Here is a 576,716-nt window from a genome sequence, read left to right as displayed (position 1 = left end):
CAAGTATTTCATAGGTTCTGTACTTCAAAGTTCTATTTGAGATTTGGCTTGAAAAATGAATCTGTTGAAAAATAATTTTGAAAAACCTTTCATTTGTTCCATCCTCATAGTGTATTGATGGAGAAACCAAGGATCAGAGTAGGGTCCCACTCTAGTTCAGTTATTATTAATACCTGATAGGTAGACTAATTCCACAAACACTTTCAGGTCACATTTGGTCATCACAGCGATCTTGTCACCTAGGTTGGGTGGATATCATTACTACCATGTGCCAGATGAGGAAATTGACACTCAGAGAGGTTCAACAACCTACCCAAGCTATGGTATCCCTATCTCCACTCCCAGTCCTGCTTCTCCTTCTCCCCTTTCTTCTCCGAAGCACCTGACCAGGCTGCCTGTTCTCCGTTGTGGTTCTCTGTTTGTACATGCTGAAAACCAGGGAAGCTGTAGCATATAATTCATAGTATTTTAAAAGACTTCCATTGAAATTGTTATTAGAAATGACTGATCTCAAAACAACAGTCCTGTGTATGAATATGTCCAATAATGACAAACTCTAACCAGTAAGTACTCAAAATAGCATGAAAATTTCACTTAGTAGTTTTACAAGATTGGTGTGGAGAGTGTGTCTGTGCAGATTGCTTTATGCGTTTTTATTCTATAGCAGGTAAAAGGTATACTTTTAACTTTACTATACTATATTTAACTAATATAGGTTATATTAAATACCTGTAAGCTGAGCAGTGTCACTCTGTAGGCATAAAGGTTCTTTATTTTCACAACAGATCAATGATATTCTTGATTTTGAATTCGTCTTTGCATAGTTTATTGTATTCCTTTCAAGTGAACTAAATTTTTATAGATTCTGTAGGTTCATTAAAAACATTTGCTTAATTCAATTACAATTCTTAGGTGTGGGGATGGAGGTGGGAAAACAAGTGTCTGAGGCTTCTCTGTATGTGTCCTCCCTGTGGATTTCAACATGCCTGAAAGCCCGCAATAGACCCCCCAAAGATCTAACTGAGGGGTGAGGAAGTTTATGGAAAAGCACACATTTTAAGAAATGAGTCCTGGTTCAAAATTTGTTTTGTGAGGATTTTATCATGTCCTAAGAAATATAAAATAAAATAAATGATAATGGCTGTATTATAACCCACTATGTATATCTACTAGATTTTATTTAACCATTTCTATGTCATTAGACATTTAAAACACTTGAGCTGTTTCTGTGTCTTTGTTGTTGTTTGAAATAATACTGACATGAGCATCTTAATGCATATATCTTTGCATGCATCTCTAATAATTTCCATAAGAAAGACTTCTATAAATAACCTTATTGTACTAATTTATACTTTCACCAATTTATTTATTGATTTATTGAAATACAGTTGATATACAATATTATGTTCATTTCTAATGTATTACATAGTAATTTGACATTTACATATATTATGAAATGATCACCATGATGTCTAGTAACCATCTGTCCCCCCAAAATTTATTACAATATTATTGACCATATTCTTTATGCTGTATATTACATAGCCATAGCTTATTTATTTTATAATTGGAGGTTTGTACCTCTTAATCCTCTTCACCTATCTCATTCCTCACCTCCTTCCCCTCTGGCAACCAACCACTCATTTGTTCTCTGTATCTATGAGTTTGCTTTCATTTTGTTTTGTTTTTTGTTTTTTACATTTCACATGTAAGTTAGATTATATGATATTTGTCTTTCTCTGCCTAACTTATTTCACTTAGCATGATATATTCCAGGTCCATTCATCATATTGTTGCAACTGACAAGATTTCAGTTTTTATGGCTGAGTTTTTTACATATATATATACACACACATACATATATGCCACATCTTCTTTTTCTATCCATCTTTTATTCATGGGCACTTAGATTGCTTCCATCTCTTGGTTATTGTAAATAATACTGAAATGGACATAGGGGTGCATATATTTTTTTGATAAACGCCCAGAAGTGAAACTGTTGGATCATATGGAAGCTCTATTTTTAATTTTGAGGGGAACCTCTATACTGTTTTCCAAAGTGGCAGCATCAGTTTACAATCCCACCAACAGTGCACGAGGGTTCCCTTTTCTCCACATCTTCAGACTGGATTTAAAAAAATATATTTACCAGTATGCTTTTGTCATCTATAAGTGGCATGGGGAGTCTATATCTTTCGACATTTGTGATTTATGTAAAACAACATATGGAATCAGGGAACCTGTGATGTTACCATAAGCTATCTCTGGGTCGAAGGACAGTGGTATTTGTTACCTTTAAACTTTCCATGGCTTCTGACCTTATATTTTGTAACAAAAAGAAAAAGAAATACAGAAAGACTAACATTTCCTTCCTTGTAAGCCAAATACATAACATAAAATAAGATATGTATGTGTTATGTAACATTTTGAAGTTTTATTAAGTGTTTTTACTAGACTTATCAGCATATGAAAAATTTCAGTTTGTAGAAACAGTGCCCATTTTACTTGCCTTGAAGGAGTTGTTTTTCATCTCTCTAGCAGTGTGAATGGAATAGGACTATGACTAGTTTTTACTTAGGATATAGCAAAACTGATATTTTAAAGACATGAGATAGCTCATATGTGGAATCTAAAAAAAAAAAGAATGTAAATAAGAAACAGAAACAGACTCATAGACATAGAATACAAACTTGTGATTGCCAAGGGGGTGGGAGGTGGGAAGGGACAGACTGGGAGTTCAAAATTTGTAGATACTGAATAGATAAACAGGATTATACTGTATAGCACAGGGAAATATATACAAGATCTTGTGGTAGCTCACAGTGAAAAAGAATGTGACAACTTATATATATATATATACATATATATATACATATATATATATATGTATGTTCATGTATAACTGAAAAATTGTGTTCTACACTGGAAATTGACACAACATTGTAAACTGACTATAACTCAATAAAAAAAAAGTTAAAAAAAATAAAGACAATTCCAGCATTTGTGAGATGCCAGATAACTTTACATATGGAAGAGAAGATACAGTAAAGTAGCTAAATGCACACCCTAGAGGAGAGGCAGTGGAGCTAAGAGGTTGTCCAGACTAATTCTCCTGCTAAAGAAGCAAATGGTGACCCTGTGTTATAAGGGGCTTATATGCTGGCCTATTACCTATGTTTTGCAGATAGAAGAGACAGAGATCTCACTCCCATCCAAGAATCTTTGAATTATAAGGAATCTAGAGTTGCTTTCTTAAAAACATGTATTAGAGAAAATGTTCTAAGTACAACATCTGTGATGAGTAATTAAGCAAAGATTTACTACATTTCTCTAAGTTAAAATCCATTTCCCATGACCTTGCTGATAATGATAGAGTGAAATAATTTCAAAAATAATTCTTTGAAAACTATAAAACATTGGTGAGAAAAAAATTAAAGAACTACAGAAGATCTCAAATAGCCCAAGCAGGGACAAAGACAGAGGAAAAAGAAAGACAAAGCTGAAAGCATCACAGTTCCTGATTTCAAACTATATTACAAAGCCATAGTAATCAAAATGGTGTGGCATTGGTGTAAAAACAGACACATAGACAAATTGAACAGAACTGAAAGCCCAGAAATAAATTCAAAGATATATGGTAAACTAATTTTGACAAGGGCACTAAGAACATACAACAGGAAAAAAGGTAGTCTCTTCAATGAACGTTTTTGGGAAAACTGGGTATTCACATGCAAAATAATGAGTTTGGACCCTTATCTTACACCATAATGCCAGATTATATATATCAGGGAAGTGTAAATCAAAACTACAATGAGATATCACCTGAAACCTCTTAGGATGGCTATTCTCAAAAAGACAAGGAATAACAAGTGTTGGTGAAAATGTGGAGAAAAGGGAACCCTAGTGTACTGTTGGTGGAAGTGTAAAATGGTCTAGAATTATGGAAAATAATATAGAGGTTTCTCAAAAAATTAAACATAGAACTACCATATGATCCAGCAATCTGACTTCTGAGTGTATATGTATCCAAAGGAAATGAAATCAATATCTTGAAGAGATATTTGCACTCCCATGTTTATTACAGCATTATTCATAATAGCCAAGACCTGGAAACAATCTAAGTGTTAATTGATGGATAATAAAAATGTAGTATATATACAAAATGGAATATTATTAAAAGAAGGAAGTTACTCCATTTGTAGTAACATCAGTGAACCTGGAAGACAGCATGCTAAGTGAAGTAAACCAGACACAGAAAGACAAATAACTATGATTTCACTTATATGTGTAATCCAAGTAAGTTTACATCATAGAACTAGAGACTTTAACACTGGTTGCCAGGGGCGGAGGGGTGGAGTAAATGGGGAGATGTTGGTCAAAGAATACAAACTTCCAATTATAAATTGAGTAAGTTCTTTGGATCTAATGTATAACATGGTGATTGTAGTTAATAATACTGTGTTGTAAACTTGAAACTTGATAAAGAGAGCACCTTTTAAGTGTTCCTGCCACACACATACAAAGTAACTAAATGAGGTAAGAATATGTTAATTAGCTTGATTGTGGTTAATCATTTCACAATGTATATTAAATCATCTTGTTGTAAGTGTTAAAAATCACATTGCACAGTCTAAGTATGTACATTTTTATTCATCAATCATACCTCAATAAAGCTGGAAAGATAATTCTTTTAATTTTTGCTTTTTAAAAAATGCTGATATTACTAATAGACTAAAAATCTCAACTAAATGTTATTACTCAAGTACTATTTGCTCACAGAACCTTAATTTTTTTTTTTTTTAATTCTCTTAACATGATCTTTAGGCTAGAATCGTTTCATGAACAGTTTCAAACTTATACTCACCTCATAAATTCGGAACCTTATGTATTGGGCTGGTTACCAGTGAAATAATCTGGTCAGCTGCCTCTGGCTGCTATTTTAAGGTCACTATGCAAAGTGTACTTTAGAGAATCTCCCCAGTGTGATGTGACAGAAACGTTGATTAGACTTCCATACAAAGAAGGGCTTGGTGAGTCTTTGATCTTTAAATCATCCCTTCGACCATATTTTATTTTATTGTAAATGGAGGTCATTACACAGAGGAATAACCGGTGCTTTTTGATTAATTCCTTTCTAACTGAAGGATCAAGTTATTCATAGGTGAGAACATACTCTCAGCTCTTGGCCTTTGAGTTACTTCAGACTCACCGTGAAGCTATTTTTGAAACACTTCACCTTCTACTAATCTTTAATTAGCAGATCACAAAACAAAACACATTGAACATAAACAGGCAGCTCTTTATGTTGCCTTCACCAAGATGAGACCCCCTGGGATTCTGTTACTGTAAAACCTTAGTTTTACCACCTTCCGTCATTCTAGAGCAAATTGTGGAGGTGGGGCTTATGTATGCATGCATACAACTTCCTTGTCTCCCAGTCTAAAAGTCAGTCTTGCTGACATCCTCTATTTCCTTTTCATTTTAATTTTGTCTTTTCTTAGGATGATAAGTATCTTCTGGATTTATATATTTGCAACTTTTAGAGAGAAAAAGGAAAGGCAATTTAAAGAAAGCAAATCGAGGGACCTGATTGTTTGGAAATCACCAATAACCTGGAAATAGCTGCACACTTGTTAGCACACTTTTGGTAATGAGAAGAAATTTTTATCATTAACTTAGATTTACTAACTTCTCAAAATTATCGTGGATGTAAAAGTGATTCTAATCTGCTGATGCTCGACAAAATTGTTTTTTATATACAATTGGATGAGACATAATTCTTTTTCTAACTTAAGTATTATTTTTCAGCCATGAATTAAATTTTTCTAAGTCAATTAAAAAATATTAGAAGTACAAATCCATTGCCATTGTCCTAAGATACAGCAAAACCCGTTTTCCAAGGTGGGATTTATAATTATATGTGGAAGTTCTCATTGCCTCCTTAGTCTTTGCCCAGACACATTTAATGCATTTTTCTGAAAAGTCTACTCTGTGTAACCCATAACTACTCCCACAAGTATTTATCCTGCCTCTCCTACTAAAGAGAATGCCCTCAGATTACACACCAGTTAGGTTAGGGTTAATAGAACTAGTGATGTTGCTTACTGACTACTTTACAGCTTCCGTGGGTCTCAGTGGAATGAGGATCAGCCCTTTCTCTCAATGACTGTTTCCTATCCCTTCCTGAATCTGGCTGCCATGTTGCCACTTAACATTCTTCTCTGTGATTTTTTTCCCATTTTGTTGTGGCACTTCATTTCCTTAGAAAAATGACCAAAACAGTTGTATGTGATGGTACAAGGTATTATTCGGTTAAAACAATCCACTATTGCTTTTGTCTTTTCATTCAGTCTTTCGTCCTTTGACTAAACTTCAAGCAAAACTCACTTTGTTGTGTTGAAGAACACTCTACAAACATATATAAAATATACGTATACTGGTCTTTTAAGTTCAAATCAAAGTTAAGTCATGGTCATCATCATAAATCTTGCACAGTATTTGCTTTTCATCATTTATTTATATTTTATCATATCATGTAGGGTCTTGTCCTCAGTTCAAAGAACATACTTCTATTACTACAACATTTTTGTTTGTTGATATTTCATTTGCACTTCCTGTGTACAATTCTTAAATGTATATCTATTTATATTTGCTTATTCAATCATATGAAGTATAATCTCACACTTAATTAGTCTCTCACCTTCTTTATATACTCACAATATAGTCTTATGATGGAGTATTTGGTATGCTTATTCTTCTGTTTTAAAATCGTGAGTGTCAAGCTGCTGTATCCACCAAAGGAATTCTTTTAAACTCAAAAGTACATGCAGATAGACATTTTATGAGGATTCAGTTTTAAAATAGAGCTAATTCTCACCAAGCCCCACAAAATGAGGAGCCTTCTCTTAATAATTGGGCAAATATAAATTTCAATTATTGAAATATTCTCCAAGTTCACTATCTTGCCTAAATGATTATTTCTGTCTTTCCTTGACACCTATAAGACAGCTAAAAACATAACACACCTTTAGAAAGTGTTTTTTTACCTTTCTTTTTAGTAATTTTTATTAGTTAAGAAATTTGCTATAGGTATTTGTTGAAACTATTTCTCATGAAATCATAATCTTTTTCTGGTTATAAAAAAATGCAACTCCATTGTAAAAGTTTATAAAGTCAGAAAAATAGAAAGAACAGTTATCAATGTTTTCACTAAACTGCAAATTATCATTATTTGAAAAATGCATTTCTATAAATATTTTTAATACTATTGAGATCATATTTAATTTTTTTCCTCTTAACATTATATAATGTGATCTTTAATGAAACAGCCATAATGTGAGATTTCCATCATCTATTTAATAGCAAACCCCTCCTTGGGCATTTAGATTGTTTTCACTGTTATGTGTAATGGCGCAACAAACATCCTTGAACATAAATATTCATGTGGCTTTCTGGTAACTGCTTTAGATGTTTCATTTGGAGTTAAATTACTGAGTCAAAAGATTTGCATTTTCTCCTACATTCTGCCTCCTCTTAGGTGATTTAGTACTTTGGGGTTACTTTAATTTCCTTTTCTAAAGCAAGAAAGTGATCTGAAAAACTAATTTACAAATGGTATTGTTAGCTTATATGTGTTTTCCCTATCCTCTCTTTTGCTCAGTAGTCTTAGGGCAATTCGGAAAAAGACGTTACAGAGACAGAGATTTATTTGTGGGAGGTTTATTGGAGGATGCTCTCAGCAACAACCCCAGAAGCAGGTTTGAACAGAAGGAAAACTGTGATGTACCAACAACAGTTTTCAACCGTCCCAAGGAGCTCAGATGGCTCTTGAGAATTTTCTTAAACTGAGGCGGGTCTTTTGTACCCTACTCCTGCCTCCTGGACTCCCCTTCTCACATTGACCATCCTTAGATCGAAGTGGACTGCCCCAGAGGGGTAGAGCCTTGGGCAAGGCAGTGAACTCGCCCAGCCACTGGGTGGTATGGTGAAAACCTTGTCCTAAAGTGGGGAACTGGAGGGGTGAACCACTGGGTGCTCAGTACTTTGGTTCCATAGACGAGTTGAGGTGTAAGTCAAAAGAATCAACTCTCCATTGGGAGAATTTCAGTCTTGCCTGGCACCTAAGTTGGAAGACACATTTGAGTAAGTTCTTCCTTAAATCTCTTCCACCTTTTTCTCAGAATCCTTGCTCTACAATTCAAAATAGCATTCTCTTTGTGTGAAGAAGGCCGTAGAAGCATTTATTGACAAAGCAGTGACATTTAACACTACATATTTTATATATCAATGTTACCAATTGAAAAAAGTTTACTATATTAACAAGCTACCTGTGAAAGTAATTGTTACTGATTATATAACAAAATGATATACTATATTTTGACCATTAAACCAAATTTTGACAACTAAAAAAATTTATGTGTACTCTTGATGAACCCTCCCCACAGCAGTCTACTTGCAACTCTTTATTAAATATTTATTGGCTAGAGAGTGGTTATGGGGGGCAGTTTTATTGCTGTTGTTCTTGGTGAATACTCAGATTGTTTCTGTTCTCTAAGATGAAAATTCAGCATCATTTGACAACACTAAAATACTTAATAGAAACACAGTTCTTTTTTTGCCATAGTCTGTACTCCAGAGTGTACATATGGAGTAAATATGGTGAGAGTCATTTAGAATACATTCTACCCTGTCTTTCCCACTGAATGCAACTATAAATTATGGACTGAATGCACAGAGAAAATATTTGAGGACTCTAAAAAATAAATAGTAGCAGATGAGATTGGAAAGAAGACCAGAATTTGAAGTACCTCTAAATTGGTGGTGAGTTCATCTTTTTTTTCCTCTGGTATCTTCCAGCTTAGACTCAAGGCGGCCAAAATCTGTAAATGCACATTGGGGTGGACAGGGAGAGCTCCAGAAGTTTCCTAGTTCAAACTACAGGATCAGGAAAATGGTCTCCTGATAGTGACAGTGGTAGCAGTGAAAGTTCATAGGTGCATCAGACTCTGAGGGAAGCGAACTTTCTTCTGCACTTGGAGGATGTACGGTCCCATGATGGTGGGGCAAACTTTTATTGCTGTTTTTCTATATCTGTCCTCCCACCACTTGGTCCAGATATGGATGCAGTCATAGCACTGAGTGACAGAGAGCTATGAACAAAGTGCCAGCTTTTTGACTGGAGGACTTGACAGGGGAACTTTAAGGAATCAGAAAGTAGAGGGGAAATAACACAGAGGGAAGAATTTGGTAAAGGGACTCCATAGAGTTGTTTATGGATTTCTGAGCTCACTCCCAAGACATTGCCATATTGGTATCTAAAGTGATAACACCGTTTGCTCCCCCAATCAAAACGTCTGAGAGTACCAGTTGTTTTATGTCTTTACCAATACTTGGTATTGTCAGTCTTTTTAATGTTCTCATTCCTGTGTGTACATGTAGTGATGTATCATTGTAATTTTAATGTATATTTCCCTAACAACTAACGATGTTGAATATATTTCATTTATTTTTTGGCCTTCATATGTGTTTAGTGAATTATCTTTTCAGAAGGTTTGTACTCTTACTTTAAGGCTTCTTACTATAAGGATTCTTTATATATTCTGGATATAAATTCTTTGTTGGGCATATGTAATGCAAATATTTTCTCTTAGTGTGTGGCTTGCCTTTTCACTTTTTAAACAGTGTTTTGGAAGAGCAGACTATAGTTGAAATATAATTTGTCATTTTTTCCTTTTGTGTTCTGAGTAGTAGTTCTTTTTCTATCACAGGATTGTGAAGCTCTTCTCTACTTTCTTCTTTACATTTTACAATTTTACCATTTACAGTTAGGTCTATGATCAATTTCAAATTTATTTTTATTTGTGGTGTAAAATGAGTTGCGGTTATTTTCCTATATGAATATCTAATTTTCTAGAACCACTTGCTGAAATGAGTATTCTTTCTTCATTGAAGTACTTTGAAACGTTCATTAAAAATCAGCTGACCAAATATGTAGGGGTCCATGGATCATATTCCATTCTATTGATCTACGTGTCTGTCCTTAAGTCAATACTGTATTATCTTGATGACTTTATCTTTACAATGAGTCTTGAAATAAAAGAGTAAGTGCTTCAGATCTGTTCTTTTAAAAAAATTTAGTCTAGGCTACTTTAAGTCTTCAGCATTTCTATTTAAATCTCAGAACCAACTTGCCTGTTTATCATAAAGCTCTCTAAAAATTTATTTGGATTTCACTGAAACTGTATACCACTTAGAAAAGAATTGACCTCCTAACACTGAGTCTTTTTTTTTTTAATTTTATCTATTTATTTTTTTAGGGGGGAGGTAATTAGGTTTGTTTATTTACTTTTTAAAGGAGGGAGTAGGGATTGAACCCAGGACCTCATGCATGTTAAATATGTGTTCTACCACTGAGCTACACCCTCCTCCTTAACACTGAGTCTTCTAATCTATAAACATAGTTTATGTTTCCATTTACTTAATTTTTTATTAATTTATTGCAGCAGTGTTTTATAGTTTTGATTACATAGGTCTGGCACATATTAAATTTATCTCTAAGAATTTCTTGGTTATTGATGCTATGAGAAATGGCATTTGAAAATTTTTATTTTGCACTTGTTTCTTGCTAGTAAGTAGGAACATGAATAATTCTTACACATTGACTATATCCTGCTGCCTTGAAACATTCACTCATTAATTCTTGTAGGCTTTTTGTAGACTCCTTAGGGTGTTCTGTGTTCATGATCATGTCACATGCAAACAAAGACATTTTTTATTTTTTTTTCTTTCCAATATGCATACTTTTTTTTTCTTCCCCCATTGGTCTGGTTTGGACTTCCAGTTTAACACTGAATATAAATGGTGAAAGCAGATTTTTTTTCTTGTCCCAATCATGAGCTGGGTCGGGAGGTAGGTAGTATTTCAACATTAAGTATGATGTTAACTGAATTACTTTCATAAATACTCTTTATCAGGTTGAGGAAGTTCTTTTCTATTCCTAGTTTACTGAGAGTTTTTATCGTGAAGGAGTGTTGGTTTTTGTACCAACTGAGATTACTTTATAGTTTTTCTCCTTTATTTTGTTTATGTGTTGAATTTATTGATTTTTCAAATGTTATTTAACCTTGAAATCCTGCAATAAATAATAATAATGTATTATCCTTTTTATATAATGCTGCATTCAGTTTGGTAACATTCTGTTATGAATATTTCCAACTACATTCATGAGAATATTGGTCTGTAGTTTTTTTTAAAATTTTTTTAGTAATGCTTTTGTCTGGTTTTTGTGTCAGAGAAATGCTAATTTTCTAGAAGGAGTTGAGAAGTTTTCTGAGCAAATTTGTATAATATTGGTATCATCTATTTCTTAATTATTTGATATCATTCATCAGTGAAGCCACCTGCACCTATAGTTTCCTTGATGAGCAGAATATAATCACAATTTTAGTTAATTTAATAGATTAAGAACTATTCAGATTATATATTTCTTGTTTTGTCAATTTTGGTAATTTGTTTTTGAGAAATTTATTTTTTAGAAATTTGTTTAAACAAATGCATAATATTTCATTATTATCCTTTTAATATCTGTAAAACATATAGTGATGCTCCTCTTTTATTCATGGTATTGATAATTTGTTTTTCTTTTCTTTTTTTCTTGATAAATTTAGCTAGATATATATCAACCATGTTGATTTTTTTTAAAGAAACTAGCTTTTTATTTCATTGCCTGCTCTATTGTTTCTCTATTTCTTATTTCATTGACTGTTTTGCTTATGTATTTATTCTTTTCTTTTCTCTAGTTTAGTTTTAACTGGCTCTTCTTTTGTCTGGTAGGTCATGGTGGAAGCTTAGATTGTGAATTTTAGAACTTCTTTCTTTTCTAATGTGAACACTTAAAAGCTATGCATTTTTCTTATAGCAGTGTTTTAGCTAAATCTGATAAATATTGACATGCTATGCCTTCATTATCATTTAGGTAGCAGTATTTTCTAATTACTTTATGATTTCTTCTTTATGGATTATTTAGAAGGGTGTTGTTTAATTTCTAAATATTTGGAGATTTTCCATATATCTTACATAACTTACTTTCAGTTCAGTCAGAGAACATAAATCTTTTTCTATTTCAATTATTTAAAATTAATTGGTTCAACTTTTATACATATGGCCCAACAATGGTAGAAAATACAATCTTTCAAATGTTCATGTTGTTCTCTAAGAATGTGTTGACTGGCATTGTTGGATGAAATGGTCTCTTAGTGTCACTTAGGTTTTCATGCTTTGCCTTGGGGACACTGTAGAAGTGCTTGAGAGCTCTTTAGCTGAAAGGTTGATTGGCAACTATGTTAGAGACAGGTGGTTATCTTCCCAAATCTAATTCTTCCTATTTCTGTAGAACCTTTGTTTTGGCACACAGCTGCCCAGCTAAATACTGCATTTCTCATTTTCCTTTGTGGTAACGTATGGCCACATGTCTACACTCTGAACAACGAGTTGTGTATTCTGTACAGGGAGGGGCAAGTTCATCCATTCTGCTGTGTAGTATGTAGATATGGTGGTAAGCCATCTTGTGCTACATGCCCGTGGGCAGAGCCTTAGGCATGGCAGATCAGTTAGACAGAGTCTGGGTCCCTGATAATAACAGCCTAGGACTGCTTACAACCAAGAGAAATAAACTTCTTTCTAGTTAACCTATCATTATTTCAGTTGCTGATCCTTAATTACAATGAATAGAGTGGAGCTCTGTTCACTCCACCAAGTTCAACCAAAAATCTTCCATATCAGTCTTATTTAGGTACTGAGCGTATAGATAAGAGACTTTTTTTTTTTTAAGAAATGGTTTTGTTGCTTAAAAACAAGTTTGAAAATGAGGTGTGCTGAGGCTTTATTCCCCCCAGTCTTTATTCCCTCTGTGTACAGAAATGTGTGCATGCACACATACACACACAAATACATACACACACATGTATTTTACTACTCAGACTCATTCTAGGAAGAACTTGAGATGGTTTGAATGGCAGAGTGTAGCACAAATGACTACTGGCTCAGTGGTCTCTTGCCCACCTATTAGTAGCCCAAGTCCACACTTACTAGCAGAACTTAAGCCCCTAAAAACTATTGGTTAGTTCTAGATTCATGTAGATGTGGCTCTGTTTTCACTAAGTCTATCTAAAATACAGTGTGTATTCTCAGCCTTTCTTTGTTACAGCAGAAAATATTTTTCCTGTTATTCCTTGGAATATTGATATTTGTCCGGTTCGCATTCTGGAATGCCTATTATACATTTATTGGTTCTTTGGGTCTGGAGATATATATGGATCTGGACAGATGTATGTGTGTGTGTGTGTGTGTGTGTGTGTGTGTGTGTGTGTGTTTTCAATCTCTTTGCCCTTGTGATATGAGTTCTAGAAAAATTTCTCTACTTTGTCTTTTACTTCCCAAATTCAGGTTTTTTTTTCTTTGCTGTGCCTAATTTGCTGCACAATGCCTCTGTGATAAATTTGGGAATAAAAAAAATTGAAGATTAAATGAATTAATATATATTAAGCAACTAATCCTTTCTTTTCCTGTGGCATTTACTTTCCAGCTTTCTTATCTTCTTCCTCAGTGTCCATTAGTTTTCATGGTTAGCATTCTTTTTGTCTGTCAGTTTTACTCAGATAACAGATTTTTTTTTAAAGCTTTCTAAGAAGTATATGTTTAAAACAATAAAGATCTGAATGGAGTGCTAAAATGAAATCCATGGTATCTTGCTGGATTTTTTCTTACTTCTTTTAGATATGGGCTTATCTGGTTCATAACATTCTAAACAACAATGCTACCACTACTACTGTTGCTAACTAAAATTACTTAGTATGTATCAGGCATTGATAGTCTACATTTATTAATTTATTTAAGTCTTACGATAACATGATAAAGTAGGTACCATTATTACTCTTATTTTGTGGAATATGTAACTAAGGCACCATTTTATTTCCTTATTCTTTTTATTCATACTATTTTTTAAAAAACAACAATTGAGTACTGGTCTTAAATTAACTATGCAGTTAGTTAATATTGGATAATCTTTTTAGGATAATAACTCTAGCTAAAATGAAATTCACTATGAGCAATCCTTTTTTCCCTTTCTCCACATAACGTAGACAAACCTTACTCACAGGCCTAGGCTGAGACCTAGAATCTAACAACAGCTTGTATATTGGAATTGTATCAAGACTTTTGCATTTTGCTATATTCTTTACATTGCCTTGTTTCAGGTCTTAAGCTTCTCCAGCTTGAACTATTACGTTTGATTTCTACTTTTTTTTTAATGAATAAGTGGTTTCACTTGTTCAATATTTTTTTAACTTTATTCACCCTTTTTTTTTAGGTTTTTCATTTGGGGGAGGTGCTTAGGTTTATTTATTTACTTTTAGAGGAGGTACTGGGGATTGAACCCAGGACCTTGTGCACGCTAAGCATGCGCTCTACCACTTGAGCTATAGCCTCCCCCCACATTCAATTTCTGACTGAGCACTAGGCTTCAATCTCTTCATCTATATCATTCTCTGAATGATTTTGATCACTTACTTGCTTTATTAAAAAAAGTGAATGGCTGCTCAGTAACAGTAGGTCTTATTCAGTGCTCCTGAAAATTGAATCCTGGCCGCGCTCACCTCTCTACTGCTGTCTCTTCTGACTAACTGAAAGTAACTAACCTAAAGGCCCTTATTACTCACACAAATATACTCATCGTGCCTCTGACACTGAATAAATTTACCACTCTTGACTATGTGTAACTGATAAGGCTATACTTCTTTTTTAACCTAGAGGAAATTAGGTTGTAACAATAATCTTACTGTTTACTATTTATTGAGGGCTTATGTTGTACCAGGGTGTGTGCTAATAAGCCCTTTATATGCATCTACTTTATAGAGGAAAGAGCTGAGGTTTAGAGAAGTGGCTTGCCCACTGTCAAAACATTTATTAAGTAGGGCTGCTGGGATTTGAACTTAAGGGCATTCTACTGCAAGCTTGAGTTCTTACTGCTTCCTGCCAATTCCCTATTTTGAATAACAATAGGGATTGAGCTGACACTGCAAACTGAACGTATGTACCCTATTTCTAGGACATAATGAGGTAAATTGCGTCTGGGTAGCTCTCTTGGGAGGAATTTGAATGTTGCTACTGTCCCTTAGTCTGAAGGTAATTGTAAGGTCTCTTGAGTCTAGAGATTGGCAATATGTTTGCCAGTATTGACAAGCAAAAGTTGGAGTATTTTCCTTTTTCCCTTGGTTAAAGATCAATTCACTTGTATCATGGTTTTTTTTTTTTTGTATTTTTGTTTTTTTTTTGCTGATAAAGGAGAGGAATAAGAGGATAACAGATGCAAACAGTTAATCATGTTCCTTAATATTATGAAGTGACATAAAAACATGGTTGGCTTTATGTAGAGATATGTGGTTTTATAAAATAATCATGAATGGTCTTTTTGTTTGACTTGCAGAATTGTTATGCACAAAACTTAAGTATACTTTCTGGAACTTCCAGATAGATCTCTTTAGGCATTCATGACTGTCACTTCTTGATCAGTGTGTGATCAGGTGGACATACATTTAACAGGTGGAGATACATTTAACTGTATTTTGCTTTAAAGAAGAATGTTTAACTGAATAAAATAGTTGTGTAGAAATTAAAATTGTAGTTACTTGTAATAATTCACTCTTAAGCCTTCTGAATGCTGTGTTTAAAATCTGTACCTCATCCTTCCTTTCTTATTTTTTTCAGCTATCAAGAAATAGAGATATCCAATACACTTAGATTATGCCCAGTAGTGTGTGAAGGAATTAATTCATTTAGCATGTCCATGATGACTCTAAATTAATAATTCAGGGTAGTTAAAATTTCAACCAATGCTGTATTGATTCCCCCAAACAGTATCAATTTAGTGAATTGTTTGGAATGACTGGCCCATCATTAAGTAGTAATTAATTACTAAAGGCTTGAAAAGGCCCATGACAAGCAGTGGAAAATTTGTGTATTAGAATGATAATACAAAATACTTGAATCAATATACATTTTGTTTTATATAGTAATTATGTGGTGATAAATAGTATAATATTTTATTATCTATGAACTCATTATCTACATTTTATATTTCTATACAGTGGTTACACAGTAACTGTCTACTATGTGATGATAAACAGCAGGATACATTGTATTATTTTTAAATGTATCATCCAAGAAGATAACACAAAATTGGTTCATTTTCTATTAAGTCACTATACAGAGGAAATTTCCATATGGATTTTGCTTATTTTGACATATTTGAAAATGTCATTTTTTAAAATCACAGAAACATTGCCTCACACAGGCACCTCTCATCTGTGTGGCCTGCTGCTGTCTGTGGCAGTGTACCCATCATAAACTTTTCCTTCCACTTAAAAAAAAAATTTTAAGTAAAAAAATAAAAATAAAATCACAGAAACATTGAAGGTATTTGGGTCTTTTAAACCCAAAAAGGGATTTTTTAAAAATAAGTTTGTTATCACTCGTCTGAGATCAGTATTTGGTCCCTAGAACGCTTTTGCTGTACTATGTGGATATGTATGATGCATGAAATGAGGAGTAATATTTCAAATTGCATGCCAAATTATCAAATCTTACATCTTTGGGATGTGGCAAGTGAAGCGAAGTGGAGAATTAATCAGTCTTATTAAAGTAGAGACTCATTGTGGTATATGGGACATAATGCAAGATACGGGGAAGTTGTAGAGCTTGGGATTGATTCATATGCCACCAGTAGATCTCAGCCCAAACAGAAATAGCTCAGGAATTAAGACAACTAACATTTATCCATGGCTAATTGTGTACCAGGCGCAATCTTATGTGTTTAAGGTTTTTAAGTAATTGATCCTGACAAAAACCTCTTAAAGTAGGTATTGGTATTAATTAGATACCAGTAGATCCCAGTGTCTCATAGATAAAGCAAACTGAAGCATGGAGTGGTTAAGTAACTTGCTACATGGCTAGAAAGTGATAGGGCTGGATTGAACACTGGCAGTATGACAGTCAGCACTTGTAATTACTTTATTAAATAAATGTCTCCCTTAGGATTTAGATTTAGATCTAAGTCATAGAAAAACTTTGTTGTCCTGGCTTTTTTTTTTTTTTTTGATTAGGATGGAAACTTCCTGCCAGTAAATGTCTCATTTATCTGGAATTTATATCTTAAGGATACTCAAGCCCTAGAGAATGTTTTATTACCCAGCGGTCAGTCTAATGTTGAGCTTAAGTCATTTCTGAATTCAGCCCTTTTGTTTGTTTTTATGAAGGTACAGAGACTATTCTATAGCTTTCTTATGGTTTACTCCTGAGTCCTCCAAGATATCTCTGCTATCATCTCCTCTTTTCCAATCTAGTTTAGGCTCTTTTCTGCTTCCTCAGTGATAGTCCTAACTCTAGTCTCCTTAAAATTTGTTTTCTAGGTTAACTTAAGCAATGTTCTGATCACAAAACCTAACAGTGGCTCTCCATTTTTCACTATATAGTCAAGGACTTGGTGGTTTGTATCTAACTACTTTTCTAGTTTTACCTAAAAATTCATAATAATCATGGAAGCTAAGATTTGTTGAGCATTTACTATGTTTGAAGTACTGTGCTGATTTCTGGCCACATGAAGATGACTATAATATAACCATCTGGCTTTATGAGCATCACAGTCATTATCTCACTTAATTTTCACAGAAATCATATGATGTGTGTACTATTAACAACTCCATTTTACTTAAGAGGAAACTGAGGCTTGAAGAGTTTATCCACCTTATTCAATGTCACAAGATTACTAAGTGATAGCACTGGGATTCATATCCTCCCTTTCAGATCCAATGATAACACTTCTTGTCGTCATTCTGACCCTAACCCATCTTAACTGTACTGGGCCACTCACTGGCCCCTTTTCCTCCAGCTTTATTGAGATATAATTGGCATATAACATTGTGTAACTCACTGCTCCCTTAGTATGCCATACTTTTTCTCACTTCATGGTCTTGTCTTATTGTCATATCATCCTCTTTGAAGCTTTTTTCTGTCTCTTTCCCATCTCTATTGAGTAATGATTGCCCTTCAAGGTTGCGGATATAATTGACCTCTCTCACCAAAGTTTTGTTTTTGTTTTTGTAAACTCACATAGTGCTATATCCTTGTTTTTATACAAACTATATCTCTCTACTTACTATATTAAGAGTTTCTTAACTTTTTAGATTTACCTTTATATTCCTCAAAGTTCCTAACAAAGATCAGGGATCAATTAATACGTTCTCATAAATTCATGCTCTTAAATTATTATTTTCTCTTCTTATCAGAAAGAAACAAGAATTGGTTCTAATTCATTATTTGACATTTTCAGGATTTAAAGAATTGTCATGAACAGTCTTTTATCATATGAATGATTTATTTGTCTCCTTAGGTATCAAACTGAGCTTTGTCAAGTATGCTAATTTTTTTAAAAAAAAATAAAAGCTTCTAATTATGTAATGTAATAAAGAAAGTTCTCGGAGAAGCCGATTCAGACTTTCCACCAAAGGGTTGTGTTGGAAACAGAAGACATAAACATCAACCACATTTTAGCACAACTTTCATCATTCTCCTGTGGTTTGACTTTTCTGATGATGTCTAAACTTAAACATAAAAGGAAACCCCACCTTATATGGATGGCCTGGAATGGAAAAGAAGCTCCACAGCTTTCCTGTTTGGCTGCTGGGTTTGACCTTTCCACACGTGCATTTGCTTTGAACTCCTCCTAAGTTAGGTGCTGTGTAAATTCAAGTTATAATTAACATGCTTCCTTTGGGTTTCCTTGAACAAAACACTTTCTCTCATAATGTGCTGTGCATATTTACTTTGAATGAATATGAATTTTGTGTTTAGATTTAGAAAGCAGATAACGTGACTGAAACTTGGGTCTTTTCTTTGCCTTTAATCTGGGACTGTTGGATTGGGCTCAAATATGAAGGGCATAAAACATGGGAGAAGCTTCCTGTTTAGCCACAAAACAACCAGGGATAAGGAGTTGAGCTTATAGGTTCTAATTGAATGTGTTGTTTTTCATTTTCATGAAAATGGACCTATGGTATTACCATGCAGCTGCTAACCAGCTGTTTTCTTTCTATTGTGGTTCTTGCGAGCACTCTGCTTTAAGGTTATACATCACTTGGGATTCTGAGGGATAATGAACTATTACTTATAGGTTCAAGGTAGTAGTTGAGGTTTTGTTTATCTTTAGATTTTTAGTTTAATCCAACATGTTTAAAATGTTTTCTCTTAATTGCTATTATGAGTATGTGAATATTTATTTAAGCCTGACCATAATGGCCTCCATGCTCAAGTGAGGAAAAATATTAAAAGAATTAATAGGCTGATTAAAACTTGCCTCTCTCATCTGCCCTTCACTATTCTGCTAAACTTATATGATTGCCTCAGTTCCGCACTTAGCACTGAAGTTGAAGACCTGAAGCCTGAGAGAAGAGACATTTATATGCCTATGTGTTTACACATAATAATAAACGTGTTCATATAACAGCAGCTTCAGTACTTTCATGCCTTCACGCGCCTGACGGCAGAGTTTCACCAACAGGAGGGGATAGTTTGGTTTGTCACACTGAGTATGGTCTGGGGTCAGATAGATCAAGGAATTATAGACCAAAGACATGTGGATGGTATATCAGTATCACTATTCAGGATTCACAAGCTATGGAGTTGAAATATAATGGAGTATGTTTATGTTTTCCTTTTTATGATTAGAAGGTTGAGACTAAATTATAATAATACATAATATTTACCATGTGCTATTTAAGTTTTCTGCATGTATTAACTTATTAATCCTCTTCATAATTAAGTGTTATTACCATCCTTGTCTTACAGTTAGAGAAACTAAGATAGAGAAGTGTTAAGAGCCTTGTGCGTGATCATACGACATGTAAGTGGCAGAGCTAGGATTTGAATGCAGGCAGCCTCGCTCTTTGCCCTGTAGTAGACTGCCTTGAGCTGTTACAAAGAGCAAATAATTACCTAGATTCATGATTTCAGAATTAGTCTAGTGGCAAGTACCTCTATAATTTCTGTGTTTGGTATGTTTGATTGACTTCCCCCAAACTAACTGAACACTTTTTCATGATTCCTGGGGAGCACTAGTGTCGGGTAACAAAGCTTCTATCTAGAGGATCAGCTGAATCAAAATGAGGAATCCACACTAGCATATCAACATATCAGGGTGTACCAGGCAAGGTCAAGTGCAGAGTACATTGAGCTGGGATTACTAACTTGATCAGGCTCCAGTAATTCAAAGTTTTCATAGGAACCACCTTTTCTAAAACCAAGGGCAACACTCTCGTAATTCTGGTGTGAATTTATGCTAAATTTCAGAGCCTTCGAAGTTTATAGCACCCTGATATTCCCTTAAATTAACTAGATCAAACTGCTGAGACCACAGTAGGGGCTACTGGAATATTTTGCTTCTTAGTTTTTGGATGGATAGATGGATGAATGGATTAGTGAAAGAAAGAGGACTGAAGTACATAAAATTTCAACTTGGCATGGTTAATGTGGCTACCAGGAAGTAATGACAGTCTTTAAATGAATAGCTATTTTTTTCATAGTTTTGTCCTCTCCCAATCCTTGATAGACAGGCAGAGGTGGGGGCTGTAGAGAGAGGAAATGCTATCTAGGGAGTTTTCTTTTTTCTTTTCAACCCAAACTGTCACAAAATATGGGAAAACATAATCTCATATTATTTTTGGTTGGGGCCTAGGAATATAAAGAGGACAGATCAATACTTGCAGTTGAATACAAAAGATCTATAACTTATATATTTAAGATGTACACATGCTACACTGGTTTTCTTTGATTTAATGTACACTTGTATATTAATTGGAAGAAATTGGTAGGCTTTGACAATAGTTTTAAATAGCCAAAACAAGGTACTAAATGAATCAGATATGTGCTTTACATAGCAGACATGCTACAAATAATTGTGAAAATGTAGACGGACATGAATAGGTGGAAATGAACAGATGAACTGATGGTGCCAAACTCGGAGATTCTACTGAGGAGGACTGAGATTCTACTGGGAAGTTGAAGTGAACAAGTGAAACAACGTGACCAATCCCTGCTGAGGCTATAGGCTGAGATCCCAACTGAATGAAGTGAGTAGGTGGAGATAATACTTAAGAACTCAAAGATTAAGAGAAGCACAGTCCTTTCTAAGGTGGCATGCATGCCTTGGATGAAGACAGGAATGGTCAGTGTTTAACAAGTGAGTGACCAGTGTTGTCTGGTATCAGGTGTTTTGTCATCAGATGAAGAAATCAGGGAAGACAAAAGGACTGGCCCAGGCAGAGCAGTGTATAGGGGCTGCCCTTCAAGAGGGGACTGAACAGCATTTCCCACCAGAAAACCATTTTAATGCAAAGATTCAGGGCTCTTCCCTAGCTTTTCTCCAATTTTCTTCCCTTAATCTTTAAAATGATCCCAATGGCTGGAGACTCCCTGGAGTCCACAAAGCCATAAATATCACATGCAAAAAGACAAAGGTAAAATTTTGCACTTAGCTTAAGAAACTAATTACTTAGGTGGAAGATGGGGAAGAAGAAGAAGCTCAAAGCACTTTGCATGAAAATAAAATTTTTAAAAGTGCAATGAAGCATTGCATTAGGACTTTTAAAATTTAATCTTGATTCTGCTACAAATTAACTATGTGACTCTTGACACATAATCTTTCACATTCTTAATTTCTCTATCTGAGAAAGAGGATGTTGAAATAAGATCATCTTTGGGGTTCTGTCTGGATTTAATTTTATAGTTTATAGTTTAGAGGTTTTCATTAAGTACAAATTCAACATGAAGCAATGCTGTGACATATGATGCTCAAAATGTAATTCATTAAGAGAAATGCAGAGACTAGATCATCCCACGGTATTCAACACTAGTCACTTCATTTGGCTGGACAATCCAGTTCTGGCTGCCATATATTTGGAAGAATATTGGAAAATTAATGGCACATCTGGAGGAGGGTGACTGAAGTGGTTACGATTCTGGAAATAATATTATGGAAAAAATGTTAAGATGAGCTATGGTTCATTATCCCAGGCCAGAGAAGAAGGAGACTCCCAGTAACATTCTTCTAATATCTCTTCTTGAAGCTCTAGGGGGAAGCTATAAGATTTTCCTAAAGGCTCCATAAAAATAAATAAACAAAGGACTTTCTAATGAGTAAAGTTCTCTAGCAATAAACTGGATTGCTTTGTGATGAAGCTATTTCCCTCACAAGGGTAATGTTCAGGGAAAAGCTGAATGACCATATATGTCTACTTGGGTGGAAAGCTGGATTTGATGACCTTGAGGGTCCCAGGCACTCACACTTACTTCCATCCTATGATTTTCTGATGTTAGTTTTGAAATTACAATAAAAAACAATTTCACATGCTAATGTCAGATATGACAAATTTTTAAGGCGAACTAACTAGCTTTTTTTGATTAATCCAAAATAAAATAAAATAACCAGAAAGAAAGTTAAAAGTTGTCAACTCAGAGATTCCATTCAGGTCTAATTAAGAGAAGGATAAGAAACGGCAACACAGTCTAGCGTTCTCACCAGCAGCTCTGCCCCTTCTCTCTCACAAGTGTTTCCCTCAGCACATGCTTTTACCATCTAATTCCATCTTGGCATCTTCTTCTTGGAGGGTCTGAACTGACACAGGAATAAACATGCAATAAATATTAGCTGTTTTATTTAAATTTTAACTATTTTACTCTTTTCTCTATGACTGCAAATTAACTTGTTTTCTTTCTGTGAACAGTTCCTTTTTGTTGGTGGATATAGAGTTAAAGTGAGTTGGAATTTTATGTTATTTTCCAGTGGAAAAATGGAAGTGACCTTCCTGTTCATTATAAAATAATTCATTATTTTAGGAGGATTATAATTTAGAATTGATGAATTTTAAGAAGAAATGAATATTTTAAGTAGAAGTACTTAATATCACTTAATATTGGACTTGACATCTAAACGGTCTAGTTAAATGTATATTGGTGTGTACAAGATCACTATTTATGTGTAGACATGACTTTGAGGAGGACCATTTGAAGGGAAGTGGAGAAAGTCAAACACCTGGTCAGGCAAAAATCCCTGCACTGTCTGGATTTGGTGTCAGCTCCTCCTCTGTCTCTCTGCTGGCATGTCTAGCCAGTGCATCCCAGATGACCCAAAGCCAGGAATTTCCTGCAAGGTAGCAAGAGGGACAGGAAACCCATGTGCTTCCTGGTTTTGAAGGTGGCACAGGGCTGTGGAGCAGTCAGTAAAAGCAAACAGCCAAAGTGGGAAGGGATCTGGTGACCTTGTCAACAGAGTTTTGCTTTTCAGCAGAATGACATGATCACTTGTCAGACTTCAGTCTGGACTCAATTGGGAACTACTGGGCACACACTTACTGAAGACCGTTTACTTTCAAGGGCTCCCATATAATAAGGTAGAGAGGACAAGGACCGCCTCATTCAGGGGAGAAAAACAAAGACAGACCCAGCCTTAGCTGCCTCGGAATATGGTGGTGCTCAGCAGTGATAAGCAGACATTATTTTGCCCTGGAGTCAGGCAAGGCTACTCAGGAATCACTTCACTGAGGAGACTCTTGTGAAGAGTTGAGGAGAAAGGAGTAATGCTATGTTTTAGGTGGGGAGAAAGATGCAGTCATTCTAGTGAAAGGGAACTGCTGTAGGCCACAGCTCTGAGGCAGAGAGAATGATTTGTGGATGGGGGCCAGGAACTTGGGTAAACCTTTGAAGTTCTTAAACATGGTATAAAAAACCATATATCAAGAAATAGATTGAAGCTGTAGGAAAACATATATTTTTCAATTATTTAAACACCTCTCTCTTTTACTTCTTAATAAGAGGTCATATAACATAAAGATTAAAGGCAGGGATTGGGATGCGGCGTGGAGACGAATTACAGTCCTGTCACCTGTCAGTCATGTCAGCTTAGGGAAGTTGCTACCTTTCTGAGCTTCAGTTTCTTTCTGAGCTTCAATTTCCTCATGAGTTAAACAGGGATAAATAATTGTCCCTATTACAAAGAGTTTTTGTGATGATTACATGAGATGGAGGCATGTATGATGTTTAGCACAGTGTGCATAATCTTTTGTGGGAGCCCAGATTCAAAAGTGACCAACTAGAGGAGTTACTGAGGCATCTCGGCACAGTCTTGCTTGCAAAAATGGACACATGTGGCTTTTAAAAATTTTTGTTAAAAATTAGTCATTTGTGATGGCTTTATCAAAATACACGATTAATATATTTGGCTTTTATCACATAATGCAGTCTGTATTTTCAACACAGTGAGATCAAAAGGACAGAAAAATTTTCTGCATCCTGAATTAGAGCTCTCATCTGCTAAAAATGTTTTATGATTAAGAAACAGATTATTATTTTCACATGTAGGGGTTCAATAAATATTTTTAAATGAATAAATCACCCATTTAGTCAATAAAAATTTATTTTAAATAGTGATATATGCTACAAAAAATAATGTAAGGTGGTGTGGGCTGTGTGTGTGTAGGAGGAATGGTGCTCTGCAGTTTACATTGGGACCTAGTCCTAGAATCTAAATTCTCAAATTGCTTGAAAACTGCAATTCCCATTATGTGTAAATTAAAAATTGTCAGATGATGTATAATAATATTTCAAATTTAAGTTCAATATTTCCTTGTGGAAAGTTACATTTTGTTTATTTTATGGCTCATGGACTTTTCCAAGTGTTTTATTTTCCTTCCATTTGAAAATGAAATTGGAAAGAAAACAAAGTTGCTTTTAGTAATTGTAAGTAAATCCTTAAGCGTGGATCTTTCTCCCTTTGGCTAATTGTTTCATTGACCTCTACAATGCGGGCGTTTCTAGAATGCTAACCAAGTGATTACTTTGGACTGTCCTCAGTTGATTTTCATGAACACTCTTAGAAACTGTCAAGAACTCTTTGGATTATTTTAAGTTTTTGTGTTTGTATAGTAGTTAATTTGCAATCATACACTGTTGTGGTGAATATTTGAAGTTGGCTTGCTGATGATGTACTTTTCTCTAATGCATTTCCCAGATAGAGTAGAAAACATGCCTGAATTCTCAGACTTCTCCATTCTCCATAAATAAGAATTTATCATGTGATTATCATGTGCCAAGTGCTTGTGTTATTAGGTTGAATCCTATGTGATTGTTGATATTTCAACCTTTTTAGCCTGAAAACTCAAAATATATTGACATAGTTCAATTTATTCAAAAAAGTTATCTTTTAAAAACTTTGAATTGAATGTAAAGTTTTAGATGTATTAACAAATGAATTCACTTAAATGTTTTATTTATACCTAATTAGAAATTTTGTGGCCATAAAAATCTAAAATTCTTTGGTCAAAAATATTTCTTTATAATGGAACTGTTTTCCTGATACACATTCTCATTTAGAGGAATTTGTTTTCTATGTTAAGCAATCCAGGATAACAAATGATGTTTTAATCCCTGTGCTGTACATAAAGAATTACTTACTTATCCACTTTGTTGTGATTTTAAAAGCAAGTTTAAAATCAAAATTAAAGTGAGGAGTTGAATAGTAGCCCAGGTTTTGTTCCTGCTTTGAAGAAATAATTAATCTTTAACTTTCCATATCCCTACCTACCCTCTTTCAAAAGTACAAATAATTTTCATTACCAGGCACCTTATAAACGCCAAAGCTTTCACAATATACACTGACATGGTACAGGAAACTAGAACAGTGCTAGAACTGGGAGTGACATGTATGTACTCGAATTCAGAGCTTTTCCCCCGTCTTTTTGATTTAAGGCCTGATAAGAGCAGTGGCATATGGATTCTGTTCTTATTCAAAGCCTGATTGTGGTTATGATTCCTGGCAAATATGTTCACCACTACAGAAGTCCACAAAGGGCTCTGACATGTTGACCCTATTTAACAACCTTAAAAGAGTTCATTGTTCTTGGTTCCTTGGAAACAGGGGGAGCAAGGAAGGATAGTGAGAGGGCATAGGGAGGGAAAGCAAGGAGAGGGATATGAATATTGTAAAATGCAATTATTTTAAACCTGAAAGTTTCATTTTGTTTATACTGAGGCACTGTTACGTAATGGAGAGAGCACAGAATTAAGTTTAAAACATGGGGTTCCAGTCGGCTCAACCTAACACTCTTTCCACATTATAAACCTACTTGCCTTTGTACCCATTGTTCCCACTTTCTCTCTTTGCAGTAGAGGAGGTGACCCTCCTTGTCACACAGCCAGTCCTCCCATTGTAATCAGAATTCCATGCCTTTCTTAGATCTTCTATTATCCTGTTTCTCTTCTCTTTCTCTTTTTCTGAGGGAGCCTTCTTATCAGCATTTAAACATATACAAGTCTTTTCATTTTAAAGTCTCTTCATTCCCTCCAGTTACAACTGTAACTCTTTCTATTTACCTGCACGCAACAAATAGCACAGAGAGAAAACAGTTGTCTTTACTCAGTGGTTCCATTTCCTTAGCTCACATTTACTAATTAACCTTCCTCTGAAAGGGTAAACTAAAGTCATTAATCACTTCTCCCATCAATGCTAAGCCCAGCACACATTATTAATATTTCACATCACTTGACCTCTTACCAAAGTATAATAAAGCTAATCACTCCATCCTGGTGGAAACCTCTACTGCCTTGGTTCCCATGACACTAGAGCCTTGGATTTTCAGCCAGCTCTCCAGTTGCTCCTCATTCCCCTTTATCAGTGAATCCTCGTCCGTCTGATCTGTAAGCACTGAACCTCAAACTTCAGTCCTAAATCGCTTCTCTTTCCCCTAGAACTTTATTCAATATTTTTCTGGTCTGAGGGAATTCCTACATAAAAATTATTATTCCTACAACTCCTGGTAAGTTAGCATGATCAGTGAGTTGTAATAATAATGTTAATGCTCTTTGAGGAGAGAATGATAGTCTTCTATGGATATGTTTATTTTGGCCAACTAATTATCAGCCTATTCATTTTGTGTAGTTCCCCTTCTCACTAAGGATATCAACTTGAATGGTCGTAAAATAAACTTTAGTTTTTTCTCTTTCTTTTTTTTTGAAGTTTCTTACTTGAATTTTTTAAACCTCATCCAAAAAGACCTGAAAGATTTTTTACAGTTTTCTACAAGATACTAATTAGATGTGATATATATAGTGTATGGCAACAGTGTTTTCCCCCCTATTTATGGCCCAAAATGACTTTTTAGTTTACCTTTGCTGAAAAAATAAAGGGCAATTAAGTTTAGCTTCCCTTAACAAAATTAATTGCTTTATTTTTTTTTGAAAAGTTTTAACACTCGTGGTATTTTGTGTTAATAAAAGCAAGAATAAACAAATGGGACCTAATGAAACTTACAAGCTTCTGCACAGCAAAGGAAACCATAAGTAAAACAAAAAGACAAACTACGGAATGGGATAAAATTTTTGCAAATGAAACCAACAAAGGCTTGATCTCCAGAATATATAAGCAGCTCATACAACTTAATAAGAAAAAAACAAACAACCCAATCCAAAAATGGACAGAAGGCCTAAACAAGCAATTCTCCAAGGAAGAAATACAAATGATCATTAGGCACATGAAAAAATGTTCAATATCATTAATTATCAGATAAATGCAAATCAAAACTACAATGAGGTATCACCTCACACCAGTCAGAATGGCCATCATTCAAAAATCCACAAATGACAAATGCTGGAGAGGCTGTGGAGAAAAGGGAACCCTCCTACACTGCTGGTGGGAATGCAGTTTGGGGCAGCCACTGTGGAAAACAGTATGGAGATTCTTCAAAAGACTAGGAATAGACTTACCATATGACCCGGGAATCCCACTCCTGGGCATATATCCAGAAGGAACGCTACTTCAAAATGACACCTGTACCCCAATGTTCATAGCAGCACTATTTACAATAGCCAAGACATGGAAACAGCCTAAATGTCGATCAACAGATGACTGGATAAAGAAGGTGTGGTATATTTATACAATGGAATACTATTCAGCCATAAAAACTGACAACATAATGCCATTTGCAGCAACATGGATGTTCCTGGAGAATGTCATTCTAAGTGAAGTAAGCCAGAAAGAGAAAGAAAAGTACCATAGGAGATCATTCATATGTGGAATCTAAAAAAAAAATACAAAGGATAAATACAAAACAGAAACAGACTCGTAGACATAGAATACAAACTTGTGGTTTCCAAGGGGGCAGGGGGTGGGAAGGGACAGACTGGGATTTCCAAATGTAGAATAGTTAAACAAGATTATACTGTATAGCACAGGGAAATATAAACAAGATCTTATGGTAGCTCACAGAGAAAAAATTGTGACAATGAGTGTATGTATATGTTCATGTATAACTGAAAAATTGTGCTCTACACTGGAATTTGACACAACATTGTAAAATGATTATAATAAAATCAATAAAAAATGTTAAAAAATTTTTAACACTCATAAGGCAATCAGAATAAATTTCTATGAAATAACTTTTTTAAGCCAAAATGAGACTTCCTTTTTTAAAGGTAGAATTGATCAATTTAATTTAAATAAAGTTTGTAAATTAGTTTTAATTGTTATTTATAACATGAAGATTTATTGTCAGAGCTGAATATTAAACCTCCTAAAATTATAAACCAAAGCAATATAAATGAAATATACCTTAGGATATATATATATGAAGCCCAAAGTCTTTTATATAAGACTTTGACATAATATTTTCTTACTAAGTGACATAATTAGGCTCAAATATAGACCTTGCAGTTACAATATTATTATGCAGATGTATTGGTTTCTTATTCTCTTTTATAGGTCTGTATTTGGATTAAAACTTGTTCAAACAAAAGAATGAAATTTACATATGTAACATGAAAACTGTTTGTTTTCTGCTGCAAAAGTACACAATTTTGAGTCAAGTTTTAAAAATAAGCATACATGTATTTCATTATCAACTGTAATCAGACAACTTCTGTCTTTGTTTTTTGATGCTGATTAAATAAGAAACATAAATGAAAGAAATTAAAACCACAGCAAAATGATCATTACTTCCCTGTAAGTGGCAGGACACTCTGCTTCCACAGAAATCCAGACTCATCTGTTGTCATCCTGAGAATATAAACAAACTTCAGCTCAAAGTTATTACTCTTTTCTCAAATTGAAATTTTCATGCTGAGAATGAAATCTAGGAAAAGTGTCCCTCATATAGCCGCACACTTGGATTAAAAGGAAAAACACTTTCAGTGTTATTATGAAGTTCTCTGGATGGTTTTCATTATGGCTTGAGACTTGCTCAGATCACCTCCAAGCCTCAAACCCAAGTAGCAGTTGAAATATTTTAAAATTTCCTTTTGCAATGTTTTTTCCTAAAGATTTGATTTATTTTAAATTCAGGAACCTTTTCACTTGAAATTAAAAAAAAAAAAAAATTCCTGGATCTACAAAGACTTGTTAGGTGGGTAATGTGATGGAAAATGTCTGCTAAGTAGTCTAGTTCCTGCAGCCATTCTTTGTCTTCAAAGCAGTCAGCAAATCTGGCCTTCTAATATCTATAGTGCTCCCTTTCAGCTCAAACACCCTGTTGAGAACTGTTTCTTTGATAAGCCCCTGGATTTCTGTATATTGAAGGTGTAGATGCTCCCTTTCCAGATTTTCAGACTGTCTTAAAACTTACTTCAGTGAACCATGTCTTTGTTTAGTAATCATTTTTGGAGTATCATCCAGATAATTTTTTCATTTTATATTCAAGAGTTTTTGACACCCTCTCTGGAAAGAAATCAGTATATTGTATAATCAGTGTGAATGTGAATCTTCCAGGGGCACCATCAACAGAGATGTCAATGGCAGTTCTTACAAAATAGAACTTCTGTTTTCTGTTGAACATAAATATCAAATGTATCTTGTCCTTTACTTGTTTTGGGCAACACTTGTAGTAGAAAAAAATTTCTGGAATTTCACTATTATTTACAAATCTTACAAATTCTACAACCAGATGCTTATTTGTGAAATGTGTTTACTTATCAAGATAATAGATGGATATACAGTTGGCATGTGAAAAGTTGCTCAACATCGTTAATTATTAGAGAAATGCAAATCAAACTACAATGAGGTATCACCTCACATTGGTCAGAATGACCATTATCAGAAAGTCTACAAATAATAAATGCTGGAGAGGATGTGGAGAAAAAGGGACCCTCTTATGTGCATGGTGAGAATGTAAATTGGTGCAGCCGTGGAAAACAGTATGTATGTTCCTTAAAAAAACTAAAAATAGGGTTACCATATGAGCCAGCAATTCCACTCCTGGGCATACATCTGGAAAAAACTCTAATTTGAAAATATATATGCACCTCAGTGTTCATAGCACAACTAATTACAATAGCTAAGACATGGAAGCAACTTAAATGTCCATCAACAGATGACTGGATAAAGAAGATGTAGTATAATATATACAGTGGAATATTAGTCAGCCATAAAAAAGAATAATGCCAGTTACAGCAACATGGATGGACCTAGAGATTATCATATTAAGTGAAGTAATCAGACAGAAAGAGAAATGTCATACGATATCACTTATATGTGGAATCTAGAAAAAGTGAATACAAATGAACTCATTTACAAACCAGAAATAGACTCACAGACATAGAAAACAAACTATGCTTACCAAAGGGGAAAGGAGTGTGGGGGAGGGAAAAATTAGGAGTTTAAGACTGACATATATACACTACTATATATAAAACAGATAAACAACAAGGACCTACTGTATAGCACAGGAGCTATATTCAATATCTTGTAATAAGATATAATGGAAAAGAATCTGAAAAGAATACATATGTGTGTGTGTGTGTGTATGTATGTATAACTGAATCACTTTGCTGTATACCTGAAACTAATACAACATTGTAAATTATACTTCAAAAAAATAACTTAAAATAATAATAATAGATGGATAGAGAAGCTGTTGTTTTCTAGCTTATTATACAAAACCTCTTTAGCATCAAGTAGCAAATCATCAATGTGTCAACATATCTTACTAGTTGAGAGTGGAACTTTTTCAATTTCTTGCGTGGAATCTCATCCTCATATTTTACTGACTATACTTTGACCTGCTCTCATTACTAAGTTCCCACGAACTATGCAACTTTTCCTTTTTTAGGTTACAAATTATACTCCTGATAACTCCTAAATAACTTTCTTTCTGAGCTTTTCATTGAATATGACTTTTTTTTTAACCAAAATCTTTATCCTGTTTGTCTGAGATACAAATTGCTTTTTTAAAACCAGCATCTTTCCTTGTCAGACAGCTCTGATTTTTATATGTTTTTTCAATTTTGCTAGAGTTACTGCTGCCTTTTTAGTTGTGTGCCACAGACGGGACACAATGGATAGGACAGCTGGGATGTAAAACTCATTTACATTAAGTTGCTTTTATTTCAAAGGTGAACTTCCTTTGGGTCCTTTGCTGTCCTTGTGCAGTGTATGAACTCAAAAGATTGTAACTCCTCATCATTAATTTTATCAAAACTGTCCATAGATCTAAGCCTAGAAGCCTCTTTTCCATCTCATACCTCATCTTCAGAAATCACCCTTCTTAACCATCAGGCATATTTGTGAAACAAATGCAAATAAAATATAAAACAGAAAGGCACAATAACTACTAAGTGAGAAGATCTTGAGAAATGTGTTAAATCTCACAATACAGTTTACTTTTAACAAACATAATCCACATTGTGTAGCCTCTACTATGACAGCAAGTGGCAGAGGGTACATTACTGTTGGTGTGTGTAAGAGTCTTCTTTAGAATGACAATCTCGCTCTAATTTTCTATTACATCAGTAAAGTTTATGTGCTTTCTTAAGTCGGTTGGCTGTGCAGAAAGGGAGTTGCAGAAGGGAATTTGAGAAGGAAAGGTCTGACTTCATTCTCCCACCCTCCTCTCCTTTGTGCACCAATAGCACTCATCAGACTTCAAAGGCCTCTCCAACTTGTCATCAAAATCTGAGCATGGACTCATCCTGATGAGCACTATCCTGCTGTCTACTGCTGTATGGGGCCCAAAATTCTCTAACAAAATTGCTAATAGGAATACTTAGTCATAGCCCATCACATCGTGCAGCATATGAAGTTCAAAAACTGATGCTTGGTATTTTTTCAATCATTCTTTCATGTAGGAACCCTGGTGATATCTCACAGACCCTAGGAATCTGCAGGTCTATTGAGATACCCTGCTGAGACAATCTCACATGCTCACAGGCTTCACTTCTTTTGTCAAATTCATGTCTCTTCTTGATCCTGGGTGTATAAAATTGCTTACTCACTGTCTCCACTTGAACTTTCCATAGGTACATTCAACTCAATATGCCAAAACCCAAATTCCTGATTGTGTCTCTTCTCCTTCCCCCACCACTCAAAAAAGCAAACTGTGAGCCACTCCTAGTGTGGCTACCCCAGGAATACACCAGTATCCACTAACTGCACACAGCAGCAACCTGGGATCATTCTTTTCTCAATCTCCTTAACCCCCATGTTTAATCTATCTCCAATTCTTGTTGATTCTCCTTCCTAAATATCACTAAATTGGACATTGCTCTTATTCTGTATCCCTGTGACCCCCTGTCAGACTACTCTCTTTTCAGGGTGCTGAATTTCCAGAATGCTCTTGTGTGGTCTTCCTCATATACTATTAACCAGTCAGATATATTCTCCACTATGTCGCCAATTGGATGACCTTTAAAATGCAAAATCTTATCATGCCTCTCCCTGCTTGAGATTCCTTAATAATCACCAGTACATTGTTCTTAAGATAAAGACCAAAGTAAGTTCCTAATAAGATATATAGTGATGTGTGGGATCTGGCCCCTGCTAACCTCATCTCTGGCATATCCTTTCTCCTTAGTGCATTTCACTCATGGCGTCCTATAAATTCCCTATTTTAAGAGGCTCCTTTTAATCTCTGCACTGTTGCTCATGCCATATTCCTTCTGCCTAAATACTTCCCACTCCTTTCATCTCACTCTTAATCATCCTCCTTGATATGAGCTGAAATATCATTCTCCTAGAGAAGCTGGAATTTCCTTAGGACTGACTGTGTGTACTCTGCCTAATTTCACTTACAACAATTCTAACTTTACAATTAATTGCACACTTTGTTGGTTACGATCTATCCCCAAAGCAACTCTGATTGCTCCTGAAAGGCAGAGAATGTATTTGTTGTGTTTACCACCTTATTTCCAGCATTAAAACATGCTAAAAACAATTGGTGAGATAAATGAGTAAATGAATGAATTCTTAAATTCATTACTTTGCTATAGTTCTCACCTTTAGCAATAGAATTACCATAATCATTACATAAAAGAAATCTAAATTTCTATTTTAGTTTTTTGAATTAATTAGATGTTTCATAGTAAGCAAATTGACTAACATTTAAAACTTTTTTTAAAAGTGATGTCCACCCTATTATCTTAAGTGTGTTATAAGTTCTACATGATAAAATACAATTTCAATACATAACAAATTTAAAAAATGTGAAATTTTAAGTTATAAAAATAATTATATGTGGCTTGAATTTATTGGCATGGAAACTCATCCATTTATTTGTAAGAGCAAATATAAATATTGATTTGAGATATGCACTGCAGCTGTTCAGTATTTCAGTGACCATTAATTATTGCAGGGCATAATTTTAAAATGTACAAGGAAAATGTAAAAACCATTTTATAGTTTTACTTTTCTCCCTATTATCTAGAAAATGACATTTTGAAATCAGTATTTCCTATAAATGAAAATACCAAAATATATCATTTTAATAAATTTATATGCCCAAATTAATATTTATTTTGTTTTCGTTTGGATACAAACCAGCATAGATATGAACTTAGCTCTTTTCTCCTGGGATACAAGAACACACTATTCAAATTCAATCAGAATATCCAGATGTAAATGCACTGTTCATCCAGGGTTCACAGGATGTTCACTTTGGCTTAAGTCCTTCCAGACTGAATCTATGTCAAGACAAAAAAAATTAATTAGCAGTTCTGGCAAGATTAAAGAATATTGTTGTTTCAGCTTGAAATTACTAAGGTTAACTAGTAATCTCAAAAGAAAAGTTGTCAAGTCTGATCAATTACTATTTAAGTATGAAGATTAAAAATTAAACTCCTGATATGATCTGTGAGGTTTTTTCACCCCACTATATTACTGAAAAATGAAGGAGATATTTATCAGAGGGGAATCCAAAATCAGAGGTAGGAAAGAACATGCCTTTAAAATCTTTGTTATTTCTATTTGTCTTCTCTTTCTTTCCACACGCCACAAATCCAGGATGATGCACTACTGTGGTGTCCACTGCTGATGGCTAACTCCTTGCTGGTTGCCTGGACATGACTGCATCAGTTGAAGAATATTTTGACTAGAACGATCTACTATGCTCATAGAAAGTGTAATGCTTTGTTCTCACTCGCTCCAAGAGATGAACATGTGACAACCAAAACAATATCCCCACCAAAATGTCAGATACTCAAATTACTGGTTTGAATTATTTGTCTGACATCACATTTTCCTGATGATAATGGAAGAGCTCAACATATTTTAAAAGTTTGGTCTTATCTTTTTTAAAATGGCAGTTTGTTTTCTGGAAGTTATCAGCCTCCTTGATTTAACAGAGTTATAGCCTGGGGCTGTCAGAGACCTGTTAAGCACTGGAGTCTTTTACCCTCTAGTAAAAGAAACCTGGATTTGTAGAGTGTCTGGACCAGAAAAATCTACCTCACTACATTCTATTTAATGTATTTGGGTTGTACAATGCATTTCCTAGAAAGATTCTATCCATTATTCATATAAACCCCAGGTAGGAAAAATATAAAGGAAATCACTTATCAGTACATCACACTTAAATAGCAGAAAACCAAAAATAAATAACAAATTTCAAAAGTAAGTAGAGGAGGGAGACGGTATAGCTCAAGTGGTGGACAGCATGCTTAGCATACCCAAGGTCCTGGGTTCAATCTCTAGTACCTCGTCTAAAAATAAATACATAAACCTAACTACCTCCCCCACCAAATAAAAAGAAAACAACATCCTAAGAGTAAGCAGAGAAAAAAACCACATTACATATGGAAAAAAATGAATTATGACCAACTTTATAGGCCAGAAGACTGTAAAATAGTATCTTTAAAGCACTGAAAGAAAAAAAAGCATTCTAGAATTCTGTGTCCAACAAAAATATCCTAAAAATTGAAGCAAAAAAAAAAAAAGCCAAAAATATTTCCAATAGACAAAAGCTGAGAGCATTAATTTTCAGTAAATCTGCACTACACAAAATGCTGAAAGAAGGTTTTCAGACTGAAGAAAAATAATATCAGATGGAACTCTAGATCTATAGAAAATAATGAAGTGCTCAGAAAGGGTAAATATTTGGTTAATGTATGTGTGTATTAAAAATAAAGATACTAAAACAATCTATTAATAAAAAATAAAAATACTAAAATGGTATTTTAATTTCTTCAGATATATTGACTACGTAAAATAAAAATAATAACAGTCTATTGGGTCTGTCACATATGTAGAATAAAATAGAGCACAATGGTCAGAAAAGGGGAACATTTTTACAATTATAAACCTATAGCTATAAGATTCTTACATTTTTTGCAGAGTAGCACAATATTTTAGGGTAAACTTTGAAAACTTAAAGACATATATTATTATTTCTAGACTGAATATTATTATTTCTAGACTGAGAAATCTGTAAAAAACAAAAATGCATTTCAAAAGAGTCAAAAGATAGGAATAGAGTGAATACTAAAAACGACTTTATTCAAAAATAAGGCAAGAAAAGACAAATGGAATAAAGGTAAATTAATTCAAAAAATTAAAATAGAAATTCAGGTTTCTTTTATGTAATGATTATGTTAATTCTATTCCTAAGGAAGAGAACTGTAGCAAAGTAGCGAATTTAAGTATTCATTCATTTACTCATTTATCTCACCAATTGTTTTCAGCATGTTTTAATGCTGGAGATAAGGTGGTAAACACAACAAATACATTCTCTGCCTTCCAGGAGCAATCAGAGTTGCGTTGGGAATAGATCATAACCAAAAAAGTGTGTGATTAATTGTGAAATTAGGGTTGTTGTAAGTGAAATTAGGCAGAGTACACAGTCCTAAGGAACTTCTAGCTTCTCTGGGAGAATGATATTTCAGCTCATATCAAGGAGGATGATTAAGAGTGAGATGAAAGGAGTGGGAAGTATTTAGGCAGAAGGAATATGGCATGAGCAACAGTGCAGAGATTAAAAGGAGCCTCTTAAAATAGGGGATTTATAGGACGTCATGAGTGAAATGCACTAAGGAAAAAGGATATGCCAGAGATGAGGTTAGCAGGGGCCAGATCCCACGCGTCCCTGTATATCTTATTAGGGACTTTGGTCGTAAAAGAAATTATGATGATAATTTTGTCCTGAATGACAATGAAAAAGCCTTATGAATTTGTGAGATGCAGCTAAAGCAGTGCTTAGATGGAAATTTACAGCTTTACATGCTTATGTTAGAAAGGGGAGGGGTAGGGTATAGCTCAAGTGGTAGATGCACAAGATTTTGGATTCAGTCCCCAGTACCTAATTAACTCCCCCTAAAAAACAAACAAACAACACCCCCCAAACAAACAAACAAAAAAAGAAATTTAAAAAAAAGAAAAGGGAAAAGGTTTAAAACTAGTGTTCTATACCTCCACCTTAAAAAGCTAGACAAAGATAAAATTACACCAAAATTAAGTAGGAGAAAGGAATGATAAAAATGTTAGAAATCATGAGATGTATAATTAATTTAAACATTTTTGCCAGATTTTTCACCTCAGACCACTACTCAGGAATAATTATTGACAGGTGTGAAATCAGTCATATCATCCTGCTTAAATTCATTTATTGCCTCCCAAATTCAAACTCCTCAGAGGAGAAATAACACAATACCTAGCTAGAGGGCCAGAACAATGTCTTTCTTGCCTCCTAACTGATTGGTATCATTGCTGATATGTTGCAGACATTGAATAAATATTTGTTAACTGTATGAAACAACTAATTAATTAAACATGATGAAACTCTTTTGAGGTTAGATGCTGCTTACCTGCCCATTTCTTGGGTCAGCGTCATACACACTCTCCCCTTGAATAATGAGACAACTGCTATTTCTCTAACAGGCCAGGTTATCTTCTCACATGTATTTCTACTGCCTAGAGTCCACCACACCAAATGTGGATGGCTGGGCCATTTACCTCATTGTTTACCTGTTGCTTAAACTTCATTTCTCCTACAAAGCCTTTCTGTGCAGCTATAGAGAGAGAGCCATTGTCTCATCTCCTCCAGTAGCATTTATTAACATGTATCTTTTCCAACTCCATTGAGAGCTTTTTTTTTTATTGAAGTACAGTCAGTTTACAATGTTGTGTTAATTTCTGGCATACAGCATAGTGATTCAGTTGTATATATATATATATATATATATATATATATATATTCCTTTTCATGTTCTTTTTCATTATAGGTTATTTATAAGAAACGAATATAGTTCCCTGTGCTATACAGTAGGACCTTGTTATTTATCTATTTTCGTATAGTAGTTAATATCTGCAAATCTCCTACTCCCAATTTATCCCTTCCCACCCCCTTCCTCCCCTTGTAACCATAAGTTTGTTTTCTATGTCTGTGAGTCTGTTTTTGCTTTATAAATAAGTTCATTTGTCTGGTTTTTTTTTTTTTTTAGATTCAACATATAAGTGATAAAATATGGTTTTTTTTCTTTCTCTTTCTGGCTTATTTCACTTAGAATGACAATCTCCAGGTTCATCCATTGTTGGGGCAAATGACATTATTTTATTCTTTTTTAATGGCTGAATAGTATTCCACTGTATAAATATATCAAGCTTCTTTATATAATCATCTGTTGAGGGACATTTAGGTTGTTTCCATGTCTTGGCTGTTGTAAATAGTGCTGCTATGAACATTGGGGTGCATGTATCTTTTTGAATTAAGGTTCCCTCTGGATATATGTCCAGGAGTGGGATTGCTGGATCATATGGTAAGTCTATTTTTAGTCTTTTGAGGAATCTCTATACTGTTTTCCATAATGCTGCACCAAACTACATTCACACCAGCAGTGGAAGAGGGTTTCCTGAGCTTCTTGATCAGAAAGAGTATCTTTTTGTTTCAGTATTCACAAAACCTAGCATTCCTGACACATGGTAGAGGCTAAAAAATGTAAATAAACACAGACATAAATACGTTAACTTTTTGGCAACATGTTATTTATAATGAGCTGTATCAATAAGGGTAATATTGGTGACTGGCTAGTTTAAAATACATTCTTAATAAAGGTGCCCCTAACTGAATATTAAGCAGGTAGGCACTAGATTCAGAACAGCCTGATTCAAATCTCTGTGCTGTCCTTCATCAGCATCGTAGACTTAGACAACTGTTTAACTTGTCTGTACCAAATCCCCTCATCCACAAAATTGGGATTTAACATGAATCTACCTCATGCTGCTGCTGTGAGGATTGAGATACTCTTGGGACATGCTCAGTAACGCAGCGAGCAGGCATCACTCAGTGATGTACTTGTTCTTATTGTTGCTATTGTTATTGATGCAACTTGGAATCAGATATGAGCCTGGCTTTGTTCATCACTTACTAATTGTGCAATTTTGGATAAAGTGGCTAATTTCTCTGAGTCGCAGTTTATTTATGTGTATGATGGTGAAAACCGTGCATAGAGCTGTTATGTGGGGCTTTCACCAAGTTAATGCACGTTTGTATTGGAATTTTTGTTATTTTGATTTCTCCAATACCTATGGTTTTCTCTAAGATGAAGAGTAGAAGATGCAGGCAGAGAAATACCAAGTAAGAGAAGAGGAGAGTGGCAACTTCTACCATGAAATTTTTTTTACATTATAGTAGGCAGACATTTCAGGGCAAATACTTCTAAAGCCATAAGAATATTTTCACGTGTCCCAAAGACTCCAAGCTAGCTATAATAACAAGCTAAAACTAAATATTAACAAGAAAAACAAATGACTTCAAAGACAATTGTAGAGTGGGTCCTTTTCATCCTAACTCTGCCTTCTAATTATTTTATAATTATGAATAAAATTATGCAGTAGGTAAACTTATTCAGTCTTGGTCAGTGAGCAATATGCCTTATCAATCTGTCTTCATTCATTTACATATTCAGAGCAGTTATAGCTGTATAAAGCTTGATTTTTGCACAAAGTAAGTTTAATATTAGCTTTAGTTTAAAAATAAGCTGAAGTTATATGAGATTGTTTGACTCATTATGTATTGACTAATAGGGAAAAACCTTCTTGTATATAGAATTTTATATTTTAAGGGTGAAAAAATATAACCTTTTTTACCATGAAGTTTTAAACTTTTTAATATGTGTATAAAAGTGATAAGCTCTACTTAGAAAATTTATCTATTTAAGACTACAGATATTATTTTATTTTATGGACAAACTTCAATAGTTTTAATTCAGTTGAGTTACAGTTTCACAGTGGGTTTGTTCTATATAATAAATATAGTTATAAAGCATGTCATCTGAAATGTAAAAGGAAAAGACATCTCTTGACCTAAAATTAGCTGCTTGTCTAATTTTACTCAGATAAAAAAATGTATAAAATGTGTTAGCCATCGATGAAGGTATGTTGTTTCATAATGAATGGGTTCTCTCTGCTATTTTAGAGAACATGTTAGCCAAAGCCTATGCAACTATTATCAATCTGGGCAATCAAGGATAATAGACTATTAAATGTGGTCTGTTCTGGTCAGAACTGGTGTGTGTTATCCCTGCATGCAAAAGTGGACCAGATGTTAAGTCCCAAATGATTTTGGGGCTGGTGAAATAAAAAGAGAAGCATCACCAAAAAAATTCATTAATTCACTGGAAAAATGAAGAAGTAAAACTATGTGACAATATTTGATAAATATTAATTGAATGAGCTCATGAGTAACTGGGGTCATGACCAGAAGAGGTAGAATGTGCTCCAAGGCTAAGGATAAAAACTTAATTGTGATGGGGGAAAAGTCAGGCCTGGAGCCAGAGGATGAAAAAAATAAATGAGGGGAAATGTAATAAAAGAGTTGGGTGATTTAGGAAGCTAAGTCTGTGAACAAAGGTATATATCACGTCCTTTCCTTCATGTGGAGCCCAGGGAGAGCTTTTCAGGGGTCAAGTGGCCTCTAAAGTCACCATTCTGCCAGGCTAGACTCTGAGCTAAATATAATTGTGCTGCTCTCTTTCATTTGAGTGGGTGCCTTTGTTCATTGCTGTAAGCAACCATTTCTCAAGAGATCAGTATTCTTTGTTCCATTCTTGAAATTTCAGTATACTTATTAACAAGAACATGGCTATTTTCCCCCAGCATCTTCTCATGGTGTCCCAAACATCTTTTGCTGACTTTTAATACTTGGTTTACCAACACAATACACTTCCTAAGCCCCCTTTCACCACCCATCAAATCAAAGTGCCAAGATATAGCATTCCCTGGTCCAAGGAATGTCACAGTTGTCACCGCCTAAAAATTAGAACAACCACACAAATTACAACTCTTTTATTCAGAACCCAAGTCTGATATTCTTGAGCTCATTCAATAAATATCTATCAAGTATCCTCATATGGTTTCTGTTTTATGTACGTGTGCCTTGTGTAATGTCTATAAGCCTTTCAGGGTGTGTGTCCTTATTCCGTGACCTTTGGTTGGGAAAGAGAGCACCAAGCTTTTGATTACCACCTCAAGCCAGCTCCCCAAAGGATGTGCTGCAGGTGTAGGGCGTGGCTTTACTGAATACTCACCACTTGTGATCCCGCCAATTTTCATTAATGGGAATATTTCCTTTGAAATTTAGCATTCTTAAAATGATTTTTTATGGCTCAACTGTGTAGTTCTTTTTGCCAATTCCAGATATCAGAAGTTTGTATATCTGACCTCTGAGCCCATGCTCTGCACTCTCTTTTGTCTCCTGGATATAAATGCAGATTCTTTAGATAGTATGCCAGGGTTACCTCATAAGTCATTTCTGGACTTTTCAAGGTGAGGCAATGCTCCCTTAACAGAGTCTTAGAAGGGAAGAATCTCATTCTCTTTTTTTTCCCTTACTTATTAAAAGACTATATTTCACTATTGGTAGAGATTATCTAGTGCAGCTGGACTGACTTTCCAACGCATTAAGAATGTGTTCATGGAAACTGGCTCCAGAGCAGTGCTTCTCTGAGTTCAATGTGCATATAAAATTATCTGGGGATGTTGCGAACATGGAAATTCTTCTATTCTGTAGGTCATTGAATTTCACTGAATTTGTACAATGCAAGAAGTCTCTTCCTAAACTCTAACCCTATGGATCTCCAGTGTTATTACCTGGAATTTGTTAGAAATGTAGACACTTGGGTACTGCCCAGATTTACTAATAACTCAGAATCTGGATTTTAACAAGATTTCAGATAATTTGTTTACACATTAAGTTTGGGAAACATCTTGTTAAAAATCACACAGAATCAGGCAAAAGCAAAAGCATAAGTATTATACCCTCTCTCATTAAATCTTTACTATGTCCTTCTCTGATGATTCCCCAAGGATGCGGCTGCATATGGTATCATTCATGTCAAGATAAGTAGCTCTGTCCAACTGCCTTTCTTTGTGTACTGAATCTTGAAATATGGAAGTCATTTCCACCACATATAATTTTATATGATGAAAAGAAACTGCTAATGGACAGGTATGAAAAAATTAATACCTATCTTCTTACACAGAGCCTGCATCATACATCGATACTATACAATGTACCTGAAGACATTTGAGTTGGGGATCCTTTAGAGCAATAATTTCCAATGTAAATTCCATGAAACAGTGTTTTGAAAGCAATAAAAAATTATTGTTTAAAGAAATGTTTTTGTGATCCACTAGATTTGATAAACTTACTGAAAAACAAAAAAAAATTATTGAAGGATATTTTATAAGCTTTAAATTACAGCCTGCAGTTTGAATCTCCACAGCAGCATTTCCCAGACTCATTAAGTCATGGAACCCTTTGTCACAGAGGATCTTAAAGGATTAAATTCTGTAGAGCATACTCTAGACTGGGGATTGGCAAACCAAATTCAACCCACCACCTATTTTTGACCTGCCCCTGAGCTAAGAAGAGTTTTTAGATATTCACATGGTTAAAAACCAAGGAAAAAAGAATATTTCATGACATGCATAAAAGCAAAGAAAGAATAAAAACCAAAGAAGAAAAATATTTCATAAAAATTATGTAAAATTCAGATTTCAGTGATTATAAGTAAAGGTTTGTTGGAAAACAGCCACAGGCATTTGTATATATTGCCTATGACTGCTTTCATGCTACAATGGCAGAGCTGAGCAGTTGAGACAGAAACCACCTGTCCTGAAAAGACGAAAACATTTACAACACAGCCCTTTACAGAAAAATTTGCCAAAACTTGCTGTAGTTGATACTGCTAAAAAGACCTAGCCTGGAGGAATCTGCAAAATGATAACAATAATAGTACTATCTTTTTTTTTTTTTTAATGAGTACAGGTGTGCTAAAGATAACAGCATTCCAGAGCAGATAAATGGTTTCTCATAGAGGCACTTTCAACTTAACATAGACATGTTAAACACCCATTTTAATAAATTATAAGAATATCATTCTGAGGATTACAAAAGTAGCTTTCAGACTTTTAAAAATGCATGGAGTTTAGATTTGGTAGTTAAGTTGTTCAATATCCAGTTATTGCAAATTTTACCTGAATGTATTTTCAACTGGCTCACCTACTACAGCGATTCTCAAACCTTCTGATCTCAGGAACACTTAATAATCTTAAAAATCATTGAGGACCTCAAAGCTCTTTTATTAATGTGGGCTACATCCATCAATATTTAGCAGATTAGAAATTAAAACTGAGAAATTAAAAAATAAGTTTATTACTCATTTTAAAATGACAATAAATCCATTTCACATTAATATAAATAACAAATGTTTAATGAAAAAAATTATAATTTTCAGAGTGTCATTGTTCAAGAGTATTTTGCAAATCTCTTTAATGTCTAGTTTTGTAAGAAACACTAGATTCTCATCTATTTCTCCGTTTCATCTGTCATGATATTACATGTCATTAGGCTTTTGGAAAACTCCACTGTATACTTGTAAAAGAACAAGAGAGAAAAAGGTAAATAATGTCTTGGAATTATTATGAAGGTATATTTGACTTTATGAACTCTCTGAAGGGGGTCTCCAAGACCTCCAGGGTTCCCTGTACCACACTTTGAAAGTTGTTACTTTTTTGTAACTGAGAATGAACGATTAATCATATACATCACACACATACACACACACACACACACACACACACACACACACACACACACCCCTTTACAGTGCTAAACCGTAAAAAATTATTGACAGTCCCCATTTAGAATGTAGTATGTTTCAAACGATTGTTTGTAAGCAACCTGGTTACTTGCTGGACCCACTGACTTCCACTAATATTATTTCAGAATCAATCTATTTGGAGTGTTAATGACTGTGTGAAAAAATGCATTTAGAGTCCAAGCCTAGATGACAAGAACATGACTCCCTTTTGGCTGACTAGCAGTGGTGTTGGACCTCCTAACCAGCCAGTGAAATTTGGAATTTCTTCAATTCCAAGCACTACTGGGGCTCCCCTGACCTGGGATCAGAAGTGATGACAATAGGGGTTGGGTTGGGGGAGTAAAATGACTTTTATGAAATGCAGGAATTAATTAAACCTTTTTCCACCTAATTGCTTTGAGGCTTTGGATCAAGTCTTATCTTTGTGTTTTCTACAAAGCAGAACTCAATCTCACTGTTTTCTGCATGTGCTTCTGTGTTTCTTAAGCCTCTAACAACTCCAATTAGCTTAAATAAAAGATAATTTGTTGGCTCACATAACTTAAAAGTTCTGGGTATAAAAGGTGGCGTTGACTTCAGACATGTTTTAATGTCATCAAGACCTTCTCTTCATCTCTCAACTCTGCTTTCTCTGTGTTGGCATCATTCCTACTTAAACTGTTCCTTTCCATGTGGTTAGAAAAAAGGAGCAACCAGCATGCAGAATTTTTCCAGAAAGAAAGAGAAGGAAAGAGACTTGCTTTTTTTTTGCCAGTCCTAATATCAGTCCCAGATTAAAGAATGCTGACTGGCCAGGCCAGGTCACATGTCCATCCCTTAGAGGAAAAGGGAGTCCCTGATTGGAAACACCTCCAGAATCTTGTAGAATGGGATGGAGGAATTGTTAAAGAGACTCAGAGGACACAGCAAGGAAAACAATTGGCTGCACTCCTTACTGCTAAAGAAAAACAAGGATATTTTGAGATTTTCTAAGCACCTTTACAATTTTTAAATTATAATGATTAAATTTAGCTAATTTGCTATAACAATTAATTGCTCTGCAGAAAGCTGAGAGATAACAACAAACAGCAGATAAAATACAGAGTTTTAGAAGTGTCATCTACTCCTAACTTAGCATCTCTCGCCTCCAGATAAGCATGGCTTCATGCTCTGGAAAATGTTGTCTGTTTCTATCTTGATCTTTCCTGAAATTGCGGTTCTCTTGTGTTCTCTCAATGCATGAATCGTTATATATCTTTTTTTAATTGAGAGAAAAGTTGAGATTCAGTAAGATTCAAGATTTGTCCAAGGTCTCGGTTAGTGAATGATAGAACTGAATCCTTCTCAACACAATCTATTTTTCCTTCCAGCGTGGATGCTACCTCTTTATTAAATGTCTTGCTAACCAAATAAGACCTAAATTTATTCATTCACCAAATATTTTTTTTGACAGGCACTGTTTTAGATACTGGGGATATACTGTAAGTAAAACAGAGAATTCTTTGCTTTCATGAAGTTAATGTCCTGGTATATGTGTGGTTGGGGGACAGAAAATTAACAAATAAATAAATACGATGCCACATGACAGAAAGTACTGTAGAGAAAGTGATGGGAAAAGTGTGCTTTTAAATTAGGGTGATTAGGAATGACGTCTCTGAGGTTACACTCGAAAAGAGACCTGAATGAAGCCAGGAAGCATGCCAGGGGTATATTGGAAAGAACAGCGTCCCAGACAGGAGAATAACAACAAAGACTCTGGAGTGTCAGTGTTCTTGGCATGTTTGCCGGGAACAGCAGAGAGGCTAGGGGCCTGGAACTAATTTCGGGTAGGGGTGGGAGCAGTAGGGAATTAGGTCAGAGAGGTATCCAAAGGACACTTTACCCAGAAAGATCAGAGAGATGGAAATTATTCAACGATGTATTCTCATTTTCTAAAAGAAAAAAAAGCTTTCATCATATTAAGGTGTTTACCTTGAGGAGATGAAAAAATAGACTCTCTTATCATTTCTACCATCCATAAATGAGTATTCAAGTTTTATGTGTTCCATCATTTATTCATTCATTCTTTCAGTCAACATATATTAGGCACCCACTATACTCTAGATCCTGAGCAAGATGTTGGGGCTGTGGAAAAGGATAAAGGTAGTTTTCTGTCCTCCGGGAGCCATTGTATGCCATATACAGCAAGAAGATGATCACATTGATAAGTGCATCTTGCATTACTGTCCACACATTTCTTTCTAGACTACAAGCACTAGCTGGAAGCCTGCCACCTACTGACATGTTGCTACAAATTTTTAAATTAAATGTTCTACAAGAAATGGAATCAGTGTGGTAATGAATCCATCTTACTACTGTTTCAGAAGGGTTTAAAAGCATTTAATTTCCATGTCACATCCATTAAAAATGCATGATGTCATGCACTCTGGGGAGCAATCCATTTCATAATTTGAAGTAGAACCAACAAAACATGATTCAGAAAGGAAACGAAGGTGACAAGGTACAGAACAACATGAAGCAGTACACATACCCCTCTCATGAACCTTCCTGGGAGTAAGTGACCTGACAGAGAACAGAGAGTTTAATGGACACAAATCAGAGAACCAGACCACATTCCATTTTCCTCAGAGAGAGAATGAAGTGTAAATCAGGATAAAATAAAGTTAATGTGATGTGCAGAAAACATTTTTAGTGTTGGTTTCCTCTGTACTGGAATGAGGAAAACAGAGCATAAGGAAGGCCAAGTGAGGGGACTGCACAATGAGCTGTGGGATTAGAGAGGATGCAGGTCTGTGGAATGGCCTTTGCCTCCGCACTCAGAAGCGCTGCTGGCCAGCTGGCACCGCCCTGCCCAGGCCTCTTGCATGTGCCTGGACTTCAGAATGAGAGCAGGGGGGCTGTGGGTATGCTCTCCCTCTCCACGTCCACTCCCCTGCCCTCCCACCTCCTTCTCCAGTGTGTTTACATTTGTACTCATATATTTCATGTGGGTCATGAAAGTCGGTTATATATCATGGCTACAGAGTGCTACCTTACATTTTCAAGGGCAGAAAAAGCCTATACGTTAAGCTGCCAAATCAGATCCTTGCCAAAATTGGTCCAAGCTAATGAGAAGTTTTATAAATTACCGTTAAATGGATGAGACGTGAACAAGGAATAATACCCCAGAGCACTAGCAAATGGAATCACTGGGAATCACTGGCTCTTTCCCTGGCATTTCTCTTGCATGATCTTGAGAATTTAAACCTATATGTGATAATCTATTAAAATTTCCTATACATTTCAAGCTGGAAGGAAGTGAGTTGTTATTGAAGCTAAGGAATCTATTACAATATTTTGGACAGTACCATTGGTCAGTAAATAGCCACTTAATGAAAGATTGTGTATCTACAAAAATAGATAGACAAGATCAAATTTCAGAAGTAAGCTGTAAGGACAACTTTACCTCTTGAGTCTAGTTCTGGCCTTGCATCATTTGAAGGGAAATTCTATTAAATTTAGGATTTTCCATACAATCTGATACAATTTGATTTTAACTAATCCTAACACTGTGTCAGTTGATTCCATGACTATTTAATACACATCAACTGATTTTAATTTCTAAATTGGTCTTTTCTCTCTTCTGGCAGTTTTTTAAAGCTTTGTTTTCTATGTATTTGCTTTAGAGTCAAACAACATACAGAATGTCATAGCTCTTGGTGTCTTTAGACATTTTTTAAGCTATAAAGCCTTTGGTTTCAGAGACTTTCCCATTTTGCTGCTGCAAGTGACTGTAAGGATCCCTAGATAAGAAACCTTAGGAGTGTCTGGTCAGAAGATTTAAGCAGAAGAGGAATTAATTTCATGGTTGTATTCCCTATAATGAGTTGGTCAGAAATAAGGCAAAAATTAATCAATTTCTTATCATTTGTCCAAGACATTGCTATGCATATTCATTGAAAAGGCATAAAGTATTTTTGTGATGGATCTAAGTTTGATGAAATTTAGATATTTTTAAAAACTAAGTTATTTCTTTAATAAAGAGACAATCATAATGACCAGGAGAATAGAAAACATTCAAGTTTTTAAGAAGCAAATATTCCACATTACTAAACCAAAAACACTGTTGTGAAAGTTAGAAATTTATTAATTTTAGATGTAGGTAATGGTAAGTGCTTGGGTTTTGCCTGCACAGCAGTAGCAAATTATAGCCAGAGAAGACTAGACATCAACTTCATTCCTCTTTCTTCAGGTTCTGCTCTTCTATATAATTCTGCTCATCATTAAAAAGAAATGAACTAAACATCTAAAAGTATATGAAATTATCCTATGGTATCTATATTCCCTTTTTTCAATAAATTGAGTTGAAAAGAAAGTAATCTGTTACATTATTTTTAAAATGCAGTTTGTAAAAGCTTTTGTATTGGTTTTTGTGTTTAATTCAATTTTTGGTAGGCTGTTTTTGTGGCATTCATTATGAGAAGTTTTGTGTGACTGGGAATTAGTGGTAAGAATAGAAGAGTCAAAAGGACTGAGAAAGAGAAAAGAACTATGTTTCCGTGCGATGTGGTGTGGAACTCAGAACAGAGTGTTGTGCAGCTCCATCCAAGTTGGGTTACCTCTGCTCCTTGGAGTCAGAGTGGCATCCTTAGGGAAAATGTATCTGAGGTGAGTCCTGAGTAAGGGACAGTTTGCCAGGCAGACGATGGTGAGGTTGGGGAGAACATTACGTGCAGGCAGCAGCACCTTCAAGGCCAGAAGTGAGTGAACAAACCCACTTGGGGATGTGCAGGTAGTTGAACTCAGCTACAGTCTCAATGGCTAATGGGAGACGAGGCTGGAAGGCAAGCTGTGACAGACCATGGCCCTTCACAGACCATGACAGAGACTTTGGAATATATAGTGTAGGTGGTACAAGTCACTGAAGAGTTTAGTGCAGGACATGGGGGTGAGTATTTATGACATGATAATATATTCATTTTAGAAAGATCACTTCTGAGGTTGTATAGAGTATTGAAGCAGGGCTGTCCTGAAGACGAGGAGACCAGTCCACGAGGGTTAGCATTAGCTAGGTTACGATATAGTAACAAACGATGCTTAAATCTCAGTGGCTCAGTGCAACCAAAGGGTATTTCCCCCTCTTTCTCATGCCCCTACACAGATCTCAGAAGCTCTGTTTCTCAGCATCTCTCAGGGACTCAGGCTCCACCATGTTCTGACTGCACCATCTGGAACATACCGGATGTTTTCAATCACTGCAGTGAGGCAAGAGGCAGCTGCAAGGTTGCGCAATGGCTTTTTTATGCTTCAGGTGACACATGTGGAAAGTGACACATGTCATTTTCCTGCAGTCACCACTGGTTACGTGGCTCTGCCTAACCACAGGAGGCTGGGAACTGGGGGAGAGCAGATGGAGTGCTTGCTGAGCATCACAGCCTCTTCAGGTAACTAGACTCAGGCTGCCATGGGGCTGGGGGAAAGGCAGCTGTGAGAGGTCTGAAGGTGGTAGGAACAACTGAGGCAATTTGGTGGGGAGTGAGAGAGGCATGGCACAGGATGATTATTGGGTAAGTACTAAGTGGTGCCAGCGTACTTCGGTTAGTGAGTAAAACTGGCAGAGGTGCAGGTGTGGAGTCAAGAATGATAAGGTTCATTTTGGCCAGGACTTGTGTCTGTGGAGCCTGATTAACTATCTCCAGTAGTAACTGGAAGTCTGGAGCTCAGAATAGAGTCGGGGCTAGTTCTTGATATTGTATCAATCAGCAGTTATATGTAGAGATTGAAAAGGTGCTGGCGGATGGTTCTTCTAAAGGAGGGGACATAGAATGAGAATAAGTGAGATCTAAAAATGTTGCATTGTTTACACAGTCTGGCTCGAGAGTCATCACTCTCAGATTGATTCAGGAAGTAGAGGGTCGGTATGTCTGCTTACACAAGGCTATCATTAACTGGGTCTGGAAGTATGTACAGAGGCTAGGGACACACAGAGAGATTTACTGAGTGCAGTATTTATTTGACACCTAAAGAAATAAAGCAAGGCTTCTGATGAACTCTTGTAGAGATTTACTTTAGATAGTAGAGAGCAACTTGACACTGGAGATGATTAGGCACTAGAAGAGTTTATTAAATAAAAAGAGTGGAGACACTGATGTTACTTCTCTCTAGTGCACACTACTTCTCCGAGGGGCCTCTGGAGCTGCTGCAGGATGCAGGGGAAGGTGGGGCAGAGCCACTCATGACTCCCACCTCCATCTCCACCAGTCCCACAGTTACCTGTTTTAGATCATAAGATTTCATTGGCAAAAGAGTTCCACACTACCAACAAAACAAACAAAAACAAAAACACTTGCCTTTCCAGCTACCATGTAAGGAAGTCTTAGACAAGGCTTTCATCAGTTCTTGTTTGGATTATTTTATTGTTTTTCCCATTGGTCTCCCTACCTTGTCTTCCCTTTGTAATCCACCCTCCATACTGCTCCTTCTCAAACACAAATCCAGTCCTGGCATTTGCCTCTACATGGCATTTATTGACTACCTATCCCCTTTAGTATAAAGTGAAACTTTACAGAATGGCTCTTAGAAAGCACTTCATGACCAGCCTCTACTTGCCTCTCTCCAGCTCCATTTTCAGGATGTCTCCATTTGTTCCCTGTGCACCAGCCATAACAAACGATTTGCACTTGCAAAGCCCTGAAGGTCTAGAATGCCGTCTGCTTAGCTAATTCAACTTTTCAGATGCAGTTTCAGCGTAGCTTATTCTTAGACGTCTTCCTCTCCTCCCCTAGTTTAGTTAGAAGTGCTCCTCAGAGGCTCCCATAGCAACGAAATGCACACTTCTCTGACAGCAACTATCCCACATTATTGTGTTAATGGATGTTTTGGTTGTCTCCTCACTAGACTGTGAGCAGGCGCCTGGGGGAAAGGTGCTGGATCATCAACTCAGTTCCCTCAGGCCTTGGCCTTGTACTTGGCCCTCAGCTTTGTTAACAAGTCCCATGAATGAATGTCTCCCTTTGTTGAGATTGTTAAAAGCAGTAATTTTTTATCTGTTTGATTCATTTGAAAAGGTTTGGTCCATGAATACAGATTAAATGACTTCTTAAGGTTCTGTTTGTACTGTTTTGTTTGTACTGTTTTGAATTTTTGATTTTTGCATTTTAGACATTTAATAGCACTTGTAAATATAATATTTGAAAATAACATTTCAGAATATTAGGAAAGACTTTTTGACTCTAAAATATAATTTATAAAATATAGAAAAAGTATAAAACAAGAATTTTTGGATAGAAAGGGCTTCTTTAAAGGAAAATATTACTGTAGTCTTCCTATTTCAAATGTCCTAAAGCATTACTTTTTTTTTTTCAATCTGAGGATTTATATTTTTTTATTTCTGGAAAATTCTCCATCATTAAATCTTAGAATATTGTCTATCCACTCTTGGTTCATGCCTGTGGAATTTCTGTGGAGCAGATACGAGAGTTTCTATGATTCCTGACTTCTTTTTTTTATATCCTTCATTGCTGTGTCTTTCCCCAACGTGCTACACATATGTTCTGTTCTATCTTCGAATTCACCTTTGAGTATAACTTATCTTTTATATAATCAATTTGCTGAAATTTAAAACAAATTTAATGATTATACTTTTACTTGACTTTTTAGAGCGTCTTTAATAACTTCCTGTTTTTAATTTACAGATGCAAGTTCTTTCTTTAAAGTTTAAACATTGCAAACATACTTATTGTAAACCCCCTTTCAATATTGTTCTATTGTTGCTAGTTCCTCATGTCCTATGACCTGTCTTTCACGTTGAGGGTCCTATTTTGTTCTAGGGTTATTATTTGTGATTTTTTTCAGAGAGAATTTTCTTTTCTGGAGCTCTAGATAACAACCCTGTGGTAATTTCCACTGGTAAGTCTAGCAGTACCTTCAAGACTCACTCATTCTGAATTACTGTTTGTGTTAGTTTTTCAGCCTTGTATTCTCAGAGTGCTTCTGTAGTGAGTAATGAGAACTCAGTTCCCACTCCCAAGTGCAACTCAGTCTTGGAGTTGTAATATCTCCAGAAGACTACCTTTTCACCTACTGAGTGGGGCTGTTGGCTCATTTCCAGTAGCTACTTTGGGTATGCAGGTAGAGATGTTTTGGATCCTCTGTGGTTGGTACGTTGCTTTCTGGGGTTCTGCCAATTTTGCACAGGGAACCCAGCTCTGATTCCAGCCAGGCACACATTTTTCTGGGCAGATTCTGGTCTTGAATGGCCATGAAAACACTAGGCTTTGAGACCGTTTCTGACTCATTGTTCTAGTCCCTTTGTTTCTAGCATGTGGAGATTTCCTTTTTTTGCTTTTGTGTTCTGTTGTATGTTTAATACCTAACAATAACCGTTGTACCTATTTCTGTATGTTTGGGAATGTTGTATTCAATCGATCTTAGCTGGAAAACTGCCTACTATTTTTTGACTAAATATGTAGTCCTTTGTTCCAATTGTTAATCTCCATTATGAATAATCTCTCCAATTATCCCTGTCTGTTGTGAATTTATTCTAACCTTCCAGGATTTGAGGCCTTGCAGAAGGTAAACTCATCAATGCTTTTTTTTCCCTCCACTAACCAAATTAACCCCTAAATAATTCCTTATCTGTACTGCTTTCACACCCATTTGATACTTAATCATATTTTGTTATAATTGCTTTCTGGCTATTATTTATCGTCTAGTGAGATTATAAAATCTGAGAGATTTGGGACCATTTCTTAAGCTTCTTGAACTTCTCCATAGTGATATACATAGAACTGGGCACTCAAATAAATACTTCCTAGTAAAAGAATGATTGAAGTAAAAAACACACTAGAATAAGAATAATTTTACAGTATTTTATTTAAAATTTTTAAAAAATTTCATGTGTGCAACATTGTATTTTGACTTCTGTCTACACTGTCTATGCAAGATTCATCACCAAGTTTAGTTTTTGTCTGTCACCATGCAGTTGACCCCCTTTGCCTATTTTGCCTTCCCCCTATACTCCTTCCCTTTAGTAACCACTAATCTGTTCTCTGTATTTATGTGTTTGTTTTTGTTTGGTTTGGCTTGCTCATTATATTTTGGGGATTTTTTAAATTTCACATGTGAATAAAATCATACAGTATTTGTGTTTATCCATCTGACATTTCATTTAGCTTGATACTTCCAAGGTCCACCCATGTTGCCACAAATTGCAAGATTTTATCTTTTATGGCTGCATAGTATTCCATTGTGTGTGTGTGTGTGTGTGTGTGTGTGTGTGTGTGTACCACATCCTCTTTATCGATTCATCTATTGATGGGCACTGTTTCTATATCTTGGCAAATGTAAATAATTCTGTGATGAACATAGGAGTGCATATATCTTTTCTGATTAATGTTTTCATATTCATTGACTAAATACCCAGAAATGGAATAGCTGTATCATCATATGGTAGTTCTAGTCTTAATTTCTTGAGGAATCTCCATACTCTTTTCCATAGTAACTGTACCAATTTACATTCCCAACAACAGTGTATGAAGGTTCCCTTTTCTCCAACACTTGTTAATTCTTGCCTTCCTGATAATAGTCATTCTGATGGGTGTGAGGTGATACCTCATTGTGGTAATGAAGAAGATATTTGCAAATCATATATTCAATAAAATCTGAATATATAAAGAACTTGTATAAGTCAACAACAGAAAAACAAACAATTAAAAATGGATCTGAATGGACATTTTTCCAAAGAAGACACACAGATGGCCAAACACTCACATAAAAAGATGTTCAACATCACTAATTATTAGGGAAATTTACAGTATATTTGATTTAGTTTAAATAGATCCAAGCATCTTGAAAAACAACATTATTTTTGAATTTTTTTTTGTTTTCTGCTTAATCATTTTATTCTGGATTCATGAATTTATAAGGCCAGAGAGATTTCATACAAGCCTTAGGTTACTGAAGGAGAACAGAAAGAATTTATTTTTAGTAATATTGAATTAATATAATAGATAAAATCTTAAAAGAATGTGTTTGTGCTAACAAAAGAAGCTTCCTTAAACCAGTGGGGAAATTTAGCTCCTATTGTGGACATCTGCTTAGAATTTGGTCTTGGGTAAATGAACTAACCACCAGCTGATTCTCAGAGTTACTTTCACAGGGAACTATTTCTGAGCTCCAGTTCATGGAAACTCAGGAAGGTATGGGATGCAAATTACATTCCAACATGAACTGACCAATGAAGCCTTGAACACTTTTGAGGTCTTCAGCTTTGCCTGTAAACGGGGGAACACCCAAAGACATCTTCGAATTAAAAATGAACACACTGTTCTAAAGAGTCGTGGATGTGTAATTTAGTTGAAATTTATGGGATGTCTTTTTATAGTAACAAAGTCTACAGAGAAAATAAAATTCAGGTAAGGTTAAGACCTTTCCAGTTATAAGTATAACTCTAAATTCAAATACTCTGGGCATGTCCCAGCCCTTTCTTCCCCATACTTTGTGAGTAAAACACATGGTGCACCTACTGGATGATAGAACATTAATAAAATAATAGCTAGCATTTATTATGTAATTTCTTATGAGAAATTATGTTCTTACACCACACAAATATCTCATTTAATGCCTAAAAAACCCAATGATGTCACTACAATTGTTATTTCCCATTTGCAGGTGGGAAACACTGAGATTCAAAAGAGTTAATTAACTTACCCAGGTCACTAAGTAGTCAAACTATCGTGAAATTCTTACTGTCCTGCTATTCATGACCCTACTTTAGACGTTTTTGTTCAGGGTTCTCTGGGAGAATTTATGTTTTATTAGAATCAGAGCGGGGAATGGTAATGTTAATTAACCTGTTGGCAGTCTAAACTCAACCCCTTCCTATTGTATCATAGTTTGATTATAAATTTCCTCTAAGCCTCTCTTTCTGGAAACTCCATTATCACCATTAATCTTAGATTTAAAAGGATGATTGCCAGCTACTGTCTGAACATGGACACATCTGATATGGATTAAATGTAAGTTGAAAATCAGTGACTCCCAAACCCATTACTACCTGGCTCATCATACCTGTATGCTTTATGCTTTCTTCACCCCTACGGCAATCCGATTTGTCTTCTTGCAAGTCTAGAGCCTATTGTTGGCTATCTAGGGGCACGACACAGATTATCCTATGTGCCAGGAACCTCTGTTTCCATTTTTTTTTTAATGGAGAATTGTATGCTTAGATATTGACTGGCAAAAGAATAAAGTTTGGAAACTATGACTTCTGAAAAGCTTATATTATGATATTCAGCACAGATTTGTTTAAGGGCAGGATATGGTCAATGCTTTCTTCCCCTGTTTTCAATAATGGCCTAGGTATTGGTTTTTATATTTGTTTAAAACAATATTTTAAACTCAAGAGAATTTTGGATAAGAAAAGAAAAAAGAAATAAGGCTAATACAAGTAAACTGTTTTAAATTAAAGTCTCTTAACTACAGAATATATTGCTGGGAAAGGTTCTGAAAACTTTTCTAGAGGTCCTTAAACTTTTTTCACCTGTACTCTTCAAGATGGGCTAGTGGGGGATGAGCTCACTGCACTTTAAGCTTCCGTCCAACTTTCTGTTGCTGTTATTTATTATTTTACTCCAAAGGGAAAATATAGGCATTTATAATGTGCTTAGAAAAGAAGCAACTTTCTAGTCCCTTTAAATTCAAGAATGCCACACTGATGGAAATATTTAAGGATGCTGGTGTTACTAGTACTCTATTTAAACTCTTAAGACAATAAAATAAGCAGGGTACTAAATTATAACAACATTTCACAACTTTTGATAGACTCACCTTGTGGAGCTTATTAAAATAAAGATTTCTTCCCCTTCCACCCTCCCTTCCTGTCCCAAGATGTTGAATTTAATTGCTTTGAGTGAGCCTGATGCATTATGTTTTACTGAATATATAATGTATGCTTATTAATACAGCCATTTGGAAGATAGTTTGATGGTTTCCTACAAAAATAAACATAATCTTATAATAACATCTAGCAATTTCTCTCTTTGGTAGTTACCCAAAGGAATTGAAAACTTATGTCCACACAAAACCTGAACATTGATGTTTATTGCAGCCTTAATCATAATTGCCAAAACTTGGAAGCAACCATGATGTCCTTCAGTAGATGAATGGATAAATAAACTGTGGTACAACCAGACAATTATTTAGCTAAAAAGAAATGAGCTATTAAGCCACAAAAAGACATAGAAGAAACTTAAATGTATATTAGTAAGTGAAAGAAGCCAATCTGAAAAGGTTACGTACTATATAATTTCAACTATATGGCATTCTAGAATAGACAAAATTAAGGAGATAGTAAAAAGATCAGTGATTTATTGCCAAGGATTAGGGGAGTGGGAGAAGGATGAATAGGCAGAGCACAAAGGATTTTTAATACAGTGAAAATACTACCTGACACTGTAGTGGTGGGTACATATCATTTTACATTTGTCCAGATCCATAGACAGTACAACACCAAGAATGAATCCTAATGTAAACTATGAACTTTGGGTGATAATATGTCAATATTGTTTTATCAGTTGTAACAAATGTATCCCTCTGGTGGGGGATGTTGATAATGGGGGAGACTGCATGTGTCGGGGGCAGAGGGTAGGTGGGAAATCTCGGTACCTTCCTCTTAATTTTACTGTCAATCTAAAACTGCTCTAAAAAAGTCTTTAAAAATTTGAGGTCAGTAGCACCCCCAACACACCCCTGGCAGTTGGGTTGTGTCCAGTTTCTCCATTGTTACCAATGAGACAGTGGGGAGCATCCCAGAGCTTATTTGATTCCTGCCCTGAGTCACATTCCCAAGTGGGACTAGAGGAAGGAGTCACACTCACGTTCTTCCATACACAGAGATCTGACTCTCACCTGGTAACTGCTTCGTCTGCTCAAACCTCGGCTTCAGCTCATTCTGCCCCTCCACCTACTTCTCAGCCCCCAACCTAGAGCAGCCACCTGCTCACCTCCTTCCTGTACACGTTGTTCACAGCTTGTTGAGAGAAGGGAAGAAAGTGCTTGATAACCACCCTGGATGTGGCCCTCACCTTAGCTCTGACCTGTAGTCTCATCTTCTGGGCTGAGAGAAGGCCACCTGAAAACCAGGGCAGACTTGTTAGCTGGGAATAATTAGTACCAGTATAAAGGCCATTTAAAGTGATGCCATGGGACAATATTTCCAAGTAATCTGTAGGTTAAAAAATTTTGAGTTTCTATTTTAAAAAAAGAAATCAAAATTTACAAAGTTTCTCATATTTGTTTTTTATTCTTATCATTTAAAATCATTAGCCAAATCTTATAACTATTAAAGCAGAATAATAAATATGTTGACTTAGTAGCTTTCATTTCACGTTCATTGTACCATCTGCATAGGTTCTTTTTTTGTATATATGTATTTTTATTGAAGTATAGTCAGTTTACAATGTTGTGTCAATTTCTGATGTACAACATAATGCTTCAGTCATACACGAACATACCTATATTCATTTTCATATTCTTTTTCACCATAAGTTACCACAAGATATTGAATATAATCCCCCCAAATTATTACATGCTGGTTTCTTACATCTGCTTAATCATGCCCCTGGGCCAGTGCTTCTCAAGCCTGGCTGCACATTAAAATCACCTGGGATATTTTATGATTCCTGATGCCTAGGCCACACCACAGACCATAAACAACTAGCTGGTATGGGTATTACAACTACCAGATGCAATGAGGTAAGTAATATTTACACTTCCATTCTACAGGTAAGGAACTAGGGTACAGAGTAACTCCCCTAGGATCACACAGCTAGTAAGAGGCAGAGCTGCAATTTGAACTCAAGGAACTTGACCCTAGTTCATGCTTTGTCAATAATCAAGACTTTTTTATACTTTTTGAAGTATAGTCAATTTACAATGTTGTGTTAATTTCTGGTGTACAGCATAGTGATTCATTTATACATATATTTATTCCTTTTCATATTCTTTTTCATTATAGGCTATTACAAGGATTGAATATAGTTCCCTGTGCTAGACAGCAGGACCTTGCTGTTTATCTATTTTATATACAGTAGTTAGTATCTGCAAATCCTGAACTCCCAATTTATCCCTCCCCACCCTATTCCCCTCCTCCCCTGTAACCATAAGTTTGTTTTCTATGTCTGTGAGCCTATCTCTGTTTTGTAAATAAGTTCATTTGCATCCTTTTTTTTTTTCAGGTTTGACATATAAGTGATATCATATGGTATTTTTCTTTTTCTGGCTTTCTTCACTTAGTATGATGATCTCCAGGTCTATCCATGTAGCTGCAAATGACATTATTTTATTTTTTATGGCTGAGTAGTATTCTATTATGTATAGATACATACACACACACATATACACACCACAACTTCTTTATCCAATCATCTGTCAATGGACATTTGGGTTGCTTCCATGTCTTGGCTATTTTTAAATAGTGCTGCTGTGAACATTGGGGTGCATGTATCTTTTCGAGTTAGAGTTTCCTCCAGATATATTCCCAGGAGTGGGATTGCTGGATCATACGGTAAGTCTATTTTCAGTTTTTTTAGGAATCTCCATACTGTTTTCCATAATGGCTGTGCCAAACTACACTTCCACCAACAGTGTAGGAAGGTTCCTTTTTTCCACACCCTCTCCAGCATTTATCTGTTGTGGACTTTTTAAGGATGGCCATTCTGACTAGTGTGAGGGGATACTTCATTGTAGTTTTGATTTGCATTTCTCTGATAATTAGTGATACTGAGCATTTTTTCATGTGCCTATTGGCCATTTGTATGTCTTCATAGGAGAAATGTTTGTTTAGGTCTTCTGCACATTGTTGGATTGAGTTGTTTGATTTTTTTTTTTTGAATAATTGAGACTTCTTTCACAAATATTCACCTGATGCAGCTTTTCAGAAACTTCTGTTATACAAAATTAGAATTTTGTATTGCATGTTTCATGTGTGCTTCTAGGCTTAGTATTTTACCCAGAATTTTTGCTCTATTTCTACTGCATTGGAGAAACCATTAATTAATACAGAAATGCTACAGCTTCTTTCTTAATATTAGCCTATGGTTTCAAAATTTAATTGATTTGTGCATATGTTAGGTACTGTTAAATCCATCAAAGTTGCATGAGAAACAAGAAATTGTTCTCCATGCCCCTTCCCAAATCTTTGTCTTGTTCCATGTCTAAAAATCCTTTTAATGTCCCTTCTTAGTTTGATACGTCCTTGATTTAGTATTAAAAATCCAGATTTCTTCCAGGTATTGGACATCATCCCATTTCAAACTTCTAAAAAGAAATTATTCAGAGTTTTATAGCAATAACTATGTAAATAGGACAAATACATCTCAGCCTTTGGCAAGCAGCCCTGGGAATTGAAACAGTTTCACATTGTGGATTTCAGTCAATGTAACAAACTTAAGGGAGCACCATGTTTGTATAAGGAATCAATTCCAGATTTTAAGAGGTGATTTTAGAAGTTACTTGTTTCATGTTTTGATGCAAACAAATCACTGGAGGCGCTTGTTAAAAAATGCAAAAATCTGATTTGGGAGGTGGGAGGTGAGATGCTGTACTTCATATTTCTAGCAAGCTCCCAAGTGATACAGAAGCTGCTGGCCTGTGAACCACGCTTTGAGTAGCAAGGACACTGTGCTGGTGAACTGGCTCTCCAAAGGAAGAAAACAAAGCCTTGATTTGTAGCATTTGCTAATTTCCATGATATAAGCACTCCCACAATGGCTAAGTTCAAGCTACCAACATGATGTCACTGAAAACTGAGTTGGGAAGAGGCTGTGCAGCATAACGCACACAATGGGCTCTCCCAAGCAGACACAACCCTGCTACAGCACACCACTGGATCTACGTGACTTTAAGCACATCCTATTTCAAGATTCAAAATAACAAATGATGCTGTTCGACTCTGCAAAGAATTTTTTTTCCAAAGAATTTTAATTTTAATTTTAAAGGGTTAGGGAGACAAAGAATGTTATAAGGTAAATGACCAGAGATTAGTTACAAAGTATTGAGAATAGGTTCAAAGTAACATAGTTTCAAGATTATATAGACTGAATTAGAGGACATGTTTAAGGAGTTAAAATCCACATGGGGCCAATAATGGAGATTTTGAGGGAGATTTAAACTAGGTTTTGATGGTGACAGTTTCAGATGAATGAGAAAAAGGAATATTCGTAGAAAAGGAAGTGGGGTAAGAACCAACAAAATGTCTGAGTCAAGGTGGGGGAAACCTTGGCATTATTAAAGAGCTTGGAGTAGGGTGGTTATTCCAGGGGCAGAACAAAGGCATCCTGCTTTCACAAATGTTTTATTCTGTGGCATGATTGGGAAATAAAATATTCAGATTAGTCAAACATTTGAGTTAACAGAGAGTTGACATAGGTACCAGAAAGAGATACCAATATTTAAAATAATAGAATACACTGAAGTATACAGAACATTATTTCTTTGTTCTTTGATGGAGAAAAGACTCCTAGAGCAGCCATTTCTCAGAGCCGTCGCTTTGAGCATCTTTTGTGCGTGTTCTGGTAGAGTCAAGGATAGAGCCTGGAAGTTCTGTTCCCAGGGTGCTACAGAAGAGTGTCTTCTCCAGCCTTTCCCCAGGGCTGTGGTATGAGAACATCTTAGGAAACCCTAGCCCATGGAGAGAATTGCTAATTGGAAGAAATGCTCTCCTTTGAAATACATGGAGTCTTTAGGAGTTCAACCGCAGTTTCCTCATCTGTAAAATGGGTCTAGTGATGCCTATTTTACATGTTTTTTGTGAGGATTAAATGCAACATGATCAAGATATATTCGTTCTCAGTAAATGTAGGTTTCTACATTCCCAGTATGCCTTTGAGAGAACCTATGTCCAACTGTGAGCAATGTTTGAATGTCTAGGGACCTCTGCTGCTTCCTTGGTGGAGGGCTATGCCTAGACCCTCTAACACCTGCTTTAGTCAGCCAACCAAATGTGAGAGTGCCTTTTTTACTTTTCTGAGAGCTGAACACAGATTTATTTTGACAAAAAACAAAAAACAAAAAAGGACTATCCTTTTCTTTCCTGTGTCTTGGAATAAATGTGCTATTTCATTTTCTTATTTTGTGCTGTGTGTAAGAACCAGAGAGGGAACTTAAGGTCAATCAGCCTCTCAGGTTGAAAAACTCTTAAGCTATAAGCTCCAGAATCTTCTCTTTGTCTCTGATTCCAAATGGGCTTGTGGGGAAAAGTGATATAACCATGAGATCACTGTGTTCTTTTAGATGATTTCCTGTTTCCTGTGTATTTAAATACACAGGGAATAATCCCACTATTAAAATGAGACCCTGTGTGTGTGTATGGGCAGAAGTTCAATGAAAAAGGAAGAAAAATATGCTTGCTGAATACCAGATGTAGAATGCATAAATCCTGTCAGAACAAGTGGGGAATAGCTTTATGGCTGACTTGCAAGAAACCTAAGGGAACTGGGAAGTCAGATAGGCATGTGTCAAACAGACTTATTTAAATTATCCGCTTCCTCAGCAAAATAAAAGTTTGAGAGGGTTCTGTTTTCCTTTGTGGTTTAAAATTACAGTTGTAGACCTCAGAGGTCCTGCTTGATTGAGGGCTTTCAAGCAAAGAAGTTACACTACTCGGGCTCTCGGCAACACTGGCATCACCCAGGGCCTCTGACCGAGGCCTCTAACCTTGCCCTATTTGTACTTTCTGCTCTCTGTCATCTTAGAAACAAATTGCAGTGCAGCTGACCACTGCTGCAGGGCCTTCCAGCTTGTCATAGCTACAGGGCTTTTGCATCTGGAAGGGAATAGTGCCCACCAGCGTCTCAGTCCAGGCTTCCGGGAACATGCTGTCAACCAAGAGCAGAGTCTTTAGCCCTGCACGCTTGGAAACTAGGCAACTCTCTCCTAGCCTCATTCCTGTCTTCTGTTCATACACTGTTGAAGGCCCTGGAGACCATCCATTTGTGTTAAGGCAAACCTGATTTAAAAGCTAGTTAATATCTATGTGTGCTTGGTGACAAGATTCATCCTAATTTGTAGTAAGAGCTAAAGCTGGACACCAATCATTTTCAGGTATGACTTTCTGACAGGTAAGGCCTTCAGGAGACCACCTTATAGTTTGGAAAATCATTAGTGTGCATAGATGCAAAGAAGAGATACTTAAGAGCTAACCATTTCCTTTAAGCTATGGTAGCTCCCTAAATATTTTTTCTCAGAATATTTCTGTTTAAAAATACCCTGTCAAATATATTATTTCTGTCGTGGCTGTACTCAGTAGAATAAAATATTATGGTGCTGTGAAAAGACCACGGGCTTTGTAGTCAAACAGACCTATTCTACTACTTAGCTATTACCTTTCCAGCTTCACTACTTATTAATGTGTGAACTTTGTCAGTGATTATACCTCTCCGAGTCTGTTTTCCTTACCTTTCTGCTGAGACTGTATATGTAAAAAGCATTTCTTTAAAACCTAGCACAGTATCCCAGTGCCTGCTGCTTTGAGAAAACTTGACAAATTCTTACCGCCACCATCCATCCATCCACTCTTTCACTAAATGCCTGCTGAACACTTTTTGCCTGCTAGACACCGTTTCTGATAGTAGAGGGGTTATGGAACCAGATTTATTTTGCCCAGAAAGCCAGAATGCTGAGATGCTTCACAAGACAGCCAAGCAGGGCTGCGGGAGAACAAGTCTCAGACCGACCTCCAGAAAAGCAACGGGCTCTCCGCACGTATGAGAAAAAGAATCAGGGCACGCTGAGCTGCGGGGAGCGTGGGGGCGTGGGGAACGCGTAGGGGGCGTGGAGGGCGTGGGGAACGTGTGGGGCGTGGGGAACGTGTGGGGCGTGGGGAACGCGTGGGGGGCGTGGAGGGCGTGGGGAACGTGTGGGGCGTGGGGAACGCGTGGGGCGTGGGGAACGCGTGGGGGGCGTGGAGGGCGTGGGGAGCGTGTGGGGCGTGGGGAACGCGTAGGGGGCGTGGAGGGCGTGGGGAACGTGTTGGGCGTGGGGAACGCGTGGGGCGTGGGGAACGCGTGGGGGGCGTGGAGGGCGTGGGGAACATGTGGGGCGTGGGGAACGTGTGGGGCGTGGGGAACGCGTGGGGGGCGTGGAGGGCGTGGGGAACGTGTGGGGCGTGGGGAACGTGTGGGGCGTGGGGAACGCGTGGAGGGCGTGGGGAACGTGTGGGGCGTGGGGAACGTGGAGGGCGTGGGGAACGTGTGGGGCGTGGGGAACGTGTGGGGCGCGGGGAACGTGTGGAGAGCGTAGGGGGTATGACGAGCGTCGGGGGCGTGGGGAGCCGTGGAGAAAGGCGAAGTCTTGCGCAGGCGACTGAAATGTAGGCCTCTGAGAAGATGGAGGCACCTAGCACAGTCTGAGGGTAGAATTTTCAGCCCTCTGATGCCAGAGGTCACTGAACAGAGGTTCCCGCATGCCTGGTTGGAGAGTCAGTGGTCCCAGCCAGTCTTAACCAGCTCAGTCGGAATAGCTGACCCCAGGTTCCTAGAAAGCATCGCGGCAACAGGCCTACCGTTTGGGCTTCCTGCCCCTTGGAGGACCTGCTAGGCTGGTAGACGACCTTTATTAGTGAAAGCAGGATTAATGGATTCGACTAATGATGCCCCATGGTTTCAGAGCTACGAACAAGAGTAAGATGTGATCTTTGACCGTAGGAAACAATCTAAAATGGAGGCAGGTATGTGTTTAAAGGTGTGCATTATGGACAAAAGTGATAAGAAGGGAATGTTTACTTCTTTCAGTCCGGAATGTGAAGTGTCAGGAAAGCCTTAGCCAAAGGCGTGATTCAGAAGCTGAACCTGGAAAAATAAGCAAGAGTTCCCCAGCTAACGGAGGCGGGGGTTGGGAGGGGTGGCGATGATAGGAAGGATGAACATTTCAGAAAGTACAGGGTGTGCAAAGGCCGAGAGACAGAGAAGAGTACGGGGCCACCGGAGAATTTCACACCATTTTGTGTGTAAGAGCATAGGGCCGGGTGGGAACGGGAGGGTTTGAGTGTCAATAATGGTGAGTCAGAAGCTGTCAGAGACCTGAGGAGACAAGCAGAGGCTCATGCTTTTTCTGTTGTGAGCCACGGTGAGCGATGTCCTTGTGAACAGATGCACACAGCTATCCTGCTGATGTGACAGTACTGCTGCAGAAGTCCTTATTAATTAGATGGGTATAATTATTTTTTATTCTTGATGATATCTGGAAACATGCCTAATGTGGAAAATATTAAAGTAGTCAGCTCTCTTGTAGACGTACTTCGACTTCTCCCTCCACACTTTTTTTCTAGGAGATACCGGTGGTACCGCAGTAGGGAGGGTTTATGTTATTCTGTGCTCTTGTTTCACTGCTCAACAATTTTGTTAAGAGAATGTGTCCTATTCATATTCACTTCTATTCTCCTTTCTCTCTTCTTCCTCTTTTTCAAAAATCTCTTTCTTTAACAAAACTTCTGAAGGCGCATATTTTCCCGTTGTGACAATTGGGGGAAATGACTAAACAACTGTGTCCAGCCTCTACGTGGAAGGCTCACTAGAGTCGGTTTGAGTTTGGGGAGAATGGTTGTAATGGGAGTGATGTTGGGTGCAAAGCATAATGAGAACTCAGTCACAGGACTGTTGTAGATGGGAAGATGGGTGAGGATGAATGCCCAGGTTTGGGCATTCAAAAGCTGGGATCCCTGGATTACCTTCAGAATCTGGACCTCTGCTATTTTGCAGCTCAAAACAGGATGTCCCAAGAGCATAATAAGCGTAGACACTAGAACCAGCCTGATAGGAGGTGGAAATGTTCAGGAAAGGAATGCCAGGTATACAGAAGTAGGCACGATCTTCTTCATTCATGGAATCAGTTCCCAAGCATTTAGGTAAGAGTTCAAAGCAAGATTGGTGGTCTTGGTAGTGAAATAGTATGTTAGACCCAGAAACGAGGCGAGAGCCCTATAAGCCTGGCGGCAATTTAGTGGCTACATGGATGCAGCCTCACCTCTGGTACTCACCTATGGGCTGTGTTGGCAGGATGGCAGGAAGGTATGATTTCAGACTTTACTAGATGGTAAGAATGAGGTTGCTGGTTTCCTCCCCCTGTCAGGTAAAATAGCAGCCAGGCCAAAGGACAGACTCTGATGTGTGAGTCTCAGCAGAGATAGTGTCTGGGCAGTGTTTTTCTAGTAGTAAGCAAACTGAAAAATATAACATAGAAGCTTAGCATGTCAAAGGGGATGATTTTACAGTTCCAGGCTTTCCTGTGTTTTGGAATAGCCCTTAGTAGTGTGAAATACATTTCTTTCAGTTTTGAACTGGCATCTGTTTTCTATGTTGATGTTGCAATATTTTGTAAGCCTGAAATCTTCCCACATTTCTAGTTCTTATCTAAGAGTGTGTACCACCTGGGTTGGGAGGAGGACGATTAAATGAAATTGGAGAAGTAAATGGTTGGAAGTATCCTGAAAGAAACCAACTAGATCCGTTCATGTCAGCAGGTTGTGAAAAAAGTTATTATGTAGTACTTTGAGAATTGTGTAAGGAATGTTCTGACATGCTTTTTGTCTCATGTTTTCTCCCTCTTCCGCCAGACCCTATAGTGATTAAATCACCTCTCTTGCCGTCTTCTTCCACTTGTTGGTGTAGAGGCTACTTGAGTTCATTGTCTCTGGAGATGGACCAAACAGAAGAGCAAGCAGTGTGGTGAGTTTAAAGACACGTCTACTCTCTAAGATTATGTATATTAGCTATCAATTGTAGCATCATAAATTACACCAAAATTTAGCATCTTAAAACAACAAATATTTATTGCCTATCTCACACAATTCCTGGGAATCAGGAATCCATGAATGGCTTATTAGGTGGTTCTGGCTCAGGGTCTTTTATGGAGTTGCAGTCAAGGTGGGGCCACCGTCATTTGAAGCTGGGACTGATGGCGCCACTTCAAAAATGGCTTACTTGTACAGCTATTGGCTGGCGGCCTCAGTTCCTCGCCCATGGCCTGGCTTCCCCCAGAGCTAAGAGCTTGTGAGAGAGAGAGACTAAGAAGCTGAAGTGTTAATTATGACATAGTCTTGGAAGTGATGCACCATCCCTTCCACCATATTCTGTTCATCAGCAACAAGTCAGTAAGTCCACCCCATACTCAAAGTGAGGGAAATAAAGTTCCACCTCTTGACAGAAATGATATTAAAGAATTTTATGGACATGTTTAAAAATTAATACAGTATGTAAAGGCTAACTTCACAAGGTGTAGACCTGGAGCTGGGACAAAGTTACAGATATTGTCTCACTCTGCAGACAGTAGCCACATCTGTAATAAAAGCACAGAGGGAGCTGGGACAAAGTTACAGATATTGTCTCACTCTGCAGACAGTAGCCACATCTGTAATAAAAGCCCAGAGTTCATGGGTCATCAGCCAAATAGGAAAAGGGTTTGTTGGAGAAAACTTATCAAGGATGGTTACTTCACTTGTCTATTTATTTTAGGCCCCAGGATTATAGTTAAAAATTGTATGTCTTACATATTTCAGGTATCTCTCTGTTCAATAACAAGTAAAGAGATTTTATCCAGTTTTTGGAATAGTTAGTATAATACACATGGTGTGAAATGTAAAAGGTACAAAAGTTTGTGGTTAAAAAGTAAGATTCTCTCTTTTTCCTGGGAGCCAGTTTGCTACCACTACAAAAATATGAGTACCTGCTTCTTCAAACTCTTGGCAATACAATAGATTATCCACTTTGGTATTTGCCAACTTTGTATGTACAAAATGGTCTGCAGTTGTACTTTTAATTTCTATTTCTCTTATTGTAAATGAGGTTGGGCCTCTTTTATATGCTTAAAATCATCTGCATTTACTTTAGTATGAACTATTTATTCTTAATTTTTGCCCACTTTTATATTGAGCTTGTCTTTTTTTCTGTTTATTAACTTGTGTTAAGTTCTTCAAAGATTCAAGAAATTAGCTCTTTCCTAGAATGTGAGTGGCAGTGTGGCAATATTTATTCCCAGTGTGTCATTTGTTTTTTTAACTTTTTAATGTTTTTTCTCTCTTTTTCTTTTTCTTTTTTTTTTGCATTTAGTAGTTTTTAAAATATATTTTTATGTGGTCGCATTGACCAGTTTTTTTCCCTTATATAGCTTCTGGGTTTGTGTCATTCTTAGACAGTCTTCCCACTCTAAGGTTATTAAGAATTCTCCTGCGGCTTCCTTAGTACTATTATAGTTCAGTTTTTTTTGCATTTTAATTTTGATTGAATTGGTTCTTTTAACGCTTTACACTACACTAACGTATAAATACTGTGTAAAACACTAAGTTTGTGTCCATTTTGTTTCTGGTTCACATATTTCTACTTTATTCTCAGTTTCCTCATTTATAAAATAGGGAGTACTACTGAGTACTAATTATTGGTACTACTGAGTACCACTTATTGGCACTACTGAGTACCATCTGTGGCTTTTGGTGGGAAGTGGCCACCTTTTTTTGTGGTTGTTGTTATTTTTTTGGTTGGGGGAGGCAATTAGGTTTATTTTTATTTATTTATTTGTCAACAGAGGCACTAGGGATTGAACCCAGGACCTCATGCATGCTAAGCATGTGCTCTATCACTGAGCTATATCCTCCCCCAAGATACCACCTTCTTGACTGAAAACTAAATCAGAATTTTCTTACTCATTCCATGATTATGTTTTCTGTCTAAATGGGAGAATTATGACTAACATAGATTGTAAGATACTTTGCCTTAATAAGAAAAACCAAAATTCAAATTAACCATTTCATGTGTGCCACATTGGGTCTCCTACTTTCACTTATAATGTCTCATTGAACTGTTTTCAACATTATACATACCCAGCTGTCACTATTGAAATAATTTTGGCTACAATTGGAAAGTGTCTCATACTATGAACGTTGGAGACAAAATGTTAGTTTTGAATTGGTTATTTAGAAATCAAAATGATATTCCGTTAGACAATATTTTAAATGTTGGTGAGGTTCTGGGGCCTTATCACAAATTCCAGATTTATGTATTATTTGATTCAGGATAGGAGGAATGGTGCTATCAATTACACATCACAGTATTTTTAACACTTTTCTCCTGCAAAGTACATCTGAGGATGACTTAAGGAAACTCAAAATACATCTCCTTCAGCCCTAGCAGCACAAGTGAGGCTCCTTGGTGGAGGTAAGAGCCAGTGGGAAATAATTGTGGACTCCAGAAAGGACATTCTGGTCAGGAGAATACATCTTTGTATTAGGGAAAGTGATTTCATAATACTTGACAGTTGTCCTGAATGGGATACCTAGAAAAATTATGTCTTCAGTTTAGAGTTTCAGAGGTGTGTCATTTTTTTTTCTTGGCACGTGGCCATAAGGAGACTTCTTGAGTGTACAGGCTGAGAGGCTGGGATCTGAAACTTGGCCAGCCACATAAGGCTTGGAGGTAGAGGGGATGTAGTGGGGAGGGTGGACCTAGCTTTGGAATATGAGAAACTGTGGAAGTCACTTATCAGCATATAGTATCTTAAAGGGTATATAGAAAGTAATATGTGTTGAGAGTGAAATATGAAGTGATAGGGTCACCCTTTTAAAAAATTCGATTGTGCAGAAAGGAAGCTAAGAAATTTACAAAGGCAAGCTATTAGCTTTAGGGACCTTAGGGTGTTAGCCCAAGGAAGGTTTCAAGGGAGGAAAGGTCCTGGGGAAGATAAGACAGGAGGCAGATCTCCAAGACAGGGATTGTTATACACAGAAGTAAGATCGCAGTCTAGCTGTCAGACCTGGGAGCAAGATGGGAATTAAGATTCAGGAACCAGGAAAAATCTGTTTATCAGGATTCAAGCCTAAGACCAGTCAGAAGGGTGAAATGATGTTGAGCCCCATGCTGATGGTTCGGTGGTAATTAATCTCCAGTGTCTAAGGTTGGGACCTATCTTGGGAACTGGGGCAAAGCAGAGGTGGAAGGTAAGAATGAAAGAGGTTTGACTGTTGGGCAAGGGGGGAACAGAGGCCTGGGGTGGGTAGGGGAGACAGTTTTCCACCACTGAGAAAGTGGCTGACTGTTATTTGCAGAACTACCTATACTGCTGTATTTTGTGTTTAGTATCAAATGTATGTTTGTTCCAGGATCACTTAATGATTTTGCCCATGAAGCAAAAGGCATACACTTACAATACTTCTCAATGACACTTACGAATTCATAAATGTAATGACAATTATGAAAGGTTGGCTAATAGATTGGTAAATAGTATTTACAGGGGGCCAAATCTATTAGAAAATGATCCAGTCAAAAAGACAATGAAGTTCACTTCACGTTCATTCATTTGAAATGAAGTTCCAAGTTATGATAGTTCAGAGTAAAAATTGAATCATAGTTTACTCTTGGATACATTATGGCATGCTATCCATATTTGTTGCTTCTTTTTCCCTCTGTCTTTGGGCTGTTTTACCGCTATTAACACCTCCACTAGGAAGTGGGCAGGGTGATAACAAGAAATAAAAGTGCAAGTTGAATTGCAACTAAGAATTTAATATATTTTTAAAAATACCAATATAAGAATGATATAAATAGCTCAATAGTAAAAATAAATTGTAACCCTGGTTATTATACAGTATTTTGAATATGTGAAAAGTGATGAGGAACTGGAATACATTCCATACCAAAGAACAAGTTCACAGAATGTTATCAGTGGAAAGGACCACATAGACAGGCTGCAGGAGCATCTGTCCCTGCTGGTGGAAACTGCAGAAAAATTCATTTTTAAAAAACAAATTAGCAAGTTCACCTGAACTGTTAGGACCTAACCATATTTCTGGAAGCAAATTGCAAAGTTTGGTCTAAACATGGAAAAACTGAGGTCACTTATTGGAGTCTGGAAAGACATTTGCAATGGAAAGACTTTTTTTTAAGAAAGTTATTTTAACACCTTTTCCAAAAGAAGGTTGAGAGTGGAAATACATGACACTAGATGAGTATACACAAAAATGTTAATATTATAGCACGTGATTGATAGCACGTGATTGACTCAAACACAAACCCTGAAATTTTCAAGACTTAATTATGTAAAATCAACATGTGATATCTAGTTACAGTGACAAATTTGGGCAAACTTTGGTACTCCCTCTCTGTGAAAATACTCACTTGCTAATGAATCTGTTGAACTTTATGCTGAGATCCACCATGAGTAATGCAGAACTGAGTTCACAATTTACTGTGTCCTGAGTATGCTCCAGGATTCACCAAAATTGTCTAATTTGTTAAACATAAATTTTTCATTGAAATGGATAAAAGTGATCAGTGACTAGTATTAAAGCCATAGATACAGATTCATTTTTTTCAAGTTGTTTTATAATACTCAGACATCTGTGTTATTTTTTATTAGGTTATATTCCACCCATAAATTAAAATCCATATGTATTACACACATACTAATTTCTGAAAATTGAAGTTCAGAGAAGTGAAGTGCTTTTTTTCAAAATGACAGAACGGCTGGCTAGATGCACAAAATCATACATAGTTAATGGCCATTCTACTAAACGATGCTTCTCCTCCCTGTCATTAAAGAACTAGAAGGATCTTTAAAGGAAGTTGATAGGAACTGAAAGTCCTAGACTAGATAATCATGAAACAGGAAGATGAAGAGATTTCCAAAAATAACTTTTACTCTATGAAAGATTGATTACCAAAAGGTTAGAAGATAAAATTAAATTTGTATGCTATTTTTACAATTTATTAATTGTCATTGTGCATGTTATTTAATTTCTACTTTTGTTTTTCATTTGTAAAATGGAGATAACTGTTGTGGCTATCTCATAGTGTTGTAGTGGTGACTAAATGATTAATAGAATGTAAAAGGCTTGGTATAGTGCTTAGCACATATTAAGTGTTCAATAAATATTAGATAGTATTACCACTATATGCCAAGTACTGTTGTGCCCTTGACATACATAATTTTATTTAATCCTTACAGTATCGCTGGAGGATAAGTAGTATTATTTTTCCCATATGGCAGATGAAAAAAATTGGTAAGTGGCCACATTTGCATGGCTAACAAGATTTAGAGTCAAGGTTCAAACCCAGGTCTGTGTAATTCTTACCATAGGAGTTGGCAAATTAAGAATGGCTTTTACACTTTTAAAGGTTTGTTTCAAAAGATGGGAAGGAGACTATATGTGACCTTCAGAGTCTGTAATCCTTGTATCTGGACCTTTACAGAACATGTTTGCTGACTGCTGCTCTAGAGCCCGTTTTCCTTCTGTGATATTAGACCAGCCTGCCTCCTGAAAGCCAGGTGCCTATTGTAACTGAAAAAATTATTCACTCTTTCATTTACTCAGCAGACATTTATGGAGCACCTGATATGTGTGACACATTTGTGTAAGTGCCTAGTCTAGAAAATTAAATGCCCTAAGGACATTGCATCAAGAAACTTATAGTCCTGTAGGGAAATCAGAGAGACCATTGATAATATGGGACATTGTGGCAGGTGTTCTAATCCAATATCACAGGGTTCTGTGGTAGCACATTGAAGGAACCTTGAAGGTAGAATTCAGGTGTCAGGTATGGCTTCCTGGAAGAACCAGTAGTTGAGGTTAGTATCACAATTTTAGTTTAAGAGTGGGTATTGGTTATGTTAGATAAATGGAGCAGCAAATGAGTGTAAATACCCAAAGACCAAAAAAAAAAAAAAAAGATTAGAATTTGAAGGGCTACAAATGTGACTGAAGTTTAATGTATGAAGGGAGAAGTGGGAGGGGGTGCATGACAAGGGATAAGGCTAGAAAGGAAGGCAGGATTTGAAGTACAAATATCTTGCATGTCATACTAAAGGGACGTTTATCCAGGACTCTGAACACTGTGAGGTTATGGGACTATCAGCAGCTTCAAGCAGGGAAGTGAGATATTTAAATTTGCATTTTAGAATAGTCCTGAAAACAGCAAGGGGGATGTAGTTGAGGGGGTCAAGAGTGAAGGCAAGGCTTACAGCCATGAAGTAAAAGGGACTGGATTTACCCTTCTGCTTTAATCAACTATAAAACTGAGCAAAATATATAAAAACAACTCTTTTCAGACATTGGATAACAGGCAGCACAGGACAGTGAATCCTGAGGGAAGCGAAACAAATAAGGTGAGCCCTCCAACTGTGTAGGATTTCTTTCTGAAGGCACATTTAACACTGCAGAGCGGACAAGGGGAGTCCAAGCAAAGAACAGTTGTCTTACATAGTTGAGGAGAGAGATTTTGATCGAGTTTAGGAAGTCTGAGTTGTCTGTAAATGGTGGGGCAGAGTTCTGCAGAGTAGGGAGTTACACAGAAAAAAGCTCCAGAAATATACATGGGGGGAGTCCCATGAGTCTTTGAAAAATATTAAGACATGCATGAATAGGGTGAAACCCTACAAGATTGGGCAGAAACAACTAGGGAACTGTGAGCTGAACAGGTTTTCACAATTCACACCGCCCTGGGAATCACTTGTATTACTACCAGATAGAATGGAGAGCCCTCGTAGATCGCTTGGGAAATGCTGTGGTGACTCCAGAAGGGCTACACTTTCCTAGTAGGCTAAATTATTCATAGAGTAAAGGTTCCTTTAGACCTGCTCAAGCAAAACTCAAAACAGTCCTCAAAATGTTCTAAGTACATGTATTTGAAAAGAATAAATATCAACAATAAATGATCTAAGTTTATTAGAGTCTAAATTTATTAGTAATAGTCTCCATCATAAGAAGCTAGAAAAAAGTAGAAAAATTAAACCTAAATTAAGTAGAAGGAAAAAAATTTTTTAAAGGTAAGAACATAAATCCAAATACAAAATGCAAATCTTGAGAAAATTCATGCAACCCAAAGCTGAGTCTTTGACAACATATCTAGCTATGTTGATGAAGGAAAAAGAGAAAAGATACAAATTATCAATTATCCGGAATTAAAGAGGGAACATAACTACAGATCCAAAGACTTTAACTGGATAATAAGGGAATATTATTTAAAATTTTGACAGTAAAGTTGGATCACTGTGAAAAGTGTCCTGTGGTGGCAGTAGCCGTTCAGCAAAAACTAGCATAATAAGAACAAAAAAGCACTTACGGAGTAATTTTATGTGGCAGGTCGCAGCTAGGCAAGGAAGAAATAAAGACCAACCAAATGAGAAAAATCAAAGGCTATTTTATTCAGAACTTGCTACCCCAAAGGAGTCAGCCACTATCAGTTGCATTCTGGCAGACACTCAAAGACAAGCAGAAGAGTGGGAAAAAGGGAAGGCTTTAGGTATGTCCTAATTGAAGGCTGTGGGTGTGAGGAAGCTGTAGGCTGGCTAACTAAAAACAAATGTGATTAATTAGCAGTGAAAATTTAGCTTTTTCTGGTTTATCCTAAGTTGGAAGTGGGGACAAAAATTAACGAAACTGTCAGTTATTAATCAAGTTCTGACAATTTGGGGCTAGTTCTTAGTCTCGTAATTATTTAGCTTCCTGGATTGTTACTAGAGATAGCGGTCTGATGGCCTACAAATCTGACGTATAGTAAGCTCACTTCTTGTACTGTTTACTGTGAATAAGGGGTTTGGTTTTCTGGACAGGTTGTGAGTCAAAGTTCTGTTTTTACATACGGTCTGGCCATCATCTGTTTTATTTTCAGTCCCTTAGTAATAAATGATATAGTGATACACCCTTCATTCTGACAGCATAATGAAAAGAGTGAGCCGGTGCTCTTGGGAACATCTGAGAAGGATTCACAGTGAAGGCAATATTTGAGATGAATCTTGAAGTCTAAGGCAAAGAGAATATGAAAAGAAATTGCTGCCAGAGATTACAACATTTGCAAAGAAACAAGCAGGCGAGTCTGTGCTGTGTTCTGGAAGCAGTGACCTTTTAGAGAAGCTTGAGCATAAGAGGATGAGGTTGCAGAAGATGAGCCAGGAAAGAAAGTTTGAAACGAAGATCTAATGGACTTCATGCTGTTCTAAGACATACCCTTATGGACTCCAGGGGAGAGAGGAACACTTTCTAGCCAATACTTGTGATATTAGATTTGTGTTTCAGGAAGATAATTTTTGTTATAGTAGAAAATATACGTGGGGTGTGTCAAGGAACTGGAAGCTTGCACACAAGCTTGGATGGTATTTTATAAATCAAAGTAAGTGGTGGTGAAAGCCTTGATTTGGGCAGGGACAGTGGAGTTGAAGCAGAGGGCAGACAGACATGACCAGGGCAGCATCTTGGGCATAGAGTAAGTCCTCCATAAACACGTTGTTTCTGAGTGAATAAATGGAATATCTAGGAAGCAGAAGAAATTAGGCTTGGTAAATGATTGGTTATTGTCACGTAAGGATAGGAAAGACTCAAGAACTATTGAAGTTTTTAGCTTCATCACTGATTGTACAGCAATGTATAGGCCAAAGTATGAAAAGTAGGGAATGTGGCAGTTTATGGGTGAGGTTGTCAAATCCAACTTTGGGCATGTCTCCAGGGCTTGTAAAGTTGGAGTGGTTTTGGCAATGTGGTGTGGAGGCAGGGGTCTGGCTAGGGGGTCACTGGTAGCACATAAGGAATAGTTGGAATCATGTGAAGAGGTATGATTGGTCAGAAAGAACTTTGAAAGCCAAGAATGGGGTCCTACCCTTGAATACATTAATTTTTAAACAGTAGATAAAAGAGGAAGCAGTAGTGTTTGTCAACTAAAAACTGTCCCAGTTTTAAAACTATTGAAAACTGACCCATCTTTGGAATGTCCCCTTTAGGTTGCTCTGTGCCCAGTTAAACCATTCATCTACTTGGAGGTATGGAGACAAACAGAGCACTTTTGAGAAAAAAACAGCAGAAATCAGGTTGTTTGGAGTGTACAGGATTCTGTGAGTCTGACTCTTTGAAGCATGTACCACAAGTAGGTGAATGGCCCTGTGGCATGAGGGCACCCAAGTTGGAACCCAAACTCACCTAATTTCTGTGATTTTGACCATGTTAACTTCTTTGAGCTACATATTGAGGTTAATTATATGTACCTTAAAGAATTTTTATGATTAAATGAGATAATTCTATATGATATGTATAAGGTACCTAGTGGTCCCTAGCACATAGTTTGTGCTCAATAAATAAAAATTGTTATTATTATGAAAAAAGATAGAAGAGTGACATCAAGGGAAACCGTAACTACAATTTATAATTTTACCACCTATTTATGTTTGCTAAGTAATCATGTGGACTTAATTTTTTTCTCTTCACTCTTCCTTACTTAAGAAAAAAGTATTTAGCTTCCATTAATTAATTTTGTTTTTTCTAGAGAAGAATCTTTTAAAACTTTCAAAATGACATTTTAGTATTTCTTCTTTTCAACATATATGCTTGTTATTACTCAAAATTACTCTTAGAATTGTCTCCTATTATGGCATTTCTAGGAAACAACTTATTGGGTGCCTACCACATGTCAGTTACTGTGCTTGGCATCAGAATCCAAAGATAAATAAGGCTGCTTCTCTTGAGAAATTCATTCACTCAATAAAATATTTGTTTAGCAACTACTAAAGGGCAGGTGCTTGTCTCAGTGGTGGAATTGCAGCAGAAGATAAAAGCACCAAGACTCTGAACTTTGCCAGGCTACATTTAAGTGAAGGGAGAGGCAAGGAAGCAATAGACAGATACATAAAGGAGGTCAATATTGATGGTATTTAATGAAGAAAAGAATAAAGAGTAGAGAGCAACTGGAAGAGACCAGCATGTGTGGCCAGGTGATCCCTTTGGGTGTGGGGTGGGGTGAGGTGGAGGAGCATGACAGTAATGAATCAAATAATTATTATAAACCCAACTGTTGCATAGATGAGGTATAGGAAATTATAAACATTACAAAAACAGTCCAGTGGCTGGGGCGGGGCGGGTCGGGGGACAGGAGTGGAGAGCTTTCAAAGCTTTAGAAATAAATTACTTTTGAATACAGTTTTAGTCATTTTAGAGTTTTTATATATTCATGTCTTTCACTTTATCCTCATTCTTGAACTAGGGAAATATAAAACTTAACAGAAGGTGAAAAAAATCAGTTTTCTTAGGTTTCCCTAGATACACATTTTAGGTAAACGTCCTGATTGCAGATTAACCTCAGGAATGATGGATGTAATTTTTGTTACAAGTAAGATTTTTGTGTCAGTAAATCCCCAACCAAATGAATCTTCTGTATCTTCAAAGTCTGGGCTGAATGTCTTTAAGATTCTTAATTATCTAACCAGCATGTAGAATCTAAGGTGAAACTTACAGTCGTAGAACTTTGGAACTGGAAAGTACTTTCTTGTCTAAGTCACTCTTATCTTGCAGAAAGCAGAATGGCAAGAAATAACGAAAAGCAAAATAACAGAAAATTTTTAAAAAACCATAATTGGTGGAACAAGAACAGAAACCTTGGTTTCATTATCGCCAAATTCAGTGACCGGAATCTTTTCAGTTGTCTCATCCATTCAATGAACTAGTACGTCCTACGTTCTAGGCACTATATTAGGCTCTGGTTTCCTAGCTGAGTAAGGAGTTCTTTGCAGGAAATCGTTCTTTCATGCTCTAGAACTTTGTAGATTGGCAAAAGATTGTCTTAGTTGAGCGCAGTACAATTCTTAAGCTCTCTAACACAGAAAGCATTATAGAAAATGTCAAACTGACATGAGAACAAGTCCTTGAATGTGCTTCTTCTTTATCCTGCATTAAAATTTTGAAAAACAGTATTTTAAGGGAGAAGGTTTTTGTATTACAGATTTTTAATTTAAATGCATACTCTGAGACTTTACTAATTTCTGACATAGGAAAAGTTGCTGAGCTTCAGTTCCAGGCACAAATCGCCACAAGTCACTGACCCAATGCCAGGAGCATATAGTAGGCACTTAATGAATGTTTACCTTTTATTTTCCTTTGTCATTTTATGATTCTAACAAGAAGAAAACATGCTTGTAAAAGTGTTTGCAAGTTGAAAATGTAGGATCTGATACATTAATTTGTGCAATGATTTTTTTACTAAATATAAGACAATCTGACATGTAATTTTTTGCAAATATTATTACTCAGTTATTTGGGTTAATATAGTGATAATTATCTTTCTGTGATTGAAAACTGATTGTATTTGATTGATTTGTCTGAATCACTAAACTTACAATAACAACCCTCCATTCTATACCAAACAAAGACCAATTTTATTTGTATTTCATTACTGTTATGATTGTGAAGGCCAGCTAAAGGCAGAACAAAAATTATCTTCTTTACTTATTTCTTTCCTCTTTCATACTTTTTCCTCTGACTACAGAACACACGAGAATAAGAACATTGAGTTAATAATGTATGAAACACTAGGGAGTCATGTGAAATAGAAAATCTGGCTTTTAATCTTAGCTCTTATTCTTACTGGCTGTGATTTCAGGCAGGATGGCTATAATTTCGGGCAGGATGGCTATGTTGTCTGCTTCACTAGCCTTCCCTGAAACATGTAGATATTGATACCTACCCTAGGATTGCTAGGATTAAAAATGAAAGCATAGTAACTAGCATGTAGAAAGTATTTAATAACTAGTAACTATTTTTTTTATCTCATTGGATATTTGCTTTCTACACAATGTTGTCTGAGTGCCAAGAGTTAATTGCTGCCTTATGTTGACATGGTTGAACTTAGATGAACATTTGGAATCCTAACTACCATTTGTCACCTTGGTAATCAGTGTAAAGTATAAAATAAATATTGTCCAGACTCTAAATTTTAGAGGCTATCAATAAGAATACCTTTATCTGCCAGGGACTTAATATTCTTAATTTATTTGGTAAGTATCTATTAAATGCCAAGATTATGCAAGGCACTGTGTTGGTTTTTCTAAGGAACAATAAATTAATGAAATAGGAACCTTGTCCTTAAAATGCATAAGTAAGGACCATAGTAATTATAATGCACATAGAATAATCCATACATCTTTTTTTCTTTTCCTATTTATCCCCTCTCCATAACTCCTGAAATTCTTACACCTACCCTCTGGAATTCATGGTCACTCATAAAAATGTATTTCCTGTGTGCTTAATCTTTCTTTAACTGAAGCATGGTTCTTATTTGACACTGCTTCCTCCACAGGCTTCTCAAGAACTAACCTTTTTCTCTCTACATCCCTGGTGCATGGAGCCCAACGCTAAGGGCTTGCTTGCTTGCTTCTCATTGCTGCACTGTCCAATATGGTAGCCAGTTGTGGCTATTTAAATTTAAGTTCATTAAATTAAAATTAAATAGTATTAAAAGTTATTTCCTCAGTTCCACAAGCCACATTTCAAGTACTCAGTAGTGTCTTGTGGCTAGTGATTATTGTATTGGGCAGTGCAGATATAGGATATTTTCATCAGTACACAAAATTGTATGGGAAGCACTGATCTAGACCATTCTTTCAGCTTCCTCTCCCACATCCTCAGTTGTGACTCTCATGCCATCAGCCTAAGCCACCCACTGCTCTGATCTTGAGATAGTCATCCGTGTGTCACTCACCCCCTTCCATGAGGTAGCCCCAAGCTCACTTACAACATCTACCTAGATGATCCTTCCCCAACGATAGCATTTCAGTTCATTGACCTCCTCTTCTCCAAGGATCTTGTTCTTTGTTCCACTTCAGTCCCTACTCCTGTGATCACACTGTAGAACTCATGGTTAATAACAACCCTCCATTCATAAAATTAGCCTTCAACATCCTGTTCTCCAGCAGCCACATCTAATATTCCAAATCACTCTATTCTTTTCCATCTCTTGTACATCTTAGATTCCATGGTCATCATTACATTTATTCCTTGCACGTACTGTCAGTGTCTTGTCCTGCTTTCACATTATATTGTTTACCTGGTAAAATCCCATCCTGGAAAAATTCAACTGTCTGCTTATTCTGAACCTCCACTCTCCACAATAAATATAGCTGGAGAATAGCTACAACTATGCTAACTAGTCTTACTTAAAATTTATTCACTGTTCTTAGTCAACATTCTTCATCCTTTTCCTAAACTTGAAAGATTTCCTCTCCCATCTTCCCTCTTAGTTGGTGGCTTTCCATCTCTTACCATTGTAAAGTCAGTCAGAAGGGATTAAGAAATCCCTTGCTTTGACCCCATTTCTCCTCTTCAGCTACTTTCTCATTTATATACTCTCTTTATAGGTAAACTTTCTAAAACAGATTTCCTGTACTCTTCCTTCCTTTTAGCCATTCACTTCTCCCATTCTCTCTAGAACCCTATCCTCTTGCTAAAATTAAAATGTCTTTTGTCAAGGTTACTAATGAACGTCATGCTGCTAAATCTGATGGTAGAGTCCCAGCTCTCATCTTACCGACTTGATTTGTGAGTAACATTCTGCACAACTAATCACTTCCTGCTTTTTAGAATACCTTCTTTTACTTGGCTTCTCAGACACCATTTTCTTCTGGATTTCTCCTACATCACTGGCTCAGATTCCTTTGCTTGTTCCTCCTTCTCTCTCTAATTCTGAATGCCGTAACATTCCAGAGCTCAGCCTTTATAGTGCTTTTTTTTTTGATCTACATTACCCTTGGTAATCTCTTCCAGCCCCCTGGTTTTAAATGCCATCTATGTACTAACTCCCTCTCTCTCTTTTAAATCTCCAGTTCAAACTTTCTCTTGAACCACCAACTCTTATATCCAGCTACTTACTTAAGATCTCCCCTAGGTTGTCTGTCATTTCAAAATTAATGCATTCCAAACTGAGTTCTTAATTTCCCTCACCAAACTTCATCCTGTTGCTGTCTTCTCCAATTTACTGACTGCCAGCTCCATTTTCTCATGTGCTTAGGTCAAAAACCTTTTCTTTGATTTTTTTCTTATACCTACCATATAGTCCGTCAGCAAATCACGTTGATTCTGTTTTCAAAATACAATGGAATCTTTTTTTTTTTTAACTATCTCCATTGCTTCAAGGTAGTCTCGCGTCATCTCTTGCCCAGATGATGCATTAGCCACATAATCAGTCTCCTGTTTCTATACTTGCCCTCAGTGTCTATTCTCAAAAGAGCAGCCAGAGTGATTTTAAGTCAAATTATATGTGTCTTCTCTGTCTACAGCTCTCTTCTGGTTTCCCATCTCACTCAGAGTGAAAGTCAAAGTCCTTATGCTGGTCTAAAATGCTTGGTAGAGTCTGTCCATGTAAATTCTTTGATTTTATCTTCTGTTATTCTCCTACTCAGTCACACTGGCCACTTGCCGTTTTTCTAAATACCAGGCAAGCTCCTGTCTGAGGGCTTTTGCACTTGCTGCTTCCTCTGCCTGAAATGGTTTTCTATCAGACAGATGCCAAGCTTGCTCCTTCTCCATTCTCAGAGTTGGGCTTTCCTGATCAGCTTCTCTGAATCACAAAGCTTTCTCCAGCCCCCAGCACTGTAAGATATTCTTCTCAACTTTATTTTTCCTACATATTTCTATTTATCATCTATATTTCCTCACTAAAAGGAAATCAGTATTTTTTCTTTCTGCTTATTTTATTCATTGATTAATCCCTGATGCAATAAATATTCCGTAATTATTTATGTGATGAATGAATGGTATTATCTATAGTAGTTATAAAATATATATATGTATTTTTAAATTAAGATGTTTTGAAAATGTTTTGTTTCTTTCTAAGCTTATTTCTTTTTAAACCCATCTTAATTCTTTAGATAATAAGGGGCTTTTAAGTCAAGAAGGGAGTAGAGAGAAATATTAAAACCACCTGCCACACTCCAAAACAACAACAAAAAAATCACAGAAAATTATTTTGACAAATGTCAAATACAAACCATTCTTCTCAGAAGAGAAGAGAAAAATTGCCAGAGGCTAGAAAAGAGAGAGAAAGTTTATCAGAGTAGGGGCTAAAATTGTAAGCCTGACAGCAGCAAATGAGGACAGAAAGGGCTGGGGTTTCAGTGTCTGCTCAGGAGGAGAAGCTGAGTGTGTTTGGCCAAAGTAGAGGGCCAGAGGGGGACCATCAGGGGAAAGCTGGAGGGGGAGTGGGGCTTATAGGGAGTGGGGCTGCGTTAGTTCCACTCCGAGAAGAAGAATCACCATGAAGGATTGGCGCCTGGCCCACATCCCTTGCGTAGGGTTCAGAATTGCACAATTTGTGTGGAGCAAGATCCCCAAGGCTCTAATTTAAGCCCAAGTTTGGAGCCATGAAACCCAGAGGGTCAGACTGTGGCCCATCAAACTCATACTAGTGGTTTCCCTAGGGAGAGGGCAGGGGGAAGGGTAGTGGTCAAAGAGAGCTTCAACTTTGTCTGCAGTATTTGTTGGGGGAAACAAAGCGAATATGAGAAACTGTTACCAATATTCAATTACTGGTAAACATAAGTGTTTTTCTATTATTCTTTGTATTTTCCAGTCATTTTAATATGGTTATTATTTTTAAAAGGAAAAAGTTTTTAAAGAAATAGAGTAGCTTCTCTGGTCTTTCTATGATAATTCTAGTAGCTTAAGTCTATTTCCTACATCCTACATTTGGTAGCATCAGGAGTGATTAAAAAAAAAATGAATGCCAGTTAATATGTATGTATTTTTCCTGTTTCTTGTAAGTTATATAGCATTACAATCTATTAAAAAGTACTCTTTTGGGATAAAATTTTTCAAAGTATCAAATCTAATAATTTCCTTTGGTTCCCTTGATCAGCTGTGATAGCACTAACTTGGAAGGAACTCAAACCCACAGGACTTCCCATGCAGTTCACATCATATGGCATTTATAGTGAATGAAAATTGGAGCCAAAAGAAGCACTTAAATATTCTTGGACATTTACATATGATTGTCAAGGAGACCTTTTATTGGCTGTGTGGTTTTGTGTGTGTGTTGCTTTAAATTAAAAACTTTGAACTCTTTGTTCAAAAAGTAATCCAAGTTTTTTCTTATTCAGTGAAAACTGCTTGAGTGTAAATCTGGGACATTTACTTGCTGTAATTCTTCCTGAAAATTTCTATTGGATGCAATAATCAATATGCTCTTTATCCACACTAATATTGTACAGAAGGAACAATATGTTTCTGATAGCAAATGGCCACTTGTGCTGATGCTTCCAGATTAACAAAACCTAAATCTTCCTGAATGCTAATTTGGAATAAGAGCAGCTTTGTTATTCTGCCTTGTATATTATGCTTTCAGATGTGAGTTTTCTCTTAAAATATTAACCTTAAAAGAAAATTCTCTGTGAGAAAACACCCTTGAAAGAGTATTCCCCTGGGAGAAATAATCTCCACTCAAAATGTCATTTTAAAAAATACGCTTTGAATCATTGTACTGCGTCCCTGTTCACTTTTTGTTTTGGCTCACTATATATTTGAAAGCAACTAAATAGACCTTACTCAGATTTTCCAAAACAATTCTTTATTGGAAAAAGACCAGGAATCAGAAACATAAATGTTTGGACCCTAAAATGCTCTTCCAAATTTTAAAAATTTGTTGAAACTGGATATTTAAAGTAAACTTTTTTGGTCTTTTATACATTGAACTAATTTTTCCATTGTCATTATTTGACATTTCATGTAGATGTACATAAGTCAAATTTTATAATTTTTTAAAATATGGCTTTCTTGGATCTTATATCCAGTCTTGGAACCTTTGATCTGGGAAGACAGCCCAAACTTGCTCTTAAGAGAGTGATTATCTATTCCTCTATCACTTACTACATTTAGAGTATGTGGTTATGTTAATGTCTGCAGAGCATTATGAGATAGTCAGAATAAAAGTTTATTAACTCCAGATTTGTGACCAAACATGGAGATCGTTTAAATAAAAAGATCTTTTAAATAGAAATGGCCATTGGGAAAACCAAAAGATAGAATTGGAAGAAGCATTTTGACCAAGGAGTGATGAGGAAGGTTATGAAAAGTAGAAACAGAGAAGAGGATCTAAACAGAGATCTGGATCAGACATAATCCCAGAAACAGCTTGTCCAGTAGTTCTTACGGTAGCTGATAATGTTTTAGAGGTCATATTTTCATCAATCATAATTATGTTTGAAAATTATACAAGGCATTAATATGTACCAGTGATGAGCTTAGGATACATGTAATTCTTAAGAAATTTCAAAGGGTGACTATAGCTTTCATGATGTAAGTGTGATACATAGATGCTTGTTTTCAGGCCATCACGATTGATAAAGATGATTGTATTAATGAACAGGAATTTAATTAGAAATTAGCCCTTTGAAATTAATTAAATCACTTTGATTAATACAATCATCTTTTTGGATGAATCAAGGTTGAACTCTAATGTATATCCCCAGATCACTTGCTAGAATTCTTGTCTGCCTAAAAACCCAAATTTTGGAATTAGTTCTCACGCGGATCCATTATCCTGGTGCTCCCAAATCTAGCTCGTCAGCAGAAACAACTGTGGAACTCAAGGGATTCAGATTATGGCCTCCCCAAACCAGTAACTCACAATCTCTAAAATGGACATTGGGAATCTGGCTTGCTTTTATAAACTCTCCAAGTGTTTGAGAACTGTTGCCTCATAGAGCTGTGCATCAAGTATCAAAAAATTCAGAACTTTGAGGAGTTTATTAGCATTTGGTATATGAAATTACAATAAAAGCTATCATTTCCTGTGTGTGCACTATATGCCAGATGTTGACATGCATTTTCTTTATCTGCACAGTAATGCTTCTAAGAACCGTTATTCCCATTTTACAAATTAGAAGTTAAATAGCAGAGCAGGTCTGTTGCTTGTCTAAGGTCTTACAGTTAGTAAAAGGCATAGATAGGATTCCAGCACAATTCTGCTTACTCTGAAACTTGTGAGCCTCTCAGAATAGCACAGATATAATGTCTTCATACAATATCCTGACTGGGTGTATTAGGTTTGGTTTTGGCATATTTAATAAGAAGAGTTTTGTATTTACTTCCCCAAAGTCCCAGCAATGTTTGGTATGCCATTTAGGTATCATTACTGTTCTCTTGGGCTGTTAAGGATTTTGAATTGTGAGATGGTATTAGAATTTTATGCCTGATCGTCATGATCTTTTAGCTGGTAGATTCTTTGAGATTTGCATTTTATTTATTTATTTTTATTAAAGTATAGTTGATTTACAGTGTTGGGTTAGTGTCTGGTATACAGCATAGTGATTCGGTTATACATGTATATATTCTTTTTCATTACTGGTTATTACAAGATATTGAATATAGTTCCCTGTGCTATACAGTAGGACCTTATTGTTTATCTATTCTGTATGTAGTAGTTTGTGAGGTTTGTATTTTAATAATAACAGGGAGAAAAATATGGAAAGTGTGCAATATACTTTCTCTCTGCATATGGAAGAAAGAAGAGATAGTGTATGTTTTCAGGAGCCTAGCATTAAATAAAATGTCCCAGTGGTAAGCTTCTCTCTCTTTGCTCACTCCCTACTCCTCTTCCCATGCCGGCTGGGTTGGGTCCATTCCCAACAGGGCAGGTGGCTATAAGGAAGCATATTCAGCTATGGGGAAGAAAGCTCACTGGCAGTGTTCTCTCACTCTTTTGTAAGTAATGACCATTCAGTCTTTTCCACAACTGGGCAGAGTTTTGAAAATTGGCAGGAGGGTTGAGACCTCACTAATTTCTGGGTAATACCTTTAGGATTCCAGCAGCTCATTCCATTTTTGGTTCCCATGCTCCATTCTTGTGTAAGGTTATCTGCAAATTTGATGTAATCTGTGTTATATTGCAACAAACCACAAACCAAGAATTTCCTACTGTGGGTTCCTTATAGAAAGGCAATGCTGTGAATAAAAATCCTCTAAGAAATAAGTCTCTGTGATCAGGCTTTATAGAAGCAATAAAATACACTTATCCTTTAAACATAAATGTCCTTAATTGTTAAAGCAAAAAGGATAATGCAGATAGGAAAATGCAGGAATATTGAAATAAAGAAATTATGCTTGCTTATAAAGGAAAGGCAGTCTTTTCAGTTTGCACCAGGCTTTTGGTTCTCAGGATCATCCTGCATCTATGTTTAGAATTGCATTGTTCAGATTTTTAGCTCTCTGCTACATGCTGTGCACCAAGCAGACATGGACAATTCTGCATGTTATTGAGGAGAATGAGGATACTTTCTGGCAACCTGGCAGCCGTGATGGGGGAGTGCATTTCACATTCACTTGTTCTACTCTCCTGAAGTCAAGCTAATTTCATACAGGCTGGCTGTTTACAGTTTGGGGCTGTAGAGGAGGGGAAAATATTTTGGCTAATGTGTGCTGACATCGGTGGCTTAAATCTCAGTCAGCTGAGGTGCTCTTGTTGCTTAACAAATGCCTGCTCATCTTCCAGTCCAGCTTAAAAATGTTGACAGTTGTCTTATAGGTTGTATTGGAAAGAAAGACTCCATCTTTGAAGCAAAAAGTCCTTCTGAGCAGCAGCACGGTGTATGTGTGGTAAAATTACATGTGTCTTTCATACAAATAAATAAACATTTATGGAATAGTGATCAAGCACCTATGTAATGGCAGTCAAAAATAGCATTTAGATTGCAGCCTGATTGTGTGCTGTATATGATAGAGCTTCACCCCAGCCACCTCCACACTATCAGTATAAACTTCTTTTGTCTTGGTTAAATTTTGTATCATATAAAATTCAACATTTTGGAAGTATGAAGGACTCTCCCTTCTCTGCTTTCATCTGCATTCTGATCTTTGGTAATATTTCTTCTTAGGGGATCTGTACTATGCCATTGTTTGAATTACAGAGTGAAATAGTTTTGCTTAAAATGCCCAAGAATAAGAAGAATAATAAAGTGTCAAATGTCAACTTTTCAGAGGCAGACATTCAATTCTCCATGCTCACAGTTGAAATTAGCAAAATGAATGGAAAGTATTGCTTTGTATTTTTTCCTTTTCAAGAAACTTAACCACTACATAGGGATGTAAAGATGTATAGAGATACTGTTATGTTCCAAGCCAGAATATGATGAAGAAAAACTATAAAAATGTTCAAGAATGTTATAGGAGAATACAGAAGATCCTGTCTTAGGGGGCCTCTTTTCCAGAAACAGGGTGGATGAGATATTCTTAAAACTTCCCCACAATATATTGAAAAGCTGGGTAACATATGACAAATGTCTTTTTAAATACATAGTTAATCATGACAAATGTCTTTTTGAATACATAGTTAATCATGGAAGACAGTAGGTAAATTTCCAAATAGCAGAGACACTCACCATATAGCTATTGGGGAAAATAAACTGCTCTCAGTAATTTAGAGTCTTGGATTTTAGTAAGTGCACTTGTCACAGCTTTGGGCCAGTGCAAGGTGGAGAAATGTATCCCCATGTAAAGCCAGAATCCTTCAAAAGCTGTATATTCAGTCAGTGAAATGGTGGATTACCAAAATCAACACAAAACAAAGCAAAACAAAAACCAACTTTGGACTGTTAATAAAAGTAGAAGACAAAGAAAGCATGGAGTCTGGATGGATCAAAAATCCCCTTCTAAAAGTTGGTAACTGCAGGCTAGTCCTTGTAGGACAATTTGGAAACCCCTAAGTGGAGAGATGGACTTTAGGTAGTCCTGAGTTGTTAATGCCCCAGAGTTCCCTGCAGGAAAGAAATTTAACTTCTTGGAAGGATACATCTACTACTGAGGTCTTGCAGGACTCATGCAGTTGAAGCCCAAGAAAACATGAAGTAGCAGTACGAAAGCAGGCTTACCCAGAGAAACAGACAACCTTGAACTTGTTTGTTCAAAAACAGTTTGACTTCAAGGACTTCAGGTATTGGACTCACTATATCCAAGATTAAAATGTTTAAAATATTTAAGTAAATTATACAGGAATTTAATAACATTGGCAAGGAAAAGGGTATTATAAGAAAAACACTAACAAATGTAAGGACTAAATGGAACTTCTTAAAATTAAAAAAAATTATTGAAATGAATTTTCCATTGAGTGGCTTACACAGATAAGATATAGCTAAAGAGAATTAATTAAATATAAGATAAATCTAAATACATTTCCCAGTGTGCTCCAGAGAGAAACGAAAACCTGGAAACCATGAAAGAGAGATTAAGGGATGTGAAGAATAAAATGATTCAGTCCAATAAACATCTCAGTATTTTAGAAAATGGAAATTTAGGTAAGGCAATGAAAGACTAATCCTCAATTCAGAAAGCAGAATAAATCCCACAGAGGACAAACTAAAAGACTCATTAAGACACATCATATTGAACTATTATGATTAAAATATGCAGAATATCAGAGACAAAAATAAAATCTTAAATAGTCAGAAAGACAAGATAATTTGCAAAGAGTTGACAGTTAGACCAAGAACTAACTTCTCAATAACAATAATGGAAGCCAGAAGATGGTGCAATAATGGTTTTCAAATGCTGAGAGGAAAAAACTGTCAGATTATATTAGCATACTCAGAAAATTAACTTTCAAGATTGGAGGGAAAAGTATATTTTCAGATGCACCAAAACTTTTCTGAAACAGTTTATCACTAACAACCTCTTATAATTACTGTTTTTCTCATAGAGGAAAGACAATCCCAGAGGAAAAGTCTGATATGTAAGAATAGGGAACAAAGAAATCTGTAAACTTGAAGCAAAGCTAAACAAGCATCTTATAAAATGTATTAATGTTGAAGGTTAAAAGAAGACAAACGTTCCTGGTAGGCAGAATAATGAACTCCCAAAGATGTCCATGTCCTAATCCTCAGAATCTGTGAATGTTAAATTTACATGGCAAAGGGAAATTAAGGTTGCAGGTAGAACTAAGGTTTCTGACTTCAGAATAAGGAGGTTATCCTGGGTTATCTCCAGGACCCAATGTAATCAAAAGGTCCTTGAAAGTGGAAGAGGAAGGCAGAAAAGAGAGTCAGTGAGAGGGAGATGTGACTGTAGATAAAATAAAAGTGAATGAATGTGAGAAGGACTTGACCAGCCATTGCTGGCTTTCAATTTAGAGGAAAGGACCATGGACCAAAGAATATGGGCAGCCTTAGAAGCTGAAAAAAACAAAGAAAGGGATCCTTCTCAGAGCCTGTAGAAGCAGATGCAGATTTGCTAACACCTTGGTTTTAGCCTGGTGGGATCTGTGTCAAACTTATGCCCCACAGAACTGTAAGATGATAAAAATTTGATTAAGATTCTAAGTTTATGAAAATTTGATATAGCAGCAATAGAAAGCTAATACAGATATCAATAATGTAAAGTAAGGGAGGAAGGCATTTGAAACTAAAGCATTTACTATGTGCTTTTTGCAGGAAGGTAGAAACACTGATTAATTTGTTAAATGAAGTTTATGTATTAAACTTTCATGAGCAACCACTGAAAGAATAGATAGACTATGTATCTTCCTAAACCGCAGAAGGAAAAAAAGATGTAATAAAACATTCTAAAAGAGATCATGGAGAAAACAGGAAGCAATAAAAACAAGATGAAGTAGAAATTACAAAATAATTGATCTAATAAATAATTCAAAACGCATTAGTAGTGATAATAAAAATTAAATATATTAAACTCACCAGTTAAAAGAGATGATCAAATTGAGTGAAAAATCGTAGTCCACCTGTTGCTATTTACATGTGGCATATCTAAAGTATAAAAACGTAGAAAGATTGAGAGTAAAATTATAGAAAAATTATACTTAGAAAATACTAATGAAGCATGTTCCTAGTGTAGCTCTATTAAAGTTAGATCAAAAATTTTGAAAGTAAAAGTATTGTTAGATTCAAAGAGGATCATTACATAATGATAAAAAGTATAATCTAAGAAACATGGTCACTTCAAACTTTGACATACCTAATATGCACATCTTTCAAACACCCAAAGAAACCCTTGGCAAATTCCGCAGAAAAACTAACAAGTTTACTATCATAATTGGAAGTTTTAATATGCTTCATAATGATTGCCAGTTCAAGCAGAAAAATTAAGTAACCTGAAGAACATAGTTGACAGGCTTGATCTAACAAATGTATAGTAAAGTCAGAAACCCAAAATAAGAGAACACATGTTGTGTTCTCAACCACAGATTAAACATTTATAAAGCGTTAACCATTTACATTCATAAGTAGATCATAACTAATATAAAAGATTACAGTACATAGACTTGATTACTTGATCAGTTGAAATTAGTAATCAACAAGAAGACAACTCAAATAAACTTACTCATTGAAAATTTAAAATTTAAAATTCATAATTAATTTATGAGTTAAAGAAGAAATCATAATGAACTTTAAGAAGCATTTAGAGCTCTACATTGTTACAGACACTCAGTGTTGAAATTTTAGAGATAGAGCTAGAACATTAAACCTGCACTGGAAAAGAGAAAAGCCTGAATATTAATGCAATAGACATTCAAATTAAGAATTTTTTAAAAATAATGGAAATTGCCCTGGGGAAATTGAAAGAATTAAGAAAGGTAAGAACAGAAATTAATCTGTGATAAAGGAAAGAAAAATAAAGCCAAACCTGTTTTATAGTATATACTGATATAATGGACAAAGCTGTAATAAATTTGAGCAAAGGAAATAAGACACAAAGAAAAAATACTAAAAAGTGCAACATAACTTACAGAAACAGCAAAGATTTATCATTTTATAATGTAACACTAAGAACAACTTTATGGCAATGTATTTTCAAAATGAGGGGAAAAAAATCCCTAGAAAGATATAGCTTACAAAACTGACTCAAAAAGAAATAGAAGACTTAAATAGAATTATAAGTAATGTGGAAACTGAAATCAGTCATATGACAGAGATTGGCTGGATGCCTAGCAAGGCGATTTCATCTTCTGGGAAATACATCATGCCTTCCAGTTAGGTTGAAGCCATAAGTCTGGTACTAGCTGATAGAATGAGGACAAAAATGAGTATACCACTTACAGGACTATCACTCCAAATCTTTCTTAGTGTTCTTGGCTTGCTTTCACTTGCAGCTGAAGGTGAAGAAATTTTAAATGGTAGAGCCATGCAATAGAAAAATCTGGAAGAGAACCTCTGAGGAGAGTTGCTAGACCAACATCCAACAGGTACACAGGTGATGAACAACAAAGAAATCTGTGTGGGAAGCAATGGAAATTTAGGGAATACTGGCAGTAACTGTTGTTATAATCCTCCCCACTGCAAAACACGCACCTTAACACACACAGACAATTACACAGACACCTTTGACCAATGTTCAAGGAACACCTAATTCCAATCTTATGTAAGTTATCCCAGAGAATAAGAGAGTGATAAGACTAAAATGACCGTAATACAAACACCAGATGAAAACTGTATGAGAAAGGAATAATACGATTTATGAAATAGATGGAGAAATTCTGAACAATGTAATAGCAAATTGAATCCAAACAAAAATACATTTGTATTACATCCACATACACAAAGTCATTCATCATTTAACAAACACTTTTGAGCTAAATGTGCCAAGCAGCAACATTAGCAACTTTAGATACATCAGAGAACACATAGGCAAAGATCTCTTACATTCTGACATAAGGAAATAGATGAGACTCTGTAAGTAATAGAGTCCCTAGTATCACCCTTGACTGAGACAGTTTTTCTTAGTGCCGCTCAGTATTACCTTAGTTTTGTAAAACCACATATTACTGATAATTCATAGTGAGCTTATAGTTAAAAGAAATTCCCCGTCATTTTTGTTTTATATGAACTGTTACCAGGTCTTTTTCCAATGTAGTTATTATGACATATATCGAATATACAAAACATCAAAAAAGGGTAAAATAATGAATACCCAGATATCCTCCCCAAGCTTAAAAAATGAAACTTATAAACATTCAGTTGGACCCCCTGTGTAATGCTCTCTGCTTGTGTTTCCTTTTCTCTACACAGGACTACCTCTAACCTAAATTTATTTCCATTTTTACTACATGTTTGTGTGTATTCTTAAGCAATAGAAAGTATTATTTGCATATCTAAAGGCCTCATATAAATATGTTTGAGGAATGTAACAAATTCTATTTGTCTAGAGGGTTTGGCTTGAGATAGTAGATAAGGCTGGAAAGGTAATTCATAAATTTAGTAAAACCAAAAAGGGAAAGGATAACGATTATTTGCCACTTATAAGAAACCCACCTAAAACAAAAGGGCCTTAAATGTTTAATCAAAATGATAACCATTATAACATAATAAACACAATAGCTACAATCCAGAGTGTCCATAGGGGCCTAAATCTTCTCTAAACTCTCCATGTGGATCATTTTATTTAATCTTAATTTTATTTAAGACATCCTTTTGTTTAGGTCTTCTTAATGACTTCCAAAAAAATTTATATCTGTAAAGACCATGCTCATTATTTTATATTCCTGAGTACTTTATAATTCATTATGGTAATGATTATATATTGTATTGTCATTTCATTTTCTTTTATTGTGGCTGATTTCTGTTGATATAATGGATTCCAATACTAATTTATATCCAGCCACCTTGTTGAACTCTCTGATTAATTATATTAATTCTAATAATTCTTTCGTAGAGCCTCTTGGATTTTCTATAGATACATTTTCTGCAGTAATTGACAGTAATATTTCTTTACAATCCTTATTCTACTTTTTATTCTGTTGAGATGGGTAGTACTCCCAGTTAAATGTTTAATGGAAGCAGAGGGTGTATAGAGGGTGTTATTAGTTTGGCAGGCTGCTGTAACAAAGTACCATAAACTGAGTGGCTTAAATAACAAATTCATTATCTTACAGTTCTGGATGTTCAAAATCAAGGCATCGACAGGGTTAGTTGTGAGGAAAGGTTTTCCAGGCTTCTCTCCTTGGCTCGTAGATGGCCATCTTCACATTAGCATACTCCCTGTAAACGTGTTTGTCTCTAAATTTTTCCTTTTTATAAGCACACGGTCATGTTGGATTAGGGTCCACCCTAATGACCTCATTTTCACTTGATTACTCCTATAATCTGGCAATCTGAAATAGTCAATCCTCTAGAAATTGTAATAAAAACATAACTGTATATATACAGAATGAGAACTAAAAAAAAGAGGTACAGAAGAAGATTTAAAAGTATAGAATACAATATCCTACTCTGCTACAACCTTTGAAAATTGAGACAAATGAGAAGATTTATGAATAAATACGTAATATCTACATTTAACCCAAAAAAGCAGGAACCAGAATAGGCTGATAGCATGGAAAAGATTTACCATAGTTCCTCCAGAAAAGACTCTGTTTCAGGCAGTTTTGTAATTCTGGGTTTAGGAGTGTGGAGTCTTGTTCCAAAATGAGTTCAAATCTCAGCATTGCCTTCTATTAATGGAGGGCCTGTGGGCAAGTCGTTTAGCTTTCCTATGCTTCAGTTTACTCCTAAAAAGAGATAATTGCAGTGTCTACCTTCTAGGGGCACTACTTGTAATTATTAAGAGTTCATCTATGTGAATTGCTTAGAGCAGTGCCTGTCAGGTGATGTGGTAAAAGCTTTACTTGTTATCAGTGTTATTGCCAGTGATTACTCTCAAAGTATGCAGGGATAACTCTGAAGCTTGTAACTAACTTCACACCCTAGGGAAGTATGGAGAGTGCCCAGTTCATTCTCAGAAGTCATTAAGATCTTTGTTCTATTTAAGTTGTTTTTTTCTTTTTAAAGGAAGAAAGAATCAATAACATTATGTCTCAGAAATGTGGACTTCCGGTTAAGCACATCTGCAGCAGCACTGGGACTGGATATTCCTTCTTGGGCTGCATCACTTCTCTCCTAATATTGCTGCTCCACTCTGTGAATGAATCTCTCTACCAGTCAGTTTCCTCTGCTCCCTCTGAGCTTCTGCTTTCTAGGAACTTGGCCTCTGGATACCACTTCATTGACCACCCCATCCCTCACCTCTCTTTTTATCCCACAATATCCTTCAGCATCTGCCCAAGCCTTCTTTTAGTTTATGTTCCTAAAAAGGCTTAGATCATCATATTCTGCCATAGTCAGGGGTCTTGGCCTGCACCCAAGTTGGCTGTTTTGGGGAAAGAATCACAGTTTATCAAGCGTGATCACCTAAATTGCAGGAGCTGTGGCTGGGAAATTTTCCTAAGTGCCCTGGGGTGAGCAGCCAACAGTTTATATCTGTACCAATGTCAGGATGTCAAAAAAGGGGACAAAAGTAGCACACAAAATAAAATGTTAGATTCATTTTTACTTAATGTTATAAGTGGAAAATTCCTAAATAGTATCATAATCCATGTAAACATTATCCTTGCAATTGTGCAGTGCACAACAGGTTCATGAGGCAGTCCCACTGACAAGCCAAGAGCCAACATCATATTTAGAAAGAAAAACAGTACAGGAATCTCTTCTTAATCAGGATAGCACAACAGTGCCTGCTGTGTTTGTGACTGATATTTTTGAGTGTGTTTCCTTCAATGTGACAAGACTTGAAATACAGTAAGTCTGTCTTAAAGGGCAGTAGCCTCCACAGGTCTATTTTTCTTGCCACTAGTGCTCAGTAAATATGTATGGAATGAATTTATGTAGAGATCAAGTTTATATTTTCAATAGAATCAACTAAAATCTCTTAGAATCACTTGTATACCTCAGTAGCATGGCCACATATAGGAAAAGTGTGCAGAATTTGGTAGCTTTTATATTTATCAGCAATAATTAGTTAGAAGATAGAGATTTCTTTCACATTGCCAAAAAAGCAAAAAAAAAAAAAAAGAATTTACAATAAATCTAAATTAGAATATTTTGAAGAAAGCTGCAGAATTTTACTTAGGTATACAGAAAGTTTGGAATAACCTTTCTGGATTAAAAAAATAAATATTAAAAAACAGCAAAATTTCCCAAATCAACCTAATGATGTATCTCAATTATAATCAATATGGTTATTGATTAAATGAATTATTTAGAAAAATGAGTAAGTGAAATAGTATAAAAAATTTAAAGAGCAAGACAGTGCATAAAGATGTAAGTGTGTGACTATTACATCAATTTGCAGATCAACTGAATAAAGTACTTTATCCTGAAAATTCTTCCTAACTTACATTCATAGCACATACACATTCACACAATGACTATTTAGAGGCCACATCATTAACCAATAAGAACAGGTAAGATTATTCTATAGATGATACTGGGAAATTGCTTTTTTAAGAAAACTCATATTGGACTCTCAACTTACATTACAAACCAAAATTATTTCCAGAATGTTTTGATTAAACGTAACAGACAAAAATATGCAAAGAGGCAACAAATGTGACTGATAAAGGGTTAATATAATTAATATATCAAGTTTCAAAAACTGATTAAAAGAAAACACCCTTATAAAAAAAAGTAGGCAATTTAAAGAGATACAAAAAGCTAATACAAAGTAGAAAATACCCAACTCACTAATAGGCAAAATATTCACAGCAAAGGCTGTTTTCCTCTAATAATATAAGAAATGCTTATAATAATACATAATTCAGGAAATAACGTAGTCATGTAACCATTTCTTACATTGCTGTTAGAAGTGGAAATTGGTACATCATTTCTGGAAAGCGAGCTTTAAAAAAGACATATATTTGACCTGCTATGAATCCAGCCTAAAAAAAGTTAAAGTAGAATACTGAGACTTGTCCTCAAGATCCTATTTTATTTTTTATTCATAAATAAAATTTAGAAATAAATCATGTAAAATAATGGAGTAATCAGAAAGTAAATTATAATACCACATGGTAGAATTTTGAGAATACTATTTAGTGACAGAGAGAAATGCTTACAAAATAGTATTTAGTGAAAGAAAAAGCAGATACACCTGCTTCACATAGTTTATACAGTAGACTCTTGGGGCTTAAAAATGTGACAAATGATTATTTAACATTTGACTATTTGTGCGGGACTTCTGTGGTCCATGATGTAGAGTATGTTTTCATCTGGCATAACTGCATATGAAAGTTTGTAGATTTTTCTCTTGTCAATGTTAACATGTCTCTTTATCCATCAACTTGTCGGTTTTTATAAGTCTCTATAAGACAGTCCTAAATTCTTTGATATCAGAATACTCAAAAGATGTGAATATTTAACATATTTTGTTTTTTTCTCTGGGATATCATCGTCCACAACCACCATCCCCTTCCTCTTCCTACCCCTGTGAAGCTTATTAGGCTGCGGGTTAGGGTTGCATGTGCTGGGTTGGATAGAGAGCATTAGGCTGACAGAATTTGATCATTATGAGTGCAAGACACCTCTGATGGCACAGTGCCCCAGACCAGCTCACTGAGGATGTGGCTGCTTGGGGTATGGGGAAGCAACTATCCCTGTAGAGCACACTATTTTAAAGCACAGCAACAAAAGGGATAAAAGAAGTCTTCAAAGCTGAGATCTTTTGGCTCACTATTCCGAATCTATATGGTTAATAAATCTCAGACCATGCTATAAAGCAAATCAGTTATTTAGAAATCATTAATTTGGGTGAGATTGAAGTCAGAAACACTTAGAAAACTCTATGAATGCTAAACATCTCCTACCAGCTAGCTAGCCTCACTAACTCCTTCTCATACTTCAGGTCTCACTGGAAAGCCATTTCTTCCAAAAAGCTTCCTTTGACTCCCAAGAGAAGTTATTTTCCCTTTTCATACTCTCTATTAGCACCTAATTTTTTTCTATCAAAGCACTGATTTGGAGGTCAAACAGCCTGCATTTTAATCCTGTTCCCCTGTATGATTTAGGGCAAAATACTTAACTAAGCCTCAGATTTCTCATTTGTAATACCTGCCTCTTATGGAAATTGGGAAGAATACATAAGATCATTGATTTAAAGCATGTGGTGTAGCATATGGTACCTGGTAAGCATTTAGGCTTTGTAAGCCATTTCTGTAATACAAATATATATATATGTTCATGTGCACATTTATTTGTTTAATATTTTATCTCCGTGTAGGCCCAGGCCATGTCAGCTTTGTCCTGTATTTTATACCCTGTACCTACCACACTGCCTGGCACCTAGAAGATACATGTATTTGATGAATGAAAGAATGAGTGAGCCAAGATTGGAATGAACCTGTCTTAAATTTTAGGATCAGTCATTTGTGTAAGATGAAAGCTTTTTTCTTCTTGCTCATGAAATTTCAGTTCCATCACTTACATCTCATCTTCATTCAGACCCAAAATGTGCATAGAATTAAAAAAAGGATTTGAAATAATTCAGTTATTTAATGGTTCCAGTTTCTGCCATGGTATCTTGGACAGACCTATTCTGGGAGTTTGAAGCTGGGGTAAATATTTGGGCTTCTAAATTCTGTTCATTTGTAAGAACATAAAATATTGGTTTCATGGAAAAATGACCCTGTTATTTGCTAGGAGACATAAGGACAGAAAGACCAACTGAGATTAGTATTGTTCAAGTAGGGTCATAGAATACTCAAATATTTTGCTTGTGTTTTTCTGATGATCAACCTCATATAATCTCATTTAGAAAATGTAGAAAGAATATAACATGCAAAGAGGAAGAAAATACCACACATACTTCCCATCCAAAACCTACCAGTGTTCATCTTTTGGTGCATTAATCTCCTTTCAGTCTAGAATAAAGTATTTTTAGCACTAAGAGAGCCCTTAGAATGCATGTAAGGTCAAAGTCAGATCTCCTGTCTCCCTTCGTGCAGACTTCGTGCAGCCTTAAGAAAAGAGTGAAGGAAAAATACAAGCTAGGAGAGAGAAACCAGGCTGGAATATGGAAAGCATAAAAAAGTGATAAGAAAGGAAACACAACTTTCCAACGTTTATTTTGCAGCATCAAAATAACTTGAATTTGTATAGAGTTTGAACTCCCTCAATTAAAACCCACTGGTAAATGATTACAGAATTAAAAATCCAACCCACATCACAGCAGACCAAACCAACTAAACATCCTGCCCATTCCCCTCATTCCCACAAAAGTGATCTGTGAGAATTTATACTCTGTCTTGATTAGTGAGTTCTTAGGTTAAAAGTACTAGACATATTTAGCCATCTTCCTTTCCTATATTTATATGATACTTCATGAGCAAGTAACAAATACTTTAATTCAAACTTCCTGTTCAACTGGTTGGTCATTTATTTATTTTTTTTTAATTCTTATTTTTTATTGAAGTGTAGTCAATTTACAGTGATAGTTTTAGATGTACAACAAAGTGACTCAGTGATACATATACATACATATATATACATTCAGATTCTTTTTCATTACATCTCATTACAAAGAATTGAATATAGTTCCCTGTGATATACAGTAGGTCCTTATTATCTATTTTATATATAGTAATGTGTATCTGTTAATCCCAAACTCCTAATCCATCCCTCCCCCTCTTCCCCCACTGGTAACCATAGTTTGTTTTCTAAGAGACGAGGTAATTTTAGAAGATGTAAGATAATTTGAAGTGGTCGTGGGAAATAAGCATGGATCATACAAAAAATTATTTCCTTAGCAGTAGTGATTATAGAAGTAAAAAATTAAAAATAACAAAATATTTCATAATAAAAACTTAGTTAAATAAAATTTTCCATTTTGATAAAATACAGTGATGTCACTGAATGTTTGATAGCATGGGAACATGATCACAGTGTTTGAATTAAAAAGTTATAATAGAATACTATGTGCGGTATGAATCTATTTGTGGAAAAATGTATTTTCACTTGGAAAAGAGACTGGAAAAACACATCCAAATGTCAAGCAGAGTGATGGGATCATGGTAGTTTTATAATTTACATGGGATCATGTGAGATCATTTGTGCTTTTTAGTATTTTCCAATTTTTTTTACAGGGAATATATATTTCAGTAGATTGTCCTGTCTAGACAGCCTGACATTTTTAACTCAGCTAAACCATCAGACATTCTCTACCTGGAGTTCTTGGGCTCCAAGAAGATCCAGGGGTAGATGTCAAAGAATTTGTGAACCCCACAAAATGCTGTGTACGGTGTGTGTGTGTGTAGTGTGTGTGTGTGTTGTTCTTAGAAGAGGGTCCACATTTCACCAAATTCTCAAATTGGCCTGTGACCCCCAGCTCTAAGAAAAAGTGCTTTCTAGCAACCTGTTCTAAATCCTGTTCACGGATGACATTTCACAGTAGGTGTCTCCACACTCCTCATTTCAGAGACTCTGTGTGTATAAACTCCTTGGTCTCTGTGGCTTTTCACATTAAATTTTAGTCTTCCATATGTATTTGGAACAAAGTCATGGGTGTAAATAAAATTAATATTTACTGGAGGCTATAGCAGAAAAGATAAGTTATTTATTGTGTGATAAGAACTGTATCTTATAATCAAAACTCATATATCCCAACTTCTTTAAAAATAAGAATCAAATTTTCACATTATAACCAAAGAGCATAATGACTTATATAGTTATTAATCATTCTTATCAAATACATGTTGAAGCATTTCCTACTGAGGAAGCATTCAACTTTGCTCTCTCTTAATTTTTATTTAAATAATCATATGACATTGACTTTACAAATCTTCAAATGGTTTTTAGCTGAAAGTGATAAAATCCTAAACTGATCTTTATAAATATGTTTTTATTTTCCTCTTTGTGAATGGAGATAGCAAGGTACTCAAAGCTGCCCTGTGCTTCTTGCTCACGGAACCTAAAATCTTAGAGGGGGCAGTGCCAACATCACCAACATATTTGAAACCCTGAAGGACGTTAGTTTGTTTTTTGTTCAAAAGTTAAGTTCCTTGAAAAATTTTTTCACTTTGTTCTTACACTTTCACTTTGAATAATTGTACACACAGACTCACAAATACTTCTTTCATTTATTAACTGATGAATTGCACTCTGGCTATGAAGACCACATCATAAGTACTTACTAAAGTTATAAGGAAAAAGAAGTGGATTCATTTTTAATTTATTATTCAATAAAATTATTATTTCCCATTTGGGACAGATACAAAATTTGTGGCTTTTTTGAAATACTAACCTTCAGCCTCATTTCTGTTCGGAGAACAGTACAGCCCTTTAGAGTTTGACCCTATAAAGTGTTTTGTTTATTTGCTTTTTAATTCCAAGGTTGATCTTGCAGTCTTTACACATACTGTTTCATGGTGAACATTGGAAGCCTGCCTCCATAGTCTTTGGGGGAAGAAGGCATGTGGTGGTTCTCCTTTAAAAAAAAAAAGTTCTTTCCAGTGCACAGCGGCTCGTTTGGATTTTGAAGAATTTTGTCTAAAACTGTGACTTTGTGGATTTCTGCACATTGCAATGTGCCCTTCACTAACCCTTCAATGAGAGAGGATGGTGCTGCCCTACTGTGGCATACTCATTTCCTGTTTCTATTTGGTGACTGACCAGGACCTACTGTATATAACACTGAAGTTTTCAGTGTATATCTTCAACTGTTAAAGATTAAGAATGCTGTTCTAAATGACATATTTCTAAGAATTAGTCCCCCAGGTCTATCACAAGGGTTATGATCAGAAGATTCTGATTAGGCTACCAGGGATAGCAAGGCAGAAACGAAGGATCTGAGAACATATGGAAGAAGTTTCCTTGAAGATACTGCTGTATTTTGCTATGTTTGGCAGGATAAAGTTTAAGAGTAGAAATAGTTCAACTTTTCAACTTTTTAAAAAACTTTTATACTTTTTTCTCATCTTTAAACTACTGAAAATCTGAGATACAGGGAATCAGAAACAATGTATGGGAAAGGCATACGTTTGGTTAATGTGTTCCATTCTATGTTAAATATAGTTTCCAACTATTGATGTTCAATAGATACAAAATCACTTATAGTGTTCAAAATAAAGTAGAATCAGTATGTTATAATCATAATAAACATTAATAACTAGTATATTAATTAATATAAATTTATATTAATAATCAAAATTATTATAATGTTCACTATCATGGAATATTGAAAAAATCTTCCCAGATGGAAATCTCTTGTCTCTTTCCTATAGACTCATGAACCATGGAGATGAGGGTCTCATGCCCTTCATACTTTGCCCAACCACATCGCTAAACATCTCAGACTTTTCTAAGTGAATTCCATCTAACAAGAGAATACTCATCTTTCATTGTCACAATCAGCTGATATCCAGGGCACACCCCACCATTTCTCTATACCTTCTGCTTGGAAGCACACACCTATTCTTCATTCTTCTTGCCAATACAAAGATTTCAGCACTACTCTTGATTTTTCTTCCAACTGTCTAGTTCTACTTCTATGATCTTTACAAAAACCATGATTTTCATTTCCGTTTGACTTAGCAACTCTATTTATGATCGTAACTTAAATCTCATCATCATTTAAAACTACTTTATTGCTAATATCCCAAACTCTTAACATTTTTTTCCTCTACAAAGTCTTATTTTTTTCTTTTTGCTCCATTTATTTTCTACTTGAACTAATCAGTTGGTTATCCCTCTTTCCAACTTAATGATCCTTCAGTCTTCTAGTTCAGTGGCTCTCAAACTCTAGTGTATGTCAAAATTACTTTTTGAAACAGGCTTGGGACCTAACCTCTAGAGCGTCTGAGTCCATAAGTTTGAGATGGGGCCTGAGAATTTGCTGCTGGTCTAGGACTGTTCTTGCTTAGTAACAGAATTTTCATTCTGTTAGAGAAAAAACTGATTAGGAACAGGATCTTTGGAATCACAAAGACCTAGGCTCAAATTCTGTCTCATCAGTTTTCAATATTTTAAGTTCTTTTAAATATTAGATAATCTATTGGGTAGAAAAATGGTATCTCACTTTTTCAATTGGTGTATTATTTTATTTCATCATTACCAGTGTGACTGTGCATGTTTTTCAATATTATCAGTTGTTTGCCTTTTGTTTGCGTGAATTGACTGTCAGTCTCATATCAGTTTGTTTCTTTCTCAGTGATTGGTAGGAATTTTTATACATTCTGGGTACTAATCCTTCAGTTGTTATTATACAATTTTATTTTATTAAAGTCTACTAATTGTGTTTTAACTATGTATATGGTATCTTTTTACATTCTAATATAATCTAGATTATCAATCTTTTATACTGTTGTATTTTGGCTTTTGTATCCTATTTAATAAGGCCTTCCCTATTCTGAGGTCCTGAACTGATACTACTAAGTCTTTTTTTTGAAGCTTCTAAAGGTTTAAATTTTTCTGTCCTGTTTTTTATACTTTCTGAAATTAATTTTTCCACATACTATAAAGCAGATATCTGAGTTTTAATTTGTCCTTACTAATAGGCCATTGTTTACCATTTATTTGTAATGCTACCTCTTTCATATATCAATACCCATACATATGAGTCTGTTCTGTTTGGCTCTTTTCTCTGATACTGCACCAATGGCACACTATTGCTTATATATTTTGCTATCTAGTAAAACAAGTCCACACTGCCCTGCCCTGCCCCCATTTACTTCTTCCAAGAAAAATTCCAAAAAAGAACCTTGTTGGGATTTTTGTTTAGTATTGTGTTGACTTTGGGTATTACTTTGGAGAAAATGGCATCTTTAACATGGTGGGTCTTCTCATCTGTGCACACAGTAAACTGTTCACTTATTCAGGCCTTTTATGCTTGTCAGGGATGTTATATCATTGACTCCACAAAGATTACACACTTTTTGTTGTTGGTATTGTTACATTTATTCCTAGATTGTTAGTATTTAATTGAAAAAAGTTTCCTTCAACATTGTTCCCTTTCCTGATCTCGTGCTCCTACTCTAATTCCCTAAATGGTCCATTTTTTGAATGACCAGTTTGAGATTGTTTCCCCCATTTCCACACTATTTACTTTGTTCCCATGCAATGTGACTTCCTTTTCCACCACTGTAAAAAGTTACTCTTTAAATTGTTATTGGTGATCCGTGAATTGCCAAATCCGATAATTTTTTCTCAGGTTTTATCTTCCTCAATTTCTCTATGTTGTTTCCTATGTCCACCTCCACATTTGTCCTCCATTTGTGTCCATGGCATTTTAGTCTCCTGGCTTTCCTTTTTGTTACACTCTCTTTGCCTCTTCTTTGGCTTATTTTTCTCCCATTTTCTAAACATAATGTTCTTCTTGTGACCATCTTCTCTTTCTATGTGTTTTCTTCCTGTGCATTTCCAGAATGGTAGGAATTTCTATGTGCTTTCATTAGTGATATAAGAACTTGGCATATTGTAGGTGATGAATAAAGGCTTCTTAAACAAATGAATGACTCTAATGATAGCTTCTGAATTGTTGTAAACACCAATGTCAGGCAATTATTAATTATTGTTCAAATTTGAACTCTACTTGCCATTTTTGTGCTTCATTATGGGCTTGTACTTTCAGTCTTATTTCACTCTTATATCCGAATCAAACTAAGGTATTCACTATTTCCGTAATGTTGTCTTTGTTCCTGGTGTTTTCTCTATCTGGGATTCCTTCCATTTTTATTTGTTGATGTTCTATCTGTTAAAGTCATATCATCCGTCTTCTTTTCTTGGAAGTCTATTCTCATTCTTCTTGATTTGATGTCATCTTGTTCCCTTTGGAATCTTCCTACATACAGTTTGATTTCTGCTACTCTCCTTGCATTTGTATTCATTAATAAAATCTATCTTTAAGCAGACACAGATTAAAAAGAATGATAATTCCCAGTCTTGACAAGGACAAGAGAAAAGAGAGTCTCAAACATTGTTGGTAGGAATTTCTAGAGGATAATTTAGCAACATGTATCAAAGCATTAAAAATATAAATAGTCTTTGGCATAATAAATTCCATTTCTATGGATTTTTCCTAAGAAAAGTTTAAGTTTTGCAAATTTTGGCCTATCATGTAGTAGAAGACAATAAAACCAAAATAATCTTATAAAATAATCTTATAAAAGAATATTTCTTTACATCAGAAAATACTTAAGGTATGAAAAAGGCAGGACATAAAACAATTTTTTTCCAGTATAATGCCATTATTTTAGAGGGAGATGAATATACTTAGAAAATACTGGAAAGACCTTTAGCAAGATGTTAATAGTGGTATTGTGGGATTGTGGTTGATATAAAATTTTTAAATGTTAGGCTTTTCTGTATTTTCAAAATTGTCCTGTGTATGTATTATAATTTTTTTAAGTGGCAGGAAAATTGATGTTAACATTTAAGATGGACTGTGAGGTATGCCACCTCAGATTCCTCCTCCTCTCTCCCCGCTGCGTCATCTGTTAGGACCTAAGCTGTCATCCCCTGCTGCTGGAGGTCCTGAAGGCTGGCCTATCCCAGCTGAGACCCCTTTCCCTCAACTCCAGCAATCGCCCTTTCCTGAAGCAAAGCTGCTGATGAAGAGAACTGCCTCTTCCTAGGTCACGCCCTGGTCCCACGGGTAGTCTGCATCCAGTGGCTGTATTTGTGGGGCTTTAAGGGCCTCACGCTCTTGCCCCAGTTTGAGAGAGTGTGGCAGAGCCATCTAGCTCCAGAGCTCCCTGTGCTGAAGTCTTTGTTGGAACTGCTTTGTATCCCATCTTACACCTCTGTCCAGTCCTGCTTGCTTCACTCCCCAACGAGTGTCAATTCCGAGCGCACATAATAGTCAACTTCCCAGGTGGAAATTTCCATGTCAGTCTCCTTCCAGAGAAACTAACCTGGAACGTCTACTGTTTGCTCGGTGGGCACGTTACATCGATTGCTCCCAAAGAGCTTACAGTGAGATTTTAAGTCAATTATTGATATCTCTGTTTTGCAAAAGATGAAAATTATGTTCAAAATGAGTACATATTTAGTGCAAAGACACACTTACTAAATGTCACAGCCAAGTAAGTGATGTGTTTGGATATAAAGACCATGTTTTTTGCATTAAACCAAACAGCTCTCTCTAGTCAGTCTTGTGTTTTATTATATTTGTGCTTTTCTTGTTCTCCCTGGTAGATGGTGAATTCTTTGGCTGCAGGGATTTAGTCTTACTTATCTTTGAATCCCCTGCAGAATATTTCATGGTACCTTGCACATAATACATGCTCCACGTTTATGGAATTGAACTAGTCAAGGTTTAAAATGTAGTTAGTTCTACTTCTGATCCACAAGAAATGGATTGCCTAGCAGGAAAAGAAAATTATAATGGTAAGATGTAGCTATTGTAATTCAATTTATGTTTCATGAGATAATTTCTGATAAAAAAGTGGTACTGATTTTCTTTTCCCCCTTCCTTAATATTACAAAACAAAATACTATTTTCCAAAACTTTGCGTTTAATTACTAAAGTAAGCAATTCAGTGAGGTGTAATAAACTTATATTGAACTTTAATGGCAGATATCATGGTCAATACCTTATATATCTGATTCAGACTCCTATGAAATCTTAAGTTATTTGAAAAAATAACCTCCTGAGTAGAAAAATGTAACAAGGAGATGGTTTTATTTTGAACACAAAAAATGAAAAAGTACATATATTAACAGAATTGAAGTTTTTGTGGCAGCAGACAGAAACTCCTGAATGAGATTTCCTGCACCCATGAGAATTTGCAATTGCAGGTTGAATTTTTCTTAAAAATAAAACCTGCCAGATTTATCATTTTAAAAATACAAAAAAATATGTCAATGATGGGTTGTGTTTTTAGGAGTAAATAGCTTTAGATCCAGCTTTATGTTTAGAGAAGGGAAGCTTGAAAATAAACTACAAAAGGCACACTGTGGAGAAAGTTTTCCTATTTGAATAAAGTTTATTATTCTTGTACTGCCAAAGAATCAGTGTGAAAGAATATTTCTAACTAAGTAAGGGTCAATAAAATTAAAAATTGTTAATGCTTGAAGGCTCTGGCCAAGGACATAATGAGTCCGTAGAGTGCGTTATTGGTAACTGACCCAAAACATGTTATTAAAGTGATCAGTACAATAACCTGGATGCTCTTCTGGTAGGTGAGGTATACAGCCACGGAGGTGGGATGATTTCAAGTGCCACCATCCCCATGAGTGGGTCTAAACACTGTGAGTTCTAAAATGCCACAGTGAGGAATTTATCACTTTGATTGACTGCTGTTTTCTATTAAAATACACATCTCCCTGAGATGATAATACTAATCAACTCTTTAAAATGTGTCTTTTATTGGAGTGAAGCACAGGAATAAAGGCCTGAAGGCGTAAAACATAGCTTCAAAAATTGAATAAAATAGACCACAATTATAGTTGTATATAGTTCTGATCAATGTCGAACCTTAAGTCTGAAACCTAAAATCAGTCTAGCCTTCAGATAACTTACTTTCATCTGCCTCATTATATATTTTCCTTTTTTATTTAGCCTTATTCTAGATATTCTCTAAAATTTTCCTGTAAAATATAAGCAACCATCTCTAAGCCTAGAATATCAATTGTATAATATTTCTCTCTGTATTCTAATGATTCCTTTTTAAGAAATATTATGGTCTTTCAAAAAAAGCTGTACCCTCTTCTTTTCCTCTTTATTATAAAGTGCCAATAACAAGGACGTCCGAGAGTACATAGGTATTTATGTTAAAGTGATAGTGAACTGTTATGTACTTACAAATTCCATACACTTTCAAAGGACCACTATTGTGTTACCCCCATCCTGTTCCCAGCCTCACCCTATCAGGCTGTCTTTCCAGTTCTAAAATGAGATTCATGTTTTCTATAAAAAGTCTAGAATTTTTGAAATTTCTGTTTTATTGCTCGGTTAGAACATCTCAAATTCATGAACCATTTAGACTGGTAAGGCTCTTCTTTTAAAATTTCAAGTATCATTGGTCAAATACAGTTTTCTACTCATTTTAACTTGGTATAAATTATTTTAAGCAATTGATTGATCTGAATTCCTGCCTAAGATCACCCACTGAAAGACTAAGATTTTTAATTTGAGAGAAAGAAAGAACATGAAGGATGGAATGGTAAAAAGATGCTGGTGTGAAGTAGCATAGAAAACTGGGATAGGGTATAGAAAAAGACATGAGATAGTGTCAGACCCACTTCCTGTTCCAAAATTCTGTCTTAGATAGGTTTTGATTAAGATGAGAGAGATTCCAGCTTTTATCTCTCCTTGCTCATTGCTTTCTACTCCATTTTACCACTTCCTATCCTCATCCAAGTCAGGTGGACCCAACAGAAGACGAACTAAACCAAGTTTTGCTAGAAATAAATACAAACTACTTAATGGGTCTTGCAGGCTGGGTGGCATTTACGGTGCTGCTTTTGAGAAAAGATGCCTTTAAAAATCTGAACTGCAAACACATAGGAAGCATTTTACAGCCAACTGATTTCTAAGTCAGGCACTCCTCCATTTTAAGAGGAGAAAGCACCTACAAAAGTAGGCAGCTGCCTATCAGATAATTTAAACAACTGTCTCTACTGAGCAAGTAGAAAAGAGGAGTGAGCTCATTGATTTGACAGGCAGAGCATCCCCATGTGGCAGGGTGGGCCAACTAAAGAGAGAAACGTGGGCTGGTAAATATTTAGTAATTATTTAGTGTGTAAAAACTTTAGCCATGGAAATATTTTCTCAATTTAAAATTATAAGTGTATTTTATTGGAGTTCCAATGATGTGTGTGCATTTGGGGATTAAAAAGTACAAAATGTACATACAGAAAATAAAATGAAACAGTGAAAACATTGCTCAACACACTCAGAAAAGCTGTATGGACACATTCTGTGAATTTTTAAATATATGTTATGTTCAGTGAGCCTTTATCTCTTATACCTCGTTCCCTTGTTAATTATACTCCCACCCCCCAAAAAGCGAGCCCCCTTCTCTTTCCCTTTTCTTAAAAGGCAGTTTTCCCTAGGAGAGTTCTGCACTTTATTTCTTCACCCCTCCACGTTTCTAGGGAGGATAATGTAAGAGAATGGTGGGTTTTTTTTTGTTTTTTCCTGCTCGAGCCATTAACTTTGTTAGAAGGACACCGAGTAAAATCAGTGGAGGTCTGCCCTTCCCAGCACGACCTCTGTCAAGGTTTTTTTTACGGCAAACTTTATGGTTGGTACAGTGAGGTTCAGAGTCTTAACTGTGACATTATGGAGCATATGGAAACTGAAACTTCCGAAGGAAACTTTCCACTCTAGTTTTTGGCAAAGAAAATAAGACTGAGAGGAGAGGGAGAATTAGATCATGACACATGTTATTTGGCAAAAGAGAAAGTTAAAGAACTAGGATGAAAAAAAAGCCTAGGAGACAAAATGCTGGCGTCACTTTTGTACCTACAACTCTCCTCTTTCTTTTAGCTGGCTTCAAAGCTAATTTCTTATTATTCTTACTCTCTTTATGTTCTTCAGTACTTCATACTTAATGAAACACATGTTGAAAGTCATTTAGTTATTTATTTTTCTAGGGAATTCTTCCTCCATTCTCAGAGCTTTCTCTGATATCCTTGTGGTTATTCAATCTACTTTGATTTTTAAGAATTTGACTAGGTTCCTGAAGGCAACAGATTGTCTTATTTCCAGCTTTCAGCTGTGCTCAATTTTTGGATTATTTAAAAGAAGGAATATTTTCTTCCCTTTTTGGTGCTTTCAAAGTGTATATAACAAATACCTTAAAAGCACAGAAACTAATGTTGTAACATATTAGCTAAGTTAAGTCTGGCAACAAGAAGGGAAACATAAAAACCTGGCCCCCTAAACACTAATAATTTCTTTCTGAATGAAATTACATATTCAAAAGGGTGAAATTATATCCTAACTATAGGACCAAGAGCAGAAAAAGAGTTGGTGTGTGCCCATATTTTAGGGGATATGAGAAATAGGAACTTGAGAAAACTTTTTTGTTTTGTCTTTATTATAGAAGAAAATAATTTTATATGTATTGAAAATTTCCCATTGGAATCATATTTTACATAATAGTACATAGAATGTATATGATGTCGATAAAGATCGGTCTATTAACATTTAATAAATAGAACTCCTGTGGCATTACAGAGTAAGGTATTATTGCTAGTGAAAATACAGAATTCAGAAAAAGTATGTAAATAGTCTCAAGATTCAGAAAGTTTCATTCAAAATTAATGAAAAATAGAACTGCATATTGGGAAGAAGTTCTGTAATTAAAACTATAAAATAAGAAAGATTATCTTGATGATCTTGGGTTAAAAATTACATTTTCATAAAATATTTTTATATGGTGTAGGTATCTACTTTTTTCTAATGAGAGCATATGCTTTAGCCTGAAAAACACATTTTTTTGTTATTGGATTCTCCCTTTTTTATGATTGTTATTAGATCAGCATTTATCTTTTATCATGATTTTCTTTTAAAAATTTATATAGATAGAATATTAATTCATTATTATGATTTGATTTTTTTGACAAGTATATTTTTATAGGGAAGAAATCTGTGGATATGGCAAATGCATAAAACTATGGAAGGGAATATCAGCAATTCACCAAAATATATCTCCTCTTCTTCACAAGCATGGAGTTATACTACATTTCCCAGTCTCCCTTGCAGTTGGGCACAGCCATGTGATTGAGTTCTAATCAGTAGAAGGTGAGCAGAAGAGGCATATGTAACTTCCATTTATGGCTCATAAAATCCACCCCACGTGCCCTCTGCCATGCTCTTTTCTTCTTGCAGCCAATTGAGGTGGAGACAACCATGCAAACTTTGGAAGCCCCATGCTAAAGATGTCAGAGCATTCATCAGAGAAGTAAGTATTTTTTGATAATGTATGAGGTGTTAATGTATTTGAGTCTATTTGTTATATAAGCCTAACCTAACACTTATTAATAAAACTACCTCAAAATAAAATAGATACCCAGTTTCATATGATGCACAACCTTTCCATGAAAACATTTTCTTTATAAATACAATTAGGTTAAATTTTATGTTAACTTAATTTCAGTATTTTTTTCTCTTACTATTAGAACCACATATCATTGGACTTCTCTGATAATTTGCAGGGTTTTCTTCTAAATTAAACCAGTGGCCAAAGTAGGATTGTCTCCACTAGATGGATGTCATGAAGCAATAACTAGGTTAGGAACTTAGCAATAAGAAGACCACTTCTTACTGGACATGGTTTACATAACAATCTGATATGCATTACTGTATTTGTTCCATATAAAATTCTGCATGTAAGAAGAACAGGGGAAATGGAGGCCCAAAATTTGTCTGACTTTCCCTAGACTACAGTTAGAATGTAACGGAATCCAGTTGGAACTTGGACATTCTTTTGATAGCTATGCTAGGGGACTGGGTCAAAATAGAACAAAGAAAAACTTCCTAGAGCTGGGAGTATCTATGATTGTTCTAGATGAGAAAAATTAGGAAAAGTACTCATTAACAAAAGCTACATACAACTTGTCAAGTAGTACTATGCTAACTCTTCTATCTTTCTACATAAAATTGTAGACATTTAAATGTAAGGAACCTTACGGGTCATTCGTTTCAACATATTTTTCAAAACTTTTTCAAGTTCTATATCTGGTAAATGTAGTTTTCCTAATTGTCCAAACTGCACCTGAATATTTATAGAGACAGTGTTATCACATCCTGCAAAGAGTTCATCCATTCCTTGTTCCACAATTCTCACTGTTGGAAATTTTACCTTACATTAATTGAAAACTACCTCCCTGGAGGTTTAAATGCTCAAAGCAATCAGATTTTCCTTTACTGTAGCTTCAACTCTGATGTGCTTCAAACCCTTTCTGACCACATTTGTTCCACCCTCTTCAGTTTGAAGATTAACCTCCCTGTGAGAGAAGAAAGAAATAAAATCACACTTGAGTGGCTAAGTTTCCTTGTCCTTGAATAACATCTTCAAGCAGGAGGACTATTTTTTGTTACTATCTTTATTTGTACATAGATTTTTTTTTTAAGTTTGCTGTTTGTGTGACTCTTGAATAGGTCGAGGGGTTTCCTAATACTTATGAAAGGCAAACTGGAACCATTATTTTGATATCTTAATAAAATCAAATGATTCCTCTTTCATCTCCTCAAGTCATATGGTCATTCTTTCAATTGTGGCAAAAAGTAATGTATAATTGTTTTTTTCAAGGTGCACCAGACTTTGACATGATCTAGACCACATTTTCACATGACATCAAATTACTATCTCAGAATAAGTACTGCAGGTGTATGTATGGGCCTCTGTTTTTCCCATGGGACATATCAGCACATGCTGATTGAGCCTCAGGAGATCAGGGTCCTGATCCTGACGCTGGTGCTGTGTAAGAGTTCAGTGATCTTGGCATTCTCATTTGTGTCTCTTAAAGTCAGTGATCATTAGGCATTTAGTCTGTGCATTCTATGACTTCTTTTATCACTTTAAACTTTCCTAGTTATGTAGTGGCTCTTTTTATATGCTGAAATAATGTGTATGTATCAGTTTCCCTTTTAACTAACTAGAGCTCCAGTTATGTTGCTTCACAGATCAAGAACTCATCTGTTCTAATACAAGGCCTCACACTGTTTGTATTAAACATGCCTTTAATCATATATAACTTAATTTTCAACTCTTAATAAATTGTATTAACTTATGAAACCATCTTAGCGTATTACATACAGCTCTGAATTTCCCTGATCAAATAGCTAATAATCTGATACTAATTTCTATATTTCTTCTTAGCCATGACTGTTTGTTTTTTATTTAACATAAGGGAAATATGAAAATTCGCATTTCTATTATAGTTCACAGTTTATAATTGACCGTCATATATATGTGACCATCCCCAAATGCTGTATATAATTAGAGCTGATCCTTGTGCTTAGAAGAAAAAATTGAAGCTTAGAAAGATTTTTAAAAAATGAAGAACTACCCATCCATCTTGTTGAACTATTTCCTGTTTTATAATAGTGGCTATAACACCATGTTCCAAGGATTGTTCTAAGTGCTCTAAGTATATTAACTCATTTAATCCTCATAACAGTCTGTGATGTATTTACTATTATTATCATCCCCATTTGACAGATTAAAAACTGGGCACAAAGTCACACTACCGTTAAATGGCAGAACTGAGTTTTGAACCCAGATGATCTGTCCGTAATGTCTGTAGTCTTATCTCCCTTGTGTTCACCTCACAAACATTTACTGAGATGGTGATTTGTGCAAAATGCTGTGTCATGTGCACTGAGAGCTATAGCAGCCAGTAAAGTATTTGAAGAGGTAAGCATGACATAATTAATGACAATGAAGCCAGTATATAAATGTCATGAACACTTTAATATTTTTGTTGTTGTATGTAGTGGGTAAAAAAGAATTCTGATCATAAATCTTGGAAACCCATTTGAAGGAGGTGAGGTTTGAATTGCCCTTTGCAGTCTGAGAAGGGCTGTGACAAGTGGAGACTAGGAAGAGCGTTCAGATAGGACAGGGTAAGCAGAGGCCTGGAAGGCGAGAGTGTGGGAGGTGAAGGGTGAAGTTCCCATGTAGCTGAACTTGAAGATGTAGGAAAAAAACAGAATTTCGAAAGAAAGAAATTTAGAAACTTGGTCTGTAGCCAAATTGTGGAGAGCCTTGAATGCTACTCTGAGAAAATTTTTGGACTTATTTAATATGCAGCCTGGGCCTAATAAAGATTTTTAAGGATATAGTTACATAATCAGGTAAGTTTTAGAATGATAGCTCTGAGAGTCGGGTACAGCTCAGTCGTAGAGTGTGTGCTTAGCACGCACAGGGTCCTGGGTTCAATCCCCAGTACCTCCATTTAAAAAAAAATAGAATGATAGATCTACCAGCAAAGTGTAAATGGGATTAACTTCAGAGGAAGATACGGCTGAGGGGAGGAATACCAATTAGGATTCCAGTGGGGATCCTTTTACCAGAGAGAAAATATCTCCGAAATAGGATCAACAAACTTTGATTTATTATGGGAACAAATGGGGAAGACAAATAGGAGATTGCCTCACATTTTGCAGCTTGAATGGTGGAGAAGGTGTCCCTTTAATGAGAAGGGACACAGGAGGAGAGGAGGTTTGAAAAGGAAGATATGTTTAGTTTGGGGGTTTTTGTGGAAAAGTACAGCCTATAATAATCATTCCTGCTTTTGAATTGTAATAATCAACTTCAAAGAGTTTGGTTCTCTGCTTGTATTGAGATATAGCTATATATATATGTGTGTGTCTAGATTATTATAATTCTTTCCCATATTATGTAATCTCCCATATTGTACATGTGTGTTGGAGCTTTGGCTGCCTAGTTAACATGGAAATCTGCTCATCTTTGTATTAGAGATCTCTATAATAGTTCAGGTCATCTTTTACTATTTTCATTGGTTGTCCTATTTCTAAACTATGAGTCAATCTTTCTGTCAAATATTGATATAAATTTGAAATGATTGGTAAGTAGTCTCAATAGTTGGGTAATTTTGAAGTGTGGTAACATTCTAGTAAAAGAAAGTATTTCTAGATATAAACGTTATGATAGTTTTCTTTCACATTATTCCTGCAGAAGCTCTAGTAACAGTTTTCTATGCTTCATACATTGTGTCAAAATTCTTCAGTTTCAGAATTTAGTACTTTCTAACAAATAGCTCTTTTGATTATAATATCAACATTCTATTAAAAATTCAGTGGATAGTATTTCTACACTTAGGTCTGTATGTTTTTATACTTTTAATCACATTTAAACCATTGTTAATCTTGGAACTTCCCAAGATCTGGTCCAGTATTTTTGACATCTTTTGAACAATGTGGCACACACTTTATATGATATATTTTTCACTGTTTAAAATTGTGATTTTTTTAGATGTTTTGAAATAGTTTATTTCTTCTTATCATGATTAAAATTTTTCCATAAAGTATATTTAATGTTTATATCTGTAGTTTGTAATGATTATAATGTATTTATAAAGTATATAATGTTATATCTTTTTGCCAGTTAATCTTCAGTAAGTTATTCAGTAAAAGAAACTTAATTATTTTCATGGCCTTTGAGATGCTATCTACTTTCCTGTGTCTAACCTATCAAAGCTGAATCCAAGACCAGGGGACGCACTCCAGGAAATTAGTCATGCTATCTTGGCAATTGTTTCATCGATTGTATATTGATAAAATAATATACTGCTTTCTCTTACTGGGTCTTTCTCCAACCTAGCCCAAACCTCAAAATTATGCATCCTGCCTCATTGACTTTGGCTTGGCAACATACCTTGTTTTAGCCAGTGAAGTGTATGTAGAAGTAACATGTTGCCCTTTCAAGCAGAATTCTTAAGAATCATTGCCAGATTCTCCCAATATTTCTTCCCTCTTTTCCTTCAGAAAGGCATATCACAGATAGGGGTTGCATCTTTAGCCTTGGCCTCAAAATAAAATACACTTGGAACAGAATCTCGGCCAATCTGTAACCGTATAATTGAGTGAAATATGAACTTGTGTTCTGTGGGCTCCTGAGATTTGGGGATTGTTTATTAACTGCATTATATTTACCTTAAACTGACTGATCCAAATAACTTTCTGCATTCCCAATTCCTGCTATCTTGTTATTTGTTATTCTTGCTATTTTGTGTAGGCTATTGAAGATTTTTCTCCTGCATATTTCCTCCATGAATATTAGTGTACTTTTATTAAATGATATAATGCTATAAACGAATTATAAGTGTGAAAAAAATCTTTATTCTGTTTAACAGTATATTGTGAACATTAAGCCAGATGGCTAAATATATACTTGAGTCTTTAGTGATGGAATACTGTTCTAATGGAAGGTAGTATAATGTAGTGATTAAGGGTACAGATTCTGGGACAAAATGTCCTGGGTTCAAATCCCACTTAGAAGCTGTGTGACAATAAGTTGGATGCTACATTTATTTGTGACTTCATGTGAAAGACTTATTTGTCCTATGATACAGAAAAACAATCCCTTATTGTTGAATAAATTTTTTAGTGTTTTTCTTTTATAAGAACATGTTGAATAATACAATTGATACCATCTTCTTCCTTATCCTCACTTATAACTTACCCCAATTTCTTCAAAACCCTGATTCTTTTAGTTTTAAAATGTCTTTTGTGTCTTTCCTACCAAAACCAATCTATATGTTGATTTTAATACACATAAAAGAGCATGAAACATTTAATAAGTCAGTAACTATTCTTGATTAATAAAAACTCTTAGAAAACTAGTAAAAAAGAAAACATTATTAACATCAGAAAGACAATCAGGCGACATATTTCCTACTTGTGAAACATTAATGATATTTCCATTAAAATAAATGATTGGACAGAGATGCCACCTGTTATGCCAGTACCGGATGTAAAAAGCATTTCTCTTGGAAAGATAGACTCAGCCGATTGAAATACTGTGAGTTTTGAATAAAACTCTCTTCAGAGGGTTCTCAGAACTCCTTTTTTAAAATTGAAGTATAGTTGGACCTCTCAGAACTCCTTCTTAATCTACTCCATTACCCTTCATACTATGAACTAAGAACAATAATACTTTCTTTGACTATATAACATTAGTTAAGTGAGCCATTTACCTTCAATGCTCCAGTTCTGTCCAGCCAGTAATGATTTTCTGTATATCAGTAAGCATGTGTTGACTGGTTTCCCTGCCCCAGATGGGGAAACTGCATTAAGGTGGCCCATTGCAACTGAGGCCCCTTGGCCCTAAACAGAGGCAGAGTTTCCTCTGTTCTGAGGGTATGGATGTTTGGATGAAGAGGAGGGGAGGAGGGAGCATCAAACTGAATCCCAGAGAGGGGACCAGAGTGGGTCATGGAGGCTTACTTGAATGCTTGTTACATCTGCAAAGGCTTGGAGTTGGTGAGCCAGGTGAAAGGAGCACCAGCAAGAGGGAATTGAAAGGGAGGAGAATGAGAATATGTAGAGAGGTGCTGCTTGGTCAAATGGAATCCAGTCAAACATCAGTTGTTGGAGCAGGACAGCTGCAAATTCACTCAGTAAGCTTCCTGTGATTCCAAGCTTACATGCATCTCAGATATACTCAGTATTCATAATTCATTAATCATCCATATTAAAATATACAGGGAATATGAGTGAACACCAGAAAAGGTAATTATAGAAATACTTCAGCTAGTCTAGTGGACAATTTGAAAGCAGGAAGAAAAATATGCACTACTAATCAGCATTTTCAGAATTGTTTCACTTAGCCTGCCAGTGGAAAAGATAAGGACTTCACAGGAAATATGGGATGTTGTTCAATAGGTCAAAGTAGAAATATTTTCTTGAATGTTACTCTGTGTAAACAGAGAAATGTTAAACCTCGTATTGTCATACAAATAACGGCCTCAAGAAGCCAGCGACCGTGAAGATTTGAAGAAATCTTGACTAGTTCTGCAGATTTCCATCGTTACCCACATGCAGATCTTAGCACCAATCTCAAGGCAGAATGCCCAGTAGGGGATTTCTGGGACACATGTCCATTGGTTCTACAGTGACATTTTCTGTGATGTAACACCACTGGCAGGAGCACAGAGCACGGAGGATTGCAGAGTCACAGTTTTACACTGTGAACGCTCTCCATCATTCAACCTGTCAGTCCACAGATAGACGTGGAGAGCCAAACAAATGGATAAGGACCAGAATCACACTGGTTTTCCTAGTAAAGCGTTAAAAAAAAAAAAGAAAACTAGGTTTGGGGATTGGATGGCAGATAGTAAGAAAAACAAAATTGTCAGGAAGAGGCAGAGTTACCAACAGGAATAATAACTTTAAAGAATAATTGTTATGTGCAACTAATGTAGGAAGTACTTTGGATTCAATATTATAGATAGAAATCATCATATAAGTTCAAATAAAAAGAAAAATGCTATACTTCCTTTTATGATACAACTAGAGGTCATTCTACATTTGCAAGCACAAAGCAATTTTATACTCTACATGAATACTTTCAAGACCTAGAATTTGGACTGACTCTCTGTGTAATATGATATTTTACAGCTCTATCTTTGACTGGAACTAACTTCTTAAGTGGGATGTTTAACTTAACTGTGAACAGATTTGATCTAATTCTCAGGATCTTTTCCAGCCAATTTTTCTTCGGTTCTTATATTGAGGGTTCCTGTGAACTCAAAGGCCTAAACTCAGTTCAACTGAGTCAAGGGAAATCTCTGTACTAATAACACAAGTAAACATAGGGCACCTGGAGGGATTGTAGTTGAGAATGTTCCTTCCGTAAAGAATGGCAGAGTCTGTGTCAATTATAATGGCAACTGTTTGTGAAAAGGCAACCATACAATTTTAACCATTTTTTAAAAATCAAAGTTCATAGCTGCCTACACATTCTGGGTTTATAGGACCTAGGAATACATAGTAAACAGCCATCTAACCCCAAAGTAACCCTAAGCATGTGTCAAATAATTCTACAGATTTCCTGCCTTCCAAACACTAAATCTGAAGGCACCTTGATCTTGGACTTCCCAGTCTCCAGAATTGTGAGAAATAAATTTCTGTTGTTTTTAACCCAACCGTCTATGGTATTTTGTTATGGCAACTGAAACAGACTAAGGTGCCTCGTAAGATTCATTCTGGGCTTCTAACCTCCAGAATTGTAAGAGAAAAGGTCGGGGTTGTTTAAACCACTGAATTTGTAGTAATTTGTTATCACAGCAATAGGAAACTAATACACCAACCTGGCCCCCCTGCTGAAACGATAACACTCAATTGTCATCTGGTAAAGTTTCAGGTGATATTTCATATTTTTAACAACATTGAAGAAAAGACATGTCTTTTTACATGAAGAGTCTTCCCCATCCTGTTTCCTCCATACCCTAAACAACTTTCTCCAATTAAATATAAGCTCTCATAATAAAGAAAAACCATCTGAAACATTTGAGATTCCCATACAGAGAGGGAGGCTCATGATCATATATAAATTAATGCAGAATTGATTCTCATAGAGATTTGGAGATTTTATCCGTGCACATACACACACATACATGCACACATATAAACATTTCATTATGAATAATATATATTAAAGAATATAAATATATGCTTTAATTTATATATATATATGTGTGTATCTATATTTATATATTAAACTAAGAGGGGGAAAAAATCCAAGCTAAAAACAATTATCAACTTCCAGACAGATGCCATGTTACCAGTAACTTTTTTTTCAAACATTATTTCTAGAGGGCAATTTGACACTGCATAGCAAATTAGAACATGTGTTTACCTGGCACAGCAATTCAATGTTTAGGGGTTTAATCTAAAAAAAAACTTTAAAATTTGTAAAGATATATGTATAATTATGTTCATTCCAGCACACTGTCTTGTAACAATAAATTGAAAACATATCTTTCATTATTTAAATATACATTTATGTATCTCATTAAAAGCAAAGTAGAGAGAAGTTAGAACACAATGGCATAGAAGCAAGTCCATGATACATTCTTGAATAAAAAAATGATATTTTAGATTAAAATATATGAGCCCTAAAAATACAGACATTTAAATGTACTCTAATTTTCTCAGGAGCATAATACCTTAAAAATATATTTTAAAGAATATAAAAAAAATAAAGACGATATATATTGCCAACATCAAGAGCAGAGGAAAAGAAACTTACAGTTAATGGATTTTAATTTCTGTTTCCAAAGTTAAAGTCATGTAAATACTGTTTATTTTTTTCAAGGAGAGTAAGAAATAGATTTGCACTGTGGAGTTTGGGAAAATATGAAGTCTTGAGTAACACTTTGAACATTTTAGTCTGTTGATCTTACCAAGAGTCATAAATTAATATTTTTATTTCTGAAAAAATAACTTTTATTCTTTATTTTTAACCTTAAAATTTAGGAACAAAATCAAACTGTAATTTTGGGGGAGAAGTTTGAGATGCAAAGTTTTAAGAAGGTTTACTAAATAGATGGTTGTACAGTTTATTTTCCCCTTAACTTTATAGCTGAGTTATTCTCTCTTGCAAATCCCCTTCTAAAAATGTTATTTAAAGGAAAATAGATAAATACAATTTTGAAATTTGTTTCCTATAGAGGAAAGAGTAAACATAAGTGGAGTGATGCTGTGCACCAGTTTTTGTCCTCAAAATTTAAAAATGTTATTGCATTGTATGCTCATAAATGCCTGTTGAAGCTGGGGTCTTTAGTCACATTTTTCTGAGAAGGCATGATTGTCTGGGAAGCACAGGGTCACCTTGTCACATGTCCAGACATGGAACTCATACCTCTTTTCCTGTAACACGGGACATGAAAATATTCTATGGTTTGATGCAGCCTATAGTGGAATTATTTTTCTGAAACTTTTATTTGCTGAAGCTGAGCCTTTCTCTTGGGTAAATCCTGTTAGGAGTGTACATACAAAGTGTAGCATTTAAAACATCTACCATGATAACTGTGCTTGTGAAATCTTCTTGCTCTAAAAAAAGAAGAATACAACTTAAAATATGTATCTTGAGCATTTTTCTCTTAAAGACTATCATTAGACATTTCATCATAGGTGCCAGAGATTAGAACTTTTCTCATTTTACAAAATTTACATCTCAAAATCTGAATTTAGACCTATATCAAGGACAAAAATAGGTGTTTTTAAGACAAACCTCATGTAACTAATTTTTCTAATTCTAACCACCCAGATATTTTGCTGCATAACTTGGATCTTGTATTTGTGTTGTAGTTCAATACACACATACTTGAAATTTAGCCAGGAACATGTAAATGATTGAGATGAATAATGAAAGAGCACCTACTGTAAGAACTGAACATCACCACTTTGAATCAAAGAGTTGTTGCCTAATATGGGCTAGAATCTCCTTAAAGAGTACTGTCAGCACAAACAAAACTAAAGCCTGCTGCTTCCCAAGACTTCACAGTTTAGTGGGAGAATGCCTTTTCCATAAAAACAGCACACTTAGTGTGTTCTGGCTACATGCTAGGCATCATCAAGAGTATCTCTAAATTTGCTCAGTTGGTCCTCAAAATAACCCTATTTTGGACAGGACTTTTCCTCTCCCTAGAATGAGCATGCTCTTTTGGTCTCCAGGAAACTCTTCATTCATCCTCCAGAATCTGCTGAGATGGTTACTCTTGAATCTCTGCAGATATTTCTATGACATAAATCACATTCAACTGAAATTTCATATTTATCCTCTCTAATGCAACAGTGAGACCCTTTGAGGAAAAGAGTTCTGTCCTGTTTTGTTCATTCAAGTTAGCCCCTCTGGTACTCCACTCTGAATCTGCGAAGGCTAACCAACTGTAATCACTCGTATCTGTTCACATCCTCACTGCCAGTACCTCAGTTCAACATGTAAACTCAGCTCCTTTTAGGAAGCCGATTCCCCAGGCTGATCAGTGTTCACCACAATCTTCTGAAATCATTCATTGCTCCCTTGCATTCTCCACTAGACAACAGGGTAAGAGCCGTATCTCATTTGACTTTTTCTGTATCTGATAGTAACTGAAGCTATGTGGACTCCCTGTAAATGTTTATCAAACTAAACACTTCTTCTTCACCTATTCTATTTTTGAAAGATAAACTTTATTGAGATATAATTTGCATATGATAAAATTCACATATTTTACATGAACAGGTGGATGACTTTTGACAAATAGATACTTTTGTGTACCCATCACCCAAATCAAAATATAGACTATTTCAGTCTTCCCAGAAAGTTCCTTCATGCTCTACTACCACTACCACTTGCTCTTAGTCAATCCACTACCTCTTGCTCCAGAAACAAGAATCTCCTTTCTAATACTACAGAAAGGTTAGTTCTGCCAAGTCTAGAAATTCACATAAATAGAATCACACAGCATGTACTCTTCTGGGTCTGGCTTCTTTGATTCAATTTAATGTCTCTGAGATTCATCCATGTTTCCTCATGTAGAACTAGTCCGTTTCTTATTGCTGAGTAGTATTTTGTTGTATGAATATAGCATGATTTCTTTAACCATTCATTTGCTGATGATACTTCATTCATTTTTATAGTTTGCATTTCTCTGCTGAAATTCCCCATCAGTTCACTCATTAAGATCATATTTTTTATTTAATTATTTAACATACTTTCTTTTAAATTTTGAGCATATTTATAAAATAAGGTTTAACCTCTTTACCTGTTAAGTCCATTTTCTTGTCCATCTTGGATTTGGTTTCTGTTATCTGCTTTTTTTCCCCCCTGACAATGAATCACTTCTTTGTCTAAAGGAGGAATTGTTTATTGAACACTGGCTATTGGAAATACATTTTAGAGATTCTGGATTCTGTTATGTTTCTAAGAAGGGTGCTGATTATTATTTTAACAAGAAATTCAGTCATTTTAAAGTGTAAGGTTTGGTTTGATTGTAAGTCTTGATAGTCCTGCCCTCAGAGACCTGCAGAAGATGCTCCCACGCCCAACTTTTAAGATAGTTCCTTCTTTTCCAATGTCGTGCTTCTCAGAGTTCAGCTGCTTAAGCTACCCCACTCTCTTAAGTTTCTTGGTTCAGTGGGACTGGTGGGCTGTACTGGGACCCCTGCTATCTGTGCAGCAATCAGGGAATTGTCTATAAACAGAGATCCAAGGAAATAATGTGACAACCTCATGAGCTATTCTTCTACAGAGGTGACAGTCCTCTCTTGTCTGTTGTCCATACTTGAAAAAAAATTAAGTCATATATATCGTCTAATTGTATAGATGTTTATCACAGTAGGGCTAGTCTGATACTAGTTACTCCATTCAGAGCTGGAAATGAAAGCTCATCTACTGTATTGTTTTTCCTTTTTTTTTCACCATGCAACTAGTGCCTTCTAACATATTAAATAATATAGCTGTTTATCAGATATTCATGGATTATTTTCTCCCTCTTACCACTATCCTGCCAGAATATAAGCACCATATGAAAAGGGATATTTGTCTGTTTTGTTTGTCAATGTATGTCAGGCATCAAGAACAGAAACCTGGTACATAGTTGGTGCTTAATCAATATTTGTTAAATGAATAAATAGCCATTAAATGAAATAAACCTTAGCAATTTTACAGATAAGGAGACTTAAACCCAAAGATTTGATTTTATGTGTATATATGTAAATATTTCAATGTCACATAGCTAGCAAGTGGTAAGACTTATTTCTGTACTTGTTTCTCAAACTTCTGACTCAAAAGCCTATGCTCTTTCTATAGTAATATTCTTCTGCTTCTTTTAGTCTCTAACATAAAATCCAGAGAGAAAAAAGATTGAAGGAGAAAGTAACAAGGAGGCAAAATGCTCAACTGTATCTCCATTAACCTAAGAAGATGCTGATTATTGGTTATTTGTTCATTCAACAACATGCATTCTATGTTCCATGTAAAGCTCTGTACACTATGATGAAAACTTACTCCTGGATTAGGGTGTTTGTGAATCTGATTTTGGATTTGTGGTTTTATAATCTCATTTGCTTGTTATTTATTTATTTTTTTACCAAATGATGCTTCTTTGAATGAGAAATTGAGTTCTAGCCATGGTTCTGCTGTCTATCAGCTGTGAAACTTTGAGAAAGTGTTATCCTTTATAGATCTCACTTTCTTTTTTTAAAAAATTGTTTTATTAATACATTTTTCCACATAGCTCATTTTAAATGTAGGCCAAGCAAGATAATAACTTTTAAAATTATAAACTCTTATAAAAATATCAAATATTATTTAGCTATTTAGAATTTGAAATTAGTAAGTGTATATAATGAATATGAGTTACAGATTACAACTAAAATGATTTGTAAACAGCAGCAGCAATACCAAAGAAAATATATGTATTTTTGTATTAAATTTTACTCTGTAGTGGGCCCTAATAAATTAAACCAAAATAAAAATTTCTCTGACTTACAAACTTAAAAAGAAAGTTATAACACAAATTTACTTCAGACTTTTTCAAATCCTGCCATTTAACTTTTTTTCTCTGTATAACTGGGAATTCTTGTACCAATATAAAAATAAGATAATAGAAATAATTAGAATAAAAATGGAAATTATTAGAAAATAATTTAAAGGTTGGAATCACATTTTTATGTGAAAGTTCATTCAAGAGATTGGAGGGAAATTGTGGTTTTGCTTCCAGTTACAAGTTGATATGATATAAATAAAGTAAAAGTTACATGGAAGTGAAAATCTTTTATTGTCCAAATGATTCTTTCTTTCACATATAAAAACACCTTCATAATTTTCCTTATTCGTTTTAGTACTTGGTCTGCCTGCTTTAGAAAGTCTTACATAATTCAGTTGTATTCTTCTTCTCTTCCTTTGGAAATATAATGAGGAGCTGGTTGTATGTACAGTTTGTAGAGAAAATGTGGTATCTTAACCTGAAACCATATTAGAAACCAGTAGTTGGTGAATTAAAACTCCCCATTCCAAAGATGTCGATTACATACTTCTGGATTTAGGACAGTACTTCTCCAAGATCACATATTAAAGTGTTAAGATCAAGGGACAATTGTTTTTAAGAGAAAAAAATAGAAGGCGTGGCAAAGGAAGTTAACAAGTAAAATCTAAATATCTTGACAAAATAAAAGTCATTTGGGAGGAGGAAGGATGAACATTTTCAAACTAGTGCAATAACTGAGAACTATGTAAATCTGTTGAATAAGAGGTCCTTGTAAAAATTACGTGCACCAGGACTCGTAAAAGTGATTTGTAATTGGCATATAAATTATGTGGGAGTAAATATTTTTTTTTTAAATTATATGAAGGAACCTTAAATAGTTTGTTTTAAATAACTTTGAAAATCTGTTTAAAAATTCTCAAATGTTATTTTGCTCACTGCCTTGTGTGTGTGTGTGTGTGTGTGTGTGTGTGTGTGTGTGTGTGTGTGTAAAGCCCTTTTTCCACAAAGAATGATGCAAAGGTACACACATCTCTGTTCGTGGTCCTTTGAAGTTAAGTATCAGTAGAACTGTGTTAAATAATATTTCTCCAAGGGAATCTAAGTCATCAAAAGAGCTGTGAGTCACTATAGTCCGCTGCAGGGTGTGGTGGTCCTCGTTCAGAGTATAGCAGCACATCTGTTTCAGAAACTGCTCACTCCATACTCACTTGTAAAGAACCTCAACCCACTACAGATATGTTACTTGGTAACCTGATCCTTGCCTCATAGGTAAAAATCAATTGGGTCAAGTCAGTTATGGTACGTAGTCTCATTCTCCCTTGCCTCTGACCAGTTGAATGATGGGCATGAGACTCATTTCTGAGCAGTGTGAATATGGAGAGCTAGGCTTTGTTGTTTTTGGAAAGATAGCCTTCTCTTTCAGATGAAGAGTATCTTTTTGCTTCAGTATGGATGTGATGCATAGAACTGTGGCAGTGTCTTGCAACCCTGAGGAGAACCACCCGTATTAGTTTGTCAGGGCTACTATAACAAGAGATGGCTGTTGGGTGGCTTTAACAACAGAAATTAATTTTCTCACAGTCCTAGAGACGGGAAGTGCAGGATTAAGGTGTTGGCAGGTTTGATTTCTCTTGAGGCCTCTCTCTTTGTCTTGCAAGTGGCTCTAACTCACTGTGTCCTCACTTGGTCTGTTCTCTGTGCACATGCACAGCTGGTGTCTCTTCTCGTGTATTCAGATTTTCTCTTATAAGAATGGTAGTCAGATTGAATTAGGGCCCACCCTGAAGGCTCCTTTTTAACTTAATCACCTCTTTAAAGATCCTATGTCCAAATATAGTCACATTCTGAGATAAAAAGGGTTAGGGCTTCAACATATGAATTTGGAGGGGCACAGTCCAGCCCATAATACCACCCTGTTGGCAAACCAGCTCACTGACAATGGTAGATAAGATCAATGAAAATAACCTGGGTCTTGGATATGAGATTATAAGTATTCTTATACTATGTAAGAAAGTTGAGTTGAGATTTCCTTTTACTTGAAATTGAAGACATTTACCCAAATTTAAGAACTGTAGATTAATGTAAAGCCCATCAATGTCACCCCAATCCTAGATTATAGAGTCTCACTAGTTATTCTATAATACTGAAATAGAATATGGAATCTCTTTTTGTTGAAGAAATAGCTCCATGTATTCAAGAGTTCAAGTCTCCAGGTTCCACAAGAAATCTTCCTCTTACAGCATTCCCTAAGAAGCGTTTCGTATTCTTTGTACCTAGGGACAGTTATTCAAATTTCCCACAAACCATCCAGACTCAAGATAGGTACATACAGATTTACAGTGTGCCAATGGAAGCAATTTGATATTTAGAAAATGTTTAGTCCCTTTTTATGTGTTTTTCCCCCATGACAATACAATAAAGTGGATATTAATATTCAAACAGTTCCTTAATGGTTGGAAAGCTAGCAACCAGATTCTTAATGTTCTAAGTAAAAAAAGTTCTATAGAAAGTTATTTCCTGTAAATATTTTATTAAATAGTTTAATGAAAAATGAATAGCTTGCATTTGTTTAGTTCTTGCGCAAAACATTTTCACACATGTTATTCTATTGAATCAGTACACCAGAATAGGATTTTGTAGACTTATTTGCATACAAAGTCTTAAGTTAAATTGTTCATGATCAATGAATAGTAAGGGTTGGAGCCAGGAGCCACAGGCAGATTTTCTGACTCTAATAGGTAGGAATTCCAACATACATACATTCATACAAATAAAAATATAATGTTAGCCATAAGCATGTTATTTAAGATTCTTCTATGAAGTGGTAGACATTTTGGCCAAGTTGGAAAAAAAGGAATATACAGAGATTTTATTTTACTATGAGAGAAATGAAAGAGATTTTTTAAAAAATCAAATGGAATTTCTATAGTTAAAAAATAATCCGATGTGAAAAATTCTCTGAATATGCTACATACTAGGCATGTTTCATCATTTTTTGAAAGCCAGTAATATGGAAACTATCTTTAAAAAAAAAGTCATATTGCATACAGGGGAACAAAAATAAGAATGGTCACTGAATTAAATATAAACTAGAAGGCTATGGAATGAAAACTTTAATGCAAAGAAAGAAAAAAGAAAATTCAGCCTAGAATTCCATATCCATTGAAAATGTCCTTATAAAGAAAACATAAAGGCATTTTAACACAAATCTGAGAGAATTTGTCATTCTTCTTCAAGCTGAAGAAAATGATAACCAGATGGAATTGTAGATCTATGAAAGAAATGAAGAACCCCATAAATGTAAATATGTGGATAAATAATAATTTTTTTCTTTCTATGGTTTCTTTAAAATAAAATTAACTGGTACATAAGAAAATATTAAGACTGTATTATAGGTTAAAATACATAAAAATAATACTACCAAGAACAGGAGTACAGAAATAAATATTGTTTCTATCATTGCCTCAAATATTGGTATAATATTTGATGATAGACTGTGAGAAGTTAGTTTCAAAATTGTAATCTCTTGAGACCTAAAACATAAAGTGGTGAGGTGTAGCTAATAATGTTATAGAGGATAAAATGGAATACTAAAAATAATTAATTGAAAATAAGAAAGGAGGAAAGAAGGAACAAAAAAAAACAAATGAGACCAGTGGCCAGAAAGGACACTTAACAGATACTCTGCATTCTTTGTAATCAGGAGAATGCAAATTAATACTACAATGACATACTATCATGTACCCACAAAAATAGCTGAATTTTTTAAAAAATTGCCAGCACAAATATTGAAGAAATATGGAGCAACTATAATTCTCATTTATTGCTGATGGAGTGTAAATTTTTTACAGCCACTCTGGAGAACTCTCTGGCAGTTTCTTATAAAGCCAAATATGTATCTACTTTTTGACCACTTCTAAATATTTTCCCAAACATATGTCCACTAAAAGACTTGCTTGACAATTTTCATAGCAGATTTATCCACAGTAGCCAAACTAGGAACAACCCAAATGTCCATCAGTAGGGGAATGGATAAATATTTTTGGTATGTTCATTCAATGAAATAATACTTAGCAGTAAAAACAACAAACTGTTTGATACATACAACTACATGGATGAATTTTGAAGATACTACTATAAGTCAAAGAAGTCAACTTGGCTTAAAAGTTCTGTCTTCCATGATTCCACTTAAATATAATTCCACAGTAAGCAAAATTAGTCTGTAGTGACAAAAAGCATAATAAAGGCGGCCTAGGGCTGAGAAGGGGATGTCATGAAATTGACTTGAAAGAGACAAGAGAGAACTTGGTGATATGATGGACATCCTTTGAAACTTGATTTGAGTAGTGTTACACAAAGGCTTATGTTTGTCAAAATTCTCACTGTACATATAAAATGTGTATATTTTATTGATGTAAATTATACCCTAATAAAGTTGATTTAAAAATCATAATGCAGTACAGTAAGTTCAATAATTAAGGTATATATAAATTAATATTCTGTATTAGTTACTAAAAATAGTAATTAATTACTAACTAATTATTTAAATCAAAAACAACCAGTCTGGAAGAATTCCATGTTTATCTGAGGTGGTCTGTGTAACTGCATCTTACACCAATACTCCTTCACCAAAATACCAATTAATAAATATCTTTAAAACCTTCATGTTAGTTATAAATAAAGTCACAAATTTCCCAAATGTTTCACATAGTGAGAGTTATATATACGTGTGATACGAAGAAGTTATAGGTACAACTGCTCAACTTGTATTGAACTAAGCCTTCTTAGACTGCTTAACAATGCATAGAGAGATGACAATGAAATTAGCTGAAATTTTACTTTCTTGAGATCAGTGTGATTGGCCTTATGGTGTATAATAAGTATTAAAGTTGTTTGGCAGCTCAGTTTGAAGTAAGACAGATGTCATGAATCAGTTGGGTATCAAGAGGCTGCCCACATTTAGTTTGAAAGTAAATTTTTTAAAATATACACACACACATCATTTGGCTTTCTTGTGACTCTTCTAGAATTAAAGTTTGTCATTGTTGGCAGTAGAAAAATACCAAGGGACGTGTTTGTCTGCAAGTATTACTTATTCTGCCCTCTGGTTTTGATTACTTATTATGAGCCACTGAGTCTCATCATCCCACTTCATTCCTATCGTCTGTATAAACAGGAAACATGGAAAGTAAAGAAGTGATTGAACTCATGCTTGACAACAGTAAAAAAGTTTAACCGATCACTGAAACGTCTCTCATCACTGCCAAACAAACAAGCTGTTAGACTTATGATCAAAGAGTAAATCTTAATCATTATTATTCTGTTTTGGTCCCTTTCATAAGTGCTAAATAATAAGTATCAAAGAACCAGAGGTCAGTTAACAGAAGTCTAATTTTTCCTTTCTCAATTACCTGTTCAACTGTCTGTCAGATCTCTAAAATAGGTAGTTGAATTTAATCTAGGACTTTTTCACTTCTAAAATTCTTTTACTACCTGAAATTGTGGTGTAAAGTAGAAGAAAACTAGTATCAAAAGTGACTGCTGCGTATCCAAAAATATTTCCTAACATGCACATTGGATGAAAATGTACTTAGAGAATTTATTAAATCATTTAAATAAATTATACTCAGACACTTTATAGTATTACAGATAGATAACAGTTTTAACATTTGAAATGCGATCCATGATATTGAAGTCATTTTTTATATTGAAGTAGACTTTAAATAAATTGACACTGATTACATTTTAGGAAAAAGCATATTGTTAAGTTACAGTAATTTCCATTAATACTGCTGAATTATGTATGATTGTTAAAAAAATATAGGCATGTCACATTTGTCTTTATTTCAGAATATATTTCTATACCAAGTAAATACTAATCTTATATTTCTTTGTGGTAATCAGAAAAAATACAGGCTCCTCTTTTATTTATGCTGGTTTAATTGTCATATTTACATATTTTCTGCCTTTTGATTGGCTCATACATCTGTTCTTAATGTTTCTATGAAAATTATATTAAAACCACAAAGTCAAGGTTTTGATGAGTAGCTCAGAAGCAACCCAAATACAATATAAACATTAGAACATAATGCTTCTCATGGCTAGTGACAGGGCAGAGCCATTTTTCATGGAGTCTGCAGAGCCAAAGAAGCCAAAAATTAGAAATATGTCAGCCTCCAAGTTTAAGATTTTTTAAAATAGCTAAGTGCTTCCAAATGTGCAAGTTTATTACCCAAAGCTACTTTGATTTTATTCTGTTCCTATACTGGGAATAAAACTTTCCAAGGGTAGATGAACACTTTATTATAAAAGTTCTAAATCATCATAAGAAGTATCAGGTTAGAAGTCCTCTTTAAAGATAGCTGGATGGTAGCGAGGTTCTTGCATGTGAGCAATGTGAAAATATAAAGACATCTCACGAGGTATTCAATGAACATGTAATGAACAGTGTGTTAGAAATTGAGAAAAGGTGTTTCATCATATTTTGAATCTAGACTGATTCAAATGGTAACAAGTAAGTTTAACAACCATTCAATAAGAGAATTTAGTAAGATATAAATCAGAAATTACAGATTGTGCTGATTGTTTAATGTGGAATTAGGAATAAGCATTTATTGTTTGTCTTTTTGCAATAAATCAAGTACTTGTCCAAAATAGACACTTAAATGCTAACTGTAACCTCTTTGATTCTTTGTCTTCACCAACCAGTCAGGTACAGTGGACTCAAATATTAGTATTCTGTTATCCTAAAATATGTAGTCTAAATACAGAATAATGAACCAGAAGACATGTCATTGTTACTTTCAGTTATGCAGTTCTTGGTCATTATCATTGTTTGATTTTGTTTATTTCAATATTGAGGCCAAACCATAAAGAATATAAGAATCACCAAATTGGCGGGAAATTTATTATTCAATAGAAATCATATTACTTTCTAGTCATCTTTTTTCCATTCCCCATCCCCCCAATAAATTAGATCAAGTAAGAAAGAGAAAGTGAAAAGATTCATTGTTTTTCAGTTCTGATTCGCTATCCTTTCTGATTTAATAGAAGTAGTATTAAATAACTGGATATTTACAAAATACATAAAGAATGATGTAGTTGCATAAGTTGGTTCCACAAATTTGGAGAGCAATTTGGTTCAGTAACAAATATTTCTAAAACATTACATATGAAAAGAAATATTTCAGGGAGATACAGTTGGTATGATACCATTTTTATGGTTGAAAACATTTGAAATCTTTGTACCTTTTTCTTTAACCAGGATATATACATGTAAGGATGAAAACATGCATGTAAACAAATAAACATGAACTCATAATAGTATTTATATTGGGAGAGAGAACAGAGAGTTGTACCCAGAGAGAGAAAGACAGAAATATTCAATTATATTGATAATGTTTAACATTTTTATACCAAGTGGCAGATTTGGGGGTGTTTAGTACAGAACATTTTATACCTTTTGACATTTCTGAAATATTCCATAAGAAAGTTTAAAGAAAGCAAGATTATGTAGTTTGAAGCTAGAAAAGTGATTTAGTTTTTATATGAAATATGAGAACCAGCTCTTTTGTGCCTTCATACATAGAAATTTAGGTTAAACATAAGGCTCACTTCCTCAGTTTAACGAGTTCTTAAATATTACCATAGGTTGCATAGAAAAGTTTATGTGGCTCTTTCTGAACATATTGAAAATGAGGCTGGATTCTTACCTTACTCAGCAAGCTTGAATGGTCTTTGCTTAATATGGACTACAGCACCTCTCTACTTCCTCTAGCTTTTCAGTTCTTACTGTAAGATGATAATAGTTCAAGATGAGAAAGGAGAAGAGGGAAGAAGGAACATTTATGAGTACAAATGTCAGAGATCAAAACCCAAAAGGAGGTCAAATAATAAACGTCATCAGAAGTAGTCTCGTCTTTCATTTTTGTCCTTTGTCATTAGAAACGATTTCTGAGCAGTCCAGCTATCTCTTCAGTATGCCTTCATTCAGTGTTTTAAATCAAAGTTCTTATTTGTATAGAAAGTCTCCTGGGAAATGACCTTAAAATATCCCCAAATAATTAGCCAAATGATGGAGTCAGTTGGAAAGGTCTTGCTCTTTCACTTTTCCATTTCTGTGTCCAGTCGAGATTGTTGCAGACTGTCTATGTTCATTATCTCTTTTACTGAAACAAGATTTAATCTGATCCTACATCTGGAAATGGGACTTAGGTTAGACCTCTAACACTGTAGTATTTCTGGATGAATACAAGATACTGGGACATTTGCAGACTCCATTTTTTAAGTATCGAAAGAATATTTCTTTAATACCATTTATCAGTTGTTAGTGTGTAAATTTCTGTTTAAGTGTGACATTCCTGAATTATTGCCACTTCTGTTACAAGTTTATAATCAGTCCACATGTTGACATAGGTGGGGTGAAATTTGATTTCTTTCTTTCCTCCTAAATATTTGCTTCCTAGAGCTTCTAGGGAACCTGCCAGTTAGGGAAAGTTGGAATTGTCAACCTAAGGCTTTTTACATTGATCCCTTATATAGACACACTTCCCAGAAAATCACTTTTGCCAGCTTCGATCAGGAAACAAAGCAAGCTCCATGACTACCACGAGTTTTGTATGTTTTGTTCACAGCTACGTGCTTGGTACCTATAGTACTGATGGCACACAGTTCTTGTTCAATACATACTTGTTGACTAAGTGAATGGATTTCAATCATGTTTTCATGCGTGAATTCTTCCCAAAGATTACAAAATGTTTTCTTATTTCTATAAATGTTAGGATTTTAATGGGTCTTTTTTTATTCCCACTTGATATAAGCAAAAGTATTTTTGACCTCTTAATACTAAATATTTATAGAATAAATTTTTAATCTAAATGTTATGTGGTAAAATCATTTTTTTAAATACTGATGAAATTTGGTGCTTTTCATATAATTCCAGTAATTTCTATAGTAATACAAACACTGTCATATACATTTCTATTGTACACACACAGACACACATCTACTAAAAAGGAGGAAAATAACATATACATCTAGAATAATTTACTCATCTGTAAAACCTAGCTAATGTATCTATCCTGGTTCACCCCAGAGTCTGTGGTAAGAATCAAATGTAATTACATAGTTTAAAACCCTCTTTGAAAATTGTAAAATATCGAACAAAAGCTAGGCACTACAACATATGTTCTTTATACAATTTCATGGGGAAAAGAGTTGCAAATAATGAGTGCATTTCATAAAAACTCTCATTTTAAAAATTAAGCAGATAAATTTAATCCTAGTATTTTTTTGTCATCATATGTTTAAAAAGTTGACCTGCTTCAAATGTAATGACTGAAATAAGAAGCTTCATTTTTTGAACACACCTGTTCTGAATCTAGTAAAAAGCAAAGCTTTTTCACATTATCAGACCAATTCCACAGGTTGAAATAATGAGCTCCACTAATGAATAACACCAACTTTGAAAGCTGAAACTAAATGCTCTGAAGCCAGCATATTCAGGGAGTACTATCTACTTTATTAAAAAGTAGGGATTTCCCCACAATGTGTTGCCATCATAAAGAAATTAAAATTACAGTTAGCATACTTCTCAATTGTAACTATTTTTCCAGGCTCATTAGGCTGCATACCATAATACTGGTTTCCATTTCTGGGTAAAAGACATGCACCTGCTACTTCTGTTGAGTAAGACTGGAATTTAATCCAACATATGGTAATTTTTTTTCAAAATACACACAAAAATATGTATTTGCTGGAGAGTTATTTAAATAACAAATTTTGAAAATCAGTATTTTATTTAAATATCAGATTTACAGCCAGAAAGTTGGTTTTTGGTTAGCTCTGCTTATCTGTGCCGGATTATAGCAAATAGAATCATAATAAAATACTAGCATGTTTTTCCTATTCATTTATTCCCTCAAAATAACATATTTTGAAGAATACCTATCACCCTGCTAGCTAATGCTCAATTATTCATTGATAGAAAATTCTGTTTAACCTAAATTTTTGTATTTGCATTTTTAAGGCAATAAAATTTTATTGCATAATAAGTCAGACTATGAAATTCCACCAAATACTCTCATAAATCTATTCTCATATTTTGAATGTAAAAAGAAAAGTGAATTCTAAAATTATCCCAGCTGTTGTAACCATTTTTTTGAGCATGCAGAACAAGGACTGAGAGCTACAGACTTCTGCAAGCACAGACAAGAGAAATTTGCCTTAGAAAATTTGTCTTCTAATCTGAAGTGAACCAGAACCATAAGTATGGTAGCAAGACAAAGACAGTTTTTTCTGTGTCTAGCAATTTAACTGCATTTTTCAGAACCATATGGAACAATTTCCCTTTAAATTAATATAAATTAAGAAGTATATAAAAATCTCTCTCCATGCTTTGTTTTTTCTCCTCCAGGGTACAGTATTTTACAGCAGCTGAGTTCTTGGAATTGTAAAAAGTATATAATTCTTTTTAAAACAGTTAAAAAAAAAGATTGTATATGCAAAAATGGTTCTACTAAACCCATTAAAATAGCATTACCTTTTTCTCAGAAAAAGCAAATAAAACTAGCTGAAATTACAATTACTGGATGTAAAAGGTCTACTTTTGGAGGATTTGAAGAGAAATATTTTCCCAAAAGCACAGGAATAAGCATATCCAAATGTTTTCTTTCCAGCAGGGAAGAATGAAATAAAGCTACATGTCATAAACCTAAGTATATAATGTGTTAACTAAAGAACTGGATTATTTCAGAAAATAATTTTGAAATAGTTTTTTTAAATTATTTAGAAAAATTTACTTCCGTAAGTTAAATTTATTTATATCTTTTAATTTGTTTATTAAACACTAAAAGACTTCACATTAACATTACCACAAATATTTAGTCAAGAATGCCAGCTGCTGATTATAGGCCTATGACGGAAAATTTGGCATATTTCCAATCAGATGCCTCTACTGTATCCAGAACAAAGCATTTAAAAATACAGTGCTTCTCTGCTGAAGAACGTTAAATCCCCAAATGAGCATATTTGAGAGAATGCAATCCATGCATTGATGCTAAACCGTTAGACCAAGATGTTTACATAAAGCTGAAAAGCACGGATGTCTCTGCATGATGTGGTACCGTTAAAGACCAGAGAGATTGTAGCTGCACACAGACTCACGGATCCTCACATACAGGACAGCAATAGCTAACATTTTTGAATGCTCACTCTGTTTAGGCTAAGTGATTTACATAGACTAGTTCATTTAATCTTCACAACCCAGGAACTGTTATTCTCTCAATTTTAGAGATTTTTAAAAAATGTGACACATTTTATGTCACATTGTATGTCGAAGATCTCAAAGGCATTTTGACTTCTGAGCCCATACTCTAAATCACTGTGTTTTGCGGAGCTGTCTCACATGCACACACATTGTGATGCAAAGGATAAAAGATTCTAACCAGACAATCCTGCCATCAGATTAGGCATATATTACTCAGGAAGTGGCCCCTCCTGCATGATGTCACAAAGTGGACTGAGTGGGCCTTATCACACGGATCCTTTTGTCCTTTTTTTAATCATCACTGTGCCTAGAGTTGGCTTTTATCATATGATTACCTTTAACTGCAATAAACAAAACCCCATAATTTCAAAGTGGACTTCAACAAGAGAATATGTAAGCAGGAACAGAAAAGCTGCACGTGAGACTGTTCTGCCTCCCTGAGGTTGCTTTCTCCTTAAAAGTTTCTGGCTTTTGGATGCTACTTCCTCCACTGTGCTACTCTCCTTTTCACACTGTGATCCAAGTGTGCACAGTAGACTCATAACAAGTATAATAACAGCCACCACTTCTGAAGCACTATTTGAATGATCTGCTTTTGTACTGACCATTTGTCATACACTGACTCATTTAATTCCAAATAAGAGTCATTATTTTCACTTTTCCAGATAATGAGCTAAGAGGTAGTAGAACTGGATACAAATTCAGCTTTATTTTATTTCAGTGCCTACATCCTTAATTTTTACACTTGAACTTCCTCTTCCCAGACTTCCCAAGGAATTACACCCTAGAAGAAATTTACTCAAAATTATATTTTAAAATATTTTATGTGCCAAATACTGTACAAGGATTTTAGATGCTAGAATATTTTAATATCACACTTTTTAAGAAGTTGAGAGTCTACCAAGGATGAAACATATAAAACAAATACTTAAAAACATCCAATAGTTTGACAGGGTTAGGGCTGGTAGGGGAACAAAAGCAGAAGAACTATTCCAGAGTAGGGAGAACTGACAGATGATGCAGTCAGCCAGGTGAAGTAGAGGGGGCTGGAAGGAGGCAGGAGAGAAGTAGGTTAAGTAGACCATAGGTACTAAAGGACCTTAGAGAACATGATATTTTCAAGAGACTTTTTTTTTTTTTTTAGCATTTTCCATCACTTACTCATGCTATCAAAAATAGTTCAATGCTTCTTACAAAATAAAAATCAAATAGTACATACCAAACACACATATCACATTTTTCTTTTTATGGCTTTAGCTCACTCCCACCCTATCAAAAGAGACCCCTCCCACCAAAAAAAGTCTACAAACAATTCTATCTGGCCACATTCACAGAAAATGCTACCAGAAGAATATATTATAAAACAGAGGGAAGTGTCATCTGCTTTGTGTCCAAAGGTTTCTTCTCCATTTCTCATATTAGGCAAGTAACTATCATTGAACATGCTGTGTGCCAAATCAAAACGTAACATCAGTATATGTCATCTCTCACTAGAAATGGTAACTATAGTAGAAGTTGGCATTTTCCCAGCAATCTTTTTCTTTAAGTAATGGGTATGTCCAGAGCTGAATCATAGAATGAGAGGGGGTTGCATGTGAGCAAAGTCTATCAGTTAGCAGAGGCCAGATCATGTGGGACCTTGTAGATCATGATAAGGATTTTGTTTTTAAAAAATCAAGTGAAGATAATCACCATTGGGCAGCCTCCTGATATGTTGCACCTCGAAGTTATTTTTGTGATAGTCCTGCCAAAAATGTATAACCTGAATCTAATTAGGAAACATAAAGCCAAATTGGGGGATATCCTTGAAAATAAATGACATATATTCTTCAAAGATATCAAAATCATGAAAGTCAAAAAAGACTAAGGAACATATTAAAGAAGATTAAAGACATAGAACAACTGAATGCAAATTGTGACTCTGGATTGGATCCTGGATTGGGTATGGTGGTCATATACAAGAATATGCTTATTTTTAAGAAATAGCATGAAACAATTTAGGGATAATACATTATTATGTCTGTAACTTACTTTAAAAAATCAAAAAAATTACACACACGTACACATAAACAGTAAATATGATAAAATATTTGAGGACTCTGAAAGTATAGGAGAATTCTTTGTACTGTATTTTTTCTGTAAGTCTAAAATTATTTCAAACCAAAAAAAAAAAAAAAAAAAACCTAAAAGAATTCATTGAAAGCTGCTTGGAAGTTCAAATAATAAGAAGATTCTGTTGAGAAACAGCAACATAAAACCAATACTAAGGACACAAATATATTCAGAATGGCATATACTGATAAGATAAAACACCTTCATTTTCCCTCCGTATATGGGCAATTGTTTTTAACACTACTTTTCTGGAGCATTTTTTTAGACATATATAATCTTTTCAATCTAGTTTGGAAGAGAAGTTAAGACATAGACTATATTTTCCTTTCTATCTAAGGTCTAGTATCTCAGTTCTAGCTTTTTCTCTGTGGATTCTCTCTCTCAGGATACTCTATATACAGAATGACTTTATCCCGTCTCCTTTCCACAGAGCTGAGTTGTCCTTAAAAGTTTTCTCAGGATAAACAAAGCAGAATGCAATCCACCCAAATATCTACAAAAGACATACAGCAGACTCAGATTTTACATTGGGGCTAAAATTGAACTTGCATCCATAGTAGTCAAAACTATCCTAGAACGACCTGTAAATATCCCATTAAGTGGAGGATCATTGATTTGTATAGTCATTTTTATGCACGGTAAATTTTGACAACCACTGAGCGGAACAGAAGGAACAAAATAAAAATTTACATGCAAATGTCTGAGCATTCAAATGATTCTACTTTTAAAATTATCAAATCCCCAGCAGTGTGGGATGAGGACGGATGAGAGACGAATTTTAAGTGAGTCTGCTTGCTGTGGAGTTTATTCCATTTTAGAGGCTTAATGTTAAGCCTCTAAAAACACAATATATGTAATTAGATTTGTTTGTTGTCAGGATTAAACAAGAGTAGAGCAAATACATTTTACTTCTGGCCATGATGAAGGAACTATAAGCAACTATAAAACTGGAAGAAATACATGATATCACTACTTTTAGACATTGAACAAAAGGCAGCACAAGACTGTGATCCCTGAAAAAAGGACCGAAAAAAAAAAAAAAGATGAGCCCTGCAATTGTACCAGCTTTCTGCCTGGCACCACTTTCTCAACTGTGGCTCAGGGTGGGGGAATCCAAACAGCATCCTAGTCTCCCTGAGCTGAGGAAACAGAGGTCAGAATTCAGAGCCAGTGAGGTGGCTGGAATGTGTATGGCAAGGTTCTTGAGGAAACTGAGCTGTGCAGAAAAGGAGTTCCAGAAATCTGCATAGGGATCCCCTTGAATCTTTGGCTGTGCAGTAAGCGGTGTATATGTAGGGTGAAACTCCGTGAGGTGGGACACAGTATAATACTAGAAAAGAATACTGAAGAGCAGAGAATTGATCTCTTAGAGCTAGACAGAGCAAGTGGATATTTGTGTTCTGACCTGCCTACACTAAAGGACCTTATGAACAAATGCAGATTCAGTAGAAACTCCAAAAAGGCCATACCTTAGAAGTAGGGGTAATCTAGTCCTCAGGGAAAAAGTTATTCTTTGCCTACCTTAACAATAAGGCATGGAAGACTCAGATTCTGCTGCAAGTTAATTAACTGCCTGTAGGAACAAAACTCAACACTCTATTAAGGAAGACAATAAAATTCGGACAGTTAACAGTGAAGCCTCCAGTGTATAATAAAAAAATTACTAGATGTGCAAAGAAGTAGGAAAACGTGGCCCATAACTAGATTACAAAGTTATTCAATAAAAGCAGACCCGGAAATGACACAGATGATGAATTGCTATCATAAAAATATTCAAGGATTTGAAGCAGAAAAAAAAAGATTTTAAAGAGGGAAATAAATTTCAAAAGGGAAATGAAAACTAAAGAATGATTAAAAAAGGAAATACTGGAGATAAATACAATATCAAAAATTAAAAACTCACTAAATGGGCCTAATTGCAGTCTAGATAGTACAGAAGAAACTGTCATTAAACTTAAAGATAGAACAAAGGAAATTATCAAAACTGAAGCATGGAAAAAAGCAGCTGAAAAATAATAATGGAATTTCCTTAACTTGTGATATAATTTCAAATAGATCCAAGAAGCTCAACGAATTTCAAGCAGGATAACCAGAAAAAAGACCATACCAGGGCATATCAGTTGGGATCCAATCAGGTAAGAGAACTACTATAAGTGACATTTATAAGGGATTTATTTTGAGGATTCGACCTTAATGCAATTGTGAAAGCTGGTCAGCAGTCTCTATAAGGCTACTGTTCTGCACTGTGTTAGGTCTGAAGTCAGCAAGGAAATATAGAGATGAAGGGAAGAAAGCCAGGATGAACCTTGAAGGAACCTGTGGTACAAAATTGAAATCTATAAGGAAAAACTAGAACCCAGTAGAACGAAGGAGAACATGTGCTTTTCTCCCCTTCGATTTTGATGATGTGAGTGAATTGCACACTAAATTGGTCACCTTCTCCATGAAGGTGTACATGACCTGGCCTGGGATTCACAGGATCTCAAAGAGCAGCTCTGGTTAGAAGTATAAGCCCTGCTGTTGCTCCCAACACCAATAGGGTAGACCAGCAGATCAGTAACAGCACACATGAGCTGTAGCATGCCTAGCCCCATGCCAACCTTCAGCATGCAAAACTGGCTATTACTTCTTTTCCACCTTCCTAATCTCACACGTATCTCTGTTGTGGCCAACGGTACAGTAAACGTCATTCTGAGAAATGGTTTCAGTTTAGCTAAATTGACACAAAACAAAGTTACCACAGTCCATCTCTTCACCATTTGACACCCATGTATACCTCTTTTAACCATACTTAATTTACAAATAAAAGTAATAGTAAAAACATCTTTCTCCACAGCATAATGAAAGTATCTGGTATACAAATAAAGATCATGCTAACACTCTCCCAAAAAGAAGATAACAAAATCCCTTTACTCAGTTTTGGTTAATGTTAATTTCTCTTCTAATTGAATTACATTTCCTCTTTGATATTCTCTAACTTAAATCCTGAGATATAAGCTTAGCTACTATTAACACACCTTATATGTTGAGGAATGGAGGGAGAAAAACTATAGCTGGTTAATAAGAATACAGATTATTCATATAAAAATAAAGATGAGATACTCAAGTATTACAGTCTTCATTTTTGCAACTAGTCACATGTTTTCACTTAATATTTGTAAACTTAGTTTTGCCATCCATATTCTCTTTGCCTTCAGTAAGCACCTTGCCTGGTCATAATTCTTTGCCTTGTGGGATAAACCAAACCTTCACTCCTGAAGGGTATAAACCATTAGCAGGTTTGCTGTAGTTTTTCATTGACTTTTACTCCATGTGTTGAAAGTACTAATATGTGTCCTGAGAGATTTCATGAATTACAGACTCACTCCTCCTCACCCTCCTAGTGCAGTGGAAACTTCTTATCCTTTTGATAGTCAGAATCAATCACTCCAGCCAGATTAAAATCCCCCTTCTCTGCCCACTGATTCACTACCATTAGTATTTTTTTACATGGCCAGATGACAATGTGAGTTTCCCATTTAATGGAACCATTTCTGTGTCCGCAAGTGGAATTATTCTTTTCTTGAGAACTAAGATCTTTAAACCAGAATAACCTAAGGTTGTAGAGATGAGGAGCAATACTTTTGTTAGTGACTCATTAGCAGTCAGTATCGAGATGAGCCACTCCCACTTAACACTTCTGATTCCCAGAACTGTGAGTCCTGGCTATGAGCGAAAAAGCACCATTAACTGAACACTGATTCAGACTGTATACACCATCCTGAATGAAATTAGTCCAGCCCTTCAAGGTGTTGTCATCCATCTGGCATCATAACCCAGTCTTCAAAAGGCCATACTATCAGATTAACTGCTTCAGAGTGATGGAGAAGATGGTAATGCAAGTGAATTACATGCACGCCGACCTATTGCTGCCCTTTCTTCACTGTAAAATGATTTCATTGGTCAGAAGCTATGCTGTGTGGAATATTATGGTGGGGAGTAAGGCATTCTGTAAGTCCACAGAGGATGACTTTGACAGAATCATTGCAGGCAGGAAAGGCAAATACATATCCACAGTAAGTTTCTATTCCATTGAGAACAAAGTGTTGACCTTCTAGGATGGAAATAATGCAATCTACTTACTGCCCTGTAGCTGGCTGATCCTCATGGAAATGGTGTCCTGTTGGGGCTCACTGTTAATCTCCGACAGCAGATTGGGCATTTAGCAGTAGCTGTTGTCAGATCAGCCTTAATGAATGTAAGTGTACAGTGCTTGCCCATGCAAAATCTCTTCCCTGCTGCCCATGATCACTTTGTTTATGAGCCCACTGGACAGAAGCAGGGGTAACTGCAAAAGCAGGTTCACTCATGTCCACGAAGTGGATCACCCTGTTCTCTGCTGCTGGAGTGGCTCTTGCAGGAGGAGGTCATGAGAGGATGTGACCACCAGTTGACCTGTGAGCGGGTCCCAGACAGTCTGCAGCTCCTCACTCCCTCCTCATCCTTGGAATATGCATTCTGCTTGCCTTCCTTGCATTATAAACTGTCCCACGGACACAGCCTTAAGAGAATAATGTGCCATTGAGCCCATCTGGTCTGTGTGTGTGACTCAATCCAGTTAAAATTTAAACCTCTGTGTAAATTTTTAAGATTATGGCATGTGGGCATGGAGACAAGCCTCCTAAGTAAGCTCCCCTGCTTATTAAAACTGCCACCTCCCTATCTGGAGTGATCTGCTTCTTTCTTTGGTCCCTCCTTGTTCTCTCGTGTACATGGGCCAGTTTACAAATCAATAGCTGTTTGGTGAGCACTAATGTGGGACAGAACTGTCCTCACGATCTATGCCCAAAGCCCATCCACGTACTTCTTCCCAGATCTCACTATCACCAATTTTCCAACCATATTCCTTTTATTTAATGATCATCCAACCAAGCCATTAGCCCCAGCCCACGTATCAGTTTATATCTGGCCATCTCTTTCAGACAAAGCTTTTTGCAAGGATTAGGAACTAGGGAAGTCTTTGTTCTTTGTTCAGTCTATTCAACATTCTACTAAAGGTTTCAATCAGTTCTATAAGATAAGCAAAAAAGAAAAAAGTATTCTAATTTCTAATAAATATTAGAAAGGAAGAAGTAAAGCAATCTTTATTCACAGGTAACATGATCATGTATGTAGAAAACTCTAAACAATCTGAAAGAATACTACTGAAGCTCACAATTGATTTTAGCAATGTTGCAGATACAAGTCAATCGATGTGAAAATATCAGTTTTATTTCTGTATACTAGCAAAGAACAATTAGAAAATAAAACACTTTAAAATAGCGTCAAGTAATATAAAATACTTAAGAATGACTTAAAATATGTCTAAAATCTGTTACACTGAAACTACAAAATATTGCTAGGAGAAATTAAAGATCTAAATAAATAGAAAGATATACTATGTCCATGAATAGAAGGACTCAATATTTTTAAGATGTGGATTCTGTCTAAATTGATCTATAAATTCAAAGTATTCCCAAACAAAATCTCAGGAGATTTTCTTTGTGATAGAAGTTGATAAGATGATTCTAAAATTTATATGGAGATACAAACTACTCAGAATAGCCAAAAGAATCTTGGAATAAAATAATACTTTTGAGTATTCATACTATTGGGTTTCAAAACTTGCTGTGTTCAACCTAGTTTGATATTGCATAAAGATAGACTAATGGATAGATGAAAGCAAATAAATGAGTCTAGAAACAGACCCACATTTACATAGTCACTTTTTTTTTAGCCAAGGTACTAACATTACTTAGTGGGGTAAAGAAAGTCTTTTTAACAAATGGTTTCACGAAAGATGACAACTTACATGAAAACAAAAATGCACTTCAACCATACCCCCCACCCCCCCATGAAAATTAATTCAAGATAAATCATAGACCTAAATGTAAAAGATAAAATTTTAAAACTTCTTGAAGAAAACAGAATTATTTTTGCAACCCATGGAGAGACAAATATTTCTTAGAGCACAAAATGTACTAATCATAAGAGGAAAATTTGATAAAGTGGACTTCATCAAAATTCAAAACTTCTGCTTGCCAATGCTAACATTAAGAAAACAAACTAAAGCCACAAATTGGGGGATACATCTGCAATACAAAAGACCTTTATTTAAATCCTGTAAACAGCCTTACACCCCAGTAAGGCAAACAACCCAACAAAAATAGGTAAATGACTTGAATGGGTACGGGTACTTCATAAAGAAAGATAATGTGTACAAAAAATTATAAATGTATTAGAAAGTGCTCAGTCCCATTAATTACCAGTGAAGTGTAAGTTACAACTACAATGAGGTATCACTAAAATCTATTAAAATGGCAAAATTAAAAAGACTGACACCACCAAATGTTGGAGGAGACATGGAGCAACTGAAATTGTCATACAAATTGCTGATAGGATTGTAAAATGGTACACAAAATGACTCATAAAAATGTTCCAAGCAGATTTAGTCATAAATAAATAAAAACTAGGGAACAACTCAGATAGCCACATAGAGGAGAATGGATAAAGGAACTGTGGTACATTCATACACTGTATTGATAAAATTCATCAATAGAACTTAGCTCCTGATACTAGCAACAAGATGGATAAACTTCAAAAAAAATATGCTGAGTAAAGAAGCCAGAAGCAGAAGGGTTCATCCTGTATGATTCTGCTGATCTATGATTGAAGATATCAGAATAGTGGTGTGTGTGGATGAAGAGGATAGAGGTTGATTGGCAAAGGCCTGAGAAAATTCTGGGATTATAGATAGGATGATAGACTCAATAGGAACTTGCGTTTCATGAGGATATACAGCTGTGAAAACGTATCTCACTAAATAGGCATTTCATTTAATCGTCACTTTACTTTATGTAACTGTACTTCTGTGAGGTGCATCCTATAATAGGCGCTCAAATATTTGCTTAATTTGAAACTAAATTATTTTTATTATGCTTCCATGCACAGTTTTTTGTTTGTCTTTTTTTATTGTGAACTATTTTGAGCAGCTGTTTCCTGCCTTTCTAAGTCAAAATTTCTTACCCAGGTCCCACTAAACAGTTATCATTCTCATGCCCTTAAATGTTAGTGTCAGGACCTCTTCTAGCTATCACTGAGTTCTTGTGATTGACCAAGTATTCCAGAATAAGGTAAGTTACTAAGAACAGAAAAGTCAAAATGAGTCAGAGGATGTGTCTGCATAATTATAGTTCAAGTTCACGTGTTTACCAGGTTAAACTGTCTGCTACCAGGCTGAAATTCTAACATAGCAAAAAAGTCCACTGTTTGCAAAAAGCTAAGCAAACCTGGAGAAGGGGTTGGGCGGTGGTATCCAGCATGAATTCTCAATAGTTAAGCAGCTTTATGCATTGTTAAGATTCCTCTTGCCCTGGTTATATATTTGACTTCCAGAAGCAGACTCAGAGCCCATCTTCAGGTGCTGCTTCCCTAGGCTACAGTTTCAATATCCACTAGTTTTTGAGGGGCTGTTCATGCTGTCAAACCTCATAATCACTAATACTGCCCACAGGCACCCATAACATCTGCTGAATGACTTTACTATTCTTATTCAATCCATGAGTGAAACTCCTTGGACAATTAAAAAAAAAAACAATGCTTCGATAAAAGATAGAGAGAGAAATAAATAAAACAACACATTTTCAAAAGAACAAAACAAAAACAAAAAAGCAAATTTGAAAAAAAAATGACAAACAGGATGAGAAGGGAAACACACATATGCATCACGAAGTACATAATGTCCTTCAATCTCTATTATTACGAGGTGCCTTTGAATAGTTGCATTGAATTTTTCCTTTAAACACATAACTCTAGTATCCATACTGAAAAATAATTGAAGCCTTTGGAACTTATTTCTATTTAACTGCTTTTAGAAGAATTCTCTCAACATGTCTATCACAAAGAATCAAGTTCATTAATAATCTAGTGAGTAAAAATATTTAAATCATAAATTTTTGTTCTTTCATAAGCCTTTCGGTGTGCCATGATTTTTCGTGGCTACAGTTTTGAGTTTTCAGAAATTCCTGATTCATTTAAATTAATTTGAAATATTTGTAAATCCTGAAGGTACTCCGTACAGAAACATGGAGAATATTCTTACATAGTATTCCTAACCAAACTTAGTGTGAACTAGGTATTTGCTTTTTAAGAAAAAATAAGTTGAATTTGTTAGGTGGGATATTTCCATTAGAAAATAGCTTGAATCATTTTCCAAAGGGCCTCAGGTTTTTTTCACTTTCTGATGTACAAATGACCCTGAGGTACGGCCTTCTTTCCGATGTGTTCTGTCACAGCTTTATCTAGTGGTACCGCAGTCATTTATAGATCCGCTAAGCTATAGGTACTCATATCTTACCCCTTCTGTTTGTTCATTAATCTGACAGTTACTGAATGCTTACTGTACTGGCCATACAGCTGTGAACAAGACAGAGGTAGCCCACCCCAGTGGAGCTTAGAGCCTCTTGTCCCACAAGGAATTATGCAAATGATTACTTAATTGCAAATATGACAAACATCATGAAGAAAAAGCAAAGGTATGCCTGAGAGTGTGTTATAATACAAATTAATTTGATTGAAGGTGGAAATAGCACTTTATCAAGGTCTCTCTTAGTACCAGGAGTTAGTTTGAATTTCAGAGGTATACTATTTCCAGGTATAGTTACATCGTGACAGCTTTGTCCTTTTTTGGTCACATTGGCTCCCATCCATCTGCTGATGTTGAACAAGTACTATATTGATTTGATACTTTTGCCCAATATGGAAATGTACTCGTTTTATTGGCTGGATTATAAATTTACAATTTGATTTGAAACTTCATCTACCATTTTTTAGGTTTGTTTCTCTACTAATTGTGTACAAAATTGGTCCTAATTTCTCATCCAAAAATGGCCAGAGATAAAATACATAATTATTAAATGTTAATTAAAATCTGATAGTAGTTTGTGACCTTATGAAAATTATGTTTATTCATTCTTTAGGGGGAAAACAGTGGAGAAAATTAATTCTTTACTATATGAGGTGCTAAAACTTACTATAGTTCTGAGTTTTATAACAATTGATTAATTTATATGTTTTCTTATCAAACAAAGCATTACTCTTGCAAGTTTTGTTTGATGTCTTTTAGATACAAGTCATACTGTGAGTGCAATAGTTACTTAATTTGCTTAATTTTATTTACCTAATCATGTAACTGTATTTTCCTTAACTGTGGAACTATATAGTTAATATTGCTTAATTATAAATAATTTAATTAAAAATATCAGAAAGCAAGATTGTATTTTATAAACTGCCTAGAACTCATGAACATTTTTCTTCACTTTCAGTTTATTAGCAATTTCTACAGGTCTGTATATGATAATGAGCTGTCTTGCTACACCTTATCTGGAAGTTAAAAACTACTCATTAAAAGATATTTTGGTATCTTTAGTGCAATGTCCAACACACTAGGGATTGTTATTAATGGAAGTATAATAATGTGCTACCAATAAGGCATATTGTTACCTACATCACTCACAATTCTGGAGAAGGAGCAAAAAGAAGTAGCACTGTATAAAAAAATAGCATTTCCAAAATGAAGTAGTGATTTGAAGCAATTTTATGGATAGGTAAAAGAAAACTTGTTAAATGAGGAGAATAGATGTGGGTGTGAATTACCTTCCTAATAATTTCAGCTTCGGGTTTCACTGTAGAGTGCTAGCATAGCTACCATAGGCTAGAGTACCAAGGAAGCAAGAAGCCTCAAAAAGTGAGAACTCGGTTGGTCCAAACGTGAAAGACAAAAACAAGCCTGAAAAATACTGTCCTTGGAGAAATTAGAACTACAAAGAGATGCTTTCCGAAGTTAAAATTTCTGTGGTGGAATAAGCACCTCATTCTCATGAAAATGATAACTTCTTAGAATGGATACCAAAAATATAGCAACCGGGTACAGTTGGATTGCTGCCCTGTTTTTAGTGTAAAAGTGCTGATGTTTTTCAAATGAGAGGCCAGTTATCCTTAAATTTTACAGAGAAAGACCCCTCAGCCCATTTGTCTGTGTGCGCTTTCTATGGGTAGTTCTGTTCTGTAACCGTGTGCCTCACACAAAGTCAGACAAGTCTCCTAGGAAAGGGAGCACAAGAAAAGATAAAAGGGAAGCCACAAAGAACACCACCCGAAGAGTAGGACATCACTCAGGGCCCTGCTCTGTGGGATTTCACAGTGCAAGTTGGCACAGAGCCAAATTAGCTAAGTGGATGATTTAAGCATCAAAAGGGCATAAATCATGAGGATAAAGTGGTTAAAGTCAAGTTTTAAAAAATGAAGACATTTGCCTGCTAATGAAATACTTTAATAGGTAGAGGATATTACTTTTTTTTCCAAGGATACCCATTATGAGGCGTTTCCATGACCTAGATTGCTAGTCTGCTAAAACTTTAGTGGCAGAGCTAGTGTTGGCACTTTGGGTTTGTTTCTTAATAGAGCTTCAGTTTGTTAGATCTGGAGAAAAGAGAGCTGCAGAAAAGTCATTAGTGATTTGATCTGGCATTCAAATATCAGCTCTTGAAATAAAAAATCAAGTTCTAAACTGTAATTATTAACCAAATTATAAGTTATAAGACTATCATTACATATGAAAAAGTGTCTCATCTTTCCTGCAAAAAAAAAAGTCATAAAAATGAATAGATCAAATAAAGCACAATCTTAAAAAAAAATTCACTGGTGTATTAGCATGTCATTTAACATAATTTAAAATTTTAGAATAGTTAGCCTGAATATAGGAATGTTGAAAAGTTTATAAGAAACTCAATAGGAAAGATGAAACTCATAAAGCAAGGCAGATGTATTGCAGCCTCCTACAGCATGCTTGTCACATAATAGTTTCCCTATAAAGATTTGTTGACACATTGACTGCTTGGCTTGAAGACCGCAATAGTACAGCATAAATTTTTTACGAGGTGCTTTCTAAATATCCTGCATTTATCTTCTAAATGTAACTTTCACTATATTCTGGGACTGACTCTGACCCTTTATTGTGTTATAACTAACAGACACAACCATGAGTTATTAGCTTTGCTTTGCTTTCTTTCTATATTTTCTTTTAAATCTTTATGAGGAATAGCACAGGAACTGTAATGTTTACATTTCACATCCTCTCAGCCCATCTTATGTTAAAAGAGGTTGGAGAAAGAGCAATAAGAAATTTTGTGAAGCATGCTTCAGCTCTGGGCCAGAACCCACGTTCAGAGCTTTGCTGGGGATGAGAGGCAGGTCAAAGCTATGAGAGGCAATGAGAAAGGTAAGAGATCAAGAGATCTCCATAAAGAAGGCTGCAAGACTTCTGGCTCTGGAGTCAGAGAGGTGTAGGTTAGGGTCTTGGTTCTGCCACTTAAGCTAAATGAGCCTCAGTCTCTTCATTGATGAAGTAGGGCTGCTAGTGATTGTGAAGATTAGATGATTAGATTCTAGAATATAGCAGGAGCTCTAAAATGTTATTATTCCAAAGAATGTTTGAGGTAAAAATGTAATCATAGATTTCATCCAGGAAATCTAGAGGATTCTCAGTAGGTTATGGTTTAAACACCACTCTCAAAGCCCACCCATGAGCAAATCGAAGTGAGGCTGAGGAAATCTGGGGCCTGCTGGTTGTCTTGAACTTGAAGGGGGTTGTGAACAGCTGTTCTCCTGCAGGTTCTAGCTGTTGCCCTGAGTGTCCCCTGCCCCCCTGACAGAGGCCCAGATCCAAAAGGGATGGCTCTCTTTAACCTGTGACACCAAAATCCAGCCAACTTTGAATCTCACCACAGGTCAGCAAGTCACTGCCTTCTTCAGGCACCTGAGTGGATGGCTCAGACACCTGTGACACTCTGATTTCCATTTCTGTATGGGGGTGGGGAGGCTAGAGTACTTAAGGGAGAAGCAGACTCCTCACACTCTAGCAAGCTTGTTTTCCCAGCCCTACCATTTCTAGCTTTCTCTATCCCTGCAACCCTTCTGCATTGACTTTGCAGATCTCCAGAGTCTGGAAAAGGTAGTCTTGAAGGGTTCTCGTTGATGATGCCCTAAATCTCTCCTTTGGCTGCCAGCCATTCTCTGTCTCTCTAGAATTGGAACTTTTGCAATCCCCACGTAAGATGATTCTTTAAACATGGAAATTAGGTTAGTTGTGCATTCTGTAGATTTAAGCAGGACCCTTACCAATGGTAAAGCCCACATTTGCATCTTCAGCAGGTACATGCTGTGCTTGTTCCACAATTTGGAATATCTGAACTTGTAGTTTTAAACTGTGGTGGTGGAGCTGGAGCTCACTCATGGGCAGTTTGCTCTGGAGGCTACATTCTCATGTTCCTCCTGTACCACTTCTTTCTGACTAGGGTGGATTAGAGGTGATGGAGGGATGGATCAGCGGAGCTAGAAAGATAAGTTAACATTATGTAGATAGAGTCTTGAAAGCTAAACCAAGGAATTCGAATCTTACCATGTAGGTAATCTGAAGTCAGAGAGATGAACAAAGTGGTGTTTGGGGAAAATTAATCTGATAGCAGAATGCAGGGTTTACTAGAAGAAGGAAGATATTAAAAGCCTGAGAAAATGTCTAGGAGGGTATTACATTAATCTAGGGGTGACAGGATGGGAACTGAGCCTGGGAAGTAATATGGGAATTAAAAGGAACTGATGGATGTGAGCTGGGAAACATCAGCTGATTGAGGTGAAAAGTAAAAATGACTTTGATTTTAAGACTAGATAAAAAGGAGAACTAGTTAAAAAACAAACCAACAAATAAAGAAACAAACCCAAAAAACTGCTTAAATAACTAAGAAATTGTAAGAATTATGTAATCCGAACTTAAATTTTATTGTATTTATTTTTAAGCAATATTATTTCTTTAATTCCCCTTTTCAAATGGAAGCCCCTCCCTGAGCTGGTCCCCACCCCCACCCTCCACTCTCACCCCAAACCTAAATTTTATATTTGTTAATTTAAACTTTCTGTTGTGTTATCTTCAGCACAAACATTGCTATGTAAATCCTCATTAACTGTTTTAAACTAAATTATCCTGATGATATTGTTTTATTTATTCCCCATTTCCCCAGTACGTATTCATATATAGGCTTATTATTGGGCAGAATTAACATTCTTGTGCTCTCTGCCACCTCTCTGTAAAGGGAAGCACAAAAAGGAATTCTGGAGGTAAAAATAAGAATGATAGCTCTCTTTTACTGAACTCTTATTACATATCTACCTCTGTGCTGAGCGTCTTATTTATATTATCTATTTAATGCTCACAACAGTATGAGATAGGTGCTACTATCATTTTATTTTACGGGAGAGAATGCTGAGGCTTAGAGGAGTGTAGGAACTTCTTCAAGGTCAAAGGGGCCAAAAGTGACAAGCCAGGATTGTGTCCCCTGCCTGTCTCTGCCAGAGTCCATACTCTTAGCCACAATTGAAAATGGGATATGATAATTGATTCTGAATTCATTTGGGAAAAATCCTCTAACCAAAAGGAAAAGTCTGACATTCTTTTTTTATATAATGACTTACTTATTGCTATAGTTTACCTGTCATATCAGAATGTTGCTGTGGTTTTATTTCAGACTTGTGTGTGAGGAAGGCTATTACCACACATTAATGCACTAGAGCATGGATCTAACATATTTTCTATGAAAGAGAATTTGATATGATTTAGAAGATCTTGAACCCCATCCAATTATTTTATTTTAGTCCAGATATAAACATAAAGTAATTTCAAGGTGTAAACTCATGAACAGAATGTCAGTGTATGATGGCATACCGCATGAAGAGATCTGACTATATAAAACAATTATTATATACCCAGTTAAAGAGGAGGTTAGAAAAAGGTCATGTAAATCAGAAATCAGAGTGTTTAGAGGCCAGTAATTTAAAGACACCATCTCTAAAGTATGGAGATTGCTTTGGTTGATGATTTTCACATTATCATTAATCATTCCTTCATTTGAAAAACTCACACAAGGAAATTGGCAGAAGAGTAGGAATTCACATTTAATTTCTTCTAAAATGCCTTCCCTCGTTTCAAACACATTTTTAAAATCTGGCATTCAAAGTTGCTACTACTTTGGAATAGCAGCAACAACAGGCTTACAGGATCCTAAGTGGCATTTATTCAGTGGAGTAACCGGAAGTTGCAATGGTTATGCAAATAAATGTCCCTCGGAGGGAAAAATGAGAGTGAAATTGAAAAATGAAACTGCAGCTGTGAAAAGCTGGGCTGAGTGGAAAAGAAGAGACAAGAAATAGAGAATGGGAATTGAGGTAGAAATAACTAACAAAGATGACTGTGCACAGCTGTATTGTCGTGGTGTGTTCATGGTGGACATTCAAGACTTTGTGTGTCTCAGCCTACAAAATCTCAACCTACAAAACAAAGTGAAGGTGGAATGTATTTTTGTTTTTCTATAAAGTGACTTAATTTTATTTATCATGAACTTTCATTCTACCAAGACAGAGGCCTGTCATAGACCTAGGCCAAAACAGCATTCTGAATGCTGTGTCTGCTTGCTTTTATGAAGCCATCAGTATCTCATATCCTACCTCATGAATGACTTTAAACTTTTTTTTTTAATATTCCTGTTTTGTTATTTGTTAACATTCTCTTACAAGTGAGTTTTAAATAAGCAGGAACACATTCAAGGAAAAGTTTATTTGATTCATTTGCAAGGCAGAGTCCATGGGTCTCTTTTTGCTGGTCCTCTTTGCACTTTCAGTGGAACAAACTGCAATTTTTATCCTTTCTGTTTTTAGAGCAGCAGCTGTAAAAGTAATTAATGGCCAAAGAAAATCCAGCACATCCTGCAGAAAGCCATTCTGCATTCAGCATATGCTGTGGAACCAAAGCTGCCGCCTCTACGTGCTAATAAAACTCAAGAGGGCATCCTGGTGAAGGCCAAAGGGTTCCTATCTTAATCTTGGACTCTCTGAAGCACTCAGATTTATTTTGGCCACTGACACCCATAAAGAAAAACTTGTTTCAACAGGTGTTTCACTACTATTGCAAATGATGACTTTGGTGCATGTACAAATTATTTTTTTAATCTCTGGAAGTTGACAATGATGACCTCCGACTTTCTTTGCATTGTTAGTTAAGGAATGAGGATAGTCACAAATTTTATAAGATGTGCGTTTCCCTGTGATTATTTTTTCTTTTCCTTTTCAGTCTCTGCTTTTTTCTTTTTTGTCTGTCTACCTTCCTTCCAAATACACTTGTACAAAAACATACCTGCAGTTAGGTAATTTCAGGTATAATGAGGAAACCTGCTACGGTTGCCATCTGCATAACCAGTGGACCTGATGTGGGACTGAAATCAGATGAGTTGTCTTCCAGGCCTGGAAAGGCTCTTGCTACCTGTGACCTTGAGTAAATTGCATAACCTTCTGAATTCTCTATTTTCTGATACATGAATAGGGTAACGATATCTGCCTGGTTTACTTCGCAGTGTTCTTGAGAGATAATGAATGTGAAAGTGCTTTGTAAATGATGATGTTCTATACAACACGAGGAACAATGGTGGTGTTGATTTTGACAGAGTAAGATGCTCCACAACAGCGGTGAGAGAGAGAGAAGTCAGCCCAGGATTCCTTTGTTCCATCTCATGGACTCATCTGGTAATACTGAGGCAGTGACTCGATGCTGCCCTTTCCCTGATGGACTGGGAGAGCAGATGTTTACCAAATACAGAGAAGGAAGATGAGCTATGGGAACTCCCTCTCCTTTCTGCCCATGGAGCCCAGCTGAGCTGCATCTCCAGGGGAGGCTACTGGTCTGAGACAGCCCAGCTCACTTCATTCTGCCTCAGCTTTGCTTCTGCTCCTCTGAAATGCTCCACAAAGTGATGTTCAGTTGTTATGGCTAATGATCCACCCTTGGGAGAATGCCCAGAGGATGTGGACCGCCCTCAGGCAGCTCACAGGAAGCTGGACCAGAAAGTGCAGAGTCACCATGCACCCAAGCTCCAGCACGCAGATCTTGTCTCCACAGCATACATTTTCAGAGCAAGTGTCCACTATGTGACATCTGAGAATGACGTAGATGTGTTTTTTTAGTCTATATTCCCCACCATAAAAAGATAATATTTACTCAATTGAAATTGGATAAAATTGGTAAAAATTATGAAAGGACTATAGACCCAGGGCCTAAAATTATGCTGACTGTGGCCAATTAAAAACATTAAAAGTTGAAAATAGTATTGAAGATTATTTGTGAAGATTCATTTTAGGTTTATTTTTTTCCCCTCTCTTACCCAGATTTGAATGTGAGAAGAATTAAAGAATCCTATAAAACCTGTACAAATGCATCTGCTAAACTGTAAATAACAGTACTCATTTCACAAAAGTATCTTAATTTTTTGTAATGTCCTTAAAACAGCAGTTCTCAAACTTCTTGGTCTCGGAATCTCTTTTAAATTCATTAACTATTTAGAACCCCAAAGGTCTTTTGTTTACAAGAATTCTATCAATAAATATTTACTATATTAAATTTAAACCTGAGAAGTTTTAAAAAATATTTATTTAATAAGTCATTCAAAATTAACAAAAATAAACCCACTACCTGTTACCATTAGAGCACTGAGATACTATAGTAGTCATATAGCTACCAAAAACCTCAGCTGTACATTCGTGGAGGAATAAGAGGGAGAAAGGCAAATGACTTCTTTGTATTTGCTTTTTGATTACCACTTTGAGAATTTACTCTTGAAACGTTTTGATTTTTCTGAAAAGGTATCAAATCCAAATAATGAACTGCGGTGTATTATTTTGTCTTTAAAGAAAATCATTTTTAAAGATTGACATATGTTGATTTACAATATTATATTAGTTTCAGGTGTACAACATACTGATTCAATATTTTTATATATTACACTCCATTTAAAGTTATTACAAAATAATGGCTATATTTCCCTGTGCTGCCCAGTATATCCTCTTTGCTTATTTATTTTGCTCATGGTACTTTGTATCTCTTAATCCCATGCCCTTTTCTTGCCCCTTCCCCTTTCCCTCTCTGCTGGTAACCACTAGTCTGTTCTCTGTGAGTCTGTTTCTGTTTTGTTATACACACTTGTTTATTTTTTTAGATTTCACATATAGGTGGGTATTTTTTCCTCTATCTGACTTATTTCACTAAGCATAATACCCTCTGTGTCCATCCACATTGTTGCAAATGGCAGAATTTCATTCTTTTTTTATGGCTGAGTATTATTCATAAGTGTGTGTATACACACACACACACACACACACACACACACACATCACATCTTCTTTATCCATTCATCTGTTGATGGACACTTAGGTTGCTTCCATGTCTTGACAATTGTAAATAATGCTATGAACATTGAGGTACATGTGTCTTTTTGAATTAGTGTTTGATTTCCTTTGGATATATACCCAGTAGTGGAATTCCTGGATCACATGTACTTCTATTTTTAGTTTTTTGAGGAACCTCCACACTGTTTCCATAGTGATTGCACCAATTTACATTTCCACCAACAGTGTATTGTGGTTCCCTTTTCGCCATCCTCACCAGCGTGTTGTTTGTAGACTTTTTGATGATAGCCATTTTGACAGGTGGGAGGTAATATCTCATTGTGGTTGTTTCATTGTGTGCATTTCTCTGATGATTAGCAACACTGAGTGTCTTTTCATGTGTCTAGTGGCCATCTGTGTGTCTTCTTTGGAAAAATGTCTATTCAGATCTACTCTTTTTTAAATCAGATTGTTTGTTGTTTTTTTTCTATTGAGTTGTGTAAGCTACTTATATATATATTGGATATTAGCCCCTTATCTGTCAATATCATTTGCAGATATTTTCTCCCATGCACTATGTTGTCTTTTCATTTTGTTGATGGTTTCCTTTGCTGTGCAAAGCTTTTAAGTTTATTAGGTTCTATTTGTTTATTTTTGCTTTTGTTTCTTTTGCCTTAGGGGGCAAATCAAAAAAAAATATGGCTATAATTTATGTCAGTATTCCACCCATGCTCTTTTCTAGGAGTTTTATGGTTTCAAGTCTTAATTTAGGTCTTCAATCCATTTTGAGTTTATTTTTGTATATGATGTGAGGGAGTGTCCTCATTTCATTGATTTACATAAAGCTGTCCAGCTTTCCTGACACCGCTTGCTGAAGAGACTGCCTTTTCTCCATTGTATATGCTTGCCTCTTTTGCCATGGATTAATTGACTGTAGTGTGCAGGTTTATTTCTGGGCTTTCTGTTCTTTTCTGTTATCTATGCAACTGTTTTTGTGTCAGGACCATGCTATTTTGATTACTGTAGCTTAGTAGTATAGTCTGAAATCAGGGAGCATAATACCTCCAGCTTTGTGGGTTTTGTTTTCTCCAAATGGAAACAAAATAATTTTTTCAAGTTAGTTTCATTGATCTGAAAAAGTATTTTGTATTGTTAACACTGTGGGCAATGATTTGAAGCCACATCCTGCCACTAACTGATTGAATGATGTTGGAAGAGCTGTTAAGCTTCCCATACTCAGTGTTCTTATCTGTAAAATGAAAAAGTAAAAATATACCTACCCACTGGGATTGTTGTAATGAAAAAAATATGACTATACATAACATATTCATCACAACTCCCCAGCCAGACAGAAAGAGAGAGAGGAGATTATTTTTTAAGGAGTTGACTCATTTGACTATAGCTGGCAAGTCCCAAATCTGCAGAGTGGACCATTTGGCTGGAGGTCCAGGGAAAAAAATCAGTGCCACAGACCAAATCCAAACACCATCAGGCTGGAGACCCTAGGAAGAACCAGTGTTGCAATATAAATCCAAAGGCCATCTGCTGACTGAATTCCTTCTTGCTCAGGGGAGGTCAGTTTTTTACTGTGATCTGGCCTTCCATTTATTGGATGAGACCCACCCACATTAATGGAGGGCAGTCTGCTTTACTCAAAGTCTACCAATTTAAGTGTTAATCTCATCTTAAAAAACCCTCACAGAAACATCCAGAATAATGTTTGATTACTTGTGTAGACACTGTGGCCCAGCCAAGCTGACACATAAAATTACATAACCATTACAGTATACAAAGCAAATCATTTCTGGCATATGCAAACTCTCAATAGATGTTAAGTTATTAGGTATTGTTAGTATTGTATTGAATATATTGTTTGTTTTTAGATACTGTTGCATGAAAAATCAATGCAAAAAAATTTTTATTTTTATAAAGAAAAGAAAAATCAAACCCCATATGAGAATATATAAGTGAATATATATGAGAATATATATACATATACATGCATATTTTTGCATATATATATATATATTTAAAACTTTGGGGGAAAAGTAATATAGGTCAACTTGATTTTTCATATGTAAAATGTTTCATATTTTTGTATCGGCATACAAAAGGATTTAGACAAATCAAGGAAAAAATATATGTATCCTAGAAACAGATCTTAATATAGTGATATGATATGATATGATAAAAATCACAAATCATTATGGAAGTTGAGTCAATTTATTCAGTAGACAGCATCAATAAAATTTGCTTAATTATTTGTCTAAAAATCACTTTATATCATCACTTTACTCCAACTGCAAAATTAATTCCAAAAAGATTTAAAAATGAAATGCTAAAAAATTACACAAAATCACAAAAGATAATCTATAGATTTATCTATAAAATTCTGTAGATAAATATTTAGCTTATCTCTGGATAGGAAGAAATTTCTTAGCTTAGAAATCATTGGAGAAATCACAAAACATCAATATATTGATTAAATTAAAATCACCAATGTTAAAATAACTAATTGAAAGAACACCCACACAAATATAACATCCAATGGTTGGTAGATGTAAAATACAATGAGCTTGTACAAATTGATAAGAGCAATCTAAGACTTCAGCAGAAAACATGGCAAAGGGAGCATACTTGTCTCTCAGCTTCCGTGGAGTCAGAAGGATGAAAGAAGTACAGTTTACTTACTGTACTGGAAATTTATGTAGAATTCTTAGGAATGAGAAGTTAAATTACAGTCAGCTAGGATCTCACAATGACCTGAACTAGAATAGACTATTGGTTTCACAGACAATTATGAAAATTGTTCAGTTGGAGATGAAAACCACTTTTTTACCCTCCATTTGTACTTTATAAAAATCAAACTTGATTAGATAGTTGGGTAACACTGGGTGGGTTGAAGAAGCTGATTTATGAGTGCATTTTGAAGAAGATTTGTAACCCCAATAAATAAAAAGTGGATGTTTTCCTAGACCTTTTCTGTTATTCTAACTCAAACGCAATGACTTGTTTTTAATTTAATTCTCCCTCCCTCTGCTTTTGGCGAGAGTTTATAACCTCAACAGCTAGGCTCTTTTCAAGACAGTGACCCCATGACTGAGGAGGACCCTGTCTATGCCGTGCCTCTCACAAGTGCATCACACACCTTAGATCTCAACATCACATACAAGGACAATTGTCTTGAAGGATTAATTGGTACTTTTTTTTCCCAAATGTGTCAGAAGAGGAAGCCAAATTTCTGTTGCTCACTTCTGCTACCATTTCCAGAAGAGGTACTACACAGGTTGACTCTTACCTCTGGTTGCCCCAGACTGGTATAAAAGGTCTGGCTTGACTCATGGAGATTGGCTTAGGCTGCTGGGCAAAAGACCCAAGCCCTAATCCTGATTATTGCGTAAGAGCCTTCTGTGTGGTCTTGTGGAAGGAACGCTCAGCCAGGAGTTAGGAAATTGGAGATCTGTTTCTGATCCAGTGTTGAGGGCGAGTGGCAAGGCCAATTTGCTGGACTTCAGTGGGGTTTGTAGGCCTCCAGCCTTCTGATTTCTGTGCTCCTTTAAACAGCAAGGCCTTTAAATTCACACATCTTTTGGTGTGAATGTTTATCACTCATGAACTTCAGCTATTAGATTTACCTCTCTGAATCTCAGTTTCCTCATTTGTAAAATGGAGAAACTATCTGTATCATGCCACTTGGGTGAAAACTAATGAAATAGTATACGTAGCATTGTACCATGTAGATACGTAGATACAGCATTATGTTTGGCATATAATGATCTCAGTAAGTGAACTTCTCTCCTTTTCCTCTTGGAGCTGATCTCAACATCTTGTTTCCTAACAAATCCACTTTCTCGATTAATTTTCAGAGAAGAAAAGATCATATAAATTCAGCTTTTTTATTGTTGGCTAATAAGGCATCATAACTGTTCTTTCCCAAGTATATTGGCATTTTAATAAGGAAAAATGAGAAATGTTAGCTATAATGATCATATTGAGGCAGCAAGGAGAAACCAAGAGGGATTGTGTCTGGAGAATCCAGAGAAGCTATCCAGGAATTTCTTTGCATTATAGCATTTTTTAATTTGGTCTTTTGAGTGAAGCCTCCTAAAACTTAAATTGCCAATATTTTGAAACAGGCAGGATATGAAGGTCATTGTCGGTTACACCTTAGTGTGGTTTAGCTATTGAGACCCCTTTGCAGAAGGGAACTTCTCATCTGTGTGTGTTGAGTGGAGTAGGGTGCTGTTCATACAGCCTAGATATTTGAGGATTTAGGGAGAAAAGAAAGATGGGAAATATGAAAGAAAACCTGCACATCATTCCACTTATAACCAGAACTGTAAGAACAAAATAAAATTACTAGTATAAATAATTTTGCATGAAATAGTTTAAAATGTTAATGTATACTATTTTTTTATTCTTTAGTTTGAAATTTTCTAACTTGAAGGCACATTTCAAATACCTTTAATCATCATTCTGCTTCCCCACTTACCGTAAATGCTCATAGAAAGTCACACATTTCCTTCCTGTTGAACTATTGCTCTACAAATCATAGTATTTTCCTAGGATTTTACCGTTTAAAGTTTCATTGCAGTATCTGTGGTAAACTCCATTGTGTATGATATTACACGACAACAATGATGCATGGTGCCTAAAAGCTATAATGACCAGCTATTCTGTGGTCAGTAAAAGGAAATTATATAACATTAGTTGCCAATGTTCTCTTAAGGGAAAAATCTTCACATTGTTCCAGCCCACCCCCTGCCCCTGTCACTTGCCACTAATAGTAGGTTTTACAAATAGGTTGAGGGTAAGTGGACCCTGGAGTACTATTCTCTGTACCCCAAAACCATGCCCAACCCTTCCGCTTGGTTATTTCAAATCAGTGGTGGGCAAGTTTTGGTGTATTTAACTCCCACACAACTTTACTCTGTCTGTTCCATCACTATGTGAATCTAGTACTCTCAATCTAGGCATTTACATTATTATTCTATTTACTTAAAACATTTTTTAAAAGAATAGTTTGACCCAAGATACAGGTCACCTTGAACTTTCCCATCATGTTCATTCTGTTGGTGAATTTTTGGTTTTTTGTTCCTTACTTTTTGGAGCATTTACTGTTTAAATTAAAAGGGATGATAGCAATGGTTACTATTTCCTTGTCCCTTTGAGACTGACCCTTCACCACCTCTTCTTTTTCTCAAGTAATTGGCTTTCAGATAAAATCTCTACTAATTGCGGAAGAAGCCACTCCTTCAGGAAGACAAGTCCCAGCCCTCCACCAGCCAATGCTGGCCACGTGCTCACCCGGACCCTGTGTCTGGCTTGTGCTGCCCATGATTATGGCTCTTGCTGGCAGCTCAGCAGCACAGGGCTCAGAAAGCAGAAAAGGAATTTTGAATTACAGGGGGAAATGATGCTTAAAAAGGCAACAGTTTGCTGACGTCTTTTTTTTTTTTTCACTCTGAGATATTTTCATACAGTTTGTCCTTCAGTTCAATCAAGTATGGTTGGTTGCACTTCTTACAGAAATTTATTTCATTAAATAGTGAGTCTTGCTGAAATAATGAAAGAAGACTCTACTGAAAGAAATACTATATAGCCACAGCTTTCTTCACAGAACATGTGACAGAATTGATACTGAGAATATTAATTTTAAAAACTTTTTTAAAACATAAGGCACAAATGTATTTTGCCGAGTTAAAATGTATTGAACATACTATGCTATACCTTTTTTCGTGTTAACCAGTCATTTGTGTCCATTTTTAGGTGCTCCTCTGTGTACTGAGTCTCTTTGCACATTTGATTCAGTGCTTGAAAAGATACAGATAACTTAAAGAGAAAGTTCATTGTGATTAAATAATTATGCCCATGATTTTTATCACTACATGAGTTTTTAAAAACTGCTAATAATTTATCTTAGTTTACAGAGTACTAAATGTAATTATTGGATCTAGTATTTCCAGTGATAAAGACTTTAAAACAGAAATTCTCTCATTTACATTCCTTAAAGTTAATTCCTTATTACCTTCCTTCTCCTCAAATATCAAGTTTTATCAGTAGTGACGCATTTCCTCGTGTTTCTTACCCTCCCGGGCTTGAACCAGTCAGATTCACACACCTGAGATGAACCCCAGGCCCCTGGCAGCTGGGAAATCATTCAGGAATGCAGACTTTTAAGTAAGCAATTGAAGCAGGCTCTGGAGTCCTAAGGCATGTGGCATTCATACTGGGCAACAGGTGATGTGTTTTCCATCACTCCTCCTCCTTGCCCCAGATACCTGCTTTCAACACAGATAGTAAGTTTTATTCTACCAAAGATATATATTACCTTTTTCTTTCTAGACATTTTAGTGGAAATAAGCACAGAATAAACAATAACTAAGAAGACATAATTGCTCATTATAATTCACAACTGGTTGTGTGAGTTTGTAACATAATTCCTATTTAGGCTCCCTAATGGCTTTGAATCCTGTGTTTCTCCTGTCCTTTGTCTTCCTTTTCGACTTTGTGTTGACTTTCTCTATTGTCCTTTTTTTCTGAGACTTTCAAAGTATTTCTAAAAGTGTGCATCAAAGCCACATGTGTGTTTGTTCAAAATGTTTCTAGTCCCCACTTCCCACCCACTGACAACAGATTCAGATTCTCTGGAAGAGGGACCTAGAAATACACAATTCACATAAGCATTCCCCTCCTCATGGTTCTTATGCATGTGTTAATTACAAAGCCATTGAGGAAAACAGACACTCTAGTATCACCTGCAACGCAATTGCCCTTCCAATTATGTCTTTTTCCTGCACTTGTTTGTGTATAGATTCCTCCATCGTCAGGAGAATTTGTGAGCCAGTGTAAAACATTATTACTTGGTCCCGTCCACTAGGTCTATAGACTTTATCACTATCAGGAATCATCTAACAGAAAGATCCAGACCTGTTCTTAGTGACATAACACACACAGTCTTAGACAGGGCCTCGGGTGTCCCATGGCTAGTATCACACCATTGAGTAGATCACCTCTTAACCATCACAAAAGTCAAGATCATGTTGTGACACTAAGTTGAACGTGCCTCAGGTAACAAAGACAACAGCAAAAATTCCATGCTTGCTTAGTTTCTTCTTTTCATATCTGACTATTTCCAAAAGTTCCAGGTCCTCCATATTCCAGGTTCTGTCCTATGCCTCCTTTCCACTGAGCCTCTCTCACACCACCTTCATCCTCGTATTATTTATATGTGAGAAACACTTAGAACAGTGTCTCTTACACATGACTGTCGTCTATAAATTTTAATTATTTGCATTATTGATATTTTTCAAAACTACACTGAAGTAACATCTTGGCTGATAGAGCCTATCACAGATGAACTGCGAAAGCCCCATGCCTGTTTAGTTGATTTCTTAATATGTTCCTGGGTCCATCTTCTGAAGCATTCTGGGGACTTTGCCTTAGAATTAACAACTAGCTGTTCTCAGTCTTCACAGTTTTAGGAGATTTCCCTGACCTTGGTCTAACCTCTTAACTCAAACCCTAAGGGCTTCTTGAAAGAGGACCAAACACTATGTCCTTGTGAGTGTTTTCAGTCTAACGTTTTAACCTTCTTGAGATCATGAAAACACATTTTTTTCCTTCAATTTATTTTATCTAAGTGTCTTGGACAGTTCCATAAATGGATTTGTTGACAATAACTAAAAGTGTTTTCTTTTCAGCTATCTCTCTGATGAGTATTTGGGGGCTTTAATAAGAGAAGTCTTTGCATATTAGCGTAGGTTGTTAAAACCTGAAGGTTAAATGGATGAGGCTGACTTTGACCTCACTGAAGCAACAGTGTGTGAAAAAAAAATCCTAATGTTTAAAAATCTTGTATTTGATAGGGCCACCGAAAGGCTTTTCCACCAAGGACTAGCTTTTAGAAGGGCACAAGCTTATGTTCCCATATTGTCAATCCCAAGTCTATAAAGTTTCCAGATTTTTCTAAAGGATAGATGCATAGTTTAGGCTTATTGGGTAGGTAGAGTTTTTTTCCCAAAATTCCCTTTAAAGACCATTTTGCTGGCATCAAGGTGGGCTGCCAGTGAGGAGACCCCAGACTTTTAGCAAACTTCTGGGCAGAAGACCCCAGAAGAAGAACACAATGAGCTTTTGATCTAAAAGAATCAGTGGAAGAATTCAGAGAGTGACAAGAAGAGCTGCTTCCACCCAGGTGGGCTGGCCTGAGTACAGTGAGTGAGCCCTCCTGGAACTCATCTGTGAGCACAGTGCAAAGTACTTGGTATTCATTCACTGCTTTATTTTTAATAACTCAGTGACTGAATGAGCCGTTTCATTTATGTTAAATCTCTGTTCAGGATATAGGGCTCTATTTCTGAGCCAGACCTAGAGATGAGGTTCTGGATCAGGGAATCTGGCAGTCAGCAGTCTCACACTGTTCAGAGTCTTTAAGTATCTCCTTGAGTTTGTCCAGGAAGTGACAACAACGTTCCCCTCTACCTAGCGCATTAACCATGCCAAGGCCAGTTTTGTCAAGCAGTCCTTTACAGCCCTCAACTTCAGGCAGTCAATGAGGAACCCTGCAGCTGAAGCCCTAGATGTAACTGAATGTGAACTGAGATAATGGGCAGGGCCTTGTCTGTCTTGTCCTTGAAAATATACTCAAGAGACAACTTGGTTAGGAGAGCTGCCATTTGGTGTGGGTGGGGTGGTCCCAGGCTGCATTGAAGCTTTTCCTTCATGAAGTAAAGGGCCCATGTCTTGAAGATGAGCTTCTCTCTTCTGACTGGTGGAGAGCATTCTCAATGCAGTGTCCTCACTGCACAATTGCTACAGATTTGACAGTGCTGTCTGTGCTAATGAGAAAAGACCAGTCTCAGTTGTGAGTAAATAAAGAGGCCTTGTATGATCTCAGTTTCTAAGAGGTAATTTTGTTGAGGACAAGACAAAAGAAATGGGAGAGCAAGACCTACAGCACCTAACTCCATTCTTCAAGTGGACTTGCTCCTCTAATGCCAAGGACTAAAACATTAACATTGTGTATTCTGATGGCTACAAACCAACTTTCCGAGGTATTTGACGCATTCAGCAGACTTATGTGTTAATGTTCTTCCCCTTCTAGTCTATTATTTCAAGCTCACATATCAATGAATAGCTTTATTATTTAAGATTTTAGTTGAAATGAAGGTAGGAATGTAAACATGTGGGGGGTGAGGGAAGAGCAATCAGCATTTATAAGGTGCCCTGGGAGTTGGCAGGAGCTGGACCACAGAATGGAATGGAAAATGCTGAATGAAGCTCTGTCCATATGAGGTGCTCTGAGGAGGGAGCCAAGAAGCAGGCAGCTGGCATGTGGGCTGTCAGACTAGCAGGTCTGCTGGGAAGACATGTTTAAGGAAGAACCATTGTTTTACTAGAAGCATTGACCAGAAATAAATACTGAAATAGAATGAACCCAGAGTAGCACTTGTATGTACATGAAATCACTGGAGGACCTGCAGAGAGGTCAGAATGAAAGAGGAGATGTTGGGAAGTTCATTTGAGAGCCGGAAGTGGGAAAGGTTAATTGCTATGATGATTCGACAAAAAGGAGATTTTTTAAAAACAGCTACAACCTTTTTCAAGAATGATTATTAACTATCTTAAAGGGGCAGTATTTATGAACCAGGCCATAACAAGAGCTGAGGAAAGTGCCTGCCTGTAAGTCAAATGTCTAAAGTAAATATGATTTTATAAAGAAGGTGCATAGTAAATGTGTATTTTATAAAGAAAGTGTAAAGTATGTGGTGTGTGTGTTTCTTTGAAAACTTTCATTTATGCAGCTAGCATTCACTGACTTTTTTCTCAGACTGACTCATCATATTTGACTATTTAAAATTCAAAAATAAGTATATTGGTGTGTGTACAACTTCCTAATGTTCCATCTCTAAGTATTTCCCCTCACCCCCACTCCCACATACTCAACTAATAGCGGAATTGCTGTCTTGTAAAAAGTCTGATGGTTTTCACTTCTTGGAAGTTGGGTGTTACCAGTTGCTCATTGCCCTTCTGGGAAATGTGGTCTGCCTTTCATGGATGAAAATACAGTCAAAGTATCTTCTACATTGCTAAAAAGCCAGAGGGAGGAAGTGTATTTTATAATTGACAAAAGGTTAGAACCAGTTCTTACATGCTTGCTTGGGGGTTCAAATTAAAACTTACAACATATCCACTGACCATGCTGTTCTAATTAAAATATATTAACATTAATGCCAACTGTGACTGTGGGTATCCATACAAATGAGGTTCATCAAAAGAGTGTGTGGAATCCACATAAATGTTTGTCACTATTTTTTTTCCTGTCTTTTTTTTTTATTTTAAATGGGATATGCAGAACATGTGTGAAAATAAAATACTCTTTCTACTTTCAGTATTAATATTTATCAATATCAGTACTTTTTCTAGAGACCGTTTAAAGGACTCTTGTGTTTGTCTCTCTGTCACTCTCTCCACTAGTCCCACGCCTCTCCTCCAGGGCACCCTTTTCTTTTGAAAGCTGACCGTTCATTCCTCCATGGCCACCTTGTGGTCACTGCAGGAGCTGCCATGTTCAGGATCCTGCCCCTCCTTTGGCCCCAAGGTGAGCCGCTCAAGCTCTTCTTTGGTGTGATGAACTTGGAATCAAATAAGGGATGAGGAAGACCTTCTCCCGTGGCAGAAACTGGAATGTAAAATTTAGAAGCTGTCAGTAGCCATAGTTCCTGCCATGGATGGGAAACTGCTCTAAAGTGAGAAAGATCAAGATTGACACTCCAGGAAGAGCAACAGCAGGACATGGAGGGATAGTTCTGTCAGTGTTCGAACTCCTGGTTCCACTTATTTATCTGGATCACTGCCTATCCTGGAATTTGGTTAGTTTAACACTTCCTGGGGTCGCCCGAACCAATAAATGCCCACTTGTCCTAAGTGGGCATTGCTTGGGTTATTAGTCATTTAAATAAAGAGTCCTATTCAGAGGATTTGGCAAAGTCCTAGGTGTGAAAATGGAAAGAAATCCTGGGACAGATTATTTCAAGGAACAGTAATTAGAAATATTAATCCATAGCCAGACCTTCCCATGGTATGAAATATAGGTAGGATATTCATCATTGGCCCCAACCCACATAGGGTAATTTTAAAATATGTTGCAAATTCTTTGACATTCCACACCCCTTCATAAGGTGGGATATAATTTCCCCTCCATTTGACTGTGGACCCAAGTTAGTGACTTGCTTCTAACAACAACAAAAAAAGTATGGCAGAAATGATTATGTGACTTCTAAGACTGGATCTTAAAATGGAGAATTTCTGCCTAACTTTCTTTGTTATGGATCAGTTTATCTGGGAGATTCTAGCCTCCATGTCTTGCAAACAATTAAGCAGCACTGGGAGAGGCCCCATGGAGAGCAACTGAATCCTGCCAACAGCCGGCACCAACTTGCCAGTCCTGTAAGTCAGCCATCTTGACAGTAGATCCTCCAGTTCCAGATAACTAAGCTCTGATCAATATCTTGACTGCAACTTCATGAGACACCCTGAGCCAGAACCACCTAACCATGCCATTCCTGAATTCCTGACCAACAGAAATAATGTTTACCATTGTTTTAAGTCACTATATTTATGGAACATTTGTTACACCATAACAGATCGTTAATACCGTATCCAAGACTGAAGGGAATTGTTCTGAGGAGATTAGTAAATCATCTTCAGTAGTTATGGCAGGAGATCCCCAGAAAGGCAGTCCAGTCATGGAAATAACTGGAGGTCATGATTTAGAAGTTTGGTCCCTCTAACCTAGGGTTAAAGGTAAAATAAAAACAAGAACAAAAAACAAAAAACACAGTTCCTGAAGAGCAAGTAGGAATAGAGTCACCTAGTATAAAGAAAGGGAAATAGAATAATATGGTGGCCAAAATGCAGAGTTTTGTGGTCAGATCTATTTAGGTTCAAATCTTGGCTCCATTAGTTTCTATTTGTACTTATTACTTGTCCATATTTTTTTAAGATTTTATTTCAATGTGATTTTAGGTTTATAAAAATGTTGTAAAAATTATTGAAAGCAGTCTGAGACATCCTTAACACAGCTTCCCCAAATGCTAACATTTTAGCAGTAGACTACATAGCATAAGAACAAAATATAAGAAAAAATAACCAAAAACCTATTACCATATCTAGGAATATTTTTTCTCATGAATGACTGGAGAATCAATTTGTATTCATAAAAAATGTGTTATGTTAACTTATCCTGTTCCCTCTTTCTCTTTTCCTTGGTCCTACTTTTTTTCAAGTCACCTGGATTGTCATTTTCTCTCTGCTATGTCAAATTGTTCTTTTCCAATGAAAATGAATAGGTCCAAGCTTATTTCTCTCTTCAAAAGATGCAGCCGTGAGATAGGAAGCCACCCTAAAGTTTTTCAATCTTAGTTTCCCAATATTTTAGCAAACAACACTTCCGTAATGAATGACCCTTCTCCACCATGCTCCATACCAAGAAAATTTGAGAAATTGATCATAAATTTCTCAGGAAAATGATAATTCAAGAAATGCGCAAAATGGAACAGATTTTCAATGTATGTATCTTTTAAAGGGAACATTCTCCTTCTGTCTCACGACATAAAGGAATGTGTTTTCAAAGCTTGAGCTTGAGAACTACTCAAGCAGAAAAATGAATAAATCAGAGTTAAGTCATAGATAACACCAGCCACTTATAGGTGTCAGATGCTCACCTGTCTCTCATCCTGAATATCAGCTCACTGAGGGCAGGAACCATGCCCTGTTCAGTTCTGGGCCCTCTGTACCTGACAGTGCCTGGGACACGAAGGATGTGCTGACTAACCTCAATCTGATAGAGAGGTTTTCTCTTAAATATTCCATTTCTCAACAACCAATTCAAAAGTCAAATACACATTCTCTAAGACATCTAGCTCAAAAAGGAAAAAAATCCTTATAAAAGGTCATTTCGGATATTCAAAAGTAAAGCTCAATTGTCAGATACTTGAACAGGCCTTCCCGCCAATATGCCTATGGGACATTGTGTGGTCCAGGTCAGCTCCTCAGAAGCTCCACCCTTCAGTTCTCCAGGCCTCTTGTCAGCGCCCCCTCGATAGAAGCCATCCTTTGCTAGCTTGTCTTCACATCTGGCTGCAGAGCAGAACTCAGTCCAGAAAGCAAGTCAGTGGCTCTCTTTTACTTTATTTTTAACATTTTAAAAATGTTAATTACTGAGGAGAAATAAAAAGCAAACAACAGAAATGCAAACATAGTGAAATGACAGCTACGGTCCACATGCAGTTTTCCTAATTTGTGGCTAAGAAGCAGCCCCCTGTGCTCTTCTGGGCCTCCCTTCCTGTGTGCACCATGCTCTGCCTGGCTCCTTTCCTCAGGTTTGTAAGGCGTCAAAGCACCTTTATGCAGGGTCTTATTCTTAGTGGACATAGCACTAGGCAGCATCCACAAGTGTAACGGCTCGATAATAGTTAAATAAGCAAAATAATTATGTGGCTAATTTTTCATCAATCTGACTGGGTTAAGGGGTTGGGGGAGACTGGAATAAATGTATTTGGGAGACAGAGAGACCCAAGGCCAATCACTGACATTATAAATGCAAAATATTCACAGCAGGAGTTTGACTTCCCCACATAGTAATTATGTGTCACATTGTGTACATACTCTATAGCTTATTTCTCAAAACATATTTGTGGGTACATTTTTGCCAATGCTACTTTCGCAAGACATGTTCCACACAAATGACCCAGAGTAGCCGAAGCAAAACCCACCAAGTCCTGTTTTATTCTTTCCTCTCTTTGTTAACATAGATAAGACTCAAGATAACTGAGCTAATACTTTTCCCTACCTTGAGTAGAATTCTTGCATAAATTCTTAAACTAGCCTACGAGTAATTTGCCTGCGTGTCTATGGAGTTAAAAGCCAGTGGAGCGGTTCTATTTTGTATGTGTGTGGTTACCGCTTTCTTGGCGCCCGGTAAGGATATTTTTGACTCTCTGCTGACATGAGCTATAGAGCCCAGTTGAGAAAACCCTCTGAGTGAAAACAAACAAAAACTCACCAGAACAAATTAGGGACAGGGAAGCTTGGAAGCAGTGAGAGTTGTGAAACCATCAGAACATGAGGATTTAGGGTGCTCCCTTAAAGTTCTTTAGAATTTCTGAGCACACTTCTTGGGAAGTGTTTTGTTTTCGTAGAAAAGTGGTTCTGTGCCTGATAGCATGAAGAAGCACATGAAGACTGCAGGCTGTGAAAATACTTTCAGTAAAAGCTGATCTGGTAGCAAGAGTCTAAAAACTGCATTTTCACAGCTCTGTCGTCATGTGCAAACATTTCTTGTCCTTCTCTAGTTTGTGAAATTCAAAATGATATAAGGCAGTTGACACCTCTGTTTTCTCCAAGGGGAAGAAAGATTTTGCAGAGTTCTGGTATATATCAGTACATGATTTCTTCAGATCATCATTTCCGCTGGAATATACTGTTGTATCAAAGCTTACCTGATACTGACATATAACATTGTGCTGGTTTTAGGTGTGCAACATGATAATTTGATAGAAGTGTGTATGTGAAATGATTACCCCAATAGGTTTAGTTAACATCCATCACCACACACAGTTGTGATTTTTTTGTGTATGAAGAAAATTGTACTTTCTTATCAACTTTCAAATACACAATACCATATCGTTAACTACTGTCACTATGCTGTACATTGCATGCCCAGATTTAAATTTTAACAAGTAACCGTAGTGTAGAAACATAGTGAAGCCCACCCAATTCTAATTCCATCAGTAATTTTTATCTGAAAGAACAAGCAGGATACATTGTAGTATATCAGGTAACCTGGATTTAGGATATGAAGTAGGACTTAGACAAGATTACAAAGATTTTGAAATTATAGATGGAAACAGTCAGATATGGGAAAGAACACAGGTCTCATCTTTCTGGATTAGCTGTGTTTTGATGCATGTGAAGTGAAACTAACTTAGAGGGAAAGGGAAAAGGAGAATTTTAGCAATCAGGTTACATGAAGAGCAGGTTTCAGCAGATCTGAGTAGTCCCAGGCTGGGCCGGGCTGAGCCATAGGGTCCTTAGATAATCAAGTGTGGTTTTACTGGTGTAGCCGTTACCCCAGAGGGGACCTGCTAGAACAAGCCCATTTCTGCTGTTGTACAGTGTGACCTTTGTTGCTTTAATTTTCCCTTCCCTCCTTGAGAAGGTAAGAGCTACAGCTTAATGGGAAAGGGCACATGCTTTGTGGTCAGCCATGCCTGGATTTGGGTCCCGCCCTGACACTTACCAGCCAGCCGTGTGATTTGTGTGAGTTTCGTAGCCTTTATGCCTCCAATTTCTGCTTCATGAAATGGGCCTGGTGATGCTCAATTCACAGACTGGCATGTATTCGATTCCTACTAGCTAGTATCTCTTGCAGGGACATCAAGGCCATTTCTTGTTAACCAAAGTGAGCCAACTGGCATCGTAGGTCGAAAATCTCTCAGCAACTGGTTAGCACTAATTATAAGCTGTCTTAAAATTAGTACTATCGGCATATAGTTAGGTAGTTACTCGCCACTAATTCTTCCACGCGTAAACATTTCATAATCGTGGTCTGTTTACAGCAGAGTTTGAAAAACAAAAAGGACTTCAGATTTTATAAAGGAGCTGGAGATTGTTTTCTTTATTTCAGAAAAGAAGGCTATCTGAGTAGTGTTCTAAGAAAACCACAAGCATTGTTTTGAAAGTACCTTACATGCACAGAATAGTGAAAGCGGAAAAGCACAGGGAAAAAGTACGCCATTATTGTTAAATACATTAAAATCATACTAAAAGCCAAACTCCAAGTTTTGTGATGGACTTGCCACTGAGTGACTGCCAGGATTTGTCTTCCTATTTGGCCCACAGAGATCCCAGCACCTACGATTTCAGTAGTGTGGTGCATGGAGGATTTATTCTCTCACTTAAAAGAGATTTTTGGTTCTTAAACCAACGTAATAACAGATCCAATATTTTGTAATCTGAAGTAACTCAATGGAAATTTGGGATGAACATAAAACTAGAGGTCCCCATCTTCCCTGGCTCTTTCCCTCAGGCTATAAACATACTAAATCCTTCGGAACCTAAAGTAACTTGATTATGACCTGGCTTCCATCCCCCCAGGCTGTGACTGCTCTCCCTCTCTCCTCCGCAGCTGAAAGGATTTGGTCCACCCAACTGTATCTGTCTCCTCCACTCCCGTTCACTGCTCAACCTTCCACGTTTCCCGCCACCCTCTTGAAATTGCTCTCTGCTGTAGGCTTAAGAGAAAAAAGCTCCCAGAGCCCCTGTAGGGGCGCCACGTTCTCTTGGGTTGGTATTCCAGGAGCAGCCCTCTGCAAGCCCAGTCAGTGGTCATACCATCACCAACCCCTGCCCTCTGAGGGAGGAAGCAGCGTGAGGTGGGCTGAGCTATAGGATGGGAGCAGGCATTCTCAGAAAGACAAAGGACACACGCCTGGGAGCGGGTCACACAGCATGCTCCAAAGGAGACATGGGTCATTTGTCATCAAAGCCTGTGTTCATTTTCTAAGAATTCATTTGTATTTTGGATGCCCTAAATCTTGAATTGTCTGAGTTCCTTAAAGTTACAATGATCATATTCATCCAATTTCAACGAATAGATAAATGTGTTTGCTTTATAATGGTGCTTGGGTTTTCATTTGAAAAACTTACAGGAAGAGCCTGTCTGTCTTTGGTCGACTTCCTAATTACACTAATTTTATGTGATTGATATATTAGGCTCTGGGGGAAGGGAAAACAGGGGCAGGGAGGCCACAATACAATCCCTTATTCTCAGCTCCAGACAGCACAGGAAATCCTCAATTAAATTGTACCACTTCCCTCAGCACTCAATAAAGCACACACATTATATTTAATATCTTTAAATTCATTTGTAGTAACAATTTTATGTGAAATGGGTGAAGTGAATTCATTCCTTCTAGACCTTCTTTTTATTATTATTATAAATTAATGCATGATTCTTGTGAAAAATCAAAATTTGAGAAGAATAAATCACGAAAAATGAAAATTTCCTTCTGTCTTCCTTAGGTTTTTCTTAGAAAACATCCTGAAACAGTTTCTCTCAGTTCAGGGAGGTAGATAAGAGGACACCTCCTCAAGCACAGCCAGGAAACTATGCATTTAATACTGGACTGGGACGTAGTCTGGACAGAATTGAGGGTGATATAAGATTCCCCAGACCCAGGGAGGACACAGATGCAGCAGTCTAGCATCTCAGACAAGGGAAAGAATCTGGCCATGGCTATGCCATAGAATTTTTCTCTTGTGATGCAAGGTCTGACTGAGAACAATGTTTGCCTTGTGCGTGCCCTGTCAGGAAGGGTTGGCTGGACCCTGACAATTAGTAGCTTGGCATGTAGCCTTCTGAGTTGGTGGCCCAATAAGGATCTGGAATGGATTTTCTTACCACCTCTGCTCCCCAGCCTGGCCTGGGCCACCACCCAGGTGAATGTCAGCTGAGCAAGAGCTGTTTGCTTTGGGAAGAGCTTCCACCGTCCATTGTCCGGGGCTGAGCAGCACACAACCTAGAGGCCTGGAAGGGTCAGTTTTGGGGGATAACTTTACTTTGTGGTGAGCATCAGAGAAGTGCCAACCCCACCTCCAAGACCTGCTCAATCTACTGAGAAAGGATGGACCAACCCTATCTTGTTGCACTGTTCTCAACCCTAACCTGTATCTAGGGGGTGCTTCCCCCAGAATTGTGTCTGTGACCCTCTGTGCTCCTGGGTGGCCCACTGACATGAAGAGTGAAGCCTCTGGGCCCTGTCATCAACTGGTTTGCAGGCTTAGCTGCCAAACAGTGTTAAGCCTGTTCCCATCCTGGTAGAGAAAGGAGAGCTTTAGGTTAGACTCAGGGCAAGAGAGAACCAAGAAGGTAGAGATTCCGGGCAAAGCTCTTTCCTGAAGTGCTATTTATTTAAATGAGTATTTAATCTCTCAGAATGGCAGACTGAATTGTGGAAGGGTAGAATCCCTGACAAATATACCCCTTCATACATCATCAGAATATTCTTGGAGACTCTGTTCTAAGAAATCACCCTGATTCTGTGAATTTCCAAATTCCCATAGCTACTCTGTGGTAGAAATGGAGCAAATGGCTAACAGGACCTGATTTCTCAAAATGTTGTCATCCTGGTGGTCTCTGATTGGATTCTGGGTAAGAAGAAAGGAAGCTGGTAAACTTTAGCATCTGGGAACCTCTAGTGGTCAGACAATACTCTTAGATGTCCAGTAAACTCTTTAAAAACCTTCTCCAAAAAGTTACTCAATCTTAGTGACATTTCTAGCATCAGATTATTTGGTTACAAAATGAGCCTAATGATTATTATGCATATAAAGTCAGTATTTTAGCACTAAATCCAGTTTATCCTAATGAGAGAAAATTACTGTTAGTCTCAAGATGAATTATTTTTGACTTCTTTGAAAGATGTTCGAAGTTCCTTAATCATCTTGATACTTCCTCGTACACTCAGAATGTTGTGTTATCCGAATCATGGACATCGGGCCCCAGCTGCCCATCATAAAGGAGGAGACATTTATCCTCTTGTGCCCCTTGGCATTTCAAATGTACTTTGTACATGGCGAGTGCTCAACACATAACTAATTAATTGGGAGGGGCCACTTAAGTGCCAAGAGTTTTAAAAAGTCTCACAACTTGATCTGCTAGTGATTTAATCTTTACACTTTTGTGTTTAGACAAGGAATAGAGGAAAAAGTGTGTTGTTTGAAAGTAGCACTCAAGTTTAAATCCTAGCTCCTACCCATGTGAATTTGGATAGGTTAGTATTCTCTCTGGGACCCTATCTGCTTATCTGTAAAAGGCAGATAATGGTATTTTCTGGCAGAGTCATTATGGGGATTGACTATAATCACATGTGAAAACACCAGCCCAGGACATGTTCTGAGTGTGTAGCAAATGCCATTCCTTTCTTTCCATCTCTACGTGGTCCAGTTGCCTCATCCTCTCAGTGTTAACAAAAGAGTTATAATAAACATTCGGGCAACAATTTTTCCCCTTAGGCTACAGAAGATGGATAAAATAAATGTATTTGTCTACTCATACATTCCTCATCCCATCCATTCAACCTTTTAACAAACACTCTCTGAGTCCCTAAATCTGCCAATCATGGTAGGAGGGAGTGGGGTTTACAAAGAAATGTAAGACATGATTCCTCCTTTAAGGAACTTATCAGTTCTCCTCAGTGAAATACAGTTGCTTTCCAACTGTGGAGAGAAAGGAGAATTAGACCAGAGTTGGGGGGAAAAGATAAAAAGAAAAAGAAAAATTGTTTTTGTTACAGTCTTAAAAGTTGATTGGTATAAAAATGAAAAAAATTTAAATAATAATAGAGCTAATTATGCTGTATATATTGTGCCAGAGAAAATTGTGGCATTACCTTCTGTTTGTAAGAGTCAAAGCAAAGTTAAGTTAACCTTTGGTTTTGGAATGTACTCTGAAGTTTTTACAGATGTGAATAATATTTTGCTGTTTATCCCACTCTGTTTTCCTAGTGCTTCTTTGAATTGCTCTTGTCTGACTTGACAGGCATTTTCTAGGATATAATTAGTTGATACCATCCAATTCATAAACTCTTCCTTTTCAAGAAATGTTCCCATCATTATGTTCCTTTATACTTACTGGGTGTGCTGATACTGAAGTCAGGATGTGCCCAGAGTGTTGGCTTCTGAAGTTCCCTTTACATATTTTTGCTGTCTTTTGAGAATATCTTTTCCGTGGCTTTAAATTTCAGATCAGGAACAAAGCCTGTATCTCTCACAGGTGTATCTGATAGTGACCTGCTGCTGAATAAGAAATAGGTGGACTTCTGGATTTGCCTGACTTGGGAGGGAAGGAGAAGAGGTACTCATTAGAGGTACTTGCTTCAAGATGCTGAAAAGATGGCACAGGCAAGAATGTTTCCCAGAACTCCTTTCTGCTCTCTCCACCATCGCTACAATGTGGGAGGGAGCTTAATTCTGACAGCTGTCTGCAGAGAGGAATTTTTAGCCATTCTCACCTGTAGTTATCTGTCACTTTTGGTAGCATGATTTCTGAATATGGAGGTGGGTTCTTTTTTAATGGGGAAAAACTCTTTATATCCCAAACTTAGCATGTATTTTTGTGAGAGGAAAGAAGCCTGATAATAACAGTATTATTGGTGTTGGACCCTGTTCTTGATCCTAGCACAATCCAAACCGATCCCTAAAGAACATTCATTCCTAGCAGGTTGCCCTTCCTTCCTGGAAAACCATGAGAATCCTGCCAGGAAGCCCCAACTGGCTGCACCCTGAGAGCCATGGGAGCTGAGGAGTGGAGTTTGCATCATGCTCCAGGTCACGGCTGCCAGCAGTCCCAGTGGTCTCTGCAGAGCACGTATCTCCTTGCCTTCTTCAGTGTTACTCTCTTGGGTACCCGTGCTCAGGCTCCTCGATGTCTTGCCCTGGGGTCTTTAGTGAGGACAGTCACACTGACTCCTCACCTCATGTTCTGAGATCTACTTTCCCTTCTTCAGTTCCGAATAAGCAAATAACCAAGATAATGTGTCAGAAATTACCTTCAGTGTGTCTGTTGCTCTTAAACAAGTTTAGGCATTAAAATAGAACATACAAACCAACACACAAATCAGCAAAGGATTAGGTAAAAACAGTTACTCTCAAAAAAAATTTTTTAACCATCAAGGACCCTTTTCTTTGTGTTAATAGATACTACAATTTTGAAAGGTTTCATCTGTAAAGAAGACTGCCTACTACCTTAATTTTGATTTCCTCCTTAGGTTTCTCTTCACATCAATGAATATATACCCTTTTACTACAGTAATAGACATGTTTTCTGTTTTTATTATTTAAGGACAAAAGTAACAATCCAGCACAGCTTTAAGCATCACGGGATGGTAAACAGGGATTTGCTAAAGAAGTTAATAATATTCCAACCAAATATGAAGAACTTTCACAATTTTGTTGGGCTGTGATGACTTATCATTTCAATTTAGCTTTTTAAGGATGTGAAAACTGCTCTAGGATTCCCCCCACCTGCCCTTTGCAATTACTGTTCTTATTAAACCCCAGGTTTCTGCACTCCTTAAGTTGGAGATCCCTGGTTATTAATTTGTCAAAGTAGACTTGGGCTTTTACCTTCCCATTTCCTGTAGCAGCTTCAGTTGCCGTGGGTTGATGCTCACAGAATAGCCAAAAAGGTACAAACATGATGCCCTGTGATCCTAATGCAAGGGTTATCTGTTGCATTAAGTGTGGCAGGATCTTTGCCATTCATAGCCTGGGATGGAAAATGTAGGAGACAAAAAGGGTCAGGAAGGGAACGACCTAAACCAAAAGAATGCAAAATTCAGCTTCCCCCTTTTAGATTTTTTTCACTTGAAGTACCATTCACAGAAATTTGGTATCCATGGAGACGAGTGCAGTACATGCTAAGGTTACATATTCTCTGCAGATACAACAGGCTAGCTATCCAATCTGATGCTACATTTAGAAGCAGCAGAGGGAAAGCGTTTGAGAAAAGTATTGAATAATTAACTGAGTCCCTATCACATGCAGGGAAGCAGAATTTGCACAATGAAGGATACAAAATAAATGATGGGAAATATGGACCATTTGTTTCCATGTAGTACTCTCAGCTATCTTTAGCATTCAGGCTTTTCTTAAAGCCATTAGACTACCTAAGAAAATAAGAGAAAATGCTCCTGCCATAAATATACATTTCATCCCTGCTTTGGGAGACTACAAAATGTTGTCAAATATAACATGGAATTTTCCTGAGATTTATTTTATAATTGAATGATAAACAAGAAAGCAAGCAAGGGTTGTCAGAAATTGAATAAGAAGTTCTTACCAGCCTTGCAGACTGGTGACCAGAAATAAGGCAAAACTGGGGAGACAGAGAAATAACTGAGAGAAGCGAGTGTTCTGCCGCGCGATGGTTTAATCAGGGTGAGAGAGCTGTCACAGCAAGAGGAAAAGGGTGCATTCAGAAGGAAAGAGGTAAGGAACAGTCTGGACACAAGAACCCATTCAAGGAAGTCCATGTAGTTTCTGCCCAGAAATGGGAAGTTCACGGAGACTGCTGTAGGAGTCAGGGGAGAAGCACCCCGTGGGATGATAGGCATTCACGGGGCTGCAGTTCTGCCTGAAGTCAAGGCTAAATCAGAGCGAGGCCAGCTAGAAAGATTCCATTAACAGTCAGTGGAAGTAGGTGAAAGAGTTCTAACATAGCCTTGGAGAATAAGCCTAGGAATGAATTAAAAGCTTAACATTGTTCGAATTAGACTTGGGATTTATTTGGATCAATTTTATAGCTTGTTAAGAAACTGTACAGGCCCCTCCTGCTTAGCCATTGATCAGCCCACCTGTGTGATATGGGTTTATTCCTAGAATCTCTAGCAAACATGGATGGAGGTGGGAAAGTCATGCTGCATAGAAAATATGGGGATAGCTTGTGTCACGGCAGCAAGCAGGCATGGGAGAAAATGGGGAAGTATTGACCACTCTAGGGAAAAATGCATCCATGTTTTCAGTCTCTTGCTGAAACATGTCCCCAGCTATTCTTTGATCTGAGAAACAAGCATTTTCTTATTGATGTATGTCCACCTCAGTAAGTAAGGTGGAAGTGCCATCCTAGGCATTTAAAGTGCTGCATGCTTGTGTCTGTGTGGTCATATACCACACACTAGAGATAGTTGTCATGGCACAAAATTAATGTTACGTGTGATCTATTTAACGCAATTTGACTTAAACTTCTTTTTTTAATTTTACGTAACACATTGATTATAAACAACATGGCAAATCCACACTGTACCTGGCATCTCTACTTGCCCCACTCTTCAGAATTTTCAGAGTCGCCACAGTGTGATTATAAATCTGAAGAGGAAAGTTGTCACACACCCCTGGGGTCTTTTACAGAGGGATTCTGTAGTGTATGTGGTGGAGACTTAGCCATACCTAGGTAGATCTGATCATGTAAAGGTTAGTCGTCATCTCGGTCATGAAGGTGCAAGATGCATACCCTTGTTCTGTTTCTTAAGTGGTTGAGTGTAAAGCCAGTTAGTGACACTGAGATAAGCGATCTGAGATGAATAAATTAGTTTCTCCTTTAGTACAAGGATCTATTTCTCAGAAAATACCTGGTTTGCTATCATTAGAAGTATCTGCTTCTCATTTTACTGTCTACACCCACAATATGCATATTCTACATGTATTGCCTGTGTTCTTCTGAGGTCCCCAAAATAAATGTCAAGGTGGAGTTTCCGGCTGCTAGCAACCCTCCTTGAGATGTAATTTCTTATAGCTTTATTCTAATGCTAGTTGGAATATTTGTTTCACTGCCTCTGCCCATCAAAATCTTTGTCCTCCTACAAAATGAAAGCCCCATGCCTTGGTCACTCAATAAAATATCCAATTTCTGTCCTTCGGGTTCACATAATGTGGACTCCCAGCACGGTTTAAAGCCAGTGGATTACTGGGTATGCTGTTGTAAGGACTTCCTGTCAGTCTCCTTGAATTATATCCTTTGACTTACACATAAATTCTTCACCCACTCTCACTTGTTCATCAATTCACTCGTCAAACAGTTAGATACTGATGACTTACTAAACATCAGGTACTGTACTGGGTCCTGGAGACATAGCCAGTCAGACTTGATCCAATGACATCATAAAGCTTACAACCTAATGGTGGTAGATCACTGAATACATAAAAAAGATGTGTATGTACTTCCCTAAAATACAGATAAAGTGTTTTCCTAATGACTAGAAGACTCCTAAAAATAATACGTGAGTTGAAGTTTCCTTAAATGGAATTCAGGTTTTAAATGCCCTCATGAAGCTTGCTGTTTTAGGGAATCCCATACCGTTAATAATCAAAGTTTAATTTTTTAATTATGAATCTGAACCTTTGCGATGATAACTTTTCTTAATGTTGGTCACTTGTATAATAGCTCAAAAAATTCCAGCATTTAAAAAATACATAAAAAGTAAACTTTTATAAATGGCATCTCTATTTTTAAATGCTCTCAGGGTGATTGTTTAAAGGAATCTGGATATAACGATGCAAAGTAAGAAACTAACCATTAACCTACTTTTAATAAGTTAGGATTCAAATTATAAGTTCTATATTGCAGGGAAAAAAACTTTTAGCAATATACAAAATGTAATCAATAAGAAAAACAAAATGTAAATTATGGAAAAATACGTGCCGATACAATGAAAAGAAACACGCAAGCAGTCCAGTACAGTTTTACCTTGTATCTGAGGAAGCAGCTTTCCCCAAAATCTTTTCCTTAGGACCTGTGTTCTTTCAAGTATTAGTTTGCTAGAGATCCCATAACAAAATACCATAGACCGGATAGCTTCAACAGCAGAAATGTATTTCCTCACAGTCTGGAGGCCAGAGGTTCAAAGCTAAGGTGTCAGCAGGGGTTGGTTTTATTTTGAGGCCTCTCTTTTTGGCTCCTAGATAGATGTCTTTTCCTTTTGTCCCCTCTGTACCTGTCAGTGTCCTAATCTCCTCTTCTAATAAGGACATCTGATCATATTGGATTACAGCCCCATCCTTATGACCTCATTTTAACTTAATCACCTTTTCTTTAAAGGCCCCAGCTCCAAGTAAAAATCACATTCTGAGGTACTGGGGTTAGGGCTTCAGCATGTGGTTTCTGGGGGGACACAATTCAGCCCATAACATGTCTCTAGATTAGCAAATTCCATTTTAAAAGTAAATCACCACAGGAGTCATGACACCACCTGTTTGTTTTTTTTTTTTTTCCTTCTCCTATAAGAACTTCAGTGTGGATTAGTTATCAGATAACTGCTATGTTCAAATCAGGCACTTTCTGAAAATTGGCTGATGATGTGAGAACAGCCCCCACCTTGGACAGCAGAGAGCAGAGGAATAGCAAATGGCCCCCAAAATGGATGGAAGATGAGTGGAAGAATGGGGCTAGAGAACGCTGCCGAGGGGCTGCCTGCAGGAAGGCATGCTCACAGGCAGCTGGAAGGAGGTGGGGAGGGCAGGGCTGCAGAAAAAGCCTCCTGACGCCTGCAGGCTGAGAAGGAGTCCAATTACACAGGAGGAAGTGTGTAACCAAAGCTAAATTGTGACTTGTGATTTACAAATTTGCCCCAGTGGGGAATGGTTAATGTTAAACATTAAATGGTAGAGTTTAGAAGTTCTTTGCTTCTTGCTTTCCAGTTGTTCTTTCTATTTGATGTTTTTACCATGGTTCTGAGCTGAATTAACACTTTAGAGGCACAATCTCCAAAAATAGTGTTGATTTGGGAAACAGTTTTGGTGAAGGAACAGTTGTGGTAGAAGGAGAAGAGAAAATGATTTTAAATGCATAGGAGGAAATCCAATAGTGGGGCCAATATTTCTCTCTCATCAAATTTTAATTCATTCTTAATGTATTTTGTTGCTGATGATAAAAGCCCCAGCTCATAATAGGCACTCAATAAATATCTGTAAATATTATTTACTTTATGTATACCTATAGCTTTCCTGTAAAGGAGTAAAAACTCCATTTTCAAAGGCACCAAGATGTGCTCTCACTGCACTGCTGTCCTGTCACCAGCAAGGTGGAGGATTCTGACTGGCAGAGAGAGCTATAAAGAAACAGGAAAGAGAAGCTGGTATAGACTATAGCATCAGTTGACAGAAATGGAAGGCTGATAGAGAGATTTGGAAGAGTGGTGTGTGCCAGAAGGGTTAGGTCCAGGATGAAGGTGAAGACTAGAGCCCTGACCTTGGGGGCTCTGTACCAGGAGAGGTGGGCTGAGAGAGAGAATGGTGAGCTGCCCTGGACCCCCTGAGGGTACTTGAGATCAAACCTGTCTTACCTTTCAAAAGTCTTAAAACTTCCGAATTTTGAAACCCTGGCTGTTTAACCTTTCTCAAAACACAATTTTGAGGGGTTCTATGACACAACATTCTTTCTTCCCCTTATAAATTGCTACTTTTTCTCCGTATTTTTATGGGCTTCTCTTCCTTAGCCTACACCTTAAATATTGGTGCTTCTTTTGCGTTTTTTCCCCAGACTCTTTTCTGGTTTGTAAATCAGATGGGTACATATTAATGTATAATATTATATATTAAATGTTTATGTATTATAATGCATATTATATAAGTTTTATATAAGTTGAAAATATCTTTAAATCTATCCCTTGTCTTTTAACTTTATTGTAATATCTTAGATCATAAGAGGACTTTAATTTTGGTATAAGATATTTTATCAACTTTCTTTGTGGACTTTGCTTTTTTGTCTTCTTAAAGAAGTTCTTCTCTACTTTGAGATCACATATATTCAATCATATATTTCCCCCAAATTTTATAGTTTTTATTTTTCATGTTTAAGTCTCTTATCTAGCAATAGTTTATATTTGTAAATGGATTTTGGAGTGATTTTTGTTTAACTTGTTTGAATATTGTATTTTGTCAATGGCTGGCCTTGTCCCATCGTCATTTACTAAGTGGTCCATTCTTTCTCCCCTCATTTAAAACACCATCTTTATCATATACAAAGTTTTGGTATGTATACACATTGATTCTCTTTAGACTTTATTCTGTTCCAGTGGTTTATTTTTCTATTTATTTACATCTACACCAATACCATAATGTTATAATTTCATAGCTACTTAATAACTATAAAAGATGTTCTACTCGTTCCCTCTTAGCAAATTTAACATTTTTGGCTACCTTATACATCTTGAAACACAATTTTTCTTTGATTTGATAATGTTACATTCTCTTCTTTTTTTAATGTTGCCACTGTTCATATTTTTATAGGTTTTTCTTCCTTTGTCTACCCCTTATATATTGAGGTTCCTTTGGGTTTTATCCCAGACTCTCTTCTATTCTCCCACTAGGCATACTTCCTGAATGATCCCATCAGTTCATATGGCTTATTTCACTAGTGTGATGATAATGAAGCTTCTAGCCTAGGTTCTTTGCTGAGTTTTATAACAATATATCCATCTCCTCTTTGATGTTAAGTTCAAAACTGAATTTATCATCTTTCGTGCCAGATCTAACTCAACAAGTGGCACCCATTTGTCATGCTTGAAACTTGAGTGCCATCCTTGACTGTGTTATTCCTTATTCTCATCCCACAATAAATCTCTCATCTTTTACCATCAATCCATCACCAAATTGCATTGATGACATTTCCTAACCAGCTGTTAAATCTGTTCATATCTCTCCTTCCACATTACTGCCAACCTGTTCCAAGCCACTGTTCTTTCTCTTCTGGCCTTCCTATTTCTTGACTTCCTTCTTCTGGTCTCCACACAACTGTCAAACTAATTTCAAAATATAGATTTGATCAGGTTCTTTGCTGTTTAGAACCCTTCAGTGTATCCCCATTTCTCTTAGAACAACATCCGAATTTCTTATTATGATTAAAAGGCTCTATATTGTCTCCACTTCTTATCTTTTTGGCCAAACTGAGCTTGTATTGGTCCCCAGAGTGAACTATGCTCAACTTCACCTGTCTTCTTTGTGTTAGCATCTCAGCATGCAGTATTTTTGCATCTCCCTGCTACCCTTCTTTTTTATTGGTGTCTCTCCTACTCATCTCATGTATCCATCCTTTTTACCAGAGTACCTTTTACTTACCCTTTAGATCTCATCTCAGATGTCTCTTTCCTCAGGGAGAAGCGTTTGTTGAGTTAAAAATCTAGTGTTGATTTCTCTCCTATATACTCCCAAATCACCCTGAACTTCCCCTATCACATGACTCATTCTACCATATTGTAATACCGGTTTAATTATCTATATCCAACACTAGACCATTTTGCTAATACACTAGTGCTTTTTTAAGTCCCTATTCACAAACCTGTAATAATTCCCCATCCCCTAATAAGTAAATGTCAGATTTCAGATTTCACTTTCTATAATTATTCACTAATTTACCATGTTGGGTTTACAATATATTGTTCCTTTCCCATACCCTATATTCCCATTATACCTCACCTACAAGTCAATCCCTCAACATAATATATGTCTTCTTGGTTCAGGACAAATGAAATCTCCAACATTATGCAAAGTATTCCCAAATTCTTCCATGTGAAAGTAATCTGTCTCCTCTTTCTCTGAATTTTCATTGTATCTTTTCTATGTTTAGAGCCCCTGCTGCATCTTTGCTCCAATCGCTATTGTATTACTATTATAAAATATGTGTCTTAACTTTTGAAGCCAACTGTATGTTTTAAAGCTAGAGATCACATCCTGTTGATCTCTGTCAACCCCAATAGCACAATAGTATGCTGAACATACACCACTGGATTCTACCAATAATATATACTTAGTATTTCTTGAATAAATTTAACATCTGTAAGGTCACTGAGACATTTATCTTCCTAGAGATGCAGCAAGAGAAGAATCATATTTTCTAGTCCATTAATAGAGAAAATAGAGAGTTGAACTTTTGTAAAGGAGAGAAAATAACTGAGTGGTCATGTCTATGAGTCATGGGCTATTTAAGAAGGGGATCTGGGAAGAAAATAAGAGGCTGAAATAAGGTGGCTCCTTTAAGATTATTTTTATAACTAATAAATTGCAGAAAATGTGGTCACATGAAATGTCATGTTTCAGAGAACACTCCAAAGTATGTACTAAATAATGTTGCCTCAGAAAACCAGTTAGTATTTTAAACACAGTAGTCTCAGCTTGATAATTACTGTGTTTGGTAGAAATGTTTAGATAGATACAGAACTATCCTTAATGTTTCCTCGAGCTGCAAGTGGTGAAGTATTTATATCAGGGAGAGGAGAGTTGACAGTCACCTCTTGGAAACATTGACACTGTATGTTGAATTTGGTAGGACTCTTCCTGTCATAAGTAGCAGAGAGCCAACTTATATGGCTGCAGGCAAAAAAAAAAAAGGAGAATTCATTTACTCACATAATTGACTCGATTAGTCCACTCAGGTTGTATAACAAAATATCATAGTCTGGGCATTTAGCAACAGAAATTTATTTCCTCACACTTCTGGAAACTAGAAGCCCAAGATCAAAGTACCAATAGAGTTAATGGCTGGTGAAAGCTCTCTTCCTGGCTTATAAATGGCTTCCTTTTGGCTATACTTCACATGATAGAGCTCTGGTGTCTCTTCCTTTTCTTATAAGGGCACCAGACCTATTGGACTAGGGTCCCATCTTTATGACCTCATTTAACCTTAATTACTCCCTGATAGGTCCTAACTCCAAATGCAGTCACATTCTAAGTTAGGGCTTAAACATATGTTTTTTGAGGGGTGAGAGAGGGGGGACACAATTCAGTTCATAGCACTGACTGTTGGAACTTAACTTCTGAGAGACCACTATCTTGGTTGTGTGTCTACCTCTGTGGCTACTCCTTTTTGGTCTCCTTTGCTGAATCATCCTCAATTTCCCAATATCTAAACATTGGAAAATCCCAGAGTTTAGACCTTGAGTTTGTTCTCATTTCCTAAGTGAATTCACACTCACCTGCTCACCCATTGCTTTTAATTCCATTTCATCTACACTTGGTTTTCCAGAATTATATCTAAACTGCCCATGTGACAGTTCTATTTAGATATCTCATGGATACTGTAAAGGTAACATGCTGTCTGGCATCATTTTAAGTCGTGATAACTGAACTCAAATATGCCCTTAGTGCTCTTTACCGTTTTATTACACTTCTCTGATAATTCCTGCTCTTTACTCTCCTGCATAACTATTTCACATACTCTCTCCTCAAACCTCCACCACTTCTCCTATCCTCTCTCTTAGTCAATACTCCTAATTCCGATTCCACTGAGAAATTAGAAGTCACAGAGAACTTTCACAACCTTGCAGCACCACCACAACCCACCTAGCACTACCTCTATCATTTACTCTGCCTTCTATTCTGTTTCTGTGGATGAATCATCCATATTGCTTTCTAAAGCCAATCACTCTTAATTAGCATTCCATCACTGCTGTAACAAATTAACACAAACTTTATTAGTTCATGGATCTGTAGGTGGGCCTGGCTAGGTACTCTGCTCAGAGTCTCACAAAGCTGAAAACAGGGTGTCAGCTGGGCTGTGTTCCTTTCTCCAGGCTCTGGGGAAAAATCCATTTCCAGGTTCATTCAGGGTGTCAGAAGCCTCCAGTTTCTTGTAATGGTAGGACTAAGGTAACTGGTTCTTTGCTGGCTGACAGCAGGGGGTAGCTCTCAGCTTCTAGAGCCCTTTCTCTGGCCCTTGCATCTGGGTCCTACATCTCAGAGCCAGTAGCAGTGTGCACTTCTGATACTTGGAATTTCTCTAGCTTCTTATTCTGCTGCATCTCTCTTTTGCTTCCAGCCAGAGAAAGTTCTCTGCTTTTAAGGATTCATGTGACTAAATCGAGCACACTCACTGTCCAGGACAATCTCCTTCTTTTAAGAATCTTATATCTTCAGAGTCCCTTTTGCATTGTAATATATTCAACAGATTCTAGGGATTAGAGTGTGGACGCTTTGGGGGGCCGTCTGCCTATCACACACTCCATTTGTGCTCCAGCAATTTTTCCCTTTCTCCTCTGCAACATTAATTATTCCTCTCAACTGGATCTTTTCTAACAGCATACAAAATGTTGATGTTTCTCCCATATTAAAAATGCTTCCTTGATTCTACTCTCCCCTCCGATTACTGCCCCATTTCTCTTCTCTCTTTGAAGAAAAACACCTTGAAAGAATTGCCTATACTGTTTGTCCCCAATTGTCCTTCCATTCTCTCTTGATCTTTCACCCTTCCTGTACCAACCTGATTTTGTCAAGAGCACAGTTGGTTACACATTTTAAATTCAAGGATCAATTTTCAGTCTTCATCTAATTTTCATTTTATGAAGCTAATCATTGAAAATTTCTTTTAGCTTCCAAGATATCACCCTCTTGGTTTTTCTTACCTCTTGAAGGCTCTTTCTTAGTACAGGAATATGAGGGAGACACATCATATTCCTGATGGCTTAACCTTGGACTGTCTAAGGCTTTTCCATCTATATACTCATTTCCTTGGTAATCACACCCAGTCTCAGAGCTTCAAATACCATGAATGTACAATGACATCCAAATTTACATCTATAACCTAAAACTGTCCCCTGGACTCTGGGCTTGTATATCCAATTACCTATTCAACATCTCCACGTATATATCTTACAGGCAAAGGTAACACATTCACTGTCAAACTCTTCATCTTCCCTACTAATGCTGTTCTTCCCACTGTCTCTCGGTCAATGCCAGCTCCATTCTTTCATTTAATGGAACCCAACATTTTGAAGATGTGATTGACTCCTCTCACTAATCTCCTTCCCTTATACATCCAGTCCATTTAAAAAGTCCTGTTGTCTCTAACACCAAAATATAATCAGAAGCCACCTCCACCAAAGCCATCCTAGTGAACGCCACCATGATGTCAGACTTGTTTTACTGCAGTCTAACCTCTATTTGTTCCCCTTCTTCCAGTCTGACCTCCACACAGCTGCCACAGTGAGGCTGTGAAAATGTGAGTTGGATCACCTCACTCCTCGACTTAAAACTTTACTTCTTCCAGCGTAAAAGCCAAAGTCTTTACAACGACCAGGCCAGCCCTCCATGACCTGCCCCCTCTAGACCCGCTGCCATCTCCTACTCCTCACCTGCCACTTTCCCACCTCCGAGCCTTCACACCTGTGTTCTCTCTGCCTGTGATGCTCTTTCCCTCCTTCTTTCCTCATCAATTTCAAGTCTTAATGAAATATCACCCTTGAAGTGAGACTTTCCCTGGATGTTCAATTTAAAATTGCAAGTCCCTTTCTGACTACTGATCCTTTGCTGTCTTATTTTTTCCTCCACAATATTATCAGTATTAAATATCCTATATATTTTTTTCATTTATTGTTATGGTCTGTCTTCCCTCAGAAGAATCTCAGTTTCGTGAGGGCAAGGGCTTTGGGGTTTATTTGTTTGTTTGTTTGTTTCTGCCGCCTTTTCTCCAGCACTTAGAACAGTGCCTGGTACAGAGTAGACAATAAATATTTGTTGCTGTTGAAGGAAGGTCCAGAACCAGTCTTTATTTCACCTCAAAATCAGGGTCTTCTCCCCGTCTTCCCCGTATCAGTAAGTGGCAGCTGTGTTCCAGTTTGTTCAAGCCAGGATCCTGGGAATTATCCTTGATTCCTCTCTTTCTCTCACACCCCACATCTTGAAATCCTGCCTATGCAGACACACACACACACCCTCCAGAATCTGGCCCTCTCACCTTCTCCACTGCTTTCATCCAAAGTCCAGCCATTACAGAAATAGCCTCTCACTATTGGTCTCCCTGCCTCTACCCTCGCTCACCTATGGTCTATTTTCCCCACAGAAGAAGAGGAAATTCCCTAAGAGTTTAGCTCAGATCCTAGGCATTCCTTAGTTCAAAGCCCTCTGATAGGTTTCCCATCTGAGAATAAATTCTAGTCCTTTACCTGGCCTGTAAGATACTTCCTGATCTTGTCCCAGACATTATTATCTTCCTGAACCCATTTCTTCCCTTTGCTCATTGTCTTCCAGCCACCCTATTTTCCTTTTAGTTTCTTGAAAATACCAAGCATTCACTTGTCTCAGGTCTTTACATGGCTTCCTCTGCATGGAGCACAGAGACACAGATGACCAGCTTCTTCCCTTCATCCGGGCCTCTGCTCAAAGTAGCTTTATCAGTGTGCTTCCTTGATCATCGTACCTAAAATGGCATTCACATGCGCACACACAGTCTCTGTGACCTTACTTTCCTTTACTTCAAAGCCCTTGTTACCAACTAACATTACACATTTACTTATTTGTATTGCCTGTCTTCCCCCTTCCTCAAAATATGAACTACGTGACAGCAGACACCATCTGTTTTGTTCACTGCTGTATCCTCAATATCAAAGATGAGCCCCAGCATCTGCAGGCTTGCTTAACCCTGGCACATAGAATCTGAGAGAGATATATAAACACTTTCTTCCCCAAAGAATCAGTATTCCTATTTGAAAAAGGACCCTGGCCTTTCTTGAGTGTTGTGCTTACCCCCTAACACATTTGCTGTGTCTACAGCAATGGAGAAATCCGATTGGGCATTCTGGGTCACATGCCTCCTTATAGTTCTGTTGGGGGGCTGTGGGGAGGGATTTGTGAGGAATGCTGTGCAATCTATAGATAGAGAAAGGAAAGTTTCCAAAAGGAAAAAAGAGGCTCTGTTAGCAGAATGGGGTAGGGGGTGGGGGAAAAGGGAGGGGATATGGGGGTGGCAGAAACAACAGATGGTCACCACCGAGATTTTCCAGAGTGGGAAGAGAAACACAGGGATGAGCTGGGGGCTTCTACCTGGTAGAAGAAGTGTCCCTAAATAACTGTACCTCCACACACTTTGGGAGAGGATATACTGAAGCCCCGGGCATGCCAGTGTGGCATCCCTGTGCCCCGCTCCTTGAATGACTCCCTGTGGGGAGCTGCGGGAGGGATCTCTGGAGTATGAATACTCCTGAGGCTTCACCACATACGCTGGAGGAAAGAGAGAAAAGCAGGGATCAGCCGCGTAAACATGATTTCTATTTTTCACTGCCCACAATATTATTCACCAGCTCATTTGTGCAATTCTGCATCCATGGCTATCAAGATGAACAACTCATCTGGAGGTAAAGGTAAATGAATTAGTTCAAAAATAAGCAACCGCTAGGAAGTGAGCACATGTACTTACACTCACACTTGGGGGAAAAAAATAAATCTTGCTGCTCTCATTTAGCTCATTTCTTATCTATTTTGTTTTTGATATACCTCACTGCAAGGTATTTTAAATGGTTCAGATTGATTTCCGAAAATAGAACATGTTTTTTGGGTTCTCTGGAGAGCGGGGTGCCCCAGCTGACCACAGGCACACACACATTCTTCCCATAGCACAGCACTTTAAAATTAATAGCACATGCAGAGGAAAAACTAAACCCTTTGACGTCACTCTCAAAATGAGGAAACATAAACAGAAAAGGCTCCACTCCAGTAAGCTGCCAGAGTTGAAGCCGATTGGTCTCTGCTTTTCCTTGCCTGTGGCAACTGACAGCACCTCCCAGCCTAGCAGGCCGGCTGCCTGCTCCCCCAGCCAGTCGGTGGGTCTGGGCACTGCAGCGGCTGGGCTCCGGTCCCAGGGCTTGCCTGGGAGAAGCGTGGTGTACTCACCCCGAGAGAATCTCTGCTGCCCTCCTACTTTCCCGGGCTCTCTGTGGACTTTCGGGCTTCCTCCTTTCCTTTTTTTTTTTTATTTTTTAATTTTTTAATTTTTAATTTTTAACTTAATTATATTCCTAATCCTGGATGAAGTTGCTGGATTCTGCAGCACAAGTCTTCATGAACAAGCAGCACCGCTCAGAGATTTCACGGCATTCAAAGGTCACAGAACTGCCACTATGGTTAAATGTCTTGTTTAATGGTTGAGGTAGGTACAACGAATTTCAACGGCAACTCATTTTTTTTTTTTCTTGAGAGAATCAGAATCACAGAGAGTTGGCAGGAGTTTTATTTGAAATGAACATATACGTATATATTTTTTGGTCTGTGATTGTTACTACAGCAACCAGCTTTTGAATTTCCTTCCTTTTTCTAAGCGAACTGACTAAACATTATCTCTTACCCTGAAGTTAACTGTTTCATTCCAAGCAGCCTAATGAGACACTCTGGCTTTTTCTCTGTGCTTTGAGCCTCTCCTGAGGAGGGTGGCTTTTCGTTCTTTCTTTTCTTAATGAATGCAATATTTCTTCTCCACTGTAAATCTTAGGGTTGAGTCACTTTTTCTTTTTGGTGGGACAGGACAGGAAAATATTGGTTAAAAAATTGGTGAGGGTTGTGGAACAGGGAAAAAGAAAATTCATTTTTCTCTTGAGTTTGTCATGTTGGTTGATAGATGAAGAAATTAGTATGAAGAGAGGAAGAAGCTGGTATTGAGATGGAAGGTAGAAAAATCTATTGAAGGTATGTCAGAAAAGGAACTCTTGAGGAAAGAGGACTTTATCACCTTGTTGCATTTTTTAAAAACTGTTCTGGATTTAGAAATCAACAGTGGAGATGCAGGCACTGAGTTATAGGATCAATGATTTAGATCCCATTATTCATAAAGGAAAAGAAAAACTTCTTTATTAGCACTGCAAATTTACCAATTATCTTTTCCTACAATACTTGAAAGCAGAGTGAGATATTTAATTAGGCACTTGAGTGATTGAGCCTAGGGACTAATTAATCACCTATAGATTCTGTTCTACATATGTTCAGCCAGAAGGATGTTTGAAATGTTAGAGTAAGCCTCTTTAGCCCTGAAGGCAGGCATATGCATTTACATACAGTAAACTGCTATACATTGCAGGAAGCAGGGCAATTAAATCCAGGGCTAATGTTGTTTTCAATTGCATATTATTATTATGGGTTGAGAGGGACCCTGCTAAAAATCAGTCCTGTCCAAAGGGTCCATTATTGTAAGAGCAATTCAAGTAATACGTGGTTAACATGGATTTCCTTGTTACCCTTCTTGAAGTTATGCAATAGCAAGTGAGATAGGATTATTTGAGACCATTACTCTGTTTCCAAAATTTCTTGACTTTTTTCAAAGGTTTCTATTCTCAACATTGAGAGAAATTTTAAAAACTGGGTCATGTTAGTAAGATTAAGCAAGGTGTAAAACTCATTGTGCATTTCAAAGGGTTAACAAAATTAACTGCATTAATGAGTGTAATGTACCAAGTTAAGAACTGCAAAAATATTAGCTCTGAAATGCAGAGGATGTGCTGTGAATGGACAATTGCTTTTCTGCAGCGCCTACTGGGAAAACAAGGACTTTGTGTGTTGCGAATGCCTAACTGCAGCTCCTCCATTTCCTCTGCTTTATCTTTTATTACCGGCTGGTGAAACAAAGACGGGTGTCAGTAGTTATGTCTTGACTGACATTTTCTCTAATAAAATGAAGTAGCTTTTTGTCTGAAGTAGAAGCCCAAAGTTAACGAGTTGCAACTCCAAAGCCTGTATCCTCTTTATAAGGATTTTTACCTGACACTGTAAGCTGTGTGATTTCAGAGTGCACTCACTCAGCTGAACAACATGAGACAAAATCAGTGGTGACTATATGTCAGCCAATTAGCTGGGAGAAACTCTTTTTTTGAATCAAGTTACTTAGGACAAGGGTGGAAAAATCCAAGATGTGTCAGGAGTAGACATCAACTTAGGGAAAATAATTGTACTGGTACATCTTGTGATGCCTTACACGGTGTTCAGCACAAAGTTCCCCATTGTCAGCTCTCAATAAATACCTAGTTAAAATGTTTGCTGAGAATTTACCACCCTTCATATATTGTAAATTAAATAATTTTTAAATATGGCATTTTCAACTGTCTTTGAACAAAGTTTTTGGTGTTAGTTCAGCCTAAAATATGATCTATGTAGGAGGCCATTCCAAACGTGGATTGATGTTCTTTTCAGCCAAAGGACGTGTTACCCCAAACAGATGCAAAAGTAAAATGACCAAGTTTCCTCAGAGTGAGAATATACCACCTGGAAAATGCCTCTGCCTAGTAATTAATCTTCCGAAGTTGCATTTATTGTTAGCCAGGCTCAAATCACAGGGGAAGCTGCTTGTTGACTCACAGAACATAGTGTTGGAAGGAATTTATTAAGCAGTAAACTAATTCCAAGCAAGACTAAAAGGATTTCATTATATTAAAGAGACGTGTCAAAATTAAAAGTCAGAATAGACTTAATAACATCTAAACGTAAAAGCTAACAGGTATCCTAAGTGGTTCAACTCATAGTGACTTTGTGGGGGGTAACTTATTGGGGGAGGTAGGTAAATTATTGAAGAACCCTCGATACATAGAAATTTTTACCCAAAGACTCCACTGTTCCATGGATTCAGCTTATATATCCCAAACAAGTCCATGGACAAGTAGAAATCTCTCTTCTAGGAGGCACATTTAGCTGAGGAAGAAGGGATCTGGCATTTAGAAATGTGATGAGACCCTCCCCATCAGCGCCTCTCCATGGTGGCATCCCAGTCTCTCCTCAGAGCCTTCCCTTGGGCATCCTTACTTCTCCTAAGAATATGCCGTAGGGAGCAAGTCTGTCATTCATGTGGGAGCTGCCTTGGGGTCAGTACCATTGGCTTTACAATCATCTTAGTTGGCTTTGTCAACACACTAACTGATTTTTGAAGTGATACCTACTTGGTATATTAGCAATCTTTAAAGTGGTTGATACGGAAATTTGGGGGAAAGAAGGGAAAAAAGGATGTAGAAACCCAAGTTGACTGACTATCTACGATGTACCAGGCATTGTTAGAGATATGAATAAGGAGAATTAAATGTGTCAAAGTTCTAGTGTATAGTCAAGGCATTTATATTTTGCCAAGAATCATTTAGATGTCTAAATGACTTAATTTGTACTTAGAAAGTGACTGCATAAAGCGCACTGAAAAGAGCAGCAGAGATGGGGGACCAGTGGGCACCTTCATTCAGGCTCTAACTAGTTGGGTGATTCTGAACCACTTGTTTACTCTTGACCTCAGTTTCATCACCTGTAAAAGAAATTGGTTGTATTGGGTTATTTCCTTTTTTTTTTAATTTTTAAACATTAAAAAAAATTTCTTTTGGAGGGGGAAGTGATTGAGATTGATTGATTGATTGATTGATTTAATGGACGTACTGGGGATTGAACCCATGACCTCCTGCATGCTAAGCATGTGCTCTACCACTAAGCTATACCCTCCCTTACCTGTATTGGGTCATTTCTAACAATTCTTTTTTAGATCAAACTTTTCATAGCATTCTTACTTGGAGTTTTTAAAAAATTCCATCTATATATAAAAATGTGAAAGTGTAATCTTTATTCTGAAAACATTACTGTGTGCTTCTAATATGTCAAGGGCTGTGCCTGTTGAGGTGAAGTAAATAAAAAGATAAGTGATAATTCTAACCTTCAAGAAACTTACATTCTGGTTAAATAAACAAATAGAATCTGTGTAGAGAAATGGAGGAAGAAAGGAGTGTTTGGAAGAGAGGTGGTGATGAAGAAAAAACAGAAGAGGTGACTTTGCAAATTAAATTTGAGGGAAAAAAATTAAATTTTCTGGTATATATTTATTTGTATTATTAGGATCTTTAATATCATCAATGGGAGGCATTGTCATTGTTTGGAAGTGATCTATTTGTAATGGTGTTTTTTAAAAAATATAACGCTAAAGAGAGCCAAAGTTTTCCTGTTGGTTGATTAAGCAACTGTACAGGTTTGAGATGGCAAATTAAATCAGTGCTTTGGTATCTTCTCCATCATGACTTGGACTTGGAACCCCTAGGAGTTCTAGAAAATGAGAGTCCTTTGAGAATTCTGACAGCAGCCCCAGATGCCAGTAGTCATTTGGTACAAGCAAGGAGAGTTCCCAAGTTGTGATGGGTTTGAACACTGATCCAGTGTAGTGTCGTGAGAATGTCCTTGGTGTCAGGAAGCCTCCCAGAGTTCAGAACTTCCAGAGATGACCTGTGAGTTCAGGCAAATTTCTTACACTTTGGAGGCCTCAGTTGCCTCATCTTCAAAATAAGACTCTTGGAATACTTCTGGGACACCCTTTTGCTTTCCACATTCTGTGCTTCACCCTGACAAGATTAATACTGACTCATTAGCAATAATTTTTATTCTTCCATCTCTTCCATCCTTTATTTCTGCCACGTCCCTTAAAAGTTTGCTTTTACTCAGTTACCCAAATTTACATAATTTCACCTCCAGATACCCTCATTGCCAAGGAATAACAAAATCAAAACAAGGTCCTGGGTTTTAGAGAATTTCTCCCCAGGAGGACTGTCACTCCCCAAGGAAGATCACTGTCCTCCCCGCATTTGTCTCCTCTGAGGCTGAGGTGCTCCTCCGCGGCAGCAGCACACCTTGAGACAGTAAAGGGGTGTGCTTTGTATTCACTGTAGCTAGGGACTGCAGTGTGACACAAATGCCTTTTCCCTAAGTGCCAATCACTGTCCTAGATTTTCTGTATTATTTCTCTTAATATCTCCCCAGCTTCAATTCTGGTTTATTTAGAGAATAACTAAAAACCTGTTGATAACTAAGTGGGAGGAAGCCTCAGAAGAAGAATGTTTTTAGTAAATTGGTTGTCCATTGAGTATCTGCTCTGAGACCTCGCCTCTGTGGTACACGGAGGCTGCCTCACCCTACTGGTGGGATTTGATGCAATTCAGTTCCTCTAATCCAGACACTGGTGAGATCCTACTTGGGTCAGAGCATTCCAGCTGGCATCTCCTCTGGATACAGGTTTACAGTAAACATCTCAAGTATGGAGAATAGGGAGCAGGGTTTGTAGTTTCAGATTAACCTAAAAATAACATGACACAAAATACATGTAAGTCTATTAAACAGTATGTAATTCTTAGAATACTAGTATATAAATACCCCAGTATTTTAAAAATCAAAATCCTTTCATGGATGCTTTATACATTTATTTGCAGACAGTATGGAAGTATGAAAATAATAGCATTAGCCAATATACCAGTAAAGGAAGTTCATGCCCCTCTATCTCTCCCTCTCCCCTCCGCCCATTCTTTCTTCCTTCCCCTCTCCTTTCTTCCCTTTCTTGCATTTGTAAGGAGAAGATGCAAAAACTTAAAATTGGTAATGAGCTTTTGATGGGGTTTCCTTTTGTGAAAGTTAAAGTATTGTTTGTTTTAGTCTTTCCTTTGTAGTGGTTGGTGAATTTGCATAAAGTTTTTCCTTAAATTCATGTTCAGATTCTTTTCTTATTAATACCATTTGTGTTTTACATTCATAGTTAAAGTATTAGTAAGAAATATATAAAATATCCTTTCTACAGGGTGAAATCATCATTACCTGCCCACTGCTTCAGTCACTTGAAAAAGGATTCTTTTCAAAACAGGGGTTTATACATGACTTAAATATACCAAAGGACTCTATTTCAATACAAATAAATAAATAAATATACTGAAGGGTATTTAAGAATTTTGAGTTTTAAGAATTCCTCTTTTTCCCTGGGATAGGAGGTGGAGTCTAGGGCCAGTCTGGCGTGAGGGGTGTTTCCATAGATTCTGGTGGTAAACATAAGGAGGTTAACACATACCTGAATTGGTCAAAATTTGATATCTAAATATACCAAGTGTTCAGTGTTTTACATATTCTTTGATCCTAGTAAATCTTAGTCCAAGAACATATCAAATTATATTTATATTTTTGGCTTGTTTGTAATATAAAAACTCAGAAACTACCTAAACTTAGTAATAGGTGAGTTGTTGAATACATATTTTGAATCCATGCGTTAAAATACTAAATAGGTATTTAAAATAATAATTTAGATTTTCATGCACAGTCTGGAGTGATTTTCAAGATGTATTAAGTGAAAAAAAAACTCCATTAACATTTGTATAACTACTTATACACATTTAAACACACTGACATAAAAGTTCTGGAAATTCAAATAAAAAACAAGTTTTGTCCAGGTTCTGGGAGAACTTTGAGCACGGGACAGGAACGACTGTCATCATATATATACTTTAAAATTCTTCAACTTTTCTCCCCATAAATTTACTACATGCACAATGGAAAAAAATTATAGATATTTATTATTACGTGATATTTAAAGTTGAGAGAAAAATTAGAAAGTAAAAGAAGGAGTTCTGTTTTTTTAATTGCTTTATTAGCTCTTCCTTCAATCCTATTAAATTTCTCCCACGTGCCTTTGACACAGCTGGGGAGCACAGCACGACCTGGAAGTAAGAGTCCTGAAGTGAGGAGATAGGGAGCGCATCTCTCCTGCTTCAGTAACTTTGAGCCAATCATTGCTCAGGGCTCCCATTTCCTCCTGAACAAAACAAGAGGTTTAGTCAAGCTTGAAGTTCCTTCTGGCTTTCCTATGTGCTTCAGAATTTTCATAACAAAACTTTTCTGATCTGTTGCTTGTCCAACTATTTGGGACCTTTCTCCGTAAACTTGAGTTTACGTATTTTACTCTTATGTATTTTTTTGGTTTGATCACTTTAACTAAATTTTCTGTTTTAGAATTGGTCGATTTGGTTTACTTTTTCAAATTAATTAAATATGCCAAATTTACATTTATTCAAATTGTGTTTAGGGAAACCATACATCATAGATAGACTTTTTAAATTAAAATATGCTATAATATCATTTATTCATAAAGCAGTAGAGAACACTATTTGTATTAAGATGCGTAGTTTGTACAGTAATGTAAGCAACTAGTGCTTCAGTTTGAATATGATTTATACGTTTCTTGGTTTTCCAGGAGAAAAAAAAAAAAAAAAGCCTTTCATTTCCCTTTCCCATTATGCCACTTGCCAGCTGTGTCCAGTCAGATGAAAGAACTCAGTCATTCACAAAAGTGTAGACGCATTCTCATAAGAGGAGATGCTGCAGTAATACAGAGGTCTAAAGAATGCCTCGATTTAGAAAAGGTCATTAAATTTAAGAAAAAAAGTTGTTTTCCATGGGATGGAATATAGTATATTTCCATGTCTTTCAGATTAGTATTCTTGCTTTTTCAATCAGGTAAAGAAAATTTCAATTTAGTTTTCAGTTTGATTTGGAAAATTAAACATTTGTTATTTTAATTATTTAGTAATTTTTATTTTCTATTTTTCTAGACCTCTTGTTGTCTGGAGTAAAGAACAATCTTTAAGTTAAAACAAAAGGGAGTACATCAGAAATTAATACAATATTGTAAATTGACAGTACTTCAGTTAAAAAATTTAAAAATAAAAGGGCTAAACACAAAACCGGAACTTGTATGAACGGAGTTTTGAATGACATACTAACTTTTTTCTATAAATCCTTTTTAATTATTTAAAAAATTCTTAATCATTTAAAAATAATCCAATGACTAATAATAAAATAATTGAGAAATACTGTCCTCTTTCTCATTTATATGTTGCTTCTCAGTGCCTGTGTGTGAGTGCATGAGAAAGATCGAGGGCAAGACCCTTCTCACACTTGAAGACAAATGCATATAGAAACTTTTTAATGGTATTCGTGCCAAAAACAGTCAGTTGGAGAACATAGCCTATTTAAAGTATGTCTCCTTTAATGTAACGCTTTTAAAAATAAGTCAGATGTACTTATTGAACTAACTGACAATAATACATAATTTTGAAAAGTTCAGTTTGCACATTTTATGTGGAGGGAGAGAAGGGAAAGCAGGAAGAAGAAAACGAGGATCAGACTTCCCTCAAGGAACACTGACCTTGTAACCTAAATCCCTGAGTCAAGTTCCAGACGCTAGCCTTACTAAGGGTAATACTTTTGGCAAGTTGTGTAGCAGTTTTGACTTTTAAATCTCTTAAATGTGAACTTAAAATGAGGTAGCTTTATGTTCTGAAGTTTCTAGGATTTACTTACTGCGCACACAGATGTATTGGCTTTCGTATGTAATTAATTGCTTAGTTCACAGCACAAATGTCGTATCACTTCTTTCTCGGAACATGCCTGTTAGGAAAGGATTCATTATGCCCATTTTAATGGCAAGAAAATTGAGGTTCACAGAAGTTAAAACTAATAGAGTCAGAATTCAACACCAGTTTTTTAAATGACAGTTTTTTAAATTTTTATATGGTTCAAATGCATTATGTTTAAATCTATCTTTGATCATTCTAAGCATGAGTTTAAAAAAGACTTCTTAAATTATTATACAAAACATAAAAATATTTGCATCGAAATGTTAAAGCAGGCTATTCAATTTATTTACAGATGGTTCCAACATACAGAGGAAACATTATTTCATTTTAAATTCATTCACAGTGGATGAATCTGACATTTTTCAACTTCAGAAGTTTTGTTCTGAGAGGCAGTGTGTTGTAACGGCGAACAGTGCGGAATCTGGCGCCATTCACTGTGGTTCACTTATTAGCTCTATGATCCTGAGCCAGTTAATTTCTCTGTACCACACTCTACTTACAAGATGAAGGTGTTTATAATATCTGCCTCATACAGTTTTTGAGAAGATCAAATGTGTTGCATTTGTAAAGATCTTAGAACAGCGTATGAAAGATAGTAATAAACATCATGTATGTATCAACTGTATTACTTGCATACAAGTTATGAAAATTATTTCATGGAGTTATAACCATTGTGTATATAGTACTGTTGGGTGCTTTAAACACTTAAGAGAAATAGAGTTTTTTATTTTCTTTCTAAGCTATGGCACACATACAGAGAAATACTCAACATACAAATGTACAGAATGGTTCACTAATTATAAATGGACTACTGTGTAACCATTACCCAAGCCAAGAAATAAAACATTATTATAGTATTGCCACCTGAGAAATCACATCATGCCTCCTCCAGTCTTTCATTCACTGTTATACTGTGAGGCTTATTGGGTTGTTGCATTTGGCTGTATTTTGTTTTCATTATTGCATAGAGTTTAATTATACAGCAATTTATTCGCCCACTCTACTGTGGAAAAACATTTGAGTTCTGTCTAGTTTTTAATATTATGACTCATAGTGGCTTGCGTATTCTTATACCTGTATTTGATACACCTGTGCATGTATTTCTGTTGCACATGTACATAGGAATTAGTTGCTGGGCCACAGAGAATGTTTATTTTACTTCAGTAGAAAATTCAAAACTACTCAAGGTGATTAAAATAATTTACACTCCTACCAACAATGTAGGATAGTTCCTTTCTTCACTAGCCTTACATATTAACATTAGTAGGTGTGTAGTGATAGCTTATCATGGTTTTAATTTGCATTTTCCTGACTATTGATGAGTTTGAGCAATTTTGCACATGTATATTGGCCATGTACATATCCTTTTTGTGAAATGTCTATAAACAAGTCATTTATATATTAGGTCATCTATTGCACTGAAATTTTGTAATTAACATGAAGTTGTTCATAATGCTCTGCTTTAATATTAGTCTAACTTTTTATTCTTGCTGTTGGTTTGTTGTGTCATTTCTGTTTTTATTGTTTTTGCTAGCAGTTTTGCCAGGAAAATTATTAATTTTATTAGCTATTTTAAGTAAATACCTTTTGATTTTTTAAATCCTCTTTATTTTTAATTTATTTTTATTTTTTAAATTTTTAAAATATTTTTTAAATTTTAAAAATATTTTTAATATTTTTATATGTATTTTATTTATCTTCATTTATGTATATTTATTATCTACTTTTATTAATTTTAGTCCTTTATTATTGCCTTTTTTTCTCCTTTCTTTAGGTTTATTTTCTGAGGGATTTTTTTTTCCTATTTTCTCCAGGGTCTTTTTTTTTTTTTTTGTCTCACTACTTTTCAGTTTTTCTTCTTTTTGAATATATACATTTAAATTTTCCATAAATTTGAATATATACAATAAATTTTCCTCTAATAACTGAAGTTGCATCCCCAAATTTAGTGTTTCTATTATCAGGTACCTCTAAATAATTTCAGTTGCAATTTCTTTTTGGGCCCAAAAAGATTATTTAGAAGCGCATTTATTAATTTTCAAACATATTGGAATTTCTGGATATCTTTTTGTCATTGTTGCCTAGTATAATTCTACTGTGGTCATAGATCATACCATATATGATTTAGATCTTTGAAAATTGTTGTAGCTTATATATATGATTCAGTATATGGTCAGCTTTGTAAGTGTTTCACATGCACTTGAAATGAATGTGGATTCTGTTGTTATTAGATACAGTGCTCTATGTATGTCAGTTAGAAAACCTGTTTATCATGTTATTCAAATCTATATCTTCAGTGAGTTCTTTCTTCTGCTTCTATTAGTTACTGAAAAAGTCATGCTAACAGATCTCATGTAATTGTGGATTTGTCTGTTTTTTCTTTTAGTGCTGCCATCTTTTTACCTTATGTATTGTGCTAACAGTCTGCCACTTTTAAAGATCAAAATGGTTGAATATCTGCATTTTATATGATTTAAACTAATATTTCAGTGCTGTTCTGTTAGATTATACCTTCACAGTAAGGGTAATAACTGGTTTTTAGGAAGCAAAAAAAAATCAATACATATCACAACGGTCTATGGCCCTCCAAAGAGACTCAGTACATAAACAGGTGTACAGTGTATATGGTATTAAAATTTCTTGGGGGGAAGGCAATTAGGAAAAACAAATATGAAAGGGTCTTTAAGGAGATGGGATGATAATGGAAAAAAGGTTGACAAATAGATGCAAATTTAGAACTGTATATATCTTCCTGGTGAATTGAAACTTTTCTCATAATAAAACATCCTTTTTTCTCCTCTCTTAATGCTTTTGCCTTCAATTCTGCTTTGACTAACACTGAAATCTGTACCTGATTTCTAATAGTGTCTGTGTAGCTTAACATCTCGCATTCCTTTAGTTTTTAATTTTCTGTATGTTCGTGTTGTAGCTGTGTCTCTTATAAGCAACAGTTAAGTAAATCTTGTTTTATCATTCAGTCTGATGTTTGTCTTTTCAGTGGAACATTTAGTCTTGTTATATTTAATATAATAATGATATATTTGAGTTTAAATATGCTGACTTACTACACTATTTGCCCTCCCTGTTCTATATTTCTTTTTATCTCTGCTTGCCATCTTTTGGATTCAGTATATTTGTTGTTACATCGCGCCTTTCCTATTAGCTTGTTGTTTTTACATTTCTTTACACTATTTACTGGTTACTCTTAAGGTTACAGGATGCATATTTGACTAATCAAAGTACAGTGCAAATTATCACTTTGTGGGAAATTTGAAAAGCTTAGAATGAATGCCTTAACTACTTTTATACCTCTTCTGAATTATATGCTATTTTTAGGTGTTTAATTTTATATACTTTGAGTCCCACAATAATTATTGTTATTATGGTTTCATACCGTCATGTATATTCTTCATTCCTTCCTGCATTTCTGAGATTACATATAGAATTTCCTTTAGTATAGTGATAATTTGGTTCAGTTTTTGTTTTGTTTTGTTTTGTTTTTGGTCTGAAATGTATTTTACCATTTTTTTCTTACATGCACTTTTCCTAGGAACAAAATTCTAGATTGGTAATTTTATTTCCGCACTTTATGACATTATTTCATTGTCTTATAACTCACTGTTTCTGCTAATGTCAGAAAACAGTCTTTTAAAAGCAATCTGTCCTTTTTTTTTTTTTTTTTGACTGTAATTCTTTTTATTTTCAATTTCCAGTAGTTTTACCATGATTGTTTAGGTGTGGTTTTCTTTGTATTTATTATTATATTTTCATCATGTTATGTATTTTTATTATATGATGGTATTTTTTCAGTTCTAGAATGAAGGGTTTTTTTGTAGTTTCTAAATCTAGGTGTGGGTTTCTTTGTATTTATTATTATATTTTCATCATGTTATGTATTTTTATTATATGATAGTATTTTTCAGTTCTAGAATGAGAATTTTTTTGTAGTTTCTAGATCTCTGACAAAATTCTCAATCTCATCTGTGCTGTCCTTGTATATATTATACATATTATTTTAAAGTCCTTGTAATTATATTATTTATGTCTTTTGAGTGTTTATATCTATTGTCTGCTGGTGCTCCTGGTTGGATCAAATTGTCTTGCCTTTCATCTGCTTGGTTATTTTTGATGGAGAACTGGACATTGTACATAAAAAGTATGGAGATAACTTGAGGCCTAGCGTGATACTGTCTTTCTCCAAATAGGATTTATATTTGCTTCTGCCACGTTACTAGTGGCATTAGTTTTGATTGTCTTAATCTGATTTTGTGTTGAATTAATGTATATATGTTTAAAACAGTTGCTAGCACATAATAAGTACTGTGCAACTCCTTTTTCCTTTCACTGTTTTCATTAAAGGAAAGAGAAAGGGGGAAGTATTAAGGATAATATATATGGTGTTAAAAGACTTCAGTACACGACAGAAGTAAATTCTCAGTTTTTAAAAAATTTTACTGTTTTTTCACTTGTTTCTGAAATAAATTTTAAAACGGGAAGTTTGTCATCAAAATCATGAACTAAGTAGTTAAAAATTAGTATGTGTAAACCTCCCATATTTCACTATGGGCATTATAACCATTACATAAAATTTAAAAACAAAAAGAATTACAATTGCATCAATGTAATTACCTTATTTTATAATTATTATTTGCCAGAAGTACTGTGAAAACACTATTTTTCTGGAGAATGCTGATATCCTAAAAAAATCTATTTCTAATAGATAATTTTTCATCTGCACCTCATATTTCCAATCAAGGATAGCTACCAAAATATATCATTTAAGTCTTGATTTATGGCTTTTATGCATGGACGTTAATGTTATCTCATGAAGTAGCTGATATTAATTAGCTACAATAGGCCATTAGCAACTTTTTTCACTATCCAAATTGTTTCACATTTTATAGTTCCATGCAAACAAATTTAGTATCTCTGAATGAGACATTATGTGTTAGTCCATATGTGTTGTAAACACTCAAAAAATTTTTATTTTCAGTACACTAGCTACGTCCTGTGAAATGATTATTTAAATAGCTGCAAACAAAATACTGTTCCCGGGATTAAGTGTAGGTACACTATAGTCAAAGTCTGGTCTAGTTATGTAAAACTAGGTTTTTGCTGTTCCGTATCTGTCTGTTGCCTCTGGCAGTTTGTTGGCTTTTCTAGGGTGTTTGTGTTTTGCTAGTACTACTTTATGCACGTTTTTCCAGTGCTGGGTTATCTTTGGAGTACAGGTGAACTTGAAGTTATAGCTAATAAATGCCAAGTATGCCTAATCCTTCACCTTGAGTCCAATCATTAATTATTTATAAGCAATTTAGAAGTAGCTTGAAAAATATATTTTTAGAGGAAAAACCAGTAAACAGTTAAGAAAAATATGCTTGAAATATCTGCTTTACTGATTTTCTGTTTAAAAAGAAGTATATTTCTTATTTTTAAAATGTCATTTTTCTTTTCAAAATAGAAGTGAAAAAATTGGAATTTAAAAAGTATCAATGTTCAATAATTTTCAAATATGTTATTAAATGTATGCTAATGTATATTAAATTTAAAACATATTAATAAGTGTACGTTTTATAAAATGTTACTATTTTGAATTGATAATATCATATACTACAGGTAATAGAAAAGAGGGAAAATTGACTTAATATTTAAGCCCAAAGACTAAGTTTTATCTGTTAGTTTATAAATTTTTAAACTAAGAATGTATTTTGAGCTTTAGCACATTATAGAGTAATAACAAAGAGTTATTACAAACTATCAAGTTACTAAATAGCACTTTCGCAGTTTTAAATTGCAAATTCTTATGAAAAGGTACATGAGTAATTTGTCCCATTTTTAACACAAATATTTAGTCTCTTCCTTAAAGACATCAAAAAGGAATCCATAAATAGCTTTTTAAGGTAATTTAATGTGTTGAATTTAAATTTTAAAAAAATGTATAAAGCTGGGTATTCTGACCCACATTTACGTTATTCATGCAATTTTGAGTAAGCAAGATGACTTCAGTTACTTTCTGGCTATGAAGCAGCCTTAAGATTATATCACTATTTCCAAGCCAGAGTCTGATATCATAGCCTTTTCTTTCTTTCTTTTTTTTTTTTTTTAATTAGAGTTTCAGGCTTGGAGAAGTTTTTTGGTATGACTAGGGTGAGTTTCACATTCCACATAGCTGAGGCTTCTCTATCAAGGGATAGATCTGACAAAGCAGTATGTGGAGACAATTTAAAAAGAATATTGGTTGAGGGGTTTCCATGAACACCCAGAACTGTAAGATGATGGGGCTTCTCTGACTTCCCCATTGTGCACAGGCAGCCTCAGAACCGTCCCCGTCCAGTATTCAACCCAAGTGAATTCTCACACATGCCTAACTGAAATTGAATTTTAGGACAAATATGTTATATTTTTCTCTTGTTTAGTTTGGCCTACATGCCTTAAGTATGCTGGCTCAATTATTTTTTTTAATTATGAGAGCCTCACAGAAATAATCAGATGATACAAGGTTATGGACATACGTATGTGTCCATGTAAGTATAGATAGATATATAAATATAGATACAGATACAGCTAGAAACATCTATATATCTGGGTGTATCTGCATGACACAAATGGAAGTATATAGCCAGATGATAATTGGTACTTAATGTTAGTAATTTGATTAAGAGAATCTAGAATTACAAGTAATTGTGTTAGAGCTTAGAATTGGGATAGGTATAGACTTCTTTTGGTGTGAAACGTATGATGTGCACATATGACAAACTATTAATTAGCCCCCAACTTTAGTATATCATATTCATGAGCACTGTAGTCTTAAGAAAATTTCTAATTTCTGCCTAAATCTCTCAAATATCCTCAGAAAAATCTCTTATTTATATTGGAGTATATATATAGGTATAATTGTCCCTTTTTGATGTGCAAACTCAGACTCTCATAGATTAATAATTAGCCTAACGTCACTGGTTTTAAATGAGAGAGCCAGGGTTCATTCATTCTACCGTCAAGTATTTGGGGGCCGGATGTGGTATAGGGCCTGGGGATATAAAAACAGAAACGACAAAGTCCCCGTGTCCATGGAGCTCCATTCTAGGGAGAGAAGCCTGACAGTTAACACGTAAACAAGTAGATAAGACAGATCATTTCAGATATTCCTAAATGCTGTGAAGAAACTAAAGCAGGGTAGTGAGACAGCTGGTTGACTGTAGTAGAGATGAGGATGTGTAATTGGGAGGTCAGTGGGTCTTGTCTGTGTCTGAGATAATGAGATGAATGCAGCCATGCAAAGACCTGGAAGAAGAGTAATCCAAGTAGAGGAAAGAGCAAGAGCGAAGCCCTAAGAAAATAACATTTCGTTGTTTGAAAGACAGAAATGCCAGTGCTGCAGGAGCAAAATGAGATGTTAGGATGGAAGGAGATGATGGGCCTAAGTAGGCAGGACCCGGACCACGTGCACCTTCACAGGGTGTGGTCTGAATTCTACTTTTCTCACAGCGAATGGGAAGCCACCAAAATCAAGTAGACAGGGAAGAGATACCATCTGATTTAAAATGATCACTCTGGCCCCTGTGCAGAGAATGGATTGTTAGGGCTGAGGTATAGAAGCCGTCATGGGCAGCCCTCAGTTAACTGCAGGAGAGGAGAGGTGAGGGTGGCTTGGATTGAGAAGGAGTGATGGTTAATGTTCAGACATGAGCATCTTAGGACTGAATTCAATAGTAAGTACTACGTATATTATATATATACATATAAATAAATTAAATGAAATAAAGAATAATTGATGAATTCTAGATTTAGTTTGCATCACTGCAGGTACCATTAGGTACCATTGATGAGATGGGGACGACTGAGGGAGGATGAGGTTGGAGAAAAGGGATGCAGGAAGAACTCAGGAGTCCTGTTCAGGACGCATTAATTTTGAGATGCAGTGTTCAGGAGAGAGATCAGTACTGACCTTAGATCTATCAACACCTACACTATTTAAAGCCTTGGCACCGGATGAGATCACCTAGGAAGATAATGTAAATAGGAAGAGGGTGGGGAACTAAGCCTTCCACCAGCATCCAGAGGTCAGGAGAGGAGGAGGAGCCAAGAAATGATTCAAACCCATATGCATCTGGGTTTTACATGGTGCTGCCTATATTATTGGAGCCTTGCCAGAGCTCATACTTCAGAAGACTCTGTAGACATGAAAGCCTCTTTATATATTCCTAGTGGTAAAGGCTGAGGCTTCCGGCTTGGACCCCAATGACAGGAATTTTCCATACATACTTGAGAGAGCGTAAAGAAACTGTGGTATAAATATGCTGCTCCATGTTTACTCTTAGATGTTTTTAGCACAGTCACAGTTTGTATGTGGCCCCTAATGAAAGCTCAGTTGCTTTAAATCGTGCCATTATTATATATTTTCCTTCACACGAAAGTATGACACTTCGAATTCACGAAGACACAATTTACAAAGACTTTTGTTTTGATACAAAAGTCTAGAACTGGAAAAGAATCATTTCCTAGACACTGTATTATTTATGACAGTTTGACTTCCAGTCAGCCCACCAAAGCCTTTGTAACCCACAAGGATATGAAATCCAAGTGCAAAGAATACATAGACCCTAAACAACACAAAGAATAGGGTTTGTGAAAATATTTGCTTCAACTTAAGATACCAGGCACACATTTTCTTCTCCTCAGAGCAAAGATAGAGAATTGCTCATTGGGTGGCAGGGGGCAGAGAAACGTGCTCCCGTGGCCATGGTCACTCACATAAGATAGTCAGTGATTGTAGAAAACATAGGTATGTAAACTGATGAGAAGAATCCTGGGGAAAGATAGGAAACTCAAAATCTTGTCTTGGCTTTGACATTCACCTATGCTATGATCCCAAGCAAGTCACTAACTATTCTGTGACTCAGTTTCCATTCATTTTATTTTGGTTACAATAATCCCTCAAAGCATTATTATGAGAATATATATATATATATATATATATAAAATGTTGAGATACATATATGTAAAATGTGTATTCGTGTGTGGCAGTAAGAATGGTGGGAAAATCCAAGTAACTATTAATTACTGTTCATTGTTGTCTCATAGCCTCATACCATCTCTTTAGTTTTTATTTTAATTAATGATCTTTAGGAAAATATGAATGGCTGAATTTTAATAATGTGGAACAATAATAACAGAAATGAAATTTGAAAGAAAACAACTAATTCAAACAATTCAGAATAAGTTCTATTCATAATAACATTGTGATTAGATCACCTCATTAGCTCTTCCAGTTTTTCCTAACAGATGCCTCAGTGAGTTGTCAAAAATGGTCTAATTCCAGCTTTCTTAAGGGCTTGAGTGTTTGCAGAGAAGAGTTTAGTTGCCTTAGCTAGTTTTTGTCTTATGTAAATATAATCAGTAGCCTCCTTATAATTTACCTCAAGAAAGCAATCTAGGATTTCATTACAAATCATTATTTAGTATTTCAGTGCTGCTCCATGCACTAAGCCAGGGAGAATTCCTATTTAAGATTTCATATTTTTATCAATGACTTCTCAACAATGACATTGCCTGAACTTTTCTCGTGCAGTATCGTCTACATCACACTTAACTCTGCTGTTGTCTTTTAAAGGATACTTTCGATTTCATGTAGAATACTGTCAGACAAAAATCATACAGATAAAAATGTCTGTGCCATACAGTTTGTACCATTAAATGATGAATGGACTCATCAAGGACAAGAGTTCATAGAATACTTTAAAATGGTTAGAAATTAGAAGTTTCCTTTTTTTTCTTTCTGATTAATGCTCTTTGCCTCAAGACAACACGAGGAGGGAAACCCAGCTTTGTGGATCCTCCCTTCTTAAAGAAGTCTCCCAGGGCAAATTCATTCTATGTTTGAAGTGGGTCTGTTAAATAAAGACTGCCAAGAACAGCGTTAATGCATTAACTAAAGTCTGCCACAGTAGTCTCACCTGGAATCTCATTTTTTGCCCACTTAACTCGACTTTTTGGTTAGTTAGTATATAATAAATTGCACTCAGTGAGCATGTGAACTTTGGAAAACATAACCTGAGTTAACACTACATATTTACATATCACTATTGAGGGAATGTGCTCTATTTCTCATTTCTTCATATCCAAATCTTTCACTTAAATTCTGTTTTTGAAAACCTCACAGTCAGCAGATTATAATTATCTTGGACTAAGTGAGAATTTTTCTGAGTTGATATTTTATTTTATAAATAAAAAGAGGCCTATGTAACAGAACCATTTCTCTATCTTGGTGTATTGTCTAAAGCATCAGTGCTTTGATCATCTGACTTCAATTAATTTTTTAAAATTACTCTTGTAATAATGAGTGAATTTTACAAGCATGAAAAATTCACTCTGGTAACAGTTTGTGCACAGAATCACTCCCTAAAATAAAGGTATCAGATCATTGTACTTACATCGAAGATGGAGGGCAGAGCTGAGAGTAACTGATCTAGTGATCTATGAATAAGTCACTGCTGTTGTTTAACTTCCCTCACTCTTCTCTACCACAAGCTTCTGAATTTCCCCCATCAGAAAACATATCTGAATTCCTGAGCCATCAACAAACACAAAATAACATGATAGATGAAAATATCTAAGGATAGGAGTAAAGTTATCTTCCCTATATCTTCAAGTGACCCTTAGTCTGTAGGTTTTTTGAAATCAGTATTTGAGTCCAAGAATATTATCAAACATTTTTTCACTGAAATAATACTGTGTCCTGTGGATATTTTGATGGTGGAGGGTTTTTTTGCCTAAATTATTTTTGAAAGATTCTTAAGTGTTCTCTTATAGAGGTTTTTAATATAGTTTGATGTGGTTCTGGAAATTTCACTCATTCTGGAGAACAAATGCTTTAAAATAGAAATAGAATTTACTGAATATATGAACTAGGCATATATGATCTATTTTGGTGAGCATTACTTTTATTTTGTTGTGACTGTAGAAGCAACATAAACATATATTTGGAAAAATATACAAATGTAAGTATTGATAAACATTATTAATACTTCATAGACCTAGATATTTTTATTTTATTAAAGCTTATTTACATTTTTAATTGCAAATATTTCAAATGTACAGAAAACTATAGAAAATGATGTGACAGACATCTGAATACCACCACCTAGATAGCTATAAGACATTTATTCAACAAGTATTTATTGAAAACTGCTAAACTAGACATTGTTCTAGGCACCTGCAGATTTAGCAGTGAGCTAAGTAGATAATGGGCAGACACAGACAATACATTAAATACATGTGTAAAAGATGATCACTAGTGATAACTGCTATTCCAAAAAGAAAGTTGGGAAGATGGTTAGGGAATACTGGGGGGACTAGGCATGAAATTTTAAACAGGGTGCTTGAGAGATCCCACTGAACTATGCAGGTACCTGGAAAAAGAATTTTCTAGGCAGAGAGCACAGCAAGTGCAAAGGCCCAGTGGGTGCCCGCTTGATGTGTGGAGTGTCTCCATTATCTCTTTTTCTCTGCCTCATTAATTTCTGTGTTTAGTCCAATGATTTTCTTTCTTCTATTGACTTTTAGTTTCCTCTCTTGCTCAATTTTAGTCCTTCTTCCTTTCTAATTTATACATTTCAAACTGTAAATTTCCCTCTAAGTACCTTTTTAGCTGGACATCATAATCTTTGAAATATGATATATTCATTGTGGTTTCTTTCTAAATCTTCGGTAAATTCTATGATTTGTAGTCTATCCAATAATTATTTAGAAGTGGTTATTTTAAATTTCTGAGTGTGGGAGGTGAAAAGGGAGTTGCTCCTTTTTATTATTGATTTCTGGAATTGATGCACTGTGTTCAGGGAATGCTGCTTATGTAAAATGATTCTTAGATTTTTTTTTATTTTTGGATATGTTTGAGACTTGTTTTGTAGCTTACATAGCTAATTTTTGTAGAAAAAAATCGATGTGAGAAAGAAAAGAATATATTTTCTGTAATTTTTGGAACACTGTTTATATAAAGTCATCAACTCGAGTCTATTAATTGTACTGTCAGAATTGTCTATTCTTTACCAGTTTTTTGACCATTGAATTAATGACAGCAATCAGTATGTCAAAATCTCCTGCTGTAGTTATGGATTTGTGAATTTCTCATTATAATTGTGTCAAGTTTTGTTCTGTGTACTTAGAGGTTTGCCTGGTAAGTGGACGAATGTTTAAAATGATTATCTTCCTGGTAATTGTTGCTTTTATTCTTGCTTGAAGTCCAATTCCATTTAATATTAAAATATTAATAATATTTTGATAATATTCTAATATTAAAAGCTGTTATGCCCATTCTCTTTGGGTTACTATTTTCCTGACATATCTTTTTTTCATCTTACTTTCAACATTTCTGTGAGTGCATTTTTTGGTGTGTCTTTTTAGAAAACATACAGCTGAATCTAAGACTCTGTCTTTTAACTCTCAAGCTAAATCCATATATACATTGAAATTTATTTATTCAGTTTTAACTTTGATTTTTTTATTCATTGTGCTTTTTTGTTTCTTCTTGTTTATTACTCTTTTTCTTTTTTCTACTGGATGAAGTTGAGGGGTTTTTTTGATTGAAGAATAGTTGATTTACAATATTGTGTTAATTTCAGGTGTACAGCAAAATGATTCAGTTATATATACATATATTTTTCAGATTATTTTCCATTATAGGTTATTATAAAATATTGAATATAGTTCCCTGTGCTATACAATAAATCACTGTTTCTTGAATCTATTTTATGTATAGCTCATATCCATTAATCCCATACTTCTAATTTATCTCACCTCACCCCCTTCCCTGGATTTGAGTTTTCTTAATTCATTTTCTCACCCATAGTTTGAAGATTAGACATTTCATTTTTTTATAGTTAAATGTTAAATTTTAACATTCACACTAAAGTTAAAGTATAATTAAGTTTTTATATATATTCAGTATCTCCATCATACCCCAGAATATTATAAGAAACTCACTTAAATCATCTTAAATACTATTATGTCCACACACACCCCAAATACATTATTTTATTTCTATGTGAGCTCTACTTTATTTTTAATCCTTAAGCTGTTATCTTTTTAAATCTTGACAGTAAATGCTTATTTAAATTTCCCTACAGATTCCAGCATTGCTCTACATTGTTTCCTACATTTTATTCTTTCTTTTTAGGTTCACATTTTTCCTTTAAGGGTCTGTAAGTGGTAAATGCTTTCAGTGTTTGGACTGAAAATGCTCTTTTTAATTCTCACTCTTGAATGATGATCTAACAGGACAGAATTCTCTAAATGTGAGTTATTTTCTCTCAATACTTTGAGCATAATATTCGCTTGTATTCTGGTCTCTATTGTTGCTGGTAACATTTTTTCTGTGAGTCTAATTGTTACTCTGTGGTACACTGTCTTTTCTGGTTGCTTTTAAGGTTTTTCTCTCTGTGTCTTTTCAGGCCCTCTGCAAAGCACATTTCAAGACAAAATTAGAAATACAGAGTATTTCTTGGGGAAAATGGATAAAGGGCCAAGGAAGCAGGAGAAGGGGGAAGCCTTCAAACCACAATACAGATCTCATTCTGTGAAAGGAGTTTGCTGTAGGAAGACATTTAGCCTGCAGTGCAGCTCCAAGGGCCTCAGCCAGGCTCATGGGGGTCTCCTATGTTGGAAGAGTTTGGCATTGGACCAGAAAGTTTCGACTATAGTACACTCACCATGCCCAGCACTGGCTGGGAGCAGTCTGCGGAGGGAGTGGCCTCCGTGTGAACATTGTCGTAAAACCTGAAGGTACAGCAGCTGGAGGCTGATAGCAGGTCCCCTCTTGGGACCAGAGCTGAGGGCTGCCACCCTGTCTTTCACGTTCTGCAGGTTCACTGAAACATCTAGATCTACTTTATTTATCTTGCTTTATAACCCCTTATTTCTCCTATCCTACTTTTCACATATTTCATTAAATATGGTTACATTTCAGCCACACTTTCTTTGAAAATTGTGTCTACTACCCTTTCTCCCTTTCTTGAAGTCTGTTGCATATATATGTTCCACGTTCTCATTCCACTATCTGTTTTTCTTAAACATATTTCTCATGTCTTTATTTCACTATACTTTAGAGTAAAAATTTTCCTTAGATTTCTCTTCTAGTTCTGCAATCTCTTGAGCCAGGTCTAAAAGGCTTCTGATCCATATTTGAGTTTTCATCTTCAGTTATCTTATTTCTCATGTCTTATTTTACAAATTTACCCATTCTTATGTCAGTGTCCTATTCCTTCCCTGTAATTTTGATCCTATCATTTATCTCCAGTAATGTGTAGCCTACTCGTTTTATGGATTCCTTCAGATTGTTCTGTTATATTCTAATTCTCCTGTCAGCGGACTCTTTCTTGATGTATTTTCTTTCCTTTTATGGTATTTTTAATTGCTTAGCTTATATTCAGCAGAAATATACTTTTTATGTCTGAAGTGTTTTGTGTTTTCTTCCAAACAGTGTCTTAGGAATTTTGCCATTCTAGAACCAGTCTGCATGTTCATTTTTTACACTTCACATTCCTATACCATTTCAATGCCAGTCTCAGGTCTTGGTTTTCAATTTCTTATGTGTGTTGTTTTTTTTTTTTTACATTTCCTTTATAACAGAAAGAGAAATTGTCTTTTCACTGCCCTGGAATGATAAGCAAAGACCTTTATTTCTCCTTTCCCCAAGAGAAAGCCCATGGTCATGCTAGTACAAGCCTCTTGGTTCCAGTTTTCTTCACATTGTCTTCTGACTAAACTGTAAAACCCCAACCCTATACCCTAGGTCTTTCTTAGTTTTGGTTTTCTCCAAAACAGGTTCTGTGACACAGACTCAAAGGCACATAGACTCTTCAGAGATGGGTTACAGAACCCCAGTAAGACAGACAGAGTCAGTGGAAGGGAGGTGAAGGAAACCAAGAGTATGTTTTTAAGCTATCTAAGTCAGTGGACAATTAAAGCAGCAAACTCTGGGATATGATTCAGAATGCTCATAATTAATCCACCATAAAGGGTGAGGGAGTTGGTATATTTGTACACGATAGCTGAGGAATCACTGGTTGAGGGTTACCAGGGCTGGAGAGGAGGAGATAATATTCTCTGACATTTTCAACATGCCATGTGCCATCAATCAGAGAAGCTTCCAGAGTTTCGGGGAAAGAAGCCCTAAGTCAGAGATGTGGATCCTGGCCATTGAAAGTCAGCAGGAGCACCTTAAAATGCCCGAGGGATGTGGCCTGGGCGCTCTCAGCACCTGCAACATCCCGTTGGCTGCCACCGTTCTCTCATGACCAGAGCACCTAGATCTAAATCATTTCTTTACTCTGGTTCTTAGAGACTTTCTATTTACAACTTTTGTTACATATTTTATCGAGCTTTTATTTTTTATGTGTGCTTATAGTTGGAAGGAAGTGTACCTAGGTTAGCCCTTGTGTTGCCAAAACCAATATTCTAAGATATTCAAATGTACACTTTAATTTTATAAAATAAGATAACACTAAATATGCTCTCATAACTTGCTCTTATACTTAAAATAACTTTGACACTTTTTCCATACCCAGACATATAGGTAGTCTGCCTCATTCTTTTAAATTTATTTCTTTAAATTCTTACAGTTAGATATTTGTTTACAAGATGTCACTATGACAAAGTATGCAATAAACATTATTTCACCTATGTTCTTGCATATTTATTGGTAGTATATCTCTGGAATAAATGCCTTATACTAGAATTTATAAGTCAAAACGTTTAGCACAGTTAAATTTTATGTTATTTAATTTTTTAATTTATTTTTAATTTTTTCTTTAATTTATTTATTTTTATTGAAGTACCATCAGTTACAATGTGTCAATTTCTGGTGTACAGCACAATGTCCCAGTCATAGCACAGTTAAATTTTAAAAGGTATGACCAAATCAACCTAATTTTTTTTTTTTTACCATTCTTATTATCATGCACAGCAAATAAGGGCTTTTCCTTTATCCTTACCAAAAATGTGTAAGATCGTTTGACTCTTTGATGATCTAAAGAGTAAAAGCAGTAAGTTACTTAATTTGTTTTATTTTAATTATTAGTGAAGACAAATAATTTTATATGCTTCTTGTATGACTTTTGCTCATATTTTTATAGGCCTGCTCATTATAAAATTTGATTCATGAGAGCTTTTTTTATATTATGAACACTAGCCTTTTGCCATATATCTCGAATGTGTTTTTTGAAGTTTGTATTTCATTTTTTGAATTTGCTTATTGTGTTTTATTACCCATGTAAAATTGTATGTAACCAGTTTCACCCGTTTTTGATTTTGTGGTTTCTCATTTTAATATTATGCTTTTAAAAATCCTTCTAGAATTATTAATTATAAAAAGAATTTAAGCAGTTATTGGATGCTTACTATGAACTGGGTATACCATGGCATGAGGTAAAAGGACAAAAATGAATTAAGAAGCCTTTTATTGCTTAAAAAAGTATCATATTAAATATAAAATATTTTGTTCTGTTGAAGGAATGAAGTAAATAGACCTTTCCCCCTCTACAAACAAGAGAACAGATAACAATTCTCCAAACTTGTGTATCTTTTTTTAAAGAAAATCTTAAACCAGTCAAAATATCAACATGTATAGTAAATAATAATATTTAGAACTGATCAGCAAGAAAACCCAGGCCTAGAACTCAAGGTCTGTTTATATACTGATACTGTAAGACTGTCAAACAGTGCCATTTCTTTATTAGCTGAGGCAAATCCTGCAGGACCTACAAAAAGAGGGTTGTTTTTTTTTTAAATATACTTTTTTGTATGTTTAACTAAGACTCATCTAAGTAGCATTTTTATACACCTACTATAATGACCAGATTTTGCTAAATGTTGATATAAGAGAATAGAGTTTAGGACACAGTTCCTGCCCTGACGGAAATATATAGTTGGAGAGGCAAAATATCCATAAATAAAACAAGGAGTAATTTGAAGGTAAATAGTATGTGACAGACTCTGTGTCTATACACATACTGATAGTTCAGGAAAAACAGTACTCAGTGGCCCTGTAGCAATCAACAGATACTCATCCTAGTTCAGTGCAGATTCCTTAAGTTGTGATCTTACAGATCTTACTGACATTTGCTGACATAAAGGACAGTAGGAAAGATCAAAAAAGTGTTTATATGTATAAAATTATATAAAAATATAAATATCTACCAAAAAATGAAAGAAATAAGGACAACCGAAAAGTCTTGATTTTTATGTTAATGTTGTGGAGCAGAACAGTGAGTAAGTCACGAAGGCAGATGCTCTAGAAAAATCACTTATCACTGTTTTCTTATGCAGAGTAGAAGCCCACCCCACAAATCACATACTGACGTTGTTGACACTCCCTCCTCCTCCACTTGCCCAACCTGACCCTCTTTGGCTTGAGTTGCCTGTCAACAAAACGGGATTCAGAGGGAAGATCAAAAAGAGAAAAGAGTGGACTACAGATAATCCACCACACAGAAAGTCTCCTCGGGGAAGCCTTTGCTCTGGGCCACATACTTCGGAAGCAGCAATGTTGGTGTGTAATTTAGGGGCTCATGATTTTATTCGTCTAGTAAACACTTATCGAATGCACACTATGTGCCGAGCACCATATGTTTAGATGGGTGGAACCAAGAGTCACTTTTTAACCAGTTAGGGAAAGAAAATGTCAGGCAAGAGTATGAGAAAGTGGAACGGTGAATTGGATGTGTAGAGCTAAGCAAAACGCCACAGACAGAGTCAGATGGCGAGGAAGAGGTTTCAGATCAAAAGTGGGAAAACTGAAAGTAAAACAGGATTGAGAGCAATGCTTGGAAGCTCCACCAGGAGTATGAAGAAGTGAATTTGTCTTTAAGTTTTCTGTTCTGGAACTTAAGAAAAAGAGAATTTGGAGCTGATCTTCCACTGGGCCCTGAAGTTGAGGAAGGCAGAGGAAGTCAATGCCAAGTTTCCTACATAAAAGAAATCCTTCAGCAAAGGGGATTTCAAAGAGCTTAGATGAATAATTTCCATTTGGGGCTGGTAAAGAAAGGGAGACTGACATTCAGGGGGTGAGGAAATCAGGAAGAAGGCAGTTGTCTGGATATTTTCTTTGCAATCTAGATAATACTAGAGCTCAGCAGATGAATAAACAAAATTATTAATTTGCTAATAGTTCCAATCCCATAGATACTGGAGAGGAATATTTTTTCTTTTTTAAGCAAGAGTCATCTCAGGGTAAATCTCAGACCAGGTTTGGTGTTTGCACATCTTCCTCAGTGAATATATTTCAGAGCCTAGGGATACAGAGGCCCCAGAGGGAGGATATGCATCATTTGCTTTTATGACATTTCAGTTTTGGAACATGCAAGTGGCCTGTGCTGTTTTATCAGGCTACATGCGGGACGTATCTTTGAGACAGTTTGTATTAGAATCACAATGTTGTATAAAAGAAAGAGTAAGTCCAGTGCTAGAGTCTGAGTGCCAATATCCAGGTCCTGCAACATGTTTTTAATAACAAATACCTACTGCAGTGACCTGTAAATCTAGAGCAGCCATTGGCCTAAAGACCAAAAGGGGTTATAAGTTAATGAAGCCAAAGTTTAATGTAAATAAAGCAACGTGAGCAGACCCCAGAATCCAATCTGTTAGCAAGTCCCCAGTATCTCTGAGCTTTTCTCTTTTTCTACATTGTATGGGATTTTACTTTAGAGGAGCTCAAAATAGTCCAGAAGAATGCAGTTGAAATAATTGCTATTGTGTAATTAAAATAATTACACAATTCCCTTTGTGACACATTGTTGAAAATATTTGAAATTTTGTTTAGAACAAAGTTGAGAAAGACTTAACTTAACCTCCTCATCCTTCCGCTTACTTTAACTTGTGGAACAGGCTTAGAATAAGAGTAGTTGGCCCTCCATATCCGCAGGTTCCACGTCACCAGATTCGACCAACTGTGGATCAAAAATATTCCCCCTGCCAAAAAAAATCCAGAAAGTCCAAAAAAGAAAAACTTTAATTTGCTTCTGTCAACTATTTACATAACATTTGCATTATATTTACAGCTATTTACACAGCCTTTACATTGTATTAGATATTATAAGTAACCTAGAGTTGATTTAAAGTATATGGAAGGATGTGCATGGGTTATATGCAAATATTACACCATTTTATTTAAGGGACTTGAGCATTCATGGATTTTGGTATCCACGGGGGGGCCCTGGAACCAAGCTTTCAGGAAACAGCCACGGATGGCTGTACTCTTTATCATGTAAAGCTAAAATTCTTTTACTATATTTTTAACAATATGCTTTGGAACCATTCCTCAAGTCGGACTGAAATTTGCAAGTGATGAGGTTTGGGATGGGAAGTGAGGCCACCAGGAGCAGCTGGCCTGATTCGTCTAGGGGAATCACTCAAAGCCTATTAAATGCTAGATTTGTGGCTAATTCTCCTGTTGGAGATCCACAACACACCAAGTTCTTGTTTATTAGCGTGCAGTGTGACCACCGGGAACAAAGACTTTTGTTAAATTGTCTCCTACTTCCCTGAGTTCCTCAGAGTGCTGACTAAAATGTTCTATGTAATTCGTGTGAAAAAAAAAATCTTCAACTGAGAAAAGATTGTTTTCATCTTTCTTTCCCTCTGTGTTTCTCCTGCTTCCTGTTGCTTTTTTGTTTGTTTCCCCTCAATATCAAATCATATCCACTGTTTCTTTTGGTTTGAACATTCTCAACTTCTCCCTTCCCATTCATCCATTTTTCTGCCCCTTTCCTGTAAGAATTTCCTCAATTTAAACCTTATTCAATAATAAATATACTTCACAGATTGAACAGATGGATTACAGGACTTTTTCCCTTAAGATTTCCGTGTATAGCAAGGTTCGCTTCTCAAACGAAATAGTGGGGATGATGAGAAAGTGTTCAATCCTTGCAGTGTCTGTGCAGGTTTTTAAAGCAGTTTTTGTTTTTGCACTATGTGTACCCTTGATTTATAATTTTTATTTTATTAACTAGATTTGTTCTATAGTGAAAATCCAGATTATCACTTTTCCCTATTGGAAACTTTCAATGACTGGTGGAGACCTCAGTATTTCACTAGATGGCCAGTAGTTTGACATTTCAAGTTATTATAAAGTTTCCATTAGATGGGGCTGAAATCCATGTGTGTCTTTCTCTGTTACTACAACAGAGAAGAAATGTCCTCTCCCTTTCATGAGGCAGAAGTTGAAACTGGAAGACAAATCTCCCACTCTTCAGACTAAGCCTCCTCAGTGACTCCAGGCACTTCCTCAAGTGTCAAGGTATCCAAGGCCCTCGTGTTCCTGATTTACTTTTACTGATACTCTGCAACTTGTTAAGTTTCCTATAAAAACCATGCCATTGATTTGGGGGAATGGATTGGTCATATACAATTTATGACCATCATTAAAATATTAATGTATATCCTAAAAAGGGGGGCGCTCTTGCCAAAGACGTGTTAAATGTATGGCCAAGAACGTGGGTCACTGTCAGCTAAAGAAGCTGCTGCATCATTTGGACATATACTAGATGTCCTAACAGCTCTGTTGAAGACAGTGACATTAAACTCTCAACAGGAGACCTTGAAGGATGCTCAATTTTCTACTGCTCAAATAATAAGAATTCAGTGAAGCCAAATGAGACAGAGTATCTCTTGATGTCTAATCTCTTGATGTTAATTCTCCTGGGCCATCAAGTCTTTGGAAAGTAAAACAGATTTCTTTGAAAAGTGCTCTCTAATCGTGTGTGCAAAATCTGATGGTGTTTATTGTTTGAAATATGAGCCTGGAATAGACAGTGCTTTAGTTAACAGGGCAGTCACGGTTAAAGAGCTTTGCCAATAAGATTGAGGAGAAACATGCTTTATTCATAGAACTTGCATCAAATGCTCACTTGTGCCAACCACTGAACTAGGCTGTGTTCTCAGACCTTAGTCTAGACTCATTTCGGGCTTTAAATATGGGTCAAATAACCAGGGAATGTTTGCATAGTCCTAAGTCATCAAATGTCTTCCACTGAGACCTACAGCATTTGTTTCAGGGCCACCCTGGCAGAGCTGAGCCCCCTCCCACTGGGGTCCTCAATTCTGATATACTCAGATCACCAATGAAGGGAGTCAGTTTCTCATCAGGTTCTGCCCGGCCTCACCAGATTGAATGGACATGACTAAATCTGCATAGTTGACTTATGTATCAGCAAATGGGTTTCAACTTTATTTTGTATTTGGTAGGAAAAACTCATTTAATAATAGAATATGACTTTCTTTCATAAATGTCTTACGTAAAATAATCTTTGAATTACTTTGAATTATTTGAGTACATATAGATAAATTCTTGTCCTTTCTGAATCTTAGTAGCTCACATCTCACACATTCATAGAATTTGGGTGCCAATACTGTCCATGTGGAATAAATATAGAAATATGTCTATATATTTTATGGATTCACACTAGCCTCATATTTTCCTTAAACAATAAGTGTGATTTACACTAGATAAATTAGGTCCATCTAGGGCCACTTAGTATGTATTTATTTTTCATAATTTTTAGAATTTTTCTGTTTCTACAGTACAGAAATGCTCCCTAGATTCCCTGAGCCCTCCACACTCAAACTGGACCTTCTTGTACCCTTCCTTAATCATGGCTCTTGGATTTCATGTCAAAATCTGTAGACTGGTCCCAGTACTTCCTTAAAGTCACTGGCATCCTACACACCAATCCAAAAGCTTTTGTTGAATTTTATTCTCTTTTACTGACTGTGATGTTTAATATTGTTGGCAACTAGGAGTATTTCTAGAACCCTCCCTTCCCTTGTTTTGACGGACTTTCTGTATTTCTAATCTTATTGATTAGTCAGCAGGTATTTACTGAACACTTAAGATCCTGGTCCTGTTTATTTTTCCCATTGTCTTCTCCACTGTTCTTTTCATGATCCCTGAACTCAGATCTCTTGCTTGTTTTTCAGGCTCTTCCTCTGAGCTGTCTTCCTAAGATGAAAATTAGTAAAATTATAGAAATTTTGAGTTAGAATGAACTATAGTACCAGTTTACCCAAGTAGCAGTCTACAGATGAGGAGATTACACCTGGTAAATCAGGTGTCTTCCCTGAGATCTCACAGCTCGTCAGTGGCAGCCCACATCAACTCACGTAAAAGCGAAAGAGTTTACATAGTGTCTCCTCAACTTGTGTAGAACCTCATTCAAGATCTTCTAAAGCCCCAGAACCAACTCCTCTCTTGACTTTCTAGTTCTGTTATCGTATATCTATTCTCCTCTATTTCAGAGTCTAGATTTTCAGTCACATTCATTTCCCAATCTTTTGCTTCCCTGTTCCATGGAGCCAGATAGTCACAATGTCCAGTAGAGCCTGTCTTCGTTATGCCTTGAGAATCTGCTTTTTTTTTTTTTTAATTCATTGCCACTACCTTGGCCTAGAGCTGCATTTTTGATGAATCTGTGCATATACTGATAACACCTTCTCAGTGGTCTTTCAGGCTTTGATCTCTCCATTATCAGTCCATTCTATGCTTCAGTATTTGAAAAATCAGTTTTTGTACATCACCCTTTCAGAAAACCAATGCTTGTTTCCCTCTATAAACAGTTCTCTTTAATTGTTTGTAAATGTCCAGGAGAATAAGAGACAGCCCTTTGGAGAGGCAACATCTGTGACAAAGAAACCTCTATGGGACAGTAACAATCTTTTAAGGGGCATTTCCTTCTTTTCCCCCCTCCCTTTCTATCTTCTTTCTCTTGACAAATACTAAACATTTGTATTGTATGCAAGGCCTTGTGCTAGGGGCTAAACATATAACAGTAAGTCTTACTTTTGAGCATTTTATAATTTCTCTGCAGATTAATTGCATAGACCTAAGAGAAAAGAAGTCTTCCCTAAACTCTAATCCTACTGGAAAAAGTAGGAACATATGAAAGGATCTGTTTAGCGTATACTCAATATACACTGAGGTGTTGGTATTTATTTAATGTTTGTACTGCATTCTGCTTTCAAAATTGTTAAGCCAAAGTATATCCTTAGTAATTAACCAATATTTATACAGAATATTTTAATTATAACTGAATCACTGTGCTGTACACCAGAAACTAGTACAGCAATGTAAATCAGCTATCATTTTTTTAAAAGACCAGGGTGTAGAGACAGCAGGTGAGTGATGAGTGGCTGCTGAAGCTGGTGCTTGGGGGCAAACTAGACAACAGGAAATTTAGGGGATGATGGAAATGTTCTAAAACTGGATTGTTGAGGTGATTGCACAACTGGATAAGCCAATAATCATAAAACTTTAGACTTACAATGGGTGGATTTTATGGCTAAATTATACCTCATTAAAGCTTTAAAAAAGGAGGTGATGCTCTTTCCTGACAAGCCCACAGTGAGAGAGTCACTATGTCCCAGGCCTTTCTTCCACTCCACTTAATTTTACTGTTAGTTTCTAATCTTCCTTTACTACGGTGGCACCATATTCTACTTCTTTTTGAACCTAACTTTTTAGGAACAGAACTTACTTTTTGAAGTTTGCCTGAGACTAGAAATGGAATCTCTTCACTCAGCAGTCTGATCTTCCATAGGTCACGCCAATTTGCAGATTCTCAAGAACATCTTTAACTTCTCTTCAGGAAACTGGTTTCTTCTAGAGAAGTCCTGAGGTTTGGCTAATATGATCCCCCAACAGAGGCCCCAGGCCTATATCAGAGTGTAGGTCTAAGCCCATTCAGTCTCTTGCTGAACCACTGCCAACCTGAGCCCGGGAGGACCTGGCTCTGGGCCCATCCCGTCCAGCCTGCTGCAGCTGGAAGATCTCGCTTCTTTTTCATACCACCCTCAGAGTGGGAATAGGTCAGGGACTCGAGGGTACCAGCTATACTCCTTGTTACTTTGTATTACACATGATTGATAATAATTTACAAATTTGCTCTGATAAAACAATGACATTTTCAAAAAAATTCTATTATCAGAGATTTCTGAAGAAACACAATGTCGGGATGTGGTACACAAGTCAAGAATTTCCTTATAAAACTGTCCTTTACTCTCTGCTTTATTAATGTGGTAAGTTTATTAGATAGGTTCTAGACCTTCCCTGTGGTGTTTGGAGCTGCGGATCAAACAGGCCAAAGTAGCAGATCAGAGCCCTGCCATTGATTTGTTTCACTCTGGTGCATGTAAATGATTCATGCTCAGCAGGACTTGTCCTACTAGAGATAAACAGAAGGAAGAAACTATGCATGGCTTCAAAGGTGCAGCTTGATTCCACTGGTAACCCAGCATGGCAGTCAGCACATCTGGCATTTTTAAGTATGCATCATAAACTCTCCCAGGAATCAGCACCATCTTCCCTGAGATTGCTATAGATCAACAGAAATGAATAGGAGGAGAATGTGGAGAAGGATCAAATGAGGCAACAGCTGTAGCCTCACCTTTTTTGTTGGCGTGAGACAAGTTGCACTAAGTCCAGGAAAGCAAATACGCACTTTCTTAGGTCCATGGAGGAAAATGCAAATTGCTAATGTGAATGTGTCTCTCATCAACTCACTACTGTGATATTTTGGGTGCCCCTGCTCTACTGGTGTTTCTCTACTCATGAACAACCCGTTCTCCAAGAAGCTACTTAGAGTTGAAGTCTTTATTCACCTATGATTGTTAAAAGTCAATAATATAAAAGAAAGGCATATTTCCCTTTTCTACAATCGTAAGCCACTTGCCAGAAAAGCTCCTGTTTCCCTGCTCCCAGGATTCAGAGGATTTCTACTGCAATTTCTACAGATGTCAATTTCTGCAGATTTGGGATGTACATCTTGCCAGGGTACCACATAGCCGTTCTTTATTCCACAGGTAATGCTGCGTTTACAGGGGTAATATGTTTTCCTCCAGCCCTAGGCAAAAAGCAAAGACATTCCTAATCTTTCTGATTAACTTAACTATAATATTGTGCTGTGTTAGGAGAACTAGATTTTGAAGTGGAAGTAATAGTTATAATTTCAATGAGAGAACCCACAGAATAATTTTAAAATGATGGGTGAAGAGAATCTGAAAGAGTGAGACTCATTAAAATAGAAATCTTTACAGAGATGAGTGCACACAAAGTCATAGATCATTAAGACCAAAGGAAGAATATACATGCCAGACACTGAAATGACCAGTTGGTTTTATCTTTTCTTACCATGGGTTGAGAATTCCCTCCACGTGTCTCAATTATGCTGGGAAAAACACGGCAACCCTCTGAAGGCATTATGAAAGTTATGAATGCATTGTAATGAAGTTAGAGCAAAACTGAGGCTGGTGATTCAAAAGACTTCTTAGACTATGAGTTCTTAACTGGAGGTCCTTGCCAGAATCATCCAGGGAGAGCTTTCCAAAATGTTCATTCCAGGGTTCCACTGCCAGTCATTTTCATTTACTTAGGTCTGGAATGAAACTCAGGCATATGAATTTTGAAAAATTGCTCCCAAGTGATTTTTATGATAACCCTGGTTAAGAAAAAGTGTTTTCTACCTTGTAGTTGTATATCTATGATCTTCTCCACCAGATCACAAACTCCTTTGGAAGGAGCCTGCCACATTTACCTTGTGTCTTCTGTGATCTTAGCCCAGCTAGACTATGAGCTTCAGAAAGGAAGAGCGTGTGCTAGTTTTGTTCATTATTGTAATTTCTCTTGCCTTCCCCCATCCCTCAGATAGAAGAGCATGTGGTCTGTGGTTGGGGCCCCAAAAATTGAATTTTGAAAGTGAATACTAGGAATATCATTATCTACATATGGACTTGAATTTCATCCTTTCTTTTCTGTAATTATTATTGTTCATTATATACCTAGTGAGTTCTCAAGTATTTGTTGACTGAACGTACTGAGTTTTGAAAGTTAAACAGAAGTTATTTTAACAGGTGTTTGAGTGACATTTGTAGAAATCAGCTTCATTACTTTATATTCATGTTCTCTTTTTGGGCTGCTGTTAAGTACATCTTTGGTTGACCAGACTGGGTGAGAACAGCTCATTTGTACCTCCTTTCAGAAACTCAGGAATCAAACAACTAATCTGAAACAACAAAACAAGCAGATACAGTTGATATTATTTCAAGTACCTTCCCAAATAGCATTATTAATCAGTTTTGCCTCACGGGACTATCATAACACTTTAGTTTTATAACAGATGCATCAAAAAGCTATTTGAACCATATGACTTCTAAGATCCCTTAAGCCTACTTCTATCACAAGGAGAGACTTTGTATATGTGCTAGTGATATACGTGAAATGAAATAAAAGCCTTTCTAGTCATTAAATAATTACTGCAGTCAATACTGACGTAGTATTGGATAAGGTAATGTAGTAGCTCACCTTTTCCATGTTATTTGAATACTGTTGACTGATAACTGAAAATAACTAGGAATGATAAAATTGACCAAATGTGGGTTGATATTATAGGCTATCATTCCAAGCTCATAAATAGAAGATATGACTTGAAATGCTCAGGTAGTCACCTTCTTGTGAATTATAACAACCATTTCTCAGTATCTTTATTAAAGATACTTAAGCTTTAAGGTACAGTGTATTTGTAATGGACTGAGTTGAAAATGTGTAAATGGAATGTGCGTTTTGTTTCCACCTTCACTATTGAACTTATGTCCCATGAAGTCTTTCCTATTCTCCCTCTACTTATGCTCTTGCCTTTTTCTGAACCCACATACATTGACTCTGTAGCTCACTTATGCACTTACTTTGCCTTCTTTTAGACTTTCTATCAAACTGCAAACACCTATAGAAATAAGAGCCATTCTTGCTCATCCTGTGTCTCCTGCTATGACAAGCACATAGCAGGTACACAATTATAGAATCTTTGACTTGATAATCTGTTATCCAGGGATTAATAATGACAGTATATTGTTAACCCCAAGAATAATTACACCATTGTCACTGAAGTAAAAAGAGAACGTTTAACTTCAAATTTTGATGTCTTTTAAAAATAGATGTTACAAGCTGATTTAAAGTGGCTCTTTTAAACTGTCACCAAAGGCATTTATTCTAGTTAAAAACCTGATCCATTTATGTATTCATGCATAATTTATATCCCACCTACTACTAAAAATTAATTGAAAGAGCCATTAAGATGATGCCAATTATGAAAACTACTGAAATACAGTAACAAAACCAATCACAAAAAATTTTATTCCCAAACTTGCCTTGATATTTTTAAATGTTTATAGGTCAAAACATTGACCATACCTGTATGCATTAGCTCTATAGCAAAGAGAGTTAGAGGTTTATTTGTTAAATATTGTAAGCTAGTTATTATGATTCTATTTCAAATACAGCATTTTTTAATCTACACCATTAACTTACACTATTTTAAATGTTATAGACTATGGAATGAATTTAAATTTACATGTATATATATATTCAGGTAAAAAAATACCTTGACTTGGCTTCAAATGAGTTTAAATATGGAGAATTCCAAGGAGTTACGAAGTGAAACATTTTAAGTTCTCAGCAAAGCCACAATAACAGGAATTTTAACTTGTTCCCATTTTTCTTGAAAGGTGATTTGAGGTGAGGACTCTAAGGAAGCAAGGAAGTTCTATTCTAAGAGAGAAACATGAGGCAAATGGAGACCCAGGGAGAGAGGAAACCCCCAACAAAAGCCTCCCACCTTCCCTCCACCCAAGATTCACTTACCAAATTGCGTGATTCCAGTGAGCTCTGCACAATTAACCTGTCCAAAGAGGGTATGTGGCACACATTTAACTTTCCTCCAAGCTATGTTGAAATGTACAGTATATCTTGAAAATGTAGTTTAAACTGAAAATGAAACATGTGGACACTTCAGTACAAGATGGACCCTGCTAAATATGAGAATATGTTTACTCAGGTGGATTCAATCATAATTTCTACTCTGTGAAATAAAATTCCAGTCTAGCTTGCAATCTGAAAATTGATTTCCTTAGGTTTTACTGCTCATAATCATTATTAATAGAGTCCCTATCATTTATTGGCTTCAGGTAAGCTAGATCAGGAAGAGAACCATCTGCCTGTGGACCAGAAAGACACCCAGTGTCCTGTGACCTGTCTCCAATAGCTGCCAACATTGCCAGGCACAAGTGTGCCCATTCTTGACCCAGAAAGAAGTCCTTTACCCAGTGTTCCTTATGTTCAGTGCCAGTCTGCCAGTAAGAGATTTAACAAAGATCAGGATTAAATGTGGTTGTAGGTTTCTGTAGGGCTGCTGTGGGCAAGAACAGTTTGGGAATAGTGGCTAAAAAGTACACTCATTGTAGCCTTGGAATGGCGCTAAGGCCTCATGAAAGCACTTAAAGCATAGGGCCAAGCAGAACTTTGTACCTATAAATAGAGGCTTCTGTGGAATACTGACAGAGCTTGTTAAGTCATTAGTAAATCGGCTAAAAGAACGAGGTAGAGAGCAAAAAGAATACAAAGGGGATTTTGACAGAAATGACAAGTATTTCAGAGTTCTCCTACAACCACTGCCTTCTACTAGCACGTGCTCCATCACCTTCCATATTGCTGCCATAAGTGTTCCTTCCTGTCCATTTGTACCAGTTTCCTTACTTCCTGTGAAACAGACATCTTGAGAATATCTTACCCTTTTCCACATGTCTTTCTCTGCATCTGATACGTTTCTGTGGATTAGAGCTGGAAGTAGAGCTAACACTCATGAGCCTTAGTTCCCATGAACCTGTTCCTGTAGAGTAGGTTGACTCAGTCCTCTGAGTCACTGCCAGAAGAACCTCCCTTGTGTCACAGGATAACTACTCTTGAGCCACTGCTCCCAGAATTGGCCAAACAGATGCCACTCTAGGCACTTTCTTAGGCCTTGTGACTTTAGCACCCACATTCACAGCCCCAACCTCTTCTTGTGTACCTGTTACCATCTGATTAAGTCAATCTTCTGCTGTAAAACCTTCAGGTATCCTCATTGCCACCATTTATTGAATATCTACTATGTGTCTGGTAATGTATTAAATGCCTTATATATATCTGCCATAATCCTTGCCACGTGTCTACTATCATCATTGCTACTGTAAAGTGTGGACAGGAATGTTGCCAATAAACAGTAAACGAAGGATGTTGAAGCCATCAAACCATCAGCCACTGTAGCCTCCCTGACTGTGTGCCCTGTGGGTATTCAGGATGGGGGAGAGCAGGATACTTGCCCCAGATAGCTAAGGTGCTAATAAAGGAATGAATTCAATAAACCCAGACTCTTGCATCTTCCCATACATAGAAAAGCTTTAAATTTATTAACTTTGAGATGTCTGGTTTTCTTTAATTAACAGTAGTCTTTTGATGTTCCAGCTACTTGGTTTTTGTTATAAAAACTCCTATATATCCTGGCTCCTCCTTTACCTCTTCAGAGCTGTCCCTCCGAGCTACCTGAGAGGCTGTCTTCTAGGCTTAAATCCTCAGAAAGTCTACTGAATAAAACACAATTCTCAACTTTTAGGTTGTGCATTTTTTTTCATTTAATAAAAGTATTTTTGCTATCATCATTTTATAGATGAAGAAAAGGAGACATGCATGGAGAGATGAAAGAATGTACCTAAGAGTGCAAAAAATGGTGATAAAGCTGAGAATTAAACCAAAATAAGTCTGGCTCCAAACTCAAGGCTCCTTGAGCAGGAGCTCATACCATTCAACAGTTCCTCAGTGTACTTCCCACCCCCCCACCTCCCCACCCCCATAATCTTGCTGCTGGCTGCATTCCAGCTCCATCTCTGACCCTCCCTGCCTTCCACTTAAAGCTACGGCAGTAGTTAAATACTTGTGGTCCACCAACTCCCTCCTCTTCATTGTGTATTCATGCTCTTTCCTCTGCTTGAAATACTATCTCCAATGTAGTTTAGCACCCCTCATCTTTCTAGATGTGGGTTCCCTCAAGAAGATCTTCCTGGTACCTCCCTCACATACGCAGCAGCCTACACCCATCCCCACTCGAGAACTCGCAATAGGTTGCTGTCACAGTGATCCTCTTAGGTGTGTTCCCTAAGCCTCAGAAGGTAGGAAGGTCTTTCTCACCTTCACATTTCCAAAACCCAGCACAGGGCGTGGCACAGGCAGAGACTCTGAGAGTGCTTGTTGAATGCAACTTATTTGAAACCTTAAAGTACTTTCCCACTGGGGTGTGTTTGTGGAAGAAAGAGAAAGAGACAGAGACACAAAGAGACAGAGACAAAAAAATATGTGTTTTAATCTTCCCAACTTGATTTCATGTTTCGTAAGAATAGGAACAGTGTCTTCTACTTTTATATTGTTCTCTTTCAAAGCTTCTTGCCGGCTGAAGGCAACAGGATGAATGGCCCTATTTTCAAATCAGTGTTGAATACACCCATGGCCATGAACTCTGCAGAAGAGAAAGGCAGTGAGGGACAGATGGCAACAGAGAAAAGTGCACATTTATTTAGTATGAGGATCTCACTAACTTGCCAAAGGATTTATAATTCTAACAAAATTAAGCAATATCAACCTAGGCAATTAAGAATAAATATTGAACTGAGACAACATAAAGGAAAGAGAAAAGTGACACTTGAACTACTTCTATTTGGACACTTGATTTAGCAGTGCTTCCTAGCAAATAAAACGAAATCAGAAACCAGTTAGCACTATGGCTTATCAGTATTTGTTTGTCTAGAAACAATAGGAAACCTGGTTTACGGTGGCTTAAACGTACGAGAGTTTATTCCTCACAAAATTCTGAAGTGGCCACCCACTTTGACTGAATAGCTGAACCGAGTCAGGGCCAGCTCTTGGTCTTTTCCTCAGGCTTCTTCCCTACAATGATTGCAGGATTGCTGCTGCTGTTCCAGACATCACATCCAGATTTAAGGCATGAGGAAGAGAGGGACACTTTAAAAACCATGCTTGCTGCTTGTATCCTGTAAAGTAAAAGCCTTTACAGGCTTCTTACGTTTTATTGATTAAAACTATTGGCAGTCACTTCTAGGTGGAAGAGGGTTTTAAAAGCATATGTCCTCCAAAAGTTTAGTTCATTGTACACGTGAAACTTACATACTGTTATAAACCAATGCCAAAAAGAAATAAAATAATAATAATAATAAATATAATAATAATAAATGTTTTTAAAAGCTCGTCTGTCCTACTGTGGCAGGACACATTGCTACCCGGATCAGAACTGGCATTGAGTTTACAAGGAGAAAAAGGCAGTATGTACTGGATAGGCAACTCACACTTACAGTTTGTAGTTTCCATTGTTTGCCAATAAATACATAAATTCCTGCAGAAATTTATCACATATTTCAATAATTATTTGATGAATTAATAGACACATATTTGGTCTCCTAACTAAACTCTTTGGGAAAAAACACAAACTTTATTTTTCTTCTTATAAAAGTAACTGTTAAAATATTGGAAAATAGTTAACATTATAGAATATAAGACAATAATGACCTATAATCATGCCCTCTGGTGATAAGGGTATTTTATTTAAAATTCTATTTTCCCAATCTTAAAGAATGCAGTTTTCTATATTATTGTAGAAAACTTAGAAAGTACTGAGCACATAGCATATAATTAATATCTCTCACAATTCTACCATCCATAAAGTACAGATGAATTTTGGCCATTTTGACAAGCAAGAGAGAATAACATTTTCACAAAATTGAAATCATGCTTTTAAAAAAAAGGGAGAGAAAACTTAGCCAGTCTTTTATGTGGATCAGAAATTCCTTCAAAACATCATTTGTCATGGCCAGAAATTTGTATACAAAATTTATTTAATTTATCTATTATTGGACATTTAGTTTGTTTATGCTTCATTATAAAAAACCCAAGGATTAATATTATTATAGTTATATTTAGGAGTAAATTATAATTATTTCCTAGGGAAAAAATTCTAGAAGTAAAACTCTGATGACAAATGTTATAAACATTTTCAAGATTTTTGACATGTACTGCCAAATTATATTTCAGAAGAGTTCTGCAACTTAGTAATTAAGAATCCCATTTTCCCTGTACCCTTTCCAGAATCATATGTGTGTGTGTGTGTGTGTGTGTGTGTGTGTATAATCTACCTTGCAATTGAATAAGTTAAAAACTAATATTTAATAGTTTTTCTTTTATTAGTTTTGCTTTGATATACTTAGAGGTGTAAACATATTCTAAAATGGCTTATTTAAAAAGTGCATGTGTTTTTGTCCATATTGCCTGTTTATATCCTTTGCCTATTTTCCGCTGGGATATTTATATTTTTATATTGATTTACAAATACTCTTTCTATATTATGAATAGTAACTCTTATTTATGAAATAAGAATATTCTTAATAAATAAGAATAAGGATATAACCATTCCTTTTTGGACTCAGTTATGTTTATAGTAGTCTTTTATTCCTCTCACTTTCATTTTCAATAAAGACCTTTTGCAAAATTTTAAAGAAATATCCACAGGCAATATATTTTCAAAACTGTTGCACATACCACAAAGTCCTTCAGTTGTTTTCACATATGTCTGTGGATGACAGCTATCTGTCCATGATTCTGTATTAACATGCATTTCATCTCAAAACTCTTAGTTATTTCCTTACATGACTTCTGGAAGTTAATGTTATATACAATTCTTTGTTAACACCCTTTTAAAACTCTAATTCTAGCTGTTTCCTATTTGACTTCAAGAGTTTGATGTTGTCCACAAGCTGTCTAAAGGTAGTCTGAGATCATTCCTTTGTAGCTAACTTTTTCCTCATGTCTCCTGGTTTTTATAAAATATTTTTTTATCTTTTAACAAGGGAGAAACCTCTGCCACGTGGTTTGTTAGCATTAACACTTCTTTTTCGTATTTTTTTGATTTACTTCTTAGGGTGTAGTGAGCTTATTCAATCTGAGTATATGGCTCTTTTCAGCACACAAAAAATATTCCTTTAGCTATGTCTTCATTACTTCACTTTATTTCCTCTTTAGGAACATCAGTAAACTTTTGTTTGGATTTTTAATATATTGTCCTCTATAGCTATCATACTAGCCATCGCTGTTTTCAGCAGTCTTTATATTTGTTTTGTTTTTTTAAAGGTACATTCTTAAAGAGTTTCCTGTTTATCCTGGCTGTGATTCAATTTTATGCAGTATTAATTCCGATCTTTATTCTTCTCAATGATAATTCAGATATTGCCATCGCACTTACAGTTTTCTTTCAATTCTACCCTATTCACCCAGTTATCTTTAAATCAGCTTGTTGTTTTTGGCTTTCATCCTGATTTGTTTGCTTTTACTGTCTCCTTATGTCCTTCTGCTCCAGTTTCATGGAAGGCATGTCTACTTGCTGCCTGTTTTAGAAGCCAAATTCTTAAATCTTTTTTTCTTAGCTGTAATAATAATTATTTCTTCCTATGTATCTTTAGATAATTTTCTTATTCTGTAATTTTTTTCAAAATCCTCATGTATAGAATAGCCTTCCATACTCAGTTTTTCCAGTTGATAGAATATTTGATTGACCTTGGAGCTTCTCTCAGTTATTTCAGTGTTGATGATCAGTGGCAGGTCTTCTTAGCTCCGGTAATATTCAACTAGATCTTACCTTAGATTGACGCCATAGCTTTTATTCTCAATATCTGATGTTTGACCATGAACCTGAATGTCCTTGGCCCTTCTAAAGCCTTACCAAGCCTTTCTGCCAGAGATTTTTGGATGCTACATGCAGCATCAATGGCTGTAGTGGGGAAAATAAAATGTTAAACCAGCACTTAACAGGACTGCTAGGAATTTGACCATCACAGACATTTACCAAAGAAACTAAAGTGGCAACCACTGCTGGGGGTCTTCAAATCAAATGGCTGCAGAGGAGGTAATCTGCTACCAGTGAAGAATGTTTCTCTTTAGGAAGAAGCAAAATGAAGGTAAAAGCAATGAGCAAATTATGGATTTAAATGCACAAGGCTACTTAAATAATAGGTGATAATCTATACTCAGGAGCAAAATAAATCTATATATTCTCCTGTGTCTTTGAGGATGATTGCTGAAGCTCACTGTGATTTATTTGGGATCTTTATTTGGTGAGAGAAGTAGGAATTATGCATCATTATTAAGTGATTCTTTAAACTTTGCATGTATTTTCAATGGCTGGAAGTTCACAGCCAGGTTCATAGTGGATGTTCAGTAAATATTTTTCAATGAATGTGTAGAGACCATAACTTTGGAAGAATAAACCTAAAAGAGGTGGGGAGCTGAAGTGAAGCTGGGGCTACCCTGCTCCTCCTGTTCGTACAAGGTAGCCTCTCTGAGCCTTGGGAGGCGGGGCACATGGCACAGAGAAGGGTCAAGGTGGAAGGCTCAAGCTCCTTTAGACCCTGCAGCACAGTCTCCAGGGAGCAGCTGTACCCAGAAGCCCCTAATTGTCTCCACAATCTCCAAATCCTGCGGACCAAGCTCACTTAGTCATATCTCAGCAGTTGGTAACTTTTGCAGTACACAAAGCCCCTAGTTTCCAAGGACAGTCACTTCAGTGCTTGGGATTTATATAATTAGAGATAAGTGCGGAGAAACGTTGATTATTATGCGTCCAATTGCCTTGTACAGTACAAGGAACTAGAACCCAGAATGCCTGGGTTCTAATCCTGCCTTGGACCCTGTCTGACCTCAGAAACGTTTCTGAATCTCTCTCAGCTTCAGTTTCCATATGTGAAAAATGGAGAAATTGAACAAGATCATCTGTAAAGATGTTTCAGCTGTAACAGCCTGCAGTTCTCTTTACAGATAGGATGTTGTTTCCTTTGCTGGACACTAAGAAGATTTCTTTTCTCTGTGGATGTCTGTCAGAGCTTTATAGGTGTTTGTTTAGATGTAAACAGGAGAATTGCTTATGATGCGCCTCTCCCCACTGTAGTTTGAGATGAAAAGGGTGCATTTTTTTCAGTATGCTCAGTTTTCAAAAGACATGCTGGAGGAAGTCAGCCAATTTCTGCCCACACAACCTCCAAGTGACGTCAATGGAAGCGGAGCACACAGATCTCTAGACAAGTTTTGGCTCATTATGTGAGGGGTTTTTTTTTTCCTTTTTTTTTTTTTTAAAGAACAACTGCAAAAATGATTTCTCTCAACTCAAATTACACAATTTGTTCTTCTTTGTGCCCTGAGTCAGCAGTAGACATAATGTGGAAAATAAAGCAAGGTCTCCTTTTTACACATCAAGTGAAACAGGACAGTTATGTGAAACACAGGATATTTGAGATTCTCGAACATTCTCTAAGTAATATTCCTCTTGCCATGGCCTCCTCCTAATTTCAGTGCAGAAGGCTTGATAAACAATCATTAGATGAACAACTGGAAAAACACATCTAGTTACTCTCGTTGTGATTCCAGATTTGATCTCCAGTCCTGCTATTGATGTTACTATCCATCTTGGGTTTATGGCTTAGCCCTCGAAAATATTTTAAAGGACTTTCTTGGCAAGAAAATATAATTTGTGCTTAGTCCCCAGCTCAGCTTTACACCATAAAGTCAAATACATTTGGTAATTGCATTCTACATAGTATAAATATAACTATAAGAAAAAGAGTAGTTACTAATCACATAGCTCTGAATATCTGATAGGCACAGCCTGGCTCAATCCTCACAGCAACCATAAGGTTAGTGTTGTTATCCTCCTGATTTTACTGATTAGGAAACTAAGGATCTGAGAAGTTAGGTAATTTGCCCAAAGTCACACAGCTGAGCATTCCAAACTAGGCAGCATGGCTTTAAAATCTAACCACTATGCTGTCCAGACAGTAATTTGTTTATTTTTCCATTCAGAAAGCATTTACATAGTACCAAACCATTCTAAATTCTGATTATAGGCAGTTACTAGGTAATGTGGAATAGAGACATAGAAACAAAGTGAATAGATAGGGAAGGAAATTTAGATTTGCTTGCACTTACACTGGACCAAACTGTGCTGGACAACTCATATCTGTTTAATTTATGCAAAAGCTGGATGAGTAAAGCTGTGTCAGTGACATTTTATTGAAAAAGAAACCGAGTTTAGGGAGGTTGCCACTTGCCAATGATCATATAGCTGATGAAGGCTTGAATTTTAACCCAAGTCTGCATTTTCACTACCTGCACTTCTTCCCTGCACAGGCTGTATCCATAGGCAGGAGTAAACTAAATACTGTTCATTGTCTCGGCTGGAGCAGGGGGCCTGCACTAATGCCCCACGTATTTGGGAAGGTCCTGGAATTTTTTTTGGAGGTGATGATACCAAAAGGAATTTCTGTATTTGAGAATGTTTGTTGTTATACTCTACTGCAGTCTACATGGCTCAAACAGTATTGGGAAGACTGTATACAAGTCTAGGCCCAAGTGGTCCATGGCCAGATTTTAATGTATTTTCAGTTAATAGTACATATTTAATCTAAAATGGCATCAAAACATTAAATTCCCTTTTAAGACAATTAAAAGTGAACTCAGAGTTTTATATATAAGCTCTGGCATTTTTAGGTGAATTAATAAGATATTTTTGAGTGAAATTTCAGTTTTTCACGAGTATGTGCACAAATGAAAATTGGCATCCAGTATATGAGGTCCTAGAAAAACCACTGTATAAATATTAAAAAGTGAGATATATGAGAAATATTTAAGAAAGTACTTTTAAGTTTTTCAAAATCAAAATGTAGTGTAAATTTATTCTATTTTTCCTCTCTTCATTTGAATAGAACACTCTTCCTCAAAAATATTACACACTAAATAAAAGGCAGTTTGGGTTTAAATATTGTCCTCCTTTCAGAGTTTGTTCACATCACACCAAATGTCTTATTTATATTTGAATACCACAGGGAATGGGCAAGAAATTGTATGTTTAAACTGGACTTTTTCAAGGCTTTTAAGGCCAAGAATATTTGCTTTGCCAAAGGCCAGATTATTGCAAAGTGGAGCAAGCACCTGACCTTGTGGTGAGTTAGAATAAGTAAGTATCTCCACCTGGAAATGGAAACGAATGTTCCTGAGACCCCAGAGCACCATCTACTACCTCATGACAGCTGTTCATGTGTTGGTGGCGAGGCTGGGTTGTACCTATTGAGAGTGAGGATCTCCAGGCGAACCTCTCTCCCTAACACATAGCCCACATCCCTTGTATACTTGATTTTGCAAATGTCATCTTCTTCTAGGCCACCACAAGTCTTGAAAACCCAGAGACACCAAGTCACCTCAACCAATACTTTCTCCATGTTTGAATGCACATTCTGATAAGAAATTAACATTTCTCGCCAACTTTCACCCAAAATGGTCTCAATAAGTGGTGTTTATAACCATGTCACGGTCTTCCAACTATATGATACTAGCTATAGTGTAATATTACATAAAATACTATGATGTAAAGTGACTTTGACATGTATAGGGACATAGTATTACTTTTTTTTTTTTTTTGCTTGTAATTTTTTTTTTATTGAAGTGTAGTCAAGTTACAATGTATCTGTTTCTGGTGTACAGCACAGTGTCCCAGTCATACATATACATACATATATTCATTTTCATATTCTTTTTCATTAAAGGTTATTTACAATATATTGAATATATTTCCTTGTGCTATACAGAAGAAATTTGTTTTTATCTATTTTATATATAGTAGTTACTATTTGCAAATCTCAAACTCCCAAATTTATCCCTTTCCCCACCAGTTACCATAACACTTTTTACTATATCTATGAATCTGTTTCTGTTTTGTAGATAAATTCATTAGTACCCTCTTTTTTTTTTAGGTTCCACATATGAGTGATAGCATATGGTATTCTTCTTTCTCTTTCTGGCTTAATAGTATTACTTTTAATCACAGCATCACCATAACTTGAAGGCAGTTTTTAACTTCTCTGTCCTTCCTGGTCTCTGAAGAGGTCTGCATACACCTGAGATCAGCGTTGGCTGTTCCTATTCATCCTACATGAGTAATGCAGTATATGACCTACTACTGTTCATTAAGAGTTAATTTCCCTTCTGCAGATGCAAAATTTATTTATCCTTTGTAAATCTGGGTTATAAAATTTTTACCTTCCTGAAAGTCCCAATCAGGGCTGGATCACTGATACACAACCTATGTAGCTGCACAGGCTGCATTCTTGGTTGAAAACTTAGAAGGGTTTAGTGCTCAGAAGGGCCCATACTTGGGTTAACAGTCTGTTACAGGATCTTGAAATCCTTAATCCTTGAAGCCCCTTAATGAAAAGTGGCTTTACATTTTCATTTTGCTGTATGGTCTGCAAATTATGTAGCTAGTCTTGGTCACATTGTTATGTTAATGTAACAAGTTCAAAGAGTTGATTTAAAGAATTATAACTAAAATGAAAAACTGACCAAAGTACTGCTAACATATTTGAGAGTTTTTCCTAAGTAGGATGTTCTATTTAGTAAATATAACTGGATTTTTTTCTGGCTAAAGAATCCTATTTTTTTTTACCTGATCTAATTCTTTAATCTATTAAGTGATATTTAGTCTTTGTATATATACAGGATTTGGGCAATGAATACTTTTTTTTAATAGTTGATAAGTAAATAGATCTCAGGAGGAAAGTGAGAAAAGAGACCACCCAGATTCCAAAATCTTTTAACTTAGCTAAAAACTTAGAACATTCAATACTGTCTCCCTTGTTGATAATCATTACATGGCCTCCTTCTCTTTCAGAGAATTCATAAACCTCTCTGATTTATTTTTGGATTATTATTGTTTATAAAAATATTACAAATGTGCGAATGTCATCAAAGTTGAGATTGCACATGGCCAAACAGCTTGGAAGCCTGGGGCCTGAAGACCTTTGTCACCGTCAGTGAGCACAGTCTTACCATGTTTCTCTTTCTTTCTCAGTGTGGGTGCAAGGGCGTGGGGAGTGGGCCAACATGACGCTCAATGCACTATGCAAAAGCCAGCATGAATCCCAGGCCTTTTTGTGCACAGAAAGGACTGATTGTGCAGCAAGCTGCTGGAATGCACGCTGGTCACTTTTCGGAGTGGTGTTAGCAGACGTCGTTTGGCTGGATTGCTCGAGGAGTGGCAGAGCAAGGGCAGAAGGCAAGGCTCCTTCTCTGTACTTCTGTAGCCCTATAATGTTCCTCCTCTTTGTTCAGATTATAAAGAGGAATCCTGTACATTCAGAATTCTTCAACCCTGTTTTCTCAATCGGATGCTGTTGTTTCAGGAGTGCAACCCTCCCTTTCTGGCTGCTTGGCAGTAAACCGTTCAGTAAATGTGCTCAGACCAGCATGAGTTAGGGGACCTGGCAGAGCAGGCCCATGGTGGAGGCTCAGTCAAGGTCTATGATAAGGCCTGAGGTGGGCACAGTTAAAAGCCTGTAACAAAAAACATTCTTGTATAGAATGGTAAGAGAAAAATCTAGAATTTTTTTCAAGATATCTTAAAATTTATCAAAAAACTTTTCAAAATTCTTTACCAAACAATCATCAAAATGTTTACCTGCTGGTCTGCTGATAGATGTACTGGTGACAATTGTACAATGTTGGAGAAACTCCAAGCTCTGCTTCTGTCCTGATGTTGGATATTTAGCCAACACTTGGTCAGTCTGGTTCACAGTCCTCTGAACGTTCATCATGCTACACTACCCACCCCACCACACACAGCAGAACTTAACAGCTCCTGCCCACCCAATCTCCTCCGCCGAGAATTGACATTATATATAAAACCTTGCATGAAGTTCCAGGTGTCTTCTCTATGTTGCTAGTTTGTGTTGGATTTTATCTTCAGTTTAAGAAAGAGTTGAAGTTCTGGAGTATGTAAAATTTCCTCTGTAAGCATAAACTGGACAGTATGAACACACCCAGTGTCCTCACATAATGAATCACGAATATTTTCAATAACATGAATACTTGTATTTCTTATTTTGACTTAGATTTTAATGAAGCTTTCTTTTTAGTCCTCTAGGCTTTTCCCAGGATGTCATTTTGCAAATGTGGTTAATGAGATTTCTCTTAAGCCCATGTGCATTTTTAACTTCCATATTACAGTTGGTAGGGTAACCCAGCTGGACCAGTTAAAGTGATTCCTAATTGCCCATCTCACCTATTCTTCCCAGCTCATGAAAAGCTTGGTAAGAGAAGAATGACTTGGTAAGATGAGAGGAAGATAACTGAAGTAGACTAATACTCGGTAAACTTCTTACACCAGGAAATCTCTGCTGAAATCTTTTCTTAGTTCTGGTCTAACTCCTGCTGATGGCCTTGGGCTGCTTCCTGTAGGATGCTTGGAGACCCTTCCTGCTCAATTTAGGAGTCAGCCAACAATTTAAGAGGCATTTGTGCAGAGATTTTAGGGTCACTTCCATAAGGCTTTTTTCTTCTTTGGTGTTCCCTTCTATCTCCAATTATTCTTGCAGCCCTAACGGACCTCTTGTTTCCTTCCTTCCTTAAGCCAGTAAAATTGTGCCTTTCCACTTGAGCATCTTCCCTGGCACCACAAAGAAATATGTGCTCCCCTTTCTTTCAAGGATCATTCTCCTCCCATTTTCTGCTTGCTCTGGTTGTACAGTTCCTTCAGTCAACTGTTTGTTTATATTTTATCTAGGCTTCTCTAGTTATTAGCAGAAGGAGGCTTTGTCCAATATAAGCTACTCTGCCATGCTCAGGCCTGGAATTCCTTCATTACTATAATAAATAAGGGAATATTCATAATATGCTGGCTAAAAACTTGAATATACAAAATCAACTCCATTTCTATACATACACAAAAAAGCAAATAGATAAGGTAATTTTAATTTAATTTACATTTGTAACTTAGTAGAAGTGTATAAAGCACTGAACAATCCTGCAAAAGATGTACAAGACTTATACAGAGAAGATAAAATTTATTGAATAAATAGTTTTGGATAATTTTAACTATAGCCTTAAAAAAAGCATGTGTATCATGTTCTTGAGCAGAAAGACTCAATATGAAAAAAATATTAATTCCTCCATAGGGGGAAAAATGGAAAAACGATTGAAAAAGCATGTCACAGCAAAGGAAATAGAAGTTGGCCCATAAACTTTTGAAAAGATGCTCAATTTTACCAGAAATCGGGAAATGCAAAGTTAAATTCGTGAGATATTATTATATACTTAACAAATTAGCAAAAATTTAAAAATCAGATAGTGTCAAGTATTGTGGAGAAACAAAAAGGCTCATCAACTGCTTGTAGGTGTATAAATTAGTTCAGCTTCCTTAGAAAATATTAATTAATCATCTGTTTTACAAGCCAGCAATTTTACTTCCAGACATTTACCTAGAGAAACTTTTACAAGTACACATGTGAAAATGTTAAGACTATCATTGCTAATATTTCATTTATCATTGCTAATTGTTTTGTTTACACAAAACAAAAACAGAAACCTGGAAGCAACCCAAATGTTTATCAAAAGCAGAAAGGATAAATAAGTTGCAGTAGTATATATTCACACATGAGAGTAACATATCACGGTAAAAATGAATAAATTACAGCTGCATCCATGGAGGAAGCTTGGAAATATGTGTTTTGAAGAACGAAGCACAAGTATCCAAATTGTCTGTTTCCACTGGCATAAAGTTCAAAACTAAGCAACATGAAATAACAGATTATTTGGGGGATATCTATAAAGATGGGTCTAGTGAGAAAGAAAAGGAAGATAATTACAATATAAATTTCAGAACAGGTGTTTCCTCTGGATAGATGGAAGGGAATGTGAGTGTGGGAAAAAGCAGAGGAGATCTCAAAGATACGGTACTGTGATGTTCTATGTCTTATGCTTAACAGTGGGTACATGGATCCTCTATTATCATTCTTTAAATTGTGCATAAATATTTATACACTTCTCTGCATGTGACACTTTACAATAATATGTTATTTTTCCATATTTATGTTGTTTTAAGTTTTATCTATATAGTTTTTTTTAAACTGCTCTCTAGAGTTGCTATGGAAAATGAATGGTCTGGGCAGCAGGGGTCAGTGATAAGGTGGGGTACAGAGCCCAGGGCTGGAAGGGACAAGAATGTAGTGTTCAGTGTCTACAAGTCAGTGGCTCCAGCATTGGGTTTCTCAACAAACATGCAGGTGTGATCTTGGGAGTGACTCTAGGACAAGTAGACCAAACCTCCCACTCTGTCGTGTTTACTTATAGCAGAAGCTACAGGTTATGGCTACAGTAACATCCTCAGCTGTTTCCCTAAGTCAGCACACATTCCTGTCGCTTGCGAGCCAAATCCCTGATTGGTATATTGCTTCTATGGTGTCTGTGGGAACAGGTGAGGATGTTCATTAAGGTCAACAGAAATAGTGAGTGACATTAAGGAATGATGTCTGAGCTTGACACATAGATGTTGCCAACACACAGTCAAAGCTGTGACTACAGATGAGTTCACACCAGGGAGAGTGTGAGATGTAAACCAAGAAGACCCACTACGACATCCATCGAGAGTCTGTCTTCTCATCTGCCAGTACCTGGTGCTGAGAAGATACTGGGGCAATCTTGACACCCACAGGTCCCACTCCTCCACAAGCTAAGATTAGAGTCACTATCTTAGGAACATAGGTGCTGCCTGTGGATACACTTAATACTCACTAACTGTATTTTTAAACTTTCGTTGATTATATGACTTCTACCCAGCCAAGGATATTACTTCATGATACGAAGAAAATTTCTATAAGAGTACCCCATACTTTTAAAACATATTAGAGGATTACTCTGTATAATTAACCTACATTCTTGTGCCAGAAGCATGACTAAGAAAGAGTTAAAATAGGTTATTAACTAATAAGTTAGTATATAATTATGTAATAGTAATTATATAGTTGCTAGCACGAAGCTCTACCCTATGTATATAAATCTTTACATGGGAGAAAAAATATTTGAAATGTTAGAATAAAAGGAAAAAACAAAAACAATTGACTATGAAAAAGGATTCAGTAATTACAGTGAACATCTCATTAAACATAGTCTTTATTTGCAAGAAGGCTGGAGAGCTCTAATTAAGTCATAAGCTGTCCCTATGAGTAATTAACTGTGGCAGGAAAATTCTAGGTGGTCTGTTAAGTCTCCATACCCACAGCTGTTCAGGGGAAAATGCAAGCAAGCCCAGCATGTGCTCTGGTTTTGGATGGGTGGTGGATTTTTCTGCGATTGGATGGCCCTGTCCACCTGAGGTCATATACATCAAGAGTTGAGTTTTTTTTTTTTTAAAGTAAAATGTAAAATTATTTCATGAATAATTTTATATTGATTATATGTTGAAATAATTTTTTTTGACTGCTAGAAATATCTGGCTAGAAATACCTAGAGATTTTTTAAATTTCCTACATGGCTTGTATTTGTAGGTTGCATATATTTATATTAAATGGCCCTTTGGATTTGTGGGAAAGCACACGTGAGAATATTTTTGAAAAGAAGTCAGGGCAGGGCATCTTAGAGCTATAGAATTTCCGACTAGAAAAGACTTTCAAAAGTGAATGATGTAAAAGTGCTTATCTGTTCTCAACATAGCCCCCACTTTCCACCACACACACACTCACACAAATTTCCATGCCTCTAAAACTATAACGTCTAAGTGAAGAGCTATTGTAAAAGAGTTTGACATCATTGGGAAGGATCTCCTACCTAGTGTTTCTAAATGTTCTATCGGCTCAGAAGTTAGGGAGTTCGCAGAAGAACAAAACTGAGAGAAGAAACTGAGAGAACAGGCAGGAGAAATCACTGGCAGAGACCAGAAGGGAAAGAATGAAGACATTCCAGATAAGAAAAATACATTGAGCAAAGCTAAAAGAAAAAAATCATTGAAGATCTCTAGGAGAATAGAGACAAATTTGCTATTGATAACAACAATTAATATTTTAAATAGCTTTTAAGCTACAAAGATTTCTTTTAAGCATTGTTTTATTTCATCATGGTAGAAATCTGTTTTCATCATTCCCATTTTATAGATTTAAAAAAATGTGGTCCAAATTTAAGAAACTTGCCCAACATCACAATCAGTCAATGATGGGTCCAGAATCGTGGGAGACCAATGATCCAGTGTGTCGAGCTGTGGAGTTTCCCAGCACACAGGACCCTCAATGTTGGAAGCAGGAATGTCCAAGGCAAATCAGGGCAGCTGGTCACCCTACTCTTGAACCCATGTCTTCAGACTCTGACTCCTGTTCTCTTTGCATTAATAATAATCACAAATATTTATTGAATAATTTCTGTGTGTCAGGAACTCTTTAATAAGGACCTCACATAATTATTATCTTTTAAATCTGCAAAGTAATCTCCTAAGTTTATTTAATTTTTCTCTCCAAATAACCTGGACCAAAAAAAAAAAAAATAATGTAAGCCTCCCAGATCATTGGTCACTTACCCAAAGTCACACAGATGATAAGTACCTGTACTCAAACTCAGGCCATCCCAATGCAGGGCTGGCATTGCCAGTCACCACGCAAGCTGCCTGGCCCCCCACTGCCAGCTCACACACTCACTCTGGACCACAGTCCCCATTGGGCCTTCTGCCTCATTCATTTATTTTTCTGTCATGTTATTATGAAAGCATAGCTTAACTGGAATTCATAGGTTACATCTCCAGCTTCCACTGCAGCCACTCTACTGCATAAAACATTCCTCCTGGCTTTTATCCCTGCCTGTCTCCATTTGAAATACCTCTCTTATTGAAAGCCTGCTGCTGCTGGTCCTAACTTCTACTAGGTGTCCTGATTCAAGAAGAGTTCTTAGAAATTTTTTAAAAAATGTCATTTTTCATTTGACATGTACCAACAAGAGTTGCCACACAACTCGTTTTTAAAATTATAGGCAATTATACTTGCTTTAATAAAACCCTCCTTTTTGTTATAGTTTCTGATATAGTTTGCTTTAAAAAAGTGTTCCTTGAAAAAACACGCATTATTTACACAGAACAGAACTTCTTGGCACCATTTAAGGCATGCAAACAGATATGCAGGCTTGATCTTATTCTCATTTTGTGAGTGATGAGCTTGTCAGCTTCTTAAACCTATAAATTCCTGGATGACAGTGACTCTGTCACTTTCTTTTCTCTGCAACCCACCCATCATTGGCAAAGTGATTGACATAAAGTTTTCTAGAAATGTAGAATGGAGTGAAGTGTAATGTTAGCAGAGATCTTCCTGGCCCAGGGCTGAGGCCAGAGGATTTATTTGATTCCTTTATTGCCTGTGGTTTTAAGCCCTGTCGCTTCTTTCTCTTCACACCTCAATCTTTCATACTTGCACATTCTGAGCAGTGTTGGTATATAGTTGCCACTACAAAAGGAACAAACTGATGTTGAATATTTGAATTATTCACCTTCTTATTGAGGTATAATTGCATCCACAAAAATTCACCCTTTTGAATTCATTGAATTTTGAAAAATGTATACAACTGCATGTAGAACACAATCAAAATGTACAGTAGTTCCATCACTCCAAAAAATCCCTTGTTCCTCTGTTGTCAATCCGGTTCATCACTCTGAGCCCCAGGTGTCAGTGATCTGCTTTCTGTCCCTATCGATCTGCCTTCTTGAGACATGGAATCATGCTGCAGGTAGCTGTTGGGACTGGTTTCTTTCACTCTGTATAATGTTTTTAAGATCCATCCCTGTTGTTACATTCATCAGCATTTACTTCTTTTTATTGCTGATTATTACTTCCAATGTATGGACAGACTAAAATTTAATTATCCGTTTCCCAGGTGATGGACATTTGGGGTTTTGTCTGTTATGAATAAAACTATGGTGAAGAGGTCTTCGTGTAGATGTGTGTTTTCACTTCTCTTATACCTAGGAGTAGTCACAGAATGGGTATATGTTTACCTTTATAAGAAACTGCCAAACTGTTTTCCAAAGCACTATTACACTTTGCATTCCCATCAGCAATATTTGAGAATTCCAGATGCTCCACATCCTTGACAACACTTGGCATCATCTGTCTTTTTGATTTTAGCCATTCTTGTAGGTGTGTCTAGTAGGTGTGTTTCTATGTGGTTTTAATTTGCATTCCCTTGGGAATGTCACTAATAGATTTGGGGGGGCATGATTTGTATACAATACAATGGTCTTACATGATAAAGTTGAATGTGTTGACTCTTATATAACCCACACCAGATCCAGGTATACACCATTGCCAATCCCCCTGGAATCCCCTTTGTACCCCTGTACAGTCAGTATCCTCCCACTACATACAACCACTGTTGTGAATTTTTCTAGCAGAGATTATTTTTGCCTGTTGTAAAACTTCATATATATGGAATTATGCAGAACGTACTTTGTTTATGGCCAGCTTCTTTCACCCAGATTGTTATGCTTGGAAGGTCATTCAAGTTACAACAAGTGTCTGTTGTGCATTTCCTTTTATTGTTGAGTAGCATTCCTTTGTATGGATAAACCACAATTTATCCATTCTCCTATTTCTAGACATTTTAGTTGTTCCCGGTTTTTGTCTGCTATGAATAAATCTCCCATAAATATTTCTGTTCAAGCATTGCTGTGAAGACACATTTTTATCTCTCTTGAGTAAATAACTAGGAGTAGAATCGCTGGGTCATAGAATAGATATATTGTTTACCTTTATAAGAAGTTGCCAAGCTGTTTTTCAAAGTGGCTTTCCCACTTTGAATTTGCACCCACAAAGTATGAGTTTCAGTTGTTCCACATCCTTGCCAAAAAACATTTTTTTTAAGTTTAGCCATTCTAATGAATGTGTGGCAATATCTCATTGTGGTGATACCACATTTCCTTGATGACTAATCATGTGCTATTTGCCTATTTGCATTTTCTCCTTTATGAAGTATCTGCTCAAGTATTTTGTCTTTTTTAATTGGGTTATCTGTTTATTGCTGAACTGTAGTCAACTGACTGTATTGTAGTTTTTTTTAATGTATTTTTACATACAGTTCCTTTGTCAGATATATGTTTCTCTCTGTGGCTTGGGAGAAATATAATAAAATATAAGTAAATATAGTATAAGTAAATATAATATATATTACTTGTATATCTTCTTAATGTATTTTAATATATTAATGTAATTTATAACACATTTTAATAAAATACAGATATATGTTTAATGAGCAAATGTTTGATTTCATGAAGTCTAATTTATCAAAAATGTTTTTATAGTTAGTCCTTTCTGTATTCTATATAGGAAATCTTTGCCTACCCAAGATATTGCAAAGATATTACATGTTTTCTTCCAAAAACTTTGTAGTTTTTCCTTTGACATTAGGTCTAAGATACATAAAATTATTTTTTGTGTATGTATGGTATAGTAATACTACAATATGATGATTGTTGAAGCTTTATAGCAAATCTTAAAATCAAATAATCCTCCAGTATTACTCTTTTACAAGATTGTTTTGGCTGTTTTAGAATTAACTTGTAAATTTTTACAAAAGACTGCAGAGAATTTTTTTAGCCTTTTTTCTTTTTGTGCTTTAATTTTGTATAGTTTTTATTCTCCAATTTTCATTGTCACTTTTTTTCTTTTGTTATGTCAGATCTCTTGCTAAGCCCCACCTAATAAATTTTAAATCTAGGGTACTGAATTTTTCAGTTTTGAAAGCTTCATTTAGTTGTCCTTTACAGTTTCCAGTTTTCCACTGAGATTAGTCATCTGTTTACTCATTATATTGATCTTTTTCCTTTGAATTCTTAAGCAGGTTAATAATAGCTATTTTATTCCTTTTTTTTTTTTTTTAAACATGGTAAACTTTTACACTAGGCTCTGGATGGCTTCTGCTGGAAATAAATTGGCTTCTCTTTGCTAGAGGCAATTATGGCCCAACCTTCAAAAATCTTACTGTTCATTTAACTGAACAGAACTATTGTACCCAAGATGTAAGGTTTATTGTGCAAACCATCTCTTCAAGGCCAGAGCCTTCAAGGTTGAGTAAGACTTAGGTATACAGAAGAGATGGTGTCAGGGTATTAGCTTGTCTGCTGATTCCAACATCTTTGTCATTTCAGGTCTGCCTTTATTGACTTTTTTTCTGGGTGCAGGTTAAATATTTCTACTCCTTTGCACATCTAGAATTTTTTTTTTTTTTGGTATGCTGGATTTTGTGAATTCTAAGTTGTTGAGAATCTAGATTTTGTTGTCTTCCTTTAATAATTATTGAATTTTGTTCTGATAGGAAGTTAATTTACTCATGACTCAGTTGACTCTTTCAAGGCTTGTTATTAAGATTTGTGAGGGCAGGTTTTGTGTAGTCCTTATTCTAGGACTAGAATGGCCTTCCTCCTAAAATGTAGTGATTCTCAGATCTCAATTGCACATCCAGAGTATCAGTAAGGTCTCTCTACTCTAGCTGATCAGAACTCCTACGACTCCCAGCTTTATGTACCGCTGGCAGCTTCATTCCACTCCCAGCTCCCTGGTAGTTCCACTCTGCTATACCTCAGAGTCTTGCCCTGGGCATAAATAGGTTAGTATTTAGCCAGAATCTTAAAGGGACCTTCATGCAGATTTCTGTCATTTTCTTTTTATGCAGTTCCCAGTTCTCTTCTCTCCAGGAGCCTTCTCTAAAATTCTAGCCACTCCATCAGACCCAAACTCAAGCAACTGCCTCCTTAGCTTGGCAAGATACTGTTCACTGCTTTAGCCCCACCTCCCTGCCTATTCAGAGATCTGGAATAATCAGGGAGCTCTCATCCTGTGATTCCTGTCTCTCAGCAACCACAGTTCTATGCTACGTCTCTTCCAATATCTGAAAGAGATTACTTCAAATATTTTGCCGTCTTTCCATCGCTTATGGCCAGATGAGTTCATCATTACCAGTTCCTTTATTGTGGCTGAGAATGGAAGCTACCCATACCATTTTTTATAAATATGGAAGAAACATATTAAGCCTTAGGTCTCAGATATTTTCTTCATCTTTCACATTTGGTGTCATCTCTGAAACCAGGATTCCAATTTTGTTTCTTTTCTGCTACTAATATATGTATAGCTGTAAAGCAGAGTGAAAGTATTTGCAAAGATAACATATGTCCTGCTGAAATTTATATTCCTGTAAGACGTGATTCTATGTTAGGATGTATTTTATAAGGGAACTTTGAAAAATATTTGAAGTATCAATTTTATTTAAAGTAAAATTCCTTTTTATCATAAACAGTTCTTGTATGTGATTTATAGAGATGCCACATAGGTGTTTGTTTAAGGTAGAAATACATATCTGTGGCATTTAAGGCATTCCATTTCTGCTTGGGCAGAGAGTAAGTACAGAGTCCTATCATGTTTGAAATACAGCATCTCACGTTTTGTAATGAATGTAATATTCCCAATCAGATTATTGCTATAAGTCTGTGGGTATGCTTTAACATGGGGATTATCTTGTGTTGTGTTTATTTCCTCTGTAGTCTTTTGGGAACTTTTTTAAAGCTGACTGCCTTGTGTACTAATTTAAAACACTCCCCAAATTATTATTCCTAATAGGGGTAAGTATGAAAGCATCAAGATATCATATCACTTTTTCAGGTCAGTGGCGTGTGGGAGTCATTCACCAGGGTAAATATGTGTTCAGCTTGTGGAAAGAATCACAAATATCTTCTCAGAATAAAAGAATTCCTCTGGCTATAATATGAGAGGATACCAATCAGAGCCAATCTTTCCACTTGTGCTACTGAACACCTCCTTTTTTGAAAGTCTCTTACTTCAGTTTCAATTGAAAATTAAGGGCAGCAGATAATGAACACTTTGTTCATTTTGACCTAACAAGGAGCCTTTTAGGAGGCTCACCTAAGGGTCTAGCCTTCCAGATGCTATGTCTGTAACTCTCTGGCTTATTATGACTTCCTGAATCTTGCCAAGAGGAAAAAAAATCTTAAGATACAGCCACCTAACGAAAGGTTATTAAAAATTATGTAATTTATACCCTTAAGTAATCATGTCCTTGCTGTGAATTGTTCTCTTTCTCCCTACAACCACTTATAGATTTATTCTTTTCTCAACATGACAGTAGCACACCCACACTGTGATTGCATAAGCCCCATTGGAGCACTTGTGTCGTGTTTACTACATAGGCGATCTTTAGGCAAAACACACTGTATTGTTTTTCCTGATATTTTGATATGTGCTTTACAGTGGGAAATAACTCCAGAAACAGAAGATCTAAATTTAAATTCAGACTTTACCACTTAATAGCTAAATGATCGTGATCAAATGATTTAACCTTTCCTTGACTCGCTTTATATGTTAGATAGTTATTGGGATGCTACTTGTTTCACAAGAGAGTTGTGAAAATTAAAGGAGCTAATGCAGATCACAGTAGTGCCTGGCACATTGGAAGCACTCAGTAAACCTTACCTGTTATCACCATCCTCATTATTATTACTGTTTACAAAGCTCTTTAAAAATCAGCTCATTTTGTCTTTACGGCAGATCTTTAAAGTAAATACTGTTATCCTTATTTTATAAAAAGAAAACCAAACTTAGTTATAGGTCTTCTCACTCTAAAAGACTGTATTTTTGTCTCAATTTTCCTCGGTAACATTATGACGTTCAGATGTGTTTCATGTTGGTGATGAGCCTTTGCTCAGTAGAGCTTGGTCATCTATTTAAGTAATAGTTTCATAAGGATATGTTTAGTGTAAACCAAAAATTCCTTTGATAGGAGAAAGTTCAAGGTTATGATGTATTTCTACTAACAGATAATGTGGCTTTATCTGTTTAGTCCCCTAGGACATCCTTTACAATTAGAATACAGAACTGTTTGTTTACCACAAAAGGATGAAAAACAGGTTAAAGGTGTAGCACCCTAGGCTGGCTCATACCACATCATTTCCTCTCCATGCACCTTCTTCCTTCTAAATAAATATACCTAAAATTTTTATTTCTTAATCTTTTGAGAAGTTAGTTCTTTGATCCTAGTTTTCAACTCCCAGCTACACTTGATCCCCTCTACCAATGTGGACAATTTTCCTTTAAACCGTTTGTAGCTTGACCTCTGGCAAGACTGGTCTGTCTCTAGGACTATTTTTGCCTGTTATCCATGTATTAGGCTCCTCAGGCGTTTTTCCATTCCCATAGCAAGGATCCACCAGTTTAACAGTGTTTCAGGAGATTTCACCTAAATATCAGTAATTATAGTTGACTTATCAACTCAGAAAATAAGCACAGCACATGAAGTTTTTTGCAATCCATTTAAGTACCGATTTAGACTGCCTCTATGATTTAGGACACTTTCCACTTCTTTTATGTGCTAAACACAACCTAGTAAAGGAAAGGCCTTTGAAGTGAGAGCTGGTTGACCATTTCCTGCAAACAGTGTCCAATCCAGTTGAAAATGTCTTGGAAGCATCTCCAGCTTCATCAGCAAGTGCTGGGGGATGACGTCACTGTGGGATTTCTACCGAACTTTATGTTCTGATAAACAATGTGGGTACTGGTAGTTGCCACCGGTGAATTCTTTTTCTCTTGGGAGGAACCAGCAAAGTTCCTAATTCATTTTTAAGCTTTGTTTAAAGAACAACAGACAGTAAGACAGAAAGTGCTTGGGAGTGGTTGAACTCCAAGGAGGACCACCTATTAAAATCGGGGAGTGCCGAGGAAGATATTCTGGTTTGGTTTTACTCCTCTTTGAGTATAACATAAGTAAAGAAATGGAGTTTCTTGGAAAATACGCTGTTTCCAACTAACCACCACTTGTCTCCTGTTTCAGTCTCCGTCCTAACACTCTGCGGTAGAATCCAGATGGCAAAGGTTATCTTGGAATTAATGCTTTTCTTAGATGAATGGCTGCATTCAGGAGGCTGGTGGGGTGGCATGGTGGTGAAAGCCCCTCCACCAGCAACAATAACAGTGAAGGAAACCGACAGGCGGTTTTGCAAGCTTTACTCCTGAACCAAAGCCAAGAGAACATATTGCTTGTCACCAAACTAGGAATGAAAATAATACTAGAGTTTTTACAGAAATGAGCGCATGAAAAATTTCCTGCTTATTAAGCTCTTTCCATTTTGATATGTTCCCCTATATTAAAATTTTGAGAACAGAATGCACCCCATCATCTGGGGACTCTTTGTATTTTTATCTTCTCAAGGAAAAACCCTTAAGTAATTGTTGTTTGTAGGAAGAGATTTTTACTTTCTTTTATTGGCTGATACGCCAATAAAAATCAATAAAATACAGCTCACAATTTCATTCAGTGACTTCAGAGAATGTTAAACTAGATTCCAAAAGCCATCCTTATTTGTGAGTTCTGAAGGGTTCAAATTTGGAAGAATATTATCGAACTCCCAAGAAACAAAAATCAGAGTCTCTTTCTAACCTGTTCTCCATATCCCTTCCTACTACCAAAAAAAAAAAAAAAAAAAAGGAAAAAAAGTTTAAAATCCCCATTTAATTCTCATCTGAATTTCAGATTTAAATATTCACTCCCACTCCTATCCTTCCCCAGAGCATCTCCAAAACAATGAAAAATAAAATCTACTGAGTTAGACTCAGCAGAATAGCCAGTTTACTGCCTTCTCCATTCTTCAATTCAACATTCATGAAATGAGCATTAACATTAGAACTCAATTCACAAGGGTTATTTTCACCATGTAAGGTAAATCTTTTCATTATGTAAGGTAACTGTTGAATCTGAGTTTTTACCACCGAACATTTATTCTAACTCTTATTTTCATTTCCTCTTCTGCAGATTGCCACTCTCAAGATATCTCACATTAAAGTTTTTATTTCCTCATATGTAACTCTGGATAATATAAAACATAAGCTCAGAGTGGTGTTTTTTTATGAGTCAGTGAGGTGTTCCTGTGTCCCAAATGGCATGGGAACCAGGGAATCATTTTGAGCTCAATAGTGAAACTCTATAGCTTTCTTGGCCCTTACAAAACCAGGTCACAGCTGCCTGGCTTCCTAATTTGGTTTGATGCGCTGTGAATTCCCAAGGGGATAAGTCACTCTTTTATTCATATGTAAGTACAGGAACCCTTCCAAAAAAAAACCATCAGTCATGGTTCATCTATGATTTTAAGTGCTCTCTACTACCCCACTGTACAGATCAAATAGAGTTGACTCTTGGTAATTATTATCATATTGGAAAGGAAGTAATGGCATTTTCACTTTTTGAGATATATAGCTTCATTACTATGAATATTCACCAAGATAATATTCCCAGAGGATTTCTTTTTATGCTTTAAATGGCTATCTATTATAAAACATTCAAAGTGAAACCAATTATATATAGAGAAAAATAGAAGTAGAAAAAATAAATTACAAAATATAACAAACAGAGTCTTAGGTCAAGTCTACGAAACAGCATTACTATATATTTTTCCTGTTACCTACGAAGCTCACAAGGACATCATAAATCACCTTGCTTTATAAGATTTGATGAGGCAGAAAGATCTTTCCTCTTGGTCATCAAATTAACATGCAGTATGATTTTACACGTTGTTCCATCTCAAAATTTGGCTGTGTTCTATCTCTGGGATTTCTCAGAGCCAACCTCTTCAGGTTGTTTGGGTCTCTGCCAGTGGCTGTGACACAGATGCTTTTAATAAAGGGATGTAACCACCTTCTGGAAAATCTCCTTGCTTTACTAGATAGAACTTTCAAGAGATATCAATCCTGTTTTATTAAAGTTTATTTAAAAAAGAAAGAAAAAAAAAAACTAAAGTAGCCAACACAGTCTGTGTAGCCTGCTTCATGTTTCTTCTTTTATTACATAGAATAGAACATTTCTCATTAAAAAGAAAGTTTGTGCAATTACACAACTGTATGTTGAGTGCCTACTATGTGCCAAACTCTGCAACTAGGCGTAGTAGGGTAGATACCAAGAAGATGTGTAACCTGCTTTGGAGGAGCTACACAGATGCAATATTACTTTACAAAAAAACTGAATCAAATAATCAAAAGTAATCTATGAGATGTGTGGAGATATTTGTATAATGTCATATTTAGTAGAATTTTTAAAAGTACATAAAATTGAGGCTAGATGACTTTATTATATATGAAATAACTTAATATATGGTAAGCAAAACTTTACAAGCAATGGGAAGTGGTAGATCATTCAATAAAGTCAGAAAAACTGACTATTTGGGAAAAAATGTAAATTATATCAATGTCAAGCAGAACACCAAAAAAGTAGACTAATAGTTGATTGCATATATTAAAAACCATGTAAAGCAGAAAAAAATATTGTACATATGAAATGGTCTTAGAATAGAGAAAGAGTTTCTAGGTATAAAAGTTTTGGAGGAAAGGACGAATGTCAAATTTGACAGCATAAAAGTGTAGAATTTATGTATAGAAATTTTGTAAAATTAAACACAAGTGGCAAACTTGATAAAATAGTAGCAAAATATAACAAATTAATATCCTTAATAACTGAAGATGAAATGAATCAACTAATACTACTAACCATGCAGTAGGAAAAATAGCAGCACTTCCACATAGTGAAAGAAATTCAAAGAAGTGATGGATATGAACCTACATTAAACTTCACTTGTAATGAGAAATCAAATTAAGACAATAATAAGTAAATTTTTGCTTATCAAATTGAAAAAAATTTTTAGCGTGCATAACAATTAATCCTACAAAGGTGCCCAGGCAACCTCATTCAATTCTAATTGATACTGTAATAGATTTTCTGGAAATGTGTTTGACAGTAAGTATTAAAAACATTTGTAAATTATAGTATTCTTTGATCCAATAATGCTAGTTCTAGAAAAGTGTCCTGAACAAATAATGAGACATTTATGTAAAAATACATTAATTATAGTGCTCTTTATTGTTTAAAAAGTTGGAAACAACTTAATTGTTCTGTTATAGAGAAATAAAGATACTGTATTTTATCCAAAGAATGAAATTTTTTCTTCAAAATAACTTAATGATATCTTGAGATATTAAGTGCAAAATCTTAGATACACTAAAATAGCTATTTTTAAAATGTATATATTCATTCAATATTAACATTAATTAAACATTTATTATGTGACAGGATAATGTTCTGAGTGTTTAATGAACTTTATCTCCTTTTTTTACTTCTTCCAAATTTATTTATTTATTTACTTTTGAAGTATAATTGATTTACAGTATTATATTAGTTTCAGGTATACAACATAGTGATTCAATACTTTTATAGATCATACTCTATTTAAAGTTATTATAAACTATCAGCTATATTCTCTGTGTTGTACAATATATCCTTGTGGCTTATTTATTTTATACATAGTAGTTGGTACCTCTTATCCACTTGCCTTTCTTTCCCCCTTGGAACATCTGGTTTATTTTCTGTGTCTGTGAGTTTCTTTCTGTTTTGTTATATTCATTCATTTTGCTGTTTAGATTCCACATATAAGTGATAATGTATGGTATTTGTTTTTCTCTGTCTGACTTATTTCACTTAGAAAGATACCCTCTCGGTCTATCCATATTGTTGCAAATGGCAAATTTTTATTCTTTTTTTATAGCTGAGTAATATTCCATTGCATATATATACCACTTCTTCTTTATCCATTCATCTGTTGTGGACACTTAGGTTGCTTCCGTATCTTGGCTATTGTAAACAATGCTGCTGTGAACGTTGAGGTGTATGTATATTTTTGAATTAGTATTTTCATTTTCTTTGAATATATACCCAGGAGTGGAATTGCTGGACTATATGTTAGTTCTTAATTCATAGTTTTTTAAAGAACCTCCATAATGTTTTCTATAGTGGCTGTACTAATTTACACTCCCACCAACAGTATACTAGGTATCCCTTATATCCACATCTTTGCCAACATTTGTTATTTTTCAGGCTTTTTGATGATAGCCATTCTGATAGGTGTGAGGTAATATCTCACTGTTGTTTTGATTTGCCTTTCTCTGATGATTAGCAATGTTAAGCATCTTTTCTTGTGTCTGTTGATGATCTGTATATCTTCTCTGGGTAAATATCTATTCATATTTTCTGCCCATTTTTAATTATGTTGTTAGCTTTTTTGATGTTGAGTTGTATGAGCTGTGTATATATTTTGGGTATTAACCCCTTATCAGTCATACCATTTGCAGTTATTTTCTCCCATTCAGTAGGTTTTCTTTTAATTTTGTTGATGGGTTCCTTTGCTGTGCAAAAGTCTTTAAGTTTAATTAGGTCTTGTTTGTTTATTGTTGCTTTTATTTCCTTTGACTTAGGAAACAGATCCAAAAAACTATTGCTACAATTTATGTCAGAGAGTGTTTTGCCTATGTTTTCTTCTAAGACTTTTATAATTTTTGGTCTTACATCTAGATTTTTAATCCATTTGGAGTTTATTTTTGTATACAGTGTGAGAAAATGTTCTAATTTTATTCTTTTATATGTAGCTATCCAGTTTTCCCAGCACCACTTATTGAAGAGATTGTCTTTTCTCCCTTGTATGTTCTTGCCTCTTTTGTCATGGATTAGTTGACCAAAAGTGTGTGGATTTATTTCTGGGCCTCTATCCTGGTCCATATGTGTCTGTTTTTTGTGCCAGTACCATACTGTTTTTATTACTGTAGCTTTGTAGTGTAGTCTGAAGTCAGGAAGTGTGATACCTCCAGCTTATTTTTTCCCCTTAATACTGCTTTGGCTATTTGGGGTCTTTTGTGAGTCCATATAAATTTTAGGATTTTTGTTTTAGTTTTGTGAAAAATGCCATAGGCATTTTGATAAGGATTGCATTGTATCAGTAGATTGCTTTGTGTAGTAGAGAAATTTAATAACATTAGTTCTTACAATCCATGAACTTGGGATGTCTTCCTATTTCTTTGTATCATCTTCACCTTCCTTCATTAATGTTTTATAGGTTAAGTAGGTCTTTCACCTCTTTGGTTAAGTTTATTCCTAGGTATTTTATTCTTTTTGATGCAGTATTAAATGGGATTGCTTTCACAATAGAAAATCAACAGATTTTTGTATTTTAATATTGTATCCTGCACCTTTACTGAATTTATTTATTAGTCCTAAAAGTTTTGGGGTTTTTTTTTGGGGGGGGAGTTTTTTGGTGGAGACTTTAGAGTATTTCTATATTTATTATTACCGTGTCATTTGCAAATACTGACAATTTTACGTCTTCCCTTCCAACTTGAGTGCCTTTTATTTCTTTTTTGTGTCTGATTGCTGTAGCTAGGCCTTCCAATACTAGGTTAATAGAAGTGGCTAGAGTAGGTATCCTTGTCTTGTTCCTGATTTTTAGAAGAAATGTTTCAGCTTTTCACTGTTGGGTATGATGTTAGCTGTGGGTTTGTTATAAATAGCCTTTATTGTGTTGAGATATGTTCCCTCTATGCCAACTTTCATGAGAGTTTTTATCATGAATGGATGTTGAATTTTGTCAAAAGCTTTTTATGTGCCTGTTGAGATGACCATGTGATTTTTATCTTTCCTTTTATTAATGTGCAAATCACATTGATTTGAAGATATTGAGCCATAATTTCATATTTGGAATAAATCCCACTTGATCATGGTATATAATCTTTTTTATATATATATTTTTGAATTCAGTTTGCTAATGTTTTGTTGAGGATATTTGCAATCTATATTTGCACTTTATCTCTTTTAAAACTCAGAAAATCCTGTGAGGTAGGTACTATTTTAAAGAGGGAAAAACTGAGGCATTTGCCAAAAAAACTTGCCTAAGAGCAGCATTGTTAGAACAAACAAGTTCTCTGTTCTCATACAGTTTACAATCTAAAAGAGAAATATTAATCAAAAAGCTACCAAAATAAATGTAAAATGTCAGCAGTGATAATGACCAAGGAGGTAGAGATCCATGCTAAAGGGACTGACCTAGTCTGAGAGATAAAAGAATGCTTACTTCAGAGGGAAATGATTGGGCTAATAATTTAAGCAAGAGTAGGAGTTAACTGAAAAGATAAGACAAGAATATCCCAGGAGGAGGGGACAGCATTTGAAAAACTTTCTGGTAGGAAGGTACATGGCATGCTGAGAGAGCTAATAAAAATAAGATGGAGCTAGAGCAGAGAGACAGTAGGAGAGAACGTGATGTAAGACAACTTTAAGAGCATTACCATGTGTTCCAAAGATGGTTTGCTTATAGGTGAGCAATCTGGGAGTCTGAGAGGCAAGGTGACTTGTCCAAAGTCACACTATCTACTTGGTGATCATCTGAAATCAAACTCAGGTCTTCTGGTTGCAGAACCAGGAGTTGTCCCACAACATTATGTTTCCTTAGAACACAAGCTTTTCAACTTTCTGACTGGCAGAATCTTACGCAAAATTTCTAATAAATGAGAAAGATCAAAACATTGTAGAAATATAAATGTAGTTTTTTATTTCAAAGTATAACTTCTACTTACAAAATGAATTAGCTCTACCCTCATGACCTAATCACCTCCCCAAAGTCCCACCTCTTAATGCCATCATCTTTGGGGTTTAGGTTTCAACATATGAATTTTGGGAAGACCCAAACATTCAGTCTATAGAAAATATTATAGCATTAGGAGATGCTCAATATGTCATTTTAAAAACCCTCAGATTACCCAGCAAGTGGTTATCTCACTTTCTGCCTCAGCTAGATATTCACATGAGTTTTCAGTCAAATATTTCATTGCTGACGTCTATGGTTTTAAGCATATATAATGTGATCTTCATTGCCAAGTTGAAATTGTTCTGTTTACCACAAAAAAAAATCAGCAAGGTATGCAAACCATCGAAACCAATTTTTGAGAGATATTTCACTAGAGGAAAAGTTTTAAAAGAAATTCTTACTAGCACCTTGCCACAAAAGACCCAAATAAGTGCAATGTGAAAAAAAAAATTAACTCTGGAACTAACACTGCATATATTGACCCTAAAACAAAAACAAAAACACCCTGTGATTTAAAAACAGTGTTTTAATAATATTTACAACTAAAATGACCTGAAAGCATTGCCTTGAAAGATCTTCTTAGCAGCTATGTTCTCCTAGAACACATGAATAGCTTTCATGCAAGGCACTAGACCTACTGGTTTTTCCTCAGTACTCATTTTTTCACCACCAGCTCAGCTTTAAAAAATTTTTTTTTTAATTTTATCTTTTTGCCATTTTTGTTGGTATGTTAAAAACCAGTTACTCACTGAAACTATCCATTTCTACTGTGAGATAAGTATTGAGTGAAATGTCATCACAGTTTTCCTGCATACACGTATGACTAAAGAAGAAAAAGGAAAATCAACAGTAGTGATACCCTCAGAATTTTGAAGTTGTAGATCTTATACATAATCTTAGTCTTTGAATAAAATTATCACTTCTGTTGGATTTGTGTTCTTAGATTATTCTCTGGGTTATAATATCATGCGTCTGCTTTTTCAATAGCAGCCTACTCATCTAATATACTTGCTAGCACACAGTTGAATGAGCTTTTTCTGGAGAAAAAAGTGTTTCTTCTCCACATACTATATAAAACTTTTTGTCATTGCTCCAATTTTTTTCTATAACATTTATGCTAAATTAACCTGAGAATCTTATTTTTATGTTCAAGCTAGTTTGTTTAAAAATAACATTGTAACTTGGAAGCAAGTATAGAACTACTGTGAAAAAACTGTCACAGCCTAAAATACTATGAGGACTTGGGTAAATTTTATCACTGTACAAAGTAGATCTTGTAATTAATAACAGTGCAGTTTCCAAGTGGCTCTCTGGGAGATTCTTCTGCACTTGTCTTTCATTTTGTTTATGGAATGGTGGACAGTGGTGAAAGAATCCATTGATGCCAGTAAATCAAGTTACTGTTTCATCTTTTTATGCTCTTATCCATTCCACTGTCATTTTCTTTCCAAATTTTTGGTTTTAAAGGATAACTTAGTTCTAATTTAAAAGTTTTTGTTACATTGTTTTTTCAATTGGGGTCACGTTGATTTAAAACATTATATGTTTCATGTATGCAGCATTATATTTCAACTTCTATATACATGGCAGTATACTCACCACCCAAAATCTAGTTTCCATCAATCACCACACTGTTGACCCCCTTTACCCATTTTTTTTCCCACCTTGTCCCTTCCCTTCTGGTAACAATTACTCTGGATTCTCTGTATCTATATGTTTGGTTTTGTTTGGTTTGATTTGTTCATTTAGTTTGTTTGTTTGATGTTTATATTCCACATATAAGTGAAATCATACAGTATTTGTCTTTCTCCGTTTGACTTATTTTACTTAGCATAATACTCTCAAAGTTCATCCATGTTGTCACAAATGTTAAGATTTCATCTTTTTTATGTCTGAGTAGTATTCCATTGTGTATATATACCACATCTTTATCCATTCATCTGTTGATAGGCACTTAGATTGTTTGTGTATCTTAGGGCCATTGTAAATAATGCTGTGATTAATATAGGGGAGGATATATCTCTTCAAATTAGTGTTTTTGTTTTTTTTGGATGATCACTCAGAAGTGGAATAGCTAGATCATATGGTAGTCTTATTCTTAATTTTCTGAGGAATCTCCATAATGTTTTCCATGGTCACTGCACCAATTTACATTCCCACCAATATGGGAATGGTCTGGGCACTTATTACCAATTCAGAGATTGATTCAGCAGATATGTGGGGGAGGTGGGGTGGGGATGATACTGGAATGTGAAATGTTAATAAGCTCCCACTCTGACACTGTGAACCTCTACCCATTGAGAAGTCCATTAAGGGCCAGTATTGCCAGCCATCATTGAGGTCAAAGTCCTTTTCATCTTAAATACCTCTTGAAATACTGCCTTTGAGGTCATTGAGCTGGATCCTTACACTGCTGGGTCTGAGAAATGATGGCCAATGATTCTTACAAAAATAGCAACTGGCATTCCATATATTGCTGTTCAGAGTAAATTATTTAGATTTTTTAAATTCACTTGTGAATTTTAGAATTGAATACATAAATCATAAATCCTGGTACATGTGTAAATGTAAAGTCATTATGAAATGCATGAAAAGTGTTGGGCAGTATCTGTCAGGGAGAAAGAATTGCCTTCTCTCTTGTGTGTTGTGTTTGTGTGTGTGTGTGTGTGTTCACAAGAGGAATTCTTTGTCATAATGCTCTTCTACCAGACATGTATAGAAATTAAGAAATTGTTTAATTGTGCACACAGATTATGATTATTTAAATATGACTATCAAAACAGTATTTTTGTCTTTCTGGGGTTTCTAAATCCTGTTGCTATGTGCCACTTAACTTCTGTCAATGATTAAAAACCAAATTGCCAAAAGAAGCAAATTTCTATTCGCAAGAAGTAAGCTATTAATAAGATGTTTTTTGACATAGTGAAGTGAATGCCAACACTGGGTATTTCTTAATAGACTAACAGAAGAGTCCCCAGAAGGCAGTGAAATATCACATAAAACTCAAAAAATATAAACCAAAACCAATATTTTGTTATCACTCCACTGGATTATATTACATCCAGATGGAAAAACTGGCCTTACTTAGACTTTTCTTGACTTCAGTGGTTTGTGTGTGTCCATCAATTTTAGAGTATATTTTTTATAGTTCCTATCTCGCTAAGGTAGAATGAAGTCTTAGTTCTAGACTATTTCTCTAGGCTACCATCTATAATACACAGTGCTATAATGAGTCACATTATATTTTTAAACAACTATTTTCAGTATATTTCTAAAAGTACAGTAATTCCTGTGGTCCATAAGGTTAGTTATATTTGTTTATACTGTTGTTGGGAGGAAAACATTTAGTTGATAGTATATTTTGAATATTTTTCTGAAGTGTAAAAGTTGGTAAGATGAGTGATGTCTTACAGAATCACTGGGAGATTCCCTTTTTTGTTAAAGATACATGAACCCTGCCAATTATAAATCTGGTCATTGGAATATAATATTCAAACTCATTTTCCTAGCTAATTTCAGTCATTTTTCTTGAACTAAAATTATTCTTTTGGAAAAAAATCTGAATACATAGTCACTAAATGGCTTACTCCTTAGAGAACAGTATCCTGGTCTGACTGCCTTTCTGTGTACTTGATTTACCTTGCTTGTGGCCAAGTCTGTAAAATGAGGCACACAAGAGTTATTGGAATAAAATGAAGTAATTTTCAAAATTGAAGGATTAAGAGTGCTAAGAAACCTGCCTAAGGTCACAGAGCTGGACCTGGGACTTGGAGCAATTCAGAGGTCTGCTCCAAGGTTTGCTTATTTCTAGACTATGTTTAAAAGAAAATCACAAAAGGAAACAAAAAAACAATTAGGATCAGAAGGAGGTGAGAAATATTTAGTCCTGTTCTTCTGTTTTTCCAGTGAGGAAGCTAAGGCTCACAAAAGCCACAGGATTTGCCCAAGATCAGAGCTTACTCTAAAACCCTGATCTCCTTACTCTTAGAAATGTGTTCTGCTTTGCCAGCATTGCCCAAGGTAACATCAAAGGACACTAGCATCAGCATTACCAGGGGTGCTTCTTGAATGTTTAAATTTCTGAGTCCTTTGCTTTTTCTTCTCTCTCATGGTAGAGCCCAGGACTCCCCATTTTAACAAACACATCCGATAACCTTTATGCCAAATAGAGTTTGAGAATCAATGCATCTTGCATATCACATTTTTTAAGGAAAATGTGAAATGTTATCTTTACATACAAAAAGTAATATGAAATAAAACATATATTGAAGTAGGCAATTTGGAAAGCTGATCCAAACTAAAAGAGATTAATTATGAGAGCCTTCTCAGAGGAAGGCATGTGAGCCAGTGAAATGTGCAGTGGTCTTTCATTATTGAGATTGGATGAAGTAAGAGTTCATCTGGGATGAATGCACAGAAGTGGATATGAATAAGTCACATATAAATATATATATATAGAGAGAGAGAGAGAGTGAGAATATTCTATCAGTGGGATCTAGGAATCATTTTGGAAGTGAGGGAAAAATAAGATTACAGGGGAAGGGGTTCTCATGAGATAAATGTTACTGTGTTAACTGCCAAGTTTTCATTCTACTAGAAACCTTGGAATTTTACAAGTGTTATTAGTAATGAAATGAAAAACACAATAGCAAAAACAAATGCATGTTTGTTATTTCTATTTGTCAGAGATTTAATTCAACAATTAATTGTGTTATCTAGGCCAAGTTGTGGATCCAAAGAGAAAAAATATTTCCTTCCTTTAATGAGCTTAAATCTAAATACGTGTAATGAATCCTAACATTAAAATGTTGCTTATAAGGTAGACAATGCAGATTGAAAGATGCAAATTGGCATGAAAATTTGTAGAAGAGAGAAATCTGTAAATGGCTAGGATGGCAGTGTCACATGAGGGTTCAGGGCATGACATATTGGGAGGGTAGTCTTTAAACTGGATCTGATGGGCAGGTGAAATTTATTCATATACAGTGATATTTTGGTTTTGGTCACCTAAAAAGGCCACAGTCGCTGCTTAAAATTGAATTTGATTTTAAATTTCAGCCAATTAAAATGAAATCACCTCAAATAGAAAGTGTGTCTTTTTCTTAATTGAATTTATTTTAAAAAAACAAAATTTCTTTATTTCTTTTGTCTTGGAAGTAAGCAAAAAAGTAGAGTTTAGTTCAAAAACAAAGTGTTAAAATCATAAAATTAACATGATAATTATGAGTATTTAAAAACTTGTAAATGATTAGATCTTTGCCTCTCATAAAAATTTGTAATTGCTTGCATAAATTTTTGGTTGTACGTATGTTTAATTATATATAACAATGGTCCCAAAATATATTAGTGTGTGCTGATACAGAGAAAGAAGATGTTTAGTTTTGAAATTTCTGACTATGAGGTTTTTTTTTCTTTAATAAATCTAAACTTTAAAATCCCAACAGATCATGCAAGTTATGTCTCTGTATTTATACAATAAGCAGAGGTTCAGAACTAAAACCAATCCCTGTATATTGGATTCTGCTCTTTTCTAATGATAATTTTGGGTGCTAATAGAAAGTAATAAGTATGTGATGGATCTAGCCTCGTTACTCTCAGCCCCAAAAATCTTTGTTCTCCAGCAAGACAAAAACTCTGGTATCAAAAAAGTGTCAAGGGTTTTTATTGTTTATTTGGCTGTTATTTTTAATCTAGATTTTCTTATACTTTGGACACCCAATACTGTTTTGACTGTTCTTGGATTCCCAGGTAAACTTTTGTGGGTGTTCCCTTTGTCCTGTTAGTATTGCATGACCTTCTACCTCTGCTTCCTTCCTTCCTTCTTTCATTCAACAAACATTTAAGTAGGAGACACTGTATAAGACACCAGGAAAATAACTGGAAAAAAGTTAGGAGAATTATCTTACTTTTACTCTAGGAAATCACATCAGTGTGATTAATGTGTCCATAGATGTCTGTCCTAGGCACTACCAGAGAGCGCTAGGAAGAGGCACTTGGCAGAACCTTAACATTGAAGAGGGGCTCCAGGAGGAGAGGGTTATGTCAAAGCTGTAACCTGAAGGACAGATAAGGAGGAGCTCCTTGGTGAAGGTGCAAGGGCCTCCAGGAAAGGTAGGTAACTCAGTAAGCCTAGAGCAAGTGTACAGCTGGGGAGCAAGAGCCAGTGGACAAAGGGCCTTGTGTGCCAGACCAAGTATTCTAGGTTATTATGATGGAAAAAGTGGCCATGGAAAACTTTTAAGCAGAGAAGTGATGGACTCAGACTCTTAGACCATTCTAGCTGCTGTGTGACCATTAGAATGGAGGGAGGCGACACTCAGAAAAGATTTATTAGGCAGATGTGCAAAATCTAAGCACAGGACAAGAGTGCTGTGGGAACTGAGCTGCTGGCAGCGGGACAGGGGAAGGTAGATGGATTTGAGAAGTAGAACCAAAAGGACTTGAAAATTCATTAATTGTTTTGAGGCTGAGGGAGGTAGTGTGGGAGGCAGTGAGAGAAAGGGAGAACTCAAGTAAGACACCTAGGATTCTGGCTTGGGCAACTGAGCTACAAAATAAGGGAGAAATCAAAAGTGGTATAAAGTTATTTTCAAGATATTCAGTTGCCAGATATTTTAGTGGTGCTTGCACGACCAGGACTTTAATATACATTTACTTTATTATTCACCATAGGATTTCTGGGCTACTTGGAGTTATATTTGTAATTGAAAGTCTGTGTTATATTTCATTCTTTTAAAGTATCATTTGCCAGAGCTCTTTGGCTTTATTATTCTGACCATCAAAATAGTTTCCTTATGAGGAATCATTCTTGCCAACTCATTTAACCACTTATTTGAAACATCAGTTGTTAATAGGTTGGCTGATATTTTATCTTCCTTAAAATTTGTCTTACATTAAAGGTTTTGCATATTAAAGTTCAGAAAAGATGTTAATTTTCCTTTTGAGAGGGTAAAAGCTACATAAAGTTCTAAAATTTGAAAATAAAATAAAGACTAGTAATTACTTCACATAACTAACACATATGCTCAATGAACAGTTAAAGATACTCAAAATCAGATCTTGATTTTTAGAACTTTATTTTTAACCAAATTTTGTAATTTTACTCCTTTTTTCATCAATTTCAACTAAGTGCTCTCTTTAAAAGAATATTCTTTATCTGATGTGGGTGATAGCATATGAAGTACTGATGACGTATTTGTAGAGATGACATTGAGAGTGTTATTCAACATCAGGCTCATTCGTTTTGAAAACAACAAAAGAGTTACTCTTGGGGTTTAGATGAAGAAATGTTTCAGTAACAAAGGGCTCTAAAAGAATGTTGGCAATGATAGAAGTGAAAGGTATGAATGGTAGCAGGCCAAGAAAGCAACTGAATATTACTTCCTTGATTCCAAAAGTTTAGTATTTTCACTGGTAATAAATGAGTAACAGTGATCAAAATTTTTTCTTGGACTAATAACAAAATATATTCCAGAAAGTGTTACAAGAGAATGTGTCCTCTCTTAATCACTTCAAAATAAATAAGAGATTTCAACATGAAGACCATAATTCAACAATGAGTTTAGCAGTGTGTACTATGTAATATTTTTGGAACATTTTGAGGTTTTTAATTCCAGACATTAACATTGGTTTAATACCATTTGCTATATATATATATGTAGGTGTTTGTATGGTAGTAATGAAATGTGTATAAACATGCACATATGTGCACAGAGACATACGTCTACCTCAAAATCTTTGTAGAGTCAGTCAGAGTAGTAACAGGCTTTTAAAAACAGAGGCTTGTAAAAATTATTTTCATTACTATACACATAAAAACACACACCAATATATACATACTATGCTAGAGGCTGAATGGGAAATAAATGGGATAAATAAATAAAGTAGATCTGGAAACAAGCCTTAATCCAGATGGTCTAATAGACGAAGTAATGAAAATGCCAAGTAGAAAGTGCAAGTTTGTTACAAGAATTACAGGAAATTCAAGAAAGAAAAAAGCTTAACTTAGGCTCCAAAAGATCAGGTAACCTTCATAAAGGATCACCATTTTATTTGAATAATAGGGGTATTTGAACATATGGAGAAGGGAAGATAGATACTGAAGTTACAAAAACGAATACAAATCATAATACTGTTGAGCCAAGAACTTTACTGATAACATCTAATCCTCAGGACAACCCTGTGAGGTAGAGAGGTTTTACTGTATTAACTTAGAGAGGATGAAGCAAGTTCTGAGTGTTTCTTGAGGTCACATGGCTGGCAGACACCACCCATGAGCTGCTGGACTCCAAAACCCAAGCTCCCTGGTGCCACTTCCTTACACTTCCTCAAAGATTTGCAGGTACAAACTTGCAAGATTAACAAAGATTCACTTTGATTGGAAGGCAAGGTGAATTTCACAATATCCAGAATGAAAAGGAAGGCTTTTCCTTCTCTGTTTATTTGACCTGCTGAAGGCCAGAGTGTCAGAGTATAAATGGTATATGTTGTCCACTTCCTGTGTCCTGGGCTCCGCCCTAAGAACCTTATGTGTGTTACCTCATTTAATCGCCTAACAAGTCTGTCTTGTCTCAGTTTTTTAGGTAAGGAAACAAAGGCACAGAGAGACAGAATAAGCCAATTTCCAAAATCAAAGTACTAGGAAATGGTAAAGCTGGGATTCAAACTTACTTTCATGAGACTCCAGGCAAGAGCCTGGACTCTTAACCACTAAACTACAATGCACTGGAAAGCAGAGTTATGTGATATACATCGTGTGTGTATGGATACGATATATATGAATCTGTGTGTGTATGTGTATACACACACACATCTCATACTTACCGGTGATTCCCAGAAACGCCTGTTGACATGTCTGAGTTTAGTAGAATTTGTTCAACTGATGATTACATTCCTTGGTATGTGTTATTTTATTCATTCTACCAGAAATTAAAGAGCGTTTACTGGGTACTTGCTTTATGCCAGACATTCTAGTAGGTATCAGGATTCAAAGTGGCGACACACCCCTAGCCTTAAATAGCCCAGTCTTTTCAAGGCTGGTAAATTAATACAATGGTTCTCTATGCATTACTTTTATTTCTAAGGTTATTTGTTGTTATTGTTTCAGTTCCTTTCTTACTTTGCTAAAATTACACGTAGAAAACAATTTTATGTCATTAGGTTGAAAAGATTCAACATAAGCAGAAATCTGCTAGTTTGTTGAGAATTAGTTAATTAATGAGCATTGTTAGTTGATGAATATGTCAAATTGCAGTGTCAGTTTCACAGGCAGATTTACTGGGAAGCTAATGAAGCTTGAGCTTCAGGATTCCTTGAGTTCACTGACACCAGTAAGAATTAAATCTCAAATCAGTGATCATCTGTACTTGTAAGAAGGCTGCAGAGAATCTTGAGGCAATAAGGTGATTAGAATGAGAATCAGAAACCAACAACACAGCCCCTCCTACCCCAAGTAATCCCTGAGTGACTTTTATACAGTTTTTCTTCTCAGACACTTGAAATACTTCACTGGTTTAACCATTAAGCATATGCTAACAACACAGAATACAGGTATTACCTCTATTGTCCTGATACGGACTCTGACAAGATTTAAAACAAAATTTGTACAATTGTTTAATTTTAGTCATATCTGTCAGTGGAAACAGTTGCTGGTTGGGAATAAAAAACAAAAAAGAAGTATTTATGATTCTTGCTTTCCAGGGAATATTATCTTTCAAAAATACAATACTTGGAGAAATCTTTGCCTTTGGAAAATCCACTTAAACGAATTCATAATAGATTGATTACCCAACCCCAGATGCCTTCTTAATGGAGTAATGGCATCAAAACTTGCAATCTGAGCTTATTTAAATTTTAAGTATAACTTTACTCATTTATTCTTCTCTTTTACTTTGAATTTATACCGTCTCGCAGAGCTTTTAACTTGACTGCCACGTAGTAATGAATGGATTGGGTATATTTTTGTCCCAACTCATTCATACATTCTTTTTTCAAGCAATATTTATTGAGAGCCCAGAATGTGACAGACATTGATCTAGGTGCTGGGGGAAAGCAGTGAACTAAACAGGAAGAGTCTACCTTCATGAAATGAGATACATCCAAGAGGAGGTGCCTTTTTTTTAATATTGTTCTTTTCAAAGTATGTTTTGGGATTTAGTGAGTGATACCAAGGCAGAATATAACTGTTAGCAAAATAAACACTTATTTTCATGGATTTTCATTTTCACTTGCAGCTTATAAAACCTGTCAGTTATTTCTCCAAGTTTTCCAGCTCTAGCCTGGGGTTGCCATCGATTGCCAGTAGAATTTCCAGAAATCTCCTTTCCGAGGCCAGGTCCGTGTCTCAGAGCTCTCCATATGGAGAGATGGTCAATACAATTTGACCAGTAATAGTTTTTTGATTGTCTACGGGAACATCTGGCTCTTTGACCTCACAAGTAGTTATACAACAGGCCCTTATCCCTGCGGAAAAGTGTTTGTTCCTTTGTGGCTCAGAGGCCCTGTGTTTGCATGTTAGGCTTGATGTTCTGGAAGTCATTTTCTCTAGCACTGGGGTTATTTAATTCCAAGGACTGGTTTGAATTTCTTTTAAAACTATAAGTGTATAGGATTACATTTAATTGTTGGTTTATGTACAGGAGCATTACTGCACTGAGCTGCAGGGAGCACATTATAAATACTCCTTTGTCCTGAGTAAATATTCATTCAGTTACAGGCTGGATGGGGTCCCACGAATCTCTGAATCGTGACGTCTGTACAAGGATTTGGAGAGACTGCTGATATTATCTATTAAGCTTTTGCTGTCTATAGGGTCATATAAAGTAGCTTGGAAATTGCAGTGTAAATCAAGAAAAACAATGTCTGAAGCTTGGACGTGTCAACCAGATGGCTGGAGTGGAGCCATTGTGAGTACATATTGTTGGCAGCACACAGGTCAGACAGAAAGGCAGTTGTTCCAAGCGCTCAGTGTTGGCCTTCCAGGGGCAGCGGGAGGACAGAGTGGGGCATTGCTACACATTATGTCGGCCTCAAGGGCAAGAACGTGGAGTCCTGTTCTGGTTCAAATTTCACTCTGAAGGTGACAGTCGAATAAAGGAATGACTTTCTTGAAGTACAGCCTGCTTTCCCAGTAGTTTCTGAAGAGAACATTTTCAAGTGTTAGAGAAGGAGTTTTGTTCCAGAAGCCCAGTTCCTCCATCTCCTGGCATCCGGGGACTTGACTGCTAATCATTCCTCTCAGTGCGTTCCCAGTCCTCACCCTACGCAGGAGTTGAAAGGCCCTAGTCTCCATAATATACTCGTGCCAGACTTGGAATACAACACGTCGCAGTCTCATTCCCATGATTTACCTTCATAAAGGCCATATGGGTTACCCTAGATCCAGAAAAGTCCATCCTATTGTGAACACCCTGTGTGAGGTAATACTGGAGAGAGGGAATGGGTGAGTAGTTCTGAGGTGTTCCCTCGCTTCGCTGATGCTGGAAGTATGCGTAGTATTAGGGATAAAAGAAATAATGTCATTAAACACTCAATCGTAAGATGGTGCTTCCCTTACATAGCAGAACCCTCTTCCCACCTACGGATACTGCCAAGAGCTGGGAAGGGCAGTGTCAGTCAGCAAACATGGCTGCTGTACATCGGTCAGCAAACAGTATTCCTGTTAAAAAGCTGGCACTTTGGGGATTTCTCTACTGCCTTGAACAGATGGCTTGTGACCTGCAGTGACTTCATTCAGATCCAGGGCCTGCAGAATCCAGGCTTGTGGCCAGTCACTAAATGGAGTCCCACAGAGCCGTGCACTATCTGGTCCCTGCCAACTTCCCCAGCCTCATGTGTCTCCACTCCCCAGTTCTCCTGATTATCTGAACCTCATCCCCTTCTGGACATTCTTAACTTCTTCATTTCCTCAACCACCTTTAGGCTTTTGCACCTACAGTTTATGGTACCTAGAACAGACATCATTCCAGTTTGTCTAGTGCCTTCAACTGCTGTGCTCCCTGCCCCTACCTCCCCCATTGAGGATTTGTTTAATATCAGTTCCTGTCTCCCCTATCCAATCAGAATACATTATCCAGAAGTTTTTCCTCACCCATCACAATATGGCTAGTGTACTTTATCACCTAGGAGAAACCTCCACTTTCCCAAACCCGTTTGGGTTCTTCCTCCTTCCTTGATGCCAAGGATAATGGTGCATCAGTCCAGTAACCAAGTGGTCTATAGGAACCTCCTGCAGTCAACATCTCCACCACACAAAAATTATGGTTAATCCTCTTTAATTAGGACTTTAGACACACAAGATTTATTTGAAAATAATGTAATCAAAATAGAGATAGGCTCTACTGAATTTAAAAAATAAATTCAGCATAAGCAGCTAATTACAGATAGGTCAACATCTTTATTGAATTGGAAAGCCCCCAGTGAAGGTTTGCTAATGGTTATTTTGAATGAAATATTCAATAAAAAAATGAAACTTGACTTTAGACCTTCAAGCTCTTCCCTTGCAGGACCTGGAGAGAGTTTTCTAGAAAGGATTGGTCCAGTTTTCAATCTGCTCTTTTTCCTCTGATTTCCCATTCATTCATTAAACAAATATTTGCTGGGCACTCCCATCTGACAGGTGCTGCTGGCTCCTGTCCCTTTTATACATGCTGCAGAGGACTTGAGGCTGCCCTGGGCAATGGCTTAATGTCCAAAATAAGGAGGTAACATGAGTAACACTGGATGGCAGTTGAAAAGGCCATGGTTTTCATGGTTTTTCTGCTTCTAAGTAATTTTATACTCTTAAAAAATAATAATTTAGTCTACCAAACACTATTCCAGATGCGCTATGTATATTACCAAGCACTATTCTAGGTGCTTTATGTATATTAATCCTCATTTGATCTTCATGATGAACCCACAATGTAGGCAGTAGTGTTATCTCCATCTAACATATGGGGAAATTGAGGCAAAGAATTATTGAGTGACTTGCCCAAGGTGGATCATTTAGTAAATATTGGAGTCTTGACTTGAAGTCAAGAGCCCGTACTCTGGTCATCGTTAGACCTTGGAATGGAAAGTCACCTGACTCCATAGGGACTTGTTTGTTTGTTACATTTGTAAAGTGATTTGGTTGGCCACAGTGGTCTCCAAGATCCCCTCCTAGATTAACACTGTTAGTTTCTGGTACTGGAGCTGCCCTGTCCAAACTGCATATCCTCACACAGTGCTTCTTTCTTTTCCTGAATCCTTTCAGGTCTGCACCTTACACTAGACTTTGCTTCCTCTCTTTTTCTCAAATACTTCCTCAAAGGCTGCTACTCTCCCCAGTCCAGGCTTACTGCCGTGATCCTACCCCGCAGACCTCTGTGTTCTGGATCTTTGGTTTTACAGGTTACCCTCTGAGGGACTGGTGCTCTCCATTATGGGAGGAGCAGTAATTTTCCCCTCATAAAGTCCCATGACTCAACAGTGGAACTGTGTTCTCTGTCTTGTACACAGTTCCACCAAATGGCTCTCTCCTACTTCCACCTCCTTACTGCCACAAAACAACATACACACCAGTCCCCATTGTGGGTTTCAGAGTACACAAGATGTTTTCACACGCATTACATTATTTCGATAGAAGAGTGAGCATTGTTACTCTCTCTGCTCTACGAGGAGATTCAAAAAGATAAGATATGCCCCAGATCACACAACTAGTGAGGGATAGAGTTGGGATTTGAATCTCGATGCTCTTAAGTTTTTTCCACTATATGAACCAATCTATTCTCTTTCTGTACTTCTTTCCATTTTCTCTGACTCAAAGTGTCTAAAGATTTAACATTTCAAAGCTCACTATGTATAGTAAAGTGTTTATGGCTTTAGCTGTTTCCTTTCCCAGAAGTGTCTATCTTTCTCACTGAAAGCTAGCTAGTTATCAACACGTGGGGCTCTGAGAGGATGAAAAATGAAATTATATTACAAAATCCTGACCTAATTTTTGCTCTGTTTATCAATAGTTGTGGCATAGTTATTTGTTCCTGATGGAGGGGAATTCTCAGAGCCCATACCAGAACCTTTCCCAAAGTGCCTTGGACCATGGTCCCCACTCAGTTCCTGTAATGAGTGCATCAGAGAGATACCCCGGTTATATTCCACGTGACATCAGCCCTCACAAGTAGATTCTGTGAGGATTGGGCTTGCCCAGAAGCTCTAGTCATTGTTTTGCATGATGAAAAATGTGGTTTTCGATATGCATTTGGATATGTGCGATGGAATTCAGGACTAAAAGTTGTGCCTGGAGAAAGTCTGCATGAGCTAGCTGGAGTGGGGAAAATCACCTAACAGAGTGACTCTGACCTTCAAGCCATCTGACCCCAGGATCTCCCTGGGAGGGTCCAACTGGACCTTAGCGATACACCTTTTCTACTGCCCTCTACTGTCCAGGGCCGAAATGACAGAAAACACAGTCCTGCATTCTGGATGTTTGTTTAGTAACTTCAAAAAAAAACAAAAAACAAAATTACTCTTGAGCTGAAATCAGGTTTTCCAAGTTTTGGTTCATAATAAGTAGTTTTTAAACATTTAAAAATAGGGATGTGTAATAAAAGCTGAGAGACTCTCCAGAGATTGCCGCTGCTGGCGCTTCTCTAATAGAAAGCATACGCACTGAGCTAACATTTGACTGAAGAAGAAAACAAAGCTGTTAAAAGCTGGTAGGCTCATTTTCCAATAGCAATAGCATTAATATCTTTCAAGTCACTCCTAACCATAGCTAATTAGAGGTCTATGAAGGATGGCCCTTCCTGACGGGTCACCTCAGGTTAGGCAGCCCGCAGATTTGCTGTTGACGGCTGGCAACAATGGGTTTGTGAAGAATTTCTGCTCAGCTCGAGGTGATTATCCTTTTTTTTTTTTTCTTTTGCTGGTGTGTCTCTTATTTTGACTGGCTGAGTTTAGGTTGGACACTGAGGCCCCGATTCAAAGACAGTGCCAGGTTGTTGCTGGAGATCTGCACTGACAGATTGTTGAAAACTTATTAGTCTGACGTTTTAACAGCCTGCAATGGGATGGAAATCTGCTCTTTCACTGGAAAAACTTAGAAAGGAAAACATGAGCTTGAGCTGAAATCAGCCCCAGGTCCAAATCGGCTGTCCTCTGGCACCAGAGTGCCCAGGGCTGCCACAGTATTTAGAGATGAAGTCCTGGCTATGCCACCCACAGGGTCGAAGGGACTCTGTCAAGTTGGAGACTCTGAAAATGCACCCTCCGGAAGCCGGAGAAATGATAATGGGCTGGACACTAGGTGCTAATGTCTTCAGCAGCAGCAGAAGTCGGCCTCACAGGATGTTTCAGCTGGGTGGTTAGGGGTTGTTCTTTTGGCCCTAGCCATTCTGCATAATGATCCAAGAAAAAGAAATAGGGAACACCTCAGGCCTGGTACCTTTTTTGAGGCAGAAATGTATAAAAAAGATTGTCGCCAATACTGTTGGTGAGAGATATCTGGTACCACTGTATTGTAATAGTTTGTCAGGATGCTAAAAGAATTCAGTGAGCCTCTCAGCTCTCAAAAGCCAACCCAGCCTTGCCATCCCAGCCCACAAATACATATATTTTAAATCACTGTTAGCCCCCACTTTCCTCCCACTGACCTGTGACTGCCACTTTGATTAAGCCTTCTACCTTGACCTACCACAACTTTGCTCCCATCCTGGGAGGCTACTGAAGGGTTTCTGGCCTTTGAACAGGCAGCTGTCTCTGTCTGGAGGGGTGGAGCCCTCTCTTTTGCCAGCCAATTTCTTCCTATCTTCCAGACAGCCATGTGGTGTTTCTTTTTGGAAGCCTTCTGTAGCCCCAGACAGTGCTGGCTGAGTGCCCACTATTTAGGGTGCCCATAGCCTTCTATGTTTTGACTTCAGGCCAGGCTATAAACTTCTTGAGGACAGGCTCTAGCCCAAATCTCATTTGATTTTTTTTTTGTCCCCACTCACAATACAGTGCCTGCACAGAGCAGGCACTTGATAATGGTATCTTCTTAAGTATTAATTCATTCATTCATTCATCCACTCACTCACTCATTTGATAGACATAAATGGAGTTACAAGCTTCTAGGCCCTGTTAGGCATTAAGGGAGTTCAGTCTTTTAATAGAACCTACCTTTTTATGACCTACAGACCTAAACCATTGTCTCTGCAGGCTGATCTTCCAGGATTTAATTAATACCCTTCAGTTCTTGGTTGGGGGAAAATGTGAGATGGGAAGTGACCCAGATATTTTGAGATGTCTTCTCAATATCAGGTTTCCCCTTTCATCACCCCACTGCAGCTCACATCACGTGGATGCATCTAATGGCAGCACTTACCAGTGTGTATGCTTAAGTACACAGGAAAAAACTCTCTTCTCGTGCTACCCCAGATAATCCTAAATCTCAAGTGTATCCTACAGAATTGCAGTAAAGAATTATTTATTCATCTATTTAATTAACACTGGGAGTGCCATCATGCATTAGTCATCGTGCTCAAATAAACTGATCAAATAAAATAGACGCATCAGCATACAGACAATTGGCTTGTTCACTAAAAACCTCACTAGAGAAGTCCTCATACTGAGTGGCAAACTTGCAGAATCCAAGCACTTAAAGATGGGGTGAGGGTGGAATGAAGGCAGCCTGTGCTGAGGACTTGCCTCCTCCAGTTGTCACTGTTGTTTTTGCTGCACATGAGATGGGCTTCTCTTTCCATCAGTGACCATGGTTAGCACTTCTTCAGCTCAGTAAAACTCAGGGTGTTTTTCCTTTTCTTTTTCTTTTTCCTAAGATAGGTCTAATCATACGTCAGAGGCTCTTTTTGTTTTGTTTGAATGATCTATCAAGTATGGTCATGGAGATGCTGGGGTTTTCTGCATCTGCAGTAGCATCCAACACCTAGTCACCAGCTGTGTGAGTGTCAAGAGGCAACTGTGCCCATAGCGTTCTAATCGCTGGATCACTGCCATGGTGATGTGTCCTTGGATCAGTCATTCCAATGTTGATGGATGATGCCTCCTGTTTCTCCACTCTCCCAGTTGTGGCCTACCAGCAGCTCCCCTCATGAGTCAGTTTTGCATTTTGGTCTGTGTCATTCCTGGAGACTCAGCCTACAGCCTGCTCCTCCAATGATTTTATAAGCACCTAATTCCCTTTATTAATTTCCTTTCTGCTTAAAAAAAGCTATAATGGTAGGAAGGAAATAATCAAAGAATCACAGCCTATTAATTATTTGCTGATAACATTTAACATCATCTACTTGCAGAAAGCAGTTATTGCCTCAGCTGATACTGGGGAAAACCTCCAAGCAACAAAGATTTGTCTTAGGTTTTATTTGTTCGCTAATGTTTCCTCCCATCCAAAAATATCAAGATACTTGACCTGAAAAGACTAGATGCTGCAGGCCTGCTGAGAGACTAAAACAGGCATACCTCAGAGATATTGTGGGTTCAGTTCCAGACCACCGCCATGAAGTGAATAGTGCCATAAAGTGAATATCACCATAAAGCAACTCACATGAATTTTTTGGTTTCCCAATGCATATAAAAGTTATATTAACATTATGCTGTCATTTATTAAGTGTGCAATAGCATTATGTCTAAAAAACAATGTGCATACCTTAATTTTAAAGTACTTTATTGTTAAAAATAAAAATACTTTATTGTTAAAAAATGCTAACCATCATTTGAGCCTTCAGTAAGTGGTAATCTTTTTGTTGAGGGAGGGTTTGAAATATTGTGAGAATTACCAAAATGTGACAGAGACACAAAATGAGCAAATGCTATTGGGAAAATGGCACCAATAGATTTGCTTGATGCAGGGTGGCCAAAAATCTTCCATTTGTATTAAAAAAAAAAAAAAAAGAATATGAAGGCTTATTTGAAACAGGAAAACATTAACTGGTTTAAGAAAGCTAGAAATGCTGCTAACTGAATAATGTGTAAACTTTCACTGTCTTTAAGGTTTTTTTTTCACTTCTTTTGAGTGTAGCATGATACTATTATTAATATTTGAATATTATTTTTATTCCAGATATAGCTTTCCCCTTAAGAAAATATTTGCTGAATACTTAAGTGTGATTTTTTTAATTACACTTAATATTAATTTTGCATGTTATTTTGAACAACTGATTTTATGATGATAGTAATGAAAAAAATACAGTCCACTTGAGAGAAATATAATTTCTTGTACATTTTGCCGGAACATGTAATTAAACTAATGAAAATTAAGTATTTTCACTATAAATGTTAATTTACTAGGACAGATGCAGTATTTTACAACATCCATCTTGCTCTTCCTGACTAAAAGGCAAATTTTAGATTTAATGTAGAAAATTCTTTATAAATAAAATTAACAACTAACTTGTGAAATATTCTGACTTTTAAAATTAGAAGTATTTCTTCACTTTTAACTCTAAAAAATAATATGGATATTAAGATAAAATTATAATGGATGAGTTCAACTTATTACTTCATATTTTTGAATTGTAATCTCACCTAATGTAATTTAAATCAGTATCATTCTCATTCATAATAAATTAAAAACTAAATTTGCAGTGAGACTATGATGTAGATAATATTACTCTGTTTTGCAGATGGGAGAGCAAGTTTGGCCAAACTAAATAAATGACTCATGATAGTACAGTAAGTAAGTGCATGCAGCAACAGGATTTGAACTTGGGTCAGTCTAATCCAATGCCTAAGCTCTAATAGGTGGCAACTCTTGCAAACAAGAGTGGCTCATGAGTAAGAAAAGGGGATGTAAATAGACATAGTCTACTTGGCAAGGCAATAATGAGGCCAACAGTAGCCAGTATTTGGAAAGCTGTTCAAGAATCAGGTAAGCTGTCAGCTTTCATTCCCTTACTCATTAGAGTGAAGTATTCTATAGCGAGTGCCACTCTCCATGCCTCAACTTTCTACCTTCTTAAAAGAGTATGAGAGTGTGAGATGGTACAACACTTAGAACGATGCTTAGCCAACAGTAAGGGCTAAAGAAATTTTAGCTAGTGCACAAATACTTATTAAGGGCCTGGTATGGATAAAGCACCAGGTTATAATAATGAAGCATGTTAAAAACACTAACAATGAAAATGGTTTGATTCTTCATGGTCTTTGAGAACAATAGGTATTACACACGAGTTCATGTAGCATAGCCTGTGTGCTGTGGGAGGAGAGATTTGCCGGGGGCTCTTTCTGTTGCTAGCAGGATCCAGCCCCTTGGATGCGGATTTCAATAGCTATGCCTTGTTATTTAGGGGCAGTGCTGGTTGGGAGAGATGAGCACAAACAAGGCAAGTTTGTCTCAGTATTTCAGGCACAGAAGACAAAACAAAGATGGGGATTCTATGGAGAGATGAGATTCCTAGAATCAGATAGAAGCCTGGTAATCAGAACCGGATCGAGGTCTGGGTCATCCACCAACAGGGTGCTGGGTGAGGGAGTCCCCACACACACGACCAGGTAGAACAGAGAGGGAGGAGGGCTGCAGCAGCTGAGAACCCAAGGAGGCATGGAACCCACAGCATATCCTGCAGTTTTCTGAGACTAGGAAGCCGTGGCTTAGTTCAATTAATCTCCTGAACTGGGTCATCACCCTGGGTTGCACAGCAAGCAGGAACCTGGCAGCAAAGGCCCTGTAAACACTGGCATCAATGAGAAAAGGCACTAGAAAGCATCTGGTTTCTTTCAAGTCCTGATTCCTTTCTGGGCATGGCTTTAAAATCTGGTGCCATCGTCAGGTAACTTTATAAAGCAGGGCAATTCAGGCACTAGTTAGGGGTGCCTTAGATGGCCAGGGAGATGAAGACAAGGAAGAGTATGGCCTCGTGCTCATTGGAAGAGCCACCACACCCACTGTTGCTGCTTGGTCATTAACTTGTGTGGTCAGTGAACCCAGGCAGGCCATGGCTTTTAAGGAATGCATGTTTCACGGGAGTTTCAGAAACTTCTCCTGGGTTTGTCAGTATCCAGGAAAGAGTGCCCCCTTGGAACACCCACACCATCTACATCTTGAGGGGCAAGCATAAGACTTGCCTTTGGGCTTGGGTAGCTGTGGGAAGTTAGCCACCATCTGCTGCAAGCCCCTGCAATTAAAGAAGGAAAGCTCTTCTGTCCTAGCACGTATGTGGACTTACAAAGGCTAAGGGGTTGCTCCAGAGTTATTTCCCTGTAGGACCCAGAATATGGATTGACAGAGCATCCTTGTTTTACCAAGAAGCTGAAAACACTTTAGAAACCTCTGATCTTTCGATTAAAAATAATTGACTCTTTCAGGTCATAAAATAATACCACTTTTAAAAAGCAGGTAATGCAGGAAATGGATTCTACAGATTTGAAAGGGTTTAGCCGCTGCCAAAACACAAACAAAACAGAAACAGACAGTCGGATCAGACTCCACAGATCGTTAATCCTCGCATTTGCTCTCTGATCTGGCTTCGTGGCATATATTAGCGTCCTTATGTTATTTACAGAGAAATGAAGCCTGAAGAGATTAAATAGCATGATAAATACCACGTGATATTTAGTTCAGCAGAGTAGCCGGGAATAGTTCATGATATGTATTCTCCAGTTAGTATTCAGTGCCCTCTTGCAACCTTTGGGTGTGTCCAAACTTCCTCCTCTACAGTTCACTTTTTTGACTTGCCAAAGGGAGTCAAAAAAAGCCAGCAGCTGGCTTCCTTTTTGTGGTTCTGAGCCAGTTGTCCATCTCTGTGCACGATGTAGGTCATCATGGGTTAATTTGAGTATAAATAAGTCATCCTTTCCCCTCTCAGCCTGTGCCTCTGCGTACCACAGGGTTTCTTTAGGTGTAAGGAATGCAGATTCTCTCATCTGGGAATTGTTTCTCCCAGAAATTACTTTGTCTTATAATAAATTAAGTGTAGGTACAATAAAGATTGATGGGGGTGGAATTAACCATGTTGTGAACAGTGAAAGAAAGAGGAAAATGGACAAATGTAGCATGTCCTCGGTCTTCCTATAGACAGGAAATTAAATGGTGAAAACAAGTCCAGCCTGGTACTACTAAATGGCTTCCATAAGCCCCCGGGAGATGGGTGCAGAGAAGCAGTATGTGAAAGGTAATTTTTATGTTCAGAGTGTTGCAAAGGGGGGCAGTTCTTTCTTATGAAATATTCAAGCATAGAAAACAGATCAGAGAATAATTTAAGGAGCAAATCATTATAGAAAAAGATGACAATCCCTCCAACATTTCGTTATTCCATATACCTTTCCACTACCCTGAATTTGATATTTATTATTCATTGCCTGCTTTCATGCTTTTTATGTAAATTAATATACCCCAAAACAGTATGTGCTATTTTTTAGATATTTTCAACTTCATAAGGAATATTTTTTTCTGCTTAACATCATACTTTTACATGATTTAAACATTATATATATTTTATATGATTTGAATATTATATAATGTGAATATTACATAATTATATATGCATATTATATACATATAATATATTGTTACACTATGTGTAGCTCTAATTCATTCATGTTAACTGCCATATAGTATTCCAATGTATGAATAACATATTATTTATCTATTTTGTAGCTGAACATTAAAGCTTGTCTAGTTACCAATTTAGAAAAGGATATCCATTTCTCTACATTGTTTATAAGCGTTGTTATTGCCAGATTTCTAAGTTTTGCCATGTCAGTGAGTTTAAAATAGGCCACATTTTACCTCTAATTTCTAGTCCCTGATCATTAGTATGGTTGAATATATTCTCTCTGTTTATTGACCATTCAGATTTCCTCTTCCATGAATTGCCTGTTTATATCCTTTATCCCTTTTTCCATTGGATTATTTGTTATTTTCTTATTGGTTTTTTACTTGATGATATTTATTCTCTTTACCAAGCTGTGCAGTAGAAGGGAGATGTCACATCTGGTAAGCACACAAATGAAAAGTTAAACACTCAGTAGGCTGCTAGCCCCTGAAGTAGCAGCTATAGTCTGTAACTCTCCTTGTCATCCCCTCTTTTCTGATTTTTGCTTGAGCTCTTCTCTGAAATTGTAAGCAAACAGGTGGTAGGTCTTCATCACATATTTTTCAGTGTACATCACAGAGGCTGTTAAACTGTGAGACAGAGAGCTGGCTGGATCAAAGAGTATTTGTTTGTTCACATAGTAGCCATTTGTCAATCACATGCATAAATGTGGTCTATTCTTAAATAACTGATTGTATCTCTGGAGTTTGCCCTGCACAAAAATTTTAACAAGCAAGTTAAAGCAAAAATGTAGATAAGAAAGTTGATATTTCCATGAGTCAGTGGTTCTGGAAAAGCATTATGAATACCACTTCTTTATCATTTCCTTATTTGTTCAGAGTCCCCAAGTTCAGAGAGTTAAGTGGAGGCCACTTAGGTTTGTGCTTGAAAATATCTGCTCGATTGCAGAGTAGGTAGTTTAGAGTAATTTTGGTCCTGAAGAACCAATTTTGAGAGTGATTAACCTCAGATTATTAGATCTAGTAGACTGCATATCCTCCTTTGAAGTTGAAACCGTTAGATGCTAGTGCGTCTCTGGCCATGACTTCTGACAGAAGCCACAGAATCAGCTCTTCACCAGACATGAGGCATGCAAAACAGTCTATCCCCAATTTGTCTGTCAAATATTTTACTACTAGGAAAGTCTCTGCTCATGACATAAGTCCCTAGACTCGGTAACAGACAAAAACATGAAGAGTAGAATAATGTCATGGTGATGTCAGTTTGCATGGACATGTCTCCTTGGGAATCCTGATATGAAATCTTAAAATAACTATGGCTTCCTTTCTCTTGCAGAGGTGTGGCGAAATCTTGTTTGAAAACCCTGATCAGAATGTCAAATGTGTTTGCATGCTAGGTAAGAAGACTTCTCATTTTTAATCTATTAAGCATGTTGATGTCATGTGGACTTACTATTGTTCTGTTGCCTGCTGTCTCTTGTTCCATATTGCAGAAGTTAATGAGCTCTTTTACATATTTATAGACAACTATAACACATTTTCATGTGGAACACTTGATGATGAAAAAAGGTCTTGATTTTAAAAACTGTCACTAAGTCAGGAACCATGCTTCTGAGTCTTTCAAAAATTTTCTTGGATTATTTAGCATAAAATAGAATTGAGTTCCCTGTGTTCAGGCAACTGTGATGAAAAAGTAAGAAGACTCATGTTGTAATTCCTAAACTAGAGACGATAAGCTAGGCAGGTAAACTAAATATTTACATCACAGCACAAAGTCCTCACTTACAGTGCCTGGGAGAAATACACATTTGAACTAAACTGAAGTCAGCACTACAGTTACCCACACTGGATTCATAATAAAATTGCAGCATTATAAAGAATAATCCTTTGTTCTTGTAAGATAATATATCATCAGTGCCTATAACAAACTCTTTAAAATATCATTTTCTGTTAAGAAATGAAGTTGATGTTATTTTCCTCATTTTATAGGTTAGAAAACTGGTACAGAGAATATAATATGCACTTAACCTCAAAGTGAGAAATGGTCCAAATCATGATATGAATGTTTCTAAACTGTAAAATTTTAAAGCTAATGCTTATGTCTTATTTAAGCCACTAAACTACATTCAGTGAGCTTTTCATTATGTAATTATAGTGATAGAACAAAACAGTAGTGTGAATAAATAAAAATAACCCTTAAATTTGACTTTCACTAAAATTTCACCTTCATCTATTCCAACTTTGAGCCGTACTCACAAATAAAAAAAGGATTCATTTTAGCTTCTTCCATTTTCTCTGGCTACTTCATATGTTGGCAACCTAGGTTATTGGTAAGATGACTCAAAAGCAGGCAGCAAGATAAATAGAAGCAGGGGAATATCTTGGTAATTTGTAATTCAAGATAATCAGATAATAAATAATCATAGGTTGCTCATGACCTAAAACCAACCAAACAAACAAAAAAACACAAACACCATATTTTCCTAGTTTTCTGATCTTTCCTATTTTCTTGAATTAGTGTTTTAAATCTCTCTGTTGCTGTGTTCATGTATGTTTTATTTTAATTAAGATGGTGGCTGTAAAGTAACAAATCCACTGGAAAATGAACATTATTACTGGAAGCACTTGAACAGTGAATATAGCATAGCATCCATAAATCCATTTCAAATATCCAGTATTCCTTTTCCTTATCCATGAAAATGCCTCAAAATGCTAATAGTGCAGGATGCAAACTAGATTGAGTTGGGGCAGAGATGGAAACAGAAATGATTCCTTTGTCCAGCCACATGTCCCAGCTTTGGACTTGGGAAACCATCTCATTATCACATCAGATCTATTTATCAATTAAGTCATTTAATTTTCACTATACCAAAATAAAACTATTATGAATACCAGTACAGATGGATCAACCCGCCATTAGCACGTGTTCACCTGGAGGCCAAGGTCTGTCATTGCACAGCAATCCTGTGCAAGATAATGAAAAAGGAAGTGAAGTTGATGAATTCTTCCCTTTAAAGAAGCAAGGGAAATTCAAGGTGTAAACGTGTAACTCACTAAAACTGAGACCACATCTTGTATGTAATCGGGAAAGGGCATCTATTTAACACAACAGCAACCACAAAGTGCCACTTCACCACTGTCTGAGGTCTTAATTCGTTTGTTGCTTCTTTGGAGAAGAACCTGTGATCATGCCTTTATGACTTCCCAAAGCGTTTCTTGAGAAAACTTTGTATCTCCAACAGTAAAGGATAAGGAGTCTCTGCTATTTAAAGGGACTCAAGTTTTCTAAGTGTTGCCAGTCATGAATGTGGTTTGTATTTTTGCAGATAATGTTACAACATGTTTATAAATAAATCAAAATTTTCAAATAAGAAAGCCAAATATATATGGTCTGCATTTCCAAAACTTCACCTCTGATCTTTATGCCACCCCAATATTGAGATCCCTGATGGAGGTCAACCTGGGACAGTCACAGCTTTAAGGTGTCAAGTTCTAGCTGCACCCCTTCTGATGTCCCCGAGGCATCCTCCACTCACTCCAGGTTTGGGGCACCTGCCTGGATCCCAGCTATGCACTGGTTCCAGCACATTTAAGATGGAATAGGGAAGCGGATCAGTAGCCAGCCACACCACGTGCAGTTTTCTTCTGTCCCACTGGTGTGTCTCCAGATAATTCTGAAAAACACAATCGTTATGCTTTGCATTGTTTACCTCACGACTTCTATGAACAAGCCATCCTCCCCAAACTCGGGCTTCTGGCTTATTACATCAAATGAGACATAAGTGTAAAATTCACTTGGAGTTACTCTGAAGCACTGAATTCAAAGCAGTTTTAATGTGGGAGCAAACTGTTGTCATGTATGGGTCCAGTGGGCAGTCCTGTCTACATTCAGGGAAATAGTAGTTCGTGTTGGATGTGAAGGTAAATAAAGACGTACCACAGAGCTGACTGCAGTGAGTATTAAGTATTTATTTCTTAAAATTCTGTCAGAGGGGGCAAATGTAGAGCCTGTTAAGCACCAAATTGTAATAAATGTTGCTTTTTTCTTTCCTTCACCTTTAGGGAGTTCAAAACTGCTATTTCCTGTCTTCTTCCTTTTTTTTTTTTTTTTAATTTAGCCATAAGATTTCTCTCAAGTTCAAATAGACCTCAAAGTTTATATAACTATATCAAAGGATATATAACTGTAGAGCAAGATGTGTACCTTAATTAGGTGCAATGAACTGATACCAAAGGGGAAAGGAATTAGAAGAGAAATTATCTCTCATTGCGCAATTAGTGTATGAAGTGCGGCCAGTTACTAAAACGGTTTTACTTTTCAAAGTTTAATGAAACGCTTAGGTACAAAGAGCTAAGATTATTTAAAGAAATGACATAAAATGATCAATGTTGATTCACTTCTAGATTCATTTGCTAACCTCAGTCTGGGAAATGCTAAATCCTGGGAAAAGAAACTTTCAAAGAAGAGTTCTCAGCAAAGCTTGGTGCCGCTTCTTTCTCTTGTTTTAAGAGTGAGGTTGTTTTTGGCCTTAATTTGTAATTTACAGTTTTTGTTGCCTCAATTTCTCCAACTTCTCTATCAAGGTTTAATTTTACAATTTGAATTTTTGAGTGGCTCTGCTTTTGTTTTGAATGTGATTCCTTTCCTGCTGATTGGAATGTAAAGCACGCAATTTCTTACCTGCCATGGCTTAGAGAAGGGTGTTCCTATTGTCAGGTTTCTGGTTAAAACTTGTTATAAATCATTAAAGAGATTGCCAGTTTTCAGAGCAATAGAATACCATAAAATCAATATTTATTAACATTCAGCATGAGCTTGGAGAGACTTACTTTCTAGTCTGACCTCTGAAAAATTAACTGTGCACTTTTCAGAAGTTGCTTCATCTCTTAGACTTCAGATTATATTTTTTTTTTTTTTCCTGCAAAGTGGCAATAAAAACGTATGTCCCTTCCAGCCCAGGGGTTGTCCTGGTGTTATAAAATGAGGTGTTCAGTGAAGAGATGTTGCCTGCTAAGATGCCCTAAATATGGTTTATGCATCAATAAATTAACACATAAGAAGCCAGGGTAGGGATGCAAAGATGTTGAAGTTCTGGTACCTGCCCTCAAGAAGCCTCCAATCCAGTGGGGCATGGACAACAACACAGTGACAACATAGCATGAGAAACCATGGGCCAGGGTCTTCTGGGAAGGCGAAGGGTGGAGTTGTGTCAGGATGAGCCTGTGAGAGTGGTAATAAGGAGCCGAGTGTCAAAGAGAAGCGGCTCACAGCTCTGTGAGGTTGGAAAGGGGCAGCCTGGTAGGAAAGGCGTTGGCATTTCTAGGTCACTGGAGCAGCAGGCACAGGAAGCTTAATGTGCTCAATTGGAGAAACTGTAAGTCATTATGCCTGGAGAACAGAATAAGAGGTAAGATAATCAGTGTGGAGAGGAAGGTGGGGCAGATTATAAAGGGCCTTATAACAGGACAAAGACCATTTCAGGATGTTTAAGCAGAGGAACTACAATGTGAGAATCAAGTTTTTGAGGGATCTCCTGGCCAGAATAAAGAACACACTGGAGCAGGACATGACTGAAGAAAGAGACCAGTTTAAGAAACCACAGCAATAATGAGTAAGAAATGATGAGTCGTGCCTGAACTGAGACACTGTCAAGGAGGAGAAAAGGTACAAGATTCAGCAGACTGTGAAAGAAAGTGATGGCACTTCGCAGTGGCGTGAGTGTAGGAAACGGAGTTAAATAGATAAAGAACAGATAGAGACGCTGTTTCCCCCACCTCCCCCTAGTGGATTGTATTAGAGAATCAGATTTGCAGTTGGTGGAAATGCTAAGTTAAAATTGGGCATCATAAATCGAGATACGCAAGGACTTCTTAGCTGCAGTAGGGGGTATGGAGCTCAGAAGAGCGATTTGCTGGTAGGTAGTAGTGACAACATATCAACAATGTCGTCACCCTTGGGAAGGTGGGGAGTGAGATGGAGATGCATCTTAGAACACTTGGGAGCATCACCCTAAAGGGATGCACAGGATCAAGAGGAGTCTAAAGAAGCTTATATAGATAGGAGTTTAAGAATGAGTGAACAGAGAAACAAGGAAAACAAAAGCGAGTGCTGTCATCTTGGTCAAGAGAAAAGACTTTCAAAGGAAGGTCATGATAAAAATGTGAAATATCACAGTGGTTCAATGAGATCGAGTGTCCATTGGACTTAACAACCTGAGGGTAATATCACCAAGAGCATAACTAGTGGAAGGGTGAAGTGGGGAGGGCAGCAAGGAGCCAAATAAAGAGAACCAAGGAGGGGCACTACTGTCTCAAGAAATTTGTCTGAGAAAGGAAGGCAGTGCCTGGAAGGAGTTCTTAAGATGGAAAAGATGGCAGAATGTCTGATGCAGAGAGGAAAGAGCGAGAAGAGGAAGTGGTTGAGTATTTCTAAAGAGAAAGGGAGTAACTGTGACCCTAAAACCCGCCTCCCACTGTGACTGAGAGAAGGTAGTGAGGGTGGATGAGGAAGAGGAAGGATGGAGACACATCTGTCAGGGTGATCCACATCTCAGGGGAACTGAGAGGACTTAACATCTAATTGTGGCCCTTCTTTTTAAGAGGAAAGCATGATATTCTGATGAGAGTGAAGAGGGGAGTAGTGGAGGTGAGCAGAAAGAGGAAGGTAAAGGTTTGAAATTAATGAAGGAAATAAGAAAGAACTGACTAGAGAGGGGTTAAGGGTATTATTTAAAGCAGTTCTAAGGAATTTGTGAACTAAAATATTAATCCCCATTCATTAAAAAATACATCGAACACAAACTGTGTGTTCCAAACACACATTTCAGAAAAGTAACTGCTCCCTGTTCACGAACACCCTTCCCTTTCCATTTGCTCCTTAACTGCCTCCTCTTCCAGCAGTCAGGAGGCTGTCTTCCTTGACCCTAATGCACAAGCCCCTCTCACTTACACTGTAAATATTGAATTATCCCTCCATTTCTCCATCTAGCCTGCATATTCCAAGGGAGCAGGTCCCCATCTTATTTCTCTTTGTAGCCCTGGCACCTAGCCTTGGCTTAAAACTCCAAAGGAGCACCAAAAATATTCATAATGAAGATACAAGAAAAGTGTAAGGTTATGTATTCATCCCCAACCTTCTCTGACCCATGGTGCCTCCAGAAGGCTCTTTTCTGACTTGTCTTGGCCTAAAAGGAGGTGCCTCCACCCAGCCTCCCAGTTGGCAGGGAGACCAATGCTGCTGAGCCACTTGAGTTCTGACAGTACCAGTGTCTCCTGAGCTGGGCCCACCCCTGCCTCTTCCTCCCCAGCTACTCCTTCTCTGTTCCCTTTCCCCTCGCACAAATTTCCTTCAAAGGCTTTTTGCCCTCAGGGTGAGTCCCTCTAGGAATCCTTGTATACGTCAAATCGTATTTTTTTAATAATGTTCCAGACACTATGTCATTTCTGTATGGACCCAAAAGCAATGTTGGACTTTGTATTGGAAGGAATACAGATTATAATTGTATGTCATTGTAAATTTATATCTTTTTAACAGACAAATTATTCATGATGGCTAAGAAGTCCCAACCTGTCAATCTCAAACCACCTGCCTTGCCAGCTATAAGTATACAGTGTTTTCCAGTGTGTATAGATTATAAACATTCACAGGATATAGAAATTTTCAAAGAATGAAACAAAGTAATGTATATTATAAAAGATACACAGAAAGATAATTTTAGGTAAAATAAACATTTGCTCCCATTGGATCAATTGCTCTCTTTGAACTATAACATTTCTTTGTCATATCTAAGTGCCAAAAGATATTTTATTAACCTGCCAGGAGATCCATTTCAAAAAGAGAGCTAACTGGTGGTAGAGAAATCTCAGTTTCCATAAGCTCAAAACTTTCATATCTGACAAATTGATGAAAGTGTTCAGATTTTGGGATGCTAGCTTGGACACTATCAAAACTACTGATTTATTTTACTGCAGAAATCTTAAAGGCAAATCTAGAAATATGTTATATATAACAATAAGCAAATGCAAAGAATTTGCTCTTGCCTCCTTTTAGGTAGTCAACCACATACGAGTTTAATATCTTTGGTTTACAGTCAACATTTAAAATTTTGTGTGACTTGTAACTCCATGAGGCAGTTAAAATTATGAAATCTATGAATTCTGGACTCTGAGGATACTAGTTCTATGTGGCATAGTGGAAAATATGATTTCTGAAAGAGGCCTTCCCATTCTTAAATATAATAAAATAATGCCAGAAATGCTTATTAGAATTCCGTAAGATCAGGGAACATCGGTATCTTTGTCATTCAGTGATCATCATAAACTACAAATCTGAGAGTTTTTGCAGTATATATGGTAAACTTATGAAGAATTTCTATTCCAAGTTTCTTTCTAAAATTATATTGCAATGTCAATACAATGCATTTTAATATTTTGTCTTCTTTTAGAAAACTAAATATTTGGAAAAATAGTTGAACATTTTGGAAGTAGATATTGAATTCAAAAATACATTTTCCATATTTCTCAGGAAAAGTTTAACATTGTATTCCTAAATTAATACATTCTGTATAGAATGAACTTGTTAATAATTAATTCCACCAGGCAGTCAGTGTGAAAGTTACCTTATTCTGTCTGCTGTTTCACCTTTTGTATCAGGAACTCTCTCTTCTTTCATGGATCATGTTTATAAGATGGTTAATAATGAAATGCCAAGATGTTTCTGGCAATGGTGTATGAATGATTGTGATCATGTTGTGGATAACTTAGCAGATATTTGGAACTTGGTCATCAGAGTCTTAAGCAAATCTCTCAATACTTGAAGGAACTTAGTTTTTTCAGATGTTGCTTTCATAGGAGTTTAAGGTTGAAAACAGCTTTGAGAGTCAAGTAAGAGAAGGAAACAGTAATTTCTCCCAACATAGTCCACCTGCCTGGACTCCATAAGTTCAGGGTCAGGTGTTAAATGTGTAACCACACAGAGGTGTGAAAATTTTGGGACCCTTACAATAAATAAAGGATTTTTCCCCTGTAGCAATTGTACTGCTTAAAGAAAAGAAAGAAAAGAAACAGTGTGACTATGCATGTCTTTTTACTTTCTTATAGGGAAGGCTTGTTGGCAGATCAGTTTCAAATGTTAGCATCTCTAAAAGAGCAAGTTTTTAATTAGTGTATTTATTTAACATTAGTAAATACGAACTAATATGTGTACTTATGTCCAAGATTATATTTATCAATAGCCTGGTATCCCTCAATAATTAAAATTGTTGTTTGCATATTTATTGGCAATTCTAATTCTTCTGCTATTCATTTAGCTATTGATTTATTTAGATAGAAAATGTTTTTCTTACTTTTTTATTGAAACATAGCTTGAATTCTGATAAATATCCAATTTTGAAGTGTAGACCTCATTAATTTTTACAAAGTTAACACAGCCATGTAAAACCACACAGAAAATACAAATTCTCTCATACCTCCTCCCAAACATCACCTCCCAAAGATCCATACTGACTCACTGACTTCTATCATCATTTCCTAACTTTGAAATTTTTATAAATGATGGGGAAGGGTATAGCTCAAGTAGTAGAGCATATGCTTGGCATCAACAAGGTCCTGAGTTCAATCCCCAGTACCTCCTCTAAAAAAAAAAGGAGTTAATGAGTAAACCTAATTACCTCCCCCATAAAAAAAAATAAGTTAGTTGAAATTTTTATAAATGGAATCAAAGAGTATCTTCCTTTTCAGTCTGCCTTCTTTAACTCAACATTGTCTGTAAGATTCATCCATGCTGTTGTACACAGCTGTAGTTCAATGTGGGGTTTTTTTGTTTCTTTTGCTGTAGATTAAAAGTTAGCAAATAACAACCAATGGGCTAAAACTGGCCTGTCACCTGTTTTTGTTAAGTTTTACTAGACTGTAACCATGCCCATTCATTTATAAAATGTCTAAGGCTGTTTTCACACTACATTGGTAGAGTTATGCAGTTGTGTTAGAGACCAAATGATTTCCAAAGCCTAACATAGTATAGAAAAAGATTTCTGACCACTGTTAAGAGTATTCCAGTGTATGTGTATATGTGTGTGTGTGTGTGATTATTAATTCTAGTGGTAGTAAACATTTGGCTATCCCTAGTTTTGGACTGTTACAAATAAAAATACTATGAACATTCTTGTACATGTCTTTTTGTGCACAAAATTGCACATCTTCTCTTGAGAGTTTACCTAGAATTGTCACTGTTGGGTCATAGGGTATGTAGATGTTCAGCTTTAACTGATTCTGCCAAATAGTTTTCCAAAGTGACTATACCAATTTACCCTCCCACTAGATATGTATGAAGGTCCCATAAATAATGTAATACTTGATAATTATTTTTGAGTAAAAGTTAGAATGCAAAATTCATCATTCAACTCAATACAAATAACATTTCATGTAATAGTCTTTAATGAAGATCACAATTATCATTTATGTAAACAACTCATCAGGTTGATAATGGTAGTAATAAAATAGGTATATTTTATTTTTTCATTATCAGTGAACATTAATGAGTTGATGGAGTTTGTTGCATAAACCAAACTAATAGTTATTGTCTATCAAACACTGGAATTAAATATTCTACAAATGATCCTAATAAGTGTTTCTCCATCCACAGTGCAATTGTAAACAAAACTCTGGTTCATAAATTAAAACTCTATTCTCTTGAGATAATTAATTTCCATTTTTTCTTTTACTACAAAATACACAATTAACTTTTTTTACAGATCTGAAATTATATGTAAGAACGTATAATATGAAAATTATAATTAAGACATCTAATTCTGAAAAATCAGCAGGCTAGTACCTCAGTATGAAAATGGCATAGTGATTCTATGTTTAACTCTCACATGTTGTTTTCATGGATTTTATTCACAATTGCCCAAGGAGTGAATCAGCAAAGTATTTTCATTTTGCTCTTTTTGGGGGTATGGGGACAGATAATTAGGTTTATTTACTTACTTATTTTAATATAGGTACTGAGGATTGAACCCAGGACCTCGTGCATGCTAAGCATGTGCTCTACCACTGATCTATACCCTCCCCCATTCCTCTTTTTATCAGTCTCTCTCAGTATTGGGTTTGTCTAGGTAAATATAGGAAGGTAGCCATTAGCCAATATCAAGATTGAGTCAACTAAGAGAATTATAATTTCCCAATACTCAGGAAGTGTTTTTGGCTACCTGGATGCAAGATCATGAATGACTTTTATTTCCTTTTTGTCTCTCCATATTTTCCAAGTGTGTTCAACAGACAGTAATTATTCATTTTATAATGTGAGAGATTTTAGGTAGTTTTTCTGATTTCTAAGGATATAAAAATTGTTTTTATTGTTGCTTGCTTTACTAAAACCTATACCTGACAAGTGTCAAAACTTTGGTAATTTATTCCAGTGGTTAACTAGACACAAATGGAGAGGTGTTTGTTACATGAACTGTGCCTTGGGGTAACCATTACCGGTCACTACATCTTGGAGATGAGTTGGACTTTTATTGAGTTGTCTCTCACAGACTCATCTTCCCCCAAACAAATGGACTTTCTGGAATTGGCCATTCCCTTTGCAGAATGCATGTCATCCCAGCCATCCTATGCCTTGTGTCATAGACAAAAATGTCACCTATTGACACACAACCCATGGAACAACACAGGAGTTGCAAAACAATATGAAACTCAAGTAACTGAGGTCTGTGGTTCCATGGCAAATGGAAGCCTTCCACAACAAACATGCTAATAGCCTGTTTCACCATGGATGGGTGAGGGCTTATTGCACAAGTGCTATAAAACAATGTGGAACAAACACTGTGGAGCTTCTTTAGATTCTTAGAATTATAAGATGTAACACACACAGACACACATGCGTGCACAAATGCACGCACGCACACACATAGTCTGCCTCCGCCCCAGAGACACCCTTAAGGTGGTACCAAGTGGTGTTTCCATTATGCTAAGAGACTGCAGCTTTCATTAAACTAGCAAACAAACAAAAGACGATTGCCCATTTCCAAGTTTAAGTTCTCTTATTTTGTTCCTTTCTTCTCAACTGAGACCCAAAAAGCACAAGGCTTTTGTCTATTTGTAGGTAGTTAATTTGCACAACCAGTTAGTTTACTTTCAGTATTCGGAAAAAAGACAAGGAGAAGTGTTGAATGCTCTACATGTCCTAAAGTCTGTCAAATAAAGGACGAATAAATCCTGTTGATGTAAAACTGTATAAAGAACTACATACAGTGTTTTTCCAAATATGAAAGGTTGCCTTTCATATTTGTGTGTGTGTGTGTGTGTGTGTGTGTGTGTGTGTGTGTGTATAATTTTTAGTGGTAGGAAAAAATTTAACTTTACTTGATTCATCTTATTTTTCTGTATGGTACAAATTTCCTACCATTAGCATGTATTACTTTTATTTATTTTTATTTATTTTTGGAAGTGTGTGTGTGTGTGTGTAAAACATGTATTACTCTTACAATAGAAAAACATAAACATAAAAAAGGACCTTAGGGCAGTGAAGCTACTCCGTATAATATTGTAATGCTGGATACATGTCATTACAAATTTGTCCAAATCCAGAACGTGCAACACCAAGAGTGACTGTAAGGTGAACTTGGAACTTTGGGTGATGATGATGTGTCCGTGGAGGTTCATCGATTCTAACAAATGTACCCCTCTGGTGGGGGATATTGATTATGTTGGAAGTTATGCATATCCAGGGCAGAGGGTCCTGCTAGTATCTTAAAAAAATTAAAGAGGGATAAAAAGACATGGTGGCAGGGAGGCTGAAAGCAGTGTGCAGTTGTGGTCTGGTAAGCTCTGCAGAGGCTCTGAGAGGCTGGCCAGGGACAGGACCCTGGTGTCAAACTTTTCTGAGAACTAAGAGACAGATGAGCTTTTGTTCAGGCTCTGTCATTTAATTTACTGTTTACTCATAGGAAAATTAAAGTGTGTTGTGACCCCTTTAGCAATCCATCTGTTTTTCAAATAAAAAGGCTTTTTCTGGGTTCAGTTTTAAACTATCAACTGGAAGGAAATTCAGTGGCTTCCCTAAAACCATATAGCTTTTAAATCACATCTGTACCCATTGTCATTACAAAGAAGTGTTGAAGACTACTACTATACTAAGATTTCTAATGTACAATTATAAATTAATAAGGGAAGAAAAATATTATTTTCTGTGACATTTTGCTTATAATATGAGCCTGATTTATCCAGAGTTTATATCACTTAATATTCTATAAATATATGATCTATTAATGCTGATTTGTCCAACAAAAATAGATATTGAGTACTTAACAAGTGTGTACTCTCTTCTTTGTATCAGAAGAACAGCAGTGAATAAGAGACAAAATTCCTACCATAGGGGAACTTAGATTCTAATGGGACCTGAAGGTGGGGGGGATGAATGATAAACAATATAAATCATATACTATGTACTTTTAAAGATGACACTGGAAGAAATTCTACTAAGGAAAAAAGAAGGCAGGGCACGAAGGGTGGAGTAAAAGACAGTAGGGGTGGAGGTGGTGGTGCAGGATTTAACCAGAACAGCCAGAGCTCTCCCTGCAGTGAGCATAGCCAGGCTCTGCGGAAGTGTCCTGAAGCAGGAAGGAGCCTGGACAACCCAAAGGAGCAGAGGGAGAGAGGTGTGCTAAGGCCCAGGAATGAGGAGAAGGAGCTGAGAGGTCCTGGGAGCCATATCAGTGTGAGTCATTATAAGGACTCTGGATTGATTCTGCCAGCGAGGAGGAAAACCATCAGAAATTTCTAAGCACTGATGTTGCCTGAGCTGACTTCCATTTTAAAATACTGGATCATTATGTTCATTTTAAAAATTAACAAAATAAGGAAAGAAGGCTGGCATTACAGTTTTGGAGAAGTGTATTCCCAGTGTCCTGAGGTGGGTACTGAATGGATGTGTTTAGGAAAATAAGAGTGAACAGATTTAACATCATGTGTTACATATATTCCAAATAAATGAAATGGTTAATGTTCATCTAACTTAGAAAGTTCAGCCAGAGGAAGTATCACTTTAAAGTGGTTAGAATTTGAAAAGGAAAGGTGATTGGCAATCTCATCTCTAGAAAATTTCCCTCCTTGGGGAGTTCTTTCTTTATTTAACCTGTCTTTCTAGTGGCTTTTTTTTTTTTTTTAATAGAAGGACCTATCTCTGTTTCTGTGCTTCCCTCTTGGACTCTTTATTTTCCTAAATAGTAGCTTAGAATCATAGTTAATGGCCTCCTCAGGAAACCAGTTTCACTAAAAACTTAGAAACCTCTCTTTTTTCTATTATCTTTGAAAGTAAGTATTTGCAAATGCTAACAGAGTTAAACAGGACCTGAGAGTTTTATTATGGCAAAGAGCAGAGACAGTGGATGCTTGGAAGGTCTGGTGCCACAACCCCTACTGTGCCATTGACCTACACTAGAATGTGAATAGCGCCCCCTGGAGTTGCAGTGTGAAAGGGTGAAGTAAGTTACTAGACTTGGCTTCTCTGAAGCCCACTTTGAGAGCCATGGACTCATGCCAGTGTTTTCTTTGACTTACTCAGTTAGAAAATGAAAATACCAGCATTTCTTTGCTCCCATTCCCTTTAATTTTACCTCAGAAGAAAAATGTGTGAGGATTTCTTTAAAAAGACAAATCAATACAGAATTTATAGAACTCAGTGAAAGAGTCCCAAAACACAATATTTAACTGTCCATTCAGTTTAGCCAATGATTATTGAGCAGATTATTACTGTAATCCTAGAATTAATGTTTGGTAGACAGAGAGGAAGACAAAGTGATGTCCTTAGCCCCCAGCATTCTTATTTTCTAGCATCACCCCTTCAGCTCTGTAACTAAGGCAGTGGTAGCAGAGAATGGGGCATGATTGGTCCCTTCTCCACAGTGGCATTTTTCTAAAAAACCTGTGGATATTCTTGGACATACGTCAGCCTGGGACCTGGTCAATCCCTCTGTGTTGTTTCATGCTAAATCTGGTGAAAGAACTGATAGGCCCAGAAAACACTAATGGATACGTTCAAATAAGAGTCCAGAGACCTAATTTCGTGTCCTCTGTCTTCCCCTAATAGCCATGTCACAATCTCTCTCGATCTAAAATTCTTTGTCCTTCAAATGTGCCCAACAACCCTGAGTAACTCCTACTTGATAACTACATTGCTTATGAGTCTAAAGATAAAAAAGGTGGTATGAGTAAAACACATGGGAAAAAAAGATTATCTAGACAAATGTCAGGCTGCTTTTTAGAACCTATGGTAGTTGAATGACCTAGTTTTTGCTTGTTGGCCTTCGGTGAAAGACAACTAGTTGAACAGACTTGCCATTACCAATAGTTCAACTTTCAAAAGTCTAAGACAATGATCTGAAGGAGATAGTCTTGAAACCTGTGATCTGGGATCAGAAGCAACAGCCTTTCTGCCATTGGGTCACCGATAGCAGACTTGCCCAGCAAATATCCCTGGAATAAATTTCCTGGTTAACTTTTTAGGGTCTGTGTCCATATTTTAAAAATCATGGATGCTTAATTTGTATTCAGTTGAATGATTTGGCTCATCTTTATTTCCAAAAATACATCTTGACACTGTAGGAAAGCTTTTGGCAGAATGAACACTGGAATAAAGAGGTGACAACCAAAAGTCGTGGGAGAAAGGACATAAATGGTAACTAAAAGGGAACCAATGCCACTTGGGCTGGACTTGAAGGTCCACTGAGACTGCAAACCCCCAAGCCAAGGTAGCTGAGAAGAGAGAAAGTCAGTGACTCCTGAGGAAATACTCTGCTCAGGAGACTTGGCAGGAATAATGTGGCTTTTGAAGAAAAGCCTGCTTTTGACCACACTGAAGCAGATTTAAATTTATATTGAAACAAATGACTCAGGAATCTCAATTTTAAATGGTCTCTTCATATGCATCATACACACATATTAAAATATATATTTTTGTAGAGACAGCTTTGAAAAGAAGCTTCTCTGTAATAAAGAACTAATCAGAACTCATTGGTACTTAATCATATTCAGGATCTTCCTTGGCTCATTAAAGAGCAAAGGGGTCTCACAGATCAAAAGATAAGGTCACTAGTTTGTAAGCAAACCTTGAAATGTTGTTACCATCTGTGCTGAGTTTACCGCCAAGATTTTATAGCAAGATCGGAGTTTTAAAGTTTTCTTAGATTTAAAAAACTTCAAGTTCAGAAGTTCCAGCCAGTAACTGCCATACAATAAAATCATTATTAAGCCTATATTATTTCATGTTGTTTTGGAAAGTTTAGTGGAAGCTGCCTGTTGCATCACTCCCAGCATTCTGAATGTGCTGCATGATGGAAAAGGACCCCATGGCTATTCCAGTGGGGAAGGCAGGGAGATGGGATAAGAAGGGATGGAAAAATAACCCAACTGGAAGAATTATGAAGAGTGGTGAATTAGTAAAATGTTGTGCTATAGTCAACAGTCACTTGAATGTTTACCAGAGAAAATAATTGAATCAGCACCCCAAAAATGACTAATCTTGTACCAAAAGTCCAGATATGTATTGTTTCAGCAAATGTTTATTGAGCACCTGCTATGTGCCAGCCTTTCTTCTCTGTCTAGGAGAAAATAGCTGTGGGTCAAATAAACCAGATCTCTGATCACATGAAGTTTACATTTTACTGCAGGAAATAATTAAAAGTTAGATGAACACATAGTTATTCAATTTCAGGTGGTGATAACAACTATGCAGAAAAAACAAGGCAGGATGAGAGGGATAAAGAGTGACATGGAGGGGGCAGCTTTTTTAGATAGTATAGTCTCTAAGAAGGCATTTCAGGCAGAGAGAGCCACAAAGGGGTGGGACAGCGAGGCCAGAGTCTGAAATGGGATGAACAGGAGTAAGAGCAGAGGGAAGGAGATGAGTTCAGAGACACACGTGGGAGATCCTGGTGGCTTCTCTAGGCCAGTGCTTCTCAAACTTTAAAATGCACACGGATTGCCTGGGGATATTGTTAAAATGCTGATTTTGAGTTAGTAAATCTGCAGTGGGGCCCAAGATCCTATATAGCTAACACGTTCCCAAGTGATGCTGATCGTGATTCCAGGTATATATTTTAAATATCAAGTCTTTCATCCAGGATAGTAAGTCCAGATTTTGTTCTAAATGCAGTGTTTGGAGTTGCATGGCATAACCAGTGTTTTAGAGAATTCACACTCACTTCTGCACAAAAAAATGGATTTTATGTGTGGCCACTGGAAGCAAATGACGACGTTAGTTCAAGCTGATTAGTGGTTTGGACTAGGAAGTCTGTAGTAGGGTAGTGAGAAGTTGGGATTCAGGCAGTGTTTGAAGCTCAGGCTGATAAAACTTAACTGAGGAATTGGATGTAGTAACAGAAGAAAAGAGAGAATCGTGAAGAGTTGGCCGAAGCCACTGGATATGTGGTGATGCCATTAACTAAGATGGGGAACAAGAGGATAAAGGGTAGAGAGTGACATGCATTGAGGAGGCAGGTGTTTAGGACTGAATTGTGTCCCCCCAAAAGTCATATGTTGCAGTCCTAACCTTGAATACCTCAGAATGTGACTGTATTTAGAAATAGGGTCTTTAAAGGGGTAATTAAGGTAAAATGAGATCATTAGGGTGCACCCTAATCCAACATCACTGGTTGTCCTTATATAAAAAAGCAATCTAGATGCACAGATATGTCCCTATAGGGAGAATGGCACGTGCATATGAAGGTGGCCATCTACAAAGCAAGGAGAGGAGCCTGAGACTGATCCTTCCCTCACAGCCCGCAAGGGAATCAACCCTAACAACCCTTTAATTTGGGACTTTTAGCCTCCAGCACTGTGGACAATAAATCTTTGTTGTTTAAGCCACCCAGTTTGTGGTATGTTGTTACAGCGGCAGACTTAAACAATAGAGGAGCAGCTTTTTTGAGGTAGACCCTCTCTGAGAAGGAGTAGATTTAAATCATCTGGGGAAGGAGCATTCCAGGAAGAGGAAACAGCACGTGAGCATCCACACAAGCCCCGCTATGGGAACAAATGGTGTCAAAGGGAAACTTTTATTTTAAACCCTAGAAAGTAGTGACATTATTGAGTCAGAGCATTAGAGTAAAAAGATCACTGGATCAGGATTCAAAAGACATGGGAAGGTCTAACTCTGCCACTTATTAGTTGGATGATGATGAGCAAGTCTCTTCAACTCTCTGAGCCTTAGTTTTCTCATCAAATGGAAATAACAGTACCCATGGCACCTACCCCACCAGGCTGCTGTGAGGTCCAAATAAAATAAAAATACAAGTGAAAGTAGTTTACCGAGCACGGAGCTTTATGTAAGTGTGAGTTGTGGTGACTGTTCTTTGCTGCCGCCTTTGTTACTGTTTCCACGCTCACAGAGGACGTGCTGTAATGCTGTGGTGAACGGACATAAGCACACCCCAGATGTGCAGCTCAAGGGCCATGTGCCTTTATGTTATGAGGACACTTGAGAGCCTCTCTTGGCAATCATCAAGTCTTCTATCTTATTTTTTAGAAGCAAAAAAATTCAATTACATGTGACTCTAATTATAACCATATTTTTATTTAAAGTGGGAAGCAACGGAAGATTGTGGTAGCATAAATCACTAGTCATCTCATCTCATTTAGGTTATATGAAAACAAGATGGAAATCTTTGAAGTCAGTGTGTTTGTTTGCTAATCTACTCCCCCCTCCCCCTCCAGCCAAAAAAAAACCAAACCCCAAAACACACTATGTTTCTCAGAACTGTTTGGATGGGAAGTATTTTTTTTGCAGGAATTTTTATTTAAAAAATAATGAGTTCAGGGTCTGTGCTATAAATCAGCACTCTGTTGGTTGAAAGTGAACCATTTTGGCTAGCACTGTTGCATCAAATTATGCAGCTCATTGAAATAAATCATGAAGTTTTCCTGAACTTTGGTGATGGACTAAATGAAAAGGAAATCCAAAGCAGATAAGTGACAGCTATGATGTTCTTGACACAGTTGAGGTGGGATGCGGGAGAGCATGGGGAGAGGAAGATGCAGAATGGTCACTGAAACAACTGTCCACTCCCCACAAAGTCTTGGTGCTTATTTTAATCCCTTTAATGTTGTTTTTTATTTTCTGTAACAAATTATATTCTGTTGGAAGATGCTTATTAAAATCATGACAGATTAATGGAGAACAATTACCAAACCGAGGTGCCACCAGCTACTTTATGTTACCAGGCTGTTTGTGCCCCACTGGAAGAAGCAGGAAAACAATTCAGTCTCCATGTCCAAGCGGTCCTCAGCCCCTGTGCTGAGTCTTGGAAATTACAAGCTGGAGAGTGACAGTGATCAATACCAAGACTAAATAACCCCTAACATCCTGACAGTACAGTGTTCGAAATAGGTTCTTTTCAGCTACTTAGAGAAAGGCTAATCACCTGCCCTACACTATTATTAATTGATTACCTATAACAAGCGCTAACATTTACTGGACACTTTTAGTTGCCAGCCTGGGCAATGTGCTTTCCATGCATTACTTCATTAATCCTCAAAATAAACCTGTAGTATTTAAATGCTATCAATTTCCTCATTCAGATTGAACCAAATGTATATATACTTTATCTCACCCTTTTTACCTTTAAAATTCTAGACATTTTCATTATATGAATGTTCACTATATTCCCTAAGATACTGACCGTGAGATACCAGGCAGTTACAGCTGAAAATTTAAGTGATTTATATTCAAAGATGTAGCAGGTTAAGGTGAAAGAAAAGAAAGTAGACTATTTCTCCCTAAATGGCTCAGACTGAACAAACTGGGAAATAGTCAACACTGTATATATGCCGTGCTCGGGCTCTTTTACAGGCTGGGTGATCGTGAAGCACGTGTCATTTCTTAACAAGATGCCTGATAGGATAACAAGGCGCTTAAATTCCAGAACATGTATTCGCAATATGTTGGGAATATGAGATAGACGTTTCTTGCACTTGAACAAAATCAAGGTTTATAGCTCTTTAATGGCAGATATACAATCACTGTTACCATTCAATTCTAAAGTTATCCTAGTGTAACCTTTTCTGGTCCAAAGATTCAAAATCGCATTAATTCAAAAAGCATGTGTCAAGTTCTCATTGTTTCTGAGATACAGCTCTGATGCTTCTATGAGTGGATTTGCAAACCTCCATACGTCCCTCTCCAGGAATTCTCCTGGAGATCACACACTCACATGCCTCCAGGAGCCAAGAGGGTGAAGTGTAATAGTGCAGCTGACTGGGTTCAATACTATACACAATGGTGGCCCTGAGACCCCCTGGAGAGCAAGTGTCCAACCTAAAGTAGGCACTGTGGCTCAGCTGCTGCCACACAGTGCCATGAGGGACTTCTGGCTCCACATAGCCAAGTCCTCGATCTTTCTAAGAAAATCTGGAAATTTAGGTATCTGTGTAAATATCCTGCTTTGTCAATGTTGGCAGCTTATGTCATTTTCCTTTCTTTTAAATACAATGCAGCCAAGTTCACTGTGCCATCATTTTGTGACCTCCACTTAGTGGGAAAGAGAGACATGCCAAAATGTTCATACTCCATTCCACTCAGGGGCTTTTCTTCTCTGCCTTCTCACACTCAGAAGGATGTCACAAGCAACACTTCCCTTCCACTGGGAAGGCTATGAGTGTTGGGGAAAGTGAGAAGTGGGTCCTTTAAAGAAAAGCGTGCACTCCCAAATCCAGCCCCTTCCCTCCTGCCTTTTCATAGAGCCAGATGTAACGTAACACTATCACAGACAAGAATGAGTACAGGTTTGAATTTCTCTAAGGAAGGAGAGCCTTACAGTGTTCACAGCCCTTACAGATCACCACGGGGCCTCTGACCGAGACAAGGAAGTCAGGAGAATGAAGATGCAATCTCCATTTTCAGTGTATTGGGTTCAAGGGAATAACAAGCTTTCCAAATTAAAACAGTTCGAGACTTAGGGTAGATTTGAAACGAAATACAAGACTGAAAATTATAGATTTGGGAGCTGTGAGAATAGAGAAAATAATTAAATCAGGAGAACTGATAATTCCCAATGAGATTAACAAACATGGCACCACAGCTAAGACCTGGGGGTGGTAAAGAAATGGACTTGAACTAGACTCACCCGCAGTGGTGAGATATCACAGAAACCTACCAAGGATGTCTCCAACCAGGCGACGGAGTGAATAGAAACAGAGCAGGATTTGATAACTTTGGGAACCCCTATGTGAAGATTCTTTACTGAAAGACAAGGGTAAGGGAAGCCAGAAATGGTGATGTGCCAGTATCCAGACCATAGCAGACATCAGGGAAGTCTGTTTATAGTGGGGCCCCAAAGGCTGCCTATTTATTAAATTATAGATAACCAAATTACAGATCTTCCTCCACTTGCTATGGGGTTATATCCCAATAAACCCATCATAAGTTGAAAATATCCTAAGTCAAAATGCATGAATGCACCTCACCTACTGGACATGATCGCTTAGCCCAGCCTATCTGAAATGTTCTCAGAACACTTAAATTAGCCTATAATTGGGCAAAAATTATCTAACACAAAGCCTATTTTATAATAAAGCATTGAATATCTCATGTAATTTATTGAATACTGTACTGAAAGTGAAAACAGAATGGTTGTCTGCGTGCAGAATAGTTGTAAGTGTATCATTTCCCCTCAGGATCGCGTGGCTGACTGGGAGCTGTGGTTCGCGGCCACTGCCCGACATCACTAGAGTATCTTACTGCATATCGCCAGGAAAAGATCAAAATTCAAAATTTAATGTATGATTTCTACCGAACGCACAATGCTTTTACACCACATAAAGTCAAAAAATTGTTAGTCAAACCATCGTAAATTGGGAACTGTCAGTAGTTTAAAATGAGTTCGGCATACTTGTAGGAGACAGGGAACTATGTGATTGCTTAGAAGGATTTTCATCATGAATGAGTAAACTTAAAATTAATTATTTCTAAACTTTTACTCTCTATCCCTTAACTAGTATTTGCCAGAGTTCAACTTTTGCTTTCCTGGGCCACTTTGGGGAGAAGAGAGAGCAGAGGGAGCTATGAGGGTCCTCTGGTCGTCACCGTAGGCTCTCAGCTCTCATAATGGTCTTCAGGGGCCAATTTTACTGTTTCTCCAAAGACTGCTTCTGGGACCTCTGTTCCACACCTCTCACAGGGGAGACTCTGCAGTGATAAGACACCTGTGAGCAGGAAAGCGGGTACAACAGCGCTCAAGGAAGATGCAGGACTCTTTTTTTTTTCTTTTCTTTCTTTTTTTTTTTTTTTTTTAGGTCTCTAGAATCTTTTGTTATCCCTTTCTCTGGATCTCTGAAAAGGCATCTAGAGAGCTTAAATGGTTAAGTGGGGAAGGCTTCTTCACTCATCTTTTAAACAGCCGCAAATGGCAAGAAATGTTTCAAAGGTCTTGTGTAATTTCTTTACCTGGAGTTCCATTCTGGGGCTATTTTCCCTATTTTTTTTTTTTTTTTTTTTGCTTTGGCAGTCAAATTCCTCAAGATTTTCAAGTAGTCTCTGATATCCAAACAATACAATAAAATGACTTCAGACATATCAGCATTAACATTCCATTGGTTTGGGTTTCTTGCTGATTCACCCAGGCTATATCAGGTCCTGAAATCACAAACTTTCTACCCATTCATTACCTAGAAGTCCTTACTTATAAGCACTAGGTAATGGCCTTGATGAGATTACCTAGCACTAGACCTCTCTAAGTATGTTCAGTTATAGGGGAAGAGAAATTCATCCTCTGAAATCTGTGGATTCTAACAGAGCTTAAGGTCAACTTGCTACAACTACCAACATTATGGTTAACACATGGAGGATGTGAGCTGAGACCAACTAAGGCAGAAGGACAGGCTTCTTATAGCAAGAAGCCGACAGTCTACATCATCTGGCTCAAAGAGACAGAGTCATCCTGCTTCTGGTTAATCCAATGGCAATAGCAAACCCATTGGAGCAGATGAGCAGTCTGGAGTATGGGAGAGGGACTTCTGGGAGATTAGTAGCATCAGTGATGGCTATGGGATCATAGCCCTGGTCATGTGAAGATGGGTGAACCCATCACTCAGCTCCAAAGAAATGAGTTTGAAGGAATTTGACGAGGGGCCAGGATCCTTTTGCCCTTTGCCGGGATTCAGATTTGGTTGTAGATAGCTCCACCAAGAAAACCTGAATAGACTTAGAGAGCCAAAGACACAAACAGAAAACTAGTCCAACAGGCTGGCTTCCCTTGGCATTAAGGACGCCACCTTCCACTTACCCAGACTCTGTAGGTTATGATCCCCCTCGGCTCACCAAAGAGAAGGTAGCAGCAGACCCTCGTCAAAGGTGAAATGGATCTCTTAGCATGACTGACTTAGCTCTCATTGGACCAAGCTGGAGACAGGAACCAGTTTATTCTCATTAAGAGTTGGTGAGGCCAGGAACAGGAGCAGTGAAGAGGATGAGGTAAGAAAGGAGAGGAAGAGGGGAAAATGGTGAGTAGTAGAAAACACACTGGCCAACGCAGATGACTGTCTCTCAGGTGCTCCCAATTTGAAGTGAGTGTGCTTGGGATTAGCAGAAAAACGCACGCCAAAAGATTGAGGACAATACCTCTGTTCATTATTTCAGAAGGCCTGTGGAACATTCCCATGTAATGAGTATATTATCACCTGTGCCTATCTGGGCTACATCAGACAAATCTGTGGTTAGATTTTGACTGCTACCTGCCTCCCCTTTCTAGACCCAACTCAGACTCAGGCCAGCGATATTTGTTAGGACTCTTGGTCCCAAGGATCAAACATAATGCCAAGCTGGCTTAAGCACCAAGTGGGGAGGAGTTAGTATAAGGATCCAGGGGTGCTTTGTGGAACTCAGGTTTAGCAAACCTCTTGGCTAGAATTGGGAAGGAACTGGAAGTAGGAACTAGAGTAGAGAGCCTGTGTCTGCTTCTCTGAGCATCTGCTTCATTTTTTTTTTTTCTCTTTCTTTAGACCAGCTTTCTTTGATTCTGAGGTCCACATGTTACCCTCTCTTCTCCCTCTCCCTCATTTTCTTCTGTCTAAGTATATAAATAGAGAGAGATAACCTGATTGGCCCAGCTTGGATTCAGTGTACATCTCTTGTCCAATCAGGACCTGTTGGGAGTTGGTTCATTTATTTCAACATAACTTAAAGGAATCCAGTCTTAGAGGCTCGGGCTTCTCAAACTTCAGTGTGCATACAAATCACATGGCCATCTTGTTTAAGTATAAATTCTGATTGTCTGGAATAATACCTGAGATCCTGCATTTTCAATAAGCCCCTAGATCATACTGCTGCTGCTGGTCTTTGAATCACATGTAGCAGTTATAGAAGGTGGGCTGGGGTGAGTCCCAGTACAATGACTCCATTTTTCTTTCTGTGCAAAGTGCAGCACGTGCCTTTTCATGCCCTTCTTCTGGCCCCTGGATGCTCATTTCCCCTTGTCATGGAGTGGAGTTTATTCAGATGTGCTTGTTCTCTGAGAAGACCCTTAAGTTCTCTAAATATTTTTTCTCACAATCCCGTAACAACTAACCTCATCAAAATGCCTAATTCTTAAGTGTTTGTTCTCATCTAGTTTTCATGGAGAAAAGAAATCTGATGAACAAATTCAAATTGGCAAGCCTGAATTTAATCAAAAATATTTATTAAATATTTGGATAGCTGCCTTTTTCTTTAAGAAAATATACTATATCCCCAAAGGAAAGAATATCTAAAGGAGGAATTTCAATCACTGTGGCAAGTAGATAAAGGAAAATCTGAAGACAAGATTGGCACAGTGCTACCCATTGTCTCGAAATGTTACAGTTAAAAGTACACAAACCTCAGCTGGGGTCTGTGAAGCCATGGATTCTGATGGCCACGCTGGGTTATTGCTGGCTTGGCAATACCTGTGGGGGGTCTGAACTGGCTTCAGAACCATGGGTGATAGCCAAAGAGACCTGGCTACGTCCCAGCTAAAATCTTCCAGGTAATTTATGCAGAATCTGTTTCCTACATTCAAAATTACATTTTGATGTGCATAATATCAGTTGAGCCTTTTCATGAGGAAAACTACCCACATTATATAAACACTCAGCCAGGAGAAGAGTAAGGAGAGGCAAGGCTGTGTGCACCTGAATTATTAGTTGAGACAGGGTTTAGGAAGTGTCTGAACTAATTACTGAATTTGTCTTAAAACCTGTAAAAAACATTTCTTTAAGCCAATTTAAATACTTTGGTCATGGCACTGAGCTTTTCTAAATAAGAACTGCTTTTTTTCCCTGCCTCATATCTGAGCATTTTAATGAGAAAACTTCCCAAATATCCTATAGGCCTCTCTCTAAGCCTTCCCAAGCAAGAGATTCTCTGCAGGCTATGTAAGATTTCATTGATTCCTAAAGATAAAAAATGTATTGATCTTCAGTACAAACACCTGGAATCCATTGCATAACGCTTCAGGAGCGTGCTGCCCCTTTCACCCAGGGGCCTGAAAATCTCGGAAGATGGGAGCTGCTGCCAGCAAGACTCTATGTTTACTCAAGTTTCTTCATTTCCCATACGTGTGTGCTTGCATGCCAAGCCAGGAGCATTTACTCCCATCATTAGTAACCTCTTGCAAAATAGACTTCCTCAATATACTACAAAGTCTGAAGGATAATAAGCTTGGTGTATTTTTCTTCAGAACCAGATGCTCCCACAGTGTTTTTGGCAATTCTTTTATCCACCTAATAGACCAGCTGGAATGGGGGAAAGAAGCATGCTTTGAGTAAGAATAAAACAATTGCAGGAAGATTTTTCATCAGCCAGCGTTGTTGATAAAACAGTCAGCTTGAGGTAAGGAGTGACGCATATTGGAGCCCCTGCCTGAGACATCAAGGTTATTCATCAGAAGACCTGGAAATAAATTGCAGTCTCCCAGTGTTTTTAAAAAGACTAATGTCATTCAGATGCTAGCACACATTCAGGAATTCAGCTCCTGCCTACTGCTAAATTAGAACCTCCCAGACCGTATTTCTATTAATCTTTTAAAATATCTTCATCTAATCTGAGAGATATATAGACATTTTCAGTTTGAGCAGTTAATTCCCCTAAGTACAGAAATTGGTTGAAAAATGCTTATATTAATTTGCCAGTCTAGAGGTCCTTTGGATGACTAGCCAGGAGTGTCTCACGTGGCATGTGGTAGCTTTTATACAGATTCAATCCAGGGCTATTCCAAGCCCCCAGCCCCTGCCAAAAAACTGAATTTTCATATAGAAAGTAAGACTTAGACTGAGGCTTAATGTAAGAAAAATGAGAAGAATAACAATGATTCCTTACTGAAATAGTTACAAACCTGAGTTCTGGAATCAAACACGAACTTGAATACTGATAACAAAAGTTCCTTACTTGTGATGTGCAGGGTTCCTCACCTCCAACTGTGGAACTAGTCACTGCCAGGGTACGCAGGGGTGATGTACACAGAGTGGGAACTTGGGGAGAGCTCGAGCACTAAGACTGGTGCGACACATCTCTGATCCCACCTGCCCAGCTCCACGCAATCTTCATCAATCCTGAGGAAAAGAGAACAGAAACAAGCAAATAAAAATTCAAAGGTTACGTGGGAGGGAGGGTGGAAGTAGCTTTGAAGAACTTTCTGGAACCACTGTCATCCCCTTAGATGTAACAGAATGAAACTAAAGTCTTCCATGAGCTAATTGGTACCACCACCCCTTTCACCCGCCCTTTTGCTACCAGGCTAACCCTGTTTAAGCACCAGACTTTACACTTCATTTGCATTCCTCTCTCCGTGACTGTTCTGAAAAGGAAAAGGAAAGAGAGTGTCATGTTACTGTACTTGCCTCAAATTCAGAGGAAAATCCCACTTGGGAAAGAACAAAACCCTCCAAATAGCTTGATTTCCCCTGTCCAGCTGCAACTGACCTGGGGTGCCATCTGCCCTCCTAGCTGAGCTGGGTAGAGCTGTTGGGAACCCCCAAAGGCCCACGGACTGCAGCCTCTACAGTTGGATAGGATGAGAAGACTAGAAGTTTTCAGACTATCCCAGAAATGTTGCTGCTTTGGGGGATCCAAAGTATTCTATCATTTTTTTCTATTTAGGTGGAGAAATGAAAATGGATGGGTCAGGGGGTGCTGGGAAGGAGCAGAAAGATTAGTCCAAAGATTATCTTTCACATCTTAAAAGGGAACGATTTCTTCGGATGCAGACTCCACTTTGGCAAAGTTGCTGCATCAAAATCAAAACTAAAGTTACTATGGATAATTTTAGTTCATCTAACCACATTTCTTGCATCTACAGAAAAGATAAGACACATAAACATAGTCTGGAGTACCCAAAAGTATTTCTATCCCCTGGAAGGATTTGGAGTGTAGGAAAAATAAAACCAGTGATCTTTTAGCTAGCTCAAGTCAAGCCTGGCTTAATTCCAAGCATTTCATGCTCAGAGCAACTGAAACTTTCCTCAATGCACTGGCAAGTTTATGGCTCAGAGTAGCGCCAGCATTGATGGTCCTGACCAGGATGGCAACACACAGGGGCTGCTGAGCTCTTGAGAACAGTTCTTCCTGTCTCTGGATCCCATAGAACAGGGTGTTTGCGAGACTTGTTGCTCAGGCGCCCAGGTGATGCTCTCAACTCCCCTCCCCTCCCACTGCTAATAAAACTCCTGGGATCTAATTACAATGAAGTTACCTCTCTGGCAGAGACTTCAGCCCTGCACTTTATACAAAGTACCCATACTGCTCACCAGGGACCCTAGAATCAAAGCTCTGTTCAGTGTCTGCTCCTCAGATTTGCTGGAACTTTTGCATTACTGTTTCTGTAAAGCACACAGACGTAGCCTTTTTTGAGTATGCAAGGAAGACTGGCTGATGGTCGTGCGAGCTGCCTTGACTTGTTTACCAAAATATCTCTAAAATGAGAGTAATTTCAGTAACTGAGGTGATGACATTTTCCTTTTAGCCCTCTCTGAGTGCATTGTGTGGAAATGGTTCAGCAAACCAAAATGTTCTTCCTGAACCTTGCAAAATAGTGGACTTTAAATCAATTTATTAATATCGTTTATTTAAGGGAAAACATTTAGAAAAGTGTAATAACCACCTAGTTGAGCGAGCATTTTATAAACTGGATAGTAAAGAAACTTGATTGAGCTTTGCTTAAAAACAGGACCAGGCTAGTGGGTTGGGAGTTAAAATATGATTATGTTTTCAGTGTAGGTATTCTTACTTGAAGGCTCACAGCAAGATGACACAGGTACTCTATTCATATTTTGATGCTAAGTAGGCCCTGGACAGCTCCATATGGCAGATCTGAGGAACCCAAGAGTGAGAAAATCGTGACTCTTTACCTGCCTGCTTTTCCCAAATCTCCTTCATGTGATGAACCTGTATCTGTGTCACTTTCTTCAAGAAGCATCTTTCAGGAAGGGATCTTAAGAAGGAAACAAATTCTGAAAGTTGATGGTCTAATAAAACATGTTTTCTGTTATTCGTCAAAGTTCCAATCATTAGGATAGTCTATTTTTTTCCTCCGAAAGTTCCAGTGGATCCCAGACCAGGAATCTGATGAGGTTGGTCACACAGTTTCAGGAAGAAGAGAATAAAATCTCCCCATTATATGATCTGCCCCATCTCAGGGACAGTCTTGTTACATGTGGAACAGAAGGAGCGAGAAGAGGAAATAAGATTGCTGTTTGTACATTTACCTCCAAGCACTCTTGAAACACCTAGGAGAGAGCTATGATAATTCTGTAAACTTTTTGCTCTACCTTATTAAAGGAGAGTGTGTGTAGACCTAATATCTCTGAAGTGATATCTTCATCCTAAACAAATTATCTTTACAAGTAACTGAGACTGTCCCCAAAATAACAAAAGTGATCCTTAACCTTGAAACATATCTGTAACGGATGACACATTTATAGGAACAGACAACCATGAACAGAATTTAGCCTGTTTTAAATGACTTGAAATCATAGTCTCAGCTCAGATGAAGGTTGGTCAGAATTGCAAGGACTGCCTCTGGGTTGGTGGCAGGAATCAGGTGATGCCAGATCACAGCAATTTGGGGCACAATCCCTCTGGAGTCTGTATTGAGTGTGAGTGCTCCCCTGACTCAGGCCTCTGACTTGTGAGATGATGGTGTAGCTCTTGGATTTGATTATTGGGGATTTCCCTGTACAGTCAATATTAGAACCAAACACTACGTACATGTGCATTCGGTCTGTGACTGTGGTGTGGAGAATAGAGGCCACCAGACCTGAGCCTTCTTTCCTTGATCACCCCTCAGGTAGTGGTAGTTGAATTAACTTGTATGTGATAAATCCCACTTGTTACTGGAGGTGTTCATCTGCTCTAAAGACAGAGTGTGTTCGTGATCACACTGATGAAAACCAGTGACCTGGTTGCAAACACTACTCCTACTTCTTTCTTCCAAAGAAGAAACAATAAGACACTTTAACTAAGCAAGGTACATTTCTCCAAACAGTGTGGCTCGTCTTTCTGCTTTGATTCACTAATAAATACATAAGAATGTGAACATTTGCTAAACAGAAAATAAACAATAAAAACTGATATGTATGTGTGTATGTATATGTACATGCATATGCATTTATTATACAAACAGTACAAGGGAAGGGAACACTGTATATCAAAGCTGCCTATTTTCACAGTCACAGAACTTCAAAGTGAGAATCAAAGCATAAAGCAAGATTTCCAAAGTACTTATGTATTTTTATAATCCAAATAATATGTTTACTAAAATCATAGTAATTTCACCAAACATTCTAAATTATATTTCCCCTGTTTTGTTAACTGCCCAAGTACCATCTTAGTCTGTCTGCAGTGCCATAGCATGGACTGGGTAACTTAAACAACAGAAACTTATTTTCTTACAGTTCTGGAGACTAGAAGTCTGAGGTCATGGTGCTGGCATGGTCAGGTTCTGATGAGAGCCTGTCTGCAGAAGGACACCTTCTTGCTGTGGCAGAGAAGAGAAAGGGCAGGCTCTGGGGTATCTCTTCTTATAAGGGCAGTAATCCCATTACAAGGGCCTCATCCTCATGACCTCATCTAATCCAGTTACCTCCCAAAGTCCTCATCTCCAATTACCATCACATTGGGGGTTAGAGTTTCAACATACGAATTTGGGAGGACCCAGACAATCAGATGGTAACACAGGCTCATCACAGGTGTGAATTACACAAAATCCTGAGGGATACTGTTCCTTGTGTGTCCAGTCTAAACATTGTGTGGGACGATGGAACGGAGAATTGTATCCAGAGACAGAAATTAACTGGCCCAAGTCCTAGAGACCATATCAGAAGAGGTACTGAAACTGAAGGAGCCAGGGCTCTCTGAAACTAAGAAGAAGCTAAGAGAGGACACAGTCCACAAATATTTTTTGAAGGTATCTAAGACTTACATATTGAAGAAGGACTTGACTTCTTTATAGTTTCAGAGTGGAATAAGTGTAAGGTAGAAGGAGGTAGATTTTGGAAAAATATAAGACAGAACTTAATAATAAAGAGAACTTCTCCAGCATTATAAAGTAGTAAGATCTTCAGCATTGAACTCATTCAGAGTGACAACCCTCTTTCAGGGATCTTCTAGTGGCAATGGCTGAATTAGGCAGAACTTGGAACCAGCTCTCTCCACAGTCTATTCTGACTCTAAGATGCTATGTTTTAAGAGCTTACCCTCTAATGATAGTTTTAAATGATCCATAGATGAATAGGAGAAAGGATATAAGGACCAAATACACAATATTACTTTGTGTTAAATGAAGGGTAGAAAGGAGTATCCAAAATGAATTCTTCTTTTTAGGGATGCTCGTAGAATAAAGCATTCAAAGGAAATATAATTTTCTGACCAAGTGGGCAAAAAGAAGTATAAACCAAAGAATTGGTTGATAATTAGGAAAAATCTCATCTCAAGTGAATCATGAGATAAGAGTTTTATTGTCATTATTATTTTATTTTGTTTAAGAATATACATTTTATTTCATGAACTGTATATTTTCTATAGAAAGGATAGACTAATGGATGTTCATGACCTAATAAATAGTAACTATGCCTGTTGTAAGAAGAATTCATCTCAGTCTAAACTAAGATTGATCTGTCTTGTCTGTTATCTGCTGGCACCAAGGAAATGTATCCCTTGCATAATCTTGCCTACTTTTAAATAATCAAAGTTCAGAATGAAGCACTGTCTCTCTTTTTTATGTTAGAAATTTATAAGAATTCACTTTCTTCTAACAAAGATACATGTTTCAAATTAATTTGCTCTCTTTTCTGAAAAATTCAGCTCTTTTTAATTAAACTAACTGAAAATCCAACCAATCTAATGGATATCAATTAGAAGAACTTGGTAAAATGTGCGTGGTTCCAATGGTTGACTAAACATGCTAGAATTTGAGATAATGAAGACAGGACAGTATCTGTCTTTATCCATCACTGTATTCCTTCTTGCCTTTCATGGTGCCTGCCACCAGGAGGTCCTTGATACAATTTATCGAAGTAATGAAAATTATTTTCATTAATAATTTTTCTAATTCAACTGATGAGATATATAAAAACACATCAGTCAAATTCACATTAGAGAGTTGCTTCAGTTATAGTGGTTGGTCCACGTTGGCTTTTCAAGAACTACCCACTTAGTGTACCATCCAAGGCCTTCGTTTCTTTCCATTTCCTTCTCCCGTTTGCTGTTTTGTTATTGCATGAGCAATAGATGTTTAAGAAGACATGAAATTCAAATTAGATTTGAATATTGGTTATGCCTCTTCAAAAAAGTTCAGTTAGTAAGATTTTAGATTTCGGGGGGTGGAAATTTACTCACATACTCTATTAACAGAAAGTTAGCTGCATTGAAACTCTCGTGGGTCAGAAGCAAAAGTTATATAAAACAAAGCTGTGGATAATATAGATTTTGTAGGGAATACATTTTTGCAGACTATGGTCACAGCATGAAAAAAATTGCAACCCAAAAATACGCATTTAAATGCTTGAGGTGAGAAAACAGAACACACATTCTCGTTATGTGAAGGTAGATGATTCAGTAATAAAAAGTACTGATCCAGGAATAGGAACCCTAGATTTTCTATCAGAGCATTGGGTGCCTTTTATCATCCTGGACCCCAGGTAGCTCATTGATAAAATCGAAGACAAGCCCTAGTCACAGAGATCAGTCTAAAGCAGTGGTTCTTAGGTGTTTTCCTTAAGCATAACGTGAGAATTTGTTAGAAATGCAAATTCTCTGGCCCAGCGTGGAACCCATTACATCAGAAACTTTGGAATTGGGGCCCAGTAATTTGCTTCCTGATGCACACTCACTTTTGAGAATCATGAGCTTTGGGTTCTCTTGGAAACTCATGATGGGGCTTTAAAGGACCCATCCCCCTTAACTCCAAGAGTTCTCAGACAAGGTCTCCACCATGTGGGCGGCAGCATCTTGCCTGCCAAGAGTTGAGGTTAAACATGAAGAAATTAAGGGTCTCTCTTTCACTCATCTCTGCGCCTGTCACCTACTCCCCTGCTGCCTACACTCACATCCACCAATGTAAGCAAATTGTCCTCAAGTGACTACCTACTTCCCGCTTGCTGATGCCTGAAGTCCCTTCAGCTAGGAGAAAAGCCTTTGGATTCACAATGAGATGAATTCTGTTAATGTTAACATATTAATATATTAATGTATTAACAATATACTCAGTAATGTCATATATTATAATAATATATGAAAACAACTCATGGTTGAGGTGATAATTTCTGTGAATGGTTTTTAGCTGTGCATAACAAATCGTTTTCTACGTGTGATGGCAAACAAGAAATTACTAGCTAAAGATGGAAAGAGAGGGGTTCCAATGAAGGGGGTGATCAGGGAGCTGTAAGAAAAAAGAGGCTGTGAACTTTCAAGACTTTACAGCCATGCCTTGAGTCGCCTCTAACATGCATATTCATTGAGAAGACATTCATGAAAATAGATTCCCCCCCACCCCCGTAGCTACAAAATCAGACTCTTCTGTTTCACGTGATTCTTGAAGATTTTTTTAGTTTGTTTTGGTTTTTGTTGTTGTTTAATTCACAAAAGAGCTTCCTTTCCAAAGAATTACGTTAATCAAAGTGTGACTATAATCCATAGTTTATCCATCTTCATCATTACTGTGATAAAGCAAAGTGAAGATTGAAGGTAGCTGCCTCTCTATTCCTTCCCACATATGTCAGTCTCGAAATTTTCACCGTAGCAGTTTCTTAGAACAATTCCACCTCATAAGTACTGTTTTAGGTGACAACTCATTTTAGATTTCAAATATGTATCGTTTATTTGTGCTTCAGATTATTTTTAGTTTATAATCTCTTTAAAATAAAAGTAAGCTTGCATTGCACAATGCCTAACACATAGTATGGGCAATAAATATTCAGTAGCATTTAAGATAATATAGTAGTTTAGGTTTTCATGTTCTGGCTTTGAAAAGTTAGAATAAACAGATCAGCTTTTCTTTTTAACTTAATTGTTCCCTGTAGCTAGATTTTGTGGATGGTTTACCATCAGGATAAATGATAACAAATGAAGGAAAATATGGTGCAAAATATAACCTGCATATCTACTTAATATCTACACATATTAAAATACTTTCAGTGTTTGATCCATGGAAAGAGCAGACTTTAGACACTTTGAAATCAACTTTGTTACACAAGGGGGAATAGTAACTTCTGTGAAGTGTGAAACTTTAGAGTTTATAAAGTGCTTTCAAGTACACAATCTTGTGTGATGCTCCCAACAGCCCTGTGAAGTAGGTGTGGGGTTATTACCTCTTATTTACTGGGCTGGAAAAAAGAGTCTGGGGAGATTCAATAGTTTGCCCAACATCATACAGTGAGTTATGAAACCAGTCATTTGTCCAGATGCTTGTGTCACCCATGCTCACTGACCTCTTCCACTGTCAGTATAAGCTGAGCTCTTCCCAGCCCCTCTCCCCCAAGTCTGGTCAACCTCTGCTACATTGGGCCAGCTCACGTTTCAGTAGGTGGCATGAAAGGAAAGGGGAGTGCTCTTTGATAGGTGGACCCTTGATTGGAGGGAAATGGAGGCGATACTGTATCTGACTCTAAAAGTAGACATGAAAAGTCTAGTCTTAGTCAGCGTCTCAGCCTGCCACAGTAGCACTGACAGTATCACCTATATCTTTTTGATCCTAAGCTCCGTGAGTTTCAATCCTGGCTAACCCTTAGAATCACCTGAGATGATTTTTTTTTTCAATTCAGATACTCTAGCCTCACCCCCTGTGAATCTAAGATGGGACGCAAGCATTGACATTCTTGAAAGCTCCCCCAGGTGATGAATGTCCAGCCAGGATAGAGATCCACTGATACAGCTGAAATGGAAGCAAGACTGTTATAAACTGGCACAGAAGCCACCTTTTTTCCTCCTCAAACTGGGTAAAAAGAACATGTCTGTTGACAGTCCCAACCATTTCTATGTAGAGGCCTTGTATAATTTCCAAACAAGCCAGAAAGTTGTGTCTAGCAGGGAATTCCTGTGGGCTATTATTAAAGGGCTTATGGTTAACTGATGGGCTGAATTAATGGTGAGCATTAAGGCAGACTGAACCTCAAAATTCAGGCAGATTAACAAAGTGACCAATGTGGAGGTACAGATTTCAAGTTTAACTTTGAGTTCCCTATCTCTCACAAGACAAGCACTGGTGGTAATAAAAAGGATGCTTTCTTTCCTTTACCAGTCAAGTGTGCATGGACCAGCCCTTTTAAAAACTTAGGTCTATCCAGATAGACATAGGAGGAGAGCTATAATTAACTTGAGTAAGCAAAGTAATAAGCAGCAGCCTGAAAAACAACTTCTAGAAATCTAAGATGGACCTAGGGTCTGTCCTTAAACTACCCCTTCCTTTGTTAATCTCCTGCATGAGGAAACCCCTAGAAGTTACATCAAGTTACAGCTGTTTTCTCTCCCTGTATTGGACCTGATTACATGTACTTGTGTGTGGGAGTCCCACTAAGGAAACACCTAAGAATAAGTAAGTTTATAAAAGTGAATGAATTGGTAGGAGATAATTCACTTCACTTAAAAATAAGAACATGAACGTATTACAGAAGTCATACTAGAGGAAACAATTAAGATGATGCTCCTTCAATTGCATCTGAAGTTTCTACTTCACCAAATGTATATTTGACCCCATCCTACCTGGAATAAGGGGATATCTAATTATTAATTAACCTTTTCCAGCTCAGCACACATATAAATGGATTCATAATCAGAAAACCTTTAAATCACTCAAAACCAAATGAAATGTCTCCACAATTTATGGAAGTCATGGGTACAAATGAACCCACAATATACCAAAAGCAGGCAACTGAAGCAGACATTCTAAAGTCAAGAACTTGCCTCTACTATATTAGAAGGGTAAAAAATCTCATGTACTTAATTTTATTCAACAAGTGCTTCTTGAGGCTCAATCATGGCTTTGACATTGTTGAGAGTAAAAATTAGCATAGTACCTCCTCATAATAATACTACAAAACACGTATTAAATGAGTAGAGAATGCTACTCAATGTAACAGAGGGATTATATAAGACAGAAGATACTAAAGATACTCATTTAAATACATGATATTACCAAGAAAGAAACGTGGAATAGAAAGAGTGAGTCGGCAGCTGGACGGACGTACAACAAAGTTGGTCAAGAGCCCTGTGGCTCAGTTTCACTCCTTTTTCAATCTAGCAAACCTTATAAAACAGCACTTTCATCAGCAGTAAATATTGGCTGCCCATGGCCATCAAATCAGGTCCAGCTTCCTCACCCCAGAATCAGAGATTATTCAGGGTGAAACCCATTCATCGTGATTTGTCATGTGTCCCTCCACTACCAACTTCGTAGTCTGTAGGCAGTCAGACAAAACTCCTTCATAGCCCCCTGTGCCCTGGCCTTTGATCACACCTTCAGACCTCAGGGTCCTCTAGCCACCCCCCTCCACCTCTAAAACGTCAACCCCCTCCCTTGCCCCTGCCCCACACATCCACACATTTACACCTACTCGGTTCCTACTTGTCCATCAAAATCCTGCCCCAAACGTGAAATTTGCTCTGACAGATCCAAGAAAAGGAAGCAGTCTATGGCCATAGAAATGTGTCTGAATCCCAGTATCTTGAAACCACTACAGATTCTAAAAGAGATGTTTTTCAAAGGTCCACTTCTGAAAGAGAGAATACTACTTTTTGTCGGAACTACAGCCAGTAAGAACCTGCTCCGGAGCTCGTTCAGGGGTGGCAGTGGGAAAGGAAAGCCATGTGTACAAATGGAAACTTGGGCTTTTCTGAGAAGAGACAAGTATTCTCTGCTGTTGGAAAAAGATAGCCATGGTGAAGTTCTTAAAAGTAACATACCTACAACCTCTCCTATGTACAAAACAGGGTACTTTCTGTCGTGATTAGCTAATTGGCCTGAAAGACAATCTTACTGGCCCAGGGACACTAGTTCAAAGCCTTGGCCATTATCTATTATGTGTAAAGGCTTTTTTTTTTTTCTACAACATAATTTTAGTGAGTTGTAAATGAATACTCTGGTTAACATATTTGCTGGGAGAATAGTTGGGAATACATGAAAATAAAAATTAGTGAAAAAGGAATGAAAACAAACTTAGTTTGTCTTCTTTAAAAGCTTGTTATATAGGAATTATATTTTAATCTAATTGTTAATCAGGACTGTCTCAGCTTTCTTAAAATAAAAGGATACATGCCCACACAGAAAGATTGATTTTAAAAATTATTCCTCCAAGTTAATTAAATCTCTTTAAAGTTCACCCTGAACTGAGAAAAACATCTGTATTTGTTGATATACATTTAGATAGAGGAACCTTTCCCAGAGGACATAGATTCCTTACTGACAAATATGCAAACCTAAATAAATATATTGAAGAATAGCTTAGAATTTTCTAATTTCAAAATTATGTCTTTACATTTTAACACAATTATTGGCTCATTTATAAACATGTCTTTAAAACTGATTTTTCTAGATTTCTTGATTTATTTATTCAAATAAATCAAGCAATAATACTCACTCTTATTTAGGTCATTAATGTTTTTGAGCAAAAAATCAACCTCACTCAGAAACCCTTTGATTACCAAGTGATCCATCAACCAGCTGTTTTATATGATATGTTTAGATGTCCTTTAAATTACATATTATGTAGGCTCCCCCAAAACTAAGAAAGTAATAATATCATATTCGTTTTCTACCATTACAAAGGGCAGAAAAATGACAGTGACAAAAGCGCAGATTTTTATCAACATAGGGCAAGGAGGAGTGTTTTGTAACTTTGTTCTCTGTTAGTTTAACCCACTTAAACAATCTAGCTTTGTTGCAGAGAAGTGTCCTCTCCTCTTTTTAACTCATTCTCTGTCCCACTGAGGAAAGTTAAACAGCAGAAATATACCCCAAATGTAGTCTTTTATCTTGGCCTGGTTGTTTTGATCCAAAACTGAGAAAAAAATCCAGCTAGTTACCCTAATTCTTTTCCAGTGTGCACAGCACTTCTGTGAGTAAATCTTAAGGGCCCCGGGCAGATTACAGTCAATATGTTGTTCGGTGTTCTCCCACTCTGAGAAATAACAGTCCCCACTTAGCGCACAGGGGTGCTGTGAGAATCGATCACATTAAATGCCAATTACAGCTCTTTAGCTATGTAATACTCAAAACACTGTGGCCAAATAGTAAAGCTAATAAGAAACACTCAGGCCCATCACCCCCTACTCTGAACTGGCGCTGTAACAGCCTGGTCCAGCAGGGAGCTGGGACTCAGCATCCCCTTCAAGCCTGTGACTGTGTTTCTGAGCTAGTTTCTGTTATTGTTGTAGTTGTTTACTGAGGATGTGCTAATTTCAAGAAGCAGTGGGAGGGTGATAAATTAGGAATTTGAGATTAACAGATACTGCTATATGTAAATTAGATAAACAACAAGGACTTACTGTGTAGCACAGCATACTGCTATATCCAATATCTTATAATAGCCTGTAATGGAAAAGAATGTGAAAAAGAATACATACATGTCTATGTATAACTAAATCACTTTGCTGTACACCTGAAACATTTTAAGTCAACTATACTTTAATTTAAAAGAAGCCTAACCCTGAAAAAAAAAAAAGCAGAGGAAGTAGTTCCTATGATAAAGATAACATGTACACATTTGTTCTTTTCCTGTAACTCCATCACTAAGAGTCTATTCTAAGAAAAGAATCTAAAATACAGAACAATGAAGCTTTTTGAACAGAGATATTTCTTCAGCGTTGTTTATAAGAACTAAAAATTTAATGACAATCTACATGACTAAGAGGGAAGAGATGAATTTAATGATCACAGAAGCATATGTTGAAACACCATGCAGCCATTAAACACAACATATACAAATAGTTTTAATAGCAAAGAGAACTGTTTTCTTACAATGTTAAGCGAGAAAAGAACACAAAATGGTATAAATGATGTAATACTGACTATTATATATGTGTAATATAAAATATATGTTATATATGCATCTGGATACAACTAGAAAGATAACAGGAAATGTTAACAGTAGTCAGTGGGGATGATACATGACTGTTTCCTTCTTAATATTGTCCTTTCTGTTCCCTACAAGAAGCATTTCTCACATTTTACAACACACACACACACACACACACACACACACAACTAGTGGAAATGGAATCAGAAAACTATCTAAGCTTTCTCACCATTGTAAATTATACACTGTTAGGAAAATCTTTAACCCATGCTTTATTCATAGAGTATGGTAATTTTATCTCATAAGACTGTGCTAGAATCAACAGATATAATATATTTTGAACCACTTTTTAATAAGAAAAATCCCTTATGATTACATAACAATATTTTTTTGGTGGTAAAAGAAAGGGGCCTTTCATAGTTTTTCCAGGTCAGCCTGTATAGTGAAGGCAGTTTTGCCATCATTCCTTCTGCCGCTGGTTGTAATTCTGACCACCATGATGGACACTGTGAAGACTATGATGAAACCTGGTTCCTGTAGAATAAGTAAAAAGTATATAAGGCAAATTAATTATCTTAATGAACAGTGTGTTTCAGTTATTTATATAATAAGATATGTTTTGTATTATTTTTCAAACTTTCCTTAAAATTGACAGCTGTAACTGTAAATCTCCAAAAAGTGATAATAAGACATTATAGTGCTTATTCCTTTTCTATCAGGGATCCAAATAGTGGAAGGAAGGAGGTTAGGTAGGAAGGAAGGGAGGGAGGGAAGGAGAAGGAGGGAAAGAGGGGCGAAAAAGAAAGAAATAAAAAGAACTCAGAAATACAGGTCCTCAATCTGCTACAAGGGAGGCTGAGACATATAATTTTCCTATATGCTGAGGAAGAGGAAACTGAATGGTGAGCATGCATCTTTTCTCTGCACAGACTCTTAGGTGAAAAGGGAGGTAATAATTTCTCAGACCAAGAAGAATCAGAGGATTTTGGCAACTAAGTTGCCTTGGGTTCAGTCTAGTTTGGAAAGGGTGTAGATAGTTTATATCCTGAGAGGTATTTCTGGAAACTTTCACAAACCACCAGGTGACATAAAACAAACCACAGAGTTCATAAATCATCAAGTCTTTGTTTGCCTTTTGAGGTCAACACTTACACAGTCTATACCAGGACTTAGGAACTTCTAACCCACAGGGGCAGGGGTAGGCATTGGACCTAATTCCATTCCTAGACCCTGCCCTCTCCATTCACATTCCAGCTTTTTCCTTATCTCCTAAAAGAAACATTTTAGGCTTAGCCAATACTTTGACAGTTAGTAAGATTTGAAGGCAGCTTCTGCATTGCAAGCTGAATCAAAGAGAGCAAGAAGCATTAAATGGAAAGTAAGGTCAGAAATGCAGCAATGAGAATTGGATTCCATAACTGGGCTCCCAGGAACATAGGAGGTCAGGCTCAGGAGACTAGCAGAAAACCACTGCAGTCCTGGTTCTAGGACTAGACGAGGTCAGGCCAGAGAAACAAGACCTAGAGGCCAGCCCCGGAAGGCCTGGTGAGGTTGCACATGGCGCTCCCACATTTCCTGCAAGGGAGGTTCATTCACCCAGAATTCTAGTCCATGTCATGTATAGACCACTGCCTGGTTGAATTTACATTTTACTCACATCTCAGACCTAATCAGAAATTGGGATTTGTTTGTTTTACTTTTGCAGATGGTTGATGGAAAAAGAGATTCATCCTAACAGTGATTTTTCACTTCTAACAGGGAAAAAAGGTTTTTATTTTCATTTTTCTTTCTTTACAGTAGAAATATGTGTAGACTCTGCAGTGAATTCTCAGGCTGCTGTGTTATACAGATGGCAGGACTCAGTGGCTCCCCATATTTAGTCATCTCCCTTCTCAAGTAAATCTTAAACATGCAGCATCTTTCTTCTTGGAGTAAGACTGACTTTAGGTCACGAATGGCCCATTTATCACTATTTATTTGAAATATTACAGGATCTGAATCATATACCAAAGTAATGGAAAGTAGAATTATCATTTCATAATAGATCCTTTATTATTAATAGTTGCTCTGCTGCCTGACCTTGGAATCACTCTTTCGCATGATTGCAGTATCCCTGTGTCCAAATGTGGATCTTGGCCTTTTGAATAATATTCTCCTTTTTTACCCAAACTTGTCTATCTTGGCTAACCAGAGGCTTACTGTGGACGGATCAGTGTAGGAAAGCATTAGGGTGTGTGTATATTTCTAAGTGCCTGAACTAACATGGGACAAGCCATATGGATAGTGGCTAACTTGATGAAAAAGCCTCAATTAGGTCTTCATCTCTGACATCTCCGAGGTCGTTGGGCTTGGAATCATAGGAGGTGTAGGCATCTGTTGTCGGATTCTTGTTTTAAAAAGAAAAGAAGAAGAGAAAGAGGAGGAGGAAGAAATTTAAGTGTAGCTTTTATTGGATTGAGGAAATTGAAGTTCTTAGGAAATGATGATTTAGAATATGGCTTCTGCGACTCCTTTGGATAAGACTTTAAGGACTTTGTTTTGTGTGTGCCTCTCTCATGAGATGGAAAATCCACTTCTAAGCCAGTTAACACATTTGTGACAATTTAATAAAAGAGAAATAAACCAAGAAAAGCACTTGAACAACCCCCTGACTTCCCTGATTTACCAGAGTTGACTTAAAATATGCCGCTTCCCACCTCTGCTCCAATAGGGTGCCCACGGCCTTCCCAGCCCACAGCTCACAGTCACCTTCTTACCATCTCATTGATCAGGAGGAGCTGCTGTCAGCAAAAGGAGGCCTTGTTAGGACAGTCTTTGTACTCTTTTGGTCTGCTTATGGCCCCCACACTGAATTGTAGCTCCTACTCATTATCAGCAACATCTAGAGAACAGGAGAAATCAAGATTCCTTCTGAGACAAACATGCAGGCTTAGCCTGGAGCGACTGGCTTAAGTAGCTGCTTACTTTGCCCTGATTTACCCGTTTTATGAATGTGCCTATTCACAACTGGTTTCAGAGTCGTGATATGGAAAACTTAGGGAATGAGTAATGTGTATTTAATGTCTTTCCAATTTTCTTGTGGTTGCTTACAGAGCCACCTTTCAACAATACTGTGGTTTTTCAGAATTCAATTATTTTAGCTGAGAACTGAAGAGGGGAAGTGTGAAAGTCTATATGTAGAAAGAAGTAGTTAAACATTTAGGAAAAAGAAGGCTATACTTCCTTTTGTTGAAGAGTATACTCTGACAATAGACTCTAATAAGAAAATAATTTTCTCCATTTAAATTAATAGCCAGCTAACATCTATATTCTAGCATTAAATTGTTTTTAATATTATCTTCACTATGGAGAGTGAAATTAGCCCCATTCTACAGTTAGAAAAGTGGAGACACAGAGCATTCAAGGATTTTATCCAATATAACAAAAGCCAGACAAAAACTAATAGCTTACAGATGTAGGATATTTTTCAAAGAAGAAGCACAAATCATGTTATCTTTGATGTAACATGTGTAGAACTAACAAAATGCCTGCCATTGAAACTTTAATAAATAGAAAGAAAAAAATCTTTTTCATCTTTTTTATTTTAAAATTCCTCTGTGTATGTCATCACTTCTCTAAGACCAAGCCAAGATTTTTTTTATGAATAACAAATTTAACTAAATAAATTATGCAACAAGTTAAATTAAAGTTTCCTTGTAGTAAAACTTAAAAGTTTCTTCCCCTCTTTACCAATTCTTTTATGGGAGAAAAACACAAGCATGATGACAATGGTCAAGACTAATAAGATCTTTCTCTTTCTTCCCAAATCCAGGAAATGGGAATAGTTGTTGAACTGGAGAAGTCACAGCAGTCCTTATCTAGTGGGTCACACTTACCGTGTGCCAGGCACAGAGGTCCCTGCCTTCAAAAGGCTTTCAGACCAGAGGTGGTAATTAAGACAAGTATGCTATTAGGAGTAAACGTGGGCAGCCATCCACATTAGAGAAGCACATGGGAGGCCTTCCAGCCTGGTCTAAAGACGAGGATGCAGTCTGTGGAAGAGATGAGAGCCAAACTAATACCTAAAATATGTGTAGGAATGAACCTGGTGAAGGAGTGTGGAAAGTGTTCCAGAAAGATGGAACAGGATGTAAGGAGACCTGGAGATGAGAGAGCCAGCAGCATATTAGTAGAACCAAAGAAATCCAGTGTAACAGGAGTCAGGGGGTAGAGATAACTTACCTCTTAGACATGCCCCTTTACCTTTTTTAAATAAATTAAATTTATGAACACTTTGTATTGTGCTGGTTAAATAGATAAGACTAAATCTAACTGCTGACACTGTACAAACTTGTGGACGAATAGAAAGACTTTGGATATGGACAAAGACTTTGAATATTTTCCTTAAATGATGGGTTTTCTCTGAGCTTCTTACTGTCAACAGTGTTCAAATCCAAGTCCTATAGGACGGGCACCTATTTCATTAATGCCTGGCCCCAAACCCAGTCTTAAAGAACTCAAAGGAATTTTTTCTTAAAAGTTCTGGCATTTGCATTCTATCCTGTCTAGTTTATATAAAGATATTTATTGAAAGTATTTTCCTGATTTTTGGAAGAATTACACATTCATTTTAGAATCTATAGTAAAGCTATCCAGAAGAAATTAAAATTGCCCACAATACCATTGATGACCATTGTCAATACTAACTTATAGTATAAATATAGAATATTCATTATATTATTTTCTGAGCTTTTCTATAGAAGTATTCCCTAATAAATTTTTTAACAATTTGGGTGTATTCCTTTTTTGTGTGTACATATATCCATATGATAACTATTCTATTCCTCTTAAAATTAATTTTAACTACATAATTTACAAATACATTCTGATTTTTCAAATTTTTTGTAGAACTATATCTAGTGTGTAAGCTCCAACCCAGTTGAAAATAATGTGTAAGCTATGAAGCCATTGTATTTCAAAGAGCTTCGGGCTCATGCAGACCTCTATTCATTAGTTTTAAAACACCACTGTGAAATGACGCAGGTGGCAAGTATTATTATCGCTGTATTGCAGATGGGGCATCCAAAGCCGACAGCAGTTGCGTAACCAAAGCAGGGCTAGAAATATACTGGCTTTATTTCTAAAGTAGGTAGAGTATAAATTATAGGTGAAATTAAAAGTTGGTAATTTATCTTTCTATTCAAAAGCCTCATCTCTTTGAAATGATAATGCATAAAACATACCAGCACTGTGTTATTTTTCCGTGAATTAAGAACCAAATCTGAACTTAGGGAGTCCACTCAGTTGTCAGTGGAAAGTTAAGCCAGTTGCGTTATCAAGAGTTGCCGCCGGACTCTTGCCTGAAAGCTTAAATGGTGTATTAGAGCTACAAGGAATTCTAAAAGATTAAGTTGAATATGGATGTTGAAATTAAAATACGCATAGGTGTGTGCATGAGCAGACTTACAGACACACACAGAATTTTAAGACCGAAAGTAGCACCAGAGCCAATGTTACGATATTTTTATTAGTAATCTTGGGCAGAATTTCGCTTGAAGCTGGTGGGATTCTTTTTCCTGAGTCAAGTCTGCAGAACCAAATCTGTTGGGAGTCAGCAAACCACAACAGACGTCATCAGACCTCTGGCGCTTCAGGATATACATACTGATCACTGCAGGGGTCAGGGAAGAACTCTTTTTTTTTTTTTTTTTTTTTTTTGGCTTGTGCAGGCTTGCACAATTGTCAGCGGATATAACCCATGCCTTTCTTTGAAGTGTGAGCTCTCAAAAACTGAATAAACCAGATGAAGCTGTTTTCTGCCTCAAGGTGACAGAGCAGACCAATGCCTGAATGGTATTTCTTTTTAAAGATGGAAATAGAATTACAAATTTACTACATCTAATTTGCACCTTTCTTTAAAAAGGTTGAGCTCCAAAAGAAATTTTTCTCAAGTGCCTTTTCTCCTGAGAATAAGTAATAAAATTGAAAATAAGAGAAAGGTAGGATGATTGACCACCACAGTACACAAAATTAGCAAGAGAATGAGGGGGAAATTGTCATCTAGGACAGTGACAAACGCTGAGTCGGTGGCGTTCACATAACCCCTTCTCCATGTGACCAGATAAATATACATTCTTGATTCCAGGATTCCTTCCATACTTGGTGCAATACTTGAAAAAAATTTTGACCAGGTTTTTGGCATTTTCATCTTTTCTGGGAATACTTCTAAATGACCTAGGGGAAATTTTCTAAACCAGAGAGCAGTTTTGGCAGCAAAAACAAGCCTCACTATGTATTATGATTGAAACAAAGTAATTTAGCCTTTTACTCATGCAGGGATCTATGAGACCATCTATGTTAAGCAGAAAAAAATGAATTTGATTTCTCTATTTATAATATGTGGGAAGATGCTTTATATTTTATTATTTTAACTCTATAGAGCAAAGTACTATTGATGATTTGCCAGTAAACAAGAAGAAATTGACAAGCTTATTAATGTCAGTGTTGTAACTTACTCTTACAGAATTAAGTTCTCAATTGTACTATATTTGTTCTATTTATATGGCTGCTTTCTCTGTTATTATGTAAAAAAATACAAAACAACCCCTTTAGGCCTTTATTTTTCTCATCTGTGCAATGGAGATAACAGGTCCTATTTCAAAGGGCTGCTGGGATGATTAGTTGATACAATATAAGTAAAATGTCTAACCCAGTGGCTGTGCATAGTAGATTCTTTCTGATATATTTCTTTCTACCTTCTTGTTATTTTCTATGGCATTTGAAAAAAGCGTATGAGGATTTCAGTGGATTAATTGTGTAAAGTCCAACTGGTAAGGGCACAAAGCCAGGCATGTCTAAAGGAGCTACCATTTATGAGTGCTAGCTGCAAATCTGGCACATAATAAATGCTCTATAAATATTAGCTATTATCATACCACACACATAGATTTATCCTCACAATAACTTGGGAGACTGTTTATTTTCGTTCTCATTTTCCAGTTGATGAAACTAAGGCTTGGGAGGTAAAGTAACTTGCCCAGTGTCACACAGCAGGATTAGGACAGAACCAGAATTTCAACAGAGATCCTCTCCAGAGCTCCTGGCCTTACCGCTGCACATGGTACACCTATTGAAATATTTGAAGTATCAGGCAGGCAGGCCTTGGGTGATTTCAGTCATCTGGAACAGAACAAGTAAACCGGAAGTAAACTGAAAGGACCTCTGAAAATAAGAGATGAGGTAGCTGGCATTCTCACCTGTGCCTTCTAAGAAAAACTCCCAGTAGCTAACTCTAAGCCTCCTTATTTACAAGAATAATGCACTAAGTACACATAAGCACCTTGGTTATCTGGTCTCATGGCCTCTAGAAGATTTGAAGCAAGAGAATTGAAGGTAGCGACAGATTTCTACAGTCAATTGCCTTGAAAACAAGAAAAATGACTTCTGAAAACCTGCTGAATGCTGACCCCAAACTTCTAAAAATTGCAATAGCCTGGAGCCATTTAGCATAAGAGCTAATAACCTGAAAATACCCAGCTGGTCCTTGAAGTAATTGGTAGTCATAATGAAGTCATTTACGTTGTTAAACTGTAAAAACAGATCAGAAATGTACTACACATTTCATATAAAAAACAAATTTCTTCCACATATTATTCTTTTTAGTTCAGAGACTTAATAGGAAGTAACAGTGTTGGGGGTGTGGGGGGGATTGCTTAAATACGCCACCTCTGTTGATAGTATTAGCTAACTAAAGAGTTTTAATAAAATTAAATTTTTCATTATTAATCTTGAAAATTTAACCACACAAACTTTAATTTTCAGCTTTCTGGACTTTATTCCATCACATATAATTTTTTGAATCAAGTGATCGAAGTTGTACCAAAGGAAAGTCTTGTATCAGGCAGTATTCAAATATTGCCGATTGGTATGGGAAATGGGTTCTTGCACTGTTGACTAAGGAATTGGCAACTTTTAATTTTACCATTAAAATTTTAACATAGAATTTGATCAGGAAGAAAATGAACACATTATCTGGAAACAAGCAAATTCTTAAGAATTTTTACCTTAAGCATTTTTGACTTAACAAATTGTGTTTCTACATACGTTGACAACATTATTTGATAGCTCTGGAAAGCTAGGGACTATGATGGTAGTGGATACGGTAGCCAGGGAAAATTTCAACAGTATTAAATAGTGACTTAGGATTTTAAAAGGCATAATTGTCTTCTGGCTTTTATCTGTAGCTTTTCATGCATCTTGGGACAAATCATTTGATCCCCAAAGGAATCCCAATCTCAGCATGATTGGCAAAACAAAATATACTCAGCCCCAGAATGGAGATTACTGAATCCAGCATAAATCAGGAAGACACAGCTTCCCCCCAAAATTGTGCCTAAGCGGACTGATTTTCCTTTTACCTCCTACTTTGTTTAGAGCATTATTCCAACACATACCCATTTTTGTCTCAGACTCCCAGTATATGCCTCAATTTTCTGGTAGCTCCATGCAGATTAGATCAATAGGTGATGGCTCTGGGACTGTAGTCTTCCCCTGAAGACTTTTTCCTTTTTTTTTTTTTTTTTTTGGTGTATATTAATTAATTTACTTTTTTAAATTGAGGTACAGCCAGTTACAATATGTCAATTTCTGGTGTACAGCACAATGTCCCAGAAATGCATATACATATTTATATATATACATATATATACACACACACATCCTTTTTTTAGGTGGCTTAGATATGAAAATATACAATGGACTTAGCACATGAGCATTATGGCCAACCTGACTAAATGCAGTCAACCCCTCAGCATCACAGTGAAACCTGAACCCAACCCAGTCAAGAAAAAGGAGGCCAACGCTTGGCATGTATCTGGACCATCACACCATTTAAAGACAAATGGAAACCTCTGAACACTCTAAGCAGTGAAAAGAACATGGTGCCCCCTCACCATAAGTCATTCCAAAAAAACAATAAAAAAACTTCACCTTAAAGTCCAACACAGTTCTGATGTTTCTTAAGATGTTTATTTCCATACTTAGTCCCTATTTTTATAAAAATGAAGTCTCTGCTTATATCCACTTTATGGAGTCAATATGTACTACTAAATGGATTCTTTAAAATGCAACCCTGGAAATAAATACTACAGAAATGCGAAGTATTTTCTTAAAATTGACCTTCTGAGGTTAATAAATGACTCTCTGGGAATAAATGGTTCAACCAAGTAAGATAAATAAAGTGAGGAACATTCAGGACGCTATAGCCAACATTCTTCTAGTAAATTACAGGGTACCTTGCAAGAATGGCATTGTTTCATATGATTAAGACATTGATTCCCAGAAAACCAATTTTTAAAATTTTACAAAGAGTGAAAATAAGTGATAAAGAAGTCAAGCAGCTAATATAGCTTACAAAGAAGAAAAGAAAAAGCCATCAAATTACAGAAATACACCTGTCAGGGCTGAAATTGACACTATTATCATCCAGCCATAAGTGCTCAAAATGGGTGCCACCAAATATGCCTTTTCGTGTTTTTCCCCCAGTGTACTCCATGGTTTGAAATATTTTGCCTATGAAACTGCATTATTTTGGCCATAATTATTTCATTTTTCCTTTTCCTTATTTAATAACCACAATCAATTAGATCTTGTGCTCAATGAGGTGTTAACAATTTTACTTGACTGAGTTGATATAACTAAAGTTAAAACTAAGATTTTGACATTTTTGGCAATCTGCATAGTCTCATCAAGACTAAATATTTTATTTCTACTAGACATATAATTATATTTATGCATATATATCATAAATGCTATTTTATACATATCTATATATTAAGCCACTTACTATATTGAAATATATATGATATTATAATGTAGCTCTTAAATATATTGAAAAAGTGTCTTATGGACCATGATTTCCTATCTTACCATCTCTCTGAGGCAGAAAACTGCAATTGAACTCAGTCTTCTCTTTTCGCAGAGGAGAATAAGTCCTAGAGTGATTTTTGCCTTCTCCAAGAACAAAAGCCATTAAAAAGGGAATTCTTCTTTGTCCATAACACTTCTGCATTCAATCCCATCTACTTTCTGTGGTCTCTAAATAAGTACTTATTTTAAAAGCAAGGGACTCTCAAGAAAATTGTTCCTATCAAATGGCTGACTTTTAGATCACCTCTTGTCTCTGCTGTCCCTGGCCATTCTAGGAATAATTATTTGTTCCATAATATAGCTTCCTTTGTGTCTATACCATCCTCCATTTTACCTTTGCACTATAACAATAGTTCATATTTTGGTCTGCCTTTCCCCCTGGGGTTATGTCTTTTTGATCTCTATATCTTCAGCACTTAATTATGCTATGTAAGTGTTGCTTTGGATGAAAGTAGTTAGACTGAACTGGACACAATGTTCTGTTTTCTTTTGTTTAAATACCTTCATATGCCAATAATTCCCAAATTAATATCTAAAGACTAACTTTTCCCCTGAACTCTAAACTCAGACTGTCTACTTGACATCTACTAGAATATCTGAAAGGCATTAGATATATCCCTCTTCTTCTGAAAACCATCTAATGGTTTATCATCGCACTTAAAATGACTTCCAAGATCATCGCTAGTTTGTACTGCCCAACACTGTCTGCTCAGAATCTCATCTCATGCCACTTTCTTCCCGGCTCACCGCATCCTAGTCACCTACTTTCCTTCATTTCTCAGACACAGCAAGCCAGCTCTTACTCTAGGGACTTTCCCTGTCAGGTCCTTCTCCTTCTACCTAAACTCCTCTTCCCCAGGTCTCTGCCTGGCTGGCTTTTCCTTGTCATTAATTTTCAGCCTGAACATCACTGAATTGAAGAGGCCTCTCCTGACCATACAGTGAAAATAATCCCCTTAGCCACTGTTTCACTGTTTATTTTTTGTTTATGATGACATTTATAACGACCAAGTATTAAATTGTTAATGTATTTGTACGTGTGTTGATGTGTTTACTTTCTAGCTGCCCTCACTGGAATGTGAAGTTTGACTTGTTCAAAGCTTTGCTTCTTGCCTAGACTGGTGCCTGGCTCATAATAGGTCCTTAATTGGTGTTTGTTGTTCAGTGCTGTTCAGTGCTGTTCAGTTCATTTTCCTGTTTTGGCTATTGACAAGTGCAAGGAGAATGCAGTCCTATGCCTCAGAGTCTACCTGGAAGAGATTTGTCATCTATGGTCAAGAGATCTCATCTCTTTTCCATTCTCGAGCACCTACTCAATGTTTCTGTGGAGACTGATTGTTAATGTGCAGTAACCTTTTGTCCCCATCAGTTCCATCCTTTGGGCCCTGATGTTGATTTTTCCTCATCTTGGCAGCTAAAGAGCCAGAGTGATCCCTTTTGTCCCACTGCCTTGACCATGTACACTGATACCCTCAGTGTGGGAGGTGGAAGCCATGGCTCCTCAGGTATCAGAAGGGGTGACCTGCCGGCCTGGCCCCAGCAGTGTGGTGGGGGCTGAGTGCAGAATCTGTGTGTACCACACACAAAACTGTGACCCTGGCCCTCTTCTCCCTGCCCCTCACCCCGTTGGCCTAAGGCCTTAGGTGGATAGTGACTGAGCTCCTTCTGGGATCAGATTTACTTGTCCCACTCGGGACTGCTGGCAGAGAGGATAGGAGAAACCACAAAGCGTTATTTCTATCAAGTCTCAGAGGTTACAGATGGAAACCAGAAAGAGGAAGAAAGGGAGAGAGAGAAACACGGTAGTCTCAGGGGAAAAAAAGATCAGCTCACTTACTTATTTTACTCCTCTCTCAGGGGACCTTGAAACCTTCTTTCTTTCCAACTAACTATTTGCTAGCACGGTCCTACACCAGCTGAGTTTCTTTCAGGCCACTGTGAGATGCCTGCTTTTCTCCCGAATTATGGTGCTGCTTTTAGGTGACCATGAGGCCAGAGGTGCGTGGTCACTCATTCATTGAACAGGTGTCTACTACACTGATGAGTACTCTGCTCGGATCAATGATATGGTAGTAACATCATCCTGGGTCCAGGCGCATCTCTCAGTGCAGAGGATCCCAGAACATGCAGGTGCTGCCAGGTCTGATAAGTTCAGAGACATTCTGCCACCCCCAAAGTGGAATCTTGGGTGTATGGACTGAACAGAACCCTAAGTTGATGCTTAGAACTATTCTGTCTAAATCTTTGATGTAGGACTGGGGCCCCCAAGTCTCCTGAGTTGTCCCTCAGTCCCACACCGCAGTAACCTCACCAACGCCCCTTCAGTCTTCAACAGAGGGGCTGAGGAACAGACTGTTCAGAGTGGTCCCATAATTAGCTCCCAGAAGCTCTGTGAGCAGAGCACCTTTCCTTCACCATCCTGAGACCCTGATGGTGGAGAAGAAAGCCATTCTTTTACTTTCTTTTAACATAGTCAGTTTCTACCATCTCTTCTAGTGCAAAAATCAGTTCACGCTCTCATAAGGCACGTCTGAGTTCTCTCATTATAGGAGCCATCCCATGGCAAAAAAAAAAAAAAAAAAGACGACTTTTTGAAGTTGCTTTACATTTTTTAGACCACAGGGATATTGTTTAAAAAATTGGTTCTTTAATGCCCTAAATGATGTTCTTAAGGCCTGAAGAGATGAAGAAATTTCCCAGAGTGCTTTAATTACCAGCCAGGAACATGCTTCTTGCAATGTCCTGAGGGACTGACTTACAAATGACAATACTTTACCAAGAAAGTTTTTGATACTTCAGTAATCACTTCAATAATCATTTTGATGCAAAGTGAAGAAATCATGACATTTTAAAAAATTCTTCTCTAGGAATAATTATGTTGTAATGGGTTAGTAAAGAGTTAAAGAGAAACTAGTTCAGTTCTCAGTGTCTATGGCTATCTATTTAGTACACACTAGAAAAAATAATTTTAATCCATGTTTTATAGAAAGAGTCTGGAGAACCTTCCAGATAATCTGAAACTTCTGGTAGAAGTTAGATTGTGAGTAAAAGAGTCGGGAACTGACCAGTCTTAGAAGGACTCAGCCGCCAATGTTCTCCAGGATCTTGGAGTAACCTTTATGATCATTGCAAGTGAAAAGCCATACATTTTTTTTCTTTTCTCTTTAGTTCCTTTTTTTATCTTAGTATTCTTTTCCCCTCATTTCCTTCACCATCCCACACCAAACACACACACTTAGTCTTTCCTTGCTTTGTTTGATCTCTTCTATCTTTTACCCTCCATATACCACTTCCTGGTTCTACCGACGGCACCCAGGGCTAAAAGAGCTATTGGTGCCAACTCCCTGCAGAAGAGAACAGATAATTTGGAGGGAATGATAACAGCTGCCTCTGCTGAATGCCTGCTTTGGGCCTGGCCTTGTTCTACGCACTTTCCATGAATGCCTTTATTTAATCCTCTCAATTGTCCCAAGGCCTCAATCTAATTTTTCTAACACCCTGATTCTGTTGGAGAATAAAGACTGTATCTCCAAAGGTTGTAACAGAAAATCTCCCAAGAAATGCCAAGCTGAAGAAAATAGATTTGACCAATAGGTTAGAGATAAAAAACAAGGAAGTAAATCCCACGTGAAACCTCAAGTAGATTTCTATAACTGATCTCTTTTATTTTCACATTTGTGCTCTTGGGGGAAAACGTGACTTTACCAACCAAGTTGATGAGGAAAGTTCGAAACCTTCAGTAAGTTCAAGAAAACCAATGTATGATTTAGATCCAAAAGAGTGCTTGATTTTGTAATGCAAAGTATCCCTTCTGAGGTTTCCCAAAAATGCTGTGGCTATCCCACATAGAACTTTCTCCTTGTTTTTATCACAGAAACAATAGTGCTATTTCAGCATTCATTGTAATCCTGACCACTTAAGAGGTGCTCAAAGGAAGCTATCGAAGACACAAATACCTGTACTCATAATGTAGTATCACAAAAATGAACTACAGAATTTACCTGGTAGATGGACATAGAGACAAATGATAAATAAAATAAGGCATCAATTAGAATGTGTTTAATGTATGTAGAAGGACAGATGGAATAATTGGACTTAATTGGGTTTAGTCAGGCAAAGATTCAGAGTATTTACTATTATTTCAGATAAGTGAATTAATTTATTAACAAGTTATTCCTGGGGACAGGAATGGGGAATACCAACAATAGTTGAGCATCGTGAGCATCAGAATGACTTGCCCCAGAATTTGAACTTTCCTTCCCTTAGGGACATTTCTGAAGAGCCACGCCCTTCTGTCAGTTTGTAACTCCTTATAAAGATGGTGCTGTACAAAGGTGTTGTGAAATTTATAGGTTTACATTTCCTTAGTAAAAGGACTGTGAATATAAATGACTGGGTAACCAGACTTAACATGTGGAAGTAAAGCCAAAGAAAGTAGCTGAGACAAAATAAAACATGCCTGGCCCACTGGAAATGTGGCCATCCTCAGCGTCATCTCTGATACACTCCCCCAGGACAGAAATCAGCTGGGGACCAGATTTGAATTTCCCACATGTATTGTACATACAAAAAGTGACCCAAGTCATTTCCTTAACACTCGGAAACACTTAAGGCTCTTTTTTTTTCCCCCACTTCCCACCAAGTTATTTAGAAAGGACAGATGCAGCTGGCACCGTGATGTTGTAAGCAGCCTTGCTAAGTGGCTCCAAAAGGAAAATACCTGTCCAGTGTCTTGCGTAAATCTAATGGTCTCCATTCACCAGTCTGTGTCATTGTTCTGGTTCTTCAGACCCAAGATTTAGGTCAGAGTTGCTGCTGCAAATTATGTTTATTTTTTAAAAATTTTTATGGAAGGAGGTAATTAGTTTTACTTGTTTTTTAACAGAAGTACTGGGACTTGAACCCAGGACCTCATTCATGCTAGGCATGCGCTCTACCACTGAGCTATATACCTCCCCACTGCAATTATGTTTAGATCACATAGAAACTATTCTAATAATCTTCCATCACTACCCAGAATATATCCAGTGCATGGCAATGGCAGTCATAAGTGGTGGGCAAGTCAAGTCACTTTTCAAAAGGAATAAAGTTATTTTAGGAATGAAGATTCTGATTTGAATCTTCCCATTACTGAAGGGAGACCAGATGCCAGATGTTCATCTAACTTTTTAGAATGTCCATGTGTACCATGTTCTTTCTCTCCAGTCATACTAAGAGAGGAAGATCTTCTTCAGCACTTTCTGGATGAAAGTTGTGGCAAAAAACCTGAAGTCCAACCTCTGGTGGCTACAGTCATGACCACAGTGGGAGTGAATATGGTTTGAGAGACACAAGATATAATCCTGCCATGAAGAATAGCTATAGAAATAGGTGTTGTGGTGTCGTAATTATTCTTTCTTCCTTATGTGTCCCACACAAGTGTTTTATGATACAACCAGATACGGTTACAGTCTGTGAATCAGGCACAGTTCTTACTGCTTTCAAGAAAACCCTAACCACACAGGCAGTAAAGCTTAGTGTTCAGGGAGCGTGCTCTGGAATCGGCCTGCCCTGGTTCCAGTCACTCTTCTTCAGCTTGATAGCATCTGAATCTTGAGCAGATTACTTTCATGGGGGATCATGATTGTACCTATCTCATCTGGGTTCTTGTGAGGATAAAATAAAGCATTTCATATAAAATGCTTAGCTCTGTATTGGGTACATAAGCACTTAAAGGAAATGCTTGAGCTCAGGTATGTGAGAATCCAGGACTTATGTTGTCATTATTGGTCAAATTAGAAAACGATCTGCTATGGATTGAATGTTTGTGTCCTCCCCAGATCCATATGTTGAAACCCCAATCCCAGTGCGATGGGTAATTGGTCATGAGAGTGGACCCTCATAAACAAGATTATGAGACTCCAGAGAGGTGGTTTGTCTCCAGCATGTGAGGCTATAGTAAGAAGGCAGCCTTAGTATGAGGATCCTCACCTGAACCCAGCCACAGAGACACCCTGATCTCAGACTTTCAGGCTCCAGAACTGTGGTGAGAAATAAATTTCTGTGGTGTAAGCCACCCAGTCTGTCGTCAGCCTGAATTAAGATGTGATCTAATTGAAACGGTTAATTTATCTCTAAAGTCCCCTAAAACTTTAGCATTGCATGATTTGTCTTTCCTGACTATCTAGGAATAAGAACTTTTCCTAAGTTGCCAATTCACTAGGAATTCAGTGTCAACTCACTGGAGAAAAGTAGTGAGACTATTCTTGAAGTTTTAAAATCATTACAGCTAAACTTGAAAAAGAAAAAATCTTGTCATCAAATAAAATATAATCAACAAAAATGTAATTAACCATCCATGTTATCCTGGAGACATACAAACTCTGTATAATAGTTCATGATGTTTCGTTTGTTTTAAATAAATTTTTAGATGTTGTCTTAATTGGCAAGATATAAGAAAAAATTTAATGAAAAAAGTTGGTTTTCATCATTATTAATAACAAACACTAATTGAGACATGTTCTATCCACAAATACATTTTAACAGTACAGTTCACTGTGCTTTATAGTTAGTTGCATACGTGTTTGTTTCTCCACTAAATTTGTAAATAATTTGAAGGACAGGAAACATGGCTTTGTATATCAAGCACTTAGCATGGGACACTCAGTAAATTATTAACCACTCAGGAAATGCAGATTGAATGAATGAAGGAAGGAAGGATACATCACCAGGATTTTATGTTAGAAATATGAAACAATGGTCCTTGCAGCCTAAATTAGAAGACAAGCAGAGCATCAAAGGCAAATAGTGATACACGTAAAGTTACCTTACAGATAGATAAAATGCAGAAGAGGTGCTGCTTTATTTAAGTAGAAGAGGTGATTTCAAGTGGAGCGCAAAGACTTCATGAAGAAAATGGGACTTTTTCTGGATTAGATGGATGGAAAAAATCTTCTCCAACAAAGGGAAGAATAACGTGTGAGCAATAACATACTAGTTTTCTATTGCTGCTGTAAAAAAATTACCCAAACTTAGTGGCTTAAAACAAACACAAATGTTTTATCTTACAGTTTTGGAGATTAGAAGTCTGAAATCAGTTCCACAGGGCCAAAATCAAAGTGTCTGCAGGTCTCTGCATTCTGTTCTGATGACTCTAAAGAGAATCTAGTTTTTGTCTTTCTTTGAAAGACTGCCCTCTTTCCTTGGCTTGAGGGCCCCTTTCTGTCTTCAAAGCCAGCATTGACGACTTGAGTCTTTCTCACATGCCATCACTCTGACACTGCCTCTACTGCTTCCCTCGTCCATATTTAATAACTCTAGTGGTTACACTGGGCCCATGCAGATAATTCAGAAGTCTCTATATTTTAACATCAGCTGACTAGCAACCTTAATTCCATCTGCTACTTTAATTTCTCTTGCCATGTAAAATAACATATTCACAAGTTCTAAGGACTAGGATGTGGACATCTTTGGAAGGCCATTATCATAGTGCATGTACCATGTATGGGCAACAATATGATTTCCATAGGAATTTTGAGTGCTAAATGTAAGTTGGAGTGAGTTTTCAGGACTCGTCAGTAGGAACCTATTTTTGAAAACACTGAATGCCCAACAAAGGGATTTGGACTGTTTCTTTAAGTAATAATTCTCTTTGTGCCAAATCAGTATTAATATCACTTTCTATTTGTTACATGTTTGAAAATGACATGATTACAAGGTATATCTAATTCATAATACTATAACTTTTAAAAATAAGACATCACTGAACTTTTTTAATGGTTAATGAGAGACTTGAAAAACACATGCTAGTAGTCGCTCAATCAATTCACTCCTCAAAGCGTAAAAGCAAAGAAGAGCAGCATTAAAAACGTATTTATTAAAAGCCTAGTTATAGGTGGTTCTGGAGTTGACCCCTTACACTCTAACCAAGACACAGAGATGTAAGGGCCACAAGGTGTGTGAACACACGCAAGTCAAAGGTAGGTATTTTTAGCTTGCACGTAAATAGGCAACAGAACATGAATGTCAAAAGCAAAGATGTATAAGAGGACAAAGAATGCAAGAAGTCTCATGATCAGACTGCAGAATGGATTCAGGAAGAAGGTCATGGAGGACTGAAAGTATGAGGGCCCAGAGATCCACAGGAGAAAACAGAGTAGGATCACTGGTAACCATATCTTAGAGACAGAAAGCTATGCCATCATTTTAGATCATTTATAGAATAGAAGGAGCAAATTTTAGTTAGAATTTGAATGTGGAATGAAAAAGAAATTTACCAAAAGGAAACTCTTAGAGAACCTTTAGATAGTGAGGATCTCGTACATGCATCAATATTGTCAGTTATCCTAGTGTGCTAGGCTTGCTTTCCTTGACAATGGTGCTGTTATTCCTCTAGCAACACTACATATCAAAAAAGGGGGGCTTCAGCTGGAATCCCTGTACCATGCTATACAGAGTGTGTTATTCATTGTCTACAGACTGCATGTTAAATAGCCTCCCCTTTACTTTTCATCACTGATTCTCCTGCCATCACAGAGGAAAACAGGTTCTAAAGTTACCCCAAAAATAACCATGATAAATATTTGTTTTTCATCCAGCTCTCCCTTTCCTGTTTTCCAGTTACTCCTGTAGATGACAGGAAATACAGGTGTTCATCACTGTAGCAAAGCCCTAGAAAAAAACCAGGAAAGACAATGGGGGGAAAATGCAGCACACTGTGTTTCCAATTACCTGCAGATGCTTCCATTTATTCCAAACGTTCTTAGTTAACTGTACAAATTTTTAATCACATAAATGTGGCAGCATGCGAGCCTCATGCTCTAGATTACCCTTGCCTTCCAGTTGATTTCACATGCCTCTTGCTTTTGGCCTCACTTTCCCACGAATAATACTGTGTCTGGAGCTGCATGAATTCCAGGTGATACCTGATAAAGAGTGCAACTTGTTGCAGAGTTTATTTATCTTCTGTGTCTTGTTTTGTGTTTCGCTGAGGCTGTGACATTGCAGTATGTTCTTCTGAACCAGCAGCACCATGGGCCACTTGCTGGTTATAGTGCCACAAATGCCTACTTTCTTTTTTTCGCCATCTTTGCTTTGTAGAATCATCTGGTCACCATTCATTCATGCCTAGAATATTACAGTGGGAAAGATTACCAGACTGCATCCGAAGACCACTTTACATAGACCTTTAATAAATCAAATGAAGGAGTGGGTCTTGGTGAGAGTATCCCAGATGATGGAGATCAAAGACTCAGAGCCTTGCCCGTATTCCAGTCATTCTGAAAATAGCAGTAGGAGTGCAACAAAGTGCTGGAAAGAGGGAGCAATGGCAAAATTGGCCAAAGTAGATTTTGTTTTGACGTTGGTGAGAAAAGACTTTCAAAAATAGCCATGTGGTTTTGAATTTGACTCCCTTGTATGTACACTATTCATCACAGTGATTTATACAGGATAGTTAACCTTCTCTTTCAAGTTAATTCATAAAGGAAAAGAAATGAATGAAACAAAATTTAAAAGCCACTCAATGGTTCAGTGTCAGGAATGTCCCTGGACTCAGCCCTTGCTCTAATATTGCAGTTCTGGTTGCTTATTTCCAGTTGAGACTATTTAACCTGAGCTACTATTGATTGTTTTCAAAAGTTCTAATACGTGTTCCTGTAAAGACTGGGACTTTTGCTGCTTTTTCTTTCATAAGTAACTAACATGGAAGAGGCAGAAAACATCTGCCACATGGCCACAGACTAGCAGCCTTGTCATCCCTGGAGAACTTGATAGAAATGCAGAGTCTCAGGTTCCCACTCAGACCTGCCCGATCAGAATCTGCATTTTAATAGGATCTCCAGGTGATTTGTGTGCACACTGACATCTGAGAAGCATTGCTTTGGAATAGCATCTGAGAGACTACTTTTGGCATAGATATTTTACGTAATTCATAATCACCAGGATGCAGTAAGTGAAAGAAACAGGGAAAAATAAAGAATAATTTGAAGAGGCAGTAGAACTACACTTCATACACATATAGTAGAAACTTCTGTCTTCCAAATTGACTTTGAACTCCATAAACATAAACATAAATGAAAGCCAAGGTGGGAAAACAGGTGCTGTTAGGAGGTTTTATTCCTTACGTTTTCTCACTTTCCTTTTATATTGTTTATACTAAAAACATTTCTATATCTTATTAGTGATCTAGTTTATTTTGATTATATTAAGAGGGGAAAATTTTCCCAGCAGGTCTTTGAGGACGTCTGGGCCAACTCCCCTCCAGTGTCCTTGAGGTCTTCTCTGCCTGGCCTAATTCTTGAGAACTTCTAGAATCCATGCATCTCACTTGCAAAAAAAAAAAAAAAGTAGATACGTATTTCTGACGTTGTTTAAGCCACTTTTTAAGCATTGTATTTTGTTTTACATACTACACTTCTTTTAAAAACACATCAATTAAACGGAGATGAGCTAAGAGCTGTCAAAATTATAAAATTGTTTGAGGAATATAGACCCCAAGCGAAAAATGTGAGGCCCACACAGTTTGTCTAGGAACTGAGGCCAAGGGAGGCCTGAAGACACATGTTCACTGCCACAGCATGCAACACAAAACTGTACAGCTCATGAACATCAAAAACACTCATTAGTCATTGTAGCCTGAAATTGGGAACCAGTAGAGTATTAACCAGAACATTAAATAACCCATGGTACTGATCATGCAGACTTACACCCTAAACATAATTCATGGACTGTTATCACACCTCCAAAATGGAATTACAATGAGCATATATCCTTTTGAGCCCCTTCTTTTAACACATACTTTGTTCTTTATCTGTCCACTCTCATTCACATTTAATCATTTTGCCCACCTTTCCCTCCCTTTGTACTATTAAATCCCTCACTCTCTCTCCCATTGGGCCACTCTACAATACTGTATCCAGTACCCCTGTCTCTAATTTCTTCTCCTCCTAAATCCTCACAGGGAACACAGATTTCCAAAGTGGGACCTACTTCAAGGATGGAGTGTTCGACTTTTTAGCTCTCTTATAGAATCCAGGAGAGTATAACTGAAATTTGAGTCTAGGTGAATTGTCAAGTATGATTTCTTATAGCTTAAAAACAATCATTTTAAAAACTTACAGCCCATTATTGTTTATGAATAACTCACATTTTAATCTTATTTTGCTCTTACAAGATCCCAGTGATAAGGTGGTTATTGCTATCATACCCATTTATAGATCAGTCTCTAAGTTTGAGGCAAAGCTCAGTGGTGAGTTGAGATTGCAATACGGTTTTTGTAACCCGAAGGTAAGTAGTCTTGGAGGGCTACTTGGAGATTTCATCACAGTAGCTATTTTTTTAAGAAGGCTACACATCCGAACATGAAATTACAAAAAGTGTACTCTACCACCACTTACAGTCTTTTGAAATCAGAAATAAGTTCTGAAATCCTAGGAAGGTTTCAGCCCGAGGATGCCACCATCACAAAGTAAAGCGTCAGGTCTTCCATCATGCAGCAAACAGCAGGTTTTATTCCTCAGCAGGGAGGAGGAGCCTGATGGAGAAAATCTAGTCTTCCAGCCACTTTGTTCTCAATCCCTGTGTTACTGGACTCAGTATTATATCAAAGCTATTTGCTGTGGGTTAACAGTCAAGAGACAGTAAAGTTAGCATTAGTTAGATATCTAAGAGCCAGGACAGAGGTCTGGTGCCAGCTTAAACATTCTGGTTTCTCTCTTTAAATGTCCAAAGAAAAGTAATAGAAGATATAACTCATAGTGAAAACCAGAATCGAGGTGGGGGAGGTCAGACATGTCCCAGTCCCTGAAAAAAGACCCAGGAGCTGGTACAGGAGGTTCTCTCCTGTGCTGTTGCTCTAGCTGTTAATACATATTTGCCGAGTGAATAAGGGAACAATCAGTTGTAGTTTAGAAACCTGTTGTGAAATCAAACTATGAATCTGTCAGTTCAGCCCCCTCCCACTCCCCCCCCCACCTCGTCTTTTCTCATCCTGCCCCACCACTCTCCTCCCTTTCCACGTGACAATGGAAATATGTGCTGCCTTCTATGGTCGGTCTGTAGACCAAGTCCTTTCCCCTTCTTGCTGGCATTATTCCTTCAGATTAGTTAAGGCCGAAGTTATTACATTGCTATTTGTCCTGAAGGACACTGTAAATTGTTTGAGCTTCTTCTACTTAGACTACATTAAACAAAGTTGAAAGACCTGTTTTTCCTCCCTTGCTCATTTTGAATTTCATTTGAATTGCATTTGTGAAACCCGGGTGGTCATGTGTGTGTGTGTGTGTGTGTGTGTGTGCGCGCGCGCTTGTGTGTGTGTGTGTGTGTGTGTGTGTGTTTACACATCCATATTTAAACTGATGGAGAAAAAAGGCCAGAACAAAATGAATAAACTCCCTCAAGGGTTTGAAATTTGTATTTAAATATAGAAGCAGGATGGAGGTTAATAAATTGTTTAAAGTACTTCCAAAATATCTGAGTAAGAAGATTTTATTAATTAAGATGAAGTTTTGTGAGATCTATTGACAGACTCAAAATAATCTAAAATTCAAATGAATATATATTTCTAAGTTTCCATTTAAAAAAATGCACATCCTCTAGAATGCTTAGAAATACTAAATATTATTATTACTATTTTCTTTGTAAAATCATATAGAATGAGGGCTTATCTGCCTAGCGATTAGAACAGCTTTAAGTCTACAAGATTTTTACATAACCCCCAGAACCCTGGAAATTCTTTAAAATAATCCAGATTCTAAACCATTATGTCTTTGAATCTTTTTTCTTGGCCATATACTTTAGCACTATGGTTATCAGTTCTTTCTTTTATAGCTGCAAATGCACAGCAAAGTGTTTTTGATAGAATTAGGTATCCATTGGAACAAGCTGTTTTGACTTCGTTAGTTCTCATTGCATTTCTGTCGCATAAAGAAGAAGAGAACTACTTTATGTTCCTCTTCATGGAAAGTTAAGTTGATTCATAATGCCTGAAAAAAAATGAGGTTATTTGAAAATCTGTCTTAAACTTCCTATTTGTAGCACATTAGTTATGGATACTAAAATTTGTAAGAATCCTACAAGTCACATAGCTGGGACCTCTTTGCTCCACGACACTTCTGGGCACAGAACCTCCCCATCAGCCCCTTCTCCCCATCCCTGGTGTAACACTATCTCAAGGTGAATAATGTTTCCTGGGTAAGGGGAAATCATAGGTTTACAGGCATGATCTTCTAAAGTAACTATCTGAAAGGCAAAAGAGATCACAGCCTCTGAGATGCTAGGTAGGAAATGTAACAGAGCCTTTTAGAGAATTTGTGAGGTATAGTAAGTAATTTTAGTCCGACAAGTGTTAGCATCTCATTAGTTTGTCCGGATCTCTTGAACCAGCAGTTGAGCCAAAAATCTCCTGAGCCAAGCTTTCTCGCAAGATTTCCTGTACTTCCTGTTTCTGTGTGAGCCAGAAATACCATGAGAATGACCTTCCTTGTGGTATTTCTGCAGTTCTACCTTGGGATGAAGATAATCCCATATTGGGGAGAATTTTTGTTTTTAATTGTGCAACATTTTCAATTTTCAAACCTTCAAATGAAGGAGATTCCTCTTTGAAAATTTGAGATGGTATTTGCTTGGCCCTAATACATTTCCACTAGGAAGTATTCATGTTCAGTGAGTCAACATTTTGTAACTTCTTTAAGATATTTTTATGAGGAGATGTGTAAAACAATCTAGAGAAGACAATGGAAACATATTCTTGGGCTTTTAAAAAGTCATTCTTGAAGAGATGTGCAATGAAGAGTTATATTCTTAATATATTAGTGTATGTGACATATTATATCGTATATTTGTTTTCTTTGTTCTTAACCCCTTTGTTCCAAGGGTCAGGATATCCTGATGCTAAGTACTATTGCAAAATAAGTGAACAAAAATAAAAATAGTCAAACACTTAGGAAACTCTTTGGTTGGTATGTCAAGGAAGTTTGTGACTGAGGAGTGAGTTTAAGACATTATTCAGGAAATATGCTAATAAAATACAACAGTCTACCTGTGCTTATTAAATAAAATTGTCTCAGTTCTAGAGAGCCTGGATGCCCCAGGCTGATGGAAGGGTAAAGTAAGAATTGGGAGGGCCGGCAAAAGTGGTGGAACTGTCAGACTTACACTTAAATCCTTTCATCTCTTAACAAAGAGGGAAGTTTTTAAAAGGCACATTTTTCTCATAAGTGGATCATTGATTATTCCCTAATTGGACTGTATGAATATCTGGTTGTTATAGAAAGAGTTGTTTGACCAATATTTTAATAATGAAATTTCCAAGCATCAGTGTCTTAAATGTCTTTTATTGTTTTATATCCTTAAAGGATGCTGACCTTAATAGGTAAAAAAGGTTTTACGTATTAAAAAAGACAGTAGGTTTGCCAGTTTACTTTTCCATCCAGAAAAAAAAGAAAAGCCACTTAATTCAGTGTGGAAAACTAAACTTATTAACCACGGGTTTAGAGAAATAATAGTAACAACAACCACAAAATTGCAGTAGCCTTTGCTAGTTTCAAAAATGAGGTGAGGGCATTGAAAATAATACACACCCTACAATGGTCTTTCTCTTCTCCCCTAAGTCCCCTTTTCTCTCCCCTAAAGAAACATCAAATGATTGTATAATAAAACAGTCCCAAAAGGGACGCAGACAGGAGCAACAGATTGTACATCAACAAAATAAAATGCCAAGCAAAATAAAACACTTTGCCATGCAGAGACGTAAAAAGGAAAGAAAGATGGAATTGTTACAGTGGTCTCCCCAAGAAAATAGGAGCTCTCCATGTGAATGTCCAAGTTCAAATTGTTCCTTCAAACCCAATTTGCTGGCAAAAGTGCCAAATACAATACCACCCCACTTCCATTTATATCCAGGGCTTTTCACATTAGCCCCAGGGGGCGTCCTCTTCTGTGGTAGGGGTTCTTACTTCCAGGGTGAGTGCCTGCATCTATGAGCCTCCGGATCCAAGACAGGTGGCCCATGATTGCCCTCAGCCAAACCACTGTCAGGGGAGGGGGGTGGCAATTAGTGGCCCAAACATTATGTCCACAGTGCTCTGTCTCTGGAGAGTGAACCTGCAACACTTCCTTCCCTTTCTTTGCACTGTCATTTATGCCCCCAATGAATAGCCTTTAAAATTGTTATTAAAGGAAATGATTACTCCTTTGAAATAAATTTTTAACCTTCCCGAGCTAAGTATCCAGACTATGGAACCCCACTGGATGTTTGCAGGATTTTTTTTTTAATTGAAGTACAGTTGGTTTACAATGTTGTGTTAATTTCTGGTGTACAGCGTAGTTGATGCTCCCCTAATTCACTTCTTTCAGAGAGAGCTTTGGAATGTGATTCAGTGTTATTTCCCTTCCAGCCGAAGGGCAGCTGAGGTTACAAAGGGATTTGACTAAGAGGCCAAAACCCAGTTAAGTTTACTGAGAACCAAATGACAGCAAAGGGGGAGGGGCGTGGAGGAGGGGAGTGTGTGAACAGTGGCGCCGAGAATCAACCCAAGAGCCTTCGGAATAACCCCAGCCCAGAGCAGACCGTAGTGGACAGGCAAGGTGGCCCCCGGCCAGACCTTCCAGAAAGAAGCAGCTGCAAATTGGCTGTGCGGGTGCCTGGCTTCCCCTGTTTTCCGAGAGCTCCTCGGGCTTGCAGGGCTGGAGCCGGGGAATCTTCTAGGCTTCCGGCACCACGGGGGCGACTCCTTACCTGACACCTTCAGAGAATTGGCCTCCGGAGGACCCTTCTGAGAGGCTGGCAAAGGGGACCCCCACCCCCAGCTTCTTTGCCTGCCGTCCTTCAGGGGCTAAACAAGCCACTGAACAAACTTTGACAAGCCCCAAAAGAGAACGGAAAACAGATAAATCAGAAGAACGGAAAAAGCAAAGGCTAAAACCTCGATGGCTTTTTTCCCCCTGCTGTCGTTCCAGCTGTAGCCTGGGATTAATTAAGTGCCGCGAAGTCAGTGCCTGAGAGAGAAGGGGGGAGATGCATTCTCTCTCGAAGGAAGGAGGACAGTGACAGTCCTCACCAGTGAGAAAGCTTGGGAAGTGAGTCGCTCGCGGCGTCAGGGTTTGTGGAGGGACTGGAGGGACAGGGAGGCTGTGTCAGGCTGGAGGAGGCTTGCCTGTCCGAAGCTGGAGAGGATTTTCCGGGGGTTCGCCTTTCCCTGTCTGGGAAGCATTTCCCTTCTGATAGCAGCTGCCGCTGCCGCCGCCGCCGCAGCAGCAGCAGCAGCCCTACCTCCTCTTCTGGGGAACAGGGCAGAATGCCTGTGCTCCAGCGCTACTTCCACTCGGCGGAGCTGGGCAGAAGGTGGCCAGCCCCCGAAGGTGTGCTTCCCTCCTCCCCGGGCAGCCGGCCGGGGTGCCAGCAGGGGCCGCTGCCCTGGGACTTGCCAGAGATGATCAGGATGGTAAAGCTGGTTTGGAAATCCCAAAGTGAGCTGCAGGCGACGAAACAGAGAGGCATTCTGGAGAATGAAGATGCTCTCCGCAGCTTTCCAGGTAAATGGGCTCTGAGGTGTGAAAGGTAACAGGGCCAAGTCTGGTGACTTTCAGTCCCTTCCTGGGACAGCCCAAGCCATAAAAATGGGAAAAGGAAGGAAGACGAACTGTGCAGCATAGGGCCCGAGGGCTGTGATTAATGAATGTTTGCTCTATGACAGAAATGCATGTTAAAATTAAATGTGATCTGGTTGGAGGAGCATTAATAGACTGAAAATCAAGAGACCTGGGATCTGGGCTTAGCTTGTCACTTGCTTGCCCTGTGGCTTAAACAAGTAAAATTTCCTAAGTTTCAGTCCCCAAAAGGGAGGATGAAATTGGGTGTTCTTTAAAGTCTATCCTGCTTCTGCAGTTTCTTGTTGACAAGTCAGTTATCGCTGAGAGAATATTTTTCTTGGGTTGCTTTTTTTGTAATGCTTCATACAAAGTAAAATATGTTTTCTCATTGTTAGCTATGGAATTACAGCACGTACAAATGTTCCCAGGACTGAGTTTGGCCTGGAAGCTTTTTGTGTTGTGAGAAACTTGGTAAACTTCCTTGCCTCAGTTTCCCCTTTTGGCAAATGACAATAATACAAAGTTCCCCACTGATACCGGGAAAGCTCAAATCGCAAATGTGGAAATGGTGATTCATAGGGGCTTTGTCACGTTATAAGAATGCGCTGTGCCTGGGACGGTTGAGGAGAACTTTGCTGTGTTTTTAACAGTGGGTACCACACCACAGACATCCCTAGGATCCCTGTGAAAAATCCCTGGGGGCTCCAATAACACTGTAAACTAAGAATGCAGGGTGTGCTCTTCCTTAGGGCTTTATGTTGGTAGATATTTGGGAAGTCGTGGTACACTTTAGAAGAATGAATGTGAGCGTGTGTTTATGCATTTGAAGGCTTGGCCAGCTCTATGCAGTGGAATCCTGACATGCCATTGGTGGCGAGAGATGGGGAGCTAGACAGAAAAGCTATACCAAAAATTACCTCTCTTTTTCTCATGGAAAGACACTAGGAAATCAAAACTTGACCAATTTTGTTTTTAATAAATTATAGAGAAACATTTCCTAAGTTGCTTAATAATCTAAGAAGAACAATATTAAAAAAAATAATGTTCTGGGCAGAAAAAAAAAGATTTGAAAGAAATTAAAAAACCACTGTGCTGGTCTCTAGTAAACAATGAATACTTAGGAAAGAGAAGGAAACCAATGAGACTGAGGTTTATGTGGCAGTTGGGGGATGCCCAAGAAAATGGGTCTTGGTCAGAAAAAATGAGGTAATGCTAAAGCCATCCCATATTTCATGTGAGTACAAGAAAAATGGAAAAACCCACCTGGGCAGAAAACTCAATTATGACACTTCAACTTTTACCGCTCTTGGTTTGTTTCAGTATATTAAATGATTAAAATGCATATTTCAAATTACGCCTTTGGTAAAACTACCGAATTCAACAGATGTTAGCATGTCTGCAGAGATACGTGTATATTATCATTTCTATTATATGCTGGTGAGTGTCTGATTCCTGAAAAAGCAGTACAACAGAGAGAAAACAGAACTCCTATAACTTTTTAATCACTTAAAAGGAACATTCTTCTGGACATTATAAAGTTCAGCTAGTTGAGTCTTAATATGCCCCGGACCACCGTCTCACCCTCTGTGGAATATATCTCAGCAGCCACACTGGTTTCCAGGGAGGATGCACCTTGATCCGCTATCCCTTCGTCCTGCCTGCAGGGAGGCAGACTCTATTTCGACACCTCCCCAAAGGCTGTCTGCTTACCTCCTCTTCCTCCTTACCTGCCTTCCCATTCTCAAGGAGGCGAGGGGCTCACCCATCCTGGTGTGCACATAAAGCCCTTATCCTCCACATGTGTAGCTGGACAATAAAGCCCCAAGTTGCTTCACTCTCCAAATTGTCCTTTTCTTTCTCTTGTCTTGTTGCTGATGCTGCATTTCCTCATCACATCAAGTGCTCTGTGCCATTCTCACCATGACGGTGAGGGTCTCAGGAACGCTTGTAGAAGATACCAAAAGTCTGGCATTTTTCCATTTTTAGAAAGAGATGGTTTAGGTTGTTTTCAATTTGTATACAGGGGTTTGAATAGAAACTTCCTCAAAAAGCACCAAGACACATGGTAATAACACTCGTTTTCTCTCTCAAATTTGAGCTCTGCCTCAGAACCCTCAAACAGTTTCTACTTTGAAACACAAAACAATTTACTGCTCCTCAAAATGCATCAAGTGGTGCCCCGCCTCTGAGCCTCGCCTTATGCTTGGAATGTCTTTTTTTTTTTAACTCAGGCGACTGATCATTTGTATTCAAACTACAAAGTCCAACTCAAAGCATCCCTGTCTTTATGACAGCTTTCCTGATCTTCATCCCCACCACCCAGCCTTCCTCCACAGTCATTTATTCCCTCTTCTTTATCATCTTTACCTGTAGGAACTTAACATATTACATTTGTAGCACACAATTTTAGCCACACTAATAACTAAAAACAGGAAAATTAAATGCTCTAGCATTCTGTGTATATTTCAACTGCTTGTGATAACAGATAAATAGGTTTACGTTTTTAAAAACCATGAAATTGCAGAAATTCTGAAGATAACCAACAGTCTAGAGAACTTTAGAGACAGGCATCCCTGTTTCTTAGTAAGTTGCATTTAACTTTAAAAGTTCCAGCTTTTCTTTTCCCTAGTGAAGGGCATCGTTATTTTTACTCAGACTTCTTTGGCAAGACTGGAACTTTGTATCTCATAAGTGAAATAGAAAAGTGTTCTGAGATTTTGCTTAGGAAATAAAGGGAGAGAGCAAAAGGATTTGTGGGAAAATAAGTGCATAAATAGACTGAACTGTGAGTGATGGAAGACAGAGAGGTAGTGTCCCCTGAAGAGAACAAGGAAATGCCAGGGAGGAAGGAGGTTTTATGTGTGAACATCTTTGCTGGAGACTAATGGTGACTTTTCAAGCAATAGGTTGGAGGAGGGAATGGAACAGGACAGGAAGAAGAGGAGCTCTTCCTCTGGGTACGTGTGCATCTGGGTGTGACCCCTCCCAACCCTGAGCTGGGCATTGGCAGAAGCACTGTTTGTCCTGAAGAGGGACTCTGGAACTTATCAGCATACCCAGAGTTGGAGCATCAGCTTAGTTCATTGGCTTGTACCTGAGTATTTAATTTTTTTTCCTTCAAAAATCAGATGTGGTTATTTATTTATTTATTTATTTATTTATTTATTTATCTATCTATTTTAAACATTTTTTATTGAGTTATAGTCATTTTACAATGTTGTGTCAAATAGTATTTAATTTTATTAATACTCATATCATTTTCCCTCTATGAGGCGAACAAAGGATGGTCCAATTGTCTAGTCGAATACAAATGAGGCAAACAGTGGGCTAGAGACTAACCAACTTGTTCAGAGTCACACATTGACATTGGGTCAGACCCAGATCATCTCAATCATCCAACCCTAGTCCAAAAAAACTGACGTGATTGGGGCCCAAGCTGGGTAATTTAAATTTAAACCAAGATACTGCTTTATTGATTATATGTAGATGGATAAACATGGAAATTAATGACGCAATATAAAGCTTGATCAAACCAGAAAAATAATACTACCATGTGAAATAAGTCAAAGATTGTGCCTCTGTTACATTTTTAAACTTATTTTCTGGGCTTTAGTTTTAGGTCCTGAATTTCAGTGCTGGAAAGACCTACGGGGAGCTTTCCCATCTATTGTCAATGGAAAATAAGCTTTAAAGCATGGTGGTGAGAGCATGCCCAGAAGTGGGGAGTGAGGAGAGGGAAGAAGGATAGGGAATAAATAACTGGTTTCTTAAATGCTATGAGTGCAAATATTAGCCTAATTATGATTCTAGTCAGTAACCTGTTTAAGACTAGACATCCCCTAGCTGGACTTAGTCTTAGTTGAATAAATAATTTGATTTCAGAATTCAACCAAATAACTGCAAATTCTGCAGCTGTGAATCTTAACTTTCATTTTGGTATCTCTGCCCTAAATTTTGCATGATATTTTACTTATTTATTAAGCTTGTTTCCATTTCAATAGCCTTTGGTTACAAAAATATGTAAAACATACCTTCCTCCAAAAAAAAAAAAGTGTTTGTTTTCCCCATAGCCATTGTAACTTGTCGTGCCTTCAAGGAGAATAAAAATTTCAGAACTTCGCTTTATGATGAGCCCTGAAAATCAAACAACTTCAGAAGAGAAAGTCTCTGAAACAATTCACTGATTCCAGAACTGTACAGTTCAATTGACAAAGGGGCTGTTTTTAAATATCTTAAATATCAAATATAAATTAAATATAGTGAAGAATGAACATTTTTATTATTATAATTCAAAGAGTATTTATTGCATGCATGGTGTATATCAGGGACTGCAAGGCACCAGAAACTCAGGGAGGAATCAAACACTTAATGAGAGAACAGTGATTTTGAATTTATGAATCAGAATTCTATCTAGAACTTCAGTGTGAAAACAAGCATTTGTTAGTTTATACCTCTAGGTCAACTAAGTATTGGCTATAAAAATTGGCCAGTAAGATTAAAAAACACTTCTAAAACATTCAAGCGCCCTTTCAAATACTCTTCAATATTAATAACTTCATTCAAAGCAGGACAAATTGCATTGATCAAAGAATCAGTTAGTCTGAACAGTAAACGACATTAATTCATAACATTTTTCTAAAGCTACTTCTTCTGAACATTAGCCTGCACTCAGTCTGTAGCTATACTGGGTAATGATCATTGACAATTCAGTCTGTTCTTTAAATGCAAATGCAAAATTGAGTGAAAACTGGAACACATCATCTCACCTTGAGCTAAACCTCTTCTTCAACCTGACTTCCTAGTTTACATAAATGGCATTACTCCTGCAGAAACCCAGGTTCAAAACTGATCCCTCTAGCTCTCCAATTCCAATCGGTTCCAAGTCTATAAGCTCAGTTAAGAGTATCGCTGCAATGTTGAGATTTAAAAAAAATTTAAGTCCTGCCTCTCTATTGCTGAACTGTGTGAACTCTGCAAATTACTTCAGCTCTCTATGCCTTGGTTTCCTCTCCTTTAAAAAGGTAATAACAGCAGCACCTTTGCAAAAAGTGAGGATTAAATGAGATAACACCAAAAGTGTGCCTAAAAAAGAGCCTACATCCTCGGTAAATGTCCATTCTCATAATTATTGGTACTGTTATTGCCTCAACCACTTATCTCATAGTCACTGCCTTCTTTCTATTCAGTTGCGTGGCCCTTGGCCAAAACTCATGTTGTTTGGTCTATTATCTGCCAGTAGCCTCCAACTCAAGTACTCTCTCTACCCCTCTTCTTTCTTTACTCTGTGGTATAGATCAATAACATCAAAAGAAAAATCAGAATATATCTCCCCACTCTTCAGAATTCTCCAATGATTCTCCATTGTCTGCAGAGAAAATCCAAATTCTACCATCCTGCATTCAAAGCTCACTTTTCCCATCTCATTTGTCGTACTGCCCTCTAAGCACTTATATTCCACCCAGACAGGACAAACATCCCACAGCTTCCTACTTGCTTTCTGCTCATTGTAGCCAATGCCTCAGATTACTTACTTCCCTCCATGTCAACTTCTGCCATCCCTTAAGACCCCACTTGTATGCCATTCCCTGCGCAAAGTCTTTCTGAGCTTACCGAGGAAGGGTGTGCCTTTCTCTTCTGAAGTCTTATAGAACTTTCTTTGTATTTATTGTACAGGCAAATCACTTTATTTTATTATAATTAATGTACATTTTCTTCCTCCCCTCCTAGATTTTCAGCTTTTTTGAGAATCTGGAGAACATTCTATTTTCTTTGTGTTCTCCCTAGCATCTTTCACATGTCAGCCATTCAATACACTTTGATAAATGAAAAAAAAAAAAAGAAAGAAAGAAAGAAAGAAAATTATCAAAAGGAATAAAGTAGCTTACAAGTTGCCATTAAATGCCTGAATGAACATTTTTTCCCCTAGGCACAGATTATTTAAGAAATATGAATTTTAGTTCTTCCTTTTAATGGAATCATTTTTAAACTTATATTCTGACAGAAGATCAGGATTAGTCATTACAGCTTTTAAAGTAAAAGAAAAGAATACACAAGAGTGAATTTCAGAACCATTCAAAAGGTATAAAGTATCTGCAAAACTAATATGAGACAGTTCTCTATTCATATAGAGGAATTGTCATTGATAATTATTACGTTTTAGAGTAAATGCATCTAAATTATGCCTGCTTTTATATACTTTTAAAATAATTACTCTGTTCATGAATCTTGGAACATGTTACATCAACTAAAGTTTCAAAAGTCGCTTCTTTTACAGATAACAGCCTGTATATTCCTCAACGTAATTTCAAAAATAGAATACGGAAGGTGTGTGTTTACCTGGTCCTACAAATGAGCTTTTGAGGGGACGGAGCTGAATGAGGGATGTTATTCCCACGTCCTCTGCTCTTTGCCTGGAAACAACTTCTTTTTTCTTTCTTTTTTTTTAAACAAGGCTGTTTTAACTGGGCAGCAAAGCACTGACTTTTGCATTTAATTTCTAAAAGGAAAAGTTTAGAAGCTTTATTGTTAGAAGACCAAAGGCTTCAAGTTAATTTTTTAACTCACAGAAGCGACTGAAAATGTGTGCTCTTTTCCATTACCTGATTTTTTCAGCCCTTAATTATCAATACACTTCATTGTATAGTAGGTAGATACCATTATATTAAAAATATGATATGGAGCAAAGCTCAAAGTACTTGTAATTTAATACAATGCCTTAGCCTAGATGTACACACAACATAGACTTTATTCTTTGTTTTTCTATTTCTCTCTCTCTGTCTTTCCATGTATTTCTTTTTAGAACTGACTTCAATCTCGAAAATGTTAAGAGATCATCCCAAGAGTTCAGTTTTGTATCTGTGCACTTGTCTCAAATTTCCTCAAACTACAAAATTATCAGAAAGTACTTCTTCTCATCTAAAAAAAAAAAAATTCATGAGGAATGATATTTTATAGATTATAAACCAAACCCCTGTCCTAAGCATTTTGTTACTTCTTGGGCTCTCACGCAAGTGCTAAGTGACCTACAGAAAAGCCTGTAGGTCACAGTCTTTATCGTTAGTAACAAGATAAAATTTAAAACTTGGCCTTGTGTACAATTGGCAGGCAGAGTTGACAAAGACAAAGCAAGGTTTAGTTGTGTGTGGCCTTAAAAGTCAGTCCAACGGAACTGCTCCAGAGAAACAAAATCCCTAGAGAGAAAAGGACGAATTTCAAGAGAGATTGAGTAGCATGCTGTTGCATGTACCTGGTAGTAGCAATTGAGAGGTAAAAAAACCCCAGAAAATTGTAAAATAAAATCAAAGTGAGAGATACAATGGGAATGAATGTAAATCTTTAGGCAAGGTATTGAAAAAGAAAATTAAATAACCAAGGGTAATAACACATATAATGCAATCATTAGAATTTTTCCCATTGAATCCTCAGCTGGTCCTCAACCTCTGGAATGAACACCAAAGCACAAGATTCTCTTTCTTGCTTTCTCCTCCATCTTTTTTTTTTGGATGGCACATGTGTATTTCACAGAAATCTTTAGACTTGATGAGTACTTCAGAAAACCCAAAGACAAATTCATTTAGAGGATCTGTGACAAAAACTCACTCAAAAAAGTTGATAGAATTTACAGATGAAAATGGCTGAGAAAGAAAAGAGAAGGGGGCGGGTGGAGAGCCAAACAAAGAGCACCAAAGGGAAAGAAGTGAGGTGAGGTCACTGCAAAGAAGTTGGATCCAAGCATAAGAAGTGTAATCATACTAAGTGAAGTGAGCCAGAAAGAGAAAGAAAAATACCACATGATATCACTCATATGTGGAATCTGAAAAATAAGACAGATGAACTTATTTACAAAACAGAAATGGGCTCACAGACATAGAAAACAAACTTGTGGTTACCAGCAGGGAAAATGGGAACATGGAGGGATAAACTGGGAAACTAGGAGTTCAGGATTTGCAGATACTAACTACTATATATAAAATAGATAAATAACAAGGTCCTACTGTATAGCTCAGGGAACTACATTCAATACCTTGTAATAGCCTATAATGAAAAAGAATATGAAAAAGAATATAAATATATATATAACTGTGCTGCACATCAAAAATGAACACATTATAAATCAACTATACTTCAATTTAAAAAAAGGAAGTGTAATCAAAAACACATACAGAAATGAAGCGGGAACAGCCACTGTTCAAAACATTTGTCACAGAGATCTCAAATTTCCACATTCAAATTGCAATAAATGTACCTTGTTTCTTTCCTTCAAGTAATTAAATCTTCCTCTTGAACCCACCCTAAGGAGGAATAAGAAAATCTGAACTCGCTCACTAACAAGGTACCGTCAGTCTCTTCTGGATTAAATGACTTCTGGATAAATATGTTCCCTCCCCTTGCTCCTCTCTAAGGTACTATCTGGTGAATGTACTGTCTGGAATCTCGGGCTCCCACACGCTCATCTGAATGTTTCTACCACACGCAATGCAAAGTGCCAACCTGAGATGGGGAGACAAAGACATGTCCATCTGACCGCTGGGCTCTGTCTTTGATCCCCTTGCCCATCATTCCCTAAGGTATCAGGAGTAGATGGCATTATTCTGGGCCATATCCTCCTTCCCGGGAGAGGGAAGCCTCCATGTGGAAGGGACAAGAAACCATATCTGCAGCCTACCTCTCAGTGTCAATGAGGCCTAATAAATGAATGTAGAGTCCCTTTATCTTTCCACGAAGACCAGTTCTCAAGTCATTTTTCTGCTGCAAACTCACACACACAAAAACAAACAAGCTGAAGAAACAAAAACCCTCACTCTGAGGATGAAATGATGAATATTGACTTCCTCTCTCTCTTTTCCTTCTTGCTATAGCATTCTTAATCATCCCCAGTGGATGCCTCTGGTGGGGTGGACAGGGAAGATACACGCAAGAGAATGCAAAAGAAAAATCATGTGGATATTTTCAAAAAACATGTTCTCCGTTATATACTGGCTGTGCTACCATGTACTGAGCCTTGCACTTGAGTACTGCACGCTCAGTAGCATTTATTTTAGTTACATTCCCATGCGTGTACTGAACTCAGTCATTCTCCCCTTTCTACTCCCTCTCTCTCTTTGTCTTACAATATGCACGTGCAAAGGGAAGGGATAACTTAGGAGATCAGGATTAGCAGATACAAATTACTATATATAAAATAGACAACAAGGTCCTACAGTATAGCATAGGAAGCTATATTCAGTGTTTTGTAATAACCTATAATGAAAATGAATATATATATTTATAATTGAATCACTAGGCTGTACACCAGAAACTAGCACAACATTGTAAATCAAATATACTTCAATTTTAAAAATATGCACATGGCGGGTGGTATAGCTCAGTGGTAGAGTGTGTGCTTCACATGCACGACATCCCAGGTTTGATTCCCCAGTGCCATGAAATAAACAAATAAATAAACAAAAATAAACCTAATTGTCTCCCCTTCCAAAAAAATAAAAATTAATTTTAAAAAGATATGCACATGCATCACAGCAGTCATCTCAGGGCTCTGACACTGGAAAGTTCAGCTGAATGACCGCAGTGTACAAAACAGGATGTGTACAAGTCACACCTTCTGGCCAGGCCCCACACTGAAAGCTGAGGTTTTATATCTAATGCAAATTGGGAATGCCGTCATCATCATGCAGTGCATCGCACGCCGGTCAGTCTGATACATTTCATTGCTTCAATGTGGTAATTGGAAATTTCTGAGAGTTCTTCTCCTTTCTCTGCACCTGGCCCTTAGGGAGAAGATGGGGCGGGAGGCACTGGGAGAACTGTACTGGGATGAAGAGGAGGGCTGCAGCATTGTAACAGGGATCATTATTTTCTTCTAGTGTTGTAACAAGAATCATTATCGCCTCATCCATGGTGACTGATACAGAGAAACTGATGCTTCCTCCACTGTCCTCTCTAGATACATTTTTTTTGCCCTTGTTATTTCTTTTGAATATTAGTTGATTTCTACACTGTTTTTCTTGGATCAGTCCCTGATTCTACAGTAGAACAAAAGAAAATATTTTCTTGTTAATTAAATTGGTATATAAAATCAAGAGCTGGGAATTCACTGGATGTATAAACTCTAAAGCAAATGATTTTTACCCTCTTTAATGCGAAATGCCCTGTTCTTCGATTTGGTGATAAATGCATTGTAGAATGTGAATAGACAAAATTAGACTAAAACAAATTTTGCTTTGAAAATATTTTTGAAAATGTCTTACACACTCCAAAAATAATTAGAAACACTCTAGGAGGTCACAGAATGGGAATAGGATGTTTCATTGTTACATACAAATATTTAGCATCTTCTACTATACAATAAATGTCAGTTGAATAGAAATTTATTCCCAATTTAGAAATAGAAGAAGTTGAGACTATATTTACAACCCTATTCAGAAAAGGAAATAAGTAATTCACATTTCTTGGTTTATTCAATTATCCAATTGAATAATTATCTTTTGAGTGTCTATTTAGTGCATAGCACTCTTCTACGTACCTGGGAGGAAAACAGAAAGAAGATATATTATGACCTGTTAGAAAACACAGATCCATAAACAACTCACTGATATCAAGGCAGAATGGCACATGTTTTAAGATAGAGTAGAAATGCTACTCTGTGGGAACATTGAAGAAGGACCAAGACTACTTATTCAACTAAGTTTATTTAGTGACTGTCATGTGTCAGACACTGTCTTGGTTCCTTAGAAAATAAAATTTATGAAACAAAGTTGACGTAGGTAGATGAATGAATGGATGGATAGATAGACAGATAGATAGTTAGACAGGGCAAGCTAGCTAGGTGACATGTTATACTGGAGGTATATATACAAAGTCTGTGCCAACACACAAGGGAGTGATTAATTCTGTCAGTATTATGGGTGTTAAAGCAGTTTTCAGAGAGGAGCTGATTTTGAGGTACCATTCAAAGTAAGTTACATTTCTCCAAATGAGAAAGAAATGTAGGACCTTCCAGGAAAAAGAATAGTAGAACTAAATGCGAGAAAGTCTGGGGAATGCAGAGTGTGGAGTATATCAGGAAGAGGGCTAGGGATGAGACCAGAAAGGCAGACTGGGGGACAGATTACCAGGGGTTTCGCCTGCCTTTCTAAAGAGTGTTTCCTCCAGACAATGAGAAGGCTTCAAATAATTTTAGTGGGAAATGAGAAATTTTACATTTTAGAAAGGTCACTCTAACAACAATGGCTGGTGGAGAGCTGGACTTGGGGGTAAAGATACCGATGGATTTTGAACTACCAATGTGGTGTTCATTGACTATATTTAGTAGATATTGAGAAATCTGAGATGATGAATATTTTTTTAACTTACAGATCACCTTTCCCACATACTGTAGTATTTTACACAGAACCACAAGAAATAATATACAAATCACCAAGCCAGTGCCCTTTACCATTTGACACCACCCTGTCCTGAAGGATTTATATCCTTGATGTTCTTCCATCCAGACCTCCCATTCCATTTGTGCTCATCTCTTCCCTAGAGTCAAAGCCTGACACGATGTATCCTCACAATCTCAGAACAGTCTATCCCTTCTACTCACTAAGTCATGTTTCTTCCTGTCTTCAGGTTGCCATGTTTTTCTAAGTAAGCAGTTCTTTCAAGGCTAGGTACCACAAGATGGATGAGAAAAATGTGTAAGAAAAACATAATTTTTGTGTAGCTCATAATGTTGTCTGTTAGATAAAACTACTTCCTCAAATACAAACCAAGTGTGATATATATTCCACGAGGGCTAGATGTTAACTCACGCCTCTCTAGAATGACCCATGAAGTCTTTGTGTGGGCTGATCATGGTGGGCTATGTCTTTAAGATGCTTAAGATCTCAACAAGATGTGACAAGGTGATTTTCTCGGTGAAGGACATAACATGAATGGTACAAAAGCAGAAAAGCGAAAAATGATTGAGAAATGGAGATTAGTCAAGTTAACTTGGACTGATATTTGGTGTAAAGCATAGTGGGAAACAGAAAAACACAACATTAATGTAACCAGGTTGCATATGAACAAGAAATCTCTTACTTTTATAGAACCATTAAAAATTTTTAAGTGGAAAATAGATAAGTATTTGCATTTTATAATGGAAAATGACTTTAAGATCTAGTTAAATCACTGCATTTTCTCAAATGAGAAAGCTAACTATACTCGGAGATTATACAATATACTTGGAGACAATTTGAGGTTCCTTGATGCCCAGCCATGCTGTTGACTCAGCCATGCTACCTGCCATGGTCCAAGCTTTATTAAGCCTCCCAACTCCATAAATGCCTCTCTATGTGAAAATCTCTCTAAATCTAATTTTCCATCCTTTTCACTTTCATGCACCAACATCTCTGTTTTTGCATTCTATAAGGGTGTGGTGTCCATCTTATATGAGCAAGACAATATATATATATACAAGACTATATATATATATATATATATACACACACACACACACACACATATATATATATGTCCATAACATATATGCACCCATTAATACATTCTTAATGTACGTATGTATATGTGTATTTTTCTTGTTTTCATACTTAGACTATAAATTGTGGGCATGTCCCAAGTTCTCTCTTTGTGAATTTCCCCACCTAGAGTACCTGCAATATACTAAAAATGTAGTTGTTCATCAGAAAAGAAGATTAGATGTGAAAATTTAAACAGAATTGTGAGGTTAAAGGAAGTTACATATAAGGTAGAGATGGTAGCTGCTGGTTGCTAAACCATCACAAATGAAGTATTCCTGTGATCTTGTTCCATAGTTCTGCTTCTCTCTGCCTGTTACTTAGAGATAGAGTTTCAGCAGGGTGGGGCAGACAGGGCCAGTGCGTGTGGCTGTTGGAAGCTTGGGTCTGTAGCACATTTGCCCCTAAACTATTGAGGATTAACCTCTCAATCCCTCAGGCTGTCTTTGCAAACATAGTGTTGAGCACAGAAAGCAAGTTAAAGATTTAAGCAACATTGAGGCAAGATTTTATAGAGCTCATCCCAACCTTCTTCTTCTTCTAGAAGGTTTTTGTATTTCCAAAGGAAAAGTGTAGTTTTTAGTGCCCATTTTTTCTCCTTTTTCTTCTGAAACTCTCTCTCCCTTCTCTCAGAAACCTTCTTGGCTTCCTGCATTGTACCATTCACAGCCTGCCTGCTCATTGCCACCCAAATAAGGTAATAGTTAGAAATACAATTGAAGTGGCTTCTTCTTTTTAATGAACAATAGAGCTTGTTCCATTAAAAATAAGACCCTACTCTGAACCAGTCCAGAAACTTTTTTTGATGTTTAAAAAGAAATGTCAGTGTCTTGTGAGGCGGGTGGCGGTGGACAGAGATTTCTGATGTTGTTCTTTATTTTTACTCTGTGCTCCCGATACCTCTGGCTCTAGCTGAGGCAGAAACGGTGAGATGCCATAAAATAACCCCCTCTCGAAGTATATTTGGCCTGACAGGAAACAGGAAATACCAGAAAAGATCACAAGAAAAGCTGTAATCATAAGATTTCTAGCCTAATTCTTTTGACGTCAGCAGTTTAGATAAGTCAGATAAGCAATCCCAAGCATCCGTGAGCTCTGGAGTGCCAGTACAAATACCCCAAGTGCATCTTCAACCTTTTTGAACTCTCGCATTGTTGTTTTGCCCCTGCCCTCCTCTCTTTCCCCCAAGAAGCATATCCTGAAATTGTGAATTACGGATTAATGTCAACATTAAGGTATTCAAAGACATTACACAGAGCTTCTAAGTTGGTCCTATAGCCAATTCAGCTGGCTTAGTGCATTATAAATCTTTGATGAAGCTGACTGTTAAGAAGACATCGAAAACTCATTCTGGTTTGTCTCAGAAGGAGTTTGCTTCCCAAAGTTTAACTTTTCCAATCTTGACAACTAAGCTACGACTATGAAATGTCTTTGATAGTATACTAAAAGATACATTACTGTACTGAAAGGATGCCAAAGTATTCAGTAACTCAAATCATCATCGTTATTACCTTTCCTTCGGGCATCACCACCTCCGTTCCACAATAATAAAATATTTCTGGGTTTGTTAGATATAAATGACACAGGAAATACACTCCCCTATGAATAGTTTTCATAACTTCAGAACCAGCACTATGGACCTCAACCATTAGATCATAAGCAGAGGTATATGCACAGGCTGTTCAGAGGATGAGGTAAGAGATGAAATCAAGATTTAAATTGATATTGCATTACATGTAACTTTAAAATAGTAAAAGGTTAAGGATAAGAACTTATTTACACATTTATCTATTTCCAAAAAGATGTGTAAGCTTATAAGAAGGTTACAATAAAACATATGTACACAAAGACATAAAATCATCCTGTCCAGATAAAAGACAAAAATCACATAGTAAAGTAGGAGGGAAGGAAAACAAATACACAAAGTAACTGAGCAAAACTGAGATCTGAACTTCCTACCAGGCAAGATAAAAGGGGAAACAGAATGATTACAGTATTCATTGTCATTAGGAAGAAAAGTGTTTTTCCCAGCAATGGGTGTGTGGAGCACGTTTTGATGAAGGCTCTCTTTTTTTTGTTTGTTTTTAACTGTATTTTTTGTTAGCTTGCATGCTTACTTTTTTTAAACAGTTTTTTATAGACTTATTTATTTATTTTTATTTTATTTTTTGAAGGGGAAGGTAATTAGGTTTAGTTATTTATTTACTTTTTTTTAATGGAGCTACTAGGGATTGACAAAACCCAGGACCTCATGCATGCTAAGCATGTGCTCCACCACTGAGCTATACCCTCCCTAGATGAGGGCTCTGTATGACAGTGGAGGATGTCCTTCTGAGGAGTTTGAGTTTAAGCAGATATGCAGAGGTGTGCCACCAGGAGAGAGTTTGACAGACTCGCTCAGTACAAGATGGTTTTAAAGAGACTACTCACTAGGGAGCCAAAAGTGAGGTGGCCCCATTGTGGCTTTGGAGTGGTCGGACATAATAAGGGGTCAAAAACCTGCGTGTAACTGTGGGGAATGAGAATGAAAGAGTTCAGCCTCAGGAAGAAAGTGCAAGCTTCAGCAAAGAGTTCAGCTTTTGTGAATATCTAAAGTCAGAGGACAGCCCCTGGAACATGGAACACTTCTACTAATCTCATAATGGGCGTACCTGCCATTATAATCATTAAAATGGAAAGAGAAAAATTAAGAAGCAAATGCCTCCTCTTAGATGGTAGAAATGTTTTTACATTTACCTTTGGTTGTGCCAGACACTTGGCTCTAATTAAGTACTCATTGGTAATTGGTGAAGTATCCTAATTAACTCACAGATTAGTCTTGAGTCTTTATCAGACTTTTTACCTGATACTCTTTGCTTTGAGTCCCACAACTAAGCCCTTTATTTTCTCAGTTTCCTCAGTGTATGGACCGGTGTAGACACTCAAAGCATACATGTTGTATTAAAAGTTCAGAATAAATAATATCTGAATGTATTTTTTATCTTGTTTGAACCCATTTCCCACACTGCCTAACATTCTGCTCAGTGAAAACCCTTTTAATACTTCCCAAGGATTTGGAAAATTGAAAAGAACGTTATGTGTTTAGATTAAACGATAAATACTATAGTCAAGGAAGCACAGTAAGTATGAAACAGGTGGATTTATTCCTATTCAGGGCAAAAGTGATGAGCAGCTGGGTGCTAAGTGTCTTGAGAGCTGCAAGTGTCTAGACATCTTTTCTGAGACCACTTCCAAATAAACACACCGAAGAGGGTTACCAGTGTGCACGGGAGCAGATTAATGTCAGAGAGAAAACAAGCTCTTGATTTGTCCAAGTCTAATATACCGGACAATGATCTTGCAAAATAAGTAAGGAAAAGAGAAAAGGACTAAAAGATGAGAGGAGGCATAACTGGGCAGAGGAACACCTTCTTTCTAAAAAGAACAATGGAGTTTAAAAAGAAAAAAAGAGGCCTGAGCTGGTTAATGCCAAATGTGGCACAGAGACTAGAAGAAGGTGAAGTCTGACGCACTAGAAAGACTTGTTACGTGCGGGATCTTTGAATTTAGAGCTGAGCTGCTCTTCCTGACCTCTCACCACAGTCAAGGTGAGCCCTTAGTCATCAACAGTTGTGATACATTTATATTACCAGTCTTTGCCAAACTAACCAAGTTGAACAACCTTGCACTTTAATTTAGACAACCAAGCTTGAACAAAGGGCTACCCAAGGTGCATGCAGACACAGGTGTGCGCTATACCCACTGCTGTAAGATTATTTCCACTCAGGATAATGTGCTTTAAAGGCTTCTGGGGCCACCTGCAAAGTTGTTGAGTTCTTTCTCTGGTCGTTGTTTGTTTGCTGTTGCCCTGTGAAGCCGAAATTTAAAGGCTATAAAGAGCTGCATTTCTCGGGGAGCCTTCACATCTCAACTTCTTTGGGAGTAGACTCCATTTTTTATAAGGTTTGTGGTTCTGATTTATGTTCCTTTATTTTAATCTTATGAAAAATTCATAACTGCCTACTTCCCTACAACCCCCTTCTTTAGCCCTGTCATTGGGGATACTTCTCTTTAGTTTGTTATCATGGTTCAGTAATGGGATCTGGAGCCAGACTCCTTTGTATCTTTACTAAATTCTTTAGACCTAAGTTTTCTCATCTGTAAAATAGAAATAACAGTAGAAACTGCATTATGGTACAAGATTATGTCAGATAATTCACATAAAGAAACCAGCATACTGCTAGGACATAGTAAGTCCCCTATAAGTGTTCATGATTAGTACCCCACACTACTCATTTCTAATAATCACCCAGAAATATTAAGTTGCTTTTTTAATTTATCACTGAATAGCAGGGAGCACTTACTCAATTCACATTCCCTCATCCAAGGTGCATTACTCTGAGTCATAAATAAAATGGGAAAAGTCATAGAATAGAATTTTAGCTTAATTATATTTATGATTCCAGTGTAATAATCTTGAAAGTACCCTTTACTTACAATTTTTAATCAAACTTTCATCCATTACACATCAGTGTATACAATGAAAAGTAATACCTCTAATCATGCAATTGCCGGAATGTTCTGATTAACTTGAGGTGGAGAAATGGAGTTTAAGGTTTGGTTGGGTCAAAGTACATACAAAAGTAATTTCTAAAAGCATGTTGAATTTGCAAGTATTCGGTTGTCAACTAAATCCTTAGCTAAAATAAGTTAATATGTGAGAATCTTGTGTTCTCATTTTTGAGTAGTCAATTATTTATGGTTTGAATGGCCACTTAACATCAAAAACCTATTTAATCACAAGGAATCTTTTACTTGTTAATGCAATAAGCCAATTCATAACATGTTGCTATTAGAATTCCAGCCACAGCTTTTTAGGAATCAAGACTGATCACTCTTGACAAGCAGCAGACCTTTCCAAAGCACCACAGGGAGAGGAACTTCTCAGAAACCAGGGGTTTTATAAGGATATCAACATAATAACTCATTTCCTAATGAAACTGGCAGAGGTCAATGTCTTCTAGTTATGTTGAAGAAAAACCATTAGATTTCCCTGTGAGGTTTCAGAGTTTGGATGATCTTCAACTGGAGACAGAAGACACTCTGAAATCATGTAACATCTGCTCTCACCCAAGTGTCCAAAGAAGCCTGAAAAAATTCAGAACTACAGGCATGTTTGTTGAACAAAGACTGTGCCTCCATCCTCCCTCTAAGGTCTGTTTCCTGGGAACTCAGTAGCAAGGTAGAAAGGGATAACAATCAAAGAGAATTTCAAAAAAAAAAAAAAGAATATTTGGTTAATTACTTTTAGAGGAATAGGACTAGTAAAAATTATCCCAGTTCGGAGTGAACTACTCATTCGTAGCCTGAGTATATGATATGCCAACATTTTAAACAATGTTAGTTTCAAGAAGCTTATGTACCTCACCTCTTATCAGCCCAAGTATTGGCTGGTATTCTCCAATGCTGTAAAACATGTGTAATTGGGAAAGATGAAAGGGAGGGATTTTCATAGGTGATATTTTACAGAATGCAGAGGAAGATATACTATGCCATGCCTATTTACTATAAATGTCTACTAGACCAAAAGGAATTCCATTGAGGACTCTGATTTGAAAGAAAAAGTGATTTACACAAGAAATAGTTTAATAGAATGTGAGGTTTTTTAGGTTCTGCTATGAATGAAGCAGAAATAGGATTGGGAAGTCAGCAACCTGAATACACATAATCCACTTTTCAGATGCATGAATTATGAATGAGCCACCCTGAGCAGTTGTTCAGCCTGAGCTGTGCTGACATGTCAAGCTGACCTTTGCTTTGGACCAGAGGTGGTCTAATAGCAGCCTAGCAGGGTAGGAGTTAGAAGTGACTCATTTTGGGGGGCAGACAGAAAGTGGAAGAATGTATGCAGACTCCATCCCTGGCTCCAATCTCTCTATAATTCCTCAATACAGTTTTACAGAATGAATCAAATCCCTGGACATAGAATCAAAAGGCACCTTCCTACTTGTTATGCAGATGTAAATGTTCCTCTCTCTGCACCAGAGCCAGCCAAAGTGCGAGCAGTGAGATCTGAGCCTTGGTGGAATCATGCCAGGAGGGCATAGTCACTTGAAACCAAGCCCATGTTTGATTTAAACTCAGAATGACAATGTTGGCAGAGGCAGGGGTTGGGGGAAGGGGGTGGTTTCCCTGCATTTGAGCAGGAAAAGCCAGGGCGCTGGGCATACATTTCTAAGTTTTATTTATGCAGATTCCAAGAACATAGTGGCTGTTTGAATACTATCCTAAAGTCCACTTGATTAATTCCCCAAAATCCTACTGTTCAGTTTCATAACTATTTCACATTCAAGATTTTAGCTCTCACCTCCTCACAGTTGAGATAAATGAACTGTTCCATAAATAAAGGGCTAAAAATCCTACTTTTCAATTAAGAAAATAGTGATGATGGTATTAGGAACATTGAACATCACTTTCCAGAAAGTATTTGCTATAAATTGATCATTTCTTCACCTACCAAAACTTAGACCCCTGCCAAGCTTGGAGAGGGATACAAAGAAATACACATTACAACCCCCTCCTTTTGAAAATCTACAATCCAGTTTGGAATCAAGGAATCGAGCACAAGACATTTAGGAATAATGCAGACCCTTGTATTCTGATGTATAATATTTGTCTGAAAAATTAGAATACATCAGGATCAAAATGAATAATTATTTGAAATCTAATTGATAAAAATGAATATCTAATTTATCCCTCTTTCTTCATTAGTTAATCACCATTTTCAGAGCTTTTTTCCTGAATAACGATTATTTCTAAATCTGGGTTATATTCCCGGACCTTCATCCTAATTTTGATGGAGGAAAAGACTGATTCTTTTTGCTTCCATTTGATTTATGTCGTTTTTCTCTCCCTGTGTTTTCTTCTCCAACTCTGTCTCCTCTGCCCTCTCTTCTCTGATGCTGATTTTAAGAAAACAATGTATTAAAATTCGTATTTATAAACAACCAAATTAGAATAGATAATTGGATTTATAGAAGAAGCATACATACAGGAACATAAAATCATTTTCTTAGCAGAATGAGAAATGCAATAAATCAGAGGAAAAGTAAATTATAAGAAAATGTAAATTGTGGTAATAGAAACAAATTTATTATAATAGATTCCATGAGAGTTTAGAGTGTGCAAGGAGGTTTCACATTCACAGTCCTCATAACAGCCAGTGAGGTAGATACAGAATTATGACTCCACGAATAGAAAACTGAGGCTCATGTTGTGTAAGAGACTTGTCCCAGATCACAGAGCTAATAACAGGTTAAATGAGAAGTCTTTGAATATGGAAACAACCGAAAACATCCTTGGAAGGGTGAATGGATACAGAATACGTGATACATACATGTCTTTTATGTACGTATATAGACATATGTATGAAATTATTCAGCCTTAAAAAAAAATAGGAAAGCTTACCATTTGTGACAACATGGGTGAACCTAGAGGATGTTATGCTAAGCAAAATAAGCAAAACACAAAAAGAGACATACTGCGTGATTTTACTTACACGTGAAATCTTAAATAGTCAAATTTGTAGAAGCAGAGAGTAAGGTGGTGGTTGCTAGCACCTAGGGGGAGAGGAAAATGGGGTGATAATGGTCAAAGGGTACAAAGTTTCAGTTATGCAAGCTGAATAAATTCTGGAGATCTAATGTACAGCATGGTACCAATAGTTAATGATGATACTGAGTTGTATACTTGCAGTTTGCTAAAAGGATAGATCTTAAATCTTCTCAACACACACACACACACACACACACACACACACACGATGGCAGCTACGTGGAGGTAATGGATATGTTAATGAGCTTGATTGTAGTGATCATTTCACAATGTATACATATAACACAACATCAAGTTGTATACATTAAATCTATACAATTTTATATGTCAATGAAATCTCAATAAAGCTGCTTTTAAAATGTAATAATAATAATAAATGAGAAGGCTTTGAATAATACCTGCCACTGAGTATATGTTCAGTAAACTCCAAGTTTTATTGTAAGAGAGCTGGGATTGTAATTCTCTACTTCTGAGTCCAAGTCTAGGGTTCCTTTCACTTTATATATATCCTTTGATACATTCTTCTTTAAAAAAAAGTAAAGTCCTTTGAGTTGTTTTGCTTGCTTTTTCAGGGCAAACCCCCCAGAGGGAGGATTGTCAGACAATTTCCTAGAACATCATGTTGGGCATGGTGGCTACCGGGTAATAGATGCTCAATAATAATTTCTTGAATGTGTGAATGTAAATGAATGAGAGAAATGCTATGAAGTTGATTGCCACCCTCTCTTTTATTTTGCTCTTAAATAAGTTCAGTTATTAGCTAGTAGCATAACAAACAGCTTTATTTCCAAATGAATCAATATTAGTATTAATAGCCTTGTTTACAGGGGAGTCTCATTGGAGATAATAAGAAATTCTGCACCAATTCCAAGGATGGTTGTTTTAGGTAGAGAGGCCTGAGAACTAGTATGAAATCAGGAATTCTTAGGCAATTAACCTTTAATGACTCATCTTCCTCTCTCCCTACCCCACCTAGGGGAAAAGGATGGCACTACCTGCCGCATCTGAAAGTCAGAGATGTGGAAACTGGGACAACGGTACCTCTCCATGTTTTCAGCTACTGAGCAATACCCCTCCGAGGTCATATGAGATTTATTCAGATTCAACCACCTGTTAGGGTAGAATCCATCAAACCCATTCATCAAGCATTAAGCATTAAATGAACATCTAATCCATGCTGGGCATTGCACCAGGCCACACGGGGTGCAAAGACTAGGATACTGCAGGCCAGGGATTGAGAATGCAACTCAACATCCCCAGCTTTGAATCCCGGTCTGTTGCTCACTGTGTATGTCATTCTTGGCAAACCATCTAACCTCTTAGTCCTCAGTCTTCTCGTGTGTAAGTTAGCCCTGGTACATTGCGAGACCTCAAACATGGGATATTAGCATTACTGAACCAGCCCTCAAGGAGCTCATGGTCTAGTGAAAGAACAGAAATGGAAATAATGAACTACTATGCGACGCCTGCTATGATAGCAGGCAAGGGTCTGTGAGAGCACTGAGGCGTGAAAGCTTGACGGCCTTGGAGGTTACAGTGTGGTGATCAGCTAAGCTTGTTCTAGTGCTTTCCATGCAATCCTTCTAGAATTTACCCCCATGAGGTAATTTCTCTATTATCCTATTTTATGGATAGGAAAACTAAGGCACCAGGAGATTAGGATAGTTGTCTTAAGGCTTCCAGGATGGCACACAGCCTCTTCCCATGGAGGATTTTCAGGAGATCAGAGAGTTGCCAAGTAAACAAAATAGAAGAAGCTCATTTCAGGCCTGAGAACAGCAGCTCTGGGGTCCTGAAAGACTCCCTTTCCTCCTGCCACCCTGTCTCTCCACCTCCAGTGCCTGGCTAGGCTCTAGCCCAGTCTGAAAGTCCAGGCTCCTCTCTGGAGTGATCTGCAGTCATTTCCAGATTGGACTGAAGGCTGAGATTGTTTTAGGAATGTACTAGAACCTATTGGTTGATTCTAGGCCAGCCTGAATTCTTGTGAGGCAAGGCGGATGGGGAGGAGAAGCAAGAGGAGCAGTTGATCTCACTGACCTGAGTTTGGATTAGACTTCCTATTGCCATTCCAGAGTCTCAAGACCTCAGTAGAAGCTTGAGCCCTCAAGATCGAGGCAGATTGAGAGACAATAAGAAATAGTGCAAAAGAACCTTTAATAGGAATATTTGTTATAACCTTGGGCAAGTTTGCAGTAAAATGAGACTCATATTAATTACCCTGCCTACAAAAACAAAATTCTATAAGGGACGATATATGTGAAAATGAATTTTAAGTAAGTAGAGGGAAATAATAACACAAGAACTTGCAAAATCATAGCCAGTCGCCTGGAAGAGTGAGCAGAGTTTCCGTGAATTAAGAGCATATGATTAACCGAGGCACATGGAGACTCTGGCTCAGGAGCTGATAGAGCTCACAGATACCACTTAAAAACCACAATTGGATATTTTGAGATTAAAAACTAAACCAGAAATATTGCACAAAATCAAAGGAACTATATACACCCATTAATACCTTTCCCACCCACATGTATCCTCCAGCCCATTTCTCCCACCACCCTGGGAAGGCAGGGCCTCCTTATTTTGTACTTAGATTGCTGCCATAGTCCTCTATCTGAGTTGCCTGCTTTCAACATGTCCTAAAAATGAATCCCTCCTAGACACAGGTCACTCTTTCCAAGGCAGAGCTCTGCTTGTATCATTCTACCTCCAAATCTTCCAGTGGCTCCCACTCATCTGGCACCCAAGACAAAGCATGATCTGGCCCCTTTCCTTACTTTCCACTCGTCTGCCTCTCTTCCCTGTGAGCCAACACAACATGATAGTTTGTGTTTCACATGCTCACTGTTATTTCCTGCTTCTGAACATTTACTCCAGGTTATCTCCCTTGGACATTCATGCCTCATCCCCAAACCTCTAATTTCCAAATCCCCTTATTCTTCAATGATCAGCTTAATCACCACCTTCATGCAGCCCCATGTAGCCCTCCCTACTATCTCAGTAAAAAACACCTTTGCACCTATGACCCATCACATTTTCTTTTTTACCTCCTAGTTTGTACTGTAGTTATTACTGTATATTTCACATCTCCTCAGCTACATGATAAATTTCCTTCCAACACCCATTTGCCCCAGGCAAGGTAGGTACCCATTAAAATTTATTTAATTAATTAATAATGTTGAATGCTGAACATAATCTTTTTTAATACAACATGTGGAATAGCATCTGGTTTAGGATTCTATTGACATGTGCTAAGACTATCAAAATATTCACAACTACTTAACTGTACATCTTTTTACTCTGAGATTCATTTTAGTGTGCAACAGAAGACTATTATAGCTAAAAATTTTTCCAAAAGTGCATCTGTATTAACATTGCAGCTATAAAGGAAAAGCACAAACAGGTCAAATACTTTAAAAGAAGAAAAATAAACCAAATTACTTACAATGATTTTCTGCCTGTCCATGAGGAGCAAAAAATCACCAAACAGTAGGGAAAAAAAAAAAAACAGCTTTCTAGCTCATAAATGCAACAGCTACTCACCTGCTTCTCTGTCGGAGGCAAGTCCATTGGACACTGTGCTGGGGACAGGGGCCCCAGAGGAGAAATCAACAACAGGCTTCTTCCCACAAATGTGGGGCCTTAATGGAGACCATTCTTCTCTTCAAGCCATAAGGGTCTCCAGCTGAGTCCTGTTTGGTTCCTTTGCCTGGTCTGACCCCTTCTCAGCTGTCTCATAAAATTATCTCCACCTTCCTTTCTAGAACCCTGACCAAGAACTTTACAATGGAGGTAAGGTAATTAGCTCCATTCACTTCCCTTCCTTCTCAAAGGGAGTCCATCTCGTGGTCCATGAAGCATTGCTTTCATGGTCTTTAGCTTACTCCTTCCAGAAGACCTTTCCTGTTAGGTTAGGCCCCTGGTACGTGATCCTGTTTACACCCTTCATTCTCCTTCATGACACATGTAATTATATGTTTAATCTCTACCTTTCTCCCAAAACACCGTTAAGCCCCTTAGGAGCAGAAAAAGTATTTGTCAGTGCTTCATGTGTGGAACACAGTAGAGGCTTAGTAAGTATTTGCTGTGAATAAATGAATAAACAATGCGAGTAACAGAGTCCCAACAATTTGTAGGTTTATGAGAGTGGCGTGTATGTGTGTGACTGCACTTACACCTTGTCCTTACAGACAAGCCACAGCCCAGGTACCACAGAGCACAACTTCACATCTGTCCAAGAGTCAGTGGAGGAGACACCTACTTGGATTTACCTGGGGACAGAGGAGTTCAGCAGCAGCTCCCTGGGAGTGCTGCTGAAACCTGGCCTTGCAGGGGCTTCTCAGTTCACCTTGAAAATGTCATGTCATTATGCTAATAACCATTTCTCCTATGTAATTATTTATAAATAAGCTTATCAAATTAAACATTTACTTCACAAAACTACCTTTGAGGCCAAGTCCCAGGAGTAGAATGGCATGAAAAAAATCTGAAATTGTCATCCTTCTTCTCTTAAATGAGAAGTCATGCTAATGCTTGAGTGTCAGACTCATTTACAAAGAGACCTTGGACTTGATTTGACTGTTTCGTAAGTCTGCTGCTTCTATTGTGGTCAATGGTAGTCTGGTTCTTGCACAAGCATCTAATTTAATCCCAGGGTGCCAGGAGCATTGTTCTCTTAACCCCAGTTTAGGAAGCATTGCAGGACTCTATTTGGAGTCTTTCCACCACTTCCACATACCCTGGGGTCATAGACGTTGACTTCCAAAGGACCAAACCAAACCCAAAGAGCAAATAAGGGATCCAGGGTACACATTTGTATATGCAATAATATTATTAAATTACACAATTCAGTACAGCTAATTAGGTGGAATGGTGCTTATGTGATGTTTTCATCTAAATATTTTGTTCTGGATTTTTTTTAAATGTCTGATTAAGCATAAATTTCAGAAAAATCAGTTTTCTAGAATAGCAGCTGTCATTGAACAGTTAATATTTCAGATTTTAAGCACTAATCTATGCTCTTCTTTTTTTTTATCAGTTCTTAGTAATAATACAAAAATAGTATTTCCCCCTATGATTTTCAGAGTTCTAACCGGTGGTTTACAGTCAGGTCATCAATTTCACACACCACTGCCACAGGGCTTCCTCAAAGCTTGTCACATTCCAATGGCTTTCATAAAAGTTTTTCTTTCTTTCTTTCTTTTTTTTTTAAGTTTTATCCAGGCATGTCCACATGTGGCTCTTTCCTTATTTTCAGTCAGTCTGACTTAGTCGCAGTCCAGAAGTAAGTACCAGCAAAGCAGTGCAATCCTTCCCACCGCCATTCCACTGCAGCGCTTCTTGCTCTGCCCAAGATTTTGTCCTTGAGGCAGGGAAATCTGCCCTCCTCCCCAGGATGACTCAGGGAGCCCTGAGCAAAGGTACACCCTGGGTTCCTTATTTGCCGTCTGGATTTGGTTTGGTCCTTCCAGAAGGCAACTGTACTATCAGAGAATGTGGGATGATTCTGAACTAAACCCTGAACAGAAATGAAACCTTGCTGATGCTCGTTTCCAAAGCCTTCATTTTCTTATTGGAGTATCCTTAAATCATGCGAAATACAAAGCCCTTAGAGAATATAACACTTCGGACAAATTAATGGAACAGGCATGACAGGCAATGAAAGAATAGCTGTTCAGCTCTCATTGTGCAGATGCAAACCAATTATGGAAACAGATACCTAAAGTCAAAAGGAGTTTGTTTTTTTCAGTTGTCAAGTATGGAGTATATTCTGTTGCATAAAGCACCATGATAAAGATTCTTAAAGAAAAAAAGTTGTACAACATCACATAGCAACCGAAGCAGAAGAGATGGGGAGATAGAGCACAAACCTGAAGTTAGAGAAATGAGAGTTCTTGTTGCATCTTTGTCAGTGACTCCTTGAGTATTTCCTCTGGACAAACATGTCTTATCTCTGTAGGAAAATTCCTTCACACAATGGAAATACCACCTTTCTCCTTTATTCTCAGAAACCTTTTAGAAAAAAAGATGAGGTATGCACATAAAATTGTTCAGCTCAAAACATCTTTATAGTAACACATTACCCATTTTTCTCCAGACTAAATAACCCCAGTTGTAAGTGAGACTGTGTTAAGTTTCTACTTCTCAGCTCTAACCATCTGCATTTGTTTCTACAGTCCACTTCCACTCCCATCTCACTGGACTCCACACCCTGTGAAAAGCAGTACACCCAAAACTGAGCATAAATATTTTTGATTGAAATGAGTGAATGAAAAGTGAACAGTATTTAAGTCATAAAACCAGAAACTCTATAGGGCATTCTAATTAAGACCTGAAGAGGAATAGGCAAGGACTTCTAAGCACCAACCATAACTAGAATTAAGGTGCTTTAGGTTTTTGTTTGTTTGTTTGTTTGTTTTTGTTTGGTTTAGTTTTCCATTTCAATTATTGTAGATGTGATTTTGCCCAGCATTTCTTGATATAGATGTGGCTTCACATCTAAGCAAGGAAGGTGTTTTTCAAGTTGCTGGAAGTGGGCCGCCCAGTATTTCCCACACATCGAACCCTGTTTTTTCAACACTTTGTGGATCACTAATTGGAGTTTGCATAATCTACCGCCAAATTGCAAGCATTCCTTTGAAATGACTACCGCACACACTTCCCTTTCAGAGTCAATGAAAAGAGAAGGTCACGAAGAGGAAAAGCAGCAAACAATGATCTTCTAATTAATTTAGAAGGAACTGAATTTCTGGTTCTTGATTTTCTTTGGGAGAAGAAGAAATAGAAATTCAATCTGAAAGGAAAGCTTGTGATTTATGTTTTCACCCTTAAAACAGTTCAATGGTTAGCTGCCCACATCACATTTATCCTCATAGCAAAGGAAAACCAGTCTTGAAATAACTTGAAAATGTGCTCTCTATGAAACTTTAAAGGCAGAGGAGCTGGAAGCAGTAAGCAAATTGGGACAAAACGTAAGAGAGAAAATGCTGTCTGCAGGCGGTGAATCAATCTTTCAAACATTTGAAAGACTGTGACCGCACGCACGTGTGTAAATGCAGATGTGTAAGGTCATGTTAGATCACACTCATGGAGGAATTTGAAAATAATCGGCAGTGAACGTGTCCTCAGACAGAAAGTCATGATTTTTCCCTTCAACTTCAGTCCTTGAAATAGACCAGTTTAAAGCTGGCTCAAAAATGCATGCCTGGTGTTTTAAAAAGCATTTGATTATATAAGTATGCAGAGTTTTGAGGGCATTCAAGTGTGCAATTAGTCATATACCGTCTATCTTAAGTGTTTTAAATTGATATCTAGCCAGTTAAAATGAACTGAGTCTTTTGAATGAATCGTTTCCAGCATTTTTGAAAACTTTGTTCTAGAATATACAATTATAAAATATGAAAAATAATCTTAAATTTTTGTTTGTTTCTTTGTTTTTGTTACTATGTTAAAATCACATTATCTCCATCAGGAAATAACTCAGAGATGAACTGCCCTGGTAAAAATATCACAAAAATGAATGTTAAAAAAATTAATTCAGAATGGTAAATATAAGACAAAGTTAATGAGGTGGTATATCTCTTTATCTCCAATCTGATTCACTATTTTTATTTAAACAGAAAATCTGAGCTAAATTGAGCACAAAAGTTACCAAAATTTAAAGAATATTAAATTAATAAATATCAAAAGTTAGACATTTCCCCCCTCACTGGTCAATTTCCTGAACATACATATTAGGCTACAGGCAATTTAAAATATACTGCACTGTATTTTAAAACATCAAAGCCTAAAGAAGCAGAAGCAAGATTTAAAACCAATTTTAAGAAACAGCTACTTATACTCAAAAAGGTGATAACATAACATGTTGATGTGTCCCCTGGAAGAAGTTAATTAGAAGTGAATTGAGGCCTCAAATTCCAATTGAACGGGAGAAAAAGTCCCTCATGTTTGAATTCTTTTGGATTAGAATCGATGGATTAAGGCAAATTATGTATAATTTCACAATGGTATCCAGGTAGAAGATCTATTAAGCCCTGTGATTACTCATTCAGTTTGCTTTGAGCTTTATATTTTTCACATTTTATATGATTACATTAATCTGTGGTTCTCAAATATTAGTACTGGCATAATCAAATCTCATGAATGACAACATTGTTCAAGGAAAAAATTTTTAAATGTCCTCTAATCTCCTTTATTTTAAAAGGTCAGTAATTAATCCAGATAGAATAGCATTTTAGACATTCATTTATTCCATACTTTTGTATACTTTAGAATACAAAAGAAAAAAACACTGATCATTTAGCATGGTGCACTCTTTTTCTTTCATTTGCAACACACTTTTTTATTATCATCAAACTAAAATACTATATTACTCGAACACTTATGATTCAAATCAAAAAAATCTAAAGTCAGTAGAAAACAAGTTATTTGGGCTTACGTAGGAACCAAACCCAAACTCCTGCCCGAAATGAACAATTGAAATTCCTGTTGAGGTTTGAAACGGTGTCCACAAGCCCCTCAAGTGTCCTACTTTTCATGCAGCTCAGCACTTCCCCACCGAGCCAGGATGAGGAGCCCTGAGATCCCTGTGGTCGACTGTTTCCCAAGTATTCCAAACCCACGCCTGGACCAGGGAGCTCCAGGAATCTCATCAGAAGCCTTGACCCCCGGAGGTTTCTAGTTAGATTTCCAAACCAGAGAGGTTTGGAAAAGATCACATTGAACCTTCGACCCACTCAAGGCTTACCCATCGGTATTTCAGTTTAAAGCCCTCACCTAGGAGCACTAACTCCTTTCACTATAGCTGCGTGCTTAATGTGCCATGTGTGCTGTGAGAAACTTGGCTGGGGACAGTCAACATGGTTCAGTTTAACAACCAATAAATACATTGAAAATAACCAATGAAAACAAAATTACAGAGGTTGTTTTGTAGCTGAGCAGCCAGCCTCCACCTTCACCTCAGCGTTTCTCAAAGTTTAGAATCACTAAAGCATCCGAAAGTCTGGAGAAGAGGAAAAGTAAAACAGGGAGGGAAGTAGCCACACGTATACATACAAAATAAAGTTGAATTCCAAGGTATTAGGAATTTTATTTTCAAAGTGCTGGAGAGGAGAACAGAGAGATAGTTCATTCCACTTTAATTACAGAAACACCAGGAAATGAGACTTCTCTGGGCCTCAGTTTTCTCATCAGAAAAAAAATGGTGTTCAGAATACATCATTCTAATATTTTAAGATTAAATAAGTTGAGCTTATGACAGCGCCTTACAAGGTGCACAGCACAGTAGGAACTAAACAAATAATAGCTTCTTTCCTTGGTTTCCATTGACATTTTTTCACTAATTCAGTCACTCAACAATATTTATCGAGCATATGTTACGCAGCAAGCACTTTAATTGGTCCTGAATATACACTGGCGAACACTACAAATATAGTTCCTGCTCACATGGAAGATACAAGGTACAATCTAATGGGGAAAACAGAAAATAAATAAGGAAAGAGGGAGGGTAGGAGAGAGACAGGGAGGGAGGGAGATAGAAATTGTCATCAGGGCTGTAAAGGGACTGAACAAGGTTCAGTGATAAGAAATAGCAGAGGAGGAGGGTACCGATGAGATAGCTTGAAGCATTAGCTGATGCTTGAATTTTGTTTCTTTATTTTTCTATTGACCTTAAGAGAGAAAAAAAAAATTCTTATAACTGTATTTTACCTTCATTGATTTTAGCATAAGTTTCACGGTGCCACATTACCCTTTGGAAAGATTGTAACCGATTTGTGGGACCAAGTATTTCAAATAGAGGCTGGACAACTGAAGGCTCTTCTGGACGTGGATAGTCTGGCTGGCTTTCATTTTGTCATTACATTTCCTTTTCTGAGAAAGGTCAAGGAGAGGTTTTGACAGAGTGATGCTATTGATATTTGGAATCCTGATTTTCTTGATCCTTTTCAGTTGAGCCGGAGACCAGCATGTGCAGTGGAAACTGGCCTGGTTGCCATGGTGGATGATGTCCTGTCAACAGACATGGGTCAGGTGTCTGTTTTGGACCTTCAGGCTTGTCAGCAGCTCTTGATAAAGCTGGTCATGTGGTATTTACTGGCTCACCTGTACATTCTGATAGGAACAGCTAAGAGCACTCAGCACACCCTTCTTTTTTTGGAGAAGCTCCAGGGGGTAGTGTTGCCTGTGGCTGGTCTGCCCTGAGAACCACGCTGGGTCTTACGTCACTCTGGCCTGGCCTACTCTCCTGGTTAAAGTGTGTTGATGGAATATCTGAGATGGCAATGTCATTAGGGGTGGCTGCACTTAAATCTGCCTTCCATTTCACAGTCCAGGTCACTGTTGCCCTCTTCCTGTCCCACAGTATCACACAACTAGGGCCACAACCAAGGACCTCCATCTGAATGACGTTAAGGACAGTGTATTGCTGAGTGCCTCTACGTACCAGGCACTGTCATAGGTGTTGGGGCGACATATATTAAAGACACCCCCTACTTTTTGTGTAAAGAATGTGATTGGGTAAATGAAGGTGAAAATTCTCTTTCCTGAGTCACTAAATTAAGGGCATTTGTATTAGTTTGCTAGGGCTGCCATCACCAAGTACCACAGACTGAATAGCTTAAACCATAGGAATTTATTTTTCCCCAGTCTCAAGGCTCAAAGTCCAAGGTGTCTGCAGGGTTGGTTTCTTTTGTGGCCTCTCTCCTTGGCTGGTAGATGGCCATCTTCTCCACATGACCATCTCTCTGTGCCTGTCTGTGTTCAAATTTCCTCTTCTTATAAGGACACCGGTCATATTGGCTTAGGGCCCACCCTAAGGTCCTTACTTTAACTTAATTACCATTTTAAAGACCCTATCTCCAAATAAAGTCACATTCTGAGGTACTAAGAGTTAGGACTTTAACATATGAATGGGGGAAGGGAATAATTCAGTTCATAACAGCATCTTTATAGCCACATATTGTATAAGTCTAGAAATACATCACCAAAGTATATCAGAGTATAGGTGACCATGGATGATGAAAATTTATATCTTTCTAGCTGAGAATCTCCACATATTTTATAAAAACTAGTTATGAAAATAAAATGCAAATAGGAACAAAAGTAAAATTTCACCAGAAATCCCCATATCTGAATCAAATGAAAAAGCTTACTTCTCACATGCTACCCAATAGATGTAATTCCTTGGTGGAGAAATTACCATTCCAATGACGAAAAGGAATTTGAGGAAACTAGGTTTCTTTCCTCTACATGAGATCATTGAGTTGTTAACTCTAATGAGGGAAAAGTTCTGAAGCAACTTCACAAAATGAAAGACTTGGATTGACATTTTTGTCAATGAATAAAATGTTTTCTAGCCACAGTCTCCCTCTATCTGTCTGTCTGTCTGTCTCAGACTCTTCTCTCCTGAGTGCTTGTCTTTAGCCACAGCAAAAGCACACTTTCGACTCTCTTAAACTTGAACTGTTCAAAGCATTAAAGGAATGGAGGAATCAGAAAATTATCCTGGTGTCCTCTGACAGCTGCACTAGCATGTAAACTGCTGCTGATGCACTAAGATTGCAAAGCGCTGGGCAAGGTAAAAGCTCCCCCCACCCCGCCGATTCTCACAAAAAGGAAAGCACTTTGAACCGTATTGCTTAAAGTTGTTGACGACTTCTTTCTGTATATAATAAATGAGATATTTTAGAGCTGGCACAATAGCTGTGACACACCCATGATCATGATGCTTCTCACCCTCCCACGTTGTAACAAGGATGAGAGCTGTGCCATCTCTTTGCCAGCTGTATGGCGTTTTGTGTGTTCTAATTTGCCATGGCATCATTTTATTATTTAAAGACCTAATTCTGGGTGAAGTGTGCCTACAACACGAATGGCTTGATGACCTTCCTTTCTCCCTAATTGCCCCTTCCATTTCATTCTTTCCCTTTTCTAGAAGCCCTTCTTATTAGAGTGATCCCTGAGAATGATCCTCACTGTTGAGAAGAGCTACTTAAGTCACATAACAAGCCCTCAAGGACAGACAGTGCCTCAACAAGCAGCAGGACTTCTGGTCAGAAGCAGAGAAAGCAAACTTGGACTCCAACTGCATCGCTCATTTATCTAGGATTTCGATTATGTATCTGATGTTCTGTGTCTCAATTTCTGCATCTATGCAGAGATGACTTATTTTGTCTTTGTAGGGCAGATAAATGTGGTAAATTGAACATACCTGTTTACCCCCAAAAGCCCATGATAGGGCAGCAATTAAAAAAAAAAAATGAATAAACCTCCAAGGACCAATAGTGTAAAAGGAGACACCAATAAGCAAGAGATACACTTGGAGGATGGAAAGTGGATAGGAGGGTGATGACTGAGTTATGTTCACTTTTTTGTACCTCTAAGTGCAGAAGGGGAAAACCTGGACAAAGTAAGCAGATATGTGTCTCAAACTTTAAAACCCTCAGAAATTGAAGCCACTAGGGCACTGTAAAACTGAGGGGCAGAGGATATGGGAGAGGGCAAAAAGTAAAAGAATTGGTTCAAAAATCTATGTGGGTTGCAGTTATACTGGCAGAACTCTTCCCCTCAAAACATACACCCAAGCAAATATACTCCCCTTTCTACCCTGGCTGAATACTAGAGTTTATTCTCTGGAGAGGTTGAGCCAGCAAGGTTCTGGACAATGGAACATAAGAACACCTGGGGAAAGAGTGAGTCACCATTCTAATGTCATGGGGATGAAGTCAAAGTATATCTACTAACTGGCAGTACCCATATCAGTTCACTGTGGCAAGTGGTCCAGCCAGGAGAAAGACGTAAAGTTATTCATATTTGGGAGTCCCTGGAAAAAAGTGGCCAAGTCCCTCTCAATCCCTGACACTAAATGAAGATGTAATAAACCATATGCAGATACGCAAGATGTCACCTTTTTTTTTCTCATGTACTCTTTGTCAGGGAGCTTGAAGAGAATGTGTTCCACCAAAATCAGGATATAAACAGAGACAGAGATAGATGATGCAGATAGATAGAGATGGTTATGAGAGAGAGCACGCGAGAGCAAACTTTAGAGAATCCAACACGGGAGAGAATGACCAGGAAGACATGACAAATAGCTGTGGGAAGGAGGTCTAAAGCAGAATGGATAAGATAAGAAAAACATCACACCTGTTGAGCTAGACATTATGAATGTACTTTATCATTATTTAGGATACACAGGAGACTAAGCAAACTAAAAATAAAGTATACCATAAAGAAAATGTGAACATAGTACCCAATGTGACTCAGCTGTGAAATACTAACTATAATAATAAATATGATCTAATTCAAATCGAAATGATTAGGGAACAGAAAGTGTAGGGGTAAAGGAAGGATGTATAAGAGTGCTAATTTCTAATTGTCTAAAATTGAAAATCAAGGTACAGCAATATAAAATATTACTTAAAAATTTGTAGATAAATATCATTTTTTTCATCTGAAACTTTTAAAAGTAACTATCAGTTGGGTGTGTGACCAGGGGTGGGGTGGGATGGTGAGAATGAAGACTGCTTTTTGATTTTGTAAGCTTCCTAGAATTAGTTGTGTTAGTGCTATATTGCTTGTATAAAAGTTAAAATTAAATTTAAAATATTCAGTTAATTAGCCCATATGAAGTACCTTTATCAATATGTATTTGTAAATGAAAAATTAGTTTAAATGAATATTCATCTTAAAGATTCCAAATAGCAGAATTTTAGAAATGTAAATCTTTAAAATTGTTACTGCATTGTATAATATTCCTGCAATTATACCTGTGAAAGAGGGCCCATCAATCCTGGACTTTTATTTTTTAAATGCAAGGCATATTTTCTTTTGTTGTTTAGTGAAAAGCTGAGTTACTTGATAACAAACACAAACAGTTTAAAGGTCCAGTCTGGCTCACATAGGTGTGCATCTGGTTTCCATGATTATTTGAAATCCTATGGAGTCATCCATTGCTAATTCAAACCTGGCCAGGCTGCTTGATTCTAATCTCATCCCAGGGTGAACTGAGGTTAGCTACTGGATGGAATGTTCAGTTCAGCTGAATGTGAGCCTAGTGCCAAACTCCATGGGAGCTGAGTGCACCAGGATGCCAGCTGATAAATCGAGGAAAGAGAGCTCACATGAGGCTGATGTTTAAGCATAGGCACATAGTCCTCTTCCACAGGAATACTGAGCAGAGTTGTAGGTCAGGTACAAAGAGGATATATGAGGCTTGCAGGAATTCAAAGAACTAACTCACCTGGAAAAAAATTCCCTGTGCCAGTGAGGGCTGAATGTGAGCTACACTCATCTTTAGATAGGTGTCTGATGAAAATTGCATTCTTGGAGTGCCTATCCAATATTTAGCTAAGATCACTCATCCTTTGCAACACATTTGACTTAAAGAAAATGGACAAGAGTGTCCCTCACAACTCTTATGATCAGACATTACTCCCTTCCCTTACATACCCCTGAGATCCATTCTTGTCCACACCTAACTGACTACTTTAAAAACCTCAATGTTAGATATCTGAGCATCCCAGGTCCAGGTAAGTAATGATATTGCAAGGGTATTTCAGAATTCCAGGATGATAAAAAAAACTTGAAATATCCTGAAAAAGGAGCTGGTATCTGAAGGAGAAAAAAGGGAAAATCCCTTTGGTTTTTTGATAAGCAAGAGGTACACACAACTTTGTGTGCAGGAACCTATCCCAACTCCTAAATATCCTTCTTTTGGACAGTGTAAATTATCATTAGGGGTAGCTAAATTTATGTTTAAAAAGTACATATACATTTTAGACTAAATAATGTTGAAAGATGTACACTGTGTACCCTTATAAAACAGCCTTAAAATTTTTTTAATTATACATGCTTATTGCAATTATTTTTTTAAGTATAAACTGAAAAACAGCCCAAATCCTATCACCCAGGAAAACATATTTTGTTAATACCTTTCCAGACGTCATAAACACACATGCAATTTTATCTAAATGGGGCCAGGCCCTTAATACTGTTGTCTAACTTGGAGAATTGTATACTCTTAATGAGTAGATAAACTTCCATGAGGCATGGTAGTACCTTGAATTTATTCTCCTTTTTAAAAACCATCCCTTTGCATGCTCAGTGTATGTGTTTTACACATTAATACCATATCTGGAAACCGCATTGTCCACTACAGTAGTCACTAGTCATGTGTGACAACTTAAATTTAAATTAATGAAAATTAAATAAGATTTATAATTCAGTTTCTGAGTTGCACTAAGCACATTTCAAGGGCTCAGTAGCCACATATGACTACACTATTGGACAAGACAGAATAGTTTATTCAGTGCAGAAAGTTCTATTGGACAGCACTTTGTTGGAACCAGGTATTTTTCAGACACAGACCACTTAAGGCCTAAGGTTTTATTTAAACACCTGAATTTTCCAAGCACTTTGGATTTTTGACTCTTGCCAACATAACATAGGGTTAAATCCCAACTGTAGAAGCCAGAAGTCACAACTCAGAGACCAGCCATTTGGATAAAGAAGGCAAAGACAAAGACTTTCCCACTGTTCCCAATGATTTCTCAAAGATCATGGCTTCCAGATGTTCTGGTGACCATCGCTCTGCTCCACTGATTGAGATATCGTGGCTGCTGTTCACTCAGAATGAGTGCGAGAGTTTGACGGTAGGTGCTCTCTGGTAGACTGGGTCCCATCCTACTTCAGCGTGGGAAAATCACTCCAAATCTCAGAATATAAATAAAACAAGGACAATTAATGATCAGCAGGGTCTGGGAACTGGATCCAAACCAACCACCCACCTGCAGTTCCTCTAGATCTTATGCTATAACGATGAGGAAAAGAATAGAAGGAAAAAAACATGTGTTCAGAATCATGTTCTCAGGCTGAGCAAATAACCCCTCCCCCTCTTCCGGCCCCTGCGTCTCCAGAGAACATGATATAAAGTTAAATTCCAGGCTTGTTCCAATACTTTGAGAAGATAAACTTCAAATTTTCAAAATTTATGTTCAGTTTGAGTAAGCACCTAAAGTTACATGCTCTCCAATCTCACACAAGCTCCCTTCTTAACTCTCTGGAGGCTGACCGTTTGGCAGTGAGAAAAAACATTCTCACAGAAGATTTCTTATACTTCCTCCTTCCACTGAAGTATTAACTTCCTTGAAATGGCCTTTGGGATTTCATTTCAACACGTTCCCCTCTTCCCAGTCCTAATGGAAGTATGGAAATATGAGAAGAAAATAGTAGCATTAAAAGAGATTTTCAGTTTCTCATTAAGTTCCCAAAATGGCCCAGTTTGAGGTCTGTAGAAAGACTTGGAGTCATTTTTCATTTGCTATGAACCGTCTTATCTCTGCTTATGTGCCATTTGTGCTCAGTAGATGCACGTATGACCTGGAGATCTTTCTCATCTCTCTATCCTAAGCAGCAGCCTCTGGGAGGGCTATTGTTTTTACTTATTAAACGATTCATCCCATTGCTTAATAAACATTTATTGAGCAGTTGCTGTGCACTAGGTAAAGCACCAAGTGTCATTTTTATAAACATTAATAAGAAACGGCTCCTGTCCTTAAGAAGGTCTAGGGAGGAGAGAAGTAAGATGTGATGAATGTTAAACTGGAGTGCTGCACAGAGGAGAGCACCCGTGGAAAAATGGGTGAGAGGAATGTGATCTAAGAAAGCTTCCTCCAAGAGAGGATGCTTGAGCTGAGACTTAGAGGATAGCTATGAATTAGCCAAGCAGTAAAGGTAGACAGGAATATCCCTGCACAGAGAAAGGGGAGAAGGGCACAATATTTGCAGAAGGCAAGTAAATTGGTGAGATTGGTACAGTAAGTCAGGCAGGAAATAAGGCGGGAGAATAAGGCAGGGTCAGGGGATGAGAGGCCCCGTATTTCATGAAATAAAGCCATTGAAAGGTTTTAAACATGGCAATGAAAAGAGAGGCTCATAATATCAGAGAGATTAATGTGGTGTGTTTGTAGGGGATGGAATAAGGGAGGACACACATGAGAAGGGAGAGAGAGAGAGACAAAATAGATGGTGACTACAGTGTCTCAAACAAGAAATTAATGCTTAAACTAAGGGAGTACTGAAGATCTAGAAAGTGCCCAATGATATGATTTCAGTAAATATTTGGAGGTAAAATGTTCAGGGTCTGATAACCAGTTGGACGGATGAAAGGGAGCTAGAATGGTTTCAGGGATAATTGAGTGATTACAAAATAAACTAGTCTTTTAAAATTTGCTTTGAGGGAGGGATGGTTATTATCAGAACATCTACTTTGGCATCTGAAATATGAAATATATGAAACATTCTTAAGGCACAAAAAAGAGGAGGAGCACATTTGGAATATTCTACACACATCACAACTGATTCTCATTATTTAGAAAGTCTTGCCTCTCAGATTAGTGTTCTGTTGTCTAGACTGCAATGACTTTCTCAAAACAAACAAGCCAAAAAAATCTAAGACATTATTTGCTAAATGGAAAATTTTAATTTGGGCATTAACCTATATAATACCCTTTCAGTCATTTAGTCAACACTGTTTACTGAGATTTATCTTGTGCTTACATTGAAATATAAGAAAAAATAGACCCTCTATTCAAGTTGCTCTTTATCTCATTTTTATTTGATTGTTTGCTAATATCTAGTTATTATCATCATACACTGGCACAGTGGTCCTCAAACTATAGCATGAGTAAGAACCAGGTAGAGAGCTTGTTAAACTAATTTCCTGGGCCTTAATCCCAAGATTATGATTCAGGAGGTCAGCCTGTGTAGGGTCCAAGAATTTGCATTCCTAGCAGTTTTATAGTCACTGACAATATTGCTGGTCTAAGGACCACACTCAGAACTACCCATTTACAGCTTTGAGTGAAAGTAACTCATTTGTGAAGCAATGTAAGGTTCTTTCCTATGGTCCTAAACTATCCATAGCGTGGAACTGACGTCAGTGGGAATTACACAGGCCACAAAGGTGTCATGCTGAGGCCTGAGGTGTTTATGGCCAACCCCTCACCACCTAGCTCTGGCCTCCTGTTTATCAGCTGCATTTCCCCTTGGGCATTTACTGTTGCTGTTGGTCTATTAGTTGCTGCAGTTACGGCTCTTGATGAGGTCAAACAGTCCCCGCTGGAGAGACTTGAGAAATGGGAGCAAACTTTCTTCTATCTGAATTTCTTCTGTCCTATCTGAGTTTAAAAGTCAATGATTAAAAAGCCTGGGGAAAGTGGGAAGATTTGCCAAATATTACCAGACACTGGAAAGGCTGCAGTGATCAGCTCAGGGCCAGTCATGCAGTTAGCCTGGACCACAAAAAAGATAAATGGGTAAGAAACTGTCTCATGGTAGCATTGTGAATTTAATGGCTTACCAAATGCCTCACTATAAATTGGTTTTCTTGTGAATGGTTTCAGATTGTGGACTGCTTCTAGGCAGAGTTAAGCCTCTTCTGTTTACTCTTGATATTCAGGAGTTCTTCTGGTCTTTGCCTTTAGGTATGTATTTTTCAGTCCCACATATAGGAAAATCAAGCAGGAGATTATTGAGTAACTCAGGTATCAAGTGAGGAGAGAGCAATGGGAGTGGGAAGAAGGGACAAGTTTGAAGGACATTATAAAGAAAATGGTAAAAGGCTTGGCTTCTTTAACAGGAGACTACATGGGATGAAACAGGGTAGTTGAAATTAATTCTCAGGTTTTCAGTTCTTTTGACCAGTAGAATAATGGCATTTGTTACATAACTATAAAGATTGAGGAAGGACTGGTATAGGTAAAATACTGAGTTTTGTCTTGGACATCCAGGTAATAGTGGGACAGCCACGTGGAAGTGTTTTGAAATCGTTGGAAATCTAGGACTAGAGTTTGCATGAGAACAGTGGCTCAGAGGATTGTGTTGGGACACCCCTATTAGAAGTGGAAAACTGAAGCCCTGCTCATGAGGAGTTCACTGAGAGAGGGTCTTTGAAGAAATAGAGGATTGAGGACTGAACCCTAATAGTCCTTCCAGAAGGGTTCCAAATAATTTCTCCTTAGATTTGATACTTTTGTGTATTTTCTCTTCATGTTTTGGTTAAAATGTAAACAGTATTTCTAGAACACAGGATAAGGCAGCCCATAGAGAGATACCCTATGTGCCTGAGGGTGTGCACACATCCACTTGCATGTATGCCCACCTGTGTGCAAAACATGGCTTCGTTTGCGTGTTACAGAGGCTGAGTAGGGGACATTTTCACTTCTCTCAGAAAATCATCATAAAATAGTCTGGAATGGCATGCTCACTACTATTAAAATGTCTGTAACTTTCCTCTTTTTTTCCATATCATTCATGCCATGTGATATTGATGTGGGGATACTTTCCAGCCACATTTGAAAAGCCTCCCCTGAAGCTGCAAACCCAATGGTTTGGAAGAGAGATTTTAAATAACTCAAAATATACAGTGTAAACAAGCTAGCCTTTTAGTATGAAGTGTACTAAATTAAAGAAACCAGATGCTTTGGTTGGCTTGGAACAGCTGGATTATGATTGGCTCTCCTTCACTAACCATTTTCTTTGGAGCCTCCTCACCTCCTCCTCCTCCTTTCTCCCTTCTTGCCCTCTTCCTCCCTCTTTCTCTCTCTTCCCCAGCTCCCCTGCTCTCTCTGGTTTTTGTTTTCAGATAGCCATCAACTCATCAGATGCAGGAGACATATCTCCCAAATATCAATATTTCTGAAAATAGAGTTTGTGAATTTAAATTGTTTGCCTGTACTCATAAAAACTTGCTTACTGGAAGCCTGGTGTGAGAATCTGAATCACACCTTCAATCATAGTTCTTAATGTGAAGGGCTTTTCTATGTAACAATTTTGTTTGACCTAAAAATTAAGCATTAAAATATTCCTCTCTCAGTACTACTAACTGGGACATTTTATAGAGTCTCTAGGAAATCACTTCGATCTATAAATCTTCAAGTTATTTATTTATATAAAATCCTGAAGCCTCACAACCCTCTGAGAGAGATGATCAAACCCAGATACCACGGTTCATTAAAAGTTAGATTAACCTCAGTGAAGTTGAGTGGCTCTCCCTGACACAAAAGCTTTTACTGGCCAAATCTATGCTATCTCGACTCACCTGATACCATGGGAAATTACCTAATGTGGATTGAAATCCACTTGTAGATGAAATAGCTAGAGATCTGGACCAGAAATGTACTTGCAGCCTGAACTCTAGGGATAAGATCTCCAGGAGGGGAGGGAAAAAAGGAACAAGGAAGAGAAATTTCACGGCCTGAAAGATCAACATTACTGTCTCAATGATTAATACACCAAAAATATATCTAGAGCGTTTCTGTGATTTAAAATAAACACCTGTAGTCTCTGTCAGAAGGGATAATTATGGTTTAGCTAATAAAGGTGGTTGTGAAACATTTTGTATAAAGTGTTCTGTAAGTGTTGTGTATAAAAAGCAATCGCCAGACATCACCTCACAACTGTGAAATCCTATTGTATTTCAACTGGATAAGGGGATTTTTTTTTGTGGGCCAGGACATCTAAAATGTCCCAGGATTTATGTTCTCCCTTTAGGGAGTATTTTAGTTGTGCTTTGGTGAGTCAAAGCCTAGGAGTAACCACTGGTTCCAGAGAACTTGGGGGTTAGGAGGTAATTTCATTTCATTTCATTTCAAGGAGGTGGAAAAAACACTCCAGAAATTCTCCCTGGCCTCTTTTTCTCTCCCAAACACCCACCACTCTTTCTCTCCACCCTTCGTTCCCTTCTGGTCTCAGCTCCAGGCCGGCTGGTGGCTGGCCACTATGGCTTAGTTTTGGCCCTTGCAGGAGAGCCAGGTGGAATGGGCAGGGCACATCCTGGAGATGATCGTTCCAGTGTTTTTCCCACCCCAGTTAAGCCTGACAGTAAATCTTTTCAAAACTGCGCTGCTGTACAAGACACATTTCAGAGGATCTTGAAGCAGTCTTGATGCCCCAGAGATATAGGCCCTTTTGTTAGTGAGCCTTTCATGTCACAGTCTGACTTCGCTTCCCAGCTCTGAAACAGGAAAAGAAAAATAGATCTACCATTCTTTCCTGCCGCATCATTCACATCTCAGAAGCAGGAGAAAAAAGAATGATTCTTTTTGTAGAAACTACACATAGAGAATGAGTCAGGAAATCCTGTCCTGACTTTGCATACTTATGCCAAAAGTGCTGTCCTGGTACTAGTCTGTTTTGAAATTTATGGGGATTTGTGAAAAGCAAAGACAAAAACTTCTAAGCTGGTAGCCCAGTTGGTCTTGCTTTTGTAATGCCCTAGGAGGCCCGGTGTTCACAGAAGCGGCTCCCTGCCTGGCTGACTCTTGGCTGATGGGGTCGGTTAACATCCCCAGGCAGATATGGAAATCTGGACTTTCATCAGTAGGATGCTGGTTACCCAGGGGTGCAGGGCTAAAGGCAAAGAGTTGAGGCAAAATAGTGGAAAGAAAAGTCAATATTGAAAAGTAGAAGGAATTTATGAAGCTCTCACCCTTTTCCCAGAACAGCTTCCCGTGTAATACTGGGAAGGGAATGTTCGGTGTCGTGTTTACTGCATGTCTTTGCCCCACTTTAATTCCTGGCTTCTCTGTCCCCTACCTCCCTGGGCAACACGGAGATGACAGGTGTGACTGAGCTGCAGAGGCCACACTGCGGACTTAGCAGTATTTCACAATTCACGTCACCTGCAGGTGATTATTAAACTCTGAGCTTTGTGAGTTTTTTGGATTATCATCCTCAAAATGTTTGCCCGAAATACCCTTATGGTTTGGCTTTCTCGGCCAAGTTTTACAATCTCCTGCTGAGCTGTGATCGCTTCTTTCCTCCATAGGTATTTTTAATACTTGTGCAACAAATAGCTATTTTGCAGCACTTCCTAATAGGCTCTACAAAAATATATCTGTGCCAGAAGAAACCTTTGCCTCCTTTTTTTTTTAATGGTGATGCTGGAGGTTGAACTCAGGACTTCATGCTTGCTAAGCATGTGCTCTACCACTGAGCTACACCCTCTCCTCCTCCTCCTATTTTGTTTTCTGTGTTTGGATTGTGTATCTGGGTAACTGTGCTTAAGAGAATACTCTGGGGCTCCGCACCACTCTGAGTAGTCTGTACCTGTCTTCTGCATCTCCCCTTATATAAGCTAGTATTCCTTTCCAAGTCTAGTTTGATGCTACTGATGCTTTCAATATTCTAGCTCATTTCTTAATGACTTTTTTAAATTGAAGTATAGCTGATTTACAATGTTGTGTTAGTTTCTGGTGTTCAGCATAGAGATTCAGTTATACATATACATATATATTCTTTTTCATATTCCTTTTTATTAAAGATTATTACAAGCTTTTGAATATGGTTCCCAGTGCTCTACAGTAGGACCTTATTGTTAATCTATTTTGTACATAGTAGTTTGTATCTGCTAATCCCAAACTCCAAATTTATCCCTCTCCACCCCTCTTTCCCCTTTGGTAACCATAAGTTTCTTTTTTATGTCTGTGAGTTTATTTCTCTTTTGTAGATAAGTTCATTTATGTCATTTTTTAAATTCTACATATAAGTTATATCATATATTTGTCTTTGTCTCTCTGACTTACTTCACTTAGTGTGATAATCTCTAAGGTCCAACCATGTTGCTACAAATGGCATTATTTCATTCTTTTTCGTGGCTGAGTAGTATTCCATTGTATATATACACCACGTCTTTATCCAGTCATCTGTTGATGGACATTTAGGTTGTTTCCATGTCTTTGCTATTGTAAATAGTGCTGCTATGGACACTGGGGTGCATGTGTCTTTTTGAATTAGGGTTTTCTCCAGATATATGCCCAGGAGTGGGATTGCTGGATCACATAGTAACACTATTTTTAGTTTTTTAAGGAACCTTCATACTGTTTTCCATAGTGGCTGCTCCAAATTACATTCCCACTAACAGTGTGGAAGGGTTCCCTTTTCTCCATTCCCTCTCCAGCATTTATCTTTTGTGGACTTTTTAGTGATGGTCATTCTGACCAGTGTTCTTAATGACTTTTAAATATTCCCATACACTACCTGCTTTTTTCCTTCACTTTTCCTCTTTTATTCTACTTTGGCCTTAAATTGAAACTTTTCAGAAACATACGTATCACAATATTGATATATACAGAAATCCAGTTTCTCTCTTCCCGATCCACACATCCACAATAATTTACAGAAACCTTGACACCAGCCTGACTATGAGTGTGCATTTCACCCTAGGGTGATTTTCCTTGCCTCTCCTTTGACTAAGGATTGAAGATGCAGATATTTTACTCAGAAGAAAAAGCATTAAAAGGACAGTACTGTTATTAGAGACACTCAGCAACAGCTTGAGAAAGTCAGCAGCTAAAGCTGTGTGCAGACAGTGTCAAGGCAGATGGGGCTTTGAAAGAGTATTGAGAAGCCAGCTGTTATTGGCACAAGAAGGTGCCAGTCACCGCCCAAACTGCAGGCAGCCTGGACTAGGTTCTGGGGGAAAGAGTGCTTTCACATGCCAACTAGAAAGGGGCCCTGTCGTCTCTATGTGTCAAAATTACATCTGCAGTTACTTACGTACTTCCCCTTCTTTAACCACCCATTCTCCCTTCAGAGGTTGGAATGAGAAAGAAAGGGTATTGAGGAGGGAGACCTCTTTCTCTTTGACTTCATATTGTTGTAACAAATAATTCTATGGTTTAAATGTAGATTATAGCCTGGCTGGACATCTTTGGTTGATGAATGGTGCAGACATAAACAAATGCAAGTCAATTTCAGAGGGTGACTGACGCACCCTCCCATACGAATCAGTCCGTTTTCTCAAGCTCTCTGTCTGGGCACCAGAAATTTTGGCTACTAAAATATAGTACTTCAAATTTTCACTAAGAAACTTTTCTTTACCTCCAAGCAGAGAGGAAAAAGACACATTTTCCTTTATGTTTGTTTACCACAAAGTAGGAAGATTAAGAGACATTTGCCCCCAAATTTTATTCTGACTTGGAATTTAAGTCAATTCTGGAAAAATGAGGCCCAGTTAACTTTCACTTTGGCTGTACATAAGCAGTTCTTTGATATCCAAAAGCATTAACTTAGACAATTAGAAAGTAGTTATTTACAAAACAAACTCAAAAACATAGCAAATAAACTTATAGTCACATGGGTGGAGGGGAGATGGAGGGATAAATTGGGAGTTTGGGATCTGTAGATACTAACTACTATATATAAAATAAACAACAAGATCCTGATGTATAGCACAGGGAACTATATACAATATCTTGTAATGGCCTATAATGAAAAAGAATATGAAAAGGAATATATTTTTATATATGTATAAATGAATCACTATGCTGTATACCAGAAACTAACACACATTGTAAATCAACTATACTTCAATTAGAAAAAAAAAAAGGTAGGAACCTCACATTCTTCCTTTTCAATATGTCTAAGGCATACAAAGCTTCCTAACTAAATACCAGCATCTTCTCCAAAAGGGTGGTAAAAAAGAATCCTCATATATACATATTCTTCCTCTGAGAAATATATGCATATTCCTAGTTTGAGGGCAATTTGTCCCCATATGCTTGTTTAGGTTGTAATGCAAAGTAAATGTTCAGCAAGTAGAGTTAGGTTCTACAACTGAAATTGGTCAACTTTTGTTCTCAGAACTGTCTCAAGAATTTAAATAAGTAAATAAATAAATAAGCAAAACGATTATACTTCCTATGACTTCAACAAGTCAATCCTTGTAGGAGAAAGTGTTTTCTCTAAATCACATAAGGACAGGTGGACAATCAGTGGCAACTCTATGGAGCAATCCATCCCATTGCCAGTACACCAGTGTCCACACAACTTGAAGTCAATGTCATTCTGATTTCTTTTACCAGGAGAGCTTCAAACCAAGCAAGTAGGCTGCTAAGGGGCCTGGGCATTCCTGAAAATGGGGCAGAATAGAGATAGGAGCAGATGGAGATCAGCAAAGCAAAGGCTCAGCGCAGGAAATGAAGGCCTGGGTTTTTAGCATGTTATCACATGTGTTCTACATGTACTGTACATGTTGTGATGTGTTAGTATACTGGAGGCGAGAGAGAAGCTACTTCAAAATGTGGAAGTGAAGTAATATGACCTTCCTTAGAGAGATATTGCAGAGATTTTCTCTTGGTATTAGAAGAGAAAACAAGAGAACCTGATTCAAAAATTCACAGACATTAATTGAGAGTCCACTGTCTGTGCCGTCCTCTGCCAAGTGTCCCTGACTGAGGGAGACCATAAGCTAGGTGAGGAGAAAAAAGGCAGGGACACATTAAAAGTTTTCAAAGCACAATAATGCAAGACAACATGACCACAAATGTCATAAGACAAAATGGGATTAAAAGCCAAGTGAACAAAAGACCACATATTATATAATTCCATTTATCTGAAATGTCCAGAACAAGGAAATCTGTGGAGTCAGATTTCAAAGTTTTCAAAGCACAATAATGCAAGACAACATGACCACAAATGTCATAAGACAAAATGGGATTAAAAGCCAAGTGAACAAAAGACCGCATATTATATAATTCCGTTTATCTGAAATGTCCAGAACAAGGAAATCTGTGGAGTCAGAAAGTAGATTAGTGGCTGCTTAAGGCCAAGTATTGTGGGGATGGGGGACTAAGAGGATGGTAACTGAAGGCTACAGAGCTTCTTTTTGAGGTGATGAAATGTTGTGATGATTGCACATGTCTGTGACTGCACCAAAAACTATTGAATTGAACACTTAAATGGGTGAATTGTGTGGTATGTAAATTATGTGTTAGCGAAGACATTATTTTAAATATAAAGTAATTTTAAAATTAGGAAAAGAAAATCCAAAGAAATGGAAGGAACAATAAATACTCCAGGGATGGAGTCTTCCCCTCAGGACCCCACCCCACAACCTGCCTCTCTTCCCACCTACCCAGAGGGAACACGACAGAGCTGTCAAATACTCTTGCTCACTTAGAAACAGTGATGTGCATGTAAAACTCTTCAGAGAACTCGGGTGCCTCATTTTCTAACCACATTTGAAGCCCGTTTAAGTGTGAGGCTTGATGGGGGTTCCAGTTCAGTCCCAGGAGAATTGTGAGCTTGTGAATTACTGTCCAGCTTCTTCTCCAGACAAAAGCGCTTTAACTGACTACAACACAGACTCTTGGATAAAAAGAGTAGACATTCAAGCTCTGTGAGGCCCTCTCATAAATAACAAAAAAAGATTGGCACCAGGTGGGTCTTACTGGAGGCTGCAGCATTTACAAAGTTCTTCTATTTGAATTTATTTCAAGCAGTCAATAAATAAATGGTTCCATGCTATTAAAAATGGAGAAAAGAGAAGACTACAAACATGTGCTTCTACCTCCTGCAATTTGGTCCATTTCCCTAGCTCCCTTCTCAGAGAAAGATGCAATTGTTCATTTGATGACCCTGGTACCCAGCGTATTTTCTTTGGGGCCATCTTTTGAATATTATTTTTGTATAAAGCCAAGTAAATGAATGGGGAAGTTGAAAAACATAATCAGAATGTTATATTGACACGGTTGTAGATTTTCCTAATACTGAAAAACAAGAAATGAATGGAAACGAGCTTGCCAAAGTGAACATTTTATGCATCTTTACATAGGGCATATTCCCAAGTGGGAAAAAAAAATTCCCTTGAATAACATAAAATAACAAACTATTTATTGAATATTTTTAATTTTTGACATATATTTGTCACATTTAGGCAGAACTCTCACCCTCAGGTACTTAAACATTCTAAACATTTACTTCTTTGTGTGTCTTTTTCTCTCCTTATTTTCTATCTCTAGTGATCAGAAGGAACTTTTATCTATTTGGTAGGAGTTACAGATATTCTGCCCAATCGCAGGTGTATAATCCCCCAGGAACCAGCTGTCTTTCCAAACTGTCTGTCTTAGTGATACACACAGTGATGGCTAGTGATTGTGCTGGCCCTCTGAGATACTACAAGACACCAAATGAGATTTTTAAACGAATCCAAAAAGTTCTATATCCACATTAACCTTGAAAATCTAGAAATGACTGTTCATTTAGGAATAATATGCTTCCATCAGCAGGGTAGCATGGGGCCATTCACGTAGCTAGGAGAGAGGCTGATCATATGAGGAGCATCAAAGTTTAGAGAAAGAAGCTATGCTGAAAATTCTAAAAAAGATCCAGAAATAAATCCTCAGTAAAGCTGGTAGTTGATTGCTGCTAAAGGTATACTGCAGACCTAGAAGTCCCCATTTAGGGGTTTGGAGAATTTATGCTTCCTGTTGAAAGGATTATAGAGATATGAGATGGCTTCACAGACACTATATAAATAAAGTTTGGCTTTGGATCATTGCCTGTATTTTTCTTCAGAACTTAAATGGTGACTTCCGTATACCAGATACTATGAAATGAACCTGGACTTTATTGTGCTCTTAATCTTGTCAGTAAATATTTTCAGTGGTAATATATTGTATTATCTTTGTTGTAGTTTTGCTTTGAGTGTGGGTACAGCTTATGGTTGGCAAAGTCCTTCCTCAGCTCTGATTGCCCAGCGCAAGAAAAAATGTCCAGTTACCCTTCTAAATCTGAATCAGGCCAACTGCCGAGCGCCCTGGTTTTTGCTCGATGACCGGGCTTCTTGTTGCAGGGCTAACAGTCCTCATCTCTCACGCCTCTGCTGCTTCCCGCCGCTACCTGCTCTTGCAGCAAGTAGACCACTCCACCATCTGTTTCTCCATTGGCTGCTCTGGCCCTTCTGTTGCCAGTCTATGAATCCATACTCCAAGATTTTACTACCTGTTTCTTTTCCTAATGTTCTATAAGTTGATTTGGTCCACAAAACCTCTCCTAGCTCACCAGAGCAGTGATAATCCATTTCCCCAACTGAAGTACCCAGATCCCACAAGATGCAACTCAGAAATGCCCCGAGATGATACTTATTATAAATATTTCCTGTGCTCTTTGCTCTTGCTTCATGTCTCGTCTCTCTTTTGCTGGGCGCTGGTGCTCTGAAGTGTGTCCTTCCACGTATGTGCTCAGTTACAAATGGGATACTCATCAGTGGTTCACACCCATGTCTCCCCATTGAAGTCACTAGAGAAGCTTTGTAAAAATCCCTATGCCCAGACTCACTCCAGACCGATCAAATCAGCATATTTGATTGAAAACAGCTGATCTTAGACAGTTGTGAAAGAGTAGGATGTTAGTCTAATTTCTTTCCCTCCTATCCTGGGATAAAGAGGGGAAATTCTAACCAGTTTGAAAATATAATGGAAAAAAATTTTTAAGTATCCTGCTCAATCGTATGATTAAAAAGTTAAAGGTAGGCAAGAGCTTGTCTTTTTCCAGGTCACTGCCATGTCAGTCCAGAGAAATAAAACATTTGCTTTAAATGACAGTCCACTTATTCTACTCCAGTTTTCCATGACCCACACCCTACCCTGCCCTAACCCTGATGATGATTTGGCACTCAATGAACATTGATTAAAAATAAATACTATTGTTTATTTATCATTTCCAAAGGAATTATTTCAAAATATTTGGATCAGTTTCAGTTCTCAGATTCAAACAAATTAAAATCACATAATTGGGTTTGGGCATGAAGAACTGTTTCTTTCGATTTAATTATCACAAGAGGAAAGTGGTAAGAGTGCAGTTCACCAAAACGGGAATGCTGGGCACTCTTAGAATTTAATTTCAAAACGTGAGACATATATATTACCATCAAAATAGATTCTAAAAGGCTATAAGACTTGATGAGGACAGAAAATTCTAAACAACAAACTTTTTAGAATGTGTATTCATTCATTTAATGCAGGCATCATTTTCCCCAATGATAGCTAAGATGTATTCTCAGACTTTGGGGTTTGTAGGTAAGAAACATAAAAATTGCATTATATTCAGATCACAAAGTATCTCAGTAAGCAAGAATAGAGAGGATTACTAAAGAAGCCAGTGAAGGTGTACAGAAAGTTCTCTGATGAGTTCAAATATTTTTAAAATATTAATATCATACACAAAAGATAGAGAAAGGGTCATCTAACCAGAGGCAGAACACAAATGTGTGATGAAAACCAGTAAGAAAGGATTTTAAAAGGATTTGTTAAAATACTCTTTAAATAACAAGGATGGAAGAAGGACCAGCCTATGGCCTAGGAAAACAGCAAAATGTTAAGAGCAGCAGCAAACTAAGAGAAAACAACCCTTTTTTTTCTTTCTTTTTGCCAAACAGAATGAACTCAAAGTAGAAAGGGTGTAGCTTTGATTTTAAACAGGGTCAGTGGGGATGGTTGGGATGGAAGTCCAAGAAAGTAAGAAACAAACAGCAAACAAACAAAAATAAGGGCCATTTTACAAAAATTCAAGATTCTGGGTCTAGCGAATTATAATCCCAACTATCTGTAGATTTATTTGATACACTCCTGTCAATAATCCTGGTGGAATTATGGAGAATAGAAAAATGTCAGAAAACTAGAAAAAGGTGAAAGTTGTCTGAATATTATTTGGTTAAAAAAAATCAGGGGTGGGGGAGGGTGTATAGCTCAGTGGTAGAGCACATGCTTAGCATGCATGAGGTCTGGAGTTCAATCCCCAGGTACCTCCATTATAAAAAAAAAAAAAAACCACGGTCTCTGTTTATAAAGTACCTCCACTTCAGTTTAGTCTCCAAGTGTTGTTATGCTGGCTGTGTAAACAGGCATGGGGCCAGAGTTCTGAGTGGGCGAATTAATGTATGGGCCAATCGATCCTATCGTGAGTAATGTCCAGTTGCAGAAGTGCAGGTTTCAGTGCCAGTTTCAGCAAAAGTGACCATTTCTGCAGGAGCCAATGTTTCTTGACTTTTCTATTTTATCCGCTTCTTAAATAGTTCTTATTCCAAATCAGTATGCTGCAAGGTCTTTCTTCCAAGTATGTATTTTACAAGGACCAGCTTAATTAATTTTACAGACAAATGAAAATATTCCCAAATACAGCTCCCCCTAAAACATATTATTTGTATCCTACATGCTTCTAAACTTGATGGCAACTTACATGAATGAAGTAATCACGTGACCATGTGCCTTGATCCATTTTCTGCCTTCTCTGTGAAACCAGGAGAATGTGTATTGTGGCTTAGCACCGTTTTCTAGAAAGCACCCTGCACACACAAGACCTAATAGCGCCCCTCCCTGCTGAGTGATAAGACTACCTCTGGAGGGGTGGGGGCGGCTCACAGTAACGGGCCTTGGTGGCTGACTGGACTTGTCATAACGATGCAAGACAGGACCTGAGTTATAGGAAAAGATAGCACAATTGTTTGGGAATCTATTAATTGTATAAATCTCCCCAACAGTCTGTTCCCAATTGAGTGGCCCGGTGATCCTCTAAAAACATTAGGCAGATCATGTCACAGAACCTTCTTGTGTCTCCCAGTTTCTCTGAATCTCCAAACTATTTCCTACTCATCTCCTTGTCCGCCCCCTCCCCACTTGTCATCTCTGCGCTCTTATCTCCTCCCACACCCTGTCTGCTCCAGCATGCTGGCCTCCTTGCTATTTCTAGAACATACCAGGCATGTTCCTTGTGTCTTGGGCTTACTGTTCCCTTAGTCTGAAATGCTCCTCCCAGATGGTCTCATGGCTCCTCCCACACTTCATTCAAGTCTTTGCTCCAAGTCACCTCAGACCCTCCTTTATTTAAACTGCAGCCCCACCACCACCCAGGCCACCTAGAACTCCCTCACCCTTCCTTGCTTTGTTTTACCCCATAGCACTTACTGTAGGTCCCTGGCGTCAATTTATTTGTTGATTTTGTCTGCCGTCTGTCATGCCCACCAGAGTCTGAGCAGGCATGTTCTGTCTGTTTTGTTCACTGCCATGTTCCCAGGGTCTAGAACAGGGCCTAGCACATAGTAGGCACTCAAAAACATATTTGAGGAATAAATAAATAAGTAAATATCTGTTTGGTCTGTACCCCATAAAGCAATGAGAACCAGAGGTGTGGACTTAAGTCATACAGGACAAGAATGCAAGGAATGATGGGAAAGAAGAGAACTAGGGGACCGCTAAGGCTCCTCCAGTGCTGAGATTTTGACCTAAGTACTGCACGCGTGCACGCACACACACACACACATACACACACAATAATTAGTCATCTTGGAAGATGCTTGAAAAGCATGTTTTGTGGACAAAGGTGTTTGGAAAATGCTGTATGATCTCACCTTCCTGGATAGTCACAGTGAACATCAATAATTTGCAGAATCTGAAGAATCTCATGTGTATGAGTCAGAGTTCTCCAGAGACACAGAACCCTGACTAATACAGATTTTGGTCGCAAGAGTGGTTTAAGAGGAACAGAATCTTAATGATGAGCTTTCTGAATTGGTCCAGGCTTTCTGGAATTAGCTATCTAATATGACTGGATTTAAAGATGCTGATTACTCTATTTCCATTAGTAAAAGGAGCACTGATGAGTCTGTGGTGTGATGGGGCAGTAAACTTAGGCAAAATATCAACACTGGATACTCTTCAGCAAACACTTACAAGAGGCAAGTTTCTAGGTACCCACATATATAATCCCTTCACTTTTTTTTTGTCAAATTAACAAGTATAATGAGATTGGCTAGTTACTCCTAACGTTGCTGGACAAAGTGGAAAAAGGAAAGAATGAGCCAAGGGAGTCAAATTTCCAGCTCAAATGCGGCATAAATGACCTGAAAACTTCCATGTCTGCCCTGAAAGAGACTGAAGCTGCAGAGCTGAGATTCCTGAAAACCAAGCCCAGAATCTTATCCTGCTAGTGGCTGAATTACAAAACAAATTGAATTCCTGACATTGGAGAGTGTCTACTATTATGGAATGGAAAGGAATAGGATCCTGAAAACTGAAAAGGAGACATATGGTGAGCCCCTGATGAAGCTGGGGGCATTGAATCCCCAAATTCTCAGTAGAAGCAGCCTCTCTACCTATCAGAATACCGTAGCCTGGGTGTCTTCAATATCAAAAATTTTTCTCACAGTTCTAGGAGTTCAAAGTCTAAGATCAAAGTATCAACATGTTTGATTTCTTCTGAGGCCTCTTTCCTTGGCTTTGGACAGCAGCCCTCTTACTCTGTCCCTACTTGGCCTTTTCTGTAGGCTCACGCAAAACTGGTGTCTCCTTGTGTATCCAAATTGCCTCTTTTTTTAAAAAACACAAGTCAGATTGGACTAGAGGCCACCCTAATGGCCTCATTTTGACTTCATCACCTCTTTAAAGGCCACATCTCAAAATATAGTCACATTCTGAGGCATTAAGGGGTTACAGGTTCACATATGAATAGGGGGTACAATTTAGCCCATAACGTTGCAATTTTTAAAAGTTTAATTCTGTTAAACTTCTGTGTTTCACAAGCACATTTGACTACATCACCCTTAATTTACACTCAATTATATATCCAAGAACAATGTTCCTCAGTTTGAATTTATTTCAATGATGACCTAGATTTATATAGCAATATCAATAATATTTATACAATATATAAAATATAATATAGAATTTATGTAATGTATATTATACATGTTTAATTTTTATAGCAATATAAATAAGAATATGCCTAATAATAAAAATTTATTACAAAACGATTGACAAAGCACTTTTATCCATGTGATTTGATTCCCTCCTTATAAGAGGTAATACTGGGCAGACATTATTACCCCTACTTAACAAAACAGAAGATTGAACGAAGCCCAGATTGCTTAATACTTACCAAGTTCATAGAGGTAGTCAATAGCTTCTCATATTATTGATTTCTTCTCTATGATACAACTTTTAAATACTAGATAATACCCACCCTCCCTTAACCATGGCTCTTGCTTCAGATTAAGACATGTTTGAACAGGGATTGTTCCATATTAGTTAAAAACACAGACTGTGGAGCTGGTAACCCTGGTTGCAAATCTGCCTTCATGCTCACTGACCATGTCATCCTGGGAAAGTAATTTCCCGCCTCCGTCTCTCAGGTGTGATACTGACAGCAGTACTTATCTGCGGGGGTTACTGAGAGAATTAAGTGAGATAATTCATGGAAAGTACTTCTAACATTACCTACAACATACTAAATGCTCAATAAATGTTAGCTATTATTATAGAAATATAAGTTACTGGTTTTAATAGCGAAATAACATTCTATAACAGATGTAATATAACACATTCAGCCATTTCCCAACTGAGTCCAGTTTTTGCCATCTGTTTCCCTTCTGAAAAACAAACAAAAAATGAACAACACTTGGAGCTTAAAAGAATCCCAAGTGCCATGTTGGCACGGATGCCTGGAATGAAGAATTCCCAAATATCTCCCGGCCCTGAGCAGCTCCAGCAGTGAGTGTCGTGTCCTGATGGTCCTTCTGAGGTCAGCAGACTTGTGTGAATGTCTCCTAAGAACAGGCTATCTCGTGGGACTTTGAGTATTTCCTGCCCGTGATCAGCAACATCTTTTCTTGCAGTGTTTTGGCAGGTTTGTCCTTGTTCCCGGCCAGAATCAGGAAGTTCAGAAGCACATGAAAACAAACAATACATTGAAAGCGTCTCTCAAATTATTCAGAGTTCAAAAACACAAGAAATTATTCAGCAATATTGGGACTTGGTTGGTATTTTATCTTATTAATTATACTACTTGTCATTGATGTGCCTGTCCTCTTCTTCCCAGTGAATACTTTTCCTTGCACTTTTCCATCGGATTTTTTTTCTTGAAGTGCATTTAGGTACAGGAAGTGATTACACAGGGTATCACTATATTCTGCAAAAATTTGCAGGCATTTTCATGACCAGGACTGTTTTACCCTCTGTGCAGTTTTCAAATTATATTTTGTCACTAATATCATTCTTAAGGATTACTACTGTTCTTAAGATCAGCATGATTTTTTCCTAAAAATTTCTTCCCTTTATTTCAATGATCATCATTGAATCAACTGCAAGCGAACAGTATAAAGTGCTACTTCTCGAAATTTTACTTATCACTGATGATCATTGAAATATTGGCTTCTTAATAAAACCCTCCTGATTTCCCAATTCCTTGTGATGCTCCAAGGACTCTACTATTTTATACTACTGTTACTCGACTAAATCCAATGGACTTTTTTCAATCATCATTTCACTTATGCTTTCAGCAAGATCTATCTGAAAACCATTTCCTCTCTCTTGAACGGCTCTCTTCCATGACAAAAAGAGCTTCTGGATTTCCTCCTACTTTTATGGCTGCCCCTTCTCCTGTATAGAGTCCTCTTCCAGCAAGATATGAAATGTTACAGTCACTTAAAGCTGGATGCTAGGCCCTATTCATTTATCACTTCATTTCCTAGGCAACTTTTTACATGCCTATAGTTTTGTTTGATTTATAAATTTATATATTCATCCCAGACATTCCTTATGGGTCCAGACCCATATGTCCAACTTCCCACTTGACATTTTTGCATTGAAATCCCAGGAATACTTAAACTCCGTGTGGCCAAAGTTGATGATATGAACTTCTCCCCACAAATCCAGTCCTTCTACAATTGCCTTTTTCTATGGTTAGCAAAAATCAGTCATCCAGTTACGAAAGCCAGAGATCTAGGAAATACCCCTGAAACTTTCATGTCCCTCAGACCACACAGGCAATTTCACATGTCAGTTCTACCTACTAAAAAGTCTCTAAAACTCTATTCTTTTCTCTACCAGTAACACTACCATATTCCAAGCTACCATTTTTTTCTCACCTGGAGTACTACAGTGATCTCCTAGCTAGCCATTCTTGCCCCTTACAAACTGTGCACCCGAGGTTTTTTGTTTCAATATGCAAATCTGATACATCATCTTCCCCTTAAAATCATCCCAGGACTTCCTAACTCTCCTGGAATAAGGTCAGATTCCTCAGCCTGTCCCACAAAGCCCTGACACCTCTCCAACCTTATTTTACACCATGGCCCACCACATCCACTTTGTTCTCTTTGCTGTAATATACTAGGCTTTGTTACAGGAGCTCAGATATGCCATCCTCCTGCAATAAAACCTTTGGACATGCACTCCTGTCTGCCTGGACTGTTGCCCTGAAGGTAATCATGTAACGTGTGATCCAGTAAGTATACTTTTGAGTGTGAAAGGGGCACTATTACTTATTACAGCAGGAAAGACAGCAGGCGTAAAACAAGACCTTCCAGGGCAAATCGGGACATATGTTCACTTAAATTAACTCCTGTTCATTCCCCAGATCTCAGATCAAATGTTACCTCCTTGGGGACGCTGACAAAAACCTCCCTGGCAAAGTAAAGTTCATTATAGCTTTCTTAACATCAATATACCTCTCAAATATTCCACTACCCAAAGCTGCAACTTTACATTTATGAGTATCATTGTTCTGTGCTGTCCTCTCCAATAGATTGTAAACTCCAGGAGGCCAAGGCTCCTCCCAAGATTCTTCACCATTGCATTGCCTGCCAGAAAGATCATGTCTCATAAATATCATTTATATTAAATATCATTTATCAAATGAAGGACATGAAATGTCTTTCCTCTTTGGGAGTTTCCTTCTTCTGTCATTGGCACAACCAACTGTCCAGTTACGCAAAACAGAAATCTACCAATTATCCCTGACGCCTGCCTCTCCCTCTGCCCCGGTATTCAGTTCCTCTCCGTACAGCCTCCTCTCACTCCTCTTCCTCCTCTTCCTTCTCTCTCTTTCTCCTCCCCCACCTCTCCTGCTCTATATACATTTTTTTCCTCTTTTTCCAGAAAGCTAACACACTCATCAGATATGAAGGGCATCTCTTCCTAATAACAAGTGGTTTCTGAAAATAGCATTGCTAATTTAAATCATTTGCTTGTACTCACAGAAATTTGCTTACTGACGACTCGGTATGAGAGTCTAAATCACAGCTTCAGTCGTGGCTCTAAAAGGTGAAGTCCTTTTAAATGTAAAATTATATTAAGTTGAAAAATTGAATGTTAAATGATTCTCTTTCAGTTCTACTAACTGAAACATTTTTTATGGGATTACTAGGAAGCCATTTTAGACCCAGAAATGGTCAGGTTATTTATCCACATAAAATCATAAAGCCTCAAAGTGCTTTTGAGAGAGGGATCCAAACCGAAATAGCCCAGTCTCACTAAAGGTTAGACTCCTTGCAATTTATACCATATTTGCTTGTTTCTATGACTCTCGAGTCTCTTCTAGATTATTAATTATCTGAGTGCAAGATGACATCTAACATAACTTTTTTTAATTTTATGTCTCAGGGGTGGGAATTAGGTTTGTTTATTTATTTATTTATTCTTAATGGAGGCACTAGGGATTGAACCCATGACCTTGTGCATGCTAGGCACATACTCTGCCACTGAGCTATACCCTCCCCACTAACGTAGCTTTGTGTTTCCCTTTCCCTGCCTACTTTTCAACACTTTGTACTGTGTTTGGCCTGAGTATTTGTTGAAATGAGCTGAATTAGTCTAGGGTCTCCTCAGAGTCTGCCCCAGAATTGGCCCCTTTGGTGACCCATTTACCCAGAAGTTCTGCTGCCCTGCAAGATAGCTAGATCTCCAGCAGAGTCTAGACTCCTTGTGGTCCAACCTGCATCATGGGGGGCTCGTGGCTTCTCTTCTCATGCTGGGCCTGCACAGCAGTGATTTAGAGAGCACGGGCTTCCAGGGCCACCTGACTTCTCATCCCAATTCAGTTACTGACAAACTCTGTTCCTCAGCACAATGGGGATGCTACACATACCTGCCTCAGGCGGATTGTTACGAGGACCAAACCTGCTCATACATATATGGTCCTTAAAACAGTTCCTGACTTGGGGGTGGGGGAGGGTATAGCTCAGTGGTAGAGCGCATGCTTAGCATACATGAGGTCTTGGGTTCAATCCCCAGTACCTCCATTAAAAATAAATAAATAAAACCTAATTACCTCCCCCAACCAAAAAAAGACAAAAAAACAAAAACAAAAACAAAAACAAAAACCCCACAATAGTTCCTGACCTAGAAAGTCACCTAAATAATACCTGTTGTCATGGAGAAAGGGACAGGAATCTCAGAACAGTAACAAAATAAGAATATTAAATACTGGGTTTTTTTTTTCTTTTGAGTGCCTATGATGTGCCAGGCATTGTGTGTGTTTGTGTATCATACATTTATTAAAAAATAACAAACTTTGCTTTGGTGAGATTCTGGAGATAAAAAAAAAGCATTATCCCAGAAATAAGTGAATAACGTGCAAACTTACACTGGTGTTTTCATTACTTAAGGCAGATCCAGATCATGCATTCCCTAAGATAGCCCCTTAGATTATTCCCCATCTTCTCAATCTTTGTAAGAAGACATGTTCTTGGTGTTCTTTTAAGTTTTTTTACAGCTTCTTGGAATTCTCTTTAGGCATTCCTGCTGCTTCTTGTTCAATATCTTTTTTTATTAGACTCCTGTGTTCCTAGTGATTGTAACTTTTTTTTCTCATTTTCCCTCTGTAAAACCATCAAGTTGAAGAATGTCTAGTCTGAGTTAAAACATATCCTACCTGCTTTAGAAAATAAAAGCACTACTATTTATATATTCACCTCTGCAGCAGTGAAGTCCCAAAATGCACATTTGTCACAAAGTATTTAATAATTCTAAGCTAAAGTTGCAAGGTAATACAATATAGGCAACAGAATATTGACTCTAACCTGGTGAAATTTCTCTGATCTTGGTATAATGATTAAAGTTTGTTGGGGTTTTTTTAAGAGAAGAAAGAAAGAACTTTTCTCACATGCAAGGAAAACTTTATTGTTCCTTTTGCCAAAAGTGTGGTTTCTGGACAACTAACTCCTGGTCCCTCCTTTCTTTCCTGTACACAAAGCGCCCTCGGTGACAGCCCAGGAATACACAATTAGCGCAGCAGATTGCTGGGCAGGTTCCTAGTAACCAGACAGGCCCAGGCCCACTCAAGAAAGGAGAGCAGAAGATGGAACCTCTGTGTGGGAAACTTGGGTCTAATCAGCCATCTTGGATCTCGCTCGCACTTTTCAGCACTCGGAACGGCCCTTTCTGCCTGACTTACCCAAACTGGCTGCTTGTACTATCCCATAAATCTGTGGAATGATTAAATTGTACAACCTTTCCCCTCTTTGTTTGGCTACACATCTTAGGAGAAGTAATTCAGCTTGCTAATTGAGAGTAATCATCTGAAATATTCAAAGCTACCAGCTGTGAGGCAGCACAGCCTGTTGAAAAGTCCTGTGTGAGATTTGGAGATCTGGGTTCTCTCTGCCTTAATTTTGCAAGTTTGCAGCAGTGACATGAATTAGTAATGTCTAAGGAAACCCAAAGGAATACCTCTCATGAGAGCATCTCCCCTCCCGCCATATCTGGGCTGCCCCACAATGGCATCTTTCTGACTCTACCACCACTCACCTTCCTCCTTCACTGTGATGCCCTACGCATGTCTATCTCAGGGTCCCTGCAGCCTTGATCATTATCCTCTTCATTCGTTTCAGATACTATAGGAGCACGGTAGCTACTGCTCTGTCCCTCTCCAACCTCCTTTCCCCACCCTGAAATGACCTTGACACCAAGACTGGGGCCAGAGTCTGGTTCTCGTCATGTGGCCCGTGTTTCAGCCACTGTAAGTTGTCATCGCTGTCAGAGTCTCCACCTTCTTTGCCAGTTACATAAGAGGCCACATAATGTCTGCTCCCTCCCAAGCTTTTATTAAACAGAGACGGCCCGAGAGGCCAAGTGGGCAAGAGGTCCTTCCCGGAACCGCGTCCCGTGGGGGGTGAGTGGCTGTCTCAGCTCTCTGCTGTGTTTGCAGCTTTAAATACCCAAGGACGACATGTTATGTTTTCAGCCTGAAGGGGCAAAAGAGAAGTAGCCCTTTCAAAATAAGAATTCCCCTGCTGTTTGTTTCGTTTTGGAACACAATAAGAAGAGACTGAGGACACGGCTCTGAGCTGTCAGCGCTTCCTCCCCTGTTTCCACAGCACCTTTTCGTCTGCCAGAAAAAAAATGTTGCTTAAGTTAAACAAGGGTCTAATGAATAGTCAAAATAATTGTTTAGCTTGGATATAAGGCCTTAGGTAAATAGATGATCGCTGGAGACCACGGGCCAGGAAAAGCAGTGCAGCAGGACACCACCCGTTCTGTTCTTCGGCCATCTGCCCAGTGGCCTCTGCTCCTCCAGGGACCGTTGTTACTGAATTATTTCTCTCTTCCCATGAGCATATTAAAGCACTTTACTGTCAGAAGAGGCTCATGAAAGCAAGGAGAAGGAGTGAAAACTTATAGAAAGAAATATATATCTATATCAGAAATATATACTGAAAAACATTCATTTTTTCACATTCAACCTGAGATTAAATAGAACGCTCAAGATATGGAATCTTTGGTTTGTTTGTATTTAACTTTTCACGTTGAAACATTTCTAAAGTGCACTGTTAGCCCACTTACAATTGTCCTGCCTCCTGCCTTACTAGTATTTTTAACATGATTTCATCCTTTTTTAAAGCAATTACCTGCTACACCTAAAAGCCACTGTCAGGTTTATGAGTATCTGCTTCCAAGATGGTAATTGTAGTTATAGACAGAATAAGCACTGGAACGGAACCTTTCAGGTCTGGGTTTTGTAGTTTGTTGTTGTTGCAGTTGATTTGTTTTGTTTGTTTGTTTAGGTATCTTTGCTATCAACTTGATTCATTGTTATTTGTCTCTTATCCCCAAAGGGGAGTTGCATTATAAAGATTCTACTTAATTAAGAGCTTGAGTAAATTAGTTGCCAAGTTGCTTGAGTTCTACCGAATAATATTTTTAATAATTGCTTACCATTTCTTACTGGAAAATAATGGATGCCTTGTTGATCCAGAGCAGGATTTGGTTGTCTTACTCTACAGACCATTTCCCCTGAACTGCTGTATGAATAAACAACATCTATCTGACTGAATCTCCAATTCATCAAGGGGGTGGATTCCCCTGGTATTTAGTTTCCAGGAATCATGATGAATATATTTTTGGTCTATCGGCAAATAAGATCAAAGCATACATTATGCAGTAAAAAGTTAATGCTTAACTGTTTCTACAGTATTTTGTATCCTGATAATATAGGAGAATATATGGTTTAAAAAAGGGGGTGGAGCCAGTTCTTGAGTTGGAGCACAAGCTCCCCACTCACCAGCTCTAAGTGCAGACAAATTATCAAATTTCCATTGGCTTCAGTTGCCTCATCTGTGAATGGTCTAGTAATAATAATAATACCTCCTTCATTGGGTTGTTGGGTAGATGATATGAGGTGATGCATATAAAATGCTCAGCACAGCAAAAGTATTCAGTAATGTGAACCATCAAGTTATTTTCAGGCACCTTATAATTTCTTCACAACAATCCTGTGAAGTGGGGGAAAATGCTATGTAATACTCATTTAAATATTAGCAAACTGGACCTCAAGGTGATTATTGATTTGCCCAACATCACCCAAGATGGCGAAATGCGGATGATGTCAGTAACGGGAGTTCCCTGATTCCTAGCATCTCACACTCCTTTTACCCATCTGCCACCTCATGCTGTCTCCTCACAGTTTCTCTAAATCTAAAGTCTTACAAGATGATGGGCTACCTCTGTCTTTGACTCTCAGATGGGCAAATGGGATAAACTCCGGCAGAGGCTTTAAAACCCCCATCGATATGAGACAGAAGTTTTCTGGGAAAATAGTACCATTAGAACTACAAAGTCAGGAGGAACTCTCTGGTAATACTGAGAAGAAAATACCAGTGGAGAAGTGATTTCCAGTTGGTGAGCCTGAAACCCACGGGAGACGCCCAAAGGGATGATACAACAGGTGAACAAATCCACAAGCCCAGCCAGCTTTGCAGACAAAGATGGTCTCATCTCTACATAGGATTTCAAGTATATGTCTATCTTACTGTCATTCATAAAATAAAAATCCATTTAAAGGCAGTGCTGAGTCTGTTGTATCATTTAACATGCTGTAGTTTCTCGATAAATACTAAAAGCACAACTTCTGTCATGTGGAGGGTCTATGATTTTTTTTAATTTTGAAAACCAGGCATGCACACTTCATAAGGCTAAAAACCAATGGTATTGAGGGGGGAGCTCTGCCTATGAAGTTTAACAACCTAAATTTAAGGACTCGCCCTGCTAATTATAAGCTTAAAGCACCGTAAACTCAGGCAGTCAATTAAAGTCAGTAGACAAATGGATAAAGAACATATATACATATACATATACATATAGATACACATATGTATCTATATATATGTGTGTATCTCTCTCTCTATATATATGTGTCTATATATGTGTGTATCTTTGTAGGCTGAAGCCCTGGTGCCACGTATGTCTTATACACACACACACACACACACATATATACACAGAAGAATATTACTTAGCGATTAAAAATGAATGAAATTCTGCCATTGCAGCAAAATGGATGGACCTAGAGAATATTATGCTCAGTAAAATAAGTTAGAAAAACACAAAAACTGTATGCTATTACTTCTACATGGAATTTTAAAAATAATACAAATGAATGTATATAGCAAAACAGAAATAGACTCACAGATAACAGAAAACAAACTAGTGGTTACCAGAGGGGAGAGAAGAGAGGGGAGGAGCAAGATAGGGGTATGGGATTAAGAAATACAAACTAGTATGTATAGACTAGATAAAGGATGTATTATGTAGCACAAGGAATTATAGCCATTATCTTGTAATAATATTTAAAGGAGTATAATCTGTAAATCAACTTTACTTCCATAAAAATGAATAATAAAATATGTAAATAAAGTCAGTAGATATCTACTGAGAGCCTTTAAGGGGTCTGAGTCCAGAGCTGAGGCCAGTGAGGGGAATAGCAGTCCTTCACCCTCTTCTCTGAGCCTCTATTTTCTCACTTGTAAAATAAGGAGACTAACGGTGAGCCTCCTCACGAGGCTACTGTGAAGACCCCATGACAGAAATAAGAAAATAAATATACAATGATGTGAAAGTGCTTTGTAACCTCTTTGGAGAATTATAAACATAAGTTGCAAGACAGCTCAAGGAAAAGAAAACCCTTCAGCTTTCCCCAGAATCTTTCCTAGAGCTATTAACCATCCATCCCCATGAAGTTATCAAATGCTAGCATTACCTTCTTTGGTGTCAGATTATACTCATATTTTTAAGTGTACTTTTCAGTCTCTTCCCTCCTCCTCAGACTCTGTTGTGTTCTATAAATTGTAACATTCTTTAATATCAATACAGCACTACAGTATCAGATTATACAAAACATTAAATAAAGCATTGATATAAAGTTCAAAGCAATGAATAGCCCAAGGGATCACAGCTTGCAGTTTAGAAGCTCACATATGCACAAGGCTCATCTGTGAGGGATATTTTAAACACTGTTGATTGCCTGAGTTACAGCTGATGGAGATGTCACCCAGGCCCTGGTTAACTCCAGGAGCTGAGAGAAGACTGTTCCTCCTGTCCACTCGGAGGCTGAGCCCCAGGTGCCACGTCATGTCTGAGAAAGAGTGGTTTATGGAGGTGGACTCTTCACTCCTGGAATCAAAACCTCCCCCCATTCAGGTCTTCCAGAAATATATTGGGTCTCATGTATTTTTACCTCTTCTCTGATTCCATATTATATGTGCTAACGGGTGAATTGGGACTTTTTATCTCTTTTTGTCAACAGAAGACATTCACTTAGAGTCTGCCAAGTACCAGACAATAGACAAAGCACTACAGAGAAATGTAAAACACATAATACAATATGCATGACCCCTGCTTTGCAGGAGTGTAGAAGGAAGTAAAACTAGCATTTGTTGCTGGGCAGCAAGTGTTATTTTAGATTCTTCAGCCAATGACACCTTGAAGTGAGGCAGCTGAGGCTCAGAGAAATAAATTTCTGGGATCACACAGGTTATCTAAGCCAGAGTCTGCACCAGGTTTAAACAAGGTTTACCTTATTTGAAAGTCCATGCGAAATCTTTCCACTCTACTTCATTGCTTCCCTTAATCAAGGAAAGTGAACACAGACATTAGAAGAAACTGACAAATGAGCAAGTGCTAGAGAAGCCCTACAGACTCGGAGGTGTAAGGAAGGTTAAATGTCTCAAGTACCCGGAGCGAGACTGGCCCTGATCTGAGCAGATTCTAAAGAAGATCAATAATACAACCTGGAAAACAAGGAGTGTGGATGCCAGTTAGAAGGGGAGAAAAAACAAAACAAAACTGTGCAGGAACCAAGAGAAATAACACTGTGGGTGATTAAAACTTCTAATTAGAATAAAAGCTATAATCCCAGCATACCATTTGTCCGCCAGATTAAGATGCTTCATCTTTATGGTTCTAGGAAGAATAAAAAGACTGTGGAAACTTTGTAAATTACCAAAATGTTCACAGACCGTCTTCCAGGCAAACACAAAAGGAGTGCTGCTTCATTTGTTATATTGCCAAGTATATCACGCAGCCTTTGTTAAATATCCCTTCCCGCATAGCACTCTCTTAAATGAGGTGAATGGAATCGTTTTCCCCGATCTTTAGTGTTGGTTCCAGTGACAGTAAGTGGGTAAGAGGATTTACAGAGGAAAAGTGAATACACTTGGCAATGTTTTCAAACATTTGTTTGGATTTTCTGTTTTCTAGGAGATGTACGACTGAGGGGTCAGACGGGGGTTCCTGCTGAACGCCGCGGCTCCTACCCATTCATTGACTTCCGCCTACTTAACAGTGAGTAATCAAGTGTACCTGGAAAGGAACAAATGTTTCCTTAAGAAAAAAATTCTCACTTCCCTCTGAACTTCAAAACCCTCGGAGGTCTGCCTTCCTTCCTCCATCTCTCCTCTCCCATTAGGAAATTAACCCTTTGTCTTTAGATTTCCTTAGCAGTGAAGTAATCCAGTCCCTGCCTTACCTCTCAGAGCTTTAGGGAGGGTCCAGTGAGATCATGTCAGCTTTAAAACTGCAAATCTTAGTGGTGAGGGTAGAGTTCAATGGCAGAGACGGCACTGGGTCCTGGGTTCAATCCCTGGTGCCTCCGTTAAGGGGAAAAAATGTAAATCTTAAAAACTGTGAAGCCCTATACAAGGAAGCTGTTCCTTTCATTGTCAGGAACATTCTGTCCACCTTCAGCCAGGACTAGACTAGAGGAGATTCTGTTTTATTTTTAAAACCCCACAGGGAAACCTAGTCTACTGCTGCCCTTAGTAATTACCCATTATCTAATTCTCTCTGCTTTATCTAATCTGAGTCTCTGAAGTCTGTTCTCACTCTCCTGGCAAAACTCGTCACCCTGGGAGGTCCTTTTAGTCTGCACTTGCTGCTGCTTCCTCCATCATGACTACCTGGAACGTTCACTTATTTCTACCTTTCCCCTTCATATACTCGTCCTCATTTGGAGTTTTGCTCAACCTCTGGTTCATAGTTCTCTTAATCTCAAGTTCCTTTGAAAACCCAGACCAGTGACCATTTCCCCCTCCAGACTTCATGTCTTCTAACAATTACAGTCATCCTTCACTTTGGACTTGGGAATCAAGGGTGAATAAAGTGGATAAATCTCACAATTTGATCCAGGGTTTTCAGTATTGGGTTCTTGTATCACTTCCTGTCCATAAATTTCAAAGTGCTAGGTTGCACCCACAGAATATTACTTTCTTTGAAATAAACAAGTTCAACTAAAGAGGTAATTTGATTTACTTTGACCCCAAAAAATTAATAGGAAAAACTTGGAACTTGCTGCTTTGGATCTTTAGATCCTCCAAAGGCCAATAAAGCGTGGGCATGTTTGTACTTCCACTGGCTTGTTAACCTCTCATAGCAGTGTGCAGCTCTTTCAGAGACAGAGAGACTTGGAGTAACTCTTTTTCTACCAGAGGCAACCTCCCCTCCACAGATCCCAAAAAGACACATTTTAGAAGATAGAATTGAGTCACCAGACCAACGCAACATTGGTTACAGCCTGTGGGGAGCTCTGACAGTGTCTCTTACGTCTTCTTATAACCAGCTACCCATGGAAGTTACCCCTTTGACATCCTCTAGACTGTATAGATTTCCAGGTGTTGGGAACATGGTTCCACCAAGCAGGGTGGGGATAAGAAAGGGTCCAGTTCACTGCCTCATGTAGACCAGGACTTGCCATGGCATCACATACTGCAAGTCAGAGGCAAAAAATAACCAAAAAGCCTCTTTTCAATAGTAAACAAGATGTTATATCATGGTTTCTAATATAAGGCATGAACAAATTAGAAAAACAGGAGACATTTCTCTTTACCAATTCTAAGACTCCAAATGATGAACTATTTTTTTGTTTATCCTGGTGTTAATAAGCAACGTCAACTGCTAATGATAGTTAATCTTTGCAAGTGGAATTACAGAAAATTTAACTGTCTGCATCTCAGGTTTCTGTAACACTTGGACTTTTTTTAATACCTTATTTTACTTTTTTAAGCTGAAAAAAACTAGGAAATATAGAAGAATTTAAACAGAAACTCAAGGCAGATAATATTTGACTGTTACGTTAGTCATAATATAAAAGATCATCTGTAAGCAGGTACCGTCCTGTCACCCCCTGCTGTAGATCCTCCAGGAACTTCTAGCACCTGGACTCAACGCTAGCTTCCTCCCCCTACCCCAGATGCTCTCTGCCCTCCACCCCCATTTCACCTCACCTGTTGCTCATGACCTTCCACCCACTGAGTGACAGTGGTGGCCATCCGTCCAGCAATTCCCTTTCTCCTCTGCTCTGCCCTCCACTCTGGGTAACTGTTTTACTCAGAGCTCTTTATCAGTAACATATGCTAAGCAATATAAATTTACCTTCTTTTTATAATTGTTTTATAAGCGGTCTCAATTTTTTTTCCTAGATGTAAAAATTCCTATATGTAGACTTTAGGATCCTAAAGGACACTCTCTTTATAGTTACTGACCTCTCAGTAATTCATGTTAACATACCAGTTAAAGAGTCCCCTCAAAAAGATTATATTAAATAATTACAAACGTCAGTCATCCTCTTCACTTAACTAAACAGCTCAGATAGAACTCTAATATTTTTCCTTATCTGTGGTACCTCCCATTCCATTGCCTAATGCTTTCATATACCTTGTTAGTAAGTTGAAACTAGAACCAATGACATTACTGTGGTCACTCTCCACAATTTCCTAGCTTTCCTAGCTTAGTCTGCAATTAAAGCAGCTTGTCACCAAGTAGCAGCTGACATGTGAACATCTATATTATATAGCATCACATAAGATATAATATATATGTCATAGCTCCTACTGCTTTATAGTGTACAGTCTACTTAATTCTCTTTAACCTCATTCATGTTTTTGTGGTTTGCCTGAGGTGTTAGTGTGCACTTTCTGCCTGAAGGGAAACATTTTCAACATAACTTTATAAGAAATGTTAGACCCCTAAGAACATTTCCAATTCTACATGGTAAGTACTGAACTAAAGTGATTTTTTAATATCATTTACCTTAATTTTGAGTCCGTGTTTTCCAAGTTCAGGCACAAACCCAAGAATCCATTTTCTTCAAGTGCTTACACTTTTGCACACTCTCCCAAGGAACTAGGAATTTTTTCAAAAATCGTTTATAGGAAAAACTGAATCACCACAGCCTCCCTTCCCTGCCTGCTTCACTGCAGCCTTCCTTCTAAGGTGCTAAGTGAAGCTCACGTGGCAGCCATTCCCTGTCCAAAGTGTCCCTGGCTGCTTACCCCCACCACACACTCCGCTGTGCCTCAAATGACTGAAACACGCACAAGCAAAAATGTACACTAAGTAGTAAGATCCATTGTACTTCTCCATCCATGGGCCCCACTAGCCACAGTTCCAACTGGTCACAACAGGACAGGAGACATCAGAATTCATATCTAAAATAACTTTCCTTCTATCAGAACACAGCTCCTAGACATTAAAACAGAGAACTAGAGCAGAGATAGGCAAACAATAGCCAATGCACCAAATCTGTTCCTCACCCTGCCTGTTTTGTCAACAAGATTTTATTGGAAAACAGCATGCCCATCCGTTTATGTGTCGTGTACAGATACTCACCCTACATAGCAGAGTAGCTACAACCAAGACCATATGGCTCAAAACACATAGTATATGGCCCTTTATAGAAAAAAATTACAAACCCTTAAGTTAAATTTTTAAACAGAGCAAAAGGGTTTATGACATCTCTATAGGTACATTCAGTCCAGTCTATTTTCCTTTGTTAATGTCTTTTTTTTTCTTTTCCATTGTCATTCTTTTCCCAGTGTCATCAATTCACTTAAAGAATAGACTCACATTAACCAAATTTACATGCAATAGAAGTATAAACAAAAAGGGAAACCCTTGCTAACCCAGATTTGAAACTCCACAGTTATAATTTCTAAATGCACAAATGTTCTTCTGCAAGAGGTGCTGCTTTCCCCAGCTTTTTTGAGGGCATAGCACTGCCATGCTCATGTTCCTCTCATCTACATATAAGGTGAAAATGTATACCTGGTCTGTCGGGCATAATCCTGATTTGCAGCTGTTGTCTAGGCATACTTATTAATAATGTGACCTTTCAACTCCCAAAATAGCCTGGTTTGGACAATAAATTACAAGGCCAACAGATTGTATAGTTTTCCCTACAAAAGAATACTCCAAGATGCTTCTCATATGTCACTGGCAATCTGGGAATAAAGATCAGAAAGTCCTCCTCGTACGAATTCCATCCAGATTAATAGAAATATGTGAGATAAAATTACTTCTTAACAGCCAGTTTCATTTCCTGTTTATATTTTATACAATTTAGAAAAGAGACATCTCTGAGTTTCTAGAAGCTTCTTTGGATAAGTAGCAGGAAACTGTGGCTTTTCAGCACAGAAGAGAGTCATCTTTACATCTAAGCATAAAGGGGCAGAACAGAATAAGAGAAAAGGTAACAATTGTTTTTATTCCACATGAGGTTCTAAAACAGAGGACCGGAGGAGAGCAGGGTAGATGGGGATGTAATGGCTCATATTATCTCCATGCTGATTTCCTACATATTTATTTCATTTACTAACTTTGGGGGGAAACAAGGGAGAAGAAAATGTAGAGAGGAGTGTTGAGAGAAACACGTGGCCACAGAGGTGAATGTCGCAGACGCAATTACAATTTTCTGCAGAGCAGGTGGCTCCAGCGACCCCTTCTACGATCTGTCTCTTGGCTTAATATAATCAGTGGCCTGTGTAGATAATGACTAGGTGGAGATGTTCCCGTAGCAACCATTTCAGAGCAACACGATGTGATTTCCGCACTTGCTCAGCAAAGGAAGTGACATACAAAGCAAACATTCCCTGGGACTGTGGAGCTTGAGGGAGAGAAACAGCATCGGCTGGAGGTTTCAGGACACCAAATATCAGCTGCCACAGAGAGCCTGGAGCTCCAGGCCAGCCCCCGGGCTGTGCGGTAGTAGGTTAATTGGCTATTTGTCTTTTCCTGTCGGTTAATTTGCTAATCTTGGTATTTAAAGTTCTGTTTCTCCAGATCTGCCTCCCCAGGCAGGGCCATTATAATGGCACAAGCATGTGGTAATTTTAGCAGAGTTACAAAAAATATTTTCCTTTGCTCATTATTTCCAAAATAGAACTAACATTTACAAACATATATATTAACCTTTTTATGAAGAAGTGACCCAGAGATTCAAATGCTTTTTTAAAAGCTTCCACCCAAACATATTACACCTTGCAGAAATATTAAATACATTCACAAGAGGACTGTCAACCAAAAGCCACTCAGTGTGCTACAAACCATCTGGTGATGATATCTCCATCTTAAAGAGGGAGGGGCAATTTGATTACAAACTCCTTTTTCTAAGAGAATTCCTAGCAGATAGTGACAGCATTTCATTAATCTTAAAAATAACTTGTAATGTGAGAGCCACACAAAATGTAAGGAACCTAAACTAAAATGTGACAGTTAAGATGTTCAGGGGGCTAACTTGCTATGAATAGATAAGTAAGTTCTGAAATGCACAGCACAGTTGTTACAGTCAACAAGACTGTATTCTATACTGCAAAGTTGCCAGAAGACTAGATTAGATCTTAATCGTTCACACCCTAAAAATGAAATGATAAGTATGCGAAGTGATAGAGGTGTTAGCCATGGTTAATCATATTGTAATATATAAAGGGATCCAATCAACATGTTGTACACCTTAAACTTACACAACGGTTATACCTCAATTTTAAAAAAAAAGAAAGAAAAATTTAAAAAGAGAAAATAAAATAAAAACATCCTTTAAAAAATGTTACTGTGATTTGAAAGAAGTCATGCTGAGAGGATGATATCCCACCATCTCCTAAACCCTGTGGTCCCCAAGCAGAGAAGGGAGGTGCTGCTTGGGATGAGCTCAGACTTCTCCAGTGCCAAGGTAACGCCTCACCATTTCAAAGTTCAATATTTGCCTTCCTCTGGAAGAAAGGCAAGGCATTGGTTGTGGTTTTAGTGCCTTCTGACTCACCTGGAACATTCTCCATGGTGGGCACTCAGGGTTTCTGGCTGCAAGTTCCTCAGCACTTCAGATACGGAAGTGCCAGACCTGTAGGATGGTCAGCCACCAACATGCCACTGCATGCAGAAGACAGGGTTGATGGTGTCCACACTGTTTCCCTCATTCCCTGTCGCTATTCATCATTGGCCATCAATGGAGTGCCTCCTAGGGTAAGCAGTATGCCGGGTGCTAAAGATGCGAAGATGCATGAGACATAGCCACTGCCTTCGAGGAATTTCCAGAGACATAAGCAAATACATTTTGATGTGATGTGATACATCACATAATACGTGCATATAAAGTAAGAGTATACATAATATGAGAAACATGTCTGTGCCAATATTCAGAGGAGAGAGTGATAAACTTTGGGGAAGTTAGAGAAGCGAAGAATTCACTCTGTCTTGGGAAATTAGAGAAGGCTTTCTGGAGGAACTAAAACATGAGTGGTTACTGAAGCAATGATGATGTCAAGGAGGGCTGCACACTAAGGCCAGCGTTTAGGGCCGATCTAAAACATGCTCCAAGACCTAAGGAACCAGGAAAGTGCCATCAACTATTCTAGCCAACTAGGTATAAATATTATGGGAGAATGAGGTATTCAAGTAGGAGCCAGAGAAGTCATTCATTATACCTGACTGTCTGGGGAAAACCATATCCATAAGGGGTTCTTGGGGTTGGTCTGGTCATCGGAAGAACCAGAGGTGAGGTCAACGGTGGGGAAAGTGGAGGGTGACGGGAAAAAGATGGTGAGCTCAGTCAGGACAAGTTGCTCGTAGGATGGTCAAGCAGAGATATCCAGGAGAAAACCGGAAGTGTGGGCCTGCAGTACGGGTGAGAGAGGCAGGTTTTGGAAGCTCCACTTGGTAATCACATCCACCCATGAGCAACAGGGCCAGAACAGGTATCACAAAATCAACTTGAAAATACTTTGTTCAAGTTCTCTTACAGTGTTAGTTTATAATAAGCTTGATTTATCAAAGCACAAGTCCACCAACGATAAAGCCCACAAAGAAGGAAGTTTCACCAGCAATTTATTTTCCTTTGTGAGAAACAATTTAGACATCACAGTTCAGACATCACCCTATCCCCTCCCCTCATGGATTCGATTCGGTACAAACATGGCCGGTTGTGTCAGAGCCCAGAGGGTTTGCTAACTCCCCCTGAATACAGCACAGAGAAATGGCAGTTTTGTACTGCAGCATTTCCTTGAGTAAAACCCTAACCCACTCGGAGTATTTCTGGCATAGTGGCTTCTTTGGATTTCTGGAGACAGTAAAATATAGAGGGAAGCAGGAGTAAATCAAGTTTCTTTTGACTGAAGTTTCCCTATGAGTCACTGAGCTAGAATGACTTGTTTGTTAAATAAAATTAAATTCAACCTCCTACCCAGAAGCAGCACAGCCAATCTCTTGTGACTTCATTAACAAACAAAATGAGAGGTTCTGTCCTCTTACTGCGACCCTACCCTCAAAGTTTCAGAAGCTTTAAGACTCACCATGGACCCATTTAACTATATATGTGAAAAAATAGAGTGTTTCCATCCTTCAGATCTTTTGTGTGTTTCCAAACTGAGATCTCAGGGTTAACACACAAGATTGAGATCTTGTTTCTTTCTAACTAGCAAACCAAATTGCCTTGGGGCACCTGGGTGATTTGTTACCTATAAGTAACCATAAGAGGGAGGGCAGTAGAACCCACACCTGAAGAAAGTGGCAGCAATTACAGAGGCAAATCTCAAGGGAAGGTGGCAAACATCCCTGCACCTAACAACGGCCACCACAACAGCGTTAAGATGAGAGGCACTTAATCCCAAGCCCAGGATGCAGGCGGCTGGCTGTGGGGCCCTCGTAGGCAAGGCTGCCCGAGGCTGTAGTCTCCTGAAGACTGAGAAGCACAGGAGGGATGCTGTGCTTCCGTGTCTACCCTGGCCGCCCCACCCAGAGCCCTGCGCGCCCTAACTCCACTGCCCAGGGTACACACTGAGCGGAAAGACCATGAACTTTCAAGTCAGACTGGGTTTGAATCCTGCATCTTCTGTGAGCATGCGAAAAATACCCAGACTGCTTAATGGCCACACATATGGAAGGACATTGTAACACTGGTCTCACTGGGTAGAGGTGAGAGGTAAATGAGTTCGGTATGTCCAGCAGTCTGTCTGGTTAGGAATAGGTCCTCAACAGATCTAGTAGAACTTCGGGTGTACCTACTTCCTCTGCTGAGTACACCCCTTCCCAGCCACCTCTTCTCCTGGGAGATATCTACATTCATCCCTCTGTATCCACAGGGGATTCACTCCCGAAGACACTCCCATGCCTGCCCCGCCCCACGCGGAAACCAGAATCCGCGAATACTCAGATCCCTTACGGTCCTCCCTCCATGTCCGCAGCTGCGGAACCCGGGGATGCTGACAGCTGACTGTATTCACTGCTGGAGGCGTGGCCCAGCATTACGACCTTTGTGAAGCCTTCTTCAATCCTCCTGGAAAACTAACTAATTATTCCCGTATCTGTGCTCCAACACATCTTCAAGAAGGTATCCATCACACTGTAACTGCAAACTCTCTGAATCTGAATCTCCAACTAGTATATTTTCAAAACATCCTGAGGTGATCTGATGCAGCAAACCTGGACCTTCCATGAGTATTTGGGAACCACTGATACAGTCATTTATGCCATACACATATCAAATGATAGTAATACTAATAGATAACGTGTGCAGTCCTTAAGTTCTAGACACTGCTTTACGTGCTTTGCACAGATTGACTCATTTAATCCCCACAAGATCCCCATAAAGTAGGCACTACTATTTAAAAAGAGGCAACTGAGGCCCAAAGAGGAGAAATAACTCACCCAAGAAATAACTTGCAGCCAGAATTCAGACTCTAAAAATACAATGTCAGAGCACAAGCTCTTGGCCATAATGGGCTATAATTCTTCTTTATATACGAAATTCAAAGGCAGTACATGTGTGCAATACATTCCTTTTATGTGCTGTGTATATGACAGTTTCTCATATTAAATATTTTTCTTACAACAGTTTTCTTTGTATAGCACATTTAGACTGTTTCCTTTTTAGTATCAAACTGCTTCAATATCATTGAACAAATATTTCTATAACTTAATAAGAAATTTGCAATTATACACAACAAAGATAGGAGATTTTGCAACTTTTCAGCTCTTTTTCCATGTTCCTATTGCTCTGGCAGAAGGTGCTGAGTGACAAATTGTTCATTTCATCACCTGACCTTGCATTCTCTGATAAGGAAGAGAAGGGTGTGGTGGTGACAGTTGAGGACACTTGTCAACTGTCCCCAAGAAGAAGGAAATGGAATCACTATTGTGACAAATTTAAGTCAAATTTGAGGCTGCCACCGGTTGCTTTATTTTTTCTCAAGGGAGATTTGGTTATTTCCTGTCATGCAAACTGCATCGTTGAAAGACAGTTTCTCAAAATGTTTATAATACATTAAGTAAAAAGAAGCAGGATACAAATTGCATATCTTAAAAGAAGATCTCAGTTATGTTTTTAAAAATACACCAGAATTTTAAGAGATTATTTCTAGATGATTATTATTTCCCTCTTTCTGTTTTTTCTGTTTTTTATACCATAAGCATGTATTCCTCTTATATTCAGGGAGAAAATGAAATTTTATTAAGAAGAAAAAAACTGAATGTTGACCAGAAATAGAATCTTTATTACCTTTCTCTAAATGAAGTAATATCAGAACGCAGAAAATGAAGTTGTAGCCATAGGCTAGGCCATTTTCTGGGCTACCTTGGGAAACTGGTTAGAAATTGTGAGGTTGAGTGGTTATCGAAGCTATGTATGTACTTCACAAGGATGGCTTGTCCTTTAAAGATGAAACTTATTCCAAAGAGCATGAAACCAAAGTTTTGCAAGCAAGAAACAAACAAAACACAGAGGCCAAGTGACTCCCTGAAAAGTAATGAAAGGGTTAAGATCCAAGATTCAGGCCTTTTGACATTGTTTTTCCACTCAAGTCACATGGCCTTTCATATTCAAACATTACCTTAAAGGTATAAAATTAATTTTACCACTTTCAGTGAGAGAAAAGCTTAAACAAGGATCCCCTCTGAAGGTGGCGGGTTTGGATTCTGGCAGCAGCGGCTGCCCAGACCTCTGTGTCCTTCGGTTTTCTGACTGCAAAAGAAGGAGTGAGGAGTAAATACCTCACAGGGTTATTGTGAAAAGTAACAAGTAAATATGTGTAAAATGCCAGCACAGTCCTCATAGCAGTGCAGATCCTCAGTGCACGTGGGCTTTTATCGTTACTGTTACTCTTTTTCCTATTTCTCTGTGGCCATGCTTGTGAGAAGAGGACGTAACACATAAACACGTTTGACTGATACTGAAGAGAGTGGTTCATTAACCCTTTCACTCTTTTACGTATTCATTCATTCAACAAATCTTTGTTAAGCTCCCCCCGCAATGCCAGATGCATCTCTTTCTGAAGTGTGGTCATAAAGTAGTAGAGAGAAAATGGTAGCTGGAAACATGGTGTTAGGGAAGTTTTTTGGTTTTGTTTTGCTTTTGCAAGACATTTAAGCATGCTGAAATTATGGTGAGAAAGATCTAATTTAAAAAAAAAATGGACTATATGAGAGAGAAAGTCGTAACTGGGAGTTGTGGGGAGGGGAACTGTCCCCCTGTAGCCCTCTTGAGTTCTTGTGGCTGGATTAATAATAAAACTGACACCAGACAGATGGTCAGGAGAAAAAGAAATGCATTTTAATTCATGCACTTGAAGATCTCATAGAAATGAAACCTAAGAAGTAGCCAAAGCAGGCTACTTTAATACTTTTCAGAGAAAGAAACCATAAATTTGTGAGGAATTGACAGGACAAAGAAACTTAGGTTTTAGGTGCCCAATTAGTGAAGAATCTGAGCAGAGTCTGGGCTCAAGGTAGTGAATTAAAGCAGTTACAAGGTTTGTATACCTAGGCTTCTCAGCCCTAATTCCAAATCTTCAGTGACAAGGATGTCCTACTTCCAGACACAGAGGGTGCACCTTGCACGTGAGAGAGTCCTTTCCTGCTTTCAGGGAGACAGCGAGGAGTCAGCCTGTCCCTCTTACACTGGCCATTTCTTAAGTAACTTTGATTTAAAATAATCAGTATGCCATTGAGGCTTATTTTGGGGTGGCCTCCCTAGGCCCCAACAGAGTAAAATGTCCTGAAAATGTAGTAGGTAGTAGGGGAAACTGGCAGTTGGTCTCATAGAACAGAACGAAGGAAGGAATGGGGGCAGAGTAGGAAGTTTTGTAGGGTTTGTAGCAAAAAGGTAAGGAATTTCCCATCTACTGACTTTCAATGTCTCCATGAAGTCGGAAGCAGGTGGAGAGTGGTGGAGACAGGGCCCTGGAGGACCCTCTGAGCCTGCCCAAAGAGTGAGTTCTGTGCTCCATCACAGCTGTGGCACCTCTAAAAAGAAAATTCCAGTAACAACATGGTGGGCTGCCCATCCCCCACCCCCCCCCCACCTCCTGGCCCAGACTGTAAGTCTGTGTCATTGCTTTCCCTTTTGCTCATGGTGGGAGCCATTATAGATAAGCTTGTCACCACTCCTGCCTCCCCCCATATCCTACATCTCTCCACAGTGCAAAACTGAAAACAAAGAACGTGATCACCTCCTGTCAAAGACCCCCTTCTCTTTCTTGGACTTACTTGTGCTCTGTGGGTAATACAACCTGTAAGGAATGTCCAGCCATGAAAACGAGTTTTACTTCTGCCTTCTGTGTCTCTGCCCTGCACACCTACCCCACGACCACCCACAGGGGCCAATTCGTCACATGCAGACAGCTGCGGCTGTAGCTAGTTTATTTCTAGGCAGAGGTGGGAAGATGTTCCCTCCTTGCTCTTCTTCCCCCAGAGTCTATGGACTCTATGGTAATGTGAAGATTTCTAGCACCTTCTCTCCCAAAAGTCACCAAGAATTAGTCAAGGAGAATAAACTTACCTTAGCATAGACTGCAAACCCCAGTGTCCCCCTTCCCTGTTCCACCTACCATTTTTTGCCAATCCCTGCCATGTGGAGAAGGAAAATCCCCCATCTCCTCTCTTCTTCTTTTCTCATTCTTTCATTTCATGCCTTACCAGATTTGCTTTATTTTCTATTTTGGAGACAATTCTTGGTAAAGATCAGAAAGCTAAAAATCTATCCAAAAAATCTTCTCCTGGGAAGACCAGGAGTATCTCTCTCTGTCTCTCTGTCTCTCTCAGAATTAAAGGTAAACTGGATTAAGCAATTCATATTTATTGAGAATATGCTGACTGCCAGATCATGAGCTACAGGAGATAAAGGATAAAGAAAACATTTTGGGAAAGGCTGGTACACAACTCAGAGAAACACCAGACGAATGAACACCAGATAAACTGACAGGTGCCAAGGAAGCTCCCATGAGAGAGCACTGGACATTCTAGTGAAGGACCTCATGGAGAGGTTGACATTTTTAGAAGTGGAAAATTTTTTTAAAGTTCGTTCAGAATAAAGATCAGGAGTGGGGAAATATTGGGTTCATTCAAAAGTTGAGTCCTTTCGAGTACTAGAGTGAATGTGTAGTATCAAAGGGAGGGAGTTGTGCGGCTGGAAGGAATGTAATCAGAACTGATGTCAAATTAGGCTGCAGCATAAGGGTTGGTTAGAACTATACCAAGGGCCGTCTTGAATACCAGTTTTTCCTCTACTCTGTAAAACATGAAATGGAGATCACTGAAGACTTGTGGGTAAAGAAAAAAAGGTTTTCTCCTCCCCTGTAGCTTGTATAGCAAGTGGTTGCTTCTTCTTAACATTAAAAATGTTACAAATAAATGGCCAGTTATTACAATGAAAATGCATTCCCTGTGATTTCAACACCTTTTATACCTAAGAGCAAGACTTCTTTAGCAACACGCTTTACAAAAACAGCATATACTGCTCTTGGTATCCAATTTCTATTTCCAATTTGTTACATAGAAAGTCTAGGATCTCATTTCTAAAACAATTTACCATTGTAACTCTGGAAATTAGCTGATATTTATTGCAAATGTTCTATGTGCTAAGCACTCTTCATGTATAATCTTATTTATTCCTCTTGATAGTGTGGTAGGTTCTGTTAACTATCATCGTTTTCAATTGACACAAGAGGTGGTGGAGGCACAGAGAAGATGCCGACGCCCACATAGCTGTACGGGACAGTCAGGTTGCAAAGCCGCACAGTAGGTTCTAGAGAGCGTCCTCTGTACCCTCTGCTGGAAGGCTTCCCGTTACCCCCCTGATACTGATATGTCCTCCTCAGGCAGGCCTCCAGACACAGAAAGGCTTCTGGGATCCTCTTTTTCATTGATTTATTCATTCAATAGATATTTATCAAGCACCTACTATTTATTGTCAGGCACTGTTCTAATCGCTTAGCTCCAGCAGTGGGAAGGAAACAAACAAATAAACTTCCTTCTTTTAAAGGACCTCTTCTCTTAGAGTATTTTCTCTCTATCACTAATCCCTCTTCATTATAGCAGTGATTATTCTTTAAGGGGCAATATTAGGTCTCCGAAATGTCAACACTGTTCTTGATACCACACTGCAAAAGCATCTTAATATTCATGTAAAAAATTATTTTCAAAGACAAATAAATGATAATAACTCAGAGGGAAACGATAATAACTCAGAGGGAAACGTTTTAAAAGATAAGGGTGAATTAATATATTGAAAGACAAACACGTTCTAGTCAGTTGAATGTTTTAATTGGGAATTGCCAAACATGGGTAGCCTGTTTTGAAAGAATTATAATAGAACCAAAAACTTCTAACATAAAAGCTATTTGGAGCATAACTCAGTTTTTCTTCAGTGACTCATGATTTCTCAGAATCTTCGAATGTTTCAGAGTTGATTATTTTAAACAGCAGTTATTAACTGGAAGTTCAAAACAATCTTTGTGAGGAGTTTAGCTTTCTTATTTTTAAAATTTCCATTTGCCGAACTTACACAGGCCAGTGGTACCACCTGAGACTTTGAAAATAATCTAAAGCAGAGGGTTTTTATTTCAGCTTTGGAAATAACTAACAGTAATACAATGGATAAATTTCATCTAACGTTAATAGCCGGGTAAGTAAGAAACACCCACTGTATGGAAATTAATAAGACATGTCACTGAAGTCTTATGACAGGAATGTTCTTAGAGTATTTTTGAACTACCTATTTAACAGCTCTTACCACCTTAAATCACCCATTGGTATTATTTTTTAAGTGCCTTAAAGTAGAGAAGATTAAGAGAAGGAACACTTATGCTCCTTTACATGATAATTAAGAGGCTCTGATAACCATTTACCCATGATATTAATGGCATGAATAATAAGAAAGGGTGACTCAAGGTAATTTAAGGACAATTTAAATTACATATGCAAAATGAAAACCTGAGCTGGAGTGGTAGAAAATCCTTAAATTCCACTTCTTAAATTGTGGAGTGGAATTTTAAATGGGGCTGAGACATATGTGCAAAGCGTCAGCAAAATAGTGCATTATTAGAAAAACTATACAAACAAAAGAACATTGAAATCACTTTGCCGTATAAAATTCAATGCTAAGTGGCAGTATCATATGTGCACATCCCCTGATGCCAAACTTAGGCTGTATCCCCATCTATTTCCTTCTCAGGACTAATGGAAATCAATTTTGCTTTTATCCTCATGTCAATAAAATACAAGCTACACAAGGAAAGGGACTTTATTTTGTTTACTGCTCTATCCTTGTGCCCAGAACAATGCTTTGCACATAGTAGGGGCTTGACAAATATTTTTTGAATGAATAAACAAGTTATTTAAGGTGTTTATTCAAAAAGACTTGTTACTAAGGATGGCAAATTCTATTTTTACTAAAGTTAAATTGTACATCATACGCTGACAACAGTGGCTGAAGGTTTGCCCTGTTATAAGAAGTTTTTCAAATAAGAGTTCAGCAGAGGGTATTTTCATAAAGACTGTCAGTAGTGTGTGGTGCAGGTACTATATGACAGATACTCCGTTCTAAAATATTTGTATTTGTGATATAGTATTAATATTTGAAATGCAATATTTAGGGTATATTTTAGCAGAAAGAAAATATGCTCTTTCTAAGGAAGAAAGAAAGTTAAAGCATGTGACTGAATCATCCTTTGCCCTTAAATAGTATTTTCCAAGCCCACAGCCTTCGTTAGTCTATATGCTTTCTAGCACCATTTCCCAAAGTGAGCTATACGTACCAGACGGTACACAAGAAGATCTTACTGTTATGGGAACAGCCTTTTTTCTTTTCCTTTAATAGTTACATATTTATTTTAATGTGCGAGGAAAAATGTGCTAATTAGCACATCAAATCTGTTTTTATTGATACCAAATAGCTATGATATATTTAAGTAAAAATAAGTTTATTTGATTTAAAGAAAGATACTCAGTAAACAGTGGTATAGGCAGATATGGTAAAGACCATAATAATGGCACGTGGATGAGTGAAACTGGGGGGACTCTGACTTTGGTTCTTGCTTGGAGCAAGACAACTCCCGTGTCCTTACGAAAATCTTACGATACTAGAGTCTGTTACTTTACCACCTTCACCAGCTAAGTTTTTACCTGGTAGAATGGCTTTTAACCCTCTCAGATTCAATGTTTCCATTTAATAGCACGTATTTTATAATGTTCTCCTTTACTATGTTGAAAGGAAATCCATAGCCTACTTGTTCGTATAAGTTTAAAAAAAAAATCAATGTAAGGTCCTGGCTGTATTGTAAAGCCAAAAGACAAGACAAGCAATATGTGACTTACATAACGTTTTCAGTGTGTAGATACGAGGAGCTAACCACTTTAGAAGGCACAGTGATGTGGCAATGTACTGCACTTCATGCAGAATCGCTGTGAATGTGACAGCTACTAATGCAGACCGGCACAGGTGTGTTATGTGGGTAACAGAACCCAGTATCATAAGCAGTCTTGCCACTGGTAGCTTCCTAAGATGGAAAACAACTTCTAATAAAGTCCTGTCCACCACCCCTCCCTGCCAGAACTACATTCCTCTCTTAATTTGCATAGTAGTTGCATTCCTGAAAAGGAGATATTAAACTGTGCAAAAGAATGCTTTGTGCTTCTATGTAAAATAAGGAAAACAGGGTTAGGTTCCTGGTTCAGTTAATTATAAACAGACATTTCACCTACATGAATACCTGAATAGCCATTGAAAAGTTGGAATGAGATACAGGACAACTCTTTGATGTGTGGAACTGTCCCACACACTTCAGGACATCCAGCATTCCTGGCTCCCTTCCACTAAATTCCACTCAGGCTCTTTCTGTTGTGACACCCAGAAATGCCCCCCAACATTTCCCAAATGCCTCCCATGTTGATCCCATAAATCCAATAGCACTCAGGTTGATTTGTCTTTTAAGCTCTTTATTGCTAACTAATGGGTATTCATCCATTTTGAGTTTTTTATTTATCAGTGATAGCATTTGGTTCTAAAGTATCTTAATTATAAAACTCTATGGCCTCTAAAACTATTATAAAATATTTCATTTTATTATTATTACAGATGTTTTATTGTTTGTGGCTTGTTAACTGTAAAGTTTGTTGGCTTAAAGTTGTTAAAGAGTAAGTATTCTTAAAGTAATTTTAGAAACTTGGGTTGATTTTAAGAAAAATAGTTCAGAGTTGGGCTCCTGAAAGAATCTGAAATTCAATATAACTAGAAATCTGGTTGCTGAAAATCAGATACTTTCTGAATCATCTAAGCCTCCCAGGGCTGCAAATTTTGACAGCATAGCTTTAAAAGCAGATTCTTGGCATAATTTTGAGTGGGTTTTGACCAAGTCATGCTGAGAAATTTGCAACTGCAGCAATCATTGGGATGTACAAGAAAGAGAAAAAAAAAAACTAATGCAAACTTTCCAGGGTGAAGGACCTTAAACTTAACTGAACTCCTGAACTTTACGCCCTGTTGTGATCTTTTTGACACTTTGAAGAATCGTTCTGGAGAGTCTCCAGATAGCACACTCTGCACTCTTCATTCTTAAACAGTGTGAAATCTGTCAGCCCAACCAGGTCATCAGGAGGGCAGACTGTGACTTGTCAGTACTGAGAGGGATGTTCTCCAGGACATAGAAGAAGCTGAGCAGATTTTATTTGTTACCAAGAGCTAGAGACTGGTGTTTTGAGAAGGAGACTGGTTTCCACTCATTGGGCAAGCTGGCTTAGGACATATGCTTGAATCAAACATGTCCTACACAAGCTACCCAAGTGATGACTTGGCATCCATCCCCTTACCTCTTATCAGAAAGCTCATCATTGAAAACAACTAACACAGCTTTATTTGCAGAAAATGGGAAGTTTAAAACACTTGTCTCAGCTCAAGATAGAACATGATTTTTTTTTTAATTAATTCTGTTGTGTGAGATAGAGAAACAATATCAGTTCCTGGGAGAGGTGTGAACTCTTGATGCCTGTTCTTCTACTTGTTCTAGATTTTTTTTAAACTGAGTTCCTTAACCTTTTGGTACTCTGTTTCTCTGCTTATAAACTTGGAATAAGGATAGATGTTATTAGTTCAGGGTTTTTTGTTGGAGAACTGGGACTTCTGGGCAAAATTACCAAATCAATGAAATTTTTCTTTGACTTTCATACCTTCTGTAACTCATTCCATTGTGTTAAATGCTGGGAATTAAAAGGCAAATAAGGCATAGCTCCTGCCCTCAAGGAAGCAACAGCACCGTGAGTGAGAAAGACAAGTAAATATGACAGTTCTGATATGCATGAATAATTGCTTTGCTGAATGTAGTTGGGGGGTGGGGTTGCTATGGAAGCCCAGCCCAGAACACCATCAACCACTGGGAAGGATGGAAAAGACTTTCCACCATCCTCTGTCTCCTCTCTCAGCCTCTCCACCCCAACTGCCAGCTCTTCAAAGCACAGCCTCTTCCATGGCTTCCCTTCTGAAACAAAACTCCAAGTTTTAGACTGTTCCTTCAGCCCTTTCCATCATAATTTGTCTGTTTGATATTGCCCACCTAATTGCAGACTAAGTCAAGCTAAGGTATTCATTGCTTGGTCAAATAGCTTTCTCCAGATGATAGTTGCATTCTGACTAGGGCTGTCCTTAGACATTCCATTAATCTTTATTGAGCATGCACTGTGTGGATGAATTTCAATTCTTCTACCCAACAGACTGATGAGTGGAAGAACCAAGGCTTGAACCTGGTCATCTCACTCTAGACCAAAGGCTCATTCCTTGAATTATACTTTTTTTACTCCCTCTCATCATGGTCTATAGGCTCTGCCTAGCTAGACTGCCCCACTGGCTGAGACTCCAAGCAGAGCAGTAGGATGGCGCTAACATGGCTTACCTAAGTGGAGACTGGAGAGACACTGGCACAAGCACTGTCACGGTGTCACGGCTGCTCCTGGAGACGCATACCCCACAAGAGCACTGCTTAGTTATCCAGCCACACTAGCTGCCTGCTAGAAGAGCAGCTGGAGGTCCCAGGAGAGTGCAGCTGTCACCCTCGCAACCCAGGATTACAGTTTTCAGCTATTACTGCCACGGAGGAACAGGAGTGAGCTCCCCTCTTGGCAGGGACTCTCTGAGGGAGGAGGCCACATCTTCATCACCTTTGCACCCCCAGCACCACCCAGTGTCTGGACCAGAATATACCCTCATTTAATGTTTGAAGAAAAAAGAAGGAAGAAAGAAGGAAATGGAAGGGGAGGGAAGAAAAAGGAAAGAAGAGCTCTGGAGACAATCGAGGACAGTCCTTCTCTTGGTCTCTCCACAGGTCCTTAGCTGAACTGACTCCATGGCTGTCGTGTCTCCGCCTCCCCTTCCTGTCTGTCTCCTCCTTCAGGCACAGCAGTTTAACGCTTCATTCCAAGCAATCCAGTGCTAATGAGCGAAGATGGAGAAGGCAAGAGAAGCTTCAGAACAAACACTTCATACACTTCTTCAAGCATTTCCATGTCACCCCGCTTTCACTTCTTGCCATTTGCATCTCCACAACTCCTACTTGAGCGGGCCCTTCTATAGCTTTAGCAAGTTACATGTATATTCACTTTTTTTTTTTCAATACAGGCTTTTATAAGCTTGTTTTCAGAGCTCTTTGGTCTCTACAGTCCTAAGAATAGGAACCTATTTCTTACTGACCACTCTACCCTTGCAGTTAGGCTTTACCTCATCTGGAAGAACGTGCAAGACCCATTCCATTACCAGAAAGAACACAACCTCATGGGTAGGAAATCTCAAACCCACGTGGGAGTCAGAGGGTGCTACAGCAAACTCCCTACCTTTCTTCTCAGATTGGCTTTCGTTAGAACAGAGACCACCTTCAATGGGTGCTGGTATGTCCCTCCTCTTTTGATCTCCCTTTCTTCATTCCTTTTCTCCTGCTCTATCCTCTCAGCCTGTCCGCCCTGCCACATCCCCTACACACATACCGGGCACCATCTTGCCTCCATCCCTTCTGACTCCATCCAGGACGAGGGGCAGAGTGAGTCATCGCATTCTTGAGAGTAGAGCCCACTAGACAAATAATCTTTCTCTTGTTCATATTTTTCACTTCATAGGATAATTTCTAGGCATTTTTATACTGAAATATTTCTTACCCATCACATCTGAAGTAGAAACAAAAGTAGTGAAGATGATGAAGAGATTACCCCACCACCTTCCTCTGGATAGCTGAGGGCAGAAACGCCGTCTTGAAAATTCTGTATATTCAAGTACCCAGTACCTGGCACAGAGTAGGTGCTCAATGAATATTTGTAGGTGGACCCTTCGCAGGGTCCCCACACTTAGATCTAAGCAGCAAGAGAGACTTAGGAAAAAAAACAGCCAATTCATGCCTAAAAGGGTCCCATGCTGGACTCTCACATGTCCCCTAGTCTTTGTCCTTTCCTGTAAAGAGCAGAATATAGTGAACAGAGCATCTTCTTCAAGATCAGATAGATCTGGGTTTCAGTCTCTTCTCTGCTCCCTGAAAGACTTCACTTTGATCCATCGACAGCTACCAAAGAATATTAGATATTTATTCAATAGCCATTCCTGAGTAGAATATTGTTTAGCATTATAAAGGTAATTAGAAATATTTAGAAAACACATAAAAGATAGATGTGATTTCTAGAGGGAAGGAAGGAGGGAGAAGAGAGGAGAAAGCCCACCGGCCATGTGAAACAAGTAAGATTACACTGTCAGACAGCATCTCCATCAGCAGCCGCCCGCCAGGTAAAATCTTAGGAGACTTTGAGGCTCTGCTCGGAAATGGTTAAACACGAGGCCTGTGTGCATCCTGTCAGTTTTATTTTGAGCAGCCTGTTTGCCCAAGAACCTCCCACTCTTTCCCTTCCCCAGAAACTGCCGCTCTATGTACACAACAAAAATGTTTGTCTTTTCCAAAGCTTGAGGTACTAACCAACGTCTGTGAATTTCTTTGTGTAATAACATAATAATCAAATCACATTGTCAGTGTCAGTAATACATGTGTTTTCAATTTTAAAACCCACAAGTGATTTATTATTCACCTCCCAATATTCCATTTGTACATTAAGTGAGGAGAAGCAGGGAAGTTACATACATAGAATCACTTCCAAGTTTTGCTAAGAAGTTATTTCTCTGGTTGTTTTCTGCTTATTTCACAGGTTGTCTTTCAATATCAGCACTGCAGTATTTCTTACTCTGACATTCTTGTTCAGTGATACCAATTTTAATCTTCAACCTTTGAATCTTTATTGTTTTAAAAACGCTAGTATTTATGAATTATATTGAAATGTCCTTTTATTGTTCTTGTGTTACTGTGTTTTTTAAAAAGGAAAAAAAATCTGAGATTCCTTGAGTATTCATACATCACTGTACCTCAGGGAAAATAGGGTTACGTGATGGACTCTCACATGTCCCCTGGTCTTTGTCCTTTCCTGTAAAGAGCAGAATATAGTGAACAGAGCATCTTCTTCAAGAGCAGATAGATCTGGGTTTCAGTCCCTGCTCTGCTGTTTATCAGTTGTGCAACCTTAGATAAATTACTGAACTTTTCCAAATCCATTGCTTCACACATAAAATGTACCAATTAATACCAACTTCACAATAGCCATTTTTATGAAAATTAAATAGAATGACAAATGTAAACTACCTAGTAGGTGCTCAATACTTCTTAGTCCCATCACCCCTTGCCCCAAAACCTTGTTTTTGCTCTGGATGGAATAAATGGAATAGGAGGCCAGGGGTGCTTATTCTAGATTAAGTACATCAGTTATATCTTTGGGGATTGTTCAGGTACCCATCAAGTGGACACTGGAATAATCATCTGAAGCAATTCCTCCTTCTCTCTGATCTGGCCCCATGTGAAAATATATAGCTTTCCATGGCTTGTTACTGGTTTGAATTTTAATGGGAGCTTGTTCCTTAACAGTATCCTACGCAGAGTTGCAGATATGATAACACCTAAGATGCCACTATAACCCATAGAGAGCCATGGGCCCCGAGAAGTAAATCCCAATGTCCAGGTAAACATCTCAAGTCCTCTACCAGACTAGAGTGGATGTTTACGTATAACAAGTTATATTCCAACCATATATAACACCTACTTGACTCAGTCCAGTTAAATCAGAGGATTCACTCAGGTGAACCAGCAACCACTGTAACCCATAAAGAGAAAGGAATTCACTTACAGTGAACTTCCTTTCCGAAGAATAAAACATAAGGGGTCCTTTTCTGAAAGTTTTCAGAGATCCATGTTCCTTTCCAGGCCACTACTGATGGATACACTTAGTACTAATCTACCACCATTCTAAAGGTGCACTTATAATCATTTCAGAAAATCCAACAAATTCAGAAAAGAAATAGAAGGTCAAGTTCTTCTACACAGGAGATTACCCTGTTATCTGTTGTGGAAGATGAATGAATCTTCCCTGCTCTGGACAATTCATTCAACTCAACAATTTTGTGGTAGTATCTGTCACGAGGAAGATAATGTGCTACAGGAGGTAGGAAAAATAAAAAGCTTATGTCTCAATCAATAATCACCTTATCTCTTCACTCCCTCATTCAATGAACACCTTTTAAGCCAGCCATCATACTATGTAAGACATGGTCCTACCCTGACAGGGCTTACAGTAATTTGCTCCGCATCTGACTGGGAGGAGGTGAGAAATGACTTGAGATGGGCTAGTGAAGGGTGGATGGCATTTCAATAGATGGAGATAGTATTCAATTGAGAAGGAGTGTTAGAATCATACAGAAGCTTGAGGGACCTAGGGAAGAAAACCAGCAAGAATATAGACCTATCTATCTACAAGAGCACTGGTGGGACAGAATAATGGAAAAATAAGTTGGCATCACATTATGGAGGATCATGAATACCAGATAAATATTATAAATGTAACTAAGTAGACATTGGGGAGCCACTGAAGAATTTGGAGCAGAGGGCTGACATGGTAGGACTTGTGCTTGAGGAGTAAATCTGTCCGTGGTAGGTGAGATAGACTGGAGGATACAACTGAAGACAGTCAGAGAGTTAGTCCAGTATCCCCGGGTGGGGGAGTATAGAACCAGCAGACAGAGTGGAAGGAGAGGAACAGAGGTACATTGCAACACATATCTGGAATTTTTGCAGTGAAATATAACAATCCAAACACATGTCTCCAGATAAGAGACCACACTTATTTTAAATACATGCTGAGAACTAGGGAGTTAATGCAGCAGTTTTTAACCTCTGGAGACTTAGAATCAACTGAAAGTTTGGTCACCTCAATTTGCTCACCACAAACCATTGCCCTCAAAACTTGGGATTTGCTAAACATTTCAAACTCTGAGAAGCGGTGGGTTCAATAAAACCACATTGTGCCTGGCACATATTTCTTCTTTAAAACTGAGGAAATTGGATCTGCTTACTAATTCATTTAAATTTCATTCAAACTGGGATTTTGAAAAACATCTCTTATTGCCCAGAGACATCTTAAAAGCTTATTTTTAAAGACTTTCCCCCCCTTACAAAAAAGGAAATAATAGTTTTTCAACTATCCCTGAACCCCAGAAGTTAGAGATGCATAATCCATGGGTTGGAATGGATTTTTTGGGAGGCAAAACAGTAGACTTAAAAACAGCACATTTTGCCACAACCCAGTGCATTGGTTGGTTGAGGACAGGGTTTTGACCCTCTGGAACACTCTCTGAGCCCGTTTTCTAGAGCCGAAGCAGCAGGTGTGGGTACAGTGAACTGGGGAAGGAGTTCATTCCATTCTATGACTCATATCAGCCATATTGGTTTTCTCTTCCCTGTCAAGAACATAAAAGAGAAATGGCAATTTTAAAAAAATAAACATGCCAAAAAGTAGAACTAGAGAAACAATTTAACCTGCCTTAAAGAAGCCTTCCTCCACCTCCTCCCACTCCGTGGCAGTGTTGAAGCAAAGCTCTTCTTCCAGTGACAGCCATCAAGAAGTCGTGAGTATTCATTGTACATCCAAGAGCTAATGACGTGGGCTTTAATACATCTCTATTCAAGATCTAAGTTTGCAGAACTTAAAATAACTTCTCAGCTCCTTTTAATTCAAATTGATTTCCCAACTTCAAGTTCAGTTTTAAGGAAATGGTGAATTATCTTTTGGTTTGGGTTTTTTTTCCCTCTTATTTTTTTCCTTCCTTTTTTTAACCGTTTTTGTTATTGTTGCTAATGTTACATGGTATGTGTTTTTATTTGTTTTTTGAAATTGCGACTTATTTTCCTACTTTTCTATTAAAGACCCTGGAAAATGCCCTAGATGCTAAGGAATTTAATTTATATTTTTATCTCAATCCGATTTTTATCTCTGGATCTCATAGGTCATTTGTACTCCCTTTGTCTTAAACGTATTGTTCACCCATATATGGTGACATATGTGCGAGAATAGTCTCCATTCTTGATGTTTCAGGCCAAGTAATATCCTTGGTTGTCGCCAGCTTCTGTGCACCATTTTCTTACTGCTGGTAAGATGTACAGGAAAAATAAACAAATATGATCATTTATGACCACTGAAGATTTTTGACTATCTGTGGGATAGACACAGTATTTTCTTTTCTCTTTTTTAATATTTAATACCCCCTTCACCCACTTCTCTCACACCATCCCCCACCTCTGGCAACCAACAATCTGTTCTCTGTATCTATGAGCTTGATATTTTTTAGATTCCACATATAGGCGAGATTATACGGTATTTGTCTTTCTCTGACTGACTTATTTCACTTAGCATAATACCCTCAAGGTCCATCCTTGCTGTCGCAAATGGCAAGATTCCATTCTTTTTTACCATCATTGTACTTTTATTTTTTAAAGGAACCTTTATACAGTTTTCCACAGGGGCTGCACTAACTACATTCCCACCAACAGTGCACAAGGATTCCCTTTCTCCACATCTTTGCCAACACTTGTGATTTCTTGTCTTTTTGATAGTAGCCATTCTAACAGGCGTGAGGTGATATCTCATTGTGGTTTTGATTTGCATTTTCGTGATGATTAATGATGTTAAACATCTTTTTATGTGCCTGTTAGCCATCTGTATGTCTTCTTTGAAAAAATGTCTATTCAGATCTTCTGCTCATTTTTTTAATTGAATTGTTTGAGTTTTTTGCTATTATTTTGTATATTTATATATCTTTAATCTTTATGTATTTTGGATACTAACCCCTTACCAGATATATGATTTGCAAATATTTTCTCTTAATCAGTTGGTTGCCTTCTCATCTTGTTGATTATTTCCTTTGCCTTTAGTATGACATATTTCCACCTGTTTATTTTTGCTTTGTTGCCTTTGCTTTTGGTGTCAAATTCAGAAAATCATCGCTAAGACCTACGTCAGGGAGCTTACTGCCTATGTTTTCTTCTAGGAGTTTCACGGTTTCAGGTCTTACATTCAGGTCTTTAATTCATTTTGAGTTAATTTTTGTGTATGGTGTAAGAATAGTGATCAAGTTTCATCCTTTTGCAAATGACTGTCCAGTTTTCCTAACACCACTTACTGAAGAGAATCTTTTCATCATTGTATAGTCTTGGTTCCTTTGTTATAAATTAATTGACCATCTATGCATGGGTTTATTTCTAAGTTCTCTATTCTGTTCCATTGATCTCTTTGTCTGTTTTTATGCCAATACCATACCATTTAACTACTACAACTTCATGAAATAGTTTGAAATCAGGGAATGCGATGCCTCCAGCTTTGTTTTTTCTCAAAGTTGCTTTGGCTATCCGGGGTCTTTTGTGGTTCTGTACAAATTTTAGGATTGTTTGTTCTATTTCTGTGAAGGATGTCATTGTAATTTTGAAAGGAATTGCACTGAATCTGTAGAATGCTTTGGGTAGTATAGAAATTTTGACAATATTAATTCTTCCAATCAATGAGCACAGAATATCCTTCCATTTACTTGTGCCTTCTTCAGTTTCTTTCATTAATGTCTTGTTTACAGTATACAAATCTTTCACCTCCTTGGTTAAATTTATTCCTCAGCATTTTATTCTTTTTAATGCAATTGTACATGGGATTGTTTTAATTTCTTACTCTGACTGTTTGTTATTAGTGTATCAAAATGCAACAGATTTTTGTGTGTTGATTTTTTTTATCTTGCAAATTTACTGAAGTCAATTATTCTAAAAGTTTTTTGATGGAGTCTTTAGGGCTTACTATATATAATGTCATATATCAATATCATATTATCATTTCTATATTTCAAAGGCTTTTGGCAGTTTGTTTTTTTATGAATAAATTGAGATTTTAATGTCTGCAGATGCTAAACTGTAAAAGGTGGGATTTGACTTAAGTCATTACAGCCAAGTCTGAATTATGAATTATGAAATTTGCTGAAAGATTAGGCAATGGAATATTCTGGAGCACCATTTTATAACTGTTCCAAATGCAAAAATGTGGACCCATAGCCCATAAAACAACAAAATCCAAACCAAAAACACCATCAGGATAACTGAATGCTTTTAAATAATGATTTTTTAAATTATATAAAGATATTAAGTAAACCTAGTATTTTACTATTAGACACATTGTTAAGATTCTCTAAATTTTTGCAGGCTGATTTTAGCTGAGCTGTCTGTAAAATTTAGCTTAGCTAATCATTTAAACCTCTGTCCAGAAATGCCTATCATTATACCCCTAATAATCAAAGCAAAAATATGTAGTTATTCACAGAAAGTTCTTGTGGAAACAAATGTGTCAGGTCTTATCCAATAATTGTATAACTCATTTCAACACTTCAAAAAAGCAATAGCTAGGATTATTATACAGCATGGTGATTTTTCTCACAGGTTGTTCTTTATATGGATTTTTTTTCTCTCAACTGTATCTTCACTTTATATCCTAATTTTCCATTGTCTCACACAGCACAGTGTTCCCTAAATGACAGTTGATAAATAAGTTATTAATATTGTTTTAAATAAATTTGTTTTCTTGCATTATTGAATGCTCTTCTTCAGAGAGCTACTTGTGGATTTTTTTTTCATTTAGCTTTATGGATGTCCTAACATAAGAAAATTAAGCCCTATTGTTTTCATAAATAGTCATCTAGCATCACTTCTGAATTATTTTCCTGTGCATTAAAGAATAATCCAGATAGCAGTGCTAAATAGCATAGTTATGACTTGGTATTTTAGAAAAATATTGGCCACCAATGAATACTGCAACTTCGCAGACATCATCTGCACATCTCAGACAATACACTTGAAATTGTACAAATAAAGAATGCACATCATTATAGCCAATTGGTTCCAAAACTTCAGACCTCTCACAGTGAAAAACATTGTATGCTACACTCTTTTAACCTACAGGCTACCGTAAAAAAATTAACTATGAGAAAGTGTTATTGTCTAGATTTATTTTAATACAGATTTTTTTTTGTATTATCTGAGCTTGTGCTGCAAAGATATGACAGGACTAGAAGTAGGGTGAGGGGAATGAGGCACTGACCTCAGGCTCAAAATTTTGGAAGGTACCAAATAACTCAGTAATTAAGATATATCATTTTAACGTAATATTTTTAAAATAAAAATTAAGGGCAAAAATATCAAAAATTGAAATAAAAATGGAAAGAGATCTACATCCTGTCACATTGATAGACTATCATCTGTTTGACTACAGGGTGAAAAAAAAAAGTAGGGAAAGGTCTTGCTATCTTCTTCTTTGGTTTAAGGAAAAAATGGATCTAAACTTAATACCTCCAGCTTTATAGCATCATTAGATTAGCAATATTTTAGTCAAAATGCTCATTTTAGTGTCTAGAAACCATTATTTCTTATCATCTATATTTATTGTATGTAACAAGTGTCATTATCTCAACTATTAATCTGCTTAAAGTATTTTAGCACCTGGAAAGTTGAATGGAAGTTTACAAAGGAATAATTCATAATTTCAACTTTCTATGTTTGTGATGTATTTCCATAATTCAGGCTTAAGTTGTTTGCTTCCGATTCTGTGATGCAGATGCAGGCATGCTCTCAGCTCCTAGGAGATTTTCTTTCAGTATTTTAGAATGGGGGACTTTTCATAGAATATGAAAAAAGGAATAGATCGTTGTGTAGATATTTTCTTTTAGGCTTCTGCATAACACAGGGATAATTAATTTCATTTATTTATTGATACCCTTGATTTTACTCTGATATTTCTGATACCCTTGGTACAGAAATATCACGTTTCTCTCCTCCCCTATGAAGCAAGACTCTTGAAGTCTTGAATATACTTTATGTTGTTGCCTCAGATTTCTCCCTTCCCATTCTCTCTCTTCTTGGACTCTTTATGATAAAATAACTTCAGATTTACTAGAAATTTTGCAAGAATATGACAAAGAGCATCCATACACCCTTTACCTAGATATACTAATTATTGTACTTTGCCCAATTTGCCTTACTGCTGCTTCCTTTGTAACCACTTGAGAATTTGTTGTACACATCATGCCCCTTTATCCCTAAATACTTCAGCATGTGTTTTCTAAGAACAAGGAATTCTTTCCTGTAACCACAGTTCAACTGTCAAATTCAAGACATTCATAGAGAGAATATTATTATCTCATATATAAGTCTGTATCCAAATTTTACAAGTTATCCTACCAATGTCATTGATGGAAATTTTTTTCTAACCCAGGATCCAGTTCAGAGTCACACATTGCATTTAGCGCACTGTATCTGGTACCCATTATTAGGAAGCAATACCTGAGGTTCTCTTTGTCTTTTATGACTGACATTTTTTAAGAGTACCAGCCAGTTGTTTTGTAGAGGACACTTCGACTTGGGTTGCTCTGATGTTTACTCCTTTGGGGGGTCGGATGTGCACCGGGGGCAGGAACACTGCCTAGGTGATGTTGTGTCCTCAGTGCATTACATCAGAAGGAGTATGATGTCAGATTCTCCCATTACCGGTGATGTTAACTTTGAGTGGTAGTGAAGATGGTGCCCCCTCTCCATTTGTCCACTAAAAACCTGTCCATTATTTTCTTTCCAATTAATAAGTCACCTGTGAAGAGATATGTGATTATCCTGGTTTTTTTTGAACTTTCACTAACCAATTTTATTATCTATTGATTTTGGCCTGAAGCAGTTATTTCTAAAAAGGTTGCAAAACAGCAATTTTCTAACTCTTTATTATTTCTTCTACCTTATTGGTCAGTACTTGCTACAAGGAAGAGCTTTCCCTTATTTATTTACTCACTTGCTTGCTTACGATCAGTATGGACTGATGGAGTCTCCTTTCAGTCAATGACTTACAGTCCACTCTTCCATTATTCATGTTGAGTTTCATTTTCCCCATATTTGCTCGGAGGGACCCCCTTCACATTGTCTCCTCTGTCATTTTTGCATAAGCCCATCATTTTTTGAGCTCTCCCTTATTTTCTGGCATCATAAGAAGCTATAGTTCATCTCATACTTAGACTCAGCCACTTCACCAAGGTTATCTGGTTCCTTTTCGTGATAAATTGTATTTAAATAACAAAATTTGAGTGCTAGGTGTGCCTGATGCTACTGGGTGTTTTTGCTTCTAAGCATACAATAAAATGTGCTCTTTTAAGTACATAGTTCAATGAATCTTGACAGGTTTATATACCCATGGTCAATTCCCAGTCTTCACTGTACTTGATACATTAGCAGCATTTGATACTAAGGATCACACCTTCCTCCCTACATATGGTCTTCACTAGGCTTCCAGGAAATGATGCTCCCTTGGTTTTTTTCCTACATCCCCACAGGATACTCCTTCTCAACCCCTTTGATTCTCTCTTCCCTATAGCCCTTTAAAGTTGAAGTACTCCAGAACTCAGACTCTGGTGATTTTCTCATCTGTATCTACGCTCACTCCCTAGGTTAATCTCATCTGACAGCTCCCAGGTTTTTATCTCTAACTCAGTCTTCTCCCATAAGCCCTGGATTTTATATCTGCTTATTTCTACTTGACACCTTCACCTGAATTTCCAATTGAGTTTCCATCCAAATTCAACATGTACAAAGCTGACATCTACCCGACACCCCCCCGACCTGTAATCTCCCCCATCTCAAGTGATAGCAGCTCCATTCTTTCAGTTATTCAGGCCAAAACCATGGAGGTACTCAAAATATAGTCAGAATCCCTTCACTTCTGCTCCTATCGTCTAACCAGCCATTATCTCTTGCCTAGATTATTTCAATAGCCTCATAATGAGTCTCGCTGCATCAACTCACAGACATAGGAAACAAACTTATGGTTACGGGGGTGGGAGGGAGGGGTAGGAAGGGATAAATTGGGAGTTCAAGATTTGCAAATACTAACTCCTATATATAAAATAGATAAATAACAAATTTCTTCTGCGTAGCACCAGGAACTGTATTCAGTATATTGTAGTAACCTATAATGAAAAAGAACATGAAAACAAATATATGTATGTATATGTATGACTGAAACATTATGCTGTACACCAGAAATTGACACATTATAACCAACTACACTTCAATTTAAAAAAAACTCTCACTTCATTGAAGCTTGCTGCTGTTTGCTTCTGTTCTCAACACAGAAGTCATGGTGACCCTTTTTAACTAAATGCGACCATATTACTCATGCTCTGAAAACTCTGCAGTGGTTCCACATTTCACTGAGAGTAGCGCCCAAGCTGTGACAGTGGTGTACAAGGCATAATTTTCATGCCCTCCCCCTACGTTGCTCTATGACCTCATCTCTTACTCCTCCCTTTTTCTCTCTTCCCCATCCACACTGAACTGCTGCTCATTCCACATGCCAGCAAGCCAGGCACACTTCCACGCTAGGGTTATTCCAGCTGGTCCTTCTGTAAGAACAGCATTTCCCCACATATCTGCTTGGCCAGCCCCTTCATCTCCAAGTTCTGAACGAATTGTAATCTCTAATGACGCAAACCCTGACTATCCCAACACAGAACTCCTGATCCCTCGTTCGCGGCTCTCCTTTTCTCCCCCATTGCATTTACCAGCTTCTCACACAGTTTTATACATTACTTCCTTTTTTATGTCTACTATTTATTGCCTATCTCTCTGTACTAGAGTGCAAGCTTCCCGAGGACAGGGATCTTTGCTCTGCTCACCGGAGGATCTAGAATGAAGGATCTCACCAAGCATCTAGAACAGTGTCTGTGCCTTAGTAACACTCAAAACTTTTTTTTAAACGAATGAACCACTTTACCCCATGCTTTGATTTGATAAACTGCTATAAATGAGTAGCGACCCACCAGTAGAAGTGAGCCCACATATACCATTTTTAGTATTGCTGTGTGCGTTAGCACCCAACTTCGATTGTATTCCTCTTATCTCTTCCTTATCTCCTTTTTATTTACATCTTTCCACACATGAAATCTAGAACCACTTTAAAATAAAAAGAATTTTAAATCAGGTAGCATTTCCAGAAAACAGTGGGTTTTGCCTGCCCTGAATTAAGCCTTTGCATGCATAATGTAACCTAAGTTAACTGATTTTGGTCATTCCCTGCCTTCGGGGAGTGCCGCGTTGCTAAGGAGGCCCTTGCTCATTGATTCTTCTGCTTCTAGTATCCATGGTGATTTTTATTTCTATAGAAGAAAAACAGACATGGGAGGAAGCACGAGAGAAACCAAAATTTCTTTGTGTATGAACTGTATGTTTTCCTACTAGGACTGTTCAACTGACTCCAGATCCAGAATTGGCAACAAACGTCACTTATGTGGCCGAGTGATTCGTAGAATTTCAGCTGAGATAAGACATACCTTGACAGACATTCATGTGCTTGGGGTATTTCTGGACAATGACCATGACGTCAACAGTCAAGTTTTGAAAGGCACATGTGAAGGGAGTATTAAAATATCTCTACTGACAGGATCAGATTTTTATGGCCACCAGTAAGAGAGAATGTACTCCATTAGAAAATAAACACCCTCTCTGCTTCATGTCACGGGAATCTAGGTCACTTTTGTGCTGAGATCTTTAATTCCTTTGCCACTGATGTTCCTGGGACATTAGGAAACATTTCCTCATGTCTAAGCTAGTGCGTTCTCAACTCTTCTAATTCAGGTGAAGGATTTCATCAGACTAGAGAGAGTGTAGGATGAGAAACTAGTCTAAATCTGGGAACCTCAGTTCCAGGATAGCAGGAAAAAAGCATGACTGTGCCTTTAAATGCATGCAGAAGTATGTGCATTCACTCACTAATCTTACCAACATCATTAATAAGAAAATGAAATTCTTAACACACATTTCATGTCTTCCAAAATTACGTTCAGAAATATCTCAACTTCTTAATGAATGTAATATATAAGAAATATTATCTTTGTTCTAGAAGAATTTCAAATGCAGAGTTAAATGGTCTGTATTTAAGAAAGCATTGAGAGCATCTTTTAAATTTCTCTTCTTTATAATACACCATATTTTTACATAGTGGTGAAAAATGGGGCTTTTTATTAAATATGTAACTTCTGAATTTGATTACTTTCCACAGATACAACACACTCAGGGGAAATTGGCACCAAGAAAAAGGTGAAAAGACTGTTAAGCTTTCAACGATATTTCCATGCATCAAGGCTGCTTCGTGGAATTATACCCCAAGCCCCTCTCCACCTGCTGGATGAAGACTACCTTGGACAAGCAAGGGTGAGCTAGCTATCCCTCCGTCACCTCACCAGGCCACTGGCTGAGAGCATGTGTCCCCCTACATGTGTCCACTGATAGCACCCGGGTTTGAGTCCTACTTCTGCCACTGAGGAGCTCTGTGGCTCTGGCTAGTTACTCAACACATCTGGACTTTTTCATTACATATAAAATGAAATCAATAGAAACACCCACCTCATAAGGGTAGTGTAAGGATTAGATCAGATAAAGCCTGTTTACATGCTTAATATACTCATGCCTAGCGCATGTGAGCTATTTTCATTTTCATAAATGTGCAAAACATATTTGCACAACACCAAGTAAAACAAAATTTTAGGCTGGTCAATTATGAATGAAAATAATAAATACTAAATTGTTTAACCCATTGAATTATCTCACCATAATAGCTACGCTGAAATTAACCCAGTAATTACCAACTCTTCATTCTACTTTAGGCAGTCAGTACAGTGCATTGTCTTTTTTATAATTTTTAATTCATTCAAATAATTGTTTACTAATTTTACGATTATTGTTGCAACGCCTTGATCCTACAGAGGGTAGAAACTCTAATGTATGACAATCTAAAAAAACTTCACAGGTTCTCTCTAGCCCAAACTCCCAAAGGAATTTAAATTTCAGGAATAAACCACCTTGGTTTAAACAGAAGTCAAAGTAATACTATAGTTCAGATGATAAGTGATATTATGCTATCTATAGACTATTCAGAAATATATTCTAATGGTATATACTATTAAGAAACGAGCAGCAAGGAATGTCAGAAGAACTAAGAACCCAACATTAGGTCTGCAAAAAGAAAACAAACATCACTCCTTCTAACAACCCAGGGCCTGGGGTGGAGTGAACGTTTGCCGGTTAGTTGCTGGTTGTTTGTCTCATTTGGCAGAGGAGAGCAAGGCTAGGCCCCCAGCACCGAAGCGCCCGTGACAGAGCTCTCCCAGGGGTGCCTCCCCCCTCAGCAGCCGCCTCTCAGGAAAGACAACACTGAGACACAGAAAGAACCGCAGGCCAGAAGTCAGGATAACAGCCATCAGGTTTGGGCTCTGCCTTTAGAATTGTGTGACTTGGATAAAATGCTCACTCAAATTAGACCTCACCAAAAACCTACTATCCCTTTACTTTAATGATGCAGTTGTGAAGGTCGTTGTTTTCACGATGAGGCCTTTGGATTTTGTTGTAAGGCATAGGGAGGCCATTCAAGGGCAGGTGGAGGAGAGCGAGCCGGTCCTTCCAGAAGCAGTGCCTGTGAGAAGACGGGAAAGCACAGTCCTGGGAGCCATAGGGAGGGTAGAATCAGCCCTGCAACCTGGTGCCTGAGCATGAACACCATCTAATTCTAAGCACAGGGTATTTTTAAAGAGGAAAATAGGACAGTGCGCCTACATTGGACGGTAGGTCTTTAAACACCCAAGATTTTCAATTGCCCACCCCTCAGTTTCCTGTCTGTTCAGGTGTTTAATTTCATGTGTAGTCCACGCCGAGCAGAGCAGTGTGCTCATCAGTCATCTGGATATCATCTGTTTCAAGTTTGCTATAAACTTCCTCCCTTAAACATATAGTAGTTTGTGATAAAACTTACAAGTCTGCGGTTTTAACAGATATCCATCACGTGTGCTGACTACGTACAAGCACCATTCTAAGCACTTTACATATATGACTTCATTTAATCTTCACCACGACCTTCTGAGGGAATAGTATTATCAGCCACGTTTTTCAAATGAGGAAACGGAGGTAACAGAGAGGTTAAGGAACTTGTCCAAGGTACCACAGCCAATAAGAGATGCAGCCATGGGGGATGTGGCAGTCTGATTCTGGAACCCGTCCCTTTAACACTTGTTATTAGCACGTGACATGAGATTTGTTTTACTACAAGCCAGTAGTACATAGATAGTAGTATCCTAATATTTTCAATTTTTTAATTGTTTAATTCACTGTGTCTCAAAGTAAATGTTTGAGTCTCCAGTATGATTCATGTGAGCACTGGCTTTTGTTTGCCTTTTCAGCATATGCTCTCCAAAGTGGGAACGTGGGATTTTGACATTTTCCTGTTTGATCGCTTGACAAATGGTAAGTCACCCAAAAGAATTCTCACTAAAATACATAACCATAAAGTGAGATTAATTTTGTGAAAAACAAAATTTATTTTTAAACACTCTTCTTTTTTTCTTTCTTTCCCCACTTTTGTAAATCTATAGCCACTTCAAGAAGGACCAGGGCAAGGGAATATTAGTTCAGAGGAAGAAGAAAGGTTGAATTTGGACTTAGAATTCTTAAAACAATTTTCTTCTGGCTTTGATGATTGCAGAGGAATTTGAAAACCACAGATTAGATTCTTTCCTTGCATAATATTTTGGCCACATGCAAAAGGAGGGAGTTCATTGTTATTCGATGAAGACTAGACACATAAGGGGACATCTTGATCAGTCCTGACTTACCGGGCTGGTGGTTGTGCACTTATGTTAAGTGAGCGAGTCTGCCCCTTTGCAGGTATTGTTCAGACATGTTTGGCATCATCAGAAGAAAACAGTTGCTGAGGACAGAGTATAAATGCGTAGGCTGCAGCTGAAGGGAAAAGGAGACATTCTTACTGCTTCCATGTTTTAAATTTTTGTGCCTATGGAGTCTTCCCTTAAGAAAATAATAAAGTCCTATTATGTTTTCATTGCCCTTTAAACAAATGCTAACAATAGAGAACCAACGAAAGTCATCACATTTATTGGTGACCTTCATATGTCCAACCCTCTACCAGACTTGTGTTTTAAGTCATTACAGACAGTTTTCTCACCATCCTGTCACTTGACGAACAAAACAGTGGAGCAAGATACCACCTAAGGCCATAAAACTGAGCTTTACACTGTGGGAAGCTAACTAGACCATATAGGGATGTAGCTTATAGTCTTGTATTTCACTTCGCTCAAATCAATTGGGAGATGGTACCAGTAAGTGAAATTAACCGTGAACAAAAGAATCTGTTCAATGGTATTTGTTAAAAAGAGAGTATAATCACAACTCTCATAAAAATATGAAATGAGCACATCAATGATTTTGTTTAACTCAATTAATTAGAAATCCAGTAAAATGCTACAGCTAGTTCAAAGGAAAATTCAAAGAACCACACATATATGAGCAGTAATAAATACTGAAATGAATTTGAAAGTAGCTGGGAAACTTGGAGGGGGAAATCAATTGTATTTCCACTTGACTAATTTCATTTGCATATATATGGACAAGAATTATCTGCAATGATAACAGTTATCTACAATTTTGATTGTTGTGAAATAGCTCAACGATGATGAAAGCTGCAGAAAAATACAATCAGGTACCCTGTAAGAGTGTTCTTAGGCAACACCTGGTTTTCCATTTAAGACATCCAGTCATCTTCTTGGTCCATTTCAAAGTCTTTCATAAACTCTATAATGCTTTTAAAATTCAAAATCATTATTCTTTACTGAACAATATTTTTTGAATGCTTATAAGTTATTGTAGCTTCAATTTTGCATCTCTGCTGGCTTGAGTGATAAGATTTCTCATCTTGGGTGATTTTCCAAAGGAAGAATAGGCAATATGGTGGCTTAGGTACCCCTGTAAATGTGTAAGAGTCAGTTGGAAGCAACTTAAGACACATTTCAAGTGACCATTAAACTGTGTCTTTAAAAAATACCCATACAAACACACACGCACGCGTGCACACACACGCATGTGTGTGTGTGAAGTGTCCCCGATGCTGCAATAGGCAGAGTCCTTCTAACCCTTAATGTTTTCATTGCCTTTGGTCTAGGGAGAAGGTCTGAGCTAATTTTACTTGTACAATAAGAGAAACCTTAAAACCAGATCATAGTAATAATATCCCTTTTACTGGAATAATTCCAAATCTCTGTGGGAAAAGAAACAATCCTATCCGAGAACTTTCACTATAGAAACTTTGAATCCTATTATCATTCTTGATATTTAAATGGTGATGAAAATGAATTAAAACAAGTGACTGTTTTACTATAGGAAACAGTCTGGTAACACTGCTGTGCCACCTCTTCAACACCCATGGACTCATTCACCATTTCAAGTTAGACATGGTGACCTTACACAGGTTTTTAGGTAAGTCTTTTTTTCGTATTTCTACCCTCTTCCCCATGGCAGTCTATGATATTCTTTCATGTAAAGTGGCAAGAACTATAGCAAGGTGAGGAAGACCTCAAATTCTTAAATTATCTCATTTTAATTTTAAAATAAAGTTTACTTACTTAAATCACTGAAAAATTTGTTTAGTTGATTAGTTATGTTTAAAACAGATAAAGGCTATGTAAAGACAACCATTAAGAGCAGATAGCTGTCAAAGAAGTTACCTATCTGCTCACATATTAACAAAACCCCAGCAAAGTACTCATCAAATAATGCCACTCTGGGTATGAATTGCTGAAATAGTCAATAGGGTTTTTTTTTTAATAATAAGAACTACCATGTATGTAGTACCCGCTGTAGGCAGAGTGCTTTGGGTATGTTATTTCTAACAGTTTCAACAACCCTGCAAGTTGAGCATTATTATTACCATTTGGACCACAATTAAGGAGATGTACAAAGAGGTTTTATAAGTTGCTCAAGGTCAACAACTTGTAATTGGCAGAGCCTCAGTCTAAGCCCAGATCTGTCTGATTTGAAAGCCCACCATGTTTCCACTCAATGCCACCATCAGTCTTCATCAAAAAGCAGCCCCAGTTCTCATTTGACTTAATGCATATTCTTATTTATCTTCCAGTAAATTATCTAGGGCACATTTTTAATCACCAAATAACTTTCCTCTGCCTCTTAGCATGTTTCTGGCTTCTTTGACTTGCCACATGGCAGTGCTTTGAATATGGAAGCTGACTGGATGCATCAAGAGTAAAATAACAGTGACAGTGTAGCAGCAGCAGCAGCAGCAACAACCAGGCTTACATGGTGTTTACATAGAACTCTTCTAAGAACTTGCACGTATTAACACATTTAACCCTTACAGCATCCCTTTGAGACCACAGCTATTGTTATCTTCATTTTTTTATTAAAGTATAGTCAGTTACAATGTGTCAATTTCTGGTGTACAGCACAATGTTCCAGTCATGCATATACAGACATATATTCATTTTATTTTTATATATAGTAGCTAGCATTTGCAAATCTCAAACTCCCAAATTTATCCCTTCCCACCCCATTTCCCCCGGTAACCACAAGATTGTTTACTATGTCTGCAAGTCTGTTTTGTAGATGAATTCATTAGTGTCCTCTTTTTCTTTTTTTAGATTCCACATATGTGTGATATCATATGGTATTTTTCTTTCTCTTTCTGGCTTACTTCACTTAGAATGATGATCCCTAGGTCCATCCATGTTGCTGCAAATGGCAGCAACATTTTATTCTTTTCTATTCTTTTTCATGGCTGAGTAGTTTTCCATTGTATAAATATACCACAACTTTATCCATTTATCTGTCGATGGACACTTAGGTTGCTTCCATGTCTTGGCTATTGTATATTGTGCTGCTATGAACACTGGGGGTGCATGTATCTTTTTGAATCCCATTTTATAGAGAAGGAAACTTTTGGTGAAGTAATTTGCCCAATACAGATACATAACAGAGCCAGGATTTACATATAATTGTCAAATTAATCTGCTGGACAATAGGTACACACGGCACAACAGAAATATTTGAAACCAGTAAGAGTGTGGCTCGTTCCAGAAACACAAATAACCTTCAGCTAATTGTGTTTGGATTAATTGAGCAAAAAAATGACTATGAATAGAGCCAAATAGTTTTGATTTGTCTAAAGAGGGAGAATGCAGATACTTTGGATGTGTGTACTTGTGGAAAAGGGGAAAGATCTGATGACAGAAATAACACTGGAATCCAGAGCCAAATTCATAGCATGGGCTGAGTGACTATGGCCACACTTGAAAATCAGGACATTTTATACACACTGAGTATATTGCATCCTGGGCATTGCCTTGGTTATTAGCTGCAGCTGGCTAGTGGCTTCTAGCAAACCCAAATTGCCTTGCTTATTGTCTCTGGTTCCAAGGGCACTCTGGTCCTTAGATTGGAAGGGCATGAAAAATTATCATTTAACCTGAATAAGGTCGAAATAATTCAAGGATCCTTCAGTTGGCTCAATGAATTTCTGCCTGAAGAATCCCCAGATTTTCTTTAGTTAGTATTTGTTATTTAAATGATAAAACATCTTTGGATGAGAGTAGTCTGCTGCCCCTAGGGCTCTTTAAAAGAAAACCTCTTTTGGAGGTTTCCAAATGAACTTTGGAGATTCCAAATGAACTTAGTTACAAAACAGAGACAGACTCACAGTAGAAAACAAACTTATGGTTACCAGAGGGGAAAGGGAGGGGGGAGGGATAAATTGGGAGCTCGAGATTTGCGGATCCTAACTACTGTATATAAAATAGATTAACAACAAGGTCCTACTGTATAGCATAGAGAACTATATTCAATGTTTTGTAATAGCCTATAATGGAAAAGAATATAAAAAGAAATATATATACATATATATATAATCTGTATAACTGAATCACTATGCCGTACACCAGAAATTAACACATCGTAAATTGACTATACTTCAATTGAAAAAAAGGAAACCTCTTTTATGTCACATCATTCATAAATGGCAGCAAACAAATAACTAAACTATAGTGGGAAATAAAGTTGTCCTTTTCCTACATATTTATTTTTCCAGTGAATGAGAGCCTTCATGACTGCCAGAAAGGAGTGATTTAAGAAGGTGGTGAGAATCCCAGGGGCCTCACAAATCCTTTTAGCCTTTCTTCCCTCTGCCCTCCCTCCTCCTCTCCGCTAAAATCAACCCACTAGCACTGCCAAGCTGGCAAACCATCTTCATTTTTAAAGCATCCCCAAGCTGCACATTTTGGAGACGCTGCTATTTTTAAGCAAAAGGGAACCCTCAATAAGTCTGAGCTAGTATGTCCTTCCTGTTTTGTTTTTAGCTGACTGAACTGTCTGTTTACCTTCCAGTCATGGTTCAAGAAGATTACCACAGCCAAAACCCGTATCACAATGCGGTTCACGCGGCCGACGTCACCCAGGCCATGCACTGCTACCTAAAGGAGCCAAAGGTAAAGCAAGACCCGCTGCCTCCGCAGCCATCTGGAAATGCCACGTGAGCTACTTGCCAGGTCCCAAATCAGCCAGCATATCAGAGTAGCTAGGTTATGAGTCATTTACAACATGAATACAAATTGTCTCTATTAAGGCTTCAGCATCAGCTCTGAAAACTGTGTAGTAGTCATGAAAGAGGATCTGAGTTTTCAAAGGGTCTCTCTCACAACCGATATATTTTCAGAGCTGTGTTAGGACAAAAACAACCCTCTCTGTTTATGACAATCTACAACGCAGATGTTTTCAACAGTCCCAGAAATCCAGCTGTCATTGCCTTGGACCTTTGCCACTTTTCTGGGAGAAGTCTCCCACCTTATGATTTTTGATCAACAAATAGAATTAAAACTCCTCAAGACTCAAGCTCCATTTCCAACTGATGCAACTGGGCATCCTGATTCAGATGCAAGAAAACTTGTGAACATCAAAAAGACCTCTTAGAAAATATACCCACATGCAATAAATTATTCCAAAATTTAAAACATGATAATAAGGCTCATTACTCGAAATCTAGGCCTCCCTTAGCAATATGAAACCTAGCTAGTGTAACATACAAGATGAGTTTTCTTCTGGTATTTGGAAAATGATATGTCAGTCCAAGACTCTGTTGAGTTCAATCAGTTTTAACATCAACCACTAAATATACAGATGCCAGGCAAGCATTCCCAAGACAAAACTGGGTATGCCTCATCCTTATAAAATATCCCAAAGACATTAAAGGTTTTGTTATTTAATCGCTAAGTAATCTGAAAATTGTAATATATTACACAGCTGTATATTTGAAGTTAGGACTAGATTCCCATTTTCCTGCTTGTTTTCCTAGCTAACCAAAAAAATGACAGACTCACACATTCCCCCACTATTTATTACACATTGAAGAAATATGCAAATTTTGCAATTCAGCCCACTTTTGATTTCACATTCAGAGAAGTGGCAATGATATGTTGGATGGTTGAAATACACAGTGGTTTTTTTTTGAATGTGTCCATCACTTTGGCTTCAACTTTTCCCTTCATTTACAGCTTTCTGTAGGAGCAAGGCTGGTTTTAGGTCCTACCTTCTCCCCACCCACCAAAAAGCAGTGTTGCCAACAGGTAATGCTACTACAACCACAGAACAGAACAGAGGAACCGCAGGAAGAGGAGGCCACCTGAACGAGCCACACAATTTGAGTTGCTTAATTAGTTTCCTCGCAGTCCTTTCTTTCTTCCTGCAATTCCATCAGACTGTTACCTCACTGACAGCCTCAGAAGGTTAAGGCCTCTGGATAACAGGCCTCAACAATACCGTGATGTTTCATTCGGTATGATTTAGCCAAAACAAATACTAAGCTATTTGAGGAAACACACCAATCGGTCTCCTTATTTGATTTTTTTAACAGCTCGCAAGCTTCCTCACGCCTCTGGACATCATGCTTGGACTGCTGGCAGCAGCGGCCCACGATGTCGACCACCCAGGGGTGAACCAGCCATTTCTGATCAAAACTAACCACCACCTCGCTAACCTGTATCAGGTAAGGGAGCCAACATGGTACAGTATGCTTTACTGCTTTAGGCCCAGCTGGGGCCTGAACTTCACCCTTGGAGATAGCCTTCATCCAGGGTCAGCCTCAGTGGTGACCACAGCCAAAGAGCAAGGGTTTGAATTAAGTCCAGAATATCCCCCAAGGGAGATGAATTTGGTTTACAAGGATATCCAAGGACTTCAGTTTGCTCCAAAGAAGGTTTGAAATTGTCTTAAGTCAAACAGCTTCCCTGAGCCTACCTCTCATGAGACCATCTGTCTCCATGGGAACCATCTAGTATATAATGGCCAGTGAAAGCTAGTTCTTGTAGAACGTCTATAAATGGTACTTCCCAGGTGCAGTCCTAATTCAGATGTATGTCTCTAGGGCCATTTCTTTTTTTTAATTATATTTTTATTTTTTATTGAAGAATAGTTGATTTATAATATTGTATTGGTTTGAAGTGTACAATACAGTGATTCACAGCTTTTATAGATTATACTCCATTTATGGTTATTATAAAATATTGGCTATATTCTCTAGGGCCATTTCTGAACTTTATTGGCCTCTGAGTCAGAAGTATGTCACCAAAGATAATAGGCATACTTTCTTGTTGTAAAGTAGTTCAGCAGCATGAGTAGGCTGACCTAGAGAACTCTCACCTAGGATGTTGCTTCAGTGATTATAACCCTATATCATAAATGAATTATTCCCAGAATTTTCATCTTGGTTTTTTGGAGACCTTTGGTTGTCATTAACAAAATCATTGCACACAGGGGAGTCATTAATCTCAATTTTAGTAGATCTTTTGAAAAAATTCAGTGCTGGAAGAATTTCTGAAGGATTCCCATAAAATAGTTGCATTATACAAGATTCTACAGCTTGAGGATGCATTTGTTTCCAATAAAGCATAATTGGAACATGAAAAAAAGCCCCTTTCCACCCAACTGATTAGCTTTTGGTCTGGGTTGGAAGTGGCATTCCAAGGTTTATGGATCCACCTGGTACATACTTCAGCCCTGGGCTCTCTTGGGCTGTCAGCCAGCACCTGGAGCTGGGGTAGAAATAACTACACAGAGGGGACAGGATGACAGAATTTAGAAAACCTTTTGATGATGAGCTAAAACCTAAACAAAGAAAATAAAAACTAAAACTAAACTTTCTAAAGCATCTCAGAAGCTAAATGTATTGCTTGGGAAAAACATAAACATTTGACCAGGGGGAAAAAAATGAATGAACTGAGAGCTCTCAAGTACATTTTCTATTCCTGTCATCATTTTAATTCTGACTTATTCAAATGTCTTTAATTAGACAAAGGAAACAAGCAACAAGACTTACTGCTTGATCTGCTCTCATATAATGTAAATGCTTACCTAATTCTAGTTTCTCATCATCAAATAAATCACATCAGTGGAGTTCAAGAGAGTATCTGCTGTTACTGATTTGTACATAAAAATGAGGGTCATAAAACTGTGCTTTGACATGTAGTGTATATAAAACATGCAGTGAGTGCACATTTAGACAAGAAGTCAAAAAGAAATATGCCAGATGGTAAAGATGGTAGAAGAAAGTAAATGTCGAATTTCACCAATAATGAAGAATTAACTACCCACTGCTAGTCAACAAAAACTGATTCTCAAAAGAAAGCTACTCCAGTCGATCTCGTTCAGATACTAAAAATATTCTCCGAAAAAATGGATTCCTTACTCAAACTTCTCAAGTGCAGATATTTTTAATAATATTTAGTTTAACCTCTTTGTTAAAAATAAACATTCCAATACAACCAAATTCTGTAGCCTTTTCAACACAACATACAGTCTTGTATATCTTGAACTAACAACTATTTATTGCATGCATCAATGATATACTAGGATCTTGGGAGTACAAAGATAAATAAAATATAATCTGCCCTCAGACATTCGTTCAAACTCAGATGCTCAAGATGTGCAAAATCCAAAAAACTTAATCCCAGTCTGAAAAAGGTTTGAGGCATTAGCCAAAGATATACATATATACACATGTACATACACAGAAGCCGCTTTATATTTAAGCCTCTGAAGAGTAAATACCCTTGCTGTTCTTTGCATCCAAAGATGTTACAGCAACAAAATGAGCTATTATTTTTTTTCTAGCAGTAAATTTATCCTTCTGAACCATCTGGCCTGATCCTTGATAAGAAAGAGAAGGATCCTTTTGGTAATGACTAAAGAGAAGTTGGGATGTAGGACTCAGAAACCACATTCAAGATACTGTCTCCATCAGTCCCCTGCTCAAGTGGCCTTAGGGTCTCTTGGAAGCTCGCAGTCCATGTCTTTAAGTTTTAGGGACAGTGTTGACGGCAAACCAGTGTCACTTAGTATCATAAAGATTCTTCCAGTATCCTAGAGCTGGCTAGGCTAAGATGAAACTTCTATCAGCCAAATTGGGACCTTACATATTAAAAGTAAAAAGTGTTAAGAGGACCTGAAAATTATATGAGATTTTAATTCTGTCCAAAAAAAATAGATGATGGCTTTTACATTTGTCAATCTACCATCGTTTATTAACTATATGAAAGAACTCCTAAAAGATAAAGAGAATTCCCTTTAAAATTCAGTTCCACAAATTCTGTAACTAACCTTCATTCAATACTGACTGTGATTCAAACACCGAGCTAAGTGCTTCTATGTATTACATTATTTACTCTCCACAATAGCCCAGTGAGGTGGGTACTATCTTCATACCTATTTTCCATAAAGTGGAAAATTGTTATTAGGAAATTCAAGTGTTTTTCCTGAAAATAAACAGCTAATTAATGGCAGAGCTGGAATTAACACAAGTCTTTTGTCTCCAGAGCCAAAGTGCCTGAGCATTGTACAAACTGCCTCTAAAATTCATATTGATCACCTGTGATGTGCAGGAAACTGAGGGCTCTCCTCCAGGTCCTCCTGTTGCAGCAAGGGAGATGGGATGGTTATAGGCAAGTAGTTTAAAGTGAGAGAGCCTTGCCAAGTATTCTACGGTAGATAGCCACAAACAAAATGTGATAGGAAGACAGAGGTGAAAGAGAAATAGATTCTGCAGATGGTTTCTTGGGAAAAAAAAAAAAAAAAAGGCAAAACAACAAAAAAACCTCCTGGAGGAAGAGTGACGTAAACTGGGCCTCACCATGTGAGTAACATTCCGAGTAGCAGGGCAGAGGGTGGGGCGCCAGAGGCAGCACGAGCTGGTGTCCTTTGGGGATTAAAACCCACAACCCCAGACTAACTGAAAATGGACTGCCACTATGGCCTTGAGCTGAGCTTAGTCCTGCCACGAGTGGCCCCTGCTCTCAGCTCCGTGACCTGGGCTTGTTATGATGAAGTGTAGTCTCTCCTTTGCAGAAACGGTAGATTGGCTGGGCAGAATGTGATCTGGGTCAGAAAATCTTCACTCTGGATTAAGCTGTCAATGAGGAACTGGCAGAACTCTTTAGCTTTTCAATCTGAAAGGGAACAAAAATTTGTTACATAATATATCAACTCAGCAAGACCATTAACAACACATGATATTTAAAAATCTTTGGAAATATAGCCTTTTAGCCTACCAAGGACCTGTTCTTTGAAATATAAATGAGCTTTCAGAAAACTATACACACACTATATATATAGACACAATATATTGTGACTATACACACACACACACACACACACACACAAATTATACACGCACCCACACCCACATTTGGTCAACGAGAATACTGTCAAGAGTATGTGCCAGGAATTATGTGGCTTTGAGAACACCCTGTTCGTGACTTTGTACAATCCAGACTTACTATAAATGAGATAAGATGGAAGAGGGCTTCCTCTCCCTCCTTTTGTTAGCTCTGCTCTTTTAGTTCTAATAAATAAGAAGATCATTGCATAACGCCCAGCCTGTGCTTCTGCCCTGAGATAAAGACAGAGCCAGGGCAGCTGGAGTGAAGGCCGGGTCAGAGGGCTCTCTCCCATTGTCCGCTGTCTGGGCCGGACTCACTAGCTGAACTGCCAACCCAAGTTCAACATGAAGATGGTGAAGGCATTTCCACCTGGCACCTCTCTCCTCAGGCTGGAAGAAGTCCAAGTGTCTCTGGTGGACCAAGAGCGTGTGAGAGATACAACTGAGAATTTATTCTCTAACCCTCCACCCTCCAACCCCCAACACGTGGGCTCAGCAGTTTCACAAAGTAAGCATTAAATCAGATATGATATTAGTTATCACAATTGCAAAAGAAATCAATCTCAGTTCATTTTAAAATGTAATTCCTTTTGATAGAGTCCAGCTACATATTAACTAGTGACAGAGCAACCCAATGAATAAAATAATTCATAATTCATTGTCCTGTAAAACAGTATATTTATTACCTTCTCTACTTGCCTTGCAGAAGTTCGTAATCATTTATTTCTTAGTCATTTATCACAAGCACTTAGAAGAGGCCAGCATTTTTAACCACTTTTTATTCTTAACGACTCTGTACCATAAATACAAAGTTGACAGAGCCAGGACAAATTTTCCTTCCACATGGTCCTATGACCTCTACTCAGACAAGCAACTGCAAACATTACATGTAACCTCATAATTTCTGCAGCATGAAAGGTGTTTTTGGTAGAGTAGAGTTAACGTTGTAAAAAGGAGGTTCTAATTTGATTTTCTGTTTCATTAAGTTCCTGCTGTTCACAGTGAGGTAGCTGGCACGCAGCATGTCTATGGCCTCGATCTGAACACAGGCCTGCCCCATGGACAGCAAGTGATGTCCAGGCTCCTTACTCTCAGAGCAGTGTCTCAGGCAGATGCAGAGTGAACAAGAGAAAGACATCTTCCAACAGGCAGGAGACATGGGGCTAAGGTCTTGTTTAGGAGCATCTGTTCCTCTGAGACCTCCTGGGCTAGGGCTCTTGCAGCGTTACCAAGGAGACCACGGGGCTTGTTAGGGAAGAACTCAGTGACTTCATTATCTCCTGGAGTCTTGCTTCCCAGTTTCGTGAGCAATTAAAAATGAAAACACGGACTATTTTCCTGTTGTTGTTTTTCTTCCTGCCTCCACTGGTTTAAAAGGTATAATTAACTCTCAGTCTTCTTGTACACCAGACTCGGTTTATCAACATCATTCTAAGTATTTTAATCAAAGAAAGTGTCCAATAAATTGGGGGAAAAAACAACAACAGTTTAAAGCTGCTTTGTATGAGAGCAAATCTGCTCTGCCAGGTTCTCTTTGACGAATAGGCTCTTGATTTAATTTGAAAACCTGTGTTGGTGGTTTATTAAATGCCAGATGTGTTGTTATTCCAGAACAAAGGGATTGTTTTTTGTTCGTAGTGTGGGTAATACTTGATTATTCACATGAAAGGAGAAATAAAGGTTTTGCAATAGGAGTTTTAAGGATTTTATTTTGTTCAAAATAAATTCTAATAGATTTTGTTGCCACAAAGGTGGATATTTATCCTTTCAACTTTAAGATGAAGATTATCCTTAAAACCATACAAATGAAGAGTTTGTGACACTAGAACACACTGTCATTGGGATGATGTGAAATTGCTGAGCTGATGCTTCTGAAAGTAGACAGATGTGGTACCTAATGTGGGATTCCAAAACCGTGCTGGGATTTCAACAAATATTAAAGTGGCATCATCTCATCCTGTGTTCAGATCTCCATGAGCATTTCTGATGATTTTCTTCTTACTTCTTTATACCTTTTGCTGATACTGGTCTCTGAGCTGCTGTGAAAGCCACATGAGTCTGTAGGAGCAGAGCCACCTCCCTCTTAAAAAGGACAAAGTGATCTCTGGCTATTCCCTATGAAACACCTGTACGTTCTAGCCTGCTCACCCCAGCTCCTCCCCGAGTACAGGGCACCCACATCTTCATTCCCTGGTCTACACTCAGCCTTGCCTGGCTCCAGTCCTTCCTCCACTGTGCAGCCAGAATGAGTTTCCTGAAACTCAACTCTGACACTTAGATGCCTACTTAAAATCCCATTGCCCTCAGGTTTAAGTCTGAATGTCTTCACACGGTTTATAAGCCCCATTATGATCTGACCCCCGCTACACTTTCCATCTCCACTTCCCACCATTATTCTCCCAGGCGCACCATTCAGTCTGAACTTTCAGAATCCCAAACACAAGATACATGCCACGTGCTGTTAATACAGGAGATGAACAAAGCAAATAAAAATTCCTGCTCTCTACTAGGCAATCGCAAAATAACTAAGTAAAATATATAGTATATTAGAAAGTGATCGTTACTAATGATTAAAAACTTAAAACAGAGAAGGAAGATATAAAGGGTCCCTCTTGTTACAGATCTTCACACACATGCTCTTCCTTCTACTTATTTTAATGAAATGCTTTCCCTCTGTGTTGCGTGGACTCTCTGACTCCTCTCTAACACACTCATCCTTTTGACCTCAACTTGGACAGATGTTCCTCCTGAATGCCTTCTTTTGGTTTAAAAATCCATCTTCCATGCCCCTCCTATATGATTTCACAGCTCCTTCTTACTTCCCCTCTCCCAATGTTTCTCTCTCTAAACTGCCATTTCCTGATTAGATGTCCGTAACCCCCATAGCCTGCAAGCCTCTGGGCACTGACCTCGTTCACTGCTGTACCCTCAGCATCCAGCACAGTCCTGGTGCTCAATGAATATTCGTTGGGTTGTGGGAGGTTTGCTGGATGAGTAAGTAGACGGATAGGTGGATGGATGGATGTATGGACTGGACCCATGTAGCAAGAAAGACAGGACCTGAGTAATATTGAGAAGTCAAGAATATTAGCAGTAGTGAGTAGTGAGTAGTACACACCAGGACCCAGAGTGGAAATCTGACAAAAGATCAGAAAGACAGAAAGACCACCATGTCAAGGTACGTGTACCCCCCACTTTGCACTTAGTAGGTACTTGTGCTGATTATTGCATCAAGTGTACACCATGAAAAATGAGAAGCATTGTGAAAAATTCTTTATAATGACTTCTTATTTGTGCCTCTTGAAATTAACAACTGCTGTCTGATCTGTTCTATGTTATGTCTGGAGTCATTTACCTGATCCCGGTCATTTGTGAGTGAACAGCACGAGAGCCCATTGCTATAATAACCTTAAAACCTCTTGGCTTTTACTTAAGTTTAAGGATTTCACAACATATCTCCAGTCTGGCTTCTTTCAGATATCGATGAAAAATTTAATGGGACTCTTTTTCTTTAAACAGTTACATAAACTTTTGCAGCTACTGAATCTCTGGGTTTGGGAAGTTAATTACTCAGTATCCATTCAACAAATATTTACTCATTTAAGTGACACTGTGCTACATACACGTGCACAAAGATGAATGAGATAGGCTCCTCGCTCTCAGTGGCAATCACGTATGTCAGCAGTTTCAAACTAGGCACATGTGCCCGTGGGAATACGCGAAGACTTTCTAAGGGGTACACGGGAATGAACAGTGCTAACAGAATTCATTTGCAGCTCCTAAACTGACCTGCCTGGAATGTGCTTGCAAGACAGTCAAGCCAGTTCTTCTGTCTACTTCTTTCACAGTCACCCTGTTCCCACTGTTCCAAAGAAAGACGAATCTCTTACCTATTTTGCATATTGCATCTTGCTCCACGTGCACCAATACTGTCTGTTGCCCCGGTGTGAAAAAATACCGGAGCAACTAAAATCTTAAAAGTCTCCAGTAACTGAGGTACTGTAATGCTCCCAGCCATCTCATAGATAGATGCATTGCCAATAAATTTTTATTCTTAAGCATAATTTTTTCCCAAGTTTGCGATACACATGTATTTTGATCAATTAGTTACTAATAACAATTGCATCTTAAACTCAAGCTGGAAAAGTATTTACTACTTAGATCCTGATGTTAAGAAAATATGTTAAATTAAAATTTCAATTTATATACTTATTTTTGCTGCAGGGAAATATAATAGGGTGACAATCAAAGAATTTCACATATGAAAATACGTTACATTAAAATAAAATGTAATAGAGAAGTAGGGTGGAAATACAAGTTCTAGTTCTAGAGGGAAAAGAATCAATTTAAAATTTTTGACCTAAAGAATAAATTATTTGTGTGTTTTCTTAAAAAGGTGATGAGTGGGCATTAAATGCCTCTGGTATTTAGATTCCCTTAGATATATTTAATACATAAAAAAGCAATATGATGATTTTATATTAAAATACCAATATTCACAAATATGCAGAGCACTTCATCTTTTATTACCATAGAAATTTATGATTTTAGATAATCAATTTTTTAAAGTATGAGGAGAGCATAATTTTTCAAAATTAATTTTAAGAGTAAATGAACAAAAACATGTGAAAAATTACTGATATATGGGAGCAAGGTCAATGTGCAAAGCTGTTATGAGGCGTTTTAGACACTAGGAGAGAAGTTTGGGTTGGAGGTGCAGAACTAGAAGAGGGAGCTGTCAGTTCTGTTTGCAGAACCAAGAAGGTCCTTCCTAGGCAATGGCAATGGTTCATCTCAGAAATAAAAAGTGTGTGTGTGTGTGTGTGTGCACACACACATGCATGTGTGTGTACACGTATGTGTTTCTAACTTTACTAAGGTGATTTCTCCTCACTCTTTTTAGAGTTATATAATTCTTTATTGTAATTCTTATGCAAAACCCAAGCATTATGCTAGATCAAGACATTGAAAAGTCCTTTTTATCAGCTTTTTTGGGATGATTTTATTACTAAAGTAACTTTAAATAACTTGGTGTGTTAATGACTTAAACAAGGGTAGAAGTTTATTTCTATCCTTCATGAAAGAATTTTGGAAGCTGGCAGTGCAGGGCAGGCATGGCGGCTTCACAAAATTCAGAATGAAGAGATCCTTTAAGTTCTGCAATCTACTGTCACTAGGGTGTGACACTTGTCCTCATTGCCCAAGATAGCTGTTGAAGCTCTAGCCATTCCTGCTGCATTCCAGACAGTGAGAAGGGAGGAAGGGATAAAGCAAAATAAGCCTCTCCCAGATGAAAGAGTTCCCTTTAAACAACTTTCCTGAAAATCCCACACAACATTTTTGCTTACATTTAGTGGGTCAGAATTTAGCCAAATGATTCCACCTAGTTGTAAAGGAGGTTGGAAAATGTCACTTTTACTCTGGACAACCATGAGACTCCTCTATACCTGCTCCACCCACATCCTTCCCATCACAGGTAATGGGCATGCCATCCTTCCAGTTGCTCAGGCCAGAAACACTGGTGTCTTCCTTGCAGATCCAGAAATTAACCATCTCACCACCTCCCACCACCTCCACCTTCCTTGTCCAAGCCTCTGTCATCTTTTGCCTGGACAGCTGCTCTCTCCCCTACACAGCCTTCTACACCTACTTCTCTCCTTATCCCCTAACAAAGTCTATTCAACATAGCAACCAAAGTGAGCTTATTCAAATGTAAGTCATATAATTTATTCCTTCCAAACTCCTGCAGTGAATACTTATTTCTCATAGAGTAAAACTCAGAATTCTTACAATGGCCAGAAGGCCACACATGATATGGTCTCTCATTGCCTCTCTAGCCCCTGGTCCTAATGCTTCCCCTCCCTCACTGCATGTTGACCTCTGGGCTATTTGCTCCCACTTTGGGGCCTTCACTTCAGCTATTTTCTCTAGAACAATCTTCCCTTATCAGCATTGCCTGCACCCTCCTACCTTCAAGTCTTTGCTCTAGCCTCACCCCTTACCCTGCTGCCTTACCTCCCCCACAATCCTCACCACAGACTCAAATTCCCACGATTCTGCTCCTTTTTCCCTTCTTTCCATGCATTTGCTATCTTCCAGATGCTATACTTTTTTCCCAAAGTATTTATCATGTTTATTGTTTATTATTTCTCTCTCCATCCCTGACACCTCTAGTTCTCTGTCTCTTCTGTTCACTGATGTATTCCAAGCACATATTACAGTGCCTGGAACATAGCAAGTGCTCAATATATTTGCTGAATGGAATCAAGTAATCTTATTTAGCAAATTAATAGAGAGCACTTTCTCTGTGCAAGGCATAAAGTTGAGTGGATACAGAAGGAACGAGGCAGGCTTCCTATTCACGTGTAGTTTATAATCTAGTAAGAAGAAAAGACACACACAAGTACACACACAGCTGTCACACACATCAACAGGACAGAGTCCAACTGGCCTCAGGACTTAAGAAATGCCGAATGAAAGAGCAGTAGGACCCGGAGAAACAAGTTCACCTCTGACTGAATGATTCCATTTGGCTTCGAGGATGGAGTGCTTGACGTGGACTTTGGAAGACAGGTTTTAGTTTGATAAGCAAACATAGAGAAGGAAGAGCTTGAAGATAATAAGCCACCTTGGGAGGCATGAAAGTGGCAAAAGGAAAGGACATTTTCGTGTTATTAATTTAATAATATGTCAATAATACAGTATAGTCTTGTTAATATGTCATTTATTTGGACTAGAAGATATTTGTAGGAAAAGAGAGGTAAAGGTATTCAATTATCTCAAACCTATAGGAACAGAATGGTAGTTGGGACAATTTTCAGAGAGCATTGAATGCCGAGCTAAGGAGTTAGGCTTAATTTAGCTGACAGGGAACCACTGGAGCAGAGCATGAGAAAAGGTATTGCAGTCAAACTAGTTAGGTGAAGTCAGGTGAGCTCCTTGAGGGCAGCTATTTTGTCTTATTCATCTGTGGACCCCAGTGCCCACCATAGCACCTGGCACATTCGTAGGTGCTCAAAAAATGAGTGTATATTTCAACCAATGACTCAGGAGATGGTAGAAAATTTTGTCAAATAAACAAGTCATGTTCTGAAGGCTGTAGGGAGGATAGATAGAAGGAAGGAGAATTAAAGATAATAAAGCACTAAACTAGGGCCACTTCAGTGAAAGAAAGTCCTGGGTAATAGTGACACCATGATGGAAGAACCGACAGGAGTCAGAGACTGTTTGGATGTGAGGGCCGAGAGTGACCAAAAGATGAGTTCTCCTCCAAGACAATCCAACTCTACTCAAATCATAACATACTCAAACTACAGGACTTTTCGAAGTGACACCAAATTTGGAGGTAAGTGCAAAGATTCCAGTGTGGATTTAGAAGTTAACATCTACTTAAAACAATCAACCATAGACTTTTAAAGTGCAGCTATATAATGCTGTGGGGTAAAATTAAGTATAAGTGCAGGCATTCATCAGTTTATAAATTGCAGGCTTCTGAATGCTTGGATGTGGCTGAACAGAGGCAATTCTTGGGAGGCAGCAAGGTGGGTATGCAAAACTTAGATCTTAACACCTGGCAGACCTGGGTTTAAGGCCTTTCTCAGCTACTGACTAGCTGTGTGGCCTCTCAGAGAACCCGGGATTTTATTATCTTTGAGTTAATGAGTAAAACAGTAGATGGTTATGTGAGAACTCAGTGAGCTCATGTAAATTGCCTGGCACCCAGTAGTTGCTTCATAAATGTTAATCCTCCACCCCATCCTTCCCTTTTTTTCTTTTCTGGAATCCACTGGACGACCCCTACTTCCAACACAGTTCTGACCAAAACATACTTTTATTTATAATGACGGCTCCACAAAAGGTTGTGTTTGTAATGTGTGTACTGTTTTCTTTTATTCCGTGCCAGCGTCCAGACCCACTCCATTTCCTCCCATTTTCCTGGTGTTCATCTCCAAATACGGTTTCACAAGCCAATTTCCCAAGTATCCTTCTGTTCCGTCTTCAGGAAGATTATTAATGAAGATGTTAAGTCAGGCTGGCATAAATAGCAATGCTTAAGGCAATTCTCCAGACACTTTTGTTCCACTCAACAGGGATACGGTGTCATTTATCATCGGGTCTTGTTACAGCCTTCCAGCCCCTTGAAAACCTCGCATGAGGGCACACGTGTCACCTCTGCTGGAATTAGTCTTGCAAGTGAAGGCTCATGAGTGACTGAATTAAATGTCACTGCAGGGGTAGAACATCTGTTCCATCACACTAACCTATCACTCTCTGCTCTCATAAATCTTTACAACCAAAACAAATTAGTCTAACATGTTATTTCTCAACAACATTGTCTTTTGTTTTGTGTGGCTCAGGCCCAAGAGGAGATAATAGACCAGTTGATAAAAGTAACAAAATCTTGTCACAGGTTCAAACCTGGTCAAGTGGTGAATAAGGAATAATGACTCCTTGGCAAGGAGGGAAATGAATAGCAATAGAATAGCCTAGACAGAGGATCAGAATCGGACTCCACCTCGTGAAGCCCATTGTACAAAGTTCCGGAGAGAAATCATTATCTGGTTTTAGAATCAAGAATACTTGCAGTTTTCTTGAACCTGTTTTTTCCTGATGGACCCTGGATTGTGTCACTCATGGACGTACTCATTTGCTGAAGAGTTGAGCATTATACGGACGGCACAGATGGAGTGGTGAGGAGGAGGGGGCATGACGATGGAATAGTTTTCAGTCTCGGTCCTGGCTCCACTTAGTCTTTCCATATTATTTTATATAAAATATATATATATATATATATATATATATATATATATATATATATATATATATATATATATACACATACATAAATAGTCTGAGGCCAAAGATGATATTTTCCTCCAAAAAGGATTTCTTTGTGTGGATGTGGAGGTACTGGGGATTGAACCCAGGACCTCATGCATACAAGGCATGCGCTGTACCATTGAGCTGTACCTACCCTACCCTAGTCTCCATATTATTTTCCTTGCTTCTTCCCCCTCCCTTTTTTTTTAAATTGTGCTTAAATACACATAATATAAAATTTACCATCTTAACCATCTTTAGGTGTACAATTCAGTGGTATTAAGTACATTCATATTGTTATGCAAGTATCCCCACTATCTGTCTCCAGAATTCTTTTCATCTTGCAAAACTGAAACCCTGTGCCCACTAAATAATAACTCCTTATTCCCTCAGCACCCCTGGCAACTGCCATTCTTTCTGTCTCCATGAATTTGACTACTCCAGGTACCTCATAGAAGCAGAATCACACAATTGCCCCTCACTTTTTTCTTGAAGTAGAGTTGATGTACAATACCATATATTATACACAATATGCAGGTGTATAATAGTGATTCACAATTTCAAAGGTTACACTCCATTTATAGTTTATTATAAAATATTGGCTATATTCCCTGTGTTGTACAATATATCTTTGTAGCTTATTTTATACATAATAGTTTGTACCTCTTAATCCCTTTCCGTGATCTTGCCTCTGCCCCCTCCTCTTTCCCCACTGGTAACCACTAGTTTGTTCTCTATATCAGTGAGTCTGTTTCTTTTTTGCTATATTGACTAGTTTGTTGTATTTTTTTTAGATCCACATATAAGTGATATACATTTTTGTCTTTCTGTCTCACTTATTTCACTTAGCATAATATCCTCCAAGCCCATCCACACTGTTGCAAATGGCAAATTTTCAATCTTTTTTATGGGCGAGTAGTATTCCATTGAATATATACTGTATCTTCTTTATCCATCCAGCTGTTGATGGACACTTAGATTGCTTTCATATCTTGCAATTTCCCCTCACTTTTAATAAATGCTATCTTCCTGTATTTTTGTAAGTTTATAACACCTCTTGAAACAAAATGGGGAATGAATAAAGAAACAAATTAAGAAAACAAAGCAAAAAGATTTCCTGGAGGTAGAAAGGTTCTATTCTCTATGGATGAAGTCAGTGGTAAGACCATAATGTTTGCTAATTCAGATCAAAACACAATAGGTTGCAAGAAATATTCCCTATTTAAATGGTTAGCTAATGTTTTCAGACAAGCAGCATACTTAAGGTCAAAAGGGAGACTGGACATAATAGAGGTTCCCACAGTGGAAGTAATATCAAGATAATTGAACAAGGAAGCAATTGTAGATTCAAAGTCAGACCTAATGGACTAATTGCCAGTACACTGGTCATGGAGATTATTGACAGTGGTTCTTAAACCTTGGTGTACATAATAATTACCACAAATCTACTGAAATAAAACTGTATTGACTGGGATGCAGAAGTCTGAATATGTCACTAGCTTCCCAGGTGGTTCAGACACAGTAGGTTCTTATGACTGTGGAGGAACAATGGTCAGGGAGGTAGATCACGCCAGAGGTTGTGAAGCCTGCCTCTGGCCGGTTGTGCAGTATAATTTTGGAGTATGGTATACACATAGCCCTATGGTACCCATTACTACCTATTATTACTGCCTCTTTTTTTTTTTTTTTTTTTCCTCTACATGGTGTTACCTGAAGGAGCTTTCAAGAACAGGGGCAGAGGCAGGACAGCAGGATGCTGGAAATAGACCCTCATTCAGCCTCAGGTGGATGGTCAGCAGGGCCTCGCCACTCCCCCACTCTTATTATATCCTTGAGAATATGCCTGCGGTTGTTTTATTTTGTGTTTCTTTTCTGGGCTGCCTCTGTGTCATCAGGTACGAACTGGCTGGAGGCAAAATATTGGTCTCCGTGGAGCTATGTTCAGCAAGAGAGATCAGTATCTGGCTTCTCCCCTGTTTATAGCTTTGATTTTCTTTCTTTCTAGAATATGTCTGTGCTGGAGAATCACCATTGGCGATCTACAATCGGCATGCTTCGAGAATCAAGGCTTCTGGCTCACTTGCCGAAGGAAATGACGTAAGTGGCATGGAGATGAAACATACCGATGCCCACACATTAGAGATGAGCCAAGACCCCCCGAGGTAATGGCAGGGAGCCAGCCGGCTGTGCTTCCGGCCCGCACTCCCTCCCTTGTCTATCAGAGAAGATGCGGTGTCAGTTACAGCAACCCAGAAACCAGAATCCCTCTGTGAGCTCTGAAAGGGCCTGGAGAGCGTATGACCTAACGTCAGGAAAAGCGATAATAAACAGCTCTCAGCTTTCACACTCTTCAGTATTGACACTCTGCTTTGCCAAATTCCTGTCTTTTATGTTAGCAGAATTGTCCTCCTGTGCAGATCCAAATAATAAATATTTATCAAGAAGGAACACAGGAGTTCTCAAACTAGACTGAAGCCTAGTTCAATCAAGAGTGTTTTGTAATGGCTACTCTTAGCCAAAGGAGAAGTCAGAAATTCTTTTCTAAAATGTCTTTTGTTAAGTAACTGGCTTGGCCCCAGCAGTTTTTTTCACCATGAATTTACCTATGTCTTTTGCATTTTAACCAGAAGGGAAATACTAGTTTCCTGGTCTGCTGTTTGTTATCCTGGGTATTCAGGCCGAGTCCTACTAAATCCAAAACCATGGCCTCATTTCCACCTGGCCTCACTTTAGCTGCTGTACTATCTTCCAAAGTCACCACTAATTCCTATGTTTAATTGAAATGTGCAGAACCTGGGGTTGCTAGGAGGAGAAAAGTAAATAGATCCCTGTAACTTAAGGTCAAGGGTCACGTGGTTTCTCACCATAGAACAGGCAGTGCACTCTGGGCTCCTAGGTGTACTATGGACCCTCTGATCCTACCCCCTGCTGTTCCCTAGCACCCAGAGGAATGTGGAATTTGTGGGAGGAACTTCAGTTCTGATAACATTTTACCCCCTGGCACTAAGTAAAACCAATCCTCACGCATGGAATAAAAACTGCCTTTTACTAGAACAGTAAATTGCAAAGATCAAAAGGATTAGATGCAAAAAAAACCTAAAAAAACTAGAGGCACAAATCAAGTAAAAAGGAAGAGGGGGGGTGAGTAGCAAGGGACAAAGAAAGCAGAAAGGAGAAGGGACAGAGGAGAGGGAGGACAGGGAAGAGCAAAGTGACAGGAAAAAAGGAGAGAAGAACCTGGGATCGAACTTGTCCCGGAAATGCCCGCCTTCATCCTGCTTGTTGCTCCATCCGTATTCATGTCCTAAAATCCTTCTACTCATCCCTGTAGACTCCAAATAAAACTACCATATTTTTCACGTGTCTTTGTAGGACGCAGTGTTGTTAATTGCTTCTGCTAGAAGACTCACTGTTACGCAGTAATACACGTGAAAGGACTTTATAATGAAAGTTATCGTCATCATCATCATCATGATTATTCTATCCTCATGTAAATGCTTTCAAACCATTTTTCTGCTTTTGAAAGTAAGACGGGTTAACTGTATAAACTAAGGGAAATTCAGAAAAGTGTTAGTATGAAGTTGCCATTTTCAAAGGTCCAAAACAGTAGAATAGCAACAGTTTCATGTGATTCAACCAAATGAAGAAGAAAAATGAAATTGCTGATCATCCCGCCATAAAGGGATAGTAAACGTTAACCTGAATAGTGTATGTCGTTTTAGTCTTTTTTCAGTACAATTATATTTTAACAAAATAGGGAACTTATTTTGTATGGTGAATGTCCTGATATTTTTCACTTACTGTAAAAGTCTTTTTCCATATCATCAAACCTGCTACTAAAATAAAATGACTTCCATTGCTATAAGGCATTATTGTATCAAATTGTATTAAATATTGCCTATTGTTGATTTTCAAATTTTTATCATTATAAATAATGCTTCACAAGCATTCTTAAACATATATTTTTATCCCAAACTCCAATATGCTATTTTCTTAGAAAACATTTGTGGATAGAAGTTATTTATCAGAAAGAAAGGTGTGAATTTTTAAGGTTCTTGTTGTATATTATCAAATTACTTTTCCAAAAAGCTGTATCTACCTATATTCCCACTGGTAGAGTTATAGAAAATCTACCAATGTACCATCATCAAAATTGAGTTTTATCTCTATTATCTACTTTAAATATTTACAAATTTGACATGGAGAGAGAAAGGGAGACAGAGGAAGAAGTTAGAGACAGAGATAGAGAGAGGGTTTCATTGATTACAAATGAGATTGAAATTTTTTCATGTATTTATTGGCCACTATTATTTCTTTAGGAAACAAATTTTTGTGTTTGGTCTTTTTTTATTTTCCTATCAGTTTTATTATTCATTTGTAAGAAGTTTTTCTATTTTAGTTGCTGTATTTTAACTACAGTAACATGTGTTATATAGTATAAATATCATGTGAAGTTTTTAGTTTTCCTTTTAATTTGGTTTATGAAACATTTTACCTAACTGAAACAGTTATATTTTCTGGTTATAAATGTAATAAATATTCATGTTTTTAAAGAATTCATACAATATTTAGAGCTTTTTTAAGTGAAAATCATTCATAATCCCATGATATATCTTTCCAAATTCTTTTCTGTGATCATAGAGGTCTTGTCTTACATGCTTTGTATCCTGTTTTTTAACGTAACAATAAAACATGGCATTTTTCCATGTCAGTAAATAAACCATACATCATCATACATCATAACGGCTTAATATGCTTGTAACATGATTTACTTAACCAGTCTCCTATTTATGAACTCCTGTCATTTTTTCCCCAAGAATGTTTTATTATTATAAACAACAATAGGATAAACATTCTTATAACATATATCTTTACTAATTATATTTTTACTAACATATTCATAGTAAATTTGTAGGTAAACTGTTGGTCAAATTATTTATATTCATTGCTTTTAACAATAATTCCTAAAATACCCTCCAGGAACATGTACCAGTTTACACTCTCACTAACAGAATAAGACGGATGATTTCCCCATATCATCAACAGCATTAAGTATCACAATCATTAATTCAGCAAATTATTTAGCAGTTACTTTTAATATTTGCTGATAAAAATGTGGGAGATAGTTATCACATAGCTGTTTTAATTTGGGATTTTTTTGTTATTCTAAGAATATTTAATATTGTTTCATACTGTGGGGGCATTTTAAATTTCTTTTGTAACACATTGTCTACTTTCTAAGACTATTTCTAATGTTTAGAAGTTGATTAAAGATGTATATATATGATTTAAAAACAAAAATGTGGATGGTGAAACTATAAACCTTTTAGAATATAATGTAGGGGAATATTTTCATCAGAGGTAAGAAAGATCTCTTAAATAGAAGAAAAATATTAACCATAAATAAAAAGATGTATAAATTAAGTTATATTAAAGATTATCATCCTTTCATCAAAAGACATCATAAAGAAAACAGAAAGACCAGCCACAGAATGAGAGAAGATATTTACAATACATAAGAGACAAAGGACCATTATTGAAATATATTAAGAACTCATAGAATCAATAAGCAAAAGAGAGACAACCCAATAGAATAATAGGTAAAGACTAGAATAGAAACTTCACAGAAGAAGAAATACAAATGGCCAATAAACATATGAAAGTATGTCCAATCTCATTAATTCACATTAAAATTCATATTAAAAATTCATATTAAATTCGTATAATAACCACAAGGAAATTCATATTAAAACCACAGTCAGTTGCATACCCCTCAGAGTGGCAAAAAGTGTAAAGGGTAAGAATGTAAAGCAGTGAGAATCTCATCTATTACTGCCTGGAGTGTAAATGTGTACAGTCATTTTGGAAATAATCGGCAGTATTTAGGAAATTGAAGATGAAAACACTCTGTGATCCGATAACTGTATTCCTGGATATAGTCCTTGGAGAAACCTTTGCACATGTATACCTGGAGGTATACAAGGGTGTTTACTGTGGCATTTTTTCAAAGGAGTCAAAACCCAGAAACAACTCAAGTGACCATCAAAAGTAGAGTGGATAAATACATTGAAATATATTCCTACCATGGGAAGCGATATAATAATGAAAATGGATGAATTGCAGCTCACACATCAACATGGATGCCTTTCAAAAATATAAAGTTAAGTAAGCAAATCACCAGCCGATACTCACCATGTAACCTAAAGAACAAAAGCAGTTAAAATCAAACCGTATTACTTAGATGTGCACACGTAAGTGGTCAAATTATTAATAAATAAATATAAATAAATAAATAAAACAAAGATCAAGAAAATGGTTACTTCAGGGGTTGGAAAAAAGGGGGGTGGGATGAGAGACATGATGGGGACTTTGTGGGGTACTGGCAGGCAATGTTCTTGACCTGGGGGGTGATTGTAAGATATTTATTTCACATTTACTCATTAAGCTGAATATGTATGCTCTATGCACTCTGCTTAAATATACTTCACTTTTAAAGGTGAATTTTAAAACTAGTTATGGATTTTCCTTCCATTGATTACTTTCTATATGTGAGGAAAAGCTCAAATTTGCTTTATTTTTCCAAAATATCCTATTTCCCTTATACCATTTGTTGACCAATATACAGCTTGATTACTGCTTCTTAATGGTGCCTTCATCAACTATGATTCTCTTTTAAGTTCCAGTACCTCTTTCCAGCCTATTTGTTTTGTTCCCTTACTGGAGCTTTCCATTCCGTAGTATCAGGCACTGTTATTATCATTATTATTATTATTATTATTATTATTATTATTATTATTATTATTATTATTATTATTATTATTATGCTCTTTTCTCCCCCCATGCAAATCTTAAGGTTTGAGTTGGTTTGAACTCTATTAAAAGCACAGCCCAGACGCCTGTGATTCTGTGAGTCTTTTTGTGTCCTCCTTAAAGCATATATTTGGCCTTCAGTCTTTCAGGAACCTGGGAGTGTAAAACCTACCACAGCTTTGTTCACCCAAGGTTTCAGTCTCTCTGTACAGTCCTTGGCATGCCTCCTGTCCAGGGTCAGAAGTGATAGTGGGTGAGAGAATCACTCCTGGGCTGCGAGGGACTGGGACTCTGTGTAATAAACAGAATCAAAGGCAGACATGAGATTACAAGCCACCTGATGACGGCAGAATCAATCACCCTCCTCAAAGGGATTTGCTTTGTGTGTGTGTTTTCTCTTTCATTCTTGTGGATGCAGACAGGATATTGAACAGCAGCTGGGCTCCTTGATCTTGGCTACAGACATCAACAGGCAGAATGAATTTTTGACCAGATTGAAAGCTCACCTCCACAATAAAGACTTAAGACTGGAGGATGTACACGACAGGCACTTTATGCTTCAGGTAAACAACCACCACAAAAAGAAGTCATTCTCCTCTCTGGGTACAACGCTTAAGGACACGATCAATCATTTTAGTGTATTTGAGGAGTATCTCCCATGGTACAAGCTAGAGCAGTGACCTACTTTATGAAAAACTTTGAGACACATGAAATTTTTAAGTGGTTTCCAAGCAAGTAATATCTGGGTTTCACGTCAGTAAGTTGATAATATCTCATTTTTCCTTGTTTGGTAACTGCTTCACCACAAAGTAGTCCCTCTGGGTAGTTGCATGCAGGAAGAATCTACTACATTTTGTGGCTTGATGTAAAGTTGACCACTGTCAGACCTCTGCAATTTTAGAACACTGTTTCTTTAATACAAAAGTGTATTATGTTAACTATAGCACCAACAAAAACTGAGAAACAAGTCTCCTTCCTTTACCTAAAGCCTGTTAAATTTAAACTCTGCTTTACTTCCCTTTCCCATCTAAACTCGTATTTTCATCTGAGGCTCAAACATGTGTACCTAGTCTTAACATTTTAAGCACCAGTAAATAAATGATTTTAAGTTTAATTGAATGAATTGAGTCACATTAAGCCCAGCTTTTCTGTTTCATTCCGTGGCAAGAAGGCGTTTGTGACGGGAGAACAAGGGGAGGAGGGGACCTGGGAAGCAGAAGTCTGACCTTGGATCCAAACCACAGGCTTTTTCTTGATCTTCCATTTTCATTCATCTTCCTTCTTTCCTTTTGGCACAAAAGCCTGAATGGGTGGATCCTGGATGCAGCTGGCTAGACCAACCCTAACCAGGGAGCTGGAGCTGCACGTGGGAGACTAAACTGTGCAGTCTTTTTCCTCCCGTGTCTGCATGCTGCCTTCTAAGCTGTCCACCATGCTCCATCCTTTTCAGGAAGTACTCTCCTCCCAGCTGTAAAACTGTATCTCCCTCCTGCTTTCTTCCCAAACTAGTCTGCTAGTCCCTGAGTGCCCCAGACGTCTGATTTTAGACCTGAGCCAAGTTGTGAGTAGCTGAGAGATTTGGCCTGAACAATTGCATTTCAAAAAGAAAGCTTGCTAACACAAATGAATCCCTAAAGGGCAGAACCTGGAGGGTACTTCTGTCCCTTACCTACTCTTAACAGGTGCTGGTACCCCCATTAACTGGGAAATAAAGAACCAAGCAAGTTTGCAGCTTACTACGACCCAGGCTCTCCCAGCCCGCAACGCTGCTAGCAGCTCTGTGAGCCCAGAGAACTAGGTCAAAACCAGCAGACCTTGCTTGTGGGGAGGGCACACCATCAGGAGCCCATCTGGGCAGTGGTGTCCCGGCAGTTGGTGGTTAAGGGTAAGAATCCGCTTCTCTGAAATTCAAAGGAACCCTCCTAGGGTCAGCAGCACTGACCAAGCTGGCGTCCCAGACGCAGACCAGCGGGAGGCCAGCCAAGGAGGCCTGGACTGATCTCTGCAAACCGAACGCTCGGAGGTTTGATATGACTTAGCTCCCTGGCTGGCAGTCTGAGCTTGCTCCCACACACAGACACAGCATATAAATGCAAACACACACGTGGCCGCTGTGGGTGAGGTCCCAATGATCTCACTCGAGCCTGGCTGGGGCCCCCGCGGCCTCCCTGCCCACGAGGGGTGGGGCAACAGCCCGAGCCAGGCCGTGGCTTTCCTTGGCCTGCCCACCCCGAGTCTCCTCCAGGAAGCTCCGTGTCCTTGGACGGTGGCTCTTCTAACTGCTATAAAGTGGGAGTTCTGAATGGAGGTTTTGTGCGGGGGTGAAGAAGTGCTGTTTCCTGAAGAGGCACGTCCGGGAGGCCTCTGTAAATACTGATCGGGTAGCCGGACGCCGACTGGTGGGTCTGACGGCCCCTGGGGCTTGGGGTGCATTTGCTGCTCAAGGATCATCCTCTGACCATCTCTTCTTGCCCTGTCATTTCTCAGATCGCCTTGAAGTGCGCTGACATTTGCAACCCCTGTAGAATCTGGGAGATGAGCAAGCAATGGAGCGAAAGGGTCTGTGAAGAATTCTACAGGCAAGGTTAGTAGTGACTGGCAGTTTTCCTTGCTCCTTCTCCTTTTAGGCATTTATCCTAATAAAACAGGAAATGGCTAATCTATTATGACATTTGTTCTTTCATTGACTCTTATTATCCTAACCTTTCTCTTTAACCCTCTTGCAAACCAGCCAGCTCTTTTTTGGAAATAATTTAAGAATAAATAACATTGATTTACTATGGAAACAGGTAGTGATGAGGTACAATAAAAATGAGCAAAAGAGGGATATATATATATTTGATGGTTTTCCTCTGTGGATATAAGAATTTGAGGGGCAGTTTGATTTTCACTCTAACCTTCATTTTAATGAGCTGAGCACGGCCAAAGGCTAAATGCCATTTGGGGTCAATGTTTTCCACTCGGACAGAAGGACTTAGACTTTTTTTGTATCCCTTTCCTTCACTTTCTTAAATGAAGTTAATCATGAAATAGAGCACAGCTGGCCAGAGTTCATCCTCTCAAATACATGCAATAAAAAGACAAATGGCCCCAAGTTAGGGAATAATTTTAAGAGATCAACCTCATTCAGAAATAAGGCCATGAACGAGCAGCAGGAGCTTGCCGTTGGGGGGATCTGGGCCTTTAAACACAGCTTGTTTCTTCAGGCCCAGTTTCAGTGCTCAGGATGTTTGTTCAGGCACAACAGGGCCCTGATGTTAGTGACAGGATCAGGTTGGAGAGGCTGAGAACAAATAAAGGCTGAAGTGTCCCACATACCAGCTCTGTGGGGAGGTCAGGTAGCAAGAGTGAGCCTTTTGGAGAAGGCGCCATAGAAAGATGTGTCAGTGACATCGAGATGGTCCCAGAGACAGAAGACAAAGCAGAACGGATTGGGTTCAGGCGGGGCCAGGAGGCTCCACTCACCATCTCTCCCCTTTGAGTTAAAGCACTCACGTAGCTCCCACTCTGTGTAATTTCACTTCAGTAGAGTGTGAGTGGTTAGGAATGAGGAGATCAGTTCCAGTTGCCCATGATATAAAATCTCCACTGAGGGAAAAACAAAAGGAAATATGGTGAACTTGGAGCAGGGCAGTCTTGGATCTGATCAGATAAATACTTTCTCTACTGTAAGATACAGAAAACATCGAAGTAGCACAGTGAGAGAGGGGCTAGGATCTTCATCCTTGGAATCAAGCAATGGACAGAGAAAAGAGTCTCTACTCCGTCCCTCTTGGTTTTGACTCAGTCACAAATTCCTGTTGGCATTGACCGGAGTTTAAACCCTTTCATTCACTTATCTTGCACGCTATTTGGGTTATGAGCAACTTGGAGCATGGACCATGTCTCTGGGGCAGAGAGTAAGGCCCACAGAGCTGGTAAATTGAAGTTGTTAACTAAGTAGAGCAAATGGGATCAACCAATCAAGGTAATCTGTAACATTTCTTTGAAAAACGTATTGTTGTCCTCATAATAATATGCACGTGCAGCATTGTAAGATGAAACAACGTGGAACATTTGTAACTCCGATCACTAAAGGTAAGCCTCCATACACTTTGCTCTGGTATGTCTCCTGGCAGAGAAAGGAAAATACAGAGGGCATGTCAGGTGCTTTTTATTTAATAGCCTTATGGGTCTAGCAGAAGTTCAGACTATTTAAGAGGAGAAGACCAGACTTTCTGATTATACAAACTCCCTGTCCTCCATACTGAATTATTTTTTAGAAATTCTATAAGCACAACTTGTATCATTTTGATTACTCTTACTCTGGCTTTCAGTTTAGGATTTGGGCTTCCACAGACTGCTACCAGTCTCAGCCAAAGTATCTTTAATGATTTGTGATATTGAGCAAAGGAAGATCCCTAAACTCAAGGTTGAGGACAGAAGGGGAAAGAAAGATGAGATCCCGTGAATCAAGAAAACAGTGTTAAATTCTCACAGCAGATATTAGGATTCAAACATCATTCACCCTCTTCCCCTCACTGCCTTAAGAAAGTGGAATTTCTGTCCTATTGTAACTACAGATTGGTATCTTCCCAATCAACCAAGATCCCCAGACGTTCTCATTGAACATCTGTTTCCAGCCTCGTCTAATCCTCAGCAAAGCTGTGAATTACCTATGTACAAAACCCCACTGGGGGTGTCATGAAGGAGACACAAAGTCTAGTTAATGTTTCATAAACTCAAAATCCTAATCAGTAAAGTTCCTAGAGGAGAGAAACTGTAGTTTTCCTCTTTGTATTCTCTATATTGATTAACAAAATGTCTGAAACATACAGTGCTTTGTAAATATATGTTGAAGTAAGTGAATGAATAAATGATCCAATTGGAAGATTGCTTATGGCAGAGGTCACAGGAGAAGAGCTGGTGCTGAGGATGGTAGAATCTAAGCTGGGTATTAAAGGATGTGTAGTGACTGCATTTTCCAATGTAGCCATGAGGCACATGTGGCTAGTTAAATTTAAATTAATTAGATCAAATAAAATGTAAAATTTAGTTCCTCAGTTTAATTGATATTATTTCAAGGGACTACTGTAGTGGGTAGTGCAGAGAACATTTCCCTCATTGCAGGAAGCCTCATAGGTCTAGATAGAGAGGAGTGGAAATGGACAGAGACACTGAGGTAGGGACCATCCCCCTGCCTCATAGACCAGCTTGGTCCCATAGAAGGTGAGAATGAGAGGATTTGTTGAGCCCTGTACACGAGGCTAAGGTAGAGAACATGACAGTGGCAGTCATCTTAAAAAGTGCAATTAGGGCAACATACAGAATTGAAGCATAAGAAATTCTGAAGAAACTAGCTAAGAAGCAAAACCTAAGAGTGAGTTATGAAGAAACCAGATAAAGATGTGGTATATAGATAACAATGGAATACTACTCAGCCATAAAAAAGAATGAAATTTTACCACTTGCGACAACATGGATAGACCTGGAGGGTGTTATGCTTAGTGAAATGTCAGACAGAGAGAGACAAATACTGTATGTTTTCACTTATATGTAGAATCTAAAAAATAAAGCAAAGGAATGTAACAAAATAAAAACAGACTCACAGATACAGAGAACAAACAAGAGGTTACCAGTGGGGAGAAGGAAGAGGGGAAGAGCAAGACAAGCGTAGGGGATTAAGAGGTACAAACTACTAGGTATAAAATAAATCAGATACAAGGATGTAATGGACAGCACAGGGAATATAGCCAATATTTTATAATAACTTTAAATGGAGTATAATCTATAAAAATATTGACTCACTATGTTGTATACCTGAAACTATTATAATATTGTAAATCAACTATCTTTCAGTTTAAAAAAACAGAAAGAAATAAACCACATCAGTCTTGAGGATCACCAGGACACAAGAGACCATGGGCGCCATGGCTACAGTCTTGGAGAAAATGCTGGAAATGTGGCATCTCAAAGATTCTAGCTCAGTGGTTAAGTGCACACTTTCTGAAGCCAGACTTCCTCAGTTAAAGGAGGCAGAGTGAAAAGAGGGGGAAAGCAGCAACCTGTTTTATTAACCTGTAACTTAAAACCAGAACTTCTATTTCATGTTGGGAAATTGGCCATTAGTTTTCTTGTTCTTATAGACCTTTGTTCAAAAGGTTATTTTCGTCCCAGAGAGCACACCTGTTTACAATGCGCCTATTGTAAATGGTTGTTGATACTCTAATAATTTTAAATTTTCACAGAAGCTACCAGAGCAAGGCAGAACCAGTCGCTGCTAAAGGGTTCCTAGTGATAAGGCAGGGAACAGCGATTCCCAGAGAACTTCCAACTAGACCACTAAAACTATCAACACTTATTTTTATAAGTTCTAGATTACCAATGTGTTTCTTCTTTTTTCTTAGGTGACCTTGAACAGAAATTTGAACTGGAAATCAGTCCTCTTTGCAATCAACAGAAAGATTCAATCCCTAGTATACAAATTGGTGAGTTGAATTCAATTTTAATTTCAGATGAATAGTTGTGTCACCTCTGCCAAGAGTCACCAAGATCTACACATGGCTTTCAAAAACCCAAACTAGAGCCCTTTTGAATGGCTGAGTCCAGATAAACCCTCTAATCATGACTAATCTACTAGGTAGTTACCAATTGAGAAACTATGAAAAACAGAGTAAAAGCTTTATTATAGACCCTTAACTAACCTGTATTAACTTTATAGTTCAGAATTGAATCTAACCGAAATAGAGTAGAGGAAAGTAACAAGAATCAATTATTGGCTGAAGGTTGGATTTGCTCACACTCTCTTTGAGACTTAAGGGTGCAGTTTAGAATCTTTCCAATCTGGTCACTACTCTTCATCCTCAGTGCACAAACCCAAGGGCTCAGTCCTCAAGCCCAGGCCCGGCAAGCCATGCTGTCCCTTGTGACCTGGGTCCCATGCTCTTCTACTCTTCATTTCAAAATGTATTTTCAGTCTCTTTCTCTTAGGTGTCACTTACAGTAAACTGTTAAACTGTGATGTTAATGCACCTAAAAGAACTATTAGTTTCTATCACTCCTTGAAACACACTATCAATTCCATCTACAAGTCTTCCTTTTCCTTGTAATTCCTCCAATTAAAACCAAACTCAGAACTTTAGCTCTTTTGCTTAAAATTATGGCCCTCATGTGTACCAGTTCATGTTCTTCACCAGTTCCCACAGACCTCAGACAGCTTAATGCATTCACAGTCCTGCAAACCTCTGCAAGACTCGAGGCTTTATGCCTTGAAATTGAGGGGGAAAAGGGCACCCAAAAAGATCAACTGAAAATTAAGAAAACCATATCGAGTTAAAATGATATGCTTCCAATTACTGAGGGTCACAGTGAATCCACAGTCCCACAAACAAGTCACAAAGTCATCGTAAGGAAATAGGAACAAAATTAATCTAGTTGAAAAATACAAAGGGAATATACAAAGATTACAAAGACATGTTGGAATTATGATATTGGTGCTCTTTTTTTCCCCTTTGTTTCCCTTAACATTGTTTTCCCTTAATATTGTTATGTTCTTTTCACAATTAAACCGATTCTTCCACCTGTAAAAGGGAGAGAGGTGTTACGAAAAACTAGAACCCAGGAAGAATCCATCTCCTATGAAGCTACAGAATTGCTGGCGATGGGGCAGGAAGGGCAGCCGCATCAGCAGAAATACAGCCTCAGCCTCCTTGGATGCAGTACCCTATCTGGTTGTGTTAGCTGTGGAAACTCTGCAGATGTGATTCAAAAGGAATAGATCCTGACCAAAATCCTAATCCTGAGACCCAGTTTGCTATACTCTGGCTAGAAAGAAATTTGCCAGGCATCTGTTAAAGACATTTTGAGCCCCCAAAGAAAAGCATTCATATTGTTAAAGCACGCAACCCGGATTTGCAAGACAGACTTGATTTCGGAGAGTCTATTCTCTTGTTGTCATGAGAACACACTTATTTTGTCAGATCATATGTCCTGATTTTCAGCTCAGGAAAATGTGGTTACCATAGATACCTGTTTTTTAAATGGGATGGGGATTGAGTGAAGAGGAAAATCCTATGGATGCTACACCAGCACACCAATAATAAAAAGAAAGAGGTGATTATAAAACAACCCTTAGTACCAAAATCTTGCTGTCTCTTGTTCCACATCTCCCAGCTTTGTAGGTTCAGGGCTGGGAGGTGTCATGTGCAGGGGTAGATTAGGCTAAGCTGGAAAAACCCAAAAGGATGAACAGAGTCTAATGGGAGCTGTGGGCTCCAGCCTCCCAGACAGGGGTTTTTCCAGTGGGTCCTAAACTTGCAGCTGCTTCCTCTGTCCTGATTCCACTGGGACTGAAAAATGTCCCCTCTCTTTCTCCTTTCCCAGTCCACAGTGAGGATTTCCTGAGCACCATCTCAAGCTTAGATCTGATGTTCTGTTTAAGTAATTCATATTTACCCAAATGAAACAGCGACTTAATATCCACCCCTCCACACATTCCTCCCCTGTCTCCATCAAACTCTGTATTTAAAAAAAAAAAAGGCATTAAGTCAAATGAATCTCTAATTGGTGAAACCTATAGAAAGGTGAGAAGAAAGAGGTTTTCCCTTGATCTCTCTGAAGCCACCATTTCTCCCTTCCCCAACTCGCACCCCTCCAGGAGGACAGTATCCCAGCAAGGTCAGGTTCTACGTCACTTGAGTAGAAGAGGGAGGTTGGCACAATATGCTGGGAACCTATGGAACAGGCTCCCGAATCTGATTGTGCAGAAGCCTTTCTTCATTGGGAAACTGCCTCATGGTGCCTATACAGACTTGAAAATCACTCTCCTCTCTCCAAACGAGGTCTTAATGTCTGACGAGTAGAAACACAGAGGTGTAATTCCAGAATAATTTCAGGAAGAAAATGAGTTGATTTTATTTTAAGTATTGGGTTTTTAAATGTGGGATTTGTACCTATTTTTTACACTTAAGTAACCCTGATACATATTCACACCTTAAACTTTAGAATAATAAAATATTGCAAAGTATCCTTTTAGATATCTAATATCTAATCTCACTTAAGATGAAAGACATTCAAAATTCAATATGGAGACTGTGAAGGAGGTGAAGAAAATTCAAGAATAGCAAGCAAGAACATTCCAGAATGTAATCCTTACTTCCTGTCTGCCTGCATAACCTTATCAACAATGTAGACAGCAAGTCGCTGGCTTAACTCTCCTCCTCAGGTTCAGGTTATCTAAAATAATCTTATAATATTTAAATCATATTTCACGTCTGATGAGATGATGCAGACATGTATGATAACATTTTGCATTGCTGCATCCTTTTCCAATCTCTACAGCATCCTCAGAGGCCACGTATCTGCTGTCTGTCCAACAGAAAGATAATCAAATCAAGCCTTATAATTCACATGCCTGTAGACATACAGGGTTAGTTGTTGGAAGATTTTGTTATGCTGAAAAACATTTACCTTTTCTCTGCATACCTACATTTCAGGGAAATAGAATAAAACCTAAATATATCCAAGGCTATGATGAGTCCAATAATTCCAGCCTAAACTGGAAGTTACCTTTGCTTTAATAAATCACAGCTAAATGAAAGCACATTAAGAGTGAAACATGATTAGAAAGCAACAAGGCTAAAAATAGTTAAGAGAACAGACAGGCAAACAAAGAAGTTTAATATCAGCCAATCTTATCTCGTCATTCAAGCAGAACTTTGATGCAGGTAAAAATTTGTCTTGACGATAAATGAACTTATATTACCTACACTTAGTTATTTAACATAATTGAAAGCAAGACAAAACAGTGAAACAATAATTCTGAAAAGAACATCCTACAGGGTAAATGTGTGAATCCTTCAGAGGGTCTCAGCCAATGGTGTGCCCCTTCCTGGTAGCATCTGCCCTTTCCTCCCCGCCGCCCCCACCCTCTTAGTTCTAGCAGAGACCTTTTTTAGCTTTTTTGTTTATATGTCTTTCTCCTTCAAACAATAATGGCCAATATTATTGAGTGTTTTCTAGGTGCCAGGAGCTTTCTAAGCATTTCACATGTGTTAATTCATTTCATTGTCATAGCAACCCTGTGGGTTTGATACCTTTCTTAACTCGTTTTCATAAAACTGAGGCACAGAGGTTAAATGTCAGGCCCAAGATGACGTATGTTACTAAACTGAAGGCAAGGACCCCGTCTTGGTGGCCTTCATACCCCAGGCCGAGAACGTCCTGGGCCCAGTGTGTTGGTGAGGGAGGAAGAAGCAGCTCCTCCTTTCCTGCTGCTGCTGAGTTTGGCCTTGCCTGTTCCAGGTTTCATGACCTACATCGTGGAGCCCCTGTTCCGGGAATGGGCCCGTTTCACGGGAAACAGCGCCCTGTCTGAGAGCATGCTCGGCCATCTCGCACACAACAAAGCCCAGTGGAAGAGCCTGTTGCCCAAGCAGCACAGAAGCGGCGCCGGTGGTGATGGCGGGGGCGGGGGCGGCGGCGGCCCGGACCCCCGCCCGGGGACTGAGGACGAGGAGCCTACCGGGACCGAAGGCGACGCCGCGTAGTGCCAGCCCCGCCAGCCCCCTGCTCTGCACACTGAGAAGGACCGCCTCCTGGAGCAGAGGCCTGGGAGAGGGCAGCAGCTCGGAGGGGCTCCGGCCGACCCAACCGGCCCCTCTCTGGGTGTGGTCCTGGGGCTCTGGGGAACGCCCGCTCCTCCACTTCCCCGCCTCCCTCCTTTCTCCAAGTGTACAGAAGCCATTGTCACCTCAGCATCAGCTGCCCAAATGAGCAACTCCATTCCGCAACGAGGGAGCCGATTCCAGGGGCCGACTTGGCCCTCGAGGAGAAGACCCGGGAGTAAGAAGCGGTGCTTCGGCCGCGGCCCCCTCGGCCCTGGGTCCCACTGGGACAGGCAGCACCTCCTAAGTCCAGAGCATCTTCACGTGTGCCGTCAGACTGCTGATCTGCATGACAAAACACCAGCATATTTGGAACTCCAAGGATATTGGTCTTAAGTGCAAGAGCACAAACGAGAGCGTTAAAGAAAGTACCTTCTATTTTAATAATAATTATTATTATAAAAAATAATAAATCTTTTTAACTTTTCTATTGTATGCACTCGACAGTGGATCGAAAACTTTGGACTAAGATTACTCAATGTACCCAAACTCGAACAGGGGGTTCATTGTTTTCTTACAGACTTTATGCCACTTTGGGTCAGAGATCTGGCATCTTCTTGGTTTAAGAAACCACGTTTCCTATCCGATCTGAGGGGAAGGTGCTGTACAGTTCATTCCTTTGCACCATTAGCCCACCTGCCTTTTATCCATAACTCAGATTCAGTGACATGTTTATATTCCCACCTGTACATTTTCTGTAAATACCGAGCGCTACTGATTCCCATGCCAAAATACATGAGTATTATGGGATTGCTACCTGTATAAACAATGGCACTGTGAACAGAATCCTGTTAGTTTTAATACAAGAGAATGCATTTGTAAATATGGTATAGAGTCTATTAATATACTATTGTTTGCAGATAAAGGCCTTAACTTTAAACATCTTTCATCTTCTGAAAGCTGCCCAACTTAAATCCTCACAGATGTCCTTCTGAACTGCCTTCCCATGTCCGTCTTTACACTTTTCAGCTAAGGTCACAAAGCAAAACTGAATAAAGTCTTTGAAGAAAGAGTTTGGAAACTTCACGTGCATTCCGCTTGCGACCATAGTGCTTAATCTATGGCACCAAGCACCGTGTCCTCAGATGAACAAGACCCTTCAGCAAGCCTGGAGTCTCCTTTCAACACAGCGACATTGCACTCTGTTTAAACAAGCCAGCTGATAAACTTGTGTTTATACAACTCTGGTCATGGAACATGGTGGTGTGTCGGCCTCGTGGGACACATAGCAGGTCTCACACCCCTTCTGTGACCCTGTCATCTAACTGTCAGGGACTTCCCTGCTCCCCTGCCGTCTCTTCTGGCTACAGTACCAAAGCACCTTTGGTTTATGGTTGGCGTGCATTTCTTTGGTGTTAATAGTAACTGGATTTTTCTTTTTCCTCCATTTCATGTGAACAACTACCCAGCTGTTTAGCAGAAGTTAACATAATTTAAGTAAAGAAAATATTTCCGTTTTCTGATAGGATTTACCTTCCTGGCAGGTGATCGTGGTGAACTGAGGCACTAGCTAGCAGAGTCACCTTGGAATTTGTTGCTGTTTCTTCTGCAGACACTTGGCCATAAAATCAATTTGTTATAGCATTCTTCTCTAGTCGGCTACCCTCTGTGCATTGAACCTTTTCTCTAGAAGTTCTAGCATAACTAACAGCAGATGAAAATTGGCCATGTCCCATTTCTTTTTAGCTTAACCAACATGGTAGTAAGAGAATTATAATGTGATTGTTTCTGCCGCTGCCAAGCTGTTTCGCAAGCTGATAAAACATCAGCTAACTCTCACTCCCGAAGTGCAACTCTTTTTTTTTTTTTTCCCCTCCTAGCATACAAATGAAATGTTAGAAACTTGACTGGATTGTATTAAGTTCCAGCAGGGAGACCGAGGCTTGCAGAGTTAAGATTTAGGGGAAATTTGGAAAGTTGGTTGTACTTTCTAAATCAAAGTAAGAGAGATTATCGGATGGTACTAAAGAAAGTGTGAAAACCTCATGAAATGGGTGGATGATAAGTTGAAATTGTTGATGTGGGTAAGAAGGCAAGTTATGAAAACTTAACACTAACTTTGGGTTTTGGTTTGGGGGATTTTTTTTCTTTCCTGTAATAACTATGAACTGACACACAAGTCTTTATTGCTTTAATACTCTGAAGCTCTCGGCTTGGTGAGGCCCCAAAAGAGAACGTATTGAATGTATTTCTGCTTCCAGACCTCTCTTATTTTGATTTGGTGATGCAGAGGGCGTTTCATAATCTATTTTTAATATACATGAGATCAAATCAAGGAAAGCGGTTACTGGGGAGGATACAGTAGCGATAAGAAAGAAGATGCCATTTTAGCTAATGGAGCCTCTACTTTGAGTTTAGGAAATGGACTTTGTTTAAGCTATATTTATATCATAATTTAAATGAACAAGATTGGAGGCCTTTTTAGTAGTTCCAAGTTTATAGGACGAAAGTCTGTTAGTTCTTAAAGAAGAGCTCACAGAGAAAACTACCAAATATCTAACAATTAAGCCTAGAAAGCAGCCACTAGTACAATAAAATTCTGAAGGAAAATGAAATGTGATGCATAAACTATATCCATTTGTCTCCCTTCAGCCATCTGGAGATTTCTTGAGTTCCTCGTTTTTTGACAAAAAAAGAAAAAATGTGAAAACTCTTTTTTTCCTGCCTCTAGTGACTCTCTTCAATATCTCAATAGAAGGAGTCCGATTACTAGTTAAGACACAGCTGTTGGGTCATCTGTGGACTTGATCTTCATGTCCTTCTCTTAGTCCATGGACCGGCAAAGAGCTGACTTCCCAAGTTTAATCCTTTCAGTGCTTGAGGAGAGAGGTGTCAAAGGGCTATTTTTAATAAGTGAAAGGTAAAGTCAAAATCGAAGAAAGAGAGAACAGATATCACTGCCAGGCCTGATAGGCAAAGCCTGCTTTTCCTTTTAACAGCACCTGTCAGTAGTCAGAACCCTGTTCCTGAAACCCTGACTACCCCAACTCCCTGCTCGGCTGAGTGAACATCCCGCTCTGTTCCTACCTGCCCAAGGCTTCCTGCAACGGGACGTGGAGTGTGTCCTGCAACACTGTCCCCAGACAGTGCTTCCTGCAAAACACAGGCTTGTTCTCTAACCTTTTCTCGTGTTGAATCAGATCTGCTCACTGATTGAACATTGGTTCTGAGCTTGTATCTCACTGTATTTCTTATGCTTTGTTCTTTTAAGCAAACTCTTAAAATTGTGTTGTTTTGTGTACACACATGGGGTTTGGGGGAAAAAAAAAACACCTTGTGAGTTTCTGCTCAAAATGTGGCCTAAATAGCCATTGGCATGTCTAGATAAATAATTAAAAATAAAGATAATTTCTTTAAAATATCACACTATGAAAATATCCTGATTCTCACCAGGTAACATGTTACCAGCCAACCAATCAGATTCACGGTCAAGGCCAAGAGCACAGATGCAGACATGGTCCAGGTGACTCATTCCACTGGCGGGTTGTAGAAACAGCCATGTCCATGAAACCATCATTCACCAGTCAATGCCAAGAGAAGGGTAAAAGGGCCACCGTTCAGCTCTGCATTTCCCCTGAGCCCTGATTTTTTTTCTGATCCACATTTGTCAAACTCATATATGAATGAGAATCGGGTACAATGTTTTACATTGTGAAAACATAGCAGACTCAATTCAAGAATTACTTGTGAAAAATATGGTCTTGCATTTCAGGATTGGAAGCCACCAAGAACAGTAGCAGAGTTCAGTCAGGAAAGCTGAGAGTCTAAATCTATCTGGAAATGGAGGAGATAAAAAAAAAAAAAAAAAAAACACCAGTCACGTTTCACAGAAGCAGTGTTAAATCTTTACATATTCTCTTCATTCTTATTCTCTTCAATAAGATTTGTATTCAGAACCTCACTGACTCCTTAGTGCTTCCCCATGTCTGAATGTAAAGTCACTTTTTTAATTTGTCAACATTCTATATCACTAAGTCAAAATCATAGGCGGTTTTCCAAGTAAAGGTCAGACATGACTTTCAAATGTACCTGGGAACCTAACAGAGGCATTGTCAAAAAGGCCAAGCCTACGTCAGTAAATTGAACTTAATTCAACAAATATATGATTCAAGATCTACTATGTGCCAGAGGTTGTGCTAAATACTTGGGATACAGAAATACCCAGTCCCTCCAGAAGCCCACAGACTTGGCGTCACCAGCGAACTCTTCTAGGAGATTTCATGAGAACGTCAGTGAGAGCTCGGCTCCTGGACAACAACGTAATGTAACACAGATAAGCTTTGGGGAGAGAAGTGGTCCCAATCTTGATTCTGTCACTGACTTATTCTGTGACTTCAGGCAAGTTAGTGAACCTCTACAGATTATTTCCAGACAGTCACATCTTTATGCTTTTGTTATGGCAGTTAAGAGAGATTGCTCACAAAAAGCACCCAGCACTCTGGTCCATGATAGGCTTTTAAGAGATGCAAGTTCTCTCCTCTTAAATTAAAAGATGCTGGACAAATAGTGATTCACACATATATGGAGAATATACGGGTGGGGGGGGAATGTAGTAAAGAAATGCTGGTGGTTTTACATTGGGAAGTCAGGCTCATTTTTACATTTTTTAAACAGCTTGGTTAATTTATGTACTTATTTATTGGCAAGGTTGGGTAAAAAGTTTACCCGATGAAAACTCTGCCTTCACCACAGCCTGCTTTTCTGTTTATCCCTCTACATTCTGGACTAGAAGATAGTGTATCTTTCATTTGCAGTTTTGTCAGAAATTTCTGTGAAGGAAACAGCTCCTAAAAACAAAATGAGAGTCATTTATCTCCTTTGCATCTATGCAAACAAAGCCCCAGTTCTGGTTGGTGATGGCTCGCTCTGCTCCTCTGTGCCAGTCCCCCCAAGGGTTGCTGAGCTTTCACAGGCTCTGCAGGAGCAGACACGGGTTGGTGCCTCCAGGAGGCACTTGGTCCACTCATCACACATTTCCAGACATGTTCTCAGCTAATGCTTACTGTCTCTCCTGGAGCAGGGCAGAAAGCAGAGGCATTAAGACTCAATCCTGCCTCCGTGGGAATGTAATGGACAAACATTTGAATAATGACTGAACAAAGGGCTTTTAGCTGTGAAACAGTCCAGATGGGTTTTTTTTTTTTAAGTAAGCTAGAGAGATTATCTTAAAATTTTTAAGTTTTAGCTGATATGGTCTAAGGATGCATGATTGTCATTTAAGCGAAGATGTATGTTTGATTCAATTGCCTGAAATAATTTAAATTCTAGTATCGCAAGTGCTGATTTAATCTCCAGTAATTTTTTCCTTTTAAAGAAGTGGTGTGGTAGATTTCCCAAAGTGCGGGCTTTGTGGGGATGGATATAGCTCAGTGGTAGAGCACATGCTTAGCATGTGCGAGGTCCTAGGTTCAATCCCCAGTACCTCCATTAAAAAATAAAAATTAAAAATTAAAAGAAAGTGTGGGGTTTGGCATCAGACAGACCAGAATTCAAATCCCTCATTATCACTTGCTGTTTAACCCCAGGCAGTGGCATCAGACAGACCAGAATTCAAATCCCTCATTATCACTTGCTGTTTAACCCCAGGCAGTTCATTTACTCTCTCTGTACCTCCATTTCCTCATGTATAAAATGAGAGTAACACCTACCTCCCAGGGCAGTTGTGAGGTCAAAATTAGAGAACATACATAAACAAATAGCATGGTTTCTAGCAGAAATGGGGTTCTCAACAAATATAAATTCTGACATCACTTAAGGAAAAAAAATTACAAAACAGGAGACGGGACATGACTTTTGCTTTCTCTAGTTTGTACAATTTTTGTGCAAAAAAACCCACAAGGCCCATTAAGAGACACTGAGCATCATTAGAGTTATAGGTGAATTGTTTGACCATAAAACAGTCCTTATAATATGGACAACATATTGTAAAACAATGATTATAGAAGAAGACAGTGTTCCTATGGTACTAAGGATACACGAGTAAGACCAGGGAGAAATAAGGAACTGTCTTTTCTGATTGTAAAGTAAATACTCCTCAGCCCAGCCAGAGAGAATCAGTGTGTTTAAGCTAAGCCTTTCCTAGAGGGAATGATAATACAACCCGTTATTCAGTCAACAAACAAAATTTGGTAACCTGTCAACTTTTCATGAATTCCACACATATCCTATAAATTCTATCCATAGAAATTTCCAGTGGCCCTTCCCCCTTGTAATTTTAGATCCTTTCTGGCCGCTGACAGCAGAGGCAGAGGAGTCCAGGAGAGTTTCTGCAAATAGATGACCTTAAAATAAATTCTGTTCTCCCAAACTATGCTGGAAAATGCATACTCTAGAAATGTTTATTAAGCATTCCCTGGGAAAAAAAAAAAAAAGGCTTCACAGCCAGAGAAGTTTGAGAAACAATGGATTAAACACCCAGGTTTCTCTCCTGCGTACTTTTCAGAACCCCCCATATGATAACGGACAGCTCCAACAAGGTGACAGAAACAATATTGTTCGGATCCAGTTTGGTTTCATATCATGAAGACTTCCTTGGCCACATCAACCCAGAATGATCTCTCCATTTATTATTTTATCTCCCCATTTATCATTTGCTTTAGTTTTGTTCGTGATTATTAGTTATTTATTCTTATTGATATACATGTGTATTTTCTGCCCAACTTGAGACGTAATACAATATTGTGGTTAACTTGCCTGAGTTTGTGGTTTGATTTTACCGCTTACAAGGTGTCTGACCTTGAGCAAGTTTCCAAACTTTTGGTGTCTCCATTTCTTCATCAGTAAAACAATGATAAAAATATCACCTATTTCACAGAGTTTCTGAAGATTGAAAGAGTGCATGCACATAAGCATTTTGAACAGTGCCTGGCACACAAAAAGCATCAGTGAGTATTAGCAAAGACCAGCCTCTCCCTCGCTGCCCATTGCCCTCTCAGACCCCACCTGTACGTTCCTTGATAACAGGTATAACTGTCCTTTTTAAAAGATTCTCCATAGTGTAGAACAGAAAATACAAAACAAATACTTCTTAAAGAACTTATCTTCGATTGATAAATTGAACATCATGTCAGAATATATTAACATTTAAATCCAAACAGATAAGTTCTGATTGTAACAATAAATGTCCAAATAATTTGAATGTCGATGTTGTTTTTCGATTTTGCTCATTTCTGTCTGGTAGACTCACATGGTTTCTAGGAACATGATTTAGGAAGGCAATAGGTTTTCTCCTCCCAGTTCATGAGCCTACTCTTCTGTGGTAAGAGCAAAGATAAGTCTCCTGAAGAACTTGATGCCCAAAGATTTCTAGTTTTTTTCTTCCATCCAAATGGAAAAGAAACTTAGAGAAGGACCACTAAATTGCTTCCTTTGCAGCACTAATAAAAGGCCTCTTTGTAATACACAATCCAAGAAAAGATGGAGATAAATCCCAATCCTCATCATTTAAAAAGAACATGACAGCAGCAGGTGTCTCCTATTTTATCTTTGTTTCAAGCACTTGAGATCACACATAACCAACTCCTGCTTTTTTTCCCCCCAGGAAGCAATTACATGTGCATTTTTTTAAGATGTCAGCAAAGTAAGCCTAATGGACCAAAATGAAGGGTCAGTTCTTAGGGTTATTTATTCCTTCCCACTTCCCACTGCTATATTTTTGTGTGGATCTTTCTAACCAGAGAGTCAGACTTAACATTTCAACGGACTTTCATCCACATTTGAAGAAAAATAACTTACAAATGAAAACAAAATACCAATACTGTCATATACTAGCATAAGTGAGAAATACATTCCAGAATTACAGATTTTCCAGTGTTGACCTGACCAACTTAGGGAAGAACAAGAAGTTCTGACAGACCTTTCAATACTCGGATTACATGACATGCCACAAGATACTTCTTATGCTTCTACTGACTTTAGTTGTTAAAAATGTATTAATCATCCCACTAAAAGCTTACCAAAAACTATCTCTGCATCTGAAGCTTTCTTTATCCTAAACTCTAATGGGAAGGTTGAGTTTTTTTTGGGTTTTATTTTTTCCACTCCAGTCAACTTTAGCTTTAACAGCGGGTTTCCAATTCTTAAGCATGATTGAGGGCGTGTCTAACTCTCACCTACGTAATCACCTACGTAAGAGGCAGGCAGGCAGGCAGGCGCAGGCCGCTGCCCTGAGGGAGGTTGTTAATCCCTACACAGTGAATCCCAGAGGCCCCAGTACCAGCCTCTGAGCAGGAAGAGATGAGGAAAGTCTTCGAGGGGGCAGGCAGGCCCCAGAGCAAGGGCTGTGCGCCGGGCCTCAGGCAGCTGAGAGTCTGGGTCTGTGCGAGTGCCGTGGAAAAGTGCGCTGGGTTTGAGGGGTGAGAGGAGGACAGCTGACTGGAATATCGAAAGTACCTACTGTGTGTTGGTAAGGTTTTCCTGGGGCTGGAAAACAAGCCACAGAGCAAGCCGTGACTGGACGTGATTGTTTCTTCCCTGTTATGTTCAGAGCTAAGTGTTTCAAGGATGCACATTTTTTGCACATGATTGGCGAAGGGAACGCTGCACTCTTGGAAGATGTCAAGGATGTCATTCAACTTTGTCCATGTAAGTCAAATCACTTGTAAGAAGTGCTCTCTGAGGCTTAACTTCATTTCAGAAACAGTAATAATAGATATTTTACAAGTTTGCGAGTTTGTGTCCCCAGGACACTGTGAGGCCAAACAAAAGCGTCCGGAGTTTGGAGCAGAGAAAGGTTTGTTGCGGGGCCAAGCAAGGAGAGCGGGTGGCTCGTGCCCTAGAAACCCCCAGACTCCCCAAAGGGTTTCAGCTGAGCATTTTTAAAGGCCAGCTGACGGAGGGGCGTCACTGAGTATGTGATCAGCTGTGCACAATTCTCTAATTGGTTGATGGTGATCAATCCTTAGGCGCCAGATCTGGGGGCTACGTGCTCATGATCTTCAGGGAGTTAATTTCTTCCATTTGGTGGCAGTTTTTAGCATCTGAAAAACTCAGGCAGTATACATAAGATACTATTATCTGGGTACTTCAGAGGAGATAAAGCAGAGGATCTGTCCTGGGAAGGCCCCACAGGTCTTACTTGGTTACATTGACACTTTGTAGGTTTTATCGACTAAAAGCACTGGTGGTGCTATATTCCATTTGCTGCAAGAGATTATTCAATTCTTCTAACCTAAAGATGCTGTTGGAGACAGGAGACAAGGAGGAGAAACAGCAAGGTGAGTGAGCGGCTATTGATTTTTCTTTAACATGCGAAGGAAAATAAGCATTTAAGGAAGAATAACCAAGCTGAAACAAAATGAATACTCCCCTCCTGTATTAGTGTCTTAGGGCTGCTGTACCCAATTACCACAAACTGGGAGGCTTCAAACAACAAAAACGTTTTCTCTCACAGCCTTGGAGGCTGAAGCCTGAGACCAAGGTGTCATCAGAGCCGAGCTCCCTCCAAAGGCTCCAGAAAGAATCCTTTCTTGCCTCTTCTAGCTTCTGGTGGTTGCCAGCAGTCATTGGGTGTTCCTTGGGTTGAGGCAACATAACTTCAGTTTCTACCTCTGTCCTCAGCTGACCTTCTTCCCTGGGTCTCTGTGTCTCTGTTTTCTCTTATTTTAAAGAAACTAGTCATGGAATTAGGATCCACCCTCATCTAGTCTGACCTCATCTTAAATAATTACAGCTGTAAGACTTTATTTCCAAGGAAGGTCACATTCTGAGGTTCCGGGTGGACATGGATGCTGAGGGTGGGGGGTGGGGGGGGGACTGCTGTTCAACCTGGAATGACTGGACACTCCTCACACCTCCACCCCATGCTTTCCTCTCACCATGCCATCCCAGCCACACACACACACACACACACACACACACACACACACACACACGGTATATACACACACACACACAGTATATACACAGCTTTCAGACTTCTCCTAAATGAGGCTACTGGACAGATTGCTTCAGGTTTGAGATATAGTGGTTTTTGCATATTTGGAGGGACAGTCTGGAGAAGTGTTACAGGAAGGAGGATCAAAAGCACATCTTTGTTTCTTTTTATTTTCAGGGTTTTTTAATTTTAATTTTGGGCAAGTAATTGCGTTCACTTATTTATTTGTTTGTTTGTTTGTTTAATAGAGGAACTGGTGATTGAACCCAGGACCTCGTGCAAGTACCTTGTACATACTAAGCATGGGCTCTACCACTGGGCTATACCCTCCCCCTACATCTTTGTTTCTTTCTCCTATTTTCTTTCCTTACTAATTCAGATCTGTCTCAGGAGAAAAAAAAAAAAAGTCTTCAAAATCCTGCTGGCATCTGCCACCTGAAGGTGCCAGGTGGGTCTTACTCCACATTTCAACTTCTTCATTCTCTCACCATCATTAATGTTCTAGATACTCCAATCCATTCATTCATTTATTATTTTGGAAGCAAAGCAATTTGATGTGAGGAAAGGTCTCAGGGTAGCTTCAGGAATGTGGGGGAGAAAGTTACATAGATAAGGAACAAAAAGACCTGGTGACAGATGAGTTATCGACTTCATGCCAAGGTCACATCACACAGGACTTGGGATGAAAAGCCCAGGGCTTCTCCAGTAACTGAAACAGAGAATATGGAATGTCAGATATTAGCAGAGACAAGGAGGTAGGACTGCTTCATGGCAAGAACCCCGAGAAGAGTCTTTGAGTTTTTGATCTCTCAGCGAAGGTAGAGGACTAATGGTCTAGAAGTGACAGTAAGACGTAAGGGGCACCAAGCCCACTTCCCAGCACTGACATGAAGGGCAGTTGGCAACGGATGGCCGCCATTTGAGAGGCGTCTCAAAAGCAGTGTCTTTGGGGGGGGGGGGGGCAGTATTCTATTGAAGTATGAAGGATAAAGAAACGCCAGGTGCAGAGATAGTGTAAGTGTGTGTTTATCTGGTCTGGCAGCTCCAGAGAATGTAATACAAGGGTCGGGAAGGAGGACTCTGGTAAAAGAAGGTCAGATCAGGATAGCATGGGGTATGAGGACAGGGGAGAGGATACTGAATGGAGACAGCATTGTTCTTAGGTGGTTAACCAGGTGAGGGAGGGCGGATTCAGCTGGCCATTAGATTGCCCCAAAGTTAGTCCCAACACTCCCTCTGTGGCTGGAAGGAGACTCTCAGGGATTTACAGGGTCCTCCTAGATTCACTTCCAAGCCTTAGACAAAAAGGGAAACCGAGCTCTTAGAAGAAGTGACTTTCGGTCTGGATTGACTGCGATGGTCCCAGGAAGGTTCTGGGCATCAGCAATTTGCATGCAGGTACCACAGAGTGGTTCGGAGAGTCAAACCTGGAGAGCCTGGGCTGAGAGGGGATGGTGGGAGCAAGCTCTTTAAGAAGAAAAAACAGCCAGGAGATCTTGGTTTACAACCACCTCTGCTTCTCCCTTTGAGACTCCAAGCCCAGCAATACTGCTGTTACGGATTCTGTGTGCAGTCTGGAGGTGGTGATGGGGTCTGTAGCTAACACTTTTCAAGTCTGCTTTGTACTGTGTCCCCAGAGGTCAGCTGTGACCCCAGGCAGCTAGCTGTGACAGGGAGGGCCATCAGACCTGCCAGTTTTCTGGATGAAAACGAGGGGTATAATTGGTCTGAAAAATGGAAATTTACCCCTGACCAACCGAATGGGCCACTCTTTAATGACAGAGAACTACATGTAGCAGCAGAGACTAAAAGTGGATACTTTTTTGATAAATCCTTCCAGTTACATATTGGAAATGCATGTAATCTCTTTGTAAGGTACCTGTCAGGTGACATCCAGATTTTAATCTAAGTTCAGAGTGCTGTGCCTGGCCACACTCAGTCTGGGAAGAAAAAGAGGCCCAGAAAACAGCTAGAAGAAAAGGCTCCACGCAAGCTCTTTTACATCTAATCAGAGTTGGCTCTGAAAAGCAACGGAGAACACGAGGAGAGTGATCATTTAGACAGCCTCCCTGTTGTATGGTGATTTCTCATTAATGTTTAATTTAACAAAGAGGCTGTTCCTAGAATTTGAAAACTTGCTAGAAAATAAAATATCTCTGTTTTCCTGAAAGTGCCCTTGCTGCCAGAAGCCTCCAGGGCTTCCTGGAGTTTTTATTTAGAATCCCAGAGAGTTCAGTAAAGATGTTCAGATGCAACCACAGACATCTTTTGCTAACAAATGTGCAGAGGCCTTCTTCCTCCTAGAATCCACAGAGCATATAATCCAATACTCTCTAAAAATGTAAAAGATATATGGTAATTCTACTACCCACGGGCAAGCACCAATTTCAACTAGAGAGTAATGTCCAAATTGAGGTCCATGTTGGCAATCATTAGGCTGAAACACACGATGCATTGAAGTTATATTCGAACACTGGGCTAGTCCAAGAACAGTTTAGTTAAAAAATAATTAAAGGATGGCTTGGTTTAGATGGTTACAGTAACTCCTCAAACTCACCCAAAGAATTCAACATTTGGGATGTTACTCTTCTCGTCCCACCCACCCCCCATTCTCTGATTAATCAGCAGTTGTCCTCCAAAACAGTGATTTCGAGTGGTAATCACTGCAGAGGCAGCATAGAAGAGTGGCTTACAAGCTGATTACCTGAACTGGAATTCTAGCTTAGTCACTCACTAGCTGTTTATCCCTTTCTTAATCTCTTTGTGCCTCTGTTACATCAATGGGGAAATAATAGTACCATTTATGGGTTTGTTATGAGGATCAGATGAGTTAGAACTGTCGGGGTCATATACTGGTGGCTTAATAAGCTTTAAAATTGTTAAATGCTCATGTGAACAGGAAACATGAAAACATGCTCTCCCGATCTCATCTTGCTCAGAGCTCACTGTAAGCTGAGAGGGGGTGGTGGGAGCAGGCTCTCTTTCCGAGCCCAGGTGTGCTTCGGAAAGTTTTTGCTTCCATGGTAGATGTTGCGAGATTACTGTCGTAACTTTGGAGTCGATGCTTCCCAAAGCAATCTTCCCTAAAACTGTGTGATGCTTCTCTTCAAGTCCCAGGATATATCAAAATATCTAGCAGAGAATAGGTCCTCCAAGAATGACTGTTCAACTAAATGGAACCTCATACAAAATAGTGATAGAAGACTTAAAGATATCAAAAGGAGAGAATGTGTGAAAAATGGAAATATCCGGGGGTGGCTGACCAAGGTGTGGACAGAGTGGCCTGGAACCCAGCACTTGGGAGTAGAGGTGTACCTCCAGCTCCTCTTTCAAGTAGCTCCTGCTCGGTCGTGCCCCCTCCATCATCAGGCGTCCATGCTAATGAAGCAGAAAAACTAAGCTGCTTATCACAGAGCCATAAAAGTTACTAGGAATAAATGAAGCCAACTTCCAATGTCTTGGTGAAAGAGTCCCAAACAAGACACAGACAGCAACTGCCAAGGAAGAATGGAGCCCTCTCTGTCTCAACAAGGACTCTCTACTTCCAGTGGCATCTCTCCTGTTCACAAAGCTCCGGGCAGACTCCTTCATCTCTTTTCCAGCCTCACCTCATGCTCTTCTCTAATTTTTCCTCCATTTCCAAAGATGTCTAAATGCCCTTTTTCCATCTTAACTCTGACATCTCAATACTGCAATTATTCATTTTCCAATCATGTGAAAAACATGTAAAGGAAGAATAACCATCAGGGGCTTGTAAAATTTATGGAAAGGAGAACAGGAAAGAATTATTTTCTACACTAGATTCAGTGGGACTCAAGGCCCAGGTTATTCACAGTCTTGGGTCAATTAATTAAAATGTGTTCACTTAGGAAATTATAATATCTTATCAAAACATAACCAGAAATAATTTGGGCACAGAAACAGTAGCAAACTTACTTTTCCGTCACCCAGTAAACTGCGATCATTTTCTCTCCTTATGTACATTTACGGTAGTTGGCACAGATCAATCAAGGTTGCAAAATAACTAGAATCTCATTATGTAAAAACCTCTGCAAAAGATCCTGTATCTGTCTGCGCTTCTCATGAACTCTTAAATACCTCTGTAGTCTGACTTCCATCTTAAAAGTACCCCTGATACTTCTCAACTTTCCTAATTCAGATGACATTTCTATGCTTATCTGACATGGTCTCTGTAACTTTTGTCATTTGGGGCCACTGTTTCTTCCTCTGAACACTCTCATTCACATCATAGTCTCCTGATGTTTCTCCCTACATCTTCTGGCCATTCCTCTGTAGGGTGGTCCTCCTGGTTTGTCTGGGACCCTCCCAGCTGTAGCACTGAAATTGCTCCATCCCGAAAAAAACCCTCACTCCAGAGCAAGCTGGGATGGTTGGCCACCCTAGTCTTGTCTCCTTCGAAGTCTTCATTTCTTCTACTTACTACTAAATTGGCAGTGTCCCGGGGGCCAAGTCTTACCAGTTGGTGGAAGGAGGGGGCTGTGGGTCGTGGCAGAGCCAAGTACGAATCTGGGAATCCAAAACAGAGACTAGCACGCCAGGGTGTGGAAGAGCAGAGCAGAGAAAATCTCCAAGCAGAGGAAATCTGAACTCTCTGAGGGAAGTCCCTATTTATGGAACACATTTTGTCAAAGAGTATGCATTACCACAGAATCAAGAAAATCAGACCCCAGTTGATAATTAAGAGACTGTAAAAACTACAGAAGTTTTCAGGTAGTAGGAAAAGGGACTTGGAAAATCTACCAGGACAAACGTAGAGCGGAGCTTTCCAGACAGGGCAAATGACTGCATCACCACCTTGACGGGAACTAGCCGACAGCTGGGCACTGGGGCAAGACCAGGCCCCAGGGCATCTGGCAAATGGGCGTGGCCTGAGCGGTGAAGAGGCAAATCACGGGGAGAGATGAGGCTAGAAAGCTCAGTCAGCTGCCCTGAGTCTAGTCATGCAGAAAGTCTACTCCCAAGTGTGAAATGAGTAAGTTCCTATTTCTTTATGTTTGCTTTCACATACATAATTTCAGTGGAGTCTCAGAAGGGCCTGTCATGGAGATGGAGTAGGAATTCTTATCCTCACTTTAGGATCAAGGAAACTGGGACTCGGCATGAATAAGTGACTTGCCCAAAGTCCCACACAGTAAATATGGAGCCGGGACTAGACTTCTGGTTTTACGTTCAGTTCTCTTTCTCCTCTAACGAGGGGCCTCTCTGATTTAAGCCTTGCCCCAGAAAAATAGAAAATAAGAGCTGGTGAGGGGATGGGAGGCAGGCTTGGCAGGGGCCCCCTGTGAGAAGACGGGGTTCGTAAGGGCAGTGTGATGGGCGGAGAACCCTGGAAAAAGACTGGCAACCTCGGTCACAGGCTTCTGTTGGGGTGACAGGGAGCAGTAGGGTGACCAACACCTCTTGCTTGGCCCAGGTCTGTCCCCAATTTAAAATGGAAAGTCCCGCATCCTGGGAACCCCTCAGTATCAGACAGACCCAGATGACTGGTTGCCTTCAATAGAGCAGATGCTCTGTCTTCCAAAAGAAGGCCTGGGGTTCAGACTGGGCTCTGTCACTTAGCCTGCATGGCCTTGAGTGTGTTGGCCTTTTGAAATTGCCTTTTTTTTTTTTGGTCATAAAGGATCACATATAATTTTTGTGGTTCTACCTCATATTTCATATGTCAGTAGGACAAATGAGACTGTGTCCATGAGAACACTTGGTAAAGAGCAAAGAGCTTATAAATACAAATCATCATCATCACTATTATAAATGACCCTTTATTGTCAATAGCAAAGGGGACACAGTGACCAAAGGCCTCATTCAATGTGGAACCCTGATTTTGTAATATTTTTAAAACTTCCAAGAAAATTACTACTCTTTTAAATGTTCTCATGTAAAATCCTGCCCCAGATTAATGGTCATTCTGACATCTACCAGAGAATCAGCCAGCAAACCAACAAACCCAAAGGGTTTGGACATCTGGTTTGCTCTTAAAACAAGAAGACATTTCTAAAATTACATTTTAGGTACATTTCACAATGGAAATAAATAAACACATTCACAAAAAGACTAGTGAAATCAGAAGCGAACCACAGAAATGACTCTCCTTAGGTCACTGAGAAAATCTGGGGCAATATAAAGAAATGAGACCATATTAACTTTGTTAATACTTGTGTAATTAATTGGGTGGGAAATGTAATGATACAGCTTTGGTCCCATACACATCTCAGAGACATGCAGAAACCAAGGAGGCAGAAGCCCATTCCTTAAAAGAAAAAGGAAAAAGGAAGAAATGAAAGCTCTACAGAAAGGGCACAATCTGTCTTCAGGGCCAGACATGAGCTCAGACGGGGAGAGCGATTTAGAGCTTTTGAAACAGACCCCTTTGGCCAAAGGCGGCTCTGTGAACCTCTCGACTTCACGGAACACTCACAGGCGATCTATAGCAAGTACACAGCCTCTAGGAAAGCCGACTGCTTCAAACACCCACATTGATTTTGCAAAAATGACATAAACAAAAACTACGAACAGAAGACCAGGGCCCCGGGTGGGTATGGCCAGCCACACCGCAATGAGAAGGCAACTAACACACCCACAGTCTCCATGTGGAGAAAAAGACTGATCATACTCCCTTGGCTTGTTTCCGCTATTTGAATGATATGTACATGCACTCATGTGCTAATTATTAAATAATGCCTTTGTTCTCTTTGTAACACTGAAAATTGTCATCGCCTTTAGGGAAAGACATTTTTTTCAGCCTCGGCCGGGGCAGCAAACTGTTTTATACACACGCGGCATTCAGCTAACTTTGGGAGTAGGTACTGCTGCCAAAACCCTTTCAGAACATGGAAAACGAGGTCTAGAGCCAGGCCAATTAGTCACTTAGTGGGGACACCTGCTCCTCCCTTCCCACCACTTGTTTGCCTGTGGCAGTACCCTGGCAAGGTCCCTGCAACTGGATCTTGGCTGTGGACCGTCCAGAGGACGAGGCAGCAACTGCAACCACCCCATGCCCCAGCCTCACGCATGCACACACACAACTGGAGCTCTCTGCACTGCTGGGGTCTTACCAAGAGCCAGGGAACAACTCCACCCTGGACAGAGAAAACACAGCGTAAGCCCATCAGCATCTCAAATTTTGGCAGCCAATCCAGTGACAATTTATACAGGGAAGCAGAGTGAAAACTCAACACAAATGTCAACCCCAATTGAAATCCAGTGACCTGAGATGCTACCTACATCGAAAGGACCTAAGATGTGAATATGTCTCAGACCTCACTAGGTTTCTCAGAGAGCCTGCCCAGAATTTCAGGAATAGGATGATGATGATGATAGCAGCTAGCATTTATTCAGCACTCATCAAACTATGGTTTTAAGAGCTTTGTATGAGTTAACTCACAACAGCCCTATGAAGTGAGTCCTGCTGTTTCTTCTAGTGTGAGAAAACTGGGGACCAAAGGGTTAAATCATTGTGGGCAGTGGAATCAGGCCAGCTGGCTCCAGAGCCTGACAGTGTCGGACCCCTTCAGACGCTCCCTGAAGAGTCCCCTTGCTTGAAGTCTGCAAACCAAGCAAGTCTTTACATCACCAGTCAGCTCTGGTCATTAACTTCCTCAGTGTGAACTGAGTACCGTGACACATGCCCTTTTTGCCAGTGATGGCACGTCTAGGAATTTAATCCACAAAGATGCAGGTAGACGTTTATGGGTGCAAAGTTGTAGTTTGTACGGGAAATAACTCAAATTTTCATCAAGAGATAACTAGTTAAATGCATTACACGTTAGCCACCCAGGGCTCTCGTCTCTAAAGCTGACTCCTCTGCTCTGTCTCTGTGCCCCCTGCAAGCACATGGCTTATCAAGTGGGTAGCATCCTGCTTGGTGGGAGAAAACCACACCCTTTTCTCTGGCTGGAAGCAGCCTCGGGGTAGGTCCTTGCACAAACCACACACTGTATGAAGCAGCACTCAGCCCTGCAGCAGTAAAGTAGAAAGAGGACCACACACACCCATGCATAGAGTATGCCTAGATGGTCTCTGGAAGGACACACAGGACCTGACGGCCTTAGTTGCCTCTGAAGAGGGGGCCTGGAGAGCTGTGGGCTTGGGGATGTGCTGTTTACTTGTAAATCTTTTGGTCATGATTACATTTTTACATATATGTATGAACCAAACATACCTTAAAAAAAATCCAAACTAAAATTTTTTAAAGTTTAAATAAATAAACCAATGAAAGTAAAATAGTCAGTACTGATCAATCGGAAACAAAAGATCAGAAAAAACAATCTAAGTGTCCAACTGAGACAGGATGGAAGGGGGCAGGGCACAGCCATTCAAGGAATGCCACAGCAGTTAACATCAAAATGGTGAAAGATTCAACCCCCGGTAGGCCTTGAGGCTCAAGATGATGGGAGATTTAACTTCTAGCTTGAGCTTCATTATATGCTCATTGTAATATATTAACATGGTGAATAATACACCCACAGGCACCATGGCAGCCCCAAGGCTGGCCACAAAAGGTCAAAGAGTGGGAAATGGCCAACTTCCTGGGAATCCCAGCCCATCCCAGCCCCTTCCCCAGGCTACTTAGACTGGTCCTTCCACTTATTAGCATATGAAGCCACCAAGCCCATAAAAACTAGCAACACGGTGCCTCGTGGCCACCCCTCTCTCTCCCTCTTCAGAGACAGCCCACACTCTGTCTATGGAGTGTGTACCTACTTTTAATCTGAGCACCCAACCTCCACACCTCGTGGACTTTCTCTTGTCTTTCAATGTGTCTCTCTGAATAGATCTACTTTTACTCAACTGTGGCTCTGCTCTTGAATTCTTTCCTGCGCAAAGCCAAGGACCCAACTTGGCGGGGCACATCCCAGGGGCTCAACCGAGACCTGGGACACGGCCCTCCTCATGCCCCACATCTGTTTTCCTGCATCACAACAATTGGAGGAATTCATAAGTACATGAGAGGATACATCTTCAGTGAAATATTGTGCCGTCATTAAAACTTGGGGAAGTAGAAGGCAGGTAGAGAAAAGGAAAAATGTTATAAGATAATAAAAGAGTAAAATATTGTATGTGCAGTGTGATTGCGATTGTGAAAGACATTCATTAGAGGGTTTAGTAATGAACCCTCCATCTTCCTCAGGTCCTCAGGGGTTTTGGTTCTTTCTGCTGTCGTGTTCGGCATGTTCAGAAGGGAGTCTGAGCTGGGGGCGGGGGTGGGGGTGGGCAGGGAATGTTGGGGAGCAGGATGGAGAAGGAACAGCTTAAAAGCAGAAATAACTGATTTTTCTCTATGTTTCTGAAACCATCTAACCCTGGGAATGCATCTCCAATGGATAACTGATGTTCACAGAGAAAATAAGGTTCAGTCTTGGAAAGGGATTTCCCTATTAAATCTGTTCAACAGGCTGTATGATTAGACAGTCTTGAGGCTGATGTCCCTAAAGATCACATGGTATGATCACAGTTGACATCTAAGTAGGTGGATAATATTTTAGAAATGAAACTGTTTTATCCTTTAACCTCAGGTATTCTGTTCAGCCCACAGAACATGGGATTTACAGTCAACAATCCAGCCCCCAGCCTCCTGCTTGAACAAATGACTTCCCACATTACTCAAGCCTTCAAGCCTCAGAATCACCATCAGTAAAATGGGACTGGTAACAATATCTCCCCTTCGAAAGTTATTTTGAGCATAACTAAGATAACAGACATGGAAAGTCCCTTTGTAATTGTGAAGTCCTCAATAACATATTATCCCAAGTGAACAAGGCTTATGCTGTTTCAGAAAATACAGAAAATTTCCCCCAAGTAATATAACGACTAAAAGACACAATTTTGAGTTATCATATAATTTTAAAGCCTTAGCAATTTACGTGTTATTAATAAACTTAAAACTATATAGTGCCTTCTCATTTTTATTTTATTTTCATATGTATTTATAAATAGAATCTAGCTTAAAGGAAAATGGGCTGATTTGACACTTCTCTTACTATAAGTTTCCTCAAGGAGTAAAAAATAAAATTAATAGAACTTTGAAGGGAAGACTGTCTGAAGAGGAGGGTAACGTCACTTTCTTGAAGTCACGTTTCAAAGTGCAGCCGTGGTACAAGCTACAGACTGCCTTTAATGAAAAAGTCAGTGACAGCGCCCTGATAATTCCACACAGCATAATCGGAATATCTCCTCTTGTTCTTTAACTGAATCTTCTAAGTAAAAGTATTTTAAGTTCACCTTTTTTATTATATTGAACATATGTGCGTTTGTCATATGTGTCACTAGCATGAGTATTATTACTATAAATAAACGCATTAGTCAACTGGAAAGGGATATTCTAAATGAAACGCAACTTAGTGTTCAAATCACGCCGCAGAGCCATTGGGTTGCAGCCTATAAGGGAGGCTCTGACAGGGAGCTTGTGGCTTCACAGTGTGTGCGACTTCAGTTAGAACAACTCTCAGGGTTAGAAGTCTCGCCCTGACTCAGAGCCTCCATCTGTTTTCCTTTAACTTCCACCCATGAGCTTGGTGCTTCCATCTGGAGCAACTCATAAGATCAGTCCCTCTCTGCAGGAAGAGAACTACCATGCTCTCCATCAATCTCCTCTTCCAAATAAATACATCAAACTGCATGTACTCATAAAATAGGATGCCCTGATTCCCTCACCATCCTGGTCGAACTTCTGTGGATGGACATTCTTCTTAAGAGCCAATATTACTTCCACTATTGTAACCTAAACTTACATAAATTTTATTGTTTGCTTATTTATTTCTTTTGAGAGGAGGTACCTGATTAGGGATATTCGTTTCATTCCAGGTGTATATTGAGCTTTGTTCCTTTATAGTTGGAATTTTTATGGTTACACGAATAAATTTCCCTTTAATTTTTTCAGAAAACATCTTAATATTTTTATTTAAATTCAGCATCCTTAACATTCCTCTGGGTCAAAGAGAAAAGAATTACATGCAGCTAACTATTACGTATTTTCAAAAAGTAAACCACAAATATCTACAAAGAACAGGAGACCTCTGGAAAATGTTATGTGGCCAAAGCTAGAATGATTTTTGATCTTCAAAATATCTTGGCTAATGAATGAAATAATACCATTTGCAACAACATAGATGACCTAGAGATTATCATATTAAGTGAAGTAAGTCAGACAGAGAAAGACAAATATCATATGATGTCATTTATATGTGGAACCTAGAAAAAAAAATACAAATTTTATTTACAAACCAGAAATAGACTCACAGACACAGAAAACAAACTGTGGTTACCAGGGGGAAAAGGGGGTAGGGAGGGATAGATTAGGAGTTTAGGATTAATAGGTACATAGTACTATATATAAAATAGATAAACGACAAGGACCTACTGTAAAGCACAGGGAACTATATTCACATTTTTGTAATGAGCTGTAGTGGAAAAGAATCTGAAAATATTTTACACACACACATATATATATGTATATGTATAACTGGATCAATTTGCTGTACACCCGAAACTAGCATTGTAAATCAACTACACTTCAACAACAAATAAGAATTAAAAAAATAAAAAGAAATATATATTGACTAAGTGTCCTGAAAATAGATTGGCTGGGTCCTGTACCAACCAGATATATCTTAAATGATAAATATTTTAGCTAAACTTTCAATAATATGGTACCTGAAAATGTTAGGCATTTGAGGATCAGACCCTTTTCTAAATGCCAGGGACACACCTGTGAATGAAGCAATTCCTTACTTATATGCCGTTTACATCTGCACACACACTTGTAAGTATGTGTATGGCGATAGTTCCCATCAAGGAATTCATTAAACTGAAAATACAGAAATTCATGTCCCCTCTTTACTTCCCACCAAAAGAACAAACCAGTTTGCTTATGATCTTATAGGCATAACTAGGAAATAGAAATGTTTCATGGTTCATTGTCCTTAAGGGATCACTGAAGTTCTATGAATTAACTGGACAAGAAAAAATATTTCAGGCTTTTAAATAGAATAAATACAAGAACAAAGTGTCATCTTGGGACTTGTCTAGTGAACAGAAAAGGGTCAACATATTTGTTCTGCTGTAATAAAGGATAATAAGGAAATGATATAACCTTTAAAATACACATTTTTGTTTTAGTCACAGAGTTTTTCCAAACTCTTCAGTTACAGAGAAGCCAAATTGAGGCCAAATGGTGTTAAAAAAAACTTGGCTAATATTGTTCAATACATTTGAGTCATTGCAGTGACGAGCTCTCCAGTGTCCCAGTGCCCAGCATGTGCTCTTTCACTCATCACAACTTGCCCTGTGACATCAGGACAGAGGAAAATGAGGTGAGCAACTATTCTCTTTAGAATGCACAGGAGCCCATTTTAATATGCTTTCCTAAAACTCTGTGAGTCTGAAATCATTTGAAAGGCTAAAGCTGGAATTCTTACAGAAGAAAGCATGTCCTAAAAACTATGAAACTAATGCTCAACACAGCAATGTACGAAGGTGAAAAGCTCAAAGATTCATAGAAATCAACAAAATAATGTTCTTTTCACATCCACCTGATTAGCACCAATGTCAACAATTGATGAGGTTAGGGATTCCTGGCCACAGGCAGATATCATTAAAGGAAAATACATCAACATCTGTGGTATTTTATCTCATCTACTTTTTTTTAATGACTAAATTTGGTCAGAATATTCAGTTCAAGTAGAAAAATAACAGATACGTATAAAAGTCCCATGCCAATCTTAAAGAAATATAGGAAAATAGATGCATGTATGATGTAATACTTCAGTAGCTTTTGTCAAAACTAACCTGCTTTTGATCTAAGTAGACAAGAATATTTTATCTTCATCCAAAATTTTACTCTATCATCTGTTAAAACTAACATTTTAAATCTTGGATCCAAACACCTATCCAGGCAACATCGATCATAAGACATACAGATGATTTTAAAATCCTATGACTGATATACTGACACTCCTATCAGAAATTCTATATTTAAAATGAGTATTGTGCTTCCAAAAGTCATCCCAGGTAAAGCATCCAACGTAGCCATTGCTCAAAAATATTTTTGGAACCAGTCTTCAGGAAATGCCTTCAGAGCCAGATTACAATCCTTGCAAGAAAAATCACTAGAATTACTTGAAAGTCGAACGTCATTTGTGACCAATCGTGATATCATTCAGCGGATTTGGCATTTGTCTATGTCCATAAATCACTTTCGTCCTCAGAGGAGAAATGGACACTCTTGCTAAAGCATTTTTCCAAAGACTGAGACAATTCTTGGGCAAGCACTTCCGTGATACATAGTGGGACACAGAGCCAGCAAAAAATGGGAGGAAACCTGGGTCAGCCTGGCCGAGACCGGCTCACCATAGTCCACGTGTGGTCAGGGTTGTTAACCAGGTGCCCAAGGCAGTGGTTCCAGAGAGACCTAGTCAAAGGCTGAAACCATGTGGGACAGAGTGCCATCCCACTCAAGTGACGATCCGGTGCTATACCATAATTCCATGCCCCAGCAGCTGGATCTGAAATCACTGATACCCTCTTTGGATTAGCTTTGAAAACAGTTTATCTCAACTGCAGGAAGATGCTGGGCCAACACAAAAGGGGGTGGGAAGAATGAAGGGAAAGTGATCTTTTAAACAATTAAAATGTCTTTGTAAACATATTTACAAGTGTAAGTTATGGTATACCTAATAAAAAAGTCCACCACTTTAATGTTCCAATCTTAACTGGAATAAAAGCAAAAACCATAATCCTATTATTCATAATAAGCCATTTGTGCTTTTCTCTAGTAGTGAAATAATCAGCAGTACTCATACTGAAGAACTTATAAAAATCTTCACTGCAATCTTTAACAATTAAGCAATAGTACCTCATGCCTTTATCCTTGAATTCTACAGAATATTTTTTGTTGGGAAGAGTGGAACTAGCTTGATGATGTGAGTAATCTCAGACCTCTAATGGTCATGGTCATTTGTAATTCACAATTATGCTTTAAAATAAGCTACTTTTGCAAGTTATACTAAATCTAACCTCACCTTGTCTATAACTTCTAAAAATTTGACATCCAAATGTGATAACTGTTTAGTGGTTCTAACATCAGCCTGGGTGCTCTCTGATGCTATACTTCCCTCTTGTGGCAAAGATACAAAACTGCAGTCTGAAGTTTTTTCTCTCTTTTAGTTCCTTGTTATTTTGCTAAGCTTTATTCATCCACGTAAACTGCCTTAAATACTTTCAAGAAAAAGGCAAAGTCTAAACAAATAAGTAAATAAATCTGTAAGATGGGCCATGCTTCCCAGAGGTTAAAAATATGTGTTTGAAAACCATCTGCCTGTGCTCAAATCCCAGCTTGGCCACTTACCAACTATGGAAACCTGCAGGAGTTCCTTTAGCACTCCACGCCAAGATGCTCATCTGTGAAATGAGGGTAACAGTAGTGCCTAGTCTTGTTATAAGGACTGAGTCGATATATGGAAAGCACTGAGAACAGGAGCTGATACATCAGTACCACCCAAAATGAGAGCTATTTGCTCTCACCTAAAAGGTGAATGACAGCCCACTCCCAAGTACAGCGTAACGGAAGTTCTCAGGGACCCACAGATCACTTCCCCATGGTGTCCAGCCCAAGACCACATCTTCTTGGTAAGAATATTTGGCACAGATTACATAAACTGAAATGGCAACCAAGTTGAGCTATGATTATGTCTCTTTTCACCCGAGCAAGTTAAGTCATAGAATGTTAATATTGTACATATGTGAATGACCAACCATAGGTTACCCACAACAGTAACTCGGGGGAACTGAAGGGGATACATTTGGAGACTGAAAGGCATTCTCACCCCTCTCACCTTCCATTTTTTAAATGCAAACATTTTCAAAAAAAAATAAGTATAAATAAGAAGTCTGGTAGAAGGTAGAAGGGATTGGGTACTGGGGATTCTGTACAGTTGATACCACCCAAGCTACCTGCAGTGGAAGGCAGGCTGGGCTCTGCATCATTTTTGGAACCCATGTCTTCTGTGGATGACTAGCCTTCTGATGGACTGTGATGCACCTCTATGACAAACCTCTGTGAAAATGCCCTTGGCTGAAGAATGCCTTCCTTGCTCAAGGTCATGTCCACGCCTCAATGTACGGTCACAGTGAAAATATAATGACCTCAGCACTCTCAGAGATGCAGACTACCCTGAAGGGCCCTTGCAGCTTCAGAGCCCCCTCCGTGTGTGCTGAGGTCCTTCACAGCCCAACTTCTCCCTCACCCCGTCCCGCTTCCTTCCCTTGCAGGGGTGTGATCCTGAGAACGCACCCAGACAGACTTCCTCACATTAGTCTCAATTTCAGAGTCTGCCTCCCAGAAAATCCAATCTGCAATAGCCCTTTTTTGATGTAAAAATCTCACACTTCATTCCCACTGACTCATTTTTGGTTTTGTTTTGTTTTGCTTTGCAATTTATAGCAAATCCAACTGCATACTTAACCTCTCCAGTCTAAGGAGAGTCTGTGCTTAATATCTGGCAAAGCACATTTACAATCCTCTTTTCCCATTGCTATCATCTAAATCATCCTCCATGCAAATGGCTTTTATTTAAATTCCATAATTAAAGCACTAACGCATTCTCATTGTAAAAGCAAGGTCATTTGACACCCCTCCCCATAACAGTCCCCTGCCACTCTTTTCAGTTCGGGGCCCCCTCCGGATGCTGCTGCACACTCCTAGGAAGTCCCACCTCCCCTCCCTGCCTTGACATTCACTGTCATCGTCGGCATGTCTCAATAGTTAAGATTTTGAATAGCGTTAATTTCCTGCAGTCTATATTAAAAACCCAGTATTTCCCCCCAAATATAAAATAGTATTAGAATGCTTTCTCAAATGCCTTGATTCATTTTTGGGATTAACTAACAGTCAACCAAGAAAGGGAATGCAACTTAGTCTAAGGCATGCAAGGAAGAGGGAAGAGTTGAGGGGCTCTTCTAGTGCAAATGGGAGGACTAATGTTTGAGAGTCAGGAAAAGAAGATGGCACTTGTATCACTTGCCAAGAAGAGGAAATTTCAGCATTCAGTGTATTTAGACAAGTTTAAAGTATATTATAAATAACACTTAGGTATTAGATAATTTAGTTTCAGTTCACAAATTCCTTGGTGAACATAAGTCACCAGGAGCCAAGTGTAAGCCATTCAGAAAGCCTCTGGAAGGGGAATTTCAGGGCATGGTCTCATGTCTCCAAGGACATCAGAAGTCAGACTTCGAGGTGAGCCCAAGGTCAACTCAATCCTGATGCACCCTGACATGTGCTTTGGGCAAAGCAGGAAATTCATTCTGAAGTAAAACAGAAAAGCCCCCCAAAAACCAACTTGAGGTTTCTTAAGAAAGACCTCACTTGACAGAAAATGGTGTCTTCCAAAGATTTCCACTGGTTACTGGGGAAGAGTTGTTCATTAAACATTTCTAAATAAGGAAACCATAGCTGAAAACACAAGACTACCCTTGGGGGATAAGAAGCGGTTATTTCAGAGGACAAGAACTCTAATTAAAAGGACAAGAGAGCAGAAAAGGCAGGTGAGGGAAATGTCTAGGAGGGGCAAGAACAGCAGCAGGAACAAATAAACTATTGATACCAGGGTAAGAAGTACCAGAAAACTACACAGAAGGAATACCAGGTAGGTAAGAAAGCCACACTGGTGCACTTGCTGTGCCATTATGAATGCTTTTGGCTGCAAGTAACAGAAAACCCACAAAGCACATTTGGTTTTTTATCTTTCTCATGTAACAAGAAGTCTGGATATGGCTCGTCCTGGTATTAGTTCAACAGCTCAGTGATGTCAGAATTCACATCTCTGATTCAAAGCCTCCTCCTCATGGTCCTAAGATGGACACTGCAGACACTCCTAACTGGAAGGTGCTGGGAGAAAGGGGTTGGAAACGGAGGTGAGCCAGGCACCAACTTTCTACCACAGCAACATGAATGCTGAGCAAACTGGGCTTTTCTGAAAGGGGAGAGCCTGCAAAACAGGTGGGTGCTGAGTCCATCCAAATGGAACGTAAGCTCCATTTCTAGGGGAACATGTAAATTTCCACACCACATTAGTACTTGGGCAGAGGGACAAAATACCTATTCCAAATTTACATGTGTTTCATTTGTAGTGACCAAGAAACTCTACTGAACTTTTTCAAAAAAGAGTTAAGACTTTCTAATGTAGTATGGAAAGAACATGAATTTGAACTGCTATAAAACACAAATAAGTTTAAAAAGGCACATTTATTTACAAAGGAACAGAGTATAAATGTAATAAGGAACAAAGGAAATAAAATAATAGGTGTATGTGTTTACACAGCAAGTGTAGGCAAAACTGATCAAGAAGGTTCTTTACATACTTCTTCCATCTAGCACTCAATGCTCAAAATCAGCTTCTAAGAATAGTTATCACCTCAGGAAGGCTCTTAGGTGGTTCAACCTATGATTCAAAGTATGACTATCTTAAAGTATGAAAGAATTATAATTTTATATCCTTTGAAAATATCCAAGCTGCTGGAGGCCAAGTAAACCAGATCACTACCAATTTTTAAAAGATTCAAAGGCTCTTAAATTGGGGAAGTCATAATTGCTTTAAGATATTGTTTTTAAAAACTCAAACATACTATTATCTGCTTAGCACAATACAGACTTAGTTTATATTATTTTCTTAATCCATTAAATGATTTATGTTACCTTATAATGAGACCTGACTATTCTCTAATGACGAACATTAAATCATTTACTATTTAGCTCTTAGGAAAATCATTCAAAGTGTATATTCAGCTTTTAATAACATTTACATACACAAAAAAAGAATCCATACACCTAACTACCATCAGTAGCCAAGTAACTGCTGGGTCTTCTAAAACCAGAGACAGGTATTCTTAAGAGTCAAGATCCTTTAGACTTTTGCATTAATATACCCCAGTGTATAGACTACATTTAACTTCATCAACAAGAAATAAGATCTTTTCACATATAGGGACAGTCATGCTGGCACACATCTGCAAGCCTTCTTTCCATGTGCAGACACACCCCTCATTGTTCATGCCTTGGTCGACACCTGCTGTGTTCGTCAGTTCTTCCTTTAGTTCAACGTCCTTCTGACTGTAAAATATGATGTCCAAACTGAAATAAAGCAAATATTTAACATAGAAATTATTCTGATATAAAAAAAGAATGGCCACACAGGCACCAAATGACCCTGTGAGGCTTAACTCATTCAACAAGAAGTGGCTGTTTGACAGTGGGCTTCATGTCTGTCACTGTGCTCAGAGCTGCGGACACAAAAGTGAGCGAGACAGTCGCAGCCCCATAGACTGGGCTCTCAATCAACTATAGTTTGAGTCTGTATGTGCCTGGCCCTAAGCGAGGTGCTATAAAATATACAAAAAGAGATGTCTTTCTCTAAGATGCTCATAGTTGGCTGGAAAGAAAATGCTAAAAGAACAGTGAACACCAGTATAAAACAACCCAGTTATACCTCGTTGATCCACTATCACTGGGAAATGGTGTGTTCCACCTAAGTATATTTCTCAGGTAACTGAAGGTTTCCAATCATTCTAGAATTGTAATAAACCAACTTCTAGTCACTGCTCTGCCACTTAGATGTGGGATTACAGACAGATTACTTAACCACTATAAGGCTCATCTTCCTCATGTATTGGCAGGGAATATTGGCAACCCAGTAAGTGCCCATCAACAGACAACAGAATTAACAAGATGTGGTGTGTGTCTTTGTATTCACACACATACACACACGTGCACACACAAAATGAAATATTACACAGCCATTAAAAATGAAATATTGCCATTTGCTGCAACATAGATGGACCTAGAGAATATTATGCTTAGTGAAATAAGCCAGGCAAAGATAAGAACTATAATGATATCACTCATATGTAGAATTCTAAACAAAAAAACACACAAAAAAATGAATGTGTATGCAAAATAGAAACACCTAGATACAGAAAACAAACTTATGGTTATCAAAGGAGAGAGGGAAGAGGAGGCACAAATTAGAGGCATGTACTTAACAGATACAAACAACTATGTATAAAATAGATAAGCAACAAGGATATACTGCATAGCACAGGGAATTATAGCCACTACCTTGTAACAACCTATCATGGAATATAATCTGCAAAAATACAGAATCACTATAGTATACACCTGACACTAATACAATATTGTAAATCAACTATACTTCAATTTTAAAAAATGCTGTAAAGCTCAAATGAGTAAAAAAAGTACTCAAGTTATAAATTTCAGTATAAATGTTGAACATTTAAACACATTTGTATTTTTAATTGTAACAGTTCTAAAGTAAACTATACACTTTTTTGCCTTCTTAGAGTTAAGAATACAATCTTCTGAGTCAACATAAGCACCAGACATTGTACAGACATAATAGTAACTTAGAAACTACACATCCCAGAATTGAGAAGAACGATTTTCCCCTGCTGTTACACTCTTTCTAGTTTTCCCATCTCCTCCTCTTACGCCTGTCTGATGTCCGCCACTCCAATGCCATCCACCGGACTTCAGACACTGTCTCTCTTTCACACTCTTCTCCTTCCCAAGGCTTATTCTTATTTATTACCTCAACTAAATTATGAGATGGAAAGCCACTCCCAAAATTAGGATTATATCTAAATTAAAAGAGGCTTCAAGTAACGAGCCATCTGAAGGGTCAAGAGTTGAAATATATCGTCTTTTTTTTTAAGTAGCCAATGAGCATATCCTTGAAGACAATTATGATCTCATTTGCTTTGTTAAAAGCACATAGCATCCTATGTATCTAAATAACCCAAAGTCTTTATATGTGACTGGGAAAAACATTGGGCGTATTCACATTTAAATATGGTTAGGTTGAATCTGTCACACCATTCTTCTCTGGTCCTCTGAAAGTTTCAGACACCCAGTTCATACTGCAGACAGCAATGTCAAGTTAGCACCCATCCAGGATAAACCATTATAAACTGATGCACAAATTTTTTTCAAATCGAGTGTTTTACCTCAAAACAGGAGTGTACTAAAGCTAAAATGAGCATATGGAAGTTAACACAGACAACAGAAACATTAGCAGCACACACAATCAACAAACAATTTTATAGCCCATTCTGCATAATTAAAGAGAGTTTGAAGCAAAGATACGTCATGAACAATACACACTAGAAAAACTGAAAATTTAACCTTCCATTATAAGCTCACCCTTGAAGCTTCTGGACTAGAAAATGGAGAAGACTCCCAAGAATTATTTTCTTTCTCAAAGGAATCTTCTTCTTGGAATGCAAATTTCTGCTTAAGTGCATGGGATATTAAAGATACTGGATCCCAATATGAGTTTTGTCTCTTCCTCTTATGAATGGGTCTGCCTCCAGGTGATCTTTAAAGAAAAATGGAATAAATTAAAACTTTGTGTAATTAAAGCTCTTTGTTGACAAGCAGCAGAAATATAAGCATAAAATAGCAGAAATATAAGCATAATATATCACAATCTAATTAGCCTTCAAGAATAGAAACTTTTTGCCTTGCAATAACAAATCTGGAGGGCACAATGGATTAGGAATCAGAAAGCCAAGAAACCACGTGGGGCTCCACCACAGTCTGTTATAACCTGGGATTTATCAAATACCATCTTTATTTTTAATTTTCTAATTTTTCAGTGGGTAGAAAAATTTAAAACAACATTTAAGAACTTTTAAAAGGACCATGGAGTTCATGAAAGGAAAAACATTAGGCTAATTGTTCACTCATTGATTCAGCCTTCACTCAGGTCCCACTATTTCGCCAGGCTCCATGTCACACTTCAGGGGTAGAGCAGTCTCCTGCCCCCACAGAACATTCTGGTGGCAGGAGTTCATCAACAACAAGTAAGCAAGAACACTTTGGATAGCAATTGGTGTGTGAATAAAATAAAACAGGTAACTGTGATGGGGGCTAGGATGGAAGCATTTTGGATGAGATGATGAGCAAAAGTCTCTTAACATCCAGTGGATGCATCAGGAAGGAGGCTGGCATCTGTGAGAAGAGGAAAAAGAAAACAAGAACAGCTGGAGTACAGCTAAGTAAGATGGGAAGCAGGTCATGAGGTCAGAGAGAAGCAAGCGCCAAATCCTGGAGGGACTTCTCAGCCACCAAAAGGTGTCAGGATTTTATTCTAAGCACAATGGAGAAACATCAAAGGGTTTTAAGCAGGGAAATGGCAAGATGTGACTTCAATTTTTAAAGATCACTCTGGTTACTATATGGAAAACAGATAAAGAGAAAAGAATAAAAAGAGAGAGACCAGTTAGAAGGCTACTGCAGAAGTCCAAGCTATATAATATGTAAGATGGTGGCTTAGATTGAAGGGTGGCAGTGGGATAATGGAGGGTACATAAATTCGAGCTATGTGCTGAGGGAAGGATGTGGGATATAAGGGAAAAGAAAAAACAAGGATGATTCCCAGACATTTGGACTGAGCAACTGGGTGACAGTGTTGCCATTTACTGAGATGCAAACGACTTGGGGAAAGAACAAGTTTTCAAGGTAGAGGATGGAACAGGTAGGAGGGAAGAGTATATAAAAACCTAATTACCTCCCCCCATCCCTCCTCCCAAAAGCCATAGGACGAGATGAGATCACTGAAGGAAACAATTTGGATGGAGAGGAGAAGGGGGTTGAGATCTGAGCCCTGAACATGCCAACATTTAGATACTGATTTCCTTAAGGCCAAGTGAAGAAAGTGTTCTAAGGAGGGAACCATGGACAGTATCAAATGCTGCCGAGAGGTCAAGTAAGAAGAGCAAGGAGAACTGACCACTGGACTTAGCAACATGGGGTCACCGGTGACCTTGACAACAGTTTTCAGTGGAGTGATGGGGACAGACACCATATTACAGGAGCAGAAGGCGGTGTGAGAAATGGAAACAAACTACAGATGACATCAAGAATTAAATCCAATAAAGAAGAGGGAAACGATACTAGCTGAGGGCATACATGTTGTGAAGATGGGAGATGTTCAGGTGTGAAGAGAATAATAAAGCAAAGAAGGGAAATTTGATGATGCAAAAGACAGAAGAGACAATTTTAAGTGAAATCCTTAAGAAGATCAGAGAGAAGGGGAAGCAGCGACCAAAGGGAGAGCCCGGACACTTCATTTGCAATAACAGGATAGGAAGCAGAGAACATGGGTAGTAAATTTGTAAATGTAAAGATGTCGGAAGCCACATGTGGTTCAGCAGAAAGGTATAAAACGAGGTTAGTTGTTAGGAAAATGAGAGAATAGGGGGATGGAGGTACTGGCCTTTCAGTTGTTTCTCCGATGATGGTAACAGTCACAGTCATCACTTTACACTGACTGGGCCCAGTGATACCAATAAGAGAGCTAGCTGGGAACAAATGTGTACCTACAGTCATAAGATTTTTTTTCCGTACTAGCTGCCTCCTACAAGGATCAATCATACCCTCAGTAATAATTAAATGACTTATCTGTCCTAACACCATTATATAGAAAATACATTTATTTTCTCACCAAAACCTCATTGAGGGGTTTCCAGGTGAACATGGCAAATCTCTGTAAAAACCCCACTAGCATGACAGTAAAGACATGTGTACACCTAGAAAGACAAAGAGATTACACGAGGAGAGAAGAGATAAGAATGGCAACAAAACGTTGAAAGCTGGAAAGCTGATGAGAATGAAGAGAGTGGGGGATAAGCTGCCTTCCGGAAAACAGAGGGATTGAGGAAAAGGCTACATACTGAATGGTACACTCCTCCCTTGCTCTTTCCCCACTCAACGCTCAAACTACCTGGCTTGCACCCGCTGTGTTATCCCCAACTCTCCTGGCCTAGAAGGAGATTGAAAAACTTCCTGGAAAAACTCTCTAGTCTCAAAGAAAAGACATACAGCTACTGAAATACGAGGTCTGCCTAACAAAATGGTCAGGTCCTCTACTCAAGCACTATATTGTGAAGCCAGCTGGCAATCCCACCTTACACAAAGAACCTTCCATCAGTTTTTCTTTGCCTCACTTTTAAGTATGAATTTATAGCCAAGAACCACCAGATACTTACATCAGGCTCCAAAACTATAAATGGAGACCAAAATCAACAGGAGGAAAAGAGAACTCAGGAAAAATGGAGATAATTCAAAAGCAAAAGAAAACTTAAAACTATAGCTAATATTTTCAGTAGGATAAGATACACAAAAGCAAGAAGATACAAAAAAAGGAGCATTCAAAGAAAAAGATATGGGTCTTGCAAAATAAAAATATGATGGCAGGGAAAATGCAATAGAAGAGTAAAGGTAAATTAAAGAATTTTCTCAAAAAGTACAATAAAAATCAAAGAGAAAGAAAATAGTAAAAGGGAAGATATACAGGTAAGAGGAATAATTCTGGCATTCAAACTCATAGTAGGAGTTTCAAGAAAAGAGAACAGAGGGAAAGAATGGGAGAAAATTATCAGAAAAATGTTATAAGAAATTTTCAAAAATGAAGGACACAAAACTCTAAATTGATTGAGTCCACAAGTGCCTGGCATAAGAAATTTAAAAAGAGGTCTTCAGGGCAATCATCATGAAATTCCAGAACACTGGGACCAAACTGAAGATTTTAAATGTTTCAAGAATAAACAGGTTTCATACATAGTACCAGGAACCAAATGACATTAACCTCTCAACAGGAACACTGAAAGCTAGAAACCAATGGACTTAATGTCTTCAAAATTCTGAGGAAAATGATTTCCTGCCTATCATATACCCAGCCAAAGTAGCAATTAAGCATGAAAGTAAAATAACAAATTTTCAGATATGCATAGTATTAAACAATCTACTTTTTATGCATTCCTTCTCAGGGAGCTCTGGGAAGATATGGCACCCAGGAAATGGATGATGCAATGCACGACAAAGAGGAAGAGAATGTCCATGATGATGATGACAATGCAGCCGGTTTAGAGAGAAACCAGTGAGATTAGGGCAGGCCAGAGGGCTCTGAGAGGGAACTTCTAGGGGGAAAAAGGGGAGGGGGCAGAGATTCAGAGAGGCAATTATTAACTGCAGTGAAAAATAAAATTATTTGGTGGGGAGGGTTCAGGCTTGGCAGTAGAATGCATGCTTAGCATGCATGAAATCCTAGGTTCAATCCCCAGAACTGCCATTTAATTAATAAATAAATAAACCTAGTTACTTCCTCCTACCCCACTCCTCCTCAAATTTAAAGACTAGATTATTCAACAAACAAAATGTAGTTATAGTGTATGGAATGGCTTACCTGTGAATGTTTACTATTGTAATAAGGATATAAATTCTGAAGACTGATTTAAGTAGATTGTGATTTAACTATATTGGGAAGATCTACTAAGAAGTCTATTGTGTTAGAGGGTAGAATGTCTAAGAGAACATATGCCAGATTTTAACAATTGTAAGTAAATATAACTGAAATATCAAGACATAGCATAAAAGGAGTATGGTGTATCAAAAACATGGAGATAAGACACTAGAAGGAAGAGTCACAAAAAATTGAAAATGATTCTTTCTGGGAGGGGTATTTGGGGTGAAGAGGAATAAAAGAGAAGACTTATATATGTTTGGTTTGATAAATATAATAATTTTTAAAAACATCATTGACAAAATCTTGGTTTATTTCTCAAATTATGATAACATACCTTTCAATAGCACGAAGCTTAACCTTATTCATATCCTTTAGAACATCCAACATGTTTGGAACATCTTTATGTTTCTGTTTTTTTGCATAATGACTATAGTTGGTCGTACTAGCATCTGGGTACTCATTTTTCATTTCAGTTGCTGAATTATCTGATGCACAAGTATTATTAGAAACTGGTTGTACAAGAGGAGAACACGGAGGCTGCAGAGAAGAAAACTGAGGGGGTGGTGGTGGAGGAGGAGGAGAGGGAGGCACTGAACTTGAAGACGGATCTGGTTGGGCACTCAGGTGAGTAGTCACTGATGACGTCATCTGTCCCAAACCACTAGGCCTGTCATTCAACTCCAAGAAGCCTAAAAAAAATTTAGTCTGTTGAAAACTCATGCAAAATTGTCTCCAACATAGCATGTAAGTAACACTAATTAGAACCAAACCAGGAACAATTTCTGCAGTGCTGCTAAAATAATGATACGGTGGCCAGGAAGGAGAAGCAATCCCATCTGCTTAATAATTTCTCTAAGAGTCAAGCAAATAGTAAATTTACTTTTAATCCAATTAGGATTATCTGTGTAGACTCTTAAAAAGGGGGAAGGGAGAGAATGCATTTTAAAGAGAGAATAAAAAGTGCTTTTTCACATAATCTGAATTTCATCCTCTATTTACAAAAGCTAAAACACAATCACAGAAACACTGAAACTGATACATTCACTCTATGATGACACTGTAGAAACACTCAAGCATTTATTTTTAGGCAAGAGCCTAAAATGGGTACTGAATACTTAACTTTTTCACAACAGATTTGCTCCTAAAATTATGTATAACATGATTGCTTAAAAAAAAGTGTATATCCCCATCTCATTTATTATTATACATTAATATAGACTGCATAATATTTCAAATAAATTATAAATATATAATACTATATAAATATTATGTGTTAAATATAAACCATATATGTGTTTATATGGATGTCTCTATATGCATATAGATATTGCATGCATGATTTAAAGCAAGTCACATCTTTAAAATTTTTGAAAGAATCACCTGGAAAACATTATTCACCTGGATTTGGTGAAAGCATAGCAGCAATAATTTCAAACTACAAAAGAAACTGAAAATATATATATGTATGTACATATAACTGAATCACTTCGCTATGTACCTGAAATTAACATTGTAAAACGACTACACTTCAATAAAAAATAAGAATTAAAAAAAATCTCAAACTACAAATACATGAAGCCTCATACCTATACTCTTCTCTCAATTTAATGCATTCCTCCGCTTAAATTTCCAGTGCTTTTCTAAAGAGTTAGAAAAACTTAGCCAGCCCCCATTTTGGTGAGTTCTGCATCTGCAGATTTAACCAACCGTACATCAAAAATATTAAAAAAAAAAATTCTAAAAAAGTTCCAAAAAAGCAAAACTTGATTTCTCATGCACTGACAACTATTTATATAGTATTTCCATTGTATTTACAATGATTTATGTTTTGTAATCTATAAGTAATAAGTAATAATTATAAGTAATCTAGAGATGATATAAAGTTAAGGAGGATGTGTGCAGGTTCTGTGTAAATATGCCATTTTATAGAAGAGACTTGAGCACTCAGACTTTGATATCCACAGCGGTCCTAAACCAAAATCCCATGGATGCCGAGGAATGACTGTACTTAGAAAAACAGTATTAAATACAAAGCTATAATCTTCAGCAGTATAGATAGCTGTTCTTCAAACCAAAGCCATCCCCTCACCACAAATGTATCTTAATTTATTCCAAATAAACATCAGAGGTAATATATATACCCAACATCCTTTCGTATTTAATGTCATTCATGATACATTAGCATCAAACATTCTTATTCAGAACCATCCTGATTTATATACTAGATGAGTATCATCTCACCAAAACAAAAACCCAGTGTTACCAGAATTCGTACTGTTTCTCAGTTCTTGCATTCCCACAATTGCAGCAATCTGAGAGCGAAGATAAGCTAGCTCATCTTCGAGGGCAGCTATTTTTTTAATTGCAGCTTCATTTTCAGGCCAATCATTTTTTCTTGGTTTGTCATGCCTCAGAGCAGGTGACAATGAATCCTCAACTAGTTGCGAAGGATAGAAAAATTCAATTTTCTGCTCATCTTCATTTTTCCATATACTATTTCTGTGGGTAGAGGGAAGAAATTGGGAGGGAGGGGGAGAGAGACAGAAAGAGAGAAGGAGGGAGGAAAATTTTCCAGGAGAAATAAATTCTTTTAGTCAAAAAAGAATAAAGACACCAAAACAAAATCAGAATACCTCTTTGATCCTATATTCATCTCTAGACTCATCTTATGTAACTTTGCATTCTCAATACCTAAAACAGAATGCTGCTTTTAATAGGTGACCAATAAGTAGACAGTGAATGAAGGAACAGGTCCTGCTTTTAGACTGTAAACCAAAACATAATTATCCTGTAACTGTTCAACCTATTAACGTTAAATACAGTACAAACTTATTTAGAAATGCTACATATTCTGAAAATAAAGTACTAAAGTACTCATTATGTCAGGGAAAGTTTAAGGTACTCTAAATTTTGAAAATTTATAAACCAGTTTGATACAGAGTAAATTTAGCCATAAATTTGGAAAAATGGACATTGACTGTACTTATAGCCTGTATCTGAATACAGCTAATACTAACACCTAAGTCAGTACTTCCAAGCAGAAACCCATCCAAATTTTAAAATGTATGCAATTTCGTTGCCTGGTACACAGTAAACATTATATAAGTTTCAGCTAAATCATATAAAATAAATCTAGTATCCAGTATGGGAAAGTGCTTTCTCCTAAAAATGAACATGATGATTTTGATATCCTTTTAACATCATTCATTCCTGGGCCTGGGGTTGGGTTTAAATGTGCATTAAGAAAAACTGGCTAAAAATGAGAAAACCAGTCATCCTTACTAGGAAGACATTAGTAGGACATAGCGCAGTACAGAGATAGACAAAATTAAAAGGGTTCAGCTGGTCTGAACACACTTCAACACATGCACAAATTCAGATGATAGCCCACACCCTACTTTCCAAGATAAGTAGAAAATATTACCGAAATCTGAGATAACTGGCATCTTCATCATTTGCCACATACAAAACATCAGCAAAGGATGGAACTACAGATCCACAGTTAGCAGAGTCCACAGAGTTCAAGAGCGGGATCAGCTAAAGGAAAAAAGGAATAATAGAGTCAGAGCTCTGCAGGGAGTTGGGGGCAGACATGTGCCCACGGAAACTATTACCTAAGATAAAAGCATGACAGGGGGGAAAGAATGTTCAATAGAAAAACATACACCTATTAACAAGGAAGAAAAAATGAGGAAAATATTATTTTAAGTTTATACACTACTATATAGCAACAGGGAACTATATTCAATTTCTTGTAATAACATATAATGGAAAAGAATCTGAAAAGAAAATATGTCTATGTAAGTGTATGTATAACTGAATCACTTTGCTGTACACCTGAAACTAACATTGTAAATCAACTATACTTCAATAAAAAAATTTTTTTTAAATAAGCAAAAATTGTTTTTAATAAAAAAATAAAATAAAGCCTACACATGTGGCCATACTCTCTCCTCTAGTGAATGTCATCTATCATAAAACACAAACTAGAAGAACAAAATAAGCTACTCAGGGGTTGCTTCGCATCTGCTGATCTTTGAATGTAATTATTTAAAGAAACAAAGACAAAAACACATGTGAAATGACTTGTTTCCAGGGATAAACTAGAGGTTTTTGACTTGCGGGAAACATTTCTTCTTTCGTTCTACCCTACGTCCTCAGAAGTACCTAGGATAATTTTATACATGGTGTTTAAATAACACAGGTTGACTGACTTACCTCAAAATTAGGCCTGGGACAAGGTTCTAAAGGAAGAATTTTCCCAATAATACGAACAATACTCCGAGCTGATCCATAGTCTTTATTTTCCCAAATCTGTAAAGCCTAATAAAGCATTGTTTAAATAGTAGTATTCTAAGAAAATTCAGAATGGCATACTTTTAAAGTATTTTCTTCAAAGAATTAAACTTTACTCATATTTGTCTTTAAAAAAGGCGGCGGGGCGGAGGGGCAGGGGAATGAATGGAAGTTAAAATATACACATTCCAGGAAGAAAGATCTTTTGCGAAGTGCCACAAATTCATTTTGTTTCATTTCTGATAATGGCCTAATACCTTGGGGAACTTTATTCAGAAAAACTCTCCCCAGCTAAAAATCTCATCTTTTGGCCCAGTCAAACATTGACAATTTCAACTTCTCAAGCTATCAAGTAATAGAGTATACTCATATAATTTCCTTTAAAGGAGAGATAAAGAGAGGAATAAATGCCCTATACAATTTAAGAATGCTTTACTTAACATGGTACTGGCACAAAGACAGACGTATAGATCAGTGGAACAGAACAGAGAGACCAGAAATAAACCCTCACAATTGATCTATGACAAAGGAGACAAGAATATACAATGGAGAAAAGACAAGTCTCTTCAGCAAGTGGTGTTGGGAAAGCTGGACAGCTACACGTAAATCAATGAAATAAGAACACTCCCTCACATCATATACAAAAATAAACTAAAAATGGTTTAAATACCTAAATATAAGACATGACACCATAAAACTCCTAGAAAACATAAATTGTAGCAATATTTTCTTAGATCAGTCTTTCAAGGTAAAAGAAATAAAAGCAAAAATAAACAAATGGGACCTAATCAAACTTATAAGCATTTGCACAGCAAAGGAAACCATTAACAAAATGAAAAAACCTACAGAATGGGAGAAAATACTTGCAAATGATGCAATCAACAAGGGATTAATATCCAAAATATACAAACAGCTCATATAAATCAATATCAAAAAAACAAACAACCCAATCAAAAAATGGGCAGAAGACCTAAATAGACATTTCTCCAAAGGCATACAGATGGCCAAGGGGCACATGAAAAGATGCTCAACATCACTAATTATTAGAGAAATGCAAAATTAAAACCACAATGAAGTATTATCTCACAAGGGTCAGAATGGCTGTCACCAAAAAGTCTACAAATAATAAATGCTGGAGAGGGTGTGGAGAAAAGGGAACCCTTCTACACTGTTGTTTGGAATGTAAATTGGTGCAGCCACTATGGAAAGCAGTCGGGAGGTTCCTTAAAAAACTAAAATTAGATTTACCATATGATCCAGCAATCCCACTCTTGGGTATATATTCCCCAAAGATGAAAACTCTAATTCAAAAAGATACATGCACCCCAGTGTTCATAGCAAAACTATCTACGAAAACCAAGACATGGAAACAACCCAAGTGCCCAACAACAGACAACTGGTTTAAGAAAATGTCATATATATGCACAATGGAATACTTAGCCACAAAAAAGAATGAAATATTGCCATTTGCAACAACATGGATGGACATAGAGATTATCATACTAAGTGAAGTGAGTCAGAGAAAGACAAATATTACATGATATCACTTATATGTGGAATCTAAAAAATTAGACAAATGAATCTATATACAAAACAGAAACGGACTCACAGACATAGAAAACAAACTTATGGTTACTGAAAGGGAGGGGGAGAGGGAAAAATCTGGAGTATAGGATTAGCAGATACACACTACTATACATAAAACAGATAAGCAACAAGTACCTACTGTATATAGCACAGGGAACTATATTCAATATCTTGCAATAACCTATAATGGAAAATAATCTGAAATATGTATGTAACAGAATCACTTTGCTGTACACCTGAAACTTACAGAATATTGTAAATCAATTATATTTCAATTAAAAAAAGATAGAGAAAAAGAAAGCTTTATTTACAGTGGAATATATCTTCTAGTAGTCAGTTCTTGAAAGATAACAAAAGAAATGTGCTACTATAACTCAAATAACACTGTGTCCTTGGGCTTGGGCCTCCCATATTGGTGTAAACTATTCCCACAGGAGTCTCCCCAAAAATATGACATAACATTTGTTCTTTTGAGATTTCACACAAAGAAAGCATTTTCTCACTTTAAAAAACATTAAAAATCGGACTTTTCATTTTTCCTAAGATCCCATAACAAGGACAAAGTTTATTATGAGCAACATATATAGGTAGCATCCTATTAGCATCCTCACGGAAATACCCAGTAAGCAGATGGATACACAGTTCCAGAACTCAGGAGAAAATCTGTGATTAGAAAGATGGATTTGGAAATCATCAATCAGCATACAGAATACGTAACAGGTAAAAATTGAAGCCATAGGACTAGTTAAGAAAAATCCAGGCTAGAGAGAAAGGTTTGAAAGTCATCAGTATACAGAATCTTCTGCACAAAGTCATGCCATTCCTCTGCTTTTAAAAGGTAAGGGTTCTGAATTTATCTGATCACATCCAAACATTAAATACGGATGACTCTAACATTAGATACTGATTCCATCAACCAACTTTACAAGCTGCCATCAGTTCTGCCAGCTCAGTCTCCATGACACATTCTATGAACTCTGTATGCATTCTCCAATCACCCTTAAAGGCCCTCTGCTCCTTAGCCCTATTCTATCTATCCAACTTAATTTCCCAGTATTCATTAACAAGAACATATGCTCTTTTGAGATAAGCAGCTTTCCTCATTGTCTCAAAAACAAGCCAAAATTATCCTAATTGCCAAGCATTTACCCACGTGCTCAGAGGGCCCTGATCTAACTCTAGCCCCAGTACTAGCTCAGTTTCACTTCTTTTAATGTCAGATTCACATTCCTCTACAAACTGGATTATTTCCTCCCTCAGGAGCTTCCTAGGCTCTGAATTCCCAAATTAGTTCCAATGAGTACAAGATAGTAGGACACAAAAATAACACATTACTTTGTTTCATTTGTAGTTTTCTCTCCCCTCATTAGACTGTAAACTCTGAGGGGGCAGAGACATGTCTGTATTCCTCTTGAATTCTACAGAGCAGTAGTTCCCAACCATAGGTCTGCAAGAATCATCTCAGAAGGTGCTCTCCAAAAGAAATAAAATACAAACCACGTATGTAAACTAAACTTTTTAGTAGCTCCATTTGAAAAATTAGAAAAAGATATTGACATTACTTTTCTTAATGTAATTATTTAACTCAATAGGTATATATTATCATTTCAACATGTAATCAATATTTTTTAAAAATGAGATAACTTTACATTTTTTTTCCACTCTAAGTCTTTAAAATCTATCATGCATTTTCCACCTGTAGCAGATCTCAATTCAGACATTTCAAGTACTTAAAGGTGACATCTGGCCAGTGGCTACCATATTGAATAGCACAACCTAGGTATAGATGCCAGACCTACTAACACTAGAATCTCTGTGGTTACACAGACCACTCACACGTGCACCCTTGCTAAGAAAGAACCACAGGCCTACAATCTTCACTACAGTGAGCGCAACTATTGTACATAAATAGTCATGCCACTCTTGGTCAGCTTGAATGTTACGTTCATGTCTCGCTCTGCAGTTTTCATCCTGACAAACTCCTGTCTTTCTCTCTCACTCCTTCATTGCCACTGACCACCTTCATCACTCTTATGATTCCACCTCCTTCTGTTCCTGGTCCAGCACCCCTCATGACTTCCCTACCTAGCAGGGATTTTCAAGTTAATTGTTTCAGTAATATGTTCATTACTACTCAAAAATGGTTCATTCTCTTGATATTATGTGCTCTCATAATGGATAAACTACACCAACTACTCTTAACTAAAGGGGGAAAAAGAACCACAAAATGACAAAATTTAGAGACTACAAAACCATGATGACTTCATCTTGGTATTCATAACACGTTTTGTTCTCTACTGTGTTCCCAAAGCAATCATTAATCTCTGAAATCTCCAATGCCACCATTTCCATCACCTGCTAATCTGCCTTGCCTCTGTTCTTATTGAGCAAACCAGTGACTCCAATTTAATATACCTCAATTTTCATTTCTCTCCACTCAGAATCTCTCCACCATCTCGCACCTTTATTCTACTCCTGACTGTCCATCTTCTTTCCAAGGCTTATTTATTTATTTATTTCCCCTGATCAACTTCCTTCTCCAGGGCATTGCTCAATCATGCTCTCTCTCTCTCTTGCATCTTAAATATTTTCCTGTCTATGAGGTGCTTTTCCAGTGCTTACAAACATGAAGTTACCTCTAACATTGAAAAGAAAACAAACAATCTTGGCACCCCTTCAGATTGATGGTCTCTCTCAATTTCTTTTCACAAACTTTTCAAAAGAAGGTTGCTGATGCCAGTTCCCTTCCTCAATCTTTCTTCAAACTACTACAATTCAGCTGCCACTCTCCACCGACAGAAATCCCTAAAGGCATCAATAATCTACTGATAAGCAAATCTTCAACTATCACTCAGTCTTTATTCAATTATCTGCAAGACATTCTATTTATACATTCTGACAGCACACCTGACTCACCTTATCTCCCTACTCAAACTAGTTTCTCGGACTGAGTTGCCTATAATAATGGCACCATCATTCTTCAAATTACTTTTGTTTAAAATTTTTGAATTATCCTTGGCTATTCTAATTCACCATACCAAATAGCAATGATTTGCCCATTCTGTAAGCACCCCCTATTAGTTTTGCGTCTCTTACATTGAATCTGGTATTAACTATCTGTATGTTTCTTATACCTCATATCATATTGCAAGCATCATGAATACTAGAATCATGTTTTGCTACTCTACATCACCCGCAGAAGCAAGCATGTTGTCTTAGATGTAGTAGCTACTCAACAGGTAGACAAAATTTCATTTGCTTATAATTCTCACACCTAAGTCAACCTCTCATCTTAAGATTTATTCTGAATTTGTTGAGCTCTAACTTGTTATCCCGTATCCAGATATCAAACTTAAATTAGCTTAAATAAAGCTACTAGGTGATTTTTAAAATATTTTATCCATGAAGGTCAATGTCTAGCTTTTGCTTCCTTTGTATCTTTTGTTGACATGTGACCTATCAAGCAAACAGGTTTCTAAGAATTTATCCCTTTACTAACTCAAACTATCAAAGCGACTCCATTACAAACTAGCTCTTGTTACACCTATAGAGAAGTAACAATTTTGCCCTGAATGTTGACATATAAGTCATTTCCAAAATAAGATCCAAAAACAGTTCTTTCAAATCCATTAAAAGACATTTACCTGGTTTATGGGAACACCAAAATATTCCAGCATCTCTCTTAAGATGCTCAATATGAATGACATTGAGGAAGCAAACACAGAAGCAAATTCAGTGAAACATTATCAGTTTCTTAATACCTTCGGAAGAGAAAAATTTTTAAAAATTACTCTTGATAAATAAATAACTGCCACACAAATTGTGTTAAATAGTTGGAAAAATTATTTTGTTACACACTGCAACATCAACTGATCTCTCTGGACAGCATTATTTTGACGAGAGAAAAAGAGGAATGGGAGAATGGGGAAGGGCTGATAAAAGAAACTTCAACTCATCAGTTAAGCGGCATTAAAATTTCATAAGATATGTTGAGCCTCTGAAGGAGCCTAGTTAATAAATATCAATCAACAACAGATTGGAAATTTAGTAAGGAAGCCTTCAAATTAGTTGAAACAGCGACGCTCGCTCCCTCCTACAGCTTTGGGCTGAGACTCTAAGCAGAGGAATGAGTTCAGCTCACCCTTGAAAGCAGGTAGGGAGCCAACTCAAGGCTTTGACAAAATGAAAGGTAGCTCTTCCTCACTAACGTATCGGAGTACCACCCATCCCTCCTCGCTCATTTTAAAGATAAGGAATATGAACCCCCGATAGGTGAGGTGACTTTAAGTCACCCGCCTACCAGATTAACAGGCCGAGATTAGCTCCCGGCCCTGTCTCACTTCGGCCGCAAGCTTCCTCGGGGTCTCTCCTAGCCCAGCATGGTCGCCTGGCTCACCTTCCTCCGAAGCCCAGCCTCCCGACAACTACGGCAACTTCAAGATGCGGTCGTTAAGGAACGTCACTGCGAATCCGCAGAGGACGAAGCCCGGCGAGCGCTCACCCTGATCCAGAGCTCAGACGTCAACAGCGCCCGCCCGCGCCTCGGCTTGCCGGCCACAGGCGGTAACAATGCCCCCACTGACCCGGGGCTTGGGCCCGGAGCCCCTCGCTCGGCCGCGGGAACTCCGCGGGAGCAGCGGCCCTCCTCCCGTGTCCCACCGAACCTGCAGCTCGCCTCCACGACCGGCTCGCCACTTCCGCGTCCCCTGACGAAAATTAAACTCCGCGGGCCATGACCCGTGTCCGATCTCATTGGACCAGGCTGAAGATCACTGCCTGTGATTGGTTACGGAATGAGACAGGCTAGTTACGGTCGCTTAGATCGGCTACTGGGATTTTCTTATCCTTCAAGAGGGCGGGCCTTCAGCCAGGCAGCCAATAGAAGCCCGTAGCCAGCGGGGAGCGCGGGTAGGCCGCGCGGGGATGGCGACGTGCTCGCTAGACGTGTGTTTAGTAGGTTTCCCGAGTGCCCTCAAATACCGGTGTCTACAGGCGGGCATTACGGAGCCGTTATGGCCCCCGGGTCAGGTCCGCGATCCGGAGTTGGTGCCCCACACAGATCTTCGCAGGGAAAGTGTGTCATCCTCTACATCCAGATCCGAAGTGAGGCCTCTCTCCCAAGTCCGCTTGCTGTGAAGAGTCGCGATTTATTGTTTAATCATTCGTTAGTCCACTCAGCGCACATCTATTATATGCTATGGTAGGTAGCAGAAGCTAAACATTGTCCTCGAGTAACATTGCAGCATTGCAGTACTTAGAATGTTCGTTCATGACACGCTGCTGGTTATCTAGGCTGCCAAATGTGGACCGGACGCTGACCTAGCCTAGCCAAGGGTGGTAAAGTGACGACCAAGTCATGGCAAGTGATACCCCAGTTTTAAATTCTGATCTGATCTGGCTTCTTAAGAGACAACAGCTACAGCTTCTCGTATTTCAGGGAGAAATGCATTGGAGTGACATGATTTAAGATGAACTGTGCCTGCTGCTCACCTACACAATTTTAAAATGGGAGAATTTTTCAACTAATTTCTCTGTGTCCACATTTATTCATTCATTCATGAATGTCTACTATGTGCCAGGCATCATTCTAAGCACAAGGAATGCAAATGAGCAAGGCAGGTAAGGTGCTTGTCCCCCTGGAGCTTACATTCTAGTAGAGACCTCAGAGAGGCTTTCTCTGAATATCATATATAAATAGCATCTCTCTCCACTCTTTCCTTGATTTTTCTTTATAGCACTTAGACCGTATATATTTATGCTCCACATACTCCCAAACTAAACTCCAGAACAGGAACTTACTATTTTTTTTTAACCCACTGTATCTCCAGCACTTTAGAAGAGTGCCTGGTGTATGGTAGGCATTCAATCAGTATTTGTTGAATAAAATAATTGTATATGGGATGAGAGAAAACAGACACCAAGAATGATTTGAAACTCAGAAACTGGCAGAGCAATAGCGATTATAATGACAGGTCCAATAGTCTAAGCGAGGTAAGGATGGAAGGGGCAGGAAAGGGCTGTTGGACAATGTACAAGTAGAAGGCAAATGGATCAGCAATCCTATATAGAATTTTCTCAAGCTCCTTATCCTTCCCTTTTGCTCTTCCTTTCCAGTCTGATATGAAACAGCACATAATAGGGCCAAAAGAGCATCCCTTGAGAGCATGAGAAGGGAAACCAGTGCTAAAGCTCCTTCAGGATGCCCTATTAATAGAGCTCAATGTTCAACTTTAGGTAACAGCAAGGTAGGCCCAGGTCAAATGCTACATCTTCCATGAATTCTTTGCTGACAATTTCCCCTTAAAATTAATTGTTCAGAGATCTTTCCTCCATTTTACATTTACTTAAGTATTCATACATACCACATCTTGATACCTTTTTATGAGATTTGACTAAGATTTTTTTATTATTCACTTTTAAGTGAAATTATTTTCCTGAACTTCTAGAATGATGTAGAGTTCAGTAAAACTTTTTTGGCTTTACAGAACTACCTTTTCTGCCATTTTTGAGTAGTGTCCAGAAATATGATGGCATGTTTTCTAAGATTTTCCTGGCCAAATTCCCCTTCCCAGTTGAATCTAAGCCCTCTCCTCTGTCTACTGTCTCTACCCTGCTCATTGTGATTCCCCTTTCATTAATTTCTCCTCAGTGTGGGGTCCTGTCCCTAAAAGGGAGTCTTGTCTTTACAAGTCCGATTTGAGAGTTCACTGAGGTGGGGGATAAACTACTTCAGCCTCTCCCATCCTTACTGGGGGTACCTTGTGCTCAGTACCGGAGAGGACAAAACCCATTTCAGTAGACTTATTTGAGATTCTCCTTTTCTCAAGACTGTCAGACGCTACCCCAATTCTTCCTTCTACTCACACCAATGCCAGGCAGGTTGGTAGTTTGTCCTCAACCTGGTATTTGTGGGTCCCTGGGAAAAGCTTGTCACCTAGTTTAATAGCAAATGCTGTCTAAAGATACTTGGTTTTGTTATCTAGATGTATGTTTCCATTTCCCCAGAACCACTAATAATACATTATAGTTAATCATCACACTATGTTCTGGATCCCCAAGACCAATAACTTTATCTGACTTTACCCTCAATGCTAGGCATACTTTCCCAGTGAATAAATGGAGAGAGGCTGGTGGCTGGTTTGAACAAAGACTAGAAAGATGTGTACTCAGTCTTGCCAACTACCCGGTAGAAACCCATTAGCCTTAAGTTATAGGTGATTAGAACTCAAATTATTACAATTATCTCAAGTAATGGGGTAGAATACAATATAACATTCTACCAAGTAGGCAATAGCCTCTCCAACCTTAACCATAGGGTCTCATGAAAAGGATACCCAGATTGGGATGCATATGCTCAGAAATTTCACTTAACCACTTTACATTTCAAAAAGAAGAAAAATATTTAGAGCCTTTTTCCTTTTGTTCTGCTGCCTATACTTGAAACCTCTCAGTGGCAAGTAAGTAGTAATGCAGTACACTTAAACTGACCAGCACTATTTAAAGACTACATAACTCTTAAAGGTTCATTAACACTGTACAATTGTTTATTCAAAAAATGTATTGACACTCAAATTAAGACCAATGTCCATCAACAGATGACTGGATAAAAAAGTTGTGGTATATTTATATGATGGAATTCTACTCAGCCATAAAAAATAATGCCATTTGCAGCAACATGGATGTACCTGGAGATTGTCATTCTAAGTAAACCAGAAAGAGAAAAAAAAGTATTTATACAATATATTACTTATATGTGGAATCTTAAAAAAAAAAAAGACAAACGAACTTACAAAACAAACTCACAAACTTATGGTTACCAGAGGGGCAGGGGGTAGGAAGGGATAAATTGGGAGTTCAAGACTTGCAATTACTAATTAGTATATATAAAATAGATAAACAAGTTCATACTGCACAGAACAGGGAACTATATTCAATATCTTACAGTAAATTATGGTGAAAAAGAATACATGTATGTTCATGTATGACCAAAGCATTATGCTGTACACCAGAAACTGACACACTGTAAACTGACTATACTTCAATAAAAATACATTAAAAAAGACCAAGATTTTCCTTGATATTAAAACCATGTTTCAAGTTAAGTTCTTCTGAAAATCTCCTGTTTTTTGGTATTGACAATAAAAATGATTCAGTAACCTAAGAATTGAGATTTACTACCTATGTAGCTGTACCTACTATATAAATTGCTATTCACTTGTGGTATATTAAAATCACAAAATCTAAGTTAAATGTTTGTCTAAAAGCAAGACTTATTTTATTTGGACCTTAAAATAATTTGTATAAAAAGAAAGCCTAGGTTACTGTACTTAGTGTTTCTGAGTCCAAAAGTCCTATGTGTTTATTAGCTACTCATACTATTTTTGAACAAAAATATTCTACTACAGCTAGACCTTGCTAAAAGAATAAAAGTGAACTGCTGCTTGATTTTTCTGGTTCCATTATTTTTAAAAGATTCATATGATTTAATGGATTCTGTCATTTTTGATATAATCATGTTCACAAATACATATGCCTTGACTCTTGTTAGTCACTTAAAGAGTTGGTTAAAATCCAGAGCAGAGAAAAAAATGTCCTTCCAGTTTTACTCTGCTCTGGACCATCCAGTCCAGTTATCAGTACTCTTAACATTTCCATTTAATCCTTTTCAATTTTAGCAAAAATCAACTCATAATTTTTAATACTGACATGGTCCAAGTAACAGGAATTTTTCAAACTTTCCTTCATAAAAATCCCAAATAACTTATTTTGATTGTCTTAACACTTAATAGCAAGTTATTTGTCATCCAAAGATTTGGCATGTCTTATTAAAAAATATCAAAGTTCATTCCTATCACAATATTGAAAAACTGTAGCAATAATACAGCACTTCTTTTTGTCACTATATCAGTTATAAGTTTAATAAAGCAAACACCTGAGAGTAAAATGCAGTTCTTGATCTTAAGCAATCCAGAGAACTAGAAAAAATTTTGCTTCAGATAGCACAGCATTCCTTCCAGATTCTCCATACTTCTATAAACAGAAAACTATGTTATTCACAAGCTGCCCACTCTTTTTAAGTATCTAGCTGTGAAAATCAGTTGAGACAGTGAGTCTACATACCTATTACTTTTACCTACTGGCTCTGATTCTGCCCTGCAAAAACAGAATACATTAAAGTGATGAGACTGGATAAAGTGGTATCAAATGCTCTTCCGGGTCCTATATGGTTTGAGTTTGACTCTATTTCCCTTGCTAAGGGAAAGCCCTTTCAAGTACTTGAAGACTGCTATACTCATCTCAGCCATCATTTTTCTACAGTAAACATACCTTTCCCAATTAATCACATGACAGTATTTCAGAACTCAAGCTTCTGGTTCTCCGACCTCTAAATATACTAAATGTTTTCTCTTAAAAATATATTAAACACTTCTCCAAAACAACACAGAAGAGGCAACTTGAGGCATTTATAAAAACATCCAACTCTTCTGTTCATAGCAATCTGAACTCTCCCGTTAAGCACATTTTTAAGGTAGCTTAGATGGAATTATGTTTCAGCAAGAGCCATAAATCGGCTTATGCCAATCAAATGCCAATCTCTCCATATAATGCAGTTATCATACTTTCATTTATACTCAAGGAGCACTTACTACATGTAGTATGTACACCATACACAATGCAAAGTGCTAATATTTACTCTAGCAAAGCAAAACACATAAACAATCAGTTGCTAGCCTAAAAAAACGAAGACAAGAGGGCTTTTCAGATTTTTTTTTCCCTTTTGCTAGGATTTAAGATTTTAAGATACCTAAGTGAACAAGGAGTGGGATAAGGCAACAAAGCAAAAAAAAAAAAGAGCTCACCTTGAGGGAACAGGGAATTCCTGCAGTTCACCTTGACTAAGATTTAGGCAACGAGAAGACACTGAAGAATTTTTAGCTTATTTTAGACAATTTTCAATTGAAAAATGTCCCACAGATGGCGATTAAGAAGATGAAATTTAAAAGTTCAGGTGTCCAAACTAGAAGACTAATGCAGCAACTAGGGCAAATGATAAATATCTTTACCAGTTACCACAGCAGTGAAAATGAGCTGACATTTTTGAGTCTGAAAGTTGAGTATCATCACCAAACATAGGAGTAAAAGATAATTATAAACTGACATTAACCAGTTAAATGCTGTATAAGTATCTCTTTATGCATACATTTGCTGATATTCCATTTCTTTCCCCCCCCCACACACAAAAAAAAATTCCAACTGTATTTAACATTCCCCTCATGGCACCCTTAGAAGTAGCCTGGAAGTTTAAGTTTCTAGTTTTCCCTTTCCAGTATAAATACGACAAAAGAAAAACTATGACCTCCCATAATCAAGGACAAGAGAAGTTTGCAACTAAACTACTATTCTGGAGGGTGAAAGTGGTTTTTGTTTTTTCTTTTTAACATTTTTTTATTGAGTTAGTCATTTTATGTTGTGTCAAATTCCAGTGTAGAGCACAATTTTTCAGTTATACATGAACATACATACATTCATTGTCACATTTTTTTTTCACTGTGAGCTACCACAAGATCTGTATATATTTCCCTGTGCCATATAGTATAATCTTATTTATCTATTCTACATTTTGAAATCCCATTCTGTCCCTTCCCACCCCTCTCCCCCTTGGTAACCACAAGTTTGTATTCTATGTCTATGAGTCTGTTTCTGTTTTGTATTTATGTTTTGTTTTTTTTTTAGATTCCACATATGAGCGATCTCATATGGTATTTTTCTTTCTCTTTCTGGCTTCACTTAGAATGACATTCTCCAGGAACATCCATGTTGCTTCAAATGGTGGAAGTGGTATTCTTTATTTTTATCTGGGGCCCTTTACAAGCCATGGAATTTGCAATTACTAGAACAGTATCAAGAAGTTACCATTGCCAAATACACAGTTCATGCTGTTAATATATAACCGTCATCACCTAATTGTACAGTGTACTTACTATTATCTACTTTTATTAAAGGGAGGGCTCATTATTGAACCAAAAGAGATTACTAAGAAAAATCTGATTCCAATTTTAGGAGAATAGCATAAAGACTTACCTACCCTTTTCTACTTCAAGAACCCAGATTATCTTCTGCATTTTAAGAGCACTGCAAATCAGTTCACAGATGTGAAACATCTCAAGTGTCCTTAGAAAAAATATTTTTCTTATGTACAGATCATTATAATTAAAGAAACATTATTTGGAATTTTTCTTCTAGTAGTGGTGAAGTGCCATTCTAATGCCTGTTCTTTCTCTTTTTTAACCAGTGGGATCCATTTTTAAAAGCTAAACTATAAGGAGGTAACATAACAATATAAAGAGAACTAGTACACTTAATGTACAACTTTGGCTTCATTTGCATAACTGACACACACTAATCATAACTGAATGTTTCTGAAAAACATGAGTTCAGCTCCTAAATCTAAACAATCTCTACAAAGGCTCTCAAGTCAGACAATGGAATACAGTAACTTCTATATATTCCTGGATGCCAATAATCGAGTAACAAAACCTTTTCACTTAAAAATTAGGAGTCTATGTTAATGAAGTTTTAACATCTGCCTCAATAAACTGAACCATTAGACCCTGACATTCAGATTTAACAATAATGATTTCAACTGAGAACCCTACATGTATGGAACAGATAATACTCCAAAATTTTGTTGAGGGATGTATCACAATCTACTACTCAGACTGACTCTAGTCAAATACAGTTCCATGACAGTGAAGTTTATTTCTCCATGTGTCTTCCCTATTTAGCAACTTCATAAACTCAGGTAATTCTTTGCACTTCTCTTTCTGAATGTGAAAGGAATATTGTTCCACATGGAATAAAGTATATCCCGAAGGGATTCCAGTTGAAACTCAAAGAGAAAAAGAAAAAAGCAACTCTTAAAAAAAAAGTTAAATAATTGTCCCCAGTAAGATAACACACTTTTACAAAGGTAACTAGTACATAACGTTAAAATTATCCAGTATAGTTGGGCATACACAGAGTTATTTCTTTGACAAAGTTTTAAAGGGATAATTTGCAATTTATATTAGGCAAAACTTATCTGTCTTAGCACAAGTATTTGTCAAAATCTTTTGTTTGAAACTGCAGAATGGCTCATTTTATATTTCAAATAACTTAGAAGATGGGCATGGTAATAATTACACCAGATCTTACTGAAAAGCGAACAAAGACACACACACACACACACACACACACACATAAAAACCACATCAAAAAAACACTCTTCAGTTATCTACTGACTACTACTATTTTTAGAAAGAGGAGAACTAATACTGATTCTCCACCATATTATAGCTGACAAGTTCCTCTATGAACACGGGAACATGAGAGGTAGACTAGAAATCTGGAATTCTTGTGTTCTCTAATAATGGCTTGGAATTATCCACTACAGAATTTCCCATTTTCCCAGGGGAAAAAGAAAAAAACAAATAGGGATTTGAGCAATTTTATAAAACATTTATCAACTCCCCCCCAAAAAAATCACACTATACCAGTAATTATACTAACAGATGAGCTGGTATTCTAAAATCTAGAAACAAGCCATGGAAATCAGTTATATAGACAGACAAAGAAATAATCTCAAAATCAGGTAAACAAACAACAGTTATTACCACTTACAACATTTTATTGGCATATGACAATTTACAAGGGTCCCTGTTGCATTATACATCACACTGAGTAAGAATCGTTTAGCCGTCTACATTCATTCTTATTGGGTATATTTTTACTCAAATTATAACTGAATTCCCAACACTTGATCTTAACTGTGACAAAAGGGAACAACAGTAATTTCTTGAAGTAGGCTGCAATTGGAAAAACAAATTTTGCTTTTTATATTAAAATTCCTAGGATGTTGAGAGAGATACACACCTAAGGACTGAGTCATGGCCTTCTTAAACAGCTTTCTTAATCCTTTCTGGAAGTATCCTTTGGTTCATTTTTATTTTCCTTCTCTAGGCAAAAAGAAGCCTGTTAATGCAGGTATCAGAGTTACTATATTCTGGCACTTGTAAAAGAACCATTCAGCTTTTATAACATGTCGTGAAGTGTGGAGTTAAACTGTGGTTTAAAAAAATTCACACAGGTTACTTTTTATGTGCTTGGCTCTGAAAAAGTTAACACCCACAATGGTATTCTATCGCAGTGTTTCCACAATCACAGTTCTTACTATATTCTGGTAGGATACTTTCCTCAATTTTAATAAAAGTAATCAAATCATGTATATATTTGGGTTAAAGCAATGCATTTGCACTTAAAACATAACCTCCTGACAGGACTTTTCACGTAGCTTTTTCCCCACTCCCTATTAAATAATTTCTCAGTAATCTCCCTTTCCCTGCTGTCTTATGTGGAAAAGCAAAACTGCACATTTATAGTCATGCATAAATTCAGTAACCTAACCAGTAACTGCTAAAGTAAAGCTAAATTTATTTGTATAAAATAAAATGGTTGTGAAAATTTTCCTGTCATACAGATCAAATCCATGTTGCTTCAGCATGTAATTAAGTATTATTCTGACTAGGAGAGTATTAGTTATGTCCTAATTAATGCAACACATACTTGCTATGACAGTATTTCCTCTGCTCTAACAACTTCAGAAGAACAAAATAGGAGAAATCATGCAATACTTAAGGATCTTAGGGGCATGAGCATCACATACATTGAGTTTTGTTTTCATATTTTTCCCTCTTACAGCTCTTAGCTAATGTTCCTGACTGCAATCAAGGTGCTAGAAGAATTGCAAATCATCAGTGAGAATGGAAGAGCCATACACTTAAGATGTTTAAAAGTTTACACTAACAGAATAAACATTAGCCCCTTTTAATGTAAACATATACAACTAATTTAGATGCTGAATTAGCAAATGAAATTTGACTACTTTTATCATATATGATTACAGAGCAGACAGATTTAACACTGAAATGTACTATTTTGGATTTTCATTCCTTTTATGAGATACCAGCATAAACACAAAGGTAATTCACATTTGAAATATTATCTATCTGAATAGAACCCTTGAGAAGAAAAACCCATTTTACAAACTGCAATTGAAATATGGAAAAAAAATAAACAAGTTAGATCAATGCTGCAACAAGCTTCCTGTCAAATTTTTTATTGATGACATTTGAAAAACAAGTTACTTAAAATACTACTAATGAACAGTATATTCTGTTCACCTATTTTTCCTTATGGTTAGACTACAAACTAATGATTCATCTGTTCAAAAGCTCAAATAAATATGTAAGATATGAAATCAGGTACACATCTTTTTAACGTATCAGGTTATTTTGCAGGATAATCCTCTTCCACACCAATACCAGGATTATAGGTTTTGTCTTTTTTTTTTTAAATAAGACATTTGGTAGCAATGGGGTTTTTATTTGTATTGTTACAAACCAGTTTCCTTGCTCAAAAAATAGCTGATATCTAAGACCATGACTCAAAACTTTCAAATAAAAACAGAAAGAGAACACTGAATTTTGAGCTTAAATAATGGCTCCTAAGATTTTTATAGGCCACTGTTTGCTTTCAGTAAAAAAAAAAAAAACAAACCAAAAAACCTCATACTTTTCAATCTAACTTTTAAAAGCTTGTACTATTTTTTTTTAGTTATTGGCAAAGCCTTTTTTTCCTTTCTTAAACATTTGCTTAGGTGTTAAACTAGCTTAGTTTACCAAAGTAACAATTTTTTCTGTGGTATACTTCAAAAATTAGTCACCCTACAATGTAGTGTGTTTGAATTAAGGAGAATGTTAAATAGATGTATACCATTAAAGTAATTAATGTGGTCTCTATAAACAATTGCCGTCCAGGGTATGTAGAGCTAACGTTTACTTCAGAATAATCATTAACAAACAGGGAGGGAAGAGAATCAGAACTTTCACAGAGCTGTACTTGACCATATCTTATAGACAAAGCAGAATTACAATGCATGTAACAAAAACAGTAAAAGTATTTTTTTAAAAGTTGATAGTTACAAATATGGTACGTAACAATTTTCTACTTTATTTCAGTACAATTTTCAACATACAGTCTACTATTTTTCAAGATATTTGAAGACTTAAAACAAAATTTCTCTAGACTACTTGCAAACAGTAAAATTTAAGTAAAATGCTTACATTCTTATTTGAAAACAAAAATCATGTAAAAAAATGGTGGGTGCAAGTTCTGTTCTCTGTTGCAATCTCACTTCAGATTTATTATTCCTATTTTTAAAAAAGAGAGAGAAAATAAAGATTAGCAAAAGTACGAAGAGTAAAAATGATCCAAAATAATCACTTTTCCTAAAAATTAAATAAATTGGCCCACCAAACCCATACATATAAAGAAAATCCGTTAGAATCACCAACAAGTTGAAAATTTCTACCTTTTCTTCTTTGCGCCTGTCCTTCTTTTCTTCATTATTTTCCATGGTCTCCTCTTCATCTTCAACAATCCCGTCCCCTTGGTATTTATCATGAGTCCATTTTGGACTGCTACCTGATTTTTTGAAGTTAAAGCGCCCTCTGCCACGCTGAAAGGTACCACGACCTCTTCCTCTTTTGGCCCAATAATCCACACCATCATCTCTGTCATCATGCTACAGAAAGGTTAAAAAACAATCATCACTGAAATATCTTTTTTTAAGGAAGATGACTATATCCCTAATAGTAAGTCATGGCAAAAACTTTCTGCAGATTGGATATGAGATTGGTACTGTTCTAAACACAACAAAACAAAACCAATAAAATTGAACTTTTTAACAAACATATACTGCATCGTGAAAGCAAGTAATTACATCTTATTGCTTAGTAACCCAAGCATTTGAGAGACCAGATAATTTTTTGGAGAATCTCAACTGCTAAATTACTGCCAATTTCCTAATTTTTACTTTTTTGCTTTCCATTATTATTTCAATGTATGTCTACTTATTCATACACTGCATGTAAATGAGATATTTTCCTCACAAAATTAGTCATAAATATGCGACAAAATATAAAAAACGTCATTACAACATTATCAGTAACATTAACCAAATAAAATAGGTGGTTAGAATTATACCTCCCATATAGGAACAGATTTTTAAAATCCTGAGATTTACATCTAAATCAGTACGTATTACACGTCAATCTTCTGGGCAAGGGAATCTCACATGCCAAATCACAACAGCATGGTCCCTAGAGTAATACTTCAACTTACTTCTTCACTAACCTAAAATACTGCAGCTATTACATTCCAATATTAATTTTTCATTAACTGTATCCAAATATAAATGTTTCCCAAATTACAAATTATTCCATTAATCAAAACAATCTGCAGAACTGAAAAGTACTTGACTTTGTGGGTGAGCAGATGAGTATTACATCCCAAAATACAAAAAGTCAAAGTTCTCCTGTAATATAATTCGATTAACTGCTGCCCATCTCAAATTCAGGTTTATACCTACAAAATGGGAATGATGCCCCTCTGTAAGACGACAGGCATAATGCCAACAGTATTGCATAACACGGAGTACTGATACTGATCAACTGTCCAAAAGACACTAAAACATTTTTTAATATATTGCATGAGCACCTTTTTAAAACATGGAATGTGCCTTTGTGCATATTCATGTAATACAGATCACCCTTCTGCATGATTTGAAAAGTTCACACATGTAATTAACAGACTGTAAGAAAGAGTTCTTACCAATTTCTAATAATCTATCAAACCAATGAAAGATGACTAGCTAAAGGTATGCATGGCTCGAAGAATGAATGTAGGAACTATCGTAAGTATAAATTTCAATGTCAGGAAGTTTAACTGTAAACCCAGAATAAACTATTTTACAATAGTCTGCCTCTCAAAATAATATGCACATACAATTACATTAATTTCAGGATTCCTTTTGGTACTAGCACAACTAATTTTATAGAGTTTGTGGTTTTTTGTTTGAGGTATTTACACAGTATTCCATGGACTTGTAGGAAGAAACAATTAAGTTTTGAAGCCAGAGGCATGGGTTTAAATCTTAACAGAAACTGTGTAACTTTACTTCCTCACTTTAAAAAACAAGATAACCTTGAAGGAACACAAATGATCTGAAAGTGCCCAGCCCAGTGTCTGACAAGCAAGCACTCAAACCATGGTAGTATTAACAAAGCTTATAGGGTGCTTATTACTAAGAATGAGGCACTGTTCGGAGCACTTTCCATGTATTTACTCATCTAATCCTGAGAACAACCCTGTAAAATACTCTTAATTAACCCCACTTTAGATACAAAGAAACTGAGGCACAGAGAAATTAAGTAACTTGCCCAAGGCTACAGAGCCAGTCTTTTCCACTGCCTCGTATGCCCATCATCCACAGAATACATTTCCCAGCTATCTTGGTGACAGTAAATGATTACCATACGAGGTAGCTAAGAGTTAGCTGAAACAGAAATAGAAATAGTGGCAAAGCTAGACACTAGAGTTTAACTAGCCATTACTTTTAAACATAAAATCATCTGAAAATAAACAAAACAGAAGCTAGAAGATTACATTTTTTCAGAGGGTATCCTAGCAGCTACCTAAGTGACATTTTGTTGCTAAGCATAATCCTCAAATTCTTACATCCAAGATTTCACTCTTATTACAATTTTAAAAAATTACTTCACAGATGATAAAGGGGACATTAGATATTCGTAATACACAGCCAAAAATATGTTAAGAAAGGAGGCCATATTAGAACCAAGACCTTCTGAATCCTATTTCTTCCTTACAGAATGATTGAGTTTCAAACAGTTAATTTATTAAAACTCCAATCCAAACCCCTTTCCCCACCAGGGATTTTCTTTTCCTCAGATGACATCAACTCAACATCAAGAATTTGCCCATATCAGTACTTTTGCACTTGCTCCAACTCTTCACATACTCTCACCCCTGAACAGAATTTCAGGTTCTAACGCTGTTCTCCTTCCTGGAGTACTTATTATTGAAAACATTACTTTATCTCTGCATAATTCAAAGTTCTGAAATGGGGAGTTTCAGATAAGAAAACAATAAATGAACAAATGTTATTACTCAGGACTAGAGGAAAAACGATAACAGTACTTTAAGAACCTTGGGTTTGGAGACCAAGGCATGGGTTCAAAACCTGACCCCACTCCTACTGGCCATGTACCTTTGGTCAAGCTGCTCAATCTCTGTACCTCGGTTTTTCATCTGTACAAGTGGATAATGACCCTACCTCAAAAGGACTTTATAAGCATGAAAATAGATATATGTAAAACACTTAGAATGATGTCTAGCATGGTACATATACTCAATAAATGTTACTCATTATTGTCACTACTAAGTATTAATGTTTCATTACTATGGACAAAATTTCCATGCTTGTCGATTATTCTGAAAGAACCTAGAAGAATCTATAGTTTTCAACTTCATTTATTCTCAATTATAATTTTTATATATTTCTATTCTCAACATTAGCTGTCTGAAAAGTCTAGTAAGTATCTTTGCAGAATATGCAAAATATTTTAAATTCAAATACCCATGTGAAAACCAAAGTTGTCATTCCAATGGCTCATTAAGAACCAAAATAATTAACTTTGGGAACTGATTTTTAAGAAAAAATGTGATGTGTTAATTTCACTTCTAGTGAACATTAGTCTGTGACAAATGTACATGTACGTCTTATACAGAAACAAAGATTTTTAAATACATCCCAGAAAAGCAACATACAAAATGTTACTGCTACTTACAAGTGGCTAAATTTTTAAAGTAACACTCTTGATTAATACCTAATTATGTGTCAAGCAAAAATGATTATGTTCCAATTTAAGACAAAAATTATGGTACCAGATACTTAAAAGAATGCCATAAAAAGTCAAGGTCTGGCCTAAATTAAGTATTTGTAAAATGTGAAGTGTTAAGCAATTAATTACTATCTACTTGTTCACTTCTCACTTGCCTCAACTTTCACATCTGTTCTACTTGTCTGGCATTATTACTCTCATTCCTCATCCCACCTTTGAAAGGTTGACCTTATAATCTCTTCTCTTCATACTGGGTGATCTTGTTGTGGCTTTGTGACTGGTAAGATGATGGCTTAGTCTAGATTTTTCTCTCCATACCTGCATTAGCAATTACCTATTTATTGCATACCTCCACTCAATTCCTCCCAGGCATTTCAAAAACAAAACTTAATCTTCACCTCCAATGAGTTTCTTTACCCTATATTCCCTATCTTGGAGAGATTCCTTCTTCTCACTACCAACACCCAACTAGTAGGTCCCTGAAGAAATACTAATAAATGTTATTTTCTTAACTTTCCTCAAATTTAGCCTCTTAGTTCAGACACTCAATATTTCTCAGATCTGTTTTCACAATCATGCTTTCCTAAACTCTGCCTAACATCCACATTTATTACAGTATTATGGCCTTCCACAATTTGGCCCCTGTTTTTTCTTAACCTTCCCAAAATTACACCGACCATCTAGCCAGCTGAGTACTGGAGTTCTCTCCATCAGGATGATTCACTTTTGCTTTTCAGACTGTCAACTCAAGCATAAATTTCTCCTCACAGGAATATATGCTGTGTAAACATTATACATAATGTGTTCTGTAAAAATATATTTAACTTCTTCAGACTCTTGCTCATTAAAGTACCCAAAAAAAGGGGCAAATGGAAATCAATTTTTGAACCAACTACAATGCCCAGTCTTGAAACAAAATATAGCTCTACTTCAGAATACAGCTCTATACTCTTACTTAGTAGATGTCATGGACATTCAAGTTTACTCAAAATATATTCATAAAAAGCCAAATGAAAGACACATTTCTACAAAATCCAATACTATTTTCTCCTCATTTAAACAAAACAACTAGTCTTCCCCAAGGAGCTATGACAAAAATGAGTATTCCTGCTAATAGTTTTTGGTATTTTCTTGGTGTCTATAACATTGGATGAATCCTCTTCCCCCATGCCAAAAGAGCAGAAAATTTATATCATTATCTAGAGATTTTTTTCAGGACCCACCTCCTCTAGCTTCATCCCTTAGAAAACTACTTTAGAGAGAAGAGCATCACGAAGAACCACCAAATTAGTGTGTATCTAGCAAGTTTTCCAGAATGTAGTATTTCATCTTCTATTTACTCCAATAAAAGTTAACAGCCTCCTGAGATTCTTAATTACATGTGCTGTGAAAGAATTCTCCTTGCCTGTTCATTTAAACAAATAACTGCGATGATGAAAGGTAAATCTTAATGAGAAGTTTCTACAACTGCCACCGTCTTTACAGACAGATAAGAAACAAGTTAATGTTCTTCTCTGAATGTGGCTATCAAATCAGGTATATTTTTACTTTACCCTGATCAGCCCATAGGAGATATTAATAAAGTATAAACAGGACTAAAGGGACCCACATTTTCAAAACTTCAAATCATCTGGGTAATGAATTTTTAAAAAGGTTTCCCACATTATGGTGAAATTGTCTCACAGTAGTGGATACCTGTACTCAAATGTATTCACCCAGTATGCTTTGAAAATTAATGCAAACCAAATAAACAGAGATTTCTAACACCCACCAAGAAGTACTTCTTGCTCTTTGGGGTATATTCTGGATCCCATTCCTCTTCCTTCGGTCTCTTTTGAAAAGTAGTATTTGAGTTGTTTGGACCAGTATTTGTCCCAGCAAAAACTCCTCTGGCTCTTCCTCTGCCTCTAATTCGAAACTGATTAACATTAACAAAGTTGTTTAGTAATGAAATCAAAAGGTATTAAGTTACATGCAAACTCTAATTTTACTGCAGTAACAAAAAGCATACTCCCTAATTTCCTTCCTGAATCTCAATTTCATAGCCACTGAGGCTGGAAAGGGTGGCCATTTTATACCAGTAGGGAGGCAAAAAATTCTGCCTACTGAAAAGTTGAGTAGGTTAAGAAGAAATGCACAGTCAACCTAAGTGTTAGAATACTGCATTTTCATGGCCTGAACTAATATTTTAAAATAATCAAGCTGGTTGTTCTCCCTTTTACTAGCCAAAAGAGTTGTCTAATTCTTTTGAATTACATAAAAGAGTCCCAAGTGTTCAACTACACCATCACCATTACAAAAGAAAAGCTCTTCTCTTTCCCAAATGATCTAGTTAATGAACCCTACTAATAACCAACTGGATACGTGCTCAAAGTAGGAGTCTGAATCTAGAAATTAAAGTCAAGAAGATGCACTACTATGAAGTCATTAAATTAATAATTATAACAAATTTACAAAAACATGGAGAAATGTGTATGTTATGTAAAATAAAAAGTTATACAATTTCTATGATTGATACACTTATAAACAAGGACTTAAAGAAAACAGGCAAAAGTGAAAATAGCTGTTAATACACAAATGAACGTAAGGATTTTATTTGTTTCAAGATACCATTTCAAAAACTAAGTGATTAAAGAAATTGATCTCAATCATTAACTTTCCTTGACTCTTGGGTCTTTAAGCATTATGTACAGTTACTGATTCCAAACTTAAGTATCTAGATTGTACAGATGCTTCTAGATCTCAAAATGGCATTTTATCTTTTTCAAATTAGGCAAAAACATTTATTTTTTTTACTTTATATACAAAGAAAGCACCATCCCAGCTCCAGCCCCTCCTCATTCCCCCTAAATGGCATTTCTTAATGAAGATATTTCAAATACCATTTCACTTTTCAAGACTAATTCTGCCTATAGGGGTAATGACTGATACAGTAGACAGTATCTAAATCATATACTTTCCTTATGTACAATACTCTAAAGTTTTATCAAACAATCAAAGATAATTTTATTACTTACAAAGGTTCCTCGTGGTCGGCTAACTCCTGCAAAGCCTGAGTATTCTTTCAGTTCATGGTGAGTTTTAAATTCTTCTTCTCTTTCCTTCTTACTCTCCTTTTCTTCTCGAGAACTGGGAGAAGAAGGTGATGCTGAAGAGGATGAAGATCGAGAATGATCTTGCTCTCTACTTTTATGTTTACTGCAAAATAAATAAAGGAAACAAAAAAAAAGTGCTATTTTTAAAAAGAATGACCCTGTTGAATCTTACAATAAAAGGGATATTTTTCAAGTCAAAAAAACTATCCTCTATTAAAATCATTACATAACTAAAATGATTGGGTGTTAAACTTTGACATAATCTGTTTCCATTCTCTTTCAATATTTGTTTTACATCACTACTGAAAAACATGCTATGACCTGCCAGTTAGAGACTAGCAGTCTGGAAACTTCAAGAATAAGGGTCAGTTCTTCAATATTTTTAACTTTATTTTTACTTTAACGAAAGGAAGAGAAGAGTAGGAAAAAGTAAGAATGTTCTTAAGGCCAAGTTTCAAAATGACTGCAGTTTGTACACCCTGGGTGAGAACAGTTGAAATGGTTTGGGCTGTAACTCCATTATTGAAATAAAAAGCATATGCTATAAAAAATACCAGTCATAAATTTTAAAACACAAGTAAAATCCGCCATTTACCTAATGAATAGCAAGAAAAACGATTATCTATGATACTTAGTATTCCTATAATTTATTTGACTCTATGATGATCAATTTTACATGATTCTAATGCAACACTCGAAAAGGTCATACCTGCGTTAACTCTTACCACTGCTAACAGTATCCATGGAAACATTACTTTGAAAGACTAATACACATTGCTATTTCATAAAACTAGTCCTTCCTCCCCCCATCTCTCCCATGTTAAACCACTAGATATCAGTTTAAAATTCTTGTACTCTGGGTGTTATGAGTTGAAAAAGTGCGGAATCAAGCATAACGAACCAAAGTTCTTACACAAACTGTTTCTAGAAATGCACTGCATTGAAGTCCAACCTCCTGATGTAGCCTGGATAATAGGACACATTAATTTGTCATTTTTTTTTTCAGTGTTAGCTTGCTATTCCAAAGTTTTTGTCCTCATCCACCATAAGCCGTGTAAAAGACAAATACATTTTTGCTGTAAAACAAATAATTTTAATTGTTTAAATTTAAACATTCGATTACACAGTCAAAATTGAAAGCAATTAAGCTGACAATTATTAAAGGCTAATTAGAAGCTAAAACCTAACTCAGACAGTGTTAACAATTACCTGTCATCTTTGTAAGATTTGTATTCCTTGTAATCTTTTGGAGTTTTTTCCTGCTTTCTTGATCCACTGGATTCCCTGGAGCCCTTGGAATCCCCCCGTTCTTTACTTCTTTCTTTTCTCCGACGATCAATGTCATGTCGAAGATCAGCAGAATCACACCTTAATTTTTTATCTCCCTATAAAAGATAGATGTAAAATACAGATTTCAGGGAAGCTATAGGAAAAAAAATGCATATATATAGTCAAACTTTATGCCAGTTTCTAAGCTGGCATTTTAGTATCAGAAAAGAATGAATCATAACATACTACTTCCGTACTTTTCAAAACGTACTTGATGTTCTCACTAAACATTTGTATACACAAAGGGACTGAGAAAGTTATTAAAAGCTAATTATCCAGAAAATGTCACAGGTTTTTGTTTAAAGCAATCTATAATAAACTTTCATATAATAAAATGATTTAATTATTTTCCACTTAGCACATCCTTGTTAATTATCACCCCTTATCCTTCGAAATCGTTTTTAAATGACTGAACAATGGTAGAGGTTATACTCAATTGTGGGTGTAGCCATCTGCCTACAAAGTTAAAGGATCCTAAAGTAATGGTTCTCACATCATTTATTTAAGCCTCATTATCATCACGCTCTTCCCAAGTAAGTTGACCAACCCAATAAAAGCCACTTCAAAAGTAAGTGTTCTGTAATTTCCATAACATGCAAGCGCAGTATGATTAACGAAACCAACTGAGGTTGAACAAGGGTAGAAACAAAGCCAGAAAGGTATTATTCCCAATCCTGTACTCAGAATCTTGGGCCATATACTGCCCTTTCTCAATTCAGGTATTGCAACGGACATTAGTTTAACTGGGTCACAATTCACCTCCTTCTTGTTCCATTGCTTTTTCAAATACTATATAATTTAGGAAGATGGAAAGAGGCATCTAGGAATGAAGAAAAATTATACATCAGTAAGATGCTAAGCAATGTGGACATCCTTGCTAGTATTCAACAATAAGAAGTACTTAGTCTGGGAAGACCAGATATAATGTTCATAAACATTCATAAAAATGAAAGTATAAATATATCTCCAAATGATATCAACTACTCACCTATTTGCTCCCACACTAACAAGAAAAATCTAATCAAGAGCAAAAACCTTTCTATGCACCTAGTAATATGTTGTTACCAAGCCCACAAGTAACAATATAAACGAAAGTACTTTGTAAACCCCAAACTATATATATACATTAATTACATAGTACTACATATATGTTAACTGTTCATTCAGATTAGCAAGATGAAGGATAAAAAGCAATGTCATATCCCTCTGTCCATCAGTTATCACTATTTTCTCTCCTCTAGATCAAAATCTGGTTTGAGTAATGAAGAGAGAAGACACTCACTCACTTTGTCAAAGCACAAGGATAGACTAAATTGTGCGCAAAACAAAATTAACCAACATTGATCAAAACGTACTGAAAGTAAAAGCCAAAATTGGCATTCATTTCTTGGAATCTATTTTTCTAAAATCAACATGCCCCATGCATAGAAACCACTTTCTTTCCAAGGTCTATATTTCTTATCCAAAAAGTTAATAGTATGCCTTATGAAAAAGGTTATATACTACAAGTGTTAATAACAGCTTCTAGTAATAAAAATGCCAACGTTTTCATAACAGACCAATTATTCAACTCTGCAAAACAGATGTATTTTTCTTATTAGAAAACTAATGTCCAAGAAGCTAATTACTTTCCTGGTATCACAGAGACAGTACGCGGTGATGCCCAGAATTTGAACCAAGCAAATACTCTTCCAAGTCCCCGAACTTTTTAATTATAAGACAGTTGATCCCTTTTTACCTTGCTCTACATTTCTACTAGACTTTTACGACCTCTCAGATAGATTAATCTACCTAGAAAATGTCAATTTCAAATTATCAATAAATTAGAGGCCCCTTAACAACTGAACTCCATTCTCACAGAGTCCCCCTACCCCAACACCAGTCATTCACAGGCTCCTTTCTCAAGTTTAAAAGCATTCTTCCCCCACAATTCACAAATATTCCAATAGTGACAGTTTTTGTTCATTTGTAAACCAGTTCTTAGAATTCTTATTTCTTAGTCCAGATCAAAAATGTCCAGTAGCATTGGAGATAACTTCTTGTTCTCTCTTCACAACCTAGATATATTAATTTAGGCACACATAAATCAAGAAATACTTATTCTGACTCATCCATTTCACCTCTACACTTTACAGAAACCCTAATATAATTTGAATCTTTGCTTTTATACTTTTCCTTTGTCTACTCATTGATTCTTTACCCTTTTCTTAGAACTAGTTTCTTCCTTTCATTAGCACTTAAAAGAAATTATTCTGGGTGTGACTTAAGATACACAGTACAGTGTCAGTTTAATTTTTTCTATGAAGAAACACCATACATACTACCATAAATATATATAACGTATTTAACAAGTTAAAAATAGATGATACCCATAAACATTTTGCCTAGGCAAACTATACTTATTAGTACAACATTAACTAAGCTGAAGTTAACATAAAAAAAGAGGTTCATTCAAAACATACCTTTTGATTTTCTTCCTTAAAAACTCTCTCTTCCCCTGCTAAACGCGTATGCTTCCTCAGGGCACTTGGAGAGATGTCAATTCTCCTTAATGTAAAATAAAGTCTATTTGTAGTCATATTAACTTTATACTTCTAAAAATTCCTAAAAGTGCCTATTTTTGTAAAGGAAATGATAGTTGTTTCTCTCCCAGTCAACCAATTTAGCATGGCAAAATTATTAATCTAATTCCTAATAAACAATTAATAAAAACTATATTTATTAAAAACTAATTAAAATGCTTCAACCTTATTATTTTTATACATAAATGAAGCCTGATCTTTGAAAATACCAAGTTTATTTTAACCATCAAAAAAAGAAAAACATGTTTTGATTAAATTGAATATTATCATTTTAAGTGTCAATCATCATACAATTATCTCAATATTCTCAATGAACACACAAATAGGATTATTTGTTAAGTATCTCCAATATTTTTAAACATTCAGTGGCTCTTTAGTTTTATTTCGTGCCTTTCCTTGCCATTTTGAGCTACTGTCAGTTGCATCTGCTCAGTGCTTCTTCAGCAGTTGCCACCAAAACCATGCCTACTATGGACTAAGCACTGAATTAGACACTTTATAACCAATACAACTAATTGTCACCATCCTGCAAGAGGTATTGTTACCCGTTTGTAGATGGATGTTCAGAGATTAAATAATTTGTTATCACAATGCAATTAAGTGAGAGAGAGCAAGGTGTTGAACGTAACTGTCTGACTACAACGTTCATGACGTTTTCATGAAAAACAATTCTACCTCTCACCAAGCATTTTTATTTTACAAACTTACTGGAAGCAGATTAAATTCAAGGGTTACTTACTCTAGGCATCCAACCCCCTCCCCAAAATACAAACATGGTTAACAATTTAAGTCCAGAAAGTGATAAGAATTCGCATTTTAAGTTCCAACAACCAGTTTAAATCAAATAAAACTGAAAATTAAGATACAGTAAATTACAAACTTTTCAAGACTGGACATGTTTATTCAAGGTATAAATCAAAGTTCATTTGTGTCATAATGTCTGTTATAGTTCTATATCTCTTGTATATAGTTGCAATACAATCTCGTTTAATCTTGTATAGTTTCAATAAACCTTATCTAAATAGTATCTTCCTATCAAAACAACATTTTTACACGCCCATTCAACAGTATATACCTGTGTATCTCAGGGCTCTTTTGCCGGGTACTATGTTCTTCAGTGGCTTTCTGATATGAAGTGAATCTCTCGTTTAGGGTCATTGCAGGTGATTTGAAGTATTGCTCTGTTGATTTAGGAGAAATACTGCCCAATTAGTTATCTTTAAAAGGGATTTTCATTTATGACAGAAGGGCATGTAGCAGGTGAAAAGAAAATAAAAATACTCAAGAATCCTCGTAGAAGAGAACAAAGTGTTACAAAGAACTCTTATCCTGTCCCTTTTACTTCTTGCACCTCAACAGGTTAACTGATGCAAAGTTCCTTATAGGTTCCTGTCAATATTACATATACTCCAAGAATAATAAATATATTGAGAGTCTAATTCCATTTCAATAACGCACTACACTTCCTCAAACAGAACAAAAAGAAACAATGTGAAAGTCCTTAAAGCCTTGCCAATATGAACCAATGAACTTAACTTCAAGTAACTACAGAAAACAAAACAAAACAAAAAAACTGAAGTAACTACACAGCTGGTTTTAGTGAAATAATAAAATTATTTCATCAAGAGCTATGTTGACAACAAAAAATTGGATTTAAGAAAAAACTGAGTACTGCCATTTCGGTTGGAAAAACATTTTTAAATCAATTAAACTCACTAATTACTCCAAAAATCTGGCATCTTGGCAAACCTGACAATACATTTGATATCACTGTCTTGTCTTTTAACAATTTTTAAATTGGTAATATCAACACTGACTAGTTTTTACACCATTTCAAAATATGCTGTAAATGTAATATAAAAAGACGTATAAAGTCATGAAACGTTACATTACGAAGCAAGCTATCTGCTTAACAGGTCAACATACATCTGTGTCAACTTACCGCCCAATATCCAGCACATGTCTCATAACCAATCATTAAAACTTGAAACGGCCACTACAAGGGTAGTGCCTCAATCATAATTCCATGAAACCCAGGAATTTGAGCTAGCAACTCAGTTTTTATGCCATTTTTGCCAGGAAGACAGAAGATTCAACTTTGCCTGTATCTTTCAACAGCTATTTTACTTTGAAACATGGATTTGCCATTTCAAAACATATTCCAGGACCTAGTTACAATGAAAAAGAAAACATCACTGGGCATTTTCAGCTCTGTATTAAGTAAGAGCTGTTCAGATCGGTTGTACAATACCAATAATGAAACATAACTACAGTTCTTAAAAAAAAAAAAAAAGAAAATGAAAAAGGAAAAATTTTATCAAAATCTGATCTCAAAATTCCAGCAATAAACTGTAAAATGTGGAGACAGGTCAAAAAAGGTGAAAAAAGAAAAAATGTTAATATTTCATAATTTATGTACCAAGTAATATGGTCATAAACTGGTTCACAAACGTAGTTATAGTCCAATAACAAAACTCTCGTTACCATGTTTAAATAATTACAATCAAAAAGAAATTCATTAACTATTCATTGTTTTGAAGTATCAAGTGCCTAAAGAACTTGCGAGTTACAAGTTTCAGCTACTGCAGTGTAGAGTTGTTCTCACGTCAAAAGACAAACTTTTTTTTTCAAAAAACAGCTTTTAAGAGCAACAGCCATGGAGATTCCTGGGTAAGAACCTATTTCACAGAAAGCTACCTTTTAAACACAAAAACAAACAAAAACAAAACCCAACTGCCCAAAAAGTAATCTTTGAAAATTATCAGTAACTTTGAGACTAAAATTACATACTGGTGAAGATAGAACATCATTAATTACATTAGTTGAAATAAAACACCTTATCATCTTTAGGACCTAAAGAAATGTCGTCATTATAATCCTAAGTAGTCACTATTCACATCATCACTACTTATCTAACATACTTTTAAGTTTCTTGAATTTTTTCCCCTTTAAAAATTCTAATAAATTTTTTTCTGGCTTATCTGTGTTATGACAAATTAAGTAACACACACACACACACAAAAAAAAACACAAAACATTAACACTGTGTTCAGGTCCCTTTAAAAGTTGAAAAGAAATTCTTAATAAATAATAGTAACAATACTGCCTCACTTTGTTATAAATCTATGCCAAGAGTACATTATCGCAAGTCACATGCATGCAGGGAAAGATACTCTGTAAGCACTCTGCACTTCAAATATAGCATTATGGCACATTTCAAGAAGACTTCTAGCATTAAATAAACCTATGTCATGTTTTATCATGATACAGATTTTTCAAAAAAAAAATACGTTTTAATTCTATTTAGCATTTCAATCACTTTTTATTAAATATCTTCATTGGTCTTAATCCAACAAGACTGTTTATCTCTTTCATGAAACTATTTTTTCAAAATTTTAATGGTGTCTACATATACTTGCTAGTCCTGGGATACATTAATCATTATGCCTAACTGTTCTTTTTTTTGCAAGAGAAATCTGCAATACTCAACATACTAAATTCACAATATTAAACATACAAAACATACCTTTAACATGATGAACCAAGGACACAATGTGTTGAATAAATGACTCTGAAGTGCTTTTGCTGGCCTGTGGCAACTTAATGTGGTCAAAGATGGATCGGAATTCTTGCTCCTTCTTGACAGAATGGACAAGTGTACTAGCAAGTAGCCTGTCTTTAGTCAAGGAAGCAGGTCTGGAGCATATCAGTAACAAACACACACACACAAACAAAATATACCATTGGTTTGAATATGAAAATGGAGAATTATGTTCAGAAAATAAAATAATTAACCAGAATGTTAACGAACCACCCAAAGATTATTTACTGGGTATCAACGTGGAATTACCTGTTAGAATCATCAAGAGGAACCGGTGCCATTTTGAGTTTGACTTCAGGACGGTGAGAATCACTGGCTATCATTTTGATCCTAAGTGGGCTCTCCTCTCTGAAGGTAGACTTTTCTCGTGCATCCAGATTCTTGTGTAGAGGGGGACTGTAATCAAAGAGGTCTTTGAGCTTTTCAGACTTTACCTGCTCAGGTGACTGAGTTTCTTTCTTTACTGTTATTCTCTCAGAGTTTTTGTCGTCTTCCTTGTGCTTATCTTTTGTAGTACTAGGCCTTTCCACTACATATCCAGTCTCTTTAAGTTTATAATTTTTTTCTTCTCTAAATCCATCACTTTCTCTATTGCCTTTCAATGAAACTTTGGACTTGTACTTGGGTCCTTCCTCCTCAGTATTCCGGTGAGATGTAGTAGCAAAATTTTTACCCTGATCTGCAAGAACTGACTTCCTGAACTGTCTGTAATCCTCTGTCTCCTCTGTGTCATCCCCTTCTGAATCATTAAACTTTTGTTTTCCAGACTCTTTATCACTGAAGTAATCTAAAGCTTCCTGATCTTCCCATTCTCCCTCTGCCCTCCCTTTCTCTGATCCTTTCTCCTTGGGAGCCTCTTTATCCCTGGTATTACCCCTATCAAGCAGGAATACTCTAGACTCTTCATCTGTGAACCTGTGAATAAGCAAAGAAGAGGATGGTAACTCTGGATTGCATTCATTGCAGATCACTTGCATTCTTAAATGTGTTGCCCAATAGCACAGGACCAGTAATAAGAGGAAAAAACCCTACTGAAAAGCACTTTTTCAGACTCCACTTTTAAAAATCATTAAAAGCACCCATAAAGCTTATGTACTGAGTTTTTAAATAAATTTACATATTAGACTTTCTAAAGTTTTAAAAAAAAGTAAAGCCATTCTCAAAAACCTGCTCTAGTCATAGTCCACAATTTTGCACTACCAACCCCAAATTTCCAGAGATTCTATAATACACAGCACAGTTTAATGTCAGAGGCTAAGAACCACTAATAAATGATATACTTATTTATTAAAATTCTACTTATACTCAAAATTTCAGACTATTTCACTTACTTAACTACTAATATAAAAATAAGAGTTCACAAATGTGAACAAACACCACTGTAGTTAGTATCAGATATATAATAATCTTCCATAAAGCACAAAATATTTCATAAATACTTTGCAATAGAAAATTATTTCTGGTAATATTAAGTAGAAACTATATATTAGTTCAATAAGAAAATTAGTTTTAGGATATACTGCTCCATACCACAAATAGCATGCTTGCTCTATTTCCCCATTTATAAATCAATCATACTATCTTAGCAACCCATTTTCATTGTTTTCTGGCAACTCTTAGCAACACTTGAAAAATTAGAATTTGAACCAAGTTTCTCTCTGAAATGTTACTAGAGCCAAAGAAATACCACTTATCTTTTCTACGATCAGGCAGATTTATTAAATATTGGCAGCTAGGATGTTCATAATACCATATGAGAACATGTAATATAACTGCATTATTTACGTAGGTCACGTTATAATGGTAAAGAGAACAAAATAAGCTTCTAATGTCTCACCACTTATAGAATTAACCTCTGTAAATTCTTACTGTTTTTACCACACATTAACAGTTAGTTATGCTTTATGCTACTACATTTCTCATTCACATTCTTAATTCTGGACTGACTAAAAATGGGTAAAATGAAAAGGAGGAGTATGAATTAGCTTCTTTTAAAACACTTCACTTCCAAAGATAACTAGATGTAAGTAAAAACAATTTGGAGTTATAAAGAAATCATGAGTAAAACGAGCTAAATACACATCACAAAGCAATTTTAAGTCTTATAAACCCCAACTGAATTCAAAGCACAGAAATATTAATATTATAACCTAAATTCTCTACTTCAGTTCTTACCTTTTTAAGAATTTTCCTGTTTTTGCAGTCTCCTGATCTCCACCATCAGGATAAAATGAGGAACGTCCCCTAGCCTCATCTCTTGGAGCATTCTGTGGTGTGATTGTCTTTGCAGGGCTTCTTCGTGAAGGGATGTGATGAATTGGACTATTCTGTGAAGGACTGTATCTACTAGATCCATTTCCAACAGAACCAGACCCAGACCTTTCAGGACTATGCTGAATGGAATGTGAATGCTGAGAGGGGGTGTTTTTTGCAGAGTGGACTGTACTGAGCATGGGGGCATCAGAGCAAGATGAACTCTGACTAGGTGGTGTAGCGATTGGTGAAGGACTATGGGGCGATCTGGGACTATTATCATACGCTGAAAGGCCAGGCCAAATATCACCAGATGTGGCTGATGATTTATTAAACTCATCCACAGATTCAGAAGGGTCATGTTCAAATGTATCTTTCGGTTCCTCCTGCGATTTACTTTTCAGAGGACTCTCTTCTTGGGGCTCCCCTTCAGCTTTTTTGGTTTGTTTTTCCTGAGACCCTCGTCTTTTAGAGACAGGAGATTTGCTATACGGGGACGAAGAACGAGAAGACGATGATCTTGGAGACCTAGAGGATCTATATGACCGGCGAGATCTGCTTCGGGATCTTTGAGAAGAAACAGATCTTCTTTTTGGACTCCTGGAACGTGAACGACCTCGTCTAGGACTCCTGGAGTGTCTTCTATTCCAGACAGGTCTATATCCACCTCGATGATATCTACCTCCTCCTCCTTGGTAATACCCTCTACCCCTTCCTCTGTACCCATAAGGTCGTCTCATTCCTCTATTATTTCTGTAATCTCGGCGATAATCTCTAGAATAAATACGATCTCTACTACGAGATCTTGAATATGTCCTGGAACGAGACCTAGAACTAAAAATGAAATAAATATCAATGCAAGAATAATAAACTATTCTGTCCTACTATTCTAAATACTTCTGGTTAAATATAACATGAAAGTAAGTTGTCAAAGCCAAAAAAATGCACATTTTTTAAAAGCCCTTATTTATATAAAAGTAAAAGTTTACTGTTTTCAATGAAGAAAGACTCAGTTCTAAGGTAAATATTGAGAAAATAAAGGCTTTAGGAATGAAGGCACAGAAAACGGGAAAAAATTGACGTCCAACAATAGGACACACTAACAAATTACAGTACATTTATGCAGGCACTTCAAGTGACAGTGTAATGAGTATGTAATGCCATGGATAATATAAAAAATAATAAACTGGTATTAACTTTTAATGAGATTACAGTCACTTTCATTTTCAATTTGTGGCTTGTTTTCTTTGTTAAGTATGCACTACTATTTGAAGAAAGATAACTGGAGTTAATCATTTTTATACAAAGAAGAGACTTATTGAGACCTCAAAGTCAGAAATGAGAAACTATGAAACAGTGTAATTCTTACACATAATCCAATTTATCTCTTCATCTCAGCATTATAGCCGCCCCCACGTTATCTGCAGGAAATACATTCCAATACCTCCAGTGGACTAACTCTAAGATAAGGATAACAGATCCATTTCACAGGGCTGAGAATAAAATACCTTAATGAATTTAGCACTGTGTCTGTGTGACCACTTCTTAAATATTAGTTGGTACAATTACCGTTATTGAATAAATTAAAAGCACAGTGATTCACCTGTATCTCTTCTTCCTAGAGTGTGATCTTGATCTTGATCGAGAACTAGACTGTGATCTAGATTTTGATCTTGAAGAATGTGATCTAGAATTGGAGCGACCCATTTCTTTTCTCCTAGTCAAATGAGAGAGAAAAAAGGTTAAAATTGCAATAGAAGTGAAGAAATTTTACATTACTATTTAACTTATTTACATACAAATTGATTTTATAAGATATAAGTTTCTCAAAGGACACTATTCACATCTATTCTTTTCAAATGAGTACTAAGACAGTCAATTATCCCTGACTAAAACTATTTTCACCTGCATGGCAGGCACTGTAATACTGAAGACAGAACAGAAGTTTTCTATGGACTGCCCCACCAACGTGCCTCAATTCAAAACAGCAGCAGCTACAGAAGCCAGAAAAAGCAGTACCAGACTGCAGCAGTATGTTAGATGTTATTCCGTGCCCAATACAAAAGCCTACCTCTCCTGTAAAAAAGATAAATATCAGAGTATTACAGATAAGGAACCTGAAACAGAAAATACAAGTGGCATAATACTAAAAAAATAAAATAAAATAAACCTACCCGACAGTCATCATAAGTGCTTTATGGCCTTGAAATAGGACTAAACTGACCACTCCATGTATACAATACTGCTTGGAATGGTGCATAGTCTCCTAGTAGAATAAAGGTCACTAAGTCTCTGAACAGCTGGAGCCATGGCTCTGCTTTCAATAGTCATGACTGAAGAATAAAATGGACTTATGTGACAATGCCTAGTTCACCCTGTAGCTTTCTGGTGAGAAGATGAAAAAGGATAAAAGATGAAGAAACTGGAGAGATTGCTGCAAGAAAGAAATATTGAAACTACAAGAAAAAAGAGAGCCTTGGGCACCAGTACTTTAACTCTTCTAAACACTACCTAGTATTTAATGCAATATAACCAGACACCAGGTACAGGAATCAGTAACAGTTCTATAAAATATACTCTTTACAAAACTAAGCACATATATATGCCTCCCAATTTTATTTCTGCTACAACTATTTCCAAATTTCTACTTACTATACAAAATAAGTAACTGTTGCCATAAAAATCAACTCACTAAACTTTCCTAATAGCCTGCAACTGGCATATATTTAAACCATTCCTCCTATAACCAAACATGTCTTAAGACACAATTACTCTACTGACCTAGCTTCAGTATTATTAAATAGTATTTAAAAGTACTGAAACAAGTTGATAGAAGAGGCAACAATGTCTACATACTTCCTTACAAAAAAGCCATAAATGACAGATTCAAGAGGTTTCAAATATTTATTTCAGAATAAAACATATCTTCAAAGAGACATATACCAGCTTTGTCTTCTCTTACTCTTAATTCCAAGTTAAGAAATACATAGACAGTACCTTCCTCAGAGCTGTGAGGATTAAATGAGTTGATACATGTAATATACTTAATACAATGTTTAGCATATAATAAGCAATCAACTTTAATTACTTTAACAGCCGCATAACGGGGAAAAGTGTTGTTATGGAACTCCTCTTGGATGCATAAAGGAAGATGAGTTAAATAAGCAGAGTTACTTATTTTGTCTTGTTCTATTTTTAAATAGCTTAGTGTGTTCTGAGTCTTTAAGTAGATGTGTTTATAGAAGTAGAAGCAAACACACAACCTATTACCAGAAGAGATAGAGAATTTTTTCCTGAAACTGATTTTTAAAATCTGCCTTACTTCATACTAGCCACCAATATAAAACAAAAGCTTCAAACCACACCACTTTTAACCTGTCTAAATCATGAGTTCAGTAGCCACACTTTCTCAAATAAGCCAAAACTGAAAACTAGAAAAATGAACGCTATTTACCTTGGGTTTAAGCAGGATCAAGCAGTCAAGTGAAGTCTTTGAGATACTGTAAAATTCTTCCTGCAGAGAATGTTCTGAGAAATTAAACTCTAAATTCAAATTCCTAGCAAAAAAAAAAAAAGTTTGAATTATGGTAAATTAAATATCCACTGTTTACAATGCATCATACTCAGCACTGCAACAAACTTAATGAAGGCACTAATTATTTCAGAGAACAGGAAACTGATTTGGGAAATAACTTTTTAATCATAAAAGCTTAAAGGAACTTAAAACTTCTTTTGTTTTAATCAGAACACAGCAGTGCATTATGAAACTAAAGCACCTTTACTTTTTAGTTTAAATATCTGAATTCTAACTTTAGCAATTTGGGCTTTATAAAACAAGTTATGCTGTCATCTCAGAAAATTCTAAAGTGGCTAGCATTAATGTCATTTTGGTACATCACAACATATCATGTATCAATGGTTAGTATTCATAATGCTATAGTTTATACCTCATCTGAAGTATGAGTTTATTTTAATGCTTTTATTTTTTTTCTCTCCTGGCCACTTCCTTTTATATAGTTCAGTTTCATTTGAAACAGATTTTTAAAATTCACTTAACAGCCATGACAGTAAATCTAAGCTTTGGGCTTAAAAGCATTCTGATACTTGTATAGAAATTCCAAAAAAAGAACCACCTTACGGGAAATAAGTATCTATTGGAAGCCAATGCTCTTCCTAAACTAATTTACCATTACTATGCAAATAAGTTTAAATTTTGCACAAAGTATTAAGCTGTTTCAGTATTTACTGAAAAGCTTAGCCTCATGAATAACATTGAGTGATTATCAATTACGTACAAAAGACAGTCAAAAAAATACTAGTGGAGCAGAAACTAAACAATACAAAACTGAAACATGCCTATACTCAAGGAATTCACAAACCAGCTTAACATGAAAATCTATGAATCTTACCAAGTTATTGATTCAATGAAAAAAAGTAATTAAAAATGGAAATACAAAGTAGAAGAAATAAGATTAAACTAGTGAATCAAGACCATGTCCCCTCAATACCCATGGCCCTACAGCTGAGATTAAGAGATTTGAGGTTCAAGATTGGAAGGATGAATAGGAACGTAGTAATTAAGGGAAACATCAAAATAAAAAGTAGCAAAAACATGTATATATAACTATGTATAAAGCACTGTGCTAAGTATTATGGGACACATGACTATGTAAAAGTTCCTGCCCTCCAAAGAAACTAGAGGAACAGAAATCAACAAATCATTATGATTTAAACATCTAAATAAACACCAACCATGTGCCAAGAACTGTGCTAGGTGACTTTAAATAAAATCACCTCATTTAATCCTCCTAATCTCATGAGCTACATATTTAACCCCATTTTTCAAATGAAGAGAACTCTAAACTTTCAGAATTCATACCAATTTATAAGGTACCAACACATGCCAGGCACTATTATTCTAGTATTGAAAATACAGCATTTTAAGTGAGACATTAAGTTCCCTACTCTCCTGGAGCTTATGTACAAGCTAGGGGAAGAGAGAAAACAAAAAACACAAGGTGATGTGTTAAGAGATGGAAGGGAAGACTAAAGTGGGTCCTTAGCCCTCTTTACAGAGATAATTGTTAAGCTAGAGATGAGGAACACTGCAAAGATCCATGGAAAGGAAAGCATTCCAGGCAAAGAACATAAATGTAGCAAATTCAGGACAAAAAGACCAGTAAGAAGGTTGAGGCACTGTGATCAGGAAGACGGTATGAAGCAAGAATGAACCAAATCAAACAACATCTAGTAAGTAGGCCAGAGTAAAGAGTCTAGATTTTATTCTAACTGCAATTAGAAGGCCCTGGAAGGTCTGATCTGTAGTCACAACATATTTACATTTTAAGATAGGTGCTGTGTAGAGCGAGCATGAACATGGAGAGACCAACAGGGAGACGAATTAGAAGGCTGAAATTCAATGGTAACGGTTGGCTGGATAAGGTAGTAGCAATAAAGATGGAAAAAGAGGCAAATTCAGAATCTGTTTGGAAGTACACAGTCAACAGTACTTGCTCATTAATTGTTAGTGGTGTGGAGCACAGGAAGTAAGAAAAAAAGAAAAATCAATAGTGCCCCGAAATTCTAAGTTTTGGACTCAAGCATCTGGGAGACTTGCATGTTTAGAGGAGAAAACCGCAAGATTTGTTTGCCCTTTTAGGTTGCCCATGGTCACAGAGGGTAAAGAGTTAACCCATAATCTGACCAAGATCTCCTGATCCCAACTCCTGTGCTCTCTTCTCCAATACCATGATAAGTGCCTGATGTGGCCATAACCTATACATGCAATTCAAAATGAGAAATCAATCTTCCCTTTATTACAACCAAGATTATAAACAGACTGTAGAAAGAGATAGGGAATAAATTGCTTCATGCATCTTTATCCAACTGATTCACCAACCACTGAGGAATACAAGAAGATAAATGTCTTTATTTAAAAAAAAAAAGTTCTTAAATAACAGAGCCTATTATTTATGGAATAACATAATGTTCCATTAGAACACAAGTGATGAAAAGAGCAAGGACAACTGGGTTCAACAAAATATACAAGATGAAGCCCCCTAAAGTAGATTCTATAGGTTACCCTACCAAGCAGAGTTGAGCCAAGTCTTAATTTTAGCGTATTTTGGGGAATTTGAGCTCCAGATAACTGTAAACAAGTTATTGCTATTCACATCTTTAATAATCCTAAACTTATTCCATGACTATTACTCCAATAGACTAGGTTCAAAATCCTGGCTTGACTGTTAACTAGTTGACATGGACAAATTACCTTCATCTCTTTCAGGTTCAGTTTCAATAGGTATAATATAAGGGTAATAAAAGCACTTACATATAGGTTTAAGATTAAATGAACTAAACTAATGAATGTAAATAGCTTAAGGTCTGGCACATGGTATGTACTCAAACATTAGCTATCATTATTGGTAAATCTGGTCCACGAGTCTTTCCTGCAGTTCATCTAGTAATTCGGCTTTGAATGAATCTTGTAAGTTTAATACTTTTGATATGGCATTAATCAGCATTATAAAAAAGTCTTTCAAGAAATGCTTAATAAAATGACTGGTATTTTGCTCTAGAACACTCCACAAAAAAGCAAATAATATTAAAATTGGTAAATGTTGATTAATGATTAAACCTAGATGATAACAGAGTGCATTATTCTCATTAGTTTTGTGCTTGAAAATTTCTCTAAATAAAGGCTTTAAAAAAGGTTTAGTCAAATTTTTAGTTGTATCTAGCTCCTTGTCATCCTGTTAAAAAAAAAAAAAAAAGACGCACAGAACTGACAAAAAGAATAGCTGCATTCTAGACAGGCTGTGCCTCTTCCTGCTTCATGAGGCCTTAAAAAGTATTCTAACTTTTAGCCTCCATCTAGTAGGTGGAGAAATACTAGCTCAAGTAAAAATTAAAAGTTTTGAGAATTCCAAAATAATACACTATTGCAGGTCTGTAATATTATCACATTAATGTCTGTAGATTGGGTTTTTCCCCCCAGTCCTGAAGTACAAATAAAATATTAAATGCTTAAGACTCTGAGATAACAATGATGGCCATTGTTTAAGAAGCTGCAGCTGAAAAATGAACAAATTCATAACCTACAACTATAACCTAAACATTTACACTTAGTACCCAGAGATAAACTGGACTTCTTGAGTCCCTTATCTACTTCTGTTATTTAATAAATCACTGCAAATTACACAGAATTCAGCTAGTGTTCAATGATTTTGAACGCAGCTTCTGGAAACTCCCAATCCAAAGCTTTACGTACAACTGAAAAGAATTTCTCCATTTCTACAAGTCTCATCACAGCTAGTACAGCTAGCTGCCCACAGTCATGTAAAACTCAACGTATAAAAACTCAACAAGACCTGAGCCTACAAATTACAAAGTTTTTAACACGCCTGTCTTCAAGTCTTAAAATACGATTGTTCTTCCAAATTAAGACTCAGATCTAGCCAAAGAATTTGCTTTGCCACCATTTAAATTATCTGAATCTAGGCGGATTCCGGTGTTTACCACAATATAACGATGAAAGTATGGTATTCTCAAAACAAGATGCTAACGCCATCAGTACATAGGCTTTAAGTTGTTCACCATGAGTTACTTTAGACACACAGTCCTTCCCATCAGTTAGTTATCCCAAATTGGCTAGGACCACATAAAAGGGTAAATAAATTGGTAGCGGTTTCTCCTATGTAGTTCTTTATTGTCCAAACAGCAGCCTAACTATTCCAAGACAGTCCAATTGGAATGAGAATTCTTATAAAGAAATTTTGTTTTGCTTTTTAATACCAAAAAAAAGTAAAAGGAGTTCCTGGACAAAGATACAAGTCCGAAGTAGCAAATCTCTTTACATTATTTTTTTTTATCGTATTTGCCTCCAACTTTAGTCGTACCTTTTTTCAATTCTAAAATGCTTTTTTTTTAAAGTTTTGTGTGGAAAAGTAGTTGCCAGTACTGCTGCTAATTCTGATTTTAAGAGATAAATCTTAAAAGTAAACAAAGCCAATTATGGATTTAAAATGAAGGCCAAGTCCCTAATCTCAACTCACCACTCTCACCCATTCATACCACCAACTGTACCAATCACGGCTGTGACATTTCTGATCCTATACACTGGGCTGAATCACTCGCGGAAAGGACGTGGCTTCGCTTGTACTACTGGAGAACTGCCCTTTAGGCCCGAGGGTGGCAGAACCATTCTTCGATCCATCGGCTCAAGACCGCTGCCCAAGCTAGGAAACAGTAACTAGGCACCAACTCCCGGAGTTAAGAGCGCACTTTCGCTTCAAAACAGACAGAGTTGCCAGGGGAACCCGATTAGATCAACCCCGATGAAAATTTCCCCACAACACCGAAGGCCGGGATCAGTTACGAGAGAGCAGAACAAGATCCTAAGACAAAGTAGGGTAACAAAAATAAGGCGTACACAGAGCTTGTAGCCTGGAAAAAGCAACTTAAATACGACGCGAAAAGGGGTTAACCTACCCAATGCTCTTTGCTGCAGGTCACAGTTACTTTACCAGAACCCCAGAAGCCAGGAAGAAAGCTGGCGATTCCAGCCAATGAGAAGCGAACACAAGTTGCACCTCCCGCCGCCTCGGGAGCCGTAGGCGGGGAAGGGAGAGGAAGCAGCGCGCGTGCGCGGACCGAGCGTTCGGTCGGGCGCGCGCACGGGTCCAGGCCGAGGAAATGGGGGAAGGGTTGAAGAGGGAGGTGTGCGCAGGCGCAGGGGAAGGCCGCGCGGTCCGTGGGTCTCCAGCCAAGCTCGCAGCCGCGCGCGCGCGCGCACCGTTCTCGCTACTCACCCCAGCCCCCACCTTTTCGGCCTGTAGTGCCTCGAAAACCTGAGGGAAGCTGACGAAGAAACGCATAAATAACGGCGCAACGTCTCCCGGGTTCTCCTGTCGCCGCCAACCCTTCACTACCAACAAAAGATTCAACAATATTCGCTCCTCCTCGACATTCACTGCCCTTTGAGCCATCTGAGTGCAACGTAAGGCCTACCTGACAGGCCGAAGCACGGTTCCCGGGACTTATCTCCGTTGTAACTATACAGCGGCCATTTCCCGACTCAAGCACGGGAGGAAAACCATAGAGGTATCTTCGACGCGCTAGCTCCTCTCCGTCACTTCCGATTTGGGGCGTGGCCTCCAGTGCCGCTAAATATCAGGGCAAGCCCCGCCCACCTCTCCGCCCCTAACCGGCTCCCTGGCCGCTATTAAGATATTGCCTGAGGCTTTCTGGGAAGTCGCGTGGCTGGTCTCGCGCGATCTGGCGGCCCCGCCTTCGGGCCTTTAGCAGCCGCCTCCGCCAGAGTGGCGGTAGACAGTGGGCGGTGTGTTTTGCTAGGCCGAGAGGTCGTCTGTCCACAGGGTGTGATGCGCTGGCGTCTCTACCTCGCACTGAGGGGACCTCCCGATTTCTCTATCGCCAGCACTTTTAGCTTGTCTGGTCCATTTTTCTTGTGGGGCCAGCTCAAACCAGGTCAGAAACAAAAAGACGATCTCACGCTGAGGACAAGTCGCGGAGGCAAGCGGCGGCACTGTTCGCATACCGCGTCTCCCTGTGCCGGGAAGCGCTGAGTTCTTCTCGGACGCCAACGGGAAACTAGGGAGTGAGGCTTTTGCTTTAACAGAAAGTACGCATTTAGAAAGTAAAAATGGTCACAGTCTAAGTCCCTTTCCTGAGTGGCGTCAGACCAACTCTAGTACCCCTGTCGGAGTTGACGCCGCAGTACTCCGAAGCGGCTTAGGCCGTCTCGGCGGTTTGCGTCAGAGGATGCTGCTTTTCCTCCGACGCTGCTAAAACATTACCACTTAGGCACCTGGGAACCTTGGCATGAGCGTAAAAATAAAGCAGAGCACGAAGCTTAGTGAACGGGGGTGCCGGCCCAGAACACAATTTGATCTGCCAAAAACAAATCAGATTACCTATTTATGGCAAGCTACCTTTGATTTGGATAGAATTTCAAATAAGAGCCACAGCACATTTCCTATTAATACTTACCTGAGCTTCGCTTAATAACTTAGGGCCTGAAATCGTTATTACTTTGATATTTAGGGACGTAAACTGCCTTCAAAGAATTCAAAGCTGTAATTAGCAACCAGTCTTCTGTTAGTTAAATGCAGTCCGGTATTGGGCCCTAGGGGTGAATTTAACACTGCTGTAGGGCATTCTCTCACAATCCAATTTACCGGCTCAACTGAAAAAAAAAACACCTCAATTTTCATGGGATGAATTCTCAGTTTTCTCTTATAGTCCAGCCTGCGCCTTACTCCACCACCACCACCATCAGCATACCATGTGAAAGCAGGAATTTTTGGCTTATGTGTTGCACTAATAAGTCCCAAGCATTTAGCAGGTGCTCAGTAAATATTTGTTGAATGGATAAACTACATTAAAAGAAAAAAAAAAAAGTAACCATTGATTGCTCATTATAACTATACTATTCTGCCCTTAAGGGGAGGGAGGGGGATACTCCTCAGGGCTAAAAGCCCTTAACCATTTTTTCAAAATACACCAAAATCTGACAGAAGTGCTTTGCAAGCTAGGATACTATTTTAAGCCTTTCTCTGCAATTCTATAGCAAATGTATTGAAAATAAAGTCACCTTTCTATCTGAGGCGGTATAAGCACAGTATGCTAAGCTTTTAAATAGCCTGAGGTAATAAAGAAGGAGACACATTGGAACAAATAGTTTAATAAATTAAAAGCAGTCCAGACTTCTCTTGAACTAGGCCCATTTGATATATACTTGCTTTTACCTACCTCCAAAATTGAAGGATCTTGAATTTAGATCATGTTTTATGTACTTTACTGTATTATCTTATTTACTTTCAAAATCTGAAATTCCACCATTACAGTTCTATTCTTTGCAAGGAAAATTTTGTTTCCTGTTGAAAATACAAATAACGTGCAAAAGAACATAGGGGAAGTATCAGGAGCCCATTTAACCAAAGGACATTGGATTAAAATAGAAAATCGTCCCAAGAAGAAATATAAATTGTAAACAAATGACCAACCTTACTAATAAGATAAAGGCATTCAAAAGGAATACTGAAATATTTTACATCTAATAAGTTGGTAAACTAATTTTAACTTACAGATTATTGACAGTTTACTGTAAATATGTTTATAAAACTCCTTAGACTTTTGGTTTTGGCTTGTTTTGTTTAAGATAATTGAAACAGAGGAAAAGACTTGATATCTGAAAAGGACAAAGAAGACAGGAATGAAAATGGATTTGGAAGGCTCCACCACTAAGGCAAACTCCCTCATTCTGCTGGTTTTGTTTGTTTTTTGTTAGTCTGAACAACATCTGAACTGTTTTGGCTGAACTGTTTGGCTGAACAGCATCTGAACTGTTTTCTTGTCTGGGGAAATTAAAGTTGAGGTGGGATTTGGAGTCCTCCTCTTCCCACTCGCTGAGAATAGTGACACTGGAAACCCAACAATAGTAGTGAGAAGCAGTGAGAAGTAGTGAGAGGAAATGAGGCCGACAGAGATTCCCTAAGCAGACTGGGTGCAGGTCATTGGCTATTGTTTCTGCAGCCTCCTCTGTTCCCATTCTTCCCAAGGCTTTGCATTGATTCCTTTTTTAAAAAAATTGTGCTAAAATATGCATTGATACTTTGAGCTATCTGATGTCTTTCAGTAAATTTGTTTTCTGGGTGAGTTAATCTGGAGTTGGTTTCTATTGCTCACAAAAAGGAACCCTGAACTCCATGTCTCTGAGTAAAGGAAGTTTCTATATATGAGGACATTTTCCTAAATTGTCTGCCAGTTTTTCCATGTCTGTACTATTGAAATAAATGGTTCCCCTTACCTAATCTACTTCATATGCTACCGGTCAACACAAGTTGTCTGGGTTTTTTCCCCACTCTCTCTATCCTCTTTTGCCTGCTAAGAATGTGCAGGGATTTTTTTTCCCCTCCCAAGGTTTAAAATTCCTTACATTATTTATTCAAGAATTATTCATTAAGGTATTGGTCCTTAATAATTATCTTTCCAGTTTGAAAAAAAAATTAAAATATCAAAATGTGACTGTTAATCATTGTTCCTAAGTCCCACTAAGATTAATGTGCATCTTTTTCACAAAGATTATTGCAACAAATGGAACATGTAATACTTTTGAAGTTTTCATAAGAATTCTTTGCCCCAAAATTATGCCAGCTGGTTATTTAATGTAACTACTAAAGAGTAGAGAGGAAAGTGCACCAAGAATGAGGTGATAGAATTATAATTAGATTTGTCACCAAAAGTCATTTCTTCCTTGAGAAAGGTTATAAAAGAACAGAGCAGTTCCCTCTTTTAAAGTGGTTTTGCAATTGCAAACAAATATCTCTGTGTCTGTCCCCTAAAAACTCTTAAGCTCTCAGTTCTACCACACAATTATGAAACAAAACAAAACAATTTGTCTCACAAGCAAAGGGCTAAACTACATAGGGAAAGGGCTCAAAAAATTTGGTGATTTCCAAAAGTGGTGAAATACTACACTGGGGGAGGGAGACAGTAACCCTTTGCTCTCCAGATTTCTTGGGGTGTTGACATTTTAGCCTCATTACTTATTTTGAAAGAACTAAAAATTAAGCCTGATGTAGAGAAGGAGCCACCACAGATATTGATAAGCAGTACTGGTTTTCCTCAAAGTATGATATATAAGATTCATCTCATGAGAATAATCTGGGTTGCTTATTTTAAAAATAAACTACTCCACACACTTACTGAACACCTCCCCCCCTCACACTTATTAAAGCAGAATCTGTGAGGACAGGCACATACATTAAAGTTTGAGAACCACTGATTTATTAGGTACCCATAATATTCCAGATATCATAGGAATAAGACATCACTGCTGCTTCTCAGAACTCAAGATCTAGCAGGTAGAGTGTAACTCCCAAAACAGAGGAAACAAACAAACAAACAAACAAAAAACAACTTCATAGGAAGAGTGCCAATGGGGAAAAATTTTAAAGAATTGGTCGGATTTCACCACTTTTTCATTCATTCATTCATTTAACAAAAACACATGAAGTATGTTCAGTATTCAGGTACTGAGCCAGGTACTTGGGACAGAGCAGTGATAAAGGATAACATTGGCACTGCTCTCAAGGAGGCTGCCACTCTAGTGAGGAAGACACAGAACACAGGTTAACAGAACACAAAGTCTGGTTCTGATAAGAAAGTGGCAGAAAATAAGAGTGGGAGACTTCCTTTAGAGAGGGTGCTTCACCAGGAAAGTCCTCATAAAATGAGATTTAAGGGAAGAACTAAAAGATAAAGAGTAGAAAAAATAGGAGGAAGAACATTTCTGGGGGAGAGACTGACCTGTTCAAACTCCCAGGAGCAGAAAAGATCTTATGTTTCTGGAATAGAAAGAAGAGTAGTGAGCATAATGAATCAGGAGGAAGGTACTTCAAGGTGAGGACAAAGGTAAGTGCAGGTCATGCAAAGCCTACGAACTACAAAACTGGTTTGGGTTTCATTCCAACTGCAGTGGAAAGTTATTGAAAGATTGTAATCAGAGGTATGACATGATCTATTTGAAAAAGAACATTCAAGCTGCTGTCTCTGAGAAATGGATTGACGGTGGGTAGGGAGACCAGTTAGGAGGCTGTGTTAGTAGCTTAGGTGAGGTAACAATGATTGTTGTGGGAAAAGGAAAATGTAAATAATTGTAAATATACTTTGGCAATGGATTGACAGGACTTGCCGATTGATTGGGTTAGGGATTTAATGAAAGAGGAAATAGTGTTGCTACTTAGGTTTTGGCCTTGATTCACTGGATTTTGATATTGTTATGATAATTGGGAAGATTGATGAGAATGATAGGGAAGAAAAGAATGAACAGGTTGGGAGAAGGAAAGGAAATTAGGAATTCCATTTTTAATATGTTAGGTTTGAGAGGTATGTGAAACATCCCAGTAGAGAGGAAGGGTATGAAGTCAAATATGTGGGTCTGCAGTTCAAAGGAGAGTTCCGACTTGGAGATAAACTACAAAGAGGATACTTAAACTCATAGGATGACAGGTATAGAAAGACAAGAGATGACCCACAACTGAACATCAAAGAGTCCCAACATTTAGAGATTTCTTAAAAGAGGAGGAGGAACCAGTAAAGGAGACTAAGAAAGAACAGCCAGTGAGATAGGAAATAAGTGAAATCAAGTTTATTCTCTATTACTGTGTAACAAAACTTAGCAGCTTAAAACAACAAACATTTATTATTTCACAATTTCTGCAGGTCAGGAATCTGAGAGGGGTTATCTGGGTGGCTCTGGCTTAGGGTATCATGAAGTTGCAGTCAAGCTGTCAGCTGAGACTGCAGTCATCTAAAGTCTGGGGATTCACTCCACCATCGCTCATGTGGATGTTGGCAGGATATCTCAGTCCCTCATCACGTGTACCTCTCCATAGGATGCCTGAATATCAGCAGACATATTGCTGGCTTCCCGCAGAGTTAATGATGGGAGAAAGGGAGAGCTCAAGACAGAAGCTGCAGTCTTTTCTAAGCTAATCTCAGAAGTGACACCCATCATCACTCTGCTGTATTTTATTGGTTAACCAGACTAACCCTTGCTGCAGTGTGAAAGTGGACTACAAAAATGTGTGAATACCAGGAGATGGAGATCATCGCAGACCATCTTGGAGGATGACTACCAGACCAAGAGAAACAAGTGCTTCAGTGTGTGAGGTCAAAAAGACGACAGAATATGCTTCTGGGCATTTTCGTCTGCAGAAATCACTAAATGAGTGCAGTAACTGCAACCCGCTGAACTGAGCTGGGGAGGAAACTGAAACATACAAACACCGCCAACACCTACCAGCGACTTCAGCTCACACCCATCTACCTCTCATGTTACAACTTTCCTTCTGATTTCAGATTACTCTCCTCTATCACTTTACAACAACTCATAACCCTCCTAATACTCACTTACACCAGTAAACCTCAGGAATTTTAATATAAAATACAACCTTATTGTAGTATTTATGTATTTCTTAACCACATGTATAAAACCCTGCTACCATTTTTGTTAGGTTCCTTTTTTTTTCATGTGTAACTGATGAAGTTTTGTAGTATTATACCCCAAACCTATTTTTCCCCAAAGCCCTATGGTTTTTATTGTGATTTTGCCTAGCACATTGATTTTTTAAAAAAATTTTAATTGCAGTATAGTTGACTTACAATGTTATGTTAGTTTCACCTGAAACAGCAAAATAATTCTGTTACATATTTATTTCAGATTCTTCTCCATTATAGATTATTATATTGAATATAGTTCTGTGTACTATACAGTAAGTCTTTGTTGTCTATTTTATATATAGTTGTGTGTATCTATTAATCCCAAACTCCTAATTTATCCTTCCCCTCCCCTTCCCCTTTGATAACCATAAGTTTGTTTTCTATGTCTGTGAGCCTGTTTCTGTTTTGTAAATAAGTTCATTTGTATCAATTTTTTAGATTCTGCATATAAATGATATCATATGAAATTTGTTTTTCTCTATCTGACTTAACTTCACTTAGTATGATAATCTCTAGGTTCATCCATATTGCTGCAAATGGCATTATTTCATCTTTTTATGGCTAAGAAATATTCCATTGTATGTATATATATATATACATATACATATATATATATACACACTACAGTTTCTTTATCCATTCATCTATCAGTGGACACTTAGGTTGCTTCCATGTCTTGTCTATTGTAAACAGTGCTGCTGTGAACATTAAAGTGAAGCGCATGTACTTTTTCAAGTTAGAGTTTTCTCTTGATATATGCCCATATTGCTAGATCATATGTTAACTCTATTTTTAGTTTTTTAAGAAACATCTATACTTTTTCCCATAGCAGCTGTACCAATTTACATTCCCACCAACAGTGTAGGAGGGTTTCCTCCACACCCTCTCTAGCATTTATTTTTTGTAGGCTTTTTGATGATGGCCATTCTGACCCGTGAAAGGTTATACCTCATTGTAGTTTTGATTTGCATATCTCTAGTATTTTGTGATGTCAAGCATCTTTTCATGTGCCTATCGGCCGTTTGGATGTCTTCTTTAGAGAAATGTCTATGTCTTCTGCCCATTTTTCAGTTTGTTGTTGTTGTTGTTATTGAGTTGTATGAGCTGTTTATATGTTTAGAAATTAGGCCCTTGTCCATCTCATCATTTGCCAATATTCTCTCCCAGTTCATAGGTTGTCTTTTTGTTTTGTTGATGGTTTTCTTTGCTGTGCAAAAGCTTGTAAGTCTGATTAGGTCCCATTTGTTTATTTTTGCTTTTATCTCTTTTGCCTTGGGAGACTGTCTTAGGAAAACATTGCTACAATTTATGTCAAAGAATGTTTTGCCTATGTTCTCTTCAAGGAGTTTTATGGTGTCATGTTTTATATTTAAGTCTTTAAGCCATTTTGAGTTTATTTTTGTATATGGTGTGAAGGAGTGCTCTAACTTCATTGATTTGTATGCCGCTGTCTAGCTTTCCCAACACCACTTACTGAAGAGACTGTCCTTTCTCCATTGTATGTTCTTGCCTCCTTTGCCAAAGATTAATTGATTGTAGGTCTGTCAGTTTATTTCTGGGCCCTAGCACATTGATTGTTTTATGAAAACATATGTTTCATTATAGCAGAACTGACAATATAACATTCAATATGTAGTCCCAATTTTAACAATAAGGAAGTTAAAGCTTGGAGAGGTAGCATAGCTTGCCAAAAGTCACATGGAAACTAAGATTTTATCTAAGGTCCATCTGTCTGTAAAGACCACCTTCTTTCCACAGCAATATTTATCCACATCAACACTTATAATAGAGTAATATTAGATTAACCTGACCTCAAGTTGTTCCTGTTATATGCAACTTGGTTAATAGTTCCCATTCTACGTAATAGAACATATATTCTAGCATATGTACATATACATACATATTTCTCTGTTTATCTGAACTGTTCTCTTATTACCCTAAAATAATTTAGACATTTCAGTGTCCAAGTAATGATTAAATGGTCTTGCTAGATGAATGATGTGTGATGTAACTTTACCTTAATTAGAATCATAATTGTAAGTATTAATGTTTTCTTTCATTTCAGATTTCCTTTTTCATTTATGCAATTAAGGCACAAGATAAGGAATATTATTTACACTTCTCCCTGTCCTACCATGCTTTCTCAGCAATGATAGTGTTGGGATTATCCAGCTCTAGCTCTTACCTGGACCATTCATCACATGTACCACAAAACTACTTACATTAGGGAAAGCTAAGTAGTTCCCAGATCTGGACCACAGTGGTGTGCTACACAAGGGTGTGCAAAAGGATAGATGTGAAATGAAAATCTCTGGGAGAGTTTCAGGCCAGTATATTTATTAGTGCTGTAAGAAAAGACATGAGGGGGTGGCTAACAAAATGTGCAGAAATTGTCAACTCATTGGTCCAAAGGGACTATATAGTAATATTCTTACTCAAGCCTAGACATTGCAAGGGTGAATTTAGGGTGCACATTAATTGCAAATTAAATGTTTAAATCATTGGAAAAATGAGGCACCAAGGGTATATACAATGAAATGATAGATATGGGAGAGAAAGCAGAATTAAATAATCTCTCTGAGAGGATGGCATAGTTATAAATACATGAATTACCTGCCCTCAGACCTTCCAGAGATAAACAATTCTGTTGATGCTTAAAAAAAGATCAAATTTTGAAAAGTAGATGAAATCAACTAGATGAAGCATGATGCCATATTTTAATCTGTTTTTCAGGACATTTTTTATCAAAACAGAAAATAATCAGTGCCACTCCTAAATTCTCTGTTCCACAAAACATTAGGTTGTGCTCTTTATGAAAATGCCTGACTCTGGCCCCATGAAACTAAAAGGATTTAAAAAGCAAATGTAAGAAAGAGGAATAAATCTTCATCTAGGCTTTAAAGTTACTGAGAGTTGTGAGATAAATCCAGGTAATGAGCAAAATTCTGGCCATCTTTGTAAATGACTTGCCCTTTCCAGTATAAGTTATATGATCTTATACAGGATCATAATAATTTTACCTTAAATGTTACCTTAGATATTCTACAAGCATTATTAGAGATCCAACAGTTTGACTCTCCATTCTGTAGCCATTCATAAAGAAAAACTGCATTAGAATTTTATAATGAACTAGTGAAAAATTATGTAATAAGAATATACATATACATAATCATTTTGTAACCAATTTCAATGCAGTACAATTTTTCTTTTTTTATGGAAAAGACAAAGCTGGCCATTAACTACTTAATCTTATTTCTAATAGTTTCAGTCTCATGTTTAGTATATATTTACTTACCACCACAGGAAATAAAATGTTATACACTTCGTTCTGTAAAATAATTGTAGTATAATTCACCAAATCTAAAATGCCAATTGTTAAGATGCACTATTATTTTAGTACCAGTAAAAAAGAAAAGAATCCTGCACATGAAGTGTTTATCAATTATTATATGCATCTCGGTTTTAGAGTTGTTAAAATGTGCAAAAAAGTACATCCTAAAGGTAATGAAATATGGTTTTGATTATATCGTAAGTTTAATTTTTAGTGTCCATAATAACTATAGCAATTACAGTAGAGCATTCGCATAACAAATTTATCATGAGTTTATTTCAATTTATGTTTCTTTGATTTAGAACAAGTTTTCCACATAAGTTAAAATATAAAGAAACTTCCAATTTGTTCATAATTCTTTACTAACTGCTATTTAAAGAAGAAAATGAGTGAAAGAAGTGAGCCAAGGAGAAAGTGCCCAAACTGTGGAAACAAATGGAAAAATGACTAAGTCCGTCATAAAACAGAGTGACCAGAAAGTTATCAACTCATTCTACACCTCAGAAATGGTAAGAAGTAAACAACAAGAAATTTAAAAGTTACAAAATTTAGTAAACTGATCTTATTAAAATGACTGGAAAAAAAAATTCTCTTAAGCCAAAGAAAAAATTGGGAAAATTACTTTAAAATATTCGAGGACATACAGTTAAGTGGTTAGCTTTCCTTTGTTTCTCCAGAAAAGTGAAAAAGGGTCAAGTTGAACAGCAAATAGAATTATCCTTAGTATTAAGGATTGGGCGTGGATTGGTGAAAATGGAGGTTAGTGGGAATGATATCTATTAAATAACTACTTTGTGCTACATTCTGACTATTACTTTGTGAATATTGGACAATATTCTCAAATAACCCTCAGAGAAATGAATTCTTAAGCTCCATTTTATTGATAAAGAAACTGATATTTTTCAGTTTAAATCAAAGCCAATGTTCTTTCTATTACTTTTTGGTTGAGAATTTAAAACATTCAAGTGGGAGATTATAAACTCTATCCTTCCAGATATGTTTGAGATTAGGTCAGGAAACACTGTTGGGAGTATCTTGTGAGCATTTATTCTTGGAAGCAGTCTGAATGGATGTCTTTCAAATTACTAAGCAGGTCTAACCTTTTGGAAAACTACAGAGTCATTTGTGTCTGTATTTGAGCAGTTCAGAAGAAAGATGGGTCAAGCCTTTGGATTTTTCCTTTGTAGCTGAAGATCACTCGCTCACTTACCATTTTGTTTGAAAACGGCTTGTCTCTGAAGGTGAGGTCAGTATTTACAAGTTGTCAGTAGAGGCTTTCGTTATGTTTGCTTTACTCTTTTCCTCCTCAACATTTAACATCCTGATGTAGTAAACTGGAGCAGTGGTATGAACTTGGGTCTAAAAAGGCAGTTTTGGTTTGGTTTTTTAACATACACAGACACATTTTTTTCAGATTCTTTTCCATTATAGCTCATTATAAGAAGTTGAATACAGCTATATAGTAGGTCTGTGTTGTTTATCTATTTTATATATGGTAATGTGTATCTATTAATCCCAAACTCCTAATCTATCCTGTCCCACTCCCTTTTTCCCCTGGTAACCACAGTTTGTCTTCTATGTCCATAAGCCTATTTCTGGTTTGTAAATAAAATTTGTATTTATTTTTTTAGATTCCACATATAAGCAACATCATATAATATTTGTCTTTGTCTGACTTACTTTACTTAATATGATAATCTCTAGGTCCATCCATGTTTCTACAAAAGGCATTGTTTCATTCTTTTTTACGGCTGATAATATTCCATTGTATATATATACTACATCTTCTTTATCCAGTCATCTGTTGATGGACATTTAGGTTGTTTCCATGTCTTGGCTATTGTAAATAGTGCTGCTGTGAACATTGGAGTCCATGTGTCTTTTCAAATTATGGTTTTCTCCAGATATGTGCCCAGAAATGTGATTGCTGGATCATATGGTAAGTCTATTTTTAGTTTTTTAAGGAACTTCCATACTATCCTCCATAGTGGCTGCACCAATTTATATTCCCACCAACAAAGTGGAGGGTTCCTTAAAAAGGCAAAGGTCTTATGGCTGCTTAGCTACCAGCTCTTCAGGAAAACAATCACTAAACTTCAGAGAAAAATAATGTTACCTTGGTCCTAGCGAACATCACAAAGAAAATACAATAATAACAATGCATTTTTGAAAAACTCTATGAAGACAAGATTGTCTCTTTATTTTATCTATTAGTTAATCCAAGTGAGAATTATGGGAAAAAATCCTTTAAAAACTCTCATTAAAAAAATTATGTGTATATTTGTACAGAAATAGCCAAGAAGAATAAACCTCAAAATGATATGGTATTTCTATTTGGATGCCTACATTATAGGTGATTTTTAAACAATTTTCTTCCTTTACTTTTCTGTATTTTCTAAAATTTCTACAATAAGTGCACTTTCATAATACAAAATTTTTCTTTTAATTTTAGATCATTTAATTTTACTTGAATTGTGTAAGATAATGAGGAGCTAAGAACTAAGGAAGGATGTTTTGTTGTCAGTGGTTCTTATAATTCAGGTTCAAAACTACTTCAACAGAGAAAAATAAAATATCCGTTAGTGAATTACATTCTTGATAAACCTAATTTTAAATTATTGCTAGAGGGATATTTGCTTTCAGAGAGAATCTTTAAGTTTGTTTATTTTTCTCTTCTTTTTTCCTAATGATTCCTATATTTCTTTTTTGTTTCATGAATTTTCTCTTGAGCAAGAAGGAGAGTACTGTAGTTCAGTGAGAAAACAATAAATGTTAAATTGTTTGCTTCCATTTAAAAGGAACCTATATACTGAATTCCAATCAATCATGATATATATGCCAAAAAATGGCTTGATCTTTTGCAAGGCAGTTATTTTCAAAATTTGTTTTGTCATACTACGATTTGGCTAGTTAGGTTAAATAACACCACTGGCTTATTTTTTAATTCCGTTTTAGAAAGGATTGTAAAATCATGGACCTGACTTTGTTTTTCTAGTGTTTGTGCCATTATTTTTTTTTAATCTTCTTGACAAACAAAAAAACAAACAAAAGCTTAACATTGTACTGTAGCTAGGTTAATTTCTGCTAACACAAACCCTCCCAGTAGCTTTGACAGGACATACCAGTTTCCATCAATTATTCCAGGGAGATTTTTCTGGCAATGGCATATGAGATGATCTGTTCCCCTCTCCACGATGAGATGCTCATTGTTTGAAAAAAAGTTCATCAACATGCTTAAATATCATTTAGGAGCAAGAGCCATAAAAATATTTATCATTATTGGTCATTTACAGTTTATTCGTAGGGATTTAACTGGCAACCATATGGTATAAAACTGAAAAGTGGAGGGGGAAAAATAGAGTAAAAGTCACTGGAAAAATATAACATAATCTCCATATGTCTTCAGTACATATTAAGTTAGTGAATTAGATGTTAGTGGAATGAGATGAATGTTCTACAATAGCAGGTACATATATGGAATTTAACACAAAGGTAACTTGAAATTTTACTCAAGAGTGTATGTTGAAGGACAAAATGAAGAAAGTAGTAATGATATTGTAATTAATTGGCAAATGTTCTAGGGAATATAGGCTAGGCTGTAGTAACAAACAGACTCTAAAATATATAATGGCTCATGTGGAATAGAGGCTTTTCCTTTCTCAACAGTTCAAGGCAATTGCACTATATTAGGTTGGTAAATATTTTCTCAAGCAGTGATTCAGGGCCCTAAGCTATCTGTGGCTCCCCAATCTCATAGGGCCCACGTATAGAACTCAAGATTACACCAATCTCCAAAGGATTCACGGATAGAATTCAGGACTGCCAGAGTGCTTGTGTAGGAAACATTCCATCCCTGTTAACTTTGAACCAAAATGTATCGTTTCCTTTAATTGTGAATGTAGGCAAAAACCACAGAAGTATGAGCAGCACTTGCCCCTTTGCCACAAACAGAAATCACATTTTCTTTATCATCACTGTTGTTGCAGAGCTTTCAAAGAATCATTTATACTCAGCGCTCTTTCAAAATTGCAGTGGTTATTCTCCCTAGGTCTTGTACTTTAATACAAAACAAAAACAAAAACTTCACTGTGGTAGGCAGCCTTTAGGATGGCCCCAGTTTTCTGGCATTCATGCCTTTGTGTAATCCTCTTCCAATGAATAGAATATGGCAAAAGTGATTTGATATCATTTCTGAGATTAGGCTATAAAAATTTGATGGGTTCTGTGTCCTCTCTTGGAGCACTTGCTCTGGGGGAAGTCATGCTGTCATGACATGAGGCAACTCTATAGAGAGGTCAATATGACAAAGGACTGAAGCCTGCCAGCAGCCATTTGAGCAAACTTGGCAATGAATCTTTCCTCAGTTAAGCTTCCAGATGATTGTGTCCCTAGTTGTCACCTTAATGAACCCTTTTGAAAGACTCTGGGCCACAACCACCCAGCTAAGCTGCTCCTGACCCACAGAAACCATGAAAAAATGTTTTAAGCTGAAAATTTTGGGGATAATTTGTGATGTAACAATAGATAATGAATATACACACACATTATCATATCACTAATTTTCTAAATATTCTAATAATCATATTCAATATAATTTGTTTCCTTTATAATTCTAGTATACATTTAAAAAAACATTCTGCAAAGAAATCCAGAGGCTTCTAAAGTGTGCCAGAGGAAGCCATGGTGCAATAAAGATTAACCCTATGTATGGCCTCATTGTTGCCTTGTGCTAGCTGGCAAAAGGAGAAAAGAACATGGAGGAAGTATACTTGTTTTTTATATTGGCCTAGAAGAAGAAGACCTCATTTCTGATCATATTTTATTGGCGTGAACCAGTCACATGACCACAATTTAATGCAATGGAGGCTGGGAAATGTAGTCCTTGATGAACAGCCATTTGCTAGCCATTGCACCATATAAGGGGAGGATATATTTTAGTGGATAGTGCCAGAGCAAATGCCCAAAATATTGAGAAAGGCAATGAAAATAATATCTACTAGAATAGAATCTTAAAGCTCATTTGAAAAAAAAAAACCGCAAAGTCAAATGATGGAAGCAGATAGCAATGACATAAACCATATTCCATGAAGTGATTTTTATTCCAGGTGATAAGACATCTATAAATCTGAAGACATGGAGAACTAAGTTGGGTCCATCATCTAGATCAGAAAATCAGAAATCAAATTCCTCTGTAGTGTACCTTAAGAATAAATTTGTGAGGTTATGAACACAGAACACAGGGCCTACTATGTAACAGAGACTATAGGAAGTACTGGGGAAAAGGAAATTACCAAAAATAAGAAGACCCAGAGTTTTGGATAAGAGAAATGGCTTGCCAAGTAAATCCATAATGTTCTCTTCTAAGTACTGTGACACACATAACCACAGGGTGCTAACAGCAATGTGCCGACAGCAAAATAATTCATAATTATTTTTTCCATTTCAACATGCCTTGGGTTAAAAAGATGAAGTTAAATTGGAATATCAGGCTCCAGCTGTTAAATAGGGTAAGATTCCTCTGAGGATCATTTATCTAGCCTTCCCAGGATTCCTGAATGCAAAAGCAAAGCTGTCCGTCAGTGTTTACAGAAAGCTTTCAAAAGAGTCCAATCTCTTGCTAATGGGGGAATGGCAAGGAAAGAACTCTTAGAAGTCCACCATGGGGTTCTATACACATAGTGTTCATGTGAAAAAATGAGTGATCCTATGAGCATTTACAAGCTGATTGATGACTAGTGACTCCTGGAGAAAAATCCTGACACAAGGAAGCTGGGTTGCCAGTAGCTCATTGGATACTTTGAGATTAGGCAAATCTACTCTTTCCTTGGACTGTGGCAACCCCATGCTCAGGTACATGGCTTGATGAGCAGGTGAACAGAGTGCAGGCTGAATCTCAGTCCCATTTAACCCTTTGGCTGCACATTGTGGTGCAATCATCTATATAACCAAAGTCATAAACAGAGACCATGCTGGAAGTTCCTTGGCAAAATAGCACCTCTCTCCGATACACTTTCCTTCTGAACATCTATCCCTTTGTTACCCTCCCCTCTACAACTCGGAGTTTTTAGCACTATGTCTATCCTTCTTACTTAGCCAACAGGACTATGCAAGAATTATATTCAGTTTTATAATGTTGAATATTCATTCAACAAATATTTATTGATATATTGTTCCTTGGGCAAAGAAATGAAGTATTATATATTTATGAAAATAATGATAGGAAATGAATTCTCAATGAACACAAGTAACTTCACATCAAGTAACTTATAAAACTAAAATCTATATTTCATTGAAACATCAGGCTTTGTCATTGCATAGATCAGAAAAAATATGGGAATGAGTGGTTGTCCCAGGTCTATTTAAAGAAACATTTAATTTTCAAGAAGTCTTCTTCAAAAGGATCTGACACTTAGAAAGATACTAGTCCTGGCATTCTGCCCAGTTGACAGCATTTTTGCCTCTGGGGTAAGTTATCCAGACCGTCCCTTCCTTCAGTCAACAGTTTAAAGCTGAGCTTCTCGAGCCTGGTGTCCATACACTGGTGATCTGCACACAGTTGTGCAGCATTTTGAATGCAATTTGTTATTTCCAGTGTAGTCATGTGAACTGAGATATTCCTTCCTCCTTCTATCAGGGGGTGGGAGGGTGCTCACCATTTGTCCCAGGTGGTTCTTTTTTTGAGGTGGGGGGAGGGAGATAACTAGGTTTATTTATTTATTTTTAGAGGAGGTACTGGGGATTGAACCCAGGACCTCCTGCATGCTAAGCATGTGCTCTATCACTTGAGCTATACCCTCCCCTCTCCCAGGTGGTTCTAATAAAGCAAATGGTCCTGGAACCCAGCAGCAGCAGCCTCACCTGGGCACTTATTAGACCTGGAAATTCTCAGGTTTTGTCACAGAACTACTTAATCAGAAATTCTGGGATGAGGTTCAGCAAGTCGTGGTTTAACAGACCCTCCAGGTGACTGGAATGTACACTCAAGTTTGAGAACTACTGTAATAGACCCATTCCCAGTTGATTAAATGGTCCTTATATTGTAAATAAGCTCAAGAAAGAAATGCTTTTTTTTAATTTTTAAAAAAATTAAAAAAAAATTTTTTGGGAGGGAGGTAATTAGGTTTGCTTGTTTATTTATTTTTTTAGAGGAGATACTGTGGATTGAACCCAGGACCTCATGTATGCTAAGCATGTGCTCTACCACTTGAGCTATACCCTCCCCTCTAAGAAATGCTTTTTAACAGGATAAGCTTGGGCTATTATTCCGCAGATAGGGTAAAAGTCATTTCAGGAGAAATATGATGGATCTGAACAATGGGGAAAATTAATATTTGCAGATGCAGTTGGATGTGCCCCTAGGTGACTTGAGGAGGACTGGCTGCAGCCTTCTCTGGTGGAAAGACTGAACTGAAATCTGATCACTTGCCACTGCCCCTCCAACATCTGCAAGGGACCAGAGCTCTCCCTCTTTTTTTAGAGCCAGTGAAACATAGAATGAGGAAAGCCACTCTCAGCAATCACCAAAGTTGAGAGTTGATGGCAAAATATGAGATCTATTCTAGAAAGTTCTCCAGTAAGGATAGGCGCAGGGGGTGGTGTGTGAGTGAGACAGGATGGAAGGGGACAGGGCACAGCTATTCAAGAAATGACAGCAATTTAACACCAAAATGGTGGAAGAGTCAACTCCCATTTGGCCTTGAGGATTAAGATGGCAGGAGGTTTGACTTCTAGTAGACCTTGAGCTTCATTATATGTTCATTGTAATAGTGTGATAAATAACATGCCTGCAGGCACCATGACAAAAAGCCAAAGAATGGGCAGTGGCCCAATTCCTGGGAATCCCAGCCCCTTCCCCAGGGTTTGGAATGGTCCCACCTGTAGGCATGTAAAGCTACCGAGCCCATAAAAACTGGCAACCCCACGCCTAGCTGCCTTTTTTCTGCTCCTTCCCTTTCGGAGATGGCCTGTGCTCTGTCTATGGAGTGTGTACCTACTTTTTCTTTAACTTGAGCACCTGATTCCCACACCTCTTTCCTTGCCTTACACTCTATGCAGTATGTATATCTTTAAATAAATCTACCTTTACTCAGCTGTGGCTCGCACTTGAATTCTTTCCTGCATGAAGCCAAGGACCCACACCTGACGGGGCACATCCCAGGGGCTCCACCAAGACCTGGGACATGGCCCTCCTCATGCCCCACATCCGTTTTCCTGCATCATGAGGACACCAGAGAGCAGAGCTTCAGAAGGGATTATGAGTAAGGACAGAGGGTGGAGAATATGAGACACTGAAGCAAAGTAGGAAACCCTCAGAGACCAGAGGGATTTTGCCTACCTGTGTAGTTAAAGTCACAGATCCCAGTTCATTCTAATTCTGTCACTTTAGGAATGATTTTATAGTCAAAACTGCTTAGACCGCATTACCATTCATTCTGGGAAGACAGGTGAGGTGATATTTCATCTGGGAAGACAGCCCCTCTTTCTGATCATAGGCAGGGCTTTCTCACCTTCATACTTCATGCTGAAATTTCATCAGCTAATCAACCCAAAGGGCTGGTAGACTATCGGCCTGACTGACCATCGTCGCCAGCAATGTCTCTTTGTTTTCTATGAAGGACATGGAATAAATGGAGCACTGCCCCAGTGCCCTCGCCCAGTCCTGCTGTCTCAGGACCCCTCGCCCCACTCCACAGAGAGCAGAGTGGTCTAGAATCCAGTGACAGCCCAGCATGAGACCTGGAAAGGAGGGCTGCCAGGTGTTTGTTATTCTTGTCAGATCAGGATTCATTCACTAGAATGAAGTGAAGAGTATTGGAAATTCCAAAAGAGAGAATATTCACATGTAAGGCTAGTTCTAGGCTAGCTGTTGCCTTGAGCCAGTTGTGGGCAAGCCCACAGGCCAAATGGAGCCCTCAGCCTGCTTTTGTAAATAAAGTTCCATTGCAACACAGCCAGGCCCATTCATTTGTGTGTTATCCATGTCTACTTTCTTCTGACAACAGCAGAGCTGAGTGGCTGCAATAAAGAATGTATGGTCCTGGGGGAAGAGCAAATAGGGGTGGGAGACTGAGAGGTACAAACTATTATGTATAAAATAAATAAGCTGCAAGGACATATTTTACAACATGGGGAATATAGGCAATATTTTATAATAACTATAAATGAAATATAACTTTTAAAAATCACTCTGTTGTACACCTGAAACTTATATAATATTGTACATCAACTATACCTCAATAATTTTTTTAAAGTTTACAAAATTATCATAAAATGTCTGAATAAAAGCTAATTTTTGCAAATTCCAATTAAAAAAAAAAAGAATGGGCTCTGTTGACTAAAATAAATGCACAGCCTAAAAGTTGAGAGTTATGTTTTATTTGGCGGGAGGACTCGAGCTGGGATGACAGCCTCTCAGATCGCTCTGAGGGAATGCTCCGAAGAAGCAGGGGAGGAGCTAGGATATATAAGAGCTTTACAACAAAGATCAGGTAGTTGGAACAATAAAAGATTACTTATTATCTAAAGAAAACCAGGCATCTCAAGTTAAAGAATTTAGTGCTTTTCTACGTATGGGAGGAAGCAAACATTTGGGCTCATTGAATTCATTCCTTTGGCAAGCATCTAGCTATCTAGGGCCAGTATTTTGTCCTTTATTATTCTGAGTCCACTCAGAGTGCACCATTGTGAGTGGCTGCAGAGGCTGGGCTGCAGGCTTGTCTTCACTGAGGGGGTGGCGGCAGTGGCTGATGACTTAATGGCTTCAGCATTCTTTGTTTACTGATACTGTTTGCAGTATTTTTCGTTCACAGCTCCATCCCATGCTTTGGATCCTCCTCTATTGCTTCCACCATAAGGTCAGTTGTCAGACCCCAGCAGCCAAAATGGCGAAGCAGATCCAGAGCAAGTATGCTTTCCAGGAAGCCTTCCAGTGCAGGAAATAAACTCTTAGTAGTCGATTTCTCAGTGGTGGGGGCCTTGCAGAATGATCAAGCCTTTCTTTCATTCTCTCTCTGAAACGTATTCCATCATGGTATTCCTTGAAATAGATGTGGATGACTGTCAGGATGTTGCTTCAGAGTCTGACGTCAAATGCATGCTAACCTTCCAGGTTATTTTTTTTTTTCCTTTCTTTTCTTTTTTTGGGGCAGGGAAGTAATTAGTTTTACTTATTAATTTTTATTTTTAGAGGAGGTACTGGGGATTGAACCCAGGACTTCGTGCATGCTAATTGCTTGAGCTCACTTCCCACTTCCAGTTTTTTAAAAAAGGGACAAAAGGAAGGTGAATTTTCTGGAGCTAATAAGGAAAAACTTGAAGCCACCATTAATGAATTAATCTAATTATGGTTTCTGAAGACTTGACCAGCCATTGGCTGTTTAAAACTTGTAGTTTTTATATTTACAAAAAGGAAATATCAAATATGAAAACTATATACACAATTGCCATCTGATATGTGACAATAGAATATTAACTCTAAAAAAAAAGAATGTATGGCTTGGATGAAGGCAGTCAGAAGGTACAAACCTCCAATTATAAGATAAGTAAGTACTAGGGATGTAATATACAACATGATAAATACAATGAACACTGCTGTATGTTATATATGAAAGTTGTTAAGAGAGCAAATCCTAAGAGTTCTTATCACAAGGAAAAATTTTTTTCTATTTCTTTAATTTTGTATTTGTATGAGATGACAGATGTTCACTAAATTTGCTGTGATAATCACTTCATGATGTATGTAAGTCAAGTCATTATGCTATATATCTTAAACTTATATAGTGCTATATGTCAATTATATCTCAATAAAACTAGAATTAAAAATAGGAAAAAAAAGCCTAAACTATTTTCTATCTGGCCTTTTAAGGAAAGAGTTATCTGATGTTGCCTTAGACTTAACTATAACTCTTGGGTCTTGGAAGTCATCAAAGCCACCTCCCCTCTCAAGCCACCCTGTCCATACAAGGATCTTAGTTATAAATTGTATGCCTAGGCCACTCAAGATGGGTTTTCTCTTGTTTTTTGGACAGTCCCTGTTTGACCAGTTTTACCTACACCCTACTCACATGAACATACTTGCCACCCGCCCCTTAGTTCAGAATGGCTGCACCAATTATTCTATTAAAGGGAAACATCTGTCCTCGTGATGGTCTTTAACCTGAGTGGTCGTGAGGGATGTGCCCTCACTAGTTTCCCTGGTAACTGATAAGCCAACCTGAAGTCAGATCCCCCTATAAATGGTAGCCTCCTTCACCTCTGGAAAGCAAAGATTGCTGTTGTGTTCTGCCTGCCATCTGCTCATGGTGGGGTGTTGCTCCAGGACTGTGCTCCAGATGGGTAAGCTCTCCTATCTATTAAACTAAACTCTACCACTGAACTACACCCTCCCCCCTCTTAGTCAAATTCTTGCTAAAAGAGAGTCATTATGAAATGGCAGCCTCATTCATCTTTTCTACAAGATCTATAGTACAAAAAACCTGTATTAGCTATATAAGAATTTCTGTGTAGGAAACGCATGCTAAAGAGTTATGGGTAAAGGTGTGGGAGTGGAATATCTGCAACTTGAATGAATAGAACAGCAATACAAATATAATGAAAGGCATACGTGTAATTTTAAATACACTAGTAGTCACATTAGGAAGTATAAACAAGAGCACTGTAAATTGCTCCCATCCTACCGATGAAGACAAAATGAAAAATTACAACATACTTAAAGCTCACCAGAGAGCTAAGGTTGAATACCTAATTCAAACCCCAAAAGCAAAAGCCCCTCTTGAAAGAGAAATGTCCTAACAACTGCTTTCATCTCGGATGGGACCATGGGGAACAAGACAATGCAGGGAGGAGGAAGCTTCCTTTGATGAAGGTAAAGAGAAAACAGCTGAACTTACCATGATTTTGAAGATGATCTGTGGGCTGACGTGGCTATTTAAAATCCCTGGGAGACTCAACTCCTTTCCATGGGCTTTCATGCAGTGCTCACGAGAGACTGGGAGCAAACAGAGCTGAAACATACAGTGGCTGAGGCACATGTCCTGCTGAAATCTGAGGGCACAACCAGAGAATATAAACCTACAGGCACTTTGCCTCCTTGCACTGATGATCAGAAGCCTCAGCTGGGTGAGAAGCAGTTGTGAGAGAGGTCTCCTCCCACTGAGGCACAATGAGGGGCCTGCTGCGACGTGGGAGCAGGACAGAAGAATGAAGATAAGTCCTTTAGGCATACAGGCCCCAAGTATGCCAAAGAAAATGTTCTGATGCAACCCTTGAATAATTCAAAGCCTGTGGTGAGCTTAATTTAACTAAAAGAATGACAAGGCCCAGGCCCAGCCCAACTACAGACTAGACTGACTCAACCTCCAACACTAACATCCTGATGGAAAAAGATATGCCCCTTTCTGGATATAAAGTTTATTTCAGCCTCTTCAACTTATGCTACATCCTGTATTTCACCAAAAATCATGCAGCATGTGTTAAAGAACATATGACCATATTAAGAGGAAATCATCAAAATCCAACCCAGGTAATGACCAAGCTGTTGGAACTATCAGATAGGGACTCTTTAAAAAAAAATTATTACTACTGGATCTAGCTGAATAGGTGGACGACATGATTAAACAGATGGAGTATTTTAGCAGAGACATGGAAACTGTAACAGAGTCAAAGAATAAAAAAATAATCTCAGATGAGGAATACTTTGGTAGGCTTATCAGCAGACTGAATACAGCTGAGGAAGTCATCAGTACACTTGAAGTCAATAGAAATTATGGTAAAACACAAACAAAACAAAAAAAAAAAGAGAAAGAAACAGAGCATTGAGATCTCTAAGTCATTGTCAAATGGCCTAACTTGTAACTGTGGTCCCAGAAAAAGAAAAGGGCAAACAAAATAAGCATTTGGAATCTTTTAAAATGATAAAATACATCAGTCCACAGATCAAAGAAACTCAAAGATTTACATACACAAAGATTCAAGAACTATAAACAAAGAAAACTACACCGAGACATCATAATCAAACTGCTAAAAATAAATAAAGGAAAATCTTGAAAACAACCAGAGGAAAAGATAATATATTACCTAAAGGGGAACAATTATACAAATGACAGCTGATTTCTCATTAAAAATCATGGAAGCCAGCAAAGTGCTGGCTGAAAAGGTAAATGCAGTTGTAATTTTGTTAAATATTGCCAAAATTCCCTCTAAGAGAATTGTACAAATTTTGAAATCCCACCAGTGACGTAAGAGGGCCTATTTCCCCCCAGCTTTGCCAAAAGAGTACGTTATGCATTTTCTAGTTTAATAAGTGAGAGATAATATCTCTGTTGTTTGATTTCTTTTGATTTCTTTTATGAGCAAGGTCAAACACTTCTACATGTTGAAGGGTTATTTTCTTTCTTGGATGAATTGTTATATTTCATGCCTTTTGCTCTTCATTTAAAAAAAGTTGTCACTATATCAAGCATATTGACCTTTAACTTCGACAGATATTGCAACTTGTCAGCCTGACATCATTTATTGTATTTTTGCCCTGAAATAATGTTTTATGTAACCAATTTTGTCCATTTTTCTTTTGCCTCATCTGGACTTTTAAACATAGTTAGAAAGGTGTTCTTAAGGTAAAGACTTAACTCAAGTTTTCTTCCATCCTTGGAAGAAACTACTACATCCTTGTGTAGTGGCATTTTTTATGTTCAGATT

At 37.4% G+C, this 576,716-nt stretch overlaps 3 protein-coding genes, 1 non-coding gene and 1 pseudogene across 13 annotated transcripts; 2 read left to right on the top strand and 3 right to left on the bottom strand.

Moving 5' to 3' along the window:
- Window positions 1-185,527: 185,527 nt before the first annotated feature.
- On the top strand, window positions 185,528-474,720 carry PDE7B (phosphodiesterase 7B). Of its 4 annotated transcripts, none has more exons than XM_031456398.2 (14): window positions 185,528-186,020; window positions 275,030-275,090; window positions 402,353-402,436; window positions 434,144-434,295; window positions 436,314-436,377; window positions 438,307-438,402; window positions 441,319-441,419; window positions 442,841-442,972; window positions 454,126-454,179; window positions 457,464-457,555; window positions 462,687-462,831; window positions 464,756-464,852; window positions 468,655-468,735; window positions 472,550-474,720. In XM_031456398.2, the coding sequence occupies exons 1-14, from the start codon at window positions 186,000-186,002 to the stop codon at window positions 472,792-472,794; spliced, it is 1,425 nt and encodes a 474-aa protein (XP_031312258.1). In that variant the 5' UTR covers window positions 185,528-185,999; the 3' UTR covers window positions 472,795-474,720. The 4 variants fall into 4 exon arrangements, with proteins under 4 accessions (XP_031312258.1, XP_064342735.1, XP_031312259.1 ...); XM_064486665.1 differs by lacking the exon at window positions 185,528-186,020 and adding an exon at window positions 221,481-221,769; XM_031456399.2 differs by lacking the exons at window positions 185,528-186,020; window positions 454,126-454,179 and having other exon boundaries at window positions 274,880-275,090.
- On the bottom strand, window positions 455,541-455,613 carry TRNAT-UGU (transfer RNA threonine (anticodon UGU)). Its single transcript has one exon. It is a non-coding gene; the product is annotated as a tRNA-Thr (tRNA).
- A 25,306-nt stretch (window positions 474,721-500,026) lies between the features above and the next one.
- MTFR2 (mitochondrial fission regulator 2) lies at window positions 500,027-517,745 on the bottom strand. Of its 3 annotated transcripts, none has more exons than XM_064486664.1 (8): window positions 517,400-517,745; window positions 516,648-516,764; window positions 511,339-511,443; window positions 510,545-510,657; window positions 509,384-509,619; window positions 507,455-507,809; window positions 503,016-503,190; window positions 500,027-500,909 (listed from the first exon to the last, which is right to left on the bottom strand). In XM_064486664.1, exons 2-8 carry the CDS (start codon window positions 516,708-516,710, stop codon window positions 500,895-500,897), a joined length of 1,062 nt encoding a protein of 353 aa, XP_064342734.1. In that variant the 5' UTR covers window positions 516,711-516,764; window positions 517,400-517,745; the 3' UTR covers window positions 500,027-500,894. The 3 variants fall into 3 exon arrangements, with proteins under 3 accessions (XP_064342734.1, XP_031312262.1, XP_031312261.1); XM_031456402.2 differs by having other exon boundaries at window positions 500,027-500,930; window positions 509,396-509,619; window positions 517,400-517,743; XM_031456401.2 differs by having other exon boundaries at window positions 500,027-500,930; window positions 517,400-517,740.
- Window positions 517,746-525,649: 7,904 nt separating this feature from the next.
- Window positions 525,650-553,811, bottom strand: BCLAF1 (BCL2 associated transcription factor 1). 5 transcript variants are annotated; one of them, XM_010983665.3, is made up of 13 exons: window positions 553,673-553,810; window positions 548,118-548,220; window positions 546,267-546,380; window positions 544,586-545,497; window positions 542,660-543,325; window positions 542,336-542,505; window positions 539,885-539,990; window positions 538,690-538,774; window positions 536,108-536,283; window positions 534,821-535,001; window positions 533,575-533,721; window positions 528,413-528,625; window positions 525,650-528,251 (listed from the first exon to the last, which is right to left on the bottom strand). In XM_010983665.3, the coding sequence occupies exons 3-13, from the start codon at window positions 546,368-546,370 to the stop codon at window positions 528,246-528,248; spliced, it is 2,766 nt and encodes a 921-aa protein (XP_010981967.1). In that variant the 5' UTR covers window positions 546,371-546,380; window positions 548,118-548,220; window positions 553,673-553,810; the 3' UTR covers window positions 525,650-528,245. The 5 variants fall into 5 exon arrangements, 4 of the variants coding, with proteins under 4 accessions (XP_010981967.1, XP_010981968.1, XP_010981970.1 ...); XM_010983666.3 differs by having other exon boundaries at window positions 544,586-545,491; XM_010983668.3 differs by lacking the exon at window positions 533,575-533,721 and having other exon boundaries at window positions 544,586-545,491; window positions 553,673-553,811.
- A 19,091-nt stretch (window positions 553,812-572,902) lies between these two features.
- LOC105092034 (thioredoxin-like) lies at window positions 572,903-573,361 on the top strand (annotated as a pseudogene).
- Window positions 573,362-576,716: the final 3,355 nt, after the last annotated feature.

Source organism: Camelus dromedarius, chromosome 6, assembly GCF_036321535.1.
Source record: "Camelus dromedarius isolate mCamDro1 chromosome 6, mCamDro1.pat, whole genome shotgun sequence".
Taxonomy (NCBI): domain Eukaryota; kingdom Metazoa; phylum Chordata; class Mammalia; order Artiodactyla; family Camelidae; genus Camelus; species Camelus dromedarius.
The sequence above is the reverse complement of the archived record's forward strand: the minus strand, read 5'-3'. Positions and strand labels throughout refer to the sequence as shown.

What these genes read in the sequence shown, in the direction of transcription:
- PDE7B (XM_031456397.2), top strand. Translation starts at nt 338,382, where the DNA reads ATGCCTGTGCTCCAGCGCTACTTCCACTCGGCGGAGCTGGGCAGAAGG. An exon ending in ACTACCTTGGACAAGCAAGG is followed by an intron (nt 434,296 to 436,313) that starts GTGAGCTAGCTA and finishes TTGCCTTTTCAG; the next exon opens with CATATGCTCTCCAAAGTGGG. An exon ending in GCTACCTAAAGGAGCCAAAG is followed by an intron (nt 441,420 to 442,840) that starts GTAAAGCAAGAC and finishes TTTTTTTAACAG; the next exon opens with CTCGCAAGCTTCCTCACGCC.
- MTFR2 (XM_031456401.2), bottom strand. Translation starts at nt 516,710, where the DNA reads ATGTCATTCATATTGAGCATCTTAAGAGAGATGCTGGAATATTTTGGT. An exon ending in GTCCCAGGCCTAATTTTGAG is followed by an intron (nt 510,658 to 511,338) that starts GTAAGTCAGTCA and finishes TTTTTCCTTTAG; the next exon opens with CTGATCCCGCTCTTGAACTC. An exon ending in AAGCTTCGTGCTATTGAAAG is followed by an intron (nt 503,191 to 507,454) that starts GTATGTTATCAT and finishes TTTTCTTTAAAG; the next exon opens with ATCACCTGGAGGCAGACCCA.
- BCLAF1 (XM_010983665.3), bottom strand. Translation starts at nt 546,370, where the DNA reads ATGGGTCGCTCCAATTCTAGATCACATTCTTCAAGATCAAAATCTAGA. An exon ending in CCTCTTGATGATTCTAACAG is followed by an intron (nt 542,506 to 542,659) that starts GTAATTCCACGT and finishes GATATGCTCCAG; the next exon opens with ACCTGCTTCCTTGACTAAAG. An exon ending in AAATCTTACAAAGATGACAG is followed by an intron (nt 535,002 to 536,107) that starts GTAATTGTTAAC and finishes TTTATTTTGCAG; the next exon opens with TAAACATAAAAGTAGAGAGC.